The sequence below is a fragment of the Primulina tabacum genome, chromosome 13, assembly GCF_025594145.1.
Source record: "Primulina tabacum isolate GXHZ01 chromosome 13, ASM2559414v2, whole genome shotgun sequence".
In the NCBI taxonomy this organism is placed as follows: domain Eukaryota; kingdom Viridiplantae; phylum Streptophyta; class Magnoliopsida; order Lamiales; family Gesneriaceae; genus Primulina; species Primulina tabacum.
Genome location: NC_134562.1, coordinates 36,891,289 through 37,349,567, shown reverse-complemented (window position 1 = coordinate 37,349,567; position 458,279 = coordinate 36,891,289). Strand labels below are relative to the sequence as shown.

At 34.9% G+C, this 458,279-nt stretch overlaps 52 protein-coding genes, 3 long non-coding RNA genes and 5 pseudogenes across 97 annotated transcripts; 30 read left to right on the top strand and 30 right to left on the bottom strand.

Annotated features, from left to right (window-relative positions):
* The first annotated feature begins 6,336 nt into the window (after nucleotides 1–6,336).
* On the top strand, nucleotides 6,337–8,599 carry LOC142523298 (serine/threonine-protein kinase SAPK7-like). The gene is made up of 9 exons (XM_075627043.1): nucleotides 6,337–6,647; nucleotides 6,782–6,856; nucleotides 6,983–7,084; nucleotides 7,179–7,232; nucleotides 7,310–7,402; nucleotides 7,481–7,573; nucleotides 7,767–7,871; nucleotides 7,969–8,067; nucleotides 8,183–8,599. Exons 1-9 carry the CDS (start codon nucleotides 6,528–6,530, stop codon nucleotides 8,504–8,506), a joined length of 1,065 nt encoding a protein of 354 aa, XP_075483158.1. The 5' UTR covers nucleotides 6,337–6,527; the 3' UTR covers nucleotides 8,507–8,599.
* A 322-nt stretch (nucleotides 8,600–8,921) lies between these two features.
* Nucleotides 8,922–15,297, bottom strand: LOC142522786 (ferrochelatase-2, chloroplastic-like). Its single transcript, XM_075626324.1, has 10 exons — nucleotides 15,086–15,297; nucleotides 13,992–14,313; nucleotides 13,743–13,886; nucleotides 13,021–13,122; nucleotides 12,055–12,158; nucleotides 11,845–11,971; nucleotides 10,952–11,104; nucleotides 10,285–10,385; nucleotides 9,947–10,148; nucleotides 8,922–9,755 (listed from the first exon to the last, which is right to left on the bottom strand). Exons 1-10 carry the CDS (start codon nucleotides 15,133–15,135, stop codon nucleotides 9,531–9,533), a joined length of 1,530 nt encoding a protein of 509 aa, XP_075482439.1. The 5' UTR covers nucleotides 15,136–15,297; the 3' UTR covers nucleotides 8,922–9,530.
* Nucleotides 15,298–15,972: 675 nt separating this feature from the next.
* Nucleotides 15,973–21,978, bottom strand: LOC142522787 (TOM1-like protein 5; annotated as a pseudogene).
* A 2,806-nt stretch (nucleotides 21,979–24,784) lies between these two features.
* LOC142522491 (uncharacterized) lies at nucleotides 24,785–31,248 on the bottom strand (annotated as a pseudogene).
* Nucleotides 31,249–36,375: 5,127 nt separating this feature from the next.
* On the bottom strand, nucleotides 36,376–39,565 carry LOC142523203 (farnesylcysteine lyase-like). Its single transcript, XM_075626874.1, has 5 exons — nucleotides 38,987–39,565; nucleotides 38,462–38,635; nucleotides 37,693–38,052; nucleotides 37,430–37,602; nucleotides 36,376–36,817 (listed from the first exon to the last, which is right to left on the bottom strand). Exons 1-5 carry the CDS (start codon nucleotides 39,494–39,496, stop codon nucleotides 36,550–36,552), a joined length of 1,485 nt encoding a protein of 494 aa, XP_075482989.1. The 5' UTR covers nucleotides 39,497–39,565; the 3' UTR covers nucleotides 36,376–36,549.
* A 355-nt stretch (nucleotides 39,566–39,920) lies between these two features.
* Nucleotides 39,921–47,099, top strand: LOC142523204 (uncharacterized). Its single transcript, XM_075626875.1, is given in 19 exon segments — nucleotides 39,921–40,099; nucleotides 40,101–40,129; nucleotides 40,835–40,907; nucleotides 40,988–41,031; nucleotides 41,631–41,673; nucleotides 41,836–42,051; nucleotides 42,162–42,284; nucleotides 42,694–42,765; nucleotides 43,307–43,351; nucleotides 43,531–43,610; nucleotides 43,784–43,848; nucleotides 43,930–43,996; nucleotides 44,068–44,181; nucleotides 44,649–44,722; nucleotides 44,821–44,918; nucleotides 44,990–45,049; nucleotides 45,155–45,223; nucleotides 45,311–45,364; nucleotides 46,837–47,099. Coding segments are annotated over 19 exon segments (1,461 nt in total). The 5' UTR covers nucleotides 39,921–40,033; the 3' UTR covers nucleotides 46,906–47,099.
* Nucleotides 47,100–47,583: 484 nt separating this feature from the next.
* On the bottom strand, nucleotides 47,584–52,678 carry LOC142522483 (MACPF domain-containing protein At4g24290-like). Its single transcript, XM_075625910.1, has 7 exons — nucleotides 51,898–52,678; nucleotides 51,303–51,541; nucleotides 50,718–50,919; nucleotides 49,955–50,023; nucleotides 49,583–49,769; nucleotides 49,005–49,171; nucleotides 47,584–48,450 (listed from the first exon to the last, which is right to left on the bottom strand). The coding sequence occupies exons 1-7, from the start codon at nucleotides 52,186–52,188 to the stop codon at nucleotides 47,767–47,769; spliced, it is 1,839 nt and encodes a 612-aa protein (XP_075482025.1). The 5' UTR covers nucleotides 52,189–52,678; the 3' UTR covers nucleotides 47,584–47,766.
* Nucleotides 52,679–56,221: 3,543 nt separating this feature from the next.
* Nucleotides 56,222–69,010, top strand: LOC142522163 (translation factor GUF1 homolog, chloroplastic). 4 transcript variants are annotated; one of them, XR_012814396.1, is made up of 22 exons: nucleotides 56,222–56,668; nucleotides 56,999–57,175; nucleotides 57,828–57,914; nucleotides 58,017–58,073; nucleotides 58,301–58,366; nucleotides 59,068–59,130; nucleotides 59,377–59,421; nucleotides 59,579–59,679; nucleotides 60,158–60,254; nucleotides 60,577–60,648; nucleotides 64,832–64,986; nucleotides 65,073–65,130; nucleotides 65,707–65,787; nucleotides 65,897–65,983; nucleotides 66,620–66,691; nucleotides 66,794–66,928; nucleotides 67,038–67,111; nucleotides 67,478–67,565; nucleotides 67,662–67,722; nucleotides 67,936–68,011; nucleotides 68,548–68,588; nucleotides 68,732–69,010. XR_012814396.1 is itself a non-coding variant. In XM_075625309.1 (22 exons), the coding sequence occupies exons 1-22, from the start codon at nucleotides 56,381–56,383 to the stop codon at nucleotides 68,825–68,827; spliced, it is 2,094 nt and encodes a 697-aa protein (XP_075481424.1). In that variant the 5' UTR covers nucleotides 56,222–56,380; the 3' UTR covers nucleotides 68,828–69,010. The 4 variants fall into 4 exon arrangements, 2 of the variants coding, with proteins under 2 accessions (XP_075481424.1, XP_075481425.1); XM_075625309.1 differs by having other exon boundaries at nucleotides 67,645–67,722; XR_012814397.1 differs by lacking the exon at nucleotides 67,936–68,011 and having other exon boundaries at nucleotides 68,732–68,909.
* A 2,535-nt stretch (nucleotides 69,011–71,545) lies between these two features.
* LOC142522304 (uncharacterized) lies at nucleotides 71,546–77,576 on the bottom strand. The gene is made up of 10 exons (XM_075625595.1): nucleotides 77,040–77,576; nucleotides 76,143–76,240; nucleotides 76,016–76,061; nucleotides 74,242–74,324; nucleotides 73,871–73,935; nucleotides 72,681–72,742; nucleotides 72,470–72,529; nucleotides 72,263–72,295; nucleotides 71,870–71,935; nucleotides 71,546–71,783 (listed from the first exon to the last, which is right to left on the bottom strand). The coding sequence occupies exons 1-10, from the start codon at nucleotides 77,460–77,462 to the stop codon at nucleotides 71,739–71,741; spliced, it is 981 nt and encodes a 326-aa protein (XP_075481710.1). The 5' UTR covers nucleotides 77,463–77,576; the 3' UTR covers nucleotides 71,546–71,738.
* Nucleotides 77,577–81,553: 3,977 nt separating this feature from the next.
* Nucleotides 81,554–84,567, top strand: LOC142523124 (amino acid permease 3-like). Of its 2 annotated transcripts, XM_075626771.1 has the most exons (7): nucleotides 81,554–81,650; nucleotides 82,164–82,287; nucleotides 82,427–82,660; nucleotides 82,745–82,838; nucleotides 83,032–83,246; nucleotides 83,341–83,480; nucleotides 83,573–84,567. In XM_075626771.1, exons 2-7 carry the CDS (start codon nucleotides 82,164–82,166, stop codon nucleotides 84,227–84,229), a joined length of 1,464 nt encoding a protein of 487 aa, XP_075482886.1. In that variant the 5' UTR covers nucleotides 81,554–81,650; the 3' UTR covers nucleotides 84,230–84,567. The 2 variants fall into 2 exon arrangements, with proteins under 2 accessions (XP_075482886.1, XP_075482884.1); XM_075626769.1 differs by lacking the exon at nucleotides 81,554–81,650 and having other exon boundaries at nucleotides 81,983–82,287.
* Nucleotides 84,568–85,962: 1,395 nt separating this feature from the next.
* Nucleotides 85,963–88,168, bottom strand: LOC142523343 (psbP domain-containing protein 2, chloroplastic). Of its 4 annotated transcripts, none has more exons than XM_075627109.1 (4): nucleotides 87,761–87,900; nucleotides 87,169–87,355; nucleotides 86,377–86,700; nucleotides 85,979–86,281 (listed from the first exon to the last, which is right to left on the bottom strand). In XM_075627109.1, exons 1-3 carry the CDS (start codon nucleotides 87,796–87,798, stop codon nucleotides 86,440–86,442), a joined length of 486 nt encoding a protein of 161 aa, XP_075483224.1. In that variant the 5' UTR covers nucleotides 87,799–87,900; the 3' UTR covers nucleotides 85,979–86,281; nucleotides 86,377–86,439. The 4 variants fall into 4 exon arrangements, with proteins under 4 accessions (XP_075483223.1, XP_075483224.1, XP_075483221.1 ...); XM_075627106.1 differs by having other exon boundaries at nucleotides 85,980–86,281; nucleotides 87,169–87,345; nucleotides 87,761–88,168; XM_075627107.1 differs by having other exon boundaries at nucleotides 85,984–86,281; nucleotides 87,169–87,324; nucleotides 87,761–88,167.
* Nucleotides 88,169–91,645: 3,477 nt separating this feature from the next.
* Nucleotides 91,646–93,480, top strand: LOC142522395 (protein ATAF2-like). The gene is made up of 3 exons (XM_075625767.1): nucleotides 91,646–91,902; nucleotides 92,226–92,500; nucleotides 92,629–93,480. Exons 1-3 carry the CDS (start codon nucleotides 91,734–91,736, stop codon nucleotides 93,091–93,093), a joined length of 909 nt encoding a protein of 302 aa, XP_075481882.1. The 5' UTR covers nucleotides 91,646–91,733; the 3' UTR covers nucleotides 93,094–93,480.
* Nucleotides 93,481–93,705: 225 nt separating this feature from the next.
* Nucleotides 93,706–94,888, bottom strand: LOC142522396 (protein DOG1-like 3). Its single transcript, XM_075625768.1, has one exon. It carries the CDS (start codon nucleotides 94,808–94,810, stop codon nucleotides 93,956–93,958), a length of 855 nt encoding a protein of 284 aa, XP_075481883.1. The 5' UTR covers nucleotides 94,811–94,888; the 3' UTR covers nucleotides 93,706–93,955.
* Nucleotides 94,889–98,561: 3,673 nt separating this feature from the next.
* Nucleotides 98,562–103,505, bottom strand: LOC142522825 (filament-like plant protein 3). 5 transcript variants are annotated; one of them, XM_075626373.1, is made up of 5 exons: nucleotides 103,217–103,505; nucleotides 102,342–102,614; nucleotides 100,741–100,921; nucleotides 99,059–100,620; nucleotides 98,563–98,965 (listed from the first exon to the last, which is right to left on the bottom strand). In XM_075626373.1, the coding sequence occupies exons 2-5, from the start codon at nucleotides 102,453–102,455 to the stop codon at nucleotides 98,828–98,830; spliced, it is 1,995 nt and encodes a 664-aa protein (XP_075482488.1). In that variant the 5' UTR covers nucleotides 102,456–102,614; nucleotides 103,217–103,505; the 3' UTR covers nucleotides 98,563–98,827. The 5 variants fall into 5 exon arrangements, with proteins under 5 accessions (XP_075482490.1, XP_075482489.1, XP_075482488.1 ...); XM_075626371.1 differs by having other exon boundaries at nucleotides 103,231–103,403; XM_075626375.1 differs by lacking the exons at nucleotides 102,342–102,614; nucleotides 103,217–103,505 and adding an exon at nucleotides 101,473–102,297 and having other exon boundaries at nucleotides 98,562–98,965.
* A 729-nt stretch (nucleotides 103,506–104,234) lies between these two features.
* LOC142522104 (uncharacterized) lies at nucleotides 104,235–110,831 on the bottom strand (annotated as a pseudogene).
* Nucleotides 110,832–111,484: 653 nt separating this feature from the next.
* Nucleotides 111,485–118,284, top strand: LOC142522826 (diacylglycerol kinase 2-like). 2 transcript variants are annotated; one of them, XM_075626378.1, is made up of 8 exons: nucleotides 111,485–111,803; nucleotides 112,830–114,021; nucleotides 115,244–115,619; nucleotides 115,843–115,919; nucleotides 116,003–116,124; nucleotides 116,204–116,366; nucleotides 116,996–117,133; nucleotides 117,749–118,284. In XM_075626378.1, exons 2-8 carry the CDS (start codon nucleotides 112,912–112,914, stop codon nucleotides 117,902–117,904), a joined length of 2,142 nt encoding a protein of 713 aa, XP_075482493.1. In that variant the 5' UTR covers nucleotides 111,485–111,803; nucleotides 112,830–112,911; the 3' UTR covers nucleotides 117,905–118,284. The 2 variants fall into 2 exon arrangements, with proteins under 2 accessions (XP_075482493.1, XP_075482492.1); XM_075626377.1 differs by lacking the exons at nucleotides 116,996–117,133; nucleotides 117,749–118,284 and having other exon boundaries at nucleotides 111,534–111,557; nucleotides 116,003–116,325.
* Nucleotides 118,285–126,200: 7,916 nt separating this feature from the next.
* LOC142523363 (uncharacterized) lies at nucleotides 126,201–128,457 on the bottom strand. 4 transcript variants are annotated; one of them, XR_012814629.1, is made up of 5 exons: nucleotides 127,993–128,457; nucleotides 127,670–127,766; nucleotides 127,063–127,557; nucleotides 126,827–126,906; nucleotides 126,201–126,705 (listed from the first exon to the last, which is right to left on the bottom strand). It is a non-coding gene; the product is annotated as an uncharacterized LOC142523363 (long non-coding RNA). The 4 variants fall into 4 exon arrangements; XR_012814627.1 differs by having other exon boundaries at nucleotides 127,670–128,457; XR_012814628.1 differs by having other exon boundaries at nucleotides 127,063–127,766.
* A 5,936-nt stretch (nucleotides 128,458–134,393) lies between these two features.
* On the bottom strand, nucleotides 134,394–136,103 carry LOC142522619 (aspartic proteinase nepenthesin-1-like). Its single transcript, XM_075626118.1, has one exon. It carries the CDS (start codon nucleotides 135,808–135,810, stop codon nucleotides 134,479–134,481), a length of 1,332 nt encoding a protein of 443 aa, XP_075482233.1. The 5' UTR covers nucleotides 135,811–136,103; the 3' UTR covers nucleotides 134,394–134,478.
* Nucleotides 136,104–152,538: 16,435 nt separating this feature from the next.
* On the top strand, nucleotides 152,539–158,407 carry LOC142523315 (putative LRR receptor-like serine/threonine-protein kinase At5g63710). Of its 3 annotated transcripts, none has more exons than XM_075627067.1 (12): nucleotides 152,539–152,790; nucleotides 153,571–153,763; nucleotides 154,099–154,231; nucleotides 154,321–154,392; nucleotides 154,509–154,652; nucleotides 154,785–154,856; nucleotides 154,951–155,016; nucleotides 155,287–155,357; nucleotides 155,478–155,621; nucleotides 156,134–156,475; nucleotides 156,605–156,999; nucleotides 157,105–158,407. In XM_075627067.1, exons 2-12 carry the CDS (start codon nucleotides 153,652–153,654, stop codon nucleotides 157,414–157,416), a joined length of 1,863 nt encoding a protein of 620 aa, XP_075483182.1. In that variant the 5' UTR covers nucleotides 152,539–152,790; nucleotides 153,571–153,651; the 3' UTR covers nucleotides 157,417–158,407. The 3 variants fall into 3 exon arrangements, with proteins under 3 accessions (XP_075483182.1, XP_075483183.1, XP_075483184.1); XM_075627068.1 differs by having other exon boundaries at nucleotides 152,557–152,738; XM_075627069.1 differs by lacking the exons at nucleotides 152,539–152,790; nucleotides 153,571–153,763 and adding an exon at nucleotides 153,788–153,945.
* Nucleotides 158,408–158,464: 57 nt separating this feature from the next.
* Nucleotides 158,465–160,195, bottom strand: LOC142523319 (NAD(P)H-quinone oxidoreductase subunit O, chloroplastic-like; annotated as a pseudogene).
* LOC142523320 (uncharacterized) lies at nucleotides 159,843–166,505 on the top strand. Its single transcript, XR_012814622.1, has 3 exons — nucleotides 159,843–160,059; nucleotides 160,248–161,136; nucleotides 166,377–166,505. It is a non-coding gene; the product is annotated as an uncharacterized LOC142523320 (long non-coding RNA).
* Nucleotides 166,506–167,611: 1,106 nt separating this feature from the next.
* Nucleotides 167,612–168,934, top strand: LOC142523316 (uncharacterized). The gene has a single exon (XM_075627070.1). The coding sequence runs from the start codon at nucleotides 167,802–167,804 to the stop codon at nucleotides 168,801–168,803; it is 1,002 nt and encodes a 333-aa protein (XP_075483185.1). The 5' UTR covers nucleotides 167,612–167,801; the 3' UTR covers nucleotides 168,804–168,934.
* Nucleotides 168,935–171,654: 2,720 nt separating this feature from the next.
* On the top strand, nucleotides 171,655–173,446 carry LOC142522103 (sugar transport protein 8-like). Its single transcript, XM_075625260.1, has 4 exons — nucleotides 171,655–171,793; nucleotides 171,877–172,196; nucleotides 172,295–172,921; nucleotides 173,015–173,446. The coding sequence occupies exons 1-4, from the start codon at nucleotides 171,655–171,657 to the stop codon at nucleotides 173,444–173,446; spliced, it is 1,518 nt and encodes a 505-aa protein (XP_075481375.1).
* A 512-nt stretch (nucleotides 173,447–173,958) lies between these two features.
* LOC142522102 (pentatricopeptide repeat-containing protein At2g13600-like) lies at nucleotides 173,959–176,102 on the bottom strand (annotated as a pseudogene).
* Nucleotides 176,103–176,256: 154 nt separating this feature from the next.
* LOC142523318 (uncharacterized) lies at nucleotides 176,257–181,152 on the bottom strand. Its single transcript, XM_075627071.1, has 7 exons — nucleotides 180,902–181,152; nucleotides 180,493–180,604; nucleotides 179,799–179,960; nucleotides 178,080–178,126; nucleotides 177,419–177,542; nucleotides 176,709–176,775; nucleotides 176,257–176,635 (listed from the first exon to the last, which is right to left on the bottom strand). The coding sequence occupies exons 1-7, from the start codon at nucleotides 181,097–181,099 to the stop codon at nucleotides 176,590–176,592; spliced, it is 756 nt and encodes a 251-aa protein (XP_075483186.1). The 5' UTR covers nucleotides 181,100–181,152; the 3' UTR covers nucleotides 176,257–176,589.
* Nucleotides 181,153–183,872: 2,720 nt separating this feature from the next.
* Nucleotides 183,873–188,581, bottom strand: LOC142522645 (mitogen-activated protein kinase kinase kinase 3-like). Of its 2 annotated transcripts, XR_012814498.1 has the most exons (12): nucleotides 187,960–188,581; nucleotides 187,159–187,485; nucleotides 186,736–186,823; nucleotides 186,526–186,588; nucleotides 186,218–186,378; nucleotides 186,055–186,130; nucleotides 185,891–185,950; nucleotides 185,677–185,784; nucleotides 185,356–185,592; nucleotides 185,135–185,229; nucleotides 184,416–185,012; nucleotides 184,150–184,284 (listed from the first exon to the last, which is right to left on the bottom strand). XR_012814498.1 is itself a non-coding variant. In XM_075626165.1 (11 exons), the coding sequence occupies exons 1-11, from the start codon at nucleotides 188,376–188,378 to the stop codon at nucleotides 183,969–183,971; spliced, it is 1,950 nt and encodes a 649-aa protein (XP_075482280.1). In that variant the 5' UTR covers nucleotides 188,379–188,581; the 3' UTR covers nucleotides 183,873–183,968. The 2 variants fall into 2 exon arrangements, 1 of the variants encoding a protein (XP_075482280.1); XM_075626165.1 differs by lacking the exon at nucleotides 184,416–185,012 and having other exon boundaries at nucleotides 183,873–184,284.
* Nucleotides 188,582–189,932: 1,351 nt separating this feature from the next.
* On the bottom strand, nucleotides 189,933–193,165 carry LOC142522574 (BTB/POZ domain-containing protein At2g13690-like). The gene is made up of 2 exons (XM_075626037.1): nucleotides 192,373–193,165; nucleotides 189,933–190,995 (listed from the first exon to the last, which is right to left on the bottom strand). The coding sequence occupies exons 1-2, from the start codon at nucleotides 192,997–192,999 to the stop codon at nucleotides 190,057–190,059; spliced, it is 1,566 nt and encodes a 521-aa protein (XP_075482152.1). The 5' UTR covers nucleotides 193,000–193,165; the 3' UTR covers nucleotides 189,933–190,056.
* A 4,052-nt stretch (nucleotides 193,166–197,217) lies between these two features.
* Nucleotides 197,218–212,181, bottom strand: LOC142522740 (phosphatidylinositol 4-kinase beta 1-like). The gene is made up of 16 exons (XM_075626274.1): nucleotides 210,301–212,181; nucleotides 209,592–209,780; nucleotides 209,454–209,502; nucleotides 205,711–205,843; nucleotides 205,110–205,584; nucleotides 204,916–204,996; nucleotides 204,709–204,831; nucleotides 203,796–203,865; nucleotides 203,014–203,111; nucleotides 202,810–202,914; nucleotides 201,363–201,416; nucleotides 200,639–200,782; nucleotides 200,450–200,503; nucleotides 200,278–200,352; nucleotides 198,142–198,225; nucleotides 197,218–198,060 (listed from the first exon to the last, which is right to left on the bottom strand). The coding sequence occupies exons 1-16, from the start codon at nucleotides 211,948–211,950 to the stop codon at nucleotides 197,959–197,961; spliced, it is 3,486 nt and encodes a 1,161-aa protein (XP_075482389.1). The 5' UTR covers nucleotides 211,951–212,181; the 3' UTR covers nucleotides 197,218–197,958.
* A 1,218-nt stretch (nucleotides 212,182–213,399) lies between these two features.
* On the top strand, nucleotides 213,400–224,805 carry LOC142521762 (putative inactive ATP-dependent zinc metalloprotease FTSHI 4, chloroplastic). Of its 2 annotated transcripts, none has more exons than XM_075624953.1 (17): nucleotides 213,400–213,792; nucleotides 214,384–214,639; nucleotides 215,204–215,582; nucleotides 216,653–216,911; nucleotides 218,842–218,973; nucleotides 219,534–219,608; nucleotides 219,691–219,816; nucleotides 219,940–220,049; nucleotides 220,126–220,204; nucleotides 220,731–220,868; nucleotides 220,952–221,063; nucleotides 222,189–222,352; nucleotides 222,449–222,554; nucleotides 222,645–222,721; nucleotides 222,908–223,051; nucleotides 223,258–223,421; nucleotides 224,434–224,805. In XM_075624953.1, the coding sequence occupies exons 1-16, from the start codon at nucleotides 213,436–213,438 to the stop codon at nucleotides 223,399–223,401; spliced, it is 2,658 nt and encodes an 885-aa protein (XP_075481068.1). In that variant the 5' UTR covers nucleotides 213,400–213,435; the 3' UTR covers nucleotides 223,402–223,421; nucleotides 224,434–224,805. The 2 variants fall into 2 exon arrangements, with proteins under 2 accessions (XP_075481068.1, XP_075481069.1); XM_075624954.1 differs by having other exon boundaries at nucleotides 213,653–213,792; nucleotides 214,376–214,639.
* Nucleotides 224,806–227,958: 3,153 nt separating this feature from the next.
* LOC142523233 (chromatin assembly factor 1 subunit FAS2-like) lies at nucleotides 227,959–232,474 on the bottom strand. Of its 2 annotated transcripts, XM_075626924.1 has the most exons (12): nucleotides 232,140–232,474; nucleotides 231,909–232,020; nucleotides 231,154–231,180; nucleotides 230,987–231,059; nucleotides 230,669–230,772; nucleotides 230,375–230,586; nucleotides 230,173–230,269; nucleotides 229,378–229,450; nucleotides 228,895–228,983; nucleotides 228,666–228,804; nucleotides 228,485–228,585; nucleotides 227,962–228,404 (listed from the first exon to the last, which is right to left on the bottom strand). In XM_075626924.1, exons 1-12 carry the CDS (start codon nucleotides 232,251–232,253, stop codon nucleotides 228,184–228,186), a joined length of 1,362 nt encoding a protein of 453 aa, XP_075483039.1. In that variant the 5' UTR covers nucleotides 232,254–232,474; the 3' UTR covers nucleotides 227,962–228,183. The 2 variants fall into 2 exon arrangements, with proteins under 2 accessions (XP_075483038.1, XP_075483039.1); XM_075626923.1 differs by having other exon boundaries at nucleotides 227,959–228,404; nucleotides 228,666–228,983.
* Nucleotides 232,475–240,661: 8,187 nt separating this feature from the next.
* On the top strand, nucleotides 240,662–242,826 carry LOC142523069 (putative pectinesterase/pectinesterase inhibitor 51). Its single transcript, XM_075626707.1, has 2 exons — nucleotides 240,662–241,739; nucleotides 241,972–242,826. Exons 1-2 carry the CDS (start codon nucleotides 240,665–240,667, stop codon nucleotides 242,658–242,660), a joined length of 1,764 nt encoding a protein of 587 aa, XP_075482822.1. The 5' UTR covers nucleotides 240,662–240,664; the 3' UTR covers nucleotides 242,661–242,826.
* A 562-nt stretch (nucleotides 242,827–243,388) lies between these two features.
* Nucleotides 243,389–246,086, bottom strand: LOC142523349 (uncharacterized). The gene is made up of 6 exons (XM_075627120.1): nucleotides 245,904–246,086; nucleotides 245,766–245,820; nucleotides 245,259–245,309; nucleotides 244,570–244,661; nucleotides 244,414–244,491; nucleotides 243,389–243,811 (listed from the first exon to the last, which is right to left on the bottom strand). The coding sequence occupies exons 1-6, from the start codon at nucleotides 245,957–245,959 to the stop codon at nucleotides 243,661–243,663; spliced, it is 483 nt and encodes a 160-aa protein (XP_075483235.1). The 5' UTR covers nucleotides 245,960–246,086; the 3' UTR covers nucleotides 243,389–243,660.
* A 3,158-nt stretch (nucleotides 246,087–249,244) lies between these two features.
* Nucleotides 249,245–252,957, bottom strand: LOC142522575 (uncharacterized). The gene is made up of 8 exons (XM_075626038.1): nucleotides 252,911–252,957; nucleotides 252,435–252,809; nucleotides 251,448–251,933; nucleotides 251,221–251,370; nucleotides 250,980–251,138; nucleotides 250,631–250,678; nucleotides 250,106–250,542; nucleotides 249,245–250,018 (listed from the first exon to the last, which is right to left on the bottom strand). Exons 1-8 carry the CDS (start codon nucleotides 252,924–252,926, stop codon nucleotides 249,395–249,397), a joined length of 2,295 nt encoding a protein of 764 aa, XP_075482153.1. The 5' UTR covers nucleotides 252,927–252,957; the 3' UTR covers nucleotides 249,245–249,394.
* Nucleotides 252,958–254,694: 1,737 nt separating this feature from the next.
* Nucleotides 254,695–255,620, top strand: LOC142522633 (protein MKS1-like). The gene has a single exon (XM_075626141.1). The coding sequence runs from the start codon at nucleotides 254,887–254,889 to the stop codon at nucleotides 255,550–255,552; it is 666 nt and encodes a 221-aa protein (XP_075482256.1). The 5' UTR covers nucleotides 254,695–254,886; the 3' UTR covers nucleotides 255,553–255,620.
* Nucleotides 255,621–259,317: 3,697 nt separating this feature from the next.
* LOC142522471 (U-box domain-containing protein 28-like) lies at nucleotides 259,318–260,825 on the bottom strand. The gene has a single exon (XM_075625891.1). The coding sequence runs from the start codon at nucleotides 260,715–260,717 to the stop codon at nucleotides 259,407–259,409; it is 1,311 nt and encodes a 436-aa protein (XP_075482006.1). The 5' UTR covers nucleotides 260,718–260,825; the 3' UTR covers nucleotides 259,318–259,406.
* An 11,712-nt stretch (nucleotides 260,826–272,537) lies between these two features.
* LOC142522750 (RING-H2 finger protein ATL78-like) lies at nucleotides 272,538–273,457 on the top strand. The gene has a single exon (XM_075626280.1). The coding sequence runs from the start codon at nucleotides 272,573–272,575 to the stop codon at nucleotides 273,230–273,232; it is 660 nt and encodes a 219-aa protein (XP_075482395.1). The 5' UTR covers nucleotides 272,538–272,572; the 3' UTR covers nucleotides 273,233–273,457.
* Nucleotides 273,458–275,702: 2,245 nt separating this feature from the next.
* LOC142522539 (actin-7) lies at nucleotides 275,703–278,607 on the top strand. Of its 2 annotated transcripts, none has more exons than XM_075625986.1 (5): nucleotides 275,703–275,915; nucleotides 276,839–276,907; nucleotides 276,997–277,390; nucleotides 277,481–278,094; nucleotides 278,178–278,607. In XM_075625986.1, exons 2-5 carry the CDS (start codon nucleotides 276,848–276,850, stop codon nucleotides 278,241–278,243), a joined length of 1,134 nt encoding a protein of 377 aa, XP_075482101.1. In that variant the 5' UTR covers nucleotides 275,703–275,915; nucleotides 276,839–276,847; the 3' UTR covers nucleotides 278,244–278,607. The 2 variants fall into 2 exon arrangements, with proteins under 2 accessions (XP_075482101.1, XP_075482102.1); XM_075625987.1 differs by having other exon boundaries at nucleotides 275,794–275,915; nucleotides 276,845–276,907.
* Nucleotides 278,608–281,750: 3,143 nt separating this feature from the next.
* On the top strand, nucleotides 281,751–284,849 carry LOC142522540 (eukaryotic translation initiation factor 6-2-like). Its single transcript, XM_075625988.1, has 7 exons — nucleotides 281,751–281,954; nucleotides 282,063–282,159; nucleotides 282,246–282,331; nucleotides 282,497–282,541; nucleotides 283,196–283,326; nucleotides 284,216–284,326; nucleotides 284,430–284,849. The coding sequence occupies exons 1-7, from the start codon at nucleotides 281,945–281,947 to the stop codon at nucleotides 284,685–284,687; spliced, it is 738 nt and encodes a 245-aa protein (XP_075482103.1). The 5' UTR covers nucleotides 281,751–281,944; the 3' UTR covers nucleotides 284,688–284,849.
* Nucleotides 284,850–285,034: 185 nt separating this feature from the next.
* On the top strand, nucleotides 285,035–285,948 carry LOC142522671 (uncharacterized). Its single transcript, XM_075626195.1, has one exon. The coding sequence runs from the start codon at nucleotides 285,200–285,202 to the stop codon at nucleotides 285,788–285,790; it is 591 nt and encodes a 196-aa protein (XP_075482310.1). The 5' UTR covers nucleotides 285,035–285,199; the 3' UTR covers nucleotides 285,791–285,948.
* A 432-nt stretch (nucleotides 285,949–286,380) lies between these two features.
* LOC142522670 (uncharacterized) lies at nucleotides 286,381–292,114 on the bottom strand. Of its 2 annotated transcripts, none has more exons than XM_075626194.1 (7): nucleotides 291,777–292,114; nucleotides 291,182–291,211; nucleotides 289,543–289,641; nucleotides 288,526–288,631; nucleotides 287,156–287,437; nucleotides 286,988–287,042; nucleotides 286,381–286,650 (listed from the first exon to the last, which is right to left on the bottom strand). In XM_075626194.1, exons 1-6 carry the CDS (start codon nucleotides 291,933–291,935, stop codon nucleotides 287,023–287,025), a joined length of 696 nt encoding a protein of 231 aa, XP_075482309.1. In that variant the 5' UTR covers nucleotides 291,936–292,114; the 3' UTR covers nucleotides 286,381–286,650; nucleotides 286,988–287,022. The 2 variants fall into 2 exon arrangements, with proteins under 2 accessions (XP_075482309.1, XP_075482308.1); XM_075626193.1 differs by having other exon boundaries at nucleotides 287,152–287,437; nucleotides 291,777–292,113.
* A 1,302-nt stretch (nucleotides 292,115–293,416) lies between these two features.
* LOC142522101 (NAC domain-containing protein 37-like) lies at nucleotides 293,417–294,148 on the top strand. The gene is made up of 2 exons (XM_075625259.1): nucleotides 293,417–293,594; nucleotides 294,057–294,148. The coding sequence occupies exons 1-2, from the start codon at nucleotides 293,417–293,419 to the stop codon at nucleotides 294,146–294,148; spliced, it is 270 nt and encodes an 89-aa protein (XP_075481374.1).
* A 2,890-nt stretch (nucleotides 294,149–297,038) lies between these two features.
* On the top strand, nucleotides 297,039–300,636 carry LOC142522805 (uncharacterized). Of its 4 annotated transcripts, XM_075626345.1 has the most exons (4): nucleotides 297,051–297,196; nucleotides 297,695–297,773; nucleotides 298,760–299,627; nucleotides 300,202–300,636. In XM_075626345.1, the coding sequence occupies exons 3-4, from the start codon at nucleotides 298,768–298,770 to the stop codon at nucleotides 300,374–300,376; spliced, it is 1,035 nt and encodes a 344-aa protein (XP_075482460.1). In that variant the 5' UTR covers nucleotides 297,051–297,196; nucleotides 297,695–297,773; nucleotides 298,760–298,767; the 3' UTR covers nucleotides 300,377–300,636. The 4 variants fall into 4 exon arrangements, with proteins under 4 accessions (XP_075482459.1, XP_075482460.1, XP_075482463.1 ...); XM_075626344.1 differs by lacking the exon at nucleotides 297,695–297,773 and having other exon boundaries at nucleotides 297,039–297,196; XM_075626348.1 differs by lacking the exon at nucleotides 297,695–297,773 and having other exon boundaries at nucleotides 298,813–299,627.
* A 6,038-nt stretch (nucleotides 300,637–306,674) lies between these two features.
* On the top strand, nucleotides 306,675–308,567 carry LOC142522939 (protein WUSCHEL-like). The gene is made up of 3 exons (XM_075626536.1): nucleotides 306,675–307,189; nucleotides 307,283–307,386; nucleotides 307,971–308,567. The coding sequence occupies exons 1-3, from the start codon at nucleotides 306,823–306,825 to the stop codon at nucleotides 308,313–308,315; spliced, it is 816 nt and encodes a 271-aa protein (XP_075482651.1). The 5' UTR covers nucleotides 306,675–306,822; the 3' UTR covers nucleotides 308,316–308,567.
* A 3,873-nt stretch (nucleotides 308,568–312,440) lies between these two features.
* On the top strand, nucleotides 312,441–316,257 carry LOC142523449 (uncharacterized). 3 transcript variants are annotated; one of them, XM_075627256.1, is made up of 4 exons: nucleotides 312,441–315,139; nucleotides 315,226–315,334; nucleotides 315,427–316,087; nucleotides 316,186–316,243. In XM_075627256.1, the coding sequence occupies exons 1-3, from the start codon at nucleotides 312,543–312,545 to the stop codon at nucleotides 316,039–316,041; spliced, it is 3,321 nt and encodes a 1,106-aa protein (XP_075483371.1). In that variant the 5' UTR covers nucleotides 312,441–312,542; the 3' UTR covers nucleotides 316,042–316,087; nucleotides 316,186–316,243. The 3 variants fall into 3 exon arrangements, with proteins under 3 accessions (XP_075483371.1, XP_075483370.1, XP_075483372.1); XM_075627257.1 differs by lacking the exon at nucleotides 316,186–316,243 and having other exon boundaries at nucleotides 312,447–315,139; nucleotides 315,427–315,492; nucleotides 315,782–315,935; XM_075627255.1 differs by having other exon boundaries at nucleotides 312,442–315,139; nucleotides 315,427–316,257.
* A 1,083-nt stretch (nucleotides 316,258–317,340) lies between these two features.
* Nucleotides 317,341–322,203, top strand: LOC142523433 (uncharacterized). Of its 8 annotated transcripts, none has more exons than XM_075627232.1 (9): nucleotides 317,341–317,492; nucleotides 319,256–319,448; nucleotides 319,553–319,812; nucleotides 319,882–320,085; nucleotides 320,166–320,258; nucleotides 320,551–320,658; nucleotides 320,732–320,817; nucleotides 320,900–321,248; nucleotides 321,329–322,203. In XM_075627232.1, exons 2-9 carry the CDS (start codon nucleotides 319,268–319,270, stop codon nucleotides 321,431–321,433), a joined length of 1,386 nt encoding a protein of 461 aa, XP_075483347.1. In that variant the 5' UTR covers nucleotides 317,341–317,492; nucleotides 319,256–319,267; the 3' UTR covers nucleotides 321,434–322,203. The 8 variants fall into 8 exon arrangements, with proteins under 8 accessions (XP_075483347.1, XP_075483346.1, XP_075483345.1 ...); XM_075627231.1 differs by having other exon boundaries at nucleotides 317,345–317,492; nucleotides 318,968–319,448; XM_075627230.1 differs by having other exon boundaries at nucleotides 317,345–317,492; nucleotides 318,906–319,448.
* A 5,867-nt stretch (nucleotides 322,204–328,070) lies between these two features.
* On the top strand, nucleotides 328,071–363,964 carry LOC142522330 (uncharacterized). The gene is given in 36 exon segments (XM_075625635.1): nucleotides 328,071–328,478; nucleotides 328,614–329,386; nucleotides 329,824–329,949; nucleotides 330,028–330,113; nucleotides 330,510–330,618; nucleotides 330,818–330,913; nucleotides 331,028–331,090; nucleotides 331,186–331,245; nucleotides 335,042–335,110; nucleotides 337,172–337,256; nucleotides 337,390–337,442; nucleotides 337,514–337,612; nucleotides 337,681–337,746; nucleotides 337,748–338,914; nucleotides 339,319–340,299; nucleotides 340,371–340,706; nucleotides 342,618–342,876; nucleotides 342,981–343,203; nucleotides 343,280–343,670; nucleotides 350,425–350,574; nucleotides 350,659–350,880; nucleotides 351,388–351,609; nucleotides 353,232–353,885; nucleotides 354,376–354,648; nucleotides 354,731–355,078; nucleotides 355,347–355,765; nucleotides 356,206–356,632; nucleotides 356,932–358,230; nucleotides 358,402–358,662; nucleotides 358,743–359,033; nucleotides 359,123–359,587; nucleotides 359,815–360,246; nucleotides 361,335–361,613; nucleotides 362,215–362,766; nucleotides 362,861–363,070; nucleotides 363,226–363,964. Coding segments are annotated over 36 exon segments (11,724 nt in total). The 5' UTR covers nucleotides 328,071–328,420; the 3' UTR covers nucleotides 363,346–363,964.
* Nucleotides 363,965–367,780: 3,816 nt separating this feature from the next.
* Nucleotides 367,781–368,734, top strand: LOC142521663 (thaumatin-like protein 1b). The gene has a single exon (XM_075624790.1). It carries the CDS (start codon nucleotides 368,003–368,005, stop codon nucleotides 368,732–368,734), a length of 732 nt encoding a protein of 243 aa, XP_075480905.1. The 5' UTR covers nucleotides 367,781–368,002.
* On the bottom strand, nucleotides 368,518–373,228 carry LOC142521661 (calmodulin-lysine N-methyltransferase). 5 transcript variants are annotated; one of them, XR_012814339.1, is made up of 9 exons: nucleotides 372,993–373,205; nucleotides 372,733–372,922; nucleotides 372,388–372,467; nucleotides 371,417–371,477; nucleotides 371,220–371,335; nucleotides 370,665–370,797; nucleotides 370,127–370,388; nucleotides 368,990–369,108; nucleotides 368,518–368,743 (listed from the first exon to the last, which is right to left on the bottom strand). XR_012814339.1 is itself a non-coding variant. In XM_075624788.1 (8 exons), the coding sequence occupies exons 1-8, from the start codon at nucleotides 373,084–373,086 to the stop codon at nucleotides 369,421–369,423; spliced, it is 987 nt and encodes a 328-aa protein (XP_075480903.1). In that variant the 5' UTR covers nucleotides 373,087–373,208; the 3' UTR covers nucleotides 368,750–369,420. The 5 variants fall into 5 exon arrangements, 4 of the variants coding, with proteins under 4 accessions (XP_075480903.1, XP_075480904.1, XP_075480902.1 ...); XM_075624788.1 differs by lacking the exon at nucleotides 368,518–368,743 and having other exon boundaries at nucleotides 368,750–369,471; nucleotides 372,993–373,208; XM_075624789.1 differs by lacking the exon at nucleotides 368,518–368,743 and having other exon boundaries at nucleotides 368,750–369,108.
* Nucleotides 373,229–373,915: 687 nt separating this feature from the next.
* On the bottom strand, nucleotides 373,916–377,976 carry LOC142522367 (oligopeptide transporter 7-like). 2 transcript variants are annotated; one of them, XM_075625698.1, is made up of 6 exons: nucleotides 377,714–377,779; nucleotides 377,155–377,678; nucleotides 376,148–376,717; nucleotides 375,319–375,574; nucleotides 375,043–375,225; nucleotides 373,916–374,842 (listed from the first exon to the last, which is right to left on the bottom strand). In XM_075625698.1, exons 1-6 carry the CDS (start codon nucleotides 377,777–377,779, stop codon nucleotides 374,228–374,230), a joined length of 2,214 nt encoding a protein of 737 aa, XP_075481813.1. In that variant the 3' UTR covers nucleotides 373,916–374,227. The 2 variants fall into 2 exon arrangements, with proteins under 2 accessions (XP_075481813.1, XP_075481812.1); XM_075625697.1 differs by adding an exon at nucleotides 377,824–377,976 and having other exon boundaries at nucleotides 373,917–374,842; nucleotides 377,155–377,734.
* A 1,071-nt stretch (nucleotides 377,977–379,047) lies between these two features.
* LOC142522239 (26S proteasome non-ATPase regulatory subunit 4 homolog) lies at nucleotides 379,048–383,467 on the top strand. Of its 2 annotated transcripts, none has more exons than XM_075625467.1 (10): nucleotides 379,048–379,196; nucleotides 379,298–379,411; nucleotides 379,558–379,663; nucleotides 380,091–380,205; nucleotides 380,302–380,511; nucleotides 380,587–380,896; nucleotides 381,339–381,462; nucleotides 382,226–382,329; nucleotides 382,458–382,526; nucleotides 383,205–383,467. In XM_075625467.1, the coding sequence occupies exons 1-10, from the start codon at nucleotides 379,185–379,187 to the stop codon at nucleotides 383,232–383,234; spliced, it is 1,194 nt and encodes a 397-aa protein (XP_075481582.1). In that variant the 5' UTR covers nucleotides 379,048–379,184; the 3' UTR covers nucleotides 383,235–383,467. The 2 variants fall into 2 exon arrangements, with proteins under 2 accessions (XP_075481582.1, XP_075481581.1); XM_075625466.1 differs by having other exon boundaries at nucleotides 383,199–383,467.
* A 5,114-nt stretch (nucleotides 383,468–388,581) lies between these two features.
* LOC142522238 (protein EARLY-RESPONSIVE TO DEHYDRATION 7, chloroplastic-like) lies at nucleotides 388,582–391,483 on the top strand. Its single transcript, XM_075625465.1, has 4 exons — nucleotides 388,582–389,622; nucleotides 389,840–390,006; nucleotides 391,031–391,115; nucleotides 391,184–391,483. The coding sequence occupies exons 1-4, from the start codon at nucleotides 388,718–388,720 to the stop codon at nucleotides 391,368–391,370; spliced, it is 1,344 nt and encodes a 447-aa protein (XP_075481580.1). The 5' UTR covers nucleotides 388,582–388,717; the 3' UTR covers nucleotides 391,371–391,483.
* Nucleotides 391,484–394,322: 2,839 nt separating this feature from the next.
* LOC142521764 (histidine kinase 1-like) lies at nucleotides 394,323–399,611 on the top strand. Its single transcript, XM_075624955.1, is given in 15 exon segments — nucleotides 394,323–394,754; nucleotides 394,893–395,135; nucleotides 395,244–396,038; nucleotides 396,120–396,188; nucleotides 396,190–396,368; nucleotides 396,478–396,637; nucleotides 396,745–396,871; nucleotides 396,958–397,047; nucleotides 397,137–397,255; nucleotides 397,257–397,332; nucleotides 397,436–397,505; nucleotides 397,653–397,695; nucleotides 397,971–398,111; nucleotides 398,190–399,077; nucleotides 399,260–399,611. Coding segments are annotated over 15 exon segments (3,405 nt in total). The 5' UTR covers nucleotides 394,323–394,565; the 3' UTR covers nucleotides 399,476–399,611.
* Nucleotides 399,612–399,756: 145 nt separating this feature from the next.
* LOC142521766 (L10-interacting MYB domain-containing protein-like) lies at nucleotides 399,757–402,944 on the bottom strand. Its single transcript, XM_075624958.1, is given in 4 exon segments — nucleotides 399,757–400,177; nucleotides 400,179–400,457; nucleotides 401,469–401,828; nucleotides 402,847–402,944. Coding segments are annotated over 3 exon segments (864 nt in total). The 5' UTR covers nucleotides 402,847–402,944; the 3' UTR covers nucleotides 399,757–399,952.
* Nucleotides 402,945–403,619: 675 nt separating this feature from the next.
* Nucleotides 403,620–406,625, top strand: LOC142521767 (rac-like GTP-binding protein ARAC1). Its single transcript, XM_075624959.1, has 7 exons — nucleotides 403,620–404,105; nucleotides 404,620–404,707; nucleotides 404,867–404,976; nucleotides 405,096–405,159; nucleotides 405,966–406,030; nucleotides 406,163–406,228; nucleotides 406,328–406,625. Exons 1-7 carry the CDS (start codon nucleotides 404,007–404,009, stop codon nucleotides 406,427–406,429), a joined length of 594 nt encoding a protein of 197 aa, XP_075481074.1. The 5' UTR covers nucleotides 403,620–404,006; the 3' UTR covers nucleotides 406,430–406,625.
* Nucleotides 406,626–407,643: 1,018 nt separating this feature from the next.
* LOC142521765 (vacuolar protein sorting-associated protein 35A-like) lies at nucleotides 407,644–417,259 on the bottom strand. 3 transcript variants are annotated; one of them, XR_012814381.1, is made up of 23 exons: nucleotides 416,995–417,259; nucleotides 416,780–416,876; nucleotides 416,552–416,675; nucleotides 415,728–415,913; nucleotides 415,048–415,135; nucleotides 414,867–414,923; nucleotides 414,686–414,775; nucleotides 414,481–414,603; nucleotides 414,267–414,341; nucleotides 414,141–414,200; nucleotides 413,448–413,564; nucleotides 412,539–412,778; nucleotides 412,401–412,463; nucleotides 412,074–412,163; nucleotides 411,095–411,184; nucleotides 410,193–410,282; nucleotides 409,428–409,496; nucleotides 409,260–409,340; nucleotides 409,020–409,127; nucleotides 408,742–408,845; nucleotides 408,379–408,492; nucleotides 408,023–408,290; nucleotides 407,644–407,853 (listed from the first exon to the last, which is right to left on the bottom strand). XR_012814381.1 is itself a non-coding variant. In XM_075624956.1 (22 exons), the coding sequence occupies exons 1-22, from the start codon at nucleotides 417,088–417,090 to the stop codon at nucleotides 408,080–408,082; spliced, it is 2,373 nt and encodes a 790-aa protein (XP_075481071.1). In that variant the 5' UTR covers nucleotides 417,091–417,259; the 3' UTR covers nucleotides 407,644–408,079. The 3 variants fall into 3 exon arrangements, 2 of the variants coding, with proteins under 2 accessions (XP_075481071.1, XP_075481072.1); XM_075624956.1 differs by having other exon boundaries at nucleotides 407,644–408,290; XM_075624957.1 differs by lacking the exons at nucleotides 415,728–415,913; nucleotides 416,552–416,675; nucleotides 416,780–416,876; nucleotides 416,995–417,259 and having other exon boundaries at nucleotides 407,644–408,290; nucleotides 414,884–414,923; nucleotides 415,048–415,065.
* A 1,292-nt stretch (nucleotides 417,260–418,551) lies between these two features.
* Nucleotides 418,552–422,939, top strand: LOC142521743 (la-related protein 1C-like). Its single transcript, XM_075624906.1, has 6 exons — nucleotides 418,552–419,515; nucleotides 419,777–420,335; nucleotides 420,413–420,560; nucleotides 420,669–420,759; nucleotides 421,681–421,752; nucleotides 422,291–422,939. The coding sequence occupies exons 1-6, from the start codon at nucleotides 419,024–419,026 to the stop codon at nucleotides 422,447–422,449; spliced, it is 1,521 nt and encodes a 506-aa protein (XP_075481021.1). The 5' UTR covers nucleotides 418,552–419,023; the 3' UTR covers nucleotides 422,450–422,939.
* Nucleotides 422,940–426,156: 3,217 nt separating this feature from the next.
* LOC142523378 (uncharacterized) lies at nucleotides 426,157–427,093 on the top strand. Its single transcript, XR_012814632.1, has 3 exons — nucleotides 426,157–426,421; nucleotides 426,651–426,705; nucleotides 426,796–427,093. It is a non-coding gene; the product is annotated as an uncharacterized LOC142523378 (long non-coding RNA).
* Nucleotides 427,094–427,254: 161 nt separating this feature from the next.
* Nucleotides 427,255–429,461, bottom strand: LOC142523377 (NEP1-interacting protein-like 1). Its single transcript, XM_075627157.1, has 5 exons — nucleotides 429,085–429,461; nucleotides 428,380–428,558; nucleotides 428,149–428,232; nucleotides 427,827–427,994; nucleotides 427,255–427,513 (listed from the first exon to the last, which is right to left on the bottom strand). The coding sequence occupies exons 1-5, from the start codon at nucleotides 429,269–429,271 to the stop codon at nucleotides 427,391–427,393; spliced, it is 741 nt and encodes a 246-aa protein (XP_075483272.1). The 5' UTR covers nucleotides 429,272–429,461; the 3' UTR covers nucleotides 427,255–427,390.
* A 3,534-nt stretch (nucleotides 429,462–432,995) lies between these two features.
* On the bottom strand, nucleotides 432,996–435,080 carry LOC142522768 (bZIP transcription factor 27-like). Its single transcript, XM_075626299.1, has 3 exons — nucleotides 434,334–435,080; nucleotides 433,642–433,723; nucleotides 432,996–433,450 (listed from the first exon to the last, which is right to left on the bottom strand). The coding sequence occupies exons 1-3, from the start codon at nucleotides 434,993–434,995 to the stop codon at nucleotides 433,373–433,375; spliced, it is 822 nt and encodes a 273-aa protein (XP_075482414.1). The 5' UTR covers nucleotides 434,996–435,080; the 3' UTR covers nucleotides 432,996–433,372.
* Nucleotides 435,081–453,779: 18,699 nt separating this feature from the next.
* On the bottom strand, nucleotides 453,780–455,819 carry LOC142522560 (protein DMP3-like). Its single transcript, XM_075626014.1, has 2 exons — nucleotides 454,921–455,819; nucleotides 453,780–453,927 (listed from the first exon to the last, which is right to left on the bottom strand). The coding sequence occupies exon 1, from the start codon at nucleotides 455,673–455,675 to the stop codon at nucleotides 455,034–455,036; it is 642 nt and encodes a 213-aa protein (XP_075482129.1). The 5' UTR covers nucleotides 455,676–455,819; the 3' UTR covers nucleotides 453,780–453,927; nucleotides 454,921–455,033.
* Nucleotides 455,820–458,279: the final 2,460 nt, after the last annotated feature.

Sequence of the window (458,279 nt, the reverse complement as noted above, 5' to 3'; positions counted from 1 at the left end):
CAGTTAACCTATCCGATGAATCAAGATCCAAGACTCCAGTAAACTGTAGAAATCAAGAGAGCATCAATTTATTGTTGTATATATGCAAATATAGTTAATTTGATTACCCATCGAAATAACCGACTTATAATTTTGTTTATTTTTTATTTTTAAAAAAGGGTGTTAAATGAAAAATAACTTTATTCGATTTTCCAAATTATGTTATGTTCGATAACCGAATGCTCACCCCTCATCATACAGGTTCTTAATATTATTTTTTTATTTTTTTTTAAAAAAATATAGGATATTTTATGTAATGTCCGAATTTGGAAAAAAAAAATTTGGAAAAAAAAAATAAAAGTTACTGTTCAAGCATTGCGGCTCTAGAATAGTAGCGCCTAGGCGCTAGTTTTGCGCAAATTTGGCGCTGAGGCGCTGAAAAGTGGTGATGCGACACCACAGAAGCGAAAAATCAATATTTAAGTTAACTTTCACCTCCTCCAATCATTTCTCCTCCTTCTCCTCCACCGAAACCGTCTTTCCTTCCATTTTCTACATTTCTTTCTTCAATCTATGAGAGATTTGTTCAAGAAAATTATGAAATGAAGTTAGATTTGTGATCCTCTCATCACGGGCTTCACAAGAATGTAAGTATTTCCCATTTATATTCAAGTTTGGAAATAGATTGAAGTTTAGAATTGATATTTGAGTTGATATTTGAGATATTAAGATGTTGTATTTGAGTTGGTTTGAATTTAAAATGGATATGAGCATGGTTTCTTGTTTATGTGCAAAGAACGGTTTTTATACCTTCTGTATTTCGAGTATATGGGACAGTTGTGTTTGGATTTTGGAGTTATGATCTTCATAAAACTTGTAGACAATCGAGTTAGCTTCGATTTGGTTCAAGAATCACTCAGTTCAATCAAAAAATGAAAGAGATATGCTATATTTACTAAACCTGGTCTAGAATCCTGAGTTTGTGTACATGCCTTCTGTTTATTCGAATTCTGGGATTTATTGGTTGGGATTCTGGATTTGAAGTTCAAATGAAAGTTATAGAACATTGTATTTTCTTAGAAATGATATAAAATGCGATTGATTCCATTGAGTATTGAGGGAGTTATGCTCGAAATACTAAACCATGCCAGATTTGTACTGATGCAGAATTTCGAAAATTATGTTGTATGTTTCAGATTATGAACGACTGAGTAAATGACTTTATTTGACAAAAGTTTGTGAAGAAGAATTGTTTGGCATTGAGTTTTCTTACATATCCAATTTACAGGTCTTGATTTGAAGCTGTGTCGAATTAATTATGAATTTTGTACGAAAATTGCTCTGTGTTGATAAGTAATCCGAGTTCTTGATTTATGTATTGAAGATTCGGTTGAAGTATTGACTTGGGTTGGCTCAAGATTATTTACTTTAAGTTGGTTGATAGAGAATCGAGTAGACAGCGAGGGTTCAAGACTTCTAAATCATATATTTTGATCCCTTGTTTGTAATATTCGAAAGGTATGTTACGGTCGGTAACATACGAGGTAAAAGTATCATTTTTATTTTAAATTGAACATTCGATGGCTTGATGAATTACTTGTGATTTGTTGATGATTGATCTTTTGAGATATGCTTATTATGATATTGAATTGATGAGATTGAAATGCATCATTGCATTGCATTTTGAGCCACTTTTCGATTCAGATTTTATATGGCGGAGGTCGCCTTGATTTATTGATTTGCTGGACGTATGGGGCTATAGTTGAGTTGGCATAGTGTATGCGGAGGTCGCTGCTATGGCCTGAACACTCTCTATAGGCGCATCATAGTCCAGGGATTGTAGAACACAGCACCTCACCCCGAGCGGATGAGTCGGTGGATGTTGCTGAGGGATTCTCTTTCCTTGGGTACCCTATGACCAGATGATTCACTTGTGTTAGAGCAGATGCCCTGCAAGCCAACGGTTGGCTAGGAAATTTATTGACTCAAGTGAAATAAACAATCTTTATTTTAAAATAATTTAACTTTTTATGGTCTTGTTATACTTTATCTGTATACCCATGCAAACAACATAGATAAAGTCCTTGATTATACTTTAATACAAATGAATCGTAATTCGATGTTGAAACTCATTTGTAAACACCGCATATTCTAAATTCGTTCCTAGTCGATTCAGCCGCCTAAAACATGGATTAAGGTCGCTTGAGCTCGAGACTAGCATCTGTGATGTTGTGTACTGCGTTTCTTGGTAAGGGCATGGAGATGTCCATGCAGATGGGTAGTCATATGATGATTATACTGAACAACCTTCCGTCGGACTTTCCAAGTGGTTATCATTCATCGAGAGGATAAGTCCGTGGTTATGATTGTACACCATTAGTCCTTACGACCCGGGACAACACTGAGGCTCTATATGCTAGGGCTGTGCTTTGACTCGTTTACCGGCTCCAGGAGAGTCATCAGGTGGCGAGGTTGGGTACAGTTGCGACACATATAGGAGTCAGTGCACTGTAGTTGGGGATTCACCGCTCACCTACGGGTGTGGATATCCTATGTGACCTAATGAAATAATAGTGCATGGAATCTCTGGCCAAGAGTACGAGATGTACGTTGGAGAATGAGTTCTCCAAATAGTACACGCGATGCCACTATTATAGTTATCACATAGTTATCGAATTATTATGCAACCCTCGATGAACCAATGGTTGCAAATTCGATCGGGATATATGAGATGAAGAGACCGTACTGTGCGTTAATCATAATCGACTGGTTCTTGCAGGCACTATCAGTGATACCTAGGGGATCATGGGACGATGCTACTAGACGCTCTTACCATGATCCAATGAGTGCAATCAGAAATGAGTTCTGACATTCTTAATCAAGGTGTTGATGAAAAGAATAGGGCTAACTAGGGTAAGCCCGAATAAGAATAAATATTATTCTGAATCACAAAGAGTTGTGAACCCACGGCTAGCTGTATCCCTGAACCATTGAGGGTCACACAAGCACTGGATCGTTTGTTCCCGTTGAGAGAATAAATTCAAGGAGTTGAATTTATTTTATAATATAGTAAATTCAAGGAGTTGAATTTATGATAATTAAATTTTGAGAAAATAAATTCAAGGAGTTGAATTTATGATATAGTAAATTCAAGAAGTTGAATTTATGAAATTTGGAGAGAATAAATTCAAGGAGTTGAATTTATGATATAGTAAATTCAAGAAGTTGAATTTATGAAATTTGGAGAGAATAAATTCAAGGAGTTGAATTTATAAAATTTGAGAATTTAATTTATTAAACTCAAATGTTGGGTTTATTAAATATTAAATTTTGGAGGTGATAAAATTCAAGGAGTTGAATTTATAATTTAAATATTAAATTCAAATGTAGAATTTATAATATATTTAATTTATTAAGCTCAAAATGTTGAGTTTATTAAATATTAAATTATGGAGGTGATAAAATTCAAGGAGTTGAATTTATAATAATAAATTCAAATGTTGAATTTATTATGGATTTAATTTATTAAACTCAAAAGTTGAGTTTATTAAATATTAAATTAAATATGATGAGAGATATATTTAATGGGCTTGTAGGAGTACAAGTCCAACATATTAAATGATTAAAGTTCTTAATGGACTTTAATATAATTAATTAAACTAGTTTGACTAGTCCATTTAATTAACAAAGCCCATTGGATTTAATTAAGGAACCTAAATCCATAATTATGGAATTTAGGTCAAAAGCTTTTGTTTTTAATATAAAAAGAAAAAAAAAGTAGCCTCCATGGATCCCCATTGTGATTCACGTGAATGACAATTCAAATTCCTCCAAAATAGTTTTTCCATTTTTTCAAGAAAAGAGATTTGAGTGTCTCTCAATTTTTAAATCTCAAACGAAAAACTTCTTCCAATTTTCTAGTGCAAATTAGAAGAGGGACAAATCATCTAGTCGTGGACCTGATTAGAAGAAAGGAGTCCTTGAAGAAAGTTCGTAGGGATTCATGAAGAGCTAATCCGTTTATACCGGATTAGTTGGAGCCACGTGATTAATTCACAAAGGTATAAATTTTCAACACCCTATGAATGTTTATTATTAAATCATACGATCGCCCAAAACAAAACATATTTTGATTGTCAAAATAAATAAAAATTTTAAAACTTCCGCTGCGTTTGGGCGTGTAGAAAACCGAGATCCAACAACTTGATCTTGCGATTTATTGATAGCCCACATATTCTGATCATACATTGCATTATATTGCATCTTTATGAGTTTATATGAACTATGTGAAATTTTAATTCTCATACGTTATTGATTGTATCATACTGGGTTTATACTCACCGACACGTCGGCTACCTCTTGTTTTCATGTGCTTGACGGTAGGTGAGGCGAGGCTTGGGATGCCAGAGTCCAGCTCCAGGCGAGGAGATACGAGTTAGAGTGAGATTCTCGGGTCTTATGAGCTATTTGATTATGTTTGGATTACTTTATTTCACTACTTTATTTTGGCATGTTAAAATTTATATTTCAAACATTTGTGACCTTTAAATTATTTTGACGATGTTTATGTGGATTTGTGAACCACAAATTATGTATTTTACTATTTGGTCTGTTACAATTTTAATTATTAGTATTAGATGTCGGACCCGGAGCCCCATATTTTAGAAAATTATTTTTTTGTGTATTATTTAACTTAAATTTTAATTCTCCACTCTAGAGCTCGAGCAATGGAACTCGGTTAACAACATCGTCATCAAAGTAAATTTAATTGTAACTACGACCAAATTTTAATTGGCTAGCAAAATGTATAGTCAATCTGTTACAAAGAAAAGAAATGTATGGTGAGATTTTGAAATTAAAACGATGACGAAAGATGTATGATATAAGAATAATAAATAAATAAATATATATATGAATAATTTATAATTGTAATATTTTAAATCAAATATTTATGTCAATCATTATGTGTTATGAATAATCTAAATAGAATATTTGTCTCATAAAATTGACTCGTGAAATCGTCTCACGTAAATTTTTGTATTAGAACAAAATAGTGACACATGTATCGAAGTGACTTTTCTAATTTCTTATACTTTCAACCATAAAAAAATTGTTATTAACATCATTGTCGGTGTGGTGACTTCGAAGATTAGTCAAAGCAAGCAGCTGGGCACCGCCCCTTGTTTTATATTTCTCCCAAAAGCCGGCCTTTTTGGAGATCCAAACCCCATGGCACGTTAATTGCATTATAGACTAACATAAAAATTATTGTACGGATTCTTTGTTTTTAAGCAAACATTAAACAGTATATCGATAAAAATATACTTAACAAGAATTAATTTATTAAAGGATTTTTCATCCCCATATATATTCGTTTAAAAAAATTTTGCAAGAATGGTCTTATAAGTCAACGTAGTGCAACGAATCTCTTATTTTGATAACTTATGAAAAACATTATTTCTTATGTCAAAAATATTACTTACCGTAAATATTGACAAGATATATCTGTTTCATATATAATGATCAGTGAGACTGTCTCACACAACATCTAATTAATATTTTATTATATCACAAAAAGTCAAATATTTTCTGTATTGATCGACTCATTCGCCAACACACCGACGGGCGGTGCGAAATTCTTCACATGGGCCAACTTAGAAGTACATAAAGCACCTAATGATATCTTCTTATGTTCACCATATATATAAATACATATCGGCATATTATTTGGATAATATTTAGGGAATCTGCAATTCACGTTAATTTTAATATTCTATGATGTTAAAATTTTATCTTAATTTCATATTATTCGATTTTGTCAATTTAATTTTTTTAATATGAGACGTGACATTTCATATAAGTGAGTGTCACGTCAGAAAAATAACCAAAATTGCAAGATAAACAAAAATAGTTGATCAAGACTAAAAATATCAAAATCACAACGAGACAGTTATGCAATGTGTATGTGTGGCGAGAAAAACCCACACACACACTAAATTTAGGAAAAAATTTGATTTTCATGAAAAATCCAAACTTATATATATTTTTGAACACACACAGGTATTGGGAGTTGATAATCAAACTTAAAATAAAAGGCAAAAAATTTGTTTGCTTCCAACACCACTTAATTATATTCTTGCATGTATGTATAATATATAAATACTGTGGAAAGGGGGGTTTTTGTTAAAATACGGAGAGAAAAGATAAAATTATAATTCCGATAGAATTAATAATCAGGTGCTCCACCTCCCAATATATAAATCCAAGTAAATAAAATAATAAAATCAGATCACACACACTGATGCGTATCTCTGTGTGTGTGTCTATATATATTATATATATACACACACACACACACACAGTCCACGCCACGAAGCCTCGTCTTCTCCAATCTTCATCACTCGTCGAATTCTCAATCTGGATCTGCTCTGCTGTAATTCATATCCATGCATGGGTATTAATCGAATGCAGCTAGCTAGCATAGTTATATATCAATATCTCCGTTATTAAATAAACTAACTATATTTGCATATATACAACAATAAAAAATGGACAAGTACGAGGTTGTGAAGGATTTGGGAGCTGGAAATTTCGGCGTAGCCAGGCTTTTAAGGCACAAAGAAACGAAGGAACTCGTCGCCATGAAATATATCGAGCGTGGTCATAAGGTACGTAATTTTAATCAATACATACATACATACATATATATATATATATATCACTGAGTGAAAATTTTGTTTCCCCTTCGAATATCGATTGAAATTGATCTTGTTTTATGAGTGCGATGAAATATGTATTGCAGATTGATGAGAATGTGGCCAGAGAAATAATCAATCACAGATCGCTTCGACATCCCAATATAATTCGCTTCAAAGAGGTACGTGTGTGTGTGTGTGTGTGTGTACGTGTGTGTGTGTGTGTATATATATATATAGTTGAAGAATTTTTCTTTTCGTTTCAACCTTTGTTAGATTGATATGAATTCAATAATACTGGATGTTAGGTTGTGTTAACACCAACACATTTGGCTATCGTGATGGAATATGCAGCCGGTGGAGAACTATTCGATCGAATCTGTACCGCCGGTAGATTTAGTGAAGATGAGGTCAGTTTGTAATTTTAGTTATTCTTTTTAGACACGGTTTGACTCGTAGGTCGAGTTCTGATTTTTGGGATCGATTGAATTATGTGTGAGGCAGGGCAGGTTCTTCTTTCAGCAGTTGATTTCTGGAGTTTGTTACTGCCACTCAATGGTAAGTATAAATATATATTAAATTAATTGTGTAAAATATATGTATGCTTCAGATTTTATAATTGAATTATTTTGCAGCAAATATGTCATAGAGATTTGAAATTGGAAAACACTTTACTAGACGGAAAGCCAGCACCTCGGCTCAAAATCTGTGATTTTGGTTACTCCAAGGTCTTAATCTCATTCTATAAACTTTTTTTTAATATAAATTTTCATGAAAACTAAAAAAAAAAAATGTTGTTTGTCTAGTCATCTGTATTGCATTCGAGGCCCAAGTCAACGGTCGGCACACCGGCATATATAGCACCGGAAGTTCTCAATCGTCGAGAATATGATGGAAAGGTAATCAAGTTTTGCATATATATATATATAATTCAATATTTTTAATAAAATGGAGTTTCGATAAGATATTAAAAGTAAAATTTATATTTAATGAAGTATAAAATCAAAGGCTTTTTGTTCGAGAGCTTCCAATAAGTAAGGGACTGACTGCTCACTTAAGTTTATTATATTAAAATCCTTGTATTTGGAATAGATGGCAGATGTGTGGTCGTGTGGAGTCACACTTTACGTGATGTTGGTGGGAGCTTACCCTTTTGAAGATCCAAATGATCCGAAGAATTTCAGGAAGACAATTTCAGTGAGTATATACATATGTATATATTTACAAACCCACGACAGTGGGAAATTACAACATATAAATTTCACATTTTTATTCAATTCTTCTTACTCTTCAGAGGATTATGGGCGTTCAATACACGATCCCAGATTATGTCTATATTTCTCAAGATTGTAGGCACCTTTTATCGCGTATTTTTGTCGCACTTCCATCCCGGGTATGTATGTATACATATTGATCCATGAATAACATGTTACGCTATTAAATCAGGAGTCAATTATGTAACTCAATGATCGCCTTTGAACGACTCAAGTGTAAATTTTTACTTGCAGAGAATCAGCATAAAAGAGATAAAAAATCATCCTTGGTTCTTGAAGAATTTGCCAAGCGATCTTACTGAAACTAATCAAGCAGTGTACTACCAGAAGGATAATCCTAGTTTTTCCCTTCAAACCATTGATGAAATAATGAAGATAGTTACTGAAGCCAAAACTCCACCTCCCTCATCTAGAACAGTTCCGGGCTTCGGTTGGGGAGGAGAAGTGGATCAAGAATGGGAGTCCGATATAGAAGAAGATGATGACAACGAAGATGAGTATGATAAACAAGTGAAGCAGGTTCATGCAAGTGGAGAGTTCTATCTTAATTCATCATGATTTGAACATTGCATTTTAACAAATAAATCAAGTTTGGAAGTGTGTACGAGTACAATATATAAGCAATATTATTCGGGGCATTTAAATTTATAATCTTCCTGCCACATTTATTTTTAAAAATGACATCTATTTGCTAAAAACACGTAATGCAACTTGTTACATCATGCTATTTCGATAAATTGAGGTCGTTTTTTCAGATACACATGGAGATATCATTTTCAAACTCACTCTCATAATATTCACACAGTCTGTAATAATTACTCAATATTTCGGTGGACTGTCTGGAAAATTCAGAAGAACTGCAATCGTAGATATTTTGACTAGAATCCCTGCAACAACTTACATGTATATAAATGTATATTCAAGACTACTGACAAAATCGAATGAAGTACATGTTACAAACAAAACAACAGAATAGCTACATTGTCCTTCATCGCAGATCTTTATATCGTTGATTAATTAACTTAATGTCCCTGTAGATGTACACAGAAATTCCTAGAGTATAGTAAGTAGGTCCATGGTCTGGAGCCAATTTATGAAGAGAACAAACAAAAATGAGAGGAAAACTTTACACAAAATCTCAATGTCGACAAGTCGAGCATGTTTGAACATACATTTCGCAGAATTCCCCAAGGTCAAACATCCTTTGATCCATTGGATGTTTCTTTTCCAATTTTATAGTAATTTATCATTCCTTCAAACCTCTTCTTATGGTCTTTTTCAACCCCTTCTCTTCTTTGGCACTAGTTTAGAACCAGGTACCACAAGTCGTTAGTGTAATGATACTATGAGCCAAGAATCTCAGCAGAAGTTTCAGATAGATTGCGACACAACAAAACTTCAAGAATCAGAGGCCCAGCGTATCTAGGTCGTACTTGAAATATTAGTATAAGACTGTTGCGGACTTGACTTCTTCAGTTTAACCCAAGCTTCTCAACAAATGTTGGCAGGAATTCATATATGTAAATAAGCATGTGTAGAAGGTGTGAAACAAAGGAGGGGAGCGAGGATGGACAGGTTTCTATCATCGAAACAAGGACAAAACACCCCACTGATGTAAAAAACCTTCTCCAGTGGTCACTTCAAGCACCAGTAGAACTAGTACAGCCAGCATTGCTGCCCTTCCATTCCATGTTTCTGCACTTTTTGTCCAGCCCCATTCCCAAACAAGCACAGGGGGAGGTAACTCCCTACGCTGTGAATCATATGCAGCAAGAAGCTCTTCGACACTTCCAAGTGGAACTAATGACTACAGTAAACATAAGATAAATCATAAATACAAAGCAACAATGGAAAGCATAAAACAATAGAAAATAAAGAGAAACATAAAATGAGCCAAATATCTTAAGCAATAATCATCTGTCTTCCTCCAACTTTTGACAATAGATTAGCCAGACAAAAAACCACTCACTGCAAAAAAATTGAAAAGTTTTCACTCACCTGTCGAGCTTCAAGATTGGAGACGGCCATTGCTCCAACATATGGAAGACTTTCAATTACTGCATCAGCCAAATCCAAAATGAAAGTAGGTTCACAGCCAAGTGCTGGAACGCGTCCCCAGTTCTCTATGCCAGATTCTAAAGCCAACTCCTTGTATTCAACATCTATTTCCTCTAATGTCTCAATATGTTCGCTCACAAAACTGTGGTATGATATGAGATGAGACACTTATTCATAAAAAATACAAGATTAAAAAAACATTTGCAGCTAAAAGTAAAGCTGAGCTCGGAGTAATTTCAGACACTGAAAAAAGTGGTGAAATGATGATTTAGCAGTACCTAATTGGGACAGCCAAGAGACTCTTCACTCCTTTCCTTCCAAGCTCAATTATTGTCTCATCCGTGTATGGCTTCAGCCACTCTACTGGCCCAACCCTACTCTGCAGCAAATTAAACCAAGCAAACCAAATCAATATAACAATATGATATTCACTTAAAAGTAATATAAGCTGTAGGGGCTATATTTGCCAGGTTGAAAAAGATCAAAACTTGAAAATAATGAAGGCATTGGTTCCAATAGCAAATAGAAGACCAAAACCGGAGGCGTCTACGTAAGCTAAGATGCATTTTAGCTGACAACAATTTTCTAGCCCGGAAAGGAAATTCATATCACCTCATGTTGCGAACTAAATCTTCAGTTGATTCAAAATAAAAAGAATTACACTAATATGAGTGAAACGCTCAGCCAAGGGATTAAATCTTTTACAAGATACCCTAGCTCAAGCTAGTTTAAACATGAATGAATCCCTCTAACAAAATCTAACTCCTTATATTCATGTTTCCACTTCTACAAGTCACTATTAGGCCCAATTCAATTAAGCCCATTACAGTACCACATCTTAAACTATTCAAGCCCGGTATATTTTAGGTTCCTAACACCTCACACGTGGTGCACTAATAATTTGACTAGATCGTTTATGGCAAAAGAGAGAACGGTATAAAGCACCTGATAGGCAAGGGTATATGTGTTGTCTATCCTTCTCTTTTCCAGTTCTTCCATAATCAAGTCCACGCATTCCTCCATTTCAGCCTTGTATGGATCACCAGCATCCTCCACGTATGCAAGAGGTACCCCGTGAGCACTAAAAAAAATCATCACCTATGACAAACAAAGAGTGGATCATAAAACATAAAGTCATATCCAGGTTAATGGTCAGGACATGCCATCACATTTTTAAAGTTTCACATGCATGGTACAAATACGAAGATGTGCATATTTAGGAGGAGTTGTCAAATTGTTAGACATGATGGTTGTACCATCAGACTCATGTTTCAGATAGGGGCAAGGCTGTCAATCACTTTCAACTTTATATATTCCTAGATGGCCATGCAATTATTTAAGGCAAGAAAGACTCCCCTCCCTCAAATTCTTATAGCCCTGATAGGCCTAAAGGAAAGAAGGGTCTTCTGACCATGCATAAGAGCAGTAACCTATTTAGAAGAGAGAAACCATCATTCATGTGCACCACAGAGCTAATATTTGCTTCCCCTCGTCCAAAATGACCACCACTGGAGTCCTAAATTCATTCCTATTTCCTTCAAATGAATGAAGTTCCTGAAGTTTCATTCCTATTTAACTCTATCTCATCCTCACGGTTAAATCCCCCTTGAAAATAAATGTAAGCCCTTCAACACATGAAGCGAACAGGAACATAATAGTTTCAGCATATTTGATCAGGTCAATGATACCCAGTATGCCTAGCTATTAAGTCTAGATATAATAATTTGAATATAAATTCTGCGGGGATGAACATGTGGTATATGATTCAATACAAGTCTTGGATAAACGAAGAAGAAGGACGCTTCAACAAAAGCGTAACAAACCAGCGGTCGGATTACCTCCTCTGGGCGATCAAAATTTCCCAACTCCTTCTCAATCAAGTCTCCCATAGCTTTTATATATCCTTCACGCTGATACCATGAAGGAATGACAGTGTGTTGCATGTTCACTAGATATTCATCCTCCCTGTATATTGACCCATTCAAGAATCAGATTATGGCATTGATAATGAAAAACATCACAAGAGAGTCACATGCAAACAGCTATACCTGAATATATTCTCCAGAAGCCGAAGGCTTGAACCACTAGTTGATATTGAAAATTGGGGGTAGAGAGGAAGTACAACGAGTTTTGTAATTTTGTCTCGCTTAATCTATAAATAAATAGAAAGCAAAATATCACAATAATAACCGATAAATTGACCATAGCAAACACAAATATCTCATTACTGATGAGCTGGCGATAGTAAACAAGAGAAAATTGACAACACAGCGGAAGGGGAGCAAAAGTCATACTATCATAGAATAGTTTTTTGAATTTCTCAGTCACAAATTGAATGGCCTGTTGACTTTTAGGGCAAACAAAACAATTTTTATTTATGTCCCCCATTTGAAAAAGACGTGAATACTAAATCATACTTATTAATTCTCAAATAAAAATATGGCAAACACTGTCTGATTAGCACAGAGAAAGGGAATGGAAAAAAATACTCACAGCTTGCACAAGAAAGCACAAGTATAATATCTCATGACACTTGGACAAAAATAAAAATATGACAAACCCCATGTGCAAGGAAATAGTCTCTAAACACCCAGAATGTCATCCATCCCGAGACTTTCCCATATTCTTATATCCAAATTTTTAAAAATTTACGCCAATTTAAATTCAACTACACACTTCGATGCATGGTTGTTCACCACTTCATGAGATCTCTACATATGCAGGCTTTTAAAAACTAAGTGAACTAAAAACATCTATAGCACACAACAAGATGCAATTGTTTCTGGCAATTATTCAAAGTTCATGTCAAGCATCATATTCCAGGAACAAAAGAATAATGTGAAACATGAGTCCGTACAATCATAAAACAAATTTGAATCAACAAACCATGCAGTTATTTCAGCTTATTTAAGTTTGGAAGTGTGACAATTGAAAAATATTGCCAGCATTATAGACTTAATAGTGAGGAAAGGTGGGTGGGGAATTCAATTCAGGGAAAAAAGGCAGAGGATCACCTGTTCAATAGCTTCTTCAGTAAATGGATGCCAGTAACGCATACCAACATACACATTTGCAAGGACATTCTTAGCATATAGTGCCTTTTTCAACTCCTCGGCCTGGAAAAAGCAACCCCATCCAGATTAACTTGCAGAACCATATATTTAAGATACCATGGAAGAAAAGAAACTGGATAGAAACCACTAGCAAAATTATTATTGGTTTTTCTCATTTGCAGTTTTTAGCACAGAAATTAAAGAAATGAAGGTGTTCAACATAGAGGGAACATTATAAAAGTGGTCATTATTCTATCTGCATTTATATGCCAAAAAATCCACATTAATTTGTACAAGCTGGTAAAGGCTGACTGCTCAAAAGAGAGAATGTTTAAAAGTCCAAGGAGGTTATCCACAAGCCATCTTACTTACCTCCCCAATGCTCTTCACCTAACCACAGAAAAAAGTCATGTGATGATTCAACCAGAAATGTCTAGGGAATTATTAGTAAAGTGTTTCATATGTCTACAAATCAAACGTCAATAATTTTGTTTGTCTACAATTCTAATAGTAAATAAATCATATGCCATTCTCCATAATGACTCATGGACAATCAAATTATATAATAACAGGCCCTCGTTAACAAATTAAAAGAAAAGCTTTTTCATATTAATAATCATCAATCACCGTAGATATTGAAATCCTTAAGCAAGAATTTTGAATCGACTTCAAGAAAACCATGCCTGGGCATCAGTAATACGCCGCAGAGGAGAACCGCCACCTATTGAAGCATAGCCTTCTTTGCTTTTAGGAGATCTAACAACAGATACGAACTGTGCCAGAGGCTTTTGAAGAAAACGAAATGGCCTTGGCAGTCGAATTATATCCTACATTCCATATTACAATCCAAAGCATGACAGAAAAAGAAAAAATAACTTCAACATTTTCTCCACAGTAGAATCAAAAGAATGGTCAAACTGAAAGGGACCAACCGGATCAGCAAAAAGGTTAAACAGGAATGGCTGCACATCTTCTAGAGTTTCAGGGCCTCCAAGATTAAGTAATAGAACTCCTAACTTTTCATTACCAACAATTGAAGTAGACACTTCTTGAGATCCAGGAGTGGCCAGTGCTCCTGGCTGTGATGAGTTCGTGTGCAATGGTTGTGCCATAGTTACAAGTGTCCTGGGCCATCCCAGGTAACATCTTGTAGCCAGGGATCGCTTTGCCAAATTATAATTGGACAAAGCCTCCAATTGTACTCTATTGCAAGGACGTGTCCCCTGGGAAGAAAGTTTGGCCCGCGGCAGTAGTCTAAGAAAATGCATTAAAGCAACTAGTGTTAAACCACTCGTGCATCCGAACAAACAGAAAACAATTCACCAGAGTTCTGTCAGCTTGGATAATCAAAGGCTTAATCTTTGACAAGCTAGACATTTAGAAACCAGAGAAAAGTTATATGCCTTATCATCTCTCAAGCCTTAAACTACTTAGCCAGTGATATATTAACAACAAATAATGCGAGAATATCAAACAGAACCATAAGATTCAGAGGTAGAGACACAAAGCTAGTCAAAAAGATGACTTAATATGCAAAAAAAATTACAATTTAGAAAACTTAAATGCGGAATTTAATACCTTTTTTTCAATTGAACGGGCTACTTAATTGCCCCCAACCCACCTCCACCGATGTGTAAGGCACGGGCAGCATTAAAAACTCATTCTAAATGAAATCACTCATGCTGTCAACATTCAAAAACATTTCTTGCTCACCTACATCACAAGAACATGGACAAATATGCCTTCCAGGGAAAACCCAGTTTCTTAAATTTTGCCCAGTGCCACACTGCCACCGTCCGATTGGACAGAAGAGTGGAACCCACTTACTAATAATTCGCCCCGATGATGAATCTTACGCATGCACAAACCACAAAGTCTATTTACGCACAAGGCAGATGAAATATAAGTTCGATTTCACATACCACTGAATGAACAAAAAATTTAGATGCAATTCAACTGAAAATCACAGTAAGCGCAGATACTGAGAGTTCAGTAGTGAGTAAACAAAGAAGAAAAAAATCCTTACAGTGGAGGAGAAGGGGTCTGAATTCGTATATTCATTGATGATTGGTTCATTCCAAAAATGGGATCCGCGAGAATCAAAGGCGAATCATGGCAAAACAACAGCTATTTGTTTGTGTAGAGCAACCGGCCACGTATTTCTCAAATTATCCTCTGACCTCCTCTGCTCCTCTAGCTAACTCAAACAAACCCCACAAAGTGAAGACCACAACTGCAATTATTATACCATTTAATTTAAGAGAAATGATATTTATATTCCAAAAATTTAGAATCACATCTCGCTTTTGATATTTAATGCACTTTCTTACCAAATTAATCCCTTTTTACATCCATATTTTTAAGACTAATATATCCTTCTTTATAAATAAATACATATACTTCTCAAAAATAATTATTGAAAAAAAAAATTTGAGTTAAGAACATCCATAAAATATAATACTTGCATAATTAGAAAAAGAAAGAAATGTAACATGTCATTTGGAAAAATATTTTAAATCTTGATTAAAAAATTATGTATAAATTTTGAATGCAAAAAAATTAGTTGGAGTAAAGGTAGTACTTCTTCCACATCCATGAGTCTTATTATTACTCATTTTACTTACATTTTTATAATCTAACAATCTAAAAATGACTATAAAAACACATTACTAAATTAAAAATAATCTGAAATCACAAAAATTGCACCAGTCGAATGTTGTTTTGTCAAATGCAATCAAATGTTGCTTACACAAGTGACTTTCAATATTTAATTATTCAAGAAAAAGTTTGCTGACAAAAAACCGCTCTGTAATATATTTTTTTCTCAAAAGTATTACTGTAATAGGAACTCAATTTCTGCCATTTCGATTAAATACGATAATAAAACACAAAAAATGAAGATGAATAGACAAATTACTTTTAAAATTTAATAAGACAATAAATCATTTAATATATTTTAGTCCAGAGGTATGGTCAAATTATACATCATCCAAAGAAATTCAGCTACGAAATACTTCTTCCAAAACCAAGCAAATCTCACATGAACACCAAAACATCCACCCACTTCATAGATAAAATAACTAACAATATGATTTCCAACAAAAGAAACACAGTTTTAGTCACTGAAATCCATACTTCCACTGCGAGAGCTACTAGCATTTTGACTGTGTAATGAGAGGTTTCTCATATGGCCGTTAACCGTGGTAGAGCCGTCTGGTTTATGCTCCTGGAAGAACTTCTCGCGCTCCACGTGTTTAGCTGGTGGCGGTGGGATTGCAACTGTGGGTTTATTTGTAATGGCTTCTTGTTTTGACTCCATGGGTGATGACCGGTTAACCATTTCTTGCTGTGGCTCAAGAGTTAGAGGTCGTATGAGGGGACGATGGAGCATTTCAGATGGCACAGAACGCCCAATCAACCCCGATGATCTATCTATGGGGTGGTCTCCGTCATCTTCTGGCCGTATACAAGCTTTTCCTTTCCTTATCCTGTTCAAGAATGGGGTGTTTTTAGGATGGACTCTGATAAGATAAGCCAGAGGTGGCAGTAGCCGACACAATCTTTTTATGACATAATTGAAAAAGAGAGAGTGACCATGGAAATAAATTGGGGTTTGTATCATAATATGATCAAGACAATGTCAAGCTAGAAGCTTGAGAAGATAATCCAAATATAATAGACTACCTATTGTCTAAGAGAGCCACTCAAGTTTAGTTGCCACTCTAGTATTAGTTGCTGTGCCATATGAAATACTAACATAACGGCCTAAACAAAATCAGCTCAATTATTACATTTTAATTGATATGCCTTGCAGAATAGCAAGAGCAATTGTCGATCATACAGACACAATAGATAATCTATATATACTGGAGTAGCATACCTTCGATACAGTTGTTCTGCCTCCTCATCTTCTTCTACCTCTGTTTCTTGATGATCATATGATTTGGAGTCGACGTTGTCCTGCAAGCTAAAAGAGCATCGTGCCTTTGTAACACTCTTTCTAGCTGCTCATTAAGCTCGATTGCTTGTGAAACCACCTTTTCATCCCTAAAAGATACACAAGAAAGATATAAGACAGCAACTCAAAAACTAGGAATATATTTTTTATATTAAATATGCCGTGGTTACTCCTGGTCTACCCAAATCAACGTCAACAAATTTTTTTGGTTAATTCGGCTGTCAACCAGCACAACGTACACCACCACAAGTTTTTTTCTGGATGGAGTTTATGTTATGTTGCACGGATACGGGCATGTATCATATCGAATATTCGATGCAGGAATACAACAATTTTGAAAATATCCGAGATGATACGGCTAAGATATGACAATTATTACAATATATATAAATATTATATATCCATATAAATTTAGTAATGAAAATTATAGAGGATGTTACGGAGCTATGAGGTTGAGAGGCAAGTCTAGGGTTCAGCACAGCTAGGGAACACGGGCTACGGTTCGTGACTAACTAGGGTCGCGAAGCTAGGTCTAGGTTCGCTGGTCAGGGTTCGTGAGTGGCTAGGGTAGCGCGCTGTGGCTAGGTTCGCCATTGGAGTCGCACGTGTTGCTAGGGTTTGCTGGTTGGAGTATCTCGCAGCTAGGGTTCGTTGGTTGGTGTTGCTCGCGGCTAGGGTTCGTGGCTGGCTAGTGTCGCGCGGCTGGCTAGGTCAGAGCTGGCAAGTTCAATTCCATTTTTGCAATTTAACTCCTCAAACTTTTAACTTATTTGCAATTTCATCAAAACATATCTCAGTCTTGTCCATGACGTATCCTAACCGTGTCCAAGACGTATGCGATATGTCAAACATACAAAAAGTTAACGACACGGATTTTGCCATATCCGACACGTGTATTAGTATGTCTTATCCGTATTCGTGTCCGATACTTTGAGATTTTTTTTTGTGAACTATCTGTGCTACATAGAGTTTATGTCATACCAGAAAGAAAAGCCAAAAGTTCACCAAAGCGAGAGCAGCCGAGGATGATCTTTGATACAAAATTGGAACTATAAAAGAACCAAACATAAAATTTCATTGCTATACAACTATTCCATTCAATTATTTTTGTGTGGGTCTATATACATATATGTGTCTGTGTGTGTGTGGTGAACTTTTGAAGGGGGGAACGATAATTAATATATCGCTAGACCATTATGATGTCAGGTGATGGAGGTCATATTCCTCTGCAGACCTTTTCTCAGGGTAGTAGTTAAAGAATTTCAACACGTTTTACAGTAAAGCAGGTTGATACCAAACTTCCAGCACACTTGCCCAACATGCATCATAAACTGTCATCAGTTTTGATCGACTGAGAGTATAATACTTTACATGAAGGTCTTCTTACCTAGAAGTCATAGCAAGATGCATTACTCGTTGCTTTTGAAATGAACACTGTTCCACGAGATCAAGTGTAAACTCATCCTTAGCTCCCTGAAAGGAAAATAAAGTCAGAACAATTGGCCAGCGAGCAACCAGACAGAAACTTACAAAACATTTTGCAGCAGCTAAATGGTTCAAAAACTAAGAACAATAAACTTATCAATAAAAAGACTGGGAATAGAAGTCTCGTCATTGTTGATAGGAAAATACAAATTTCTATAAATATTAAATACCTCAGGATGTTGAGTATCAACAGCATTGAGTACGTCCCTTAAAACCTCTAATGCCGTACCAGCCTTTTCAAGAATACTGTGACAGGTAATAAATTAAATTGTTCAAGACAAGAAAGAATGACGAGCCAGAACAGAGATGCTTGGAAAAAAGGCACGTTTCAGCTTCCTAGCAGAACAAGTAAACAATAAAAACTCATTCATTTGTGACAAAAAAATACCTTAATCCAGAAACATTCTCATCCTGTGCTTGTGCCTGTGCCATGTTTCTTTCACTTGCAGGAGCAGTAGATTCCTTATCTGGTGGATTATTTTTATTCAAATTCGCTGAATGCGGTTGCCGGACGTCTTGAGGCCTCTGAACATCTTGAGTCCTCTGAGGAAATTGCACACCTGAATTCTGAAGAAGAGAGACAATCCTCCTTAGGTCACATATCCAAAAAAAACCAGAAATAAATTTTTTAGTATATTTTTTCTCGCCTTTTTAAGGGGTATTAACACTACCAATGGACCAGAATCTCCCTCCATTTAACTGATTTTATTTACAGATATTCCAAATACTGTTATAATTACATCGGTTTACATGCTTCTACTTCTACAATTTTCCTATAGTTGGGACATTTATATAAAAGTGGAACGAGTTCAGTCGGTATCAGAATACAATAGATGTACAATTTCAAATTCTTATCAAAAGTTTTCAAGCACAAAATAACAGTAATATCGTTCGATATCAGAATACAATTGATGTACAATTTCAAATTATTTTCAAAAGTTTTCAAGCACTGAAGAACAGTAATATTGTTCTCTGGCCATGTTAAAATTCACCGACTGCATAATGGATTTTGAATCAATCAAACAAGCTGATTGAGTACAGGTTCACCCAAGGACTGAAAAGTAAACCAAGAGTAAACATTAAAAAATTCAACATAAGTCAGCGATGGCATACCACTAATTCAAAGTAAGCACTATAATACTGAGGAAACCTTCCAGAAGCTCCACCAAGAGATGTCTGAGCTGCATCTAGCAGAAGAAAAATCTTTTCCCGTACGGGAAGTTCCGACTGTGAAAAGAGACAGAAGAATTAGTTAATGATCCAATTTAGTCAGCCAGCTATTGAGAAACAGAAATTGCTTAAAAGCCCACCTTTTTCTTAACTATTTTAACAAGTATAGGAAGAATTCCCATCTCTATAACCAGCTTGTGGACAGATTCTCCAACATTATTCATTAACATTTCCAGCAACTGAAAAACGGTTTAAAAGAACAAACATGTAAATAAAGCTAGCATGGTCATAAGATAAATTGTTGAAGGACAATAAAGTTCTTATAAAAAATTAGGCAGTTATTTTCAAAGTACATAAGCACTCACCATCACGGAAAAGAGTTGAGTGTTTGAGTTTTTGCTTCCAAGACGTTTTTTAATAGCTTTTATGACAACTTTAGCTTCTCTGCATGAAAAAATGTACAAATAGTGGTGAACATATAGTTTGAAGTCTTCGAGGCATATCATCTGCCTAACACAAGATTCTTCTGTATTTTAAGAAACATTAAAATATCATGATACCTTCAAGGACATTTTCTAACCATAGAAATTATCCAAGCGCAAAAACAAGTTACACGACAACTAGGAACATATCAAGCATCATGAATAATTAGCAAGAATATTTATGTTTGACACAAAACAAGGAATAAAAAAAAGATAATAGAAAATTCTTGGTGAAAAGAATTACTACAAATGAGCATGGCAAAATCCCAATCAGCATCAGAAAGAATAGCACAACAGCACACAAACAACACCTCCACGTCAACAATAGCTACACTTTAGCACTAAACCTTACTTGTGATCATGGGCGACTAGTTCGCAGATTTCGATATTTTTTGTCCAATCGGTATCAGTAAGTTTGTCGCTTGTTGCAGAACTAACAAGTTCGGCGGCCATATCTGTTTCTGATCCTTTCTGCAAGTAAAAACATGAAGTTAAAATCATCATCAAATGGATTATTCGCCTGTATTTAACTGAAAGTACAAGATCTGTCCACTTGGACAGGTTCAGCAAGTGGCGAGGGAGGAGTGCGATCCGCAAATATGAAAACTTGTAAGTTACTTTTTGTGATGTTTGTACACTGTGAGCCTTACTCCTGCAATCCAGTCAATCACACACCTCATCACTCCTCTCCGAAATGCTTGGATCCACCCTTACCAACCCAAAGCTAACACAGAAGATAAGTGTGCACTGTTTATTAAGTTACCACTTTTAATCAATATATACATTAGCTTTTAGAAATCTCCTTATGCACACAAATCCGCTGTCATTAACTATTATGCCATCAGTAATTACTTATCCAATAATTTAACCAAATCTTGCAATGAAAGAAAATGAGGTTCATAGACTGGATTTGAGTCTTCTTCTGCCTCCTAAAATGTATCGTTATGTTGGCTATCCGATAATGTAATCAAGGTCAACTGATGTGGTTAACGTTTCTATGAACAATAACTAATTCGAGATTTAAAAAAAACAAGAGATTGAAATTGACATATCTAACACATTTCTTAACATTTTTTCAGTTGACAGTCATAACAGCTCCTGATCGCCGCAGTTCAATCCCTTTCTTAAGGGATTACAAACTAGATGAACTAAAAAATCATTTTTCTGATTAATTAATTTTCTGCTGATAATCCCCAAATTCAAATAATAAACCAAGATGGGCCTTAACGAACTCCTTAGTTTATCCTTTAGTTTCTTGACACTGATCACCGTAAACTAAAATATATATATATTAAATAAAAAAAATCACCATATTTACCTTCAGATCTCGTACAAAAATCCCAACTCACAATCCCATTAAAAGTGTAAACATTTTCGTTCTTGATCAACAAAAAACGAAAAACAAAAAACAAAATGTAGTCCCCAAAATTTGCAGGCAAACCCACCCTTCAATCAGGATGAAAAATCAAAACCAAAAGCAAAAAACACCAAGATTTGGAAATACGCACCTGGGAAACAAGCAAAACGTAAAACCAGAAGCTGCAACAACTCCAATCCGTTTGTATGTATGCGTGTGTGTATGTATAGTTCTTGCAAGTGGTGACACGTATATACAACTGTCTACATATGTAAGCTAATCATGAAATAAATTTGAGATTCCTCTGTAATTTTTTTTTTTCTTTCAGTGGGTTGATTTAATTATTTTCGTCCTTGATTTAACTTTTTTCCCTGAAAATTTATAATTAAAATAATTTGTAAATCCGTCTCTCTAATAATAATAATAATAAAATATTAAAAAGTGCAGTTGGAGAGAATCTATGTTTTTTCTCAATCAAATTAGCGTGTGTGTGTGTGTGTGTGTGGGGGGGGGGGTGGGGGGGGGGGGTTTTCTTTCCTTAATAGCAGAGATTGTGAAAGCGACGCTGTCTGTTTATGCTATTGGTTGTCCAATAATTGCTTGTAACACTCCATTTGCTATTTTTATTCACACTTAAAAAACTCTCCCCAAATATACGATGTGTATCTCAATTTTAGTTTTTTTTAATGTGAGATTGAAATAACATGGTTATATGTTGATTTATGTAGTGTCTTATCAGTACTTCGATAAAATTGTAAAATTAAAATATGTTAAATAAACGATAAAAATATATAATTTTTTCTTTTAACATATCATTAAACTTAAAGATATAATTTATCATAAATGTTAATTCTTGATATGTCATGATAAATATATAATCATAAAAAAATTGTAAGATGATATTACTAATTAATTTTGTGAGACATATTTCTTATTTGGGTCACTCGTGAATTTTTTTTACTTTTTATTCCAGATATGTTACTTATTATTATAAATATGGTCACAGTTGATTCGTCTCACAGAATCCAAAAAAAATTATTTTTTATATCAAATATATTACTTATTATTATAAATATGAAAAAATTTGACTCGTTTATATATAAAGATCTGTGATATCGTCTCACAAGAGATTTACTAAAACATAATTTTATGATCCAAGCAAATTGCATTGCTTTAGTAAGTTGATTACATAATTCAGTTGAAAATTATCATCTAAAATGGAAAGAAATTATAATAGATACATTTAGTTGTCAAATTCAATCTAAAGAGTATAAAACCTCATTGATGCACTTTTAAAAGATAAATGATTAGTAATTATTTAAATGAATCTATTATTTTTTAAATTATTTATGTTTTCTCATATGTGCGTATTTTTGAATAAGAAATTTTCCCACTTTGTATAATATTAAAACATTATATTCTTTAAAAAAATGATATTATGTATATATAAATCTAAAACTTTTCAACTTAGTATATGCAACCTGAATATTGAAGCGTCTGCGCTTCAATGAGATTTTGCAGAAAAAAACGAGAAGAGAGTGGCAACATCAATTCGGGAGTGGCACCGCTAAAACTTACTTCGTTAAGTGTGGGATACGTGGCAGAAAATGAGTGGATGTCGAAAAAGTCACGCAAAGATACAAGCGGCGCAGATAAAAAAAAAAGGCAGTTGGTAAAACAATTAATTTCCACGTGTCCAAATGGGACCAGCGAGGGACGAGCGTGGCTGCAACTAAATCACAGGCGCGTGGAAAGTTTCCCATAAGGAAAAAAGAGAGAGCCCGACAACCCAACGAAGGTTCATTGTTTGCGTTGCAGGACTGGATTGGATTACTCTTGCAAGATTGACACCTCACGCTTTCTATATAGTTTTTTTTATTTTATTTATATTATTATTATCCTAATAATATATATATATATACCCAAAAAAAATTATACATGTTTTGGGATGGTATAAATAATTAAAAATTTGTGATTAATGGACTTAAAATTTATTAATTTTGAAAGAAGAAATACTAATTGATTTCAAATTTATGAAATTCGATAATAATTGATTTCAAATACATATACAAGAGGAGTATCGTATGAAATCAATTTCTTAAAATATTTCTCATAATCAAATCATTTTATCTTAAATACATTCATTAATACAAGTGTAACTTAGAGGTGTGCTTGGATTAATATCAATGGAATTCAAATCTAACTTTCAGATCTATATCTAGATAAAATCAAAATGAAATACATCCATCCAACACACATTTTAAAGATATTTGGTTATATCTGATCATAAGAATTTCAAAATCCATCTCCTACTAAATAAAAAAAATAAAAAAAAAAACTCAAAAATGTGTGCATGACGATATCTCGCTTATAAAAGAATCATTGATTAAGAATTGCAGGGGCTGCACTATTTTATTATTCTCATGACTTTTCACCAGAGCTCCGCCACACTCTGCAAGGTAAACAGAGGTGGCTGCAGCAGCCGAACACCACCAGTATCCTCGTTGTCCACTTCATATAGTTATACTAATCGGTTTAGATCGAATCCGACAGTAAAGGTGCCACATCATCAGCTGCGGGATACCATATCAACAATGGGTCATCTTACATGCGTGGAGGAGCAGTTGTTTTGGGAACGGAATAAACCCCTAACTTTCGAAGTTTCCACATGCCCCGTCCTAAAGCCAATGAACTTCTCGTCAAAACTAAGGGAATTTTTTAGATTCGAATTTGATATGTAGTATGGCGTTGCGATATGATGCAAAGCTAGTTTTTTTTTTTTTTTCTGGTTAAAGTCTCAAGCATAATCAAACGAGACTATTGAGTAAATTTAACTCTGATTTGATAGTGTGTTCGTAATCAATGGTCTTTTCAAGGGAAACGTCTTGAATTTGCTTCGGAAATGGTGGGGTTGAAAAAGAAAATGAATGCGTGTCTGCCTTCATTGGTAACTGGAAAAGGTCCAATTTTTTACGAGTTTTGGTTTTGGCAGCATCAGATGTTTATATAACATTGTGTAAACTATACTGAAAATGTTACTCACGGTATAGCACATACAAAGCCAAAATTCCTACCGCTTGCCTTGGATATATTTTAGAGTTACAGCCCGTAGAGCCAGTTTGGTGCAACTGTGCAAGGGATTCGAAGGGATAGTTTATGATAATCACGTTTCATCCATTTTCAAGTAGGACTTACAAGGCATCCCTCTATTAGGGTGAGCAACATCATATGTTTTTTAGAAAAAAATTGGAAAATAAGCTGAACATAAAAAAAAAAGAACAATCTAATTTTTTTTTAAAAAAAAAAAACAAGAATGTCATTTACAAATATCAAGAGTAACAACATAATACTAGGCCAGTAGATGGGATTATTACCAAAATCCCCGATGGCAAATCGAGACATCGTCCCAACAAAAGAATGAATAAGATTTTAAATGGGATGTATATACCAAGCGCATAGCCACTTAAATCCCGCTTACTCTAATCTTGTCAACACATGGTAAAAATAATTCGGAGTTCTTTTTACCACTTAAACTAACTGTTAGTAGCATCGTTACCTTTAACACGAAGATTAAATTTCTTTCCACTTGTTCTCATACTTTAGGAAGGCAAGGGCAGGATTTTCCCTTGGCGGGGCACGGACACGAGTTGACCTGCGAACCAGAGCATCCTCTTCCTGTATATCTCTTTGTGTGGCCTCCTTCGAACTTTTTTGAAGTTGGGCGCTGTAAAAGTGAAATGAAATTGGAAAATGCCATAAAAACGGGATAGGATAATAGATCCAGGATACTCTTCTTTAAGCGAACTTTAGCATATGAAAGTCCAGGGCTAAAATCTTAAAGATTGACGTTCCCGTCTGAGAACCTTAAAAAAAGAAAAAAAAAACAAGACATATGAAGCATAATCATTAAAGTGATGGTATGACCATGTTGACTCAATGTCATTGAATTTGGGTAAAACTTGACACGGTCCACATATTTTGACAAGCCGCATCAATCACGGTGTTAACTGTTATTGAAGACAAACAACCCTATCAACATTAATTATAAAGATGGTTTGTATCAGGAGTACAATAAACTTTGAATTCGAAAAAATACTTGGTCTAATCCCTGTGATTTTCCCAAGGCTCTTGAGGAAAAAAACTCAATGATGTTTCGCAACCTTTTGTTATGTTATAAACTAGATATACAAACACAGTTCTATATTCAACTAATATCAAATGCAAAATCAATCTTCATTCAGCACATAAAAACTAACATCAGAAATCAGCATAGCAGTACAATAATGAGAAAGAAATGCTTTGGCACAAATTCACAAACCATATTTTGTTGTAGAATTTCTGCAGCTGCTTTTTAAGCGCCCTCTCCCTCTCACCTTTCGGATTCAATGAGCCAATCAAAGCATCAAACTGCACGAACACTTCGGGTAGTAAATAGAAATAAAACAAAAAATGACAAGATAACAGAGCCGTAGATCCATACCTCTTCCTTGGTTTTATAGTAGCCCCATTGTTTAGAGTCAGAACTCTCAACAAATATTCTTCCATCACGTCGAAAAAACCAATACCTGCAATAATTTCTGTCTTTCCCTAATGGTATAGTGCGGATGAATCTCTTCTCAATTTCACGTTCAAGAAATTCTTTCTGCATCAAGAGTAAATAGTGGATCTATCAGTGTCAACGTTCACAACAAGCAAACCTACTCATCTCCATCAACCTTTTCTCCATTTTTACGGGATTAAACAAGCACAAACATAAACAGATGCAAAAAAAAAAAAAGCAAACAAACACAAACCCCTCATAAGTCATAACACCCACCAAGCACCACATACACGGATATGGAGAGTGAGATTACCCTCTGCTCAGTGCTTTTCATCTCGATTGATTCCTTGATTTCATATTTCTTCAACTTGTGAATCTCTCTCTTAGATAGATGATTACCATTTTCAGAGGAGTTGGCTTCAACCTTCAGTTTCTTAGAATTCTTCTCAGATATGCTGTCTCCGTGTTCAATCTCACTGTAGGCCAATATTTTCCGGGAGCAAGGGAAGAAAATCAAGAGATTGTTACAATATCATTCAACTCATCTACCAAATGTCATTATTTTAGAAATAAAAAAAAAAACAATACACTCCAACCTGTTTGTAGAAGAATGATTCTGCTGAGAGTGAACTGACGAATGCTTCTTTTTTCGGGTGTAAACTTTGTCGTTTCTATTCTCTAAAATAACACCATTGGGCATACCGTTTTTTGGAGTAGCTTCTAACTTTTTACGCTCCTTTTCTTCTCTCTTCTTTCTACCTTCGTCCAATGCTTCATCCCTCCTTGTTGCAGAAAGAGCCTGTCGTTCTTCAACATACTCATCCAACTTGTCCCGAATAGTATCCGTCTCTAAAGCTTGAGCAACCAGTTCTTGAAAGAATGCCAGTTTCACATGAATATCTAATAGGCCAAAATGACCTCGCTTAATTGTACTGATGTGCATAGAAAAATCCACAGTACAACTTGTTTCCAGGAAATCACACAGATATTCAGTCCAATTAATTTGTGTAATCTGAAATACAAAGAATTTGAGAGGTCAGGCTGCTTAAGAAAGAACCAACTAAAACAAGAAGATAATGATGAGTCATCCTTCCATAACTTTTTCTAAGATGAAAAATAACTGTCTGAGAAATATAATTTCTCATATGTATAACCTTCGATTTTCTTTTTTTATTTTCTACTGCCATGGAAAACTTCCCTGTGTCATTCAAAAGCAAGCGAAGCAGCGCTGAATAAGATTCGACGATGAGTAATGGAGTGCTGTCCTTATAACATACAGAATTCTCAAAGTCTTCGAGGGAAAAGGGTGACAGATTGAAAAGCCTGCCATAAGAACTACAAAAATCCCAAATCATCAAAAGATTCCCCACACAATCCATAGGTAAATCGAAATCTCGGCATAGGAAAGGCCTTTCTGTCAAAAGCCGATCTTCCTCAGCAGGTTCCACAAGGAGATCGTCAATTGGATATTTTATGCTTTTAGCTTCTGGATTCTCAGTAGCTGCAGCTAATAAAATGAGACGAATAAACATAGATAAAACGAGGGCTAGAAAAAACAAACTTCTTTCACATTTCAAAACATACAGAAAAAATACAAAAAAAAAAAAAAAAAAACAGAATAATCCAGACAGGCACTAATGATTAGTTATGAGTCCACAATAAAACATAAAGGAGAGTAGAAGACAAAAGAAGAAGAGAGAACTAACTTAACCCCAACCCAACTTTCCATTTCTTGTTTTTACACTGGATCCAAAAATGAATAAATGAATTGCACGTGTGACTTTTGTTAGATAGCAAGGAAACACTAAAATGCGAGCAACTGAAAGAACCATGCTGGACCTGAAAAGCACGACAACTAAAGCCTACGGCCTACCTCCATTAGCAGTCCTTGTGGATGTTGAAGGCATAGAAATTTCCTCACCCAATTTTCTCCGTTTATATACCTTGAGCCCATTTTCATTTTGCTCCTGTAATCAATAAAATTCATGAAACAATTCCAAAAAAAATATAAAGGTACTAAAAGAAGAAAAAAATTCAGACTTCACCGCAGTCTTTGGTTTGTCTTCATTTTTCTTTCGCTTTCTATTACAAACTACAAGTCCATCCTGGAATGGAAATTTTACTCTTTAGTTCAAAAGGAGGAGCAGTTGAGATTCCATGCTTCCTTGCCAAATTATCGTGTATGACCCAGGGTAGACTTCGATAAGTAGAGTCTTTGATGAAAGACTTCAGAAAACGTTTACTAAGAGGTGGATTTTTTCCCGTAAGTTCATCAGCATTTACTATTATTTTTCCCTTCATTTCATGGTCACTGCTAAGCCATGCAATCTCATACTGTGTTCTGTTAGCATCCTCATGAAAAACTTTCACAATTTTGCATGGATATAAACGACCATCCTTCCTTCCATATAATTCAGCACCCACTGTAAATGGACCTTGTAACTTTGCAGCAATTGAGTTGACCAGATCTTTTAAATTTAGCATGCCTGCCACAGAGATTAAATTTTAGAAGTATCTTGTGCAATGCAGTAAACAATACCCACAAGAACAATAGTCTAGAAGAAAGAGCACATCAATCCAATTAGAGTAAACTGACAATTCAAGAAATCAATGCAGTTCTTGAAAAGCATAAACGACACTTCCCGACCAATTATCAATAGCAGAAATACCAAAAATAAGATTTCCCTATATCCAAGGCCTGAGGGATGGGCTTATAAAAGGGGAATATATGATTCTCTGAAATTCAAGAGGATGGTGGTAATCATTGCCCCTAATGTAAGTTTGGCTCTAATTTTGATGGGGTAAAGAGGTGGAGTAGATGGGAATCATCTGCGTTAGCAGGGCACACTTAGCTACAAGTATGATTTTAGCTCCAGTATGCCCCCGTCGAATATTGACAGGATGGTAGTAATTTCTCTGATGGCTTATAGTGATAGTAGCATTTATGTTTGGTTTCAGCTACATCGGTTTTTTTCCTTTTTTCAAAATAAGAACAAAACTACGACACTATGTTCATGGTGGGGAGTGGGGAGAGGAATTTTTTAGCAAGCCCCCACCTGTATATATATAAAAATAACCAAGAGGAGAACTAGAACGAGGCCTCCTCATATCAACTAAATGGCACAAACTCATAATTGAGGTAAAAACCAGTTCTATTTATAAGGATAAAACTCCAAATCGCTTAAGAACACTATGAAAATAAAAAATTAAAAGACTACTATGACAATGAGCTTTACGGGCCTAAGCGCCTGCAACAGAATTGCCTACATGAGATACACAAAATGTAACATGGGTGAACATCAAGCGACATATGAATTCCAGGAAAAATGTAGAAGAAATAATATTATTATAGCACAAATAGATGTCATCGACTTTAACGACCTACTATTGCTAGTCTTCATACCAACCACCATAAAATATTTCCATTCTCTCCGAAGTTGGAAATAATCGCCCCCTCAGCATTTACAGTAAATTCCCAATATATTCCATAAAGAATCCCTCAAAATACTACTACCAAGATCATAAAAGCGACAGCAGAAACTGAAGTCAGGTACAATGAATGTTATCAAGGATATATGTTCATGGGCACGTTAACCATATCTGAAGACTATATATCATGAGGAAGAAACTGTGCTTAAGACTATCAGCAGGAAAACTGTGGTGATGTCCGAGTCAGAGGAAGCAATGAGCTGTCAGTGTCTTTATCAGGTCACAAATATGCAGAACGCGAACAGAAAAGAACCGGCTTTAAGGAAAGAAAAAAGTTTTTTTATATGCTGACACGTGTCGGGAATTCATTTAACGAACTAACAAAAAGGAAACAAGTACATAAAAAAATCGATAATCATTCTACTTATCGAGAAGTACAATAGCTCATCGTGACGGAAAAAATCCAACAACGAATTAATACTTTCCACTTGTTAGATTAGTTAGCTATTAATTGACGAGCGGAAACCAACAAAGAGAAAAAAGCAAGATCTAGGCTCATTAATAGCCTGAAAAAATGTTTCCTTATGTTTATTAGATTCATAAACGGAAAGGAGCGGACATACTATATTGGACATCATGAAGTACACGAGTTACATATTCAGTAGGAATATTTTGGATTCTTTCAGAAGCTTTTTTCTCGGAAATCAGAGCCTCTTCGTAGGTTAGGTTACCCTTCCCTGTAGCTTTGCAATTCCAAACCCTCTGGCGATATAAGTTGATCCTCTTCAAATATTCACTGTGCAAATTAAATGGTGAAATATGTAAACACAAAAAAGGTAAATGAGTCTTAAGTTTTACCAGCATTTACACTTCAATGAGAAGAAAATTTACCTATAATTTCTGAAGATTTCTTTTGTGAAGCGGATTTGAAAAACTAGCTCCTGATTCTTCAGATCACTGGGCTTTTCCACCAAGGCAAGTGGCTTTCTTTTGTAGAGCGGCATAACTCGTATATTTAAGCACCTTCTAGTTTCAAGTTCATATCCTGTAAAACAAGTAAAAATCACAGCAAATATGGATCAGCAATGCTGAAGTAAAAGAATTGCTTTGAATTAAAAACCCACGTGCAGAAAGTAAAGAAAATGCGAAAAAAGAAAACAAAAAACTAATGAAAGAAAGAGCCCAGAAAAAAAAAATCACCAACAAAATGTTATCGACAAGAACCGACTAAACCGAGGGTAGACAAACCCAAGTTATCAAAAAAATCAAAATGACCATTTCATAAATCCAGAGAAAAAGATTTAAGAAACAAAACTGAAGAAAAAAGTCACAGGAGAATTCAATTTTCGCTTTCTCAAGATAAGCACCTAAATCAAGAAACAACAATCCTGCATGCACAGAAACTGCAACGAGTCCCAATTCTCTACACACAATGCAACACACCGAAAAAGTTCAGTAAAACCCCAGAATTATGATCCAATCCGCAAAACATGAGATTTAAACTAAAAACAAGAAAAACCATACATCCAATTCATTCGTTTCCCGCCAGAAATAGATTAAATACAGAAGCCAGACCACGGAGTTATAGCGCGTATAGTGTAGAAGAATCGATTTGAGGGTTTCCGACGGCGTAGAATGCGTACCTGAAAGAGGAGCGGAGGGGAATCAAGGAGGCGGCGTTGGTACGTATATTCGCCTGACGTGTTTTCTTTCCCTCTCGCCTTCCCTCTCTCTCTTCATTCCCTCGTCTAACTCTGCCCCCTTTATATACATAAATAAATAACATTGAATTGAATTTTATTTCCCCACTTTTGGTTTAGACATTAATATTCCATGCGAAATCACGATAATACCCTCGACCAGGGCTTTATTTAGTGAAAATTGTTCACCTCATAAATGTGATTATATTTCTTGAGTTTCTATTTCATCAAAAATAAATGTGATTATATTTCTTGAGTTTCTATTTCATCAAAAACTGACGATGTTGATTTATGAAATTCATTTATAACAATGCTATTCGCAAGTATTGTTTATTTACATTTCCATTTTTGTGAATTTGGAAATTTGAATTATTTTATTCAATATATCGTTTCGACTTAAATTGTGCAACTTAATAAATTTGATGGTACTTATTTTAGCCACGAATACACATCAGTGTTTTAGATAGTTGATTTTTCGATCATAGATTTTCAACCATAAGGGCTTTTTTTTTCCTCGTTACAAAATTTCATGGGGTTTTTAGTGAAACTTAGAACAAACATAAGGGTCATTTTGCAATATTGGCGTCGTTGCCGGGGACTAGTTTATTTAATATTAGAATAAATTACTTATTTGAGACTAGACATTTTTTCGAATTTTTTTTCTATTTTATTTGATTTATTTTATTTTATTGCGAGGTACTTAAAGATGGATCATCGAAGAGTGTTCACGAATTTTGCACAACAATACTCGGAACCATTCTATGCTGCTTGGGGGAGATTCAATGATCTAGCAAACAACTTTCGGTTTCATGATTTGTCAAACTACACTCTTATTCAAATTTTCTATTTTGGTTTGGATGAGGCAACAAGAAGTTGGGTAAATTATGGAGCTTTGGCAACTGGTAGTCACTTATTTAATAGAGAATACAGCAATGCGATGCAGTTGTTAAATGATATGGCAGATTTCGACTACCACTGGCATTGTGATCCTTCACTGCAGGGTTGGAGTCACCAATATCCTCCACAATTTTGCCCCAATTTTGTAAACCAACCATTTGAGCAACAAGAAGAGCGTAGTGCACATTTAGATCAAATCATGGCCCAATGGGAGAAGATGGTCAACTCTTTGTGTTTCATCGATGAACAGGTTGAGCTTCTAATGCAACTAGTGTCCGAAATCCACCAAGAGAACGAAGCGATTTTTGTCGATTAATTAATGACCAATCAGGTATGGGTTAATGCTGACAACTCAAACAATAAAAGTTTGGAGAGTGATTCAAATCATGTAGAAATTTCATCTGAATCTGATCTTCCACAAGTATTTGAGCTGAAGGAAGAAGAATTCTATGAGTAATCCTTGTGCAAAGATGAGGCAGAAGTGAAGCTGGAGGAAGAAGAATTCTTCGAGGAATCTCTATGCGAAGATGAGGCAGAAGAGAAGTTGGAGGATGTAGAGGAACCGAAGGCGAATGATTTGAACTCATATATGGTTTTATCATATATTCCACAAGCAGATTCTTTATTTCCATCAACCCAAACTCAAGAATATTATATCCTCTACGAGCTTTATCATGGATTGGATTGTTCTTCCCCTAATAATCAATTTTTGCCGAGTGTTGTTGGAGCGATGAGCTTACAATGTCAATATCATGCCAAGCTTGAGGGCACACATAATCAAGACCCATATGTAATATTGTATGATATTTACTATGGGCGGAAGCCGCTATTTGATGGATGTTTCTCCATAGTCAAGCTATAGACAATGAATTTAGCGCTTGTTGGGAGGCAACCCAGTGATTTATTTTATTTTGTTTAATTTATTTTTTTTTTATTTTTTTTTCATTTTGTTAGTTTAATCCTTTGTGATTTTCGTGTGGGTAGGGAATATTGGAATGAAGTAAGATGATTTGGATTCTGGAAAAGATTTAACTGTTGAAACAAGAGACTACATGCACGGAGGAATTCTATCATCCCCATGTAGCATTCCATGGAGCTTAAAACAACATTGTCAGGGAAGTGTTCTCTTACTATTCTGCATCCAACTTTTATATTCTTTTTGAATGACATGACACTGAGGACAGTGTAAATATAAAGTGTGGGGAGAATTTGTGTTTGGTTTCACGTCACAACACTTAGCATGTGCTTAAATGTTTAATCATTGAGCATGAAAATTTTTCTGGTTATTCTTTGAGAAACCGCACTTGTGATTACATGACATACTAATTGATTTTCTAGATTCTTGATCACTCAAGAGATTTAATCACACCTAGAATTGATTGAGATGAGCTGTAGTTGAAGCCGAAGGATTTGAGCACAAACTAGTTTTGTATCATATTTTGAGACATAATCTATGCACTTTAGGTCATACTTATATGAATTAATCGTGAATTGGCAAGAGGTGAGCTTATATATATATATATATATATATATATAATTGAAAAAAAAAGAAAAAAAAAAGAAAAGAAACAGTCTAGAACTTGTTTGATTATCTTTCGAGGCGAAAATACAGAGGAAAATGACCTGGGGATGATTTAGGCGATCCTTGGACCGTTTGAGCCTTTCGAGCCTACCCAATGCATTATTTATATCCCCAGTATCTCATTTTGAGCCTAATAAATCGAATGGAGTGTGTCAAAGACATACAATTAGCCCCCATTCGTATTCCTTCGAAATCCCACATCAACTACCAAATTTTAGCTCATGCACTATTCATCTACCTTAATTTTGAGAGAAATAAAACCATTTTGCGCTTTAAAATTTTCAATAACCCTCATGTGTTGATAATTGATAAGAAAAATTGGAGGAGTTTGAAAAAAATTATGAAAAAGGGAAGGGGATTTATGAAATAAAAAATATATATGTAATGAAAAAAAGAAAGGAGGAAATAATATTGTATGATGTGGTGATTGAAAAAAAAATAAAAGAGAATGTTGTTGAAGAATGAGAAAAAAAACAAAAGCTGAAGGAAGAGAAAAAAAAAGAGGGAATATAAACGAAAGTACAAGGAAGATGAAAAGTTAGATGGAAGATGATGAAATTCAATAAAAGGGAGGAAGATAAGAGATGAAGGAATGCGCTGAAGGAATAATTGTTTATTTCCTCTCATTTTGAATATCCCTATCTTTATTGTAGCCGTGAGCCGTGGCCTAACGTTATAAGCTTAAAAAGACCTATTGACCGAGTCATATTCCTCCAACATTTAGTGGAGAAAGGTATGAAAGACAAGCTTATGGAGAATTTCTTAAAAAAAAATTAAAAAAAAATTCAGAAAATATGAGCACTCCTTGAACTAAAACACCTTTGAGGAATATGAGTTTTGACTTTCACACTACACACGTCTCATTATATTGATCTTTTCTAGTGAATGCTTGAGTTTTGAAGTTGCAATGAATGTGAATTTTATGATTTTCAAAGTGTGGCCTTTTGATTGAGTGTGGCGGAATTTGGATGGTTGAAAAGTGTTGATTGTATCAATTTTGTGGTGAATCATTGAATATTTCTCGGTTATATTTTTATTTTTTTATTTGTTCGAGGACGAACAAAAGCTAAGTGTGGGGGGATTGATAAGGCCAAATCTTGCAAATATTTTAGGGATTTAATTTTATAATATTTGTCATTATCTAGAATTTTTATCCCTAATTATGTGATTATTTGAATTAATAATTTTAGATTTGAATAAAAGTGAAAAAATGTTTAAATTAAGAGATAAAATAAATTTACTAGATTTCAAAGGAAACAAAATATCAAAAGAAGGGAAATAAAATATTTTTATTTTTTAATGATATTGAAATCTTGAAAAATCTATGTAAATCTTGATAAATATCTTATCTATACTTTATTTACTTGACATGGGCTTAGAAGGAAAGAAAGAAGGAGGCCCATTGAGTAAGGATAAAAAAGAGAATAGGCAGAGACGTGAAAGAGAGGCGCAAACAGAGAAAAAAAATCAGCGCGGAAGTGAACAACGGAGAAGGGAAAAAGGAGGAAGAGAAAGAGGCAAAGAAGAAGTACAGAGAAGGAGAGAGAAGAAAGGAAAAAGAACGGAAGTGAACAGAAGGGAGGAGATCCGTAACAATGCGAGAAAAGAAGAGAACCAGGGAGGAAGAAGAGAAAAGAAATAGGGAGGAGGACAGAGACAAAAGCTGGAGGAATTCCTCATCACACACCACAAATCACTGAGATTCCTTTCACCCATTCTTAATTTTGTATTCTTCTATGAACTTAAATATGACTTTTCACTTCTATTTTGAATTCATGGAGTAATTTTATTTAGGCTAAGACCACAATAGGGTCAAACAATATTTTATTTGATATTTGTTTTATTTTCATTATATTATTTTTCTAGATTTTAATCATTGATTGATGTTAGTTTAATATTTCTTGTTAATAGCCTGATCAACTATTTACATGTATGTTGATTAATCACGAATCGAAAGATGATTGATTAAATATAGCAACAAAGACGTCATCAACACATGGTTAAACCGACTAGAAATATTATTCGGTTTCAGTGTGCGGTTTTAGGTGAAAACTGAAATTCCACGAAGATTTAATGCATTTAGATCTAATTAAATTCAATTAGAAATAATTGAAATGCTAGATTTAAATAGGTTTATTAACTCGAGGAATCGTTTAATAAATAAATTTGGGGATTTCACCGTGATTGTCAACAATTAAATAATTAATTGGATTTTAACACGTGTCAACATAGTAGAGTTTGGTATCGTTGTGTGTCTTAGTTATTTATTTGAATTTGAATCCCTCCTTAATATCCGAATCCGTCGTTTTAATTGATATTATTTTATTTAATAATTTAAATTAATAATCCACGTATCATCTTTTTATTTATTTTGTCTAGCTTAAGTATATAAATTCTAGTAATTAAATATTAGTATCTGTGAGATCGATACTTGGACTCATCATCCATTTACTATAACTTGACCTAGTCCGCTTGCTAGATTTATTCCCAACCGAAATCGTCGATCAAATATACTCGAAGGAAAATGCTGTCAAATATTGCACCGAAACACCCATTTACAGACACTATTAAAGTATACTATGTACTACTTCATTTACAATATCCAAGGAAATTTCAAAACGCCAACTATAGAGCAAGTGCAATGCCAAATATGCAGACGGATAATCTCATGTGCAAATCCTTGTATGTATCATCTTCTCTATGGGAAAGTAAGGCGTGAAAAAGTATGCACATGAGATTCAAACTAATAAGAAGAAAAACTCCAGCTATGTTTCTGTCACAAATTTTCTAGCACGGTGTTTCTATTTAAACATCTACACACGTGCATTTGAACCTAACACTTCAGTCGCCTGCTGACTAATTATCAGCTCGTAAAAACTGATACTTCAACTTACAAGTCGACATGCTTTTCAGATAAATCAATGCTAGAGCTCTTCAAGTTGGGTGAACTTAAATCAGCTTGCACATATAATCTCGAGAGGATCAAACGTGCTATATTTTCAGCTGCAACAGCGGTCGTTTCTATGGTGCTAGCTGCATTTTCGAATGCATTGACATAGTATAGATGAGTATCATCTAAAATGAAGGGAGCGTACTTCTCAGGAGCGTGGTAATGCGGATATGCACCCCAGTTGACTTTCAGCGTCTCCTCTCTCACACTGAAATCCATGGTGCAAGAAGGATAGTGAGACGATAAGAAAAGTAGAGATGAGTTTGAAAATAGAGCCAAAAGATTTTCTAAAACAAAGGGAGGATCCTCCCTCGTATTATTGGCGAAATTTACAGCTCCTTCCACCACTGGGACGTGAATCCAGGATACACTTTATAAACCAGGATTGAGTAAATAGATAATGAACCTCCACCACACTATTTTCTTAACCAAATCATCTCATATTTGGCTCTCATTTCCTCGTATGTCACCACAGGTCGTGCCCATATTAAATGCCACATGTTTTTCTTCCCATCCCAAACTATTTAGCATCAATGGCAAGGGCAGATTTTCATATGATAAAAAAATCGAAATTTTAAGCATGATTTTTCTAAAATTGAAAGTTTTGCCCCAAAAATACATGAAATCCCCCCTCATCAAATGAACCATGGTGCCAAGCATTAAAAGGAAAATAAGTGACCACAAATTCAAACTCAATGCATTTCCTGTTGGCAAATTTTCATAACACAAACAAAATGTAGCATTTGGCCGACCAGCTATTCCAGTATTGAAAGACACGTAATTATATAATCAGATGCTGCACAAGAAATTCGAACTATACCTGAAAATTTTGTCAAGCAAGTCATCTGCCAATTCTTGGCGGGAGAATACTTTGTAAGTCATATCCTTCTCATGCTGCTTGAGAATACTGATGCACGAGAAAGGTATATCAGCAGACTCTATTGTGCCAACTAATTCTGGGATGTCCTTAACCTCTTTCAGACCAAAATACGCCTAATTAAAACAAATGCTTAAATTATAAGGGAAAAATGAATGGGAACATGATAGAACACAAAAGATACCAATGATGTGGTATATACTCACAGGATTTAAAACACCACTAACAAAAGTTGCATGAGTGTGCTGCAATTTCCTAGGAGGTATTGATATTCCAGGACTGAAACATATATTTAGCTCATCTAAGGGTGTTGCCACAACCGTAACTTGGCAGCTGTAATTTTTTCCCACTGTTGAGTTAAGCTCATAAAAATCTCCGAGGTGAGAAATGGACTCAATTTCTTCGTTAAGGAGCAACTGAACATCTGAACGGTCAATTAATCCAGCAGCCATCTGCCAATTTCCTCCTTTGACAGACCATAAACCACCTCCTGATCCGGCCAAGGAAACTGCACCAGCGAGTCCACTGATGTTCACACTTTGCCCGTAGTTTATCCTCGTTATAACCTACAAAAGTGAGAAAATCTCATATTTAGCTGCAAAAGATACAAAAAAACCTCAGAACATCTAAAGCAAAATGCATCTATATTCTACGGATGGCTAACTCACAAGTGACGGAGCTAGAGGCAGGTGAGAGCGATTTCCTCCTCTTCCTCTTAAATTTCTCTTCTTCTTTTTATGACGAGGAAATCGGCGGCCACTACCATTCGATGCGCACCGGATAAATTTATCTTACACTTAACAATATGGTTTTGTACCCTTCAAACTTTTCTTTGGCCCCATGATTGCATGATTGCAAAACTTCTGGCTCTGACATCACTAGTAGAGGTCCATTAACATGACAAGCACAAGCCAAAAGCTAAATATTCAAGATGACACTTGAGAGACTATCAGATAAGGGAATCATGTAACTCACGGTGACTAGCTCTTGTACGAGTGAAGGAGACAATCCAACTTCCACTAGTTCCTTTCCCAATGTTCGCGTAGTGAGATCGTATAGTCCCGCCCATTTAAGCATCGTCGCAACACTTTCAAATATGGGCCGTGATTCAAAATCTTCATAATACCTCAAAAATTTATTGATCATCGCCTACAATTGTATACGTTTCTAAGTCACCAAAACCGCATAACATATATAGGAATTTCTGGTAACAATTATTATCTGAATTTTTTGAAAAAATATAAAAGTTTCACGAACCAAATCCTGGGACGTTCCTGCACATTATAGCGCATATTAGTTCAAAAAATACAGGAATACATTCAAGAACAAGCGATAAGATATAAAGCCAATGAGTTAGATAACTTCATCTGCAGCAAGCACTGCATCAAAGTAAAGTACCCCGAGATATGATTATTGCACCAAATCCAGTGCTTTGAGCAGTAAAAATCACACTACCTTACAAAACAAAAATCCTTTTAACCCTGCAAATAGATTCTATACCTCCACAAAATTACTCATCCGGAAGAGAGAGAACCCATATCTCAAACATAGTATGACCGAATTCGCAAACGACACAAATCGTTGAACTATAGGCAACTTGGAGTTCGTGTTCATCGTCTTGTAAAGAAATTTATGCCCGTCCCAAATGCCCAGGGAGAGAGTATCCTCGGTGTTTTTCGGGTCATTTACCGAAAGATTAAGACTTCTCGTGAAATTCAAGGCGTGGTAATTCTTGGGGTGAAGAATGGAGGCGCCAGCCTCAAAGGTCTCCCCGGATATAGTGACTGTGGCCATACGGCCACCTACGACGCCGTTTCGCTCAAAGATTTTGACTCGATCGATCACTTGGGGTTGGACGGAGGAGGAGTAAAGGCGGATGAAGTGGGCGACTGAGGCGCCGCCGACGCCGCTTCCTATAATGCACACTGTGTGAGATTCTGTGGCTGAGGAATGAGATAAAAGAAAGACACAGAGGATTATTGCCGTAACTTGATGACATTGCCTCTTCATTTTGTCACCACAACTTGAAGCTTCGAAAATGATTCTGTTTGACGGAGTGACCGAAAATACAGGGTTGACTTTTATGTGGCCTTTGCTGTGATATTTATTTTCTATTTTTAAATATGATTATAAAAAATTAAGAATAATATAATCCACCGAACCGAACTGATTTCAAAGTTTAGTTCGATTAGTTTGGTTTTCGGTTTTTATTTTATTTTTATTTTTTTTCCAAAAAAGGGTAAAATTTAAGTTAGTGTTAAAAATATGGATAAACCTAATGAGTTGATTTAGTTTTCAAATAAAATTTTAATTTTTTATAGGGTCGTAATAATTAATAAATGGGTTTTGGGACTTTGGACTTTACAAAAAACATTTAATCTACATTTTTTCATTAATCAATCTCAATAATAATTGGAAGGGAAAAAAAAAATCCGACACGTAGTCATTTGGACTCGCCCAACATTCACTTGACCTGGCCCATATCCAAAAAAATAGGGACCGTGAGATACACCGGAGAACGGCGGTCTCCGTAGATAAGGAGAAGAAATGTTGACGACGGAGGACGAGGAATGGCGGCGTCGGAAGCTGGAAGAAGCTTTGGAAGTTAAATCAGCTCCAACGTATAATCAGCGCTTATCTCAAGTAAAATATCTAGTACACCTGTGCTGTGCTTGACTGTTTTAATTTTTAGGCGTAATCTGCATCGATTTGTTTTAATGTTTTATTTTTGTGTGGTTGATCCAATGAAAGTTCCCGTTTTCTCTGGCTCGACGTGTTTCCATTGGAATCCTAGCTTCACTTGTGTTATTTCAATTTTTCTAATTTGTGTTTATATTTTATGAGTTAATTTATATCGGATGGTTGAGTTGTGACTGTGAAGTAATGATAGTCAGCTGATGCTGGGGACAATGCCAATTACTGAGCAGTTTGACTCGTGTCAGACTCAGTTAAAAAATCCGGTGTAATGATGGACTCTGTAATCACTTCTATCGAGGGTTCCGCCGAGGAAATTGTGAAAAAATATTCAATCTTTGATTAAAAGCCGGCCCTTGTACTTTAATACTGGAAAGATTCTTAATTGCAATAGATATTGAATGGTACTGTTTTGCATACACTCGTCTACATGTGATATTGCTTATTCCTGGTTGGTTCTTGTACCATACATATCAGCTTTTTGTATGTTTTTATCTTCTCAGAGATTGACAATTACTCATTTCCAATTTGATCGTTATCTTTTTCTTGTATTTCTTGGTAGAAGATTGTTGAGTCTACCGTACCAAATAATTTTTTTTTTGAAATCAACTATCAATACTTTTACTGTGATTAGTAATTGGAATCTCAATGCAGCTATCCAGAGGCTGCAGAGGAGGATATCAGAAGATATGAAAGATGCTTCAGAAGGCTTCCACCAGCACACAAGGTATTATTTATGGTTGATTAAATGAGGTTACGGAACTACTTTTAAACTTTTTTCTGATGCTTTGGCTTGGACTTTTGCAGGCCCTGTTACCACACATCCCGTTCAAATTTCAGAAACTCAGATGGTATAGCTATCTTTAACATATTCATCATACTGAAATCTGAATATAAAATAGTTTAACAGATTTTATTTTTTCTATATTTTCTGGCTTTTATAGAGCATGAACAAAGCTATTTTGAAAAGCTTGATAGAAATTGCAGATAAATGAGACGAGTGATGCCCCATTTTTGGAGGAAATGCAGACTATCAGAAAATGAATTGACATCCATAATGATTAAATAAAAATACAGCTGGAAGTGTACGAGCAGGACTTGGTGGCAATTCTATGATTTCCCTAATATTATGTCATGGTTATGAATAATGTATAGTCCACCAGCAGCCTGACATGAAATATGAATGCATAAATATTGTCCTCAGACCAAGAAACGACAACTTTATGCGTCGATACCACCTCTTCACATGTGACATGACTCAAACTAATTATCTAAGTCAAACGTGTTTTTGAAAAAATTGAGAAACTTTGACGTACTGAATATTGCCGATATTTTTGAATCTTATGTAATGGATATTATAAATCAAACAAATGACAAATTATGAATTTTCTGACCACAATTTCATCCTTATGCTGCCTGAGAATGATTTTGTTATGCTTTCGTTTTGCAGGTGTATCTCACAAAATTCATATTTCATTTTTGAGATGCTTAAGGTGATTGATAGATTATTCTGTCTCCTATGCTTATAGCTATGCCTTGTATTATCCATCATCACTCATTAACTTCTATATTTAAGTATGAGTCTGCACGTTGTAAACTTTAAATGTGTTGGCACTCATTGTTTTTGTTTTAAATGCACAATTGGGCTTTGGCAGGCATTTGAACCCCCAATTGACTTGAATCAAAATATTGAAAATTCGGAACGTCAAAACATGGACAATACATCAGATAACTGCGTTTTATCCGATGAAATGAAACTTCCGTCTCAGTCTGGTTTGAAAAGTGGAAATCTGCATTCATGGGCTAAACTTGGCTCTGAAAAAGGTGACAATGGAGAATATAGGTTACCAAACAGAGAAATTGTCACAGAGGTCTCACTTGTGTCTTTTGTATTTTTTTTTAAAAAAATTCATGTTGCTTCTTTTTTTATTTGTTTATTTCATTTTCATCATGAAAATTTGACCTCTGTAGATAACAACAGGAGAAGAAAATTGAATCTTCGAACGAAAATGCTGGGAACTGCTGTATAGGATCTCAATATAAGACAAATGCAGAAAATTCTGATTGTCCACGATTATATTCTATGCTTGATTGTGATGGACATGTAAGTTTTCATTTCAATATATATATATGTGTGTGTGTCTTTTGAATTTTTTGCTTTGACTATGTGGAGTGATATAAATAACATCCATTTGAGTGACCATAGTAATTATTTATTATTGGTAGGAATATATTCATAGTTCATCAATCAGTGTTCGCTTTCCAAATTAAAAGTACTCGTTAAAGAGACATGACTCACGAAGAATAATCAGATTCAAGCCCGATCTCAGTCTAAATAAATTATCTCATCAACGATTTTCATTACTTCGTATCCTCTCGTGTGAAATTTGTGCATAGTAGTAAAAAGGACCACTGGAAGACCATCTGTTTTAAACATCATTTATGCTTCTGTGTTCCTTGTTTTTTTTGGTTGTCGTAACACTGATATTAATGCTTTGGATTTTCTCTTTCAGGTTTCCTCATCACCTCCTGATTGGTTGGACCCATCTATGCAGTTTCACGTTCCTTTAGTTGATGTAGACAAGGTGTGCTATTTCTATAAGTCAATTAGCAATCATGTTTAGATTTTCTATTGTGCTGTTTGAAGTGAATGATTCTTGAAGACTAATCAAAGTTAAGGTTACTATCCAAGTCAGTGATTCATCTGACCAGTTGGTGGTTACCTCAACAAAATGCCAGAAAAGTAAAATATAAATAAATAAATACCGCATCACGAAAATGTAAAAATACTTCAAAATTATTTACACTTGATTACTGAATGCTTTTCAATGTTTGACTGAATTGATGAGAAATTCTCAAATTCCTACGGGTATGTTGGCAAGTTCTGTCAATATGTAGATACTTGATTTGTTTAAATACGTACACATCACACATCTTTATTTTGAAGTCCTGTAATATTAATATTTTACTGCTACTCGTTAACAATCAGCAAAATATCTTTCACTGCTATTTAAATGAATCATGATTAAAAAGGCTCTCTTTTTATTTCTCTCAGTTATGTAAAGTTTTCATCTTGGAAAATGAAAACATATTTGCATAAGATTTTGAATTTTCATGTTTTCTCAGGTTCGATGCATCATAAGAAACATTGTCAGAGATTGGGCAGCTGAGGTAGTAATTAAATTTTCTGGTCTCATTAAAGAACTTAGATCTTGAGCTACAATGTTCTCTGTTCTGTTGTGCTTAACAATTTGGGGATTTAGTATCATCAATTAAAATGAAGGAAAATAAAAGGAGAGAGAAGAACATATGGAGAGGGGTTATTTACTTTATTTTCTCTTCATGTTCAGGGTCAGAAGGAACGTGATGAATGCTACAAGCCAATTCTTAAAGAACTTCAACGACTTTTTCCGCATCGTTCAAAAGAAAGGCATAGTTTCAGCAACATTTTCCTAAGCACTATTGTCTGTTGATTGCTGCTAGACTATCTCACTTTTGTTGTGCAAAATGGACTATTTGTAACGTAGTACCATAATAGTTCACAATGCTTTAAGATGTTAGTGTATTCTGTTGGTAAATGCTGAGAAAATTCTCTTTTAACAGTCCTCCTACCTGCTTAGTCCCTGGAGCTGGACTTGGGAGGTTAGCATTAGAAATCTCATGTCTGGGTATGTCTCCATAGATGGACAATTAGTTTTCTAAATAATCTATTTACTTCCTAGCAGCCTAACAATTTTATTGCATCACAGGTTTTATAAGCCAAGGGAATGAATTTTCTTACTACATGATGATATGCTCCAGTTTCATATTAAACCAGTGAGAGACTTCTGATTTTTGTTCTTTATAAATATCAAATTTTGTTGAATACTAACTTATCAATTGTTTAGATCTCAATTTGCTGATGAGTGGAGAATATATCCATGGATACACAGTAACTGCAATTCATTTTCAGATGATGATCAGCTACGTCCTGTTTCGATTCCAGATATTCATCCAGCCAGGTGTTGGTTAACATTTTTTTTATCTGTAACTTTCTCTATATGCGCATCCATCTTTTATATTATCTTTGTTTCTTTTGATGGTTATGGTGCTTTCCCATCCGTCAATTGTCATACTAAGGAAAAAGTCAAAATTAGATAGGCATCCTTCGATTATTGATTGTTTATTTTCTATGCCCATTATGTTACCGTTCTCCTAATTACTTAGAGCATTTTTTATCCTTCTGTTTCTCCACCACGCCACTCTTGATCGAGGCAGTACTGTGAAGTTCTTTTTCAAAGAGATGCTTAAATTTTGCCAGTAAAACTTTGATGTGAACTTTTATGGTAGTTCTTAACGAGTTATTCACGTTAAATTCTTTATCATACTCCTAGCAAAGTGCAGCTTAGTTGATTCTTTAAGATAAATCATGAACTACATCGATGCTGATTTTTGGAACTAGACTATAGAGTGAAATCTGTTGGAACAGTGCAGGGATTACTGAAGGCTTCTCAATGTGCGGTGGTGATTTTGTTGAAGTATACAATGATCCGAGCCAAGTAGGTATGGAAGTTTTTTTACATCAAACATATTTATTTATGATGCAGGGTTATGTGATTATTTTATGCTTGTTTTCTTACATATGTTTATTTATTTTTCAGGAGTTTGGGATGCAGTTGTGACTTGTTTCTTTCTTGATACGGCTCACAACATTTTGGAATATATTGAGATTATTTCAAGAATACTCAAAGATGGGGGAGTAAGTGTTTTTAATAAATTTACTTGTTAAATCCTTTTCTTCCGTGATACCCAATTCTGAATGCTTGGCAGGTCTGGATAAATTTGGGGCCACTACTTTATCATTTTGCAGACACTTATAATCAGGAAGATGTGAGCTTTTTTAATCCGAAGTGAATAAGCATGTACTCCACCTCATATACCAAGAAACATCTGATATTTTGGGTTGCCAATGTGATATTCCTTTTATTTTTGAAGGAGATGTCAATTGAGCTTAGCTTGAAAGATGTGAAGAGGGTTTCTTGTCACTATGGATTTGAAATTCAGGTAATCTCTGACATATTACTTTAATTTTGATGTATTGGTGCATGACGTTTTCCCCAAAGCTCACGTCGTTGTCTTTTTGGGAAACAGAAGGAGTCAATGGTTGAGACAACTTACACCACCAATCCAAGATCAATGATGCAGGTTGCCATTTTTTCTTTCTTTTTAGATTGGATTTTTAAAATATTTACGTTGTTCTCTACCAATTATTTTGACATTTTAATACTAAGTTAACTAAAATGTGTATGGAAAAGAAAAAAATAAAATGTACATGAAGTAGATTACCCTCTTTACTTTATGGGTAAGTAGCCTCCGCATACCTTTTCTTCCTCAGTTCGTTAAAGATCTTTCTTCTAGTTCTTATATTTGGAACATGAGACCAAAAAAAAAAACTTCTAGCGCTTGATGCGCGGACCTTAGTCCACTTTAACGCAAGAAGCACCTAAAGGAGAATTTGGTGTCTTTCTGGTCAGTAATGGAAGCAATCGTCTCACGCACGAGACATAGTCTCCCCAAATTTCTCCATCTGGACGCACAAAGCTTTATCCTTGTCAAGAGGCACCACTACCTCTACTATAAGAAATCCAACTCAAGCACGAAATCAATGTTGAGTCAACAATCATCGAGAGGGCTGCTTGAAAAGTAGTAGGAATTGTTATGGTGCAATAATTATTCTTGTTAGGTAGAGCGATCGAACCATGACTGTTGGACTTTTATGCGGTTTAAAATATTTGAGTTGTACCATTACCACTCGCTATAGTTTTTGGTAAAGCGGCAAATACTCGGTCCTACAATTGATATCAGAGCCAATGTCATGGGTTCAATTTCCATTGATTGCAAGTATTGCAATCAGTGAGAGGAATATTGATGCAATAATTGTCTCCGTTGGGTAGAGCGATCGAACCATGACGTTTGGATTGATATGCGATTTAAAAGATTTGAGTTGCACCATTACCATCAACTATGACTTTTGGTAAAACGACAAGCGCTCAGTCCCATAAAAATGAAATCGGTGCAGGGGTAATACAGCATGTCCAAAAGAATATAGTGAATTTTACTTGCATGTACCTTGTACGGTATATCCGAAACATATCTTATTTTACAGGACTCCGGTCTTTCTACTGATGGTAGACAATACTAACATGAAGAGGACAAATATGCCTCCAATTTGGATTGAACAATCAAATAATTGAATTTTGTCTTAGTTTTACTTCTTATAGTTCTGTATTGTTACGAGATGTGATGACTCCAATCTTTTTATTCTTTTGAGATTCAAATGAATAAATAAAGGATGCTCTTTTCATATCATTTCCTCGTTAAATTTTCATTATCACATCGTATTCAATGAATTATTGATAGATATCACTGACAATGTTTAGACTCAAAGATTGATCAATTTTATCTTACTACTTGTAGCTAGTAACTTAATTGGTTCCCCTTTTTTATTTTCTCCGTCAATGTTGCTACTGTTATTGGTATGGTTAATCCTTATTTTCCCATTTATTTAATTATTAATTGCATCGATTTGTTGCCTTGATTATTTAACGTGTATGGTCATGGTTGTGGGGACGTGTTTGAAGTCCAACATATAACTCTGTTTCCTACTGTTGTTGCAGAATCATTACAACGCTGCATTTTGGACCATGCATAAGAAACCAGCAGCAGCAACGCAGGCCATGAAATAATCTTTGTTCTTCTTTGAGTGAGATAATTCTAGTTAATCGCATGCGTTGAAAGCATAAACCTTCATTTTTTCATATAATCTCAAGACTACAAAAACTAAAATTCCCGCAACTTACTTTTCATGTTTCTTGTGACATTTTGGATTTTATTTGGAGTTTGAGTTTTATACAATTCGAGGGATCTGTCATTGTGATTATTGTCCATTATGAAGTATTTCTTTCATTGATTCGGGGGAAGAATGAAGACGGATGAGGAAACAAGAGAAGGGAAACTCATCTATATTGCTCAATGCATCAATTGTTTGTTTACAAATATAATGCTACTTAAAGCATTAGCCCAACCTATTGAACGCCCTTTATGATGGTATTGCAAAATAAGTTATAGTTTCGAAATTATTGGATCAAATTTTTCTACCGTGTAAATATATTTTTTGAAAATTAGAGCCTAAATGACTTACAATTGATTGAATAGTAAACAGGGAATCAGGTTCAACTTTGATTGACATGCGCCTAAGTCTCGCCACCAAAATTTAGTCTAGTATTCTGTTTGATCACTTCTAATTTGGTAACACTACATTCCATCCACCTGTTGAACATTCTCATCGTTAATATTTCTTTAACCCGGAACTCGCTGAAAATGTTACACTACCTTGGGGCAATGCAATTTACCATCTCGTAGAATGGTTTAGCAACATCGATAACAATATTTTGACATCAATAAGACCAATACATTGGCATTCAGTTTTTCCCTAAAACAAACAAACAAACAGAAGTACTCTAAATATTACAACAATTATACGCAAAACCGCAAAGCACTGCACTACAATACCGATGTAAGACTACAAATCAAAATTTATTGATTGTTTAACCCTGCTCTATTATTTCTTCATCAAACGGAATGATGGTCAATAAAGAGTATTTCACACGAAGCGATATTTTACCCTTATCTACCATAAGCCGAGCACCCGAGACTACCCAGTACCCAGGAGAGTGCTGTGGCCCTCTGGTCATTTCTGTGGTGTCAACAAACCTAAGAAGTTTAGAAGTTTGCGTAGGCACAGGGGGGCCTTCGGGATATAAAGCAGAGTTGACATTAACATCGGATGGGTTTGGAGGAGGTTTCTGACTGGTCGAAAAGCGACTACTGATTATAGTTGAAATAATTCCAGACTTGTGAGTCAAGGCAGGGGAACCATCCCACTCCACTTTCCTCACAACTGTGGCACCAGTAACTCTTGAAAAATGCAAGCGTAAAAAGAGCACATTTTTCATAGCAGATTCCTTAACTTCAAACTGTGCGCCAGTGACTATAGAATGATCATCATCGGACTCGACAGGTGCTGTGCATATATGTGAAAAACTCTTCCACTGGACCTTCTCATAGTACCTACGGTCATCAGAGCTACTACCGTGTCTGCCAGATTCATTGCGAAGTTGAAAGCTTTTTGGTGAGGAGGACAAGTGCTGCAAATGGATAGCTAAGCAATTGCACCTCTTTCCTTCCAAATATAGTCGCAGGCCAGTGATTGGTTTGTTTCCCACATCCACCTGTCAAGTTATTTTTTGCCACATAATAGATACAACCATTATCAGTCATCTCAGTGCATTCAATAGTAAAAATATGATGATAAAGCACGAGAAATGATCAAGCTTAAAGCAATCAATTCAACAAATGATGAGAATAAATGCATCTCAAAGTATGCCCAAAATCTGTTTAGCAATGGAAGAGGGCAAGACCCATTTCTGCAAGTTTTCTCTTACACTGTGATGTCCTAACAAAATTGGTAACTCGCATGTTAAAAGCTAGTCTCAATACTGAATAAGGATTGGTAACTTACTTATTAATTGTATGATAGTGTCATCCAATACTCAGGACAGTAATCGAGTCTTGAGGGACAGAAGGGGTAGAAACTTGTAAAAATGCTATTGCTACTGGATAACAAGGAGGGATAACCTCAAGATTAAAAACGAATTTTATATTCAAGATAATTCACACCTTAAGGACACTCTTTTTCATCCATCAAAAGCAGATGCACTACCATCAGTCCATCACCAAGAGGTTAGACTGAAACTTAAAAAGGTTAAAATTCAGGAGAAGTTACCTCATTAGTATTGACATAAAGCTTTGGACCCATCAAACTGAACTGCAAAGATGCTCCACCTTGCTGTTTCCTATCAGGACCAAGAGCAAGGTCACCAAATACAGGTGCCCACTGCTTTGGAAGTTGAAATTCCAAAAATTGATGAAGCTCTTCTATTGGTGGTTTATCTGCAAGAGAAGCAGCAGTTTAATGCTGATAAAATATGGTATTCTATGTTCCATAAGAAGATACTCAATCTGACAATTAGGTTAATAATTAACCAGCTGATGACAGTAACATCAACTTTTGACAAACTGACACCAATTGCCACCACCTTAAGGAGAATTTTTTGTCCATTTTTAAGGAGAATTTTTTGTCCATTTTTGAACTGTTGATACTGATCGATAAAAACAGGTAACATTATTAGATATAAGCCGAAAATTTAAACTGCAAGGTTTACAGTAATGTGATTTCCGAAAGCTCAAAACAAGCATTATATCTGCTCAAGTTTGCAGCATTATGTCTTGCCATTTTCAGTAAGCGTGTGAAATTTAGAAGATGCCAGAAATCTATCAAGTATGATGATACTTAATGCTTACAACGCAAATATAGATTGATGGCATGACCCAAGAATCCGCTTCCGTCAATTCCACTCAAAAGTGATGAAATCGGAATAAAAGACATTGATATCGCTTCAGGCTCAAGCTGAACAGTTTGACACCACTTGTTATGAGGCATATTTCTACTGCTGCTTCCGCCTCGCCTCCTCCAGAAGACAGTAATTTCCTGGAATTTTCATTGTGAAAAGTTATGCAACCAACAAGGAAATAACGACAGCAATAAAATTACATCATTAAATACACTACAAACCATATATGAGCAACTCTCCGACATGGAATGAGTTGTGCAATATCAGTTGGCTAAGTTGATGGGTCTTATATCAAAACCAATGTAGCATATTTAGGGATTACCTCTTCATTGGAGCGAAAACTTGGTGTACTGGGATCCAAGAATGTAAATTCACGCCCATTACTCTCATTCTGAAATGAATTAAACAGATTTATTTAACCATAGGGATTCTTACACAAGGATGCTTCTTAAATTGCTAAGATAAGAGACCAAATCTCTCTAACATGTTTCAACCACTAAAGGCTTTTCTTCCAAACAACAATAAATTCTTTGATTTTCCCAGAAAGATTATAGAACTTGATGCACTAAATTTAATAAAATAAGATAAAAATTCAAACTTTCGTAATAATGTTGCTGATTTAATTCAAACCGTTCATCTATTTTATAGGTCTTGTAAAATTTAAGACAACCTTTGAAACCGGGTAGTTAGCAAAATAACTTTGGTCGAATATTTTTTTAAAAAGTATTTGAATACATTTGGTGAGAGTTATTTTTCAAAATTAAAGTTTGACCAAAGTCTTTCACCTAACTTTCCCTTTAACCCGCCCCCATACAGTCCTAATAAAGTTGGGATAATGTACTCTCATGTTAGCTTCAATACAAGCTTGCTATTAATATGCAGGAGCAACATGCAGACCTAATTAAAATGCAGCGATAAATTTTGCTAAAAAAACAGTGATAATTTTCATACATAATGTGCTACTTTATGACAAAGGACTCCCATATACTGAAATAGTCCAAGGGATTGTCTCGTGACATGATAATATCACAAAAACATTATTTCACAAACATGTTGTGATAGAAGGATAAATTTTTAAATCTAACCACTTCACCACCATAAAATCTCTCAGGATACAAGCCAGATTGTCCACTTGAATCACTAAACCTCTTGTCTGCCACCTCCTTCAATTTTTTCTGTATCTCAATGGGATGAAGAGGCGATGAATGCTGTTGCTTTACATATATAACATCCTTGCCCCCCATCTTCACACCAACAATGACATGTGTACCATATTTCTCAATAAACCTGAAAAAAAATTTCAAAAGCATAATTTCTCTAACAAAAATACATGGAAATCATAATAAAATCTTCAAATAAAGAGCATATCAGTATTCAGTCAACTGGGGATAGAAGGATTGTGCAACCTACCAAGGTTGACAACCACCAGAAATCTTGGCAATTAAATGAATGGAAAATACAATCAAACAAATTCACCTCTTAGTGACATGTTCTAAAATTTGTGTAGATTTAATGCCATAATCCCATTGAAAAGCAACATTATTCATGTCCTGGGCATATCAGAACAATTAAAGAGCTAGTCCCTTGATTCAAACATCTTGAGTCAGAGTAAATAAGTGTATACATGTTTCAGCGATGTACATGGAAGAGAAATAAGTTTTTATGCTCGCCTTGTCAATGCCGAAGGATCCCATGATGATGGGACAGCTTGTTTGACATGATCACGGAGCGTCACTTGAGCCCTTTCCAATGCAATGTTGTAGAGGGTGATGAAGACCCCATCAAAAGCAAGCGATTTTGTGAAAGCAGCATCTTTTTGCCAAGAACCTGTGAACTCAAACGCTGCATTGAAGTGGCCAGTCGGAATTTTACCTGAAAGTGATAATTCCTGGTTGAACTGTTCTGACATCTAAAAGGTCAGATGATGTGTTAGTCACAAACTCAAAGACAGATAATAGTAGAATTCAACTACTTCTTAAAATAACTATGATGAATAATACATCTAATAAAAGGAATCAATGTCGCTAAAAAGAATGCAGGTCTCAGCTCTTACAATCAAACAATTATAAAGACTTCGTTCTTTAACGAGTTCCAGCTCTCATACCTAAAAATTGTGGTAAAACTATAACAATTTAAAAAATACTACAACGCGGAGCATGAGTATAGCATTAGCTAGTCAGCGGCAACAATGGCCAATTACTACAATTTGGCAGCCAGATGGTAGTTTTACAGAACTTGTGCATAAAAATATTGTTTTAAAGATACCTGCTGGAAAGGAAGGATGTCAGAGCTGAACCGCATGCGCTCGCCTTTATCACAGTTGATGGACTTGGAAACGTTCTGGACCAAAATACCTCCAGGAATCGCTATATCCCGGACCCGATCACCGTCCATGGCTATCAACCTCGGGCCCTCTTTCGTGGTATGCTGATTCTTGCAGTACTTCAACCGCAGATCCAACGTCAAGTCATAGCCCAGGCCAATGCACTGCACGGCCTCCTCCGCCGCCGCCCTCAGCCTCAACAAAGTCTCTTTCTTGCTACTATGGTTCGCCATAACTAAAAAAGAAAAGGTCTTTATCTGTCAACCTGCTATATTTCCGTGCACAAACTCATGAAATGACTCCACCATAACAATAACTTGAAGAATTGTTGAAGAGATCAGCAGGGTTGTTGGTCTGCCGAATATTACTTCATCGGAACAGAGGTTGGGAATATGATGGAGCTGTGAATCGGGGTTTTGAGTTGAAAATTGTGGTCTGGTCAATCAAAATGGAGCAGGCACAGTTGATTACTGAAAAAGTTGATCAATTCACTGTATGATCAATTTTTCACAGAAATTGATACGTCATATTGATATTAATATCAACGTATAAATGCAGTACTTCAAAGTTTGAGTTGGTGTTAGGTAGGTTAATAATATTTAAACGAGGGCCAGCGGTGGAGGGAAAGTCAACACGTGAGTGCCGCCACCGGGTCTTCGTACCGGCATCTGCCTGCAGGCGGGGGAGGTGGAATGTGAACGAACATAACTTTTGGAAAATTCTAAAAAGACATTGTAAATGTACACATACATAAGACTTTGAACAAAATAAGACCAACTTTGTAGCTTATGTGGTCTCACCCTTGCTCACATTAGCTGACATCACAAGTTTGATTCCCCCTCCAATGTATTGTAATAAAAATAAACTTTGAACGAAATTTAGTATATAAAAGTTTCTAAAATAGGATAAACGCTTGGCATATAGAAGTTGAGAACAAGGAGGGAATGGTATAATCTATGTACATGATAATGGAAAAGTTTTTCAATTATAAACAGACACAATTACATTACACATATTTACTTATTTTTATTGTAAAGTAACACATATTGTAATTTCGCATTTAGTCTCTTATTTAATAATTAATACTAATTAAACACATTTTATTATTATGGTTTTTTTTTTGATTTTTTTCTCTTGTCTTTCTTTCATTATAATATTTAATTATGTCATGTTTCATTCAATTTTATTTTTTTAAAAAAAAATTCTATTAAATTTACCAAATATTAATATTAATTATTTTTCTAATTTTAATAATTTTCTTAGGCTTTCATTTAAATTCTAAATTAAATTAAGTACGTTATTTATTGAGTATACAATGAATTAAAAATAAATTTTAATGTAATGAGCTATTTCGTCATCATTTGAATATATTCAATGAATTATTTAAAATAAATTTTAATGTAATTAGATTTTTTTTAAAAAAGACATAAAAAAATTATATATATGAAAGACCCATGATAAAGTATTTGAATGCTTTGAATGAGGAGTCATCCAAATGAATTCTAAATTCAATATATTGACAAATAAAAAAAATCACCATTATTACTTTTAAATTAAATAAAATGAATTGAATTGAAAAGAACATTATATTTAATCAATTTTTTTTAGAATTTTAATTGTTGTAAGGGCAAAAATGAAATATCCAAAATTTTATATTTATTTCACCTAATATATAATTAATTAGTACTCTAATTATTCCACCTAATATATAATTAATAGTCCAACAACTGCTAATGAATTATCCCTACAATATACATTGTTGGTAGTATTTATACCATTTCAAGAATAAAATGTAACTTCTATACGAATTATCTCAAATAATTCATCTTCATTCTACATTTAAATATTGTATCCTCTTAATTTTATTTCTACATGATATTTTATGATTTTAATAAAATTTTGTAATTATATTTTAATACAATTTCTAATTAAGTAATAAATTACAGTATCACAAGAAAATATATGAAAAAATTATATATTCAATAGTAGAATAACATGATAAGTATATAATAATATGAAGTTTAATGCTAACATATTTAATATTTTTTCATTAGTTTTTCCCACTAATTTTCATAATAAATAAAATAAATTGAATGATTAATTTTTAAAATTACTCTCATATATTCTATTTTATTCAAGTCTCCCCATAATTATATATTATCAAATAGTACTCAATTATAACAATAATGCCATGACAACTTATTTGCATTTATAGAGTTATTTACATACACATATATAATGACAATTATATTGACAAAAAAGGTAATCAGACATCAACTAAAAAATTCAATAAACACTTAATTTGAACAAAATATATAATATATTTTGAACTTATTCACATCTATTATTTTTCTTAATAAATCAACTTTTTTACTAAAAATATTTATCTTATATAACATTGTTTGTCTTTTATTGTTCAAATGTAGACAAATAGTGGTCGATGTGAATTGTTGTTTAATCAAATAAATATGTGCAAATTTGAGTTGAAAGTATGTAAATTGAATAATTTGATGCATGTATTTATTTAACTAATATGACAATTGATTGGTTTATAATGAAATGATGATTATAAGTTAATTAGAAGAATATATGCGGTAAGTTTTTTGAGTAGGAAAGTATATGCATTTAAAGTTTTTTGTTTATGATTATCTGCTATTGTTAATGTGAGTTAAATGAATTGATTTGTAATGGTTTGGATAATATTAAATGGTAAAAACTTGTGTGAGACGGTATCACGGGTCGTATTTTGTGAAACAGATATCTTATTTGGGTTATCCATGAAAAAATATTATTTTTTATGCTAAGAGTATTACTTTTTATTGTGAATATCGGTAGGGTTGACCCGTCTCACAGATAAAGATTCGTGAGACCGTTTCACAAGAAATCTACTCATATTAAATTTACATTCGCATCTTCACTTGTCATTGCATTGCATTTTGCATTGTATTGTATGTGTTTACAATTTGTTTTAGGTTTTTTATTTATTTTATATTTGTTAATACTAGATTTATATTTCATTTCCTTATAATATTACTTTGTACTGAAAAAATAAATATATTAACAATTATTTTAATTAAATTTAGTTGTATAATTTTGAAAATCTCAAATCCTTTATATAAATCGAAAGACTCCTTTAAGAGCATATATTTAAAATTTTAATATCATAAGATATATATTGAAATTGTATTCAATATTATTGTTTTTTTTATTAACTTTAATTTTTTAACATAACTTAATGAATGTCAAATTAAATGCTAATGTTAATCACGATTTTAATCTTATAACCATTATTTTTCCCTTTAGTTTATTTGAAACTCACAAAAACTCCATATTGTTGTTTGAAGTATTTGTAAATTGCTAAGGGCTAAAGATTGAAAATTTTGATATTTTATTGAAATTGCATTTGATATCATAGTTTTGGAATCTAGTTTCTCTCATGGAATTACATATGAGTAAATGGAAAAGAAAGAGAGATCAGTTCATTCAATTTATTTGTTTGATTATCATTTTGTTTTTAATTTTCTACGTGTTATGGCTCATCTATTTTTTCCTCATTGTACTCACTATTTATTTTTAGGACATAAATTTAGTGAAATGTTGCAATGATACTAGATGATTGTAGCCAAACTATAAATTTGAATTTATATATGTTGTATTATTTATATATTATGAATCATTTCATCTCCATCTAAATTGTATTTTTTTGTTACTCTCCTTAATATATAATATGCTGGATGAATAAACATTTATTTTGAATTTGTTTCAATCCATATTGTTTTTTAAGTGTTATGTTTATTATCATTTGCTAATAATACAAGTTTTTGAGTTTGAATTTTTAACTTCTTATACAATTTATATTATATACTAGTGCACCGACGCACGCGTTACGTGCTTGTATAATATTTTTTTATAATTAATTTTATTTATATTTAAATGATGATCAAAATATAATTATAAGAAATAGTGAGAGACTATATTGTAATTTTGATATATAAATTAAAAATAAATTGAAAAATAAAAGAATAAAAAAATGACATCAGTAGAAATTGAACCTATAACCTAAACTTCAAGTGACAATAATTTTAATATATATAATTAATAAAATAGACCACGACACCAAAGTTAGTTACTTTAAATGCTTCAAACTTAATAAAGTAGTATAGATATATAATTAATAAAACAGACAATGACATCCAAAATTAATTACTCTAAATGCCTGAGTATATATAATTAGTGTGACGTATAGCATGTCCTGCATTCTAGCAGGACAAAAAAGCAGTAAAAAAAACTGGAGGATTAGAAGCCAGCGATAGTCCATAATCCAGATAGCCGTTGTCCTGTGGCTGAAAACAAACCAAAGCTCAAGAACAATGGCCCGGAGCCCAACAAAAATATTAACACCAAAACGCTAACCACCGCCGAGATATGGCCGTCGCCGCCGATGTTTACCGCCTCGAACTTCTTTGGGCCCCGAATCCCCGCTTCAACTCCACTGCCATTGTTCCTTGTCGCCCTTTGAACTTAAGCAGAACCGAATCCGTTTTTCTTCACAGGAATTGCTTATCTGCCAGAAAAATCGGCTTATTGCGCCAGAAACGACGTCGTGGTTTTGGTGGCGTACGTTGCCAGGTTACTGGGATTCAGCCTAAAGGCGCCCCTTCTGATGCTGAAATCGAACTTGCCGCTCGTGCTGGCAAAGACCGCCTTTCGAAGGTTTCAGTACTTCCGTTAGCTTTTACAGTTTGTCCGAGAGAACAGCTTTTATTTTTAAAATAATCACTTATTTTATTTTCTGTTTAGTTTTAGGAAAAAAAGAATTAGTAAGAATGCTGATATAGAGTTACAAAAATTTCAATTTTATTCCTTGGGACGGTACCACTAAACCAAAGTGATGAAGAACCATATTTGTGACGGTAGATCAAGAAATAAAGCAATAAAGCGGTTGTACCACTAATGAGGAAAATTTGAAGAACATCCCAGTGAATTATTTAATTTGAAGAATTAGTTGTTTTTGTATTAAAATAATATGTATCGAAATGGCAGGTGCCTTCATCAAATATAAGGAATTTCTGCATCATAGCTCATATTGATCATGGGAAATCGACTTTGGCGGATAAACTGTTGCAGATAACTGGCACCGTGGAAAGCAGAGAGATGAAGGAACAGTTTCTCGATAACATGGACTTGGAGAGAGAAAGAGGCATCACCATTAAATTACAGGTCGACTTTGTGGCCGAGTAAATTTAATTGATGTATAAAACATGTGCGAAGTTAGTTCTCGCTTGGTCTGTCAGGCTCTCTGCTGCGTGTGATTGAATCAGATGCAACCTCGAGTTAGTTATTTGTTGAAATTGCATAGCACGATCTCTCACGTATTGCTGTTCGCAGTTGGCCACAGAATATTTTTATGAATTATTCAACAAACGATTACCTGAATCAAAGGATAGTTTTCTTCCCCGAGTGCATGTAGCTAATAGAAAAAGTAGGCATAATGAGTTAAATAACAGATTTGGTTTTCTTCTGACTGCATACTTGCTGTAACTTGCAACACATTCTTTTCTAAGAGCACTGGAATTCAGCATGTAAGGCAACAATAATATTCTATAATCTAATATCGTTTCCATGACATTAGAGTCTCACAGTTGTACGTTGTGATCCTTTTAGTGAAAATAGCCCTTGGTTATTGGAATTTCTCTCATACGGGAGATGGATTTAGATACGATTTTTTCTTCTGGACCTGCCATCTGTTATTGTATCGCTTCATTATTCTGGTTTGTTAAAGGTAATATGAAATCTAAGTTGAAGCTGCTGCTATCTACTGTGATCATTGTTACTTCAAAATTATTGAACATTGTAATATTTTTCCTCATAGGCTGCGCGGATGCGTTATATGCATAGAAATGAACCATATTGCCTAAATCTTATTGATACTCCAGGTCATGTAGACTTCTCCTATGAGGTATATTGCTGAAACCGTGAAAGATTCTTTTTATTGAAGTTTTGATATTTGATGGCACCAATATTCCCCACATATGTTGGTTCTCTTTTTCAACGTCTTTAGGTTTCTCGCTCTCTTGCCGCTTGTGAGGGTGCGCTCCTTGTTGTGGATGCTTCTCAGGTGAGCCGCTTCTCTCTTTTCAATGCATGCTCATTTCTCAATTCTACCTGTTTCTCTCCCAACACCCATGGGAGTTACTTATTTACATGAATTTATTTTTTTCTGTAGATCTATATGATGTTGAGTCAAAATATCGAAGAACCAATCTTATCATATCAAAGTCTCAAATAGATACATATTTTTTGTGATAGTTAATATTGGGATTGGTGGTTAAACATTATTTGCAGGGGGTTGAGGCCCAAACACTGGCTAATGTGTATTTAGCTTTGGAAAGCAATCTTGAGATCATTCCAGTAAGTGGAACTTTCACTCTAATTTCAGTTTGTTTGATTCTCTAATAACTTTAGAGTGCATTGTTTTTTAAGGATGATGTGGTGGTCCACATGGAACATGGGATGAGAAAAATGAGATGTACATTTGGAAGACTACATAATGCTACACAATAAATGCTGGCAGTTTATGGACTCAAGACTGTTTCAGCAGAAACAATGGTTTATTTAAATGTAAACATAACATGAAATTTAAGATGGATCAGCATTTCTTATAAATTTTATAATTCAGCTAGAGCAATTAAACCTGCTGAAGCCGGAATTCTGGTGCTAGAAAGCTGTAGAGAAAAAGCATATTTTTGGGGTTTCTTTTTATATACTTTATCCACAATGAGAAATTCGAAATCATATTTCACCTATTCGAAATCATATTTCACCTAGCTTTAGTGAGTTTCGTTTATTTAGTTTTTGAGGCAATTCCTTATAGTCTAGCTTTTGGTAGATGGACTCATATAGGACCACAATTCTATACTCTTATTTGTGGGATATGATTGTATTTTGGCAATATTTATCATCCTTTGGTAATTTATTTCATGATCGTTGCTCGTAAAATTTAGTTTGTAATAAGTTATCTTGAATTTTATCAACTGCTCAGCAAAATTTGCTGCTCTATACAGTCTTTAATCACTCAGCATAATGAATTTTCAAACATTTGATTTCTTCAGGTTTTGAACAAAATAGATCTTCCAGGTGCTGAGCCAGATCGAGTTTCTCGAGAGATCGAGGAGGTTGGTTTGTCATGCTTGATGGTTTACCGAAGAATTTACCAAAACGAGGAATTTGTAATGTTATGATGATAATGGTGTATTTTATAACAGACCTTTTCAATCTTTACACATATTTATCAAAAGCATTCATTGCCTCAACAGGACTCCCACTTTAAGTCAAGGATTAATAGTTTAACAAGGCAAAAATATTCTTGGTTATGCTAAAAGTGTGCTCTCACTTCTGAAATTGCTAATCTTTCTTCACAGATTGTTGGTCTGGATTGTAGTGAAGCAATTAAATGCTCGGCGAAGGTTGACTCTATCTCCGAATATCTACTTGCAATATATAATTTGACAAAAAATGCCGCCCTTTCCCCCTTCTTGCAGATTGTAATGAATTGGAAATGCCAGCTTTATGATGTATGTCAGAGGTTCATTTGGGGTATTAACACTTGCTATTATTTTGTAGGAAGGGATAGGTATCACGGAAATTCTAAATGCAATTGTCCAAAAGATTCCCCGCCCTCAAGATACTGCAGAAAGACCCTTGAGGGCTCTCATATTTGATAGGTAACTAATTTAGGTCTATGATAAACACTATGATGTTTAATACTAGTGTTGGTAAGTTATTTACTTGATTTTATATTGCTGTTAGTTTCGTCAAATAATCCTCTTCTTTTCTATAATATATTTTGATTTTTTTTATCTTTTCCTTGCAACACGATAAAAAAACTCGAAAAAATGTCTGGCTTCTTTTTATTATTTGATAGGTATCAAATTTAGTTACTACGATCTATGATGTTTAGTTACTCATGTCTTCTCCTACAAATGTTTTCTGTATGTATATCATGTTTTACTTTTTAAACTGAAACTTTTCATGTTACTTGATCATGTTGTCCGTGCTAATTACCTCATTCTGTTTTAAAACATATAGTGATTTATGTACATCAAATTTAATTTTGAATGCTGAATTGATTTTATTTTGGCTTTGCTTTTGTTAATATCTCAATCATCTTCTTACTGCATGTGGTTTTAAAATATTTGGCAGCTACTATGATGCATACAGAGGGGTCATTGTATATTTTCGGCTTGTTGACGGAACTTTAAGAAAAGGAGACCGAATATTTTTTATGGCAAGTGGAAAGGTATGGGTCCACAATCATGCAGCAATTTCATGAAGTTTCGTTTATGAAAATGATGCTATATAATTTTTGAGGAACCTGCGGAGGAATATCAGCCCTTTTCAGACCTAATTTCATTGATGGGTGAATGTCCTGAGAGTAACTCCATAGTTTACCAGTTAATTGATTCACCTATAACTGATTGCTTACCCATCTTGATTTATTATTTGAGCATGTAGTTGGGAAAAAGTATGTTTAAATACTTTTGGTGCTCCATTTCTGAAATGTAGCTTGCATCTATGGATTCTACGCAAACTCAGCTGCTAATATTGAATTTCGAATGTAGGATTATTATGCTGATGAAGTTGGAGTTTTATCTCCCAACCAGTTGCAGGTTGAAGAGCTGTACGCTGGAGAGGTGGGAAATCTCATCTTGCTTGGTCTTGTGATTGATGCGTGTTTCTTTGATAGAAATTGAACACTTTTTCTTTTATTTTTAAGCATGTTCACAAATGTTATCTCATTTCTTAGTGTTAATAATATTTTTTCAAATGCTCTATTACCCAAAGGCCGTCACACAACTAAAATAGACAGTTTACTCAAATTGTCATAGTAAACATGCTAACATATACAGAACTTTCTCCTTTTTCGTTATGCCTAAATCTCCTGGTCAATTTAATAAGGCATTTAAATATCCGGAAGGGAGTTTTTAGGACGTTAACAAATATTATTCTATTTCTGAACGTTAATTTTCTCAGATGCTCTATTACTGAAAGGGCCATCATGCAATACCTATCGACTATCAATTTACATTTTCATATTTCACCTTTTTAATTATTAGATTTCCTTGTCAATTCAAGAAGGCATTTAAATGTCTCCGCAGGAAGGAGTATTATCTTCCTGGTTGCTAAAGATTGGGTTTGTTTTTCTTGTTTATTGGCTCGTGGCTTGTTTTGGTCTCATATTCATTAAGATGGCTTCTTATTTGTTGTTTATAGGGTGATTTTTTGTTTTCAATTACATATAATCTTACGCTGCGTTTGGTATAAGTGATTGAGTGGGATTTGTGGTTGGTTTTTTAGGATAAACCATCATTTGGTAGGTTTTTAAATAAATCCACTCGATCTTTTATTCAAACAAAGGACTAGGGGACGCTAAAGTAAGGAACAATGTGACGAACCGTATCTTAAAATACTAATACTTTAACATTTGCGGAAAAATTTAAAATTTTCTTATTAAATAATTTATTAAAAGTATAACTCTTAAAATAAATTAACGGTCACCAACTATATTAAAATAAAATTAATATCAAAACTCCATCATTTAAAATAAATCACCAACATCCAACTAATCCCAAAATCCAAAAAAATACTAATTTAATTTAAAAATAGTCTAACAAAATCATAAATTTAATTTGCTTGTCACCAATCCTAATAAATTTAAAGTCAGAGTAAATAGTTTAAAAACGTGCGTAATAATATAACTTAAACTACAAGGTCTTCGGGTTTACACTGCCACTGGCCTGAGCCTGCTCACTGGTCATCGCCTCCCGTCTCCTCAACTACATAATCTGCATCGATCAAGTCTACTAAGTCTAATGAATCAACATGCATAAACCGTAAATAACGAATAATACATAATAAATAATAAAATTCTATGCAATTTAAATTAACTTGTACATAAAATATTACAGGCATAAATATGTATAACGCGACTTTCCTGCATAACCAATTTCATAAAAATCATAAAATCATATTTTCATACTTGTTATGCATAATCATAACGTAAATAATTTTGCGTAGAGTTCTGTTCAATGCAAGTGGCTCATACACAAAAATCGTTTGATCAAACTAAACCACGGTACTTGGGCCGGCAGGGATCACCTACAGCCTTTGGACTGGATGCCTACTCCCTAACATAACATAATCCTCCGAAGAGGTTGGAGAGGTCCCCGGACACGTTCTCCGGCTTCCAAACCCGTAAAATAATTTGGCCACAAGACAAATGGCATAACTCAAAAATAATTATTTTGCACGTGATATATATTTACGAATATCGTGGATTTCGTTGGAACGCCCTGGACTTCATGTCATAACCTTAAAATTTAAATGACTAAACTTAGCACAAAAAGCCCAAACGTACACATGCGACTCCCGAATTAATTACAATAGCCTACGACATACCGAACGACTCGGGACTCGAACCATACTTAACTTAGACGACATCCTAACTACTGTCCAAGACCCTAACCGGCCCCGAACCATAATCGAACCAACTTAAAACAACCTACGATCTATAGAAAACAAAACTGTCCCAACGAAACGCACTATGACCTATATGCGCTTCTAACGACTCCACGCTTAAACCGACTCGAACCGAACCTGAACCAGGCCCTAGACTCGACCCTTAGACATAGCTTAAGACCAGGGTTAAGCCTCAGAACCAGCGCCTAAGCCCCAAAACATCAGAACCGTAACAGCCCCTACATGAGAACCCAATCTGCGCAGCTGTTGGTTTTCTGGTTCCAGCCATCTTGCTGTCACTCTAGCCCATGAACGACCACCACTAGGCTCACCCTAAGACCCTAAGACATGCCACAAACCATAGCCACGAGCCCCTAAACAACCCATTCACTGAACCGTACCAGCAACCACCTACAGCCCCTTGCATGCACCCGATCCTGCGCAGCTAAGTTTTTCTGGTTCCAGCGCTTTCCCTAGCCAACCAGACCCTAAACCACCCTAAATAGGCTCATCCTAGGACCCTAAGACATGCCTCAAACCATAGCCAAAAGCCCTGGACCAGCCTACAGCCAAATCCGATGCCACCAAGCCGATCCCCCTACACACATGCGGCTATGCACTTGTTTCCTTTTATTTTGCACCAGCAGCCTCTTGCCCCATCATGGGCCACCTAATGCCATCTAAACACATCCTAAAATATACCCATACGTGGCAGCAAGTCATAGGATCGGTCCAGCGAAGACGGTGATTAAAAACTCGATAAAACAAATAAGTTCAAGCGTAATATGTATCGAAACGAGTTTTAATCGAGTTCTAGCACATATATAATTAAACCAATGAGTTTTCATGCATATTTTATATCAAAATACAGTATATAACATGATCGATACATAAAGGAAAGGTTTAGACATGCCTTAGCGTTAAAACACACGAAATATCGACAAACGAACGCGTGGGAAAACGGAGGCCGAACGGAGACGGATTGCTGCGTTTAATGGCTTGAAAAGTGGCTAAATTTATCAAGTATGGTAGGGTGATGCTTGCCCTAGGTTGCTGCTAGGAGGAATTTGACAAAAATCCACCCCTTGGCCTTGAAACTTTCGGCAATAGTGTGTGCAAATTGTGTGTTAGTGTGTGTATTGTGTGTGCGCGTGAGATGAATGTGAGATTAGGGTAGGACTCCTCCTCAATATATAATAGAGTATTAGTTAGGTGTTTTAGTTTAATTAAAACTCTAATTAAATTTACTGATTAAGCCGTTACAATTTAAATTACTAATTTAGCCTTCCAACTTTTGAAATTAAGAGTCCTACAATTTTAAAATTCCACCCAAAGTTAAATACCACCTAATTTAATTGATTAAGTCATAAAATAATTATTAAAACATTTTATTTCGAGTGGACGTATTAAATTCCTTATTTTCGAATTTTGTTAGTTAAAATGCTTAACGTCCTTTTTCACTCGATAAATTAAATTTAGCCCTAATAATGTTAAAATTTATAAATCCTTTAAAATACTATTTTTTTGACTTAAAATATATTTTCTCGACTTAAAATAAAATTATAACTTAAATTTTCAATATCTTAATCGTCTACGATCTCCTTTCCCGGTTCGGTATCGAACATTCGTATGAAAAACTAAAACTCATGAAAACGTTTTAAATATAATAAAATTGCATAATAAAATAAATATATATTTAAAATAAGTTAAACACATAACATGCATTGCTTAAACTATTAACTAAATAAATTAATTAGTCTGATCATGCATGGCGTTAATGCGTCCTAGTTTTTGGGTATTACAAACAATCCATACCTTAATTATACACATTAATTCCAATACCACCCTTTGCCCTACAAAAAATAGTAGAGGAATGAAGTAGTTGAGGGAAAATTAATATTGGTTAGGGTTGTAATCTTAATATATTTGAAGGGTAATTGGTCAAAAAGTACAAAGATTCTTAATTCATCGTACCCACAGAAATCATACCAAACATAATATTGGTTTATCATCATATGTTACATTTTTTTATCAATCATTTTTTTTATCATCATTTACTGATAATTCAATAATCTCATCCTCCAAACCATGCGTATCCTCACTATTGAAAATTTCGTTTCAGAATTGTTAGAAGTATGTTTATTGGCGTTCATTCCATATAGATTTTTCTTTTAAAAATTTTTCTTGGATGCTCAGAAAGACCAGAAATAACTCATCCACTGGATTTTACTCTCCCTTTTGAAATCCTTTGCGTACTATGTACTTTGACAATTCTATGGCGATGTCATTTTTATGTTTGTTCTCTAAGCATTTACTATTTATTTCCAGTACAAATATTTATCAAGACATATCCTTCAGGTAGGTTATCTTTCAGCTTCCATAAGATCAGTGGCAGATGCTAGGGTAGGTGACACAATAACACACTACAGTAGGAAAGCTGAACAATCGCTGCCTGGATACAAGGAGGCTACACCAATGGTTTTCTGTGGCCTATTTCCTGTTGATGCTGACCAGTATTACCCTGTTTCACTCTTTATGTGCTTAATATATGGTGGATCACAATTTTGAATAAATTACAATGGTTGTTTTCTTATTGTAGATTTCACGAGTTGCGCGATGCTTTAGACAAATTGCAGCTTAATGATGCTGCTCTAAAGGTAGGACCTTTTTGATAATTTTGTGCCTTGTGGGATTGGAGGATTTTAAAAAATAAAAAATAAATACATACATACATATATATATATATATATATATATATAAAATCATCTGGGAGATCAATCTTAATATTAATAAAATACCCTGAAATGGTTGTTTTTCTTTTGTAAAACGTCAAACACAGAAACGTGCACCAAATTTATCAATTATTCGAGCCTTTTTTTGTGCCTTCTTTTCTTTCCCCTACCTGGTTCAGGGGCCATTATAGATAGGAACCAAGAAATAGAGCAGAAATTTACGAGGAATAGTAACAAATGCAACACATGTTCAATGTCACAGAAGAACATTTGATATTCGACCCCAACGGTTTTTCTATTTTGTTGGGATCTTTGGATATAGTACCATTGTTCCCACTCTGCCGTCCACTTCCATTTGGACGCATGTACGGAAGTTATGTTTCTTTTCTTGAATACAAAGAGACTTCTTCCATAGAAGTTTTTGTTGTCCATATTGTTTTTGTTACTATTTAGAATAATATACATAAAAATATATTTCCCAGTAATTGTGTTACCATACAGTTTGAGCCAGAGACCTCAAGTGCTATGGGATTTGGCTTTAGATGTGGGTTTCTGGGTCTTCTTCATATGGAAATTGTGCAGGTGAACTGCTTTTTTAGCATGTTTTGGTGTTTTGATCTTGGTTACATCTACTAGCACTACTTGCTTTGTAATCATATAGATCCTGTTTTGAATGAGTTCTTTTCCACAGGAAAGGCTAGAACGTGAATACAATTTGAGTCTAATAACCACAGCTCCAAGTGTTGTTTACAGAGTGAACTGTATAAACGGTGATACTGTAATATCTGCTGATCCCATTCTTGATATTTTTCGCTAATTTTTGTTTAGTTATTAAAATTTATCTTGAGTCGAAGAACTGTCTTTCTGCTGTAGCTACAAGTGTTATTTTTCTGTAGCGTTGGGAAATATGAGCACAGTAGTCATGGTTGGACTGCTACAGTTTGGTATTTTGGGTTCCTTGCTTTGTCATTTCAGTTATTTGTGTTTCCATGACCTCATCCATCTGTAATATGCACATTTTTTGATAAAACCAGCTGTTTAGTAGAAAGTGTTATCATATCATTTTATATGTGAGAGTAAATTGCCAGTAGAATGGTCATCCATGGAAGCATGAAAATAGATTTGAAGATTTTAATAGAGGTATATTGTATGACAAATAACTAAATTTGTCGCCGACACAAGTCTTTATTTAAGTTCATATTTTAGATGACTCACTTTTAGAGGTTCACTCTTATGTTTATGACTTACGGTGTTCTCACATATATAGATCTGATCTATTCGGGAATTTCCCTAAATTTATTTTGTTGATTGAATTCTGCCGCTTCTGGGTCTTGTACATTATCATTCCGAATGTAGAGATATTCCTGACCATCTCTTTCTTAATGAATGTTTGTATATTCCTATTGTGGAACAGGTTGAATGTTCAAATCCATCTTTACTTCCTGAAGCTGGAAACAGGAGATCAATTGAAGAGCCTTTTGTTAAGGTTGCTCGCCTTTGGTTTGGCCTAGTGTGTTGGAATCAGTTTCAAAGTTTTTAACAGACAGCTTGAACATGTAATTAACTGATTTTTTTTCCTAATGTACAGATTGAAATGCTCACTCCAAAAGAATATATTGGTGCCCTAATGGAGCTTGCTCAGGACCGAAGAGGAGAATTCACTGAAATGAAGTTTATTACTGAGAGTAGAGCATCGATAACTTATAGGTTACCCCTAGCCGAGGTATCCCTTTTTGAGGTTAAAGTGACTTGAATTCATGGGGACTAGAAAGTATTACCTTCAATTTCTGACTTACGTTTCACTTCGAGGATTTGGGTTGTTCATCGTGCAGATGGTAGGGGATTTCTTTGATCAGCTAAAGTCGAAGAGTAAAGGCTATGCTAGCATGGAGTACTCCGTCATTGGGTAAAACCATCAATCGATCTTTTGGAGTAAATAGTTAATTATAAACCAAACTAGGCAAACGATTTCTACCTATGTGAAATTGCCAGTGTTATTTAGATAGTGTTCTGGATAGATGAACCATTTCTCGCACTTTCTTCTTCTTTCTTTATGAACATTCACTCTTAGTTAGACTAGCATGTGTAGCAGCTATAATTTGCTAAGATATTCATTTCTTGAAATTGTAATTTACTGTATTCCTGTCGATTTATATTTGCATTCATTTAGTTTATTACTGATATTGCCTTTTAGTTATCCCAAGGCACACGCTAACTATATTTTTAGATTTATGACTGTGTTTTACCTTGAGTTTTTTGAATCATGAAATAGGTATAAAGAAAGTGATCTGATAAAACTTGATATTCAAATTAATGGGGATCTTGTGGAGCCTTTATCAACTATTGTACATAAAGACAAGGTATCATACTCTTGTTGACTTGTTTAGTAGAATGAGGTTTTCATATAATGAAATATATACCCATGCCCACTTTTCTCAGGCTTATCCTGTTGGTAGGGCTTTGACTCAAAAACTGAAGGAACTAATACCGAGACAAATGTTTAAAATTCCAATCCAGGTAACTTCACTTATTTTCTGGGAAGCACTATCATGATTCTCTCGGGGTAAATGAAAATCCACCTAAATTCACTTTAATCTTGTAAGAAATGCCAATTGCGATTGGATGTAGATTTTGCATATACTAAATCCAGATGAAACGAACCACCACAAAATGTATTCTGCAGCTTTCTCAGTTATAATGTAGTCTAAAAGCACCTAACCTTTTGCATAGGCATGCATAGGCTCCAAAGTGATCGCCAGCGAATCTTTGTCTGCTATCAGGAAGGATGTTCTTGCAAAATGCTATGGTGAGATTGTCTCCTGAATGAAGAGACTGCGAAATGCAGGCATCATGTTAATATGGCCATGATACAATTTGGCATCGGTTTCATACGCTTGGTCAAATTAAAAAGGATAAAAAAAATTAATGACCGTGTATTAAAATGTAAAACTATTGTTCTCATAAACTAGGGAATATTGGTTTCCGACATCATATGAAAATAGGTCTCACATTCAAAATAAAAGATCCATAGTTTCTTTTATAATATTATTTCATTGTATATGTTCTCTAGTCTGTTACTTTATGGAAGGAGATATATTAAAATCTAGAACTATTGTTGGACACCTCTCAAAAGTCCTAACTTTTTGAACGAAATGGTCTCTAACTTCATATCAGAGAATTGTGTTTCTTACGAGTTTTCCAATTCCTGTTTTGACACTTTCTTAATAGTGATGTTTTATTGAGATTATTTTGAATTAACTGTTTCGCAGGCAAGTACATGTGATGAAATTCTTACCTTTTTTCATTTTCTATGCAATTACTTTTCTTGATTCTTTCCTCCAGGTGGAGACATCACGAGGAAGAAGAAGTTATTGCGGAAACAGGTGAGTATTACTGCATGCATGACCACAACATAATTTTTTGGTAGTTTCTTGGAATCGTTGACCCGCATATAAATTGTATGTATGTTTTCCTTATAAAACATGTGATGGACGTACGGCTGATAGTTTTGTTTCACTCCAATCAGGCCGAGGGAAAGAAAAGAATGAAGTCAATTGGTAAAGTGGACGTACCTCAAGAAGCATTCATGGCTGTGCTTAAACTTGAAAAAGAAGTGCTCTGATTTGCATTTGTATATATGAAGTACTAGTCTCAGAATGCATTTCAATTTTGAAAGGAAAGAAAAAAACTTTTTATATCCCAAATTTTTGTGGGACAATTATTGAAATCTTCTTGTTATGATATTTAAACTTCTCGGACTCAAATCATACAAACTTGAAATTTCGGGCTCCTGAGCGTATACATTTGAATGGTTGTGTTGTTATTTTTCTTCGAAATGGTAAGCAAATAAGCTCTGTTCCTACAATTAAAACTAGTGCACTTATAATATATTTTTTAATTAGTTTAATTTATATTAAAATAAAGTTCATATTATATAACTGTAGAAATGATTGAGATGTCATAGTGCAATTTTTTATGGATATTATTGAAAATAAACTCCAATCACAATTTGAAAAAAATTCTTATTATAAGAGTAATTTGGGAACACGCTTGTTTACTTGATGATGAACTATTTTGTCATTGTTTGACGTATTCTTTATTTATAGTAAGCTCAAAGACAAAAATTAGTGTGAGACGATATCACGGATCATATTTTGTGAGACGAATATCTTATTTGGTTCATCCATGAAAAAATATTATTTTTTATGCTAAGAATATTACTTTTTATTGTGAATATCAGGTAGGATTGACACGTCTCACAGATAAAAATTCTTGAGACCATCTCACAAGAGACATATTCAAGCTCAAAACTATCGCTCAAATGGACCGTGCATTGACCAATGCCTTCACAACACCAAAATTGACCAAACGATTTGAACTTAGTGTAAAAAAATGAAAGCAAATTATAAAGGACGAAGAATATCTTAAAATAATCTCCATCATCTGTCAACTTTGTCTGAATAACATCTTTCAAAGAGCTCAACGGTGACCGGACATTGAGATCATTATCCTCCTTTAGTTTAACCAACAAATCTAAATTCTCGTTGTGTCCCAACTTCGAAAAATCAGTTCTATTATTATGTGGCAATAAGAAGACATCTTGAATATTGTCCGCAGTTACAACTAAGCTTTCGTTGTCAATTTTTAACATTTGGTTAGCTCCATTGAAATTTTTACCCAACCATGTCAACATTTTTGTTGGAAAGTACTTAATAGACGGATGGAGCAAGCCACAAAAACCAAAGCTGTGAAATCCCGTCTCAATGAATGATATTTCAAGACTGTGTAGGTATGAGACTATTCAGTTGCGGAAAGTTTAAAAAATTTGATAAGTACTAGTTGTAACAAAAATGTACATCTATTTTCGTGAGCTCATTACTTAAAAACTCCAAAGTTAATTGTGTTTGACTTGTGACAATTATTGGATGAGTTACCCCCTCGGAAGTTTCTAGGGTGCGTGTGAATGAAAACATAAGCACGTTTGAAAAATTCGTGTTGACAAAGTGTGGACAGTCGTTGAATGTGGGGGCGTTAGACAGTTGATATATGCAAAAAAGATCACAATTTCTCACGTCAAATCATCTTCAGGTTGCAAGTTCATTCATTTTTAAGCAAAAAAACTTTGAAATCTTACCGAAATCCATTTTTAAAAACTACATCCATTTGCATCAATATGTGAGTATTTAAAAGCTCTTTGTATAAATCAAATTGAAATATTTATCAGAAACAAAAATTTCATAAACACGATAATCACAAATGTTAATGGTAATCCGGTCAGAATCTCACCTGAGCAAAATCACCAGTAGCATAATCATGAAACAATATATGATACAAAATTGAATAAACGAAAAGAAAATTTCTTTATTGATAAAATGTCAAGAATTGCAATCCCAAAATGTAATAATTTGAATATCACAAAATTAAATGAAGAATTAGAATCCTATAATATCATTAACTCAAATAGGATAATAAAAGTACACTAAAATAAACGAAGATTTGAGTCTTAGGACAAATTTTTTTTGTCGGAAATGAATTTGATGCATCAGTTCTTTTTTTCCTCCTGAAAATGTCATTTTATCTTTTGACTTATTTCCTCTGTAAGATGAATTCAACAAGAATTAGAATCCTATAATGTTCCTCCTGAAATGAACAATATTAGATGAATTTAAATGAACAAGAGTCTCTCATTGCTCTAAAGAAATCAATGAATTCATCAAAGCATCAATAACTAAAAATCTTTATTGTATCATTTTTCAACAATTCTTCTGGCCTCCTCATTTTCTTGGCATTTCAACACCAAATTATAGTATTTTTGCGTAATTTCACGAGGCCAACACCAAATTATTGTATGATTATTCAACAATTCTCCTTGTCTCTTCATTTTCTTGACGTTTAAACTCCAAATTATAATACCTTTTTATGTTCAATATTTTTGTGCAAAACCCAGAGTAATACTATAAGAATAAAACCTTTAAAAATTATTTCTCTTGGCATTTAAACACCAAATTATAATACTTTTTTATGTTAAATAATTTTTGTTTAAAACCCAAAGTAACACTACAATAAAAAATCCTTAAAAATTATTTTCCGTAATAACATTTTTTTATGATAATATGATCTTATTTTAAAATTTTAAATATATATATAAAGATAAAAAAAATATTTTATCATAATATGATAATTATAGATGACGTATATGTGTATTTTTGGAGATAAAAAATGACAACATGACCCAAAGTAGTTGCTCTAAACTCGAGTAAACAAACTGAGCTAGTTCATGAGTTTCTCAAATCGGCTCGAAAAATATTTAAATAATATTCAAAAATATCAAATTCGTGTGGAACTTAAAATTTTGGCTATATTTAGCGTGACTCGGTTTGTTCACGCACTACTCTTGATATCCACGAGTTTAAATTTACGATATTGTATAATTTTATAGACAATGTTATTGTACGAGCTACCTACAACATTTAATTTAATGCAACAAATACATCTACAACCTGCTTCCTACCATCGATGATACACCAGATGGATCACCTTTTTCCAATTAAAGATTCAAAAAGAGCAGCTTCTTCTTCCTACAAATACAAATATAGACTTAAGATGGGGTAAATTGATCATAACCTGATAAGCTTTAGAGGGTCAGTGAAGTAGGCATGCATACCACTAACGCGTTGAATTCAGTCTCCTCATCTATGGAGCTAATTACGGCGGGATCATCCAAAAGTTCCTGTTACAGCATTTGTTTCGATCAAAGCTTGGAAACAATTGATAGTATGCAATCAAATAAAAAGAAATGACTTCGGCTTCGGCTTCACATCCAATATTATCATATCGGATTCCTCCTTTTCAAATCAAAAAATTCAAACAAATGAATTTTGAATCAAACTATCTGGAGTTCAATTACGACTCTGTAGGGTGCGTTTTGTGATACTGCTTAGCGTTTTAAGAAATAGTCTGACTACGGGTGCTTTTGGCATAATTCAAACACCAATGAGAAAAGGAAAGAAATTTTTTTAAAAGATAAGATAGAAAGACGCGAGCCTAAAATGCTTACATCATCAGCTATCTGTAACACCCCATTTTTATCCTGCAACGAAAAAGGACTTCGTGTGAGATAAAAAGTGCAGTGCCTCATGATGCAGAATCAAACTTATGCAGGCAAGAAGTTTCAGATAAGACAACACACTACTCCAAAAACACATTGAACTGTGGGCAAGAATGAACGCTTTCTTGAACACAAATATGATTACTAATTTGTTACCTTCACAGCAACAAACAGAAGAGGGTCAGAAGGTGTATAGATCATATAGTGGGAACCATCCTGCACGATGAAAAGTTCTAGGCTGAGAAAAAGCTTTGACCAAGGTTTTTCTTCACAGGCATTTCGTAGGATTGTGCAACTTATTGTTTCGTTATAAAATCAGTCTCCCTAAATAATATATCTGCTCAGCAGAACACGACTAACATCATACCAGATGGAAGCACACAATTTCAATGCCTTCAGTCGCCAAACCATCTACATCTTCAGCACTGTCTGCATATAAGCGAAAACTATTCATTAGCAAGTTAAAATTCATATTCTGGAAAACGACAACATTTTTCAGAGATGAAACCAACGATTTCCACTCATTTTCAATTTCATTTGCGAAAATGTTTTCTCATCCTATTCACATTCCTCTTGTAATTATTATTATTTCAACACAATACGCTCAAAATTTACGACATATCACGTAACATCGAATAATTAAATGACCCAACTAATCTCAAATATGATACCTACAGCTGAAATGTCTCATTCAGAAATACCAAACATATATCATATTATTTTATGTCCGAAAAGGTACTAATAAGCATAGGAGCTTGATTCTTGGAGGATATCAATAAATTACCATTTAAAATATGTTCTAGAGCCGATTCACATATTCACACATGCAATGCAGTCATGTTCATTTAGTGGTCATATAGCAAACGAAGAGTGGCTATTTGCAACCTCATAATCTTACTTATACAATAAGCAAGAACAGTTTTTAAAAACTAACTTGATTTCTTGATGTGCCACTTTTTAAAAATTATATCATTGATTACCTCTAAAACATAATTTTCATACTATATTATCAAATAAGAGGTAATTATAGAAAGTAGTTTTGTTCACTAAGGCGTGTCATTTTTAAAACTAAAAAATATTGTTATTCTTATTTTCACTAATTTTCACTCTAAACTACAGTACAAAAGAAAGTTTAAACACCGACACATCTACTCAAAATTCGTGTTCATCCATCACTTGTATTAAATGATATCATTATTCAATGAAGGCTACTTAATTGCAATCCTATATTCGTTGCCGATATACAAATTAATCAGAGTCATGCATTCATACACATCGATTTTGTGGACAATAACAAGCAGGGGATATGCATGGTCGGCAAGTTGAATAATTGATACATGACCTTAATTATAACATCCTCATACCAACATAGCGACCATTTATTGTCTAACCAAGTCTAGAAAAAACACAAACAAAAAATGTCTAAATGATTCTCATCTTCCTAAACGCAACAAACTGAGAGAGTGAGAGGTTACAAGCTCGTAAGGAAAATGAGAATGATGAATTACTATTTTTGAAAAATATTAAGCTTGAACGAGAAAAAATTAGGAAATTCACCAGTATGAACTTCAAAAATGTCTTCTTCGGTGTAGCAAAACCCGCCTCGTGCTGTATAGCAAAATCTGGAGGCAGGAAAGGAAAAAATTGCATGATAATAGGACAAAATAGGAAGGAAAAATGGTCAAGATTCTGATACAGGGAGAAAATGTCCAGGCGTTGTTTGTCGGGATGTCGGGATGTCGAGTGGAACTTTATTTTTTAAATTCACCATATCTAATCCCAACTATCAAAATTCATAAGCAAATGACTGTTTCATTTTAAAAATCCCCAAACTCGTATCGACATTTTTCACGTAAAATAGGCAAAATCCCAAATATATGCCACTCCAGAGATTATACTTTAAATGCTAAGTTGATGCCTCATCATACCCACTGTATACCAAATGCATATGAATTTTGGCAAGGGCGTAAGCTGCAGTAGGAAGAATGGCTTCTACTTCTTCATCACTTACCTATATAATAGTTTGAATAAAAGATGTTCATATCATGATACACCAAAATAAAAAGCAGGTTACAAAAACAGGGGAAAGGAGGTTTTTTTCCTGTGACGAACAGCATTTGATATTCAAACATGAAACCACAAATGGATAAGCTTAACAGTATGTTTAGATATATAAAAAGGGAATTGGAATTGGATTTGGAATTTAAATCCTTGGAATTGGAATTCCATTTTGGTGTTTGGCAAGGATTTAAAATCTAATTTGGAATTTGATTTGACAAAAAAAATATTCTTTTTTTATCAATAAAATTTATATAAATACTCATATATTTTTTATCAAGAACAAAAATTTATTTTTAACATATAAAAAATATTTTTATTAGTTTTTTTAAGAAATGAAAAAATATAAAGTTTATGAATATTAAAATAAAGTTAACAGATTTTAATAAATTATGTTTTTATCATTAAAAAGAATGAAGTTTTTTCCTAAGAAAAATAAATAATTTATAGAATTTTCAATATAAAAATATTTTTTATTCGATTTTCTCAAGAAATACATAAATAATATGATAGTGTTAATTGATAATATAGATTTTGGATAAATGGTATTTTATAAATGTTTAAAAAAAAGACTTAAATTTATAAGTAATATAAAAATAATTTGATTGTTTTTAATACTCCAATTCCATGAAATCCCATGAAATCTTACCAATTTTGCAAGGATTTCACTTAGTTAAATGAAATCATATGAAATCCGATCAAATATCGATCTCATTTTGAAATCTCATTTTACCGAACACTAAAATGGTTTTTGCAATTCAAATCCCATCTAATTCTGTGCTACCAAACACACTGTAAATATATATAAGAAACAAGAAAACATAAAGTGGGAATTCATAAATCATAAATGTTACACATGCTCCACTCTATAAAGTTCCCTTATGGCAAGCAGGAATAACAACTATGATGAGCAATCAATAATTTGACAAATGATCTGTGTAGCGACACTTGCTACTCTTTCAACTAATATACACAACCTCCTTGCATCGTACTAAATACTAAGTTGGCCAACCAAACCTCTCAATTTCAAAGAAGAGCCAAGTGATACCGCCAATAATCTTCAGAAGAACGGATATTTAAGTTAATAATCCTATTTGAACTAAAGTTATGCACAAAATTTGAACTAATTTAAAGATATTCATATCTCACAAACATCTTATCAAACATGCTCATTTAAGGTCAATGACCATTTAGGTTAGTGATTAGACACATTCAAAACCATAATTATTTTCCATTGCTGAAGTAACCATAGACAAATATATATAAATAATAAATGAGCACTCAGTGATCCATGATTTTTCACAGATTAATATTACGCAGGGACTTCCATGTTTCATGCCATAATTGGGCAACACTGGGGCTGAAAATAAGGATTCTACTGACAAAAAAAAAGAAAAGAAAAACAACTTAAAACATCTGTTCAGAAAAATAAAATGCATTTTCCAACTCGAGCATATCATTGTAGACGGTTCTCATGCATGAATTCTGTAAGCAATTTTTAAAAGGAGAAGGTTTCTCATGTTATAATCATTTTATAAAAAAACGTTAAAGTATGATTGCCCAATAAAAGTATAGAAAAATGACACTTCTGCAAACTTGTAAAAAACATGACGACTGTTAGCAAGCTAAAATTTTCAAACGTACCGCAGACCATCCTTCAACATTGACGCTCTTCAGAATCTGAACAGGTCTGTAGATAATAATAGTAAGTAGCCAATCCTTTTCACGAAGACAAAGAAGTTAACTTGATCACAACCTGCAATCTACTTACGTGTCAACTGGGCACAGTAGCATACATTCATCTCCCTGTGAATTTCTAAATATCCTCCTTACAACGCACTCCAGCGGGGAGTTATTGGTGGAATCGACCTGAAGTTGATTTTTAGATTATCATAAATAAATCATTGAAGAAACAGGGGAGAAATAATGTTATCAACATGGAGACGAAAAGGATGGAGCCTAAAAAGAGAGCAAGCTGTTGTCAAATCTAACATTGGCGTAATATAATCTAGAACTATACACAGAAGAACCGTTCTCTTATGTCTCTGAGTTTGTCATCTTACAAAAGAAACAGACATCACTGGCTGACTTCAACAAGTATGTAACACATTCACAATTTACTTCCATAGAATGTGAATCCAAATACAAATTTCTCTGTCCTAACACAATCACGTCTTTGTTGGCCCTAAATGCAAAACAGAAAAAAAAAATCCATCCATGGGTAACTTTTTTACACGAGTCAAACTCGTGATACTGTAGGCTTAATTCCGGCTATTAAAACTAAAAGGTTTATGATCATCTTCAGTTCTGAGACTCGAATCTAATAGCTAATCAATTGATAAGATGGAAAAATTTCTGGCTACTCATTCAACCACACTGACAGCTTATATTTCTTATTCAGAATTTGATACCTCACAATGCATTTGGCATGGTCATATCTCGTCCTTCTCCTTAAAAAACTTAAAATTCACTAAAGATGAATTTCATCGCAATAAAATGAAAGAACGAGTGATTGGCTTACCACAATTGCAGAAAATTTAGCATAAAGAACGAAACTTTACAACACCGAACTGACACAAAGTAACACCGCACGCCCACACACGTAGAAGTTACTGTACATTATCACTATTCGAATTCAAAATGTTTAAAAACGTAGCGAAAAACTCACAATGGTGGCAACACGCTTATTAGAAGCTTTCAAAACTCTCCCTCGCTCGTCCAACACAAAACCCGCAGGCGGATTCGGAAGCAGAAGCGATGCGTTCTCCGACTGCGACGGTGACTCTAGCACCTCCACCCTACCACCACCATCGGTTTTTCCAATCACAAAATCATCTTCAATCAAATTATCGATGCTATTTTTGCTACTGTGCTTCTTTCTCTTCTTCGTCGTCGAAGACCCTCCACTTCGTTCCTCCTTTGCGGCGGCGTAACAACACTTCAATTTGTAACAAAATCTTGGACTTTTGTAGCAACAGTTGTACCTGAATTGAGGAGAGCGAAAAATGGGAGGCAGTACACTTGAAGAATTTTGCGGGACATATGAAAAATCTGTTGAAAAGGTTGAAAATTTGGGCATGGGGAATGCCATTCGCCGTCTGCTGCGTTATGGTCTATGGAGCGTGGGATATGGACAATACGAAGTGCAGAAGAATTCGTAGAATCGTAGATATTTTTTTCTTCGCCTCTCTATTGTTTTCTGTTTAAAATTAAATTTAATATAGTTCTCGATCCATCTCTCCCCACTTCTAGGGTTCGAACCTATCCTGAGTTGATTAGAGAAGTAAACGAACTAAGTTGCTCGTGGGCTGTTTGAAGTGTGATTCGATAAAAAGTTCGTCCGACATAGTTCGTTAAGTTTATCAAGACAAACACAAAATCGAGCTCGACAATTTTATCAAACCGCACTCAAACTTAATGGTATTCAACTCGTAAACTCGTGAGCTTGTTTGTGAACTCGAGCTCGTTTATGTGGCCCGAGCTCGAGCTTCGTTGGGCTAGTTTACTGGGCCATGAATTTAGAGACATGCACCGTTTATTTGTTGTCTCAATTGAAGATTAAACGAAAAAGATGACATGTGAATGATATAAAATGAAAAACTCACCCTTCAAATTTTCATATATTAATTGGCATTTTGGCTAAGAATGTCCAAAGAGCTCGAAAATTAGCTTTTTAACGAGCTCGAAAATGAGTGTGCTTAACGAGACAAGCTTGAGTCATACTCGTTAAACATAATAAACGAACTATTATCGAAACGAACTCGAGCTATTTGCGAACTTTGTAATTTTCAAATAAGCCAAACTCGAGCCTAATGATAAAACTCGAATTGATCTCGAGCCTATATATATATATATCTTAAACAAGTCGAGCTCGAGTTTGACAGTTTTTGGCTCGACTCATTTACAATCCTTATCTGTTATCATATAGATGCGTTTTTTCACATAAAGTAAGAAACTCATTAGAAATATCAATTATATTAATAATTTTTTAATTTTACGCTTATTTAAAGAGTATTTACATAAATAGATGGTTATATTTTTGGAAGTTTGATAATGTTTGACTAAACTTATTTAAAACAATTTAAAAATTATTTAAGATTTTTATAAGGTGTGAGGTCTTATTTTAAATTTAATTTTTTTAATAAAATAAGATAATGACAATTAAATATGTTAATTAGTTTGGTATTATAATATATTATACGAAATTAGATTTTAAATATGATAAAATTAATAAAGATAATTTGATAGTTTAAAAGTATTCAAAGAAGATCATTTTAATTAAGTTGGGATACCTCAACTTTTTAAAAAACAGTTTATTTTAATTCCTAATAAGATTTTAAAAAAAACTTTACCAAACAAATTTTGGTTGCAACTTTGTTAAGAAAAATCCAGTAATAACTTTTTTAAGCATTTGCAAACATTACTTTTAAAAGCTTATAAACTCTTAAACAGCTTATAAGCTGAGCCAAACAACCTCTCGATTAATTTGCAAAACCCTAAATTAAATAAAGATATACTACGAAAAGAATATAATAAATATTGTTAAATATGGATACATATATATATATGTTTGTGTATTTGGGATAAAGAAAAAAGAAATTAACGTGACTTATATAAACGGTACGAGATGATATTACATCCTCTATTATATGCAAATTAATATTTAGAAATTAAATGTTAAATCAGATGGAAATTCTTTTTGACTCAAATTCATGCAATATATCCCAAGATAGGTCAGTGAGCTCATCGCCCAAGTTTTGGCCTAGGATATCCCCTACACCAATGCCCCCCCCGGCATCGAGCTCGTGTTGAGCGGGATGATTCGTGCTCCTCCTATCATACTTGTATATGTTACCTTCTATCTTTAATTTGATTTGGTTTCTATTAATTTCTTATTAAACTCCAACTTTTTTGTTATTTCGTTTTGCTTGTTATGAAATCAAACCTAAAAAAAATTCAAATTTGTTAAATATTTCACTTCTAGCTAGTATATTGATATCATGCTTTTTTAATGATTTCAGAACTGGTTTTTCTTTCATGTCTTCACAATGCATCAATGGCAAGAGATGTTTTACACAACAAATTTTGTCCCATCAAAATATATTCTTTTTGTTTTCTAATTAAGAACTATACATTCTCCAGATGACAAAAACTTGTGTGAGACGGTCTCACAGGTCGTATTTCGTGAGACAGATCTCTTATTCGGGTCATCCATGAAAAAATATTACTTTTTATTGTGAATATCGGTAGGGTTGACTCGTCTCACAGATAAAGATTCGTGAGACCGTCTCACGAAAGACCTACTCTTCTCAAATTAGGAATATGATTCTTTGAATGTATAAATTAATATAATATATATAAATAATTACCCAAAGTATGAGGAATGATGATAGCTTATAGACAAGCCATTAGTGACTTTATTATGAATCATCATCATTAATACTATTCAAATCACACATTCTTTCTGCACTTTATGCAAATTCACTGGCGGATACCGAAGGAATCAACAACATGCTTTCAAAAGTAATACAAGATTATATTTTAACTTTATTCTGTGTGTGGCGACAACCTTCTTTCTTTTTCTTTTTTTCAGACAGAGAGCAGCAGGATGGAGGAATAAAATCTATATTTTACATAACTATTCATTAAATATAAAGATTATTTTATTTATTCAAGAACAATTACAGGGATTATTATTTATTACGTTGTACTCCAAACTCGACCTTGTCTTACTCTGCACAAGATTCAAATACCCAAACAAAAAGGAATTAACTCTCACATATCTTTATATATATTGGCAAATTTCAGTTTCGGTCCACTATTTTTTAAAAATTTAAATCATTTTTTTGGCATATATTTATTGTGGGGGCGTCCAATTTATAGAACTACCATTGAAAGTGGGTTTTTTTAAAGGCTTTGACTATATACCGGTACTGGTGATGGTGGTAGGGTCATTAATTTTATTCATGCATCAAATAATTTTATTTAGGTAGAAGACTCGAACCTAATTTATAAAAATGTCACAAGGAATATTTCATTTATTGACCATATTCCCGACACAAGACTATAATGGATGCATGTAAGTCCTTTAAACCCCCCCACCCCCAAAAAAAAATTTGGTTATTCTTTAAAAGTAAAAAATTAAAACAAATAATTAGTATGAATAATATTTCCCACACATGCATTAATAATTAAAACAAACCAAAAAATTTTTTACTTTGGCCTCTTAAAATCAACTATATGGCTACGTTTGGTACGAAGGATTAGGTGGATTTATAGTTTTTTAATCCACCTAATCTCATGTTTGGTAGGATTTTTATTTAATCAAGTCAATCTCTTCTATAAATGATTAGGTTATATTAACTGAGATAAAATAATCACTCCTCACCCCCTAGGATTATTTATCCAACTCTTAATTCATCATATTTTTTTTAATTTTACCCTTCTCCTATATCCAAACTCTCCACCACTTCATTCTACCGACCGCCGCCGACCAATGCCGCGGCCGGCTGACCACCGCCAACTGTCGGTCGCCGTCGACTGACAGCCAAGTGCCGGCAGACCGCCGCCGGCCGATCACATCCGACAACTGCCGCCGCCGCCGCCAAAGTGGATGAGCAATTTTGTCAATTCATCAAAAAATTCTTAATTATCACACTCTTAACAATCATATCAAACATAATATTATTTTAATATTATATATTATATTTCTACTTCAATCATTTTTTTTATTATTTCTCTCTTAATCATTTCATAATTTTATTCTCTAACCAAACATAACCTAATACATATATACATATATATATATATATATATATATATATATATATAAAAGAATGGACGACATAACTTCTAATTAAAACATCATCCATTTATTAATATTACACATAATAATTAATTTATTCTTGCTGATCTTAAGCACTGAATTATGCAATGATTCAAATTGTGCCCTTCCAACAACAACGGAAGGAAAAATTACACGTAGAATCGAATGGACCTAAAGCAAACCTTTTAATTAAGATATTATTACAAGTTTTTCAACAACACTAGACAAACAATGCACTAACATTTTATACCTAGCTAGTGCGATTACTTGATTATTATTAATTTATTTTTTTGCCACTCTCTTCTTTTCACATATATATATATAAGCACAAGAAGCAGCCTGAAATTAAAGAGTGTGCAGCAGTTGCCATCTTAAAATATATATTACAAATAATTCCTCTTTGTACATAATTATTGTCCCTCCTTCCCAGGGAGCAAATTACATACAAGTCAGGTACATATTTAAATTTTTCGAAGAAAAAATATAGTGTTAGTAACTATTTATTATATTGTCAGATTTGACTTATCACATAAATTATAATATATGTAATTTTTTTTGTACATATCTGTGTGTGCATGCGTTGACATATGGAGTTAGTGTTGCTCGTTTTGATTGAATTCTTGAAATTAAACTTGTGGAAAAATTGACCCTTTAATTTTATATTTTCCAATATTAGAAACTATACACGTTATGACATTTTTTTACTTTTGATTCGACCTTTAGAAACTAATGGGTTACAAATTAGTATTATAAATATCCCACAAACCCTCCTCTACTTTGCCATGAACGACTCAGTTCCGTTCTTAATTTGCTCTCTTGTTTTGAAATATATGCATATTTATTCCGAACATAATAATTCCTAATGTGCATGTCTCTTTGATTTGCTTTTTCGCAAGGCTGTTACAAAAGCTTCATCATATTAACTTGGAACAGTGTGTATAATCTTTCTTTTTGCTTAAATACAAGATGGGTGAGGGTGCTGCCACCAACAACCACCACGACGGCAGCCAAGCGGTAGACATCTCCGTCATTTTGCCACCCCATTTTGGCCCCAAAGATATCGATGATGACGGTCGACCCCAAAGAACTGGTACATACCAATCTAGCTACAACCAAGAATTTTTTTAACGTGTTTAAATTTTTGTAGTCCAACTACCGGCGTTAATGTCTCATATTTCATATAAATTGCATGCAGAAGGAATTTGTTTATACTGCGTGTTTTTATGTAGGGAATGTTTGGACCGCGAGCGCACACATCATAACCGCGGTGATTGGATCCGGAGTGTTGTCTTTGGCATGGGCCATAGCCCAATTAGGATGGGTCGCAGGCCCAACTGTGATGTTCTTGTTCTCTTTCGTGATTTACTACACCTCAACTCTCCTAGCCGATTGCTACCGCTCCGGTGATCCGTTGTTTGGCAAGAGAAACTACACTTACATGGATGCCGTCCGATCAAATCTTGGTACAAGATTTCTAAAAAATTAAAGATAATAAAAATTAAAAAGATCAAAGCTTTTTAATATATTGCTTTTATATGTTATATTAGGTGGATTTAAAATGAAGTTATGCGGGCTAATCCAGTATCTTAACATATTTGGAGTGGCCATTGGGTACACCATTGCAGCATCTATAAGCATGATGTGAGTACACTAAGTTACTATCGTCTCGATGCATAAAGTTATTGATGTTCATCTCTATAGAATCAGTTCAAACTTCAGATTTTTTTATGTACAGTAGTCGTTGTTTTAGTGCATGAAGTGGTTTGTTGGATGTGCTAATTTCTAGGATTTTGATTATTCTTATCTTGAACTCCTATTTATGGAAATTCAACAGGGCCATCAAAAGATCAGATTGTTTCCACGAAAGTGAAGGGAAAGACCCGTGCCGCATGTCGAGTAATCCGTATATGATCGCTTTTGGGATCACACAAATCTTGTTTTCACAAATCCCAGACTTTGATCAGATATGGTGGCTCTCGATAGTTGCTGCTGTCATGTCCTTTACGTATTCGTCTATCGGTTTAGGCCTCGGCATCGCCAAAGTGGCAGGTTGAATTTCATTCGAATCAACGGTGATGCGAAGAATTTTTTATGATTTAAACATTCTTTTTCACGCTTGTGTGTTACATGTTTTGATTGACAGAAACTGGAATGATCAAGGGTAGTTTAACTGGAATAAGCATTGGAACAGTGACTGAGACACAAAAGATTTGGAGGAGCTTCCAGGCTTTAGGGGACATTGCCTTTGCGTACTCATTTTCAATCATTCTTATTGAAATTCAGGTTCGTTTTCTGTGATTTTTCTTGCCAAAAGGACATTTGTGTAAGCAATAATTCAACCCAAATAATAACTTTTTTCGGTTCTTCACATTCAGGACACCGTAAAATCGCCTCCATCCGAGTCGAAAACCATGAAAAAAGCCACACTTATCAGCACTATTGTAACAACTGCATTCTACATGCTCTGTGGCTGTATGGGATATGCAGCATTCGGAGACCTCGCACCAGGAAATCTTCTTACCGGATTTGGATTCTACAACCCTTATTGGCTTCTCGACATAGCAAACGCAGCAATCGTGATACACTTAGTCGGTGCTTACCAAGTCTACTGCCAGCCACTTTTTGCGTTTCTTGAGAAAAAAGCGTCCGAAAAATGGCCTGATAGTGGATTCATCACTCAAGAAATCCGTATCCCGGTTCCCTTTCTGGAGTATTCGTATAACCTGAACTTGTTCCGGTTAGTTTGGAGGACTATGTTTGTGGTGATCACTACTGTTATATCGATGCTGCTGCCTTTTTTCAATGACGTGGTTGGGATTCTTGGGGCTTTCGGGTTCTGGCCTTTAACGGTTTATTTCCCAGTTGAGATGTATATTGCGCAGAAAAGGATACCGAAGTGGAGTACACGATGGATTTGTTTACAGACGCTGAGTTTCGCTTGTTTAGTGATCTCTATTGCTGCTGCTGCCGGTTCTGTTGCGGGTGTGATTCTTGATCTCAAGGTGTACAAGCCATTCAAAACTGGCTACTGAGAGTTCTATAAGTTAAAAGGTTGAATTCATGTTTTGTGTATCAGATTGGTGGTTGGTTTTGATTTTCATGTGCAGTTCTGTGTATTTTTCTTGGTGTCTTTTCTTCCCCCTTCTTTGAGTCTTTGAATAAATGTGGGCAGCTTATAACATAGATGAAATTGAAAGCTTCTATTCTTGATTTCCTCCATTTAAAAGCTGCAAATTGTATGGATAAAATTTTGGGTCTTTTGCATGAATGGGTACCCATGGCTCTTGTTTTGAATTTGGTAATGTTGCTGGTTTTATTTTGGACCATATTTTTAACTCCAATATATTAAAAAAAGATTGAAATCAACAAATTTATATCTAACACTATTACATTTTGATGGCTCAAAATTTTCTTGGTTTAAGTAGATTTGTGGATCAATAAATATAGTTAGTTGATTCTTTGCAAAAATAACTGTTTTTTCTTCGTAGTTATCTCTCATTTTTCCTTTTTTCTTGAAATGTCACTTTTTTAAATACCCCTTGCTTAAGTTAATCTAAATACTAGGTATTTTTAATGGAGACAATCAAAGTTAAACAATAACTCCATATCAAACAAGTAAAAATTATTGTTATTTTTTTCAAAAAAAGTAGTCAATAATTAATTTGTTTTTCACAAGAGTCACTTAACAAAAATTTTAAAACTATTAGAAGTAAACAGAGAGAGAAATGGAAATCTGAGATTCATTCTTCTATTCCATCGTACTGAGAAAGAGGGGAAAAAATGTTTTTATACAATTCTACCTGCTCCTATTTATAGGCTGGAATATATTAACTTTAAAAAAACTTCAAGATCAATTGAAAATGTAACAAGTGTTAATTGGCTTTCAGAAAAGAAGTTAGTAGCTCTGATTTTTTTTATTTCTTTAGCAGAACAAATTTTAAAATTTGCGTCAAATAAAATTTGTCAAAAATTGAAACTATAATTAAGACATCGGCAATTAGAAAGCATGTATGAAAGCTAGCATCCATTAGCTAGTCAAAGAACTAAGAAAAGTCATTTTCTTGTTATTACATTCGTTTTTTTAAAAAAAAATTGGAATGGTTGTGAATAATAATACAATGAATTCGTTTAATCTTATTGAAATTAGAAGTGTTGACAACCCACTATCCAGAAAGCTAGATCTTGTTTTGCTCCGAAAACGGACTATTAAATACCAACAAATCAGATTTTACCAAAGTTTTGAATTGCTTCAAATGCCACTTTTTAGACTAATGAAATTGATAGATCCATGGTTTTGACTGCCACAAGGCTGAGTGTAAGTAAATAAACTATATTGTAACGCAAAAAAATTACCTCTAAACAAATCAGTAATTAATATACAAGAAAACAAATTTGAGGCTCATCTTAGCGTGTATAGACCTCTCTAAGTAAATAAAAACAAGTTACCAAAGCCACAACTAATTAACGATGTCGAACTTTAACAAGTCTGATCCATTTTGAATTTTCAAACATAATCTTTCCACTTCTTCAGTTTCATGATTGCCAACATTATCTTTCACTTTTTTTTCATTTTAATTACATTATCTTTCACTTTGTTTTCATTTTATTGGCAAGCATTAAAGAGTGTAATTGATCCTTTCTTGTTCTTTTATCTCAATTAGGATCGGATCATGCTTTGTCTGTGAAATTGTTCCAATGTTATTTTTGGGGCGTTCTATATAATAGAACAGAATTATTTATCTGGTTTTATATTGATTCTTTCCAGATGAAGAAAACAATATTTGGTCTTGATCACTAAACGTTCAAATATACCAATTCAAAAGCAATGGGAGAGAGTTTTAATTTGACGAAGAGAAAGAAAAGGAAGAATAGTGGGAGAGAAGAAACTGTGGATACTGCACAATACCTATCAAGATTATGACTCTCAAGAATTTGTAGATTTCTAATGGGAAAGAATGAATCAACTTGATAACAGTGAGACGAGAACGTTTTTTGCTGCGGTGTTAAATGAGATCATTTACAGCTTGCTTTCTGCAATGTACATTCCACCATGAAGTTCAACTCACTCGTAGTAGCAACGGCACCTGAATTAACATGATTTTGGATAACATGGATTAAATGTTGATAATAAGCATGCAACAACAGAATTGAAAAGAGGTTAAAAATTGGAGAAGCTTACTGAGGAGCATTTAAGACCAGGAAGAGAGAGAATAAGTGTATCAGGAAAAAATCTGATGATCGATCACGTTGAAGGTATAGCATTGAAAGAATGAAGAACTTGTTCAAGAATCATTCTCTTCTTCATTTCCAGAGGGTTGTCTAACCTATCAGAATGAGTGATATTCAAAAGGTAGAGCTTCTTAGAAGTGGCGAATGCGGCAGAAAACACCCGCTTCATCCCTCCCCTGGTGCTATCAACCTTGTACTCAAACTCATAAACTTGTAGACCTGCATGGCCCACTCTCTCTGAGACAGAAATTACCTCGGCTTCTTTTGTACTTTCCTACACAGCTAAAAACTCTCGTCAGCCATTTTACATAATGGGTTAGGACAATGATACATGTGTGTGTGTATTGTTTGACTTCTCCCATCTATTATAGGGGCTGATCCAGCAGAAGCAAACCGCCGGTGAAAAATTTTATATGTAATTGTTCTAATAATGTATATTTCACCCTCCAGCTTCATTGAATCGCCCCCAGAAATCCTAGGTCCACCACTTACCCTCTAGTTTAATGGATCAACATATCCCATATTTGGGGAAACATACTTAAAGGTTTGTGAAGGTCATAGTCTAACAGTGTCACTGAACCGAATTATTTACATTTTTCCTGGAAAAATAAAATACCAGTAATTCACAGCTTACGGCTTCTTAAGTTCAAGAAAGTGGCAACGCTTTTACCATAAACAACAAACTACACAACAACATACAAAAGAGAATCAAGATTTGCGAAAAAACACAAAATTGACTCACCTTGCGCCTTTCAGCCTGAATAAGCTTATCTGCCACAAATACAGGAGTCCCAAATTCTCCAAGGCTCGATATCCGAGTTGGACTGACCACAACTCCCACATTATTAGTTTTGTCTTTTGAATCTTCAAACAAAACAGTAGCCCCCGCTTTATCAACCTGATTCACTCCAATGTCAAGCTGGGCAGATCTAGGAAATCGGAGATAGGGGACTGAGCAAGGATGATGCAAATGAATTTGAGGTGCAAAACACATATTTTTAGAGAAAGTTACAAACAAGATTTTAATTTGTTTTGAGTGCCTCTGCTGTTAAAGCTCGATACCATACACACCGATTCCAAAAAATTTCACCATACATAATCAATATAAACATGCAGTAATGATGCAGCCCTACTTAAAACTTGAACATGGTTCACTACGTATTTGGAGTAAACTGGCGGAACCTCCCGGGACGACCAAAATGAAAACTTTATGCGCTTTTTTTTTTTTGGTTCAAATGCAACTTTCTTCCGGTGAATTATGTCGTAACCGTACAGTCATGTAAAAAAAAAACTTAAAAATGAACCCTCTTTTGGAGTCTAAGCAAGAAACAGACCTTAATCCAGGAAGAGGGTACGAGGAGAGTGAAGCCATCTTTGGAATCGGTGTATCTGTCAAGCTCCAATAATGGAGATGCCAGCGCCTCAGAATAAAACAAGAGTCTTGAAAATGCTAGGTCCCATGATGATAAAAACCCAAAGATTGACAGCTTAAACATTCTTCTCCCCAAAGAAACTCCCAATCTTTCCCTCCATCTTACAGCACCTGAAGAAGAGGCGGAAGATGATGAGGAAGAAAGAAGTTGGATTGGTTTCTTGAGAGTTGATAAAGAAGGAAGAGTGCCAATAAGGTGAGGAGGGCTTTGCTTGTTCAACGAAATTGAAATCCCACACACAGCCATTTGCAGTTGAAAAGATTTGAGGAACAGGTGACTTCTCCTTTGAGTGGCAGCTACGCTTCTAAATTCCACGGGCTATGTGAGTGAATCGGGCTTAAATGGAGAAGTCTTGCTCATTAGCCCGATTATTATTGGGCCATGGCCCAAAAAACAGAAAAACTAAGATTCCAATATAACACGATACTTATCACACGCTTTTTGACCCCAAATCAAAACACGACTCATTACTGATTTAAATGTGGTGATATATTGAGTTCGACAAATTTTATTTAAATTTATTTAAATTTTGAGAATATAATAATTTAAATTGTATTTGTCAAAACATATTGTAACGCATTAAAAATAGTAGTAGAAATAAATATTTTATGGTAAGTAACATTTCGTTTTACCAAATATACCCCTACTCATTAAAAATATTAGCTACTTCCAACAATTTAATATACTACGAAACACTTATTAAATAAAGGTAAAATAAAAAAATTATTCGTAAAACTTGGTTTCTCCGATAATTTTCTTAATACGCGTGGTTAACAGAAATATTTATGATAGATATAACATTCACAAACAAACTTTTTTAACCATAATGAGATGGTGTGGCCGACTTCACTTAAATAAACAAATTTGTAAGAAATTTATTCTCACTTCATTTTTTTTGTCTGCATCTGTTAAAATTGGAATTTGGACCTAACTCAACCCCAAAAACTAGCTTAAGCTCTGATACCATGTTAAGATTGGAATTTGGATCTAACTCAACCCTAAAAGCTAGCTTAAGGGGGGAGAAAAGATCATATATACAACGCCCATGTATTTAATCCAACCGATGTGGGACAACTAACAACATCACATCACACCTCGAAGAAAAATAAGTAAATTGTTTTTTTTAAAAAAGAAAAGAAAATAAGTGAGGGTGTATCTATGCTTTGGGCTAATCATTTGATGATTGTAGATTAATTGTCATTAAGTATGAATGTTAAGCAATCCTCTTTCGAGGAATCTACCAAGATGCATAAAATGGGCGGCTCTGTTGGACCCCTTCTGCAGTACATGAAAAGCAACTTCTGCACGTCGGAATTTCGACGCAGTGGTGGGTGGTTAACTGATATCCCATCGTTCTTTACTTATATCATATTTTTATTTGCGATGACAAAAGATGTGATAATAAATTGAAAGATAAAGTTAAAAAAACTATTTTTTTTATAGTAAAGCTCGGGTTAAACATGATATGATGTAAATATGTTAAATATCGTCTTTCACACGAAACGGTATGAGATGTGTGAATGCCGTAGACCTAAATTCATGCTTCGTATTAGAAACCATTACCAATATATTATCATATATAAAATCATTTCAATTTAATTAATCATCCGATGTTGACATAGACGAGAGTAAAATCTCAATTGAGTAGGTTTGGAAAACAAACAAGAAATATAGGTGGGTGTCCAGATGCACTCGCGAAGCAGCTTCCAGGAAAAAATAACATCCTTATCTTGGTTAAGGTCATGGAACACGTCACACCCTCTACACCACGTTATTTGTGGCTCTCCTCCACCATTTTAAATTAATTTATACTCTTCATCAGTGTTATTTTAGATATCGAAATAATTTAAGTTGTGTTTGGATCGAAGGATTTGAGATATACTTTAAACTCTTTAATTTAGGTTGCGTCCATGGATTTCAAATATACTTTTGTTGATCAGAGAATCAAAACATTAAATTTCAAAAATCAACTGTCAGGTGTTTATAAGTATTTTATGTTAATTATAATGTATTTCAAGTTCACCTATATCATTCGAAATTCATTCTATTTTGTATCAATTATGTGTAAATAACTAAGGTGTTGATTTAATATTTACGTTACTAAGAAATATAATCTAAATTTATGAATTTCAAAAATTCATCTTTCCAAATGTATTTTCAGCGAATTTCAAATCTACTGGATATGAATATCGTTAGAAAGTTCTTCTTCGAATTCGAAAGTTCTTTCTTCTAAATCAAATCATATGGTCCAAATACACTAGGACCAAAGTTGAAGTGTATAGATGCCATAATTAGTTTATCAGATGGTTTTTGTGACCAAAAATTGAAATGAAGCAGAGTGAGACAAATGGGGTCCATTTTAAACTCTCATTTTTTCAAGATTCCCGGTGGAGGCCTCAACTTGAGTCACTACACGGGATTTTTGGGATGAAACGAGTGGAGCTAAGCTCCGATTTCCCATTTTAACCTTTTGGTTTGGATCTCTTGTAATATTCAAGAATGGTTAGAGGTGAGTGTACTTATCTTTTTCTTCGTTCCACCATTTTTGACCAAAATCGCACCACTACGATTTTCAAACAAGTGCATGAACCTACACAGTCAGGTTTCTTGTAAAGTTTTCTTAATATTTTTTTACATCCTTGTTCACATTTTTTTCTCAAATATCAGACGGCAGAAGAAATATATATTATAATGAGAGTCGATTTTTCAGATATATGTCGACATTGTTGACATGGATGTGATGAAATTATACATTCACATAGTTATATATACAATAAATGATCAATGATCAAACTATATATATTATATTTATATTTTTCACTGAAAATTGTTCTTTGTATTTAGTATTACAATAATTGGTGAATTAAAAAAAAAAAAATAATAATAGTATTGGCCGTGGCACCCTCTGTTTCTTTTCTAGAAACCACGAGTCAGCAGCATTTGACTCGGATAGACTTGAATTTATTAAATGGGCGGTGATGAAAGCAGTGACGTATCAACCAGAATGATTACTTGGCATATTTTCATTGGACCGTGTGATATCCGTTGGCTTGGCTGCCCCCATTCGGATCAGCTCCCTTTCGCCCCAAGCAAACGCCAGCCACCCTCTGGTCAAAGGGAAGGAAACACAATTTTAACCCACCCAGTTCCCGGATTTCAGATGTCATTTACATTACAAAGAACCATTAATTCACAAAACATCGAGAAGGGTCGGGCTGACGCTTTGAAGTCTGTTGAAATAGTGTTTGCAAAAACTTATTTTAAATGCTTCACGGTGTCTATGTATAATTTTTAAATATTTCATTGACTAGAAACTCGGAAAAAAAGTTATTAAATACTACCCGAGTAAGTTGATTATATAGCTTCGTATATAAAGTGCAAGTATGAATGCAAATTAATTTTGGCTCACCATACTGGTTTTATAAAAAAACAATGGCCTTTTTTGGCATAAAAATATTTTTTGATGACAATAAAGTCTCGTGTTCGTTCTATAAAATGTAAATAATGAAAACCGAATGATGTTGTTTAACATAATAATATACATAAATTTTAAATATAAATATTATTTTTAGACTATGCATATCTGATAAAACTAGGTGGAATTATTTGCATCAACCGATCCAGTTTATATATTTCCAGCTCCACGTACATGCACATGCCTAACCCAACGCAACACACATCCGCGGATAAATTAAATAAAAATCAGGAAAAAATAAATGGCAAGGACCCACGTGTTGCAAATACATCACAGATTGCTTTGTGTATATATACGAGGCAGATGTTCCATTTTCTTCGTTTCAAAGCCGCCTCAGCAATACCATATAGCAGAAGAGAACTGTGAAAATTCGACTCAGCTCGAGCAAATTCTCTGTGAATGAAGGGTGATGATCAGAAATTGGATTTACCGGCGGGATTCAGGTTCCATCCCACGGACGAGGAGCTGGTGGTGCATTACCTCTGCCGCAAGTGTGCGGGCCAGCGGATTGCCTTTCCAATCATAGCTGAGATTGATCTCTACAAGTTTGATCCGTGGCAACTTCCTGGTAAAAATATAATTTTGTTTCTGGGTTTTTACTAGTCTTTTGTACGTTTTGATTTTGATTGAGCTGTATGGGTTCGTGATTCCCCAGGATCGCCATTTTTTTTGAATCGACAAATTTCCTCTGTTTTGATACTCCCTTCTGTTGATTTGATCTAAATATCCATCCATTCTTACGAGATGAATATGAGAGTTGTTAAATGTCAAATTTGCTATATGCTCAAAGAGGAACAGTGGAAAATGGCGTGATCCTCATTCCCCTCCCAATTTATACCTCTTTGAATTTTCGTCTACCCGATCCATTTACCTTTTTTTGATTGAAAACAGAGATGGCACTGTGTGGTGAAAAGGAGTGGTATTTCTTCTCTCCAAGAGACCGCAAGTACCCAAACGGTTCACGGCCAAACCGAGCTGCCGGTGCCGGCTACTGGAAGGCCACAGGAGCAGATAAACCGGTGGGGAAGCCGAAGACTCTGGGAATCAAGAAATCTCTGGTGTTTTATACAGGGAAAGCTCCAAAAGGAGTCAAAACTAATTGGATTATGCACGAGTACCGCCTGGCTAATGTCGATAGATCTGCTGGCAAAAGAAGCAATTCGAGGGTACTTATTCTTGAACCTTGTTGAACTTCCAAGTTTTTTTTTAGCCTAAGCTATGCAATCATGAATATGATCATGTTTTGTTACACGGTTTGAGTTTAAGTGATTATTTTGTTTATTTGATGTTGCAGCTCGATGATTGGGTATTATGTCGCATATACAACAAGAAAGGAACTCTCGAAAAGCATTACAATTTGGGTGAAAACGCCGTGGAGTTCTCAGATACCGAACTCGAAGAACAAAAACCAAACTTGGACACATTGGAATGTAATAGAATGACGACACATGCGGCATTGGTGCAAGCTCCCCATGCCACGCGAAGGGTGAACGACCATATGCAGTTCGACACATCAGAATCGATGCCCAAGCTTCATACCGACTCGAGTAGCTCCGAGCACGTGTTGTCAGCCGAGTTTTTGAGCGATTACAAGGAGGTTCAAAGCGAAGCAAAGTGGAGTGAGTTTGAAAATTTTCTTGATTTTCAGCTAAACTATGCTGATGGATTTCAAGATGACCTATCTGGCTCTGAAATACAGTTCAACGATCAGATGTCTTTGTTTCAAGAAATGTCTGGTTATATGTGGAAGACTGTTTAATTATGGGATCAAGAATGGTTTGGTCCTCAGCAGTTTAGTATAAATCAAGGGTACGTAGCAGCCATGTACATCCATTAGTTGCACAGAGACTCCAGAATCGTGATCTCTCTCCTTTCTCCCTATATAAAAAAGAGCAAAATGGGATAGGTAGTAAATCTTTGTAACTGGATGCCTGTATTAATATGATGGATCCATTGAGCGGCAGTGGATCGCATGTTATGAAGACATCAATTCAAGATGCTGCTGAGTCGATGACATAGGCAACTAGTAGGACGTCTCGTATGGTTGGAATCTCAGCATTTGTTTGATTTACTTTTTTTGTATTGTACTGTTAGAATGTAGCATTCATGCATCAGAGGAAGAGAATATTAAACACGTATTGTACAAGGTCAAAGTACTGGTCGAGCCTTGAGCCGATGTTTCACCGTTCGAGATAAAAACACAAAATTGTTCAGGTCAAAGGCACTTAGAAGTAGAGGGGGTTCCAACGAGTAGGAAGAAGGGCTGAGGTGAAATTTATACTTTTAAAAAATCATATGAACACTTTCAGGCAAATTCATTCGCAATCACACACCGTTCTTCCACTCGGTTAACCAGCAGTCGAATCGAAACGAAATCGATAAGAAGTTGTGTAACTTTCATAACTGCGAAGGCAGATAAACAACATGCCAATACAGACAAAAAACCTCACCAAGCCAGATTTGCAGTCTTAACTGAACATCCTCAGATTCTAGTAGAACAACAAAGAAACGTCATGAATCCTCTAAACAAACTACCAAAGATTCTACACCCATAGTAGTTGAACAAAAAGGAAACCATCACATAATTATATTAGATAATAACACTGTTAGTTTTTACTCATCTAACTGTTTCTGGGCTCGTCTCCAACCTCTGCAACTTCACCGTTCCTTTCGTCCCTTTTCTTTCCCCAATCGTGGAACCTCAGGTGCAGCTCCGCAGCAGCAATCAAGAAATGCACGCTCTGTATCGGACTTAGAATCTGAAGCACCTGTTTCAGTGTTTTTAGTCTCAAGTCATCAGCTTTCTGCAGAATCTCCACCAACGCTTCTTTCTTCGGATCCAGCGCCGCATCCACCCGACCATCCTCCGCCGCGTCCCCTCCCCTGATGAGCTCCGTGGCAGCATGCGATAACTCCACCATACTCGAATCGGCCACACTCTCCTGCTTCTTCGCCTGCTTCTCAGTCAACTCCTTCTCAGCCCTTACAGTCTCTTTCTGCAAGTCATTCACTTTAACAAGCTGGTCCGATGAAAGGTCACCTAAATCTCCGGTACTCAGACCTTGTATGAGCTCCATAAGTTTGGCCTCGACCTGCAGCCCGGACTTAGAATACAGCAAGTGAAAAACCATACTCGGCCGCCAACCGCCGATCCAGAGGAAAGCATCTTCGAGACTACTCCTCCATGAAGGATTGAACATGGAGAGAATATCGTTCTTGGCCCAATTCGATTTGGTTCCATAATACTGCTCGTAATGTTGAATCACTCGTTCTATCAGAGGACGCAAGATTATCCCATCCAATTCTTCTTGAGATACCGCGCGACCATTTTGTCCGTTCTCCAGCTTTTCCACGTTCTCTTTGGAGGCAGAAACTAGCGTTTCGAGATGCTGGTTTTGCTCAGTGAGCCATTGCTCGAAGAAATTAGGGAAGGAGATATGGCCTTGGGCGCCATTCCTCGGCCGGACTTGCGCCATGCGACTATGTTAGTGTCACTGTCACGATGGGGGGCCGTCTACTCACACTCCCTATATATAATGTTGAATGATTTCACCACTTGAAAATAAAATATTTCAAAATCAAAATAATATGATATACCTTTATATAAAAATTTATTAATATTTTTATGTTAAAAAATTTGATTATTGTCTTGCCAATAAATATTATTAGTATCTCTTCTATATAAAATAAAGAAGAACGAGTGATATTCAACGGCCCAGATTGCATCATAAAAATAAAAATAAAAATAAAAATAAAAGAATGAGTGACGTTCATATGTCATGAGTTATTTTTAAGTTTTGATTTCATTATATTTGAAGAGTTATTTTTAAAACATTATCAATAGTTTGAACATAATAGAGTAAAAAATTTGGTGGTTGTTTTTGTTTTTTTGTTTTAAATAATTATATTGTAATTCTTATTTAAATACAATCAAATTTAATTATAATATGTAACAATCGTAGGTAAATTTTTTTTTGACATAAAACAAATTAATAATTAAAAAAAATTCGCTAATATATTATATAATAAATTGTGGGTTTGCGTGTAAAATTGTAGGCTGCTGTCTGTTTTTGTTTTCTTGTGAGATTTACAGTGCACTGAGTTCTGTTCTGTTTGCTGCGTATCTTTATTTGCAATTATAAGCGTCCAACACTTTGAATTCATGAAACCACAATTATCCGCATTTTTATTTTTATTTTTTTATTTTTTTATTTTAATTCATATAACTCCAAGACAAGATGTTAAGGCGGAGGCTGCCTAGTACGAACATTAAAACTCTCTGGAATAATTTTAATCAAATATATCTGATATATATATCCTTTCCACAATGTTCTATTTTTATTTTAAATTTTTCTTAAATTTGAAAAGAAAGATCGAGAGAGAAGATAATTGATAATTAGTGATTTCACAGTTAACTTTGTACGGTAACATCTTCGAACTCGCCACTTCGTTTATTCTAACCTAGTCTTTAAAATAAATAAATTCAGTTCCTTTATTTTTTTAAATATTTGAAGAATTTCTTCGGTCGTTACTCGTATGGATAACTTGAAAACCCGCATAATTATTGTTAATAATTGTTTAATTGGATTTAAAATTGATCGGATATTAGACTTGATTAGTATCCTTTTGTCCAAAAACGGCCAGACATTGATTTCTTCTTACATATAAATAAAAAGAAAATGAGATTTCACCGTGCGGAGAATCTGCGTGCAGGCCAACATGCTTGGCTTCATCCTCGGAAACGAAGCACGGCTTCCTCGCCGGTGGGCTAATTTTGTTTCGTTGTTTTCACACATTGCAAGAAGATAATGAATAAAATATAGTGCTACTTGAATTCTACCTCTCTGCACTTTTTTTTAATAGCTTTCCATTCGAAGATGAAATATAACCATATTATCGAGTGGATGAAAACAAAAAAGAGGGCGGCTTCTATTTGACTAATAAAAGTGGACTATACTAATAAATAATAAATAAATGTAATAAAATATTACATTTTATTAACAGATTCATTGAATCCGTTCAGAATTCTGATTTTTTTTTTTTTTTAAATCCCATTAGAAATGCCTTAGGATGTTACCCGACCAAGTTGTGTAATATTATTAAATTTATAAACAACCTTAATTTTCGTTCTTTTTTTTTTTTCATTTTAACAAGAAGAAAACAAGTTTTCAACTTAAATAATAAAAATTATTAAAACGACATAAATGTATATAAGCTACAAAGAAATTGAAGAGTTTATTAATAAAATCTCAAGTTTTTAGTAATATTTTTAAATTTTTTAATAAATGTATAAAATATAGTATCCGAAGTTTATAAAAATCATCATGATAATTTTTCGACTTATTTTTCTAAAAAATATCAATGAGGGTATTTATTCTATGCCAAAATAAATGTTAAAGTCTAATTATATATAAATAAGATTATTATGAAATTCCACATATAAGTCAAAAATAATAATAATAAGATATTCTCACAAATAATTCTTAATATAACGTTATCATCGTAAATTATAAATTATGTTGGTATAACGAGAATCACCCGTTAGTGCAAATTATATATACAAATTAGAATTTAAGTAAAAAATGAAATATAGTTTAAAATTAATTTTCTATATATCTTTATATATATATATATATATATATATATATATATACAAATTCCAAATTTCTATCTGTACGATTCCTTTGAATAATGTGACATAATAAATTATAAATGCGAAAAAATTAGACCATTGAAAATATGTTATTATTATTATTATTCATCTAACACATCTAAAATAATCATGAGTCGCAATTTGACCATCCGGTTATTAATAAGAATTAGCTCATACCTAACAATTTTGTCATGCTAAATTTTTTATTTTTAATTAGCAAAAAAAAAAAGGAAAAAAGTTGGGTACGATATAGATCTAATTTATTGATAAAATAATAATAATAATTAATTGAATTAGAAAATGTTGTTATACTTAATTAATTATATTTTGTTCTCATTCAATTTTAATAATTTTGAAGGTCCAATGTATATTGAATTCATAAGTAGTGTATATGATTTTGTTTTTCAAATGATAATAAGAAAAATCTTAAAATATAAATATGTAGTGAAAACAAATTCAAATTTTATGTTAATAGCTTCGATCCTTAGCAAATGTAATTATGACAAAATGAAGAGATAATGATTATGATGATGCATGACACTGAAGATTAATTTAGAGTGATTATTTTTTTCCTCTTTTGAAATAGATTAGTGATATTTCAATAAACATCACAATGCAAAAATAAGATGAATAGATATAAGACAAAAACTTGTGTGAAACAGTCTCACGAGTCGTATTTTGTGAGACATATATTTTATTTGGGTCATCCATGAAAAAATATTATTTTTTATGTTAAGAATATTACTTTTTTATTGTGAATATCGGTAGGGTTGACTCGTTTTACAGATAAAGATTCGTGAGACCGTCTCATAGAGACCTACTCTAGATATAATTGTTAGAAAAAGTTAAATATTTGTAGCAACTATGCATCATTCAAGTCAAATAAAAGTTAAAATTTATCATGTTTATTTACAATTCAATTCAATTAATTAACTTGCATAAAATAATCCACTGATTTCAATTATTAATTTAGGAAAATGAATCATGGTTTGGTAAAACTGTAGGAAATGAAAATTTCATAATTCATTTTTTTAAGCAAATATATATCGGGCATAAAAAAGGTGAATGAATTATTATTTTTAGTTTATTTTCAATTCTTAAATCTAAATATAATTTCGTTTTTTCCTCAAAATATAATTTATGTTCATTTAATTTACTTTCTTTAGCTGATAAAATATTTTATTATTATTTTATATAACCCATGGAATAACAAAATCCAGGCTTTTGAAAGATTTCGAATTTACAATATCCACATAATTATAATTTAGAATATAACATATCATGAAGAATTAATTGTTGTCTCATGTTTTTAAATATTCCAAAAATTATAATTAATTATTATTTTAGATCTTCAAACGTAATGTTTTTAATTTGAGAAGCATATGTATCAATTAATCGATTCAAATCATTTATATCATTGTATTTATATTGTTTCTGTTAATTCAATTTAATACTTAATATGATAAATCATTATTTTCAATTCTTATCATTTGTCTGGATCTATTTTTTTTCGAACAAAATGATGTCCGGTAGATTGAACCACGTTATATAATGATTAAATTTTTTTAATTATTAATTTATTTTTTGATTTAATAGAATATGAGTTCTTGTAATAATGCATGTGCTTCCATGCTAGTCAATTGGAAAAACAAGAAAAAAGAAATCCCAGCATTCTACTGTCCTGATTTCATCTCTTCTCTTCGAGTAAATCTTGCTCTCCGTGAAAACTTCCCTCTTCCGTAACACCACCTCTACGTAGAATGCTTTTTATGCTAGTGCAGAAGCTTCAAAATATCATCCTAGTATTTGGCCTGGAAAGGGCCAATCAAGAATTACCTCTTCATAGGACTTCTACTGTCTTTTCCGAGTCGATCAAGAAATCATCTAACGAGGCAAGATATTTCAGCTGACGACCAAGAGAAGCAATCGTTTTTTGACAATCAGCAAATTTGCTAGCAGCCACCTCCAATTCTTTATCCTGAAATCATCAATAGCCATGGAATTAAATCTGAAAGCTTATATGGCACATAACTTGCATTGAAGGCGCATAAAAAGATGGAAAAAAACAAACCTGATTTATTCTGAACTCATCGACTATAGTTAACCTCTGAAGCTTAGACTCCAATTCCATTCTTGACATCTCATTTTCCAGTTTCTTGCACTTCGAAATAGAATCACTGGACGATTTTCTTTCTTTTTCGACCTCTTTCTCCAAGGAAAAATTCCTCAAACGCAAGGTTTCTAGCTCAAGTTTCACAACTTCGAGTTGCGACTCGGCTTCTGTTTTCCTTATGTTGGCACTCTCAAGTTCCACCAAAACTAATCTCTTTGCTTGATTTGAATCAACCAATTGGTTTCGAACTTGTAACACATCTACCTTTGCTTCATCTAGCTCATCTTTCACAACTTTGAGTTGTGACTCGGCTTCTGCTTTTCTTATGGTGGCACTCTCAAGTTCTGCCAAAACTAACCTCTTTGCTTGATTTAAATCAATCAACTGGTTTTGAACTTGTGACGCATCTACCTTTGCTTCATCTAAAAGCTTTGTTGAGCTCTTAAGCTTCTCTTTCAAAATCCCGACTTCTTTCTGTACAGCTCTCTTTTCTTGATTAGCCACGGTCAGCTGAGCACCCATGTCCATCAGCTTCCCCTCCATCTGCTTGAGTCGATCTTCTGACTTCTTAATCTGAATCTGGCACTCGGTCAGAGCCATCTCCAGATTTATTTTCTCTGAACCCATTTTTTCAAATTTCTCTTCCAGTTCAGCCGTCCAATTAACCATAGCTTCCCATTCATTTTTCATATGATCTTCCCTATCATTGACCACTGAGCAAGGGGGGTCGGCAACACTGCGTGTCTCCGGTAATGCTACTATCCTCTCCATCTCAAGAAAATCACTCATGAGATCAATCTCAACAGAAGGATTTACAATACTTCTTCCCAGAGTTCTTTCATTATAAATTTGTCCGACATCTAAAGCTGATTCCCAAGTATTTTTTCGGCGGGAGTCACAAATCGATTCCAATCCATCCAGTTCAGAGCTTCCGTTTTCACAAACCAGTAACCTCTCTCCACCATCTGACAGACTATCTGTCAAGGATTCGGCATAAACTGATGAAGCAGTAAGTGACCTGTGATCTTTAGCCAATGCTGATCTCTGAACCACAACCTTCAGCTTCCGGCATTCAGCTTCAAGCTTGGAGACCTTTTTTATACTTTCAAGATGTTGTTTGCTGGCAGATTCAGCAGCCAGGGCACTCAGATCTCTCTCAGAAGTCCTCAGTTCCAATTCTCTGTCCTTGGAAAGTAGATTGAGCTTAAGGATTGAGTTCTCCTTTTCTGCAGCCTCAATCTTTAGGCATGCATCTGTTTTAGCATTTTGAAGTTTGGAATGGAGCTCCGCAATCTGGTTCTCGAGTTCAGATCGTGTCAATTCCCATTCACGACTTTTCTTGGTTATAGCATCATAAATCTTCTCTTCTTGGTCTTCCCTAGCTTGTCGAAGCTGTCTCAAACACTCTTTAAGAGCTCCATCAACATGACCAATACGTTCTTCAAGGATCAAATTCTTCTGATTTAAGACCTCGTTTTGTTTCTTCTGTATTGATACTTCATTCTCGGCCCTTTCCCATCCTGGAGTTCAAGCTCAAATTTTGTTTAATATCAGAATCGGATATTGTCTCCCAATAAAAAACAGGTGGATTCCAGTAGAAAATACACAACATAAGAGAAACTAAGAGCACAAGAGGATACCTGTAACAGCTTCCTCTGCAACTTTGGCATGCTGCTTAACCAAGTCTTCCTTGACACAAATATCCAGAAGAGTTTCAGATAGTTTCTCTGATTGAGTCTTCAAACTTTCATCCCGTTCTTCATCACCAGGTACGGCTTTAGAAGTCACGTCAGGTGATTGAATTTTATGATTTGACATTGTCTGTATGGAAATCTACCGTCCGTTAGTCATCCAAGTCGATCCAAATATCCTCCATAACAAGAAAATCCATATTCTTGTAGCGGAGTTGAAAGAAAAAGGCCACATGAAAAAAATTGCTTGCAATTAACTCAGTTACAGAACATAGAGTCATTCTCAACTGCTATAGAGTTGGGGTAGTGTTATACTTTACATAAAAACATTTAATATTTACAAAAACTTGTTCAAAACAATAGTGGCGGATACCTTAACTCTTAATCTGAAAATAAATTTGTATTCACATACATGAGAATTAAATCAGAACACAAATAATCTGTGATTTTTTTGAAATGGGAAACTTTCTTTAGCTTGAGAAAACAATTCCAATTACCATGCTTGTCGTGAAAGAAACGTGAAATTGTTTCGCCAGCAAGTTTCAGGTAGCATCAGACATAATCATCTAAGTTTCACAGATTTGCTTCATAAAATGATTGAAAGTGGAGAATTCAAGAAGTAACATTCTGCCTCTTGGAGGCTTATGCATGTCTATATGAAACAGTTGGCCCAAATCTTACTCGTTATAGCCAGAGATTGAGAGAAATAAAAAAATGCATAGTCAACTTTGTTTAATTCAAGAAAGAACAGGTCAACTAAATGAAGAAGCAGACGAACTAGAGCAAAAAAGCATTACTCGGGTTTCAATTGAAAATTAATTTTCTTGGGATTTTTCATGGACACGTATAACCACGATTCACTAGGATACACACACATACTGGTGATAAAAACAATAGGGATCAATGCACGTGTTAATAATTGAAGGTGGATACCAATAATGGAAGCATGAAAAAAACCTTTTCAGAGAAGAAAAGCAAGAAGCGGTCATTTGTGGTCCACCTAAAGTATATATCTCCAAACCATGTGGTCCATTTTAATATGAGCGGAGTGGAGTGTCCGCCATAAACCAAGATTAATGGCCGTTGATTCTTCATTCGAAAATGAGTATTTGTCCAAAATGAATAATCATCAAACTCCAAACTTGAACAAGACATTCAACAAAGGGCGGACCCAAAACCAAGATAGTTAAATGCATAATTACTCATTTGTTGGCATCTGTTACCACCTCAAGGTCTTCAGAGTAAATTCATGTTGGCCAAATTTTAGAATTCAAGTTTTTGAATTGATAAAAAAATGATTTTTTTTTAATGTGCAATCGGCAGTTAAAACGAAACCAAGACCCTGTAAAACAGATAAAAGTACATGAATATGTTATTATTTACCATTTCTTGATCTAAACTGCCTTCCTAGTTTCCACTCCGAGCCCAAATAAAGATACAAACACAGTTACAACTTAGATTCTGAGAAATGTTGGATCCTTTGAATCCCGAGTGAACCATATGCAGATTCAGGATACACAGATATATGCCAACATGTATAAGAAATTAACCTGATCGTCTGAGAATCTTTCTGAATGAGATGATAATGATCCTGAGCTCTCTGTTTCACCGCTGGGACTTCTTTCTGAAGATTTTCTCCGCCATAACCAATTTTTTCTATTCATATGACAAACACACCAACTTTACACTCTTATTTGACAAACTTCCTCTTCAATTTCAACCCCTATTTAGCCACCACAAATCGAAACCAGTTCCATCTCTACATTGGACACCATTCAGTCCAAGGTTCACCAAACTTCCATCTATGAACCCAACTCAGTTTTCTTCAATTTCACCATAAGAAAGTGCACGTCAGAAACCAAGAAAAAGAAAACATCAAACCAATTTAAATCGATTAGCTAATCAGAATATGAATCAAGCCATTCAGGAATTCAGCTCAGGATATCTATCCATAAAATTAATAAAAGAGGGATAAAATTTTCTCCAGAGTACCATAAGATAATTAAGGCAAAATGAAAATTCCAATAGGAAATCAAGCTTTTCTCAGAATTGACGTCTTAACCAACGTACCCCCAACAAAAATCTGGAATGTTTTTACCACTCAAATATTGGAATACAACATGATTTGAGATGTAAACAATTTTTGACAATAAATTCATTTTATTGATATTTAAAGCACAACACACGGGACAACTATTATGATTCGCAACTTTCAATTACCCACCACCGCCTCATCACACACACTTACGGATAGAAAATGGTGGAGATGAACAGTCACTTGTTGGCAGTGCCCCAATAAATATCTTCAAATAAGACTGAGAAATAAGGTTGACCCACACCAAATGGCGTACTTTATATTCAAAAAAGAAAAAAAAAATTAACCGAACAAAAGACCCACAAAAGAATTAATGCAAGTAAGAAAAACAGAGAATCACCCACCTGTAAAGCTCCTTTCTTGGCTCATTTGCACACAAAATCAAACACACGGATGCATAAAATTTTGTAAATCGAACACGACAATCAAGAGAGAAATATCTTCGAGTAAACGTGAAACTCGCCGACAGCAAACCCCAGGAACAGAAGCAGAAAAATGTTCAGACTATATACATGAGCTGCAGAAAACAAAAGCATTCAATAATTTTTTGGGTCAGATTCTTAAATCATACATACTTGTGTTTATATCTTAATCTGTACAAAATTAAAAATTAAGTTGCTCATAATTTTTTAGCATTGGGATCGAGTGTGATTGCCTGATTGGAGGTGGGGGAGCGTGTTGATGGAAGAAAAAGACTTTTTTGGTTGAATTATTAATGGGAATAATTGTTTTTCATGAATATTTTCAAACGTAGATTGCGTTATTCTCGCGCCTGTGAAGAACGTGAGATTTCGAGGCCTACCTACAGAAGAGAGTGGGAACCACGAACAAACCAGTAGCAGAATTTGATCGATATTCTTCGAATTTGGCTCGAATTATAACTATTCCATAACCATTTTTATCCAATTAATGTTTGTTTCAGAATAAAAATTATTTTTTTAAAAAAAAATAAAGATATATGTCCAAATGCTGTTTTCATAATCCAATTAAATATTTTGTCATGTTCCTGGCATTTCAAAACGTTCCAAGATGACTTATATCTCATATATCAATAAAGTTCTAAGTTTGTGATGAAAGTAAACATTCACGAAGATATTGCGAAAAATAACATGAAACGAATCAATAAATTCTATTCATAATAGACATCAAAAATTTACTTTTGGATTCATCTTCTTTCCAGGGTTGCATGCATTATATGCTAAAAAAATTTAGTTATAACATGTATATACCCCCTACAAGATCCTTCATCTTCGGAATATAAAGCTATGGGAAGAAGGTTGATGATTTCTTACAACCTCTTGATCCCAAAAATCTCTATTTGCATGCATCAAGCACCTACAACCTAAGAAATATGAATTCGTTACACAAAGTGGGGGATTGTCGAAGTCCAACAATTAGGATTTCTACAACTATCACCCTAGCATAACAAATGGGCTGCATTTTCACCAGCAGAGCTAAGAATTTTTATCAGAGTGTATAAAGTGAAAATAGAACATTTCAGGAGGCAAAATCAGGTTTTATATGTAAATTAAACTATGTCTCGCATTCTTATTCGATCCAATTTATATCAAAATCCTTCAGTTTCATCAGTCACTTCTGTGTATCTTGCGAAAAAAGGTTTTAGATGGTATCTTCTCCAGCCCATTTATATTATAAGATCCAAGAAATTCAGTCTTCTTTTCTTTGGAAAGAGCAGCTTGTCTGTTCGGGTGCCTCACCTTAAGTGACAGAAGGCAGGATACTTCATGAAGCCCACCCATTTTTCCAGCGCTCAAGCAATGTCATATCCTCCTGCAAGAAACAAAAATCACAGAACCATATTTTTCAGATTTAGCAAGGTTAAAAGTTCAAAAACAGCGTTCCTTTTATATTTTTAGCTTAGCTATGCCTATAAGAGCCGATTTAAGATTTAAGGGTAATCCTCAAGATATTAAGATTCAAGATTACTCAGAGAAGTGATATCTATTTATGGTTTATCCTCAACAACACTCATGTACATCGACATTTTTGCAAGTATTGTTCAGACAACTACATCGTTGAATGAAGCTATCTCATAAGCATATTCATTCTTCAAACCGTGATATCATTTACTAGGATTAACAAGCAAAATGGGCATTGGTACAATGCGAATGCTAAATAGTAAATTAGTAGTCTTGATAAAAAGAGGTGATGTTTTCAGTACCTGCACCTTCAAAGGATTTTCTGCTGGGCATGAATGACAGATCCATACTCAGTTTTTTTGGAACCGATTTATCTGTGAGATAAATTAACAGAATAGCCACAAATGTCCGAACTTTTTTGCATGTACCTTGTCAAGGCATATTTGCACACGGATGTTGACTTTAAATTGGGAGGTGTATTCATTCTATACTTTCAAAGATTTTTAATGACTTTTTTTAAATGATGTACTTTTGTGGAGTTGATAGATTTTTATTGACTTTTATGGAATCTCATAGAATTGTAAAACAAATTTCATAGATTCTTATAGATTTTTTTCAAGATTTTTGTAGACTTTTGTAAATTTTTTCAGTAGAATTATGTGAATTTTCTAGTTTATAATTGTGATTTATTTTTTATTAATTTTTTTAAAATAATTATTGGACACAGATAACCTCTTCAATTTTAAATTATTATTTTTTATTTATGAATGTAAATGAATTTTACTTACTTAAAAGTTAAATCAATTTAATTTGTGAAAAACGACAAATGAACTATCCAATTAATTGCAATCAAAATTTCAATTCTTTATGTCAATTAAACATATTAATGAATAATATTTATATAAGTTCATAATAAAATTTTATTAAAAGAACACTCAAAATAATGAGTAGTCTTTTATAAAAAAAATCTAATAATTACTGACAATTTGATCAACATCGTTCTACATTCCATTGGCTATGATATCCCTCCATGCATTAGCATTTGCTCGTTGTTGTTTTTGAGTATTAAATAACTGATCAAAGTCGTCACCTTCATAACTTGTGCTGATAAAGACAATTGAGCTTCATTATCTAGTTCAATTTGAAATTCGTCAAATTGACACTTCTTCCAAAGAAAATTGTGTAATATAGCACATGCCAATACAAACCCTGTTAGGGGTGGGAAAAAATACCGAATTTTCGGTATACCGAGATTACCATAACAAAAAAATATTGAATTTACCGAATTTTCGGTACGGTAACGATATCTCAATTAAATGTATATCTAAATCTTTAGGTTGAATCAAAGACTTTTGTTGACATTTTATTGTTGTACTTAATAGAATTCCATATAGTCATTAAAAGTCTATTGACATTTTGAATACATATAGAGTTTTGTAGAGTTTTTAAAAGTCAAGTTTGAATACCACATGACTTTTTAAAATTCTACAAAAGTTTACATTGAATACCACTAAACTTTTATGGAGTATATAAAAGTCTAGAGGTATTACTTTTATGGAGTATATAAAAGTCTAATTTGAATACATCTAGACTTTTAAACTCCATGAAAGTCATTAAAAGTCTATAACCAATACATCCCCCTTAATCGGTTTAATGTTTTTAGAAGCCAAAAAAAAAAAAAACAACGAGAACAGTACAATAGAAAAGGTAAATCAAAACACAGAACCAATCACTAACCTCTTCTTCCAAATTTTCAAGATTGTCCCTATACCCTTTTGCTTTTTGGTGTTTATAGGCAAGGGACAAGTTCATCAGCGAAGCAATTCTTCTAAACCCGCTCATGCATGTAATTGCCTTCTCAATGTCCAACCGTCCTTCCTCTCGTAGTTGCTTTCTCAAGGGCATAAAACCTTCCTGCCCATGCTCAAAAACGAATTTCAAGAGCTCAGATTTAAGAACTTCAATATCTGTCTACAAGCCAAGAATTTTCAATCTTTGTCTTGATGAACTCACACTGCTGCAATCAGAAAGCTTGGCAGGAGTAGCATCAATATGTGAGCTTCAATTACTTATTGAAGTCGTCTGTTACTCTATTTTACCGTGATGGTTGGGCCTCTCCTGATCATGTCCGATCTCCTGTTTTTCTACATATTTTCTAACGGCACACAAGTTCGAAGGAAGATCTTCATAAATGACCTACTACATCATTTGAAATTTTTTACAAGACGATTCTTCCCGTGCAAGTACAGCATTCTACTTTGTCAGTCTTCCTGAAAACAAGACCGGAGAAAATAAATTCTCTGTTTCGGATATGTTCAAATTTAGTAGTACAAAAAAGCCTATATAAGTATGTTATACAGATTACATCAGATTAAAAAACATAACACTTGCATGAAGCTTCATATTTTTACAAAAAGCTATGTGTAAATGGAAAGGAATGGCATTGGCCAGAGGATTTAGACTATCATTCTACGCGATCAAATATAAATTTATGATAATGTGATCATTCTTGGCATGTTGGTCAAGAAGAATTCAAAATTTAAAACATATGCTGATTTTCCCACATTAGTGACTGCATTAAAGATGCAGTTTTGCATTAATGAGAACACAAAACAGAAGCAATAGATACAAACCTCTTCCATGATAGCTTCAGAGAGAAAGGAGTTTTGACGCATTTTTTACTCCACTAAATACTTTAGTAGTGTGTGGTGACTTCCTAATTTCTCCAAGATCCATTTCCCTCTGAATGCATTAAAGACTCCTTCAACCTGCTCAAAGCTGATTTCTTGTTCAAGATGTTCGCACAAATCAAGAACAACATGTGCATGGAGAACCATGTAAAGCAAACCTTTGCATCCTTCCTGAGCCATAAAACATATGTTTCTTTGAAAGTCTCAAAACATGTATTTATTGAAAACAAGATTGACTAGGCTGTTTGCATGTGAGATACAAAACAAAGGGGAAGAGGAGAGCCAAACTATTTAATATTAAAAAAATGGAGACAAAAATAAATATATCAATTTTGAGAAAACTAAATTAATTGCCTTCAAATTTTAAACTTGCGCAGCCAAAATTGGAAATTTCTGGCACTTCATTTAATCATGGAAGACAGAGTACTCCAAACAAGCTTCAGAAGTATCTAGGCTTGCATAAAACTAAGACATCCTTTTTCAAAGCGCACGTGAATATTCCTATATGCACAAATCAGTCTCTTAGAACTCACATATCAATAAGAATTATCAGTAAGGTTTCACATTTTCATTGGTCTCCATGTATTAGATGCCATGAATTCTTTCATTGGAATAAACTACTTCTAGCCAGGAATCAGCACCAGTGTAAGAATTGTGACAAGGCTCACAATTCAGTCAACTAAGCCAATCACCCCACAACAACCACAGTACGTAGAAACTATTTTACCGAGCCATAAATTTTCTTCACTGACAAAGTGATGGTTGTGGTTCTTAACTATTGGCTAAAGGTTACGGGGTTCTATAGGAACTTAGATACCATAACAACACCAAGAAATGATATCATACTCTACAAACAAGGATTATGGAAGGTCATACTAGTTTTTTGTTAGATATTTGACAGCCATGGGTGAATTCAACAGAGATCAAACGATAAATTTTGCAATTTTATGTAAATTTTTAAAGCTTCAAATTTTATTTCCCAAAACCCTTCGAGTTGTCCACCCTCGCACTCCTCCCAAATTCCTTGATTAGCATTTAAAAATTGGCCTATTACACGTACTGTTGCCATCGATGACCAGAGAAAATGTGCGCCTTTGAATGGTTTCTGTAAACCTCGAGGGAGTAGGGTTATGCTATTTCATGGCTGACTGCAAGCCAACTAGCAAAAACTAGGAATAAAGATATCCGCGTTATGTTACTTGTTCATTTTACCGAGGTATCCTGCTTAACAAAAACTTCTCATTGGAGAAGTACAAGATCTTTTAAGAGCTTATTTATTGACATACAAGTATGAGTTAAAATGACGAGTCGACTAGCATCAAATAATATAGTTTGATGAAAGAGTTTGCTTCATTCATTAATATGTCAAAGTATCTGATATTCTACCATTCTTACACGAGATTGATAGGTTCCTAAGATGCCATCATAAAGAGCCAAAAACTCCTTTACTCAATATCTAGAAATCTAACTCATCAAGAAGATTCAAATATATCGTTTTCAAAAAACAAAAAAAACAAGAAATTTCTTTTTAGTGCCCTTCCCATTACAACTACTTTCTCATTTGTCAGCCACTGAATAACCCCACATATCCGTTAATGGAGGAATCTAGGGCCTGATATATGAAGATTCAAAAGGAATTTTTCTAGAACAACGTAAAATGTACCTGGAGAATGCGGACTTTATTGTTTTCTCGAGATAAAACCTTGCTGATCGCTAAATTTGGAACTATCCTGTGGTAGTTTCAGGAGCAAATATGATAATAGAACTTCAGTACAAACCCATAGCTCCAAACTGATTAATTCTTTCACATAATCCAAAGAACAGGTAACAGAAAAATAAATAACAATCTGTACAGTCACAAATTTGCAAAGTCAAACAATAAACTTTCAGAGATTCATTGCAAAATTAAAATGTTATACCTCAGTATTTAGAAGAAATTATATCATTTATGGAAGATTACAAGGAAGATGTCGCTGTGAGATTTCTTGGTGAAGTGTAGAATATACAGGTTTTCGGTCAAGTTGCAGAAAGTAATTTTCACAAGGGCTTACTCAGGAAGACTTTCGTTAGTTGTGAGAACATTCCATACTGCATGAACTGGAGCTTTTACTGTTATGCAGGCAAGGACACACGTATGAACACCTCCATCTTCCTTCATTCAAAATTGAATCCGTTCATAGACTAGCAAGAGGTTCTAACCTGAAAACTCAGTGGTAGAACTATTGTTTTTAGAAGATGATATATCTAAGGGTTCGAGTCACACACGTGTGAGTGTGAATTTTTCTATTTAAAAATTTACAAACACAAATAATTTTACTTATGACGGTGAATGTATTACATTACTCGTCAACACCAGCAAGCCATCAAATATACAGAGATGAACTTCGTCCACCACGCATGGCCTGTCAATTGGACAAGACTTCCCACAGATTCCCTAGTTAGTGCCTAATTCACCAGTTGAGGGGGATAATGGACCAAAGGAAGCTTTTTTCACAATGACTGCACCATCACTGCCTCCAAGAGCAAGAGAATGCACAGAAGACGCATTCAAGGAATTTTGAAAGAGAACAGTGTTCTGATTTCCTTCAAAATCACTTTCTGATCGGCATGCTATGGCTTGAAGATTTATAGGAAGATCAGATCTAATAATCCTCTCCAGAAATATTGCAGGGAAATTGAACCTTGGTACGACATCCACTTCATAACTCAAAGTTGTGGTCGAAGACCTTTAAACGCAAGGAAGGAAGCAAAAAAATTTAGAAAAATGAAATAAAATTGTAACTGGATACAAGGGAAATGATTTACTTCCAGCTCAATTATTTTAATTTTACCAGTAATTAAAGGAACAGAATAACAATGTGTTTATCCAATAATATTGTTCTCTATGATAAAAAGCTTAAAGAAACATTAGTTATTATTCAAGGAACAGTCGGATGATAAGTGTATCCATGTTTATGGAAATATACTATGAGGTTTCCCAGAAGTAGAAAAGGATTAGAAAAATGACTAGCTCGCCTACGATTTCAAGTTCTCTGACTGACTTTTCCTTGCACAACAATGGAAGAATATCTTGAAAAATACATCGTTTTGAACAAGCAACAGCTTAGATACAAATGAGAACGAGAAGAAAAATAATCCCACTCTTTCTGATACTTAACAGACATTTGCCTTCAAATTTCTTGAAATCTCCATCAACCATCGAAAAGTGAAGTTCACAATCATTTTCCTAGATTAAAGAATGCAGTGAGAGACACCGGACACGGGTGATTCTGTAAAGAGAAAATCACACATAAAACTGTACAGCTACAGCCTAGATGCCTACCTAATACGTTCATACAGAGATGTGTCCTTCAATCAATGGAATCACCTTTCCATTTTCCAAAACTTTCTTCGGTGTAATACAGTTTCATATAACAACTGGTAGATTCATATTTCACTTTACATTCAAAATAAAATGTACATACAGAGTTGGGAAATTCGTGAAGATCCAACACAACACGAGCTTCTATATGCCAAAACAGTGTCCTTTGCAAGCCTCTTTGCTCCAACCATATCCGCCCCGGATGTGGGCAAGGGATTCTCCCACTGACATGATATTCAAAGCGCAATGCATTCAAACAACAGCATTAATCAACTAAACGAAATCAAAATTTATCTCATAATTAACAAAAAAAGTGCAATAACTAAAAGTACAATCACATCCACTAACTAGTATATTATGCTTCAAAATTATTGAACGCCAACCAATGTAACCCGGTACTAATCCAGATTGCTACCTTGCATTTAGACAATCAAGACAGGTAGTACATTTCGTGAAACGAAAATCAAAACCCTGTCCGCAGATTGAGTTACCAGCTAACTAGATTTGTTATGAAATCAGCAAACCTTGTCCGCAGATTGATTTGCCAATTAACTAGATTTGTTAATTAAATCTGAATTTACACGTTTGGGTGGCACGTGTTCTCCAAGGGCAGAAAAGTACTTTGACATAACACCCGACGCGTACCAGTATAAAACTGACATTTTAAAGTCCTCTTTCAATTGCGAGTCCACCACCCACACCCCTTCGATACTTTCCAAAGGGCCCGCCGTGTTTTTAGCGTATGAAAATCCCGCCACCCTTTTCCTTTTTCCCCTCGAAATGGTTTTCCAATCTCTACACAATCAACCCTCTTCTGTATGGGGGGGAGGCATTACTTTATTTAACCACGAATTCATGCTCTATGTTTTATATATTTGACATTATCTCAGATCTCTTACATTAAAAGTATTGATTTTGGTGCTTCCCTTGTGGATTCTGCCTTTGTATGTTCGTTGTCCATCCCTTTACCAGCTTTCGGTCTAAAGGTTTTTTCTTTTTTAATTTCCTTGATTGGCTGGGTTTCCATTTGGGTCTCATCATGTGGTTTTACATCTATCTTTGTTCTTTGTGTAGATGATCTGTGATTGATAGTTTGTTGTTTATTTTTGGTTTTGATGATATAGGATTTATTTGGCCTCATCCTTGATCATATTTGCTCAGGCTTTATGTTTGATCCCTGAGGAGCGTTGAGTGTGGCAATGCAGGCCTAGTTTTCTTTTCTTTTTCCCTTTTGGGCGGTTGGGGTTTATGATAGGAAATGGTTTGGGCCAAATTCTTTTTCCAACTCTTGTTGTGATCACTGCAGTTTAAATACGTTTATTTGATCTTCTGGCCCTGTTAGTTAAATGCTAAGAAGGCATTGATATTTTCAAATTGTTCTTTGGACTTGTTAATGCTTGAAATTTTAGAACTAAGCCTCAAGTATGTTCTGGTGAAATTCATTGGCAATTGATAGTTGCGAGAAATTCTTGTAATTTGAGATCAGTACCGTCATTGATAAATCTTAGCTTTCGCATTATGCTATGTTTCAAAGAATAGTTCTTCGGCAATGAATTTAAGATATGTTGTATTGTGCGCACCTCCTCTGAATGTTAATATTGTGGACAATTTACCCATTAAGTATATTGTTATGCTTAGGAAAATATTCAACTCTAAATCATATCTTTGAGAATTGCAAGTCAATTCGTTGTCAAGGTCCTGCTTGCATCTCAGAATCATTTCTTCTGGTTTGGATTTAGATTGCCTAGTAAAGAAGCTTCAGTATTCTTTGGATTTATCATCTCCTTGTATGCAATGCTTGGTGGTTCTTAAATTTGTTCATGTAAATAATTGCTGCAAACCATTATATTTTCTTGTTTATAATTCATTGTTTGACGAATTGAGTTTTTTTTCATCTTGCAGATTCTAACAATGTCATTGTTATACTATATAATGCTTTCTTTTTTCTCCTGCATAGCGTAGACATTTCTTTGTCCTTTGTGATTTTCATCATCCCACTTTGTACTTCTCAGGTTCTTTCCACAGAGTCTTTCTTTTCATCGAGCTTTGAAGTCCCTAGCATGAGAGTTTGATAATGAAGTTTTTTCATTAAAAATGAATGAATTCAGTATTCCTCTTTTAAGGCTCTTGGCCTGTTCGAGCCTGGATGCTGGCTATATTTTTGGATGGCTAATTACTGGTTCCTTTGGAATTTTTGCTCTTATATATGCATTCCTGAAATGGGAGAGAAAGATGTCTCTCAACTGGCTCAAAGCCGCTGCCAAGGCAAAGAAGCAAGCATGGAAGAAACTTAAAATACCCTTATCACATCATACATGGATGGAAGATTTTACTTGTGGCGGAGAACCGTCAACTTGCTGTGTTTGCTTAAATTCTCTAGTATCCCAACAGTCTTTAGGAACAAAAGCAGCGCCACATTCTCCAATACATCGATGTTCTGTTTGTGGTGTCGCAGTTCATTTTTGCTGTTCTCAGTTTGCAGCAAAAGATTGTAAATGTGTAGCCCGATTTGGTAGTAACGAATTGCTACATCATTGGTCTGAAGGATGGATTAATCTGGATGATAATCCCGAGATGTATGCTTTTTGTTCATACTGCGACGAACCTTGTGGCATCCCGTTTATTAATGCATCTCCAGCATGGCATTGCTTATGGTGTCAGCGAATCATACATGTTCAGTGTCAAGTTAAGATGTCTGAAGAGTCTAGTGATGTATGTGATCTAGGTGCTCTAAGAAGATTGATTCTTTCTCCCCTTTGTGTGAAAGACACTGAAAGTGAAATGTTAAGTTCTGTTACAGATGAAATAATTCCTTCTTCAGTTCGTGGGCATATTAGAAGAAAGAAACATCGCAACAAACAAGGAAGCAATCGCTGTAGCAATGGCAAGGTACCAGAAAGTTCTGCCGCCAAGAGGGCACTCCAATATGTTCTCGATGGTCTTGTTGATTTCAATATTTCTAATAGCGAAAAAGGCAAAGAATTTTGCTTGAAGGGTAACAAACTACTTAGCAAGAAATGTACTCTCAATGGGTTGGCCAATAAGAAAAATGAGATTTCTCTTTGCGGCAAATCTAAGAAGTGTACACTTGTGGACTTGCCCTCAGATGCTAGACCTCTTTTGGTCTTCATTAATGCCAAGAGTGGTGCCCAAAATGGGCCAATCCTGCGGAGAAGATTGAACATGCTATTGAACCCTGCACAGGTAAAAGCTTGTTTATTTAATTTAATAGGTTAATTTTTCATGTTTTGTGTATCTTCATATATTGGTATAGAAATGGTATGTATCAGGGTTAAGATCTGCTTGTTCATGTTTTCATCCCCATGAAAATTAAATGAGGTCCATCATACCTTCATATAAATGCAGCGTGGTTTTGTCATCATAGTATGCATGTCGCATGAAGAACATACTCTAAGACCTAAGTTATCTTCAAATGTTATACAATTCATTGTTATAATATGTCTCACAAGTTCACATAATATTCTTTTAAAGGTCTTCAAATATTACACAATTCATTATTATAATATAGCTGACAAGTTTGCATAATATTCTTTTAAAGAATTCCTGTCATTTTTTTAGCTCATAACGACCATTTAGAAGCAAATGAAACTTCATTTCTTTAACTATTGATTTTTTTATATTCTGTTGAGTGTGATTCACATCAAATTAAATGAATGAACAATGTAGTTTGTCACACTCTGCTTGCATTTTTGCGGGCAGCATATTAGATTAGAGACTTGGGATTTTGCAAGCAGTTTCACTTGTAGCAGTGAGTTTAAGCTCAGTACAGCAAGTATTTAAGTTTCAAACAATGATAGCCGTTGTCTATAAGAGAGGAAACTCTGTGTATATTATCCGTTAATCTTCCTTTTTATTGATTATTTGGAGAAGATTGGTTTTATAGTTCTTTAGGGAAAAAGAAAAAAGCAGCGTCGTTGGAGGTGGGTCTAATATAAATTGTGCAAGCAATTATTGTCGGGGAGGCAGCATTTTACACTATTTGACATTTTCTCTGTGTTAAGTTTTAGTTTCCATCTAAAAAAGGCATGTCCGGCTTAAAAAGATTCCATGCAGAGACAAGTGCCTCTTTCATGGAAAATATATCATGTAGGGCTCCAGCTGTGCGACTTCTGAGCTCTAGCTTTGCAATGATTTTTAATAATGGGTATTTCTTTTGTCTCATCTAGGTGTTATCTGATACCACACTACTACTCTTTCTTATAGTTCCTACTATAGTTCCAATTTCCTCCTTTTGATTTTCAAAAGAGTGGAGTTTACACTGGTGTTTTTCGCTTATAACCTTGTGAAATCTTCAAATCCCATTTTTTCTGTGATACTTGCAACCTCTTCTTTGCGCATGTTTCATACATAGCCATTTGTTATGTATATGACTTCTTGGCTTTAGCTTGGTGATTGTCTTTCTCAGGTAGTTGAACTTAGCTCGTCTCAAGCTCTCGAGGCTGGTTTGGAACTATTTAGAAATGTGCAAAACTTTAGAGTTTTGATCTGTGGTGGAGATGGGACGGTTGCGTGGGTTCTTAATGCAATCGAGAGGTGCAATTTTAAGTCACCTCCACCTGTTGCCGTTCTTCCTTTAGGAACTGGAAATGATTTGTCAAGAGTCCTGCAATGGGGTGGAGGTTTTTCAATCATAGAAGGGCAAGGTGGCTTGAGCAATTTTCTGCATGACATAGATCATGGAGCAGTGACAATGCTTGACCGTTGGAAAGTCAACATAACTGAAGACAAAATTGGTGGAGAATCTTGTGAAGTAAAATCAAAGTTCATGATGAACTACTTAGGTAATTTGCTTATTTTAATCTGATGGATACTTGTATCATTTGGTTTCACGTGGGACTGAATTCTTATCAACTGTTTTTTTGAGTTCCTGTATATGCACGAGGATAATAGTCTAACAAGTGTTTTCAGAACCACTCATAACAGATTGGTTAAGTTCTCAAATAGCTAGTTGTTTTTTGCACATCTTTTGCTTTGAAAATTTTATGGTGTCTATCTGTCATATAGGTATTGGATGTGATGCAAAGGTTGCACATGAATTTCACATGAACAGGGAAGAAAATCCCGAAAAGTTCCACAGTCAGGTATGGAGTTCTTTCTCCCAATCTGCTTGTACTTTAAGTATGCTACTTGGGCTGGAATATGGCTAACATGAATCTTGAAACAGTTTGTAAATAAATTAAGGTATGCAAGAGAAGGTGCGAGGGATATGATGGACAGAGCTTGTGCTGACTTGCCATGGCAAGTCTGGCTCGAGGTTGATCAGAAAGATATCCAGATACCAAAGGTATGCTATATAGATAGGCCTATTCTATTATTTTTCTTTTGTGTTAAGTTCATTTCCTTATATTTCTTGTGAATTCAGGACTGCTGAAGGTTTGATTGTGCTCAATATCGCCAGCTATATGGGTGGAGTTGACCTTTGGCAAAATGATTATGAACATGATGACAATTTCTATCAGCAGTGTATGCATGACAAAATGCTTGAAGTTGTTTGTGTTTCGGGATCATGGCACCTTGGCAAGCTTCAGGTTCAAGATTGTTCTTAATTATTTGAAACCTGAAAAAGAAAAAATTTGTGCTCTACTATTCTGTGTGCTATATTTAATTTCTTTGTGGGTCTGCTCTCTTTGTGGTTATGCAATGCACTTTTTGGTTACATTGCTGCTGAATATTTTGAAATATGTTCAGTATGAGGTCAATTAATTTGATGGTTTCTGTTGATCGATGCCAGTAATAACTATACAAATTTCAAGTGTCTAATATTTCCTCCTCAGAAGGAACATATGTCCGGGAAGAAATATACAATGTTGATTTTTAGCATGTGTATTGGTAGTTCGGTTTCACTAGTCATTTATTATAATTTTGTAAAGACGTATCCTTTTGTGCCCTAGATTTTGCATGTTTTTCATTCAGATGCATGGATGCAAAAAGATGTTACTTATCATGCTAGCCTTCTTGAGTGTTCAAAGGACAGGTGACATGTATTATATATACATAACTTGTTCAGAAAATTAAAATTAATCGGGTTGCACTTGGATGGAAGTGAATTGAAATATACATTGACTGTAGACTAATTTATGAATTTGAACATATAGTATTTGTGCTATATACATGACAGATTTGCAGGAGATAACAAATCTATAGCTCTGTTTTGTAGGTTGGACTTTCAGAAGCTACAAGGCTAGCGCAAGGGGAAGTTGTAAAGATTCACTTGTCGAGTCCTTTTCCTGTGCAAATCGATGGGGAACCTTTTATCCAGCAACCTGGGTGTTTAGAAATAACACATCATGGACAGGTATTCAAGTGTTCTTGTTCACATAAGAAATGGCAGTCTATCAGAAGTTCCACGAGAAATATGTTTTCACAGCATGTTTGGTTGATATTCCTGTGTTGATTTTCCAGAGTATGGACGGAGTTAGTTGTCCCGAATTCGACTTTCTTTTCTTTCATAATATGGACTATTGAATTTATGCTACATTGGTGAACTGAGTGTGGCATGGCATTCAACTTCAACCACACTTCACTGAAAAGACACAAAATTACCAGTATTGCTCATAAAAATTGATCAGTGTTTTTTGAAATTTGAAGTATCATTTATTGGCTATCATTATTGAGCAATGCACTAATTTCTGTAAAAAAAGGTTTTCTGAAGTCGTTTAATTTTTCGGATTTAAACATTCACTTTTGCCTTCACCCGCCTGATCTGAGCCATGTTATATGGATCAAGACACAAGTGTCTTAATGAGATTTCATTATTGTATTTTTAACACCTATCTCTGTCTTAGAAAACTCTACGTCTCAGTAATGTTTTCGGCTTTCTGCTGAATTTCAAGCAATGCACCTTTTCTCGGGTGCTTCTTTTATGATCTTTCTTCTGTACATATATAAAACTGAAATGCCGTTCGTATAGGTGTTCATGTTACGGAGAGCATCAGGAACAGAAGGACCAAGAGGCCACGCAGCTGCAATAATGACAGATGTTTTAGCTGACGCAGAATGCAAGGGTGTTATCAACGCTTCTCAAAAGAAGTTACTTCTTCAAGATATTGCTCTTCATCTTTCTTGATTCCTGCCATTGCAAAAATTGTCCCTGAATCAAATTTTGATCTCGAGAAATGTCGTATTGTTGGCAGTTGGTTATATAACCATATTCATTATAGAAAAATAGGAGCTTTGAACCGACGGAACTGTAGTGTGGGTATTAAAAGGGAGAGGGTCATGTCACATTTGGAAAAGAGTAATAATAGCTTCAAGGGAATAGAAAATCTTTAGGAGTCTAGAGTTTGTTCACAAAGGCAGGCATTTTTTAGAAAGTTGCATCAAGTATTTTTCAGATTTATGTGTTTTGGCATCAAATTCATTTTTCTGGGGAATACTATTTAATGGAACAGACGTAAAACTGTATTTTTATGAAGAGTAAGTTTAATATGAGACGATTTCGATGAAGTTTATTCATCAATATGAATATATTTTTAGATACAATTTTTTTGTAATATTTTTGAGAATATATACAAATTTGTGCACCATGATTAGTGTGAAGACTTGCTTACATTTCTCAATATGAAAATGAAAATTCCAAGAAAACCGCATCAATTATCCTCAGAGAAATTCACGTCCCATTGTAAATGAAATAACAACCACACATTGTAATCTGTGAATAAAAAATCATACCCAAAATCTAAATACGAGTAAACAAAGTCAACATGCTCAATCAATCTCTGGATAATTATATGAGCTCTCCAAAATAATTTTATGACATATTTTCTTTCAATTTTTATTTATAACATATTCAACTATCAACAAAATCTATGGCTTTTAATTTTATTTTTTTTATGCGTGTGAGTAATATTATAATGATAATATATACAAAATAATAATTCAATATCAAGAAAATATCCAGTATAATACAAAGAAATTCGAATACCACGACGAACATACAGAAATTTAGTTTAATATAACAAAGTTAATTTTCAATATTTTACAGAGTAAAATCCAGTGAACTTGTGGATTCATAAATCATGCCCACAATACTATACAAACATTTTATAATGCAAATATTTAAAATTATATTTCTTGTTTATTTTGAATTATTTTACACAATTCCCTACTATTTTTAAAAATTTATAAATAGGTTCCAACCGATGCCGTAGGGTCGTGTTATAACAGCTATCATTTTTTTTTCTTTTTTCATATATATAAAAAAAAGATTAGATCTCTTCTGAGACGAGTCGACCCGGTTCATTACTTGAATGAAAATAATATTTATGATATAAATTATTTTACTTTTTCGTAGATTGACTCGGATAGATCCTATTTCACAAAATTGATCGTTTTCACGAGAATTATCGTGAAAAAATTTAATATTGGAATATTCCAATAAAGTATGTGGTACAACATTGAGTGCTTAAAAATATTTGTTTCCTAAAAATTTGCGGTCTATCAAGGGGCCTCGACACATATTTGTTTCCTAACAAGTAAATAAATATTTTTAAAAATATATAATAAATAATTAAAATTTAACATTATTCTATTCAATAAACTAAGATTTATCTCAACCATAAAACTGATTAAGATTAACAGTTTCATTTGAAAAATGAAACTATAAGATTGTAATGTGTGAATCATTGTAGGAAAATAATATAGTATGATTTATCTTAACTAGGTTGGCTACCTTTAATTGTTTTCCCGGGATAAAATGGTGCATTAATCCACTATTATTTTTTTAAAATTTTTAAAAATTTAAAATCTTTGACATACTCAAAAGAATTGCAATTTACTTTTTCAATAAAAGGCCCGCAATATAAAAATTTAAAATAATAATTAAAAAAGAAGAAGAAGTGCAGCCATTTGAGTTGGCTGCTTTTTGTGTACCCATGAAGTTTTCACCTTTTGAAACAAAACTGGGACATGAAATTCACCAGATAAATTTTTATCTTTTGTCAAATATATAGGCATCAACACAAAAAATTCACAGGCACACACATTTTACATTTATTTATAATTTTTTGGGGCGCAAAATGAAATTAGCTAGAGTGGATCAGTTTGTATGGATTCATTGAGCTGTTGGAGAAACAGCCGCTAACTATCCTTGGAAAAGAGACAATTTACCCTGTACTGTGTATTATATTGTACATATTATTGAGACATGATTACAACTGGCAAATCCAAATGATACAGATAAAGCTAAATCCCCATTTCTTGTGAACAGTGGACGTAAAAATCTTCTAGTCTTACAAGTCTAGGGAAATTATATATATATATATATATGAAAAACCGTATTTTTGTCATTTTGCCATTTTGGTTCTTAATAAAATTTAGTTTGTCGTCCCACATCTTCATATTTTTGGCAACTTTATTAGATTTTCATGGAGTGCTGACGTCTCAGGCATTACACACATCAATGTCACATTAGCACTGTATCGATGCTATATCAGCATCACGTCGAAAAATGATTAAAAATTGAAAAGAAAAAAAAACAAATATAACTGAAATTTGACGGAAAAAAAAACAATTTTCCAAATATATGTATTATACTCTCGTTTTACCAAGAAACCTATAAAATTTTGTGTCATAAACGTGGAACATTTAAATTTGATAGAGCAGAGGAATCAGCAACGTATCCCAAAACCCACATGTTGATGTCATTTTCTTTTATTTAGAACCTTTTCATTGCTAGGCAAGAAATGTCAATTTACTTGCACAGAATCGGTGTGTGTCAACGTTTTCTTGGAAGAAGATAATATCTATAATGGGTGATGGAAGGATGATAATGCCATTGCTTTGGTCAGATATCTGCAATCGACACTTCTGTGAAATTAAAGATTTATTGCATTTAATAATATGAATCTCGCTGGTTTTATTTTAGTTGTGTGTGCTACTGAGGATTTAACTAAATTGGTGAAACATGGTATTTCAAAATTTTGATAAAGCTATTTACCATCAAAGAAAGAAAACTATATCATACACAAATCTACACACACACACACACATCGACCTAGATTATCTGTATTGATAAAGCTATTTACCATTAAAGAAAGAAAACTATATCATACATAAATCTATACATATACACACACACGCACACACATCGACCTAGATTATCTGTATTATACATACATACATACATATATATATGTATTATCTACATTTTTTAATAATATTACAGTATGCATGTTTTTGGAGGGGTATCTTATATTAATATCAACATTGTAATAAAAATAAGTAAATCCAAATAAATAAAATATATGTGTATATATATATATATATGTATATGTATGTATGTATGTATATATAGGGAACTAGCTAAGGCATAGCTAGGTAGGCTGCAATGGAAGTTGACATGTATCTAATCTAATCTGACGATCTGTCTCATGTAGTGTGCAAGACTGCACCAATGAATCAGTTGAAAACAATAGTTCACTGATGAAAACATTAAATCAATGTTTCATTTTTTTCATGATAAATGTCGCAGATCGATAATCACATTTCCATCTTTAATCATGTACCAATTATATATAATCCAACCTAATAAAAAATGGATCGTCAAAATCATGTCTTAGAACTGAATTTTTTTTAAAAAAAATAATAATAATGAACAGGCATATAAATTTTGGAATTTATGATTATTTAACTATATATCTTTGTATTTTTCAAGTTTACTAGTTCTAACAATCAATTGTAAAGTTCCTAGAATATGAAATTGTAATTTTGTAAGTAATATATAAATAACTGAAAAAAAAAATATGACGATCTAGTACAAAAATTCTGATTTGTTCGTGTTTGTGCGTGTATGGGGACAAGCAGAAGCCAAAACATTACTCACTCCAAAGAAGATAACAAAAGTGGTAAAAAAACAATACAAAACAATCCATCTTTAATCATATGATAATCATATATCTCTACTAAATGATGAAATTTCAAAAAACAATCTTCAAAATAGTGTGCACTGTCACGTGTGCGTGTGTGTGTGTATCATGTAATGAAACTAAATTTGCAAAATAATAAAAACTTCAACAAATATCTTAAGGTGAAAACTAACTGAAAAGTAATTTCCATAAAAATAATGAAGGAATAAACGATCCGTAAGAGGGAAGAAACATATGGAGGCTCAGATATCTAAAACAAAGCACGCAGTTCAGATAAACACGCACAAAAGTGTGAATCTGTGTGTGTGTGAAGATGGAAGAGAAAACATTATATTACTTGCTGGGTAGAGATGATCTTGTGAGAAGCAATAATAGCAAGTGATGGTTGGGGGGAATGAAGCCTGGTCCGAGAATCATTTAGGGTTTGATTAATTCCAAGAATGCATGTATAAATCACCTCCATGACCTCGAGCCAGACAACGTTCCACTCAACCTTAAAACTCACGAAGAGTCGAATCGAAGCCGAAAATTTTCCCTGAAGCAAATAACCGCCTAATTTATGTACGCTCTACATCATGTGTGTATGAGGACTGTATGTATACATAATTAACAGAAAGAAACTCATGTTTTGAGGGGAATGAAGCCTGGTCCGAAGCATTTCAGAGAATGAATGGATATCACTCTGAAGCAGCCTCGAGCCAGCCAACACTCCCCCCAACACCTTCTACTCTTTCACATAAAACCCTACAACCAACCCATCTCTTTATATATTGAATCAAAGGGTAGGAATTAATTTGGCTTTATTTATTTTATTTTTTTGGGGTGGATAAAAAGGGAGCATAAATAAAATTCTAATATAGAAGACAAGTTTGACATTTTGTCATTGTATCATATTTACTTTACTGGTTCAATAAAGAAAAAATTGCTATATTTATCTTTAATATTTTTGTTTCGGTAGGTGACGTGTGTCACGATCCATTAAACATCAAGTAGAAAGAAATGCTAACTTAATCTAAGCAAAAGTGACCCAATAATTAATCTTTCGTCTGTGTCTAGTCTTTTTCATGTAAGCATGCATGCAAACTATTGTTTTGTGAATCACAAATCTTCCTGATCGATCATATGTCTAAACATGATTTTATTTGAAAAATAAAATTATATCTCTTTTGGAATATATATATATAAATAGTATAAGGGTTTTTCGTTGTGTATCGAGTGTATACCTTGGTAAATACTTCGCGAACATATATTATGTCTGTTTTTTCATCTCATGTGATATCTTGTGGTTAAACAAGGCATAGTTCAGCTGGTGATCCGGACTATGTAACTTCTATTTTTCATATATACTTATAAAACTCGAAAGTCGTATTATTCATTATATAATTTATCCAACTTTTGTATTTGAAAATAGCTAATATATGTATAAAATAAAGACCTGTACACAAAGAATGTTTGGCTTGAATACATACATACTCCAAAGTTACTGTGTCGAAAGAAGGGAGGCAGTGCCATAATATGTCTTCACAAACAGTCTCAGAGACACACATGCCAACAGGAACTGACTCATCAATCTAATTGCACTTATGATTCAAATGTTGATCCTTAAATTAATCTCTGCAAATGGGATTCCTTCTCTTTATTATTACTATTATTTTTACCCACCTAAATCCACGAAATCTTAGCCCAGGAAAAGGTTAAAAGAATTCCCGTAAAAACATCGAAGTTATTACCTAACTAACTGATTAAACTTTATTGCTTTCATTTCCGATGCAAGCTGGCTATATGACTTCTAAAAGACTCATCAGCATGACCTGCTCTTGTTTCCAGTCAACATAGCAAGCCTGTTTATTGCTCTATTTTACAATTTTGATCTGTAAATGAATACTACAGTCAAACACACAGAACAAGACAAAGAGATGGCAATATAAAAATGCGCTTTACACGAGAAAACAGAGGGGGGGACTGATGTGTGATCAGAGAGACAGAAGCCTCTAATCTCATAAATGCGATTCTTTCATCATTACCTTATTATTTTTAGCTTCCTTTCTACACCTACTTTACAACTCTTCGTGTACTGTCAAATGCCCTACACTATTCAATGTGTTTACCCTTTCTATAGTATTTTTATTTGCTGTTCAGCATTTTTGGTTTCTTGAAATGAAGAAGAGTGATTTCTATTATGCGTCAATCGGATAAAAAGAAGAAGATGTTGTCATGCTCATCTTTCATCTAACTTGAGACCAAGGAGCAAGCATAAAACGAGATAAATATACCAACTATTTTGACGTGACCTGAGGGATAGATACCAAAACTATCTGTCAATTTTATTGTAAAAAATTTAAACCCTTTCAGGTGTGTTTGAATACATTTGAAGAAGGTTATTTTTTTTTTGTTTCAAAAATTATTTTTCAGGAATAAATTTTTATCATACATATTGCCGATATATAATAATTTTTTTAAAAAAGACAGAGAAATAAGATGAAGGGGTTATTTGTGGGCAGCTGTGAGAGCAACAGTAGGCTTCCACGAAACACGTTTCGCAAAAAGACGGCGATTATGGAAGTCATGATCTGGGCCGTGTAAATCGCTTGATCCAACGGCTGATGCTTTCACTGTCAGCGGGAGCGGAGGATGGGGAACCGGTGAGAGAGTGCCCCCCCAACGAGGAGAAGAAATGAAAAAAAAGAAAAAAAGAATTAAATTAAAATGATGACGTGGAATTAAATTTAATTTTCCAATGATGTCGTGACAGGTCTTTACCACTGCACCCGAGTCAAACTACAGAGCCTTGAAAAGGCATGCTCCTTTACTCATTGGGTAATATTTCAATTTTCTTTGCAGAAACAAAAACAAATCATTTTGTTTGAATGACTTTGGAAAATATAAGCTAAAACAATAGTTTTTGAAAACAAAATATATTTTATGTATGTTAGTTTATATTATATTGAAATAACAATACTCTTTTCGTGTTTGCCGAATATATGTCAATTTATGATATCAATTCGAAATGTGAAACGATTGATTAAACCTCTGAGTTCAAGCCACCCTAAGATCAGTGCTCTCATGTTTTGTTAAATTAATACTATCAACGTTAATATCTTCGTGTGTTGAGATATGAACAATTGAACAGACGATGTAGGATAGAATGTCATCGACCCTACTAAACATGTTTTACTACATACTCAATCATGTTATGCTAACGAGCATAGGTTTCACGTAGGGTCTTTGTTATTGTTTAGATTTAACAAATTATAATTATAATTATTAAACTTTACATGGCCTTTTTTTTCACTCTACAAAATGTTGCAATAATGTATATGTAATATATACATACGAAAAAACGACAAGACAATAATAAATTATTGTTCAAATTAAATATCATTTTGCAAAAGTCATGCGTGCGACAACGAAATAATAATAATAGTATAATATTAGAAGTGAAGGGAGATGGACGGGTGAGATCATCTATTGATATCGTACGGTTGCAGGGCGAAGAGTACACGAGCACGTGATGACAATGAATGCAAATCTGACGACGGTGAAGCGAGAGGGACAAGACCACAGGCATATGATGGGTTACGTGTCATATTATTATTGGGCGTTGACCCTGTGGACAAATCATGTCACAATAATAATAATAATAATATCATCATCATATTATCATCATCACAGACAACAAAAATTAGAATCCAATCTGTGTTTCTGCACAAATAGAAATACAAATAAATTTCTTAGGTGGTCCAACTTCTATCCAGTATGTATGTGTGTGTGTGTCTATATATATATATATATATATATAATATATATATATATATATATATAATGTAAAAAAGCAGGGGATATATTTGAAATATGAGATATTAATTGATTATATATTTTTGTCTTATCTGATGTTTGATTCATGTTTTTGTAAAATATTATGATTATAAATTATGTTTTACATATATATTGATCTGTCATTAGTACGTCGTACGTTTTTATTTCACGAATTGAACATTGCCTAATAGTACGTGTGGTATTGGTCGCTTATTGCTTTGCATGACGAGAAGACAAATTTCAAAAGAATAAATTAGTGAGGCGATTATTATGATAATCGATAGCTTATTAAAAGTGGAAAAGTAATAATGAAAATAAAAGTGCAACTTAATTACTTATTCACTAAATTATATATGTAATATCAAATTGTTACCACTTATCTAATTTTATTCTGATCCACTCATAAGATTATCTGGAGAAGCATTCGATACTTCTGCAGATTTCCTTCAACGTCGTAAAGAGCCAACGGATAGATTGGCAAACGTCTGTTGATGTACTTTATCGTTGATTCGAAAACATCTGCATACCAGTTAATTTCTGCATTGATCTCTACTACTCAGATTTGTGTTCAAAATAAGGCAGCCGTATGATTAAATCCACAAGAAACTTGTACTGCTTTTACATTTATTGTAAAAGTCGAGCATAGATGTAGTAAACGTAGTCACCATGGCCCTATATACACAAACGCCAATTGATTCAGTTGCGAACAGAGAATGCAGAAATGAACTTATAAAAAAAATACTCAACAAACTAAGATTTACTAGAGAAAGAAGGAAAAAACCACCCGATAGGCTCCATAGTCGATTGAAGTGGAGAAGCCATGGTAGAAGCCAGTTTTAAGCACAAATCAATTGACAATACACAGTCATCAAATCAAAAAGTGATCACCTAATCAGTTATGTCATGCCCAGGGTCAACGGAGTCGTCAATGCAAAGCTATACATGATGGATTACACTAGCAGCCATATCTGCTTCCCTTATATAAAAATGATCGAGTCAAACTGATAGGGAATTCCATTATGTGGTGTTATAAATCTTATCACGCCTTTCTTACAAATCAATAAGAGACGAGTATTACAGGTTAACTCACCCTCTACTGGCCAAATGGTAAGGGGTGACAGCATTGCAAAATTAGCGCCAAACTTGGGATGACCCCACTGTGCTTCAAGAATTTTGATCAAGTTACCTGGTTGACAGTGATTCAACACAGGAATAAGGTTGAATGTTAAGATGGCTCAACATACTCAATATCACACATATGAATACAAACAAAAACTATGCACAACATAAGATAAGTTTAAGCCAACCAATTGTACGCTTGGAGAAGGTTCATCTTCTTTAAATGTTCCATTTGAACCTCCCCTGCCCCATGTGTGAATATTGCCTCCTGTATGTCACCCACAGTTAAATTGGAATAGAGATATGCAACGAAAAATGGGACATGTGGTGGTTAGGTAACAACAGAAATCCTCTATAAGATACACATGATACTATAATAGAATTATATAAATTGTTGATCCGAATCTTCAGCTTAGAAGATTACCAGAAATTGCTGCTGTGTGCTTCCAACCACAGGATACCATTTACAACTAACAGAAAAGAGGGCATGAGATCAACGAGTCCTATAAGTAATATCTGGTTGTGTTAATGAATTCAAGTTCCCCATAGTCACCATTATACATCCAAGCCCAACTTCACAGGTACTGTGTAAATTTATTGATTCAAATGGGATTTACTATTTAATTTCAAGGGAACAAGTTTAAAAGCAACTAAGCAAGAAACATTTTTTTTGCTACAAATCTAGTAATTAATTCTGACATCATATTGTTACAAATATCTTTAATATGAATGATATTGATTTTCATCACCTAATCATGCAAATATTGTATTATAGTTGAAATCTCACACCCACTGCATTTCTACTATTTTAAAATTCAACAGCAGTCAAACAAATCTCCAAGAGAGTCAGCACGACAAACCTGAGTAGCAGGTTGCTTAAAAAATGGACCTTGGACTCTTTCAGGGGAATAAATTACATCTGTGCAGCAGATACATATTGTATAACCCAAATTACTGACATAATGTTTACAATAATGAAACCCAACAACTTTTTATTTACTCGGTTCAATACTAAATAACATGGGTCGTACCCGATGCCGAGACAGCCATTTTCATATCTATTCAGGAAATTTGAAGCATCTAAGTTAGCTTATATTCTCAGAGCTGTATTCCTGAACTTCGAAGCATCTAAGTTAAGAGTCATACGCAAGTTTTAGTAATCCACCAGATACATGAAACAAATTCAGAAGCTGAAAATTTTACAACACAAAAAGGCTCAATTTTCAGTGCCGTAAGTGAATGCAAAATCAACATCTAAGTTAATAAGTGCAAGAACACAATAATTTCTTGGTCTAACCTCATCATTCCCTACGTACAAAAATAAATTAAAAAAATCAAATGATTTGCAGATAACCTGTGAGAAAAAGACAGTGAGCACCGCCGCAAGCTACCGCTCTCAGACTCTGATCATCGAAAGCTGATGCAATAAGAGGCCTAGGCCTCCACTCAGACTGCAAATCCCCAAACCCCAGTCTGCCATAATCCCCGTTTCCCCACAGAGCAGCAAAACTTTCCCTTTTTCTCAACTCTTTAGCAATCTCATCAAGTTGGCGACTTTCAGCGGAACCCACCTTCTAAAACATTATGAGAAGGCTAATTTTGCTATACTGTTCTTCAAATTTGAACAAGGTGCGAATTTTTTCCCGCAAAAATAAGTTCTCTATATCGTCATTTGATAGATTTGCGGGAGAATCCAGGTGAGGTTCATGAGTTCGAAGTTCGTGATTTCAATTGTCGACTATGGTTCTTCGAAAATCGAATAAACGAGAAACTCCAACTCGAAGGAGATGAACTTTAGAAAATTTGATTATTAGGTAACTATGGCTATATGAAATTAATTAATTCTTTTTCCCCCACCAAAACCCATTTTTATTTAATTTTTTCAGGCCCAATAAAATATGGGCCATAAACCCGACTCACAAATAATATTTGAAATATTTGGGCCTTTGACCACGTATTTTGCCCAACAAAAATGACCCAGTAAACCACTGTTCATAATTCATCATGGGTCAAGAGAAATGGGCCATTAGAAGGTTGGATTGGGCTTTAGATGAAGGAATCACTCAACATCATAGGAGAATCAAATCGATCATCTTTATTTTATTCCACAAAAATGCTTAATTTCGTCTCGGTTTCGGTCCTTCAATCATATTTATGACTCACTTTTGTGAGAAATATATTTCAATTAATTTCTAGTGTCATATTTTCATATTCATTTGAGTTTTAAAATTTTATAGCATCCAATTATCAAAAAGGTTACAACCAGAAGTTGAATCGGGAATTCACGTTGTTTGATATTTTTAGAAATTAAATTTCCATTGGTGTTGCGCAACACCCTGTGCAAAAATTCGTATCACTAATAATGTGTCTTATTTGTTAATCATGATGATAAATACACATTTTTAATTTTTCCATCAAATGTCAATTACAACATGATTAATCAGAGGATTTTCGACCCGACTTTGCTCGATCCATTAATCGGGTTAGTCTGTCTCACATATAAAAAAAATGTGAGATCATATCATCAAATACCTTAAAAATTTATATATGATGGCTCCAACATGTTTTTCCACTTTCCAGCACGTAAGCTAAACACAATTTCAACCAAATACAATTTCAGCCACACATGCTACTTTAATGATTTGGATCGTGCAAAACAAAGCCGTGTGAATATTTTATCTGTCATTTTTTTTATTTTATTGAAATATTTGTCGTAAAGAAAACCCCCGATAATGAAATGACTTTGCGAAATTAAAATTTTTAGACTAGTTTCTCCTATATTTTATTTAATTTAATTTAATGGACCTTTTGAGTTTTGATTCTAAAACAGCTTCTTCATCAAACAATCGAAAGTTTTGCCACACAAATTTATGAAAGAATCTAACATTGACTCATGCCCAAGACTGAGAGACACTAATATCTCAAGTTTAAGACGACTCGATTATAATAACCTCCACCTCGCGCCCGAATATATATATATATATATATATATATATATATATATATATATATATATATATGACTCATCATAATAACCATGCATGATAAATTATATGTGCCTGATAAATTAAGACAAATGTAAATATCATTAATTTGATGAGTACTTGAAATATATAATTGATTAATACAATTTATTTTTGACAATTGACATATTTCAATACTAGGGTTTACAAATTAAACTCAACATACATATTCAAACCTAAACTAAAGAGAAAAAGAAAAAAAAATCTAAAAGGGAAACATATTTCATGCCACCACAGAAAAGAGAAAAAAAATAAAATAAAACCCTAAAGTTCTTTACAGCAATCATGCCTAACAAGAATGAAACGATAAAGCACCGTGGAAATAGCCGCCGTGGTGATGTTGGTGGTGGAAATCTCTGTGGTGGTTACCGCTTTCCTTCTCAATACGCCACCGGAGATGGTGAAAATCATCGACCGAGCACGGGAGCTTGAGTGGCCCAGAGGCATCGTATCCGTAGGTATCATGAGCTTTTTCGAGGAGTCTTGTGAGCAATGGGTGATAAAGATAAGATATAGGAATTGTGACTCTTTGGAATTCATCGTCTTCTAACCCTACCTGAACCGCAAGCCACCCTTTCTTCACCTTCATCTTCTTGTGATCATGCACGATGTTCTCCATTTTTATTTTTAATTTTGGACTCAAAATTATGGAGAGAGATGGAAGAAGAACGATGTATATATATATATATATATATATATATATATATATATATAGACATATTGGTGGTTACTTTTGGCACTTTACAAGGTTGTGGGGACTTGTAGTACTATACGTACACTGTTAATTGTTATGGAATTAAAATTCGAAGAAAAACGAAAGTGATTGACCAAGAATTTGCTGGACAACATTTACATTAATAGTAATTTTTTAAAAAATTACTATTAAGATTGGAAATCTGGTTATCTAAATTCAATCCCTTTTGAGATTTGCCTAAATGGCTAGGCCAAGAAATTAATATAGCAAGGAAAAATTAAAATTTTATTTCATATGTCTGCAAAGAAAAAGTAGATCTTACTTAACTTTACAAGATTTTAAGGAGAAATTAGTCGAAAAACATATTTTTGTCATTCCGCCCTTTCCACAGTAACAAAAAACAGACATATCAACATCTAACTTTGGTGCAAAAAATATTCTGTTAGGTCCAATTGATTCTACTTTGGGAAAATTTTGATTAACTTAAAACAAAGTACGAACGATTAGCGGAAAACGTGGAAGTTTGATTGGTAATTAACTGTATCGACATGTTGGGTTAAGCGTGCATGAGTAAGAGTAGTAACTGAGATGAATAACTTTTTGGGAAGTTCTCGTGCATCGAGTTGCTGATGTTGTGTCGCTTGATCTTGTTGGCTAAGTGGATCGTAAAATAGCGACGTCCAATGGCGGAGTCAGGAATCTGGCGCTACCCAGGCTAGAATTTTAAACTATAGCATCTTTTAATATTTTAAATTGATCTACCTCAGAATCATGGGCCTAATAGTTCGACTCATTAACACTCAAGTATGTGCATTCTGTGCTACCACAAGTATAAGAAAATAAAGTTGTGTCTTAACTAATAGCTAGAGTTTTTGGTCCAGTAGCAAGAATTTGATCCTAATTTGGGATATGATTATTAGTAAATATTTAGATTATTTCAATTATGCATATGTTCTTAACTATATATTCTTAAATATTTTACGTGATATTTTGACTCAAATAGTCTCACTTCAACCTCAACGTTTGTAGGACATCTTTCTGAAACAAGTTGAACTGGTTGAGCAAGTACTCGTTCTGCTTCAACTTGGGAAGGTCAATTTTCAAGGTAACTAATGGAAGTCGATACTTTATTATTATGCGACTGGTGATGGGGAAGAAGCCGAGTCAAATCGCAACCTCTCTCTTATAGCTCCAAAAATGTTAGAGTAAATTTTTTAAAGAGTATTTTTTTTAATTGTATATTTACGATTTTGATCGTCTATATCTAATCACATGCACAATTTTGTGGGGCGGCTGCACCCTTCCACCCTCCAGTGGCTCCGTCTCTGTGGAAATGTGTAATCCTGATAAAAGAATTAATTTAAAAAAACACTAGCTATACTATTCATAAATAATATTCGATCAATAAACGAAGAAAATAAGAATAAGTAAACTCGAAATAAAAAAAGAATAACGAGAGTGGGCATGATTTGAAACCTTTTATTCCCCACGTTAGTAAAAGGGTTGGCACGTGTAAACAATAATGTTTGAGGATGTGGTCCGACTTTTCCATCCAAGTTTTTGCCCTTTATTTTATATTTTATTACCTTTTTTTTTGCTTCACTTTCACTTCTTTTATTGGGTCCAAATCGACTACTTTAAATATTTTCCGAATCTCTCTTTCAATCGATACACTACAAACGCAACATTATCAAAATCATTAAATTTGCGTGTTAAAAAATAATTCAACGAATTAAAATTATACATATATAAGTACAAAAAAATAAAACATATCATTAACTTGTTAAGTTATATATATATATATATATATTTGTGTGTGTGTGTGTGTGTGTGTGTGTGTGTTACTCGTTTAAGTACATGAACATATCTTAAAAAACCCCGACACGTTAACTAACCGACCAAGATGAGAGTGATTAAACTAATGGAATTCCACTTAATCATTGCATTATTGTTAAACTTTAATTTTTGTATACGTACGAGGTGACGATTTAAAATTAAAGTTATTCAGATATTTATACAGGAATCTTAATTACGTTTGATTTGTTTAAATACAACAGATAATTGATTTGATCATGTAGGGAGTTATGTGTTTTTTTTTTTTCAGTAACGAAGCTATTCAAACGACAAATTTGAAAATGAATGCGTAAGATTAAGAGCATATATGCTTCACTAATTGCGGTTCTCCTTCTTTGTGCATTTGACTTTATTTTTTTCCATATGTTATGGGGTTAGAGAGGCCAATCTGGCAAGTGAGTGTTAATTGGGGTGAACTAAGTGGCCAATGATTCAAGTCAAAATAATGATTCCACCACTATAATTTTGATATGATATTTTTAAACAGTCTCTCGCGAGACGGTCTCGATCAAGTATATTTATCTTTGAGATTGATCAATCATTCTCATATTTACAATAATGAGTGACATAAAAATAATAATTTTTCATGTATGACCTAAATATCCGTCTCACAAAAATGTTTATTTTATGAGACGTCTTACAAAAACTTTTGTGTTACAACTATCACATTTCCTCAAAATCAAATATCTTATCTTATCTTATTATTATTATTATTATTATTACTATTACTATTATTATAATATTAATTATTATATATATACACCAATGCAAGTGTCGCATTCTAATCCAAAATTTGAGTGCTTGGCCTTGGTGGGCAGTGTTGATTTTGCATCTTTCTTCTGTTTCACCTATGCTTCATGCCATACTAGCTAAGTATATACTTAATATTTGAGCTAGTGATATATCATGTACATAATTTAATTAATATTAAATATTAATTCATGTTAACTAAATCTGTCAAATATTTTTTCATAATTAATTCCCACGATATATATATATATATATATTCAGCTATCACATTTCTCCGAAAACATATACGGTTGAGCCAAATTCAAAGCGATATGAAATGATAAAGTTTGATTGTGATAAACATTAGCAGCATGAAATTGGTGGGAATTTTGAGATATATAGATAGACAAAGAATCTTGATTTCTTTATCTACTTTTAAGTTCTACCACGTGAAGCATATTAAACAATTGTCTTTGTTCAAACTCGTACTGGGATAGCATTTTTAGATTCTTCTGCTCCTTTCTGCAGCTGTGGTTGATTCGAGATTCAGAGGAATATATAAATACGTCGATATCTCTTTTTAAATAATAATTGATTTATATTTTATCCGTATTTTTTGAGAAGAAAGATCTTAAAAAATCACTAGGTTTTTTTTTTTTTTGTTGGGATTGATTTATCCAAATACGGAAGTGCTTATAGGAAGGGGCTTATAATTTTCTAAAAAAATCAATTGGTTACGATTACTACCTGGACTGGGCTGGGCTGGGCTGAAAAGTTCATGGAGAAATTGATACTCAATCAACAAATGCAGCCAAGAACTAGTTGGGCATAGGAAGTTTTTTTTGGTAATGTATTATGGATGATGCTAGATGTATAATGAGATATGCTTTCGATTACAAATTTATTTGAAATTACAAAGATATTATAAATATATTTTTCAAAGATTTTTTTCAAATAAAGTGCAAAAATAATTTTTAATTTCAAATGGACTTTGTAACCCAATTTGTAACCTTCATTCTACATATATCATTTTTCATGTTTAATTTATATTCCAAATCTGAAAATAAAAACAAAGGGAAAAAAAAGAAGAAAGAAGAAGCAAGAGAAAAATGTTCCAGTTGGGCTAAATTTATCCCACATATGGCACAAGTGTTGATGTCTTGATGATGAAAATCATGGCAACTGCAGCAGAAGCGTAGTGGGGATTTGGATCCTCTACTGTGTTGAAAACACAGCATTTGGTGCTGTGCATTTTTTACACGAGATGATCACGTGATCATCTCGTGGACATCACACCATATGAGATAAATTTAAAAAGTTGTCAGATAAAACAAGATGATCAGGTGATCATCTCGTGTAAAAAGTGCACAACACCAAGTGCTGTGTTTCCAACACAGTAGAGGATCCAAATCCGCGTAGTGGTAGCAATAGTAGTAATTACTTAAAACAACGGAATTTAATTAGCCACTTGAATCTTTTTGCCTTTTATGTGTCAAACAAACATTACATGCACAAGTGAATCCCAAACTTTTACAATGTTTCATAGCTGATCACACTGCTTCGGCACAAACGACATTGTTTCTTTGACTAGGTCATGCACCACCAACAAATTCTGCTGCTGATAATTTCCAAATATGGACAGGCCATGGGAAGCCCCTATAGCCAAGCACATGATGCCACTCGAATCCGCAATGAAGTAGTTCTCCCCTGGGAGCACCAAATCCGCCCCCTCGAAATGAAATACGAGTGTAGGCACCTCGATTTTTTGCGTGTTCGATGGAATAGTGAAGCACAGATTGAGTTGAGTTTCGCCTGATGCGTCCGCAACGGGGAACTTAATTTGAGAGATAAACTCTTTTTTCACTAGTTCGAATGCTTGTTTTTCAAGATACGTTATGGTAGTCCCGGAGTCGATGATCACACCCCCGGTCCCGTCTTTTTTTATTGCAAATGTAGAGCTCTTGATAGGTAGAAGTGTGTCACCGACGGTGATTCCTTTAAGTGAAAGATAATAAAAAGAAGGTGATGATGGGTTCTTGATTAAAGGGGTAGTTTTTGTGTCGCGTGAAAGGTCAATATCGCTTGCTAGAGTCCCCATCAAAAGTTTGCTTATTTTGGTGGACTCTATTGAGGTTAAACAGTAAGAGAACTTGGGTTCGTCGAGTTGCGAAACGAGCGAGAGCGACCCACGCCCTAGTCCCACGAGCCCCGCTCCTTGATCAAACCCTCCACCCTCATTGTCAAGGCCACAGCCGAATCCAATATTTGGGACCGAAACATTGTCAAAAGTGAAAGTTTCAGCGGCCATAAAACCCTGAGTCGAAGAAGTGTCACCGTAGGTGTACAGATACTCGCAGTTTCCGTCGCTGCAAGATGACATAGGAAGTGCGGTACAAAGGTCGCTAGAGCATGGTAACTTAGAGAAAGACGACGATTTTTTCGGGTCAAATAGGGGGCTCGGCTGATTAAAACACTGTGTACAAGGTTTACACTGAGTCCATATCAGGTCACTACCGGTATCGAGAATGGCAGAATACGACACTGGTGGGGTGCCGATGGATAAATCCATTAAAAACTCACCATTTCCTGCATGGATTGGTGCTTCTACTCTGACGTCCACCGTAGCAAGGACCATTGCATGGATCCTGTCGACTCTCTTCCTCCCACGTCCCATCGCACGTTTCAACAGCTCGAATTTCGTGAAGTTTCCACCTGAATCCACACGCTTCAAGGTCACATGGAACCCGGTTTTCAAATCGGAGCCACCCATTAACCTTGATGTCGAAACAGTAGGCGGAACAAATGAAGATATCAGAGCCGCAAGAACCAGAATCGATGCTATTGAATGCAAAGAAACATGAAACGACGTCATTCTTTAATATTCTTGGGAGCGATTAATTAATTCGTTACATGCACATCTGAGAAAATATGTATAGAGAGATTTGAAAGCGTGAAAGGAAATGAATAGAGAAGGAAATTCATGAATCAAAGATCCAAAAACGGAGGGATCATAGAGAACTAATAAATAGAAGGGGAAAATTGTTGATTATGTAGAAAAAAATGGCCGTGATAATATTGAAATGGATAATATATGCTCTGAAAATTTTCTACACCAAAGTAAGGTTGCGTTTTGCGTCAGTGGTGGTTGGAACAATCAGTAGTGAATTTGAGCTAAAAATACAATAGTAGTAAAAAAAAAAAAAAAAAAAACACACACACACACACACACACACATATATATATATATATGAGTTTAGGGTCTCAAAATACTTGACTAGCTAAGTAGTTTACCTGTGACAGAAAATTGACATTATCAGCTGTTTGCCTCGCTCAACAAAATCTATTATATTATTTTGAAATAAATCAAGAGGGATTATTTTTCTTGATTGGGTTAATTTTTACGAAATTGTTCATAATTACCCGGATTTGTAATTGTGAGATATTCTTAATATTTTTCTCTATGGTTTATATCTTATAAGTTGATTTTAGGATGCTTGTATTCATATGTTTTATTTAAGTCTCACGTATCATGCACATATCTGTGATAGACATATAAAACATGGCATGCATTTTGAATCAAAATTTCATGAAAATCACTGAAATTGAGACATAATAAATTGTTCAAATTAAGAATCTCAAATATTTCCTCATCATATACATATATATATATATATATATATATATATATATATATATAATGATAAAAAAGCAATCTATATGGTTTGGTGGGCTACCTCGCTCCTTTTGTACTAATTATGAATCACAAAGAATATGTCATTATGTTTGATTAGGTTTGAAGCGATAGAGTGATATAATTATGCTTAATATTAATTATTTATTTCTTTTTCAAGTGGTTGGAAAAGGTTCTAAGTCGTGAAGTTGCTCCCCTACAATCAAATTAGATTACTTCACTGCAATAGTCCGAGGTTTACCGATCCATATCAAAAGACAGCGACTACGGATTCTCACGTCTAAAAAAAAAAATAGATTACTTCAGTTAAGAGTGAATTCAACACCATATCAATGAGAAGGTAAATTAATATTGCCTCGTTTTTTCTCGGTTACAACAAGAATATGGTTTTTGCTTTAATATGGTTTCATTTTCATTGTCAATAAACAACTTTTTCTTGTTGACTTGATTATTAGTCCTATGTTCATGAATATCGTGGTAATATAAGTTGTAGCTAGATCGAGGACTTGTCAAATTTTCAAATTTTGATATCAGTCCTATTTTTAGTAGTTAAATTATTCACTGAAAGATTGATTAAAACTCGACGAGAGCTAGATTTGATCTACATTAAGCTCAAGTAAGCTAAAATCTTCATCAAAATTTTCGAGTTTTAGACTTCTTTACATTGTTTTCATATTATGTTGAAGTTCTCAGATTAGTTGAATTATTAGATTAATATAACTATTTTTTCATAACCTTTTTACCATTAATTCTATATAAAATTTAGGGTTTGACCTTCATTAACTCTAAAGAATCATGTATTTTTTTTAAAAAAATAATAATTCTAACACGAGAGACTCAAAAGTGTGTATACTACTCACTTCTCTTGTGCATTTATTGATTGGTTTTCTTGTGTATTCTTGTTCTTGCATATTCTTCATTCTGAACTTGTTCAAAATAGTGGACCTTGATAATCCAAGTTTACAGGAAAAGTCCTGAACGTTCTATGAATGCAATAAGAATCCATGTTTATCAATCCATGGTCCTGGACGTTCTCTGTTCTTGATCGAAGACCCATGTCCTAACAAGTGGCACCGTCTGTGGGAAACTGTTGGTCCCACGTGCGGAATTTGAGATAATAAAACCCGAAAATAAAGAATAAAATGGACACCGAGATTTACGTGGAAAACCCCTAAAAATAATTAGGGTAAAAACCACGGGCAAGATGAAAAGAATTCCACTATAATATTTTGTGGTGTACAACTCACTCACTGTGTTTCCAAATAGAACACACACTCTCTTAATACAGGAGAACAAAACACCTCACAAATATTATAGAACTAAGCACTCAAATGCTTATAAGATGAGAGAAAACTCGAAGAAGGGATGATTTCAGAATGAAGAGGGGAGCTCTATTTATAGAGCCTCCTGTCAGTGTGAAACCGCGTTTAAAACGCGTACCTATTCCGTTTCAAATTTTGCGGCCAGCCTTGTGCATTTAATGTTTTGCTGCCAGCCACAATTGACTTTGCCGACATTTCTCCCACTTGGAGATTTGATTGAGAATCAAACACATCTCCACACATCCTTTCAATCTTGTCATTCCCTGCTGCTTACGTTTTCGCTAGACCACTTGAGGATCTACACCACTCAAACTTATCAGTGTTCACTGGCTTGGTCAGAAAATCAGCTATGTTATCTTTTGTATGGATTTTCTGCATATCCACGCTTCCTTCCTCTGCTACTTCCCGCACAAAGTGAAATTGGACTCCAATGTGTTTAGTCCTAGAATGAAAGGCTGGATTTCTTGCGATGTGCAAGGCACTCTGACTGTCACAAAACAAAGAAACATTTTCTTGTTTGTGCCCGATCTCCTCCAATAACCTTTTAATCCATATTGCCTCCTTGCAAGCTTGAGTAGCTGCCATATATTCTGCCTCCGTCGTAGATAACGCCACAACTGTTTGCAGTTTTGAAACCCAGCTTACTGCTCCTTCTGCAAGTGTAAACACATAACCAGTAGTAGATTTCCTCTTATCAGGATCACCTGCATAATCTGAATCGACATAGCCCCCGAGTGTAAAATCCGATCCTCCATAACATAATGCAGCATTCGAGGTACCCTTAATGTATCTAAGGATCCTCTTAACAGTGCTCCAATGCTCTTTTCCAGGATTCACCATATACCGACTAACTGCTCCCACTGCTTGAGCAATGTCCGATCTTGTACAGATCATAGCAAACATCAAACTTCCCACTGCTGATGCATACGGTACTCGAGACATCTTCATCCTCTCTGCTTCACTGCTAGGATACATCTCGGATGATAACTTGAAGTTAACAGGAAAAGGGGTCGATATTGGCTTACTATCTTGCATGTTGAAGCGTTGCAAGACTTTCTTCAAATAATTTTTTTGGGAAAGCCAAATCTTTCTGTTACTTCTGTCTCGGTGAACTTGCATCCCTAGAATCTTGTTTGCTGGTCCCAAGTCCTTCATATCAAATTTCCTAGCCAATTGTGCCTTCAATCTTTGGACCTGATCTTTGTTGGGGCCTGCTACCAACATGTCGTCCACATACAACAGTAAAATTATATAATCATCACCAGACCTCTTGAAATATGTACAAGGGTCTGCACTCAGTCTGTTGTATCCAAGGCTCATGATATAGGAATCAAATCTCTTGTACCAACATCTCGGCGCCTGTTTGAGACCGTACAGAGATTTCTTTAACCTGCAAATCAAGTTCTCTTTGCCTTTTTCCGCAAAACCTTCTGGCTGGAGCATATAGATTTCTTCTTCAAGATCTCCATGAAGAAACACCGTTTTCACATCTAGCTGTTCTAGATGTAGGTCAAACACTGCACACAATGCCAACACCACTCTGACTGTTGTAAGCCGAACCACAGGAGAAAATATTTCATTGAAGTCAATGCCTTCTTTCTGAGCATATCCTTTTACCACCAACCTAGCACGATACCGCTCAACTTGGTTATTGCCATCACGTTTGATCTTATAGACCCATCTGTTTCCAATGGCTTTCCTCCCTCGTGGTAGTGTAACAAGATCCCAAGTTTTATTCCTGTCTAATGCCTCCAACTCTTCTTGCATTGCTATCATCCAAAAGGATACATCCGAGCTTTGAGTAGCCTCGTGGAAACTTGATGGCTCACCATCCTCTGATAATAGACAATATGCAATGTTGCTTTCAGTGACATAATCTGAAAGCCAACCTGGTGGTCTTCTGTCTCGAGTTGATTGCCTCACATTGGAAACCTCAGACTCAACATGTTCTTGTTCTTCGTGCTCTGGTACTGCTTCACAAGAAACTTGACCTTCGTCCGTCTTATTTTCCACCTGAAAAATAGTAGTTTCTGAATTCAGTGTGCCTTTGTCTCCCTTTACTTTATCTTCCTCGAAGATAACATCCCTGCTGATGACAAGCTTGTGAACAGTAGGATCCCACAAGCGAAACCCCTTTACTCCATCAGCATAACCCAAGAAGATACATTTTCTGGATTTCGAATCCAACTTTGATCTTTCTTGCTCATTGTACAGAACGTACACCAGACTTCCAAATGTATGCAAATGAGAATAATCTGTCGGCTTCCCGGTCCACATCTCCATCGGAGTCTTCAAATCAATCGCCACTGAAGGAGAACGATTGATAATATAACAAGCGGTTTTGACTGCTTCTGCCCAAAATGACTTTTCTAAACCTGCAGTCCTCAACATAGCTCTTGTTCTGTCTAACAAGGTTCTGTTCATCCACTCCGCCACTCCATTCTGTTGAGGTGTGTAAGCCGTCGTGAATTGTCTCTTGATGCCCTCATGTTGACAATATGCATCAAACTCGTCACTGGTATATTCTCCTCCATTGTCAGTCCTCAGACACTTGATTTTCTTTTCAGAATCAAGTTCAACCCGCGCTTTGAAATCTTTGAAGATCTGGAAAATATCTGATTTCTTCTTGATTGGATACACCCAACATCTCCTAGAGAAATCATCAATGAACGAGACAAAGTATCTTGCTCCTCCTAGGGATACAACCGGTGCTTGCCAAACATCTGAATGAATCAGCTCCAATATGCTTTTGCTCCTGGCAGTAGAAGTGCCAAACTTTAATCTGTGTTGTTTACTGATAACACAGTGCTCACAAAAGGGTAGTGACACTTTTGTAAGTCCCGGCAGCAGCTTCCGTTCTGAGAGAATTTTCAACCCCCGTTCTGACATATGCCCGAACTTTCTATGCCATAACACTGTTAATTCTTCTCCTGAACCAATTGATGCAACAGCTAGTTCTGCCTCTTTATGTGTTTCTCCCAAAAGTACATACAGATTTGCAGCAACCTTTTCCGCCTTCATAACCACAAGCGCGCCCTTCACAATTTTCATGATCCCGTTCTCGATCCGAGTTTTGCACCCGATGTCATCCAATTGCCCCAAGGACAAAAGATTTTTCGTCAGTCCTTTCACATGTCGTACCTCCTGTATGGTGCGAATGATGCCATCAAACATTTTAATTTTGATAGTACCGACCCCAGCGATTTCCAAGGCATGGTCATTTCCCATGAATACAGATCCTCCCGAGACTGGTTCATAATGATCAAACCATTCTCTCCGAGACGTCATGTGCCACATCGCTCCTGAATCCATAATCTATGTATCACAAAATTTGTGCCTGCCTTCTGCAACAGTTGCTGCTTCGCTGAATAATATTTCACCACTGCCTGAAGTACTGGCCACATTTCCTTGAGAGCTTTTATCGATACTCGTACACTCTTTCTTGAAGTGCCCTTTACCGCCACATTTAAAGCAGTAAATATTTTTTTTCTTACTTCTCGACTTTGATCTACCTCACTTTTGGCTCCCACTGGAGTCACGATCCATAAATCTTCCTCTTATCATCGGTAAAGCTTCTGCTTGCTTCGATGTTACCAACCTATCTTCCATATTCTTGCGCCGGCTTTCTTCTCCGAGAACCGCAGTTAAGACATCGTCGAATCTTAGAAAGCCCATCAGAATATTGTTGGTAATGTTGATGATAAGTTGATCGTATGAATCTGGTAGACTTTGAAGTAGAAGCTCCGCACGTTCATTTTCCCCTATTTTATGCCCCATGGAAGTGAGTTGGGCAAATAGAGTATTTAGTGTGTTAATATGGTCGGTCATCGATGAAGATTCCGCCATCCGAAGAGTATAAAGCCTTCTCTTTAGGAAAATCATGTTGTGTAGCGACTTGACCTCGTACATCTTTGTCAGAGTATCCCAGATAACTTTGGCTGTTTTTATCTCAGAGATACTTGACAAAACTTCGTCTGCTATAGCCAAGTGTAAATTGGCAACAACATTATCATTCATCTCGTTCAACTTTCCATCATCTGTAATCTCCACCGGTCTATCTCCAATAGCCGCCAAGCAATTCTCCTTTCTTAAAACTGCTTGTATCTTTATTTTCCACAGCATAAAATTGCTTCCGTTGAATTTTGCTATCTCGTATCTTAAAAAAATCTTTTCTGATGTGGAAGATCAGTCTAGGCTGCAACCACAGAGCATACTCAGAATTTTAAGAAATTTTAAACCAAGGCTCTGATACCACTTGTTGGTCCCACGTGCGGAATTTGAGATAATAAAACCCGAAAATAAAGAATAAAATGGACACCGAGATTTACGTGGAAAACCCCTAAAAATAATTAGGGTAAAAACCACGGGCAAGATGAAAAGAATTCCACTATAATATTTTGTGGTGTACAACTCACTCACTGTGTTTCCAAAGAGAACACACACTCTCTTAATACAGGAGAACAAAACACCTCACAAATATTATAGAACTAAGCACTCAAATGCTTATAAGATGAGAGAAAACTCGAAGAAGAGATGATTTCAGAATGAAGAGGGGAGCTCTATTTATAGAGCCTCCTGTCAGTGTGAAACCGCGTTTAAAACGCGTACCTATTCCGTTTCAAATTTTGCTGCCAGCCTTGTGCATTTAATGTTTTGCTGCCAGCCACAATTGACTTTGCCGACAGAAACAACCACGACAATAGGGTCAAGAAGATTCGGTATGGAAAAATTTACATAGGGTGATGATTTCAGTATTTGGATGATAAAAAATGAAGGACCTTCTTGTTCAGCATGGATTGCAAGATGTAATTAATCAAGAAATTATGTCTGCCATGATAGCTTGAAAGAAGGCTTCGCCTATCGAATCGTCGACACAAAGTGCAATTTTTTTGAGTTTGAGTGGCAGAAAAAGAAATAGCAGTGTCTTTGTGGCGTAAACTTGAGAATCTATATCTCAAGAAATCATTTTCCAATGGGTTGTATCTTAAGAATTCATTGTATACAATTTATTTGGAGGAAAAAATGGCCATTTGAAGAAAGATTGCACAAAAAAGGAAGAAGAAGGATCTAAATCATGAAAAGATCGAAAAAATAGAGATGCAATAGTAACGAGCCACGAGCATAATTCTTTTGATGTTCTTCTGGCTTCTGCATCATATATAAATGGAGGTTGGTTCTGGGATTCAGGGGTGTTTTGTCCATATGTGCCCTAATAGAAAATGATTTCATAATCAAATTGAAAAAGAAGCTAGTTTTATACTCTTGGGGAACAACAAAACATGCAAAGTCATGGGAATGTGCAATATATTAAATTTTATATAGCCAATAGATGTGAAACGATGATTACTTCAGTATGATATATTCCAGATTTGAAGCGAAGCCTATTATCTGTAGGAACTGATCTCGATGCAAATGGATTTAAAGTGAAGATTGAGGATGTGGTAATGAAAATATTAAAGGAATCCTTGACAATAATGAAAGGTGTTAAGAAAAATGGATTGTACATCCTCGAGGGAGAAAATTTCTGGTTTTACAAACTCTACAATAAGACAGACGGACAGTACTCGAAAATTGCACCAAAGACTTGGCCGTGTGAGTGAAAATGGGCAAGAGAAACTCTCAAAGAAAGATCTATTATGTGGTGATAAAATAAATGGATTTGATATCTGTGAAAATTGTGTCAAGGGTTACAAAGTATGAAATTTAGAAACAACAAGTCCAAGGTGTTTTGTAACAAGGGGTGTAATCTTTGATGAAACAAAGATGAGAGACACACAGAGAATTGAAAACATGAATGATCACGAGTCTCGTAAGTTTAACTCGCAAGTTGAGATGGAACAATCTGCAGATAATGACTCTTAGGAAGTCATAGGTCAAGACCAACCGCATGAGGCAAATTATAAGGACCAAACTCAAGTAGATCATTCCACTGGATCATACAAACTTGCTAGAGATTGGGAAAGAAGGATTATATATAAAAGCTCCTGATAGGTTTGTAAGAAAATTGTGACCCGTAAAATAAATGTGTTGAAAATAATGACGTTCATTGCCAACAATTGTTGAAAAAATTTGTACACGGCAGCCTCAAATTTTGAAAATTGAGATGCGTATACAAATTTGTTTTGAATCTCGAGCTCCCAAAAACACTCGGTGATGGTATGAGTGTGCCTATAAATACCGAAGGCATTGAGGTCCCTAAACACAAAATCTCATACAGAAAATACACCATCTAAATGAGTGATGAAGTGTTTAGAAGGCTTCAATCGAAAAGAAATTAGAAAGCTTCAACAAATTTTCAATGGCCGGAGGTAATTCTCGATTAAAGCTTCCGCATATTATATCATGTTTATAAATACGTAGAAACATGATTTTGAGAAAAATTTCTGACATTTGGTATTAGAGCAACGATATCTCTGCCTTGAAAATATTGTTTTCATTTTCTGAAAATTGGATACCGAGAAAGTTTTGCGTAAAAACTAAAAATTGAAGAATGGATAAAAACTTACCTGAGAATTCTGTGCTCGGTTGCGCCTTGAAGTCTTGAAGATAAAATTATATAGTTTTCTGAATTTTGAAAATTTTTAAGAAAAGAAAAATTTAAGCTGGAGGTTTCTGAAAATTTTTTCGGAAAAGATGAAGAGATGACGAATAATAGAGATGTCTTCAAATTGAAACATTCAATTTGAATGCAGACATTTCACATCATCACGTGAAGGCTTCAGAGGAATTAAGTGCATGCAAATTTTATATTATTTAATATTTAAAAAAATTGAATTAAATTGATTGCATTGTGTCGGCAATCAATTTATTATTATTATTTTTTTATTAAAAAAATTATTATTGTGAGACCCACATGATTAGGTTTTTATTATTATTATTTTTAAAATAAAAATAATAATAATAAATAAATAAATAATTAATAATTAATATGATATGAAATTATATGTATAATTCGGTATACATATAGCATTTGGTTAAATAATTTATACACATTAAAATAATTCCAAAGATCGACGTAATTTCTAATACATGTTTAGAAATTATTTTTGCATGTTTGATATAATGTCAAATATTATAAATAAATGTTTGATCTGTATATGCAAATTTAATATTATACTTGCATTTATTTTTAAAATATTTTTTAAATGCAAATTGTATTGAAAAATATTTTGGAAAAACAATATTCACATTGTGTTCATATTAAATTATATTAAGTTGTTTATAATTTGAAATGAACATATCAAGTAAGATGTGAATATAATAAAATATTTCAGATATTCACAAACGAACAAATAATCCTCACTTTATCACTACTATGATAAAAGAGAAAAACTGATGAGGATCCCACATTGTTACGTAAATGTGATCCTCACTTTATCACTACTCTGATTGAAGAGAAAAACCGATGAGGAAAGTATTTGTTCATATTAAGTGAAAATGTGAATATAAAAGTTATTTAATGAAAAATTTTGGCTTATAAAGATTCACATAAATGTGGATAATTAAAGTGAATAATGATTATAAGGTGACGTAAGAAAACATGATCTGAGGGAGTTCTTCATAGATCGGTTTAAACTGCCTTGACTAGCCACTGGTCTTCCTGAGGAACGTTGCTCTGTCTAGGAGTTAGGTATTTAAAGGGCCTTAGCACTACCTATCTTTCCTGGGAGCACTCTTGGAAAGTGTTGATTGCGAAATAATTATTATATAAAGCATTAAGTAAAACCAAAATTTTGTCCGGTGAACCGTATAATTTTAAATAATTGAGGAATAGCCACAACATCCTTAATTATGAAAATTTATGCATTAAGTGGATTTGGATCACATAATGGACATCAATTGTAATTAATTATATAAACATAATAAATTTTACCCCACAGAGATTTTTATTATATTTATATAACTAATTAGGTTAAAATATCAAATTATATTTTTCTTAATTTACCCACAGGAGTTAAGGAAAATACATTTTGATAGTTTTATCATAAAGTTACAGAAAAATCTCATTGAATTAAAATTTTAGCCCACAGACAAATTTTATGTCACTAGATTTTTAAAACATGAATTACATTGGTAAAACATGATATTGTCTCAAAATTTTAAACATATGATATTTTGTGCAGTTATGCAACCTGCAACTTTTTCTGATATGAAATGTGACATTCCCGATCTAAAGGGCGATAACTATAAAATTTGGAAAGAAAGAATTCTTCTTCAATTAGGGTGGATGGATATTGATTATGCTATACGGAAAGACGAACCATCTGCTATTACTGAAAACAACATTCCGGATGATGTTGATCTTTATGAAAAATGGGAGCGATCTAATCGACTCTGTGTAATGTTCATAAAGACCAAATTCTCTGCTGGTATGCGTGGTTCTGTCGATCAGCATAATAATGTCAAATAATTACTGAAGGCTATTGATGAACAGTTTCAGTCTTCAGATAAGACACTTGCCAGTACCCTAATTATGGAATTCTCTTCATTAAGGCTCACCAGTGTGAGAGGTGTGCGAGAGCACATCATGAAAATGCGGGACATAGCGGCTCGGCTCAAGACACTTGAAGTGGAAATGTCTGAGACTTTTCTTGTGCACTACATTTTATGCACTCTTCCACAGCAATATGGACCCTTCAAAATTTCCTACAATACACATAAGGATAAATGCTCGATTAATGAATTAATGACCATGTGTGTTCAAGAGGAAGGAAGGTTGTTGATAGAAACGAGTGATAATGTATTTATGACTACACAAGGAAAGTATAAGAAGCAAGCCAAAGTCAAAGGAAAAAAGGAAATGAATAATTCCACCCCAACCTGACATCAAGAAAGAATCCAAGTGTTTCTTCTGTAAAAAGACGGGACACATTAAGAAGGATTGCAATAAATTTAAGGACTGGCTTGAAAAGAAAGGTATTCCTACTTCATTTGTCTGTTATGAATCTAATATGGTTGATATCATTTATAACACATGGTGGATTGATTCTGGTTCTACAATCCATGTTACAAATACCTTGCAGGGTATGCAAAACCTAAGGAAGCCAATAGAAAATGAGCGGAGCATCTATTCAGGAAACAAGATGTCTTCGCATGTGGAGGCTATTGGGACTTGCTGCCTAATGTTGAATAGTGATTATATTTTAAAATTGGAAAAGACTTTTTATGTTCCTAGTTTTTCTAGGAATTTAATTTCAGTATCAAAACTTGTACCTTTTGGTTATTTCTTTCAGTTTTTGGATAAATCAATAAATTTGTTTTATAAATCAAATCTTATTAGAAATGGTACAATGGTTGATGGTCTTTTCTCTATTTTTTTACAAAATAATAACACCACTATGCATGTTCAAGGAGGTATTAAAAGATGTGTTATAAATGAATATTCCTCTATATTGTGACACAGGAGATTGAGACACATCTCCATATAGAGAATTAAAAGATTAGTAAATGATGGAGTACTCAGTACTTTAGATTTTACCGATTTTGAGACTTGCGTGGACTGCATTAAGGGAAAGCAGACCAATAAGTCTAAAAAGGGTGCCAAGAAGAGTACAGAAATATTAGAAATCATACATTCAGATATCTGTTGTCCAAATATGGACATGCAAAGTTCGAAATACTTCGTCTCTTTCATTGATGATTACTCACGATACATGTATATCTACATGCTTCATAATAAAAATGAAGCACTTGAAGCCTTTAAGGTTTTTAAGGCTGAAGTAGAGAAGCAATGTGGAAAACATATTAAGATCGTGAGAACTGATAGAGGTGGAGAATATTACGGTAGATACACTGAGAATGGACAGGCACCTGATCCGTTTGCGAAATTTCTCCAAGAACATGAGATTGTTGCCCAATATACTATGCCTGGTTCTCCGGACCAAAATAGCGTAGCTGAGAGGAGAAACCGAACATTATTGGACATGATGAGGAGCATATTTAGTAGCTCTAAACTTCCTAAATCCTTGTGGACTGAAGCTCTTAAGACAGCTGTGTATATATTAAACCGAGTTCCAACTAAGGCTGTCCCAAAGACGCCATTTGAGTTATTTAAAGGTTGGAAACCGAGTTTGCAACATATACGCGTTTGGGGTTGTGCTTCTGAAATAAGAGTTTACAACCCACATGAAAAGAAACTGGACCCAAGAACTATAAGTGGATATTTCATTGGTTATGCCGAAAAATCCAAAGGGTACAGATTCTATTGTCCATCTCACAACACTAGAATTGTGGAATCAAGAAATGAAAAATTTCTTGAAAATGACTTGATTAGTGGGAGTGATCATGACATAGTTTTTGAGAATGATCACATTAATTCACAACCCTCTTATTCAAATGATAGATTGGTTGTTATTCACACCCCTCAAGACCAAATGGGTGTTAGACTACCAGTTACTGAAGTTCCACAAATTGCTGATGAAAATCCAGTAGATCAAGTTGTTAATGAAGAACAACAAGAAATTGTAGATCAACCAAACAACCTAAGGAGATCTACTAGAATAACAAGATCAGCTATATCTAGTGATTATGTTGTGTATTTACAAGAATCGGATTTTAACATCGGAGCCGAAAATGATCCTGAAACGTTTTCACAAGCCATGAGTTGTAATGAGTCAAAACTATGGTTTAATGCTATGAAAGAAGAGATGAATTCTATGGCAGTTAATGGAGTCTGGGATCTTGTTCAGTTGCCTGATTGTGTAAAAGCCATTGGATGTAAATGAGTCTTCAAAACAAAGAAAGGCTCATTAGGCAACATTGAAAGGTATAAAGCAAGACTCGTTGCTAAAGGATTCACTCAGCAGGAAGGAATCGATTATAAGGAGACTTTTTCTCCTGTATCTAAGAAAAATTCTCTCTGTATCATTCTAGCATTAGTTGCACATTTTGACTTCGATTTACAACAAATGGATGTGAAAACAGCTTTTCTCAATGGAGAACTAGAGGAAGAAGTTTATATGAAACAACCTGAAGGATTCTTCTCTAGTAATGGTGAGCAGTTGGTTTGTAAGCTTAAGAAATCTATATATGGATTGAAACAAGCTTCCCGTCAATGGTATTTAAAATTTCATGATGTTATCTCTTCATTCGGATTCGTTGAGAACCCCATGGATCAATGTATATACCAGAAGGTCAGTGTGAGCAAGATTTGTTTCCTTATTCTATATGTAGATGATATATTACTTGCAACCAATGATAAGGGTTTGTTATATGAGGTGAAACAATTTCTCTCTAAAAACTTTGATATGAAGTATATGGGCGATGCATCTTATATCATTGGCATTAAGATACATAGAGACAGAATTCAAGGTATTATAGGTCTGTCTCAAGAAACCTATATAAACAAAGTTTTAGAGAGATATCAGATGAAAGATTGTTCACCAAGTATAGCTCCCGTTGTGAAAGACGATAAATTCAATTTGAGCCAATGCCCAAAGAATGATCTAGAGCGGGAACAAATGAAAAACATTCCTTATGCTTCTGCTGTCGGAAGCTTGATGTATGCTCAGGTTTGCACTAGACCTGATATTGCATTTGTTGTTGGGATGTTGGGAAGATATTAGAGTAATCCAGGTTTAGACCATTGAAAAGCTGCAAAGAAAGTCATGAGGTACCTTCAAGGGACCAAAGATTATATGCTTATGTTCAGACGAACTGAAAATTTGGAAGTAATTGGCTACTCTGATTAAGACTATGCTGGCTGCATTGATTCAAGAAAATCCACTTCAGGATATATTTTCATGCTAGCTGGTGGAGCTGTATCTTGGAGAAGTGAAAAGTAGACATTGACTGCTACTTCCACTATGGAAGCTGAGTTCATATCTTGTTTTGAGGCAACCTCACATGGTGTATGGTTGAAGAGTTTCATTTCGGGGCTTAGAATTATGGATTCTATATTTAGGCCATTAAGAATATATTGTGACAATTCAGCTGCTGTTTTTATAGCTAAAAATAACAAAAGTGGTAGTCGAAGCAAGCACATCGACATTAAGTATTTAGCCATACGAGAACATGTTAAAGATAAGAAGTTACTTATCGAACACATTAGCACTGAATTGATGATTGCAGATTTTTTGACTAAAGGCATGCCACCATTGAAATTCAAGGATCATACAGAAAGAATGAGACTTGGTTATTTTATGTAATTTTGTTGTAAAAAACAAAATTAATGAAACTCATTAAGTTATGAAATTTTTCATATTCAGTTATGTACATATTCAGTTATCATGAAAAATATCAATAAAGTTGGACCTCGAATAAACATAGGGTTTATTCATTAAGTTATTTGAGAGATATAATACATTGTGATACATGGAAGATAATAATCGTTTTTAGATGACCTATCGCCATGATTCATGTATTTTAATTTCTCCTATGATAAATGAGATATACGGGTCAAATGGGAGAATGTAAGAAAATTGTGACCCGTAAAATAAACGTGTTGAAAATGATGACGTTCATTGCCAACAATTGTTGAAAAAATTTGTACACGGCAGCCTCAAATTTTGAAAATTGATATGCGTATACAAATTTGGTTTGAATCTCGAGCTCCCAAAAACACTCGGTGATGGTATGAGTGTGCCTATAAATACCGAAGGCATTGAGGTCCCTAAACACACAATCTCATACAGAAAATACACCATCTAAAGGAGTGTTGAAGTGTTTAGAAGGCTTCAATCGAAAAGAAATTAGAAAGCTTCAACAAATTTTCAATGGCCGGAGGTAATTCTCGATTAAAGCTTCCGCATATTATATCATGTTTAAAATACGTAGAAACATGATTTTGAGAAAAATTTCTGACAAGGTTTGGACAAGATGGTATGATCTCTATTATGCATTGACTGTAGTAGAGCAGGTGAAGCTACAAGAACCAGGTGAGCTACAAGAACCACGTTCATTCATAACAATAGTTCAGGTTTATCAATGTTCCATAGTCCTCGACGTTTTCTGTTCTTGATCGAAGATCGTTTCCAAAAAAAATAAATATGATTTTTCGAAACAAAATCAAGTATCAAAAGCTTCTTAATCAGGCTTTACCTCGTATCTAATGTTTCAAATTTAAACCAAATATTTTACTCACACCGATTGAAATCCATCCAATACGCTGATAATAATTAGATCGACGAAAATCCTACAAAATACACAAAATATCGTCTCAATAAACGATGAACGAATGAACCACCGGATGAGCCCCACCTTTCCCAAATTTAATCAGAATCGGGGGATAGAAACCTGACATGCATGTTCTCCATGTGAAATTAGAACAGATGATGTCTCAATTTCAGTAATATTTAGTGGATATCATGTTTGGGTGGTTCCCTCCATGTGATTCACACTCGAGGAATCGGAACCAAATGCCATTATGACATGGCTACACAACCAAAATACACCTTTTAAGTACTTGATTATTTTTCTGCCATATCTTTGAACCCACGCGCATCCACACCTTCAAGTGCTGCCATTTGACTCCAAAATACTTAAATTTATATTTACAATATTGTGATCTTACAAAATACAAATTACAAAATTCTGCCATGACCTTCCATTGCCATGCAATATCATACATAATCACCATATCATACAATCGATGTCCCTACTTGATGAGCTCTCTCTGTCTATATATATATATATATATATATTCATAAGTAAGAAACGTGACATGATCATTATCTGATGAAGAAAAACATTTAATTTAAGTGCTGTAAATATGGAATATAATCAAGCAAAAAGAACCTACTTTATTCACTGATTGCTCCTAAGCATCTTTCTTATCTTGAATATGGATGTCCATATCAAGATAAAAATGTTCTTGTTTAAATGCAGAATAATTTCATTTATTAACGATATTCTATTCACCAAAATCTTTTAAATAATTGTTTATATAGAACTAGAGAGTGCTTTACTTTTACATATATATGTCATATTACACACACACACACACACACACATATATATATATATAATATTTTTAAAATTAAAGTTGACGTCGAAGAACAAAAAATAAAATTTTGTGCTTGTTTTTAAAGAAAAGCTAATAAATTTTACGTAATAATACGAATTTTATTAAAAACCTTCCCAACCTTCAAAACATTATGTAGAAGTGGGTTTTTTTCCTTCAAAAATTTAATGTTTAAAAAAGAGTAGACTTGTAATAATAGTGGGATTCTTCTCATTCACTCATATTTCACGTAAACCCCACATACCAATTCTTTTCAATTCCAATTCAAATTCATATCCCTTTTCTTTTCTTGTTTTTGGAAAAAAAGCTCCTTTTTTCCACATTACTACAAGGTGTTTTACGTTATATGTGAGTGTTGTGTGTGTGTGTGTGTATATATATATATTCATTATTTTAACAATTAAATTTGACTTGGAAGAATCGAAAAGCCAATTTTTTTTTTTTCATTTTTTAGAAGAGTACTTGATAATTTCTGCGTAATAAAGTCTCCTAAAAGCTTACCAAGCTTCAAAACATTATGTAAAAGTGTTTTTTTTTTAATAAAAAAATCAATTTATATATGTAAACAAGTTTTAAAAAAAAGACTAGACTTGCAATAATACTGGGATTCTCATAATCTCACTCGTATTTCATGTAAACCCCACAAACCAAATGGCAAGCCCAGAATTTTCATTTTCAATATCAATTCCTCTCCTTTTCTTTTTCTTGTTTTTGGAAAAAAGCTCCTTTTCCCCACTCTCCCTGCTTTATGAATGCTCTGTGGGTCCTCACGCTTGGGCATCGGCCATTTTATAGGCTACAACAATTTCAACCAGTTGACGATTGTCGTACGCTTCTTTGTATTTCTTGATGGCACATTCTTTGATTTTGCCGAATTGGGTAAGCTCTTTTCCTTGTATATATTGTGTTTATGAAAACAATCGTGTTTAATTCGGGATTTGATTGTAATTTTTCTTCTGGGCACCTGTAATTAGTGGCCTTATTTTGATATGCCTAACAGTACTTGCATAAAGTCGTTGTATGTGCTATGATATTAAAGCTATGGACTTCATGATTGTGTGTTACGCACTTTCTTGATTTGCAGAACATTATTTGGAAGTTAATTAACATATGTTCATAGTGATCGATAATTTTTTTTTAAAAAATCTTTCCATCACTAAGCAGCTAGCTAAGTCGGGGGTTCTTGATCACTTAACAGTGCTTGTGTCATTGCTAGATAGCTAGTGTACGTATTGTTTTACTAAATTATTACTTTTCCAAGTAATTGCTTAATTTAGTAACTGGTACAAAGCTACAAAATGAACAGGAGGTTGGATCATGATTTTGTCAAATTTAGCACTTTTGAGTGAAGTACTTAAGCACTCGATCATATAGCCTTTAATTTTTAGAATACCTGTAGTATGACGTGCTCATAGCTCTTTAAAGGAATTCAAGGTCCTAATAAGTCATCGAGTTCTTAAGTTCAAATAGAAACCTTAATTTATGATAGATTATGAAACTATTTTTGTATCTAGCGTGTTTGTTCACTTGAAGTTGCTGCTAATTACATGAAATATATATATATATATATATATATGTATATAGGTATATATATATGTATATGGTGTCGTCTCTTCGGTATTGTTTGTGCTTCACGCTATCATTCTTTTCTTGCCTTAGGTGCATCTTCCTGGAATCACCTAAAACACGCAAGAAGTGTGAACAATTGGACTCTCTTGCTACGCAATCTAGTGAAAGCACATGGCTGAAGCCTTTTTCATCATGCATCTTTCTTTGACGCCATATATTCATTGTGTTCTGCTCTTTTTCATGTTTATCTGCTGTTTTGCCTCCAATAAGCCTGATGTTGAAGGTATATCATACGCTGTGGTCTTTCCCAAAAGGCTATATAACATGCTAATCATGTTTATTGACTACTCAATATATGTTTCATGCTTTTATTTATTTATTTTTCTCTTTTTTCGAATTTACAAAACTTATGGTCGGGAAAACCAACAGCTCTACCCCTGGGCTGTTTGGTTGGCCATGCGTTAGGTCAACGCTTCCACTCATAAAAATTGTCACGTTGCACTGCAACTCAAAGCTATATCAGATTGAAATCGCAAGTTCTAGTTAATTAACGTGATTCAAATTTTTGGTTGGCATAATCTGACGTATATCTTGTATGTTAATTTGTTGATATTTCAGGTGAAGCTTTAGTGGAGTTTCTAACAGCTCTGAATGACTCCAACAATAGAATTATAGATTGGAACAATTTTTTTGTTAGCCCTTGTTTCAGTTGGTCTCATGTTGCATGTACAAATGGAAACGTCGTGTCACTGTAAGCACATGTTTTACTTTGTGAAGTTCTTTTGAATTGGATACAATATAGTTTCTGACATATTAATGTACGAATGGCTCAACTTGCAGGAGCTTGGCTTCTAATGGTTTTTCTGGAACTCTTTCACCTTCAATTACCAAATTAAAGTTTTTGGTTAGCTTGTAAGTGCTAGATTCTGTCATGCTCATGCTGCATAACATTTTGAAAGCTTTCTTTTTCGAGGCGTAACATGTAGTTTTTTTGTTTGAGATATGATGATTTTCGTTTATTTTTGCAGGGATTTACAAAACAACAATCTATCTGGTCTCATACCCGATTTTCTTAGCGGCATGCCACGACTGCAGAATTTGAATCTAGCGCATAATAGCTTCAGTGGCTCTATCCCAGAATCTTGGGGTGAACTTTCCAACCTGAAACATCTGTAAGTCAGTCGCTGCGTGGAACCTCAGTCACAGTAGCCCATCTCTTATATTATCTGACATCCAACATATTACATTCTCTAGGCTCATTCTTGATTCAAAGTTTTGGTTTCTCTCTGAATTTCCACTGTCAGGGTATTGAGAGGAAACAACTTAAGTGGATCTATTCCCGAATCACTGGTAAAAATTACTGGCTTAAAGGAAGTGTAAGAAGTCTCTGTTCACCCTTAATGTTATTTCATCTACGCTCTTTCACCATTGTTCTAACAGACGGATCCATAAGAAATTATTTGATTGCAGGGATGTTTCATGGAACAATTTGACAGGAAGGATTCCTAAAGAGTTGTTTTCAATTCCAATCTTCAAGTACGACAATTTCCTCGTGGAAAGTTATTTTCTTGAATCACTGTATGGTTATATTAATCAATTCCATTTACATGACAAGATGCCATATTGCCATTCTCCTGCTCCATGTCTCAATGAAAAGAAATCTTTGTTCTCTATTAATGTTGTCAAATATGAGACACCGATTAATAGGATTTTACACGTTTTATCTGTATCTAATTTGCGTCCACTGGTGCATGATTAAGTAACTTCCACCATTATTATCTTTCGTTCTGTTGTCTTATGCATCAGTTTCACGTCCACTCATCTAACGTGTGGAAATAACTTCCATCAACCTTGTGTGTCAAGTTCATCAGTCCCAGGTTTGTTTTTGTTTTCCCCAAGTTTTTTTCAGAAACATACCTTGCTATTGTTTCAAAAATGATTCTTGTACTGGAATAAAATAAAAGATGAAACTGAGCTTCTCAAAAATATCAATGCAGCATCTAACAAAAGATCAAAAGTTCAGATTGTCATTACAGTTGTAAGCATTGGCGCATTTGCCCTCTTTATACTTGGGGCTGTAGTTATATGTCGATTGCAACAAGCACATAAACTCGAGGATGATATATTTGTTGATGTGGCTGGTACATTTTTCTTCTTCTTCCTCTTTTCTGCCTTTTTCTTGGTCTTTGATGGTTCAATCTTTGATTTCATGATTATCACATTTCATATAATTTGATATTTATGGAAAAAATTTCACTTGTAATCTTATAATCACAGTGATGCAGTATTTCTCGTCATTTAATTTTGTAAGTTCCATGACTATTTGTGGTTTTTACACAAATATTTCCCAATTCAGGGCATCTCAGCAAGAATATTAATTGAAATTGATGCGTCATGTGAATAATTAAAATTCTGATCGATTTTAATTATTTATGACGAAATGGCTGAAATGAAAAAACTTGGTGATAAATCAGAACATTTTTACTAGAATGATCAAAATTGATGACTAGACAATAGTCACAGCATGAAAATTAATAATCATATAAATGAAATACTAAATTTGACGATCCTCAAATTTCTAAAAAAATACCGAATTCAGTTGAACTCTGTAATAACATGTAACCACCTGCTCTTACATATGGTTATTGCGCAGGTGAAGATGAGCGTAAAATTTCCTTTGGGCAGCTCAAAAGGTTTTCCTTTCGTGAAATGCAGCTTGCTACTGATAATTTCAGCGAAAGTAATATAATCGGACAAGGGGGCTTTGGGAGAGTGTACAGAGGAATCCTTGTGGATAATACCAGAGTCGCTGTAAAACGTCTCATGGATCATCATAGTCCCGGTGGAGAGGCTGCATTTCTGAGGGAGGTTCATCTGATAAGCGTTGCAGTACACAAGAACTTGCTTCGCTTGATTGGATTTTGTACAACTTACACGGAGAGAATTCTTGTTTATCCATTTATGCAAAACCTGAGTGTGGCTTATCGCTTGAGAGGTAATAGGAGAAAAACCAGAATTTGATTTGGGGAAGACCGTGAATTATTTAATGTATAATACCTAAGGGAAATAAAAATATGGCGCATTTTTTGATGACTCTTAACACCTTTTTCCTTGAATTTGCTAGATCTAAAGCCCGGAGAGAAAGGTCTGGACTGGCCAACAAGAAAACAAATAGCTTTTGGTGCTGCTCATGGCCTTGAGTACCTTCACGAGCATTGCAATCCAAGGATTATTCATCGTGACGTAAAGGCTGCAAATATTCTGCTTGATGATGACTTTGAAGCTGTCCTTGGAGATTTTGGGTTGGCTAAATTAGTGGACGCGAAACTCACACACATGACTACTCGAGTACGCGGGACAATGGGACATATTGCCCCTGAGTATTTGTCCACTGGAAAGTCTTCCGGAAAGACCGATGTTTTTGGCTATGGTATTACTCTTCTTGAGCTTGTAACTGGCCAGCGTGCTATAGATTTTTCTCGACTCGAAGAAGATGAGGATGTTCTCCTTCTGGATCATGTAAGCTTATTCTCTCCGCTATTTCTTGGCACTTCGCCCGCTTATATAGGCTTTGATGTGTTGTCTTGTCCATCTCTCCTAATTCTCTAATCTGTCGTAATCAAGATTAAAAAACTACTACGAGAAAAACGGCTGGAGGACATTGTGGACGAGAACTTGAACAGCTTCGATCCCAAAGAAGTCGAGACCGTCCTTCAAGTGGCAATGCTCTGCGCGCAAGGTTCACCAGAAGATCGCCCGACGATGGCACAAGTTGTATGTATGTTGCAAGGAGTAGGCTTGGCTGAGAGATGGGCAGAGTGGGAGCAACTCGAGGAATCGAGAAATCAAGAATTTTCACTCATGTCTCACAAACTCATTTGGGCTGAGGATTCTACTCAAGACCAAGAAGCTATACAATTGTCACAAGCAAGATAGAAAGCGTGTCTGAAAGAGACCTTTTTCTGTAAAAGCCAAGCTTTAAATTAAGAGAGTGGAGATACTTCATATTATAGAAAGCACATCATATGTACATGCATAATTTTGTTTTTAGATTTTGCTAATGTTGATGATATTGTTAGGGATTTTTATGTGTTTACTGAGATGAGAGAATGACGTTCATACACGCCTTTTGCTATATTGTTGATATTGCTAGAAATGATCAACTGATCACTTTTGAAATTTGGATTCATATAATTATAACAAAAATTTCTATATTCATTCATCAAATATACAATATTTATATGGTACAATTCAATATATTTAAGTTTGTTTTTCATTTAACGAGTTGGTGGTTGTACTAATTTTAAGATAATTTAAGTGTCTTCTTGCATTTATGTTCCATCTACATTTTTCCTTCATTCTTTCAAATCAAATATAACTTGTGATCATGGGTAATAACTACAGTACAACTCAAATGTCCTTGCACTTGCACCTTACCTGAACACACCTAGTGCACATCTGACATACTATTCACATTGCTGGGTATGAACCTCTGGTACCATTTCATCATGTGCAATGCAAAAGAGTTAAGGATCAGAAAAGTGAGTATCTCCACTACGTTTTTTGTCCAAATCTACTTTGCATCATAATCACTAATTAATCTTACTATTTCAAGCTTCTCAACTCTGCCGACAAGCTTTCTTCTCAATTGAGGTGAGATACTTGTACTAAATAAATCCATGACGTTTCGAGATTTTATAGAAAAAACTTTCATGTTTAACTATTGTAACAAGTCTGTCTTCATATCACGTGGAAGGAAGGAAGAAATTCATCAGGTAGATCCAAAATAATTTTCATGAAAGAAATCAGGTGAGTATATTGACATTCATTTTGAGATCATCTGCAACCTTTCTCTCTCTTACATTGTTGATTTGTTCCATGAAATATATTTGATAAATGATCTGCACAACATGTTATCATGTTTTTTTCACATTAAATTTTAAAAAAAAACTATCGCCCCCCCCACCCCCCCCCAAAAAAAAAAAAAATGTGTCTGAAACTTGTAGTGCACAAAATTTGAAGACAGCTTTGCTAGACAATAAGATGTGACAGCTGGAAATTACTTGAAGTTTCTCAAAGGTGCAACTTTTGTAGTCGACACATTTGATATTCCTGCTCTGCATGCATAGCCCTTCATCACATTCTTTCATAATCTAGCTTATCTGACTGCAGGTAGCCATAATCATTCATCACAAAGAGCAAAAAGAAGATTTATGTTATGAACTTTTCTAGGTGGTGATTATTCAACACTAAAGAAATGAAGGTTGTAAATGGAAGGCCAGAACAAATTGAAAAACCAGGGACCTTAATAAGCATGTCTGTTGTGAGCCAAGCAGGTGCAGTTGGTATTCCAACCCATGCAATCTGTAGACACAAGGAAGATTTAGAAAGGAGCTGGTGTTCAGCGTAACAGATTTGGATCCAGAATAAATACGGATCACTTTCTGTTACAGACATTGTTGAAAACCGTAAGCAAATGTTTTGACAGCTAAACAATCAGGTATCACAGTCACATGTACTGAGGAGTTGAAAATGTTATATTTCTTATATTGTGTGCTACTCTTTGTATTTTATATGCCTCTCGAGTTACAGAAATCAGCAATGATTCATGTTGCAACTCCGGGACTACCTTCCACACCAATTTTGGTAGACTATCATATATCAATGAGATAGGACGTTCGTGCAAATTGAAGTGAGAGATATGAATTGTACTTACTAGTGCATATTCACCGGTTTAAAAATGCGCAGGTCCAGCACCTAATACAAGATTATCTGGTATTAATATTGAAAGCCTAGTGAACTAATTAGATTTACGGACGTGCACTGAAAATGCATAGCTTAAAACAGTCTAAAAAACGGTACCTCTCCCCTGTCTTCATATATATACTCCAGTCCTTTGTAATAAGGTGGGTGTCCCACAGATAAATACCGAAAGAAACAAAGAATTGTTTACGTTACCCCTTTTCCAGGTAGTATCGATGGGGTAGTGCCTCCACAGGATCTTGGGCTATTGATTTTAAAGAAATTAGTGAACCCCACATATGCGTGGTTAAAATTGGGCCTTTGATCTTTTCATGGATAGTGGCCCACAAGATGGGGTAAAATATTCCCTTTTCCCATCCATATGCATTTAATGATGATCGACATGTGAAATTGTCTTGCTCACATTGATACTATTGAGTTACTTCTCTTTGTCCACTCTCACAATCTGCCCTTTCACTATCAAAACCACATGAAACAAATTATTTGTATAAAATTGAACGATTCTTTTCTATCGGAATAAAACAAGTTTATTAACAAGGAGATATTTACTGGAGTAAACAGGTTTCTTGGACTTGGGAGCTGCTTTGATTGTGGATTGATCATTGGAGGGAGATGTTTCCGCTATCTTTTCATTCTGTGGTGGCTCTGATGATTTTACGGCTTTGATTACATATGGTAATCGACTTGGAATTTTTCTTGGATTCATAAAGAATGTTGATATCGTGGCTAAGGAGTTTTGAGAGAGAGCTGCAGTGGATGCCATGGATAATAGAGAAAATACTTCACTTGAGCGTTGAACGCTTTTTTCTAGATAAGGTTTTACCGTCTGAGCTTGATTTTTCGCTTTTTCAAGTAGCCAAATGTGAAAGGCCACAAAATTCTGGAGGATTATTGCAGTTGAATATTGTGGGACATGTTTACCATGATATTTGAGATATGTGCGTAACTTTTTTTTTAAAATTGACAAGTATACATTTATTGGAATGTTAAATGTTGTTTTGCAGATGACCCGCGGACTAGTTCATGTCAAATGGTCCCCTTGAGATCCATTGTGGCGGGCATCGACCTCGAATTTTCTGGGATGGTTCTGGGCAAACCTGTGAAGCCGCCACAGTGGATCTGCTTCCGACAGAGAGCTTCAAAAGATGTAATCTTGATTGGCATGCAAAATATATGCAACTTTCCTTGTTTATCTATAAGAAACTTGAATGAGGAAATCTCACCTTATCCACACTCCCATCACACCACCCTTAATTCCAACTCTCTGATCTCACCTAGTTCCACATCACTAAATATTAATCACCACTCTCGAAATTTTATTTGTAAGATCATACGAAAAATGGCGGCCATGAATTCCAGTGTTTTAGCATGCGACTATGCAGTAATATCAGGCTGTGAGCTGAAACACCCAGGTCAGTAAAATATCGCCTTCTTTCGCAACTTTTAAGAAACTGCCGATGATCAGGGCTCAGAGGGTTACAGCCACCGACTCTAAGGAATAGGGTAGAAGACGCTGCCATTCTCGGTCTCATTGCCGCCCTTTTCTCCGCCTCCTCTGCCAATGCTGGCGTCATTGAAAATTATTTGGAGAAGAGCAAGGCTAACAAGATAAGTTTGCAGTTTCTTAGTTAGATCAATTACCTATTTTATATGTAGTGGGTCACACTTTCCTGGGTAGAACGCAGGAAGATGTGAATCACAGGACCAACAATCCAGCACAAACTTCTCCTCTAAATTGCTTAAATATATACTCGTCTGAAAATGTAGGAACTGAATGACAAGAAGAGGTTAGCCATCAGCGGCGCTAACTTCGCACGGTCATACACTGTTCAATTTGGCACATGCAATTTCCCTGAAAACTTCACTTTCTGCCAAGATCTTGCCAAACAAAAGGTAACGACGCCCTTGTTGTTATACAGTGATACAAGTTGGTTAGTGGGCTTCTAAAATAAGTGTATTATATGTAAATTTCTTGCCATTTTTGTTGGTTTTTTTAATTATATGTTGGAACCATTTGATTCATTATTTGGTTGCACTAGACAAGATATTCCATCCTTTTACAATGTTAAACTTATGTTCCACCGTTCAACGAGTCGTTTCTTTGAAGCTATATGCCATCACATCAACGATGACATGAAAATAGTTGAAAATTAATAATTAGTAATATCAAAATTACATTTTGAAAACTTTAGTGGAATAAAAATTCAAATTTAAGTTCTGATAGTTCAAAGATGAAAGAATAAAAATATGAATAAGATCTTTGCACAAAAGTATGAAAAAAGTTGTAAGATATATTGGAAAAGAAAGCTGAGAACTTCAGTTTTATTCAACGGAAACTTTACAATTTATAGACTAATTAATAACCAACAAACTAACAAATTGCCTATAATTTAGGAACTGACAATTGACTTATTAAACTTGACTAACAAATAAGAAATTACAAAAGAATAACAGAGTACATGATATAACAAATATGAGGTGGCAGCTTTGATGCAAATAACCAACACTCCTCCTTGCATTAATGGCTGCAAACTCCAAGTCTTTGTCTAAGAAACTCAAATTTGTTTGCTGGAAGAGGTTTTGTGAATATATCAGCAAGTTGGTCTTCAGATTTGCAATAAATCAGGCTCACTTCTCCTTCTTTTTGCACTTCTCTTACAAAGAACAACCTGATCTTAAAATGTTTGGTTTTTCCATGAAAAACTGGATTTTGTGATATTGATATCGTGGCTTAGTTGTCAACAAATACCTCTGTAACATTTAATTGCTTCAAGTGTAAGTCACATAACAACTTTCTCAACCACAATGCTTGGTTTGCTGTTGCTGTAGCAGCAACAAATTCTGCCTCTGCAGTGGATTGTGCCACATTTTCTTGCTTCTTGGAACACCAAGAAAACACACCAGATCCTAGATTAAAACAATACCCAGATGTACTCTTCATATCATCTTTGGATCCACCCCAATCACTATCAGAAAATCCTGTCAACTTGAAGTTTTGACACTTCTTGAATTTTACACCATAGTCAACAGTCCCTTTGATATATCTAATGACTCTTTTTGATGCTTGAAGGTGTATTTCAGTAGCACAATGCATAAAACGAGAGAGAATGCTTACAGCAAAAAGAATATCTGGTCTTGTAGCACTTAGATACATCAAACATCCAACCATACTTCTGAAATATCTTTCTTAAACTTTGTCTGAACCATCTTCCTTGCTTAAGCTTTCTTTTTGATTCATTGGTGTAGCCATTTCTTTGCATTCTTCCATATGAAACTTTTTAAGTATTTCCTTAACATATTTTCTCTGACAGATGAAGACTTCTCCATCAGCTTGTTTGATTTCTATGCCTAGAAAATATGTCACTAGTCCAAGATCTGTCATGTCAAAGACCAGCATCATATCTTGCTTGAATCCATCAATAAGCTTGGCATTGCTACCTGTCACCAACAAATCATCCACATACAAAGACACAACAAGAAAATCATTATTTTGTTTCTTAAAATATAGGGTGACTTCTGATAGACTTTTTTCAAAACCCAAGCTCAATAAATGATCATCTATACGACTATACCAAGCTCGTGGAGCTTGTTTTAAGCCGTAGAGTGCCTTTTTTAGTAGGCACACTTTGTCTTCATGGCCTTCTTCAATGAATCCTTCTGGTTGCTCAACAAAGATTTCCTCATGCAGTAGACCATTTAGGAAGGCTGATTTTGCATCTAGCTGGAATAATTTCCACCCATTTTGAGCTGCTCTTGCTAGGACCAACCGTATAGTGTCTAATCTGGCAATCGGGGCAAATGTGTTGGAGTAATCGACTCCAAAAATTTGAGCATATCCCTTCACAACCAGCCTAGCTTTGTGCTTATTGATAGACCCATCAGCATTGAACTTGGCCCTAAACACCCATTTTACTCCAATTATTTTTCTATCATTTGGCCTATCAACTAGCACCCAAGTCTTGTTCTTTTTTACCATCGATAGCTCCTCTTCCATTGACTTTTTCCACTTTTGGTCTTTAATGGCTTCTTCATAACATGCAGGTTCACAAATGGCTACATTGCATCTTTGATAAATATCATGAAGTGATCTTGTTCCACGGATTGGTGGATCATCTTCCGTTTCCGCTTCAATTTCTGAAGTTTGGATTGGCAAACTTGATTTTATCTTGTTTGTAGATGTGTCTTTTGTTTGTTCCCAGTTCCACTTATCTTCCTCAAGAAAGAACACATCTCTACTAACAATTAACTTCCCTGTTTGAGGTTGATACACCTTGTAGGCTTTAGAGGCAGAACTATAACCCACAAAGATGCCTGGTTCGGACCTTTTGTCTAGTTTATCCCGTTTGACCTGTGGAACGTAAGAGAAACAAATACAACCAAATACTCTTAGTAATTTGAGTGAAGGTTTATAACCATACCATGTCTCGAATGAAGTTTTATCCTTCAAAGCCTTGGAGGGCAATCTGTTTTGCAAAAAAACTGTTGTACATGCTGCTTCAGCCCAAACTTCTTGGGTAACTCCTTCTCATGAAGCATACATCTGGTCATCTCCATTATATATTGGTTTGCCTTTCACTAACTCCATTTTGTTGCGGAGTAAATGGAGCAGTTAATTGGTGTTCTATGCCGGTTTTCTCATAGAACAAATTGAATTCCTGTGAAGTGTATTCTTTTCCATTATCAGATCTTACCGTTTGAATCCTACAGCCACTTTGATTCTCCACAATTTTCTTGAATTTCCAAAATACTCCAGCAACTTCTGATTTGAATTTTAAGAAGAAAAGCCAGCAAAATCTTGTAAAATCTTCTATAAAACTGATGTAATACCGACTACCTGCTAATGATGGTGTTCTTTGAGGCCCGAATACATCTGTGTGAATAAGTTGAAGCTTTTGAGTGGCCTTCCAAGTTGACTTTGGGAATGGTCTTCTTCTGTGTTTACCATATTGACAAGTATAACAGTTTAACAAGTGATTTCCAAAGTTTGGTAAGCCAATTGTCAACTTTTTTTCCTGCATGAGCTGCATCTTTTCCAAAGGACAATGACCGAGCCTCTTGTGCCATATTGCAGTGTTGCTGATTTCAGTAGAATATGCAACAAGTTCTTCTTTCATGGATCAAAAGAAAAACTATTACCCTTCATTCTAACCTTGAGAGTTTCTCGACTCATGGCATCAAGAATGCGACAAAAACCATCTTCAAAGATTACTTTAAAGCCTTTCCCCATTAATTGACCAACACTTAGCAAATTCTGGTCAATTTCTGACACATAAAGAACATCAAAGATTTTCTTTGTACCTGCAGCACTTGTTATGGCAATTGTTCCTTTTCCTTTGACAGAAATGTAATCACCATTTCCAATTTTTACCTTAATGATATCAGTTGGCTTGAAATCTATGAAAATTCCCTTGTCATGAGTCATGTGGTTGGTGCATCCGATGTCAATCAACCAACTTTCAGATGAGCTAATGCTTGCAAGGCAAGATGCCACAAAAAGCTGATCCTCATCCTCTTGATTTGCAACTTGGGCTTCAACTTCATGATGATGAGCTTTTTCTTTGCATATCACTGCTTCATGTTCAAGTTGATTGCACTTGGAACACTTAGCATCATGTCTCCTCCAGCATCTAAATGAAGGATGACTCTTCTTTCCACAATGTTGGCAAACTGGATAGGAATTTTTTTGATTTTCATTTTTTCCTTTTGGAAAAACGGATGTACTCGCTTCATTCCGTTCAAAATTCTTCTTCTTCTTTTTGTATTTGGCCAAAATTTGATGTTTGGCTGCCAAGGCTCCTTCAGATGTTGTATCCTCTCTCATTTGTCTTCTCTGCTCTTGTGCTTGCAAAGTATTCACAATTCAGCAAGAGAAATTTTTGTCAAGTCTTTTGTATTCTCCAAGGTAGTGACAGTTGCCTCATATCTTTCAGGTACTGTAACAAGAATTTTTTCAACAATTCTTGTGTCGGTAAATTCAGATCCAAGAAGTCTTACTCTGTTTGCAATATTAAGAAGCTTGTTAGAGTAATCTTTAATTGTCTCTGAGTCTTTCATTATTTGAAGTTCGAATTCCCTGATCAAGTTTAGAACTTGCATCCCTTTAATTCTTTTATCTCCTGCATATTCTCCCTTTAGATAGTCCCAAATTGCCTTAGCAGTTTTGAGAGACATAATTCTTGTGAAAATCGTTGCCGAAACCGCTGAAAATAAGCATGCTTTCGCCTTTGATTTTCTTGTCTTTTTCTCCTTTTGTGTCTTGATCTGTGCCATAGTAGGATTAGCTGGAAGAGGTTGAACATCATAATCCTCTTCCACAGCTTCCCATAAATCCAATGCGTCCAAGTACGTTTCCATACGCACTGCCCACATTTGATAATTTTCTCCATCGAAGACTGGTGGAGCCATTGATGAAAAATGAGATTCACTTTCCATTTCAAACAGTCATATGAACTTACAGATCCCCCTTAAGAAGAGAGCTCTGATACCACTTTGATAGTTCAAAGATGAAAGAACGAAAATATGAATAAGATCTTTGCACAAAAGTATGAAAAAAGTTGGAAGATATATTGGAAAAGAAAGCTGAGAACTTTAGTTTTATTCAACGGAAGCTTTATAATTTATAGACTAACGAATAACCAACAAACTAACAAATTGCCTATAATTTAGGAACTGACAATTGACTTATTAAACTTGACTAACAAATAAGAAATTACAAAAGAATAACAGAGAACATGATATAACAAATATGAGGTGACAACTTTGATGCAAATAACCAACAAGTTCAAATAATTTGATTCTTACCAAGGAAATATATATGATTTGTTGATTTCTGTAATTTGTTGTTCCATCGCAATGCATAGGATACGTGGAAACTCCACTCCATGCAAACCGATCTGCATGTATATCCACATGCCCATATTCCAAAGCATCTCCATTTTTATGTACATATACCAATAGCCACGTATTTAACCTGCATGTAAATTAAACCCTGGCGAATTATGCTATATATCTATATACCCAGCTAAGTAATATCCATCACCATCAAGATTTCACTTAAATGGCGAGCTTGTTTCTCTGTATGGTCACTTTGCTGGTTGTTCTGGCGACGCCGATGGCCCCTTTCTACCGTGCAGCGGCCACCATTACGACTGTGGAAAACGATAATCCAGGAGAGCCGAGGTGGTGCGGCCAGAAAATTGAGAGCCAGCGGCTGAGTTCATGCCGGAAGTACCTTATAGATAGCAGCCGAGTTGTGCCTGCAAATTACAAGGGAAGAGGCCACGGAGGCAGCTGGAGGGAGGAGTTTCCACGATGTTGTGATGAGCTTGAACGGATCAATGAGCGGTGTAGGTGCGAGGCTATCCAAAAGGTGTTACATTTAACTTAAGAATGCTGGCATATATATTCTATGATCTAAATTGCGATATAAATCGAACAACAGTAAACGTGTATATATATATATATATATATATATATATATATTGATAGGTGGCTGGAGAACAACAAGAGACGGGGGAATTGCAGGGAAGAGAGATGCGAGAGATGAAGCTGACCGCACAAAGTTTACCGGGATTATGTCGCATTTCGCCACAATACTGCGACCTCGAAAACGCTTTCACGTTGTAATTCAATTTATGATGATGGATAGATATATCAGGCATGTGTAAATAAAGCCTAGCTAGTGCATGGTTCAGAACGTTATCAAAGGTGGAGTCTATATGTTAGTAAGTAATTGCTCCCCTTATATCAACTTTTTCCACGGGTTTCGAGTCTCGTGAAAAAAATTTTAATATCACTAATAATAATAGATAATGTTTGAAAAAATCTAATTTTGTATTGTTTTATTAATATTTTTGAAATGATTATTAGAATTTGATCTTTGTAGTTTTTGATTTTTGGTTCGAAGAAAAAGCGATGACCGAAAAAACTGGAGATCGAAACGGGTATGGAATGATGATAAAAACCCGTCCAGTTACTGATTGTTTTGTATTAAAATGGGGTAGAATGTCAATATGTTCAAATGTTAAACATAGAGTGACTCTCAATCATTAATTAAATTAAATGTTAGTGGAGAAAAACATATTTATAGACGCGTGAGACACGCTGAATTGACTTCTTCCTTCCAAAAGGAAACACAGCTGAACCTTCGTTTAACTCTAACATTTGAAATGGTCAAAATGATCATAAAAATAAATTCATGTCCATCCAATCTTTGTTAAATCGCAAAACATTTGATTACTATTTCTTTTGTTTTAAATTAATATTTTTGGTCGAAAGCCAAAAACATTTGATTTACTATTTATTTTGTTTTAAATTAATATTTTTGGTCGAAAAATATTCGTAGAGGATAAATTAAAATAACAATGACAAAAATGTAATTTCAAAGAATGTGTACAAGTCCAGAAAAATCCCAACTAATCTGGTCAAAGTCTTCCCTCCGTGAGATCCACAAGTTGAAGCTGATCTCCATCTATATTGCGCCAATTCCTCTTGAACCAAAAACCCATTTCACCAGATTTTGAACAAAAGAAAAAAGAAAAAAGAAAAAAAAAGAATCCATGGACAGAGAACAAGAAGAAATCCAGTTTCTTGGATTCTTCGGCATACTTCAAGAATCATACAACATAGTTATATCATGGAGGAAGATTTTCAGCCAAGTCATGCTAGTTTTGATTCTTCCTCTTTCCTTCATCTACTTAGCTCAAATCCAGATTACCCAACTCCTTATCGCCAAGATCTCGACCAACGAGGAAACCCTCGAAAGAACCCCGGTGGGCACTCGTTCCTACGACAGAATCTCCAGCATCATATCATCCGAATGGATTGAGATTCTCTTGTTCAAGATTGGGTATTTACCGTTTTTCTTGATTCTCGCGCTTCTCTCTACATCTGCAGTAGTTTACACCATCGCATGTATCTACACGGCCAAAGAGATCACGTTTAAGAAAGTGATGAGTGTTGTTCCCAAGGTCTGGAAGAGGCTAATGGTGACTTTCTTATGCAATTTCGTCATAGTCTTTGCATACAATATTGTAGCTGTAGTTATAGCCGTCTTTTTAATTCTTTTATTGCAACACAGTAAAAGTGTTGGGGGGATATTACTCCTCTTTTACTTGATCATATATACTGTCGGGTTGTTTTACATTAACATGATATGGCAGCTAGCAAGTGTGGTCTCAGTTTTGGAAGAAAGTTATGGCCTAAATGCAATGGCGAAAAGCCGATCTTTGATCAAGGGGAAAATGGGTGTTTGTGTGGCGATTTTCTTTGTATTATGCCTGTGCCTTGTTGGAGTTGAGGCAGTATTCAAGATTTTTGTGGTGATGGCTTACGAAAAAGGGCTCGGATATAGAGTTGGACTGGGGATTGGTTGTTTGAGTTTGATTTCGATTCTGATGCTGTTTGCTCTCGTTATGCAGACGATTATATATTTCGTTTGTAAATCATATCATCACGAAAATATCGATAAATCCGCCTTGACGAATCATCTTGGCGAGTATCTTGGGGAGTATGTTCCTTTGAAGTCCAGGGATGTTCAGATGGAGCAATTTGAAGTTTGATCGGTCATTCTTTTACATCACTCCTTTGGTCTCTCTGTAATCTTGTATTATGTAATGTTTTGGCCTTTGGGATCGTGGTACTCTTGTGTCACAAAATTCTTTATTCTAAAAGAACATATGAGTTCATATCTCATGATATTCTTCTCGTTGGATTGAAGTTAATGTATACTTTTCGAATTGCGTCGCAAATAATACTGTATTAATTGTGTTATCAACTCAAAACGTGCGGAAAGCCAAGAAGATTAAGGAGTAGGTCTTTTGTGAGATGGTTTCACGAATATTTAATAGTAAGACTGGTTAATCAAATCGATATTCACAATAAAAAGTAATACTATTAGCATAAAAAGTAATACTTTTTCATGGATGACCTAAATAAGATATCTGTCTCATAAAATACAACCCGTGAGAGCGTCTCACACAAGTTTTTGTCGAGATTTTGATATCCCTAAAATGTAAGTTACATGTCATCTCACTTGTGGTGCATTGACATAAAACTCTTATAATTCGTAAGTTAATCGGGTTCTTTCTGATGTGCAGGATCAAATTTGTCATAGCGTACTGTTGTATATAGGAAAATTTAATGTTGGATATATGAACCCATTCAAACTAATTTAATGTGCATGGTTGAGATGAACAAGAAGCAGAATATATTAGTTCATATCATCACAACTGGATTCAGAAAATATATCGAGGGGAGGGATCGAAGGGGGCAGGGCATGAGGGAAGTCTAAATACAAGGTTCAAAATTATATACACAAAATAAGTGAAGTATATTCAATTCAAAGTTTTGATGACTTTTAATGATTTTTTCAAATGATAGACTTTTATGGATTTGATAGAATTCTTATTGAATTTTACAAAATCTCACAGATTTATAAACAGATTTATGTGGATTCACGTAGACTTTTTTGCAAGATTTTTATAAACTTTTGTGAAATTTTTTTTATAGGATTTTATAAATTTTGTACTTAATTATAACATTTATTTTTTATTAATTTATTTGAACCAATAATTAATTGACATATATAACATATTCAGTTTGAAATAATTTTTCAATATTTATATTAATAAATAAATTTACTTATTTAAAAATTAAATCATTTAATCTTTACATGCGTATGTATGAGGATTTGTATGCATGTTTGTAAATTTTTTAAAATACATCAATTGATTAATCTATTACCTTGTTTCTGAATTAAAAATATACATGTGAAAATAATATTATTTAGCATTGTGTTGATATAATTTGTATAAAAATATCATATGTTACATATTAATTGAAAATATTAAAAAGAATTTAAAAAATCATGGTTGTTGCGAGGCTATTCAATTATTAAGAATTAAGCAACATTTTTTGAGATCATCTTATTATTGAATATTATATTAATTTGTATCAATCATAAATTAAAAATCACAAAATCAATTCTAGAATTCAAAATTTTCCTATGATATTGAATAAAATTATTAACAATCAACCCAAAAATTAAATATTTGAAAAGGAAATATGAAAATATATATAGAAATACATTGCGAAAATTTGAGAAAATGATATAGATATATGAGAGTAGAGAAAGATAAGAAGAGATGTGATGTGAAGCGACATAGAGAGAAATAAATAACTTGTGTATGAGTTAGAAGTTTTAAAAATACATTCAAATCTTTGGGTTGAACCAAATACAATTTTTGAAAATTTATAGTTGTACCTTAGACTTTAATATTTGTATGTTAATAAATTCCATGAAATTATTAAAAATCTATTTAAAATTTGAATATCTATAACTTTTATAGAGTTTTTAAAAGTCAATGTTGAATAGCACTTGACTTTTTGAAACTCTATGAAAGTCTATTTTGAATACCACTAGACTTCTATAGAGTATGTAAAAATCTTAATTGAATACATCTAGAGTTCTAAAATCTACAAAAGTCATTAAAAGTCAATAAATCTCCTACATTGAATACATTCCCCTAAAAATAATAATTCAGATTTTGTATTACTTTTTGAACGGTAAGCTAATACAGATTTGAAAATATTCAAAAGTAAGTATTGTGATGTTAATCTACAGAAATCCCTTGAATAAATCACTAGAATTTAGGGATTCTTATTAGTAGGAAAATTTACTTAAAACCAAGAATATTTTTAATATCCAAAAAACACTGTCGATGTTTTTCTTATCTTAAAAATACATTCCACAATTAATCTTTGATTCATAAACCCAAAAAATATCGAATGTTTATTTTGTTTTGTTACCAAAATTTTATACGTACCTTATGTATGATTTTATTTTTGGCATATTAATTACTGAAATTTTTTATGAATAATCTAGATAAACGTAAATCTAATTTTTTTTAATAAATAAACTAGATAGACATAAATCTAATTTTGTTATTGCGTTTACTAGTTAATTATATAGATTTGATTTTGCACTTTTATACACAATTATCTATTTACAGTTAACAAAGTAAATCATAAAATATAAAGTAAAAGGAAATTCGTATAATTTATATTGATCATGAATTACATTTTGATAAAAGTTATTTTTATAAATTTAAATTTAAACTTTGTTTGAAACATTAGCAAATCCCCGAAAGTTTCCTTGTTGGGGGGGGGGGGGGGGGGGGGGGGTGTAGAAGCAAAGCTCAAGAATTAGAGATATATTAGAATATAATCCATATCTATAATCCTATTAGGATAGGGACTCTAAGATTTATTACCTATATATGTATATGTGTGTGCGGATGCACCTATTTCTCGTCATTGTTTTCACGTACTGAACAAAACTCAGGCAACTAGCGAGCCAAGTTATTTAAGTAATTTCGATCTTTAATTTTTCTTTTGATCATAAGCACGTCAATGGCACCGGCAATGACACCTATTCAGAACGGTAGCGGCGATGTCAACCACCCGGCCAAGCTCACCAAACAGGTGGTTGTTTGTTCCATCATCGCTGCCTTTGGAGGTCTCATGTTTGGATATGATATCGGCATATCGGGTACGTAATAAATACAAGACACTTGACAGAATCTTGATTGAAATTAAACTATACATGTTATTAAACAATTTAACTGCATGCAGGAGGAGTGACGTCCATGGATGATTTCTTGTTGAAGTTCTTCCCAATTGTTTACGAAAAGAAGCATAGAGTTAAAGAAGACAACTACTGCAAATATAATAACCAGACGCTTCAACTCTTCACGTCTTCTTTATACTTGGCAGCTGTGGTTTGCAGTTTCTTCGCATCTTTTTGTTGCAAGAAGTTTGGCCGCAAACGCACCATGCAGATGGCCGCCGCCGCCTTCTTCGTTGGAGTTATTCTCAACACCGCTGCTCTGAATCTTCCTATGCTTATAATCGGCCGACTTTGTTTGGGTGCTGGTGTTGGGTTCGGCAACCAGGTATACACACACACACACACACACACACATAAAGTCAGATCCAATCAAAGTAACACATGATATAAGCTTTAGTTTATTAAAATTGTTTTTGATTGCAGGCAGTGCCGCTGTTTATATCGGAAATCGCTCCGGCAAAATACAGGGGAGGCCTAAACATATGCTTTCAGATGCTGATCACCGTCGGCATCTTGATTGCTAATTTAGTCAACTATATTACAACAAATATCCATCCTTATGGCTGGAGAATATCTCTTGGCGGTGCTGCACTGCCGGCCATTTTCCTCGGTTTAGGCTCCCTCCTCATTGTTGAAACACCCGCTAGCCTGATCGAGCGTGACCATACGGAGGAAGGCTTAAGGGTTCTCAAGAAAATCCGAGGTATAGAAGATGTCGAAAAAGAGTACAGTGAAATTCTGCAAGCCACAGAAACTGCGAAGAAGATCAAGCACCCTTTTAGGAACCTGATGAAACGATCCAGTTTTCCACAACTCTTCTGCGGCACGATTCTGCAAGTATTCCAACAATTTACGGGGATTAATGTGATCATGTTTTATGCTCCCGTCCTCTTTCAGACTATGGGGATTTCGGGAGATGCATCTTTGCTGTCAGCTGTTGTCACGGGTTCTATCAATTGTCTTTCGACTTTGGTTGCAATATTTGGAGTTGACAGAGTTGGAAGAAGATTTTTGCTTATTGAAGCCGCCATCCAAATGCTTATTTCTCAGGTAAATTCTTAATAATCCGAGAACACGTATACAGCTGAATAATAATCCCTTTTACCATGATTCTTATGAATGCATAAATAAATTTATATGCAGGGTTTGACCGGAGCAATTCTCGCAACCCAATTGCACTCAACAAATGCCATTCCTAAGCTATATGCCATTATAGTCGTGCTCCTAATCTGCGTCTTTGTCTCGGGTTTCGCCTGGTCGTGGGGTCCTCTCGGTTGGTTGATTCCAAGTGAGATATTCCCATTGGAAACACGAACATCGGGCTTCTTCTTTGCGGTGAGCACGAACATGATATGCACATTCATCATAGCTCAAGCCTTTCTGACGATGCTGTGCCGCATGAGGTCGGGCATATTCTTCTTCTTTGTTGCATGGATTGTTGTCATGGGAATCTTTGCTGCGTTCTTGCTGCCAGAGACCAAGGGAATTCCCATTGATGAGATGAATGAAAGAGTTTGGAAGAAACACTGGTTCTGGCGTAGATTTTTCGATGATGGAGTTGAATCACAAGTATAGACTATAAAAAGATTTAGTTATTTACTCAATTGCTTTAGTAGAGTAGTTTTAGGTCTTTATATTTACTATTACGAGTCAGGTCTTACGTTTTAATTCTTTGGGATGTTTAATTTTTATGTCTTGGATTTTCATTTAGTTTTCTAGCTTTCTATGTTGACAACCTTTCATTTAAATAATATATAAGTTTTCTATGTTGACAATCTTTCATTTAAATAAATATAGTGTAGATATAAGGATTTTCTGCTTGTATTAGTTTCACTCGAATGCTTATTATCTCACTAAATTATACTATTTATATTTCGTTTCCCAAAAAAAATTGCTACAATATTTTATTTTTTCCTAAATATCCTTATTCTAAAAATTATTATTTTAATTTTTACATAGATATTAATCTATATGACCATCCAATAACATAAAAATCCTTCTTTACAAAAATATTCAATATGCATGTACGCAAGATGTGCTTTGAGCAACTAGTATGATAGAAACAAAGGAATAGCATTCATGAAGCTTCAATTATATCCATGCAAGAGATAATCTATCCATGTGACAACAAATCTTTTTTTTGCCAAAAAAATCCCCAAGACAATTTCATGGTGTACTTTACAAGCTGCAAGCAAAGATCCCCATATAACACTGTCAGGAGGTATAAGCATTGAAATTCTTTGCTTCGATAAGCCGACCAGCACGACCCAGTATATCAACCATGCACGAATAATGGTCTTTCAGAGGTTTCAAACCATAACCTATGATTACTGAATAAAAATATTGACGCCCTTCCTCAACCAATCATGCATGACTACAAGCACAAAGAACTCCAATCATACTGATATGATCTGGTTTATATCCAAATGCCAGCATTCCTTAAACAACTCGAGAGCTTCGATCCCTTGCCCATTTTGTGCATACCCTGCAATCATCGCATTAAAAGAAACACCATCTAACGACCATGTTCCTGAACACCTGATTTCCATCTTCATCCGATCCACATTTCATATACAAATCTATAAGAGAGTTACCAACAAAAACATCAGGCTCTGGTCCCTGTTGGAATCGAAATCCCTGCTTTAGAATATGGGTATGAGCCTGCCTGCTGAGCTTCAGGTCGGAAAGATTTGCACAGGCATCGAGAAGGTTCCCAAATGTATAGCGAGTACGCCGTATAGATTCGCTTTTCAATAGTAGAAAGAGTCCAAGGGCCTTTTCATTATCCCCTTTCTGCGTATATCCAGTGATATGTGCCTTCCAAGATACAACATTCCTGTCCATCATCTTGGAAAACATAGTTCTCGCAGTTTTTATGCTTGAAAATTTTGCATATAGCTAACCATAGAGGTTTCAGACACCGCATTGCTTATAGGCATGCTATCAAAAATCCACCCTGCTTCATTTATTATAATACACTTAGCATACATGTCAACCAGCGCAATATATTACAATATCATCTCTGAACTTCTTGAATTTCATAAGCCGGGCATGAATAGTCTGGCCTTCATTACTCATGCACAAGCTTGCATAAGCACTAATTACACTAGCTAGAGTCATCTCATCTGACTTCAGCCCACAAACAATCATCTTGACAAAAACCCAAAGGGCTTCACTCGCAGGTCCATTCTGTTCATAGCAAGTAATCATACAATTCCAAGACACAATATTACTTTCGATCATCACATCGAAAGTCCTTTGAGCACAATCCACATCCCCACATTTTGCATACATATCAATTAGTGCAGACCCCATGTAGACATCCGATGTGAACCGGGACTTAGCTATGGAAGCATGCATTTGAGCTCCAAAAATCTGAGTCCCTCAAACCAGCACCAGCGCTAAGCCCAATTCCATGGCTAAACTCATTCAACACAAAACTTTCTTTATGCATTTTCACTAAATACTCCAAAGATTTCTCAAATATCTCGAGTGGAGCAAAACTTGACACTGTCAAATTCTACAAGCATTGATCAAGTTCAGGCATCGAACAAAAGAAGAGCTCAACCCCATCAAACAAACCTGAGATCATTAACGCGCGCCGATCATGGAATTACAAGAAAAAGAATTTCTTGTGGGCATTTTATGAAACACTTTACCAGCGTAACTAAAACACCCACAATTGCCACACGCATCCATGAGCATGTTGTTGATGAAAACTTCTTCACTGAACTGGGATTTGATAATGCGAGCATGGATGGCACACGCTTCACAGAACGACTTCGTCTTAGTGCAAGAGTCCAAGAGTTTTGCAAGCCGTGAAGAGGAATACAAATTTGAGAAGTTAGTATCAGGAAGCAATGATTTCCGTGCCATTCCATTCACAGTAGATTATAGAGCTCAATGGGCATGTCTCTTTTCATTTGTGCTCGGATTTTAGCATTCGGCACTTGCACATTGCATGAGTTTACCTGAGAGTTAATGGAGCTTCTAGGGGGAGAGTCGACGTCGTTTTCTGAACGAGGACAGTACAATTGAGTCCTGCTGCCTAGATTCTTGGGGCACGTTTGATGTGTCTTTTTTTTGGTGATTTTCATCAGGCCTGTGACACTGTTCATATTAAAATATGGTTGCCACCATATTTATTGACTTTTCAAGTCTCATTATGCACTATCTACGCTTAAAACAACAAAAAGGAAAATTTGAGGTCTATCTTTGATATCAAAGGCAAATAACAGCCCATGCAAGATTTTGGTTAATTTAAAAGGGAAATAAACCACACAAGACCGACTACCACCACACATCAGAAGTCAGTACTCTACATATATAAAAACAGATACCTACCTGCTGACCTCAACTTGAATTTTTGTCCAAGCTAAGAGAACTCAGAATCAAATTATTTATGTCACATTTTCATTTATTATACTAAAAGAAAGACAGGATTCTAACAATTCGTACAAACTGTTAAAAACAAACAGACAAGCACCAGAATTCACAAGAAAGGGCGTAATACGAACTCGAATACACTCTACATCTTAACATGTCACGAAATCTTGCCCTCCCTAATGCCGTACTTACGCATAATTGTATCTGTACAGCGATTCTTTTCTCAATCCATTAATGAATGAAGGACAATTGTTCTGAGAAAGGCAAGCTGACGATTTTCATGCATCCAGCCACACATTGTGAACATGGAGTCAATATCCTTCTCAATTTTTTCAATCATCTTCAGTGTCCTTCAGAATAGCACCTCTTACTTTAGATCTGCTAACAAAATCAAGGTCATTAAATAAATTTGAATACTTGCACTTCAAACAAAAATCTATACGTCAGTAACCTGCGGTGTGCAGGAACGACTCGGTTTGCGGCCATGGTTGAGCTTGGGCTATGAGCAGCTTGCTTATCTGCAAGCAGAGGTATGACATATTACAATTTCAAAGGGTCAAATATGGCGATTAAGTGAAAGAACAGCAGGTTAAAAAAGGGTGGGGGTGATTTTTCTTTATCAATCAATAGTATTAACGCTAGTATAGACTCAGCTTGCAAACCCATCAAGCCAGCTTAACAACTTTTTAACATGCTTAAATACAATCTAATCCATGTTTAAATTCATCAATCTTGTCCTAACCTCAAACAAAATTGAATATATTTCAAGTGGAATTTGAGTCCAAGTTATTGTGATAGATAGCTTTCGAACTGTAGTAAACTTGTTGATATTGCATAAACATATTTATAATAGTTTAGTAAACAAACATATTAAAAATTATACATGCTTGCAAGCTCAAGTCATTACGTGAATTTTTGGTTCATAGAGGTAAATGATGGGTTCCAACCAAGCGAAATGGCTTGAATTTGAACTCTCGAGCCAAAATTGCTTATCTTTCAAGTTTCAAGCAGATTTTTTCTGGTTAAAAAGGTTAATGTTTGAGATTATATACGAAATTTGGTAATATTTGAATTCATCCATTTCATTAGCACCGCCCATTTACAACTATGCACACAAAAATGGTTTGGAAAGTAAATAAATAAAAAAGAATTGATAGATACCTGGAGAGTCTTGTGACACCGTAACATGGTTATCCGAGCCGACTCTATCATTTATTTTCTGAGATTTGTGTTTTTTAGAATACATTATCAAGTCCAACTGCTTTTGCATTGCGTTGTTCTTTTCCTGATAATCATATTGAGAAATAGTTTGAGGAAAAGCAAATACTAAATAATCAGAAAGATATAGCAAGCAGAATTCTAATAATTGCATAAATCCAATGCAGAGACCATTTCTAGAAAATAGGATAGTTCACCCAAACAAGATTCAAAAATCTCAATAGCAACTACTTCACATGGTCCTCATTTTGTAAAAAATAAGCAACTCAAATTGCCAGAAAAGTGTGGGACATCTAAAATCTCGCAAATTGAATTGAGGCACTGCAAATATTTCTACCACAAAAAATTATGTGTTACATACTGATGATAAGATTTGTCAAAAATGTTGAAATTAAGTTTCATGCCTCTAGACGCAAAATTAGGCCATACGCATCAAAAGTCATGCATTTCTAAATTTTTTAACACCAACTTTCATCAAGTAATTGAGGCAAGTTCAGTATCAAAGCAGCAACCAATAACAGGTAAGACAGATCCTGCCTGCACTAACTCATGTACCAGCACTATTAACTAGTAAAAGTGTGATATCATGGGGAAGTGGGGTCACCTGTTCATCAGCCACAGTTTTGATCAATCGGTTATTTTGCTCTTTCTCTACACAAACAGAGATAAAAAATATTATCAAATGTAAGAGGAAGAAAAAATTTTAGGTGACATACTGCAGATGATGTAATGATATGAATTCAGTGGCTCATATATGACATAACAGTCTCCATCTATGATAACAGTTGGTAGTAGTCAATGAAAATGTGAATTATTAACTTAATTTGCATAACACAAGGATTAAATTTTCCTGCACCAGGATTACTCAAATCACATATTGGTTAAGTAGACTATTTGAGGTGCAAATGTGAAATCAAATTTCATCTCAATTTGTCCTGCCCTTGCACCCAAACGAAAATCATTATCCACATTGCCGTCAAAATCAGTATGCATTACAAGTTATCAAAGAACAGAAACAAAATTCATAGCTATATAAGCGAAAATAGATGTTCTTGCCCAATTGCTGATTCACTATTTCCACATTGAATTGTATGCTTAGAAGGGCTTGAGCCTTTACAAAGCACCAAAAGTTGGGCTCATGGTTAAGGCTCGGGCTTCGCTAAAGGATTGTGCCTTAACTTGAGTCGTGACGGAAAGGCAAAGCTTTGACGAGTCTTAAGTCTAGGCGCATGCCTTCGGTATGATGCAAACATAGAATCTAATCCTCCTTTCACAGAAACCTTAATATAGAACATTAGAATTTCATAATTTAAAAAAAATGATGCAACAAACAAAAATATGCTTGCATAAAGATCAAATTTGCAAGTAAGTTTTGATGCTTTTCCATTCACCTGTGTTTTTCTTTCAATCAGTTTATCTTCCATTTATATTTTTGGAACTGCCTCTGACATCGTGAATTCAACTCAAGAGATCAAATTTGATAACCATGTACTTTTTATTTGTGCACTAGGGTGTTTAGCTAAACTTATTTAAAAGAGCTTACAAGCTCTTATGTTTTATAAAATGTATGATCTTATTTTTTAAATATGTTGTTTGGAATAGCTTATTTTAAAATTTTAAAGATGTTGACGTGTTTTATCTTACAAATCTTTTATTGTCAAAACTACCAAAAATAGTATAGTACTATGTTAATGTAAGTAGTTATATATGTTAAAGCTATATTTAAAAAAACTATTTTATATTTATAATTTGAAAAATTGATATTCTTTGGAAAAATTTAAAAAAACAAATATCTAATATTATCTTTAATTTGTTCAAGTAAATTTAATATAAAATATAATAATTGTGGAGGACACGGTGGGGATTTAAGAGAATATGCAAGGATGTTTCGGAGAAATAAAATATTTAAATAAGATCTCTGGAAAAAAAAGTTGTTTGGTTAATACAACTTATTTTGACAGTTTATAAGTTATTTTAAGAAAATTTACCAAACGAATTTTGAGGTTTATAAGCTCTCTAACAACTTGTAAAACACCCTCTTTATTATCAAATTGTGTTTTAACATCAAAATAATACGAACATAGTGGATAATTAAAAAGACAGAAAAACAAGAAATAGATTCTACATTCTTTTTTTTTTTTTACATGACAAAATTGAAGGTTTGTTTCCTGATTTAAGCAGAAGCACATAAAACATGGACCATAAAATATACCTTAACTAAAGAAAAGTTTGCCTGCCTCTACGAAATTGTCAAAAATGTCATCTGCAGACTGGCTTGAAATAAATAAATAATACTTGTTAGCAATGTTAGTTGATTAGTGACCTTCAATAAGTGAATTATGCGCCACTTTGTATTCTGCATAGAGCTCCTGCGAGAGACTTCCCATCACCTTACAAGCAGCGCCATCGACAAGTTTACCAAGGGAAATCAAGACTCGTGGCATTCCTTTTAATTTTTGTGCAATTAATTTTGCATGCAAAGCACCTGGAAAAATAAGAAAAATGCAATCAAATTTATACGCATTCCACAGTAGACGATGCAACATGTGCTCCGTAAACATTTTAATGATCAATGTAGCATCACCCCATCAGTCATAACGTGCATAGATAAACGTCTGTTCACAAACCTCAATAATTGATTCATGCCTTTCAAAAGGTTAAGCGTTTTAACTTCTCATGGGAAATATGGATCGTAGTAACAAATAATTCTCAAAGAATCAACGCGTCATAGGACCAAAGAGATGCAAGTAAATGTACTAATAAAAGTGTGTATCGAAGATTGATCCCACCAAAATCTTATCATTATTTAGCCATGCTCCTCTTCAATGAATGAGACAGCAGTATTGACATAAATGAACCTTTTAACTTATCATACTATTTTCATATTATTTTGACGTCAAAACAAAAAGTGATGTATTATGGGTACACATTAAAAGAATTTGGTTATTAAATTTGATCTCTTGAGTTGAATTCATGATGTCAGAAGCAGTGTTGAAAAGAAGAGGTTGGTAAATTACCTCCTAACTCAGACGATCCCCCCATGACAAGCTTCACATCTTCCGATTTCAGGGAAGCTGTGACATAATCTACAAATTCGGACCAAAAACCACCAATTCCAATCGCATCTCTCTGTATAAAAGTGAGATAAAATTCATTTATGTCACCAGGCAATTGCTGTATTTCAATTTAATCTCGCCACCCCGAATTAACGCCAGATAAGAAAGAACATGCACCTAGAACTGTACATTAACATTGCGTTGGCAGTATTATATTTTCAATAAACCTTAAATTTTATAATGCATTTATTTTTTTAAGAAAAAACCCATCGACCCAGTAATCATCGTTTTAATTCATTTAACCTACAACAAATGGAACATAAATTGTATATAAACAACTGAAATGATAATGAAGAAGATGAAAGCTGACCAAGTCCTCTAGCTGAAGACTGGACTTGACGGCCTGAAAGGTGTTGGATTGGAAATCAGTAACAGTGATTTGTAGAGAAGCTGAATCATTCTGCAGGGGACGCACATGAAACAGAAAAGGATCAAGTGGGGTGCTGTGTGGCTCCGACCAATCCGCCGAGACTTGCCCAAAGATTTTGCCTAGTCCTGCGAAGCTCATGGTCCCATGGAAGGAGGAGAAGCTCGAGGAAGACGACTCGTTTAGTAGCTTTTTTCATTGTTAATAAGTATTATTTATTACCTTACGTTTGGGCCGCTTCTTTTATCCAATTTGGGCCTCTTTAATAAAACAAAAACATCTACTAGTTCCATTTGGTCCGGGTCCAATCTTATCTTTAAAAGCCTCATTCCTGGCCCATTAAAAATGACGGGTTGCAAAAACACAGTTCTTTACCCATAGAAGGATTCTAGCCCGCATCATCTCTAAATTTTGTCATAATAATTTTCTTTAAATTCAATTTATTCCCTCCAATATAAATCAAAAAATATACACTAGAAATTAATATTTAAGAATATATTCAAATCAAACAAAGTAATTAAATATGACTTTTTAAACTTATAAAAGGTGTGCTAAATATATAATTTAACAACTTCAAGAATGTAATTTTGATAAAAAAAATTCTAGATGAAACTGTTATTGTGTACATCGGATTTTGGTCTATTCCTCTTGCACGCAATAAGGCAATAGGGCCTTGTGTTAAAATTTTGCCACAAATAGAACGTATAAATTATGCTATAATATAACTTATACTTTTATCTCAAATTTAGAGCAAATATTTTTCATGCAAAGAGGATACTCTTTTTCACATATTGAAAATTTTATAAAAAGCTTAAACAAGGTATTGATTATTTAATTCTACAAGAAAAACGAGAGACAATATTATCAATCATAAGACATCGAAGTTTTTCACTATTTAAAATCACAATTATATTTTCGGAAAAATGACAGTTATGGTCATTTATGTTTGCGATTTTGGTACTCTTTATCATAAGATTTCAAGCTTTTTCGATTCGGAGTGCTGACGGGCAGAAATACAAAGTTCCCTAAATTTATTTATTTTTATTTGTGTGCACGTGTGTTATATATTGGGGCCCTCGATCTCTTGCATTTGTGTCAACAGTTATAAGACATCCCTTGTGTTAAATTTGACTCTTGTGTTTGTGTTCCATAGAAAGAAAACTGTGTGTAGCTTGGTGGATGTTGGATGGATGTTAGATGAATATTTGAATCAGATGTAAACGCCATTAATTTTCCATGTCTCTCAGAGACTTTCCTTGTCATGGAAAAGGTCGACCATGTTGCCGTTCGTTCGAAATATTTAATCTTTGGCTAAAAATAGGGCGTAGGAATATGTGTTACCATTTGTTTGACATAGTTTTTCGCCAATTTTGTTTGCACAAATTTGTGTCATGCGGGCGTGTCAAGTGCTACAAACACCAATTTGTGTGAAATACAATAAATAATTAATTTCTAAAAATAAAACGATTGTGAAAATCCTTAAATTGATAGTTAGCTCTAATCTCATAAACTAATATGCACCAAAATAAAAGAAACTGGTGGAAAAAACATTGAAAATTGATGAAATAAATCTCCAACATACAAATCACAAGGAACTAACAAAACATGGAAAGTACGATATTAATGTTTGGTAGAAATTGGAATTAAATATATAAAAATTGTTAGAATCTGGAATAAAAAGACGAAAATACTTGAACTACTAACTAAAATTTGTAGAATTATTGTTGGAACAGTTTTTGAATGATGAGTTTGAGTTGTTTGTTGTTTTGTAATGGATTCTCCTTTTCTTCATATAATTGGGCAATTCTCATGCTCCCTTATTACTCATTATCTTTCCAAACCAGTTTGAATTCCAAATAGGTTATACTACCGCATCTCATCACTTCTTCGTTTTTTGGGCTTAATTCACTTTGTACCTAATTTATTTTTTTAGCTCCAACACAATTATTATAAGAACTCATTTTAATAAATTCTAAAAATAATTAAATAATTTATTAATCATAATTAATAACTTCAATATTTTTAAAAATAAATAAGGGTGATAGTGTTAATAATAAAGTCTTAAAAGAGGGGTTATATTTGGCTTCATGTTCAAATATACATTTTCTACAATTACAAATTTTAACTTATATTATGTATTTTGATTTAATTTAGGTACACTTAAATGGTAGAATTTGAAAATATAAATTTCAAATTCATTCATTTTGTAAGTTCTTTTTTATATTTGTTAAATTATTAAAAGTAATTTTTTTATTTTACTGAAAAAATTAGCGACGGAAATAATGCAAACCGTCGCTAAAATTAGCGACGAACTTTATAAAAAAATCTTCGCTAATTTTAGGACAGAGCGACGGTTTTGCATGAATACCGCCGCTAATTTTAGCGACAGTTTGACATGATTTTCGTCGCTACTTGTAGCTACGACAACGGTGAACTGTTGTCTTCAAGCGCACTCTTTAACCACAGGGCCTTTAATAACAGTAGTTGTATTTAGACGTCTACGACAATAGTTTTTCACCGTTGTCTTTGAGCACAACTTTAACCACATGACCTTTAACAATGGTTTTTTGTAGTGTTTATTGAAAGACTTGCGCCACTGGGGCGAAGAAGGTTGCTCGGCACTTGGATGGTTACGTTTTAGTCGGCACCTTATAATCTCTTGATCTCACTGTAAATATAGATAGCCGTGTCATAGGGCTCTATTGCATGGTGTTACGAAATTTTAATGAATATGCGACAATTACTGTAAACACATATAGAGAACGGTCTACGACAACGATTCGTTGTAGTAGATATATCAAAGACAACGGTTTTAAAGAGACTGTTGTTTATGAGCGGATTTTTTTAAGCTACGACAACATTTTTTGTTGAAATCGTTGTTAAAAGTAAAAAACACAATGATTTTAATAAAAACAGTTGTCTTTGATGTGTTGTTGAATGTGTATTTTTTTGTAGTGAAAACAAACGACTCTTGCTCGCTTCACATGTCCATGCACAAGCTGATGAAATTTTAAAGAAGGGGGGCTCTAGAGGATTTAGATTTATCAACGTGTTTGGAATTCTGAAGTACGGTCCTTGTTGAGGTTCTTCTAGCAGGTGCTTCAGCTCTCAATCTAGGGATTTCAAGCCATGGATCGAATGTGCTTCTTGAGCTAAGTCTGAGAGGATCTACTGAGTTGTTGATATGAGTAGGAGTGTTTTTCCTTACTGTATAAGAAGGAGGTGGAGGAGAAAGGAAAACCTTATGGTAAGCTGATGCATCACGCCTTAATGGGCTCGAGGGGGGAGATACTGGCAATGACGATGCTATTGTTCGTGCATTATCCCTGCAGACATAAGAAAGTTACTATTACTTCAGGACCACGTACGGTGAACAACAGTAACAGCAGCCAAAGTTTCACATGAGAAGTGTGAAATCATAAATTCATATTTATACAGTTAAGAAAATTATATAAACCTTATTGAATATTTTAATTGGTGAGCAACCAGCACTCATGTTAATCTCTTTTTGCCTTGCTCATGAGGCTCTCTCGCGCGCCTGCGCAAGAGGTGCAAATCAAGGACCTCATTTGCACTGGAAAAGGACTTGTGTGCAAGCATGACCTGGGTGTGACGACTGTTTATTTTATTTTCTAATCCAGATGAGACCCCTTCCACATGCCCTGGCCGAACCTTCAGGATGAGACCTTTCATTTGACCGTCGGTGCTTTGGATGACAGACTTTTGGTGGTTCGAAATCCCATCTTGTGACTGTCTGCATATATCTCATGCACCTATAAATAGTGGTGTCCGGAGTCCTCAAAACACACAACAACAAATACGCCATTTTTTCTTCTCGTTTACCTCAGCTACCCCAGTTTCCGTGATAAAGGTAAGGTACTTCTTCAATTCGCCGATGTACCTTTGTGCTAGGTTAATACAGGTGATTACTACAGGTTTAGCCGTTGTATCCTGGGAAACAGTTGCCCTTCTTGACTAGGACCACCGGAGATGACAAATAAAACTGTACTTGTTACATGCCTCGGTTTGATTTCCAGTTTTCATTCCATTTTATCTACTCAAGATTGATATATTATTCTGTGGTATTTAATCGTTATACTCACATTTTCTTTAGTGTTTACATTTTGTCTAACAAATTAAAATATATGGACTAAGTAGATTTCAAGAAGAGAGTACCTTGGATTTGTAAATGACCTCGGTCCTGCGAATCTTGATGCATCATCCTGATCCAAAGAATTGTTCGTTCTGCTGGACTGCATCTCCAGGGCAGTCTTTAAACAAGTAAACAAAGACTTCATACTAACGATTTCAAAAAAATGACACTATTTTGACAACCCCTTTAAATGAAGCAAGAAAGTGAATCAATAATATTTAAAAGTTCTGCAGATATTAAATACCTGATTGCTACTTCCATCGAACGCACGAGGAAACGCTTCTCGAGTTAGCTTTACATTGGTTGCTCTAAGTGTAGCTTGGTTTCTGACGAAAGGGTGACCTAGTAATTGGGATGCTGTGGGCCGCGCAGAAGGTTCCCGTTGCAAACACAGCCGTATAAAACTTTTGGCATCAGCAGATAGGTGATCCGGAATCTCGGGAGCGTCTCTGCTATTCACAATCTTAAATATAGCAGCTACCTGTAAATGAACACATGAGAAGATTTTAACATGAAAGCAACTTCAAGTTGATATCGATTCCCCCAAAAGAAGAGACTAACCTACCCATTCATGTTGACTCCAAGGAGGTTTTGATGTTGCCATTTCGAGAACCGTGCATCCTAAACTCCATATATCCACTGGAAGACTATACCCATTTGTATTCATTACAACCTGAGGAGAAAATATCAGGGTCGTAAGAAATTACAGGGAGCGCACAGTCTTATAATCGATATGTATCTTCATTTATAAGAGGTGAGAGAAAATGAATGAGACCAACCTCAGGTGCCATCCAGTAAGGGCTTCCTTTGAAGGATAGCATTGAAGAACGGGTAGTTATCTGTACAATGACAAGAACTACATAAGATAGTGGAAGGTAATCCTAGATACCGAACTAATTTTCAAATTCTCCTTCAATCTAGAACTAATCAAGACGATGCATACATGTTTGGCCATGCCAAAGTCGGCCAGTTTTATTTCACCATTGGTATCTACCAAAATGTTTGCTCCTTTTATATCTCTGCAGAAAAAGGACGAACTTTTTAAAATCCAGGATTTTCCACGAAGAAAACAAACAAAGTCATCATCAAATGAGAGCCAGTTGTACCTATGCACAGTATTTCGTCCATGTAAGTAAGCAAGACCAGAAAGAATCTGCCTAGTGTAATTTTGTATAACTGGTTCCCCAAAGGCTCCATATTCTTGCAGCAATTTGTGGATGGAACCTCCAGAAACAAACTCCAAATAAACTGATAATCTTTCCTCATTCTGGAAAAGAAAAGAGCAAAATTATGAGGGGCTGCGAGTCTCATATTTGTCTGACCACTAGTTCAAGGCTTGACAAAGTTAAAAACGGTAGAAGATACGGTACAGCTGATGAAACCAGACTGAAAACAAAATAAAAGAAAATCTTACCAGGTCACTTCCGTAGTATTGAACAATGTTTGGGTGTGAAAGCTGACTTAGCAAAGCTATTTCCTGTTGAAATGCCAAAAATGTCAAGAAGAGAATACCAATAACTAGCCATTGAAGTCTAATGTTTGAAAGTAAAGCAACAACACGGAAAATTATATTTTCTTCAGGAGATGAGCGCTATTGTAAATCTAAAAACTATCAAAGGATGACCTGGTTCAGTTGCTTTACGCTCTCCCTTGATGATTGTTCATCCGAGATGACTTTAACTTCTTTTATAGCGCACATTTGCCCATTCTCACTGCCAACACAAACGATATATTATAATATATAGCTGAAAAAAGGTTATACCAAAAGAAATAAAGTTATAAACTGGGCAGGGTCACTGCCAACTAATTGCAGATCCGGTAAAAGGGTGTAGAGGTCCAACAAGAAAATTTTGAAATTTGTCAGTGGTTTTCTAAAATTTCAAGTCCTCCCCAACCGCCACAATATTAACCACGAATTTGTGGATTCGCCGTGCCTCTAACTACATTTTGATGATTAAAGGGTGCTTAAATGCTATGAAAAAGTAATGAAACAATTATTTTCATCAAATTTCCCACTTAGTAAAACCGACATCAGAATCATCATTACCTATTAAAACCGAGATAAACATGACCAAAAGCGCCTCTTCCAAGAAGCTTTCCTTTCCTCCATTTCGAAGAAATACCACCAGGGCTTGGGCTTTCAGGTGTTCCGGGACTTCTTGGAGTCGATAATGCGGAAGGGCTAACTGGAGAACCAGGTGGAAGGGGCAACTTATGAAATTCATTCCTTCCATCTTCAAGTTTCCCATTCGAAGAGTCCAAATTAATCCAATTAATTCGAGCATGGATAGGTGAAGTGGAAGTTGTAATACACCTCGATCCTCGACCAGGGCTTCGTGACAGTGGACTTAATACTCTGTTTTCAACATGTCCTCTGCCATTAGACATGAATTTTACATCAGTAAGATTAACTGATGAGATTGAAGTTAATTCTGAAACTTGAACTTAAACCAATAACTATAATTTCTTGTCAATTTTCATATTGTCTGAGAAATATTGGAATCATTCTGCAACAATTCTGATCAATTTCACACTGCCTAATAGATCGACGGTTTAAGTAGAGAGTATGTGTGAACACAAAAAATGGATACATGCAAATTTCAAAAACAATCAACAGATTTCTAATTGTATTTACTTGGTTAGCTTATTCAACAAAATTTAACCCAAACTTTGAAGAAACACACGAGAAGTTGTTCTGAGGTAAAAATGACAAAATATTCAGTCAACCATTTCAGATCCGACCAAGTAACAAATTAAAACTCACAAAATTCTGTAACATCACAAACTCCAAGACTTCAATCATCGCGAAAAAAGAAATCACGAACTTCCAACCGAAAATCTAGCCAACCTGAAACCATTTTGATCCGCAAAATGAGCCGGATCGTCGGACGATCCAAACGAGCTGACGCTTGAAACAGAGCCCCATCCGGGTCCCAGACCAACGGCATGAAAATGGCCCGGCTGCTCCGATGGTGGTTCTAGAGGCAAAGGCAAGGGGTGCCCCCAATTCCATGACGAAGCCGAATCAAATCCAGAAAACCCAGAAGACCTTCCCAAAGCAGAAAAATCCCAGCTATTTCTTGGCGAATTTCTCGATTGAGGCAGTACCGAAACCTCCTCAAAGCTCTTCACTTTACCATTTTTGGTACTGCCGTTTTCTTTGCCTGTTTTCTTTTCATTCTTCAGCGATGAACCCTCCACGAAATCCTCGGACTTAGTTTCCGAAACTTTGCCCCGACCAGATATTTTATCCCACCAAGCTGGCATTTTTCCTCAGTAAAATCAAATAAAACCCAGTGAAAGATACTTAACTAGGCGTCTCCGGACACACACTCACGTTTTCAAGCATGCAACCCCAACGTGAGAGGAGAAAAAGGTTTGAAATTTATACGAGGAAGCACAGTGGGAGACGCCAAGTGGAAGAAGAAAAGACTAATATCTACCGACAATAAAGATGATCATCAACCCTAGCTAAGGTATTATGCTTTGTTTTGTATTCTTGTAAGAGAATGGGTGGGCCGCATGGGGCATGCATCATGCATGGCGAAAACGAAACCAGTGGGAAAGGACGAGAGCCAAATGGAAAGGGGAAGGGTAGCCTCCTCTTCCATGACGTCGCCTCTTTTTCCTAGAATCTATTTTATTATTTGATTTTCAGTATAAAAAAAAAACCAATGTATGAAAAATAATATTTATGAAAACCTCTCGATAATGATGGATTTTATATCGAGAATTCATATTTCTAAAAATAATTTCTTCATTGAAAAAAAAAATAAATAAATAAATTATAAGTACCAAAATATATATGACATCTGTCACAATCTGTAATGCATTTATTAAGAAACAAAATCGAACATGAAAAGAGACAAATAGATAAAGCTATTCGAGTAGGTATCTTGTGAGACGGTCTTATGAATATTTATCTGTGAGACGGGTCAACCCTATTGATATTCACAATAAAAAGTAATATTCTTAGCATAAAAAGTAATATTTTTTCATGGATGACTCAAATAAGAGATTCGTCTCACAAAATACAACCAGTGAGACCGTCTCACACAAATTTTTGTCAAACTATACATCCCTTGATTAAAACAACGTTTCAATAAGCATGTTTTGGTATTTATTATGTAACTCCTAATTCTATTAACATCATCATTATATAATATTGTGATTGAAGATTAAAAAAAAGTGATGGACAAAAATAATATATCTTAGAGGTGAAAACACGAAATTATATTTTCAAACATTTTATCATTAAAAATTATTTTTAAAAAAACTTTATCATTAAATAAAATATTTAATTTTAAACTTCCCATGAACCAATAAATTTTGTCTTTTTACATTTTAAAAATGTTTAAACTCACCGACACATCTAGATTTTATTTAAAAGTAGCAATTTTTTTAGATGTACTCAAAAGACGTTTTAAATAATAATGAATTATTATTATTATTATTATTGTACTAAAAAAATAATAATCCATGTAATACACTATTTTCTTCGAACACAAAATACAGATAGATAGATAGATAGATAGTTAGTCAAAGAATAAAATTCAAGCATCATAGCTACCAATTTAATCATATAAATTATAAAAAAATAAAATAAAATTATGAAAAGACAAATAAACATAGCGGACAAAAATTACAGTTTTCCAAATAAGAAATCCCACGCTTGATGTGTTGGAAAAAAATGAAATAAATGTGACTTGGATCGTTTCATATATAACTTACATATTAATTTTAATTTTTCAAAACAGAAAAACAATTATTTGCAACTATATAACACAAAAAAACGCAAAGCAGGATTGAATTAATACTTACTCAACAGATAAAAAAAATTGCATTGATAATATGATCTATGCATTATTCAATCTCAAAGCACAAAAACCAACTCTTTCAGGAAAAAAAACACAAAACAACACTACAAGTTGCTAGCAGCTGCAATTCACCTATGTTCAAAAGCTGAGGTTCTGGAGCCCTTGACGAACGATCTTCGCCACCAGATTTCAAATGCTTTACTAAGATTCGGGCAATCATTACTGTTTTTCGTAAAACTCGGAAGCCATTCCATAAAAAGTGTGTACTGCTCCTTCAATGGAAGAGTTAGAATCATTTGACCCATTGCTTCTTCCAATTCCTTCATGTCAAGCCCCTTTCTGCACCTCTGCAGCCACCCGAAATCTGATAGGATTGGCCTAAACCACATTTTAAGAAATTCTAATCTTGTTTCTGGCCGACAATGCAGTTTCCTGGCACCCATTGCGATAAAAAGCATAGCAGAGACACGGCTAAGTTCGAATCTAATCAATGGAGACGTGGTATAGTGCATTTTGAGCAGTTCACGTTGATTTGTCCAAAGATCCACGAATTCCTCAGCCATCTGGTGCTCGAGTAGGATATCAAGAAGCCAATTTAAGTTGTTTACCTGTTGTGAGATTTGCTCTAACAAAGGTCTTTGTTTTGCCGTTTTTCTCAACTTTTGACCCGTATCAGTATCCGAGGCCTCCTCGAGCAGAGTCGTGAGTGACCCCAAGCATGACTCACAAATGGTAAATATGTCATTCTTGTTCAAATCAGGAGCGTTCTTTTTGTAGACCGAGCTTTTGGAAAGGAGACCTTTCACCAAAGATTTTAGATCGTTTCGGGCATTGGTATCAGTACAGGTGGTTATAGACCAAATAAGCTGTTTCGTCATGGTTCGTTGGGTATCGACACAATTAATGCCAACGATCCTTTCAGAAATTTCTTTTGCTGCTATGTCATCAATATTTAGTTTAGCACATAACTGCCTCAGCTTCTCCTCTTCTTCTTCCGCCCACGGTACTGCCTCGAGGTATTTCAAGCATGAAGAAACACCCCTGGTAAACTTGATCCCTGCTGACACCTGCCAGTACGGTCGGAAAAGATTCTCAGATTTCAAGATCGACGGACAATGAGCAGACAGATAAAATTGACTAAGAACATATTCTGATGCATAAATTTTTTTTTCAGAAAAATAGGAGGCCAGGCAAAGCCGCACAAGGAAAAAACCTTTCTCAGCTCCATTCATATAATCATATCCGGCTTAGACTACATAGAATACAAGAAAATAATACGGTTAATAGCAATTATTTCGGTGATGGCAATAACATGCGACAATATCTCATAATAATTTTTCTTCATGAAGGAATACAAAACGAACAAAAGAAGGAAACAAAGTTCGGTAAACCCCATTTCCGAAGTCTAGAGCTTTTCCTTGAAGTACCTCAACATGAACAACGTTGGTTTTTCACTGACCATGAAGGATTAAATTACACTCAACAGCAAATATCTTATGCTTCATAAACAACTAAAACCACAAATAACTGCTGCCTCAGTTGCTTCTTGCTTAAATCCAGCGAAGGTGTGAAACAACTTGAACAACAAACAGAAGCACAATGAGAAATGCCACAACAAATTTGAAAGGCATTAATCATGAATCTTTGAAAATATTGCATAACAACTCAATCAATTTTAAGTAACCATCGACGACATCTTTTCAAACATAGACCTTAAGTTCTACAGCTGTACCAAACAGCAAACACAATAATAGATTGTTCACATCCTATTTTCTGGTTAGCCCCAAAATTTTAAAAGAAAATATTGATAAAAGAGATGTTAATTTTTTCATCGCACTTCTAAAATTTAATGGATATTCAGAAAACAAATATGCCAAGATCATTCAATGAGACTCACAATCTAAGTGGCAATGGCACGCGTAATCGGAGGTATACTAAAGTCATGCAGACTTCACAACGTATTCCACGATCCACAACAGATCGAATGAGACCTGGCAAAAAATAAGTGAAGTACAACATCCATCTCTGATTAATACAAACTACTCTCCAGGTCCTCCTTACCTTTAGGATGGAACGCTCCTTTGATGGGTGTTGCAATGGCTCTATTTGTAACGTGATATAAAAAGAATGCTCAAGATGTATGCAATGAAATGAAAGATTGTAATAAATCTTTATTACATGAAAATATATCATCGATAGGTATGCGTAATAAAACTCCTCCGCAAAAACCTCATCATAAACATATAGTTCAAATTCAATTCATGATAAAATTTCCAAAGAAATATTGATCCCAGTGGCATTGCCATTTTCTATCTGGAATTTAAACAACAGGTATAAATAAAAACAAGCAAGAACTATTACCGAAAAGTGCTGTATACCGTCCAAACGAAAGAAATGAAGAAACATTTTCAATAGTAAAGAAAGAATGATGATAATAATAATACCTCCAGTATATGAATGGCACGAAAAACACCGACATTGAGGAGTTTCTTTTGAATATCATCCTCAAACATGAGTCCAATAGTCTCGCGAAACACGTTCAAATTCTCCACATCCGGCACCTCAATCCTACACAATCCACTCTGATTCTTGCGATAATCGGATATCAAATCGGCAAAAACGGGGCTGTTAGCGACCAAAACCTCAGAACCCAGCTCCAGAATCAAGGATCCGCCATTTTTCCCCTTCAGATTCAACCTCACATCAAAAGTTTCCGAACTGACCTCATCCCTCGAAACGGTTTCAGAATGAGTTCGCGGCAGCGGCAGTTTGAGGGAATTATTTCGAGTAAGAGGTTTTTGAGGGGTGGAAGAACTCACCGGGTTGTCGGAAATGGGGGATACCCTACCCGGAGACAAAATCCAACGAGAAAGAGGAAGCTTTTGCTGTTGGGTCTGTGGGGAATTGTAAGGCATCTCTATCTTTTTACCACATGATGAAGAAGAATGTGAGCGTGAAAATTTGGGTTTGTCGGGGCTAAGGGGTGGTGGGACGAAGGAACAACACCAGTGTCGACCCCTATTCGACGGCGGTTGGCGGCCGCGGGGATTGTGAGCCGTGGAATCAGGCATTTTGGCTGGGAAGTGGCAACAGTAGTGTGGTTTTCAGTGTGAAATCATTGTACGAATACAATGCCAGGGAAGCAGTGGACTGAGAGTAATTGAGTCCATCTTTGGGTAGGAAACAAAGTGAAAGGTGAATTCGAGAAATACAAAAGAAAGAAATGTCAATTGATTCTTTCCGTCTTTTTGTTTTTATTAGTTCTTTTTTTCTTGGTCCCGATTTTTGTCCAATGTTTTCACGGAAACAACAATGTTTGTTTTTTCTTTAAAAGATATTTATATATCATGAAAATGTAATGTATGGTCGGGCGGACAATAATAGTTAATTTTGACGGTCTCACGAATCTTTATTTGTGAGACGGCAATTCAACTCTATCGATATTTACAATAAAAAGTATTTTTTTATGAATGATCTAAATAAAAGATTAATCTGATAAAATACAATCGATGAGACCGTCTCACACAAATTTTTGTCTATTAAAATATACATGTGGAAACACGTGATTCCCTTCTCGATGTTTTTATCCCGTTCGATCGGGTAAATAAAATCGTCCAAGAAAATAATAATAATAATAAAATACCACGACATTTCACGTGTCCGATTCTTTCATGCACAATGTTCCACGTACTTTGAATATTTTACAATAAATAGACTAGTTTATCTTTTTTAGATCATGACGTGCTACAATAGCTTGCCCTTTTCTTGAAGTATCTCTTCGTTAAATATTACCTCGACGCTCGGGTTCCTCTTCATAATTCCTATAGGGACACACGCACACAGAGAGAGCGAGAGAGAGAGAGACGGGTAATATTTCGAAGTATCCAAAGTGGTCGTTGTTGTTGTCTTTATAATTTGCTTTGTGTAATCATAATACGATGGTTAGAATAATGGAGAGGCAATCGTCTATTGAGACCGAACCTCGCACGCTCAATGTCAATCAATTCCAGTACGCAAGGGTAATTCATTGTCTCCGACCCTCTTTACAATTTGTTTTTTTTTTTTTTTTTTTTTTGGCTCTTCTAAATATGTCTATGCTTGTATAGGAAGCCGCGCGTAACGTGGTGAACACAGAAACGCTGGAGGAGGCTCTGAGAATATTCACTCAGGCATATATGTACATACAGATTCGTTGAACTTCGGACTATTGAGCTTTATATTTCTAATGAAAATTAGCTTTGTTAAGTGGATGGTCACATGTAAAAAAATAATCTTATTATGGATGAGCTTATATTGAGTTATATTTTGTGAAGATGTAAGAATAATTGGTCAAGTAGTTCTCTCGCTTGATTGCGCAGGGTGTGCAAATCAAAAGTATGATTTGCACTGAAAAAGACTTCACTTGTGTGCAAGCGTAAGAGTATGACCTAAGTGCGTCGAATGTCGGATCAAAAAAAACTGTGCATCAAGCTTCACCTGACTTTTGCTATTTTCTTGAATTTTATTTTTGAAAATTCACTCCAAATCGTTTTGGGTGTGACATTTCACTTGTCTAATAGTTGGTGCTCCAATATGATTGACAGCTTGTGCTCCAGCTGAGCAACTTTTGCCTTTTCGGATGGGCGACTATGTGATTGTCCATATGTGATCCAAGTGTCTATATATAAAAGCAGTTTCGAATCTTTTAAACATATCTCATATTCGCGTATTGCTCTTCTTTCTTTTATTGTACATGCCTCCTGCTGTGTTGTTCCAACTTGTGATAAAGTTCAGGTACTTTTCAGTTCGTTGACCTAGTACCTTCGTGCTAGGTTTCTACTGATTGTCGTTGTATCTTGAAAAATAGTATTCATCTAACTTGAGCCTCGAAACACACACAGGAGGAGACGAATATGTTAAAAGGCTTGTACGAAAATGGTTTAAGGACATTGAGTTTGTTTTATTGTTTTTCGTTCATTTGTTTCTCTTCGGTTCTGATAAAACTTTACACTTCTTTATTCATCTTTTGAGAAATAAGATATTGGCTTATATATATAAATCAAAATGAGATGAAGTGAATGAAACGTTATATTTTATGTATTCCAATGACGAGTACGTGCTGGGATAAGTGATACTAAATATTGGTGGGTTTTGTTTTGTGTAGGGTTTGGAACCTATGGTGAGATGTGAAGGAGAAGATAGGTACCGTGATTTGGTAGGAGAAGAAGATCAGTGGTGCGCCATTAACGACAAATTTGGAGATAGAGATACTGTTTCTGCACCTTTCTGATTATGAATTTGTGATGTTTTCGAAGTTTCAATTTGCTCGTGTATTGAAATCATACTTGCTACTATTGATCCAGAGGGATCTTTGGTCCACCAGATCCCCGAATAAGGGAGGGGACTGTTTTTTTTTGACAACATTATCAATCCTTTTTGACAACATAGGCTGAAGTGGAAAATATTATTTTAAAATATAATACGTGTGTTTATGTAATAAATGTAAATAAGAATTAGCCTTATGATAAACAAGAACAGTCGGAGGTTTGATTTCAACTGCAAAATAAAATTTATATCTAATACTATCTGAGAAAATTCAGAAACTTGGAGATGAAGAAGCATATTTTCAGAAAAACCGATCATGTAAATGTTATATATGATAAATCATGTCTATATGTCATATAAATTGACCACAAATTTTCAACTGTTTAAAGACGATAGAGTGAATATAAAACGTGATTAGAAGAACATGGGTACGTAATAATAGCCATGGAGCCCAACCCACCCCCTCAGGCTGGTTGATTCCATTCCACGTGAGATTTTCGCACGTTGGAATCAAGAACAACTGGCTTCTCATTGCCATGGTCAGCATGAACATGATACACACACGGTGCATTCATCATAGCTCAAGAATTACTGATAACGCTGCGCCACATGAGGTCGATCATCATCTTTTTCTTCTTCTTCTTTGCGGCATGGATTGTTGTCGTGTGAAGCTTGGCTGCGTTCTTGCTGCATAGGCTGAGAAATTCCCACTGACGAGACGAACCGAAGAGCTTGGAAGAAACACACCGGTTTTGGCGCAGGTTTTTTTTTCATATTCCAAGATACCAAAGATGATTCATGCATCTACCGGATTTAGGGATTTGGATTCTTGGTTGAACCTATGTTGTGTTTTTTTACAAGAAGTTGATCATCTCGCGACGTATGACAATTTTTTTAAATTTATATGAGGTCCATCAGATATCAAATTATCATCTCGTGTAAAATTTGCACTGTGTTTTCAACCACAACATAATATCCAAATCCTAGATTTAGTTGTTTGCTTGCTTTAATTTAGTGGAGTGATTTTTTTTGTAGTTTACAATCCATTTTGTAGATACATATCATGTAGTCATTTATATAAGAAGGCAGCACCAACCGTCGAGCCATTGCCAATTGCATTTGTTACTGTTTAATTTTGCTTTGGCTGATATATATAATTTGAAACAGAAAAGTAATGAGCAAGTCCTTCAAATCACTTGTAATCATGAAACCGAGACAATTTAAGTTAAAAGTGATGCGGAATAGCTCAATCTGATCATATACAGTGTTTGCAAGAGTCTCGAGGATTTGGACCCCAATTACCGAGTCCCTCCAATCAAAACACAAGCGTCTCGGCACAAAAGGCTCTGTGAATTTCACAAAATGCCAAAATAAAGATAAAATCAAATTAATTGAATCGAATGTTAACTATAACCAAACTAACCAAAATAATCCGTACTTTAAAAATTAAAAACGAAAGAGTGACTTTGCAAAATAACAAATTTGATTAACCCCAACTCGTATAATAAAAACTTTTTTTAAAAAAAATTACATTATTTTTTACTATTTTAGCTGTTATGAAATTTCATTTTTAACCATATATTTTCCTATTTTTGGAAATTTTTAACTTTTTTATTGAGAATATTAACATGACACATCACATCATCGCGTCAAAAAAGACTAAAATTAACCAAAAACACAAAATATAATAACTAACACTAAAATTTAACAACATATAATATCAAAATCGCAAATAATCAAACATACAGAGCCAAAAATATATTTTCCTTTTTGATAGGTGGTTTTCTTCTAGATGAGTAACAAAACATTCAAAGTTAATTTCAACTTTGCTCTATGGAGAGGTTAGTAATACTAGAGAAAGTCGGTCCTTTATAAGAATACAAATGAGAGATCGCTTGCAGAGAATGAAAAATTTACGAAGCTGCCATCTCATGATTAAGGACATAGACGCAAAAAATACTCTGTTTTGACACCAAAAACCTATCAACTTTTAAAATTAAAAATTAAATAAAAACGTATATTTGATTTATACACCAATACTGCACACTTTCCATATATATGAGCAAACAGTAGCTGTACTCTGCTTTATACACAGTACAATGAGGTACAGCACAATAGAATGCTAATTAAGCATCTCTCAATTGCACATGAAAGAATACAACCTTGAAATGGACACCAGAAAATTTGAAGCCAAGAGAAAAGGCATGCCGCGAAGTAATGGATTGAATCTCCTTGTAGAAGAATGTGAGCAATAGATGTACATGCTGAGTCACTTTGTTACACAGCTGCTGGTGTTGCCAACTCAAAAATCACCGTCACGGCTTCAAAGGGCCGTCTTGAAAGTTTAGCATCCTTTGTTATCAATGATTCTGTACAGTATGTCCCATTCACAATGGGTTAAAGATTGATACCTTTAATCAAAGAAGCTCAATCCTAGTCTGCCGAATCATGTTACTTGAAACAACGGAAATTTTAAAAACTAAAGGAAATCCCTTGGCGAGTTCTCTTTCATAAGCTACACCTCAACAGCTCATCGTGGTGGACGTTGTTACACAAACCTCTGACTAAAACAGGCATTGATAATATTATACGCGACCTTGTTGACTCTGATGGGTATCTCAAATGTACTCATTGTTCTGTGATCACGAATCCTCGAGTATTTCGATCATCTATTGGTGATCCTCAGGTCAACTATCAAGAGCATATGTTCAAAATGTAATCCATGCTTACAATATCCCATTTAAAACTCTCTGATAGTAGTCATACTGTCGTGTCCGCCATGCATCTAAGCTGCTGCTGATTAAAGAAAGCACCAAGGAGACACATTGCTGCCAGAAACAAAAAACATTAGTGAGGGGAAGCTCAAATACGTAAAATGTAAGTAGTACATACGAGGAAAACCATCAAACCTCTTCTGTCAGACTAAGATGAAACCGTTTCCGCAAGTTTTGTATTGTTCTTGGACCTCCCTTGAAACATGGGAAACCAGAATCCTGTGGCAACAGCAAAGTATCACATTATGTGCAGCTAAGATTTGAATAGCTGTAGTTATGTACTAAACAAAGAAACAGCATATTAATCTAGGTTAACATCATCTACTTCATACAAAGTTATTAGTGATGCTAGGATAACATTTTTGTACATTAAGATCCAATGTAGTACAATATCTACAACACCTTCTCAGTGATCCAAGCCTCCAACTTAAATCCTTCTAGATGCTAGGCAACTAGCAACTTAGTGTACAGATCAGCACTGATGCATGAATAAAACAGACTTTAGATTTTTTGAATTAACTAACACCCCTTTTAATTCAAGAAATCTGATGTCAAATTGATCGATCAAAGTAATATTTGGCTAATAAAATTGGCGTCTAGCTTCTCAATAAGTCTCTTACTATGGAAATTCAAATAAAGCCTAGAAGACGTAAGATTGATCAGAGAAGTGTTCAAAGGTTTATAGATTATTTGGATTACCGTTTTCCTGTTGACCAGAACAAAAGTGAGTCTAGCTTCTCAATAAGTCTCTTGCCATGGCAATTCAAATAAAGCATAGAAGACGTAAGATTGATCACAGAAGTGTTCAAAGGTTTATAGGTTATTTTGTTGACCGTTTTCATGTTGACCAGAACAAAAGTGGCCTCGGGAAAAAGGAGAATGATGCAATTTTTTGGGATACAGTGAAGAATGTAAGGTCTACAACTGTACAGAGCTGATACCAAGCAACCGGCCATCTCAAGAGATTTTACTTTATTGAAATTAAGGGAGCAAGGGAATGAGACAAGATATCGCGTGCACATATATCAAATCAAAAGTGTGGAGAAAAGGAAAGAAAATAAGTTATTTGTACAGAATTATTAGAGAATATTTCATCCCTATTGCGTAGAGTATAATTAAGGATAGGTAAAATTTTCACGTAAATTAGGGTTACTAGTTGTGTATATAATGAGGCACTTGTAACGTTATTGATAGAAGAGAAATATTATCCACACAAAGATCCACCATCTTTGTAAATTTCTCTATTATTATAATAAAATCATAGTTTTCGATCAAAAAAAATATTCTCTTCGTATTTGGTTTGTTCACAATTAAGACTTCAAACATTGATAATAAAATGTTGTTTCTACTCCAAAAAAAAAAATAAATAAATAAATAAAGACTTCAAACATTGATAGAAATTATTTCAACAAGCGAAAAGGATTAATTTCAAGCAAATGATAGATTAAATCAACAAGGTCTTCATCAATACGAGAAGTTTAAGGATTCAATAACATTACTTTCATTGAAAAGCTACAAACAATCACTAAGAGAAGATGTTTGAAGAAGAAAAAAAGATGGAGATGAGAACAATGACGGCAAATGACAACTCTTTAGATGTTGGTAAACTAAAAAACATGGAAATCAATGGAATGACATGGTTTTTTTTAACCAAACCACTTAATGGAGAAAGCTCACTTCAATATCAGCATCATGGCTAAAGATATGTGGAGCAATGCAGAAATGAAGTAGAATATACCTATTTCAGCGAAGAAATAAAAGAGTGTTTATTAAAGGAATCACGAGTATACGCCATTCAAGATGGAGAACAAAAGTCACCTTCGAAAGTTTTTATGTGACCATGAGCCAGTATACATGGAATAGTGAGTTTGCAGCTTTTCTCACCATTTTGATGAAGAGTCCAAGCAAGCCATCATCTCATTTGAGAGTGGAAAAAAAAGAATCCTAGAAGCGTGGAATAAATGGAATGCTTCTATGGCACACAAGTGAAGTGGCATACATGATACAACAAGCAAACACAGCTTACAGATTAACTTATAGCCACCTCTTTCACATACAATACTGGCAGAAAGCACGAGTCTTAATTCTTAAACAAGAATAGTTAATCCAATCTCATCCTATTCCTATCCTCCCTTTCAATTCACCCTATGCAAATAATGTACCCCCAACGCTCTATGGACTAATGTACGTTGAATTTAATCTTTACAAAAAGGCAACACCCTAGATGCAGACTGAAAAGAAAGCAAAACTAAAAAAAATACTCGGTATTACCTGCAACATCTCAACAAGAAGAATTATCCGCTCTGCATGTTTACGACACGTAAGAAAACCTTGGATACATAAAACCTGAACAAAAAATGAAAGGTGAGCTATAAAAACCAGAGGAAAAAACTCAAATGTGTAAACTGAAAGATAATACAGCATTAAAAATTCTCTAATTGACCTTAAAATAATCAAAAAATTCGCTTGGAATTCCCTCGGCGTCGGAGTCCATAACCTAGAACAAACAAACATTTTTTTGGTTATGATAGAATCTAAAAAACTCAAAAGACCGCCCTAAACATTCTCATGTGCATTTATAAACCAATGAAACATGCATTGTTTGTCTGCCACATAAGAGTGAGAGTCTTACCTCTAGAAGTTCACGAGTTAATTTAAAAGGGGCACTTTCAAAATTCACACCTCCTGGTGAATTAGAAAGCATGAAACCAAAGTCTATATGTATGATATGGCCTTCTTCATCTAACAACAAGTTCCCATTGTGCCTATCCTTCACCTGGAGACAAAAGACATCTTGGATGGAGTTGCATGTAAAAAAGATGCATTAAACAACCTGTAACCTAATATATACTGGAGTTCATTTCCAACAATAACATTCAATCGTGAAACAAGCCTAAAATTGTAATAAAGGAGATGATTTCCAAATACGACATTCAATCATGAAACAAGCCTCAAATTATAATAACAAATGAATTACACAGACCAGCTAGAATGTTGGTACCAAAGACACTATGCACATCATGAAAATTGATCATGTGACATTGGAAAATAATCTCCGATCCTCCCCTTCTCTCATAATAATTTCCCTATCTTTGTTGCACTTTATGTCTAGGAAAGAGCTTGTTCAGGAACAAGTAAAATAAAAAACAAGTCGCATTCAAAATAAAAAAATATTTTTTGGTAAAGAAAAGAGTAAACGAAAAGGCACAAGCTGAAAAAATAAACAGAGCAACGATAGTCCATAAGTAGCATAGAAAAATAAAACTTCACAAAGCAAAATATTAAATGAGTATTAATGTTTTTTCAATCAGTGATATTAACCTTTTTGCAAAATTTTAAGAAAAAGAGAGATTCACCTGTAAAAGGTAGCAAACCAATGAGTATCCAGCCATGCTTTCAACAAAGTTCCTCTACAATGAAAAGATGAGTCGAAACTCAATATTAGAAACTTATAATCATTCGACTACTCCATAGCCCAAAAGTGCTCAGTTAAAACAAATTAAAGTGAAACATTGACATTAGTGAACAATATAATGAAAAGTATGAAACTGACCCTATCGCCTAACACTTCTACATTGGCCGCAATTATATCTCAAGTAGAACAGCAGACACACGTTTAAAGAAGGGGTATTTTTTCAATTTTAACTTCAGAAAGGTTCGCAACATATCAATTATTTTATCAAGGCCAAAATCTCGAGAATGCAAGAGACAAAAAATCCATATCAGTATCGGCTGGCAGGGTCTACATTTCAGATCTAAAGAGCCAGATCCAAATAATATATATTATTTTTATGAATTGCTTCTCGTCATAACCAAAAAGTACACCACACATCTGAGAAAAAAAATTGAAGGGTTTTATGGCAAGTTGGCAACAATACATGTCGTTATGTCAATCCAAAAAATTAAGAACAGGAACATTAATGTTTTGTTAATCCTTGAAGTAATGGTCACGTTTGACTTCAACATACCCTTGACCTCCATTTGTCGAAGATATTCATTCATGTTAATGTTTAAGTAATTAACTGTGTACCTGAACATCTACCAGAATTAAAATTAATATAGACTGAAAGTCATGGGTGGTGGGGCTGGATCGTTGGTCACACTAGATCATTGAAATATAATTTGATTTTGAGTAACAAGACAGTCCTCGGAAGACCGACTTGGCAGACAAATTCAATTGTAAGAAATGAGATTATTTCATGCTGTTTGTAGATAAGAATTATCATCGGTTATTTACTTCTTTCTTCCTCTTGCTTCGACTGCCATAGAGAAATTATCATTAACGTGAGCAATTCACTAGCAGAATCAGATAACGAAAACCATGCCATTGCTTTTCTCCTATTATCTAGGTGGAAATGTCATATGTTGATTTTTACAAGATAAATTATAAATTAGAATATCATCATAAAGACTTCTATATAAATCATCAAAATTTCACAAGTGAAAAACTGCACAATTTTTTTAGCTCAATGATCAAGTTAAAAAAAAATGTTGACAACGAATATAAATGAAGACAACATTAACGAATCCAAATGCTTTAAGAAACGAACTCGAACAATAAATTAGAAAACATAATTAACATATAAAACAGCACTTATCCAGCCAAAAGAGATGGATATATGGTGGGGGTTAGACGGAATAGACAGCGAGGGAGAAAGACACACGCACACACAGAGAGAAAGAGAGAGAGAGAGAGAGAGAGAGAGGGAGGGAGGAGGGACAATTCTGATTTTACGAATGAATGAGATGAGAAATAAGAGACCATAATCAATAACTGCACGATGACATTTCAAGATTTCATACCTGAGCAAGCTTAAAAGTGGGAGAGTTCTCTTGATACTTGGCAATGAAGAAGTCCCGCAAACTTGATATGTTAGGAAATCTACTTTTAATTGAATGAAGAGATGCCTGTCGAAAAATTAATGACAGATAATGTCAGCTCAAGCTTAAGGACTTTGTATCAAGTAGATTTAACCTAAGTAATTAACTAATAGATTACTGCAATACCGTGTCCGGAATAGTTTCAATAAGAGCTGTATACGAGGATGTAACTAAGACTTCATAGGGACGCAACCATAGAGGGAGACCAGCCTCCTGGAATATATCTAGCATTTCAAAAAAGGAAAAAAAGCGTAAAATACTTTTAAGAAACCTCAAGGAATTTAATGAAAGTAGATACAGAAAAAAAGTTTTTTACATCCAGTATCATTACTATCATGAAGTGACATAAGAAGTAACCAGAGAGGTAACTAAAGAATATTTGGAACAGGGACAATTGTACACACTTTCCATCTTCCAGATTGTCAATCAGGACAAAAGCATGTTAGTTGTGCGTGTGTAAGACAGGATAATGTCAAAGGTCAAAGATAAAGAGTTTCTATGCCACAATTTAGGTTACTTTAATTTCCTGGGAAATTCTAAACTGAGATAAATTCATTTACAAGAGTGCTTTATCTGACAGCACAAGACCCTAAAAAGTGAAAAAATGAAATGTTAAGTCTAATGCGAAACAAGTACACCAATCACACGCAACAGATCAAACAGCATTTTAATCTTGCAGTGCTTATCACAAAAATAATGGTGTAGGAAGAGTGTATGAGTCCCATCAGATTCTTCTTAAACGAGTTCTCCTATACAAAAGGTAGGATAGGAATGAAGAATACATTTGATGATTAGTAAGGTGAAAATACAGAAATAATAAAAAATAAGTATGCATAAAATAACATGAAAGGAGGACAAAAAACTCAAGTAACTTGAACAGAATGGTAATTGGGATCACGGACACCAACCATAGAAGTGAGAGATAAGCTGAACCGCTAGGTGCTCCTGCCTACAGTCATCCCCACTCTTCACAATTGCCTAGACAAAAATAATAGAATGATCTGGTCACAACAATAAACAATGAATTCATAACCAGTGCCATATTTCCCAGCATCCAAACACTGAATTTCCAGAATTCACTATGTGACAATAGCAAACAAGACGGTTAACATGTTGAAAGTGTTGGGATTTTCTAGACATTCGGTCAAACAATTATAATAACATATTAACAACTAGTTCGTTCCACCTTGATTAAATTCTGTGGCACACCTCATTCCCTATGTTCTTCAAATTCTTTTCTCCAGGAGGAAGTAGTTTCATAGAACATCATCTTTACCTATTGCCCTGCAACCCCACACTCTTTCCCAACCAAGAAGAACAGTAAGGTCCCTATTTTCTTGACTTTACACCAATAAGGATAATCTCCAGAAAGGAATAAACAGAAGAGAAGTACCTAGCTTATAATTAAATAATTGCCCAAAGCAAGACTCTTTAATTGAAGGTGTATTTCATAGCAGAGACTGGCGAAAGGGTGAACTTTAATTTTGTGTTCGGTAGGAAGGGATGGGGATCACAATGCATAATCCTCTTAACATGGGAAGTCACCGCACCACAGATTGAAATTGAGAACATAAATCTTTTATTCATTTCAATACAAAAATTATAATCATGAAAAGTACCACAAAGATATACTAATTATTTAATACTTAAGAAATTGAAATGTCAGGGATATCCTACATATGAGTTTATTGGTAAGAACACCTTAGAAGAAGGTTGTACTCAAAATTCTATTCCCAAAGAAAATGGTGAAGCAATCAGACAGAAAAACCAAGAAATACCTTAGTTACATTTAAATAAATCAGCATCAAATAAAAGACTTACAGAACGCAAGTCCCAACCAGACAATTTTCCATACACTGAAGCTTTACGTATTCTCTCCTTTTTTACCTCCCAAAGTTCACCAGCTAATGCATCACCTACTTTAGGAACATCACCATTTCCAGTCTGTGTAAAATTAAACCAATATCTGAAAAACAACCATGGTAAATAGAAACTCAGAACAACTTTGGAATTTTACTAATTGTTCACCTTTGGCTGTGCATCCGATGAATCCTGACCAGCCCCTTTAAGAGGCAGCCCTGGAGGTGCTTCTCCTTTCAATGCAGCAGCCTGGAAAAGTAATTCAAACGAATGAACCCGAATGGTGCCAAAGAGGCTAGAATGCATGAAGACGTGTCTCGCTGAAAATGTTTCATCAAGAAGATGTAAAATGGAAATATAACCTTGACTTCCTCAATAGCCACTGTACTTGGAACGCGTCGATGCTCTTTCCGACGAGGTGGATCTTGGTCCATTATGTCATCCATGCTAACCCCAGGTTCAGCTGACAAGACAACCCTCACCCATTCCAAATCACAGCCATCCTTTTGTTGAAATACACAACTGTCTTCTTTGGTCTGGCCATAATTAGCAGCAACAGACAGAGGATTGCGACAATGAACTGCAGGATCTGAATGATGGTCCAGTGAAAAATTAACACGAACAAATTTTACGTTGGCCTCCCATAACTTTGTCATTGCCTGGTCTATTGCTTCCGAGGTGGACCTCGACATCCTATCATAACCACTATGGTACATATCCTGCCCTGTCCACAGAGGATACGCCCACGGTGGAGGCTTTGGCAAAAGTGCATCCCCATTTGCCAATGGAATTCCTCCTTTGGATATCTTTTGTGAATTTGCCACATCCTTTAAATTACTATATGAAGAGATAAAAAGAAAATGTGTCCATCAGTGCCTCATCCAATGAATTACAATTTAACAATCATCACAGAAGTTTATATTCATTGATTCTCTATTAAACTACACAGCCGACACATCGCACCTTGGGGCGTCACTCTTCAAAACTTCAACGCATATCAGGTAAGGAGCCTTTTCTCTTGAATTTAATAGCACGGCTTCATCTTCAGGTATGTGAACCACACGATGCATACCCTTCCCCATCGGAAAACATATTCCTGGGGCATCACCATTATTAAAGTACAAGAATTATTACTTAAAATCACAAACACGGTTAATAGAAATATTAAATGAAAAACAAAACAAATTGAAGGAGCTGGTGATATTAGGAAGTGGTTTTGGGATTCCTCGTGACTTTTTTCAGTGAAAATCTTTCTTTGAATCTTTTACTTTTCCGTCATTTCCTATCCATCATACTATTAGGAAAACGTCGATTGTCCAAGATTCAAGTGTTCTCGTGGACACCTGTGCTTAGAAAATTACCAACTTGCAAGATGATGCAAAAGAGGCACCCCACTTGTTCTCTTTGCCTAAGTTGGTGTGTTGTGTAAGCAAAAGGCGTAGACCCAAGACCATTTGCTCATTCTTTGTCCTTTTACGAGGGTACTTTGGTACAAAGCATTGATGGAGTTGGGGACATGTTTGGATATCCCTGAGATCAATTAAAGATTCATTCGCAGCAAATATAGATCACAAAATTGGCAGGAGGGGAAGGATTTTTTGGGAGTGGTAGTTCATTGTGTCTATTGGTCAGTTTGGTTGGAGAAAAATAAGAGGAGTTTTGACAACGAAGAAAGCTCGCTTTAAGACTTTTGGGGCAATATAAAATTCAGGGTTCCAATCTGGATTTCAAGAATGTGGAGTTCAAATTTTTTTCGGTTACATATTTTTTAGGATCAAGCGCTTACCACTAGGTCAAAGCTATAGATGCAAGCCAAGGCGTAATGCACCTACTTGAGTGCTATTGGGTCGGGCTGTTAAGCGCTACTGAGTCGGGCTGGTTTAGGCCCATGAGTTCGGGGAGGTGCGTGTCTATCTACTGATGCTGTCTCGTATCCCTTAAAAATCGGTCTTAACATTTCCCTACCAACGGCCTTATCCCCAACAGAAAATATTACCCGTTAAGATCTGATGTCACTCTTTTATGGTCCACCTAGCCAACTAGATCAAGCAGCGTAACGTTACCAGCATGAAGCACGAGAATTTTCTAGGAGATCACTCATCTCGGTATTCATCTCACTCATGCACGATTAACCCAACATTCCCCAAGAAGTATAGAAATATGGTTCTTGAGAAACTTGAACTCATAATCTCTTATATTAATTGTTAAAATCGAGTGTTTACCACTAGGTCAAAATCTATAGTTGTTAGTCGAGACAAAACTTTATTTCCTTATACTAGTGGCAGCACATAGTACACCTACATGGGTGCTAATAGGTCGGGTTGTTAGTCTAATGAGTCTAGAGAGGTGTGAGTGTAACTACTGGTGTTGTCTCAAATCCTTAGAGATCGGTCTTACCATGCCCTGTCGTCGGTCATGTCTCCAGCAAAGACAGTATTATCCGTTAAGATTTAACGTCACTCTTTTACGGCCCACCTAGCCAATTAGATCAAGCGATGCAATGACAGCATCTTGAAGCACGAGAACTTCCTAGGAAGTCACTCATCCTAGTATCATTCTCCCTCATACACGCTTAACCCAACAAGATTTGTACAAGTGTTTGCCAAGGTTCTAAAATTCTCTAGACGCTAGTCGGTCGCCAGAGCCTAGGCGAGGACCAGGCGTCCCTAGACAGATTACACGGTATCAGCATAACAAGATGAAATTTGGTGTGTTAAGGCAAGCCAACAATTCGCATTTCTTGTTGGACTTTGGTTTAGGACCTATAAGAAATGTAGTTTTCATCTTTTAAAAAATTGGGCTTTCAGTAAAAGTCCAAAAAACTTCCAAAAAACCCAAATTAAAAAAAAAAAATTTCAGGAGCTTATGGCCGCTAGTCTGGCCGACTAACACTTTTCGGTGCGGTCAGTCGGCGCCTAACGCCTAGGTGACCGCCTAAGCTGAGCTGATTTTTGCCTTATCTTGTGTGGACGTCTAGTCTGTTTTTTGTATTTAATATCGTTTAATATGTTATTAATATAATTTTGTTTCCTACCAAAAAAAAAACACAATAACTTCTTAATCAATATAATAGAACAAACTAACAAAGAAGTACAAAGTTAAAAAGTATCTAAACTAATAATAAAAAATACTAAAATACCCAAAACTAGTTCGATTTTCTACGGAACACAAAGAAATCTAGGCTTGTCGAAAAAACCCATCACACTTGCAATTGTCGAATCCAGATATTGACTTACATCAAATAAAGTAACACTGAGGCCAAAATAACCTTGAACCTAGATCTTTGGCCAGGACCAAACTCTTAGGTGAAAAGCAACTAGCTCCATCACACAAACTATTTCTCGAGTTTCATATCCATGGTCAGTACCTTACAATCAGAATCTCAAAACCCAAAAAATGAACATGTTAGCTAGCCTTTTGATTATTTATGCATTTATTACCTCAACAAAACTTGAAGGCAATTTATATTTAGATGCATCAAGTAAGTGTGGCCATCTATCTCCGAAGTTCCTGAGAAATGAATTAGATAGTAAATAAAGTTTAATTATTGTAACATAACTTCAAGATCCTTGTTTCCTCGTAGTTACATTTCCTCTCAGACTGTGTTCTTTTGATTGAGAGATTGCATTTCACAAATTTGAAAGGAGATTTGAGGGGAAAAATCACTATGGTTTTACAGGAAAAAACAGTCAAAGAAGGGATTGCAACTCTGATCTTGAAGGTGGAGCATAAAACGAAGAAAGGAATTGATAACGAAAATTAAATGGACTTATCATACAATTTTAAATTAAAAGCAGAAAACCAGCACGTCCAATCTGAGCAGAAAGTGTTGTCTTTGAGAAATGTCTAGGAATTTGACTCACGATAAGCATATAAATTACAATTTGACAAGGATTCCCAAGCATTATCCCAAATGGTATTATTCCACCGAGATGAGAGATTACAGCATTGTTTATGAGAACTATGAACAGCACTAAAAGCATCAAAAAAATTCTACATCCACAGCTACCAATGATTATGATGATACCACTCACTGAACTCTTGGGCCAGTAGCAATTTAGCTCATGCACAACCAATTTTCTCTCTACTTTAGATACAACAATCCACAAGCTCTTCTCATCATATAAATTACAAAGTATAGAAATCCAATATATTGAAAACCTGTTGCATAACACAACAAATAGTATACAATTATAACGTGAAAAATGTTCCATGTTAAGGAGACATGTAAAAAGGTGAAAGTAGGGTTCTAATGGAAAGCATTCCCACAAATCTCGAACAAAGGTCTTCTAAATGAAAAACAAGGAAATGTTCAACATATTAAACTTAATTCTTCAATGAGGGGGGAAATAGAGAATGGCCTCAGGAAACAAGTTTTTTCCTGAGCTTGAATCAGCAACAGAAAATAAGATTAAGATAACACAATATGACACACCATTTTCCATATGTTCCCTATTCAGTAGTTCCAAATCACAACATCAAGTATCAAGAAAAAAGCAAGATTATAGAACCTACAAAGAAAAGAAACCTGAATTGCAACAGTTCCAGGTAATATCTTACCAAAATAACAGGGAATTAAAAAATAAATACAGTGACCTACAGGCTACAACTGCGCAAAATAAACCACATACTCCAATTCAAGAAGATTTTCAAGCCTGACATAGTCATTAATAACAAAACAGTGATTAACTGCAGAGTGTACTTACCTCCACTGCTTTGAGCTTCATCTATATGTGCATTGATCTCCGCAAGTGACTAAAATAAAATAATCACATTTCAATATAGTAAAAGTGGATGCACAACCGAAAAAATAAGGCGGTTAAAAAAACAGAAAGTAATACAACCTCGTGAAGAGCAGTTTTCCTGTCCTCGACAGGAAATACATCAACAAGGCCATAAGATGTCTCGCATAAACTTTGAACAAAGTCGAGCGATTCATGATATGTCCCTTTTCTAAACTGTGATGCACTACTTGGAAGTGGTGGTTTATCATTCAACTTTTCATTCTGCTGCTTAGGTGAGCCAGGACCTTTCTGCATATGTGTATAAAGTAATGAAGCACGTGAAAAGCACATCAAAATAACAAATATGAAAATTTTGGTCTACCAGCAGAAAAGATCGATTGAATCTAACAAAACAATACCAAAGGTGTGCTCCAACCAGTACCGTGAATCACCATACATTAATTGAAAACACGAATTTCAGCATGTTCTAAAATTTCTGAAGTGTCAGGGATGACGCATATCACAACAGTAATACATAAATTAGCATTAACAGACTGGTAGAGTCATTACTTCCATGGTTTCCTGTTATCACATTTTTCATTTTTTATCATTGCTTTTACATACGATAATCCTCCTCATTCGAATATGTGGCACCTGTAGTTCTCAAAGGACTCCCAAGAGCACGCATGATATAAATAATATTATTACCATGTGATATCAAAACATGAATTGCAATTTATTAAAAATTATTTATTAGGGGAAAATGACCTTGATAGGAAATAATGGACAGCCCTACCAACATATTCAACAGAAAAGTTCAAGAACTGACCAATTTATTCTTCTTGGAACCATAGAGTTCAGAATCCTCCAATGAACGATCTCGGTCCTTGAACAGCTTCCGAAAAAAATTTTCGGTTCCAGGGCTACTTTCAAGCAAATTGCTACCATAGCTGCTATTTTTTGCCTCTGAAGTCTTGGATTCTTCCGGATGAATGCGAAACAGTCTACGGAATAGCGAAAAATCGGAAGGCTCTTCTTCTTCACCTATCGCTTGTTCCTTTCTGTCCTCGTCATTCCAGTCACTTGTTACTTTCTTGTCATCATTTTTTTCTTTAAAAAACTTCTTGAAAAATCCTTCTTTGTCATCGTCTTCAGAGCTTTTTGCCAATCTTTCAACATCATCATTTTTGTCACTCCCGTCTTTATCCTCAAACTTATCCTTAAAGAACTTTTTGAACAATCCTTCCTTTTCATTATCATCCAGCGATTTCTCCTCTGAATCATTTTTACTATCTCGAAACAACCGTTTGAAAAATCCATCTGGGTTGGCGCTAGCTTCCTCATCCTCATCTTTACTACTCAAAAGCCTACGAAAGAACCCATCTTTTTCCGACTCTTGGTCATCCTTATCCATCGATTTCCTCAGTTCCTCATCCCGACTACTACTCAACAACCTCTTGAAAAATCCGCCATCTTTCTCATGTCCATCCTCATCTTTGGTTCGGTCCATGGACTTCCTCAAATCATCGTCCCGACTATCCCTCAACAACCTCTTGAAAAACCCACCATCCTTCTCAGGCTCCTCTTCATTATCTCTATCTTTGTGCACTGATTTCCTTGCATCCTCATCTCTACTATCCCTTAACAACCTCTTAAAGAATCCAACATCCTTCTCAGACTCTTCCTCTTCCTTCTCAACGGATCTCCTAAACATTAAAGCATCCCGCACCTTTGGCCCAGGAATAAACTTCTTAAAGATCTTGTTATTCTCCTCCGGCGAACCCAACAACTTACGACTATCATCCTGAGCTGTAGAGTTCGCTGATGAGGGTGAAAATGAGATCGATCTTGGCACTGATGCATTATTCGGGGGAGATGATGTCAACGATAACAACTTCTGCTTGGAAGACAACAACCTAGTCAACATCTGATTCTTACCAATCGGACTACCATTGGTGACATTATTATTGCTACCAGATGATAAAGACATAAAACTAGAACTCAGCGGCTGAGGTTTTATCAAAGGTGGCCATTCGCCCATTAAAGTGGCTGCAAACTGACACTTTTCCTGAATCCTACTAATTCCCTCGTTATCGTCGACATCCTCCAACTCAGCCATTAAAAACCAGTGGACTTTCAGCGCAATTTTCAATGATTTGGAACAAACATCGATAACGAACTTATCTAGCGATGGGCTAGGTTTGTGTATTAACATGTAACATATCTGAAACAAGTAGCTTTCAATTCCAGACAGAGGAAGAGTATACATACGATTGCACAAATAGTCTCGAACCCCCGAGTGAGGATGCTTGTAGAGGTAGCTGACTGCGATCCATTCGCAGAAGAATGCCGAGTCGAAGAATCGAATTAGCCACCCGCTCTCCCCGATGCTTTCACTCGTCGGAATCGTCCGAGTCACCTCCCGTGGGGAATCGGACCACTCTCTGAATCCCCGCGTCAATCCAAGTAGCCTCGACATCGTCAAATCCTTCTCATCCTGTGATTTCAATTCCCAATCCAAAACCCCTAATTTCAAGAATACAATGTAATTTCTAGACTATGGATGCATATAAGTAGTGGTATAGGCCTCAGTTTGGGGAACAGAAATTAGGCAAACGGAGGTTTAAAGTATTGAACAACGTCGTGTGATAGGCCGGCATCGGGTTGGGAAATTCGAAGGGGAGGAAGGGGTGGTGGTGCTAACATGCGCGGTGGGGGAATTTATTCCTTTTCAAATATAAAATGTAGAAAATAAATAATAAAATAATGATAATAATAATAATAATAATAATATTTGGATTAAGTTTCAAATAATTTGGTGCATATCAAAATTTTCAGAGAAAGCCATGTGATTTTTATATTTAGTATAAAATCATTATTGTTGATTTTTTGAATTTTTCCACAGGCAATTTGGACAATGGAAAATTCAAAAATTTAACAACATTTAATTACATGATAATCAACTTGAATTTTTCAAATATTACTAACTCGTCGCATTCTTGCTGTAAAATTAAACTTCACGTAAATAAAAATTATAATATTAAATATAAGTCAAAATTCATGGTGATTTGTCCTCGAGAAAGGGTCGTTGGTGTCCTGTCCTAGTTCCTTTTTGCATATCTTGGGGCTATTTTTAATAGTGTATATTTTCTATGCAAAGGTGTTCATATATTTCCTTTGAAAAGTACCAATTGAGAGGTGTGGTTTAAAACATGAGATGGGTGCACATGTGACATGACCTAAGATCACTTTTAACTATGTCCCAACCCGGATTCATATCCGAAATCTGTTAAAATTCACGAAGTGTTGTGACATTTCTTGGTGTTAGTTTCTTTATATGTATGTATTCCAACATAGACATCTTGATTACTCGAATTTTGGAGTGATCATGTCTTTTCTGAGGCGGTCTCACGAATCTTTATCTGTGCAATGGGTCAACCCTACTTATATTCATAATAAAAAGTAATTTTTTCATGGATGACCCAAATAAGAGATACGTCTCACAAAATACGATTCATGAAACCGTCTCACACGAGTTTTTGTCAATTTTATTTGGCTTATGATTTATCTCACAAGGAAAATATCTAACTAGTGTTGTCTTTTTTCTACTTTTCACAGTATTTTTTTAATATTAGTTTTGGAAACAATCATATTATTTTATTTAATTTTATTTAAAAAATGAACGACGGAAGACATTAAGCAATATATTTTTTAAAATTGTATAAAAATGGATCGGCTGAAGGGCATTAAACTGTCGAGGAAGGTTACGGTTTATGGTCGGTCGTTTTGAACCCGGGGTTATGAGTAGATTGGGTCGGGCTCCGCTCCATTAATAATATAATATCCAATATAAGGAAGAATTGTTACCTAAAAATCGCTTTTTGATGACACGACTTTAACCGTTGCCGCCTAATGGACGGCTAAAGTCATGAAGCCGTAAATTGATACAAATGGTCAGAGGTTTATGCTCACTGAAGAGGAAGATAAGGGGGATGAGATAATTACGCAACTCCTCGAGGAAGAAATGATTCTACCCAGTACTTCGAACGCTGTGTCGGATTCTCAATCAGTATCCATTGATCTTGTGCTAAGATCCTCGTGCTCTTGTCCTTATTCTAAAACCCTCCTCACCCTGAATGTCAGACATCCTAAATTCTCGCGTTTGAGACACTCCTATGCTACGAATTTTCTGTTAAAATCACGAAGCAAAGGACTGTGCATTGATGTTAACAGAGTTAGAATCAAGTTTTGCAAAGCTTCTTTAAGTAACAATTCAAACACGATAGAGGGGGACGCTGATTCGGCGCAGCAGCTATTCGAGGTGGGCTTAATCTGACTTCACCACATTGTAACCTGTATTCTGCACTTTCCCAAGGATGAAAAGTAAAAACGACTCTTTTTGGAAGCTGACCTATAGATAAGAAACGGTGGAGAACTTACAGAATTCTTTCTTTGGGTCTTATAAGTAGAACTATATTTGTGTACTGCTACTTTTTTTTAAAAAGATGGAATATGATGCCTTTGTATTATTATTTTCGTTGCCACCTGCAGCTTAGTAGAATTTTGGATTATAGCACGGGAGGAACAATAATCTCGAACTTTATTTTTTTTCGTTAAACACACTTTTTACTCATGCTTTTTACATCTGGGCATGTTAGTTTCTTGCATTTCTGAGTTATCTGACCTGAATCAAGAGAACCCTCAACATCATCATCATAATTATTTTTAATTAATGAACAAGTATTGGTGTTTCCAGTCAGAGCATGTTGGTTTCTTCTATTTGGAAATTATCAATTGGAAGCTACAAGATATATCACTCGAATCCTAAGCCATAATTTTCTGTTCACTTTCTTTAAAAGTTTTTGAGAGGAATGACTGTCTGAATTCATAAATTGTTGATGGAGACTGCCAGAATTTGAAGGAAGCTGAGAGAGAACGGATAAGTAAATTAGAAGAATTTGAAAGAAAAGCGAATGTTCAGTTAGAGAGGCAGCTTGTGATGGCTTCAGAGTGGAGCAGAGCCCTCTTAGCAGTGAGGGGAAAGTTGAAAGGAACCGAGTGGGACCCTGAGAGTTCTCACATCATAGAATATAGTGACTTCAAGAGACTTCTTGATGCAAATGCTGTACAATTTATGGAGTACTCTAATTATGGTCAGACAGTATCAGGTCAGAGAGTTTTTTCTGGTTTTCTTAAGATATGTTTCGTGTGTTATTCTTAATACAAAGTGGACCACAGAAATTGAAGTTGCGCAATGTATTAATTGAGTAACGAATTGGTAAGCTAGTATAAGTTTTTTGCGAAGTTGACTCTAAATCATGTTTGTTGACATGTTAAAATTTAGCTTTTATTTTGAATTTTTAATGTTGAAATATGATTGAGATTGTGCGTGCTTATACTAGAGAAGTAACATTTCGATGATTGAGATTGTGTACTCGGACTAGAGAAGTAATATTTCTTCTTCAACAACGCAAGACAAAAAAGGGTTGATAGTGCTGTCATAAAATGGAAACAAGAAAACTTGTAGTCTCTTTATAATTTATGTCGTGCTGGATTTGTGGATTGGTTGCTACATTTCAATGTTGCACTTTTGCATTTATTGACTCGGATAGGGAAGGTACTTGTCTGTTTCTGGTTTAATTTGGAACCCATGTTGGTAACAATTGCAAATTATTACTTAAAGTATATTCCAATCATTTTTTTAATTGTCCTTTTTTCGGTTACTTGCACAGTGATTCTACCATATTATAAAGACGGAAAGACTGATGGCCCAGAGGGTGATAGAAAAAAAGAAATTGTTTTCCGGCGCCATGTGGTCAACCGTATGCCAAGTGACTGTTGGAATGATGTTTGGCGAAAGTTGCATCAACAGCTTGTAAATGTTGACGTCCTTAATGTGAATACTGTTCCTGCTGAAGTTTATTCCACTGTTGCCACAGCAGTTGTGTGGTCTATGAGGCTCGCACTTTCTGTTGCTCTTTATGTCTGGATTGATAATATGATGAGACCAATATATGCAAAATTAATTCCTTGTGATCTTGGTGATCCTCCTAAAAAGATGACATCGCAGCCAATCAAGAGCCGTGCCCTTGGGTCGTTAGGGGAGAGCAGGTGAGTCGAGCTGTATGTATATATATATATTTCAATTCTTTCCACTTCATCAAATGATAAGCATTTTTCACAGAAAGTTATAGGCATTACCTCACAATTATGATTTATTATTTGATATAAATTATTATTGAGGGATTGGAATTTTTATGTTTGTTGATTTGAGCAGGATTTTTGTCTTTCTTTTTTTGTTATTATGCGGATCACTTGTCTACTTTCTGTAATTAATTTCTTTTAATTAATTAATATATCATAGTTTCCTATAAAAAAATTATAAAGTAATGTCGATGTTAATCTATATCTTATAATTTACTATGTAATCCTCAGGCTATTTTCTTTCGAAGAACTTGGTACTAATGGGAAACGGGAACGAACTACCCATGTGTCAATGTCCTGGAGTATTCTTGTATGAATGACTGTAATCCAATTCTCTTAATGTCCTTTTTTATCAGGATAATTTTATTTGCCTCAAAATTTTGTAGTGATACGCTAACAAAGACAATCAGTTACTGTTTCTTGCTTGACCAATGTCGAAGATATTGGTCTTGAACAAGTCTCTTGAACTTTCTGTTGAACTTTTCCATTGAAGTTTTAATATCATTGCATCTACGACTACAATAGTCCAATATGACTTGGCAAACCAACCTGATTGTCTTTTTAATGATTTTGCTTCAGTTCTGGTATTCACATTTTTGCAAATTTACATAAGTATAGTTGTATCATGCTTGCACAGGAAAAATCTTCGAGGGTCATGATACAACTTGTTATCGAGCCAAATATTAGATATCATTCTGATTCTATTTTATCATTGTTTAGAGAGTATTTCATGTGATTCAATACCGATATTTTTCCTCCGGTTTTAAATTGATTTTTATTGAAGACAATGAACCCTTCATGGCAAGTTTCCATGCATACTACACTATAGTAACTTATTATGTTTTCAATGATGGCTATTTTTCAAAATTAAGGTATGTACATATGGCTGAATTTACTGAATGGGCAATATAAATTTAAGTTTATTTGGTAGCCAACTCGTAATTATATTTGGTCTCTTTTTGTCACCTTCATGTCAGGGCAAAGTTCATATCAGCCGAAGAAAAAACAGGTGTTACCTTTGATGATTTTGCTGGCCAAGAATATATTAAGAGGGAGCTACAAGAGATTGTACGAATTCTAAAGAATGAGGAGGAGTTCCAAAATAAAGGAATCTATTGCCCCAAAGGCGTGCTTCTTCATGGTCCTCCTGGGACTGGTAAAACACTTTTGGCGAAAGCTATAGCTGGTGAGGCAGGTCTTCCATTTTTTGCAGCCAATGGCACTGATTTTGTTGAGGTTAGTTTCTTTTTTTTTAACAAAAAAAATTTTTTTTTTACAAAAAAAAAAAAACTTCTGCAGTTCATTTCCATCTTATTAGTAAGATTATTCTGGCAATTGATCTCATAGCAAATTAGGAAAAACGTTGAAACTGCTTTTGTCTAATGTTGACTAGGTGGCCAGGTACTGATGCAGTTGCCTAACTTTATACTGATAGTGCATTTGAGTCATCCACATATAACTAAGTGAGCGTTATTTTTATATTATTAATAAATATCCTTTTATTTCAATAATCAAAGAATGTGAGACTTTGAATTTTCTATTAAAATTCCTTAAATGGTAGAGTTCGTTGGTGGATTTTAGTACCTAATGTGTAATGACCGTTTTTCGATGGAGTTACATTGTGCATGCAAGGTGATGGGCTGGTGGGTGTATGCTCGATTTTGGAAATTGATATTCCATTGTTGATGATGTTTCTAGGTATTAGGATGACAGGAGGATGCTAGAAATTTTGGAAACATCTGGAACTTGAAGTCTCTTATCTTTTTTTGTTTTATTTTGCTCATCGTTTTCAAGATTGTATTCCTCCCACACTTGTGGACGCCGGAATAAATTTTTGTGTTGGTTTGGTTATTGACTATGCGATTGAGGCATTGTTTGGTTTGAAGGTAGGCAGGGTTGATATTTTAATCCTGATCCATTCATTGCGTTGGTCCGTCCCTTCCCATGATCATTATTTCTCCACATTATTAAATCCTTATACCTATTCACTCCCAATATCTTATAGAAATTCATTGGAGCTATGGAATTATGGGCCGTCCATGTAGCAAGCTGGATAGTTCTTTGATACATCCAATAACTAGTTTTTATTGTTAGGGGAGTTTGCTAATCTAGTGGGAGTCCTAGAGACGGTCAGATTAGAGTTGGGTTCGGAGGATATCAGGGTGTGGTTGGGGGATTCTACGGGTTTGTTCTCTGTCCGATCTTTTTACTAGTCTTTCTTTCCATTCCATAACTTCCCTTTTTTCTCCCCTTATATTCAAATATGGAAAGTACCTATCCCGCAAAAGATTCAAATTTTCTCGTGGATCGTCGCTCTGGGCAAATTACCGACCTCAGATTTGGTGCAAAGAAGATGACCATCGTGTGCTTTAAGCCCACAGTGGTGCTACTTATGTCAAAACCACGAAGAGGATCAGGATCATTTACTGGTACATTGTTCTTTTTCAAGAAGCATATGGATTAAGGTGATGCAAGAGCTGAGATTTTTTGGGGTTTTTCCGAGAAGGGCGAAAGATATGTTCATTTTAGATCCCGGATTTCAAACAGGGGCTACCGTTAGGACTTTTTGGTATATGGTCGTTCATTTCACGTTCTGGACATTATGGCTCGAGAGAAATAACAGAATTTTCAATGACTCGTCTGACTCGATAGACAAAGTATAGGAAGTGCTCAAATTCAGGGTCGCAGCGTCAACAAGAAATATCAAAGAACTCGGTCATCTTGCTATCTCGGATGTGGTTAGGGATTGGAAATTCGTAATGTATTGACATATTTGTTGTAGTTTCTTCTATTCCATGGATCACTCATCCGCTTTCTATGTAATAGATTCTAATGTTTATATAAAATTTTAGTTTCCTATCAAAAAAAAAAAAAACTAGTTTTTATTGTCTTTGTTTTTGTTTTATTTTTCCGGTGAGCCGAATGACATCAAAATCGACCATATGCTACTTGTCATGTGAGCAATAAATCCTAAAATTCAGCATATGTTTTTTTGGAGTGTAGAGGTATGATTTTTTTTTTTAATGTTAGGGGGATATTTGGTGTTATTATTTGTGAGAAGAATCAATCATAGATCTAGACGATTGTACATGTGTGACTTTGAAGGAATTAAGGTGTTATGAAATAAGTTTTATCAACCACATTAAGTTTTTGTTATTTTTTCCAGATGTTTGTTGGCGTGGCTGCCTCTCGTGTGAAAGACCTGTTTGCCAGTGCCAGATCATTTGCTCCTTCCATCATTTTTATCGATGAGATAGATGCAATCGGTAGCAAGCGTGGAGGACCTGATATTGGTGGTGTATGGCTATTTTATCTTATATTGTCCATCAGCAAATTTGTGTTCTTTTTCGACTCCTCTTTCTACAGGGGGAAAAATTGAACGACTGATACTTGTAGGTTCATGATGTACTAATATACGTTTTGAGTCCACTAACTTGGTGACATATCTAATTCTAACTATTTTTTCTGAGGAGAAGTCGTACTAATTCTTTATCATGAAGATATTACTGATTAGTTGAAATGTTCTTCAGATACTTGTCAAAATGGAATGTGATTCTGGCGAATCATTTATGATAAATACAATAGAACTACATTTTCTAACATATTCCGGATATCTATTTTCACAAAAATATATCCAATTTAAGTGCAAGTCTCATCAATCCAGAGTTCTCTATTATGCATGCAAAGAAGGCCAATTGAAGAGAAATTAGATGTCAACTTAACAAGTTTACTTTCAGAGTTTACCAGTATATTATAGTGGTTCATCTTGTATTGACAAGTGGAATAATTTCTTTTATCAATTAAATATCTCCTTGCAAGTCTTAAGACGTGTACTTTTGCATCTATTTGACATACTAGGGTGGTGCTGAGAGGGAACAAGGATTGCTACAAATACTTACTGAAATGGATGGGTTTAAAGTATCAACATCACAGGTTCACTTTAGATTAATCTGTTGTCTCTCTTTAAGGATGATTATAATTTCCAGGGTTGACTTGAGAAGATTATGTTTATCAGGTGTTGGTTATTGGTGCAACCAATAGACTGGATATTCTTGATCCTGCCCTGTTAAGAAAAGGCCGATTCGACAAGATTATTCGTGTTGGATTGCCATCAAAAGATGGTAGAATGGCCATACTGAAGGTATGCTTAGCTTACATTTGACCTCAATAAAGCTAGAGATATATGATATTTACAAAAGGAACAGCTTTGTTTTGTTTTTTTTGTTTTGTTTCCTTCTGGCAGTTTTCATTTCTGCCATGATAGGTTCATGCTCGAAATAAATATTTTCGATCAGAGGAAGAGAAAGAGACTCTACTGAAGGAAATCTCTGAGCTGGCAGAGGATTATACCGGAGCAGAGTTGCAAAATATACTGTAAATAAACCTTAAAAACTTCAGTCTTACTTAGCTATTCATTGTGACGAGCAAGCTGATGATATAAACTTGACAGGAACGAAGCTGGAATTTTGACTGCTAGAAAGGACTTAGATTACATAGGGCGAGAAGAACTTCTCGAGGCCTTAAAGCGGGTGATCTTTTAAATTTCATAGAAATGCAGAATTTTTACCTTTTTATGTTGTTTGAACATTGTGCATAATTACTTTGGTCATATTTATTATAATCTCCCAACGCGTCCGTCTAGGCTTAAGGCTTAATCCTTGCAGTTTGAGCAAGCTAAGGTGCAGCCTTTTGATGAATTGCATGCTTTAACAATTAAGCCCCATTTTTGGTTCACCTTTACCCAAGCAGGTGCCTTTTAGGTGTACTTAGTGATAATAAAAAAAACAAAAGAAAAGTAAGATAATAATAAATCATCGCTCGGTGAAATTAATAACTATTTATTTATTATAGTTTAATAGGTTGTACAGTAAATAATTGATCATATGTGATGAAACTCTCTTCAGATTTAAAAATGATAGCATATCAACCCTTTGGTTGCTTTAATTGAATAAAGTATACATCGCGGCATTGCATATAGGCTCTATGATACTAATGCATATTAGTGTGTCTAACAATTCTAACTACTATTACTGTGATGTTAATTAAATCTTATAGCAAATGGGAACTTTTGAAACTGGCCAAGAAGATAGCACAGAAGTTCCTGAAGAGTTAAAATTGAGATTGGCATATCGAGAGGCAGCTGTTGCTGTTCTTGCATGTTACATTCCGGATCCCTTTCGTCCCTTCACTGATGTATGTTGTATCAGATCAAATGTGTGTATTTATTCCATTTGTGATTATGATTGAGTTTGATATCTCACTTGGTCATTTTTCAGACGGATATTAATTCCATACGCAGTCAGCCAAACATGCGCTACAGGGAGACATTAGGAAGGGTATTCAAGAGAAAAGCAGATTATGTGAACTCTATAGTCTACGCTTGTGCTCGTGAGTTTCACAAATCATATTGAAATGCATAACTTAAAAAATTATTTTTGGTGGCTCGGAAGATACTTGCCTGTATTTTGTGACTCAAAAGATAATTGCCAAAATATACTTTTGGTGAGTAGTATGATCAGTGGCAAGAGGGTGAGTGTTGAACGGTGCAATAGATCAAGCATGGATGTGTACTAAGAGTTGTTTGTTGACTGGTGCGATAGCTTTGGAGTATATCATTGTGTTGTGTAGAACTCTTCAACACTGTAATTTAGATGTCATGATTTCCTAACGAGTCTTTCCCTCAAATTAGAAGTAGGTTTCCGCTGTATTTTTTAGGCAATCTCTTGGACTGCTGCATTTAGCCCATGGAGCTTCCTCTTTCTTGTTGAGAAACTGCGGAAAATATTTTTGGTATCATAAATTATGGTATTAATCTTGTGCAGAATCATGTTTTTCACCAAATATTTGTTTTCTTTTGTATTAATGAAATCAGTGTTCAAATACATGGTTTTTAGCATACATCTTTTCTCAATTAGTTTTTCTTTTTTCTTTATAAATTGTGCTTATCTTAGTCAGCTTGTCTATTTTATGGAATGGAATGTTAGGACTGATTGGTTTAGTGAAAGGAAAGCTATGTTGTGTTCTTGCCCTAATGCAACCCTTCAATATAGCATACAATCCCTATGTTTTAATTTGATCAAAATTTGAATATTGATGTTCTACCAATGGCTGAAATATGTTCAAATACTTGTAACATGGGTTCCATTAATGCTGACCTTACCTGGCTTTTGTGAATCTGATTGATGTTTACTGAAATATACTATAAACTATTGCAGTATCGGATTTACTATTTTCTTCACGGTTTAGAATCCAAATTTTGTTTCTCAATGACCATAGGCTTAACTCTATGCATAAACCCTGCATCCTGAGGACCAGTGCAACCTTCCATTCTGATCCGTTGATACTCCATTTCATGCTTTCGCACTTCCATATTTTTTCAATATCTTTTGTATGAATAAAGTTTCATAGTGCTTCCCATCAGATGAATAAAGTTTCTTAGTGCTTCCCATCAGAACCATATGTTGATGAAAAAATATATATTCTTTTCATGGGACTGATGTCTTGAATATTTAGCCAGAGTAATTGAAGAAGAGATATTTGGAGTTGACAATCTATGCTGGATTTCTTCCAAGGCAACACTGGAAGCTTCCAGACTTGTAGAATTCTTAATTCTGCAAACTGGAATGACTGCTTTCGGCAAGTCCTGTTACAAATATCAAAATGATCTCGTGCCTAATGTAAGGATACAGTGATGCGAATTTAAGCATGAAATTTGATTTTATTTGATCAATTGTTTATGGGTATAGTAAATGTATTGTAATCATGATTGGCAGCTCGCTGCCAAACTTGAAGCACTCAGAGATGAGTATATGCGTTTTGCTGTGGAAAAGTGTGCGTGTGTTCTACGAGAGTATCGTCCTGCTGTAGAGAACATAACAGGTTTACCACCCTTCGCATTTTTCATCAACCTACCTTTATTTTGTTACTCTCCATTGTTTTACTGCATGCTGATTATTTGTCCACAAGCAGATGTTCTACTTGCAGAAGGAGAGATAAAAGCAGATGAAATTTGGGACATTTATAACAGCTCGCCCAGAATACCTCAGGTATATTCTGAACTTAGCTTCCAAAACAAGGTTTGTCTTGGGTAAGGAGTTATGAGCTTCAATTGATGGCTGTGGTCATTAGTCATTACTAGGAGGAACACGTTCCATCAGTGGGAAATTAGTAGTTGATCTTGCAAATTTGTACCATCTTCAAGACTTTTGAAATGATAATTTCCTGTATCTCAGCCTGCTGTGAGGGAAGTTGATGAATATGGAGCCATTATATATGCCGGACGTTGGGGGCTTCACGGTGTTTCACTTCCTGGGAGGGTAACTTTTGCACCTGGAAATGTGGGATTCGCTACTTTTGGTGCACCTCGTCCTATGGAGGTATGTGCCAAAGACAACTTCTGTTGCTTCCTTCCTTCAGGGTCATTGAAGGGCAAAACACGGTTGAGGGCACGAAAGGGGATGGAGTGAGAGAAGGAATGAGTGATTTTTAGTTTCTGATTTTAATGGTCTCTACAGCAAAATTGCCATCATATAATTTTATTTTCTTGTGGCCCATATATCACAAGTTTTGTGTCTTCATGCAGACTCAAATCATAAGTGATGACACATGGAATTTGATCGATGGAATATGGGATAAAAGAGTTCAAGAAATGAGAGCCGAGGCTACTATTGAAGTTGAAGAGGATAAAGAAAAACCACAACTTCTAATGTCCGGCCATTTCCTATAGGATTCAGTGTAGCATATATGGTAAATTCATTCTTTTTCCGACAAAAGAATTTTTCATTGTTAAGTTCCCTTCCTCTGCAAGTGATACGTTATGCTTACTAGTCATCTTGTTTTCTATCGGGCCTCTGCGGATTTCTTTTTCTGGCTAACATGTTACATGGGGCTTGTCAGCTAAGCTTACTGCCAGTTGTTAAGATCTCTTCCTCGAGACGTGATACACTATGCTTATTCTTATTGTATGCTATTTGCCCTCTGTGGATTTCTTGTGCTGGCTCGCATGTAAATGGGAGCTTGTTAGCTTCTCATATCTGCATCCAATACACACTTCAGCGTTTTCTAATGCAGTTAAGATCAGTTATGTTCTCAATTTAGAGTTATGAATCCCTTAAATTAGAAAAGGTATTACAGGGAAGTTAATACCTCATTACCCATGATCTTACTGATTTTTTGTCATTTATCAGTTATACTCCGTCAGAATTGTTAGGAAAATTATACCAGAGATGAATAGATACGAGTTAAAGTATTGAACTTTTTGGGATCTGCAGAATTAGTGAAAGCTGATTTCAAGAAAAACACAATGACTTGATATTTAAAACCAAGTTTAGTTTTTATCATTATTTTATGGGATTCCATCAAGGAGTTAATAACAGTTTCTTATACAACTCGTCTTCTTGTAAACATTGTTTTGATTTGGTAAGTTTGTCTTGACGTAGTCTTCAAACAAGAATAAATAATTTTATTTACTGTCGCAAGCATAAATTTGTGAATATTTCCTACCATGGTTTTTATTGTGTGTACGTTAAAAGTAAAATCATGAGCTAAATGTCCTGGTTCATTGATAATAATATCTACTGTGTAAAAATTACTCTAAAATCTAAATGGCACAAAATCAACGTCAATCCCTTCTGGTATACTTCTCTGTGGTGGGGAATTTTGGAAGAAGGCTGGCTATCTGCTTTGCAGCTTCCAAGTAGATGATATATCTATATATCACATCATCTTTCATAATTATTTGTTTTTTATTGCTTTCCAGGTTTAATGACTTGATCAGGCTGGCACAAGACGAGCCGCTACTTGTCATGTTTATGGAAAGTGCATTTTTCTTGAAAATCCAAGTTCCGGTTCTCCAGTTGAAATGAGACAGAGGCAAGAAATTCGATTGCTGCCAGAATGAATTCAAATTCTTCTTGGGACATGTAATAAGGGAAGCTCACTCGTGTCCATCCAGGTTTAATTCCTACGTAACCCAGAGATCAAATTTTGATCAAAATTTGTAGCACATTGTCTTAGCGAACTTATTTAATTCCATTGTTATTGTTAAAAGGAGTTCAAATTTCAAAAATAATTTTTACCATGACATTAGAACCATTCAAGAACTATGAAATGCGAGACTTCTTTTATTTCATTTTGTACTGGGCATTTTATTTGTTATCTAAAACCCAACTGATGAGAAAGTGCATCTGTCCGTATGTTAGTTCCGGACATGTAAAAACCGATATTCGGCTTATGTACGATGTGTGAGGTGTTTGTATTATGGAACCCCATGCCGTGCTATGATTAATGATTTTTGGTGTGAATATTGACAATGTTGTGTTCAAATTTCCATGCCCATATCTGTCACATATAAATAACTTGAAATGAGGACTGACCTTTTTTATGAGTGATCTGATACCTAACGAATGAGACTTGTCAACGTTGAGCAACCTATGTCCATACGGCCAGGTGCAAACACAACTTCCACGAGCCGGTTCAACAGTTTGGCTACAAAAGGTCCATGCAACGGCTTACCTCGTGTCTCCCCACAAATCCAGCCCTGTTTTCTTATCTTGACGCAATACCGTGTCGTCTTCTGAATGCGTAGTAGAATATATCAAGAAAGACAATATGGCTTGTCTTTTGGAGGTGGTGTTTCCTAAAACACATATGTTTGGGTTGGGGAGAGATCTTTCCAAAGCTCTTCTTATGTATATATCCTCAAACCACTCAAATGTGTTTGTGACCAACCCATTCCTTTATCCAGAAAGCTAACGCCGCTCTTATTTTCTGAATGATTTGTGGGGTTCCTGCGTCTTCCCTTTCTTCTATGTTCTCCACATATAAGGTGTCCTGAATTTTGCATCGCAAAATCCATCACGTTAAATAAAGCTGTTTCTTATTAGTCATTGGAATTAGTATTGTCGCCCAAGATTCATTTCACTCGGAGGAAAGTGCAAATTTGGATGATGATTGCAAAATTAAATTTTTCACCATCGATCATGAAAATATATGAGCGGACAAGAGTTAGCTTATGTTTTCAATAGAATTTAGTTTCAATTTGAATAAAAAATAATAAAAGACATATAATACATAAATTATATTTGAACTAATATAAATATGAATTAAATTCAAATTTGAACTAAATGAATTGATACAATCAATACAAACAATAATTGAAGTGATCATTTATTGCAGTATATATATTTAAATATTCATGATATATCTTTTTTTTTTTAGAAATGACATTTTGGCGAGAAATTACTATTTTTGACAAAAACTTTGCTTATATATGTATATGTATGTATGTCATTTGAAACTCTTTTGAATCTATCTTTTTATTTTTTTTGTGCTATCTTATTTGAATTTTTAAGAAAACAATTCAAGATATACAATATACATATGGTTTTGGAAGAAAATTACAATGCATTAATTCTTTCAAATTAATGTAATTTCGAAATAATATGTATTTGAGATAAAAAAATTTATGATTATTAAATGTTAAATTAATGTTTATTGAAAAATCTTGTTGTAGTGATAATTTTTAACACTCAACCAATTTTATTTTTAGAAAAATTAAATAAATTAATTAAATATTGTATTTTTTTAGTAAGTAATTTGAGCATAAATTACTTAAAATAGAAAAAGTTATTTTTGAATGATTTATCCAATGAGTGATACTGAACATTGCAATCATTTGTATTTTAAATTTATTTATACAGTTTTTAATTAAACTTATTGATATAGTCAATGCAAAATTTTTAATATAATTTATGTTTTTAATAGAGTTTAGTTTTAATTTGAGTAAAAAAAACAAATAATATATAAATTACATTTGAATTAATATAAAAATTAATTAAATTTAAATTTGAATTAAATGAATTGATATAATCAATTCATTGACTCGTGAGATCATCTCACATAAGTTTTTGTGTTATTTATAATTGGATATCAAATCCGATTTTTAGTTTAAATTTGAGATTTTGTTCTCTAAAATACGAGCTGACTGAATGAAAATTCTCAGTGTCAAACTCATGAACAATGGACACGTTGTGCAAGTTCACAAAAAATCCAAAGGCTACATTAACCACGAGGCCGCGAGATATTAATGTATTGTGCCAAATCTAATAAATAATATTTGAAGGAACCATACTTCCTACACCCAGTAGACTAAAAAACATGTGATCAGGAATTGTGGCTCTTTAATTTTATCAAACCAATAAAATCCGGGACAATTCCATATTTAAGGTCCCTTACTTAATCTCATTGAGGAAAATTTTGAATTTTACTTAGGAATGTTCCTTCAATGTTTCACTTTGAAATTGTCTCATTTGGTTAATGGAGGATCTTTTTGCCACATTTATTGAAATGTCAATGGAAAGAAATTCAGTGGTAAGGATGATTCTTTTTTGGTTATGTTCTTATCAGACCCGTGATTGGTTCTCGGTCAAAGTACTCGGTCCGATCCGATTTTAAAAACACTGGTTTTTCCTATATTTATCCTATACATATTCCGGTTTCTTCATATGCTGTTCATCAATATTTTTTAAAATATAATTTCACCGCATAAACTACATAATAAAATGTAAATACAGTTATCTAGATATGACACCACAAGAAACAACCGAAAATGAAAAGCAAACATGGCAATTTCCAACCAAGAAATGGCATAGAGCTCATCATGTTGGATGCAGAGCCGCCTCACAGCAAGAAAGGTGTAAATGGAATTTAGTATTTCATTTTTTTCACGTGACCCAAGTTAATCTTTCATTTTTACATAATATTTCCTAGTTTAGTCCTTCAATTAACAACATGGTTAAAACATACATAAAATAAAAAAAGTGACACATAATAAACATCCCAACCAGTCAAACGCACCACCAATTTTTCCAAAAATGGAAATACACCTCACTTGATAATATAAGCAACTGATTGTTTGCTAGCTTCACAACATTCTATCAAAATTAATTCACATACATTAGTAAAACCATCTTTAAGTCTCTACAGCTCTCCAGAAAGGTTAAAGAAAAAGACATCTCAGTTAAACTAGCTAGTTATTTCAACTCTAAATAATTCAACAAAGAAAAAACACAAAAAAATTTGTTTTTTTTAACCCTATAGTTAATAGGAGACTAAAGCAAAAAAAATATATGTGAAATTTTGAACATTTTAAAAAATAAAGGACTAAATCGAGAAAATTACAATAAAATGGATAATTAAATAGGAAATTATGATTGGGCTACTTGTTTATTTTCTATTATATTTAACTTTGCAGATAACAAAAGGATTAAATTAGGAAAAATACGTAAAATCAAGAACTAAATATGGATAATTGAAAAATGAGAGATCGGAAACGTAATTAAACGAGGGACTGACATGGGAATTATTGGGCCCAATAATTCCCATTTTCTTATGCTGATTATCACACAAAATACAGTTTGCCTTGTACTCAACCTTTGCACGTGTTTTGGCAATTTGGGAAGGGGCGATAATGCTCGTGAAATTTTACAGATGCGAGTAAATGTCAAAGTCAATCAATGGCCATAGGCGTAATGCGCCTCTTGGCTGGTTTACATGGATTTGAAGGTATCATTGTTGTACTCGGTGAAGTGTGTTTCCCATCCTCACTCTCGTTCTCTCTTTGGGAATTCTCTATCCTTTCCATTCTATCGTCTAAAGAAACCTTGTCCTTATCATTGATGATGGGTTCCAGGACTGGTTCCACCTCAGTAACATCGGTTTGCTTTTCTTCTGCAGAATAAAATTAATATCAGTGCACTGGCATACTTGTATCTATTTAATAGAGAAGACACAGGAAACAGGTGCAAAACCCGGTAAGGTGACAGGTGATCCAAGTTCTTGAGATTCAAATTCCAGGAGTGAGCAGTAACCGTCTTGAGAGGATAAGGCCAAATAATTACCAGTAGGAGACCTAGATTGACACAATTTTAGACTTTAGAAAGTGTGTTAGTAGTATTGAAGGATGTTGCTTAAATATGGAAAGAAAATCACCATGCAATGTCAGTTATGGCTGCATAATGAACCCCAGCTACAATTACTAGTGGTTGAATGCATTCAGTGTCATGCAAGTACAAGGAATTCAAAGTGGCCACTGCAAAAATTAGGCGATAGGGGTGCTTGAAAAATGGAGCTGCAAATAAGACAAGGAGGTTTGGTATCAAGATATAGCAGTGGTGTTGTACCAATCTATCTAAATTGTGAAAATAGATAGGGTTATTACATGTTTTTGATCCCCGCAATTTAAAAGTCATGGGGCAAAAACGTACTGCTACAACAGGTTTGCTGGCACCAGGGAGCATAACTGCAGGCCTGCTTTGAAAACAAGAAGACATCAAACACAAAAGATTCAAATGAAGAACATAATTTCTGATCGGATGCATGTACAGAGAGACATTAGAATCTTAGCAAAGTATTTTGGAGCTACTCTTCGCGGTCACCAGATTAGGAATATACGTAGTGGGCTAGTCAAAAGATAAGCTTGTGTTTGGATTGAGTGATTTGAATTTGGTTGATGGGTTTCAAATTACTCTATTTTGTGAAAATTTGAAATCCATTACATTTATCCATAAACATGTTCAAAATGAGAGCGAAGGAATTTCAAATCAATTGAATTTAAAGTTATCCAAACAAGTATGATGGATTTAGACCATTAATTTCAAATACTTGAATCCAAATGCAGCCTAATAAAATAGAGATTCCTTGCCTGGAAAGATCCTGCCTTGAAAAAGCATATGTTGTGTTGATCGGTTCAGAAGCAGGTGTGCTTTTGTAAGAACCTGGAGTATCGAAAAAAGGATGAGAAAACCATGTAACTGACAGCATCATTTAGTACAAATGAAATCTCAATTAACTTTTAACATTGCATTCATGTAATAGACAGATTAAACTAAGACAGTCTGCTATTAGCCTTGGCTGGATATTTACATAGTGTACAGGCTGTAGCAAAACCTAAGCGAATAAAAGCTTTAAAATCTAAAACTTAATATTGCCCATTCCTTTTATTATGAAAAGGATTCCGTGACACTGGAAAGATGAGTAGTTATAACCATAAGGAACAGCTGTATTCAACTGCAGGGAATAGTTACTGATCCTTCGAAGACAATTACTAGAGAACAATAAGACAGAGAGGATCTGAAGCCTTAAACCATCAAGGGGCCGTCCAACTATGTTATAACCAGGTTCATTTGGCATAAGGACCTTAACTCCTAGCAACCACAAAACTTTCATGGATAATGTTTGGATATAGAAATGGTGACAGAACATTTACCACACACCACATTGCCACATGTACATGGCTCCATTATTTCCAATTGATTTGAATGCTATCTATCTTTCCTATATCACATGGGGAACAGATATCAATAAGCATATTATTTACTATAAAATAGCAGCAATCAATAAAGCTTGTGTGAAAAAAATGTAAATACAAGGCTAGACGAGAACTGTTTATTGAGCCAACTATTGAACATAATGAGAATATATATAATTTGGGCCATACCTGCGGGCACAAGCAAAAATGATCCATCTGGTGACCAAGATAATCTTCGGAAGAAAGATGGAAGTGTCTCATCATGGAAAAGATGGCTTCTGGTAGACTGAAGTGGCAAATCCGGTAAGAATGGTTACACAAGTGTCTCTGAGGGGGGGTGTGTGTGTGTGTGAGAGTGCGTAAAATACAACTAATGCTACGTAATTAAAACCTTAGATTCTTCAGCTATCTGTGGTTCTGCCTTTGCAATCACATGCTGGCAAACATAATTTGTTTTCTCAACAGCTTTTGATTTAGATGGCTTGTTAATATAAATTCGACAAGTTCTATCTGAACTAAGAGATGCTGCATATTTCATTAATGGATCCCATGCTACACCTTGAACGTAGTGAAAATGTCCATCCAAAATATGGTGAACAGAACCTGCATACAAACCAGTATCAATTTATGGTATAAAACTACATATTATCTGGCCTTAGAATTATATTTTATTTATTTGTCTTGCCTTTTCTAGCATCCCATATAATGCATGTATTATCAACTGATCCAGAAATGAGATGTGCACCATCATTTGACCACTGTAGATCTAATACATCCTTGCGGTGAAACCTGAAAGAAGCTTGTTAATCAATATAAGAAGAATATGTAAAACTTCATTATCAGCTCTCTGCCTTTTCAACATGTATAAATACTAAAAACAAAACTTTTGGTTCACGTAGAAATCAGGATGCACAGACTCAATATTGTAGAAACAACTACTCAAGTGCTTACACCAATGAAATGAGGAATTCAGTGTACAAATGAAGTCAGAAAAGATGCTTACACCAATGACTTGAGGACCTTCCACACTTCACCAGCATCAGTAGAGTGTGATTTCCACAAAATCAGCTCTCCACCTACATAAAGATAGACTCAATTTATCATGACAACTTTTGCGTTGAAAGAAGCATTTAGTACGTAACAAGTCTACTTTGTAAAACCGTAACTAACCATCAGCACCAGATGCGAGCTGCTCTCCTGCAATTTAAGAAGAAACTCATAATTCAATACAAACAAGATAGACATTATATAGCTTGTAATTAATATTAGCCTCATAGTTGAACATGAAGGCATTCAAGCAGCAAAGTATAAAATTATTGTTTGTGCCTCAGCTATACTCAACAAAAGCAACAGCTAATATTTTCAAGGCTTGGTTAGATTAGCCCTCTTTCACTCCGCTCCAACAATTTTCAGCCACATCTAGAAATTCAAAAACTGAAAAAGAAACATTACTCCTCAACCACCCCGCTTTACTTTATTTAAGTTCAAGCATCTCAAAGCACCATTAATCCTAGCCAAATACTCTTCCTAAACAGAGAAGCTGATGACACTTGCTTGATAGTGTAATTGAGACCAAAAGCCTCAACTGGCTCTTCTTGCAATTTGTATTCAATGGGTGCACTTCCACCACCTCATCCATATTTCTCAACTATCTCGTGCTCTACAGCGAGTCAACTTCAGCATTCTTATATGGGCAAGATCTAGATGTTTCTCTGTACCTATTTCAATTAAAAAAAATCCCTAGGAATGATAGGATGAATAGGATAAATGCGTACGAGATTACATAACGTGCGTAAAAAAATCTTAGACTAAATTACTACCCCATGAACCAAGTTAAAATTGCACCAATTAGTAACATGCCAGTCGCATTATATCTATTATCAGATACGTCATCCCTTAATAAAGAGCATACCGAGGAAACTTACCTGAAGGCGAGAAGCGAAGTACATTCACAGCAGAATTGTGATGCGACAGGCTGCTTTGATAAGTAACTTCAGGAGCTTTCTTTTGATCTTTGCCGGACATTGTGGCCCATAACTGCATATTTCACCACAGTACGACCCAATTTGGCAATTTTCAAAAAGTCATTCACTGAAAGCGGAAGAAAAACCATACAATTGCCTCTAGTATTTTACTTAATTGGAAAAAAAAATCACCTTGATGTCGTAGTCGGCGCCTCCGGTGGCGAGGATGCCAGAGTGCGGATGGAAATCGCAGGTGAGTACGGGCTTCGTATCGTGCCAATTGATTTGAACCGTTCCACCCTTCATTCTGTCTCTCAATGTAATTATTTCACTAAAAAAATTTTCTCTTTTCCTTTGACAGATGAAATAGGCTTCGAGCCATGAATTTGGAAAGGAATCCGTCGGTGACGAAGAGAGTTGCGGGAATTAGCTTTGGCGGGAAACGGGGATCTGCTCCTGTAGTCTACTGTGCAGTGGACCTATATTTCCTACAGCGACTCCCAATTCCAAAACATCGACTTCCTTTTTTGGATATGGCTTTATTTGTAACCTTATCTATATTTTGATATTAAATTCTAATAATCAAATTGAGCAAAAAAAAATTTTTTAATTAATTTAATTGAAAACAAATCTAATGAAAAAATTTTAAAAATTAATTTAATTGAAAACAAATCTAATGAAAACATGAAGTAAATTTCAAGTTCCAGCTTAGATCACATAATCTTTTCTAATATTTACTCATTGTTAAAATTAATATAGTCGATAATATTTTTTTCTTCTTACGTACTCGGTGATTTAAAATTTTCATATATATTAGCATGAGTAGGTCTCTTGTGAGACGGTCTGACGAATCTTTATATGTGAGACGGGTCAACTCTATCGATATTCACAATAAAAAGTAATACTCTTACCATAAAAAGTAATATTTTTTCATGGATGACTCAAATAAAATATATGTCTCACAAAATACGACCCGTGAGACCGTCTCACACAAGTTTTTGCCTATTAGTATTTGTGACACCTATGTTGTGTGTGAAATAAATGTCATATTTTTTAGATAATTTTTTTAGTAAATTAAACATATAGAATAAAAAAATTAAATTTTAGCCAATCGTTTCAATTTGCAAGAAGTTGATATAATTTAAAAGCTTGATGTGTTATTGAATGTGTATTTTCTTGTAGTGATATGTTAATATGATACGATATGGACACGTTTATGCTTCGACATGTCATGTTTATGCTTACATTTTTAATTTAAGACTATGAAATATACTTTAATTACAATACTTTTCACTATTGCATGTTATGTATATGTACTTACTATCACGGTTCAGGTGTGTCGAGTCTTTAGACTCACTAAGTGTGATTGATACATGTGAGCATATTGTTATGGAGATTGGAGGCGCCGAAGACTGAGTAGGCAGGGCTAAATATGTGCACGCTAACCCGAGGACCATATTGTTTTCCGCACATTATGTTTTTGAGTTACGAGTAAACATGGATATTTTCATACACTTCGTTTTTTTATATGTTGATGGGTTGACAGGACTTTGCATGTTTCATATTTGAATTAATTTAAACGACGGTCTAAGGTTTGATGATTTGACATTTTTAACTCCAGTATTTTCACCAGTAATTGAATACTTATATTTTAAAATGTGTTGCATACATGCGCTTAAATGTAATTTTCGAAAGATAGTTTACAAAAAAAAAAAAAATCTAGTAGTATTTTAGTAGCACAAGTCGTTTCATACACTTCCATGAATTTTAAAAATTATGTATCACGTACTTGGAATATATGTCGATCTTATAATTACATCTATAAGATATTAGAATCATAAAACTGGCTTGAGATACTTTAATTCTTTATATGTTTAAGTGAAAAGTTAAATAAAAATTATGGTAAAATCAAACAACAAATTAAAATTTCAAAAATGTATTTTTTTTTCGTTATCCATTTTAGTTATAAATTACATCGGATAAACTACAATATTTTGAGTTTTAACGTTCAAAATTAAAAAAAAAAAAAATCGCTTTAGTTTAATATTATTTTATGTTACTTTTTTACGCTCTTTTCATGAAATTAATATGTTGAATGTCCATATTATTTAATATTCTGAATTAGAGGTGACAATGACAAGGTCTATAAAAACATGAAGAAACGTATAATATGTAATTCTAAAATTAACATTAAGAGTTGAAATATATTTGGCAAAAATTGTCCATCCAAATTATGCAGAGGTAGTGTCCCCACATACAGCATCGAATCTACCATGGTACGTACAGATCATCGTAATATGACAGGCGAACAGAAGTTACATACACTTAAATATTTATTGTTTATTTATTTATTTGAGGTAAATACTTATGGCTAGAACACATGGAATGGTTTCATTGATCCCTTTAATGTAATCATTGAGAGATCTACTTAGGGTTAGAACAGATGGAAGGATATTCACCACCTGGCCCGCTGCCATTATTGTTACCTTCAAACAAGTACAAGGTTGCTTCGCCTCCGGTCGTCAGCGCTACCCAGTCGAGTTCTGCTGATGGCGTGGGGATGATGGCTTCTGTGCCTGGAGGTGGCTGGTGGTTGTTTTGGCCTCTGAGGATTCGGATTTGCCGTTTCAAAAACTTTACATATTTTACAGCTTCGTCTAGCATGGAAGCAGTGTCCATTTTCATCCCACCAGGTACAAGCATCTGCAAGATTCTCATCTTTTCGCTGATCCTCTCACGGCGTTGTCTTGCAGCAACGCTATGAGGGTCGTTGCTGATTCGTATGTTACGCCTTTTAGGCCTACGGATGGTGGATCTATCTCCACAGGTTGCATCGCAGCAATCATGAACATCATTTCTTTCATGGATCCCAGTTCTTCTTCTGTATCTTCTCCTCCTTGATTTTCTTCGAGCTCAAAATCCATCCCTGGGAGTAATTTCGAAGCTGCTAGTAAATGATCTGATGAAGAATCAATATTCGAGGGTTCTTGAACGTCATGATGACTAATCGGTGGATAATTAGGGCACTGTGTGAGATCAAAAGGGTGATGAAGCATATGATTATTTTCCATTGTTTGGTTGTATGGATCCCAAATATTATCGTCTGTGAACTCATGATGGCCGCTGAAATCCATATATGTTTAGATTTGTGTAAACTTATGATATTTGTACACACAAGATGGGAAATTTGTAATGAATCTTCGGAAGCTTAACGCATTTAACAAAGCTTCTTAGTTTGTGTTGTGTGAGAGGAAATTAAATATAAACAAAATTATTATTAAGGTTGCATTGGATAGTGTTGGAAGATTTAAGTTTTGGTTAGGTATTCATCTTAAGAAATTAACTAAATGATATTAAAATTCAACACTACGAAAAATAGCCGGTGAGTTCAGTAGATCACTTGCTCACATCTAATAGATCTTGAAGCTCTATGGAACTAAATAAACAAGCATTAATGGTCATCCTCATACTATTAAATCTCATCAACGATCATTTATAAGCATATGATTTTTTCTCTTTATTAATAGAGCATAAAAACAGCAAATCGAGATGTTGAGTATTCTAGTTTAGGAAAACACTTTGACCGATTTGAACCTCAATGTCACAAGCATTTATTATCACCTTCTATTTTTGGATCAAAACGGATGACACGTGTCAAATTGTACCATCGCATTAATTGTCTCAATACAAATCATTTATAGTCGTTTAGATCTGAACGTTAATAAACACATATAAAAGACCAGCAATTCTCTAAGGATAAAACACACACACGATTTATCAACATCAATCATTCTCAGAGCTTTGCTGAAAATACTTGAAGGACACTTTCAAAAGCCTTATCATTTCTTTTTAGAGAATATCTTGTGCTACATTACTCATTGTATTCTCATACTTATATTATTTTTGAGTAAGTCTTTGTAACTAACAAAAAGAGTCTTTATATTCAGAAGATTGTTTAAGAGTTGTAAAGAAGTTAATACTAAGAATTTCAGTAGGCAATGTTAACTCATATTAAAGTGGGTGTTTACATAAACTGTAAATATCAAAATCTTTTGATTAATACCTTCAGGAAACAGAAGAATGGGATGTGTAAGCTTTTATCCTTCGAACTTGTAGAAACAATTACTGATCTTTATCGTTCGAGATCAGACATTCTGAATGGCATTTCAATTGTCTATTGATCTTTATCGTTCGAGATCAGACTTTTGCTATTATTATAACGGGTAGATGTAATCTAATATTCAAGAGAAGAAAATTGTGAGGTCTTTATTCACCCTTTTGTGTTGTTATTTACAAGGACATTGTGTATTTGGGATTAGATTTACTTGTATTAATTACCTTCATCCCACATCAAATTGAAGAAACTACTTAAATTAGTTTAGGAGATAATTGTTAATTATATGCTTATACTTTGCTTTAATTCTCAATTTTGTCCCTCTAACTTTTTTTTTTTGGGGCTAATTATATCCATCTAATTATATATTTCATTTTGATTTCGTCCCAAACTTTAGTTAAACATTAAGAGTTGATTATCACTGCGGCACGTGAGGACTACATGTCTTCATTATTTGCCCAAAATTGAACAATCGATCGGCATCCTTATGTTCAATTTGGACACATTGACCATCAAATATTAATGCTGGCCTAACGACTAAAATGAAATTGAGATACAACCTAAAACTTGAGGGATATATTTAACACACGAAACTAAAGAGAATAATATATATGGGGCTTTATATTTCCTGCCACACTACTCAGCCATATGTATAAATAAGTAATTTTTCGGAGCATTAATCTCGAATTCAAGTTATACCAATTCTGCATATGATTTTTTTGGGCACGTTTGTCGTCTAAATTTGTCGATTTTATGTTTTAATTTTTTAAATAATCAAAATAAATTCTCGTTTCAGGGTTTGTGGTTTTTGTACAGACATATCACCAGATACATTAACATTTTCGATACCATAATTTTAATTTTTGATGTTGTGTTGAACTATGGTAGAGTATGATCGACGAAGATGAGAGAGAGTGTGGAGCGTTCATATGTATGAACGCCCATGTGTCAGTTTATTTTTTAAAAAAAAATTGCATACTTAGCGACGATTTTTGAAAAAACCGTCGCTATTAGCGACTGCTTTATAGAAACCGTCGCCGATTTGCTGACACGTGGGCCCCACGTGTTTTGAATTATTTGAACGTCCAAAGAAATTGCGCTAAACGTTGTTACTTATTTTATGTATTGGTTTAAAGTATCCGTTGATGAATATAACCGTTGCAAAATAGCCGTTGCAAAGTAGCCGTTGGAATATAGCCGTTGCAAATTTCAATATAAATAGACACCTTGTACTATACAATTCTTTATTCTACAAACATACAATTTGGCAAACAGATACACTTGAATTTGTTTACTCCAAAATGTCTCAATATTCCAATAGTTCAACCTCTAGCTCGACAAGTGAAAACGAAGTCCAAGTTGAAGTTGATGACGAAGATTATGATCCGGGGAAAGAGCTAATGTCATTGATACTTCAACAAAGTCGACAAATAGTTGAATCATGTCAAAGTAATAACGTGATGCGGCGAAGAAGAAGGTTCATCCAAAGAAATCGTGAAGCCGGGCATGCGAGGCTCTTCAACGATTATTTCTCCACAAACCCGGTGTATCCAGATCAAATATTTTGAAGACGATTTCGCATGCGAAGAGAGTTATTCTTTCGAATAGTGAATGCACTTGAGGATCGTTCACCGTATTTTCAGCAAAGGGACGATGCTGCGAGAAGAAAAGGCTTGTCACCACTACAAAAATGCACGGCTGCAATTCGTCAATTGGCGTATGGTCCCGGCCGACCATCTTGACGAGTACCTACGCATGGGTGAATCAACTGCCATCAAGTGTCTTTTCAAGTTCTGCGGATATGTGGTTGAACTATTTAGTGATCGATATTTGAGAAGGCCAAATGCTGATGATGTTCAACGTCTTCTTCAAATGCATGATGAAAGGCACGGGTTCCCTGGAATGTTGGGCAGTCTTGATTGCATGCACTGGGAATGGAAAAATTGCCCAGTTGCTTGGAAAGGCTAGTTTACAAGAGGCCATGGGTCACCGACAATCGTGCTTGAAGCGGTCGCGTCTCAAGACTTGTGGATATGGCATGCATTCTTTGGTGTCGCCGGTTCACGTAATAATCTTAACGTGTTGTACGAATCTCCCATATTCAATAACGTCTTGCAAGGAAATGCACCAGAGATTAATTTCATGGTAAACGAGACTCAATATACGAAGGGGTATTATTTAACAGATGGAATATATCCGGAATGGGCCACTTTCGTTAACGTTTTTCCTTGCCCGGAGGATCCAAAGAGGAGGCTTTTTAAGAAAAGACAAGAGTCTGCAAGAAAAGATGTTGAACGAGCATTTGGGGTGCTCCAAGCTCGATGGGCAATTGTCAGAGGTCCAGCTCGTTATTGGTACAGAAAAAAGTTAAAATATATTATGTTAGCATGCGTTATTTTACATAACATGATTGTCGAAGATGAGGGGGTTCACGTGACAAATTGGTACAACGATGAAGGTGACGAACCCGCACAACCCGTCCAGGGCTCAAACCGAGGATTTCATGAATATCTCCGAACAAATTCCGAAATACGTGACACTCATGTGCATCACCAACTTCGTGCCGACTTAGTTGAACATATTTGGTCACAATACAACAACAATCCTTGAATTAGTATTTTGCATCTTCTGTTAAATTTAATTTATTTTCTTTTATTTTTATGCAAGTGTTATTTATTATTATATGTTGTACCGTTTTATTTTAGGTTTATAATAAATTTTTAATTTTAAGTAAATGACACTCATAAAATTAAATTATTTTACGTATTGAATATATATAAAAAAAATTATTATTAATATAAAATAATAATAATTTAAATTTCTTAAAAAATTTGAAATTGAATTTATTTAATGTAAAATAAGGGTAAGATGAATGAGTGAACAGCGGGACCCACAAATAATGAGTGTGAATGTTAAAATGAATGTGGGAGAATAGATATGTTAATGTAATATGTATGTGGCATGTGAACCCCACGATTTTTGATGAGATGGTGGATGTTATAATATCCATCAATGCGGATGCTCTAATCATAAATACATGGGTGGGTACGAACTCATGGGATCATACAAAGGATTACTGAAATACTGGCAGAAACCTTAAAAAGCCTGAGAAATTTTGGTACGACTGATTACGTCACCTTTTTTTGTTTGTTTCTCTTTGAAAAAGTCATCACTGAAAACGAGATGATATATACTCGTCACCTTCCACAAAATGTACTCGCAAGTGTTGTGACTTTGCTTTTGAAGTATAGATAGAAAAAAAAAATTCATTTTATTATAAATATTATGGAAAAAATAATATTATAATTGAACATATGATTATTAGTTAGTAACTCTTAACATTTTATAGATAAAAATGACTTTTTACTTGTATCATGTACAAATTGCAATAGTTTATGTATCAGTTTTTTCAATTTAATAATAATTTATTTACCAATTTTTTTTAATATTTATTTATTTTTTATTTCTTAATGTAGGCAGGCTCAATTAATATAATTTATTTTTAATATAATATATTAAATTAATCTATGCCATAGAGGTTACTTTAATTTGCAAACATATAATGTTAAAAAAAATTAATATCAGCTGGAAATAATCAGTCGACTCAGGTACTGCATGCATGCAGGGGGAGTGGACGACCCGGGTCCATATATTAGAGTGGGTTAGACCAGTTTGTGTATGGAATTCCAACAGCCCCGCCCCATCCATTTTCAACTTTGATAGTCCAAAACAAGAAACCTGGCAGCCCCTTTTAGTTTTAAATTTGAGTTGGGCTAGTCTTTTCCTTCCTCTTTTCTTTTTTTTTTCTACCACAAAACTTAATAGATTTTTCGAAATTGGGGAAAATATTTCTTAATGATTCAATTAAGGTGTCTTTGATAACGGTGCAGGGAAAAATGGAAATGGTTGCTTAATATTATAAGCAAAATGGATAAAGCTGCTTTTAATTGGAGATTATGTCGATTCAATCAATAGTCGTATGTGTGATTTCCCAGTTAGATAGGATATGGTCAGCTCGTATCTAAGGACGTAAGTTAATCTTCAGCTGCTTCTATCATTCTAGCTATTTGAGTCTGATATACCAGACTTGTTCGGTGTGGTTTATCCGATGCAAATGGTCTACGGATTATTAGTGGGGACACTTTGAGTTGATCCAAAAAATAATGATTCGAATTCTAAGATAGATAAAAAAAAAAAAAAAAACCAAGATGTTGCTTCCCTCGTTTTCTATCACACACTCCTTGCTAGGTCAAGTCTCTCCAAATCTAAACCCCACCCGATGACTGATTGCACCACCAGTCAACCAAAAGGAACCCATCACTCATAGATCTGATCTGCGCCGACCGCTGCTTCCACTTTCCATTCTCTAATTCTTCAGTGGCCACTCCTTCAGACCATTCCAAACCCGTGAATCCACTTCCAATCGCTAGCCTCCGAAATTGCCAGATCAAATCTGAACATTTTTCTTAAAATAAATACCTATTTGCTTCTTACATCGCCAATTAATACCCGTAAAATCGATCGATAAAGATCGCTGTTGATTTTTATTTTTCTTCTTATTATCCACATTCTTCGTTTAAGAATATCGGCCTAATTGAAAGCGATGCAGCTCCGAAAACCTATAAAATCCTCGCCTCCACCCATATCAGACCCCATCACAGACAATTCTAGCAAATCTCGGAATTTGAAATTCTTCTTCATTACAATGGCGACGATTCTTACTTTAACAATCCTGTTACTTGTTCTATTCATCACGCTCTCTTCCGCCCGCCACCACAACCACCACATCCGGAAGCCGTCATCTCCCCCGCCTCACACCGACAGCTCACCGTCTGACAATATGATTCACGAGGCCTGCAAGGCCTCGCGTGACAGTCCAACATGTGTATCCTGGCTGTCCCAGTCAAATAACGTGCCCGCAGATGCCACCGTTTCGCAGGTAATCCAATCCGCCATGTGGGTCACCACGCAATATCTTGAAAAGGGTCGGGCCATGGTACAAAATATCCTGGACGGGTCATCGGATAACCAGAACAGGTCTAATGCCGCCAAAACGTGTTTGGAGCTGCTACGTTACTCAGAATACCGGATAAATCTGGCAGGCGGAGCTCTGCCGCTCGGCAAGATCAAGGACGCGCGCGCATGGATGAGCGCGGCTTTGGTGTACCATTACGACTGCTGGTCGGCGCTCAAGTACGTGAATGACACGTCCCTAGTGGGCAGTACCATTGCGTTCTTTAATTCTTCTTTAATCTTGTCCACCGGCAATGCGCTGGGGATGATGGTGAATTATGATGTTTTCGGCGACAAAATTGGGTCTTGGGCCCCACCCAAGACCGAGCGCGACGGATTCTGGGAACCCGGATCAGATTCTTCAGGACCCGAGGTGGCCGGTGCAGTGCTGTCTGAGCTCAAGGCGGACGTGACTGTCTGCAAGGACAGCGGCGCGTGTGATTACAACTCGGTGCAGGATGCGGTGAATGCCGCCCCGGATAGTGCCGGATCGGACAAGCGGTTTGTTATATGGATCAAAAGCGGGGTTTATGAGGAGACGGTTCGGGTTCCACTAGAGAAGAAGAATGTTGTGTTCTTGGGTGATGGCATGGACAAAACAGTAATTACAGGTTCTATGAACGTGGGCCAGCCAGGGGTGTCCACCTACAACTCCGCCACAGTTGGTAAGTCGCCGGTCAAAGTTATATTCTTGTAAAATCTTTCTTAAAGCAAGATCATATGCGTTTTGCGAAGAAATTATTGCATTTCTATGTGATGTGGTTAATAGTATAGCATTTAATATTTGAGATGGTGAGGGACGTGAATGAATTAGTTAGTTGGTATATTTGCTTTTTTAGCAATAAATATGGTATTAAAAAGTTTGAGTTTATACATGGGATTACTTACACTTAACAGGAGTAGTTGGTGATGGATTCATGGCTACTGGCCTCTCAATACAAAATACAGCGGGCCCTGATGCCCATCAAGCTGTAGCTTTCCGATCAGACAGCGATCTCTCTATCCTCGAAAACTGTGAATTCGTTGGCAATCAAGACACCCTGTACGCTCACTCGCTTCGCCAGTTCTACAAATCATGCCGAATCCAAGGCAATATAGACTTCATATTCGGAAACTCAGCATCTGTCTTCCAAAATTGCTCCATTCTGGTTGCCCCTCGACAACTCAGCCCCGAAAAAGGTGAGAACAATGCCGTGACAGCCCATGGAAGAATCGACCCCGCCCAATCGACCGGCTTCGTTTTCCAAAATTGCTTGATCAACGGTACGGATACATACATGGCTTTGTATTACAGTAAGCCGAGTGTGCACAAGAATTTCCTCGGAAGGCCATGGAAGGAATACTCGAGGACAGTTTTTATTCGATGTACATTAGAGTCTCTTATTACACCGGATGGGTGGATGCCTTGGAGTGGCGACTTTGCGTTGAAAACGTTATACTACGGCGAGATTTCGAATTCGGGGCTTGGATCGGATACATCAAAACGTGTTTCCTGGAGTAGTCTGATCCCCGCTGAACATGTCGATTCGTACTCGGTTCAAAATTTCATTCAGGGTGATCACTGGATTCCTACATCTTTTTTATGAACTTGGAATTAGAAGCAAGAATATATGATAGACATGTGACCATCATTAAATTGTTTCATTAACTGTTAGAAGTAAGAATATATTCTAGGCATCATTATTTTTCATCCGTAGTTGAAAATAACTTTTATGCACATATGGTTTTGATTCACATTCCAACTGGTTAAATTCCTTTGTGTCAATTCTTGTAATATTCCACGATATTTGTACCCTCTAAAACATTATATAAGTCTACTGAGAGAGATAACATTTCATTGTATAGAGCCTATTTCTTTTAGTTAATCGGAGGAATATCCGTACTAGTGTTTTAGGGTTCCCCGCCAGTATAAAAAAAACATATCTTTTTCAGTTTATAAAATTAATATATAGAAAATTTAGAGCAAAACTACAAGTAGAGGTGCGGATATATGAAGATGATTAACTGCGGATAAATGGTAAATGAGAGGCATTGTCATCAAACTCAAATGAAACAAAACTTCTTCACAATCATACTTAGTTCTCTCGGCCGATACATGAAATTTCTAGAGCCGCCCCGCCACTGATATGGAAGACCAGAAACTATGGAAATATACTCTTTTTACAAAATACTCTACTACACCGAGTAACATACCTAGGACTTCATCAATGCATAAATTATATGGAAACTTGCTCCACATGATCAAAAGATAACCAATCCATACTCCACCCCATCTCACTGGACAGAAAATAAATCTAGATTCTGCTCAATCCAAGAACAAAATTATCAAAATTTATTGCAATCTATATTTATAAATGCAAAGAAGCAGGTGCATTCGAGACTCTTGTTTTACTTGCTCCTGCCCTATAAGCAACAATAGAAACCCAACTGGCTGAAAAATAAACTCAACAGGTTTACCACAGCCAAAATGCATGTGAAATAACAATAGTTGATTCTAGCAACTGGTAAATCAAGATGTGGTCTGGTTAAATAGAACCTAGTTTTATCATCACAACCAAAATGTGCTGTTACATTTGAAAACAACACTCAATTCTCAGACTCGGAAATCTTTTCTTCTTTGGGTGGTGCAAATTGCCGGGTGAGCCGAGATCTTGTCCACGGATCCAGGGGAGCTCTCTCCGGTGGCTGTGGGTTTGGTGGCTTGGATTGTCTGAGTTCATTTTCTCTATCTATAAACCTGCCAAATGATAAATATGTGTTGCCAAACAGAGCGAGAAGATGCATTGACCCTGCTCGGAAAAAAGTGTTTTGCAAGTTCAAGTGTTTTTTCGCCAAAATTTAACCCGTTAATCCACTAAATTGATATAAAATCCATTCTTCTTCTTTTATTATTTCCAAAATACTACATTTTTATTTTTATGAATTTTTTATTATTATAAATAATTTTTTTTGTTAATATAAATTACAAATTGAAAGTCTTGTTAACACGTTATAACTTTTTTCATGTTACCGAACTTACTGATTTAATACATTAATGCAATTATACAATTCCAATTTAATATTTATCAATATAATTTTGTTGCCATTATAATATACAATCATTAAATATGTTATTAATTACTACTTGATGAAAAAGTAAAATTCATTCAAAATAAAAACACTCATAAACAGACGTTTTTAGCTTCTGAACACGCACTAATCATTTATTTCTCAAATGTCAATAAAAATATTTTTTAATGGAAGGAATAAAAAACACCATTGATTTCAAACGACATTGTCAAATATATTTATATTACCAAGGAAATCAAAAAAGATTGAGAGCGAACATAAAAAACTTACTCAATATAGGCCATAGGTGCAGCATCACCAACTCGAATTCGAGTTCGTAGCAATCTGGTGTATCCACCAGCTCTGTCCCTGTGGTAGAAAAATTTTCATTTAATTATCACATTCACAGATTAAAAGCAACCAAAAATTAACAGATTTGACATTCACTTGTATCGATAAGCCAACTCTGTAAATAACTTGTGAATCACATCATCCCCTCGCACAAAGGCAGCAGCACGCCTAGCAGCACAGAGAGTACCCTGTTATAATTGAACATGCAAATCAAAAATCAAGAAACAAGCAGCTTACTCAGATGTAAGCATCAAATTATGAGATCCGTTTTTTTAAGAGAGAATCTTCTTCATTTAACCCAACAAAGAAGTAGAACTGTATACGGAGATAAACATTTTGTTTTAATCTTTGTGATGCTTCTCGCGTGGTGCAATATAAATGTCAAAGATGATCAATAATCTTTCGAAATAATGAAGACAGAGAAATACATGAATCTGAGTATATTATCGTTTTATGCCACTCATTCGAAAGTGGTAAATTATACTCCAATAATACTTTGAAGGTGATTTGCCCTTTCTGAGGAATGACTCAGACATCCTATACTACACTACAAAGCCCTTACATAATTTCTTTCTCAGGCATCCAATCTGGAAAGTGGATGATATTATAATCTTATATACTAGTCTTCATGGCTTAGCATTAGCTAGAGTCGAAACATGCAAAATTCTACATATTTCAGAGTTTAGGAAGCAAAAGCATTGTTCTTGAAAGATTAGAGATCCAAAACATCAATTTAAGCGTAGAACAATACATTATACGCTTACATTATTTAACAAAATTCATACCTCCTTTCCAAGTTGTACCATGTTATCTGCGAGCCTCCGGACTTCTTTTGCCTGTAATCAAAGAAATAAACCAAATAAGAAGAGTAGGATTTAAACACATAAAAATGTCAAACCCAAAATAAACCTTAAAATTAACTTTAACCCCTAAGAGTTTCTTGGCAGATTGTTCATCAAACAGAACAAAGACATGAACACCCAACCTTCGTCGAATTCACATATAACGCTAAAACCTAAAAACCAAAACTTTAATAACGCAGTGGCTGCAATAGAATGAACTTAGCTCACTCACGCAAGGAAATTGCATTTATTTAAATAATTTTTTTCGCTCTAGTCTAGAGCATTAATCCTCGAAGTTTCCCAATAACACGGATCAACAAGTAAAATTCATGCGAAAACATATAAAAATTCAAGCAAAAAGATCGAATCATTCCACCCCAACAGTAAAACCCCAATAAAACCTTAAACTTTAAAAGAACGGGAAAATCATAGGAACTGCAGATCAATTACCTTGGCAACAGTGGTTTCTATGCGCTCGTGCTGAACTAACTGCGACACCATTGTCCTGTGATTACAAGATAAAAACTTTCCTTTGAAAAATCGGAAGAAAGATAATGAAATTTCTTTCAAAAAAAATTTAATCATTACCTAAGCATTGACATTCTATGACCAGTGGGCCGATTGAGCTTCCGGAATTTCGTCATTTTCACTCACTTACAGAGCAGCGAAGAGGAAATTGAAGAACCCTGAATTTTGAAATCGAAGAACGAAACGTCGAAGCCCCAGAATCAGTGCCACTATTGGACTTTACACTGTAACTATTTTGGGCTTTCGCAATCAATGATTTAGTCCAATTTTCATATAATTTTAGATGGGCCTGCACATATTAGGGATTAGAGAATTTGAATGGTTTTTGTCGAATTTGTGAAAATTGTGTCGAAATAGGAGGAATTTAATGGATTTTTAGTATGAAAAAAATTTAACTATGGAATTTAAATAATATTATCTTGATATGATTGTCAAACCTGTATTAGTCTCATCAACACTAAACGGATATAAAATATCGAAAATTCATATAAATTTTCAATGAGTATCTCACTTAATTACATATAAATAAGTAATATACTAGTCAAATCATTTATCTCTATTTTTCATCATATATCCCTATTTTCTTGTGCAGCTGTTAGTATAAAGTAGTGTTTGTAAATATTTGAGTAAGTTATTATTGATTTTTCATTTGCGAATTTGTAAAATAAAAGTTCATAATCAATTTTTTAAGCATTTGCAAACACGGCCTAAGATATCTCAACCATAAAATACTCAAAGTAACTATATATATGTATATAATATAGTATATTATTATACATCAAGGACAAAAACTTTTGTGGACGGTCTCACGAGTCGTATTTTGTGAAACGGATATCTTATTTGGGTCATCCATGAAAAAATATTATTTTTTATGCTAAGAGTACTACTTTTTATTGTGAATATCGGTAGGGTTGACCGTCTCACAGATAAAGATTCGTGAAACCGTCTCACAATAGACCTGTTGTGGGGACCCGGACGCTAATTCCAATTTTAGTCATTCTTAGGAATGAATCAATCAATTATTATACAATCAATTATTATACACAGGGTCTAAATTTTTTTTTTTAAAATACAAAGCGGAAACGTAATGTAATTTACTTCAAATTACATACTAAACATAAACATACAAATCTTGTATTGTCTACAAGGATTTAACTAGGTTCAACTATATATCAGTGCTGAATCCTAAGTTGCTTCGGAGCACGGATCTCCACGCTATCTAGTCCAGCCTCGTTCTCTTCTTGACCCTGATCCTATCCCACCTGTTGCCATGCACACATACAAACAAGACAACAGCCGGATAACTCCGGTGAGAATTATATTCTCAGTATAAATCATGTATACATGCAATTATAAAATCGATATAAAAGCATATAATAGATATTTCTAACATGTATTCAAATTAGAAACATAAATCAATATCAAGAATAACTCCTATTCTAAACATGCACCATCATCAGGAATATAAATCGATATGTACCATATTCAGGAACATAATCAACATAAATCAATATAACTGTCAATTAGACTCATGACTCCACATTTTAGACTAGACTCAATCGTAGCCTAGGGATCCCGGTTTCCAGATGTGGGTATTCCCATATCGACCAACAGTAATAGAAAATACTCCAGTTCTATCCACGTCGATATGATATCGATCACCAGTAATAGAAGAAGCTCGGATTCTATCCACATCGGTATAGTATCGATCACCAGTAATAGAAGGAACTCCGATTATATCCACATCGATATTATATCGACCATCAGTAATAGAAGAAGTTATGATTCTATCCACATCGATACGGTACCGATCACCAGTAATAGAAGAAGCTACAATTCTATCCACATCGATAGCCAAACATCCGGTGACAGACTTTGGCACAATCGCCAATACACTATCTTGTGACATCGTGCAATGTGCCCGTGGCGATCCCGCCACTATCAGGCACTTCTGTCCCAAGATTACTCGTCTAATACCTGCTATCTATAAATCAAGAGAACAAGTACATCAATCAAATCAATGCAATAAGGTAAAGTATGTGATTTAGGGAAACTCGAGCCAAACCTTACTCGAGTTGTGCAATCCCAACTCAACATTAATTTATACATTTATCTTCTCGGTCCGACGAAGACGAAGTCCCAAATTCAACTCTGTCCATACTCAATCTGATAATGACAATCGAATAGATACAATATTAGTACATAACTCAGTTCAAAACCTGTTCTGATCAATACTCAAATCAAAACATAATCGGATCAATGCCAATCGACATATGATACCACAATACCATCTAAATCAATACCGAATCTGATCAATATCAATCAACTGATATTTCGACGGCATAATAATACAATCTCGATAACCCCGTCAGTCCCAACATCACAGATATAATACCAGAACTCATAATCACTATCGATATAACTCATAATTTCAACGATAATACAAATCTGATATCGAATCTCAGTCAAATTGATTCCGAAATTCATAACAATTACATAAACAATCTGTTCTTCATTCTGACTTCAAATATACAATGTCTACTGTATCGGAAACACCATATCTGATTCCTATTCAATTCTGACAATAGTATAATTTCAAATCATGTCTAAACGTAACAAAACTTACGTCCAGTTATAGCCTGCGTTGATAGGAACTCAGTACTGAAGTCGGATTTAAAATCAGATGGACGGATCGTTCATAAATCACAATCTGAGTGGGAAAAGGCGTAAGGATTTTCACGAAGTTCCTCGGTGCTCCTTTTATCAATTTCTGAAGGAATAATCGAAGTAATACTTATATATATATCCCATGCATGCTCAAGGAAACGTGGCTCGTTCCTTTAAGAAACACGTCTCGCGCATATGCGCGACATCACTCGGCGCATATGCGCGAGACACCATTTGTCGACGCGTGTGTCTCGGCATCTCTCGCGCATATGCGCGCCTCACCTCGGCGCATATGCACGAGGTTCTCTGGACAAAGCATACTACAGCTCGCGCATATGCGCGCCATCACTCCGCGCATATGCGCGGGATCTTCTGCCCAACTCGCGCACAGCTCGCGCATCACGTCGCACATGTGCGCGAGTGGCACCTCCCTCGCACCTAATTCGTGTCTTTTCTCGTCTGTCCCAGTCTGATCTGTTCCGTCTTTAATCCCCTCTCACTTACCCATAATTCGTATTAATTATTGTCAAATCATTTCAGATTACTGTAAATAAAATCTCGGGCCTTACACCTACTCATACATCAAGATGAAAAATGCAAAAAATATATCATAATTTAAAAGTGAAATCTGTCAAAAAAAAATATATATATATAATATATGATATAGTTGTCACCATGCATCACCACGTATATTGCAAGAAGATACTGAGACGTAAGTGATTTTATGCTTCATCGACAATCTTTTATGGGGGGTGGGGGGGGGGGAAAGCAAGCAAATCAACAAGTGATAATCTACTAATCAAACGACATTCATCTCAGATGTTCTTTGTGTTGCAACGGTATGAAAAGAGAAACATAAAGTATATCGATGTGCAAAAAGGAAATCAGGGGGAAAAATGCCGATTTTTCTTGGGCTTGTCGAAATTTCCAGACCAATAGGTTCGGTAAATCATCTCGATCAAGAGTGGGAACTGGAGAAGAGAGAAAAGAGCTATAGGAATAGTGGAAAGAACGATGATTGGAACGGTAACCCAAGGTAACTGATCGTGAAGAATCAAGTACAACGCTGCCCCGAATGATGACATCATCGTAACAATGGAGATAAACAAGCACATAAGCCCGAAGATCAGCTTCGTGGGCAAGGACTTGAGGAAGTCTTGTTCCGAAAATCGAGCGGTGAGAATTCCCAAGAACATCAGCAGAGAAGTGGAGGAACTGAACATTGACAAGGCATTTGAAAACATGAATATAAAGAAGGGGCGTGGCTGAGATTCTAACATGGTCGGTAAGCCGTCGATTTTGTTGCCTCCTGGAACTGTGAAAGCTGTCGTAAACATGACAGCAGCGATGAGTGTGCCCACAATCATGCTCGATCCGGCGGTGTTCTTCATCCAAGTTTCTGCATCCTTGGAAAGTTTCTTATGCTCGTCGGTGAACAAAGTGATCGGCGTTTTGTTGTTCTCGTTCACTTCTTCTTTCAGCTTCGGTTGAACAATGCTCTCAACTTCCTACAAACATAAATCGCGACATTCAAGGACATTCTTTATATCGTAAAATTCTTTGTGTGGTTAAATATTGGAAACTAATATTTTGACCTTAAACCATTGTAGTTCCCTCTGCATCTGTAAGGCTGCTCCAGACACGCGTTCGAGTCGAGGAGGAGGAGATAGTTTTGCGGCAAGGTGTAAGTAGTTGTTCTTAAAAACGTCATGTCTTCGGGCCATTATGCTCTTTTTAGTTCCTAAGCCGTATATACGGCTGAAGATCTTTTCTTGACGTAATACAATCGCATGGGAAAAAATTGTTCTTCCTCTCTTGTCCTTTTTCCATATTATATCGGGATTATGTTTCAGCATTTCATCTATAAATTCAACAATCCCATGCTTGATAGCATCATAAATTATTGAGTCGATTCCCATATCGTCGAGATCTGACTTACTCAATTTTTGTATCTCCTTAAACATACAAATCAAGAGCTTTTCAGCTTCATCATGTACCAACTTTCTGTGATGAATATACTTGATCTCTGGAACTGAATAATTTGTAGATATTCAACAGCTTGTCACAAGTTTTTTCCCATATATATAAGTAGCAGTAAATGAAGGATACTACGTACATACCAATGCATCGTAAAACGCCCCAACCCAATTTGTGAAACAGCCTTAAAACTGCAAAAATACTCAAAACTGGTCAGCAAAGTTGATCTAAGTTCCTGTTGGATCAATACATAAAGCACGCTCATTTATCATCACATTTTTCTTATTCAAATACGACTAAGAAACCTAAAAACCCTTTATATCAAATGGCACCTGAACAAATAACAGTTTCGTACATAGTTCAAGAGTGGCTGAAATTGATTTTGAGCATCTAACGTTACAAGTAAGCCGGAATAGTCATCAAGAAGTTTCATCATGGAACTGATTTTCAGAGGAGGAAAAAAACAATTAGCGGTGGAGAGATGCATCGTACCCAGATTTGGTACTCCATGTGCTTTCCCATTAACATTGTCTTCACCATCTGATTCATGAATTTCAATTCTGCGGTCGTCACCGCTCAATGCTTGGGTTTGTGCAAGGTTTTCATCATAAGAAAACCGATTACTGTCCCATGGTGAGTGAACTTTGACACCTAGAGGAAAAAACTTATAATTTCCTTCACTAGACCAGATGAAAGATCATTACGCTCGTACTTATGTGGAACTTAAACTTACAGTAATAAATGCATTGTTCCCAGAATGTAAACTTAGTGCCGCTGCGGAATGCCGAAGGCTTGTGAGCCAATAGTCGGAGAGGGTAGTTGCCATGGCCATCTGAGCTAACCCCCAGTCTTGGATATTGTTTTAATAGCATTGAAGCAACATCTACAACAAACACCAGCAAAGATTAGGAGCATGGAATGAAGGAATCAATGACGAATACCTCTTCATATGTAGCTTACCAAAAGATTCGGCTGTGATAAGACTATTAAGAAGCAACACTCCATTCTCACCATTTTCAGGTTTCAGCGATTGTTTAGGAGTTTCTCTGTAGAGATAACGAATCATATTCTTTTGTCCATATAAAGCAGCCACAATCACGGGAAGGTGCCCGTCTTCGTGTTTGTTTTCAATTGTAAGTAAATCTCTGTTCTTTTCAACTATTGCCTTTGCCAGTTTTGTTTCACCGCAAATAGCAGCAAGAGACAGGGCTGTCGCCCCATATTCGTTATCCAGTATCAAATCTCCCTCTTTCATGTTGTTCACCAGCCTCTCAGCAATCTCGATATGTCCAGATAAAATAGCGACATGCAGGGCAGTATCTTGATGAGATGAGACTCTTGCCCTCACAGCATTTGAATCGACCGAAATAATATCATGTATAGCTTTCCAGTCTCCTTCCTGAACAGCTTTGTACAACTGCTCATATTTGAGTTGTTCTTGGTTGCCTACAAATATTATTGTTAACATCATCTTTAAAACTTTCGAATTGAAAAAAAAGATGACCGTTGTTAAAGCTTTTTCAACAGCTAATAATTGTTAAAGTTTGAGACTTTGACCTATCTCAACCTCCAAAGTTAACTCATGGGGGAGGATTATTCAAGTTCATACATGCAACTCCCACAGATTTTATCCAATTGGGACAACTAGCACATCTCCTTCACACGCATGAATGAACATTAATTTGGAGCTTGAAGTTCATTGATGACCCAACTATGGGCAGAACAGGTGGCCCAACTATAACCAGTCCAAGATATAGTGGTGGAACCTGAGCTCTAATATCGTGCTAAGATTGAAACTTAGACTTATCTCAACCCAAAAGTTAGCTCAAGGTTTTAACAAATTCGTACACTGTATGATTCCAAAAGTAGTTATTTTTCACATAATAACAACATATTGGATCCTCATATTATGGTGAAATTTGAGATGAGATAAGAGTTGAGAAACACCTGCTGTATCATGAACAACCGGAGCTTTTTGATCGTCATGAGAGGATGGCTTTGTCGGTTTCTTCGGCTCCCAAGCTCTCTCAACCAAATGATTCCACACAAATTCAGCGGACAGATGAGTTTTTTCATTAAACTTACTATATACGCCTTTTCCACATGAGAGCTGGATGGCATGCAATGCCAGTGCATTCTTCTTCTTCCATTCATCGTGTTTATGTTCGTCCCTTTTATCTGGCTCCGCAAACTTTCCAGAGACAACGCCCCAAAGGTCATGCCCGACCAAATAGTTTTTCAGACAGGTTTTCCAGTTCTCATAGTTACTTTCGGTAAGAGCCTCTGGAACAATTCCGGACCCTCCGCAATTTGCTTTTCTGTCTGTCCATAACACAGATCACATGTATGTCTTGTAAAACGACCAAAAGAAAAACAAAAAACACATAATTGAAGTCATGTTAGAAATATATACAGTTCCTTACCAGAGTCTTTTGTCATCTTTCACAAGTAGTTTTATTTGACAGTACTCTACATATTTTTTTCTTATATATATATATATATATATATATATTATGTTATGTACGACATTGATAATCAAGAAGGACCTACACACGTTAATCATGTTTACAGACCATATGCTATGCTTAAGTAACACTTATTCTAATTTGCTTTTAACACAGGCTCCAGATGATACTAGTCTTACAATTCTTAACTATTCTCAAGCAAGTTTCAGTCACTTAACCCTCCTACCTAGACATTCTAAATCTTTTACTTTAAAATATGTTTTTTTTCCAACTAAATAAATAACAAAATAACCTCGTTCTATTGAATATAGGGATTAAGTGAAAAATTGGGATTGATCTTGTAAAGAATTAAGAAAATTTGTGATACTCACGGGAAATTTAGGGTCCGATTCCAGCAAGTGTCACTAGTCCAGACGCAGGTTTTGGAATTGTCCTAAACCTGAAATCACAAATAAGACCGTTAGATGGGGTCAGGAGGAGGAGAATACATGAGCCCTTAACAGGCTTGTCTTACATTTTGGCTAGGGATGGGCCAGGGATAGTGGGCCCATGCACGGGGTATCAATTTGGTTTCGGAAGACTTCATCCAAACCGATTCATCTATTATGGATTATATGTTTTATGCAATTATTTCTGATAATTTGATATAAATTTTAAGATCTTGTTGTGTTTAAGAAATCTAATGTTTAACACTTCTCACTGAATAACAACGAAGCAATGTGATTCATTTCATGTTATTTTGACAACCACAATATATAATTATCAAAACATAAATTTAGAATTTGTTTTTTTCCTGTTGTCTATTTATTTAAAAATTCCATAGACAAAACCAAGCAGAATCTTTTATCCCTAGAGTTTATTTACATTGCTCTTCTCGAGCATTAATCTTAAAACATAATTAATAAGTAGTACGATATATTTATGTTCTTATTAAGACAATAGTTTAATTTATCCAGGTTGATTTATTAAATTCTAATGTCGTCATCATATATATTTAATTTGACCTATACGAGATAGAAGTTTCATTAATAATATATGATGATTGGCTAGATTATTTTATGTAAAATTATTAAAAATATACATGAGCATTTGTGAGCTAAGAACTTAATTATTAATCGAAAATTTTAATTATTTTATACAAAAAAATTTCCCATATTTTCCTCTTTGTTTGGCACTAATTTTTTTATTTTTTATTTTTTATTTTTTGAAATGGCACTAATTTTTTTATTTTTTTATTTTCATTTTTGAAATGTTGGCACTAATTAAACATCCAATAAACTCATTAATTAACATAAGCTTTTATTTTTTTAGATCACATTATAAAATAATCAAAGGCCGTATAAAAAAATGTATTTTCTTGATTATATTTAATTTTAATTAGTGAAATATTTTATGAGCAACAGATATTTAATAACATGTATGTATATTATTTGAGTAATAATGATCTTTTGGTAATCTTATTTTTGTAATCAGAAATAAAAAGCGATATTATATTTGAGCAATAATAAAGTTACACGTTTTAATTTAGACTTGGGAAGTCGTCGCTGCTTTTGTAAAACTTTTTTAAAGAATTTATTTATATTTTATAGGCAGTGGCTATGGCCAACTTGGCAAAATAGTAAAAATTGTTGGCGATAATTTATGTAACATTTTTTTTATTGTATTAATCCTTAATTATCACATATCTAATTTAATATATTTAAAAATTTACCATATAAATAAAAAATAATGGCGATTAATTGCTAATCGCAACAAAGGATATCACAGCAATTGAGAGACGAATTATTCTTAGGAGAACAAATAATTAAGAACACAGGTTTACCAATATCCTTCACTTGCTTCTCTCTCTCTCTCTCTCTCTGAAATCCAAGCCAAATTTGGTAAACCTGCACATAGCGAAGATAGATTTCTGTATCCAGCAAACCCCCTTATTCATGGAACCTTCAGAGTTCTTATCCGACGGCGGCGAGTGGGGGAGAGGAGTGAGCAGGTCGTCTCCGAGAAGAGAATTGCAGGGCCCTCGTCCCGGCATACTCAAAGTCAACAAGGAGTCCTACAAGATCAGAAAACCACCAGTTCCTCCACCGGCTCACCAACAACCACCGCAAGAATTTCCGCCTGTCGAAGAAAGGCAGCCGCTCATAATCTACGCAGTGTCCCCAAAAGTCATACATACTACCGTCAGCGACTTCATGAACCTTGTCCAACGCTTAACCGGCAACACTTCGGCGGCCACATCCAGCGGAGGAGCCGGGGACCTATCCCCAGCTGCCCGCCTCGCTTCCATAGAGAAAACTAGCCCTTGCTCTAAAGACAGAGAAATCTCCCATAATAGCGGTTATACTGGTGATGACGATGATTTAATGGATAGTATTCTTGAAAGCACAGACGTGGAAATGAGTCGAGTTCCCGGCATATTATCTCCTGCGCCGACGAATCTACAACCGATATCGCCCGGATTCTTCTCGCCGGCGGGAGACTCATTCCTGCCGGGCTACATTAATATGTTCATACCTAGTCCATCGACTTTGTTTTCAGCTCCAATGGTGTCACCCTCACAATCTTGGTGTGATCCCTTCGACCCATTTTTTGACTTTTAGATGTGCTGGATTTTTTTGACTTTTCAAACTCATTATTATATATATATATATATACATATATATTTATATATAGATATATTTCTAGAGAGAAGTTGACCTGTTGACAATTGGGAAATGGCGAGGAAACGTCATGTATACTGCTAAGTGCTGACATTAATTTTAGAACATGTATAATTAAGTGTCTTTTCAATTACCGCACTGGCCTTAATTGCTTTAAATTAAATGACGTGCGGTCACCAAGGATTTTACCCAAAATGAATGTCTATTCAAACCTATAGCTCCAAATCAAATCATTTCATAAAATGGCGAACTTACTTCACCAGAAAAATGCTCATTTATCCAAGTTACAAGTTAGAAATGGTTGGAAACAACTTATATTTAGCTTTTAAAAAAGGGGAAACAACTTATCTACATGGAGAGAGAGACATTCAATAAACACACAAGAAGGTTGAACTAAAAATAGGCGGAGATGGTCGCTGTCATTTCTTCAAATGAGATGCTCTGAAAATTTGAGAATCAGTACAATAAAAATATGAAATAACAAAGCTTTACAACTTTTAGCTAACCCTGGTCTAAGATACAATAATCACTTGACAAAAATGCAGGCATCTCTGGAATTGTTTGAGATTCTTTTGAATACTTCAAATCTATGATCAAGAAAATTCCGCCTCCTAAGTTTTTAATCGGTAATCCATAGTTATGGAATGTCTTGATTGTGCCATCAAAATTCGCAGTAACAAAAACCAGACCCCCATGTCGAGGATATCATTCTTCATCTATGGCTATGTCACCGTGATCGTTATTCACCGGGAAGGAAGTTATTCATCGGCCAAAGTCATCGAGCCCTTGGCCGACCTATCCATGGAGAACGAGTTTGTTAGAGAAACGTTCTGAGTCAGATTCCCCTGATTGAGCAGACGTTGGTGTGCCATGGAATAATGCTGATTGATTAGATACATATATAGAAGATTAACACGGTATTTTGAAACTTTGCGCAACTAAATGTATTACATCGGATGAAGACCGTGCAAGGTCTAAAACATCGCCACTACGGCCACGAAACTTCTGCAAAGGCTCCTCTTCGATATCGAAAATCTTTTCAGGGATGATGATGGAAGGATCTTTTTGCCTTTATCTTTTAGAATTTGGCTTTGTTTCCAAATCTTGGCATCCGAAACTGCACTTGTTGGCATCGCAAAATGCGTCTGCAGAGTTAACGCGCCACACACATGCGAACCCATCTTCGCCTCCGCTAGCCAAATTAAATATTGGCCATCGGGACTAAATTTCATAGACCAAATTTGGCGACCGTGAGCTTTAAAATCTTGACCGACGTAGACAGCACTGCCCTCTATATACTTCTTCCTATTCTAATTGGATTCGTCTTAGATTCCTTAACGAATAATTTTGTTTCCTCTGATAGTTTAAAGTCACGGGTTTTTCTTGATCTACTGTTTCAAGTTTGGCCACCATCGGGCCAATTTCTTCTTCTTTTCCATTTTATGCATCAAATATATTAAAACCAATATAATTATAAAATAAACTGACATACTTAGTCAACTTTAATCAAAACTTTTGTTCATGTCAAATTAATTTATATATTAATAAAATAAATAAATAAATAGGGTGATGTTTATTATATATGAATTTGATGATTACTCGTCAACTAAAATAGTAATAAAATGTGGATTCGGAATTGAAATAAAAAGTAATAAAAAAACATAAACCTCAACCAACAATTGATATTTTAATTCCAGATTTTGTGGCTTTGAACTAAACGTAACATGCAGTGGTTAGACCACTTGGTGTAATTCATGCCAGTGCCACGTAATTTTAATTTTCAAATCAAAAGTTCTATGCGGATAGAAATCGACAGTAGTGCGATGCATTTTTCGAAACTTTTAAGAATATAATGTCATAAATTATAATATAGAAAAAAACTTATGTATACACCTAAAAATTGAAAGATATAGAAACTAAATTAAATATCGTTTTTATAAATTTGATACATCAGAATTATCTGAGCATCTACCTCTTGACGTGTTAATGATTGTCCAGAGTCCAGGGAAAGTAAGACGGTCAAACATATTTTTATTCGTGACGGATCAACCATTTTCATATTTACAATAAAAAGTAAAATTTTTTTATATTTGACTTAAATAGAAGATAAATCTCACAAAATTAATTCATAAAGACGTCTCAAAAGATTTTTTGTAATTATAAAAATGTGCGTACTTCAGTAATTTATCGACATTTATAAACCCATCCATCGAAACAAATAAAAGAGATCACCGGAGAAGTGTTAAAAAAAACAAAAAACAAAAAACGCAATTTGAGCTGCTAGTTTGGGCCTGTAAAGGCCCAATTACTTATATACCCTAAAAGGTAGTCACAGCCTTTTATTCTTAAGAAACAAAGAGTTTACATTTGGTTAATTTTTTTGTTGGGCCAGGCCTGTAATCCACATGTTTTTTTCTTGTTTTATCCAAATAATTGGAGCCAACCCGGTTAGTGTCCTTTTTTTTCATTTTCTGAATAAAATATATATGTTTTTCATATATATTTTTAGTTTTGAGTTTAAAGGAAAATAATATAGTTTTGATATTTTAGAAATTTTGGTACGTAATTGTTTCATTAATTTTAATTTTGAACTGAATTTTTAACCAGGAAGAACCCGGTCTAATGAAAAGTGACCCGATTAAAATATTTTAAACATGGGAACGTGTGATCGGGTAGCCCCAATCTGACCCCCGACTCATAAAAAAATATGGCACAGACAACCAACTCATGTAAATAATATATATTATTAACTTAAAATCAATTCAATTTTCAGCTTTTCGTTTACAAGTTAGTTGCAACCGATTTTGGTTCATCGAGAGGTGATAGATATGGATACTTTACCTGGAGTCGAAGTTGATTTGTGGATGTCCCAAATATAAAAGCACATGTGGGTTGCATAATTCGACCCAACCGAAGTACCCCATAGAATAAAGAGACTTCCACTAGCAACCATTTGCTTCCACATATTTATTCCACCATTATCATTTGTGAATCTTCCCCTTTAAACCTAAATTTATTTATTTTTTAAAAAATGATTTTGGACTTTTTCTTTACAAAATTTTGCACATTTGTAAGCAAAAAGTTCATAGTCGATTTTTTCAAAACATATTCTATATTTTGCATGTGATCCGTTGAACTTTTTATTAGATACAATTTTTTATTTGAAATTTTTTTTTTTTGTATATAAAAAAACAAGAATTTAAAATTTTGCATGACATCCCAAACGCAAAAATTAATGTTTTGTAATCTGTCAAAGAGTGGTTGGGAATGGTCAAATCTGTCGTTTTAATTGAAAGTGATTGGTTTCGATTGGAGCAGAGTTGCCAACTTGATCTTCTATGTTTCAACAATTGCAGCAACTTGTCTTTTTCTGTCCAAAGCAGTAATTAATTATATATTACCGTCATCTTAATTATATATATAGATATATTTATTTTCTTCCCCACATTAAAAACAACAATTTACACAGACTTCATATTCTATTCATATACTTAATTAATTAAAAAAATAGGTGTACGTTTTTAAGACTTATTTAATATAGATATTATATTGTTAAAACTAATCGAAATGGCACACATTTGACAAACAATCTCCAAACTTTGATTTTTTTTTTTTTTTTTATATTTGGGGAATAAATGTCAATCAAAGTGAAGAGACATCAAATCAACAACCCAATTCATACGCATTCCAGAATATTTTATACTTTAGATTCAGACTAGACAAAAATCTCTACAAAATAGATATATATGAAATAAACAAATATATTTCCCATATATACTAAAAAATCCCTCAAATCAAAATGGCATAATGTGACAAGTTTTTTTTTCGTAACAGGAAAGGCAAGAACCCTTAGAATTGAATCTCAACAGTTTAAGCAAATCACAGCACATTTGCCTAACATTCGGCGAGCAATTGCTCTGCAGCAGCAGCAAAATCTTGGCCACCCCGCTGCTCTCCGTCACCAGCGCTGCCACCCTCTTATCGCCGGAGAAACAACACAGGCTCCACAACAATGTCACGGCGAGCTCAGTCGCCGCATCTGAGACCTTCAGCACTTTCTTTAATATCGCCTGCACACACAACTCATTTCCACAAATCACGTCCCTCCCTTCTCTGCAACTCGACGCAATCTCGAGGAGCTTGAGCACTTTCTCCGTCAATGGTGGACTCAATTCCGGTTCCGATAGGGCCTTTGTGAGAGCTTTCACCCCTCCTGCACGCACCATTTTAGATCTATTCTTCTTGAAAACGACCATTCGGGACAAAAGATTGAGGGAAGCTTCTAATGCATTGGAATTCCGATTCGAGCTGACTATTAATCTTAGTAGCTCAGAATACATCTCGTCGTCTTCTGGGATTAAGCTAGATTGCTGCATTTGCGAACCCAAATGCTTAACCATTAGTTCGAGAAATTCTACTGCGGCGATTCTTAACTCGAATCTTCCTTGCTTTAAGCACGTCAGAATTATTGTTTTGTAATCATACTTCCCCATCTCGATCCCTGGAAACTTGGCATTATCTCTTCCTAGTTCGGAATCAATTTTCACTCGATTCTTAAATATTACGTTACAAAACAAAACAATTTTCTCCAATAAACACAAATCGTTTAAAGATTGCTTTTTTCCGGTAAGGGATACGAGCAACGGCAAAAGCCTTCCTCCAGCGTCCGTCACAACCTTCCGATTGTCACACCCTTCATTAACAAATGAAATAAGCACGGATAGGTTATGACCGATGGTATAAAAGGGAGGGAAAGGGGTACTGTGAATCATTTTCAGGTCAATTTCTAGCTGGAGGATGATTTGTTCTGCTTGGTCTCGAGAGAGTGATCGTGGCGAAGGAGCCGATTTATCGGGGCGAGTTGGCACCGATTCAGACCAAATTTTGATGAGGCGATGCAGGGTGTGGTTGGGGACGAGCTCTTTAGTGGGGAGCTGTTGCATGGTAGCTGGGCAGGTGTCGTTTCCAGCGTCGAGCCACCGCTGAATGCTGCCGCGGTCGTACGTGACACCGGTGCATAAGCTGACAGGGGATTCCATGACTTCTAAGGAGATGGGACACCGGAAATAAGTGGGCACCGTCGTGTGGAGATCATCCCTCACCATGTTAACCTGGTGAATCTTAGAGAGAGAAGGCAGATTGTTTTAGAGAGAGAAGGGAGACAGACGACAGAGGTTAGTTGAAGGGACAGAGGGGTTCCATTAAGAAAGAAAGAGTCAGAGGATGTGACGTCAGCGGACTTTTGCTGTTCCGAATTTTTTTAATTTTTATTAATATTTTTTTCAACTTTTTTTATTATTCTTGTTATATTCGGTCAGCAAAATTTTGACTTAGAGTACTCCGATCTGATTAAGTTACGTGTAAATGGAGATTTACTCCATTGAAATATTAGGGGTTACAAGTTTTTACGATATAAAAAAAAACAAAAATTTATGTGAGACGGTCTCACGGATCGTATTTTGTGAGACGTGTCGTTTATTTGGATCATCCATGAAAAAATATTATTTTTTATGCTAAAATATTACTTTTTATTGTAAATATCGGTAGGGCTGACCCGTCTCACAGATAAAGATTCGTGAGACCGTCTCACAAAAAACCTACTCTATAAAAAAATAAAAAAACATATATGGAAAATAATTATTACAAAAAATTCGTATTATTTAAATATGTACAAATCACTTCCGAAAATAGTTGGACGTGAAAATAAGAGGGCGAAAATTTATCTAAATTATGATTTTCTAAATTTGAAACAAAATTTCTAATTTATACTTAATTGTAATAAATCTCTCACATTTTCGGGGGAAAAAAAGACGGTTGAGACCTGAAGATCCTCTCCCATGAACCTCGCATTTTGATGGACGACGGTGATTTAAAGGTGAAAGATGAGTTGAAGAAAGTGGGGGTGGATTAGCCCATTTTTTAAATTGGGCCCCGTGCAATTTCGGTCCGTCACATCATGAACTTGGAGAATGGACACGACATTCACAAGTTAATTTTTATTATCTAATTTTAAACTTTTTATTTCTCAAAACCAGTTTATTTGATATTTCACGCATATTTTTTGTTTAAATTATTATATTTTTCTTTAATTTTTGCGGAAATAACAATACTTCCCCCGATTAAAAAATTGGAGAAGTCCAAAAGGCAAAAAAATGTCTGCTACCAAACGACGCGATAGTGATTGGGTAACATAATTATTACCGGGGGAAAAAGTTGTATACTCAAAACTAGTTAATTATAACATTGATAGGTTTTTTAAAAGAGTAGGTCTATTGTGAGACGATTTCACGAATCTTTGTTTGTGAGATGGGTCAACCCTCCGATATACACAATAAAAAATAATACTCTTAGCATAAAAAGTAATATTTTTTCATTAATGATCAAAATAAGAGATCTGTCTCACAAGATACGACCCGTGAGATTGTCTCATATAAGTTTTTTCCTTTTTAAAAATAGGTTGGGTTTGGATATGATTTGGATTATTAAAATAAATAAATCCAAAAGTCAGTTTTAAATGCGTTATTTTTGAATAAATCAAGATGGATTCATTTGAAATACATTCATAAACAGTTGATTTGCATTGTCTAACAAGATAAACCAGGAGATTGATTAATTCTAAACTCAACTTCTTATTTATAATATTTACATAAACAAATATAGGTTATTTAAAAGTAAAAACAGTTAAATGAATAACTTGTATTTAGTTTTTATTATTAAAATAATCGTATTTTTACCGGCTAATGGACAAAATAATAATTTTGGCATTGGTGACGAGTAAGCCATGATGAATCATGATTGATTATGGTGGTGGATAATAATGGGAGTTGCTAAGTGGTGTCCCTTCAAACAAATTTTCTTTTAAGTTTCTCAAAGATCTTTTAACACATTCATGTAAATGAGACGATCTCACAAATCTTTATTTGTGAGACATGTCAATTATACCGATATTCATAATACATAAAAAGTAATTTTTTTACATAGATGTCTCAATTAATAAGAGACCCGTATAAAAAAAACGATCCGTAAGACCGTCTCACATAAGTTTTTACCTCTGTAAATATATATGAAGTTAATTATTATTTTAAGACAAAAGTTAATTTGGACATTGGTTTAAGGTAATATACATTATGCGAAATATCGATGTCAATACTTGCTTTTATATAAGATCCTTTATAAACACTTGGTTACGTATTTGGAAATGCATTTTCCCGTTTTCATTACATCGTTGATCGTATTCAGTTATTAACTCACTCTTGTTGTTAAGAATGAAATAAATTTTTTCACGGACATTATCAATAAAACTTTGACATAAAAAGTAATATATTTTTTATGAGTTGATTCGGATCTGAGATGATATTATTTAACTAAATCACATTTTTTTTACCATTAATTTGAAATCTAACATTTTCAATTTTTACCACTTGTTTAGTATTTGTATTTTCTGTATGTTTGAAAGCCCATTTTATAACTTTTTTTTTTTGAAGAAATATCTTAAATAAAAAAAATTGTTTGTCCAATATTATTTTTCAAACTGTCTCGATCAAATATACGTATCACAAAATTGATTTATGTCATAAAAGTTTTTGTGATTTGAGATATATATTGTAGGACTCTCTTGATACAATGGACAAGAAGAAACATAATATTAATTTGCTAAGGCTGAAATTGTTGATCTTTCGAATGTAGTATGCCAGTGAAATTGTAAGTTAATAAAGTGTTAAATTACGGGACCCAGATTTGTACGAAATCAAATGAAATGGGTTATTAACCTATCATTAATGTTTCGTATATAAAAACAAACGTCTTGATCACCAACTAATTCAATTTTTTACCAACTGAAAGTCAGTAAGTCGTGAAAGCGACTTTTGACTACGGTATTTTCATGAAAACCGGAATATTTTCGTATCTGTGTGGGATTATATGTATTTTCTTTCACCACTCTTTGAAAAGCTAATCATACATTGTGACCCCTACATCGTCTTCTGTTTCTTAGGTTCAATCATAGAGCATAAAATTCAACGCAAACAGTGTTTTGTGGTACACCTATCTCTGTATGTATTACTGTTGCCCATCTACGGCAAGAGTATATTAATATTATTGCGAAAGGTTATCAAATTCGGAGTCAGATTTTAGTCAAGAATATCTTTCTCCTACTCCGACAAGTGATAGCTGAGCCCGTATGTCAAAACACTTTGGCAGAAACAGCGACATCCATTTGATTTTTATTTTTGGTGGTCAAATGTTAGTTCTGAAATCAGTTGAAACTTCCGTGAAATGCCATACACGATGTTTTTATCAGTTACTAGACAATTATTGGCCGATGCTTGCAAAGTCAAAGAAGTATTTATGGAGTTTAGACTTTTTGGTCACTTATTTTGAAGGAACTAACGTGCAATTTTCTTTCTTGTTTTGCCCCATCTTGAATATTTTAAATGTCAAAAGGTGCATCCAATTATTACATATCATCAAAATGTGATATCTCGACCAACTCCATTACCAGAAACTTGGTCCAAATTTGTAAAGCAACTTCGAAATTACCATTCAAATTAATCGCTCCCCGAAAGAAAGCCGGTGTTCGAGGGATGTCCGTGCGAAGAAGTGTTCTCTGAATCAGGATTGTTCCTCAAGTAAAGGTATGCTGTTCTCCTGCACATATACACACACGGCGACAGTGCTTATTAAAGAATTGTTTTTTGAAATATATTAGTCTACAATGTACCCATTTTTCATAGCTCGGCCATCACCCTAACATGGGAAAAAAATTTGGTAAACAAATAAATAGTAATATGTATGTATAGATGGATAGATATACAAACATACTATGCAAGAAAGAATGAGTATCAAATCAAAGAGTGTTGGAAAAAGGGGACAAGTTATCGTGTAACGGGGGGGTCTCATTCTTTATAATACCTTAGTCGTCCATTATTAATCTCGAATGGGGCCAACCCAACCTAACCGCAAGAACATCGCCCTATTCAATTTTTGCCTATCTCGCTTTCCTTATTTAAATTGTCACCTTTTATCAGCCGGAAACCTTTCGTTTAATTGTCTAACAACAAATAATTATCTGCAGATTTTTTCCCCTTCTTTAAATGGAAGTCCATTTCACATTTTGGATGGTAAATTGACTCGAGCAAATTAATGAGATTGGATTGAACAAAATTTGATATGTTTTTTTTTAAGTGGATCGGAGCGCTATAATGAGATTGGATTGAACAAAATTTATGGTATTAAAATATATTTTTGTTTTTAGAGAAGTAAAATCATATATTTCAAATTTGTCAATTACAGGTTCATATAATATTACTTGTTAATAATGACGAATTTCAATTTCACTCCATAATGATGAAATTACACTAATTAAAGTTTAAATAAAGTAATATATGTATTTAATATTTAATATATTGTTTCATTGTAAACAATAAAACTAATCAAAATCCGTGGATTTCAAATCCATCTCCGCAAGTGCACTCTTAGTGTTTCTAAGTTGGTGAACGGGCTTATAATTATACTAATCTCAAAGTTTTATATTTATATTTTAATAATAATACTAATGCAAGACAAAATAATAAATTTAGTTACCTGTGTGCATATTATATTATCATATGCAGAAGCTTATTATTAATTTTTGTGAGTTCTTGCGAAGACATTATAAGTCGAACTCCTCGGGTTTTTAGTTTATACTCATAATTATATTGATGATAATTTTTTTTTGTTGAGCTTATTTGTGTGCGTGTGTGTGTGCGTGTGTGTGTGTGTTAATTATTAATTCATATTATATGATTCGTTCATGCTACACAGCTATGGAGACTCGTTCAAAAAGCTTTTTCTGGCTCTTACCAATTCTTTTCTTTTCAATCTTAATTTGACAATTAGGTCCCATTTCATTTCTCAAAACCCCCTCTCTCCCTCTCCATCTCCTCCTCCCTCCCCTCCCCCCCCCCCCCCCTCTCTCTCTCTCTCTCTCTCTCTCTCTCTCTCTCTCTCAAATCTGTTACGGAAAATCTAGAAAAACAACACCTGAACTAAATTATTACCTGAACTAAATTATTCAATTTTCGATCTAGCTCTTTCAAACTTCACAAAACTCTCGAATCAAACCCAAAAATCCCATAAAAACTCCTCATCTGTATTGTGATCGTATTTTGCTGTATAGTTCTGTATAATGAACAGTTGCTGCAGACTGCTACTTCTTACAGCTTTACTTTTGGTTATGTTTTCTAGCAATTGCGAATGCTCCAGACCGATAAGTACGTTCAAATTTAGACCGAAATCTGAGAATTCAGGTCATTTCTTGAACTTCATGCCCAAAAGATGGATTCCTGCTTCGGGTCCCTCAAGAAAACACAACGATCTTGGCTTACAAAATTGGAGATATCCTTGAAGAACTTGCATGAGGAAAAAGGTGATCTTTTTTGGTAATATGGAGCCAAGAAAAAGAGCAATTAGTGGAAGAATGTATCTATAAGTATGTACATGTTTCATCTTGAAAATATCCCACTATTTTTTGCCTTTTTTTTTTCTTTCGGTTTCAATACTTGATCTATTTTTCAATAGTTAGCATATGTTTTCTACTCCATTATATTATACTTGTTGGAGATATCGATGGTACATCCAAGGCTTCAATCCTTCCGTTTATTATATTCATTTTTCATCGTGAAATTACTCCTTAAACTAATTTATCATCTTTGTTGAAATGTCTATGTCTGATCGGTATTGTTTTCTGTGGGGTTTTGTTTGTAATAATTACTGTAATTATAGCTTTATCGTGGTATTGATGATAACAACTCACTAATGATGCATAGATAAAGAAAATCATCGTTTACTTTCTTTAAATTTTGGATAATTTTTATTTGTATCAATTTATGATATTGTTTTTAATCTTAATCTACTGAACATATCACAGCGATCCATTTCAATTATATCAGGGATATCATACATTGTGAGATTTTAATCGAAAAATTAGAATACTAATTAGGGATAAATTGTTATCTGCGCATAGCTGCACACCTCTTACACACCTGATTGTTAATGGATTTATGGTATATATAATTAAGTGAAAAATGAGAAAATTAAGAAACCCTAAAAATGTTTGGCACAATAATAATACCAATCAAAACGTAAATTTTAATGATTTAAACTGTATTGTTATTGTCATTTATTACTTTTGTGTGAGCTCTTACAAAAAATATTATTCAAATCAAGAAAAAGTAAACAATCTAGAGTTATATATATATATATATATATATATATATATGTATGTATGTATGTATATATATGTGTGTGTATGTATATATGTATGTATTGAAATGATGTTTGAGATGGGATGGGATGGTGTGGTTTGGTCAATCTTGAGATCTATGTACAATGATTTCTATCATGTGACAGCTCTAAATGAAAAGAGAAATATTAATGGTCGCAAGATGGTAGCTAGGGTTTTTAAACATTTTATTATTAATTTATGAGTTAAAATTAGTTAAATAAAATTTTAAAAAAATAAAAATCCCCCTACTTGTAATTAATAGTTTTTTAGGTAATTAATAGATTATTTAAAAACCTAATTTGCGTAAATGTACTTCTGTGACAGAGAAATGATATGGTACGTACGTTGGTCAAAAATGGAGAAAGAAATAGTTTTTTAAAAGAAAAATTTTTGGGATGATAATTATTAATTTTTAAATTAAAATGAAACCAGAGAAAATATCATGGAAAGAAAATTGTGGAATATGAAATTAAATGAACATAGGACATTTTTAGATTTATAAATAAACAATACCAAAAATACGAAAGTAATATAATCTTGAATGTTTAACTTTAATTAACATATTCGAGTGGATAAATAGAATATTTGAAGTCCCGATCAGATTTTAGAGATTACGCAATTGTTAATTTGTTTAGTAATTGAAATTTTGGGTCGAAAGCTATTTAATTTGTGCAAATAAAAACATTAAACCTTAAAATTTGATAAGGTTTTTTTCTAGATAGGGATTTTTTTAAAAAAAATAAAATTAATAGAAATAAAATCGTATGGACATGCACGCCACGAGTGCACGCGATGCGAGTACTTCACACACTAATTACTACAACATCAATTTAAATCGAAAACTGTGGTGTTTTTGTAAACATTATCCAGTGATTTTAATTCAAGTAATTAATTTATATAAACACTAAACTTAATTTAATTTAAATTAAGTAGTTCTCAATAAACAAATACGTAGTACCAAGCTTACAAATTGGAAAAAAAGAAAGAAGCAAATAATGTAAAAGGCTATCATTATATACAAAAACTCATATTAGACTATCTTACGGGTCAATTTCGTGAAACATATATCTTATTTAAGTCATCAATGAGAAAAAATATTTTTCGTGCAACAAAATATTAGTTTCTATTATAAACATGGTTATGATCGATTCTAACTCATAAATAAAAATATGTGAATCTATGTCGCGAAAGATCTATTCATCGTTAAAATATGCAGGAGAAGAAGTTGGTCCCTCTCAAATAGAACCGAAAATGAAATTTCAGGGAGCTGATTGATAATAAAGTAAAAAGGAACGTGCATACGAATTTGTGGATGCAATCGTTTTCTCCAAAAAAAAAAAAAAAAATCAATCAGCCCCACAAAAACCTTGGTCAAGATCCAATTATTATTATTATTTTTTTGGGGGAGGGTGTTAATAACTCGTGATTGATATATATATATATATATATATATTTGAATAATTTCTTCTTATAATTATAAAGTGACACACAAGACATTATAAAAACTGATAATCTAAAGCATAATTTAGATGCTTCGTAAAATTTTAAGAAGTTTTGTTTCACACAAACACACACACATAAAAAAACATGAAAAATTGTTTGCTTTTTAACATTTTATATCCGTCGAGAATGTTAATAACTTATAGTGATCTCATCTAACACGCACCGATGAGTTTCAAACTCGTCCATTAACTATTAAATTGGATATGTCATGCAAATAAAAAAAAAGCCTAGGATATAGATATTTAAAAAGACATCCCCCCATCAAATTCTTAGAGTGGTGGGATTGTTAGCTAGCGTTAGAGCAAACGCCACAAATAAAAGTCAAGATGAGCTACTATACTACTCTTTCAAGTTCTAAGCATGTGGACTGCTTCTTTTGGATATATATTATATATATATATATATATGAAATGGACCACTCGGGCCTCGCGTCGCATTTAATTTGCTTATATATAATCATTATTATTATTATTACCCGATATTCTATGGTTATTTTGTCTAATAATGAATTCCCTTAATCTGCTCCCTGTTTCATGCCAAAAAGTGTTAAATGATACGTACATGATGATTAAAGTTTGTTTCTTAATTTTTCCACCAAAAAGATAGTATTAATTAACTTGATTACGTACTGCATTAGCCTAACTTCATTATCATAATTAATATTCAAAGCACAAACATATATTATTTGTATCAAAGCATTATAATTAACTAAAAAAACAGGTATATATTTAAATTTATTTATGCCTTATATTTTATTGGAAAAGTTGGTTTCAGTCATATTGACTAACTGACTATGATCGCTTAAAAATATAGGAATGGTTTATTTCGATTTTTTTAGTACAATTATGTTTAAATATATATATTTTTGTATATTTTCCTTTATTATATATATATATATATATATATATATATATATACACCAAGGAGCTTAGGTGGGCCCTAACTCAGTTCTTTGAGCCCGAGCAAAACAACCCAAAACCATGCGTGATGATATGTTGTTTCTTTTTCTGTTTCTTTTTTTGATAATGGTTTTTTCTCTTCGGCTTTAATTTTTGCCACTATTAATAATGTTATTATTGTCAAGGAAGTTTTTTGTTTTGTTCGGACAAACTCACAATTTGCAATTTCATCATAATTTTAAGTTTACTCTTTGTTTAAAAATAAAAACAAAAAAACCTCCGCATGTGTTTTTTGGAGCATTCTATTTCAAAATATTTGTTTAATCTTAATGATATCTTCTTATCTTTCTTGGTCGAATAATAATTATAATAAATATTTTTCTACTAACTATAAAAATACAAGTTTCATTTCTTTTTTAGTAGATCTCTTATTAGATGGTCACAACAGATTTATATACGTGACACGAGTCGAGTTGATCCATAATCATCATGAATAGTAATATGTTTTGTATAAAAAAAAGTAATAATTTTTTCATGAATTAAATATTAGTATTTGATGCGTGAGATGGTTTCAATTTACTACATCATCTACTAAAATAAAAATATAATAGTTAAGTGGCATCTCCAAAAATTAAGAATCAATAGATTTGAATTTATTATGTCTGTAACAAATGAACCTGTACGAAGAATGTTTTGGAGTACTGTTTTTTCTTTAGTTGTAAACAAATAATACAACTTGCTAATGCACGGTTGGGCTTACATATATTTACGGGTTTAAGCTTACCATTTTTAATGGACTGACCTTTGAGAATATTTATCCTGATAAATTTTAGTGTTTTGGGGCCATAAATTTGGTCCTATTTCTGAACAAAATAGGCCGACTCAATCAATGGAAGCCTAAGGCATCATTGCCATTTTCTATTTGAATAAAATCGGAAAAAATGCTAGATACAAGATCAAGATGCATTTGCCAATTTTATCATCCAATTAAACCTGTCTCACGTGGTCTACCATCATATTTATGAGAAGGTTTTGTTTATAATATCTTGCTAAATTGATAATGATTCTTAATATTAACTTGTAAGTGCAGTGACTACAAATTTCACGTTTTAAATATATAATTCTACTTTTGGAAAAGATGGTATTATTATTCAACGTAATATCAATCTTGAATCGACACAAAAAGTTGAAGAAATCGTGGAATATCCATCAGCAAGATTAAGATGTTTTTGTGTTGATGAGCACTGAGAATTGCAAAATATTTCTTAGTCCCACCACCACCGAAACACATACCACATCCGGCCTGTACGTTATCCAATCTCGAGAAAGAATTGGGCAAATAATGGAAGTATATCTAAATTCGAGGGAAAAAACATTACTTTTATGTTAAAAATGTAATATTATTTTTATTTTAAATACGTACAAGGTATATTTTTCATTCATGCACACACCTGAATTATTTTAACAGCCACAATATTTTAAGGTATATTTTTCATTCATGCACACACATACCAAATCAGGGATAATGTTCCATACATTCCCCTTATGAAATAATATATACATATATATAAAAGCCGCCATTTATATCTAGAGATGATCCCTAGACTTCCATGAAGTGGTGGGGAAAAATTACTTATTCCAATTTTCTGGCTCTTCATATTATTCCAAAGATATTGATAATTTAGTGCAAATGACGATTAGCAAGTGGCTAGTGAACTTTTAGTGACTGATTACATAAACAAAATCTTTTTGACTTTGAGAATAGCACACGACATATGCATGCTTTCATTTATTCAACTATTTGAACCCATAATCGTTACTAGGACTTCATTTACTTGTTGAGCATATATCTTTAGTATGTGCATTCCAATTAACCCACAAAAATGTCCGATAAGGCCAGGACCACCCAAATTCCCACTTACAATGTTCTATAAATAATTTTGACTGTGTTTATAATCTTAATACAAACATTTATTTAATCACTTTTATAATTAGAATTTGTAAAATTTATTAGAAACTTCAACTCATGAGCATCAACTAAGACCTGATTTTTTGCAAGTATATATATAGTCTGATTCGGGTTCCCTGACTTAAGCCGCCAGATCGGGATCGCACTGTTTTGATAAAGGTATAATCGTTTTAAAAATCATTCAAAGACTTATAAAAATCAATTATAGAGGAGCAACTTGTTTCACAAGTTGTTCAAAGTATAGATATATAATTAGATATTGAGCATATATAGTGTACATGTGATGACAGCTTAGGGAGTTTGTAATCAACGGTTGAAGATCAACTGATTAATGAAAATTAATCAAACCCCAATTAGCTTAGATTCAAATTAAACTTTGTAAAGCAACGGCATGTAATTAAATTATTTAGAGGATCTCAAAAGACCACTCGAGTACTCATCCCCTTTGTAAGAATAGACAAAAACCTTTGATCACTTTGGGGACCATTTCCCGTCCGACATGGCAACCTTTGTCGTTTCGAAGTGGAGTGTGTGCATAAACTCTTGCATGTTTCTTATTGTTGATTCGAATGGAAGCCATTGAAGTTGTCTTTTCCGAATCTTATATCGGCTGCAATCTTTCGAATCTCGTGCTGATAATTATGTATACCTTTCGACGTGAGAAGATCTATCTTGATTTGGGTATGATCCTAATTATATATTGCGCCACTTCTTCAACATGTATTTAAACATGATAAATATGATATGATACACTTTAATCATCTAATCTATTATTATAATAATATTGAGAAATAATCATTCAACATAGCTATACAATTATTTCTAAGTTTTTAATATGTAAAGACTCTTAAAAAATTTTAATCTAGATGATGTGAGACATATCACTTCAATTTTCAAGCTGTTGTATTTGTCTATTTTAAATTTTGATAATTGAAGTTATCGAAATTGTGTTTTACTCTGGAATCTTTCGATTTTTGCCGATTTTATTAATTTTTCATCGGAAGCGATGCGTGTGGCTTCAAGTGTGAGTGTCATGTTTACATCAAGTCAGTGCTCCTTTAGAGCTATATTAGTGTCATGTGGGGAAAAATTCAAAGAATACAAAGATGACATATTAAAATGAAATTTGATAATATGAATAACCAATATCACAAATAGGTTTATTCATAAGACCAATCGTTACACTTTTTCGTATTTTAAAAATGCAACACCATCATGTTGATTGACCGTTTTTACTTTTAGGCCTATAAATTCCCAAAAATGCAACCATCTCCGAGGAAAATCTCCAACAACCAAACTAAAAACCCATAACCCCAAAAAAATCGAATGGCTTCAATGTCCACTTCAATCTTCTACTTTTCAACTCCCACAATTCAAGATTCCTTCCACTCAAGAAAAATGTTATCACTCAGCCCATTATACTATTCTCCCCCACCAAACATTACTGAATCATCATCGAAACTTAGAGAAAACGACACCATCGATGCAAACGTTGTCATTGTTTTATCTGTCCTCTTGTGTGCCTTAATTTGCTCCCTCGGCCTGAATTCGATCGTAAGATGTGCCCTCAGATGCTCAAACTTGCCGTCTTCCGACAACAACCCGAGCACTCCATTGGCTAACACCGGTGTCAAGAAAAAGGCACTCAAAACATTCCCTACAATGAGCTACACAAGTGATCTAAAATTGCCAGGGTTGGACACAGAGTGCTCCATTTGCCTGTCCGATTTCGCAGTCGGAGAACGTGTTCGAGTCCTTCCTATATGCAACCATGGATTCCACATCCGATGTATCGATAAGTGGCTGAATTCACACTCATCATGCCCTACTTGTAGGCATTGCCTCGTTGAAACTTGTCATAAAATTGTTATTGGGTGTAGTCAGGCCGCAGCTATCACGTCGTTGGCACCAGAAACACCGCAGCGAGAAGTAGCTACGACGGCAATCGAGCCTCTACAAGCGGAAAGTTCGGTAAGAAATTACTAAACGTAGGAAACACGTACGGTTGAAATTAACTAGAATATGTAAAATATTATAGACGGGGTCGGGTCGATTAGCTTGTTTTCCTTTTTAGAAGCGTTTTTTAGTTGGAAATTAATTAAGTGAAGAAATTGTTTTTCTCTAGGTTGATTTTTAGGGCAATTATTCTGTCCAAATCTTAAATGTTACACGGGGTTTTTGTTTCAGCTGCAATAACATGCTTTAATGAGAACAACCAGGCAAAAATGTGCAATATCTTCAATTCATTCATCTGAAATAAGAAAATCCAAATCGATGTTTTAGAATCTTTTTTTTAAAAAAAATTTCAGTCTATGGAGTGAAACCATCAAAATTATAACGATCCACTCTTGTAACGTCCCAGATTCGACGACTGTCCTCACTGTATCAAGACGAGTCTTTCCAGTGTGCTTATGTCATCACTCACACGCACCCTGGGAAACTTCCTAGGAGGTCACCCATCTCAAAATTGCCCCAAGTCAAGCACGCTTAACTTTAGAGTTCTTATGTGATGAGCTACCGAAAAGAAGATGCACCTTCATGATATGAGTAGTACAAATCAAATCTTTTAAGCCCTCTTCAACTGTACAGTCCATTAAATTGAACAGTCTCGGAATCCCTCTCATTCTCGTGTGGGTCGGTTCATTCATGTTCTCTCCACCTAGAAGCCTGCCAGGAGCCGCTCATTGTCCGTGCAACCGATGGCACCGGCGATCACCCCCCGCCCTCTTCGGCCCCGGGCCTCACATGCCCACCAGCTTCCGCTTGGTTCGTCCAAGAACCACACCGTACTAAGAGAGAACCTGGCTCTGATAAGTATATATGAATAGCAACAATAAAACCCATAAAAGAAAACTCCAACTGGCCAATATTTATGAAGGAATTTGAGTACAATAAACTCATTTACAAAAGCATTTTCAAAGCTACTAAATTTTCCCTTCAAATTCATCAGCTCGAGCCCTAAATTAATCGTTCAAAAAGTACAGATCGAGTTTCATTTGTATATACGGACCTATTGGCCAATGTATATATACAATTCGTAGAAACGCATTTTAGCTGTAATTTCAATAAATATTACGTATATCAAGGATTAATTAGAGAGATAAGAGTGACGTTGAATCAAAGGGGTCCCGTGGTTACTGGAATGTGAGAGGGAATACACCAACTTGTTATATATATGACATAAAGTATATATATAAACGATAAAAGTTGTGTTAAGTATCTAATTGGCTCAAGATATATATAATCGATTGCCTTTTAATTATAAAATAACTTCCCCCAATTTCAGGGAAAAAAAAATGGAATGGGCATTTGGGCCCAACAGACATAGATTTCTTTTTTTAAGTGGCAGCCCACGATTAACCATTGTCCTTGTGGATGTTCCTGGGCTTAAAGATAAGCGGCTTAATAGAGAAGTCAGTAGTTAGTTCACTTGAAGCCCAATTATTAAAGTTAGAGTAGAAATTTGTCCATGGCGATTTCGGACCATTCACCCGACCGAAGGCCATCTAAGCTCAGACCTATTTTGTATAAAATATCCTACGCAAATAGTTAACAAGGTATTAGGTACTTGTGGATGAATTTTAAAATCTATAGATTTTAATTATTTTTATTGTTGTACTCTGAAAATAAAAGAATAATGGGATGACTTAATATTAATATAATTGAAAAAATTTGTTTGTAATATTTAATGTAATACATAATTTAGTTGCAATTATTTGATTTTATGCCAACGGCCCGCATAGCATTTATTGCACGTGATGGGAGCTCTGTGCAATGCATTCAAGGACTTTAAAAATTAGATATTAATTTATTGATTAGGTCTCTTGGGAGACGGTCTCACGAATCTTTATCTGTGAGACGGGTCAACCTTATCGATATTCACAATAAAATGTAATATTCTTAGCATAAAAAGTAATACTTTTTCGTGGATGACTCAAATAAGAGATTTGTATCACAAAATACGACCCGAGAGACCTTCTCACACAAGTTTTTGCCTAAATTTATTTTAATAAGGAAATTAATTAATTGTACTAAAATAAATTAATTGGAGACCCCTACAATTTCCTCTGATAAAACACGCAGGACAATTCAAAATAATTGTTCGAGTAACATATTATTATTTTTTAATTTCAGAAAATGGACTTGTTTTGAGGGTAAACATGTCATTACATAGTGGGAGTCATGTCGTAATAAGCACACGACTTATTTTGTTACGTAACCTTGTCAAACATTATTTTTTAAAATAATATTTTTAATGTATTTCAATTAAAAAATGATTGACCAATTCTATTCGACTAAATATCTCCACTTGCACACATTTGTCGCTTTATTTTTTTTAAATACAAAATCCAACTCTATGTTCTTTGAAAGTTTTTTTTTTTAAAAAAAAATTAATAAATAATATTTTGTTGATTTTTATGAAGTGGGAAAAAATGGAGAGTTTCGGTTCGCTCAAAATAAATAATTAAAGATAAAAAATAAAAAATTAAAATGGCAGAGAAACTTCACCACTCAAGCTTGTATATAAAGAGAGACCTCTAACCTATGTCACCGGTACCTCCTTCATCACCTCTTCTGCGTTCTCATTGAGGCGAGGCGGCAGAAGACCCCCAATCATCGGAAGCTAGTGACGCAGCAGCAGATTCACCAGATCCCTCTCTTATCAAAGGTTGTTATTATTGCTCTGTTTCCTGTTATTTCGTTCTAGTAGGTGAATACTTTTTCTTTTTCTTTTTTTTTGTTGATTTTATGATTCGATTTTACTTGTTGTGAAACATGACTGTGAGATCTGGAATTGTGTTTTGCGCAGATCTGCTTTTACCTTATTTGTTTAAGATTTTGTATTTGAAAGGATTGGATTTGCTGATTTCAAAGGAATTTGTTGCGATAGACTCCGATCTGACGTTTAGGCCATCGTAGATTTGATTGATCTGTTTTTCTTCTTGTAGATCTGAATTTATTTCGATGCTTTTTCTTTTCTTACTTGTTTTGTTTGAAATGATCTCGTTTAATTGATGCTTCTGAATAGAAGTGGATAAAGTTGATACTTGATGTATGTTTTATTTATCCGATTGCTTAATTGAATGACCTGTTAGTTTTAAGGGGAAATAATTTGTATTGACTTGGTTTCTTTTATATATATAATTTTCAATATGCCTCATGTATTATCCCGAGATTTCTTTGTACCTTCTTGTGAAGATTTCAACTGCATATTATTCGTAAAAGAGAGTTTGTTTCTTGATATTTTTACGTTTTTTTATAAATAGATCCACATCTATTATTATTTTACTTGAATAGTCTAGTAGGCACATTATTGTTTCTTGGAAATTTCGAAATTTAATTTGAAAAATCGAAAGATGAAGAATACAGAAGTTTTTTTTTATTTTTGTTCTCCAGAATTTCCTCAAATACAAAGCTACCTTTTTTTGAATAGTCATCATTTTGTGAAATTTCCTTGATTTTTTTTCTTGTGGTAATTTTTTTACCTATTCTTTCCAAAACTTCTGAACCCGTGAATATCAAACAGCATGTGCTACGTTGTTTACCTCTGATTGCATGTGATTTAATAATTCTGTCGTGATGTTTTTACAGTTATAGAAAATGGCCGATACTGAGGATATTCAGCCCCTCGTCTGCGATAATGGAACCGGAATGGTGAAGGTTTGTATATAATCTGACTTGATATGGAAGCTTTTTTCTCCGGAACCACTCTGAAGTAAGTTTGATCTCTGGTTTTTGTTTTATGTCAGGCCGGGTTTGCCGGTGATGATGCTCCAAGGGCAGTGTTCCCAAGTATTGTGGGTCGACCTAGACACACTGGAGTCATGGTCGGGATGGGACAAAAGGATGCATATGTGGGTGATGAAGCTCAGTCCAAAAGAGGTATTTTGACCTTGAAATATCCCATTGAACATGGAATTGTCAGCAACTGGGATGATATGGAGAAGATATGGCATCATACATTTTACAATGAACTTCGTGTGGCACCTGAGGAGCATCCTGTACTTCTAACCGAGGCACCTCTCAACCCCAAGGCCAACAGGGAGAAGATGACACAGATCATGTTCGAAACTTTTAATGTTCCTGCTATGTATGTTGCTATCCAGGCGGTACTTTCCCTCTATGCCAGTGGTCGTACAACTGGTGGGTATAAGTGCTGGAACTTGAATCTTGTTTGCTTTAAAATATTTGAATTTTGTATTATTGTTTTTTATTAATTTTTTTTTCGAGCAGGTATTGTGCTGGACTCGGGTGATGGTGTGAGTCACACTGTACCAATCTACGAGGGGTATGCTCTGCCCCACGCCATCCTTCGTTTGGACCTTGCTGGTCGTGACCTCACCGATTACCTCATGAAAATCCTCACCGAGAGAGGATACATGTTCACCACCTCTGCAGAACGGGAAATTGTCCGTGACATAAAGGAGAAACTTGCATATGTGGCTCTCGATTATGAACAGGAGCATGAAACTGCCAAGAGCAGCTCTTCCATCGAGAAGAACTACGAGTTGCCTGATGGGCAGGTTATAACTATCGGGGCTGAGAGATTCCGTTGCCCGGAAGTCCTCTTCCAGCCATCTTTGATAGGAATGGAATCTGCTGGCATTCACGAGACGACGTACAACTCTATCATGAAATGTGATGTCGATATCAGAAAGGATCTTTATGGTAATATCGTGCTCAGCGGTGGTTCAACCATGTTCCCTGGTATTGCTGACCGTATGAGCAAAGAGATAACAGCATTGGCTCCCAGCAGCATGAAGATCAAGGTTGTGGCACCACCAGAGAGGAAATACAGTGTGTGGATTGGAGGGTCCATTCTTGCATCCCTTAGCACCTTCCAGCAGGTTAATTCCTTTTCCATTTACTCGTAAACATTCAGAAAAGATTCTCCTATATGCAATTGACATTTATTTTGTGTTTGATACAGATGTGGATTTCCAAGAGTGAGTATGACGAGTCTGGTCCTTCTATTGTCCACAGAAAATGCTTCTAAGCTGATGATACTCATTCTTGGTGAGTTCATCTTAAATTGTCCTTCGGTTGGATTTTTGTGTTATTTCTCAAGGAAACTCGGTTTGGTTTATGTGGAGACTCTTAAAAGTGGCATCGTACCATGGGATACTTTGAATACAATGTATCAACATATATCAAACTCCATCTGGTTCTCGTTCTTGTTATTTTATCGATGATAAGAATGTACCGTCATTTCTGCGTCTGGATTTATATCGTTCTAGAGTCGTGTCTCAGGTCATTTGTAGTTTGAGAGTGCTTGTAATGTTTCTCGTCTTTTGCTTTCCTGGATATTATACTTTGGAAGCCCCTTCTTGGGAACATTTATGTTAATATTTGTTGTTGCATGAGTACTTTCTGAATCAGTTTTGCAAAACTTGCATTTATATTTAAAATCTTGCACCTATTATTTGTGGTTAAAAATATGTAAACCACCGGCAAATGCTTTGTCCACCTATCTAAATCATGTGGATAGTTTAATGCCAAGTCACTATAGGTATCTATGATGACAAGGCTTTAAGTGTATAGTGACAAGGTCAGCTTGTCTTGTTCCCGGTGATCACTTTCCGCAATTCTCGAGGCTCAAATTCCATTCCTCTTATTACCTTTGCCATACTCTTTCGGTAGATCTATTACACAGTTTACTGCTCTAGTTGAATGTTCGATACATGTTAAACGAAGCAAACATGTCGTTAGACGCTTGCAATGTAGCAGGAGAATGAGACAAGAATAAGGTCTCAAACTTTTTTCCCCTTGTTACACATTTAAGATCAGATCAAGACAGGATTGTGCATCAGTTTTGAACCCTCCATTCTCTTGTAAAATCGGATCTTTTCTTCTCGATGACCTCCTTTGTAGATAATTATTGAAGTTTGTGAATACAAGGTGATCTTGGAAATAAAAGTCTGATATTGGATTTCTTTTTCGAAGGAGCATAATTTGCATATGGAAGTCTACATAATTGTTAATTTCTTCTCAATTCAACTTTATATCCAGGCTATTATTCTAATTAGGTAAAATGGATTAATTCATCATACTTTAATATTAGAAACCTAACTTGTATAAACTATTTAATTTGAAAAATAAAATCAGACGTGAATGTTCCATTAGATTGATGGAACATGAATCAGAATTTTGTCGAATATTCTCTTTGAAAGACAAAAGAAAAGGAAATATTTGCCGATTGTGGCCCGTCAGATCCGAGGAGTTGGAGTTGATTATAAATAATACAAAAAAAAAAAAAAAACTGCGTGAGATGGAATTTCACTTTTTTCTACTGCTGCTGCCTTTCTAATATATCTAAATAACAGCCTAATTGTGCGGTTCAAAACGTGGGTTGGCATGTGAAGTTGCCTTTTTCTAAATCTGGACCATTGTTTCTTCCACGATTTTATTTTATCCTTCTTAATGTGGGATCTTAAATACATTTTTTTCCTCAATTATTTCCAAAGGAAGAATGCATTAATTTGAAAGTCTTGATTTTCTCATGTTAACGGAACAGTGTCAATCGGGTCGGGTTTCGGGTCAACCCGCGAAATTTTTTTATTCTTTTTTTCAACCTGAACACAACTCGAACCCGAAGCAACCCGAAAACCCCCAACCCGAACATGAACTCTTCTAACCCGACTCAACCAGTCTAACCCGCCTAACCCGAATTTTATTTTTTTTTAAAAAAAATTAATGAAAAAAATGCGAAAAAATAAAAAATAATAATAATATTTTAATTTAAAGACATAATAACAAAATTTCCTATTTAAATTTGAAATTTTAATTGTTATTTACTAAATCAAATAAACAATTGTTAAAAAAATAAAAAATATGAAAAATAAATATCAAATAATGAAAATTTATCATATAAATATACAATAAATCTTGTTCAAACATAATATATATAATATTTTCAAAAAAAAAAAAATTTTGGGTCAACCCGCGACCCAACTCGACCCGACCCGAAACCCGTCTAACATGGCACTAACCCGAACCCACCCAACCCGAACCTGATTTTTTTCGGATTGACGGGTCGTGTTGCATTTTGACACCCCTAACCGCAAGGACGAAAACAAATCTCGAAATTTTTTTTTCCTTTTTAACTCCGCATTTGAATTGTTTCCACGCTAAAAAAAAAAAAAAAAAAGATTTTTTCTACACGTTCATCATTACGCATAAGTTTTAAATTATTTTGTAAAATGAACATAAGTATTACAAGTCTTTGTTTCTTTTTAATAGAATAACGGTTAAATTTTATGTTATATCGGCTGACACACACTATATAGCATAACCATGAAATCATCCATGACCATGATATATGTAGATCTATAAGAAATTTAATATGAGACCTACACATACTTGGTATTTGGATGTATTTGACCCTATGATCTATACCATAATTCGAACTAAGGAAATCTGGAGCGTACCTCAACTTCATTCCACGTTCTGTCACATGAAATAAGTTCTTAAACCTTACTCAGACCACTTGAGCCTGTCATCGAGCTTTTCCCAGAAAAGAGACTAGGACTTTCGTCCTATTAATATGTGCAACACATGCTACAAAATTGTTTCTCGTGCAATCACAAACAAATTAAAGCCAATCTTATCCATAACTATTGATCAATTTCAAAGTGCATTTGTCCCGGGTCGTTTAATTACTGATAATGTTATTATTGGTTTTGAATGTATGCATTTGATTCGCAATAACAGGAAAGCCAAGAAGGGATTTGGAGCATTGAAGTTTATATAGTCTGACTTTTCATATTCATACATATATGTGTATGTATATTTTGATCATTATAATTATAATTATAATACTAATATATCAGTCAGGTGATGCTTACGCCTAACTTTGTTTTCTAAATAAGAGTACAATATATGTATTATTTTTCCAAGTTGTGAATTATTAAAAGCCTTGCCGGCTAAGAAAATTTGGACAATTTTAATGATACGCGTTAGAGTCATTGTCTAATTTATTATATAACCCTCGATAGCTATCTTTCTTTTTTTTTTAAACGGAAACTCACGACCGCTAACAGTAGATGGATGATGGAAAATTTTCGAACTGAACACAGCAGCTAACAAACTACATCAACTAGCTAAACCACACTAGACAAGTCTTATATGGTAGACTCGGACAAAAAAAATGTTAATAAAAAATAAAACTTATGACCATTTGATCACATAGTCCAACTTGAACACCCATCAATATGTCCTCAATAGCTTTCACATCTCACCGAAAGTAAATGAGAGACGATAAAGTTTTATGGAAAATGGGACGTTTGCGTTAAAATTGCCACTTTCTAAAATAATAACAAATAAAAACAAGTAGCAGAGACGACGAGCCCATATCCGCTGGTCTTCGAACAGAATGGGCCAGAATAAGAGTCCATTTCAAATAAGACCGATTTGATTTTGTGATGTGGAGGTTGGGCCCAAGTATCTCTCAAGCCCAGTCACAGAAATTCAATTATTCTTTACGTCTCTCTCGAGCTAAAATTTAATATATCCACATTCGAACACTGCGCGCCAGAGGCATAACCCTAATTTGATTCCATTTTTGCTTCCGCTTAAATTAATACACGGTTTTTTGCATCGACCGCCGATAATTTCCGTCTGATTTCGAGAACTTCAATCAATTTTCAACTCGGTAGATCTAATAGCAGTCGTCCTTGTTCGGTGCCATATCAGTTCGCCATGGCAACGAGTAAGTAGTAATACTAGCAGACGAGCAAACATGTGTGCATGATTAATACTTCCTTTTTATCAATTTATGTTAGGAAGGAATTACGCAGTTTATTTGATCTTTGGACAGGATTGCAATACGAGAACAACTGCGAGATTGGTGTGTTTTCTAAGCTGACTAATGCATTCTGTCTTGTCGCTATTGGTGGTTCTGAGAACTTCTACAGGTATTTGTTTCCATTGCACCCAAACTTTTATTGTTTGGGTTTTTTTATGTGGCATTTCACTTTATCTGTGGTTCTTGTGGTGGCAGCATTTTTGAGGCCGAATTGGCTGATGTCATTCCGGTGGTTAAGACCTCCATTTCAGGCACTAGAATAATCGGACGCCTATGTGCTGGTGAGCTTGTGTTCTGTACAATTTTCAGCTCATCATGTCAACGAGAATAATATAATTTGATTTGGTGGTGGTGTTTCTTTATGCCGCTGCTTTGAGTTCAGTCATCTTAATGCTACTGGCTGACTAACTATTCTATCCTCCCCTTCCCAAATATACCATGGACAGGAAATAAAAATGGATTGCTTTTGCCTCACAATACTACTGATCAAGGTGATCCCGCCACTCTATGAAATCCATTAATTTTACTAAATGCTTAAGAGTTTGGCCTATGCCTGCTTTTCATTTATGAGAGTTAGCTTAGCTCTGTTACAGATTATTGAGATTAAGAAGCAGATATCTTCACTTTTTTTTTCCTATTATCAGTTGTATGTATTATTCATATGACTAACTTGTTTCCCATAACAGCTGAGACACGAGCATATTCTGAATTTACATACGCATCACGAATGGATTCTTACTTTATGAATCCAGTCCTGAGATGATGGGAATCTTGGGTAGCATCTTGGCGTCAGATAGGAATAATACTTAGTCTACATATTTACAAGATGGTAAACAAAAATGAGATCCAATGGTTCCTGAAATATTGTCAATGTTTTCTGTATCATGTTAGATTGTCTCTTGGTTCTCTGCCAAGAATTGGGTTTAGTTTTACGGTTACACAATTGGAATCGGCATTAGCTTCCATTCCTATGGCCAACAGTCTTTGGACAACTTAAACTATTGATGCATTTTGATGGTGGTAGTAGTTTTGTCAGTGAGACCTCATGACACTGTGACTCTTATATGTATAGTTTTGGGTTTTTCTTTTACTGTTTGACCACATACTGGATCTTATTTTGATACTTTTGTCTCCTGGTATGATAGAACTACAACATTTGAGGAACAGTTTACCAGATTCAGTTGTTGTTCAGCGCATCGAGGAGAGATTATCTGCTCTAGGGAACTGTATTGCATGCAATGACCATGTTGCTCTCACGCATCCCGATCTTGACAAAGTAAACTTATTTTCCTAGATCTAAATCGCCTGCAACTTGTAGAATTATAGTTAAACCTTTTGAATTTATTAATGTGGTTTTTACTCAGAGTACCACCTTGTTTTTAAGCCCCCGAATTTACATGCAATTGTTCTTATCATGATAATTCTCATGATTGCCAGCCTCTATAAAGTTCTTGCTTTCAATATCATCCCAGTAGTCCAAGTTACACCATCTCAATTTCGGATCAGTGAATGCATATTTTTGTGTAAATTTCGGCTTCGTTTACTAGTCTTTGAAAGGTTGAACTTTTGGGTTAGTGAAGGATTTTCTCCTTACAAATAAATGTAGTGTAACTATTCTATCTTTCTTGAAGTTCTTCCTCAAAAACAGCTATGCTTTTGCACCCACTAGAAATTGCTGTTTTGTACTTAATAGTGATCTTTGACTCTTCGTATATTCCACTTCCAATTGTGATTTAGAGAATAGAACCAAAAAAATTGCCCAAGTGGCAAACCTACAAATTATTATGCTTGTCTTGATCAAGAAATTTGTTGGTTTTTCAATTTGACACATTTTTAAGGATGGTAGCAAAAACTTCTGATATGTTGTATTCCTAGAAAACATAATTTCCATTGCCAGCGAGAAAGGTCTGGAAAATTTTTACTGGTTAAAAATTCCACTTTCTGCATTTTGTTTATGTGGCATGTACAATGAGGTACTGTGGACAGTATACACAGTTATTGAAAGTATCAGCCTTCACCCAAATTTGTTAGAAAACTGGGTCATCAAAAGTTCCAAATTCGGTTGTCTCGCCATGTGAAGCCAATTTTTACTGTGGCATTCTGGGATGAACTTGAATGATGTTTAATTAAAAGCAGGGGAGTTATTGATGTTCGGTCTTTATCAGGAAACTGAGGAGATGATTGCAGATGTCCTGGGTGTCGAAGTTTTCAGGCAGACAATTGCTGGCAACATACTAGTGGGCAGTTTCTGTGCATTTTCCAATCGAGGTGGCTTGGTATGTCTTAAATACTTCCATCAAACTAAAAAATTCTCAAATCAAAATTTTGGCCATGATCATACTTGCACTATGTCCTTGACCCACATGATTTGCATAACAGGTTCATCCTCACACATCCATCGAGGATTTGGATGAGCTTTCAACCCTTCTGCAGGTGCCTTTGGTGGCCGGAACCGTGAATCGTGGCAGTGAAGTGATTGCTGCTGGGTTGACAGTAAATGACTGGACAGCATTCTGTGGATCAGACACAACTGCTACGGAGTTATCTGTTATTGAGAGCGTATTCAAGTTGAGAGAAGCTCAGCCTAGTGCACTTGTTGATGAGATGAGGAAATCGTTGATCGACACCTACGTTTAAATTTGAAATATTCCGTCTTGTTTTTGAATGAAGCTAATATTTTGATTGTGCACTTGTTTTATTAGTAATGTGGGAACGAACTGTTGCCCTTGAATTATAACAGTACATTGGTGGAAATGACCAATGCGTTTGTTAATTGCTATTAAGTATGCAGTGTTTATATGTTTTTTAATTGTATTGATATATATAACAAAACTACATATACACACACACACACTACGTGTAGATGGTAGGCAGATTATTTTGTTTCGTACCAGGACAGATTAATTAATCCATTTTATTCAGAACAGGAAAAATGTGCACCACCCCATGTGGAGATCGAGTAAAACAAATCTCGCGATTTTTCGAATATTGGGAAAAAATATTTTACGTTAGATTATTGATATGCACTTGTGTGAAGATAAATGATGTCGGGAGTACAAACTAAACGGTAATAATAGAAGTATCTATCTACCCACCCCTTTGTTTCCATTGACCAACTGTTGAAACAGCTGTCCACCTCAAACCTTTCCATGGCGGATTACGAACCCGCCGCCGCCGCAGCCGGAAGCCATCACCGCAGCCACAACCACCCCAATCTTATTCCAAAGGAGACAGCCCTCCAAGCCGTCAACACCATCATCCAGCTCCACTTCGAGAAAACCCTGGAAAAAAAACGAGCAGTCGACCTCCAGAAGAAGGAGCTCTGGAAACTCTTCCATTTCTTCTTCCTCTTCCTAGGCCTGGTCTTTCTGGGCCAGGCCCAGTCTTCACGACTCCAATGCCGCCACTGCTGGATGCCCATTGGGCTCCTCTCCCTGGCCCATCTCATCTTCTACGTGTCGGTCGCCCAGACTCTCCGATGCATCAACGGGTTCAAGTATCAGCGACGGTGCCACAAGTTGACGCTGGGATTGGCGACTGAGCGGCTGCGGCAGCTTAAAACGAGGCTGAGCAGCGGCGGGGTTTTGGAGGAGATGGGAGAGGAGTTTGATATTCATTATCAGGAGCCGCCTGAAAGTTATTTTGGTAAATTTAAGAGGAATTGGGCTCTGCATTTCGGCTTCTTGATTTTTATTTACGGATTCATGGTTTCATCTTCTGTTGTTCTTCTTTGTTTTTAGCGCAAGTGTATTGTCATCGTGGTGGTATTCGAGTGGATTTGCTTTGCCGGATAATTTTTATCACTCTCTATGTTAAATGATTTTGGTGTGCGGGGCTTAAGCTCTATATAATTGTCATAAATAAGAAAATAGACATCCAAAATCCAGAATTTTGACAAGTTCATCAGTCTTTGTTACTTCGATTAGGCACGCTTTCCTTGACCAAGATGGCAGGTTTGAGTTTTGCCATAGTTGCTGTTTATTCGAATCAAACTCTGAATATTTTTGCTTTAGAATTAGAAAGTGTATTAACATACTAAATTTTAAAATGTATTTTTGAGAAAGATTAAAGCAACTGCTTACAGCCAAGACCCCAAAATCAAAGGTACATGCTATATGGATTAGAGTCCCATTTATTTAGTCAGTTAAAAATCTCCCACCCGCTGTTAAAAAAATACAAGCGGTTGGTTACTTTGGTGGATGGAAAATATTCCCAGTCTGCTTTGAAGGACAAGTTAGTTGTTGACGACTGAAAGCAGCATATCCCAGGAGGCCAACTAGCGAGACGTATCAGGTCATGTCATTGTCCAAACAAGTCCCGTTATATAATATATAGTATATGAAAATTTTGTTAAGATAATGATGACTGAATCTCTACATCTTATGTTATTTCTACGTGAAATGTGATCAAACCATTATTATTTTATGCAAACTCCTATGAGACTCTTGAAAAATTATTGCACCTCTCTTATAAGGAGGGATCTGAATGATTCAGCTGAAATGAAAGATTGAAGGGAAAGGAAAGATCAAGCCGTTGCGAGTGCATTGCACAGTGATTTGTATGCGTTGGCACAGTTTTTGAAATTCTCTTCTGCATCTGTCTGCAAAATCCACAACATGCGTTACAAATACAAGAACCTGAACGGTCGCTTTTTGAAACTTTCTAAAGAACTAGCGAATGAAGACCCAGATGAAGGCAGATTCCCAGTCAATTTGTGTAGACTAAATAGAGAAAGTCCACAAGATAATTTGCATCCATCTTTCAGCCAACAAAAAGGAGGAACAAAACAACATTCATTTACAAGGATTGGCTCAAATTTAATAAGATGGTCAAGCCATGAGGACAGATTTATTAAATGAATTACCATGGCACCGCACTATGAGAATAACTGTTAATTATTTAGGTTTAACATATAGAAGGTGAAGATAAAATCTGACCTGTGAAGGGCCTTGATGCTTGTCAGGATGCCATTTCAAAGCTGACTGGCGAAAACTGCATGAACAACACTTCTTATAGTTAAACATCAATAATAACAGAATCTACAAGCATGCCGTCCTTCATAAAACTTTATATGAAAACATATTGCAATTTGAGTACTTACGCACACTTGACATCCTCAATTTTCAACGGGCCAGCAGTTGGTAAGCCAAGAATTCTCCTATCAGCATAAGTTCCGACAACGAAAGACTCGTAATCAGATCCTATCCTACTCTTGGCACCATGTTCTTGGTATGTGCTCTTACTCCAGTCCGAACTTTCTCTCCAATCAAATCCCATCTCCCAGGGTTTGAAGGTCCCCTCAAAGCATCTTTTCCCATTGGTAGCTTCAAATATTCTCTCACGGTATTCATCAAAATCTTCACAAGAATTCTCTCTCCGATGCTTTCCTGAAAATTGACAAAAAGTGTAGTTTCACTCACTACATATGCGCCTGGACACATATCATTACGATATTCAATTAATCTGCAACAAAAACAAATCGTAATCCTAGGGCAGTACACTAGCTGTAAATTATTTCAGGATAGCAAATATATGAGTCGGGGAGAAGAATTCTTTAAAACGTAAGTAAGTAGTCACAAGGGGAGCCACCAAAAGGAACAGGAAACCAGGAATTTCTCCAAAAGTATCATAATTACAATAAGAAATCTCTCTCCCATATTCAAAAACGGGGGTGCGTCCTCAGAAAAGAATGTCTATAAATATAACTCCACAAAAACAAAATCCCGGAGTCTAATAATTTTAGATGCAAACCTCCAGTTATAAGTATATGAACATTGGTCTATGATATTTGGACACAAATTCAAAACATATTTTCCTTGGTGAGAGATGGTTTTTTATATGAGCCCTAGCCACACAACAAGTCTCCCAATAAGCTCCACGACTACCAAAATCTCTCCCAAAAGTTGAAACGAAGAAAAAAACCGATAATACTTTGCAAAGAATGATCTTGTTTTTACCATATTTTTTTTTATTTTAGCTGGGCTGAAAGTTAGGGGTAGAAAAAAGAGATAGAACATCTGTTTCATTTTCACGTGCCGTGTAAGGATCACATTCAAAAACTCAACATGCACCTATTATCTAGATAACAAAACTTTGACAGATGATATCACCGAACAGCTTCTAAAAATATTTGAAATTTGGATATCACGGTTGAGTTGAGTTGAGTTGAGTTCGCCAGGGCTAAGGAATCAGGCCAGATCCCTCAACCATAATAATCCACTAATGCATTTGCACAGATAGGACTATGTTAAAAAAAACCAACAAAATTGAATTCCACTGACGTACTAGACAAGAAAATTTTAAGTTGGTTACCCTTCTAGTGATTCACAAGGATAAATCCTGTGACAAGTGCTTAAGTGCTAAATCAGTGATCTGACAGAGTGCAGAGGCATTCTGAGAAGAAGGCAGGATCATACCCATGATCCAAGAGAAACTTTGCAACAACTCAACTATAAAAGATTGAAAATAAACTAACGTTTCATTTTCTTGTGGTAAGCTCTCTGAGCTTGACGAGCAGGCTTTATTCGAGGTTTTTTGTTTAACTGGTCCCTGTAGTCTTCTTCAATCTTCGAAAAATATTTCTATACAATGTACGCAAATATCAACTTCTTTCAATATCCAACACAAGCAAGTCAGGAAAAAGACAAAAAGCTATCCATTGATAGGAAGAATTGGCAAAAAAACAATTGCCGGGCACGATATAGGTTTAACTTTGATAGAGGAAAGCTTTAAAGAAATCATAAAAACAATATTTGCACAGCCAAGACATTATATGAAACTAGAGAATCCAATGTCAACAAAAAGTAAAGTTCAGGATCATCACAAACCTAAAGTATAATTTTTTCAACATCAATTGGTTTACCTACGATGAACTAGGACCATGTTCGCTTTTAAACGATTCTTTACTCAATTATTATTGACACCATGAGTCCATAAGGAATCCCTAAATCAAATTACTTTGCAAGAGATATGAGCATCTGGGTCATACAAGTAAAGTCATGTTACTGTCATGGATTCAATACTCTGACGTCTGACCAACTCTTCAACTATGACAGGTGTGACTCTTTAGCTACAATCTTTATGTTGAATAGAAAGCGATGAATATCTACACCGTCAACTTATTTCATGTTGCCCAGAAAACAGTAGAGCATTGTTGGACGTGTAAATCAGATCCCATTTTAAAATTGCACTGAAAAATCACACGACTGTTTTGGTGGTTGACTTCAATTTCGGGTACCCCAAGAAAAAGGATATATTGGGGACAAAGGGTTGATGAATAAGAAGAATTCTTGTTAATAATTTACTGCTTGTTTATTATTAAAATCACATTGGGAAGAAATCACATGATCAATGATGCACGATACATACTTGATGTATTACATTAGTGTGTAAAAACATCTAAATATGTGTATAAATATCGGAAAAGGGAACGGAAAATGCTACACCGGACATCAATCACAGAAAATGTATCTCAAATAGGCCAGATGAATACCTCAGGCTTTGTTATCGAGCAGCCCCCATTGAAGAGTAGATTTTTAAGAGCTTTCTTTGTGTCAGCACGCTTCTGCCGTACTGCATACCTTATACAATTCTGAAACAATGCTCTCAATATCAGAGAACTTAGAAAAAAACTCAGTAACACAAAAATTGACTTACCCAAAAAAAAACATTATTTTGGAAATTACATAGCACCCACGTATTGGTAAATCATGAGAGAGCCACAGAGCAAAAGAATCATGAGAGAGCCACAGAGCAAGAGACGATTCACCGAAGTTAATGTCTGACATCAGCAGAAAAATGGGCGAGTTCAACGTTACATGATTCTGGTCATTATAAAGATTGATGAAGCATGCCGAAGGAGTAGGTTGAGGTTGTAAGTACTGAGAAAACTTTTGTCCTTGGTTAAGAAATTTGTATTTAAAGAGCATGAGATGCTATATTAAGAAATTGTCAAAGGAAAGCTGCAGTATGAACACTGGGAATTGGGATAAAGGAAGCAAATAAAGTTTAATAGATACATTTTATTCTCTGAAAGGTTTTAGAGCTACAATCACAGAACCAAATGGAGCACTAAGACAGTTCAATGTTCCAAAGCCTTAAGAGGAGCCAAATGTAAGCATAGAGGAGACAAGTATGTGCCATTTACTAAACCCCTTACACCTACAACCTAAATAGTTTTGAATCATCCGAAAAAAATTTGAGAAAAACCAGATATTAATCCTTGTTAAAAATGAAGATATGCACTAGGGGTTTACAAGCACATTAAAAAAATGGATTCCTTGGCTTACAGACTACTGCAAAATTAATTCCAATCAAGAACTTCTGAAGTTGTTCACAGTGAAAGAATAACGATATGTGATTTTAAAAAAGGCTTGGTTCTTGAATTTCATTAATTACAGAGGTATTGAGCTAATAGATCATACAACGAAATTTTGAGAGAGTGAAAAAGAGTTGATTAAGTATTTAAACAAAAAATTTAGTGGATGAATTTGAATTTATGCCGAAGATGTCAACAGCAGTAGCCATATTAACTACACAAGAAAGATATATTAGAACAGCATTAAAGGTCATCTTTCAGTCCTTTTAGATTAACAAAATCAATGAATTATCAACTAATGGGGACAAAAATATAGCTCTTGGGTCGCTGCTCTTGAGTCACACACTTTGTTAAGATCCCACTGGTAGACTCCCCGCTGAACCCAATATCTCTATCCATTTAAAATTGAACCACCCGGTGAACCAAATGCCCTTCCCCGAAAGTACTAGTATTATTTCTTTGATATGTTTGAGACAGTTTTTATGTAGTTCGATGCACCAGAAAATTGATGGAACTACTTTAAATAATAATGCTTTACTATGAACTTGACAAAAAGAAAGATCATAATCACAACTCACAAGTAACACTATAACTAAACTGCTTAAATTCGTGATTTTGGCTATAGAGAGGGCATAATATCTCTAAGAATGCGAGAGGAGAATGTTCAAAGTTGAACTATACATGTCAAATGGTTTAACTGTTTAGCAGAGTCTAATTTATGGTTGTTTCATAACCACAAATTCAAATCACAATTTGGTAATATCGTGATAAATATGGAAAAATCGAACTCTAAAAATGATGGTAGCTTCTTTACCTTAGATGGTTGTTTGTTGCTTCCTACATCCTGCAATACATAGTCAAAAATAGAAATCATAATGAAACTCAGCTTCTTACATGATATATAGTAGCATGCATTTGACAATTAGTAAATCAGTTCATCGCTACTTAGTTATTATTATTTTTTAACAATGACCAGATTAGTGAACTTAGGAATAGCAGAAGCAGCAAAAGTTCAAAACTCCATCTAATAACCAATTCTCACTTGTGTCATTGAAAATAAACTTCCTTTCCAACAGTCCAAAACAATCTTATGATTGCAGGTAATCAGGATCGTTGCGTAACTTTCAGAATATAAATAGAAACAATCATCCAGATTCAAGACCAATTCATAACTTCAACATAAGTTTACATTTCTCTTCATGATAATAATTAAGCAAGTGCAATTCCAGTGCCAAGAACAAAATTTTAAGTTACAGTCAAGTTTAAGAACTTCTACAACACCTTGGTAGTATATAATACAAGACTACAATTTATGCTCAATTCCTTCTCACTACCAAACATTTCTCTATCTCAATATCGCAAAAACACAAATAAACTCAAAGAAGGAACAAAATTATGACCGAACTTACAGCTTTAAACTCGTGTTTCCATTTCTCAAAACAAACATCCGTAGAATGGAACGAAGCCCAATAAATAGTCGAAGGATTTGGCGTTGCTGCTGACCTTATGGATTGGACAATCGGGGCCCCGAGTGTCACAAAAAATCTCCATCTTGACAAAACTTGCATAATAATACACACACGGCCACTACTGAATTGTCAGTCAATTGAAAGACGAACCCTAACAAGCCTAAAATAGCGCTTCATAGTAGCCCACAAGCCTTAAGCAACATTCCTCGTGAAATAGCGTTTCGGAGTGGCCAAACCCGGAAAGAGGACAATATGTATTTTGTTATAAATGACATTGAGTAACAAATAAGCGTTTAAGACAAAATATAATAATATTTGTTATGAATCTTACAAAATTTATAATATATAATTTATCAGTATGTACGTTTTATGGACAAGTAAAATACTTTCACCATCAATTTTATAGGATTAAAACTGAGAGAAAACATTTAAGATACTAAATGTAGTCTCTAAAATGACATACATAATTTTTACCTTTATATCTCTTTTGTATTATAATTGAACAGGATACTTCGTTACATATGGCATGATCTTTTTACCTCCCCTCTTATGGAAACTGAAAGCATTGGTGGACTTCTAAACAGTACAAGTATTCCACCAAAATGGATGAAAGGGCGTATGTCTGTGAATCATGGTGCCCTTTGGAGTTAAATATAAAAGGATGTCTGTGTGTGAACGTAGCTTCGATATTGCCTCAATGATAGATTCAGTGGCCAAAACGTATGATCCAATGCATTCCACACTGAAAAAAGGTATTAAAAAAATGTGTAAGATGAGATAACAGTCACATCTCTATAGTATGAAAAACATGAGTAACAGTTGAAGTCCAGACAAGATGACAACATGGTCAGCTTCCATCTTGATTCCAACAATAGGATCTTCTCTTTTTGCAGCATTGTCTCCTCTCAAACCCCGCGTGCTTCCTTAATTGAATACTTCTTCACATCACCAACACTTTGCACGTCCTTTTGGAGCCACTTATTTATATATATATAACTAATTTCAGAAGCATACATTATAACTATAAGGAGGTTAGTTGCCGGTAGGTAATGGACAATATATATTATATATAAATTTAAACGAGAGCCATTTCTGCATTCGCCTGCAGCCCGAGACAACACCATTACATGTCACTGTCTATCCCTCACCGCCCCCTTGATTAGTTTTCATGCATTAGGAGCAACGCTCATCATTTCATCTCCCTTTCCCTTTGCATTCTAATTATTATTCTAAAATTAGACAAAAGTAATTGAGTAAAAAAAATTAAAAAAAAAGGGTTATTTTCGAATAACAAATGTCTAGTGTTCAACAATTAACCTGATGATTATATCTTATGGCACTTGTCACCTTTTGATTTGTAGGGTTCATAATTCCTTTCATTTTCACATTTTAATCTTTTTTTTACCTCTCATTCTTGAGTTACACACACACGCACACACATATGCAGTTACATATGATTTCGAGATGATTTAGTAAAAGAAAACTAGTAGTATTTTGTTTTTTGTCTTTCGACCTATATATATGCATGTATAAGTTGTAGTATTGCTGGCGGCGGCGGTGAAATTTATGCAGAGATATAGATGACATATTTGACCATGGAATCATGTGTTCCACCTAGATTTCGTTTTCGTCCAACAGATGAAGAGCTAGTAGGGTACTATCTTAGGAAGAAGATTGCATCGCAGAAGATAGATCTTGATGTTATTAGGGATATTGATCTGTATAGAATTGAACCATGGGATTTTCAAGGTAACAAATGTTTTAATTCTGCGTGCTTCCTTTCTTTCTTTTTTATAAGAAACTCGTGTTTACTTGCAATTGCTTGATTAGGATTTCTTCAACTCATTTTCATGAGTCATGACACATTTTCACGTTCTCTAGTTAAAATTTTTGAGCACTGACTAATGTATGATGAAACTCGAGAATATATCTTTGATAAGCAATTTCTTTTATTAATTCTTTGTATTACAAACATATATGGTCGTGTTTCTGCATGCTGGATCCCATTGATCACATTGTAACAAGGCAGCATCCCTCAGGTTTTCTTCATCAGAAGCTGATATGCAAGCAGGAAACATGTACACAAGCCCCTGAAAATTTACATGATTTCATTCATCTCCCGTAGCTGGAGAGTCCATCCAGAAAAAGGGCGAAATTGTTATCCAATTCAGCAGAAATCAATGGCAAGAATGAAGAAACAATAAATAGTACTTTTTGCAGATGCAGAGATAGTAAGAGATTGGAGAGATCTGGACAAATTTGTTGCTTCGCAGCTTAGCCGTGGGGATTTGTGTGAAGGGAGGGCGAAGTAATTAATAAATATCGGGACCAGCTGCTTCTGTGGAAGAGTACCAAAGGTTATGAATCGGTATTCGGTTCAAGTAGTATTTCTGATTATGATACTGAAATTTGTATGGTTAACGATCGAATTTAATATATGGAAAAAAATGTACATTATATTGGATTGTTGGCATATTTGAGAAGAACCCTTTTGCGAGCATACTACAAAATAATAATTAATGTGTTTGTTGATGATCGAAAATGAGGCTTAATTTTTAAGTTACATGACACATATTGAATGAGCAAAACTACCTTGAATGGTCAGAATTTATAATGATTTACATTTGCGGCAAAGGTTTGGATGATTATCTTATAGGAAAAAAGAGATCGGCGAAAATTTCCTTCGCGTCCCATAAAATATGGAATGATGCTAAGGAATTTTACTCAGTGAGGGACACACACACGAGATCTTTGAAATAGAAACCACACTCCATGATCTCCGACAAGGAGATCTCACTGTCACTCAATACCACACTATACTCACACGCCATTGGCCGCGGTTGGAGGTGTTTGAAGAGAACCAGTGGGGCTGTCCGAAGAAATTTCGTGAAATCGTTGAAAGGAAAATAATATTCGAGTTTATAATGTGACTTAACAGGAACCCAGATGAAGTTTGAGGGAGAATATTAGGATTTAGGGATGAAACCACTTCTGCATATTAGAGAAGTTCTCTGAAGTTCGTAGAGAAGAAAGCAGGAAAAAAGTGAGGCTGGGGGAACAAACCACCGACTATTCTATAGAGAACTCAACATTGGCATCACGAGGCACTCAACAAGTTAATAGTGACAATCAACAAAAAAAGGAAGTTATGGTTTGAAAAATGCAAGAAGCCTCTACTCACAACTTTGACACTTGTTGGGATTCATGCATGGAAAACCCCAAACTGAAAGTGTGCATGTTCAACTCATGACAAGCAGAGCCGAGGCAGTAATGCCTCAGTCAATGAAGGGTCTTCCACATCAGATTCCAGCTTATTCAGCAAGGAGCAACTCGAGTTATTGCAAAAGTTGTTCTCACCGCAGAATAATATATAACATAGTGGGAACAGGAAGTGTGGCACAAAAAAGGAATTTCTTAAGTGCTCTCACTGTAAATTCAAAGAAAAAAAGCCCATGGATAGTGGAATGGGGAGCATCTGATCATATGACCGGAGATGTTACTCTTTTCAACAAGTACTGTCCATGCAGAGAAGATTTGACTGTGAAAATTACTGACGGATCCTTGTCTAAGGTGGCAGAAACATGTTGCATAATTATTTCTGAGAATATATATTTATCCACGATCCTCCATGTGCAATTTGGGATTTTGACATTCAACTAGGGCTTGCATGCAATTGGGATTTCAGGTGATACGGGACCAGCCATCGAACTTCACTGTGTAATCAAAACACCAACCAAGACCCGACAAGTTTTGTCATCTAATTCGATGGAACTTATGACTGCTAAGGTCCTACAAATAGCAGATGATTTGGTGTTTCTTTCTTTCTTTCCTTTTTTTTTTGGGTTCTTTCCAACAAATTAGTTACAAAAGGAAAAGAAAATAAATGTTTCTAGAAAAAATTAATAAGCTCAAATTCTTTTATCTTGTGTCGAATGAAACAATTTGATTCGGAGTAAGAAATTTGATTTGAGTGACGAATTTAAATGATGTATTTCTTGAGTAGATTTCTATCATATCATCATTAAATACTAAGTCAAGGTCGAAATGTTATTAAAATTCGTCAACATATATTATCTAAGCAACCAATTAGTTTACTAGTTTTGAGTAGGTCTCTTGTGAGACGATCTCACGAATCTTTATCTGTGAGACGGGTCAACCCTACCGATATTCATAGTAAAAGTAATACTTTAGCATAAAAATTAATATTTTTTAATGGATCACTCAAATAAGAGATCCGTCTCACAAAATACGATCCGTGAAACCGTCTCACACAAGTTTTTGTTGAGACAATTTTCATTTTTGTGAAATAATACTTGCAAGATTCTGTTAGGGTAGGGGTGCTTGATTTTTGTAGTATAGATTCCGTATAATTAATTTATTATTGCGCCAAAAATGACGTTACAACCTATCTTAACTAAATTGTTTGCGTATATCTTCAAGAGAGCAACTATGTATTTTCAAATAAATTTATGTGTCCTTTGCTATTCTTTCCATAATTGATGTAGAAATTTATTTAATTAATTATTTTAATGTTAATTGACATAGAAGTAATCGAGATTAATTGAAATTATATAATTTTTTTAAATAACAAAAGGCATAAAAAAATGTCAATGACTTATACTTCATTTTGTATCAAAATATCATGTTTAAAACAAAATCTCACATTTGGGACTTGAATATAGAAAACATGGAAAAAAATATAGAAAACATTGCTTAAAATATTTCTATATCCAAATAACACAATTAAATCTACTCTATCATTTGATAAGACTTTCATACAAAGACAAAAACTTTTGTGAGACGGTCGCATGAGTCGTATTTTGTGAGACAGATATTTTATTTGGGTCATCCATAAAAAATATTATTTTTTATGCTAATATATTACTTTTTATCTTTATCACAGATAAAGATTCATGAAACCGTCTCAAAAGAGACCTATTCGTACAAAAACACACCAAAACAAAATTTGATAATTTCGTGAAAAAATTGCACCTAGTTTTTAGTGATTGCTTAAATATAATTTATTTTATTTTTACTCTATTTTTAGAGGTTTATTTAATACACATAACCATTTGGAAATAAATTTTTTTAAAACAAAAGGTAAAGAAAATTAAGAGCGAGGCAAGTGTTATTTGGCAATAGGTGAAGGGGACGGATGATATTATCAAAATATAACCTTTGCTTTCCTCTCTTCCTTTCCTATAAATATTATTCTTTATTCGATCATTATTCAATCCAGAATCCCCGTCTTCAAGTTCAATGATTCGGATTCGAACATTGTCGTAGCTCTCATACCCAACTTTCATTGTCCTCCGGAATTTCGCATCGGTAAATCTCAAATTTTCCAGAAAATTAACAAGGTATTTAATCTATTTCTTGTAGCTTTGATTTATATGTTATTGAATTAATTAATCATGAATCGAGGCCGCAAGAAGCAGGCACACGGACGATTAGTGCTTGCCTTCTGTTTGAATTTGTTAATTTTTTTATAATCATCTGATGGTTGCCAAATGTGTTGAAATGTCAGATGTTGACGGATCCTACTACTAATTTTACTTTACGTTGTTTGTTGGTTAACTGTGGAGATTTCTTGGTGGATTTGTTAGATATGCATGAAAGCGAGATAAGGGATAGGATGATATTTTGACGGCGAACTTTATTTATTGAACTCAGTATAACTTGCTAGCTGCTACTGTTTTTAGGATTTGTATTACTCTGGCAGATATATTGTTGTCTCTCCCTCTTGACTGTGCTATGACTTTATAACATTTCAGCAAGTAAAAATACGTTGTTAAAATTTTATACACTGATGTTGGATGTTGGGCCTTTTAAGAAGTGCTGAAATATCTCTAGGATAGGCTGTAACTGGAGGGTACAGGGAGGATGAAATGCCAATGCCGCAAACAAGTGATTAGTGAAAAATAAAGAATTATACTGGTAATGGAAAATTACATTTTGTAGACGATATTGTTATATAAATTGGATGTGCTAGGTTGCTAACTGTTATGGCTTAAGCAAGTAATAGCTAACTTACAGATGAATAAATTCGCTATCAGTTCTGGTGTGATGTTCATTCTCTAGAGTTTGAGGAGATCTTGAATAAACAGACTGTTTGCTTAGCCTATAATGATACATCCAAAGATAATTAATGAATGGCCAATCGTTTGCTTTGTTGCATTCTGGAGAAGATACGGCCCTCGTGCGAGTCTTTGTTTTTTCTTCCTAATGTGGTTTATAGAATTGGAATCATTTCATTTTCAAGAATATAAAAACTGATGGTTGTGAATTGTTGCACCATTACTTTGGATGAAGCTTTTGTTCTGATATTTTATGTAAATATTTTGAAACCATGAACATAGGTCTCTCAATTTTTTTAGCATCTTAATACGCGTTTTTTTGTTTCTTGGAGATAATCATCTTGTTACTGCCCACAGTACATTCATAGGCCGGTGCACACTATATGACAAAAAGTTTTTGCTGTTTTCATATATTCTTGAATTTCTTGTGACCTTGAAGTGACAGATAGGTGCTTGTTTGTGCCTTGAGGTGAAGCTTTTTTTATAAACAGGGAATGAACACTTCAGACCCTTTTGCTGCATGATCTAGTTGTCAATTGGTGGGGAATTGGCTACTAAGTTTCCATTTATTTAGATTTTTTGTTTTACATTAACTCTCATCTCTACTAAGTCATGAAATCCACTGATTTCTAGCCAAAGTACTGAAATGTTTGTGGAATCGTTTCCCCCCTTAATGTGATTGCATAGAAGGGTTAGCCTTGAAGTTTTTTTAGTCCCTGCCGATGGTTTTTGCGAAATATATTTATTGAAATTCTTGTTGCGGACTCCTAGTTACACCCTACTGAATTTATCTGATTTGCCTCATTTTACTTTTGTAAGTTTTTTAAAATTTCTTAAATGTTATAGGAAAGGTAATGGCAGCAGAAGAAGATATTGATGTGTCAGCTTTGAAATCACAGTTAAATGAAATTCACATTAACTGGAATCAGGAGATGAAAAGAAGTAAGTCGCAAGTGGATGCCTTGCAAGAGGAGATTACTGAGGTGAAGGCTGGTATACAAGGATCCGACGAAGATGCAAAGCAAGAATTAAATGTTCTTTGGCATAGAGTCAAAACGTTTGCGACATTATTGACTTACTTGAAATCAAAAGCGAGAATCATCGCGGTTCCTCATTTGGCTTATACTTCTTGTGGTATCAAGCAATTAGAAGGTGTGGGCCTTGTTGATAAAAATTGTGTACCCCTGGCTGGCTGGTCTAGGAATATAGATGTTTCTTCTTTCCATAATACAGACGAGGATACATGGACTGCCCTTAGTTTTCAGAAGGGTTCTCTTGATGAAGATGACTTGGTCTATATCAATGAATTACTTAGAAGTGTACAAATGGTTGCTAATGTAATGGAAGGACTTGTCAAGAGAGTTATTTTGGCAGAATCTGAAACTGCAGTTGAGAAGGAAAAGGTAACAGAAGGGATGGAGGAGATAAAAAAGAAAGGTGTCCAAATTGAGAACATGTCTTTAAAATTAGAGGAAATGGAGCAGTTTGCTCTTGGAACGAACTGTATTCTGAATGATATGAGACAGAGGGTTGAAGATTTGGTTGAGGAGACTTCTAGACAAAGGCAGAGAGCTGCCGAAAATGAGCAGGAGCTTTGTCGTGTTAAGCAAGACTTTCAGTCTCTTAAATCCTATGTCAGTACTTTGATTAATGTAAGGGAGACACTTATTTCATCAGAGAAACAATTTCAGACAATTGAAAAGCATTTTGAAAGGTTAGTCTGTTCTAGGTAATTTCAATATTTTTCTTGCTTTCAATTCTTGTCAGATGTTATTCATGGTTCGCTTTCTTCTTCATACTTTATTTTCTTTAGCCGTGGAACTTCATAATACCAATACTAATCATGTACTCATGTTTCAAACAATTTTTTTCCACATTGATTTTCTATTGTAATTATAGACCTCAGAATAGACTATATTGTTACCCTTTCTGATGGGAAAAACTTACTGAAGCCGAACCCTATACAGAATAATATTTATGGCATGTCTCGACTGGAATTGGAGGCTGTAAAATTGTTGATAAATTCAGTCATCCACGAACTGTTAAGTTTTTCTTAAAACGTTAAAATTAGATTGGTTTGAGCTTCTCTCTTTTTCCAATCTTGTTTTCTTGCAAACCTTTTTTCAACATCAAAGCAATGACCATAATTATCATTCCATCTTTTAAGAAGTTTCTCTTCTCATGAGTTGATAATGCTCCTAGTCTGGTGAAGATCACTGTCGGCCAATAGGATTAAAGCAGTTTCTTGTCGCTGAAATTAACCGTTTTTTATTTTTTTATTCAACCAGGCTTGTTGCGAAGACACTCCAGTTGGAAAACGAGAAGAGTCAGAAGGAATCCGAAGTTCAGAAGCTGATGGAAGAGAACGTGAGACTGAGTGCTCTACTTGACAAAAAAGAGGCCCAACTCGTGGCCATGAATGAACAGTGCAAGGTCATGGCTCTCAATGCTTCCGACATATAGTTCGACCGTTGATAGAGCTGTGCTTTTCTTCTGCAGCTCTACTCACAAACCTTGCCCGCATGTGGAGAAGTGCTTATCAGATGAGTTTAATTTGTTATTTTGATGCATTAACTGTTAAAGAGGTATTACTGATTGGACACAAGGCTTGTATTAGCTGGATCTTTTTGCATTATGTTTTTGTGCACATGTACCTGTATCCTACTATCCCAATTCTCAATAAACAGAAGCTCCGTTCGTTCGTTGGCCGTTCTCAACTGGTCCATTTATGCATGTGTTAGATTACCTGTTCATTACTTAGAAGGTAGGACTTCTATACCAGACAATGTCTGATAAAACTACATCTCTTCCATCGCTGTGTGTGTGTGTGTGTGTGTTGTTTTTATTGTTATCGTTATTAGATTACAAAACTTACATGCAATCTTTTGTGTATTCACTTGGGAAAGGACAGAGTGGGGGTATCAACATACCTTAGCCCCAACCTAGATAGAAAAGTACAATTCAGCCCAATGAAAAGTAATGTTGGGCCTCAGAATGGGTCATAATTAATAATTCAGCCGAAGTTAGAACTAACCTGAGTTTATTACTTTATCAAAGTCTTTGAGGTTATATTGTATTGAACATCAGATTGGATATTTTTTATTTGCTTTTGCAATCTCAGACTGTAATGGTCTGTAATCATCATTACTATCAATCTATATTTTAAAGCAATATTATCATTGCTCACATTTATATATAATGAGTTGTTAAATAAATCTGTAGTAAAATATATCATTTTGAAATATAACTACTAACTACTCTGCTGACGTAATTAAATTATGTGACTATTAGTTATTCAATAATAAAATATATATCTTACTACATAAATAAATCTTATTAACGTTGAGTAGGGTCATGGTGAATTTTCCATTCCCCCCCTTTTCTACCCTCTCCAAGTTTAATCTGTATGAATAAAATAACGTACTTTCGCTCTATTGAGGTGATTGAGTTGTTGGGACAGATAAGTATTTGATCAATCGATTACTCGTATCAACACTTTTTTGATCAAATTTGTCACACAAGACTAGTCTAGTGTGGTCCCCAAAATATTTAGTGGGCTGGCATAGACTTCAGACCGGGCTAGCCCACTATAAGAGCATTGGTCCGTTAAAAGTTTTAAACATTTAATCAAGTCCAACATATTAGAATTAGCCTATTAAATCGAAACAATAATATTTTGGCCCACTAAACCAATTTGTTTGTATATTTTAATGAACTTCATCCATGATATGTCCTAGTGATCGTATATTTGTCCAAAAGCCTGATCATTGGTCCAAATAAAAATAAAAATTCAATTGTTATTCTAAGAATGTTTTATTTATCTTCCTTTTTTTTATTTTACTTGATTTCATTACAAATGAAAGTGTCTCGATATCCAAGTATCAATACTTTTCTAGGCAAAAACTTGTGTGACACGGTCTCGCGGGTCGTATTTTGTGAGACGTATCTCTTATTTGGGTCATCCATGTAAAAGTATTACTTTTTATGCTAAGCATATTACTTTTTATTATGAATATCAGTAGGGTTGACCCGTTTCATAGATAGAGATTCGTGAGACCATCTCACAAGACACCTATTCAATTTTCTAATATCTCAAAATTTAAAGTTATTTTTCATTTCAAATAAATTAATGAGAACAAAATAAAGTTATAATGAAATAGTTAAATAGATTACTGGAATCAAATATTCCAATGTGACTTTTTTTTAACTGTCGAATATTTTGAATATGAATCTTTATTTTTGTTTTTATAGCGCTCTGAAGCTAATTAATAATGAATAAATGGGGCCAACTTCATGGGTTTCTGTAGTTAATTAATAAATCATTCACATGTATATTGATAATTACTTCTGTCCAAGATACTCAAATTTATTCGTACGTCGTTTCCCTATAATGATGCACTACATAAATATACGATCGTATTCTGCAGTAATTCAGTCAACTTAGAATTTTCGACCGGAAGAACATTAATTATGGCAATTTTGAATGAAGGGCGATTTCAAAATTTTCAAATGGCGTCAAATTTCTAGGGTTAGGGTGGTCCATCACGTATGATTTGGTATCCAATTTCGTGAAATCCTTCAATTAATAAGTTCCCCAGAAATTGAATTTATGATCAACAAAGTAGCAAAACTAGAAAGTACATGAAAGTAACAACTATTTGGTATTAAACCATTAGCAGTCGAGACATATTTATTCTGCGTACATTTTACTGATGTATCTATCGTCGAATTAATATCATATAAACACATTCATGCATCGACGTATTTGATGAATAGTTGTAATTAGGAGAACGATTATGGGAAAAAAACCTATATTTCGTAAAAGATATATATAAAATCTCGATACGTTTCCAGTTAAGCTGCGCATTAGATCGTTTAATACATCGTTGGATGTGTAGTTTAATAATAAATTTGAGCTATGATCGATGTGTAAACATACATTTAATATAATATATACTATAATTACTAAGCAGTGAAGTGATGGTTGTGTTAGCTATATATTTCTGAATATGGTCCTCAAGTCTCTTTCTGTGAATTGAATTGTGAAAAAGGGAAAGAAGCAGAAAATGAGAGAGAGAGAGAGAAAGAGAGAGGGGCAAATCTTTGAAGATATGGAAACAAAAATATGATTACTTTGAAGAAACAAAGGGAGGGAGGGATTTTAGGGTTTGGGAGGACTAATTGCTACTGGCCGGTACAAAATATAGCTTCTGAACATGTCTTATCGAAAATCGGGCTTCTTCTTTTTTTTTCCCCTTATGATACACATATACATACATGTATACACAGAAATTTTTTGGAAAAGGGTCTTTTTTTTAAATAAAACGACAACAATTCTTTATGTTATACAACCTTTCTACTATTATTATTATATTATATTATGGTAGCAATATAAAAAAATGATTTAATAAATTAAAATATCATCACAATTCAAAGTTTTATATCTTAACGATCAAATTGTAAATGGTTTCATGATTAAACTGATATTACTATATTACAATAGCTAGCTCGGACTCATTTCTCTGCAATCACGATCGGTCGATCAGATCAGTAAGAGGATGACTATTTACATTTATAAAGTACGTAGCAAAATTATCTAGTTCAAGATTAATGAATTTAAATGGAGATCATGACAAAACAAAGGCCGGAATTAATTTCGACAAAATAATGCAATTATACCTTATTGACTATTATCGAAATTTAATTTTTTCGTCTTTTTCGACAAAAATATTGTATTTTTCGCGACCAAACGTCAGAGTAATCTTATTGTAATCTCATCTGTATTATTTTCATTTTTTGTTTTTGTAATTGTATATATTTGTATCATATGTATGTTACGTGTGCATGCAGACAAAGAATGAGGTAAGCAGTACTCCACGATCTTAGAGAACCTAGTTTCGAGTTTTCTGCCAAATCCAAAAGACTGATGTTAGATGGCTATTAAGACTAAAGAATGACCACATGACATATATTATACATAAAAAAAAGAGATGATAAAGATGAATTCATTGCTTGGTTTTATTTTACATTTTCTACAAAATCTACTAATTATGATGAAATATATTCGGTTTTTGTTGCAAAATGTAAGATAATTGTTAATAAATTCAAGATAGTGTAAAATATAAGTGTATATATGACGCATCACGTACGTAACATTATACCAAGTACCTACAACTAAAAATGTTGTTGAGATGATTGATTCCCAATTTACAAATAGTAAATGGTAATCTCTAATGCAAGTTCCATGGAGAGGGGAGCTACTACACTATAGTTCTCAAAAGATGAACCCAAAGAAAGAGTGAAAAGAGGGTGGGTTCAGCAGTCATAGCAGAAATAAAAAAAGAAATGTAGATTTAGACTGTAAAAGGGATGAATTCAAGGAGGGAGTATGTGTATGTATATACTCAGCCTGCCCACCTGTGCTGCTTTTTCTACAAAAATGTGTCTCTCATTTAATAAGTGATGCCCATTTCCTTTTTTCATCAATGTAATGATTATAAGCCCAGAAAGAACAACGTTTTTTTTGCCATTGTATCAAACAACACCTTTTCTCCTGATTAATTAACAATTTTCTTTTAACAAGGAATTAAAACTTGTAAGAAAGTAATTAATGTTAAATATAATTTTCTATATTTAACCATGCACACTTTTGATTCCTATTTCTACTACCTAAGTTCCAAGCTGCGACACTAATTAAAGGGACGTGCTAGTAAGTAATTAAATGATTGACAGAGAATTAAACTCGATGGTATTAATTGTTTGAAATTAAAGTCGGAGGATTACATGCATGATGCGTCTGAAAAAGAGATCATCACGGCAAAAGTCGTGTGAGTTTTTACTTAAAGCTAGAGGGTGAAAGGTTATGGTTAGTGTACAACTACTATAGTTTATGTGTATTCCGAGCCCCAGGCTATGTATGTACGTCCACCAGCTAATTGTAAGCTATATATATATTTGTAAATTTTAATTACCTATATATATTTGATGCTTAATTGTTTTTACCAATCATTTATTTAAAAAATTGTCTGTCAAAAAAGCAGTTGAAATGCGGCCTTTAGACATGTTATAAGATTAAAATGATTTGAGTAATATTTGATAAAACGACAAATATTGAGCTATGTAATGTTGATTAATGAGCAAGTACTAGATGTGTTTTTTTTTTTAATGAATTTTGAGACATGAACAAGTATGTACCCTAGCTAGCAACTGTGAAATGCATTTAATCTAGGAAGGCGTGATTCCTCTGCAGAATATCAAATGTCATCATTCATCAATGTCTTATTTCGTGTCCTGCCAACTTTTTCCTTTGTGCAACGTATCATCCTAAAATGACGCCTACTCTCTCCAACTTATATAGTCCAAAAAATATCATGTTTAATCAATATATCATAAAGGAAAATTTTATATATCCGGTCGAATAATAATCAAATAATGAACTTGAAATAGGTACGGAAGAATACATGCATCATGCATATTCTTAGAATGTTAATACACACAATTTTTAGAAGGAAATTAAATAAAAGAACAATGAACATATCGCAATCGTAAAATGATTCAAAGCATATCAAATGTTGTTAATTGAAAAGTAAGAAATTGTTGGGACAGAGACATTTTCCGGCACAAACCTACGTGCTTTATGTATGTCCACGTTACTCAAGAAAGTGAATAAAATAAAGTGGACAAATTAAAATAACCTTGCTTGTGTTGTATCAATAACTCCAAATAGTTATGATTAATGACTTCCACCAATGTACGTGCGTGTATCAGTTTCAATTTTTAGAAACAAAAGTGATACTATTACAATTTAATTTCTAAAAACACATTTTAAAAGTTCAGTTTCTCTCGATTTTTTTATCTTGAGATGAAAATAAACACTTACGTTTTCAAAAACTTTTCGAAAAAAAAAATCAGTTTCTCAAAATAAACTTACAGAAATCATCTTGAAAACATAAGTAGATTCACTCCAAACATTTTTCGTTTTTTAACAAATCAAGTGTTCTTGTGGGCAATATATGTATATACATGCACAAGTGAACTTTTGCAAAAACGTTTTCGAAAAAGATAAAAAAAACTTCTCTTACAATGAATGAAACTAGAGGCGGTTATTTTTAGAAAATTTTTGGGTGAGATCAGATTTGCAACTGGGCCTGTTGTTTTTTATAACATGCTTTATAAAATATCTCTTTTCGTTTTGATAATTCATTTCTGGCCTAATATATATATATATATATATATATAAGTATACGCATGTATGTATATTTATATATATCTGTGTGTACACACTTTATTTGCACACAAGTGGATGGCATCGCCTTTGTAAACCCCATACCATTTTTAAAATAATTTCTTACTCACAACATTTTGTCTAAAAACCAGCAAGAATTTTTACAGTTACATGAAGTGTCTTAAATGAGAGTACTTTCAACTTCACACTGCAAGTACAAGAACATCTCAATAACTCTGGCTATGCTAACATACAGATCTCCATTAATTATAAGAAGAATCCTCCTCAAAGTTTAAATTATTTTGTAGCATTCATTCATTCAGAAAATCACTTAAAAACTCTGATATTTATATGAACATATATATAATTATAATATATCATATCATATAAAATAATCACAAATCTTTTTGATGGATACCTTTTGATCCAAGCAATTGTGTCTGAAATTCCTCCTCTTTTGTCACTTTAATTCCTTTTTGTTCTGTCAACTTCAGTCCTTCTCCTCCAGATATCGTCTCTCTGATATCAAATCTTCTCTCCATGTGCCCAAACTTCATCTCTCCCTCCTTTAAAATTCTCACATTCTTTAACTTACACCTACCACCACACATATTATATTCCCAAATCCTCTCTGTGTTTTCTATAACAATTTATTATTGTAATTAGTTTCTAGAATTCTGGTGACATGGAACCTCAAAATCTGCAAAATCCCACCGCAAATGATCAAGAAACGGGGAGGAACAGTAGTTTTATGTGCAGACAGAGCAGTACTAGGTGGACACCAACAACTGATCAGATAAGAATCTTGAAGGATCTTTATTACAATAATGGACTTAGGTCTCCTTCTGCGGAGCAGATTCAGAGGATTTCTGCTAGGTTAAGACAATATGGGAAGATTGAGGGGAAGAATGTTTTCTACTGGTTTCAGAATCACAAGGCTAGAGAGAGGCAGAAGAAGAGATTCACTTGTGATAATATACCGGCCATGCAGTACAGGAATGGGGTTTGGAAGAACGACGAGATTTATAATAAGTTTCCCAACGTGAATTCTGGTGAAATTTTGAAGGCTTATTTTTCTTTTTAAGTTTTCGATAATTTTGTTTGATGGGTTTATTTTATGCAGTTTCTTGAATTTACCTATGCAGGTAGCTTCCCGTCTTCGTCGGTTCCTTCTGCGCCTGGTTTGATCAATGTTGGCTCTGCGGGAAACTTCGGAATTGGATCTTTTGCTGTGGAGAAGAGCTTTCGGGTGAGTGCAATGGATGCCTTTCGTACGTTTACTGATGCATATGCATATCAAGATATATAGTCCCGGTGAGAGAAGATCAAAGTTTAATTCCTTTAACAAAATATACGTATATGGCTTGATCCTGCTAAATCCGCCCAACATGGATCCCGTCTAGTTTCGCATTATAGACAAATTTTTGGACTGGTTTAGGGTCTGGTCTCTGTCTTTCACAGACCAAACTCACAAAGTAACAGACACCTTCGTGATCTTTGGGATATTTTATATTTTGACCAAGGAAAACAAATCACAAATGTACAGTTTTTACGATTTTGTCTGATTTTAAAAATACATGTATTTAAAATTGAACGTGTTTGGGTACGTGCAAAGCTCTTCTCGACTACACAATCCCTGAGTCTGTGTTCAAAGACATTCCGACATGGGAAATTTTTTTAGTGAAAAACCCTCTGCTGTCTAATATTAAATTAAGAATAAAATTTCACTTTTATTCATTTATATCAATATTTATTCTAATTTTCTGTACCTCTTGTTGACTGATCTCGTCTTTAACAATTTTTAGATTGAATTTACGTTAATACATTCAACAGGATTGTTCTATAACCCCGAATTCCAACACCTGCGGATCAATGAGCCAAAACTTAACATGGATCGGGGTGGATCCTTGCTCTGCGACCTACCCTTTTCTTGAGAAGAAGAACTGCTACATCAGTGCTGATCTTCAAACCCTAGAAATGGAGGAAGAAGAAGCCGAAGATGTAAACCCAGAAATCGAAACCCTTCCACTCTTCCCCATACACAGTAACATCAAACAAGAAACGGACTACTTCAATGGTGGCTGGCACCACTGCTCCACCGACGGTATCACCGGTCTTACGGCTTCTTTGGAGCTCACCCTCAACTCCTATGCGGCAAGATTTCCTAATGGTCCGTAATTAATCATTTAAGAATTGTAAATTTAAAGTAATATATGTGGGCTTTCTTTGTTTAGCGCATTCTAGCAGTCTCATCTCGAGGGATTAATTCTTAGTTATTTACGTTAATGGCGATATTATGTTAATGGTGATACTTATGCCTAGCTAATTCTCCATTGCTTGTATATTTTAGCGTATTGAACTATATTAGTTGGCTTATGAACTGTTGTACTTAGTATTCTCTAATAAATGTCTGAAAATATCATTAACTTGAAGTGGGGAAAGTATTTAAATTGGGTCGAAAATTATCTCAATTTCATATTTAATTATAGTTTACTCAATTTCACATTTAATTATAGTTTAATTTAAAATCCATTTAGCTTGCACAAAGTTTGAATGATAAAACTATTCTGTATAAAAAGTATTGTCTCGTGAAACCATTGCCTAAGTTTAGTACACATCTTCTTCTTTTTTTTCCGACACCGAGTTTGTACAATTTTAACGTAGTTATTATAATAACTTATAAGCCAATGAAAATTCCCTTGCAATAAGATTGATAAATTTTTAATGAAATGAAATAATATTCAAGTTGACAGAACATATGCGAACTAATTAACCTAATTTATATGCACCCTTAAAGGAAAATTGCATTTAAATCTTGTATATTTATCTATTTATAATTTTAATTAGTCTTCTATATTATCAAATTTCATTATTAGTTCGGTAAATTCATTTTTTAACGATTTTAGTCTTTTTCTGATCACATTCATGACGTTAATGTGACACTAACAAGTAGTGTCATATTGACACTCACGATGATATAAATGACTAAATTTTCTAAACAAAGAATATGCAGAACCAATAATTTGATAACAAAAAGGCGAATTCCCCGAAAAACATACATACAAAACCAAAAATAAATTTTTTCACATCCTTAATTAGTTGTGAGTCGACCATAAACTATCTTTATTCAAACCAGCTTGCTTCCATCATCTTTACCATCTTATTTAGACATAAGTCGTGTATATCATTCTTCATAAATCATAAATGTACAGATTAATATAGCATTTCACATCGTTTAATATAGTCGTCACTCCATTATATTAAACATATAGCACGTAAATGTCAACTTATAATTTACATGAAGCAGATTATCCAGAAATATAATGTGTCTATATGTATGTATATGTATACGTACATATATATATTTCCTTCCTCTGTCAATGCAGATGTGAGCTTTTTTATACATATTCTATAATTAGGATATATTCTCCGAAAATATTAATGCAAGCGTGAACGCTTTCATTTGGCTGCATTGTGATATAAGAATGCTATTATGGATGCTTATACATGCATGTGAGAACAGTCTGTTTACTATGTATAAACATTAGCTCCAGACGATAAATTATTAATCGTAATATTTATATATATACATTCATTTGACTTAATTAACGTATGTCTGCATGTACACAATTAGCATTACTGACATTGCAATTATATCATGATAAATATCAACTCACATTTTATTTTATGTAAAGATGAGTTTGTGTATATATAATGTGGTCCAAACTATTCGAGATATTTACTTTTATAAATTTAATGTTGCTTCTAATTTGAATCAGCAAAGTTTCGTTTTTTAGCTAGCATCCGTGATAAAATATCATTCCACTGATTAATTAAAATTATTTTTTAAAATATGCATAGTAATTCAAATTTTTTATGATCAAATTCAAAAGCTTAATTACAATTAGATAATTTAGCTAGGCACACATGAAATCTTTTTTCCGTTTTCTTTTGGAAAGCGTACGGAAACTAAAGAAATTATACATATAACAAAATATTTGAAAAAACGTTATACAAAAATTGAAAAAACATTATATAGAAAAAATTCTTAAAACGTTATATAATGATAATGAAAAGGCTTTATAAGTACTTGTTCAGAACGGATTCAGTTTAATGTATTGGTAAATAATAATAATAATACTAATAATAATAATAATAATAATAATAATAATATGAATAATATATATTATTTTTAAAAGTACCATTAATTAGCAGGGAAGAAAACATTACATCACACCTTAAAATTTTCAAATTTGGTGGATATTAATATAATTGATCAGAAAGAATCTAGCCAACATTTGGTTAGTGACATAAAAATCTCCAATATAGGAGAGACGTGAGTACCAAACATTGTAAAATAAAACTCCACCAATCATTGTAATAAATAGAATACCGGATCTTATTCAATTATTTTTTTATAACAATTAAAAAAAAGAAAAACAAACCGTAATCAATTAAAAATAATAGTATGCTGCCCTAAATCATGAGTGGTGTTGAAAATCAGACAAATGGGTACACTGTAAAGTTAGGATTTTGTGGGAGGTGACATTACGTAGCCGTTATTTTTGAGGCTACATGGAATAGATAGGAGAGCATATATATATATATATATATATATATATATATGTATGTATATGTATCTATATATATATGTATATATATGTCCGAGTTTGCAAATTATTTGCTTGTCGTCTCGGCCTTTCCCAATGCCCGACTGACTAACTTTACATTTTCCATTTCCTTCCCATCAATAATTATCAAGTAAATAATCTAACTTAATAATTCATAGCTTAAACTTTTGCCGTCCGGCCGGGAGTGTACTTTTGTTTCTTAGTTTGGATATATACTTGAGACAAACATTGATTTGCTAGCTCATACTTTGGCACAGACTTCTTCTCCATGATTAGGTTGTATATTTTTTTATATATTTCTGGGGACTCAATTCCTCTGTTTTTTGCAAAAATTACAAATAAAATATACCCATCGAGTTAAAGCCATGTAACTGATTGTGGGCCAATGACGTGGACAAGTCTACATCCAATATTGGGCCATTCACTCAAAAGTTTTCATGTATTCGGTCCCACTTCACATTCAAAGAGCTTGCTTTGTACTTAAATAACGTCTCGATCACCAAGATTTGTGGTCGATGCTTTCCCCTTTTGCTTGGACATTTTCGCATGCTTTTTGCCTTGTACTGACCCCTGATGTCTCTTTGGTACACCAAGCCCATGTATGAGAACCCACTGTCTAATAAAAAGCAAAAAGAAAGATATTATCTTAATAACCTTTTAATCTATAGCAAACGTCGAAATGATATCCGGTGGATTTTTCGTGAGATATTTCCAATGTCGCACTACAAAAAAATAGTTGTTTTAGAACCGGTTATTTTGAAGCGGTTAGTTAACTGCATCGAATGAGTAAGGTTTTAGAAATGGTTATTCATTATCCGAGTCGATAGAGCTTCTATAGGAGCGGTTGTATTAGACCGCTTCCATTTAGTGAATTCAGAAGCGGTTAATTGGATGCGGTTTACGAACCGCAGCAAAAGAGGTATGGTTTAGAAGCGGTTACATATTATCCGCTTTAATAGAATGTCATTCGAAGCGGTTTAGCCAAACCGTTTCTATTTAGTGCATTCAGAATCGGTTATTTGCAATCGGTTTACTAACCGCACCTAACGAGTATGGTTTTAGAGGTGGTTATTTATTATCCGCTTCAATAGAATTTCATACGAAGCAGTTAAGTTATACCGCCTCTATTTAGTGAATTCCGAAGCGGTTGGAAATTAACGGTTGTAAAATTTTATTTTGCAGCGGTTGAAACCGCTCCTAAAACTAATACATAAGCAGAATTTCATGCTAATTTAAACAAAACGTAAGCAGAGTTTTATTTTGAAGCGGTTGAGAAGCGATCGAATCATTTTAAAAAACGTTAGCAAAATTTCATGCTAATTTAAACATTTACCTCACATATTTCATTGATTCGATCGGCGGCCACCAAGTCCACATTGGAATTGTGCTTGTCATTTTTAGGTAATTTCCTAACTTATTTAGAAAAATTAATCAATTTTTTTTCTTGAAATCCTGATTTTTTAGATTATATTGTGTTCTATTGCTAGATTAATCAAGAGTGAGGTTGATAGATATATTGTCAGTTTTGGCCCATATTTTAATTTTTGATGTTTCAGATTATTAAATTTTTTATATAAATAGTTTTTGAATACATTCAAATCAAGTTTAAACATCTGTATTTAATATGTTTGTTAAAATGACTAAAAGAAAAGGTGTTCGAAATTTTATTTCCTCACATACCTATATGTTGAACTATTTTAGTGTTTTAGGATTGTACAATAGTGAAATTGATTATGTTTGATTTATATTATAGGTTCAAACAGTGAAGGCATGGATGGATTATCCTCGTGGCAGTCTTGAGTATCAGGTGGGAATCCGAAATTTTTTACGTTATGCATTTGCTAACACGACTAGTGAAGTCACGAAACCGTGTCCTTGTCGTAAATGCATCAACTCATTGAATCATGATCGTGAGACAATATATGAACATTTGATGATAAACGGAATTTTACAAGATTATCGTATTTGGAATTTTCATGGTGAAAAGTTGATTGTGCAATCTCATGATAACATGAGAGATGAGATTCATGCCTCAGGAGAAGTTTATGATACAGTTAACCATGAATCAATGGGACAAGAAACATTACATGATGTATTTGGGATGTCTGAAGGATCACCCATGAGGAATGAAAATTACACTACTGCATCAACAAGTCGTACACCGATGCAGTCTAATGTGGAAGAATTCTATAAATTGGTAGAAGAAGGGAAACAACCGTTATATGCTGGATGCACTGATTTTTCTAAACTGACATTTCTTGTTGAGTTATTTCAATTGAAAGTGAGTGGAAAATGGAGTGATAAGTCCTTTACAACATTATTGGATTTTCTTCGACGAGTACTGCCACCTGAAGCACAAGTACCAAATTCATTTTATGAAGCGAAGAAATTAATTTCTAATTTGGGACTTCACTACGAAAAAATACATGCTTGTCCGAACGATTGCATGATTTATTGGGGCAATGATGCTAATGAACAATCTTGCAGAGTATGTAACCTTTCAAGGTGGAAAAACATGCACAAACAACCGAAGAAGTCACGCAAAGTCGGAAAGAAAAATCTGCAGGTGAAAACTCCAGCGAAGGTTTTTTGGTATTTTCCATTGAAACCAAGATTACAACGATTATTCATGTCATCTAAGACATCTGAAAATATGCAATGGCATTCTAAGAAACGGGTTTCAGATGGAATTTTAAGGCATCCAGCTGATTCGCCAGCGTGGAAGACATTTGATGAGCGACACGTTGATTTTGGTGCAGATCCTAGAAACGTTCGTTTGGGACTCGCCACCGATGGGTTTAATCCATTTAAAAATCAAAGTACATCACACAGTACATGGCCTGTTGTTCTAATGCCTTATAATTTGCCACCTTGGGAATCCATGAAACCTCATTCAATTATTTTATCCACCTTAATTCCAGGACCCAAAGCACCTGGAAATGATATTGATGTATATTTACGTCCCTTGTTTGCTGAATTGAAAGACTTATGGGAAAATGGGATTAACACTTATGATGCTTCCAACAAAGAAATGTTTCAAATGCGGGCTGCATTGCTTTGGACAATTAGTGACTTTCCAGGTTTGGGATGTTTATCTGGGTGGAACACATATGCCAAGAATGCTTGTCCAACATGTGCTGATAAGACAGATGCGGTATACTTGAATAATGGAAGGAAATGGTCGTTTAGAGGGCATCGCCGCTTCTTACCGGCAGATGCAAAAATCCGAACTATGACGAGTTATGGCAAGCCAGAGCAACGTGAATTAGATTTGAAACCATTGTCAGGATCTGATGTTATACAAATGACCCAAAATCGGAATGTGGTATTTGGTAAGAGTAACATATCGAAACCATCTGTGCGAGCGAAAACAGGTTCCAATGAACAAATGTGGAGGAAACGAAGCATTTTTTTCACTTTGCCTTATTGGGAGTTTAATTTGATAAGACATAATTTAGATCCTATGCATATTGAGAAAAATGTTTGTGATAATATCCTTGGAACACTTTTAGATGATTCTAGCAAGAGTAAAGATAACGCTGCCGCACGCAGAGATTTGAAAATATTGGGTATTATGAAACAATTATGGCCACAACCACAACCAGATGGCACAGAATATTTACCCCCTGCATGTTATGGTATGAGCAAAGCTGAAAAAAAGTTGTTTTGTTCAGTGTTGAAAGATATTCGTGTCCCTGATGGTATGTCATCTGATATTTCAAAATGTGTTGATGTTGGACGTTGTAAGATTATGGGTCTAAAAAGCCATGATTGTCATGTCATAATGGAACAATTTCTTCCAATAGCTCTTCGTCGTGTGTTATCAAAAAAGGTAACTGCACCATTAATTGTTTTGTGTGAGTATTTCAGAGCAGTGTGTGCAAAGTCCTTACGAAAAGATGAGTTAAAAAAGGCTGAAGAAGGGGTTGTATTGGTTTTATGTCAGTTAGAAAGAATTTTTCCACCATCATTTTTCACAATAATGGTGCATTTGGTGGTGCATTTGGCATATGAAGCAAGAGTAGCTGGGCCTGTACATTATCGGTGGATGTATCCAATAGAAAGATATCTTGGAAAACTAAAAAATTTTGTTAGAAACAAAGCACGACCCGAGGCCAATATTGCAGAGGCATACTTAGCAGATGAATGCGTTGTGTTTTGTTCTCGTTATTTAGAGTGTACAGACTCGTTTGCCAATAAAGACGCAAGACACCAGGAGACCCCCGATAATGAGTATCCTTTACTACCATTGTTTCCACAAATAGGACGAACTACAAAAAAGCGTCAAATAGTTACTTTGGACAGCAAAACTCTGAGCCAAGCTCACAGATATATCCTTTCTAATTGCACAGCTCTACAATCATATCGTGAGTAAGTATTATTTTGGAAATGTAATTTCAATTTTATTGTTTTGTCAATACTACAAGTTTCTAATCATCAATGTTGTGGTGGAATAGAGAATTAAAAGACGAATTGAAGAGAAAGCATAGATATGGTCATCGTCCAACTAACTTTCAGTTGGATTATATGGTTCGAATGCAATTTCCAGAATGGTTTGCTAAAAGAGTAAGTAACATTTCGATTGATTTATTGGTAAATAGACTGATTATTATTTTAAAAATATTAATATCAAAATTGTGTTTGTGTATGTATTATAGGTTGATCGGGCAAATGAACGAATTGATGACTTAACTCTAAGGGTACTTGCACGTGGTCCGAATCCTGTAGCATTTACTTATCATGGGTTCAATGTGAATGGTTTTGCATTTCGCACAGTAGAATCCGAGAGAAACAAAAAAATGCAGAATAGTGGAGTCATGGTGCCGTCGATGCATGATAATGACGATAATGAGTCAACCTATTATGGACGGTTAACTGATGTTATCTCACTTGATTACAGTGGTCATGGACGAATAGTTTTGTTTCGATGCGATTGGGTTAATACTACTGTTGGAATGAAAATTGATCCTTTAGGATTTACGATGCTGAATTTTTCGCGTTTGATACATACAGGAGAACGAGAAGAGCATGAACCTTTTATTTTGGCTTCGCAAGCTCAAATGATTTATTATGTTCGTGATCCAAAAGAAGAAGATTGGCATTCTGTTACTCGCTACACACCAAGAGACACATACAACTTGGGCAATGAAGATGATATTGATACAATGCAATTCATTCCTAACAATTTTTCAGATGTCGAATTTTTGTTGGATGACGTAAACACTATAGACATTGAGTTAACAAGAAATGCATGTAGATGGCTCAATCGTTGATGGCATGCCTATTGTGAACCATGAAACTGATGAAGAATAAGGGGAGGTTAGTTTACATGTCTTCTGGTAAATTGACCTCTGTTTTATTTATTATTTTAATATTCTTTAATTATAACTCCATGACCTTATCTGTTTGAGTTTCAGATAAGCTTGATTCCAGATAAAGAGACAACTTAACGCCAGGAGTTATGCTTTTATTGAGTATATATTTTTGTTATCGATAAGGAATGTGATTATTCAACCACTTACGGCTGATTTATGTTTTTTTTCTTTAATAATTTGGTTTGTTTCCCTTTATTTTGTGATCACTTCTTTCTAGTTGTTCTATTTTATCTTTCAAGTCTCTTAATTGAACTGCATATTCGTATTTGCTACATAGATAATGTATTCATGACAGGACCACATTTCTCTTTTTGGAGTATCGAAATTGTTTTTCTCCTCTGTAATCTAACACTTAACAATACTTGTGTTTATCATGCAACTGGTAAAGAGTTTGGTGGTGGGCTTGGAACAACTCGTGGTAAAACTGTTCCAAATTTGTAGTGGACAGTTGATTAGTGATGTGCATCCATTTTTATCTTTTGATTTTTTTGTTTCGTTTCATGTTTATTGAATGTTAAATTAAATGTATATTCAAATTAAATGTACAAATTTTAAATAAATAAATGTTGGGATCATGTACATAAAATATACTTTTATATTATCAATCCACGAGGCATACCATAGGTTTTCTATTAATTACTTCTCCAAACCACATTAGTTGTTTATTATATATAATTTTTCTTATATATTATCAATCCATGAGGCATATACAACAAGCTTTCTATTATTCACTTCTTCAAACAATATTTGTTGTTTTTTATATTTAGTTTGTTAAAAATAATTACTATTAATTAATAATGTAGTAGACTTAATTTTAAAATACAAAAGATAAATGTACGAGAAAATCCTACTGTGTAGGAATACATTCTATCAATTTTTGTATGAAAAATTAGTGAACTATTATTAATTATTTTTAAAAAAATCTGAATTTGACATATTTTTTCTTAAAATAAGATAGTTTTACATTATAAATTAATTAAATTATCCTAGAACTTCTCTCTCCCCAAGCAATTGACATGTGCTAATTTTGTTGTCATCGATCAATCAAATTTGAATTTATGGAAGTAAATATTAATTATTAATAAAGAACAAGAGAATATCCAATATTGTGTAAATAAGCATTTACATCATTGATAATCTACCTGCCTTAATTAAAAAGAAAATTAGGAGGCTTAATTAAAAAGAAAACAAAGCGTACGAAGCAGAACCCCGCATTTTTTTTCATTCCCGCCCTCACAATCGATTTTTCCCCATCTTGTGACCCGACGATCGATTTTTTCCCATCTTGTGTCGAAGAAAATCTATGCCCTATACCGAGTTGCAATCGTTTAGAAAATCTTGTTCTGTAGGTAAATTCTCTTCCCGTTGCCGTAAAATTTCTTTTATTTTGCTAAGGATTTTGATGGTGGTTATTTTAATATTGTTTTTGTTCTTTGTTTTGATTATTTAATGGAAACGTTCTTGTTTCCGAGTGTGTAAAGTTGTCAATCGCTTCTGAATTTCTGAGGGTGTGTAGTTGCCGGTAGCTTCTGAATTTCTGGTGGTGTAAAGTATAACAATGCTATGATTTCTCTACCATTTCCAACAATGAACGTTCTTGGTTGTTTTATTTAATTGCTCAACTAAACTTTTATCTTGCAAAATCCAGGATATCTTTTACAATGATGGCTTGCATAGCTGTCTAAGCTATTTCTATAATGGAGGGAATGCATTCCAGAGAGTGAGTTTTCATCACCATTTGTGCAAGTCCGGGTAAAATTTTGGGGGTTCTATGTTTATTTAGTTTTTATGTTATTATATTTATGTTTACTCCTTCCCTCTCCAGATCCACCAACAGCCCAAAAAAATGTTTACTCCCTCCCTCTCCAGATCCACCAACAGCCCAAAAAAAAAAAGGAAACTTCTAAGTCAAAACACAATGAGTTCATTCTTCAATGTCTAAAATTTGAGTTCTGTCCAGATAATCAACCCTTCAGAATCAATAAATACTGAGCCATAGTTTCAGATTTGTTTTATTATTGCAGTGCATGTTCTCAATTACTCACAAAGAATAGTGGATGTTTGTTGTTGAATTGCAGACTTTGAAGACTTGAGGTAGTGTTATTGATATGTTTAAGTTAAGGGTACTTTTGAAAATGCATCGCATAACTTGATGTGTTCCACTTTGAGAAGTGAAGGGAAGTTTGAATTGCATTTGATCTACCTTATATTCTCTTTGAAACTCGTAGGTGTGGTGAACTGGTAAATCATACAAGCTTTGATCTTCTTTTCACGCGTCTTTCTCATGGATGATGATGTGTAGATACTTGCATGATGAAATATAATTGATCTTTTTACTAGTTACTTGAAAAAAACTGACTAGTGTCAAGGTCAAAGCAGAAAGCTTTGTAGTTTTCAATTTTTATTTAATTAGACTTGAGGATAGGACAAGATATTCTATTATGTTTATGATTTGGATTAAGTCACTGCATTGGATCCCACGTTGACAAGTTTTTCTCATGAGGTTTAAACTAGTGATAAAGAAGTATTGGAGTCGTGCAAAGTGCTTCTAATCTTTAAATGATCAGTTGATGAATGTCTTGATTAGACATGGACTTGAATATGTTTGAAATTTGAATGAGAACATTTTCATAGAATCTAATTTTGAATTGTTTTATAAAAAAAAAAAAATCGAGGAGCTTGGTCGGTTAATCCATTTTCTTCGTGCCATCATCAATAAGCTTCTGATTTGACATTTCTATATTAATTCATGAAAATGGAAGGTGAAACATCAACAAGACACAAAGGGATTGAAAACATTTTTTTATCATAACATTATATGCAGATTGCAGGTAACAGCATCACTTTCATATCGCATCAAGTAACCACCACGGTGTATCATACTAAGTAGAATGACACTGTGAGCTGCCTTCCTTGTTTTAATAACAAGAGTACCGATGCAGGTTCAAAATTGAATTGAGAAGCAAAGGTAGACCATATACTATTTTTGTTTTTCATTACAACTGGTTCTTTTAGTATTCATTTTAAACTCATACTAGTGCAAATTATGGTCTTCTTTATATTTTAACCATCTTCTCGACTGTTGTAATTTTATATTATTTTTATTCTCAAGTACATATGAAAAATGACAAACAAAAGACTTCAGAAGTTGATTAAGAATATCAGAAAGCGATCTAGGGGACAAGAATCAAATAACAGGTGTGACGATGAAGTTGTATCACAAGACATAACATCACATTCATCACCGGAGACCCAAAACAATGCACTAGAATCACAACAAGATGACGAGGAGTTCCATGAGGAAGGTTGGAAATATATTTTTAATATATATGATTAAGTTTAAAGCACCAAATAACAATCATAATTTGCACACACACACACACACACATATATATATATATATTATCAGGCGAAAACGAAGTGTTGCCTTCGCAGAGGCAGCCGAATAGACGTGGGAGAACTGTAATGAAGGATGTTCATGCATTGCATCATGATGATTTGTTACATGTAACGTTTAATGAAAGAGGCCAACCTTATGGAGATTTACAACCGGTACTGGCAAATTATGTGGGGACAATAGCTCGGAATGGAGTTTTGTTGCCCCTTGATTATTTAGACTGGAGAAAAGTTCCAAAGCATCGGTTGGAGGAGGCATGGAAACTTGTTATTGTAAGTTGAGAACTACTTAATATCACACATGAGCTTCAAACATTAACATATTTTTCTTTATGTTTATAGGCACGATTCATAATCTCCGATCAACATCAGGATTTTGTGATGCAAATGATGGGGGTTGCATGGAGGCGATGGAGGACCGAAGTTAAAGCTACATCTTATGACTCCAATATCCCATTAGAGGAGCTTGTGTCCATTCGCCCTATTCCTCATGGGTTGGCTACAGAAGTTTGGGAAAGATTATGTGCGTACTGGAAGGCTACTGAGGTAATCATGAGTATTTATTATTAAATATATGTATATATATTTTTATGGATATTCATACTAAAACATAATTTTTTTTTCAGAAAAGTTCTAAAATAAATCGAGAAAATGGAAAAAATAAAAAAGGAACTCATGCACAGGGACGAACGAGTATCCCTTCTCTGGAAGACAAATTTGTAAGCATTAACCTGTATTTTTCTTTGCAAAAAGTCTCATATTACCTATTTGTTGTTTGAACTTTGATGTTATAGATAACTAGTGTTATATGCTTTTATGGTGTTGTAAATATAGATTAATAATTATATATGTTGTAGTTAAAATTTAAAGATATGTTGTTAATGATCGATTCTAGTTTTTCTTATCATTTATTTTGTTGTTGTGAATGTGTGAATTAAGAGTATAAGTTTTGTTGTTTGTAAAATTTCAGCTGTCATATTTTTTGTATATATGATATTGTTCTTCTATTAGTTGAAAGAGAATGGTAGGAAGCCGACTCGCATCGAAATAATGCATTTGAGTCGGAGAAGTAAAAAGAAAGGAGGTGCTCCAGTTGATGCTGAAGCCATACGCTATGAGGTGCTGATTGGTTACAATCTTATATAATGACTTTTGAATAAATTTTTCATTTACTTGACGTTTTGTTTGTTAGAATTTGTTGGATGAGGCTGTTCAAACTCGCTTACAAGACATGCCTGAGGGGACACAAGCAATAGAAGTGCATGAGGATGCATTTCGGTTATATTTTCTTTAAAATTTCATATTATTTTTGTTAATGTTATTACGAAATATATATGTATTAATTACAAGTTCTATGCAGTGATGTATTTGGAACCGAGCATTCTGGCCGAGTTCGATGTCTAGGAGCAGGAGCACTGCCTAGCCAAGTCTTCCCTGAACAATGCAGGCGAAGCTCATTCTACAATAGGCAAAACTATCATTCTACTTTGGAGATGACAAATAAATTCAAAGAAATGCAAGAACAAATGAAGAAAGATATGGAGATGCGTGAATCGCAGTTGCGAGCAGAAATGGAGGCGCAAAAAGCACAACTACAGACAGAAATGGAGAAAATGAGACAAATGCAAGATCAATTCGAAAGTTGTACACGGGTTATGCAGAGTATGATATCTGGAGGGTCTAGTGGACATGAATTGTTACCAACACAGGTATTTACATGTTATAAAATATCAAATGAAAAAATTGGTTGCTTGTTCTATTCTATGATAATTTCGATTTATTTTTACAGATGGCAACTGTAATGACAAACATCATTCAGAAACACATTTATGCCACATCCAATGAAAGAGAAAATGATGGCAGAACTCCTCCAGAAGAATCATCTGGTGATTAGATATTTAAGAAAAAACATACTTTAATTTTAGCCTTCGTTTGCAATCATCAGTATGTTTTTTTTTTTTTTAGAATTTCATGTTTCAGCAAATTTAGATATTCATTTGTGGATTTTGTTTGGTTTCCCAGTAAATGACAAATGTTTTTGTTGATTTCGAGTTATTTATTTTATATGTATCATGTTTTTTTTCCCATTTTCTTGTGTAGAAGGAAATGAATATAATAATTTGGAATTGTTTTTTTAAAATACTTATGAATTGGTTTACAACCGCTCCTACAAATAAAAATGTATCGCATTTACAAGCATTACTTAACCGCTCCTATATCGCCTCGAGAGCAAAGTAACCAAAGCGGTTCTTTTAATTCGGTTCTCAACCGCTGCAAACGAAATGGAGCACCAGCGGTTGAAAACCGCTTGTGTTGCTACTTGTAGGAGCGTTTATAAACCGCTTCAAAATAAATGGACCACAAACGGTTACTAGCCACTTGTGTTGCCACTTGTAAGAGCGGTTTCTTACCGCTTCAAACGAAATGCAGAACCAGCGGTTATACACCGCTTGTGTTGCTTCATACAGGAGCGGTTCAAACTGCTTCAATAATGGGCTTTAGGAGCGGTTGTTATTGCTTCACCACCGGCTGTGGTTACGGTGCAATAGATGCTAAGAGCGGAAGAAATGGAGTCGGTACATTAACCGCTTCAAATAAATTCGAAGCAGTGAAAAACCGCTGCAGATAGTCCCAAAAACCGGTTCTAAAACACATGTTTTTTTGTAGTGTCAGTCAGATATATATATATATATATATATATATAAATTTGGACTAATACATTTTTATATCACCAATTTCACCTCTTTTTAATGCCAAATAAATTAATAAATAATATTTTTAATTTTAAATATATCGATTTCGATTCCTATTATTGTGGATCTCGTGCGTATGAATGTTTTTAAATTATTTTTCACGTAATTTCTTTTTAATTTTTTTTATTTGATAAAGTCCTGGTATCATTATATACATGGATTATAAAGTAGTCCAAAGAAATCCGGATTGATACAAGTTAACCAAATATATATAATAATCATTATCACAATTTTCAGCTAATATTCAATGCCAAATGGAAAATATTTTGTACTTTGTTATTGATCATATTCTTCAGCAAGAATATAAATATTATCACAATTTCCCTATTCGATTCTTCTTAAAAATAAGGTAAAAATTTGTGTGAGACAGTTTCACGGGTCGTATTTTGTGAGACGGATCTCTTATTTAGGTCATCCATGAAAAAATATTATTTTTTATGCTAAGATTATTAATTTTTATTGTGAATATCGGTAGGTCAACAGATAAAAATGCGTAAGATCGCCTCACAAGAGACCTACTCCAAAAATAAATATCCAATCAACCCATATGCACGGCGAATATTAAATCGAAGAAGCTAAAATTTAATTGAGCGGATGTAATCGAAATTATCAAATAAAAGTTTTTTTATATAATTTTTTAATTCCAATATTAATCATTTACCATCAACACTCAAATCCGTGGATTCACACATGTTTACGCCATCGATCCAGAAAATAAAAGATCGGATAAAATAGATAACGTACAGACCATTAAACAATTGATCATGCATGATTCAGCCACTCAAACATCCTTCACATAACCGGCAACTTCTGAGCATCGGCCCACCGGCGGTGCCCGTCCTAGCTTGTGGCCGCCGACTTCTTCAGACACTCGATGCAGTCGACCACGGGTTCGCTGTGGTGCGGGTCGTCGGGGTAGTAGCCAAAACCAGACGGCTGAGCTGATGAACGGTTAGAGTGATCATGTGTGTGTGTGTGTTGTGACGCCGCCCTTTGATAGAGCCGAGAACATGATGAACCGAAACACGGCCTCCCTAATCCGGTCCAGCAGTGACAATGGCGAAAGCGGCCGGCCGGGTTTGACAGCCGCGGATCTCAGCCTTGGCTTACAGAATGGGTTTTTGATCATGATCGTTTAAGCATGTGTAGTTGGCACTGTGTTTTGTGATTGATCTTGTATTTAGTTTGTTCTGTGGCTGTGGTTTAATAATCCTTAATTAATTTGTTGTTATTATCATTATTATAAAGAAAACGGTACATGAATTGGAATTAGACAAAAACTGCGACATCCATCTCCGAGTCGACTCTATCCGATCCAACTCATAAAAAATAATATTTTTTATGTCAAAAATTTATTTTAAATAATAAATAAAATTGATTCGACTCATTTAACGAATATAGACCCGTTAAATCGTGATACCTATTTTTGAAATTAATAGAGAAATATATATCGTCTAACGTCTATAAGTCTATTGTGATATTAATTAAATAATTTATTTTTTTATAACTCGATGATAATAATAATAATAATAATAATAATAATAATTTTAAAACAAATAAAAAAATTAAAACAATGAGCAGTGAATCGTCAATCGAGGTTCACGTTCTAATAATTCTGATATAATTTTTAAATGTGTACATTTATATTTTATTGTATTTTATTTAATATTTTAACATTGAAATTTTCATTTAGCCACAAATTTCCATTTTCTGTCTCGAAGCAGTAGCTTAAAAGAAAAGAAAAACAATGATAGAAAGTTTGACTTTATTTTGAAATTCAATTTTAAGGGATATAAAAGTAAAGATACACCGTATAATTGGACTTATAAAAGTAATCACACGGCCAAGAGAAGATGAGATAATTTCGAATCGTCAAAAATCACACCAAACTCGGGATAATGGTGGCTTACTAATTAATTTGCCTATTTCATGATACCAAACTCATCATTGAAGTCTATCCAGAAATTTGTCTTTATAACAAATGAACAATAACCCTGAAATCTAATTATTGATTCAAGATTTTATATTGTCAAGTGTTGGTAATTTTATAACCATTCAAAAATTGTTATCTCCGAGGATGCATTCTTCCGAAGCCCCGCATTGTGCTATGGCTGCTTGCTCATCGCAAGTTGCTAACACATGATAGACTTGGGTTTGTTGAAGACAAACAATGCGTGCTTTGCCAGGAATTCAAGGAATCGAACACACACCTATTCTTCAAGTGCATGATCTCGAAACTGACTTAGGATGATCTTTGCTTTTTCATAGTCGCCATGACTTTTATTTTATTTTTTTATAATCGCATGGCTTCTTCAATTAATCGTTATGTGTGAATTGTTCTTACCTTCATTTGAATTATTGTAAATAAATAAGTTTTATAGAAATAAAGTTTTTTTTATAAACAGAAAGTTAGGTTCTCATCTTAAACCTTTCTTGAGGTATTTTCATTTTATGTCATGTTATGTAATTTTTGATTCTTTCATTTTATTAAGTTCAAGCAATTCCATTTCTATGGCACAACAGATTTTGGAAATATAGATTTGAATCGCGAAGAATATGAAAGAAAAACACCAAGCGATAAAACTATTTTTTTATGGACTGGAAAAAATCATTTGAAAAATAAAGAAAGAATATTCTTATTTTTTATTTTTTTAGTAATATTTTATACAATTTTTCCATATCGTTCACCTATACCTATTCTTTTTTTTATAAAAAAAATATTTCTTTTAAAAAGAAAATAAATCTATAATGAATTAGGAAAACGTATATTTATTTTGAACAATAGATGTCTTTCACATCCAGCTATACCAATGAGTAATCTCTTAATTTTAATTTCAATGGCAGTTCCAAAAAAACGTACTTCTGTATCAAAAAAGCGTATTCGAAAAAATGTTTGGAAAATGAATGGGTATTGTGCATCGTTAAAAGCGTTTTCCTTAGGGAAATCTCTTTCTACCGGGAATTCAAAAAGTTTTTTTGTGCGACAAACAAATAAAATAAATAGTAAAACGTTGAAATAATCTGAATCGGGCTGACTCGAAAAATTGACTGATTTTATTTCAAAAATACTTCAGATATTTTTTGTTGATTGAAAATTGACTGAGAAATCGTTGACTGAGTTGTTGTAGGCTACTGATTGTTTCCAAAAGTTGTTTGTTGAACACGATAGTGTACACCATGACAAAGTAGTTTGAAAAATCTCACAGTATGTGACATCACTTGTGTTGTATAAATCTTTTTTTTTTTTTGGGCATAATTTTAGGAAATTATGATAGCATAACTGCATGCGAATTATGTCAGCATAAGTGCAAGAAATTTATGACATAATAATTGCAAGAGAATTATGGCACCATAACTGCATGAAATTTTAGCAACATAATTGCAGGATAATTATGACAACGTAATTAGGAGAGAATTAGCGCATGAGCGTTGTCTCGACTGCGAATAGGTGACATAGACTGTAGTTTTGGGTCTTTGGCTACGTGTAGGCAGATGATCAGATCGCATAGTTATGATGTTTTGAAATTTTTATAGTCGTTATGACTTGATTTTTTTTACTAGTTATCATGACTTCTTTGATTTATTTTTTTTATAGTCATTGTGCTTTTTTTTTTAAATTTTTTTAATAATCTCTATGATTTGTTGAATTTTTTATAGTCACTGTGTTTTGTTGAATTTTTTATATTCACTATGTCTGGGCCGCTATATCTTGCTAAATTTTTTATAATGACCGCGACTTCTTTGATTTTTTTATTGTCGCTATGATTTTTTTTGTTTATAGTCATTGAATTCTTTAATTTATATTTTATAGTCGCTACGACTTGTTGAATTTCTTATAATCTCCATGACTTGTTAATTTTTTTTTTATAGTGGATACGTTGGCTTACCAAATTTTTTTTATAGTCGTTATGACTTCTTCGATTTTTTGTAGCCGCTATGACTTTTTAATTTTTATAGTCGCTATGACTTACTGGATTTTTTTAAAGAAGCTATGACTTCTTCGATTTATTTTTTTGTAATCAATATGACTTGTATTTTTTTATAGTTTATATGACTTCTTAGATTTAATTTTTTTTTATTGTCGCTGTGACTACTATTTATTTTTATAGTCGCTTTAACTACTTAAATTTTTTATCATCGTAATAACTTGGTGGAATTTGTGAATAGTAACATTAATGCTTAACTTGGAGTAATAAATTTATTAAACTTTGAAACGAAGATTAAAACTTGAATGATTCCCACCTGCAAAACAAGAAAATTGAAAGTAATAAATATTCAAGGAGTTGGCCTCTTCAGGTGTTGAATTTCTTTAGGTTGTCACGACTTTTAGCCTTATGTTCTATTTCATCTTATTTTTCTCTCTCGTTTTGTTTTTCTCAAGCAATGTAGTTCAATAGCTTTCTCAATGCATATGTATTTTTCGGCCCTCTCCAACAATTCTTCCAAGGTGATTGAGGATTTTCCTGTTATCGATTCCTTAAACATGTCGCGGCGAAGGTTTTGTTTCATTATTTATGCCAATAGCTCGTGGTTAACATGGAAGAACTTCATAGACAACTAGTGTGAATTGTTCTACGTATTTTCGTAGGCTCTTACCTTCATTCTTAATTATTGTAAATAAATAAATAAGCTGTTGTCTACAGATATTTCTTGTTAATTGAAAATTGACACAGAAAATGATGACATAGTTGTTGTAGGCTATCAATGGTTCCCGAAGGTAGTTTGTTGAACACGAGAGTGCACAACCTGACAAAGTAGTTCGAAAAATCTTGTAGACGATATCACTTATGTCATATAAATATGTTTTTGCATGAATTTTTTAAGGTGATCTTATGAATCACTTTTCCATCAAAGTTCAACAAGTTTGCCATTTTATTCTAGTGGGTAATGACTCTACCAAGCTAGAAACACTAAAAGGACTATGTTGAGCGGGGTCAAATTTCTAAAAGGTTCCATCCTCATTCAAAGTACGAGATCTTTGGTCGTGAGTGGCTTGCATGGCCTTTGATCTTTGTAAAAGGGCGCAATGTGCACAATAACTTGTCTTCCATACTTGTTATCTTCTTCTTGGCATTATTGGGCACAATAGCTTTCATTTCAACTATATTTTATTTGATATGTCTTTTTTAGATTCACGCGTTGATGACTTCCTGCTTGGGGTTATTTTGTTAAAACTACTATGCTGATGAGATGCGAGAAATTAGTCCATCATTTTGGTTGCAAAGCGTGCAACTATCTTCTCTATTAGTGAGTGCCATCAATGCATCTTGGGAGTTTGGTTAAACACAACCCCGATTGTTGTCAAGAAACACGGCATCCTTTGTGATCAACATTTTGAGAAGTGTGTGAACGAGTATGCATTCTCAAATTGTGCGATTACTTTTGTCACTAACTACACCAAACTGATGTAGCCAAAAATATTATATTACTTAATTAGAGAAAAATTATCGCACCAAAAAACGAATTTTGTTGGTTGTCACTTGCATCACAAATCAAAATGAATGGCGCCGTATGTTGTCTAATGCTTCGACAATAAGTTAGTATTTGCTCAATAAAAGTTCAGGATAATCAGAACATTTGACTGCTAACAGAGAACATACTTTAAAAAATTAGCTGACTTCGAATTTTTTTTAATTGATTTTCCGAAAGTTTTGCTATCTTTAAACTTTGTGAACCTTGTTGAATCTGTCTAACTATAATAATTGTATCATAGCCCATCACTAATAACAATAAAAAACTAATAATTTCATATTGTAACTGTTATATGTTACTACTAATGATAAAAAACATAAAAAATGCGAGTGTGCTGAAAAAACATTGACTCCATGGATGAACTCCGACGGCCTATTTAAGGAATCGAAACCTGAAATGAAATTTGGTACCATAAATTCCCGGCCGAGGGACTGTTCTGGGGGCTCTTCTTTCATGTCCCCGGAGTGATCGCTGAATCCGAAACCCTAACCCTAGACCGTAGCATTCTGGAGTCCTCAATTGGTGTTCTTCACTTCCTTGAATTTACGGCTGATCAGTTCTTCCCATTTTATAGAGCTAACGAATCATCCATCCTTACATTTTTTTCTTTTTGATTTTAATCTAGTTTCCAGGTTTAATTTCAGAAATCGTTCAATATGAGTCCTGTTCAGAATTTCGAGCAACACTCTCGTCACCTTATAGAACCCGACCTCCGTATGCCAAGTTTCCTTTTTTTTTTTTTTTTGCTTTTATCTATGCATTTACTACATGGGTTTTGCGTTTTTATTTTCATGGACTAATTTGTGTTTTGGTTACTGATCTTTTTTTTTTTTTCATAATTTGGTGCAGCAATTCAGACACGGCTACAAATGGCAAATGAGGTGCGGGACAGTCTGGAGATATGCCACACGGGGGAGTATTTGAATTTCTTGAAATGCTATTTCCGTGCGTTTTCTGCTATCTTGTATCATATTACGAAGCCCCAGTTTGCAGATAATCCCGAACACAAACTGCGCAATATTATAATTGAAATTCTCAATCGGCTACCACACAGCGAGGTCCTGAGGCCCTTTGTTCAGGAGCTGTTGAAAGTTGCTATGCATGTGCTTACCACTGATAACGAGGAAAATGGATTAATTTGCATTAGGATTATTTTTGATTTACTTCGGAATTTCAGGCCAAGTTTAGAAACTGAAGTACAGCCCTTTCTGAATTTTGTCTGCAAGATTTACCAGAACTTTAGGGCTACTGTTATTTACTTTTTTGAGAGTGGGGCTATGATTTCACCACCACCACCAGCCCAACCCTCCACATCAGGCTCTTTGGGGCCATCTTTTAGTGGTGATGATGTTAAGCCAATTGAAATTTCTGATCAAATTGGTTCCTCAAATGGTTATATTGGGACTGCAGGGCAGCTTAACCCAAGCACAAGGTCTTTTAAGGTTGTCACAGAGAGTCCGCTGGTTGTCATGTTTTTGTTTCAGTTGTATGGAAGACTTGTTCAGACTAATATTCCACACCTCTTGCCATTGATGGTGATGGCAATCTCAGTTCCAGGCCCAGAGAAGGTTCCTCCCCATTTGAAGAATCATTTTATTGAGCTGAAGGGCGCACAAGTTAAGGTAAATATTGCATTGTTTTTATGCAAACTCTGCAAGTTATTATCTGAATCTCCCACCAATTCAATATATAGTTAGTTGCTTGTTTTGAGATCACAATTGGTCAGATATGGCGTCATAGTAAGATTGATGGCATGTAACTTTACATGTTGCAAAGCATTTGAGGCAACTGAAACCTGCAAGGTAGTTTAAAGGGCTTGTTAACGGTATATGTCTGGTCTATGCTGAAATTCAAATTAATTTTTACCGATGATATTCAATTATTTATTTTTCTCTGTTAGAAGTTAAGGTTCAAGAAATTGCTCTGTTTGCATTTTTAAGTACGGCTTGGTTCTGATACTTATGGTCCCTCGCACAATCAATGGTGCTCTCATTAGCCTCATTGCCTTTAATCTGACATGTTTTTGAACACACTCTCTTCATTAATTCTTCACGTGCAGACTGTTTCTTTCTTGACTTACCTCCTGAAAAGTTTTGCTGATTATATCAAGCAACATGAAGAAAGCATATGCAAAAGTATTGTGAATTTGCTTGTCACGTGTTCTGATTCTGTGACAATTCGGAAGGTTGGTTTTTACCTGTTCGTTTGGTTTTTCATTTTTTTATTAACTTGGAAATTGATGTATAGAAATTGTTTGCTCCAGGAATTGTTGGTAGCTCTAAAACACGTACTAGGGACTGATTTCAAAAGAGGTTTATTTCCTTTAATCGATATACTATTGGATGAGAGGTATACTTTCTACACATTGATCAGACTAGGCATTTTGATGACTCTACTTTCCCTCTCACCTTAGCAAGGGCATGATTTTATTTGCTAAGCTTACTGCGTTATTTACTCCTAATTAGGCATTTTGATGACTCTACTTTCCCTCTCACCTTAGCAAGGGCATGATTTTATTTGCTAAGCCTACTCGTTATTTACTCCTAATCCATAGGATTAAGTGTTAGATCTGATTTTGCAACTAGTAAATTCCGTTTCACATGCTAGCTTGTTTGGACAACAATTGGTGGCGATGTCTTCTTTCTGCTGCTTTAGATACTCAGTAGTATACTTTATGTTCACATTTTCTGTTTTATGTCTCGGTGCCTTTCTAGTAACATAAAGTTTATTTTTGGACCACATCAGAGTCCTTGTTGGAACTGGACGGGCATGCTTTGAGACCTTACGGCCTTTGGCATATAGTCTTTTGGCAGAAATTGTTCACCATGTCAGGGGAGATCTTTCTTTGTCTCAGGTATTAGTTTTTTTACTAGTATCTAATGGTTTAACCAGGGAAAACTAATTTGTTTCTTTTCCTTCCTTGTTTAGTCTTTGATTTCGATGCAAAAAACAATTTTTGCTCAAGGTTTTCCTACTTAATTTCAACCCGTTTATTATTACTGGGAACTTTGCATGCATTAACTTTGTTAATCTTTTGGTTACTTGTGCTGCAGTTATCACGGATTATTTACCTGTTCTCGAGCAACATGCATGATGCCTCATTATCCCTGAGCATTCATACCACTTGTGCTCGTTTAATGTTGAATCTGGTAGATATTCAAAATCAGTCTTTTAATAGTTTAAGCGTCTTAAGCATAATATTCTTCCCTGTGTTGTAAGTCATACCTACAGTGAGTTTTCCATTTCTATTATGTCATTCCAAGGTGGAACCAATCTTCGAGAAAGGTGTAGATCAGACGTCCATGGATGAAGCCAGAATTTTATTGGTAATTTTAGTGTCCCTTATTTTTCTTGAAAGAATCTGATGTTCTAGCATGTGGTGGGCATACTTTCTTGATAACTGGCTTGACTTGTCTCCCAGGGCCGAATATTAGATGCATTTGTTGGGAAATTCAACAATTTCAAGCACACTATTCCTCAGGTACTTCAACTATGTTCAAGTTCATTTTTTAAGAAAAGATTTTTGGAGCTTTGCCGCTGATTACACAGAACTATTTTATCCAACATTAGCTCATTTTTGGAAGAAATTCACCTATTCAGTACATCTTGGAATGCTTTCAGTGTTTTAGATCACAAAGTTTCATTTTATCGGTTCTTAACCGGGCCAAATCATTCAATGATAGTTGATACTCCTCTAAAAGGCTAGGAAAATGCTAACTGTATTTGCATCTCATGATTCTTTTGCATGGACATTTATGATTCATTTATGTCATAAAACAATCACGAATTTTCCTTTTGAAAACTCTATTTAAATTTATCACAAAAGAAAAGAACATTTTAATATATTTTGGTACGTGGCCTACTGATATATCCCATTTGCTGCGTGATCAAAGTAAGTATCAAATTTCAGTTTGGCCATAAAGCCTTCGAATTCGAAAAAAGATTGTCGAATATGGAATCCTTTGAGAACCAAAAGGAAGAATACTTCAATTTGTTAGCGTCTTTGAATTTAGAGGTATTTACATAAGAATAATAAGAATTATTGGTTGTTCGGATTACTCGGAGAGATTTGAGTTTCAGCGTCAAAAGACTAGTAATTGTTGTCCTAGTATTTCACTGCATTCTGTAATTTTTCTGCAGAAGAAATTGTGTTACCATAATAATCTTCAACATAATTATTGCGTTGTAGTCTTGATTTTATTTCCTTTTTGTAAACTTTTTTTTATCATTATAATATATTCTAGTTTCAGATCACAAAAAAAAAAAAATATTCAACATAATTTGGCTCAGTTACCTTTATAAAAAGGAGAGCTAACATTAAGATAAGACTTGGAAGTCTTTTTCAGTATCTTCTTCTGTTCTAGAAAGGAAGATATTTTTATTCTACTTACTTTCTATTCCTGTCTTGACACATGCTAGTATAGTTATGATCACATCAGTTCTGTTCAGTTACAAATGCAGATTGAGGTTTACCAAGCACAAAACTCGATCGTTTACTCCTTTCTTATGATCTCTTTTACTCTGAGTCTTGTTTTGTCCAAGTTGTCTTATTTGAGTTGAGACGAATAAACCAGATTCTTAGAAATAATTTGTGTCTTATCATCCAATCAAAACTTGTACATTTTACTAAGAGATGATGCTTGTGTCTCATAAAGATTTTTTGTAATTTTTTCTCTCATCGTTTTCAAAACAATTTTTTTATGATCATCATATTTATTAATATTTAAATTTAACGGGCAAATTGTGGCCATGTTTGGTTTTACTTTGTGAAATCTTTTTGTTTAGTTAGCACATTCATGAACTTACACATTTGGCACGATGAACCTGAAAAGTGGAGTTTTGGCCTTGAAAAAATATTAATGCAGCGGAGTTTTGGTTTCTCATAAAGATTTTTTGTAATTTTTTCTCTCATCGTTTTCATAACAATTTTTTTATGATCATCATATTTATTAATCTTTAAATTTAACGGGCAAATTGTGGCCATGTTTGGTTTTACTTTGTGAAATTTTTTTGTTTAGTTAACACATCCATGAACACACATTTGGCACAATGAACCTGAAAAGTGGAGTTTTGGCCTTGAAAAAATATTAATGCAGTTATATTAACTCATATAACTTAACTAAATTTAAAAAAAAAACAATTTGAATGTTTAATCATCTTGCCTAAAAACTAAGTAAATATCACTTGAAAATTATTAAGATATATTTTGATAAAATTTATATGTTGGATACAAATTTGTTGGATATAAATTTGTCATAACTTAATTTATCTATTTATTATAATCAATTATAGATTCTGATCTCATTTGTTTGATTTAAGACATGTTATTTTTTTGATAAAATTTATATGTTGGATACAAATTTATAATAGTTTTGTTTCATCTAATTATTATAATCAATTATAGATTCTGTGTTCATTTATTAGATTAATGTACAACATACATGATCCAATATATGTTGTTGATACTATTAGCAAAAATTAAAACTAAATTCAATTAACAAAGACATTTGAGTGTTTATATAATTTATTTTAAATAACTAAATTAATATACTATACATAAATTCATAGATTTTATGTGACCCTTTGCATTTTTGTACTTGGTATGACCAATTTTCTCCCTTTATTTGTAATTTTTTAGAATGTTTCGTCATTCAAAAGTTATAAAATATCATCAAAAAAATTATAAAAGCAAATAAACATGATCAAGAAGATGCCTGTAGGTCCTTTGTAGTTGATTCAATATTTAGTTTTTTTTTTAATTGCGAAGTCTTTTGAAGTAGAATTTTTTTCTTATATTTAATTTGAACAAATAAAAGTGTAATCTAAAATTGGTTAAGCTATTTAGTTGAAGCATGATATTCATCTAAGAATTAATTTTATCAAGTAAATAAATTATTTATTAAATTATAAGTTAAGCTTGTTTAGTTTTTATACGAAAAGATTTATTTATTAAATTATAAGTTCAGCTTGTTTAGTTTTTATACGAAAAGATTGAATTTTCATATTATTTATTCTTTAATTTAATCGAACCATGTTAATCACGTAGATGAACAAATTGTCTTGAGGTAAAAATCAACTCATATGGTGATTGGGCCAAATATGTGTGTTTCCTGTTGAAAGTGGACCACTAGTCCACTGATGTACGTATTTCTCATCATTTTATTAATAAAATATCGTTTCTTATAAAAAAGAATGGGCATCAGTATAATTCTAGGGCGCGTTTATAGTGCCAAAGGTGTATGTTTAGGGGGTGAGATAGCCAATTACCCAAGGTTTTGTTCTTTGTCTAAAAATAAAACCAAACATTTCCTTCCCAGTTTCGTTGCTTCATTAACTAATTTTATCTTTAAATTAATATCACTCTTAATTCAAATTTTAACTTACTTAGTATGCTCTTTTATTATGTTATTTACTTATTTATATTATTATTATAATTCAGTTTAATATATTTTAAATTAGGAGGTTATCTTACGTATCATTGAAAAGTTAAGTTTATCTGATTTAACATTACCAACCAGGCACTACCATGTGACATGGTATTTAACATAAAAATACTTGTCTATATAACAAAACCAAACATGTACCTTGTACTACTATACAATTACAAGAACACATTTACGAATAGCATATGCGCCTGGTAATAATTTATTTACTAGAGCTTGTTTTAATCTTTTTTACCAGAAAACAGCATGATTTCTGGTTATTTTTATTGTCATTTGTTATTATTGTTATTATCAACCAAATAGTAAAATAGTAAAAGCTCGATTCCTGTATCTTGAGCTATCGAACACTGTATTTTGAGCTTCAATTCAGCTAGTTGAAGAGCCAGAGTCCAGCAAACTAAAGCATGAAATAATTTGAGCCTAATTTGCTATGCTGATCATAATTTCCAGAGAGCTGTTGAAAAAAAGAATAAAGGAGGCAAAAATGTTAGTGTGGGTCATATTCTTTGGTAAATAAATAGTGCTTTTGGAACCAATATAGAGAAGTCCGATGTATGGCAATTTATATCTGTTCCAACGTTATTTAAGATTGTTTAAGAATTCATTGATCACTTTGAATGATTACACACGATTTTACTTTATGGATTCCTAAAGATGGTGTATAAATTGCACGATGTTCCTTTTGGATTTTCAAACTTATGACATTGTTTACTAGTCTAAATGCATCAAATATATCGGGATTCATTTTTGCTGTCTCTGATTGCTTTTATCACAAGGCAGTTACTTGTCACCAATGACTTATTTAATTGGCACATGTTTTAATCTGAATGATAGCTATTGGAAGAGGGAGAGGAAGGAAAAATTAGGCCCACACTGAGGTCTAAACTTGAAGTGCCAGTGCAGGTTATTAACTCAATACTTTGAGTTGATCTTCCCGTCTCATCAGTACAGCTTTTTGATTTTTTTTTGGATTATATTCTCCTTTTTATGTGTTCTTTTAAACCTCATAATTTATAGCTGGTTTGATGTGATGGTTGAAATGGTTGAGAAAGACTTCAAGAAAATATGGATTCTCATATTTGTCGAACAAAATACCAATCCGGGTTTGAGTTCGGGTTGGAATTCTGATTCAAAAAAGAATAAGCCTTACTATTTTTGATTCTAAGACTAGTAGTTCTAGCGGTCGACTCGGCTCTTTCAAATTGTTTCTAATTATTGGGAAAGGGTTGTTGTCCTGTTAAATCTCTTGCCTATGTTATGAAGTCTCTTTATGCAATTATCTGTGCTAATTATTTTGTTCCCCATTTAGTGAGCAGTGACTGAAAACTTCCATAGAAATATCTCTTGTTCTAAAAAATTTTGAAATTTAACCAAAAAAAAGAATAAAAGCAGGTGGGTGGCCAGCCAGATACAACCAACTGAAAATTTTAGATGTTGTATAGAAGTTGAAGAATGATTATTTCATTCCTGAATGAAACTTCCCAAGTACCAGGATGTTAGGTGTTTTGCCCGATAGTGGATTTTTTCATTCCGAATGAACCTGCCATCGGCCACAAACGACTAGGGATGTGGGTATTGGGAACATGTCTTGTATATGATTAAAGGGAAATAGTTTGTGAGTTATTATGTTTAGAATATCGGCAAAATCCAGTTTATATTTGAAGCTCCTATCCAGAAAAAATAATAAGTAAATCCAGTTTATATTTGAAGCTCCTCAATTGTTATGAAAAAGTTTGTTGACATTCTTATAGCCTGTGAGATGAATTTGGATCTCATTTAGCTGATTGTTTTTCATCACATTATAGAAAACTAATCAGTGGGTGTCTGTTTGCGGGGCCAATGCTTCTCTTCTTGCTTGGACATGATGGTTTGGCTAGTCTACTCAATCAAAATTTTCCATTGAGCATCTTGCTAAGTGAGGCGTAGCTTTGAAGTTGGTTAAGCTCCAGTGATTTGGTTATTCTGCACTGTTTACCATTTTTCCATGAATTGGTATACAGTAAAGCGGTTTTGGGAAAGTTACCGATCTCTGAGTTGATGTAAAAAAGATGACCTACGTGTGCTCTGTGCCCTAATTGGTGCGTGTTGTGTCGGATGGAGACAAAAACTCAAGACCACACGTTGATTCATTGTACTTTCACAAGTGATTGTAGGCCAGGGCTTTGGAAGAACGGAGATTGGTTTGGGCTGTGCCAAAATCGACACAAGTTCTATTCGCTACGGACCTTGAACAACTTCTCGGTATGATGGGCAAAATATTTTGGAGAGTGGTAGTTCATGACATTTGTTGGTCGGTGTGGTCGGAGAGAAACAGAAGAATTTTTGAAGACATTGAAGACACGGGGGGAGAGTTTTGGGAAAAGATCAAGATTAAAATAGTTACTTGGATTGGATCTAATGTAGAATTTGAGAATGTTTCGATATTAGATTTACTGAGAGATTGAACTTTTGTGTCTTGTTGATTTGGTTAAGATATTGTTAAGCATTTCGTCGAAAGTGGACCACTTGTCCACCTTCTGTGTTTAGAACCTTTTAATATTTAATAAAATTTCATTTTTTTTTAAATTTCCATGAAACATCTAAAGGATTTAAACATTTAAAGAGTGCAAAGTTGGCTTGTTTTTACCACCCCAGCTTAAGAAGCTGAAACTAGACTAGACTCTTAGCTGTTTGGGAGGACTTCCCCAATTTGTTTTAGTTCTTGTTAAACTGAGATGAAACGGAAGTTTTTGTTGGGACCTAATTAAATAGTAGATGGAGAGTTCTGTACAATGATAGCAGTTTTGACTTTGACTTCGGCATTTTCAGCAGTATGATTTGTAATATATTTTCTTTCGTTTTTTTTCCTTTTAAAATAATATATTATCTTGAATAGTTATGTCAATAATATATGTGTATTTCCGATTTTGCTCTTTCATTTCTTTTAGTTTTCTTCTTGTTTCCTAATCTTTAGTAATGATGTAGCAAGCTGTCTTTAATCTGCCCATACCTGTTGAGCATTTCAAAGAAGTCAACGATTGTAAGCATCTGATAAAGACCTTGGTTATGGGTAAAAATCTTTTACCCTTTCACTATCCCGATAAAAGACCTCACACTCCATAAGTGGAATAAATTTAACATTCTTTTGGGGCAGAAAGACTCGTGAATGTTTCAGTGGCTCACCTTTTTGACGCGATTTGCAGGAATGAAGACAATCATCTGGAGCATTACTCATGCGCATGTGCCACGGTCACAGGTTTGCAAGTTCTCTTAGTTTTGTTATTTTCCAACGCACAGCGTTATTAAGGTATTATCTAAACAATATAGGTGTCACCTTCCACCCATGGGACCACTCAGCATACGCTTGCATCTACGTCGTCAGGTTCCTCAATGTCACAGCCGTTCAGAGGGATGAGAGAAGATGAGGTATTGTTTTTAATATCACTTTTCTATGCCTAACTTAGTGTCATGAACTTATGTTTTGAGTTTGATAGGTTTGCAAAGCCTCTGGTGTTTTGAAGAGTGGTGTTCATTGTTTAGCATTGTTCAAAGAGAAGGACTGAGGAGAGAGAAATGATCCATCTGTTTTCCAACATTTTGGCCATTATGGAACCACGTGATTTAATGGACATGTTTTCTCTTTGCATGATGGAGCTTTTTGAATGCATGATTTCTAATAGCCAGCTAGTCCACATCTTTTCTACTCTTCTACAAGCCCCCAAAGTTTTTCGTCCGTTTGCAGATGTTTTAGTTAATTTTCTTGTTAGCAGCAAACTTGATGTTATAAAACATCCCGATTCACCCGGATCTAAACTTGTTTTGCATCTCTTCCGATTTTTATTCAACGCTGTTGCAAAGGCTCCTTCGGACTGTGAGCGTATTCTTCAACCTCATGTGCCTATTATAATGGAGACTTGCATGAAAAATGCCACAGAGGTTGAGAGACCAATCGGTTATTTACAACTTCTCCGAACAATGTTTCGTGCTCTTGCGGGAGGTAAATTTGAACTTTTACTTCGGGACTTGATTTCGACGCTGCAACCATGCTTGAGTATGCTGTTGGCTATGCTTGAGGGACCTACTGCTGAGGATATGGAAGAAATTTTGTTAGAGCTTTGTTTGACCTTGCCCGCAAGGTTGAGTTCACTACTGCCTCACCTTCCTCGTCTTATGAAACCTTTGGTTATGTGTCTCAAAGGAAGTGATGATCTCATCAGTCTGGGTCTAAGGACACTTGAGTTTTGGATTGATAGCTTGAACCCTGATTTTCTGGAACCAAGTATGGCAAATGTCATTTCCGAGGTTATTCTGGCGTTATGGTCCCATTTAAAGCCTGCTCCATATCCATGGGGTGGGAAATCATTGCAACTTCTTGGGAAGTTGGGTGGTCGTAACAGACGTTTCCTCAAAGATCCTCTGGCACTTGAATGCAAGGAAAATCCAGAGCATGGGCTACGATTGATTCTCACATTTGAGCCTTCTACTCCATTTTTGGTGCCTCTTGATCGGTGTATCAATCTTGCTGTGACTGCTGTCATGCATAAGAATGCTGGCATGGATGACTTCTATCGCAAGCAAGCGCTTAAGTTTCTTCGTGTATGCTTGTTTTCTCAGCTAAATTTACCTGGACTTGTTAATGATGATAGATTAACATCAAGACTGCTGTCTAGTTATCTAGGCTCTTCAGCTGATCCATCGCGGAGAAGATCTGCAACATCTGATATCAAGGTAACATAACAACGCAATGGTGCATTTGTTCACCTATTCGTCGTATCCTTTTACTTTGTCCGCATGTTTCATGTCTCTGCATATTTTCTAGTAAGATAATACTCAAGATGTTCATTATTTCTCTTTTTTTATTTTTTGTAGAAATTTAATTGTTGAATTATCATTTTCTGTGAGGTTTAGTATTGGTCCATCCAGTCTACCCTTTTTCTTAGTTGCAGTGCTCTTTATAGTGTTCTGCCTTTTATCGGTTGGACATTTACCTGCTCTACTTTTCCCCACTGAGACGCCAGAGACATTCTATAATTTTCTGTTGTTTGTTGATATGATCAACGGGATACTGTGTAGAACTTCTTTCCTGGAATTATGTTTGTTGGTCCATCAATTAAAATAATGTTTTCGTGCAGGCTGACTTAGGTGTCAAGACAAAGACCCAGCTTATGGCCGAGAAATCTGTGTTCAAAATTCTCTTGATGACTTTAATTGCCACAAGTGCAGAACCTGAGCTACATGAACCCAAGGATGAATATATTGGTCATATTTGCCGTCATTTTGCTATAATATTTCATGTTGAAAGCTCAGCATCTCAGAGTATAATTTCATCCACTTCTCTTAGCGGTCCTTTGCTTTCAACGAGTACCAGCTTGAGTTCAAAGTGTAGGCATACCACTTCTCTCAAAGAATTGGATCCTACAATATTTTTAGATGCTTTGGTAGAAGTACTGGCTGATGAAAACAGGTTGCATGCCAAAGCTGCATTAAATGCATTGAATATGTTTGCTGAGACGCTGCTGCTCCTTGCTAACTTGAAACATTCCGATATAATGATGGCCAGAGGTCCTGGCACTCCTCTGATTGTTACCAGCCCCTCAATGAGCCCTGTATATGCACCTCCTCCAGGCATGCGTATTTTTGTATTTGAACAACTTCTACCAAGGCTGTTACATTGTTGTCATGGTAGCACGTGGCAAGCTCAAATGGGAGGTGTTATGGGGCTTGGTGCTTTGATAGGAAAGGTTACAATTGAAATTCTATGTCTTAATCAAGTTCGTATTGTTAGGGGTCTATTGTATGTGCTCAAAAGGCTTCCTACATATGCTACTAAAGAACAGGAAGAGACCAATCGGGTGCTTATGCAAGTTCTTCGTATGGTCAACAATGCTGATGAAGCAAACAGTGAAGCACGGAGGCAAAGTTTTCAAGGTGTTGTTGAGTATCTGGCATCAGAATTATTTAGTCCTAACTCATCTATTGATGTGAAAAAAATTGTGCAGTCATCATTGGCACTTTTGGCTAGTAGGACTGGGAGTGAGGTTACTGAGTTGCTCGAACCTTTTCACCAACCTCTTATCATGCGGCCACTGCGGTCTAAGACTGTTGATCAACAGGTGAAGTTGGTGGTTGTTGGGGATTTGATATCTTTTGTTAATATTACTAACTCATTTTATACTACTTCCAGGTTGGCACTGTCACTGCTTTGAATTTCTGCCTTGCATTGAGGCCTCCCCTTCTTAAGTTGACACCAGAGCTCATTAACTTTTTGCAAGAAGCTTTACAAATAGCAGAGGCTGATGAAACTGTTTGGGTTGTAAAATTTATGAATCCAAAAGTGGCCACATCCTTGAATAAACTTCGCACTGCTTGCATTGAACTCCTTTGCACTGCCATGGCCTGGGCGGACTTTAAAGCTCAAAATCACTCCGAGTTGCGAGCTAAAGTAATTTCCATGTTCTTCAAATCATTGACAAGTAGGACCCCTGAAATTGTAACCGTTGCCAAGGAAGGGCTACGCCAGGTTAATTAGACTTATTTACTCAAGTTTTACGTCTTTTTTTCTTTGGCTTGAAAGTAGAGAATATTTGTGTTTGATTTGGTCACATTTTCTTATACTCGTTGGTTTTGAGTTTCCTACTAGCAATAATAATCTGTTCTGTATTGTTTCATTTATGTAACTGCTTTCATTGTTCATGTGGTTATTGTAGATCAATGCTGTGTTGAATTGTATTATATTATAAAGGGAAGTTGTTTTCTTCAGTTCTTATTGTACTTTTCTAACATAGATGGCACCAGCTATATAGAACCTCCTTATTGGTGTTCTATACAGTTAAACGGATTGAGCTTCAGTATTAATTTGTCTAGGATCCCATGCATTTTTGGATCTGGATTATTTAGTTAGTTTTATTCTGATTTGAGTATATGTGGATTTTGTTTGCCACATCTTACTGATTCTTTTTCATTTTCTTCAATGTGTAGCTCTGTTTGGGGCTTGTCCATGATCAGTTTTTTCTTGGACCACCCTCTGAGGTTTTCTCGACAGTAACTGAGTGAATAAGTTTAAGATCCTTGTCCACCCTAAAGAGTTCAAGCCGCTTGGCACAATTATAATCTGTTTCCTTCCTTGCGTATTAAATCTTGAAATCTCTAGGAATCGGCCTCTCCTATTGACAAATCGCTGTAGGATGACAATCGCATTTCTGCCCCTAAACCGATAAAAATCCGAGCATAACTGAGGACTATGTACGAAGCTCCTTAGTCTTGTAATGAACCAACCAGCCTCTTCTCGGTCCAAATCTAGGAAATAACTCGCATTCCTAGTTCTTTCAGACCACCGAATCGAAGAACCTCCGTTAATCATCCTTAGTGAGAAGACTTTGAACTCTATCTTAATCACTACATCTGTATCCAATGTCATGAACTGACGTGCCATTATTTGACTAAAACGGGCTTGTGAGCCAAGATTTTGATGAAAAAGAAGGCTTGAAATGGCGCTGGGGTTTCAAAAGGTTGTGGTAACGGCCGGTGGCTGGAATAGGTAATCGAATAGGCCGCGAAGGATAAAAAGATGTTTGGGTAGCTGACTACAGTCAGAGATAGCGATTCGAAATCGAATAAAATCTGAATCGAGAATGGCGAAAAAAAATGTGAAGCTAAAGGGCCGCCGACGACCGGCGTCGGAGACGGAGGGCAGATGCAGTCGGTGAGGCTTAGGTAATGAAGTTACTGATAGGACAGTGGAAGGACCCGAGTGGTGAAAGGTTCAAAGGGGGGGAGAGCATTTTTCAAAAAATTCTCTCTCTAGGTCTGGGTTATTCTACCTTTTATCATGTTAGATTTTACATATGGTTCACGACTCTTTCGCCTAAGGCACACTTCACAAGCAAAATATGAAAGAATCATTTGACCCTTAATCTGAGGCGTGGTTTGCGCCTTGATGTACCGTTAGGCTCAAGGGCTGCACCACGATATATCAAAAGCGTAGGTGTGTGCCTCCGGCCTGTACACTGATTTCAATTTAGCATCTTATAAGCTACTGTTGTGAAGTTAAAAGAAATAAATTTATTTTGCGGTGGGTTGGACTATGTAAAAATGTATTTTACCATTTACTTGAAAGATCACGACATGATTGCTTATTCTTCAAGATTTGTGCTTATTCTTCCTATTGTTTCCTTTATTATCCAAAAGGAAATGAATATAATTAAATTTTAACTTTTTCGTAAGATTTTGGTATTAATTTTTTTTTTCAAGACCTATACGAATCTTTATTGTTAGAATTGAGTGACACTGTGCTCAAGTATTGTGCCTAATATTAATATGCAATAGCTTTCCGGCCTGAGTGTGTGTAAATGTTTAGTGTATATGAACTTCAATCTAATTCATCTTAATGATTTTCTTAAATTTTTTTTCTTTCAACTCTATCCTATTTTAGGTTATTCTACAGCAACGAATGCCAAAAGAACTCCTCCAAGGCAGCTTGAGGCCAATATTAGTTAATTTGGCACATACCAAAAATCTCAGCATGCCTCTGTTGCTAGGTCTGGCTCGGTTGCTCGAACTTCTATCTAACTGGTTCAATGTTACATTGGGTGGAAAATTGTTGGAACATCTTAAGAAATGGTTAGAACCTGAGAAACTTGCCCTGTGCCAAAAGTCCTGGAAGGCTGGAGAGGAACCTAAAATAGCTGCTGGTGCGTAATAATTGTACTGCATGACCATTGATAGGCAGCCATTCCGAGCAGATATCCTAAGGATTTATTGCTGTTTAATGATATTCTTCTTCAACTTTTTGCAGCTATCATTGAGCTCTTCCACCTCCTTCCTTCTGCGGCTGGAAAATTTCTTGATGAACTTGTAACTTTGACGATTGACTTAGAAGCTTCGCTCCCTCCCGGACAGTTTTACAGTGAGATAAATAGTCCGTATCGTCTTCCACTGACAAAATTTCTTAATCGTTATGCGACAGCTGCTGTTGATTATTTTCTTGCTCGATTAAGCCAACCCAAATATTTCAGGAGGTAATGTCAAGATAGATGATTGAAATTTGCTGTTGATAATTTTCATGTATTAATTGTGTTATATCTTTTTATCCAGGTTGATGTACATAATAAGATCGGATGCAGGCCAACCCTTGAGAGAAGAACTTGCTAAGTCACCGGAAAAGATAATAGCTAGTGCTTTCCCCGAATTTTTGCAAAAAACTGATTTAGCAACTACTCAAGGATCTTCCAATCCATCTAGTAACTTAATGAACAATGAAAGTCTCGTTGCCCTTACATCCGAAGAGTCTGTTCATCTTGCTATCACCTCTGGTGCAACATCAGATGCGTATTTTCAGGGTCTTGCTTTAGTTAAAACTCTGGTTAAATTGATACCTGGCTGGTTGCTGAGCAATCGTGTGGTGTTTGATACATTAGTTCTGTTGTGGAAGTCCCCGGCTAGAATTTCTCGTCTACAAAATGAGCAGGAGTTGCACTTAATACAAGTAAGTTAAAAATGGGAGTCTGAATAGTCCATCTTGAGAGCTTATTTTCGTTAAGAATAAACAATAAGAATGACTTTCTTCCCGATTGCACTTGCTTGACAAACACTGTGTGATCTCCCTGGCATTAACTATACCCAAACTTCTTAACTGCTTGAGTGAACTTGTCAAACTAAGCTCTAGGTGACTGTTGTAGACCATATAATGATTTCTTAAGTTTGCAGACCTTTTTGGTATTGACAGTAGTGTCAAATCCAGAAAGGATTTCTATATATACTTCTTAAAGATCACCATTAAGAAGTGCATTTTTTACATCCAGTTGATAGAGTGGCCAATCAAAATTTGAAGCCAACGAGAATACTATTCGAACTGTATTAAATTTAGCGACATGTGCAAAAGTCTCCAGGTAATCAATTCCATTAGATTGTGTAAATCCCTTGGCCACCAGAACAGCTTTAAACTTATTGATACTACAATCAGAGTTGTGTTTGACTGTGAAAATCCACTAGCTGACTAGCAACCCACCGGCCTTTTCCTTTTGGTAGATCAGATATCATCCAAATTTCGTTCTTTTATAGTGCTGAATTGCTTCCAAAATAGCCTTCTTCTTTTCTGGTATGCTAAGGGCTTCATCGACTGAACTGGGAACTTGAATTCTGTTTATATTACTAACAAAAACACGCTGATTTGGTGGCAGTTTCCCATGGGAGGTAAAATTACAAATAGGATGGTGATACAAATCAAGTGCCTTTCCTTAAGGCAATCGGTCTATCATCAATAATTTCTTCAACTTGATCAATACAAATATTACCTGGTGAATTTTGAGATTCCAGAATCTCATTGAAGTCATGATAGCTATTGTTTGGCTGCATTACTTCCCTTTCGACAGTCTTGTTCCTCCTAGTATAGACACGTAACTCACTAGGCTCCACAGATTGTGTTGGAACAGAACACTTGAGGTTTTTGGATGTCATTTTTTGGGCTTATGTGTATGATACAACATTGAAATTATATAATTCTTGTTGAAAGTGACCACTAGTTCACTGATTTACTTGTTCTATTGTTTCATGGAACATGAGAGGTGGTGGTTCAGCTACACGTAGGGGATTGATACGTGCGGTTCTTGTCAAAGAAAAACCAGATTTAATAGTATTACAGGAAATTAAAAAAGAGGTGGTGGATAAGAGATTTATTGCAAGTATATGGAAGTCAAGGTTTGCGGAGTGGGTCACTTTACCGTCAGTTGGTCGGTCAGGGGGAATTCTGATTATGTGGGATCCAAGGGTCATTTCGGTTAAGGATAATTTGATTGGGGAGTTCGGTTTCAATTCAAATTCAAAAGGATGCTCATAACGATTGGTGGTTTACAGCGGTCTATGGTCCATGTCAACCGAGATTAAGAAATATCTTCTGGGATGAACTGGCAGGGTTGATGGTGCTATGTGGAGATAGATGGTGTTTGGGGGGAGATTTTAATGTTGTAAGATCAATACAAGAGAAAATTAATAGCTGTTCACAGACCTCAAGCATGTCCTGTTTTGATTCACTGATACAAGAACTAGAGTTGTGCAATCCACCCTTAATGAATGGAAAGTTCACATGGTCGAATTTTAGGAATACACCCATATGTTGCAGATTAGACAGATTCTTGTTCACGGTGGGATGGACTGAAATTTTTCCATATCATAGACAAACACTCTTGCCAAGAATCACCTCGGATCATTTCCCAGTGGTCTTTGATTTGGTAAAAAGTAAGTGGGGTCTTATGCCTTTCAGATTCGAAAATGTATGGTTAAGGGATCCAGGCTTCAAAAAATTGGCACAATCGTCGTGGAATAATACGAGATTTCAAGGATGGGAGGGTTATACATTCATGATGAAACTCAAGGCAATGAAGAGTGACATTAAAAAATGGAATGATGAGGTTTATGGGAGAGTGGAAATGAAATCAGCGGAGTTAACAAAAAAAATCAGCAGATTGGACGATTTAGAGAGTGAGGGTCGGGGATCGGAAGAAGTAGTGAATGAAAGGAAAAAAACAAAATTGTTGCTTGAAGAGTTGATACATCGTAAGAATCAAATCTATTATCATAAGAGCAAGGTAAAATGGATTACAGAGGGGGATCAAAACACAAAATTTTTTCACTCACTTCTAAATCAACGGAAGAGTAAGGCCACCATTGATAGATTGGAAATAAATGATGGATCAATAACAACAGATGACGATGAAATTGTCTCCATTGTTTTAAGGACTTGTACAGTTTGACAGACAGTGAGATGTTGGGGTATTGAAGAGTGGAGTGGTGCCCCATTGAAGATGAGTTAAGTCGAGAGTTAGAAAAGCAATTAACGGAAGAAGAGGTTAAGAAAGCAGTCTTTCAATGTGATGGAGGGAAGAGTCCGGGGGCAGATGGATTTACTTTGGCTTTTTTTCAAGATTGTTGAGATATAGTCAAAAGAGATCTAATGAAGGTTTTTGATGAATTCTTTCAAAATGGGATCATAAATGGTGCGACTAATGAAACATATATTTGTTTGACACGAAAGAAAGAGGATTCGAATAAAGTGAAGGACTTTAGACCGATAAGCCTGACAACAAGTTTGTCTAAGATCATAGCGAAAGTCCTAACAGCGAGAATTAAGACAGTGATAGCACATACCATATCTGAATCAGAATGCTTTCGTTGAAAGAAGACAAATCCTAGATTGTGGCCTCATAGCGAATGAATTGATCGAAGAGGGGAGAAGAAAGAAAAAGAGGAGATGGGTTTTGAAGGTGGATTTCGAAAAGGCTTGTGACAATGTCAGTTGGGATTTTTTGGATTTTGTTCTGATGAATAAGGGGTTCGGAAGAAGATGAAGATCTTGGATTAAAGGTTGTGTATCGAATGTTTCTTTCTCCGTCATAATTAATGGGAGACCGAGAGGTAAATTCAAGGCGTTTAAAGGTCTTAGACAAGGAGACCCATTATCTCCTTTCTTGTTCAATTTGGTCGTGGATGTGTTGGGGAGATTGATTGATAAAGCTAAGGAAAGGAATCTCATGAGGGGGATCGAGGTGGGTAGAAACAAGATAGAGATTTCTCACATTCAATTTGCTGACGACACACTATTCTTTGTGCAGAATGATGATCACATTAAGTTCCTGGTGCAAGTGGTGAGAGCGTTTTGTGATATGTCTGGATTAAAAATCAATTGGGAAAAAAGTGCTTTGTTGGGTATTCACCGTGATCAAGGAGAAGTTGAAATGGTAGCACGACAAGTGGGATGTGGTAAGGAGATGTGGCCTATTAATTACTTGGGCGTGCCTTTGGGGGGCAATCCGTTACAAGCATCTTTTTTGGCTCCCGTTGTGGCTAGGAAGTCGAAAAAATTGGCAAGTTGGAAGAAAGCTTTCTTGTCAAGAGGTGGAAGATTAACACTAATTTCGTCGGTGTTGAATTCTATGCCGATCTATTACATGTCTTTATTCAGGGTCCCTAAAGGGATAGCAGATTCAATGGAAAAGATTTCGAGAAATTTTTTATGGGATGGAGCGGACGGAGATGTTCATAGCCACTTGGTCGCGTGGAACCAAGTATGTAAACCGAAAGAAAAAGGGGGCCTGGGTATATGTGTATCATTAAGATAACTTTCATATCATGTACTTCTTGATGAAAGTGGATCACTAGTCCACTGATGTACCTTGTCTCAACTTATTATTAATAAAATATTGTTTCTTATAAAAAAAAAATACACCTTTGAGAGATTTAGGATCAAGTTTGGTTTGGTGTTGAGCATGAATGTGGACCAACACGGAACATCCAAAAATCTTGAAAGGAAGACTGGATAAAACACGGAGTATTGGGAAATGACTTGTGAAACATGTGATATGGTCATTGGTGATTGAAACTTCAAGCCATGGGATGACATCCGGTTTATCAAGTAGTAGTTAAGACTGCCTCTCCCCAGAAAAATTTGGGCACACGTGTGGTAGACATGAGAGATCTAGCTTCTCTTAGCCACCTCATTTTGTTGTGGGGTGTCAACACAATAACTTTGATGTATAATGCCTCGACTCCCAAGATAAGCTCGTAGATTTGGTTTCAAAATATTCTCTAGCATTGTCAATTCTCAACACTTGTATCTTAGTTTGAAATTGAGTTTGAACCATGGTGTTGAATTTCTAAAAATTTGACCGACCCCTGATTTTTGTTTCACAAGAAATAGCCATTTAATTATCGTGTAATCATCTACAAATAACATAAACCATCTAGGGTCCATGATATTTTTTTGTTCTGGATGGCCCCTTACATCATTATGAATCATGGAAAAATGATAAGATGCTGTGTGCTTGAATGTGATAGAAGTTGTGAACATGTTTCGATAGTTGACACATCATATTGGAACAATTTTGGATTTTTATTTATGAATGAGGAATGAATCAACTTTTGAAGATACACAAAATTCGGATGTCTTAGACGATAGTGCCATAACATGATAGTACTAAACTATTATTCGGTTGAAATATAGACCCAACACATACTGCATAGTGAGTTTGTCTTCTGGGAGGTTCATTGATTTTGAGGAGTTACAGTTCTGAGCACATCCTAGCCCTGCCAATCATCCTCCCCGAATCCAAAACCTGAAATTCACACAAGTGTCGATAGAATTTAGCACAACAGTTAAGATCTTGAGAGAGTTTACTACCGGATAACAGGTTGCAATCTAAATTAGGAACATGAAGGACAAATTTTAATTCTAGATCCTTTGAGAGAATGATTGAATCTGTGCTAGCCACTTTTGAAAGAGTCCCATCGGCTATTTCACCGTAAGGCCCTCTTGACATAGGCTGTAATCATGAACAAATGATATATCTCACGTCATATGGTCTGAAGCGCCAGAGTCAATAATCCGCATGCTTTTATTTTCTGATTTTGCATTCCGATGTTATTTTGGGACAACATTTGCAAGAACATCTTCTGAAGGGCTTCAAGTTGTTCACTGTTGAATAGATTGGATGTCACAGCAGGATTTCCTTCTTCAACGGCAGCATGATTGCTGCGATTTTCTTTCTTCTTCAACGGCAGCATGATTGCTGCGATTTTCTTTCTCAGTGCAGCTTTCGAAGACTTCCAACCAGCGGGTTTTCAACGAAATCCCAGCATGTCTCTCTGGTGTGCTAACTTAGTTAACAATAATCGGACCACGGTCTCTCCCTTTCTTCGATCGATTGTAATGGCTGGTGTTTTGTGTTCCTCGAGCAATTAGGGCGGCAGATGTATTTTCTGTGATAGGGGCAGCTGGTAAATCTCCAAGCATCACATTTTTTCTGCTTTCTTCTCTGCGAACTTTGGAGAAAACTTCTCCGATGGTGGGTATGGGTTTCATTCCAAGAATTCTTCCTTGTACTTCATCTAAGTTCTTGTTGAGTCTACTAAGAATTAAAAATTCTTTTCTTTTCTACGATCTCTTTGAATTTCTTGGCATCTTCTGGACAGTTCAATTTATGGTCCTCAACTACATCAAGTTGTTGCCCCTACCGAGTGATAAGATTGTAGTACTGGGTGACGGAAAGCTCTCCATGTCGAAGATCATGAAGAGCTGTTTCTATTTCGAAAATCGCTGACGTGTTTTCTTTGCTTGAATAATTTTTTTGTAGCATCCCATATTTCATTAGAGTAGAAAATTTTCACCTATCTCGATGGTAATGGAGATTACCAGCCAGGACATGACCATGTTCTCTGTTTTCCAGAATTTGAATTTTGGATCCCCTGACTTTGGACAAACAACTTCACCTGTTAAGTATTCATCTTTTCCCTTTCCGCTGATATACATCATTAACGGATTGAGACCATTTAAGAGAATTATTCCCTTTCAGTTTGTGCCCTGTAATGTGAAGAGGAGTACTCTCTGTCACATTATGGGTTACTGCTGGTTTGAAGATAGGATCCTGAAGAATCTCCAGACGGAGTTGAGTGTTCTTTGTCACTGGCCATGCCGTTTTTGGTCATAGAGAAATTTTGATCTGATGATTTAGAGATGGCTAAGATACCATGTGGAAGTTTGAGAATAACGTTTATATTTCTCATTCTGTTCTGCAGAATACACACACATTTAAATAGAGAGGAAAGCTTCAATCACTTCCTCAAATCAAGAACAATTCAGAATAGAAACTAAAAAAGGAAAAACTAATCACATGGAGACAAGAATAAGGTATTATACTAATCTTCTTATTTTTGGAAAGATAAATCTTAGCTGATCCCTAGAAATCAAGGCAGATTTCGACAGAATTAGTTTGAGATATCCTGATTGAATACATATGAAGGCCTTGAAAGATTGGTAAAAACAGTATTTTATTCTTGTTTGGGCATGATTTGACTGTGATTAATATTGGTTTATTCTCACCACGTGCAGACTTGAAAATTGTTGGGAAAAAATTAACATATTAACTAAAGCATGACCAAAGATTTACAATGCTTTTGCTCAAGTGTTTGTCTGGAAGCTTGAAACTTTCATGATTTCATTGTTAATTGGTTTGGTAATGGACTTTTGTCCCTTTAAAAGGGCAGAAACATCGTGTGGTTAGTTCATTGGCCAATCAGACTCTACTTTATTATTCTGAAGGGCCAGGCTGCAAAATGAGCAGTAATTGCTCCTTGTTCACTAGACTACACTGTCCTTTTAACATTTCTTATGAGTGAATAATACCTCTTTTGATCTATGATATTTCTTACTTGCCAACTTACTGATTGTTGCAATCTTCACACATTTGCAGGTAAAAGAAAGCAAATGGCTTGTCAAATCTTTCTTGAACTACTTGCGTCATGATAGAATGGAGATCAATGTGTTATTCGATATTCTAGTCATCTTCCTGTTTCAGACTCGCATAGATTTTACTTTCTTAAAGGAGTTTTACATTGTTGAGGTATGTTAAATGTGTAACGCAGTCCTGATGACTATTTTATCAAACCAATTACCAGTTGAACTGTGGTCATGATATAATGTACAGATTGCTGAGGGCTATCCCCCCAACATGAAGAAAAGTATTCTACTTCACTTTCTGGACATTTTCCAACTAAAACAGTTGAGTCACGATCATTTGGTAATCGTGATGCAAATGCTCATTCTTCCAATGTTAGCTCATTCTTTTCAGAATGATCAAACTTGGGAAGTCGTTGATGCAGCCACAATCAAGACGATAGTTGACAAACTTCTTGATCCTCCAGAAGAGGTAAATGATCCTTTTTATGATATTGGTTCTTTTATATGATTTTGACTTGTGATTTTCAACTACTTCAGCCACTTTGATAATATTGTTGCTATCGTAGTCTGTAGAAGATTGAGCTTGTGCGAACTCATCCTGCCCTTTAGCATGGATGCCAGTTTGGTATATTGTTGCTATCTCATCCTTTCCGTTTAGTGTCTTTTGATTAACACTGATGAAGGGTTTATTCGGTCTTTTCACAATTGGAAAACATTGTCCAAGATCCGGTCTATAGATATATATTTTGAGTCATTTTTTCCCTGTTGCATTTTACTACCGTTGACATGCTCAAGTAAAACTGATTGCTTCTCTTATTACTCCAATGTTGACCAAGTGAGATTCTCACATTGTCTGCTAGATTTTGGTCTTAATTATGATTTGATTGTAGCTGCAGTCATTGTCCAAACAAGGATGTAAAGGTATAGATTTATTTCATTTTGAGACTGAGTGTTTCATTCATTTTTATATTTCTAGATATCTGCTGATTATGATGAGCCCTTGAGGATAGAGCTTCTGCAGCTTGCCACTCTGCTTCTCAAGTATCTTCAAAATGACCTTGTTCACCATCGAAAGGAACTCATTAAATTTGGCTGGAATCATCTCAAACGTGAAGATAGTGCTAGTAAGCAGTGGGCATTTGTCAACGTTTGCCACTTTTTGGAGGCTTACCAAGCCCCAGAGAAAATTATATTGCAGGTGCTTCCACCAGTATATCACCATATACTGCAATTTTTAAATAATTCCCTCCTAATGTTTTTCTGAACCATATAATTACATGGTTGAATAGTAAAAGAACCAAAACATCTGACTTCTGAATATGGATGCTTCATAAACCGTTGATTATTATTATTATTATTATTATTATTATATGAGGGTTATTAGTTTGGGTCTGTGTGAGGTTTTGATAGTGCGAAATGAAGATTGCAACTTGTGGATCGGGTTGGCATCATAACATGTGATATATAAACATGAAATTGTCCTCAGATTTCCTAAAAAAAATTGTTCTCAGGTGCAATTGCATGTTATTTTAGCCTATAAATATCAATTATTTTTTCGTGACAGTCAACATAGTTCATAACTGATTTGAAACTGCTAATGTAGTCAGCTTTTTGTCACCATATTGTTGTATAGATGCAAATAACAAAGTTCCTCTTCGAAACAATATGAAAAGTTGGATAGGTTTTAATCTCTTGAATTGGCCTTTTTAACCATCACTTGTGCAACTATGGAAAAAATGTTTTTGAGCCTAATCTAGCATTGCTGAAAAAAGATTGGTCAAGGTTGAGTTGAATTCTCCTATTTAAAAAGGCAACATCATGCTTTTTTCTCAGTCTAGCTGCTGTAAGTTTAGGAACATTGCTCGGAAAAATTAACATAATGCTCCACCGCTATTATGTGTAGAAAATGGTGAGATATTAATTTGACACTACTGAAGAATATCGTAGCCCGCTGATAAATTTTTTCATGAAAATGGATTCAATCAATATTATATTCAGTTCAGTTTTAATGGGAATATTTTCTTTAAAAAGAGATGCAGGGAACTTCTTTTGACACTGTTTATTAGTCATTTTGGTTGCAGAAAGGTATTATGACTGGCTGGTTGTCTAGACTAATCAGGGTGGTTGAATAGAATTCTTTTTGGAACACTCTTAGTTTAAATGTTTGGTTCAATAATTTTCAAGCACACGGTGGTGTGGATTAAGCATGAGAACTGAACTTTTGAAATTTCTCTTTCTACAGTGGGCAATTATTCTGTAGTTATACCTTCAATTCTCTATATGTCGACCTTTAAAAAAATTGTAATCTATTTTAATAAGAAACAGTATACTGTTACCGAGATAACATTTAGTGTTACAGCTGTTAATCGATATTTTCTTGTCTAGCTTACAGACGTACATTGGATGATAACTATTCTGATGCAACCTCGACATATATGACTATTTATAAGCATAAACTATTTGTGAAAATAGATACAGATGTATATCGATGCATGCACGTTCTAATATAACAGTCCTTTCTACTCTTTCTATCCACTTCTTGGGTAAATTAGATTTGTTCTAGTTTTTGTTTATTAGTCTTAATACTTTTATGTCTCTACAAAAGTAAATGAGGCGCGGCAATTAGTTTTGGAGGAGTTGGACAATTAATAAAAAAAATGCATTACACTGCCAGGTAGTTTTACCGCATGCATCGAGTCACCACACTATATATTCTCCTTGAGCTATCTTTATAGCAACTTAATGTTGCTACACGTTTGCATTCTTGTGATTGTTACTTCCAGTCGATTGAGCAATTGTATTTACGGCTTAAAAATACAGGTCTTTGTTGCCCTTTTGAGGACTTGCCAGCCAGAGAATAAAATGTTGGTCAAGCAAGCCCTTGACATACTCATGCCAGCACTTCCACGCAGATTGCCTCTTGGTGATTCTCGTATGCCAATATGGATACGTTACACTAAGAAAATTTTGGTTGAGGAAGGTCACTCTATTCCTAATCTTATTCACATATTCCAGCTCATTGTTCGACACTCGGATCTTTTTTACAGTTGTAGAGCTCAATTTGTTCCCCAGATGGTAAATTCTCTCAGTCGTCTTGGCCTTCCTTATAATACTACATCAGAAAATAGGCGCCTTGCTATTGAACTTGCTGGGTTGGTTGTCAATTGGGAAAAACAGAGGCAAAGTGATATGAAGAAAGGAATTAATAGTGATGGCACAGTTCAGGGTGCTGATGGACTGCATCATAATTCTGCTGTTGTGGATCCCAAACTTTCTGTTGATGTATCTTCATTTTCAGAGGATTCATCTAAGAGAATAAAAGTGGAACCTGGTCTTCAGTCTCTCTGTATCATGTCACCTGGAGGTGCCTCGTCGATTCCTAATGTTGAAACTCCTGGGTCTTCTGGGCCACCTGATGAAGAGTTTAAGCCTAATGCTGCAATGGAAGAGATGATAATCAATTTTCTTATTAGGGTATGTCTCAAATTTACATTTGATTCATATATTATTGAAGAGATTTACGATTAACCTGGAGTAGAATTTCGATCTTGCACTTTGCAAGAGGCTGTCAGAGTAGAATCTATTTTTGTGGGTGTGGGATTATCAACATTTTTGTTTCAGTTACAAATTAGTTACAAACATTTTTCTTTTCGATTTCCTTTAGTTAATATCTTCTTATTTTCGAGCCAGCCCCTGTGTTATCAGCTTTTGCAGATGTGCTATTTGACATAATCTTCATAATCTCTATTTTACATACTATATCGATGTTTACTACAGAAATTAGATGATACAAAAGACATGCCATTTGTGTGTTCCTTTTTTTCCCCTGTAGGAATCATGTTAGTTTGCCATTGTTGGTCATGATTTAAGAAACAAAATGTGTTTTGTGTGGTGTTATCTAGACTGATAATCCCCCCCCCCCCCCCCCTCTCTCTCTCTCTCTCTCCCCCTCTCTCCCCCTTAGGTAGCATTGGTAATAGAACCTAAAGACAAAGAGGCAAATAAGGAGGCAAGTCTCATGTATAAACAAGCTTTGGAGCTTCTTTCACAAGCATTGGAAGTTTGGCCCAATGCTAATGTAAAATTCAATTATTTAGAGAAGTTGCTCAGCAGTACACCATCATCTCAGTCGAAGGATCCATCTACTGCCTTGGCCCAGGGTCTAGATGTGATGAACAAGGTCTTGGAAAAGCAACCTCATTTGTTTGTGCGAAATAACATCAACCAGATTTCTCAGGTAAGTTTCTTTGTGCATCACGATTTTGTGTTTTTTCGAAGGACAATGTTTGATGGCCCTTTTATTCATCTACCTTTGGCAGATTCTGGAGCCATGTTTTAAGTTCAAAATGCTAGATGATGGAAATTCCTTGTGCACTCTTTTGAAGATGGTTTCTGCTGCATTTCCTCCTGAAGCAATTAGCACAACTCAAGAAGTGAAATTGTTGTATCAAAAAGTGGAGGAACTCGTACAAAAGCACCTCGCAGCGATTGCTGCCATTCAGAGTTCAGGTGAAGATAACTCTGCTAGCATGATTAGCTTTGTGCTTCATGTCATAAAATCCTTAGCAGACGTGCACAAAAACCTTGTCGATCCTTTCAGTTTGGTTCGTGTCCTTCAGCGCCTGGCACGAGATATGGGAATGTCTTGTGGTTCTTATACCAGACAAGTAAGTTTCTTCTTTCAGCAAGCAAATGTTTTGTTTTTTTTATTTTTTTTTGCATTATACCGTTGGATGTTTTTAGATGATATCTGACCATCATGTTTGAACTCATGATTTCTTAGGATAGGTTCGTGGTTTTTATGCTCGGAATGTTTCAAGGTTCATTGAAGTTTGAATATTAGTTTTTTATGTTATTTATATTTAGTGCATTTAGTTGTGTTTGTACGACATTATCGTATGATGCTTCTTTAAACTCCATGTTTTATGCTTCCAGGGCCAGAAATCAGATCCAGATTCTGCTGTGACTTCCTCTCGTCAAGGTGGTGATGTTAGGAGTGCCATTACAATTACAAACTTGAAATCTGTGTTGAAACTTATCAACGAAAGAGTTATGAGTGTGCCTGATTGCAAAAGATCTGTAAATCAAATACTCAACTTGTTGCTATCTGAGAAGGGCACTGATCCTTCTGTGCTTGTTTGTGTTCTGGATGTGATAAAAGGTTGGGTTGATGATGATTTTGGTAAATCTGGATTATCTGCTGTGCCTAGCACATTTATCACTCCAAAGGAAGTCGTTTCATTACTTCACAAGCTTTCACAAGTAGATAAGCAGATCTTTTCCCCGGGTACTGCCGATGAATGGGATCGGAAGTATCTTGAACTGCTTTATGGGCTTTGTGCTGACTCGAATAAGTAAGTGAATTTGTTGGTTTTTTCTAGACAAATTAATACATCTATTACTTTACTATATTATTAAGGAAGAGCACCACATAATATCTACCTTGGTCTCTTGGTATGTTTTTATATGATCTTTCTCAAATACCCCTCTATAAATAACTACCTTCGATATTTTTATTTTTTCAAATTTTTAAAAAGTTTTCTTCACCTAATTAATGATATACTATAATATTTTTTAATATTTAAAATTAATAAATTATATATTATATTATTTAAAAATAAATATAATCAAACATAAACCTTAAAAAAATATTTAGATAAAGAAAAATTTAAACGAATATAATTATATTTTATGTTATTTACATAAAAATAAACTTAACATTAAATTTATACACATGCATACATCCCGTGCTAAAATTAGCTCGTAACACTATATGAACTTAATTGACTTCCAGGTATCCTCTTTCTCTGGGTCAAGATGTGTTTCAGAAAGTGGAGAGGCAGTTTTTACTTGGTTTACGGGCAAAAGATCCCGAGATGAGGAGGAAGTTCTTTGCACTTTATCATGAATCTCTTGGGAAAACATTGTTCACTAGGCTGCAGTATATCATTCAAGTTCAAGATTGGGAAGCTCTAAGTGATGTTTTCTGGCTTAAACAAGGCCTCGATCTTCTTTTGGCAGTATTAGTTGAGAACAAACCAATTACGCTAGCTCCAAACTCTGCAAAAATTCCTCCAGTTTTGGTATTGGGTGAAAGTTCCAATTCTGGTCCACAGCCAATGGCTCTTGATAATCCTGAATGCTCGGATGAAGCTCCTCTGACACTTGATAGCCTTATGTTCAAACATTCGTTTTTTCTGAATGAAATGAGCAAATTACAGGTAGAAATTCCCGTTTTTGTTGCCCTTTTTCTTCAATAATGCCGTCTCTTTCTTAACTTTTGTTGGTAAAAGAACTCAAGTTCGCGGTTATGATTGTGAATCAATGCATTGATGCGCTTCAGTAATCATAAAAGTGTTTCCATAGTTAGGACAATGGGTCCTCTCATCCTTCAAGTACAATGTGGCTTTTGACTTTCTCACACCTAGTTTGGCTTTGGCTCTACTGTTTTTTGGTACTAAATTTGTATGTGTCAGGTAAGAAACAGTTTTAGTACTTATGAAATTGATTTGCATTATAGGTTCTGGATCTCATCATCCCGCTGAGAGAGCTGGCCCACACAGATGCAAATGTTGCTTATCATTTGTGGGTTTTGGTGTTTCCTATTGTTTGGGTAACCTTACAGAAGGAAGAGCAGGTGGCACTAGCTAAGCCAATGATAGCTCTATTATCAAAAGATTATCATAAAAAACAGCAAGCCCACCGACCAAATGTTGTTCAAGCTCTTCTGGAAGGGCTTCAACTAAGTCACCCACAGCCACGGATGCCCAGTGAGCTAATCAAATATATTGGAAAAACTTATAATGCATGGCACATTGCATTAGGACTGCTTGAAAGTCATGTAATGCTATTTTCGAATGAGGCTAAGTGTTCTGAATCCCTTGCTGAGCTTTATCGGTTACTCAATGAAGAAGATATGAGATATGGTTTGTGGAAGAAACGATCAACTACATCGGAAACTAGGTCTGGTCTTTCACTTGTTCAGCATGGGTATTGGCAACAAGCCCAAAGCCTTTTCTATCAGGCTATGGTAAAAGCAACTCAAGGCACCTACAGCAACACAGTACCAAAAGCTGAGATGTGCCTTTGGGAAGAACAGTGGCTCCATTGTGCTACTCAACTTAGTCAGTGGGATGCACTTTCTGAATTTGGGAAATTTGTTGACAATTACGAGATACTTCTTGATAGTCTCTGGAAACAGCCTGACTGGGTATATCTACGAGATCAAGTTATTCCGAAGGTTCAAGTTGAAGAAACTCCAAAACTTCGTATTATCCATGCGTATTTTGCTCTTCATGAAAAGAACATCAATGGTGTACAAGAAGCTGAAAACATTGTGGGAAAGGGTGTTGATCTGGCTTTGGAACAGTGGTGGCAATTGCCTGAGATGTCCGTTAACGCCAAAATACCTCTACTGCAACAGTTTCAGCAATTAGTAGAAGTTCAAGAATCGGCTAGGATTATTGTGGATATTGCACATGGAAACAAACTTTCTGGAAATTCTGTTACTGGTGTTCATGGTGGCTTATATGCAGATCTAAAGGATATCCTTGAGACATGGAGATTGAGGACACCGAATGAATGGGACAATATGTCTGTTTGGTACGATTTGCTTCAGTGGAGGAACGAATTGTATAATGCAGTCATAGATGCATTTAAGGAATTGATAAACACAAATTCACAACTTCATCATCTTGGTTTCCGTGACAAGGCGTGGAATGTCAATAAACTTGCCCTCATTTCCCGTAAGCATGGGCTGCATGATATCTGTGTTTCAATTCTTGAAAAGATGTATGGACACTCTACCATGGAAGTTCAGGTCCAGTTGATCGTGTTTTTATCTTTTATTTATTCTTATAAATACTGCTGCCAGCCCTTGTAGCCTGTAGGTTATGGTGGAGGGGGAATGGAGGCAGAGGTGGTAAATAACAATAATACGTCGGTCTTCAATTTTTTATTTCATTATTTAACATCATTTAATTATCTGCAGGAGGCTTTTGTAAAAATAAGAGAACAAGCAAAAGCGTACTTGGAAATGAAGGGAGAGCTAACCAGCGGTCTTAATCTGATCAATAGCACTAACCTGGATTATTTTCCTGTCAAACACCAAGCTGAAATTTTTCGCCTCAAGGGTGATTTTCTGTTGAAGCTTGGTGATTGTGAAGGTGCCAACCTTCAATTTTCAAATGCCATTACCCTCTTCAAGAACTTGCCCAAAGGATGGATTAGCTGGGGAAATTATTGTGATATGGTATGTGCTCTCATGTTCTAACATATATCATTTCTGTTTTCGTGGTAACTTGAAATAATTTATTCTGATCTTTTGTACAGGCCTACAGGGAAACCCATGAAGAGAACTGGCTTGAATATGCTGTGAGCTGCTTCCTTCAAGGCATCAAATTTGGAATTCCAAATTCTAGAAGCCATCTAGCTCGGGTCCTGTATCTTCTTAGTTTTGACACACCCAATGAACCTGTGGGAAGGGCATTTGATAAATACTTGGAGCAAATACCACATTGGGTTTGGCTTTCTTGGATTCCCCAGTTGTTACTGTCCTTGCAAAGGACAGAAGCTTCACATTGCAAACTTGTTTTGCTTAAAATTGCCACTGTATATCCTCAGGTAGATAAATTCTCTTGAAAACGAGGGTCTGAAAATCTAATTCCAAAATTGGGTCGTCTAAGTATTAATACTCTTGTTTTAAATTTTAGGCACTATATTACTGGCTTCGAACATATCTGCTCGAACGCCGTGATGTTGCAAATAGATCTGAATATGGTAGAATGGCTATGGCCCAGCAGAGAATGCAGCAAAATGTAGCTGCTGGATCTGTTGGGTTGCCTGATGGAAATACAAGAGTGGCTGCTCAGGGTGGGGGCTCATTGGCTTCAGAAAATCAGCTTCATCATGGAGCTCAATCTGCCGGAGGTCTTGGATCACATGATGGAAGTAGTTCTCAGGTGCAAGAACCTGAAAGATCAAGTACTGCTGAAAGCAGCATGCCGTCTGGGACTGACCAGCATCAAAGTTCATCTGGTAATGATGCCGGTCAAATTGCATTGCGACGTAACAGTGCCATGGGATTGGTTGCCTCTGCAGCTAGTGCATTTGATGCTGCAAAAGACATAATGGAGACTCTTAGAAGTAAACATACCAATCTGGCTAGTGAACTTGAGGTAGGACCTTTGTTTAATTATTTGTACCAGTCACTTATCTTCTACTTGTCATGTTCAATTTGAACTGGATGGAAAAATATATCAGGGTATGCTAGCAAAGTGCTTTAATAATTCCGGAAGCCTTGCTGTTTTCATCACGTTGTGGTCTTACACACAGCTAGAACAATCTTTTGAACTTTGCCTTGCACTGTTAATGTTTGACTTGTTGCTAATGTTTGCTTTTGCAGGTTCTACTCACAGAAATCGGGTCACGGTTTGTTACATTACCTGAGGAGAGGCTGTTGGCAGTAGTTAATGCCCTACTTCATCGCTGTTACAAGTATCCAACTGCTACGACAGCAGAAGTTCCCCAATCTCTCAAGAAAGAGCTTTCTGGTGTTTGCAGAGCTTGCTTTTCGGCAGATGCTGTTAATAAACATGTTGAATTCGTGAGAGAATACAAGCAAGATTTTGAACGTGATCTTGATCCGGAAAGTACTGCTACATTTCCAGCCACCCTTGCTGATTTGACTGAACGATTGAAACGCTGGAAAAATATTCTCCAAAGCAATGTAGAAGACCGTTTTCCTGCTGTTCTGAAGTTGGAGGACGAAAGCAAAGGGTTGGAAGAATTTTATGCTGTTGATGTCGAAATTCCAGGACAATATTTCACTGATAAGGTACATCAAGTCAACTTAATACTTGTTTTGTTTATTGGCCACCTGGGAATTGGAGCCTCATTGCATACCTCAATCTATTAGAGGCTAATTTTCGTGGTTTAGTTTTCAGACTGAACTTCCATGTTATATTTTTAATATCTTAGACATTGAATAAGATTACTAGGAATGTCTTATTGATCTTGTTTTGGGTCCAAGTTTGTCAAAAGTGAGCACTTTGTGTCGACATTATTTTGAGCTAATTACATGACACTATTTTGTTTCGTTTTATGCTGCAGAATAAATTTATTAGCATGATCTGATTAAGAATAATTTTTTGGAGTGTTTGATTGCTCCTTAGTATCTATTTTTAAGCTTGGGGCATTTAGAAATGAGCATACTGTGTCAAAGTAGAATAACCCCCAACTATTTTCTTCTCTAAATTGCGTTCTTTTTCTCACGCATATTCAATATTTGACGAATTGTATGGCATGGATGGTTGGTTCATTTTTTGTCAGAACAAACACATGCTTTCTAGTTATTCTCTTAACAATTAACTTGTAATATTTAGCAACCACTCTATTTGGAAATTAAAACTATTGATCAAGACATGATGGCAGTGCCTGTACGCAGTATGATGCCAAGTTCTTTTTATTGATTGCACTCCTATAAATGCTACAATTTCATGCTCTAGATGTATGGCTCTTTGGGAACTTTGCTAACCATTTGGAATTGGTGTAACGAAGTATTTTCAAATATTAGATTGCAATGAAATTATTAAAATTTAGTAGTCTTCTGGGTTAAAAAAGGGCTGAGAAACAAATTGCTCTTTTTTTTTTTTGAGAATACAAATGGCTCTTTTGATATTTTGGTTTTGCAAACAACTGTCCACTGGAGAATTGTTGAATGGTAGCTATATGTCGACAAGAGGAAGTAAAGTTGACCTGGTTGAATATGCTGTTATGATTGTATAAGTAACTAATAGGTGCCAATTATGTTGCGGGTGATAAGAATGCAATGCAGCTGGGTCGAATATCACTTTTATGTAACGGTGTATACTGGATTGCCTTGTTTTTTTCCCTCGTGTTTTTTTAAACTCTGTGATTATCTAGGAAGTTGCACCTGATCATACTGTGAAGTTAGACCGGGTGGGAGCTGACGTTCCAATTGTGAGAAGGCATGGCAGCAGTTTCCGTCGGTTGACCCTGATGGGTTCTGATGGTTCTCAGCGCCATTTCATCGTTCAGACTTCTCTGACTCCCAATGCTAGAAGTGATGAAAGAATCTTGCAGCTTTTCCGTGTAATGAACCTAATGTTCGATAAGCACAAGGAATCGAGGCGTCGTCACATTTCTATTCACACCCCAATCATAATTCCAGTGTGGTCACAGGTATACTGTTAGTACTGAGGTTACGTATTTTCATTTACTTTGGGACATATCAATTGGCTGAAAGACGTGAAAACTATATGTGGGGTATGATACATGAATTTCATGGATTAGTTCCTCCACCAAAACAAGACAAAGGGGGCATTTCTCTCTCGACAATGCGACAGAGATTACTTTACCCAACTGAAATGAAAGGATGAAGGCGAAATGCAACTGATATATCAGCCAGCTAAAATCGTTCTTGTATATATTAATCATATTCTTGCTGGTATAGTTTAGTGGTTGATGTGTTATTTGTGATACTTGGATTCTAAGAAGGTATTATTAAATAACTTCTCAAAATTACTTGTATATATATCACCTTAAATGCATTACTGCCTTAACAATGTGACTTAGTTTATAGATATCTCCTTAAATGCATTACTGCCTTAACAATATGACTTAATTTTGTATTAAAATCTACTCATAAATTTCCTGCGCATGTTTCAACTATTACCATTTTATTGTCGTTCATTTCATTACACTCGCGGGCTGAAATATGCACAGAAGTGATCGAGAGGCAGATTTACCAATCACATATTTCATTATTGCATGTGATGCGTAGGTCCGGATGGTCGAAGATGATCTAATGTACAGCACTTTTCTTGAGGTATATGAGAATCATTGTGCTAGAAATGATCGAGAGGCAGATTTACCAATCACATATTTCAAAGAGCAATTGAACCAGGCCATATGTGATCAGATATCTCCTGAAGCTGTGGTTGATCTCCGGCTTCAAGCGTATAACGATATCACAAAAAATTTTGTGACAGACAGCATACTCTCGCAGTACATGTATAAAATTTTGGTTAGTGGAAACCATTTATGGGCATTCAAGAAACAATTTGCTATTCAGTTGGCTCTCTCCAGCTTTATGTCCTTCATGCTACAAATTGGAGGAAGGTCCCCTAACAAGATTCTGTTCGCCAAGAACACTGGAAAAATTTTTCAGACTGATTTTCACCCTGCATATGATGCGAATGGAATGATTGAATTTAATGAACCGGTGCCTTTTCGCCTGACAAGGAATCTGCAGGCATTTTTCTCTCATTTTGGTGTGGAAGGTCTCATCGTCTCAGCCATGTGTGCTGCTGCTCAAGCAGTGGTTTCGCCTAAAGTGTGTAATTTTTGTTATTTTATTATATTTAGCTTTTCAAGTGCTTCTAGATATTGAAATTTATGATATATTTGTTTTAAATGTCCCACTGCAGCAAAGTCAGCATCTGTGGCATCATTTGGCTATGTTTTTCCGTGATGAATTGATATCTTGGTCTTGGAGAAGACCTCTTGGGATGCCTCATGCTCCTGTTGTCGGAGGCGGTGTTTTGAATAATGTCGATCTAAAACAGAAAGTCACCACAAATGTCGAAAATGTAATCGATCGGATCAATGGAATCGCCCCACAATACATCTCCGAAGAGGTATGCTTTTCACTGTTCCGAAATGCTATAAAATTCGTGCCAGATCTTTTGCGCTGGTGGTATCTCATTGTCTTGTGAAATTATTTGTGCTGCTGAAATATCTCTGTATGTTTTCTCAAAAATTCTCCCGACTGGTTTTGAATCTTGACAAACAGGAGGAAAATGGTATTGATCCACCGCAATCCATGCAGAGAGGTGTTGCTGAGTTGGTTGACGCTGCTCTCACTCCCAGGAATTTGTGCATGATGGATCCAACTTGGCACCCCTGGTTTTAATTTTTTTGTCTTTTTGGGAAGGCTGCTTAGGTTCAAAGAAATTAGAAGAGGTTGGAATTTATGTCAATCTGTAAATCGAGGTTAGTTGATCTCTGTAGTTCAACTTTGTGGTGTATGAATTGGGAAGTTTTGTAATATTCAAAAAGTAAGCTGTCTATATATATATATATATATATATATATATATATATATATATATATATTAGCTTTCTTGTCATAACTTGTCCTGAAACATTTCATTTTTTGATGTTCACGTTCTTGATCTGATTCGATTAATTATTTTATACGAGTGATTTTGTGAGCTAACCTCCGGGGACCTCTAAAGATTAAACACAGAGAAGAGAAAACGGACCTAAAGTATGATGCAAGGATGTGGTAGCACAGACTAGAGTATAACAATGCCGCCGAGTTTACTATGGGTGTGTTATCGTTCGACTCTCGAGGTGGCTTCCATGGAAATATCGATGTTGGGTGCAGTGTAACTTCACTTTCTTCCCTCGCTAAATCGATATTGAAAATTGTTTATTAGTTTCTTTCCATTTGGATGCATATTTTCATATTTATCAGGAAGAAAATGTGCAAGCAAAGGATGTTCTTGCCTTTGAAGCTCGTCTTTTTTAAGGTTCCCCAAAATTTCAACTCAACTTTTTCTTTCTTTTTTTGTAGAAAGACATTCGGTTCGCGATCTCTTTGATATATTTTTGGAGATATTTGGGTCTAGTGATCTTCATTACCTACTTTACTTTGTCTAGTAAAAAACACCTTTGAAGTAGTTTAATGGATTGTTTTTTCTTTAGTTTCTTTTAGCTCATTTTATTCAAGCACTGTTTAAATAAAATGTCACGGTAAATTATATCAGCTAAAAATATGTACTTAAAAGTAACAAATTCAATTATTTAAAGAGCGATATAAAAAAACTTTCTCTGAATCCATTATCTACGGGCATCAAATTTAATAAATATCACGTCATTTTAGAAAATTATGGTGAAAAATCGTGGGTAAATTAAATTAAAATCCCTTTGTACATGTTTATCTTAAAATTCAGTCCTTGCAAGATATATTTTGTGATTTGCTACTTGATCACAAGTCACATGTAGTTTTAACTCACTACAAAACTAGTTTTACTTTTTACCTTTTTATTATTAAACTACATTTTGGCTTTGAAAATGACAATTCAAAATCAAGCTCAGCTAAGTCGACTGTCATATTCGATTTCAGTAATTTTATACTTCAAGTTTGACTGTGTTGTTTACATGTCATCCTTTAATGTGTTTGATGATTTGCCATATCTTTTTTTTTTTTCTTTTTTTCTAATTTTTTCTTCTTAGTTGAGACTCACTTTCTTAAGTTTTAGTGATTTTCTTGATTATGTTTAATTGATTTTGTATGTGAAGAGGTATGTTACTTGATCTAGTGCTTCTGATGTGTTCATCGGAGTTTCAGTATGTAAATGTAATAAAGTATGGAACTTTTTGAATTTTTACGTTTATTTTTTTTCCTTTTTGAATGAAGAAGACATCTTGATTTAATATATCTAATTTTTTAATCAATAGTCGTGTTCTTATAATCAGTAATGACATTTTTTGTGTTTTTGATGCCAAATCGTAAGTTGGTAAGTTGCCATTGTCGTTTTTTCTTGGATCTTTTTATATTTATTTTATTATTTTATATGGGTTGTTGAATGATATTCAAGATAAAATAGACACGTTACCTAATAAATTCAAATATCTTTCAGCTTCAAGAACGACTCTAAATCACTTAAAATTCACCTTGTAGAGAATTTATGGGTAGATTGGGGAAGTTGGTGAAAAATCCCCAATCAAAACATTTCTTTGGGTTCACTCTCTATCCACAAAATTGTGGTACTATGTCATACAAAATGCGGTACACTTCATGTAGAAATGTGGTACACTTCACGTGGAAATGTGGTACTAAAAAAGTACCCAGGGACTGAACACAAAAAAAATCGACGGCTGAGGACTGAAGGCCAATTTTCCGTATTTTTTTAGGCACCATATTTTCCCAAAATAAATACCTTTGCAAATTCCAGCTTTAAAACACTTTTAACTCGACTCAACATTCTCCATATCAATTCAGTGCAAAGAACCAGTTCCATAATTGGTTTGAAATGCATGGACATTAATAATATATCATTTCATGCAATTAATCTAATTCAGTCGTTTTCTTTGTTATTTATTTTGAAAATGTCAGACCAACATCTAAATTTTTTTGTTTTAATTTCTTGCAGGGTTAACCGGTTGTTAAACCAAAAAAACAGTACTGAAGGTTGTTCAAAAATAGCTACAAACATAATGGTAAAAAATTTCCATGAAGTGTTTCAAAAAGTGAAACAACGAATACCTGAAGCGACACCAAAAGTACTTAATTTTTGTGAAGTACTACCTGATGTGACCTCTTAAATACTCAAATATTTTTGAGAGGTTTTATGACAGATGCGCAGTTTCGTGGAATGATGCGAGTTTTCATATAACACTGTTGTTAAAATAGGTCGTTTGGTCACACGATCTTTGTTCAATATGACAACTAAATTATAAAAACTTGAGATAACACTCAAGAATTATTTCATATTCATTCTTAAGACGAAGAGTGTTGTTGTCTTTCAGTGTAATGAGGTTAAATTTTGTACTTATAATGATTTTTTTACTTGGAAAATACGGAGTATGGTATGATACTATTAAAAGGAGGTCGCCTATCTAAGTGTGAGGACGAGCCGCCTTGACGAAGCACTTACGAAGTTAAGTTGTGTTCCATGACCAAAACGAATACAGCCGAAAAATCAAAGGAAATGTTAGGCAAATTATTGTGTTGATGTTATTGTCTGATTTTATATAACCTGTCAAAAAGTTGAAGATATTATGTTCATTTTGTGGCTTAGTAAATCCGATGGTATTTACTAAGAAATATTCAAAGCCAAAAGCCACACATTCTAATGCATAATTTTCAATATGAGCTCTCTTTCGGCATCGCGTACATTCATGCACTAATTTCATTCACTTGTGATATTTTTGGAAATTTACGCTTAATGAAGTAATTGAGCAAAGAAGACAAGATAAAATTCGAAACAAAAGCATTGAAGGAAAACCCGCACTCCCAAGCGTTGCCTGGGAATTGAAGGCAGCCCAGGGGACCCCAAGTGTTGTATGGAAATTACAGGTAGCGTGGGGGCACCCGAAAATGACGTCCCTGCAATGTTTGTGTTGTTTCGCAGAATGACGTGAGTTTTCATTGAACAATATTGTTAAAATGTGTATAAATGTCACAATTTCGAGATATGTGATTTAAATATCAATCAATCTAAATAAATTAATATACTATTCAAAATATAATATCACATTTGAGGAAATCAAACAAAAGAAGAGCAATTGCATTCATATTATCATTGAATAGTTCTTATTTTTTCTCAAAATCAGTTTGCTATATTTCTGGTCGTAGAACTTGTGATTTGTAGTATCTCTATCACAAGTTGAAATCGTTGTATCTTGAGAGACGATTGTCATATCTCATGAAACACCATGTGCGATGCAAATCGTAATAACGACATAATTCTCTTTTGTCTCGACTTGGAATTTGTTAAAATAATTTTTTGAGTCTTATTATCTTCAACTTACAGATCTCGTAAAGGTGTTTTGGAGAAATCCCTACCAGCATTGAGATCCATTTGAATTTTACACTAAATCTACATAGAACAAATATAATAATATTATTTTATTGAGTAAGTCTCTAATACAACTGTATCATAACGCAATTAGTGAAAAGTAATTATTTTAATATAAAATAATTATAATTTTAACTTAAATCAGCATATAATTACATAATATTTTTCATAACATAAAAAACAAAAATTATATTTTTTATAACGAACAATCATACTTTGAACATAAAAAATAATATTTTATATGGATCAAATCCAGTCATATAATTTTGTATATTTTATTATACATGATAGTATATTTCTTGATGCACTTAATTATTTGACTAGTCATAACTACAATAAATTGGAGGAGTTTCCCAACGTGAAGAACGCAACAAGAGAATCGTCGGTCTGACTTCTGAAATTTGTCAAACTCCACAATCATAGGTAAACTTGTCGGAAGAGGCTTCTGAGTTTCCACGTATTTGAGTCTGTCTGATCTCGAAATTGTTGCCACTTTGCTCTCCGAATCCTACTTCTTTTACTTTCTATTATTATATACAACAAATATATCCACCAAAGCAAGCACTAGTTTGAAATTTTCAATTCATGCCAGGATTATGCTTTCCCATCGCACATAATAATCTACCTATAATATTTTTTGTCGTCCTATTGAAATTTCCTAAAATGTTTTGATGAATTGAATAAGCCGAAGAGTTCATATAAATAAATTCAATAGCAACTTATGTCTTTGTTCATTACCAAAGATCCGAGTTCTTTTAATAGAAAACACAGTCGTCAAATATTCACTTTTCAAGCACTCAGTTTCCCGCAACGACAAAATTCATTCTTCGCATTCATTGCTCTTTTCCCTTCTTCATCAAAAGATGGCTGAAGCACACAAGTTCCTTAAATCCCTACTCCTTTCAGCTCTCCTTCTAGCAATGCCAGGTATTTAGTTAATTCTACTCAGTTGAATATCTTTTCATAATATTTTCATGCAAACATGTTTGCTGTGCGCAATGCAGGTGTGGTGTGTTCGGCGACATTTACGGTAGCGAACCAGTGCTCTCATGCTGTGTGGCCGGGGATATTATCAAACGCTAATTCTCCCCAGCTTTCATCCACCGGATTTGTGCTCAACTCCGGCGATTTGGTTTCTATATATGTACCCTCTTCTTGGTCTGGCCGTTTATGGGGACGCACATTTTGTGCCCAAGACCCCACCACCGGGATTTTCAACTGCATCACTGGCGATTGTGGCTCCGGAAAGGTAGAGTGCGGGGGCAAAGGTGCGGTGCCTCCAGCTACCCTGGTTGAGTTCACCCTCAACGGCTTCAGTGGGCTTGACTTCTACGACGTCAGTCTCGTTGATGGGTTCAATGTACCTGTGTTGGTGGTCCCACATAATGGGGTAGGAGGCGGGAACTGTACGTACACAGGATGCAATGCAGACCTCAACGCCGCGTGCCCTCAGGAGCTGAAGGTAGTGAGCAGCAGCTCGGGGGATTGCGTGGCGTGTAGGAGCGCCTGCGAGGCCTTCGGGGATCCTAGATATTGCTGCAGCGGCGAGTACAGGACGCCGGAGACTTGCAGACCGAGCGCATACTCAGAGTTCTTCAAGAACGCGTGCCCCAGGGCTTACAGCTACGCATATGATGATAGGAGCAGCACATTTACCTGTGCTTCATCCGATTATATCATCACTTTCTGCCCCCCTCTTTCCGTCGCCGGGTAACTTCAAACTCTTGTCTTTTAGAATTAAAAGTTCCTCGACAATATTCATTAAATAACTATATTGATCTGTAATCCTCTGATCCTATCTTTTTTGCAAACCAAACACAGTCCCAATTTTATTTAGAAAATTTTATTATATATAGTACTGGTCGGTCTGGATGCATTATTTATCCTATTTTATTTATTATAAGCAAAAATAATTGATAATTTTGTGCAGTAAAAAGAAATCAAGAGAAGGGCAAGTAACTGTGCCCACCCGTGTCTCAATTGTATCCGCTGCTGCTCCCTTGCAGTTCACCTCCATTCTCATCACCTTTGCATCAGCTGTTTGGCAGTTAGTTAGGCCATCTACTTAATCTGATATTTGGAGTTCACCTGAAGCCCACACAACTCATAACCCAAGGAAAAATGGAGTGTGTCGAAATCTTTGGGCTTAGATGAATCAAACCCGGCCCGATACACCAATTTGAAATCAGTGGTAAAAAATGCACATCTCTCAGCAAACGGAAAAAAGGAACGCAAAATCAATCCCTAGTTGGTTTCAAGTCGTATTTGTTTGTTTGTTTATTTACTACTATTATTTGTTAAAATAGACTTAAGGGCCCTCTGTATATTTTTGCCAAAAGTCCACGTGGAATGCTAACCTCAATTACTTAAAATTATATATATATATATATAAAATTAGACTTACACTCCATCCTGTTTCAACATATCCAGTTGACATGCCATGTATGCATCCTATAACATGATTCAGATATTTTATTTCACATATTGTTCTACCTAATATTTTGATTTTTGCATATGCAATTGGGTATCATGTATTTACTATATTTAACAACAATTTAGTATCCGCATGCCAATCATATACGAATGGAGCATGATATTAAGCACAATTACTTTTTTGATAGAACATAATACCAAGCACAATTTGAAATATAAAATCGTATGTGATTAAAAAAACTGTCAAAATACGGATTAAATCGGCATAATAACCCAACAAGTCATTCATTGAATCGTATCATATATTACACATAAGATCATCAGAAGTGTGACTTAAAATATTTAATAAATATGTCACGATCATATGTTAAATCACTTTTATTGCGTATTTTCCTAGGACCAACAAAATAATGTTCATTATAACGAAAGGTGGTGCCAGTTCCTAAAAAGGCATAAGCACTTGAAGCCTATCAGAAGATTAAACATAAACAAAGACGTGCATGAAACACGAGGCATGGAAGTAGCTGCAAAGATCAATGCTTCAAATATAGTAGTGTTAACAATGACGACCATATTTCTTTGTTAAAACGAATATAACGAATCTAAAAGCAATGTAGGAAACAGATATGAAATGGCAAAAGCAAATGACAAGATTCTAGTGTTTGATACTGACCAATAAAGGGTAACAATGATCTGGCTCGTAGTTGGGCCAGGATTCATCGCCACTAAGAAATTCTTGATGACGCTTCCAAATGGTTGTGTCATAGTTCTCCGTTATGCTGAAGTGCAGGCCACTGTCCTTGACTTCAGCGAGAAACTTATCCAACGAATCACCTCTTTTGGGGCTAAAAAGTAGGGCTTCAGAGGGTTCATCTACTTTTAGCAAGCATTTGATTGTTCGAGCAAGGCCTTTGTGGAACTCCTTAAAGAAAGTGCTGCAAAATCAGAAAATAAAAAATTCTTGCTGGTCCAAGCAAGGAAACCGGTGATATTGATATATGATAAAAACGAATTTCTTCCAGGTATGTTAGGATTGCCCAAAAAGGTCCATGCTGATTGGAAAATCGTAGTTTGACAAAAAAAACCAAATCCCTCGTCACTAATGCAAGAGAGGGATTTCTCGTTTTACACATAATAAAATTTTAACCCTGTCCGGCAATATAAACAATTTATTGAGTGCCAGTCAGTCATATCATAGGACAATAAGTTACCAGTCACTTGCAACAATCACGTCAAAGGTACCATTGATTTCTGAGACTTCATGCTGACCCCAATGTAGCATCATTGACTTCACCTTTGTGTTGCCAAATGATGCAGCATTGGCGTCTATATTATGCTGAATATCTGCTTGTTAAGAATACCAATTCTTGGTGAGAAGGAATTCATGATAGACATGCACCATTGATAAATGAAGGAAACTAGTGTGGTCAATCAATATTGTCTCAAATGAGTTTTCATAAAATAATTCTTGACTTATAGAACATTAACATGCAACAAAGGTGCAGTGATATCATGTTCCTATCTTCATTCAAGGGACAACTTTTTTCCCCAGAAAGTTTCTAGTTTCCTAACTTGAAAATTATCAATGTTCAGGACCTAAGAAACTCTAAAGCACATTGCTCAAGAAAAGACAGCAATATCTTCATTTGGAGCATGCTGCACAAAGTTAAATGTGGAAGTTACATTTGCTGCCAACGACAGATGATCTGATGTGTTATAAGGGCTCACAAATTTCACTAAGTTATAAGACCTAGTCCAAAGGATACAATTAACTACTTGAGGATTTCCATCTGATATCAAAAGTTCAGATACATCTGTGACCATTGCAATAACTAAACCGGCTAACCCATAGCCTGCTCCAAGTTCAATTACTCTTTTATCTCTGGAAATTTTGAGAAAGAATGAGAATTAAACCAAGGAAAACACCACTAGACTATAATTAAATCGAGAAGAAGTGATAAACCTGAAGCTATCACGGCGCGACAAGGAATAATAAGCAAGTACATCCTCAGAAGGCCATTGACCTATTCAAAAACAAAAACAAGTCTAAAATAGTAAATTCTGGAGAAATAACCACTCAATTTTGACTGTGCTTGGAAAAAACATCCTGATTATAGCTTATAGCGACAGGTATTGCATCAGAAGCAGAAAAATCTCTTACTTAAAATTCTTAAGACGCAAATTTCAAATATGATCCGATGAATCACAATGAAAATTTTTTCCTCATTCCATCCACCTATAAAATCACCTTTCCCTCAAGGTGAAAATTAAGAAAAAAAACTAAGAAAATCCACATAACAAAAATTGGACTCAATTGATTCCCGATAGCCTGTTTTGCACCCAACATTGTTGCAACACATGAATAAGAAATTGACCGCTCAAATCACCAAATTCTCTACCTGGTCCACTTAAGCAGGGCCATTCACATCCTCTTCCACTTCTTTTATCCCTATTGCTTAGCTTATCCATAACAATCATGTACTCCAACAAAAAGGTGGTAAGAAAAGGAGGTGACAAAATAAAATCAAAAGAAAACACGAATGAAGAGAGAAACGAATTGAATAAGAGAGATATAGAGACTAGAAAGATCTTTAGTAAATTTTTATGATTCTGTTTCCCTCTCAAAATGAGATTAAAGATGCTTCTAGAATACTTATAAATAGATATGAGTGACTTTCTTCGTTTACACACCTAGATGTTAGTTGTGATCACTAACATATTTCTTCATTTCAGTTCTAGAGCTGATATCCCAAAAAGCTAAGTTGGTACTACACAAATAAATTTATGAAACAAAAGTGGCACAAGACTAGCTAGCTCGAATGCTAATTGTAGTGGTAAATGGCAGATGAGAATGGTTGCACAAAGATCATAACTTTTATTATATTCGCACTGCAACAAAATGAGGATGAAAACGAGAGAGTATGTTCTACTTACAGACAAGTCCGGTGTTGTCAATTTTGTATCTATTGCAGACTTCAAAATCATTGAGATCCGCACAATCTTCCAATCTTTGACTGCGTTAAGCTCCACAAGTAATCAATTGTCACTCCCCAACCAACACAGCTACACAAAGCATCGTTACAAAAACAAAATCCTATTGCGAGCTGCATTAAAGTCGGAACAGTTCCAACGAAATTGATATTCCAAACACACTTCTCACAGTCGCTAGATTTCCTAAACCGATCCGATTAATAATTAAAGAAATAACGTGTCCATAAATAGAGAAGAGAGAATAAACGAAATATTAAAAGCACGCAAGTGAAATTTAACTAAACTAACCGGAGAAAAAGCTTCGGAGCACTGGGAAGAGGCAGCATGTAGCAGAAACAAACATCTCTATGTCTTTCCATCGAAGAAAAATCTGGATTCTTCTCTCCATCTTTATCCACCAAACGGAAAGGTACCAAATTGAAACCAATTTTCGTCCTTCGAGAAATTTGATTCGAATGGATCGCTTCTAATGGATTTTCTACGAGTTGTTCGCCGTTAACAGAATATCAAGGTATCACGTGTATATGCAATGTTCAATAGGTGCTTACCGGAACAAGATGAGCGCCGAAGAAGGGCGCGGCGGAGGATTCGCCACCGCAAAGAGGAAGACGTTGGGGTAGCTTTGGCGTTATCAGTCTCCATTTGAAGCTTCGATGAGCAAATCAAACGATTAACTGTGGCAAGTTTTTCTATTTTCTCTAAACAATGTTATAAAAAAAGAAAAAACATAATCGTTTGTTTGTTATTTTTTTTTTTAAAAATATATTTGCACTTGGACTTACCAATCTCAGCCTACATAACAACTTTTTCCTAATTACTCAGATTCATCTGTTTACGAATTCTAATTGAGGGTTTTGTTAGGACCAATACTGAAGAACTCAAAGCATGATTTAACTGTTAAATTTGAAATTTTGTTATGGTGCTAAAATAAACAAATATTCTCGTGTTTTCATAGAAATGATAGCTCATGAATATCAAAGTTGTTTAAGTAAATAAACGTTTAGATAATACTTATGAGTCTGATTTTCATTACCAATATTTACTCAGGACGAATATATAGCACATGATTATTCAATAGACATTAAGATAATGCGTTAACACATGATTTATTCATTACATACTGAAAAATAGCAGTTACAAATTTCATTTATCCCGTGTGCAATATAAAATAAAGGCCACGTAGTTCATCATATTAAAAAAATAAAAATAAAAACAAAAACATACTAAATATTCAATTCTAGATATAGTTTCTTTCAAAAAAAAAATAATAATTTGTTTTAATAATCATAATAATAATCTTCCAAGGTAAACATGTTAAATAATAGAATTTCTCAAGCAAACTTATCCATCTGATTTAACTATTAACATGTTCAATTGGTTATACAAATTTCAAATAATAACATTAAACTATACATTTTTATTACCCTTTTTTTAATGAAATTATTTTCATTAAGAAAATGTGTGAAAAATTTATAATACCCGTATACTGGACATTCCCAAGAGAGATATAATAATAAATTGTACACGAAAATAAGAGCGACATACAACTAAATGTCTATCATATAATCATATCAGTAGCAGTAGGGATACATCTGAAAATCTGAATCTTGATCTTGTTGATGGTGTCCTCGACGTTCAATGCTTCATTTTCAAACATGACACGGTTGCGTAGCATCCAAATATGATAAATCGTAGATGCAAGAGCTGCGCTTCTCATCTTCAAATATAACAAATTCAATGAAAAGTAGTCCGAAGAGCGCCATGAAAAACTTTACAACGTCACTCAAACAACAGGACAGCCTTTTACCACAATGCCTTCGGCAGTTGGGCAAGAAGCTAAAGGGCAACCATCTGTTTCGCTTCCCCACCAGTCAAGCTTAATTCGTTCCATTCCCAAACATAAATACAGAAATACCCCCATAAACGCAAGCCCGGCATCCAGAGCCCCCGAAAGCACGTAATTGTGTCGACTCCACAAGTCACGATAGTATCTGTATGCAACAAAGCCAGAGGCAAAACCGATTATAATCCAGCTGTTGTAGTTTACAGAAGTTGCCGGTGGCATGTTAATTATGGAAACCAACAAAACGGGAACTGTAATATGTCTGATCCAGTGCTGGTTGCGAAATGTTTTATGTGCAAACCAAACTAGAAGGGGAGCGATGGCACCCACTAGAAAAGCCCAGTTGATTGTTGAATAATAGCCAAGATCACCAAAGATTCTTCGTGGCCCAATCAAACCCCAGATTACAGAGGCATCGTAGAATACATGGTCGCTTGGGCATGTCCATGGGCTTCCTGGAGGAAGTGCTGTTCGGTCACAAATGTTTGGGACGGTGTCCATTAGCCACCATGCTGTTCCTAGATGAACTAATGCTGATATTAGGGTGCCAAACACCTGATTAACAGGCAGAAATGGTCAGATTTTGTGATGAATGTCTCATTCACGCAAGCACAATTTTTCCAAATATTAAAATTCCACTCCCTTGATATCATGGAATCACCCTCTAGCGTTGTCTTGCTCTCACGCTGATATTCTTAAATCCACCTCTGGTCACCCCTCTATTTGTTTAGAAGGAAGAAAGGAGAAAAACGAACCTGAGCCATGAACATTGTTCTCGGAGGTATTTTCATGTAATGTCCGAGTTTCAAGTCTTGTAGAAATGTTAGCGCCTGTTTCATGCTGATGTAGCCATACACCTTAAAGCACATGTTGGCAACTGGATATCCAGGATACAGGAAACCAATTATGTACTCTGTTATCACGTTTAGCCCTGGTGTCTGATAAAAAAGGCTTAGATATCAGAAATAGAAGTTCAATATCTCATCCAATATCAAACAATTTAGATTTAGCTAGCGGCATATAAATCTCACTTGGTTCGTTGTGGCTGTAATAACTCCCACTGGAAGAGTAAAACTGAAAGCAATAACACATGCTAACAAGACACCCCACCACGGTAGCTGAAGTTGATCGTTGTAGTAATGGCAGATAAGTAAGGTTGCTAAAATGTTTACCAAAAGAATGCATATGAACCACCATTCAGGAACTTGCTTGTATTTTTGCATGAGCTTTGTGTGTACATCCATCTTTTTCTCCTCAAACGCTGACTTGCTGAGCAGCCATAGATCTCTAAGTTTAAAAAAGGCTGCACTTTCAGAGCACAGAAATACACTATACAAGCATAATAATACGGGCTGCATTTTGCTGTACCATCCGAGATGGTAGCACATTAAAAAGTAGCAAGAGTTGGGAAAAATTTGCGGTTTTAATCAGCAAGGAAGATAAAACGTTTATTAGGACAAAAGGCAACCATATTGCGTGATTTCTGTAGTATCAAGTGGTTATGCTTTATCAAATACTACGACATTCAACTCAAATATTTTAAAATATACAATAGTTAAAATGAAAATGTTTTCATTCTTGTGCAATATAGGCTGCCACATATGGCATCAGGAGCAATCATTGCTACTCGATGTCATGTTATCCAGGAGAATTCCAAGTAGTAAATAAGATCTAAGTTGGCTAAATTATAAAAGGAAAGAAGTTCCATATGTTCAATAAGCTCATAAGTTTTTGACAACAGACAAGTCTCTAACTTAGAGGAACGTTTTAACCCTTTCTTTATAAATGCAGTTTAATCATGGTAGAGAGCGAATAAGTAATACTGCAAAACTTGTGCAGAAGCCATTGTTCTTGACATACCTGCCGTGAAAGAGGAGGACATGAACAATGGTGGCAGTGAGACACGCAAAGCTAAAAGCATACGTCATAGCAAAGAATGTGCTGAGATAGAGATGCCCTTCACGCTCATATGCCTGCAAGTCAATGTGGAAGTTTGAATCTATGATGTTAGAGATGTTATATTTTTCCCCAGTTGACGTAAAAAGATCATCCGAGAATATGGGAAACGTCTTTGCTTTGTAGACATCGAGCCAGTACATAATCGGGGTGATTACATACATGCAAAGAAAATATCCAACAGCAATGTTAGCAGTAGCAAACCATGGGCTAGCAAGTGGGCTGCCGAGGTATGAGGATATGCTGGACCAATCAAGTCCAATAGCACCGATTCCTAGACCATGGAGTCCGGAGCCCAGCTGCTGGACTAAGACAGAAGAAGAAAATATCCAGCAAAGCCAGGAAACTGAGGTGAGTTTTGGGAAAAGGTATCCCGGGAAGACGTAGTAAGCAAAGCTGCAGATAAAGGCGGTAAGGAAGAATTGGTTTTGCGTGAATCCACCCTTAGTTCTCTCTTCTTTCTCATGAAGTGCCCTGCCATTGGAATCTGGAATGATTACAAACCACCTCAATTATCTGATATTGTTGAATGCAGAAAATATATAACATCTCTTAATGTAGTTTTTAGTTTTTACACTGTTTCATTGATTGAAAAATGAAGGTAAGAAAACAAAAAGTAGGATGTATCGAGTATAAAAAAGAATATTTTCGTTCTCATTAGCCCTTGCACATAATCTGCATTCTGTAGCTCCAACTACCATGATGTAGAAAAAGTGAAGATGATATCTCACGCAACCACAAAATACACAAAAGGTAAATCAAATTAAATAAAAATTCAAAAAGTAAATCATAGTTTTCATTATTTATGATCATCAGCCAACTTGCATTAAATTTTATGGCAGATCAAAATCACAGGGAATTTGAGTTGACTGCTGACAGGAGTAATTGAAGTTGAGTAGAGTGGTATGAACCTGAAGAGAGAAACCTGGACCAGATTTTGGGGCCACCACATCTTAGCGGGCTCGACCAAGAACCTTCGGAAAAGCCCAGCCCATCCAAAACCCAGAATCTGCGTGGTCAAAACCACCCCCAAAGACACCCAAAACGTCATCCTCTGCCTGTAAAAGATCTTCACCGCGCTCACGATGTGAATAGAGTAAGGATTGGAAGCCCCGGAATTTGCAAAGATTGTGATCAGCACGTGCTCCTTCACGTTGAACGGGCCTGGATTCAAGCTGAATTCCCACTTTCGGCCCTGGAAGAAGACCCGCCGAGTGAGCACCGTCGCCATCAGGTGTCCGAGCGGGACAACCGCGATCTGGGCGGATATAGCAGTGATCGACAGCGGCTCGCGGCGGTACCAGAAGAACTGATTGAGGAAGGAGAGCGCAACGCAGGCTAGGGAACCCAGTACCCACAAACGGAAGGTGACAACCGGCAGCTCCGGGTCGTCGGTCAACGGGACTGTGAGCGCCACCTGCTCCACAGACGAGTTCTCTTCTTCCGAAGAGGATGCATTGGCCGAATGGCGTTCGGGTTTGATCTTGTGAACTGCACATTTTCACTTAAATCAGTTATTTGATAGTTTGATGACATGATGAGCATAATCTAAGCGAAAAACAATTGGAATTCTGACTTACTAAGTGGGGCGGAGATTTCTTCTTCTTCCTCATCAGTTCCAATCATCTCTGCCGTTGGGTTGAATCAGTTGACCGAAGTGATTGCCGCAAGCAGGAGGGAGAAGATAAATAATGGGAATCCGGCATTTTTGTGGGATCCACGTGACTTTCTGTCATCAGTGACGTAAAAAATAAATTATATTAATTGTTATAAAAAGTTATGATAGTAAAGTAATTTAATCACGAAATTCTCTGTTCATTCTAAAGTGATGTACCTGGACGGGTACTGGAGTAAGGGGATGATGTGGTTTCAAAAGTCTATTTTGTTTAATTTTTTTAAAGTCAGCCTATAACAATGTTTTCATAATCTATTTATTTTAATTTATATTTTTAAAACAATAAATAAATCAAAATAATATCTAATATTATTAAACTAATATTTTTAATAAACATCAAAATCCAAATAATCTTATATATATTAGAAAATAAAATAAAATTTTAAATGTAAAGAATAATTTTTAAAAATAATTTAAAAATAATTGAACCGGTTGGATAAGTGTTAAACTTGTTCAACAGTTCAAGACAGATCCAATTTGTTTTTGATCAGTTTTGACGTAAAAACGATTTATAAGATGGTTTCGAACCGATTACTCTGGTCCGGTTTTAAAAATACTAGTTTAGAATTTGAACAAAGTATTGGGCTTATGTTTCTCAAGAAAAGTTGATTTAATTTCTAAAATCACTAGGTATAAAATAGCAATTATAAATTAAATAGGGTTAATGACAAATAACGTAAAAAGACAAATCCAATTTTTGTTTTTTTCTAAAATCAAAGTTCCTCGTGACGTGGCTTTTGAACCTCAATCCAAGCCACGTATCCCCCGCCGATGCTTGAATTCCTGCAAAGGATTGCTTCATTATTATAGTTACAAGCTATGATTTTTTTCTTTTGTTTTTCGTGCAAAAGTTTGCTCCATTCTATAACCTATTAAAATATTCAATAATTCGCGCTTAATATGCGTGAACACGTGGACTCCAATTTTTTTTTTACATTTTTTATCCATTAATTTTAGATAATTTTTAATTAATTTAATATTAATTAATCTGAATATCTCAATATAAAAAAATTAAAAGATTTCGTAGTTTGAAACAGAATAAATTAATAATGCTAGGTCTGCCATTGCTTATGGGCTTACTGTGTGGCCCACGCCAAATTATGGGCTTAGGGTGTGGCCCACGCCAGTAGTCACACTACATCCGAACTCCTTCGGAAAAAAAAAAACCCAAATTCTTTCGTGGAAACGAAGCTATCAAGGAACGAAAAACCTCTGGACACCGTCTTTCCATTTCTTCAATCAATCCGATACCAATTCGTGACAATCATGGTGCTTGATGTCTGTTCCGAGCTTTTCATACTTGTTTTTTTCATCCTTAGGATTAGGGTTTCATTGTTTTCCATTTGTTTTCTTTACCGTCGTTTTCTGTAAAAAAATAGGCGACAATGATCTGCATTGATAACTCTGAGTGGATGCGTAACGGTGATTACTCTCCCAATCGATTTCAAACTCAAGCCGACGCCGTTAATCTAATTTGTGGAGCTAAGACTCAAGTATTTTATTAATTTTGTTTTCACTGATTTCGGTTTAAATATCTCCACCTTTTTTTCCTCGTGACTAGGGATCCTATTTTCTTGCTAATTCAAAGTGCTATTGATTAGGTGATTTTGATACGTTAAGTGGTTTAATTGTATTGTAGTCCAATCCGGAGAACACGGTCGGAATATTAACGATGGCAGGAAAAGGTGTTCGAGTATTGGTCACTCCAACTAGTGATCTCGGAAAAATCTTGGCTTGCATGCACGGTCAGCCTGAATTATTGTATTTACCATTTTAAATGTCTCGTGGCATATTTCTATTTTAGTTTTTATTATTGTTTTGCACTCCATGACTAATGGCATGGATTATTCGAAGCTGAGAGTTCTAGAGTTGCCCCAAAAGGAAATAGGTTTGGTCTCCTATGATGATATATGGATGTGAAAATGAATAGAGGTTATGACCGATGGATTAGCATAGTGGTGGTATAGTTGGATTCTCAAGGCTTAGTGTTTGGACTTTGCGTTTGAGTATACATTTGATGTATGAATGTTTTAAGAAATTTTGGGGTAAAGTTAGGTAATTGTGTGTCCTGTGTGGGGCATGCAAGTTTAATCTAGTTATCTTCTATCTTTTTTGTGATTGCCATTTGCCACATTATTGGGACTGGATGGACACCGTTCTTTGTTGTTTTAGGCTTAGAAATTGGTGGCGAGATGAACTTGACTGCTGGGATCCAGGTGGCGCAATTGGCTCTCAAGCATCGACAAAACAAGAAGCAACAACAAAGGATAATTGTGTTTGCGGGAAGGTATAACTCACCTTTATGTGATTCGAAGTCCTCTTTTTTTTTTTCCCCTCTCTTTTTTCAATTCAACTTTACACATTGTTAATCCTGTGTTTTTAGTCCTGTTAAATATGACAAGAAGGTGCTAGAGTTGATTGGAAGAAAATTGAAAAAGAACAGTGTATCTCTTGATATTATAAATTTTGGTGAAGAAGATGGCGAAAAGGGTGAGAAGCTTGAGGCATTACTTTCAGCGGTTAATAACAATGATAGCAGTCATATTGTTCATGTTCCTCCTGGTCCAAGTGCTCTTTCTGATGTGCTGATCAGGTGATTTGAGATGCTATCTCTGTCAATTCAAATTTAATGTACTTTCTTAGTTCTGACATTATTTCTGCCATTCAGTACCCCTATCTTCACCGGTGATGGAGAAGGGGGCAGTGGTTTTGCGGCAGCAGCAGCTGCAGCTGCCGCTGGTGGAGTATCTGGGTTTGACTTCGGTGTGGATCCAAACCTGGATCCTGAACTTGCTCTTGCTCTTCGAGTTTCAATGGAAGAAGAGAGGGCAAGGCAAGAAGCTGCTGCAAAGAAGGCTGCGGAAGAAGCTGCAAAACAGGATGTAGGAGAACAGCAGTCCAATTCTCAAGATATAACCATGGCTGAAAATATAAACTCAGGAACCACCGTGCCTGAAAACAAGACACGCGGTCTAATGGTTGGAATCTCTTTTGCGATGGCTCCTTTTTAACATAATTTTATTTAGTATAAAAATGAATAATTTTTTTAAATGAAACCAAAACAAATTGAAGAGGGATAAATTTATGAGAAACCTTGAATTAGTCTGCCTTATTAAAAATAATAAAGAATTTAGCAAATGGGGTCACAGGTAGACAAATTCTCTTTATGTACTTTTTGTTATGGGGTTGAGAGTATTGCTACGGTTTGTGGAACATGCATCAGAAGAGATTTTATTTGGTTTTTAAGAAATTGCCAATAGTCTGATTTCAGTTTGCAATGTTCATTTTTATTCCCTTTTTCACTAAAACTATTTGGGTGCTTGAGTTGCTGAACAATGAACTTTTCAATATTGGTCTACTTACGCATGAGTGCAATGAGCAATTGACTGGGTGTAACACTTGATTGTGATTCATTTACAGGATGATGATAATGCGCTGTTACAGCAGGCCCTGGAAATGTCCATGGATGATTCTTCCTCTGTTGCTGTTGTACGGGATACCAACATGTCAGATGCATCTGCTGATGATCATGATCTGCAACTTGGTGAGAACTTGTGTTGTCTTGGTGATCTCCCTTTTTGATTTGTTCAACTTGCTGAATATTTTCCTCGTTATTCTTTTTCTGTTTGCACCATTTTTTGAATTTTCTTTCTTCTGCTTTTCTAGGACGAGGATTATAATTTGCATGGGATAATGAGAAACATATGGTGCTCTATCTTTTAGGTTTTGTGCCACATCTTCTTAGTTTAAACCTTAGAAGTGTTGCCTCTTTGCTGAAGTCTGATTAACTTGTTGAGGCACAGAGTGACTATATGCTTTACTTCTTATCTATAAATTTCATGTAAACAACATCCACTCCAAGAGTTTTTTTAACCTTTTTCCAATTTTCCTTTTATCTATTTGCCCAATGTTTATTCAGTCCTTTTATCTCTAAACTATATTAAGCTTGACGGAGAAGGGGGGGTTGGGTGGTTTGGTACATTGACATGACTTCCCTCTTTTTTTGCCCTTTGATGGCTATTCATTTACGAAAATACCACCTTTGTAAAATTGATGTACATCTATTGCCCTTTGGTGGCTATTTATTGACGAAACGCCCCTTTTCAAAGTTCTCTATTTTTTATTTCTACATTAAGGCTTTTGTATTTTTAAAATTTTATCATTTATTTTTTCCTTTTTGGGTTTTTCGTTACAAAAAAACGGACTGTGCATGCACTCGGGTATTATTAATAATAATTGGTCTTATTTGAAGTTTTATGCCCCTGACTATATTTTTTAATATATTTTCCTTGTCAATGTTCTTGTAGCCCTCCAATTGTCTGTGCAAGACAGCACAGCTGATCAAACAAACCAAACAGATGTGAATAAGCTGCTTGGAGATCAATCCTTCATGTCCTCCATCCTTGCCTCTGTAAGTCTATTATGTCAGAAGTACAGTTCTAGTCTGCAGATTTAATGAACTCTTAATCAAGTAATTGAGATGAACTAGAAGTGAACTGCAACTCTATTGTTTGTTTGACGACCTTCTTGCTTGAACAGCTTCCGGGAGTTGATCCAAATGATCCCCATGTCAAAGATTTACTTGCTTCCATGCAGAGTCAATCTGAGGTGAGTTTGATGATTGATATTGGCAAAAGCTAACAAAGTTTAGATTAAAATTTATGTAGTGGTTCATCAACAAGTTAAAAGTCTCTTGGTATTGGTTGCTGCAGCCTTGTATGTATTTGTGACCTATTTTAACAGTTACAATAGATGGATGATGAGGTGTCCAAAGAAAAAAATTTGGGTTAATAACAATAATTTCCGATGAAATCCCAATCTCTTTTGTTTGAAGTCTAGCCTGCAAGAATTAGATTTCAGTGCAAACTTATCATGGTCCTGTTCGGTACCTTTCTATTAGTCTTGTACGATAACATCTATATCCTTGGAAAATTTTCCTTTTCCTTTTCTGTTTGGTTTCCATGTGCAATCCTTTGTCTTTCATTTATGATTTCATTGGAACATTTATAGTTGAAGAAGGATGCTAAGAGTGATTTTTCTTTGCTTTTTGGTCATTAGAAGATAATTGACCATGGTGTTCTATAACTTATTCATCTACGAGACATGATGGTATCTTCGTTAAGAAATCATACCAAGAATATGGTTTTTTAACAAAAAATTAATGAATTCCAGTATGAATACTTTTTAATTATTATTATCATTATAAAATTAGCATGCTGTTTTTCTAATGCACATTTTTGCGTCCCTTGTTCTTTTATTAATATTATCTTTGTCCTGCAGAGCAAGGATGAAGACAAGGAACCAAAAGAAGAGTAAAAGAAGTGAAGTTGCCACACTTGATATCCACCATCTGGTATAGTTCCAAGCATCTCTGGTTCTCCTTTTATAATTGATTTGTACCAAAACGACCTTTTGTGATTGATAGAGGAGAAACTATTGGCAATCTTTATATGTTTCTATTTTTTCCCTTTCCTTTCACAATCATTTGATGCCTTTTATCATCCTGTAACGTGTGATCGGATTAAGCTATTAAAGCACCGTTTTGTTCATGTGATAGGATAAGTAAATGATATATAATAAAAATGATTATAAAATAAAAAATAAGGATAAACAATACATTATTATAAATTATATGATGTTTGACATAATTTTAATTTGCTTGATTATTTTTGTTAATTATTTACTAAAATGTTCCCATCGTATATTAATTAGTAATATATTCTTAAAATGATTGAATAAATAAATAAAATTTTTAGAATTAATTGCTTTAAAAAATTATAAATAAAATTAAAATAGTATATTAATTATTAAATTTTCATTAATTCCAATTTCCGGAAAAAAAACTAAAAAATCGATTAATATTATAGAAAATAATAAAATTTTGATAACAACATAAATATGCATTTATTGTGATAATTAAAATATTAATACAAATTTAATATTAAATACTGATTAATAACAATTATAATATTATGGTTAAAAATAATATAATAATAAAAATATGATCAATAATAATTAAATTATTTATAATATTATTCAAATTAAAAAATATTAAATATTATTAAATTTTTTGAATTTATAATTATTTTAAATTTTAAGATATTAAAGAAAAATTTAAATTAACCAAACATCATCACTTTTCTCCCAAAGGATTATATAATCACCGACAAAAGAATAATAATGCATACAGTGCAGGTCGGATGCGGGCTGAATTGACCTATCACAATCTTAATCATGCACACCAAACACGTGATAAGTGAAGGATTAAAAATCAATCACTTCTTATGATGCACACTCAACAATGCTTAAATATATAACTTTTCTTCTTTGCTCAACCAATCATTGTCCGAGGGGAATGTGGTGATTATATATTCAATAATACTGATTTCGGATGAACTGATCAATTTGGATAGATGTTGAATCATATCTTTTGGTTATTTTCTTGATTTAAATGGCTAGCTTCCTCGGTTAAGGATGACAATGGATCGGGCATAGGAAATCCAAAACCCATCCACGTCTTCGTCCCAATCTCTGTTTTTTCTAATTGATGATTCCCAACCACACTCTCGTCTCTGCGAGTACCAAGTCTTTATCCCCGTTCCTATACCCTTATTTTTATTTGGGGAATCCCCGTTCCTGCTCCAATTGAGTGTATCTGTGTGTGTATATATATATATATATATATAATTCGGGGGGTTGGGGCCGGTCAGAATAACCCGGTTGAAGCTTAATGATCATCGACTGCGTCAACAACCGGTCCTTTCACCAGGCATGGCAGCGTGGATCGCAATCCCCGTTCGGGTTGGCACCATGAACCTGTCGGAAAAATTGTCATACACTTCCTCTTTGCTTATATTATGGCGTATTTTGTCTTTAGTTCGGATAGATTGCATAAAACCATCTTGTGAAATTTTAAAAGAGCTAGTAATCCTATATGGGTTCCGGGGGCGTGGACCGCAATACCCGTTCGGAGCGGCACTGCGAACCCGTCGGTAAAATTGTCATCCACTTCCCCTTATATTAGGATGCGCAGGTAAATTGCATACAACCATTTTGTGAAATCTTAAAAGAGCTAGTAACCTCTTGAAAAGTAAATAGATTTTTCTCCATATATATAATTAAAATATAATAAGTAGAATGAATGTAAATCACATTATTATTATTATTATTTAGTTAAAGATGTGGTATTTTAATTTGATTTCTTGGATCATCTTATAATGTTATGTTGTGAAAGCTATTGCAGTTACACGTAAAAGCATTCGTTATATTATTTTAAAGACAAATTTCGTATTTTCAAGCTTATGAAAGTTTGAATTTCAATTGTTAAAAGTATTAAAAATACATATATATAAAATTATGAAATCGATGTTATTTAATTTTTTTTAAAAAAAGCATATGAGGTTAGGTGTATATTTATTTTTCAATGAGTTATCAGAAATTATATTTATACTAGTTTCTGACATGTTTGGCATGCCCATTTCATTATGATCGTCGGGTCTACAAGCATGACATGCACATGCCTCATGGGATGATCAAATAGTAACGCTTAATTAATTACCCATGACTTCTGGATGTTACGTTCATAAGAATTTCTATTTAACGAGTGAATCTCCCGTCAAATAAAATTAAAAAAAAAAAAAAGAATTTGATAATGGGTTTCTCCAAAATAGCAATCGCCATTCTGTTGGTGCTTCTTCCTGTTGCCATGGCAAGAACTCCAATACCAGGTAAGATTAATTGAATTTATACCATCAAAAAGACTCAATATCCCTAGTTTCATCAAGCGTTTGATTCGAGTTTTACAAAAATTAGAGTCAAGAATAATCATATTATCCGTAATTTTCAATTTTATTATACTCGTATCATAAATCGTTTATCACCTTATCTCACGAGTCATTTGGTATGTCAAACAATAATTTTTCGACAGAGAAAGGATTGCCTACAAACAAAAAATGCGGGATCATCTACGGATTCTACGACGAGGATTGCACGAAAGATTGTAAAAAATTGGGTTTTCCAATAGGGTTGTGTAGCTGGGATCGCTGGGCATTCTGGAAAGACATTCTATGTTACTGCCACTTCGAGTGATGATGCTCTTGGAAATTGGTTAATTATGACATCAAAGTAAAAGTTCTTCTATTCAAAGGAATAAATAATATATGTGTAATAAATTTGAATACTTATCCTGTCTTTAATTATAAATTAATCCTTTTTTAAATTAAGTAAGCTGTGTGCAGTGTGCTCACCATTGCCAAAAAAAATTATTTCACCGCTATGGTAATTAAATAATTAAGTATCGTAATCTTATAATCGACCCAAATAAATAATTACATACAGAAATTTATAACTAAATATATTGTGGAGTAAATAGTATTTTGGTAAACAAATTATTGATAAATTTGACAAATTGATACATGAATTATCGTAAATGACTTAACTGATACGTGTTCATACTAAAAAGTCAATTTTATCTCTAACATAAATTTATTTTAAGTCTAATTATTGTTGCTAAATTAAAATATGTAGACATTTTATTTTTTAAGATAATTTTGTCGTTTAGTTTTTTTAAAAATAAATTAAAATTATACTATATAAATAAGAATCACAATATTTGTATAAAAATATTATGATTATTAACAATAAATTATATATTGAAAATTATAATATATTTTTAAGATATTTATAAATATATAATAAGATGGTGTTTTTTTCCCTATTTTATATTCTAGTCCATGTACAATATATCTATTCTTATTAGTATATATAATAAAATTAAATCATATACATTGATAATATATATTTGATATATCGATAAAAATATAATAAAATAAATATATTTTTATATTTAATTTAAATAAAAGTCTAAAAATAACGAAACTTAAACAAAATTCTTAAATTAATTGTAAAAACTTTTGATCGTCAAAATCATATAAATCAAGATAACAAGTAGTATCGGTGTTCTGAATTCTTTCGTCACATTTCCAATCTTTCTTTTTTTGGAAGATGTTTTTGTTGGTTTTTTTAACTTTTTTAATGGTTTATAACCTTCACATTTAACATTGGACAACGAATTCGTTAAAATAACAACAAATATTGGAGATATTGTTGACATATTTCTATTAATGTTCGATTACGACGTTGTGCTATTCATATATAGTTTTACTTGATGAGTCAATTGTAAGATAATCTCATTCTCTTTCGAATAGTATTGGAACTCAATACATGTGTATTCTCCGCATCGATCAGATCAAATTGTCATTATATTTTTTTCTACTTGTTTCTCTACTTCAACTCTAAATTATTTTAACATTTCAAATGTTTCAAACTTATATTTAATCAAATACATATACACATACATCGAATAATCATCCATAAAAGTAACAAGTAAGAATGCTCATATTTCGTTCTAACACTTAGCGGGTCATTTACATATGAATGCATCAAACACAATAAATCATGTGCACGTTCCACTTTCATTTGAAAAGATGTCTTGGTTATTTTTCCTTTCACACATGCTCACACGTCGAGAATTTATGTTTCGGATAGACGAATTAACTATCAACGATGAGACATGAATATTTTCAATCTAAAATAAAATAGAAGATAACTATAAATTGGAGATTAAGAGGGCTAAGAAAGGACTCGTGGAGTTGTATACGTAACGTATCATTCACTAAGAATAAATGGCATTTGCTTGTACATTATTACATGACATTTATTAAATGTAGGACTAATTTATTATCCGACTGTAATAACAATGAATTGGGATTTGTATTTAACTTTTATTTTTATTACCTAATCTCGAAATTGAATCAGTACAATAAAGATAAGAGTGAGATCAAGTTGGGAGGGGTGGGGGTTCCCGGGGAGATCCTTGGTATTGCGGAGTAATTGTGTCGACAGTGGAGATACAAAACAGGGACGTGCCGGTGGGGTTTCGGTGTGGTACTTCTGGAAAATGTTTTCTTGTATTTGCGAAAATTAAATTGGGACTTGATTAGGTGGTCATTTGATTTAAATTAGTAAATGTTTTCGATTTAAAATGAATGAACATATATATAATGAATTTGTGTATTCAAACGACGGTTGTATTCTTTTTGTGAGAATCATTCATAGATTTATATTCGTGAGATTGATCGACTTGATCTATATCTTATTAAAAAAAAATTTCATGTGTCGTTGGATTAGATAGGAGTTTTGCATTACAAAATTGATACGTGAGACAATCTCATAAGAGTTTTTGTGTATAGTAAGTAATGATCGAGAGACGATTTCACAAATCTATATCTGAGACGAGGTGACATGATCTATATTTACAAAGAAAAATAATACAATTGACATATATCATAGACCGAGTCGGGTTGTAGATTCGTCTCACAAAATTAATATATGAGATGATCTCATATAAAAATTTTGTGTTATTTATAATATTTAACTAGTACTCGTGTGATCTATTTTTTTTTTATAAAAATTGAAAATTCTCTATTTTTAATAGTTTTTTAGATTTTTTATATAAATTAATTTTTTTGTAAATATTTTATTTGAAAATGTAAAAATAAAAGTTAAAATAAATTATTTTTAATAAGTTTTTTTAGATTTTTTTTCCATAAGTTAAAATTCCGAAAAATAAAAATTTAAATTAAACATTCGAATGAACTGAACTTGAACTGAACTGATAGCGAAGTGCCACTGTACTTTGCTTTGTACTGTACCAATCAATCGTTTGATTCTCCCCCGGATCTTCAGCCTCCTTGCCCAAACTGAAAGCTTTACGGCGCGTCCCACTAAATTCAACGCCAATGTACCCTCGAATCAGCGATCCAAACCTCGGAACTTCTCCGTCCCGCCACAATTCGTCCTCCGTCGGCCTCTACCCCACCATCGACACGAAAGACCTCGTCGAGAACCTTTTCCCTGACGGAAATGAACCCGAAACCTATCCTTATCCCCCATCCGCTCCTCCCGAGACCATCGAGGAAACCCTCATTTCGATATCTGCGGCCATCCTTCACTTGATAGATAGTGAATATTCCGTCGAGCTCGCCACCGGTGATCTCCGGATCCTCCGTCTGCGCCAGGGTAGTAACACTGTTGCTGCCCTCGCTGCTGTATCCGACGACATTCAATGGCCGTTAACCAAGGACCTTTCCGCAGTCAAGCTGGACTCTTCACATTATTTCTTCACCTTTAAGCCTCCACAGCAAACGGAGGACTCAGACTCCAGCGACGAGGAGGAGAAGAAGAACCTCAACAAAAGCAATAACCCAGGGAGTGCAATGTTGAGTTACGGGTTGACTATTGTTTCCAAGGGGCAGAAAGGTTTGCTGAAGGAGTTGGACGTGATTTTGGAGACTTACTGTACTTTTTCAGTGCATAAGGTGAATGAGAAAGCTGTGTTGGTGGAGGGGGGAGTGGCGGCCAGAGATGTATCGTTAAATGATTTGAAGACTGACAGGAACAAGAAGCAAGCAGTAGAGGGGCAGTGTGCGGCATACTGGACGATCTTGGCGCCAAACGTGGAGGAGTATAGTGGGACAGCGGCAAGGTTGATTGCGGCAGGGTCAGGGCAGCTGATTAAGGGAGTATTGTGGTGTGGGGATGTGACCGTAGATAGACTTAAGAAGGGAAATGATATTATGATCAAGAGGATGGCTCCAGGGGGTACAGCTGAGATTGATCCCAACACTTTAAAGAGGATCAAAAGGTTTGTTTTTTTATTAGATGTCAGCATTTGGATTGTTTCTTGATTTTTTAGGTTCACCACATCAGTTAATAGCCGTATGGTCTCCCAATATTGTCTTTTTAGCTTGTTTTTCCTGTCACACACTGGTCTCACATTAGTCATTATAATATCCAGAGAATGATTTCAACTTTGGATGCATATGGGAAATAATTTGTTGCCATTGGCTTGTCCTCTTCAGGGTAAAGAGGGTGACAAAGATGACAGAAAAGGTTGCATCGGGGGTCCTTACAGGAGCTGTGAAGGTTACAGGATTCTTCACGGGTTCCATCGCTAACTCAAAAATCGGAAAAAAATTCTTTGGTTTATTGCCGGGGGAAATTATCTTAGCTTCTCTAGATGGATTTAGTATGTGAACTATCCATTCCATTGCATTATCTTCTTGCTGTAATTCCCTAGGCATTCTACTTCGGAGGTTGGGTTGTTACTTGTTAGCATAGTTTCAATCAATCACTGAATGTTTCTGATTCATCATTTCACTTTTAGAACACGAGATTTAGTGATTTTGTGCACAGACTCAAATACATTGGGCATATAGAGGCAGGACCATTCTATTAATCATAAAGAATACACTAGAAAAGTAACTTAAAGAATGGGAAAGATTGAAAAATTGGAGTGGAGGATATATAAGACAAGAGTTTGTTAGTGGGGATTATCCATCAATCGTTTTTTTCCATTTATTTGCTGGCTAGCTCTAGGGCAGGAGAATTGTTGTCTTTACTCTTGTAAAAGTGTTGTTTTCCTTGGCTGAGTTCTTCGACTCAGATGTTTGCTTATTGTTTCGATTTACTTTCAGTTAATATTTGTTGCCAAAATTTTGTGATTAAATGTTCAATTTCCGGTTGAGTACAACCTTTGAGTTGGTGAATTAGTTCGTAACAGATTTCACTATCTTCAATCTGCGAGTTAGTAATTGGGCCTTTCATGGTACGCCCATTTACAATCTAGGAACAAAGAAAAACAAGAAAAAACAAATGAAACATCTAAAAGATGCACTGAAGAAGTTGGCATCGGTCTGCACTTTACTTCAAGAGAGAGAATAGTTTTTTTAACTAGGGAAAGTAGATAACGAGCCAGTTTAAGGATTTATCGAGGCAATGATCTACCTATAATGACAATATGACTTTCGGTGAATGTCTAACCTATTTTCCCCCCTCCTTTGGGTCCTTTCGACAGATTCAGATGGTGCACCTTGCTTTAATACGTATCGTCTGGAAGCTAGTCCAGATAATCCTGCTCTAAGCCTCTTACGGAGTGAACCTTTGCTCTTGGATTAATTTAGCTCTCTGGTTGCGTCATCAGTAGCGTTTAGAGAAAATTGCTAACTTGCAGCTCACTTTTGTCTGATCGGATGAAATTTATTTTATGACAGGCAAAATCTGTGATGCTGTTGAAGTAGCTGGCAAGAATGTGATGTCAACCTCTTCCACTGTGACAACAGGACTTGTCACCCACAGGTAACTTCACCATATTTGATCTTGATTCCCTTTGCGTACTGCGTAAAAATTTGTTACCCCTTTTGAAGGTATGGTGAAGAGGCGGGTAAGGCAACAAGTGAGGGATTAGATGCTGCAGGGCATGCCATAGGAACTGCGTGGACTGTGTTTAAGATTAGGAAGGCACTCAATCCGAAAAGTGTACTAAAGCCCACTGCCCTGGCCAAGTCAGCTGCGGAATCTGCTGCTACTGAAATGAAGGGGAAGCGCTCCTAGTAAAAGATATTGTATTGTTAAATTGGTTCTGAATTGCTATCAGATTCTCTTATGTTAAGAAACGGTACCCAAAATAAAGGGATACATTTTTTCTAATTGTTTCTTTTAGAGTCTCTATCTGTTCATTGCAATCATATTTTGAATTAGCTGCTGTCACAAAGTGGTGTGCCGGATCGACCTTGTAAATTGCTTTTCCATTTACAAAGGATCCTCTTATATCCAAAATTTAGTTTTAATTTATTATTTGATCATTATAATTTTTGTGTATGAATTAGTGAGATTTTTATCAGCGAAGTCATCTGCACCCTGGCGGTGGAGTGGTTACCGAAAGCCTTTGAAGTTCAGGATAATATTGTCATGTCAGTGATGGAAGTATGGTCATGAACTACCCGAATCATGGCTCAAGGATTCAAAAGGTAACTTTTTGGCTGTCCTACGTGATTGCTTCAACTCATATCAATCTTATTCTTCACCACCTGCGCATATCCGTTTTGACATTTTTTTTAATCTTCATTAGATGGGATTTTTCTCCTGTGATAATTAGAAAGACAATAAAGTTTCTTTGTTTAACTAGAACTATTCCTCTTGTTGGCAGTTGCTTTTCTTTTCTTTTATGCATCCGAACTCTAGTGCACGACAGAGATATCTGTTGCATGTGTCGTATGCTGTGTTTATATATATATTTTTGATAAATAGGGATGTTGGGATTAGCTATATGAACTGCCTATACCACCCACACAAGTGAGATTTGAATCAAAGACCCAGTTTTGGGCCTCGCCCTTGTCATTAGGCTAATACATCCTTGGCATGTATACATGAATATATAAAAATAAAATTAGAACCTACAACTTTGGGATTTAATGCAGTTTCATTCCATATAAGCCTGCCCCATAACACTTCAACTCTAATTCAGTGAATCCTGCTCTTCAAGAAAACCAATTCATAAAGTTGATACGTACCTTCAAATGCTTATCAACCTCAGAGTCAAATAATGTGGATTAGTGATAAAGTTTAAGAATAATTAATACAATTAAGGTACATAATTTTTATTTACGAATGCTCACCCCAACTTTTGTCAGACCAGCTATTTTTAATAAACTTCGTAGAAGAATCTAGACTTGTGGCATATCTTCACTTTGGAGTGATAGTGCAGATCTAGCTTGGTTCATGAACCTAAAAAGATGTGCTGAATCGCATCAGGATGAGAAATCGTTGTAAATTATGTATATTCGTCTTCCTGAAAATGCATTTAAATTGTTTTGCTTTCTTGCTTTATTGTCCATACAATTGTATATTATAAACTTTAATGGCGTGGTATCCTCAGCATTTCTCAACTTGACAATATTGTATGAACTCATGGTTATCGCTAAAGTAGCCATCTATATTTTTATAATCAATATCTAATCTACTACAAATGATTATATTAGATATCTTATTTTTCACTTTTAGACACTGGAAACCGACCAGTGAGCCACATCAGAAAGTCGGCTGATGTTGATTGTGGCGTCATTTTGGCTTACATCAGCATCGACTATCAACTTTAAGGGGCTTCCTTGTAGTTTGTCTCGTTAAAATTAGAGGTTTACACCCCCATTTTTCCCATACTGAAAGGCTATGCTCCAACAATGAAAGAACTTCTGGAGTAGTATAGAAACAGTTGTTCAAATACATGTTGAAGGTTAAATGATTCCTATGATCATGAACCTAATCGGTATATATACACCAAATGATCCATGCATTTTCTTTTGTTCCTCGACAGAAATGGACGCAGGCATCTGAACACTACTCTATTGGAGACAAATAAAGTTTGTTATCTTTCGATTTATTTCAATTAATGGATTAGGGTAGGTATGGATTTAATTTTCTCCTAGTGTGCCGACTCAAGAATATGAGTGGATGATGCTCGATAGGCCACGAGAAATTGTGGGCTCGCAAGCCACTCATCATGTGATGAAATGAGGACATTGTTCATGATTATTACCTTAAGCTACATGCTTTGCATGTATAATAAAACATATACTATTGGCCACGCTCAAAACACATTATGTGGGTAAATAAGTAACACAGTAATTATACGTATGAGTAAATCTCTTGTGAGACGGTCTCACGAATCTTTATATGTGAGACGTGTCAACCCCTACTAATATTCACAATAAAAAGTAATACTCTTAGAATAAAAAGTAATACTTTTTCATGGATGACCCAAATAAGATATCTGTCTCACAAAATACAACATGTGAGATCGTTTCACACAAGTTTTTGCCTTGTACATATATCCCGTAGGGGCTGCATGAGTAATTTATTTTCACCGAACATGGATAATGGGTGATTGTGTGGCCCATAAAAGAGAATAATAGTAATAAAATAAGCTTCTTCCTAATTCCCCCAAATGCTCCTATGCAATGACACCTTTGAACGATGAGTAGATTTTCAGTTCTCTCTTAGCTTCCTTTTCTAGAACATGTTTAATTTTATATTATTATGTAGGATAAACACGTGTGACGTGGAGAAGTTACGCTTAGTGTTTTTCAATAATTAATTAATTATTATCACGATTAAAATTTACCGAAACTCTTAATTTTTAGGTCATGCCAAAAATATCATTTAATTTCATTTTTTTTAAAAAAGGAAAGAAAAAAAAACATGTAGTGATATTATGTATGGAAATAATTTAGCATAAAAGGTAGGATATAAATGGATGGATAAATAAATTATGAAAAAACAAATTTTCAATTAAAATTATGATATATATATATATGTATAAAAAAGAATAATATATATCATGTCGTGTATTGTATAATATGTAACTACGACGAACATTTCATTGCTAAAGGCTTAAATGCAATATTACTGTCGTGCAACATGTTACCCATGGTCAATGCCAAAACACAATTGAATATTATTTTTAAAGTACCACAACCTAAAAGTTGTATTAAAAAGTTGAAAAGAAGGAAATATCTTGGATTAGGAACAAGTGTATAACACTACAAATCCCACTTGTTTGAAAACACAAAGCATAGCCACCTTTGTCTTGATAAGTGGGAATCCAAGTTTCTATTCTTAACACTCTTTTCTTTAACTCGTTTCCTCTATTTATCTCCACCGCAACTTCTTCAACAAGTTTTTCACCTCACTGTTTATCTCCCATTTTCATTCCAAATCTTGTACTACCTTGGCTATAACGCTATTACATTAATGGGGTGCTTACATGGAAGAGTCTTTAATAGAATCTGTCGCTTCTCCACTGATATCAAAAGATATATCACTTCTCCTAGATGCGGAAAATCTTACCAAAGAGATGTAGAAGAAGAGATTCAAGATGAAAGTACCCTTTGTCTTTCATCATCATATTATAGTGTCTTTGTTGTTCGTCTCGCTATCATGGTATGTAATTTTTGTTCCTCTGAAACTCTCATCTAAGAGCCATTAGTACTATCAAGAGACTAAAGTTGGTATTGAAACTCCCAGTGCTGCGTCTACTCTGATCTCGTGTTCCATTAATTTGTTGCTATGATCGTGCAGGTTATGTTGGCATTTTTAATAGGCTTGTTAACTTTACTAACATGGCATATCACTAGAGTCTATACAACAAAATCACTCAACTCCTTGGCGTGTGGACTTCGACACGAGCTTCTGCAGAGGCCCGTTTTGCGCATGTGGAACATTCTTAATTCTACTGTCGAAGTTGCAACTGCTCAGGTTAAGCTTTCTGAGTCCGTTATCAGACGTTATAACAAGCCCGTTAATCAAGCACAGCAAATCGAGGTTCTTGATAAGCTGCCTTTTTTCTTTGAGAAGTTTAACTGATGATTCTCTGATTTGAATGAAAGTGTTCACTAACCATCCATTTTTGGCAATATGTTGATTTCGCAGCAGCTTTATGAGGTTATGAGGGACTTTACATGGGCATTATTTGCGAGCAGCACGGCTCTAAATTCCATCACTTTGAGTTATAGAAATGGTTTTGTCCAGGCTTTCCATAGAAATAGGAAGAGTAACAGCACATACTACATATTCTCTGATCTTGTTAATTACTCAATAAGCAGCTCGTCTGATACTAATTCCCTGTTGCCTCATCATGGATGGAACGACCAATCCATACGAGGAAATGTTTCTGCAATTTGGTACCGAGAACCTCTGAATCCTTTGACCGGTGAAAAAACTGGAAAACCGACACCTATCCCACCAGATCAGTTTATAAATATCGCTGGTATTTCACAGGTTCCTGATGGTACCGCTTCTTGGCATATAGCTGTTAGCAAATATGCAGACTCGCCATTACTTTCCGCAGCTTTACCGGTTTGGGATCCATCCCACGACAGTATAGTGGCTGTTGTGGGTGTTACTACAGCACTTTCCAGTGTCGGACAGTTGATGAAAGATCTAGTTGAATTCCACAGTGGCCACATTTATTTGACTTCTCAAGAAGGTTGGCTTATTGCTACTTCGACTGATACACCTCTACTCATGAATTCTACGACAGGGCCAAAGCTCACTATGGCTGTTGATTCTAAGGATACCGTGATACGATCTGGAGCTGAGCACTTAAAGAAAGCTTATGGTGACAAATTTCCTCCTAGTCAAGAAGTTCATATAGAAAATGCAAAGCTTGGGCACCAACTGTATTACATAGATTCCTTTTTCTTGAACTTGAAAAGGCTTCCTATGGTAAATTTTGGTTTATCCTTTTTATAAATCTTTGAAGGGTCTCCCTGTCCGTTCTTATTTTTGTCAAACAACTTTTTACAGGTTGGGGTTATAATCATTCCAAGAAAATATATAATGGGAAAAGTTGATGAAAAAGCTTTCAAAACTCTGAAGGGTATTAATATCAGCTTCAGTGTGCATCCTGGTGGTTGGATGTATCTGCATCTTTATACTGACAAATGGAGTTTCAAAAGAGATGAATCTGAGGGCTGAACTAATAAAACATTTGGATGCAAGAAGAAAGGCAGAAGCATCAAGCAACTACAAAAGCCAGTTTTTAGCAAATATGAGGTAGGGTGTCTTTGGAAACGACCTTTTTGTCCAGATTTAGATCGTTTAACGGAAAGAAAAATAACAACTCCTTTGAGATTACAATACGTACTTTTTTCTTTTGTCATAGCCATGAACTTCGAACCCCAATGGCAGCTGTGATTGGATTGCTGGATATACTTTTGACAGACGACTGTCTAAAAAATGAACAACATTCGATGATTACTCAAATTCGTAAATGTTCCACGGCTTTACTCCGGCTTCTCAACAACATTTTAGATCTTAGTAAGGTGAGACATCAGAGAAAAAGAGAATATTACTTGATTTTTTTTTCAGACATGTGACTTTTCCAGCATATTAGGAAATGATAAATAGCTCTCATCTGAAACCACTGCAGGTTGAATCTGGGAAACTGGTACTGGAAGAAAATGAGTTTGATTTAAGCCGAGAACTTGAAGGGCTAATCGACATGTTCTCTGTCCAGTGTATCAACCACAACGTAGAGACAATTCTTGATATTTCGGGTATGATCCCTTTTTGTCCCAAGTCTGTGACTCACCTTTAAGTTCTACGCAAATTTTACTATTTTACTAATGCTTCCTTGTTACAGATGATATGCCGAAAGTGGTTCTGGGAGACTCTGGTAGAGTTCTTCAAATTTTTTCCAACCTTATTAGCAATTCCATTAAGTTTACAACTTGTAAGCCGTAGTTAATTTAACTAAAAATTTAAAACAAAACCAAGGGATTTTCTGGACCAATTGATTTTACTACCCTTTGCTTGTGACAGCGGGATACATTATTCTGCGAGGATGGTGTGAGACTGTAGATACTGATAATAGCACAAGAAATTTATCACTTAATCAAAAGGAGTCATGGCGTGCACATAAAACGAAACGAAAGCGGGAAACTATGCCATGAACAGATATGCTCCAAGAAAGGAAATGAAACGATTCTTTGGTTTGAAGTTGATGACACTGGTTGTGGTACGAATAATACAGTTGTGTTTGTGATGCATACATCGTTTGCCGAGGCACAAGCTTTTTCTCTACTTATAATCTGATGATTGGCCTTTCTTGTGATTCTCAGGGATTGATCCAAGCAAATGGGAATCTGTATTTGAGAGTTTCGAGCAAGCTGATCCGTCAACAACTCGATTGTAAGTAGCTTATTCATGGTTTAGAAGTGAGATTCAATGCAGCAGAATAGTAAATTAGAAGCTCATCAAATACAAGGAAGTTTCCTAAGTATCTATTAAGAAAGCTCCATATGAGGGAATATAATAAATAGTTTTTTATTATTTCAGGCATGGTGGCACTGGTTTAGGCCTCTGCATTGTAAGGACCTTGGTGAGTTAATAAATTTTGTGAGGGAGCACTTGCATTTCAAATATTAAAACTTGTCATTTTAATTGGGGAGACAATCACTGTTTACCTCTCATATGATCCACAACTATATCTGGTTATATGTTGGACTATAAGCTAATAAAATATCAGAACTTAAAAGACCCGTCAGTCTGTTAGGGGCAATAATCTTCCAAACTCATTAATCATGAATTTTTATGGAATCGCTGAAAGGTCGTGACTTTCTTGAGTGCGTTAAATGAGTAGAGAATTCTTAACAGGTGAATAAGATGAATGGAGAAATCAAAGTGGTGAAGAAGAACGGACCGGGAACCATGATGCAGCTATATATGCTTCTTAATACACCCGAGGAGAGAACGAAAAGACAGTACGAATTCAACCTGAAACAGCACAACTTGACTGTAAGTGTCACATTTTTCCCCTGAATACATCCCACATAAAACTACCCAAATTCAAATGCATAACCCAAAAAAATACAGGTGTTTCTTGCACTCAGTGGCAGAATGACTAGATTGCTTATGACTCAATGGTTACAAGAAAATGGAGTTCAGACCCACGAAGCATCTGATTGGAATGATCTTACGCTAAATCTTCAAGAACCCTGCAAAAGCATTATCGAAAGTTCGCATACCAAGTACTCGAATCCTCACGATTCAAATTTCCAGGGAAGTATCAGCTCAATTTTCATCATAATAATCGACATAGGATTTCTTGACTTGAGCACAGAAATATGGAAGCAACAGCTTGATTTTCTAGACAAATACCGTGGACAAGCCAGTTTTGCTTGGATCTTGAACCATGACACCTCGAATGCCATCAAGGCTGAACTCCGGAAACGGGGCCACTTGTTAATGATCAACAGGCCTCTATACAAAGCAAAAATGATCCAGATTTTTGAATCTGTCACAGGGGAAAACAATTCTAATGCGTCACAGATTCACGAATTTCTTGAAATCAATACTCTTCACTTGGGTTCTACCAGCTCTGATGATTCAGAGAAGTCGGAAAATGAGTGTTTTAAAAGGACTAATTCAGTGAGAAGAATGGTGGAAGAACAATATTCGAATAAATCAAATCTTGAAGATCAAAGTTCCGTGTGCTCCCACAGGGTTGACAATGACAAAAATCCTCTTGATGGTCTACACATACTTCTTGCAGAAGATACATTGGTACTTCAGAGGGTCGCAACTATAATGTTGGAAAAAATGGGAGCAAAAGTAGTCGTTGTAGGAGATGGAATACAGGTCCTTGATGCTCTTAATAAACCGATCCAATCCCATGAATATGGAGAGGAAGTGCTTCATGTAAACTGCACGACTAGTCATACAGAATCGTTGCCATACGACTTGATTTTGATGGATTGTCAAGTAAGTTTAGATACTGGTAGTTTCTTGATTCCAAAGAGAGGTCGGGAGGGGGAGTCGTCCCCTTAAATTTTATATCTTAAATTATATTTTTTTGGAAAAATAGTAACTTTCACAGAGTCAAAATCTTGGTTATAATGTTCAAAGAAACTGACATCTTATTTTATCTTTGCATAAAAACACAGATGCCAAAAATGGATGGGTATGAAGCAACAAAAGCTATCAGAAGACTCGAATCCAGCACCGGTTGGCACGTCCCCATAGTTGCATTGACTGCTCATGCAATGTCTTCGGATGAAGCTAAATGCTTGGAAGTGGGAATGGATGCTTATCTAACTAAGCCAATCGACCGCAAACTAATGGTTTCCACTATCCTTTTTTTGACCAAGAGACTGGTCTAAAATCTGACCCTTGTACCCTTCCTTCCAAGCCACATCGAGTGCTTGATTTTTGTAGAAATGTTAAGACGGAAATTGTAAATGTGCAGACAATAATTAGTAGCAGTTGTTCATACAACCCTGTAACCATAATCCAATATTCGATATTGATTTCTTACGATATATATCTCGAATTTGGGTCACGAAAAGGATTGTAAATTTTGGAATAAGATAACAGCATGTAATTAAATTACATCAAGACTACTGAAATTACATCAACTCTAATTAGCTTCTCAATGGAGACAAAATGAAGCTAATCTCAGCATGCCCACTTCAGCCAGTATTCATTCTTGAACTGCACATAATTTATATCAAACTTACTAATTCAATTTTTCTCTGAAATAAGAATTTTAACCTTCATCTAACTTGGGTTAAATCGGAAAAAGAAAAAACATTCCAATCTAACATATGTTAATGTACATGGAAACATAACCAAAGATACTAAGGGATATTATTGCACAAACACTTTCCCTGTAACCATATTGATCGCTTTTCCACTTTGAGACTTAAGAATGTCTCCCTCGCGTTACGGTTGGTGAATAAGTCCAGTGCACCAAAATAAACTTGATCACTAATAACACCTATTAGTTCATCCAATGCCGTGATGCAATCAGTTATTGAAAACTCTTCATTTCGCTTCTTTATAGCATCTGCTCTGAATTTTGTAGGCAGAGGCAATCTCCAATATACCTTTTGCAATACCAATTTCTATTCCTCCGCGACCTCTCTTACGATTTGCCAAATCAGCATATTTATCTGATCCTGATGGTGATAGCTCTTCTGCTGAAATGCTCAAATGTTGTTGAAGGACTGAACCAGGAGTTTCTTCACCTTCCTTGGTTGACTTATTGTGTTTTCCAGAAATCTCTGGTTCAACGAATATTATATGCAGCTGATTGTACATGGGGCAGCCTGTACTCCGCACAGCCTCGGCATCAGGATGTTCCTGATTGGCATGTTCTATTAGGATATTTTCATGGAAAGCAATCGCAATCTTTCTTCACTTGGAGATTCTATGATTTCAATATGTTGTTGAATGATGTCAAATATTAATGGCACATTTGTCAAAATGGCCAAAAAATAGAAAACCAGCAGCATTCAGGGAAATATATACCAGTGCAATTTTGCCAAGAAAGCAAAATGAAAATAATAGTTTCACGACAGTATTACATAAGCACACTTGAATTCATTTGGATTGCCGGACTTGCACTATTGCCTTAGAGGGAAAAAAAAGACAAATATTCATTAAAATATTATATTTGTTAAAAGGGAAATATGATTCTTCATTTAAAAAGATATTAAAAAAAGACACTTTATTCAGAAAAATTCATCACACCATAGCAAGTTGCTCAGGAGATTTCGCCTCGAACCACGCTGAATAAGATCATAACCAAACATGAAAAGTAAAGAGACATCATAATTATGACTACCAATCTACCATATATCATCAAATAAAAGTAGAACATGAAAGTAGAGATGATGTAGTTCTATTGTTTCCATACCAAAACCCCAAATATGCAACACTCGAAATCCACTTGTTATTTCAATTTTTTCTAATGCTAGGGACGCTGACAACAGCAGAGCAATGTTAAAAATGACAACACCTTCCCCCACAGGCTTGAAAACATTATGCAAATATGACCTAACTGGAGAAAAATTCACAAGTTTGCTATCGCCCATTTAGTTATTTGGCTGATTACCTATGTAACAAGTTTATCCACACGATTCTTTGAAATCAAGACACATAATTCATATAATGTTCTAAGATGTGCATTTAGAATATTAATAATTGTGATTAGGCATGCCTTAATGTCAACATAAAATAACATGGGAAGAAAATTGATAATCGAAAACATTGGTTAGCCACAATTAAGAGTGACTCACAACCATGATTCCTCATAGCAGCACGTAAAATTTTGTACCAGGGAATGAAAATAATAGAGGTGCAAGCAACTACCTTGATGTATTGAACCCATGCTTCATCCGTTGCCGTGATTTTACCAGAAGTTTCATCCCACTGGAAATCACAATGACTGAGTAGCGACCTAACACTGATATACTGCTTCCTCAAGGCAATATAACGGCTCTTCAGTTGTTCATTATCCCACCAATAACCTGTTTGTATACGGAAGTCATCACAAATGAATTTCCACCCTTTCTTGCTAAAAGTTTTATTTGATTTATTTCCCTTCTGAATCTGGTCCATCATCAAGTCAACCAATGTCTTAGTTAAAGATGGTGTCCACTTGGCCCGTACTTGATTTTCAAGCTGCTGAACAGGCTGTGGTTTCCTTGATCGAGTTATGCGGCTTGTCATCTAGCAGGCAACCATCAAAACAAATAAACAATGAATGGAGGGAGAAATTAGGGGGGAAGTAAGAACAGACTGATCACGTAGTGGTGTCTTAATAAAGAACAATATCAGACAAAATGACAATGACAAGAAACTGAACAAATATTTGGTTTCTTTTGCATAAACTCCCAAATTTCCCCAATTTTTGTTCCTCACATCAAAATGTCAGAAATAAATTTATAAAAAAAACTCCACAATGAAGAAAAAAACCCCAAAATATTACTAGAAACCATATCTGGAAACAACAATACAAAATCAATGTTGGTGTTGCCTGAACTCAAACACAGAGAAAATCGACAGCTGAGCTGAGCTGAGCATACACATAAGGAACTTTGTTCAATTTTAAAAAAGAAAAGAAAAATAAAAACAATTCTACTCACGTCAGCCTGAAAATACAGTCACAAACTAATTTAGCATTCCCCACACACCTCTATGAAGAGTCTGCAGAATTCCCAATAGACCAAGCAACAGAAAACTTCTAATTACACATGTATTATACGCTCTTATTTGGACTTTATAATAGTAATAAGATGTTAAAAATATGAGGAACATTAAATCAAACGAACTCAAAAATTTGACAGAAAAAACAAGATTACACCATTAAAAGGCCTTTCTTTACATTTAATCATTAGAAATTGATCGAAAGTCGAATTTCAATAAACAGCTACAAATAAAAAATTTTAAATATGTACATCTGAAAAAGAACAAGAGCAAAGCTAGAATGTAAAATAAACCTGATTGGCATTTGCAATAAAGAATCCAACGAATTACTTCAAACTGACAATTTGGAACATTGTCACAATCCGAAAATAAAAAAGAAGAAATGTTCTTCACTAAACACCCCCCACCCAAAAAAAAAAATACAGACCGAACATAAGCGTTGGGACAAATAAACAGAGACTATAAAGCACTCAGAGCACATAAAATACGCATACACTACGGAACAAAAAACTGTACAAAATGGAAGCGAAGAGCTTCAAACCTTAAAGTGAATGAGAATTTCACTTGGGTTTGGCTGAATTTTTGTTTTTTGTCCATTTAATTTCTCGTCTCTTTCTCATTTAATTACATTTCCGTCCCCCTGTATTTATATATTTGCACTTCTTTCCCAAGGGGTTTACTTTCTTTTTTTTTTCTCGTGGAATGCAACAAATATTATCATTATCATTTACTTTATATTAATACTCTCGAAACAAATTTTGTGGATTCATGAGGCAAAGGTTACTTCGTTATAACTTGAGATCGAACTCGAGTACGAGATTTATGTCACTGTATCATAAATAGAACGTGATGTCCACAACTCTCAAATATTGTTTGTACAATATTTAGAGATTTGCGGGCGTGTCAGGTGCAAAGTTGCATCAACTTGTATGAAAAACAGAACGATTCATAATCTTGATTTTTAAGTTGTAATTCAAAAATTATCAAATTTGTATCTACATCAATAATAATAAATATGACTCTAATATTTTATACCTGATATATATATATATAAGTTTTCTTTGGCTTAATTTCAAATAAATTGTGCAAAATTTTAAGCTAATCGCCTAATATTAATATTAATTAAATAAAAAGAGTAATACATTATCAAATACGTGACATGTATAGACAAAACAACGATGATAGGCCCAAAAACATTACCCATAACTCCTACACCTGGAGGCCCAATAATTGGCCCATTTAAATGTTTCTCCGAGAAGAAAAACCGTTAGGCGGCCCATTTGAAAAGTGCCTAAGAGGACCGATTCAAGGGCAGTATTTGGCGGGTAAATCTTGTTATTTTGTGATCACTTCATCCCTGTTCATGCTCAATTTTCTCTCTCTCTAGATGTCCACCCCCCATGTTCTCCTTTTTCCTCTTGCTCTCATTCTTTGTCAGTTAGGGTTATGGTTGGGAATTGATCATTTGCCACGCATTATTTTCGATTGAAGGGTGGAATAGATGGAAAAATCGGGATTATGTTCGACTTTTTTAGCATGCAATTGATGCATTAATGTGCGATTGGGTGTTTTTCATAACTACCTATTGCGTCAGGTCTTCTGAAGAAGATCTGAGTGGAAGAGAGATCAAGGGAGAGACCGAGAGATAGTGTGTTGTGTTCTGTGTGCGTGTGTTGAAGGGGGAGTTTTCATTTGCGTAGAATGAGCGCCTCGAGATTCATCAAGTGTGTGACAGTAGGTGATGGTGCCGTCGGCAAGACCTGTCTCTTGATTTCCTACACCAGCAACACCTTCCCCACGGTCTGCCATTTATATATGCTTTAACTCTGCGGATATTTGTTGTTTTTGGATGATTTTTCTTTCTGTGATCTGTGTAAACATTTACGATTTGTTATGATTTCCTTTGTTCTTGAGAAATAGCTTGAAATGATAAATATTATATTGGGCCTGCATTTCCCTGTCCTGTGTTTATGATTTTGAATTTGGAGTTGATATCATTGATGGGAATTCGAATGATTTTGTGAAGATCCTGTCTTTTTCTACATTTACTTTGTGGTCTATGTGAAATTCTCCATCTTTTTGAAGAATATCTTTGTTAGATCAAGTGGAAGATTGTGTATCTTCATTGTTCAGTGATGTATGTCATGTAGGAACTGCAATAGTTGTCTTCAAACGATATGTGGATTCTCCTATTATTGTGCAATCATACCCGGAATATTTTATTCAAATTGGATTTGAATTTGATGCTATGTTGTTTTCCTATGAAAAAGTTGATATATGATTTTTACCTGATTCACATGGTGAAATGAAATAGGATTATGTGCCAACCGTGTTCGATAATTTCAGTGCAAATGTGGTTGTCAATGGAAGCACGGTTAACCTTGGCCTATGGGATACTGCAGGTGGGCCCTAGACATATCTTTCACAAAATGTTTACTTACTAAAGCTTCTTATACTTTTTCGGATTTTGTTAATTGTCTTTATAATCTTAGAAATTCGTTAACTTTTGCGTATTTTTGTTGTACTTTCATGAACTTTCATTTTTAAATTTTATTGAGCAGGACAAGAGGATTATAATAGGTTGAGACCTTTGAGTTATCGTGGAGCTGATGTTTTCATTTTGGCATTTTCTCTCATTAGCAAGGCCAGCTATGAAAATGTCTCCAAGAAGGTTATTACTTGATCTCTGTTCATTTGCTTTCTCTTACTTTGTCTACTTCCTTCTTTTCCCTTCTACTCGCAGCTGTTTCTTTTTTATTGATGAAGTAATTTTTTCGCTTATTTTGCCAGTGGATTCCTGAACTGAAGCATTATGCCCCTGGTGTCCCTATAGTTCTTGTTGGAACAAAACTCGGTGAGATTTTTATTCATATACCCTCCAAACTGAGGCCACTGTAAACAACACAAGCGACACCATTAGGTATTATATGTGAATACAGATGGAGAAAGATGCTCTTGTAAGTCACAGCTAAAACTCATAGGTGTTGATGATTTTCGATGCTTAGCTTCTGTGCTCCAGCTATCCGGACAAAAATTATTTCGAGTAATATATTGCCTGTAGATTAAGGTAGTTTTATTTGCTATAAGTTATATTCAATGAAAATTATGGCGGAAAGTATGATTTAGTCTTCTGCTATCATTTTATTGCTCACTGTTGTTGTTTGTGACATTTTTACTGGCTAAGGTTTAACACTGCTGGTGTTTTTAATTTGATGTTACTATGTTTCCTCGTTTAGTAATTAGTTAAAAAACATCTTTTTCCTCTGGATAAGCGGACTATAGAAAAAAGCAGCTCAGATGGAATTAGTGTACCTGTGATGTTAATGGTTTTGGTGCTAGGGTATGAATTCCACCATCTTCCTGAAATTTGATTGCTATGTTACTTTTTACCCCCTTTATGGGTCTGTTGTCTACACAAGTCTGTAAAGCTTCGTTCATGGAGGAAGCTTTTGTGGACAGTCATTAGCTTGTTGATGAGATGTGAAAAGCATTATTGTTCTTAATTCTTGCATGGTACATCTTTTCTTTGTTTATACGTCCCAAATTTAAATATTTTACATGTTGGAAAAAATAAATCTGTTGTCCATAGTCAATTAAAAATTTGTGCATAATTTGTGAAACAGATTTTATTTATTGATTCTTAAACATTTTTGGATTTAGATCTTCGGGATGACAAGCAGTTCTTTGTTGACCATCCAGGTGCTGTACCAATCACTACGGCACAAGTGAGCCTATAATGCCTGACCAATATCACTTTTCTCTTGTTGTCTTCTGATTTGCACGCAAACACTAAAGACAACACTTATTTATTCTTGCTCCTATTCTGAACGTTATGTTACTCTGATTCAAACTTGAAGGGTGAGGAGCTGAGTAAGATGATTGGAGCTCCTGCTTACATTGAATGCAGTTCGAAAACGCAACAGGTATGTGCAGAGGCCTGTTTTCCTAATTCTTGTTTGTAGAAATCTTCTTTCAAGATACTCAGCTCACATTGTCCTTATTTTATTATGTGTTTGCCACAGAATGTCAAGGGAGTTTTTGATTCTGCCATTAAAGTCGTGCTCCAGCCACCCAAGCAAAAGAAAAAGAAGAGTAAGGCTCAGAAGGCATGTTCTATATTGTGATCAGCACTAGAAGAAGGATAACTGTTCTTCAAGTGTCATTTTCTCCCGATTTCCCTTTCTTTTGCTTCTACTTCAATCCCAATGAACTAGATGGCTCTATGAAAGTAATGGTGGCTTGGATTCTTTATCTGTGATCTCTATTGATAGCTTTGGCTTGGAATTATGTTAGTGAATTTGATCTTTGATTGCTAAGTCACCATTTAGACCACTTCGTTTTTCCAATTTACTTCGATTAGCTTTTTCTTATGCATAAACTAGACCAACAATTGTGATTCTGCTTAACATTAACAGGTCCTAGTTACATTTTATCTTCATTGTAGTAACTTTTTAATGCTTTAAAATTCATGCTTTATGATTTTAATTTGGATGCATAAACTTTACAATGTTTCACGAGGATTGATTGGTAAACACGAAGATGTTCACCTTCGATCGCTTATCAATAGTGGGTAGGGGTAGTTATCTATTCCTCTCGAATGATAAGTTTCTAAAACGCATGTTCTTTTATTTATTTTTATTTTTTATTACTATTATATTTTTTAAAAAAAAAGATTTGCCTCATATCATCCAAATCTATCAGTATCATTTCGTCTAATTTTGGATGTATTGTTGACTCGTTGTCACTCGTAGGACTCGTTGGCTTTAACATTTCAAAATTCTTGATAATCATAGAGCTTCTATTGCCTAGATATTAAGCAACACTTTTTCTAATTTTATACCTTTTATTGGCCGCCATTTTTCTTCTCCTTGACGAGAATCCGAATAAAGTTTTCGTCAATTTTTAAAAAGCTAAAGATAAGATTCCTTGGTTAATGGCGTTGAATACAATGTGTGTTGTTGTGTATAAACCTTGAAGCATAAACATTAAGCTATCAACTATGTAATGTGTGACAATGATGTCCCGAATTTTGCATAAAAATATATATAAACAAACCTCAAAATGAATTACTTTAAAAGACATTCCATAATCGTACACTCACCTGTACCAATAAATATCTTCTGAAAAATAGTAAGGAGAAATAAATATAGTTAAGAAGGAAATTAGAACACAAAGTGTGACGTAAATTTTGCCATATAGATTGTTGGATTACGTCATAAGGACTTCGGTCCTTGTCTACTTCGAGTAAAAGATTTCCTAATAAAAATACAGGTAAACTGAAGAAAAAGTAGCCGACCAAATGAACCTTTGCGGCTCCAGAATTTGAGCGATACCGATGTATCGTTTAAGCAGCACGAGGTTTAACAATCCATAACCAGTGTCCTTCCAATAATATATTTTACAATCCCAATGGAAAAAAAAAAAACTCTTGCAAAAGAAAACGATATCACAATCAAATAAATACAAGAAGCCCTCAAATATCAACAATGAGTTCACGCCGTTCCGCAGCATCCGTCCTTCGATACTTTCATCTAAGAAACAACGTTTTCTGTCGTAAAAACACAGACACATGATGTAATATTTATTATTATTTTGAATAGAGTTATACACCTATCCACAAATTCGATAGCAGAATCACTTTTGATATCAAATGTCAGAACATAGGGGCCCCAAAACCGAATCAAACAGCATACTCTTGGAGTGAAATGGGTACAAACCGAAATCAACAGGCAACAGTCTTCCAATTCTCTATCGGTAAAAGTCAGCCGAGATGATTAGACATTGATATGCTCGTATTTCTCTGCCACTGCACCGCCTTTGTTCTTCTGAAATTGAATGTACCTTAGCGTACTGGCAAAAAAAGCATCTGCTGCTGGATCAAGTGTCGTGTTTTCACCACCTGTTGTACTTGTGATCAATTCAATCAAGCCCTGAATTAAATCAGCAGTAATCTGTGAGATCCCCTTCTCGTAGAAGTAGAGATACCTGAAAAGGAAATAAAAACATTAGATATTTCTGATAAATATAAAGGCCAACAGCAATAAAGAAGGATAGCATTAGTAATAGTCGTTACTTGTTTAATATTTCTATATAGAGTAAAACTGATCCGCTGCTCCCTCGAGTTGCACTGGACATTTGTTGCGCAGCATTTGCAATTCTCTGAGCACGTTTCAAGCAAAGCAAGACCCTACACGAAATTGAGAAGCCGTTGTAAGAAAGGAGAGACCCAACTGAAAATAGTAAGGCCGGGTTGAGAATTCTCAAGCCATCGGACATGTAGCGATGAAACAAAGAGATTTTTTTTCTGCCTGGCAAAATATTATTTTTTAGAAAAATCATATGTAAATCTGGGTGGGTAAACCATGTTCAGAAAAATTACTACAAAACTTTAGAAGATTGTGTCCTTGCCATAGATGCCAAGATTGTGCTAACCCACCTCTCTCCATCCCGGATTCTGTCATTTTCATCAAGCCAAAAAAGGTGGGAACATGCATAGACAGCTCTGCATTGATCAGGCTTCTTCAACAGCTTAGCAGAATACTAGAGCGAAAGAGCAAAAAAGGAAAAAGATAAGTTCGTTCTTATAGTATCAAATAATGCAGTGTTTCTTCTACTCTCCTCTGTGTGTGTGTGTCTATACACGCAAATACACCATAGAGTAAAAAAGCAACACAACAAAACTATCTGCTTAATACTATGACAACATACGCTTACCCCTGTGGCCTTGTGTGTTAATGCATCCCTGTTCTCAACGCCAAAGACATGCATTCTTTGAAGTGTCCCTATAATTAGGTGTATGGTGGTTACTTGAGCTTTCGAATCCTGTGGAGGAAATATTCAGGCAAATGGAACAAAATAAGCATGGCATGGATGTTTAAGTTTAACCTGGCAATTTGCTAACAAACAAATTTAATAGCTAACAAAAGGAATAAGACAGGAATCTAGGAAGTTCACCGTGATTTCTTCTTCATATAAAATATAAGCTTGAGTGAAAAATTCATATGCAACAGGTTCTAAATCAGAGTCATTTGCAGCCTGAGAATCAGAAAAAAAGTAGTATGCATAGGTCAGATAAATTAAACTAACTCCATCCAGGACTGAGGACTCCAGGTGATAAACTACCTCAGCACACTGCAGATACAGCCCTAGAGCCAGTTCAGGAACTGGAATGCTGGACAAAGCTTCAATCGTCTATAACAAAATAATAATAAGAGTTCTCATTGGCAAGAATAAGGCAACGCTTCAATTGGATAGAAACTGCAGACTGAAGGGAATTTTTCACTTTGCACGCAGAGAAGATCTCTTCAAACTATTTTAGCAGAAGAAAAATAAATAAATACATGGGGTGATAAGATTTTTGAAGTAAATTATCTCAGAAGGTTTAGTTACCGTCAACTACGAAACGAAGTATGTAAGGTACCGTTTGGTTCATGGTATGAGATATATAGTACACAGATAAAGTAATATTTTGCAATAATAAAATAAATAGAAAATGATAGTTAATATAGTGTTTGATTTAATTGATTTGATTGATTAAATTTGAGATAATATGAAATTACTATTTTGTCATTGTTGAAAATATTAATAGAATATTAATAATATTATTTATTAAGGGTAATATCGTAATTTTATATTATTGATTTGATTGATGTGAGATAAATTATTACGAATTTGATTGATGTGAAATAAATAATTAATAATTTGATTGATCGAGATAAATAATACTTGTACAAAACAAGTGATATGATAGGACTATTTATATTAATACTTACAAGTACTTGAACCAAACAGTACCTAGGAGTCTAATAAAAAACAGTGCACAAAGATTTTGCTGATAGATAAACAAACCAACAGCGGTTTAATCTACAGCCTTATCAACTAACATACCTGCGTCACTATCTGAAATAATTTTTTTGGCATAGCTGAGTCATCTTCCTTGGATACACTATCATCTTGACTTTCCAGTCGCCTTATCAACTGCAGGAGAACAAGTGTAACTCAGGCAGACATCAGATAGCTAAAACAAAAGAGACACCCACACCTGCCCTAAAGAAGCAGCTTCAGGTTTGCACAAAAAACCATTGTGGAAATGATACACACCAATATTCTAACACCAATGAACGTAAAATATACCAAGTATGGTTTACAATTTCTCATTCCTGTTCTACATCTCCAATCATAAACAACTCCAATAAGGTTAATGTTGTCAATATATTACCTGAATGAAGCACCAGGAACAGAGCAAAAGTTTGAGGATCCATGACGTAGCTAATCTTATCAAATAATAATAATTATTCCCAGATTTAGAGTCTGCATCTTGTAGAGCCTTTCGATGGGTTAAATTACACCTAATTGTAAAACTTAATCTGACTGTTTATGCAGGAGTAGATAAATTTAGTTCAGCTTTGTGAGGTTATTGTTCAACACCAGATTGTAATCTTCCACAAGGTTGAAAATGCACCAATTTCTACGCACAATTTCAAAGATACAGTGTATATTCCATGTAGAAGAAAATAATCAACATTATGAGTTTTCACACTCCAAACACACTCCAAAGGGTTAGGAATAGGATATGACGTGTTTTCACACTCCAACACACTCCAATGGGTTAGAACATAATGTGTAATGAACGTCGAACAGCCGCGGTCATAATCTTTGTTCTTGTACCATTGCACACACCAATCCTAAACCATATAATACACAAGGTTCCAAATTTCTTATCATATTTGTGCTAAAAGGATCATGTGTAAAGTATGAACTTATTAAAAAACATGAATTTTTTTTAATACCTTTAAGGTACTAAATATAAGCGGAGGGATGGTAAATGGCAGTCTCTTTGCTCCTCCTGTCAAAATATGTTTCTTCACAATACAGATGATCTGGGAAACAATAAACATTTGAATATCACCAAAATGAAGCAGACCCAGTAGATAAAACCATTTTCCCAACTATTTTAACACATAAAACCATTTTCCCAACTATTTAACACTTGAACTGCAATTCAAATGCCAGTAGGTAAATACAGAACAGTAGGCCACTTTAGGTAGGATAATTCATTAAGTTCATGGCAATTCAGAAACAACAAAAGTTGCTAAAAGAAAGAACATTGCATTTGAAGAAGATGCACATCAATCAAATTGTGGTAAAAAAACTGAGGAGCATCCAACACAATTGAAAATACCCCATAGCTTATGGAATTACATCACGTCAACTAATCTACAAAAGGAGTGTTCTCGTCACACAACAAAGAGAAGGAGCATTCAATCATCAGGTGAGAAATGTCGTTATACCCAAAGGATATGACCTGTTCAACTACTGTATATATGTAACTATGTCGTCCCAAAATAACAGGTATGGAGCATATTGAAGTCACTGGTGTGAAAGGATCAACGATGAAACAGAATTATAAAAAAATGATCACAAAAAGTTTATAATGCAGATAATTTATTTTGTGCTCTGGTATATAAGTTTATATTAAAATGCTCAGATAGTCCACACTTCGAATAAAAATATATATTTATTCTTATATTCTCGTCATATATGTTATATTTAATTTATCAATATTATTACCGTAGACAACTTTCACGTGTGGGTGTAGCGGAGGTGATTTTTTCACTCATTATAACCACCAGGGAGTCACTTGGATTGTTCGGGTTTTGGTTCTCCTTTGGTTCACAGGGTTCGTAGATGGAAAAAATTCAAAGTTTTACTGCCATTGGAAAGATAAATTGGAGCATATATCAATTTGAAGCATAAATTTAAGATCACCTTCAACATCTCTTCTGGATCATCACTGTGCATCATTTGGATAAGACGTGCAACAAAACTCTGCTCCTCTTTGAAATCCTCCTCATCAAGCTGAAGATACAAGGTAAAGAACAAATTTCAGAACAAAAGAGGATGGTAACATCCAAGAGTTGTGTTTCAGCAACCTAAATAAATAACGTAATCAGTTGAGGGGTAATTAATTTAGTAGGTCTTAGTCCCCAGGTTTGAATTACCAATAGTGCAAGCAAGTGTAAAATTAGTTTTTTTAAAAAAACAACCTTAAATAAATACAATTAAAAGCCACATGATATGAAAGATCCATATCACCTCATCATGAAAATCGTTCAAGTCTCTGATGAGCCCCTTAATCAATTCAAACAATGCATCTGCCTATAAGATCAATAACTCCAAGTCAAAAGGCAGTCAAACATCAGTTAACTTAAAGTTAATCGGGGAAACATATACCTTCTCGGCAGTTGAAATGCAAGTCCTGTTTTTCATTATGTTTTGAACAATTACATTTGCCATCTCCTTATTTGTTTGACCATGTAGAAATTCTATGACAAGAGGATAATTTAACAGCTTCAACACAGTATCGATATCTTTATATTTCTCAAGTGGAGCACTTAGAAGAGAAATGATCAGTTTTGTCGCTTTGCTGTCATCAAGCCTTTCTTTTCCTGAAAGTTTCTTTACGCATGCTCCCTGCAGGAAGATGGCAAGGATCCAATCCATAATCTTAAAATACAAACAACTCAAATGTCCAATTCCTGCATAAGTCTCACATTTAAACATCTGAAAACTCATGAAGGGTTCTTTAGGGCATAAATGAAAAGCATAACGGCTTTTTGCAGAGAAGAAGCACTCAATAGGGTAATAAAAAAATTCACATCTCCTCCCATTTCTTCAGTGGAGATAACTGTCCCATTATTCACCAATAATTATCGCTGACTTCTCATGGCACTCAGTAGCAGAATATCAGGTCCTAATTCACTATTCTCACTGAGCTGCTTGCTTTGTTTCTCACTCTTTTTACGCCATTTACTTTTCTATGTATATGGTAGAATCAGTTTCCTACTTTTTTTTTTGTCGTGCAAGTGTCTGAGAACATGAAAATTGCATGATAAAAAAAAGAGAGATATTATGATGCACATGACTTTTGTAAATCAACTGTATGTGACTACAAATATCAATGCTTATGCAAAGGCTATTTAAAAACATTTAGTTAAATTAAATTAGATAATAAAATGATCAGATCAATCACAAGGGGCGACAATAGGAAAAACAGAAAGGTAAGCGGCAAGAAAGAAATAAAAATAACTCAATAACAATAATTTAGAAGAGATCGCTAATTCAAGATTAAAATTAACTTACAAGAATTTGGTCAACATAATCAAGCCGATCAGGATGTACTTGAAGAGTAAATGTCAATAGAGACGCATACAAAGTTACTACTCCAACAATAGGCATATTATCTTGTGCTGCTATCACCTGCATTCAAGAACCAACTTTAAACTTTGAGTGCGAAGAAATTTTCTCCTAGCAAGTCAATTAATAGTGGAATGCTTGTTCAAATGCAACGTGAAAGAAAAAACTTATTATTAAAAAACAATAATGAACTAAGACGTGTATAATGATTAGAAGTACAAGTACTCATCATAATGATTTTTGAGCATTATATTGCATCAAGCTGAACCAGGAAGAAGTTCAAGCAAAAGAAGCATAGTTTATGCTACTCATATGAGCACAAATGTTTACATGAATAAAAAAACTACATGCAAGCAGACAAGAATGGATTGAGCCAAATGAAAATGATTGGCTGCATCTATCCCTGTAATAATTAAGGGCAATTCTCACCAATGTGTTTTCTGACAGAGGTAAACCTCACTATATCCCATAATAATAACTGTAAGACATATCTTGACTAATCTTGTGAATTAATTTTTAAGTCATGATTGGTCCTAGTATCCTCACAAATACGACAAAGTAAGAATTTTTATAATATTCAAAAACATATTCCATTAGGTCTTAAATTTTCGACTTTCGAAAGGAAACTAGGCAGGATACCTTGTCTATAGCATTGTTCAACTTGGCAAACGCTTCTACTTGAAAAAGTTCCGGTAATACCTACAACAAAAACTTCTGAGAACAATATCTCACACTGAATCAAATGAAATTTTCTCAGTTACTTACTTCAACATCAGAAGCAGCATAATTTGAAAGTCTTTCCATTAGCCGAGCAAGAACTGTTTTTACATCAACAGAGGACTGAGAAAAAGCAATCAAGAACGAGCGTAAACTCAGCATGACTTGTGACACGAAAAAGGAGAAATAGAAGACTTAGTTCATGAATTCATAACTTGAAGAATTATAGAGTTCGTTTTATAGTGCAGAAGAATGCATCAACCTGAAGCTGAGGGCAAGCATTCAATAGTGTTTCAAGGGTCTGCAGATGGTAAACGTCGGGAAAGACTTGAATTATGCAATCCATCAAGTAGTATTGGGCAAGCTCATCTTTGCAGTTGACAACCTGAATGCACAACAGAGGTGTATCCATTACATTACTTTCAGAGAAATGGAAACAAATGTTTTAATCCAAGTCACTGGATTACTTGTTCTAAAACTCTGGGAAGCACAATTTCTTTATACATTTCAAGGTCAACACCCTCGATCTGCCCGAGAACATGGAGGTTTTTACCAACCTAATCAAAATGAGAGAAACAGATTAAAGATTCTGCAAGTTAAACCCAAACAACGATTCAAGAAACGTGACAAACGACAGCTTGTTTTTACAAGATCACGAAGCTCACTCCTTTCTTTTTCCCGCTTCTCCCTTTCCCGAGTTGGTCCCTGAAAATAAATAGGGGCAGTGGCAAGACAAGTTAGAAATTATAGAATGCATTAAAAAATTGCACATGAACGAACATAAACCATGCTACATTTTTCAGACTAAGTTTGTTATTTCTTGTTTTACCTGATATTGCATTCGGACCCAAAGTTTGTTCATTTCCGTGAAATTTTGGAGAACAAATTCGACGGCATCAATAACTGTATCGGAATCTCTGTAGAAGACAATAGCCATTTTTGGAATTCATAAGAACAATCACATCATGTGGCATGTGTATTGGAAACGAATACAAATGTGAATATAAAACATGGGAGAAACATAGCATCTATATACATCCATGTATACTCATTAACCACGGTTCTAACACATGTTTCAGAAGTATATGGGATATAAATAATATTTTGTTCATATAAGACAACTGACAATAAGTTACAATAAAAGTACTTAACTTTCCCCTCATTTCTTACATCACTTGACTGGCGGAAATGTTAACACCTCAAATTGCAGTGAAAATACACATATCAACAAGTAAGATATTAATCTACATGAAAGCAAATCGTAATTATAAACAAAATTGTAATCACTTTTGTATCTTGTGCAGTAACTTAGTCTGGCATTCATCTAAATTCAGATAGTACCTCAGGTGGGGTAGAATGCAATCAACAGCAGTTGATGAAAAATCTACGCATAAAATCTAGATGTTCATGGTGTAGGCCACGCATTTCTTTATTGATTCTTATACTTTTTAATACTTGAACATATATTCATGAATACGCAAGATCTTAATAATAACATCATCGTATTACCCTTCATATTCAGAACCAATATCAGGCAATTTGTCTTTACTGACTTGAGAGAGATAACTCCTAAGAAAGAGCCCACGAACAGGGTTCTGGATGCCGCGGCACATTTCTACAAGATCTTTGAGAATATCCTTGGCAGGAGCTTCTTTGGATTTTATGTAAACAGAACCCACAGTACAGAGCAAGTACCTAGGAAACAGAAAATGGCGATAAGTACAAGAACCAATTGCAACACCTCGACATATTTTTCGTTAGATGGCAGATCTTGGAGAGACATAAATACTGATTCATTGTTCAACTCTATGTATTCCTCTATCCGTAGAGTATATTGAATGCACAGAAATGGCTATAACAGAGTGACCAGGTGAACAATAGTTCAAGTAGAGGAAACAGCCTACTTACTTTCAAAGATAATAAATATACACCAAAATGTCACAAGCCCTGAGAAGGCAGGAACCTAGTGCATGGGGTGAGCAATTTCGCAAATGTGTAGTAAAAAATATATACCAATTAACTGGTTGACAATTATAAACACAGATTGCATATCGCATGCACGAGATAGGATAAAATCTTCAACAGTAAAACAATTGATATTGCCTCTTGATGGGAACTTCAGAGGTAAGGAACAAACGCAGACCAACAAATGGAAACAAAAGTAATAAACCATCACTCGCAAAATAAATGCAATCCTTTCCTCTTCCTCGATGAACATGTTTTAGCTTCTAATTAATAAGCAATTGAATCGCATCCAGAAGCAGATTCTAAACAGATTATAATATCACCACCGAAGACCCCAGCAGATGTATAACACTGGAAACAATCCTTACAGTCTAGGCAAAATGTTGCCAGCGTGCTGGACGAGCTCATACAGCTCAACCATTGAGCAGCCACGACTAGTCTCCTCCTTGAAGAAGATCTCTAGTTTCCTCAATTCATCAAATGCCCTCATATCTAATCATGATATAATTTTGAATAACAAAATCTTTAAGATCACGAGAACAAAAAATCGAAGCAAAACCAAACGAATTTAGAATGTCTGTGCTTCGTTCACGTACAAAGCTCATAGTACTTGTGAGGGGAAAGCCTAGAAGTGCGAAGCTCGGACAGCATCTGAGCTGAATACTTGAGAGCATCCTTCAAATTGTTAGAATCCTACAATTGAAAGAACCCAAATGAAATTATATAATTAGGGTTTATCAAAACCGCAAAAACATCGACACAAGCCCACGCCGATGAATACGTAATACAAATATTTTCCAATTATACGTACAAGAGCGCGATGCATGTAGAAAGCATTCTGCTGAATGCCGGCGATCCCAGCAGTCAGCCACTTTTCTTCATCTTCAACTCCGTCTGAAATCATCATCTCTTTGACTCTTGATTTCGGAGGTTTCCGAAGTTATAGTTGGCGTATATTCCCAAGAGCTCAGCAAACCAGAAGCGTTTACAGTGACTGCGAAAAGGCGATCGAAGTTATGGTGTTTTTGGCCAATTTCATTTCACATCCACCGTTCTAATGTGCGACCGTATAGTTGATTTTTGGTTTTTCGAAAACAAAAAATACGGAATTATATTATATTATATTTCTAAAAAACATAAATTTGATATTATATATATATATATATATATATATATATTAAATCCATGTTATGATGAAATATGCATAATTTTTATTTTTATTTTAAAAATACGAACATATAATTATGCTGATTTGGTATATTTAGTCATACAACAAATAGACTAAAAATTCTTCTAGGTTTCTTATTTGATGCGTAGCAAGTATGGTGATGATTGTATTTTTAACATAAAATTTAATTTATCTAGATATTAATAATAATAATAAATTAATTAAATGACACGATTTTTACTGAAAATTGAAAATATCAATTTACTTCTCTTTTCAAGAGCTTCGTCAATGGACTAAAACTGAATTAATAACGAAGCTTCAGATCAGAAATAGATTGTATGTCATCCGACGCGGGCTCCAATGACCGAAAAGGAACTTTAAGAAATTTGATTAATTGAGATAGCTGGAAACAATACTTTTGATTATTTCTTGATTCGAATTCGAAGCGGAGTCGTAGTCTATTTTTGTATTCATTCTAATTCACACAAAATCACAAATAAAATAGATTCATAGGTTTGATATTTATTTAGAACTCATTGGTAAAAGAAATATTCGATCACATAGAGTGTGCGAATATAAAAAAAACACTTCTTCATTTGTGTTACGTGTTGTGGTCCTTCAACATTTCACTTTTCATAATATCTAGGAAATATGATTTTGGTTTGGGAAGTGTCCTAAGCCGCTCGCGAGTTATTAAGAATTTGATTAAATAAAAAATTTGTTCGGTAAGTTTATCGAGCTGATCTCGAGCTCGACGAGTTTGTTGGGTCTCGAGCCTACGATAATAATAGAGATGTAAACGAATCAAGCCGCTCGCAAGCTACTTGGGTTTTAGTATAGTAAAAACTCTTCAGAGATCGTTCATTGTGCATATCGAACAGAGCTCAATCTCGAAAATTTTATCTTGTTTATATTTTACATCGTTCCAAATACAGTGTTTCAATCATTCTCACAATATAAGCAATTGTTGTACTCAAACAAATACATTTTATCTGGTTTCCACTTTCTAAACTAATACATCATTCTCACACACAATGTTTTAATTGTTCTCACAATAATAAGCAATTGTTGTATTTGAGGTAAATTTTTCTTTCTAAACAATTTTTTTTTACATGATCATGTAGTTAAATAATAATTTACTTGTCCACGATAATTAGTAAAACATCCTTTGTAAGAGAGCGTCCAAACAATGACCAAACGAACCTTGGGAAACAAAGCGTGGTTACTGTGCTGATATGTATATATATACACACGCACATTCATACTGTCGTGTATGTAATGAGTTGAGATGATCATTGGTCAGTAGCAGAAGAAAGCGAAGAGGGGGGGGAGGATCTTTAACCCTCCGTCTTCATCGGCCGCTTCTCCAGCTCCGATCGGCTTTGGATCATCAGTCTTGGGAAGTTTTTTGATCGATTCGATGCATCGGTTGTTTGTTTCCTTTCATCTCTCTTTCTCTCGTTCTTATTGATAATTTGTTGGTTCTATTCGGAACTCTTGTTTTTGGATGTAGTGTTCCGACATCGATGCCGTTCTATTGTGTTTGTTTGTTTGAAATCTGCAAAACCCTAATCAAATTTTGTAGGCGGAAGGGAAAACCCTAATTTTACGATCGCTAGCTACATAGCGGTGGCATTGAGTTGTTTGATTTTTGGGAAAATTCAATATCTGGATGGCTGCTGCTTCTAACTCCCCCGCTGCCCCATCTCAATCTCAATCTCAAAATTCTCCTCGGGATCGCCATTTGCGTCGGGCCTCGGCGACTATTGGAGTTCCGTCTCTCCCTGAGAATTCCTCATCTTCTCCTTCGTTGGCGGGTATGGTTGATCAGGAAAAGTTTGCGGCTTCTTCCTTTTCCACGCCTTCGGATTCTTTAGCTTCCCAAAAAGATGGAATACCTGTGGCGGCTACTAGTTCCTTGACCGAGGATGGTTCTTCTTTTCCTGCTGGCGCGGACCCCCGGCCTGAGAACAGTGAGAATGTTGGTGCTACCAAGAAGCCAGCTTGGAACAAGCCTTCTTCCGATGGTACCACAATAGATTTTGGTGCTGTGATGGGAGCAGATTCTTGGCCTGCTCTATCAGAATCTACTCGTGCTTCCCCTAAAATTTCTTCGACTGATTCTCCCAAAGCTATCTTCCATGGATCAGTCGCTCCACTGCAGGTTTCTTATTGTTTCCGTCAGTATTATTTTGTTGTTACACTTTCTTTTGAAGTTTCTTTAACCTTTGGCACATTCGTATGCAATTTTCTGATGTTTGTTGCTTGATGACGTTAAGTTCTTGGGTATAATATAATGTTTTTTCTCGATTTAACATTGGGCATATAAAGGTCCTCTTACTTGTTACAGCTGTTAGAAAGTTTCCCCTGTAAAATTTACCTTTTTTATGTCATATAGAATTCATTAGGCTCTTTTTTTTGGCAGAAAGAAGTTGTTAACGCTAGTATCTCTACCACAAGTTCAGCATCGAACCATGTGGTCCCCAACCGACAGAGATCCATGAAACGAATTGGTGGTGGCTCGAGTCACAGCAGCATTACTTCTAATGGAAGCCCATCTCAGGCGCCACACATACAGAGTTTTGTAGCTGAAGCAGCCCCTTCTAATCCTGGGAAATATGGGGCCTCTGCTGGGGAATCGCCTAGGGACAACATGAATAGGGATACTGGACCAAAAGGGGGATCTTCCAGCGGAAACGAGCTGTACCAGCAGCGTGGTTCTTTTAAGAGGAGCAACAGTGGGCTACAATCTCGAGGGGATGGTTCTTACCATCACAGCCATGGGGGTAGGCGAGACCAAGAACGCGGGAAGCAGGATTGGAGTAATGCTCATCGAAATTATGGCACCAGAGATAACCTTTCACCACGGCAGAGAGTTAGCTCTAGGCCCTTCATACGCAGTCCAGTTTCAAATGCACCTTTTATATCTGTGCCACCTCCCCCCATAGCTGTGCATCCCTTTGTTTCTCCCATTGTTTACCCTGGTGAGGCTAGCTGCTCTTAGAATACCATCTAGCATAGGAAATTTTCATGTCCGCTAATGTTTTGATAAAACATGCAGAAATGTCATCTCCTGTATTTTATATGACTGGGCCTCATCCAGAATCACTAAGACCGATATCTATGGTTCCAATTCCACAAATGTTTTATACCATGACAGATCCTCTCTTGCCTTCCAAGATAGTGAGCCAGATAGATTATTATTTTAGGTATTTTGTTAGTATTGTACTTGATGAGTTATCCTTTCTCAATATTGCTGTCTATTGCTACACGACTAACTTCTTATCTCCGTTTTCCTAATTATTTTTACTCTGCAGTAGTGAGAACTTGGTGAGGGATACTTATTTGCGCCAGAACATGAATGGAGATGGATGGGTTCCTATTAGCCTAATAGCAACATTCAAGAAAGTAAGTTGACCGAACTTCTAAAAAAAGTTGACCAAACTTGTTCCGTACCTTTTTGCTTATGCTGTCCACAAATTTTTTTTTGGGAGTCCAAGAACTGTTTTTTGGCCTACATTACTTAAACTTGAATTGCAGTTTTTGGAGTTGTTTGGATATGCACTTGATGATAAACTGGAGACGTGAGAGTTTTAATGGTCGTTAAAAGAAATGAAAAAAGATTCATGAAGGGAATGGTGTTAAGAGAAAAAACCTTGTGAGTTATGGGATCGAGAATTTGAAATACACCAAAACTTGATTACTAATGCAGAAATTACAGGGAAGGATGGGATTGGAGAAACCTATTTGGCAAAAGGAAGATAGTTCTCTGGAAGTGTGAAAGATATGGCAAACTTTTAATAATCTTATTCTAGTATCTTCTGTCAAAGTTCTGGGCAAGCTAATAACATATCTGTTGGGTGGGCTATGATATCTGGATGTGTATGCCTTTTTCCACTTTTGGCAGTATGGCATTTAAAGCCTTTACTTCGCTTGAACCAAGTATTTGATCTATGATGTAGTTTTTAATAAAGTTGTCGGATGCAATTATAAATTTGGAGAATCTAGCATGTTGGATATATAACAGTACTTCCCCTCTGAAATGCTCTAGACAAGCTAGGTTGCAGATCCTGAGATGTGGTATACAAGCACTGTTGTGACTAATGTTTATCCTTTTGGAAGAAGAGTGCATGGCTGCATTTTGTTTCTTTTTGATTCCGATATGGATCATTTTAACTAGTGGAAATTTTTGGGTGATTATCATTGAATGAGAAAGATTTGGGGTCGACCATGTCAGCTTGTTTAATTGAATGATTGCTGATGTGTCTTGCTTGGCAAGTTTGTTCTAGCTGTTGCCATGAATACCAGTTTATACGATTCTCTTTACAGATTGCAATGCTGACGGACAATATTCAACTCATACTTGATGCTGTACAAACTTCAAATGTGGTGGAAGTGCAGGTGAGCTATTTTCATTGAATCTTTTCAATTACTACTGTTTAATTCCTCGAATCTAGTTCCAGTCGATTTACACATAATTATACTTGTAAGACAAGCAGAAGGTGTGAGGAAATCTGTCCCTATCTAATTCTTCAACTTTGCCACTTTTGGCTCCCTCAAACTTATACTAGGTTTTGGCCTGTTGTAAGCCATATTATGATGTCAGTGGCCATCATGATTGAATCTGATGAAAGACTTATGAGGTCACAAATGAATGGCATGGGATAGCCTGCTGTGAACCACAAGAATCACAATTGACACAGGTTTACGACCCCAAAATCATTTTTAATATCGGCGCAAACAATAAAATAGAGTAGATAGTCCAAATACAGTAAAATAAAGTCACTCAAATGGACTCAATTAACTTGATCTTGAAGTTGGCTAAAGTTGAGCAGCACAAAAATTGCTTCCAGTTGAGTTCACATCAGAATCAGACAACATACGCGGGATATTGTCTCAGCCATTTAAATAATTGTTTTTTTTAAACATGTCTTTGCAGGGTGATAAAGTGAGATGTAAAAATGATTGGAATAAATGGATAATTCCTCCCGTTCTTTATTCTCCGGGTACAAGTCCTCAGGCACTCCATATACCTAGCCAGGATATGATTTCAGCACAAATCAATAATGTTACACTGGATGAAAAAGCAGCCAGATAGAAGCATTTTTTAACTGTCAACATCTGGGAATTGAAGCTATGGCAGTGATCTGGTGCTGCGAGCATCATAAATCCTGTCAAACACGTCTAATGACAAATTTGCAACACTTCATTTTCCTTTTTATCCTCTGTTGCCATGGATCCATGGATTTTTTTTAAAGAATTTGAGAAAGGCTTACAATCAGCTTATGTTGGAAACTCCTTTTCCAACTAAAGATGGTTGTTTTTGATGTGTGATAAGAGCGATGCCTTGAGGCACCTAAACGACGGGGTAAACATCTTGGTGAATTACAAAATATAACTTAATAATGGAGTATTTATCAATAAAAATGGTTTGAAAAATAATACCGGGAAGACAATGGAAACTCTTGCACGAGTTTCTTCCGTCGTATTTCATTTTCTGTTGGAATCGTAGAGTCTTTTGATGTGAACGATGGAACTTTGATTTTCTTCACTTTCGGATGTTTAAATGTACTATTTGGTTTTGATTTCCTCGACTTTTGAGATGACTAGCAGCTGCTTGATTTGATATTCCATGTCGTTGTTTTTTGTGTGTGTGTGTTATGTCCAAGGCTGGTCTGATGGTCTTGCTTTTATGACCAAGTTTGATACAATGAAACGCTGTCTGTGAATTGTTTACTTGAATGTTTTGTCTCGGAGGAGATTCTTCCCCCTCCGAACTTTTTCGGGTCTTCTTCTTCTTGTCCAAATGGTAAAGATGTTCATACATCGTTCAGTTTACATCTCATAGAGATCAGATGTGTAATCAATCTATTTATTTATATGGAAAAGGAGATGGAATACGATTGGAAGTCCAATCGATGACCGTGGCACGACATTCTCATTGCCGCCTGTGCTCCCTTGAATTGAGATCCTCTAGTTCTGAAGTTCTTGTTGAGTTCTTTTTCATAAAATGTACTCCACTTGAATTGCCAGTTTGCCGCTATCATGAAAGCTAAACAATGCTACAATGCAACCAAAACATAATGTTGCCGATTCAAAAAAAAAAAAAAATGCTAGTTGAGACCCATTGCTCACATTTACGCCATACATGGAGTTTAGTTAATACAAAGTATTGAGTTATTTTCTCCGACTTATTTCTTTGCAGAACTAAAGATAAAACAAAAACGGATCATTCGAAACTTGTGACTCAAAAACACATTATTATGGGAACATATATTTTTTGTCGAGAAACAAATATAACGAATGGTCTTAATCCAACGGCATATTATTGATAGCTACATTAATTTAGTACATCGAAGAAACAGCCATAAATTTGATTTGCAACTTGAAGTGGATTTGCTGAATATCATTTCTTATTTCAAAATTTTAGTTAATATTATTTTATAAAAAAAGCAAATATTGAGATCTTTATTTGAATGATTAGTCAAGACTACGTACAAATAGGAACTGATAGGTATTCGTAACCATCTTGTATAATTTTTTATGTGCTATTTGTTTGGGGCGCTCTGGTTGGTGAGTCGCCCATCTGCATGAGGGTAGAGTACCAGTCCAATGTCGACGTGAATTACTGTATTTCTTTTATTTAAATGACCAAAATCGTCAATAAAGGGTAGTACTAGTCCAATGTGGACGTGAACATATCAGTGATTTTTGGCTTTACAAATTCGAAGAAAAAACAGCCAACTAAGAATGTATTTCAATTATCAGGCTCACAAGTGGACGGAAAATGGTATTGTGGAATACTATGCGCTTTTAGTAAGTCGTGATCTCGTGTTGCATGGGAGGAGATTGTCTGGTTCAGATGGCCCTCTCATTCTCTCTGATGGCAACTCTACTCTGCAAACCAGCTCTTCAGGATTGTAAGCATATATATGTTTATAAGTAATGTGTAGAATAATTTGTAGCGTTAATCTTTTCGAGGGTTCTCATTGGGTTCTTGTTTACTTCTTACAAGATTATTTTAGAGTGAATTGATTGATTATAATGTTTTTGATTTGTCTGTGGAGAATGGAGATTGCTGCAGTTTGCATTATACAATAGTGACCTTGGGACGACGCCGGGTATGAAATTTCGTGTGGCCCTTGATACAGGGAGTGATTTATTCTGGGTTCCCTGCAACTTTACGAAATGTCTACAGATGATTCGCCTTATAGTTCTGTATGTTCCCTTCCATGATTCAGTTGATTATTATTTCCGAATGCCACCTTTATGCCTTCTGCTTTTGTGCGTGCATATAAGATGGTTGCTTCAGAAAAAAATTTGTCAGTGGAGGTGTATTCAATATACATGATGTTATTTGTATCACTTTTATTCCTTTTAACTCAGGTATTCTTGAAGATGTCGATTCTTGTAAGAGAATCCACTCTCTACGTAGATTTTATACTAATTTTAGCATATCTAAGGATTCTGAACATGTCAAATTCTTTACTGAAAACTATATTGTTGTATATCTTGGTTCTTCCCCATAAGTTAATGGATATAGTGGTAAATCTTAACTTATTTGACTCGCCATTGCAGGATTTTGGGCTAAGCATATACGATCCAGGTGGGTCGACTACAAGCCAAAATGTAACTTGTAGCAATGACCTATGTATTCGATACATTCACAATAATCATCTATGATCTATGTAAATGCTGAATCGGACCATTCGATTTTTGAAAGAGGTTCACAGAGATGGCAGTTAAACTCTTCTTGATATCAAGACTAATATAACTTTCATTTACTAACCTTTTTTGTTTGTGAATTTGTTGAACTGTCTATCAATGTCTTCTAACAATCTTGCTGCAGAAAACTTCATGGCTGGCTACTACATTGTTTTTGAGAAAAACTTGTCCTTGGTTGGAAGCAATTCGATTTAGAGTTTAGCTTAAAATAGTCAATCCAGTGTCGATCTATGTGCGTATTTCTCGAGCTTGGCTTGAATTCTGGCCTTCATGCGGATTGCGATGCGAGCGACATAAGTGCCTTTCAACCTGAAGATTTAAACAACAGCGTGCCACCATCTGTCTCTGTGAGCTTCCTTGATCACACCACCAATCTGATGAACTGAAGAGCAGTACTGCTCGAAATCTAGTTGTATCACCATTATACATAATCATTACATTTTATATGATTCAAGATCTTTTGATACATATGGTCGTCATAGTTGTTTAATATCCATTCCAGGCCTCTCGACAGATTGGTCTTTAGAATGTAGAAATTCTAATAAAACCACATTTTTATTGATACCTCACCCGTACCAACTTTTGTTGTATATATTAGCTATCTGCCGTGCCGGTCAGATGTTACTTGATTCCTGGTGTTACTGAAACGCAGAGTACTTGCTAGCATGAAGCCTACATTCTCTCTTTTAACTGAGGCGTATGTTAAAGTTTGACTATCGTATAGTTTATATTCATACCCAAGAGCCAAATGAATCATTTTGAGATAAATAAGATTGATTTCGTAATTTTTATATAAACTAAATAGTTAGATTTGATATTTTCCCATAGGATTATATTTGAGTGCTTTTTAAACAGAAGAGCTTTAGAAAATATTCAATCTTGAAAACTAAGATCACATACCCAAATCTCTTGGACCGAGTGAAATGGAGCGCACATGAAAATAGGGCAACTAACTCCAGTCAAGACATACCCTACGACTATTCTCAGCCATGCAAATGCTTTTTCCACTCACAACTCCAACATTTGTAATCCAATTATTGAAGTCCTAATGTGGGCATTTGTCATTCTCTAATTAATATACTAGTTCAATGTGATATTCATACCCAAACAAAAAGAGTAAAACAACAAGTAACAGGGACAAGTGCATACAAATTTCGCTGCTTGTTCATCTTTTCAAACTAATGCATCATTTTTCTGTAAACAATAATATAGTTGATACAAATGCAGATACAAGAGGTGTCGGTTCCAAAGAAATCGATGGCCCGGTTTGCCCCAAGCCGCGCCGCCTCAGATCCTCCCTACCCGCCCAATTCCTGAATTATCCCCTCCTATACAGGGAGCATGTGTAAGTTGGAGAGTCTGTGAAAAGTAAAACAACAGTATCTTATATAAATGGAGGCTGGCATTCTTTCTAGTTTTTTTACTTGGATATTTTACATGTTATACATTACATGTATATCTACGTAGCTCTGTTTTATTTTATACATAGAATTTCATCCATATTTATGCTTTAATATCAACATCATCACATGGCTGCACTACAAACTTGATTTCGTTGTTAATTTGATCTGCAGCCCACTGAATTGTGATAGGAGTGGAATTCTCACCATAATCGCCGACAAACACACAGTAAGACCTTTTAAAAAACCTCCCCTTCCACTGATGCATGTTCCTTGATCTAAATAAAATGTTGATGTATATGTATTTGTATAAATGCAGAAAATGGAGGGTAGAGAATCAAGTGGATGCAGCAGATACGAGTGGTCAGGATCCCCACCGGGAAGAACAGATAATCCTTCGGTTCACGATGCCCATTTCCTTCAAATTCATCATAACTACTTTAATTTCCATTAATTCATGGTGTATTATCAAATTATCAACCCCAAACCACCCCACCCCACCCCTCCAGACAGAGAGAGAGAGAGAGAGAGAGAGAGAGAGACTTTTAAAATCATATTCTCTTTCATATATTTAAAGGCAGTAGATTAAAAGTTGTTTCAAGGAATTGACCAAACCGATCTCAACAAAATTGAAACTTCATTTATCAAGTTTCGTTTTCCTCGTCAAATCCTTGATTCGAACAATCAAGAACATAAGATACTTGTAAATATAGAATATTCAGACGAAAGATGAATCACAAGCACGGCGACAATTACATGCACATGTCAGCAGGATACGGGGAAACAGTCTCAACTCAAAAACTTTATTTACAAAATTTATATCCAGTACGTGGTGCTCGAAACAACATACATAAAGCTGTACAGAGGAATCCTAAAATAAAAACACGAGCGCTTGCAATTCACAGAGAGCAGCATCACAGATCTCTTCTGCACAATGGGCAAGAACCATGTCTTACCAGCCAAGTATCGATGCAAGGTAGATGAAACAAGTGGTGACAATGGGGCAAATTTCGCACGGTCTCCCCTATTTGAAAATCCTGTATAAATTCAAAAGAATAGCTCCAGTTCAGTTCAATTGATCAACATTGGCAACAATGGGATATGGGATTTTATTAAAGAGAGAATTATCTAAACATATTTTGTATTACATCTTCTGCTACTTAGACTTTCCTCATTTCATATCATCATTTCAAACAAAATTTAAAATATTTTAAACTGCTTGTTTTTTCTTGAAAGGAATATGGGGTAAGAATCTATGAAATTGATTCAGATTTTCCTTGATGAAATCCTTTTTATCCAAACATAAGAGCAAAAGAATGAAGAGTACTGGGGACGGAACTAAGGAAACACCTGAAGGCAGACTGAACAAGAGACTCCCTCCCCAGAAGTATCAGCAATGTCGTCTACGGTCATTCTTATCTTTGGGATATTTTTGACAGTCTCTTCCAACAAACCATTTGTCCCACCCATGTCAAAAATGTTTGGGGATTCTTCAAATGTTGCATCAATGGCTAGCATCTGATCAACAAAAGAAACTTATTAGAGTCAAAGAACTCAATTTAACTAGTAAACTGACCATGGCTAATCAAAGTGTCAATTATTATAGCACAGTGAGTTTTTTCGCAAAACAAAAGTCGTGATCAATCTACGTGGCTAATGAGCAGCATAATACCTGACTTTGCACAGCGCTAAGCATAGCAGGACCAATTTGCTCCCGAACAAGTCTACCACTCAGAAGGCTTGCTATCACTTCAATCTGTACAATGCAAATTACCGGTTATAATTTCATTAAATAATAGCATACATTCAAGTAATCTTGAGGAAAGCTCATTGAAATTGAACGCCGTTGATTTTAGCTTTCAAAGGTGTGAGTTGCTTGTAAAGATTTATCGATAAATGATACCGGATATAAGACACATTGAATCCCGGATTCTTCGGACTGCCATAGAAGTAGGGACGATTCAAAGACCTGGAGTGAAAACACAGCCCCTGATATGGCACCAACCGAAGCCCCTCTCACAAATCCACTCTCAGTCTCTTGACCGATCAGTGCTCCAGTCATGGCTCCTAATAACGTACCCACTGTAGATCAAGAAGTAGCTCCTTAAGTACCAAAATATTAAGCAGACAAAAAAAACAGATACCTCTCCTCGGCTGTTCCACAATTCGCGAAAATTCTTAAAACCACAAAAACACAAATCTACATTTAAATCTTGGGAATTTTGCATTCTGGATTGAATTCGGTCTCCTTAGTAATTCCATGACAAGGAAAATTTATAATTTCTTTCACCGATCTTCATGAACTCTATACTTCACATTATTTTTCCTGCTTCCCCTAATGGGTTGAAAGGACCCACTTGGTAGAACTTTCTAAACCTTGAGCATAATACCAAAATCCAAACACATCTACACACAAATGTTAGAAAAAACAAACAAGATTCTGGGAAAACCCGGACCAGAAACACCGAACCCACCTCAGAAAACATACAGAAACAACAGGAATTCGTAGAATAGAATCGAAAATTTTCGGTCTTGACATGCCACTACTCCAATAACGAATTATCATCAATATAATTCAATGAAGCATAGAAAGTTGTGAACCACTGACCTAGGGCAAAGAAAAACGTTAAAATTGCAGAGAAAACATTCCCAACCACGGCAGAAACAGCAAATCGAACGAACTCTTTGATCTTATTCACCAGTGAACCCAGAAAACAAGATTCCGCAGCTGATGACGATGAAGACGGCGGCAAAGAATGACGTGGGTATGCATAAATCTCCATCGACTCATTCATAACACAGTAACAATAACAATAACAATAACAATAACAATAAACAACAAAGATGTCAGTGCTGATCAAATAAAGACAGAATTTACACGTTTTCAAAGGGCTTTGCTGTGTTCTCTAGATTTTATAAACCGGACTTGCCCTCTTCCCATTGAGATTTGATCAGATCAAAAATTTATTTCAGACGACTTGCATTAACTGAATTTTAAATCTTAAATTTATAATCTTTTTTTATTATTATTATTACTATTCAAATATGATTTCCTTCTTGAGCTTCAAAACAATGACGTGGTCTTGAGATCCATTCCATTATTGTGGGTCACACACATCAACAAATACTTTACTAATTATTTTATTAATAATATATTAATTTTATCTCAATTCATTTATATTCGAACAATCCCACATTTTTAATTATTTAGGGAATCAAAAAATGAAATATATTTTTTATTGATTCCTCTGATAGAAAAATGTGTGGAGATTCTAATTTAATCTATGTATAAAAACATTAAGAACATTTTATTACTAAATAAGTCAAAAATAAATAATTCTTATTAATCGAACACAAATAATTATCGTTTTGACCTTTGAAATTATACCTTTGTATTTCAAATAAGAAGTTGGAAAGTGTGTGTTGAAAAATCAGTGAAAAAAGGTTGTGGCAGCTACGTTTGGCAAATGGCACCAAATTGAAAATTCTACAACCAACCAAAATTTCAACTTTTGTTTTTTTTTCTCCTCAGAAGAAGATGAGACTTGTTCCACGCAAATCAAATATGATATTTTAGTTAATTCATTTAGTTTATAATCAAAACGCTCTTACGCAAGATGTTGTTGTCTTTCGAGCAATGTCTCGAAAACACATCAAATAATGATGAATATTGTGAAATAGTTTATTTTTTCAGTTGGCTTCAAACAAATGTACCAACTTTTGATGGTGATTGGAGAATTATTATTCCATGTCATTAATTTTCTCAAAGGAAAATTCAAAAGAAGAAGAAAAATCCAAATCCAAAAATGAAAGCGTGTGAATTAAGGTTCTTATCACAAATGGTCACATGTCCTAACGCTGATTTTTCCGTCCACACATTGGAGTTTTCTCATTAAAAAAAAGGGTACGCGTAATTAACAAGGTTACCTCCAACATTTATTTGTGTGTGTGTGTGTGTGTGTGTGTGTATATAAAAGGTGTGAAATTAATTTATGTCCTACAATGTTTAGGAATATATCTTTTGAGAAAATTATACGCGATTAAATTTATATTTTTGTAGAAGTGATTAATTTATAAATTATGAAAGAAAGAGAAAAATCAAAAGTGAGTAGTGTTTAATAATAAAAATGAAAGCTAAAAATTTTAATGTCGGAATGTTTGACAGGTAAGTGATTCTTATATTAGTTTTTTTTAATAAAATGACAGAAAGACCCTTATAATTATTTTATGTGAATGAATGTAAATGGTAATGTTGAATTAGACAAAAATATGAGGTTAAGAGTGTCAATAAATTTTTTTATTTACCATAATATCATAATATTTTTTAAGAATTATAATCTAGATATGCAAAAACTTGTGTGAGACGGTTTCATGGGTCGTATTTTGTGAGACAAATATCTTATTTGGGTCATTAATGCAAAAGTATTACTTTTTATGCTAAGAACATTATTTTTTTATCATGAATATCGGTAGCGTTGACCCGTCTCACAGATAAATACTCGTGAGACCGTCTCATAAGAGACCTACTCATCTAGATATGATTAACTTTGAAATTTTAATTAAATTAAGAAAAAATCAAAAGCAAAATTTAATATTAAGAAACACCATAACTGGTTTTTAAGTAAAATAAATAATCACAAGCCTCCAAATTTGTTTCACACTTAAAAGTGATTTTAATTTTATATATATATTTAACGGAAAAAAATATATTGTTGAAATAATTTATGATTTAATGTGGGCCAGGCTGCAAGTTATCGGGCCAACATGAACAGACATAGTCAGTTTTAGCTGTGTCCACTTGGTCCACTAAAGGGAAAGCGTCGGCCCAATCAGGTTTCAACCATGTCCTCAAGCAAGGATGGCAACGTGTCTGGGTTGGGCCGGTTTGGTCAAACCCGAGACCCGCCCCACCTTTCTTTTTACCTTCAGTGTCTCGTGAATCCGATAAATTTGGGTTGGACTCATAAAAAATATAATTTTATATTTATTAAATAAAAAATTTAAAAATTAAGGAATCATTATATATGTATGTCTAAATTTATATATTAATAATATTCGAAAAAAAAAAAACAATATTATCACAAGTTAAAAAATATCGACTTATATTCAATCAATAACAAAAAAAATTATAACGATATATTTTCTTATTAAATATGTAATAAAATAAAATAATTTCAATCCAAAATATTATAAACTAAAGTTATACATAAGGTATTAATTCTTTAGTATAAATAATATAATTATATCATTAATAATATATATTTTTAAATATAACGTTTTTTGACGGAATTGACCAGATCTGAGAGTATGGGTCTAAACCCGTGCTGCCAAGTCGGGTTCAATATGAAACCAAACTTAAATTCTACTCACTGTCATCCCTATCCTCGAGTAAGAATTAGTTTTTGTCGAAGTATATCAAATTATAGTATTATACTAAGTAAAATAATAAATTTTTATTTTATTTATTTTTGTTACATGTCAAGATCATGATCCCCACGGGTAGCGTCGACCAACCGGCCCAATTAGCCTTATCACACGTGATTCAGTAACCTTTTTACACAGTGGGCCATGCTATTATTTAAAATATGTTTAATTAAGTATACATATTTTATTAAAAAAAATTAAATCAGTAATTGTGAATTATATCGACATATAAATATATGAATTTACAATATACAACGAATATACCCGGGCTATACAAAATGAGTTCAGCCTAAAACATTAAATCTACTCAAGCAATGAAAATGCACCAGTACTTAATTCACTACGTTCCTAAGGAAAAAATCGGAGAGGTAACATGAATTTTAATATTCGTATCATCGTGGTTGGACTCTTATATATCTTACCAAAAATTGGAATATTACGAGCCTTCCAAATCTCATGCACTATGGTCGAACACTTCCATAATTCTATAAAGAGTAGGTCGATCTTGTGAGACGGTCTCACGAATCTTTATCTGTGAGACGGATCAACCCTACCGATATTCACAATAAAAAGTAATACTTTTAGCACAAAAAGTAATACTTTTTCATGAATTACCAAAATAAGAGATCCATCTCACAAAATACGATCCATCAGACCTGTCTCACACAAGTTTTTGCCTTCTATAAACTGAAAAATAGGAAATAACATTTAAGATAATGGATACCTTATAGGTTGAATTCAAGCGGTACTCAACTCCTAACCGGTAATGCTGAACCCTATCAACGTTAATATTAAATATACGATTGACATTTTTTTTAATATTTACTCAGTATAATGGTGCAACTATAGACGTTCCTCCGAATCAAACATACCTCCACACAGGTACATTTATCGTTTAGTTTAAGCAGGAAATCTCTATAGTTGATGCGCATCTTGACATTAAACCCACTCGATTAAAAGTAATCTCCTTTTTTTCCATATATTGTCCACTCAGAAAACCAACCACTACTGAAATGTACCTAAAATAATTCATTGCGTCACAGACAAAAAATATAAACATAAATACCTATGCATGTGTGTATGTGTATGCAATGACAAAAAATATATATATACATAAAATAGCTATGCATGTGTGTATGTATACATAAGTATCTATGTATTAACGTATGTATATATACACGTGAAGAAAACAACAAAAGATCAAGTCAAATCCAAGGCAGTAGGAGAAAAGATATTATGCAACGCCGAATGGGAACACTAGAATCCAAACAATGTTCTTACAATCTCTACACTGTTCGCCGTACAATTATATATCCAAATGTCACGTCCTCCTCCCTCCTCCACCCAAATAACCAGAACAGGAAAAAAGGGTCCCAACCCTAACAGCTTCATCCCCTCTTCTGACCTCTAAAAACCAACCCACCAATTTTTCAACCCATTTTACCCTTTTAAGCCTTCGGAGAAATGGGATCTCAAAATGGAGCAGTGGATGTCCTCTGGAGAGCTTTCTTTTTGGCATATCGATGATTATCAGCTGCAGCTACGCTCAACTTTTTACATAAATTTAACCAAATTTTATTCGTCAATTATCAAGGTGCCAAACAAAAAAAGTTATAGCTAAGATTAGCAACAAATAGTGGTAAATCGGATGCATACAGTAAAATGGTCAAGCGTGAAAAAGGGAAAAACAAGGGTCCGTGCAAGAATTAGTAATGGGTTTTTAATTTAACTTGATAATTACCTGTTGCTGCTGTTTCTTGAGCCTGGCGTTTTCTTCCAGTAAATGGGCTACTTCAAACTCCAATTCATTCGTGTAAGCCTGTACAGTGGATTGATAAATGCATGCCAGCTTAAGTACTTAATTGTCATAACAAGAAATTAAACTGCGTGCGATGTTTGTTTATGGAAGCTGCCTACGAGAGTAATTGATTTCTTTTTTTGAAGTTTTCCTTTAAAAATGCAATTTTTTCTTACCTGAGAACTGACATCTTAATTAGATATATGACATTATCTCCATGCTGAATACTAAATGTGGTAAACAGAGACTATATATTCTCTCTTTTTCGCATGCAGACTCCATTTATTCCACTAGTGTATATGCATGAACACTTGCAGTTTACAAATATGACCTCGAGTTTTTAATTTTTTTTTTTAAATTTGTGCACTTTAGATCAATCTTCCTTTCTCCTACATGTACTTGTAGGTATAATGCATATGAAATCCAAAGAAAATCATTAAGTTCGTTCATCCTGTTTATTAACTGCATATATATACATACATACATATATATATGTATGTATGTATGTATGTATGTGTGTGTGTGTCAAATAAACCAACAAAATATTGAAAAGAAAAGATGAGACTGTATGTTGAAATAACAAAAAAAAATAGAGTTTGGTGTAAAGAAATAATTAGTAACGATATTTTTCCTGTTTTCTAGCCCTTGAACGAGCAGCAGATTCACGGTTCTTTATCATACGCTTGTGACGGCGGTCGCCGGAGCTTCTCTCCAAATCCGGGAACCTCTTCTTCCCATAACCGGGATTCTGGTCGGGAACCAGACCTTCAAACGGCAAGCTGAGAGGAGACACATGATTTAAGACGTGGCGTCCGCCTGCACGATGATCTTGAGGATGCAAACCAAGTGGGGCTTTGAATCGTTCCTGACCAGAGCTCAAGGAGAGCATAGTAGGCGGCGGAGGAGGAGGAGAGGCGTCCACGGCGGATTGCGGCGGATCATTACTGAAAAAATCCTGAAGAATCACCCCACGAGAGGGATTATTCCCACTCCCAGGGTCGTAGTGGTGAAGCGAAGAAAGGGTGATGTCTTTCCAAATCTCTTCCATAGTTTTGGGCAATCTGGAGTTACCACTATTGGTATCATTTCCAAGAATTGCACAAGAAGAGGGAGATGGAAAGGAGGTTGAGTTTGAAGAGGAAGGAGATGTCCACATTTGGAGAGGCAATGAGATGAAGGGTTCGATATTGGAGGTAATTTTAGGTGGGAATCCATTGATTGTCTTTGGAAAGAGGCAATGCGAGGGAATAGGACACTGGTTTCCTTGTACGGAGAATTGTTGAATTGTCATGTCCATTTTGCCAAACAGAACACGCGTCTCCCCCAAGTCTCTCTTTCTGCATTTTTATTTCACGAGTACTTGTCATCTCTATATATTTTAAGACATGCCTGCATGGTGTAGTAAGCAGATTAATTCTTAGATTTGTCTTTAAATATATGAATGAAATCAGAGTAAGATTTGACCATTTATTCTATGTTTGATTCAGTTAATAGCACATAGTACTGCCGAGTCATGTAGTTTTGGTTATAAACTAATCGAATCAAATACTAATAAAAATTAAAATCGAATTAATTATATTCCAATTCAATCATTTTAATTTTTTTTTGTTCGAGTTTGACTCGAAGTGTTCGAACTTATCCACAAGCTAATCTATTTGAATTATTACTTGAACTTTAAGATACTTTAAGATTCGACAATACTGGTCGGTAAACTCAAAATATTTGAAACACATATATAAATACAATATATGATTAGATTATATTAATAAATTATTAAGACTCGGAATCTATATTAAAATAATTTTAGTTTCGGTTCGATTGAATTCGATAACTTAGAATATAACAAATATTTATCTAACCATCTGGAAAAACTAAGGAACACCCTAACTTCAATGTTGATTGTATTGGCTGTATTTGGAAAGCTAAAAATAGAGAGTGGAAAAGTGGAGTTCATAAATGAGAGTTTTTTGTTTATTTATTTACATAGCAACAATACAGTGGTATGATTTTCTACTATCTAGGCTATTTCGATTTAATTTTTTTATTCCAATATTTTAGCCATTTTACAGAAATTCGGTGGTCCTCGAAGCTGCCGCGAGTGATTTTCGTATCATCAATGATTTTTTTGGGGGAAAAAAAAATATGTGGCTTTTGTTTTTTCTCAATCGTAGTCAAAAGCTCTGCAATCTCATGTGTGGGATTTTGTTTTTCTTAAACAAAAAGCTCTCTGCCAACGCTGTTGCCTTGAATAGTTAAATGGCACAAGCACACCCCACAAACAGACAAAGAACAATAGGAAGTAATAAATAGATTAAGCATACCTAAAAATTTGTTTGCGACCGTCTAACGAGTTGTGTTTTGTAAGATAGATTTATTATTTGGGTCATTCATGAAAAGATATTACTTTTTATGCTAAAATTATTACTTTTTATTGTGAACATTGATAGAATTGACCCGTCTCACAAATAAAGAATCGTAAGACCATCTCACAAGAGACATAGTCACAAGCATAATACAAAATCATTTTAAATTTTTATTGTATACCTTCAAAGTTACGCCTGTTATTTGTTGGACGTTAAAGATCATCAAAGATGTCAATTGTATGACCGTAGACCCTGGTTAGGACAGGGGGTGGTCTCAATTTACACTTGTAAATTTACATGAAGTTCGAGTCTAATAGATACACTTTCAAGAAAGCATTTACATCCCAAAGTCAAAATAAATATGAATTCAAAAAAATTTTAAATACAAATCAATACTACTTCAACCAAGAAGAAGAAAACACCGACCCGTGCATCTCAAGATTACAACATTGTTGTAATATCACTACAAGAAAAATGCCATACGACAACGATTTTTAACCGTTGTCGTAGTCATTTTAAAACTGTTGTTAAAGCCAGTGTTGTTAAATGGTCCGCTCAAAGACAACGGTTTTTCACCGTTGTCGTAGCTACAATTTGCGACGGTTTTCAAATGAAAAACTGTTGTCGTAGCTACAATTTGCAACGGTTTTCATAACCGTCGCAAAAGATATTTGCGACGGACAACATATAATAACCGTCGCTAATTAGCGACTGTACTCTACGCTGCGCTATATTTAGCGACGGTTTATATTTACCGTCGCTAAATGTAGCGACGGTATTAATTTACAAAACCGTCTTTAATTAGCAACGGCTTATACATTCCGTCGCTAATATTTTAGGTAAAATAAAAAAAATTAAGAATTTAATAAATCTGTGTTTTGAATTGGTACAATCGTGTAAGAGATAAAAAAATTTAAGTGTCGTGAAGTGATAAAATCGTGCAAAAGATAAAAATTTTAATTGTTTTGAAGTGGTAAAAAAATCGTGTAAGAGATAAAAATTTTAAGTGTTGTGAAGTGGTAAAATCGTGTAAGAGATAAAAATTTTAAGTGTTGTGAAGTTGTAAAATCGTGTAAGTGAGAAAAATTTTAAGTGTTGTGAAGTGAATGGAAGAAAATGGAGCGAATGTGCAGGTATTTATAGAGAGTGGTGGAAGAAAATGGAGGGAAGTTTAGACGAGATCGAATTTTTGAATTTGCGACGGTTGGCTTAGGACCTTCGCGAATATTAGCAACGGTTTAAGCTTAACCGTCGCTAACGTTAGCGGCAGTATTCTTAAAACCGTCGCTAATATCATATTAGCGACGGTTGTACATGATACTGTCGCTAACTTTAGCGACAGTGCAAATGTACCCGTCGCTAATTTGAAATTAGCGACGGTTCAAATCTAACCATCGCTAATTTGAAGTGAATGGAAGAAAATGGAGGGGGATGTTTAGGCGGGATCGAATTTTTGAATTGTCGCGAATATTAGCAACGGTTTGAAATAAAGCGTCGATAAACACCGTCGCTAATATCAAATTAGCGACGGTTTTACATGATATTGTTGCTAACTTTAGCGACGGTTTAAATGTAACTGTCGCTAATTTGAAATAAGCGACGATATAGTTAAAACAGTCGCTAACATTAGCGACGGTTTTCCTAAACCGTCGCTAAATAACCTTGTGTTTTACTCTAAGCACACGCTTATCGACAACGGTTTTCTAAAATCGTTGTCGATTGTCCAAAAAAACACGCTAATAGACAACGGTTCATGAAACCGTTGTCATAAACGTTCAAAGACAACGGTTTTACAGAACCGTTGTTATTGACCCTAAAAACCGTTGTCTTTGACCCCCAAAAGACAACGGTTTAAACCGTTGTTAAAAGTTTTTTGCTTAAAAAATTATTTTTTAACAACGGTTTTAGTTAAAACCGTTGTCGTATGTGTGTTGTTGATTCTGAATTTTCTTGTAGTGTATGAGGTCCATGCACCCCGCAACGATGGGTCGATGTCGATATCATTTCATCAGAACATCGGGCATCATACCAGAATGAGTTCCAAGAACTCTGCCACCAACATCTGGGAAGTTTTCATATCCATGGCAAAGGATTTACACTGCCATCAGCCTCTACCTTCACTGGATACTTGAGAAGATGGCCTTGCAATAGCATAAATTCGTCATCCGCGTACGTACCTCTTCCAATTATCTTCAGCCACTTCATTCACCCTTCTTGCACAATTCAAAGAATATGGTTCTTCGAAACATTTTCGACTGTACCAAAGGTGTCCAGGCCAGAGAGAGATTCTACATCTGTAAACCTGCGTATATTTTGGTTCGGACCAAAGGTTGATGCTGCACTAATTATGTTTGGTAGATGTAGGGGAAAAAACAAAGGATAGGTACACTAATTCGCGATCAAAATATTGAATGACGAACTTTACTCGAAATTTAATCTGACTGTTAAGCCGGTTACTTAGATGGTGTGACAGGAAAATAAATATTCACTTTACCTTCTTGCAATGGTGATTTTAAAGCTTTGTCAAAGTGAAATACGGACACAACGACAAAGATGAAGATCCAAATAAGATCCTCGATTGCCAATAATAGAATCTTCAATTCTGAAAGTAACAAGATATAAAAGTGACCATACCTGGCCATGCGGATGCCGCTGCTGCTTTAACCAAGTGTGCCAATGTTGATATGTACCCATTGCTATCTCTGTGTCTTTAATTTGTGCCAGCCATTGATCTTTGATTTATATTGGCAGATCCAATTATCACATACTCATCATCCACCATCATTCCTTTGGCATGCACATAAACCATAAAGCGTTGAAACTTTTGCGAGTCTGAAATCTGAACCCAAGTATTGCATAACCTCACATTTTATCAGGCACCCAACAAAAGCCTTGTTCCAAGATGTCGTTGCATCAAAGGCCTTATTTACCAATTACTTTGGTACTTGGTAACAGTTGGATAATATGATTAAACACTCGATATATATTTATCTCATTTCCCAATTACTTCAATATTCGACAACAATTTTACCAATAGTATGATTATGCATTTGATGAATGCATAACACAAAGAAAATACACTATATGAACATTTCTATCAACTAAACTGCGATATAATGCAACTTTTGTCATACATATACATGAGAATCAAAGACAACCACTCTTTGTGCCATATCTTATTTTAGGTCTCTCCTTGATCCAAACGCTACTTCAAAATTATGAGTGAGATTTTTATTATACTTGCTTCCCTGATTCAATTACAGCAAATCTCTCATTCGCTCTAATTTTATCAATAATTTTAAGTGCCGATTCCATTGAGATGGTCAGCCCTTGATATTTTTCAAAAAAGGCTACTTCACAATTTAGAAGAGAAAAGATGGGGGTCTACATGTGTGAAGTGTGGGGCCCTCGTTCTAGGGTTCGCCTAGCCAAACCCTCAACGGTTGTCACCCACCTGCTTAACCACAAGCTCGCCTTCCCAGGGCGGGTTGACACCTATGAGCTCGCCCCCTTGCTCGTGTTCCTTCAGGTCAACCTCGTTCCTCCTGAATTCATGTGTTGCACCTCCATCTGCTGGTTCTCTCCCCACTCCTCGCTCAGTCACATCGATCCTACCCCTAAGAGCTTTCCTACCCGAAAAACAGCTTCTCAACTAAGCAAATACACCCATGTGCTCCCTCGTAACGATCCTTCTGCTTCTCCCCTTCTTCGTTGGCTACCTTTCTTTGGTTAGAAATAGGTCCGAGGCCCAAGGTCTAGGTATGTATTTGAGTTGGGCCTGGCTGGAGTTCACAAGTTTTTTGATTCCGATAGACGTCATTAGTCTGAATTCAGACATTGGACCTGATCTAAGTATGAAATCACGAGAAAACTATTAGAAGACCCTCCGGGCCGGAATAGCTTCTCCGACACTCAAGTCCAGCGCTGAGGACAGATAAGAGACCAGCAAAAGGTACCACTGAAAATTAATATAATAAATGAATAAATGAAGTTTTCAAACACGATATTTATAAAAGAGAACGTGGGTTTCACATGTGTGAAGTGTGGGTTCCCCGTTCTATGGTTTGGCGGGTTGTCACCACACTCTTAACCACAAGCTAGCCTTCCCGGGGCGGGCTGGCATCTATGAGCTTGCCCCATTGCTCGTGTTCCTTCAGGGCGACATCGTTCCTCCTGAATTCATGTGCTGCACCTGCTGGTTCAAAAATATAAATCAACCAAATTAGTAGACAATATAAGTAGTTCAAAAAAAAATTATAAGCCGAGTCAAGACATCCTTAATTACTAGAAAGCATGCAATATAGCTCAACAAATCCCAGTTTGAAAATAAACGTTCTTGAATTTGTAGGGAACATTTCGAACACATGCCACTTGGCTATACTAACCACCAAAATTTGAAAAGCTTCATTAATCCGTTCAGCAAGGCATCCTTGTTCTGCCACAGTTAGGACATAGTGATGTTGGGAGATTATCCCGAAACTGATGTCGACCACGATGATAATAGTACCCAAACTTGCGGAATAAAATAATCAACAAGAACACAAAGATTTACGTGGTTCACCCAATATAGGCTACGTCCACGGAGCACTGCAACTTTTATAACTAGAAGAAATATTACAACAAATGTATACACCAGTACACTCAATATTTCTCACTCCCGAAACCCGAGTATACCGAGAAAATAATTTCTCTAACTCACACAAAGGAACTTCTCGCACTCAAGAAAAAAATACACTCTTTTTTTCTACGCACTCTCTTTTTATCAAAGTTGAAAAGCTTTTGATTTTGGGATGATTTTAAAGTGCAAATGATGCACTTATTTAAAGGTGCGATCCTCCTGTGTGAACAAAAGGGAATGCATTTCTTCTTCTGACGGCCACCATTCAACCCTTTCAAATTTGACACGTTTGGTGTTAAATGCATTGGCCCCACTTTTACCGAACAAGTGCACACATTGATTACTGAGCATGCCAAACCTTGCACAGGATCTCTATATAAACTCAAAATTTACGTCTATTTTCCACCATCAAAACCAAAACTTCCGAAGTAATTCCAAAGTTTCAATTAATACAAAAAGAATATATCATGGCCAGAAGCTAGCGTTCACACGTTCTTCTTATTTCTATTTATTCTAGCACTCATCACGAGTAACATAAAAAAATGTGAATCAGCACAACATTTGTTGCACTTCATATCTCCAATATTGCCAAGTCCGATATTGACACAAATACCATCAGTTCCTACCATCCCGACAAACTTGGCGACGCCTCCACTTCCTTCGATTCCTTCTGGCCTACCGGGATTTCGCTCCATTCCTTTCTTTGCACCATCACCTTCCGACTAGTTTGCTTGCTGTTGCTGAATACTGAAATAAGGCTACTTGCCAATGTTTGACAATCCACGAATAAATGAACTTTGTTTTAAGTTATTTTCTTTTTCGTCCGATCGAGGAAGCCTGCGTGCCTCCGATCCTATGTATGTGGTGTCAGATTCAGTTATGAATCATGTCTCGTCTTAAAATATTATGTTTCAGTCGTGTACGCATCATGTATTTTGAATATTATGTTGTTTTCTTTGATGTGTATATATATTATTGAGTTGAAATTGAGAGTTTCGACAAGACGCGATATCGGATTGTATAATTTTTTTAGACTAGCATAATAACGAATGTTGAAATAACCATTCGAAAATATATTTTTTACATAGAAAGTAAGATGTTCTCAACGGTATAATAATAGTCAAAATGGTCCTCTATGTGATGTGACTATTTTATTCAAATTTAATTTTTTGTTGTTTTTTGATGGAGTGCTGACGTATGCAAAAATGTTGTATTTCCTGGTGCTACGTTAGCTCTCAGACAAAAATGAACAAAAACTCAAAATATAACGTAAGTTACATGATTGAAATCCAAATTTAAATAGTTACAGGACCAAAAAGACAAAACAGACGACAAACTTACATGATCATTTTGATTAATTTCCTGTTATTTATATACTTTTTGCAAGTAGTTTCTCTCCGAATTAAAATTGATCTTTAATATCAGTTTTAATCACGGTCACTCTCAAAATTTTTTTTAAATCAATTCGCAAAAAAGAAAAAAAAAATATAAATTGTTGGATTAGCATGAATCACATATTTTTTTTTAATTGTTTCATAATCATGTGACGCGACTATTGAAACTAAACATTTTGAAAGTTGTATAACTTAATATATTTGGGATTGCTATACTGTGATATTGTTGCACAAAAATCAAAAGTTGGTCTCGCAGCCAATGCATGCTTATAAAAGATTTTGAGTCGTGTGGGTCGATCTATTTATAATTATTTAGTGCTCAAAATATATTTTATTTCGGAATTTTCAGATATTCTCAAAACGTTATGGAGGACATTTTTCAACACAAAAGTGGATCAAGTTTGCGTAACTAAATGCCACTGAAGAAACATTCATTAGGGTTAAACCCTTTGGACATGGGTACGTATGACATAAGTCACGTGATAAAACAATTTTTTTGGTTTCTTTAAGATTAAAAAAAAAAGTAAGAGCGAAAGAAAACAACAAACTCATGCAATTGCTATGTTTTATAAAATATCAAGATACAAGTGATTAAAAAAAAAATAAGATCTAAAATTGTATATCCACACAAAATTCAAACATCATTTGAAAAGACAACTCCACTTCATTTGTACATTAATTTTTTATTATTTTTTCAAGACGAAATCAAAATTAAGTTCGATTATCCTAAGAAATTTCTATAAATTTATATGTAACTAAAAATTCTAATTTATTTGAGTCTCACTTCATTTTGAAGTCTTCTTTTGCTCAATTTAGTCAAAAGCATGCAATATAGCTTACCAAATCCTAGTTTGAAGCCACTCGTCTGACCCATTCAGCTTAATTCTGCCATAAAAAGGACACACAGTGCTCAATTTTTCCAAACAAAATCGTACACAACTTAATTACTAACCATGCAAACCTTGCACAGAGTCTCTATATAAAACCCAAAGTTTACATCTACTTTCCATTATCAAAATCAAAATTTCACAATATAATTTGCAAGTTTCAATCAACATAGAAATAAATATGCATATCATGGCTAAGAGCATCTACACTAGCTTCTTGTTTCTGTTTACTCTAGCCCTCGTCACGAGTAACATAGAAAACTGTGAATCTGCGCGACATTTGTTGCAGATCATACCTGGATTACCATCCACCATACCTGTTACATTGCCAACTCCCATACTAGGCATCATATCAATAAATCCAACTGATCCAATATTGCCACAGGTACCAATAATGGCCATCCTGACTAGTCCATCGACAGAGGGGACTCCTTAACTTGGCGACGGCGCCTCCACCACCTTCCGACTAGTTTGCTGTTGCTGAATAATGAAATAAGGCTACTTGCCATATGTGTAACTGTTGGACTTATAAAGGCTTATTGGGCTTGTTCTTTGAATGAGAAATTGGACAAGGCCTAGTAGATGGCAAGTGGGAAATGTCCCACATTGGAAAATGAACATAGCATTGGTGAGTTTATATAGTGTTACACTTTATGGAGGTCTAACAATGATTGGTCAAGAGGCTCTCTCTCGCGCGCACAGGCGCAGGGGGGGGGGTGCAAATCATGGGCCCGATTTGCAGTGGAAAAAGGCTTGACTTGTGTGCAAGCGTACGAGCGCGATAAAGTTCAGGTACATTTCAGTTCGCCTTTATGGTATCTCGTGCTAAGGTACTGCTGGTTGTTCCGTTGTATCCTGGGAAACAGACGTCCAAGTTCATCCTCGAATCACGCCGGAGGGGACGAATCTGTTTTAAGGACACTGTATTACATACAGACCTCGGTTTGCTTTACTTTTGCATTGTGCTCCTGTTTAGTTCGTGATACTAGCTCGCTGTTTTTTAAGTCCCTTTCTGTTTGTGCATACATTTTGTGTAACACTCTTAAAACAGATTACTTATAACGAGTTTTGTTTCAGATATGGCTACTGAAACTAACGTGCAAAGGGAAACTGTTCATGTTGTCCCTCCTCAAGTTGTCCCTCATGGTACCCCACGTGCTGCTGCGGTCGCTGTTCCAGCAAGTCACGGTGAAAAACCCGAGAAGTTTACTGGTGTGGACTTCAAAAGGTGGCAGCAGAAGATGCTGTTTTATTTGACGATGCTGAACTTGGCCAGATTCCTCACTGAGGATGCTCCTAAACTCAACGAGGGTGAGGGAGATGTTGAATCTGTTAGTGCGGTTGAGGCATGGAATCATTCTGATTTCTTATGCCGAAACTATGTACTAAACGGATTGGCAGATTCGCTCTACAACGTGTTTTGCGAAAAGAAAACGGCTAAAGAGCTGTGGGAATCCCTAGACAGAAAGTACAAAACCGAGGATGCCGGGGCCAAGAAGTTTCTTGTTGGTCGCTTTCTGGACTTTAAAATGGTGGATTCAAAGCCGGTTATGAGTCAAGTTCAAGAACTACAAGTGATTCTTCACGAGATTCACGGTGAGGGGATGACTTTGAGCGAATCATTCCAAGTGGCTGCTATTGTTGAGAAACTACCACCAGCTTGGAAGGATTTCAAGAATTACTTGAAGCACAAACGAAAGGAGATGAATGTTGAAGAGCTCATTGTTCGACTTCGTATTGAGGAAGACAACAAGAGTTCGGAAAGAAGATTGTTCTCTCCTGTTGCTGCTAAGGCAAATGTTGTCGAGCATGGTCAAAGCTCGAAAAAGAGACCATTCTCCTCCTCCAACAGAAAGTTGAACATGGGACCCAAAGGAGGCGTGTCAAAGAAGAAGTTCTCGGGAAAATGCTATAATTGTGATGGCATGGGTCACAAGGCATCTGATTGTAAGAAGCCGAAGAGAAACCGAGAGGCGAATGTGGTAGAGAACATATCTCAAGAGGTTTTGAATATGAATCTCTGTGCTGTAATATCAGAGGTTAATCTGGTGGGTTCGAATCCAAGGGAGTGGTGGATCGACACGGGTGCCACTCGCCATATTTGCTCGGATAAGGAGATGTTTGCAACTCTTGAGGAATCTGAGAATGGGGAAAAGCTGTTCATGGGAAATTCCGCCACTTCTGAAATCAAGGGTCAAGGAAAAGTTGTCCTAAAGATGACATCGGGAAAAGAACTGACTTTGAACAATGTGTTGTATGTACCTGACATCCGCAAGAACTTGGTGTCCGGGTCGCTTCTTAACAAGCATGGTTTCCGCATTGTGTTTGAGTCAGATAAGGTGGTTTTGTCTAAAAGTGGAATGTCTGTTGGCAAAGGTTATGTTTGTAATGGTTTGTTCAAACTAAATGTAATGGCTATTAAGCTCGTGATGAATAAAGTTAATACTTTTGCTTATTTGCTTGAGTCTTCTTGTTTATAGCATGGTAGACTTGGACACGTTAATTACGATACAATTCGTAGACTAATTAACATGAAAAGTATTCCTGCATTCCAAATTGATAAACAACACAAATGTGAAACTTGTGTTGAGGCAAAACTAACAAGATCATCTTTTCGAACTATTGAACGAAATAGTGAACCACTTGATATAATTCACAGTGATGTATGTGATTTAAAAGGTGTACAAACTCGTGGTGGAAATAAATATTTCATTACTTTTGTTGACGATAGCACAAAATTTTGTTATGTGTATCTCCTCAAAAGTAAGGATGAAGCTATTGACAAATTTATCCAATATAAGAGTGAAGTTGAGAATCAACTTAGCAAGAAAATTAAGGTGTTAAGAAGTGATCGTGGAGGTGAATATGAATCACCGTTTGCTGAATTTTGTGCTCAACATGGTATCAAACACGAAAGAACTGCACCTTATTCTCCTCAGCAAAATGGCATTGCAGAGAGAAAGAATCGCACATTGAAGGAAATGATGAATGCGTTGTTATTAAGTTCTGGTTTACCACAAAACTTGTGGGGGGAAGCTGTTCTAACAGCTAATTACCTTTTAAATAAGGTACCCCGAAAGAAGTTAGATAAAAGTCCATATGAGTTATGGAAAGGTAGAAGTCCTTCCTACCAATATCTGTGAGTGTGGGGGTGTCTTGCCAAAGTAGCAGTACCCACTCCAAAGAAGGTAAAGATAGGACCAAAAACTGTTGATTGCATTTTCATTGGATATGCTCAAAACAGTAGCGCTTATCGTTTTCTTGTACACGAATCTCAAATACCTGATATTCCCAAGAATACGATAATGGAATCAAGAAATGCTTCGTTCTTTGAACACATGTTTCCATGCAAATCTAAGGAAGAACCAAGTTCATCCAAAAGATTATATGAAACAATGGATGAAGAACAAGAGCTTGATCAAGACATTGAACCTAGACGTAGCAAGAGAGCTAGGACTGAGAAATCCTTTGGTCCGGATTTCATCACTTTCATAATGGAAAGTGAACCTCAAAGCTTCAAGGAAGCAATTAGTTCATCTGAGGGACCTCTATGGAAAGAGGCTATCAATTCCGAAATGGAATCCATTTTACAAAACCATACGTGGGAATTAGTAGATCTTCCTCCGGGAAGCAAACCACTAGGCTGTAAATGGGTTTTCAAAAGGAAAATGAAATCAGATGGAACCATAGATAAGTATAAAGCCAGATTGGTAATTAAAGGTTACCATCAACGTGAAGGGCTTGATTACTTTGACACATATTCTCCTGTATCGAGAATAACCTCTATTCGTGTGATACTTGCGATTGCCGCATTGCGGAATCTTGAAGTACACCAAATGGACGTAAAGACAGCCTTTCTAAATGGAGATTTAGAAGAGGAAATTTACATGGAACAACCTGAGAGATTTTCTGTGACTGGGCAAGAAAATAAGGTATGTAAATTGGTGAAGTCTCTGTATGGCTTAAAACAAGCACCAAAGCAATGGCACGAAAAATTTGATAAGGCCATGATGGAAAGTGAATTTAAATTCAGTGAATGTGACAAATGTGTATACATAAAGAACACTGAAATGGGATATGTCATTTTATGTCTTTACGTAGATAACATACTTATCATTGGAAGTAATGATAAGATGATCAAATCCACCAAGAAGTTATTGAACTCAAGATTTGACATGAAAGATTTGGGCTTAGCCGATGTAATCCTTGGAATTAAAATCCATAGAACATCAGAAGGGCTAATCCTAAGTCAGTCACATTATGTTGACAAAATACTTGAGAAATTCAATAAAAATGACTCTGCATTAGCTAGAACCCCGATAGATACCAGTCAGCATCTATCAAAGAATCGAGGTGAAAGTATGTCTCAATTAGAATACTCTCGAGTCATTGGAAGTCTGATGTACTTAATGAGTTGTACAAGACCAGACATAGCCTATGCAGTAAGCAAATTGAGTAGATTCACGAGTAATCCAGGAGTTGAACACTGGAAAGCAATTATCAGATTGCTAAGATACTTAAGGTACACTCGTGATCATGGGCTGTACTATACAAGATATCCTGCTGTTATTGAATGATACAGTGATGCGAATTGGATATCTGATATGAAAGATTCAAAATCTACAAGTGGATTTATATTCACTTTAGAAGGTGCAGCAATTGCGTGGAAGTCTTCTAAACAAACTGTAATAGCCAGATCCACGATGGAATCTGAGTTCATAGCCCTTGACAAGTGTGGTGAAGAGGCTGAATGGCTGCGTCATTTTTTAGAAGATGTTCCAGGATGGGAAAAACCTGTGCCGGCTATATGCATACATTGTGACAGCCAATCTGCGATTGGTAGGGCACAAAATAATATGTATAATGGTAAGTCTAGGCATATACGTCGTAGACATAATACCATTAGACAACTACTCTCAACTGGAGTTATCTCTGTTGACTATGTAAAGTCAAAGGATAATATAGCGGATCCGCTAACCAAAGGGTTAAACAGAGAGTTAGTTGCGAAAATGTCAAGGGGAATGGGGCTCAAGCCTATAAAATAAATTGGTGTGAAGGAAAACCCAACCTACGCTGACTGGAGATCCCAAGAACTAGGTTCAATGGGACAACCTAATCGCACTAATTTGGAGAATCACTGTGGGGGTTATCCCTAGTCCATTCCTACTATGAAACAGTGAATGTTGAGGATAAGCTTACGGCTTTTAATGATTCTGACGAGAAGCAATATAGAATCACCTATGTGAGAGAGAAGTGAGGCCACTTCGAAAGAATTGCAGGGCTCAATTCTAGACCCTCTTGCAGAACCAGGAATGTGTTCATGGCCAAAAAGAACACAATCATGAGAACTGAATAGTATTAAGAAGAGTCTTATGTGAAGTATATCTTAACTCACACAAACGGCTGTACAGTTCAAAGACATCATGTCTACTGTCAACCAGTGAATTATTATGCTTTCACAAGGGAAGGTTCAAAGGGTAATACCTACCTATCCTATGCAAGATTCAACTGTTGAACTTTATCACGAAAATCGTTGAATATCTTTCAATTTTCATTTATGTGGGGGATTGTTGGACTTATAAAGGCTTATTGGGCTTGTTCTTTGAATGAGAAATTGGACAAGGCCTAGTAGATGGCAAGTGGGAAATGTCCCACATTGGAAAATGAACATAGCATTGATGAGTTTATATAGTGTTACACTTTATGGAGGTATAACAATGATTGGTCAAGAGGCTCTCTCTCGCGCGCACAGGCACAGGGGGGGTGCAAATCATGGGCCCGATTTGCAGTGAAAAAAGGCTTGACTTGTGTGCAAGCGTACGAGCGCGACCTGGGTGCGTCGAATGTCGGACCGATCAAGGCAAAATTTCCCACCAAGGTTCACCTGGCTTTTGCTATTTTTATTTTTGAAAATTGGAATTATGGACCAAGACCTTTGGTATTTCAGCTGACCCTTGGTGTTGTAACTGAAATGACCTTTGGTGCTCCAGCTGCTGACTTTTGGTGCTCCAGCTGCTGACCTTTGGCCTTTCAGATGGCCAGCCGTAACTGTCCATATGAGTGCCTATAAATAGAGGCAGCCTCGAGTCTTTCAGAAATACCAACACACTCTCCTACTTTCTGTTATTTCGACGCTTTGCTTGTTCTGTTGTCTCGGCTGCTGCTCCTTCCACCGGCTGCTGCTCTTTTCTCGTTCTGTCTCGTGATAAAGTTCAGGTACATTTCAGTTCGCCTTTGTGGTATCTCGTGCTAAGGTACTGCTGGTTGTTCCGTTGTATCCTGGAAAACAGACGTCCAAGTTCATCCTCGAATCACGCCGGAGGGGATGAATCTGTTTTAAGGACACTGTATTACATACAGGCCTCGGTTTGCTTTACTTTTGCATTGTGCTCCTGTTTAGTTCGTGATACTAGCTCGCTGTTTTTTAAGTCCCTTTCTGTTTGTGCATACATTTTGTGTAACAGTAACATCCATGAATAAATGAACTTCCTTTTTTAAGTTATTTTCTTTTCACTCCAAGGAATAACACTGCATATATTCCTCCTATATTGGCAGTGTCAACTCCAGTTACATATCATGTATCACTGGTGTATGCATCATTTATGATGTATGTTATGATGTTTTCTTTGCTATATATGTTTATCAATAAATTCATATACACGAGTAGTCTTCGGTGTGCTTTTTTATACTGTTATTCTTACAAGAATTTCATATGCTTGGTTGGATGACATTCACAGCTTTTTGGTACGAGCATGGTTTAATGTATGTTGCGTTTCATAATGGGAACAACTTTATTGTTTATATAATATATAACCCATAAAAAAGAATTAAGAAGAAGATTTTTAGCCAAAGGAATTAAATGCTCAACAATTCTAGAATATATTGGATTAAATGACTCCTTAATTATCAACTAATTTGGATATATCTTGAAGTGTAATTAATAACTTAAAGAGGTCATTTTGCCCTTTTTTTTTACTTGGGATATGATGCATATATATTCACAATTATAACAATATCATTTTCAAATATGTTAATTAATATTATAAAGAAAGGATCCAAGAATATTTTTTTAAAGTTTAATTTTGTTTATAATCTAGAAAATTAAATTTGAGTAATTGTACTTCAATTTTTTTGAGTAGAAAAATATATTGTTTTTCTGAAGCTTATATGATAGTATTTATGATAAAATCAACTGTTGGTGATTTCTACTCGAGTCGTAATCTTTATGCAAAGAAGCTAGCTTCCCATCTTTATCGATAATTAATCATGATAGGAATTTAGTTATGAGTTTAATTAGAATATTAATTCTTGAATGGATAATGAAAAAGATTGAGAAGTCCTACGTAGCAGCCTATATAGGAGGGCATGCAATTAGGGTACTCCTCTGTGTAAAAAGAAAAAAAAAAACTTAAAAAGAATGTTGGAGCACTTCAATATTTGCGTTTGAGTTACTATACAATTTCGAATATTTGAGTTGCGATGTTAGTACCAGCTATAATTTTTGGTAAAACAGTAAATGTTTGGTTACATGAATTTATTTATAGCAGTTTAGGTTTAATTATCAGGACCGTATTTCTATGATTAGCCTGAAAATTGCAGGTATCATGAATTTTGACAAATATTATTGCTATGCATGTGTCTGCTTGATATATTTCTTTAATCAGTTTTTAGGGAAAATTGCTTCTTTCTTTTTTTTTTTAGACTATGAAGGTTTGCACTTTTAACCATTCATTGTTTATTCCTTTTGGTTTTATCTATATGGCCTAAAAGTTTTTAGGTGGTTGACTTCGATCTAATAGAAATTTAGTTAGAATTAATCAATTTTACTGTGACACAAACTTTTCATATATATCGATCATGCAAGTATGATATGATCTGAATACATTTGAGAATCAAAATATCATTTAGGACCATTTCTGTCACATGTACTCTCCCCTCTTACAGATATCAACGACAATTTCAGTACATTTATGACAGTTGCATTATATATGAACTAAAAATCAAAATGTATCGTCATACGTGCATGGTCTCAACTGTTTTAAAAGACTTTGATATATCGTACAACATTCACTACAAGAAAAATGCCATACGACAACGTCGTAGTCATTTTAAAACTGTTGTTAAAGTCAGTGTTGTTAAATGGTCCGCTCAAAGACAACGGTTTTTCACTGTTGTCGTAGCTACAATTTGCGACGGTTTTAAAAACCGTCGCAACTGAGAAACCGTTGTCGTAGCTACAATTTGCGACGGTTTTAATAACCGTCGCAACAAATATTTGCGACGGATAACGTATATAAACCGTCGCTAATTAGCGACTGTTCTTTAAGCCGTCGCTAAATTTAGCGACATGTTTAGTATTTACAAGTCGCTAAATTTGCGACGGTATTCATGTGCAAAATCGTCTCTAATTAGCGACGGTTTATATATTCCGTCGCTAATGTTTTAGGTAAAATAAAAAAAAAAGTTTAAGAATTTAATAAATCTGTGTTTTGAATTGGTACAATCGTGTAAGAGATAAAAAAATTTAAGTGTCGTGAAGTGATAAAATCGTGTAAAAGATAAAAATTTTAATTGTTTTGAAGTGGTAAAAAAATCGTGTAAGAGATAAAAATTTTAAGTGTTGTAAAGTGGTAAAATCGTGTAAGAGGTAAAAATTTTAAGTGTTGTGAAGTTGTAAAATCGTGTAAGTTAGAAAATTTTAAGTGCTGTGAAGTGAATGGAAGAAAATGGAGCGAATGTGCAGGTATTTATAGAGAGTGGTGGAAGAAAATGGAGGGAAGTTTAGGCGGGATCGAATTTTTGAATTTGCGACGTTTGCTTAGGACCGTCGCTAATGTTAGCAACTTTAGCGACGGTTATTGAAACTGTCGCTAATATCAAATTAGCGACGGATGTAAATGACACTGTTGCTAACTTTAGCGACAGTTTACATATAATTGTCGCTAATTTGAACTTAGCGACGGTGTCAGTATAACCGTCGCTAATTTGAAGTGAATGAAAGAAAATGGAGGGAAGTTTAGGCGGGATCAAGTTTTTGAATTTGCGACGGTTATATTAAAACCGTCGCAAATATTAGCAACGGTTTGAGATAAAGCGTCGATAATGTTAGCGACGGTAAATTTTACACCGTCGCTAATATCAAATTAGCGACGGTTTTACATGTTATTGTTGCTAACTTTAGCGACAGTTTTAATATATCTGTCGCTAATTTGAAATAAGCGACGATATCGGTAAAACAGTCGCTAAAATTAGTGACCGTAACCGTTGTTATTGACCCTAAAAACCGTTGTCTTTGACCCCCAAAAGACAACGGTTTTATAAAAACCGTTGTCTTTTGCTTACAAAATTATCTACGACAACGGTTTTAGTTAAAACCGTTGTTAAAAGTTTTTTGACAACGGTTTTAACTAAAATCGTTGTCGTATGTGTGTTGTTGATTCTGAATTTTCTTGTAGTGATTGATACTTCCCACCCATTTTCCTCTGTTAAGGATGCGGAGCCTTATTTGGTGAGCAGTCATTGGTGGGCGAGATTTACTCTCGAAAACCCTTCACAGCAAGCCCGCATAACTTGGAGAACGAATCATCATGGAAGTACTCTTCAGCAAGCCCCAGTTTCGATTTATAGCTGTACTAAACTCGCAGAGACCGTTGACAAACTCAAGATTGAGTTAGAAGAAACCAAAAGGTGGATCTTCAGTTACTGAAGGAAAGAGAAATTGAGGCTGAGGTTGGGTTGGCTTCACTGAAAGATGAGCTCCACGAAAACATGTCTAAGTTAGCACGTGCAGAGGCAGCCATGACATCGGCGGTATTGATATCTGTACGAGGGGAGAGTACTATTGATTATGGAAATATACCGAGGGAGGAAAAGAAGAAAAGGGAAAGCGTTTGAGAAAAGGAGGAAGGTCCATTTCTGCGAAGGAAAAAGGAAAGGAAATTGACCAAAAGGAGGCCTATTATTCCACTCATTGGGGATTTGTTTAGGAAAAAAGGGATCCTCTTCTACTCTTCTAAGCACTTATGCATCTGTTTACATGTATTGGGATTGATTACTCTCGAGCAAAAGGTCGTGCTTTTTGAGGTGATTGTGTGCTCAGGTACTTCGTTGTTTGATTTCTTTAAGGTAAACCTACTTTCCCGTGTTGGTTAAACCTAGTATTACCTCGATGTTGTTGAATCTTGATGTAAGTATTAATTCATTGGCCTACGATGCTTTCGCAATTTTGAGGGTGAAGTGTACATATATGTGCCATGAATATTTTTGATTCCATAATCGATGTTATTATATGTGCATTTTATTTGGGAAATGATTATGTTTCTATCTATATATCTATACGGAGTGAATATATATTTTATAATTTTGTTATTATAATTATTCAGATCACGTGCACGAATGTGTTGATTTCAAAACTATATAGGACTTGCCAATTCTGGAAACTTAGGAATAAATTATTTCATGCAAGCTTGTTTTAATGAATTTATTTTGTTAAATTATATCGATTGAGGCCTGCATGATAGCTCGATCGTACACATTTTAGCATGCAATCTAATCAAATTCAAGGATATATAAGGTCTCGTGATGATCTTTTAACTTGTTTGGAAAAGCTTTTTCACCCCTTGAAGAAATTGAGGCAGAATGGGGGCCAGACAATAAAAAGTTGGAAACCAATTATATTGACTTGTAAACAACATTTTTTTCCTATTTTCTTTGAAAAAATTTATCTTCCAAGTCAGATGCATTTTACCAGGCGTAATTAGCAACTGCTGGGGTTCTTGCTCCCATCACATTATTGTTGCCTAACTCAGAAACTTTCGAGTTATTATAGAACTCAATTTAGTCTAAATATTATGCTGTTCGAATTTTTCTCTTGAACCCTTTTTCTCTAATAATCTCTAGATTTCAAGTATCACCTTTGGCACGCCTAGGCCGCGCAAACATGATTATACAACGAGTTCTTATAATAACTAGGGATGTAAATGAACCAAACCGTTTGCGAGCTATTCGAAGCTCGGTTCGATAAAAAGCTCGTTTGAGTTCGTTTGTTAATCATATCAAGCCAAGCTCAAGCTCGATTTTGAGCTCGAAAAATTAATCAAACCAAGCTCAAGCCTAAAGATATTCGGCTCGCGAGCTCGTAAACATGTTTGATAATAGGCTCGCGAGCTCGAGCTCGAGCTCGGCTCGTTTAGGTGGCTCGTAAGCTTGAGTTTGACTCATTTGTTGAATTGACAAATAAGAATATTAGTACTAATGTCAATGGATGTAATTGAATACAAGACAAATAAAAATATTAGTACGAATGTTATTATGAACTTTGCAGGATACTTGACTAGTTGTTATTGGAGATGATTTTGTAATTCCTGATTTTAATGGATTCTTTGACGTCCTCCCTACTTTCTCACCAGACTTAGTTGAAGTATTAAAGGGGTGAAATTATTTCATTGTTATTTATATGGTGATATCAGTGTATGATGAATATTCTAGATGTATTATTTTGGAACGTTCAATAATATATTGATTTATGTTTTTAGCTCTTATTTGTGTCGTTTTGGTTATTTATGAATGAATTTACATTTTTATGTATGATTTAAAATTAGTTTATAGATATATTTAATTTTTAACAAGTTCGAATCAAGCTCAAACTCGAGCTCAATTTTATGCTTTACGAGCTCGAAAACGAGCCGAGCTCAAGCCAGACTTGTTAAACATGCTAAACGAGCTATTAATGAATCAAGCTCGAGCCTGGCTTGATTAATATGTTAAACGAGCTTTTAACGAGCCGAGCTCGAGCTTTTCCCGAGCTTAGGTAATTTCAAAACAAACCAAGCTCGAGCCTGATAATAAAAGCTCGAATAGAACTCGAGCTCGAGCTCGAGCCTCAAACAATCTTAAACGAACCAAGCTCAAGCCTGATACTGTTTGGTTTGGTTTGGATCGTTTACATCCCTAATAACAACTGCACTGTAGAAATCCATTACAAGACATTGTATGTACTATAAGCCCTTTCAAAATAAAATAAAAAAAATTACAATGTGTCGATGTTGTTGCCTCAAATCGAAAAGAAAATAGTTCATGTATCCCGAGTAACAGGGAAACCAATACCATGTCTCCTGGTCGGGAAAATCACGAATAACAAGCTACAAATAAGCCCAACTCCAATAGGAACAATGTCCAGAACTTCCTGAGCTTCACGCCCAGGTGTAGGATACAAGCAACTCACCACATTCTTATCCCTCAAAGCCACAACACCAAACACAAGACAACTAAGAACTGCGTGAATCACATCAATGAAATTCAGCCTATACTTGCTCAGATCAGGCAACTTGTAAGATGCGTCAGCGTTGTAATTTGGATTGTCAAACAGCCACAACCCTTTAAACGTCGCGAACCCGTAATGGACAATCCCGTCTGATGCCCTGAAACTATCCGTGAAAGAGGCGAGTAGGCAAGAAATAGAGAGCACAGAGAGGAGAATAAAAGTCAACGAACGCGTGGTGGGGTCACACGAGCCGCCGTTGGTGAAGGCTGGTGTTAGGAGTTGGAAGGCCAACAAGGTTCCCGTGGGAAGGAGGTTGGCTAGGTGTGCGGAGCTTTCTAAGGCTTGAGAGATGGCGCTTCGGGGCCGTGCCGGTGCAGGGACGAGGGGCGGAGTCGGGATGGCCTCGGCGGAGGATGGTTGGTTGGAGGATGCTGATCTTTGTCTAAGGGACATGATTTGATCTTTGATCTTTTATGGAATGGCTTTGGTTGATTTTTGTGGGGGGAAATTTTTTATCGGGTTTTTGATCTTGTAAGTCGGGACGAAATATATAACGGTGGAGGTCTTTTCAAGAGAATACCGGGTATGGGCTGCGTTGCGTTGAGTGGTTGTATTGTATTGAAATTTCTTCCAAGAAACACACTTTGACAAAGCTAAGCTTCCGAGAAAATGTCCAAATGCAACATGATAATCTTGCCAACATATTCCTGCTTTTGAGTTTTGAGATTTGAGACTCTCTTTTTAAATTCATGTACACGTTTTAAAAATTTGGAGGTGGCTTCTCTATACGTACACGTTTAAATTCTTTAAATTGGTGTCGAATTGATAATTTTTACTATTACGAAAGAAAAAAAATTCATTTTTTATATTCCATATTGATTTAGTACCAAATATGATCAATATTATTCACATTTTAATTTATATAAGTCCCGCGGTGTTTGATAGAGGAGATAAGAAATTTGTGAACTATTTGTATATTGATGCCCAATGTTTGTATTGTTTCTAAACGTTATGGTACAAACTTATGGCCTACTTCAGTTACTATTTGAAAATGAAAAATAATCATTGCATCTGCGCTAAAATTAAAACTTCACAAATATATTGATAATAATGATTGAATGTGCTAAATTTATTTTGGCCAAAATAATGTGACATGCTGCGTAGACCAAGTAAAATGACAATTGAGAGAAATAAAAGGTCAGTTCTGCGAACGACCAGTTCTGTAAGATGAAGTCCTAAGAAAGGGATTGATAGGAAGAAAAAGATGAAGTCCTAAGGAAGGGATTGATAGGAAGAAAAAGAGATCATAAACAACTCAACAAATCAATATATATTTTGTCACTTCACTTAATCTGTTAGATGTGATTGATCGTATCAAAATTGTATATCGAATAAGTGAGTAATATTTCATCGATGAACACAAAAATTTAACACGGTTGGTGAACGACATAACAAATCTATATTTTATATACAAATTATTTTATTATCTCGATATATTTTGTCTTCATTTATCTTACCACATCAATCAAGCTTACCTAAATTTATACACGAAATAACGTGATTCTAGGTGCAGTGGCATAAATATGAAATTAAATTCACATAATCATTTCTGTCAATATATTTTCGAGCTAGTTATAAATAAAGTGTGCACTCAAACACAATTAGTTAAATCTATTCTATATCTATATAAATATATGAATGTTAATTGTGAATTTACATCAATGTCCTTACATTCATTTAATAATAATCATTAATACATGTTTATTTTTTTTATTTTTTTGTGAATTTAAACACTCCATTTTTAATTTTTTTTGGTTTCCATGTTTTTCATCTATTAATTAATGAAATTTAAATTGAAGATAAATGAATTTTAGTCTTTTCCAATCTATTAATTAATGTGATTTTTTTTATTTTTTGTGAATTTACACACTCCTTTTTTAATTTTTTTTTTGGTTTTCATGTTTTTCATCTATTAATTAATGAAATTTAAAATAAATTGAAGAGAAATGAATTTTAGTCTTTTCTAATCTATTAATTAATGTGAATTTACACATTCTATTTTTAATTTTTTTATTTTTTTGTGCATTTACACACTCCATTTTTTTTTTTTTTTGGTTTCCATGTTTTTCATATATTAATTAATGAAATTTAAAATAAATTGAAGAGAAATGAATTTTAGTCTTTTTCAATCTATTAATTAATGTGAATTTACACACTCCATTTTTATTTTTATTTTGTTTTCCATGTTTTTCATCTATTAATTAATTAATGAAATTTAAAATAAATTGACGAGAAATGAATTTTAATATTTTCCATTCTATTAATTAATGAAATTTAAAATAAACTGAAGATGAATGAAATTTAGCATTATTTTTTGTTGTAATGAAATTTGCACTCTATTTTTTAAATTTTACGATATAACTGATACGATATAGCTAATACGAAAGTCACAACTAACAAGTTAAATTCGATTAAAGAAAATCTATATATATATATATATATATATATATATATATCTATATCTATATCTATATATGAATGTGAATTTACATAAATGTCCTTACCTTCATTTAATAATAATAATTAATACATGTTTATTTATTTATTTTTTTTGTGAATTTACACACTCCATTTTTTATTTTTATTTTTTGGTTTTCCATGTTTTTCATCTATTAATTAATGAAATTTAAAATAAATTGAATAGAAATGAATTTTAGTATTTTTCAATCTATTAATTAATGAAATTTAAAATAAACTGAAGATGAATGAAATTTAGCCTTATTTTTTGTTGTAATGAAATTCGCACTCTATTTTTAAAATTTTACGATAGAACTGATACGATATAGCTAATACGAAAGCCACGACTAACGAGTTGAATTCGATTAAAGAAAATCTATATCTATATCTAGATCTATATATGTATGTGAATTGTGAATTTACATAAATGTCATGGCCTTCATTTAATAATAATAATTAATACATGTTTATTTATTTTTTGGTGAATTTACACACTCCATTTTTTATTTTTTTTGTTTTCCATGTTTTTAATCAATTAAT

Bases quoted from the DNA above. Each gene is read 5' to 3' on its own strand.
- LOC142522239 (XM_075625466.1), top strand. The intron at 380,206-380,301 runs GTATAACTCACC...CTGTGTTTTTAG, and splicing joins ATAATTGTGTTTGCGGGAAG to TCCTGTTAAATATGACAAGA. The intron at 382,330-382,457 runs GTAAGTCTATTA...TTGCTTGAACAG, and splicing joins TGTCCTCCATCCTTGCCTCT to CTTCCGGGAGTTGATCCAAA.
- LOC142523318 (XM_075627071.1), bottom strand. From the start codon at position 181,099: ATGAGCTTCGCAGGACTAGGCAAAATCTTTGGGCAAGTCTCGGCGGAT. The intron at 177,543-178,079 runs GTGACCCCACTT...TATGATTATCAG, and splicing joins AAACTGTGGCTGATGAACAG to GAAAAGAACAACGCAATGCA. The intron at 176,636-176,708 runs GTTACTGACGTA...TTTTGTTAGCAG, and splicing joins GTCGTTCCTGCACACCGCAG to ATCTAAAGTAAGAGGTGCTA.
- LOC142522101 (XM_075625259.1), top strand. From the start codon at position 293,417: ATGACATATTTGACCATGGAATCATGTGTTCCACCTAGATTTCGTTTT. The intron at 293,595-294,056 runs GTTTTAATTCTG...TACTTTTTGCAG, and splicing joins GGATTTTCAAGGTAACAAAT to ATGCAGAGATAGTAAGAGAT.
- LOC142523069 (XM_075626707.1), top strand. From the start codon at position 240,665: ATGCAGCTCCGAAAACCTATAAAATCCTCGCCTCCACCCATATCAGAC. The intron at 241,740-241,971 runs GTAAGTCGCCGG...TACACTTAACAG, and splicing joins CTACAACTCCGCCACAGTTG to GAGTAGTTGGTGATGGATTC.
- LOC142522740 (XM_075626274.1), bottom strand. From the start codon at position 211,950: ATGTCGAGGCTACTTGGATTGACGCGGGGATTCAGAGAGTGGTCCGAT. The intron at 201,417-202,809 runs GTATGAAATCTT...TTTTCATTGTAG, and splicing joins CCACTTTTAAGCTTGCTCAG to AGGAACTTTGTTGAAAGCAT. The intron at 198,061-198,141 runs GTTTGATGGTTT...TGTTTCTGGCAG, and splicing joins ATCTTAGTCTGACAGAAGAG to CAATGTGTCTCCTTGGTGCT.
- LOC142522768 (XM_075626299.1), bottom strand. From the start codon at position 434,995: ATGGACATGACAATTCAACAATTCTCCGTACAAGGAAACCAGTGTCCT. The intron at 433,724-434,333 runs ACAGGAAAAATA...TCAATCCACTGT, and splicing joins GCTCGTTCAAGGGCTAGAAA to ACAGGCTTACACGAATGAAT. The intron at 433,451-433,641 runs GTAATTATCAAG...TTATGTAAAAAG, and splicing joins TCAAGAAACAGCAGCAACAG to TTGAGCGTAGCTGCAGCTGA.
- LOC142523343 (XM_075627106.1), bottom strand. From the start codon at position 88,105: ATGGCTGTGTGTGGGATTTCAATTTCGTTGAACAAGCAAAGCCCTCCT. The intron at 87,346-87,760 runs GTCTGTTTCTTG...AGATCTGCCCAG, and splicing joins TACCCTCTTCCTGGATTAAG to CTTGACATTGGAGTGAATCA. The intron at 86,701-87,168 runs GTGAGTCAATTT...TTAGCTGTGTAG, and splicing joins TTCAGGCTGAAAGGCGCAAG to GAAAGTACAAAAGAAGCCGA.
- LOC142522670 (XM_075626193.1), bottom strand. From the start codon at position 291,935: ATGCAAGTTTTGTCAAGATGGAGATTTTTTGTGACACTCGGGGCCCCG. The intron at 289,642-291,181 runs GTAAAGAAGCTA...GCATTGTTTCAG, and splicing joins GCAACAAACAACCATCTAAG to AATTGTATAAGGTATGCAGT. The intron at 287,043-287,151 runs GTAAGTACTCAA...TTGTTCATGCAG, and splicing joins ATTGAGGATGTCAAGTGTGC to TTTTCGCCAGTCAGCTTTGA.
- LOC142522750 (XM_075626280.1), top strand. From the start codon at position 272,573: ATGGCTTCAATGTCCACTTCAATCTTCTACTTTTCAACTCCCACAATT.
- LOC142522540 (XM_075625988.1), top strand. The intron at 282,332-282,496 runs GTGAGCTTGTGT...TACCATGGACAG, and splicing joins AATCGGACGCCTATGTGCTG to GAAATAAAAATGGATTGCTT. The intron at 283,327-284,215 runs GTAAACTTATTT...GGTCTTTATCAG, and splicing joins CGCATCCCGATCTTGACAAA to GAAACTGAGGAGATGATTGC.
- LOC142522575 (XM_075626038.1), bottom strand. The intron at 250,679-250,979 runs GTACGATGCATC...GTATTTTTGCAG, and splicing joins ACATGGAGTACCAAATCTGG to TTTTAAGGCTGTTTCACAAA. The intron at 250,019-250,105 runs GTCAAAATATTA...TTATGTTTGTAG, and splicing joins GGGAACTACAATGGTTTAAG to GAAGTTGAGAGCATTGTTCA.
- LOC142523433 (XM_075627232.1), top strand. From the start codon at position 319,268: ATGACAAACAAAAGACTTCAGAAGTTGATTAAGAATATCAGAAAGCGA. The intron at 320,818-320,899 runs GTTATATTTTCT...AGTTCTATGCAG, and splicing joins GTGCATGAGGATGCATTTCG to TGATGTATTTGGAACCGAGC. The intron at 321,249-321,328 runs GTATTTACATGT...TTATTTTTACAG, and splicing joins ATGAATTGTTACCAACACAG to ATGGCAACTGTAATGACAAA.
- LOC142522939 (XM_075626536.1), top strand. From the start codon at position 306,823: ATGGAACCTCAAAATCTGCAAAATCCCACCGCAAATGATCAAGAAACG. The intron at 307,190-307,282 runs GTGAAATTTTGA...TTACCTATGCAG, and splicing joins GTTTCCCAACGTGAATTCTG to GTAGCTTCCCGTCTTCGTCG. The intron at 307,387-307,970 runs GTGAGTGCAATG...TACATTCAACAG, and splicing joins CTGTGGAGAAGAGCTTTCGG to GATTGTTCTATAACCCCGAA.
- LOC142523349 (XM_075627120.1), bottom strand. From the start codon at position 245,959: ATGACGAAATTCCGGAAGCTCAATCGGCCCACTGGTCATAGAATGTCA. The intron at 244,662-245,258 runs GTATGAATTTTG...CAATTATAACAG, and splicing joins TGGTACAACTTGGAAAGGAG to GGTACTCTCTGTGCTGCTAG. The intron at 243,812-244,413 runs GTAAGTTTTTTA...ATCATTTGGCAG, and splicing joins GCACCTATGGCCTATATTGA to GTTTATAGATAGAGAAAATG.
- LOC142523377 (XM_075627157.1), bottom strand. From the start codon at position 429,271: ATGAATGAGTCGATGGAGATTTATGCATACCCACGTCATTCTTTGCCG. The intron at 428,233-428,379 runs GTATCATTTATC...TGCATTGTACAG, and splicing joins TTCAATGTGTCTTATATCCG to ATTGAAGTGATAGCAAGCCT. The intron at 427,995-428,148 runs GTATTATGCTGC...TTTGTTGATCAG, and splicing joins TTAGCGCTGTGCAAAGTCAG to ATGCTAGCCATTGATGCAAC.
- LOC142522560 (XM_075626014.1), bottom strand. From the start codon at position 455,675: ATGTCCCTTAGACAAAGATCAGCATCCTCCAACCAACCATCCTCCGCC.
- LOC142522163 (XM_075625309.1), top strand. From the start codon at position 56,381: ATGGCCGTCGCCGCCGATGTTTACCGCCTCGAACTTCTTTGGGCCCCG. The intron at 60,649-64,831 runs GTGGGAAATCTC...CATATCCTTCAG, and splicing joins AAGAGCTGTACGCTGGAGAG to GTAGGTTATCTTTCAGCTTC. The intron at 68,012-68,547 runs GTGAGATTGTCT...TCTTTCCTCCAG, and splicing joins TGTTCTTGCAAAATGCTATG to GTGGAGACATCACGAGGAAG.
- LOC142523233 (XM_075626923.1), bottom strand. From the start codon at position 232,253: ATGAAGGGTGGAACGGTTCAAATCAATTGGCACGATACGAAGCCCGTA. The intron at 231,181-231,908 runs GTAAGTTTCCTC...CTTAAATTGCAG, and splicing joins ACTTCGCTTCTCGCCTTCAG to GAGAGCAGCTCGCATCTGGT. The intron at 228,984-229,377 runs GCAAGGAATCTC...TTTTCAAAGCAG, and splicing joins TCAAGGCAGGATCTTTCCAG to GCCTGCAGTTATGCTCCCTG.
- LOC142523315 (XM_075627067.1), top strand. From the start codon at position 153,652: ATGGCTGAAGCCTTTTTCATCATGCATCTTTCTTTGACGCCATATATT. The intron at 154,393-154,508 runs GTAAGTGCTAGA...TTATTTTTGCAG, and splicing joins TTAAAGTTTTTGGTTAGCTT to GGATTTACAAAACAACAATC. The intron at 155,358-155,477 runs GTTTGTTTTTGT...ATATCAATGCAG, and splicing joins GTCAAGTTCATCAGTCCCAG to CATCTAACAAAAGATCAAAA.
- LOC142522826 (XM_075626378.1), top strand. From the start codon at position 112,912: ATGAATGAATTCAGTATTCCTCTTTTAAGGCTCTTGGCCTGTTCGAGC. The intron at 115,620-115,842 runs GTAATTTGCTTA...TCTGTCATATAG, and splicing joins GTTCATGATGAACTACTTAG to GTATTGGATGTGATGCAAAG. The intron at 116,125-116,203 runs ATGCTATATAGA...TGAATTCAGGAC, and splicing joins GATATCCAGATACCAAAGGT to TGCTGAAGGTTTGATTGTGC.
- LOC142522395 (XM_075625767.1), top strand. From the start codon at position 91,734: ATGAAGGGTGATGATCAGAAATTGGATTTACCGGCGGGATTCAGGTTC. The intron at 91,903-92,225 runs GTAAAAATATAA...GATTGAAAACAG, and splicing joins TGATCCGTGGCAACTTCCTG to AGATGGCACTGTGTGGTGAA. The intron at 92,501-92,628 runs GTACTTATTCTT...TTGATGTTGCAG, and splicing joins GCAAAAGAAGCAATTCGAGG to CTCGATGATTGGGTATTATG.
- LOC142522367 (XM_075625697.1), bottom strand. From the start codon at position 377,869: ATGATTGGAACTGATGAGGAAGAAGAAGAAATCTCCGCCCCACTTA. The intron at 376,718-377,154 runs GTTCATACCACT...TTCCAATGGCAG, and splicing joins GTCCAGGTTTCTCTCTTCAG to GGCACTTCATGAGAAAGAAG. The intron at 374,843-375,042 runs GTTCGTTTTTCT...CCTGTTAATCAG, and splicing joins GAACAATGTTCATGGCTCAG to GTGTTTGGCACCCTAATATC.
- LOC142522619 (XM_075626118.1), bottom strand. From the start codon at position 135,810: ATGACGTCGTTTCATGTTTCTTTGCATTCAATAGCATCGATTCTGGTT.
- LOC142522574 (XM_075626037.1), bottom strand. From the start codon at position 192,999: ATGCCTGATTCCACGGCTCACAATCCCCGCGGCCGCCAACCGCCGTCG. The intron at 190,996-192,372 runs GTATTATTATTA...CCGTACTGGCAG, and splicing joins GTGCCATTCATATACTGGAG to GTGTCAGCAGGGATCAAGTT.
- LOC142522471 (XM_075625891.1), bottom strand. From the start codon at position 260,717: ATGGTGAGGGATGATCTCCACACGACGGTGCCCACTTATTTCCGGTGT.
- LOC142521743 (XM_075624906.1), top strand. From the start codon at position 419,024: ATGGCTGCTGCTTCTAACTCCCCCGCTGCCCCATCTCAATCTCAATCT. The intron at 420,760-421,680 runs GTAAGTTGACCG...TTCTCTTTACAG, and splicing joins TAATAGCAACATTCAAGAAA to ATTGCAATGCTGACGGACAA. The intron at 421,753-422,290 runs GTGAGCTATTTT...ATGTCTTTGCAG, and splicing joins CAAATGTGGTGGAAGTGCAG to GGTGATAAAGTGAGATGTAA.
- LOC142523203 (XM_075626874.1), bottom strand. From the start codon at position 39,496: ATGAAGAGGCAATGTCATCAAGTTACGGCAATAATCCTCTGTGTCTTT. The intron at 38,053-38,461 runs GTGAGTTACATG...TCACTTTTGTAG, and splicing joins TCGTACAAGAGCTAGTCACC to GTTATAACGAGGATAAACTA. The intron at 36,818-37,429 runs GTATAGTTCGAA...CATGGATTTCAG, and splicing joins TTGCTTGACAAAATTTTCAG to TGTGAGAGAGGAGACGCTGA.
- LOC142521762 (XM_075624953.1), top strand. From the start codon at position 213,436: ATGCTCACTGAAGAGGAAGATAAGGGGGATGAGATAATTACGCAACTC. The intron at 216,912-218,841 runs GTTAGTTTCTTT...TATTTTTTCCAG, and splicing joins ATGGCACTGATTTTGTTGAG to ATGTTTGTTGGCGTGGCTGC. The intron at 223,052-223,257 runs GTATGTGCCAAA...GTCTTCATGCAG, and splicing joins GTGCACCTCGTCCTATGGAG to ACTCAAATCATAAGTGATGA.
- LOC142522238 (XM_075625465.1), top strand. From the start codon at position 388,718: ATGTACCCTCGAATCAGCGATCCAAACCTCGGAACTTCTCCGTCCCGC. The intron at 389,623-389,839 runs GTTTGTTTTTTT...TGTCCTCTTCAG, and splicing joins ACTTTAAAGAGGATCAAAAG to GGTAAAGAGGGTGACAAAGA. The intron at 391,116-391,183 runs GTAACTTCACCA...CCCCTTTTGAAG, and splicing joins ACAGGACTTGTCACCCACAG to GTATGGTGAAGAGGCGGGTA.
- LOC142521663 (XM_075624790.1), top strand. From the start codon at position 368,003: ATGTTTGCTGTGCGCAATGCAGGTGTGGTGTGTTCGGCGACATTTACG.
- LOC142523449 (XM_075627255.1), top strand. From the start codon at position 312,543: ATGGATTATCCTCGTGGCAGTCTTGAGTATCAGGTGGGAATCCGAAAT. The intron at 315,140-315,225 runs GTAAGTATTATT...GTGGTGGAATAG, and splicing joins GCTCTACAATCATATCGTGA to AGAATTAAAAGACGAATTGA. The intron at 315,335-315,426 runs GTAAGTAACATT...TATGTATTATAG, and splicing joins CAGAATGGTTTGCTAAAAGA to GTTGATCGGGCAAATGAACG.
- LOC142522483 (XM_075625910.1), bottom strand. From the start codon at position 52,188: ATGGCGAACCATAGTAGCAAGAAAGAGACTTTGTTGAGGCTGAGGGCG. The intron at 49,172-49,582 runs GTAAGCATTAAG...CTTCTCTTGCAG, and splicing joins CATCAATCTATATTTGCGTT to ATAAACCACCAATAGAAGAG. The intron at 48,451-49,004 runs GTAACTTCTCCT...ATAACTTGACAG, and splicing joins TTTATGTCAATACTAATGAG to GTGGATGTGGGAAACAAACC.
- LOC142522645 (XM_075626165.1), bottom strand. From the start codon at position 188,378: ATGCCAGCTTGGTGGGATAAAATATCTGGTCGGGGCAAAGTTTCGGAA. The intron at 186,131-186,217 runs GTACAACTGGCT...CTTTTTCTGCAG, and splicing joins GGACGAAATACTGTGCATAG to AGATATAAAAGGAGCAAACA. The intron at 185,951-186,054 runs GTATGCATCGTC...GTCATTGTACAG, and splicing joins ACTTTGGCATGGCCAAACAT to ATAACTACCCGTTCTTCAAT.
- LOC142522539 (XM_075625986.1), top strand. From the start codon at position 276,848: ATGGCCGATACTGAGGATATTCAGCCCCTCGTCTGCGATAATGGAACC. The intron at 276,908-276,996 runs GTTTGTATATAA...GTTTTATGTCAG, and splicing joins ATGGAACCGGAATGGTGAAG to GCCGGGTTTGCCGGTGATGA. The intron at 278,095-278,177 runs GTTAATTCCTTT...TGTTTGATACAG, and splicing joins CCCTTAGCACCTTCCAGCAG to ATGTGGATTTCCAAGAGTGA.
- LOC142522103 (XM_075625260.1), top strand. From the start codon at position 171,655: ATGGCACCGGCAATGACACCTATTCAGAACGGTAGCGGCGATGTCAAC. The intron at 171,794-171,876 runs GTACGTAATAAA...AACTGCATGCAG, and splicing joins ATATGATATCGGCATATCGG to GAGGAGTGACGTCCATGGAT. The intron at 172,197-172,294 runs GTATACACACAC...TTTTGATTGCAG, and splicing joins GTGTTGGGTTCGGCAACCAG to GCAGTGCCGCTGTTTATATC.
- LOC142522805 (XM_075626344.1), top strand. From the start codon at position 298,768: ATGGCAGCAGAAGAAGATATTGATGTGTCAGCTTTGAAATCACAGTTA. The intron at 299,628-300,201 runs GTTAGTCTGTTC...TTATTCAACCAG, and splicing joins ATTGAAAAGCATTTTGAAAG to GCTTGTTGCGAAGACACTCC.
- LOC142522825 (XM_075626373.1), bottom strand. From the start codon at position 102,455: ATGAATAGAAAAAATTGGTTATGGCGGAGAAAATCTTCAGAAAGAAGT. The intron at 100,621-100,740 runs GTATCCTCTTGT...CTTGAACTCCAG, and splicing joins TGCAGAGGAAGCTGTTACAG to GATGGGAAAGGGCCGAGAAT. The intron at 98,966-99,058 runs GTTTGTTTTTTT...TGATGATTTCAG, and splicing joins ATGAGTTCAGAATAAATCAG to GATAAAGAATTGGAGGTGGC.
- LOC142523124 (XM_075626771.1), top strand. From the start codon at position 82,164: ATGGGTGAGGGTGCTGCCACCAACAACCACCACGACGGCAGCCAAGCG. The intron at 82,288-82,426 runs GTACATACCAAT...GTTTTTATGTAG, and splicing joins CGGTCGACCCCAAAGAACTG to GGAATGTTTGGACCGCGAGC. The intron at 82,661-82,744 runs GTACAAGATTTC...ATGTTATATTAG, and splicing joins TGCCGTCCGATCAAATCTTG to GTGGATTTAAAATGAAGTTA.
- LOC142521765 (XM_075624956.1), bottom strand. From the start codon at position 417,090: ATGATGATTTCAGACGGAGTTGAAGATGAAGAAAAGTGGCTGACTGCT. The intron at 411,185-412,073 runs GTGATCTTAAAT...ATTGTTTCCCAG, and splicing joins ATCCAGAAGAGATGTTGAAG to ATCATCTGTATTGTGAAGAA. The intron at 409,497-410,192 runs GTATGTTAGTTG...ATTTTGTTATAG, and splicing joins TATTTCAGATAGTGACGCAG to ACGATTGAAGCTTTGTCCAG.
- LOC142521661 (XM_075624786.1), bottom strand. From the start codon at position 373,086: ATGGAGACTGATAACGCCAAAGCTACCCCAACGTCTTCCTCTTTGCGG. The intron at 372,923-372,992 runs GTAAGCACCTAT...AACAACTCGTAG, and splicing joins TCGGCGCTCATCTTGTTCCG to AAAATCCATTAGAAGCGATC. The intron at 371,478-372,387 runs GTAAGTAGAACA...GTTTTTGAATAG, and splicing joins TGACAACACCGGACTTGTCT to GTCAATGGCCTTCTGAGGAT.
- LOC142522304 (XM_075625595.1), bottom strand. From the start codon at position 77,462: ATGGCATTCCCCATGCCCAAATTTTCAACCTTTTCAACAGATTTTTCA. The intron at 72,530-72,680 runs GTATGATGTTAG...TTCATCGTGCAG, and splicing joins AAATTGTGTGCTTCCATCTG to GATGGTTCCCACTATATGAT. The intron at 71,784-71,869 runs GTATGCATGCCT...TTGTATTTGTAG, and splicing joins CTGAATTCAACGCGTTAGTG to GAAGAAGAAGCTGCTCTTTT.
- LOC142522396 (XM_075625768.1), bottom strand. From the start codon at position 94,810: ATGGCGCAAGTCCGGCCGAGGAATGGCGCCCAAGGCCATATCTCCTTC.
- LOC142523316 (XM_075627070.1), top strand. From the start codon at position 167,802: ATGGACAGAGAACAAGAAGAAATCCAGTTTCTTGGATTCTTCGGCATA.
- LOC142522671 (XM_075626195.1), top strand. From the start codon at position 285,200: ATGGCGGATTACGAACCCGCCGCCGCCGCAGCCGGAAGCCATCACCGC.
- LOC142521767 (XM_075624959.1), top strand. From the start codon at position 404,007: ATGAGCGCCTCGAGATTCATCAAGTGTGTGACAGTAGGTGATGGTGCC. The intron at 404,106-404,619 runs GTCTGCCATTTA...GAAATGAAATAG, and splicing joins CCAGCAACACCTTCCCCACG to GATTATGTGCCAACCGTGTT. The intron at 406,031-406,162 runs GTGAGCCTATAA...TCAAACTTGAAG, and splicing joins TACCAATCACTACGGCACAA to GGTGAGGAGCTGAGTAAGAT.
- LOC142522786 (XM_075626324.1), bottom strand. From the start codon at position 15,135: ATGAACCAATCATCAATGAATATACGAATTCAGACCCCTTCTCCTCCA. The intron at 13,887-13,991 runs GTTGGTCCCTTT...TATGGAATGTAG, and splicing joins TTAACCTTTTTGCTGATCCG to GATATAATTCGACTGCCAAG. The intron at 12,159-13,020 runs GTGATCCTCTGC...ATTTATTTATAG, and splicing joins CTGAAGAAGCTATTGAACAG to ATTAAGCGAGACAAAATTAC.
- LOC142522633 (XM_075626141.1), top strand. From the start codon at position 254,887: ATGGAACCTTCAGAGTTCTTATCCGACGGCGGCGAGTGGGGGAGAGGA.
- LOC142523298 (XM_075627043.1), top strand. From the start codon at position 6,528: ATGGACAAGTACGAGGTTGTGAAGGATTTGGGAGCTGGAAATTTCGGC. The intron at 7,574-7,766 runs GTAATCAAGTTT...TATTTGGAATAG, and splicing joins GTCGAGAATATGATGGAAAG to ATGGCAGATGTGTGGTCGTG. The intron at 8,068-8,182 runs GTATGTATGTAT...TTTTACTTGCAG, and splicing joins TTGTCGCACTTCCATCCCGG to AGAATCAGCATAAAAGAGAT.